Below are 576,716 nucleotides of genomic sequence, written 5' to 3' on the forward strand. Positions count from 1 at the left end.
GAAAATAAATTAATTAATTCTCCATGAGTTAATTAGTTGTGAAAATTCAAACGTGAAGTCTATGTGAGGACATGCAACAGTTTCTCTATTAATTGAGGAATTTATCCATTAGTTAAAGATATAAGGATGAGTTCTAATTTGAGATGTACTTAGTTTAACTTAGTCAAGTCCAGTTAGATTAATTTAACAATTCGTTAAATTAATGTGAGTTTAGTTAGTTAATGCATGCTTGCATATAACTGCTGCACTTCAGATAACTGAATATTCTCTCATGAATAACTCGTGCATGTCAGTTCAGACAGAGACCTAGTTGAGATCAGAGAAGGGATAGTGTACTATCAGTTGGATGAATGTTTTTCCTATAGAGGAAGCTCATCCATGATGAGGATTTTTCTCCTTCAGGACTGCGTAGTTGGATTAGAGGTTAGTGAGTGTGTGAAGAGGCCAGTTCACACAAGTGGCTGCACTGTACCCCAATCAAAATTGCGCAAAGAAATAGGAGGCTTGGAGGGCAGACCAGAGGATAGAGGCCTTTGACTGTCTATGAGCAGCAGAGGTATTGCAGAGAGAGCAAGATAGCTTTTGAGCTGATTCTTTTTGTAATACTGGCTATATTTCCACTTGTATGATAATACAAATAGTGGGGTTTTTAGCTGAGGCTTTCCCCAGAGTATTCTTCTATGTTATGTGTGATTGATTTCTCAATATTGGTTATATGTGTTCTCATTGATGTTTCTCATGTTCAATTAAGCTTCTGCTAAATTGGTTGTAGAAGTAGACCAAGTATTTTTCTTTAGTCTATTGCATTATCAGGTGATCTACAGGTGGGAATTTCTATACATGTTGTACATGTGGTCCTATGTACATGTTGTACATGTGGTTCTATGTACATGTTATACATTTCTTGTTGAGTACATGTGGTGTTGTGCATATGGTATTGTGCGCATGTGGTGTTGTGTACATGTTGTACATGTCGTGTTGTGTACATGTGGTGTTATGTACATGTGGTGTTGTGTAGATGTGTTTCTATGCACATGTTGTGTAGATGGTGTTGTGTACATGTGGTGTTTAGTACATGAGGTGCTATGTAAATGTTCTACATGTGGTGTTAGGTACATGTGGTGTTGTGCACATGTTGTGCAGGTGGTTTTGTGTATATGTTGTGCATGTGGTGTTGTGCACATGTTGTACACATGGTGCTGCATAAATGTTGTACATATGGTGTTGTGTAGATGTTGTAGACATGGTGTTATGTACATGTGGTACTGTGTACATGTTGCAGACATGGTGTTATGTACATGTGGTACTTTGTATATGTTGTACATGTTGTGTTGTGTACATGTGGTACTGCATTACATCACTACAACAAAACAAGCAATTTGTGCTAGATTTTGTGCCAGATTTTAGTGCATTTTTTTCCAATTGGGATGAGTAGCCTAGGTGTTAAATATGGTTATATTGTACAATTTTTAAAGTGTTGTTAGGTAGCGGATCCCCCACAGCATGGTTTTGGGGCTCAAAGCCCAAGTTTTGGATCCCTTGCAGCAGGTTTTGGGGCTCAAAGCCCAAGTTTTGGTCAAAGATGGTGTAGAACTTGGTGAAGTACGGGTGCGGAGCGAGAATTGTATAATCGATTCATAGGGTTGTCTGCCCTAAAATAATGTAATTTAATGTAAGTTTGTGTTGGCCTACCCATGGTCCACGGACCATGGGATTGTATAAATAAGAGCGAGGCTCTAAGTGTAAAGAGAGCTAAGTAGTAATAAGGAATAGAGATGCGAAGGCATGGTTAGAGCGGAGAGTTGGATCTAAAGTGTGTTGGGTCATAATTGTAGTAGAAGGCTCTGCAATTAAGTTCGCAGAGGCCTAGTTGAGTCTGCAGCTAAGTGCGCAGACACCTGTAGCTGAGTGCGCAGGGTAGAGTCAGGTCTGTAATTGGAATTGCAAGTTAGTAAAGAGAAGCTTACTTTGTGCATTTGTTCTTGGATCTGTATTTTGATAAATACTTGTATGAACGCTTATGTATGAAGATATTCTAAGTAATCAGCAAACGAAACCTAATTAAGGAAGACTTGGGTAATTAGCACAGGTCGCGTTGTGTCTAGAGCTATGTGAAGGCAGGATCACAGGGCATGGGGTGCCCACTGGTGCGCATAATGCAGTAAGTGTGAAGGCTAGATCGCGAGCCAATCACCTCATATCAAACATCTCCAGGGTGCGGAAACCTGGTTCTAGCACCCTCCCATACTACTTCAGGTGAGACCTCAGTCCACGCTTCGTGGACTGTTGCTGAAAGGGCCAGTAGTACTGGGATTTTCTTGGCTAAATCACTTCTGAACCTGGGTCAGGCCCCACTAAGCCAACAAATGGTTCTGTTGCCAGGACCGGGATCTGCCTAAGGGATGTCTGATGTCGTGCCATTGGAACCCAACAAAGAAGGAAATTGAAGAGTGGTTGGACAAGAAGATTCACGAGTTCGCGACATAGGAAAACAGAACTCTGCAAGTATCTAAGGAAACGTTGTTGGAGCACTACGTGTATATAGAGATCCACGAGATTTTCTTTGCATCCTTTCCTTTGGAGCTGTATGAGTGGATCGTGAAGTTAGCCGATAGCCAGGGAAGGTGTAGGCTTGACAAACCAATAGTGTGGACTCTGGAATTAGTGCAAAGACTAGAAGCTTCAGAGGACAAGATCATGAGCTGCGGACCATTGGCTCGATCGGATAATAGGGGGATTTATCACTGAGTTTGCGGTAGACACGAGTGTGAGCTACAACAACATAGAATGACGCTTTCTCAAAGGATCGCGAGGTAAGTATATTAAATCTTTGAATACTTGGATTAAGATGCTACTGTGTGAAAAAAGGGTCATGCAAATAAATTAATGTTTGGAGCTATGCAAAGTGGAAAGATCTACAAAGGTAGTGAGGAATTAGAAAACAGTCCCTTAATTTCACCTTCGTGAGAAATTGAGGAAGAGCTCGCTAAGGTCTCTCCGAGAAGCGCAGTCATTTTGATAAGGTATCGCATTCTGCGGTTACCACCTCCACCCATGCCACCACCCGCTTCACCTCCCTCACCTCCATCTCCACCCACTCCACATCCACTGCCTCCACAGTTCAGTATGACAAGCGCGATCAAACTACCAATATTCATAGGGGTAGGGAATGAAGATTCAAACCAATTTTGGTTCATGGTAAGAGCAGTATGGGAAGCGCAAGGTGTCATGGATGAAAATATTAAGAAGGCTACATTGGTGAGTGTGATGCAGGATCGTGCATTAACATGGTATATCAAGCACTCTAACGACCACCCAAATGCAGGGATAAAAGAGATCTAGATCGTGCTGAACAGAGAATTTAGCAGGCCAAAGTCAGAAACACAATCAATCATCGGGTTTAAAGAAATCGTGATGCTCCCGGGTGAGACTCCTTGGGATCTGGATCAACGGCTGAAGAGTATGATCCGTGAAGCCAATATGGTGTTGATGGATGGACAACATCGCACATGGTTTGTAGCATCTCTAACACCGCACTTCAGGATGACGATGTCACAACAGAAACTTTCCACCCAAGCCGAAGTGTTGGAAATGGCGATGAGGTTACATGAGACCTCGATATAAGACCCTGGGTTGGGAGTTCAATAAATCCATGCACAACTATAGAATCTGTGTTCGGAAATGTAGAGTTTGAAGCAAGATAGGGCACCGTGGCCAGAGGCGTGCGAGGAAGTATGGTGTCTAAAATGTAAAGGCCAGGGCCATGACAAGGATCACTGTCTAGTGTTCGCGAACTACTTGGTAGGAGGAGGGCCAATGCTATTGAGACTAGAGGCACATGCAGGGCTGAGTGTGGAACTTGCTTTATGGTGTGCGATCTGTCAGATAGGAGGGAAACACATGACGAATAATTTTCATTTGTTGTAGAAGTATACACAGACACCCCAACAATTCTTTTGTAATTTTTGTAGGTAGGTGGACCATGATGAGCACACTTGTCACAGCTACGAGCTAATGATGGATCGGACCCCAGCCTATAGGATTTAGATAGAAATGCAAGCCCTCGACCCAGCTGAGGGGATGGCATGTGCTGGATTTCAGGGGTGAGGTCGAGGACGAGGAGGAATAGGACAAGGAAGCAGCCGTGGACAATTAATTTTCTACAATTGTGGAGGACCCAGGAACTATGTCTGCGATTGTACCAACCTGACGAGGATATCCTGTTCATATTGTGCTCAGTTTGATCATGAAATAATAGATTGTTCTATGTTGATCACCCAGATGTGCGAAAAAGGGGTATTCCAGCCTCCTTCGACTTAGAATATATAAATGATGAGGTCTGAACCACACGAAGAGGACCTGAATGTGAACATGATACTTAGAAGCAGTGTGACCATGGGGGAGGATAAGGGGAAGCAGCTAGAGTAAGATACATGGGTTCGCAAGGCTCCTGCAAGGGAACCTGAGTTTGACTTAGAACACGAAAAGGAGACGTTCATGGAAGCTAATAAGAGGTTCACAGAGGCCTCCACTTTAGGTAGTAAGGATCAACCAGAGCTAGGAATGAATCCTTCAATGCTCACTACCTTTTTGGAGACATGCATGAAACTGCTGCATGACAAAAAGGCAGTTAAGGGACTACAAGAGCTAATCACCAGGTGCACGGGGTCAGGAGAACCGTGCAGTCCAAAAATTAGGGAAGCATGCAATGCGCATCAGAAGGGAAATGAGGTTGACTGCACAAATTGGTGAGTATGAAATGGATCACATAATCCTAGATCTGGGTTTGGACGCAAATGTATTACCGAAGCAAACATAGGAATGCATGGGCAGGCCTGCATTACAATGGTCCCCTATTTAGTTACAAATGGCGAACCAACATAAGATTTTTCCCATGGGGAGGTTGTAAGGAGTAACAATTGATATTGAAGGCGCGAGCGCGCAGGCAAATTTTGAGGTATTAGAGATTGTCGATGACAACAATCCCTATCCTGCACTGTTAGGAATAGACTGGGCCACTGATATGAATGGAGTCATCAACTTGAAGAAGCAGAAGATGATCTTTGAGAAAAAGTCACTACACGTAGTAGTCCCGCTAGACCCAGCCGAAGGAGTGTGCTACACTAAACCAATGCGCAACGATGATAACAACGATGATCTGGAATGTATTTACAAGATAACTACATGAGATTAGGATTGGGTGAATCTGACTACAGATGGGAGGATCTCGTGGGAGCGCAAAAGCTCCTGCACTTTGGATTCAGATGAAGAAGTAGAGTGATGGCAGAATCGATTGCACGAAGTAACGATGCTGAATTGCAACATGATGATTAGATCACTACGTTGTGTGACAACAGAGGTAAGAGAGCTACTGACATATGATGGATCGACAGCAGTTGATGAATTCCTGAGCAAATTCAAAAGCGTGCTACTGGAACAACAACAGTTCGACGCGTTGAAGTGGGCACTCTGCGCAACACCCGTGTGATGGTGGGGTACACATCAAGGAAATTTTGAGGATTGGCATGGATGTAGAAGGATGATAAGCCTACAGTTTGGAAGTTGCTAGCTTTGAACAAGAGTTGGTCAGCAAGGACAGAGCAACTTGCGCACCCACCTATCTCGATGGGTACAGACATGTGCTATGTAGCACACACAAGTACACCCCAAACTCAGGATCGAGAATTGGAACAAGACGCAGCAGCAGGAAAGGCAACGAGCACCACAAATTTTCCATGCAGAAGCATTCAATAAGGTGTGCGAAGTCTTAAACAGGGTTCACCAGGTGAAACGAACTGATTGGGACCTACGCGTACCAGTGGTTCGATGGGCCTATAGGGCCATGTCCGAAAACTTGAGTGCAGAGATGATTATGACGCTGAAGAGTAGAGTCAAGACCATAATTTTGGAGGAAGGGAATCCTCACACAACAGCTCCCACAGTTGGGATAGTACGCGCGGACCAAGACGAAGGAATTATGCAGCTATGTGAGGGTGAACATATGCGGATTCAGGAAGCCATTTGGCGAGGGAACCTTCAACTTCATGCACTTGAAGAAGAGCGGGTACGATTAAGGAAGAGAAGCAGGTTAATGGATGCAGAGATTAAAAAACTGGAAAATGAAATCGGCACAGGCATGTCTCATCGATAGACTAAGAGTGATCAGACAAGATACAGACAGCCAAACTCTTGCTTTAGAAGATTGTCGCCGAGGATTTGTGACTCTACTACCATGGCTGTGACTGCACCTTACTAAACAAAGTAACCAGGGGAGTGTACTGCATAAGGAAGAATGTGTGGCACTTACTATCGCGAGGGAAATTGAGGAGTGCCCACGGACTAGGCTGGAAGGTGAAATGAAGTCTTGCACAGGTGGTGCGACCACCTAACTAGCCATAGGAAGTACAGTCTCAACGATCCAAGTAGTTGAAAGAGAGCATGGGACTATAAAAGAGTATGTGTGGGAATTGCATGACAAGGAGGTTGTGCGTAGGATTAGTATGTCATAGGGGTCGCACCCGTGCATAGGGGGCTGCACTACCACGCGGGTAGGCTAGGAGGTGACCGTTGGTGTCACTGTTCGTGACAAGATGTCCAATTTAAGACAAAGAGCGGGCAGTGGGAAATTAAGACACGAAGTCAGAACTAGATTTGGGACGATCTACCACCAATCTAGCATTAATAGGCTGAATGTGGGGGGAGCAGTCAAATTTGAATTCAAAATGGCCTATAAATTTTTAGGGCTTAAATCTACCTCAGGCTGAGAAAGGCAGGTCTAGGGTAACATCAAACCACGCTTAACCTAGTAGCTAGCCCTACCAGGTCGGGAGAGGGCTCTCTCCTTGTCAATATCAAGAAAATATGGTCAATAAAGCTTGAGATGACTGATATAAAGACTAATTTTAGGCTAGGTATATGCTCAGAGGAGTTTGATTGAGTTTTATGTTGGTTTGCTAGACCAAATATGAAAGGCAGATTTGGATCCAGGGAATGGACTCAGTCTTGCAGAGTTTTCTGTGGGGTGAGGTAGGCAAATGTTTTAGTACTTTGAATTAAGTGAGATGGAGAGTCTTAATACTAGTGTGGAGTTGGAGAGGGCATGAAAGTATCAGGAATCCTCTTCAAACCATTGAAAACATATAAAACTAAACAAACCCTAGGTAGAGCACTACAACATTAATGATTTCTACCTTTATCCTTGATTCATTTAGTTAAGCTGAAAAGAGAGAGATGATGGCACACATAAACACATGTAAACTTGAATCACAGAAGGAAAAACAATACCAAATCACCTTGCCACAAGAATCCCACAAAATGCTACAAACCCTGGTCTATTTCCTTACCAAACTTCAGAGATGAATGTATAATAATGCTTAAAGCATTCGCAAGAGTCCAACCTTTACAAATTACTGAAAAAGTACTAGATATAGGCAAAAAACAACTCATGCTAGACTTTAGGGGTCTAATTCATGATTTTAGGAGCTGTTTCAACAAGATCTAAACTAAGAACTGAGAAATAGGCAGTGGAACAACTTGCCTCTAAAACTTAGGAAACCAATTCATTCAGTTCAAAACCACCTATACATGATGTATCTACCTCCATGAGTGAATTTTTATCATTTTTACATCAAATTCCATCCATTTACATCAAATTAAATCATGAGTTTGACCATGAGAGAGAAAAAGTCAAACTGAGAAAAAACTAGGCGAAAAACAGAGTTTTTGGCAAAAATGGCACTTTTTCATCCTATGCATAGAGCCACTTTTCCTGTGCATAGCACTTTTTCTTAGCTACATTTGGAGGCCTTACCCTTCACCAAATTTTCTCCACGTGGGCTTTTTGGAAAGGTATATCTGTCTAATTTCCAGAACAAGTAGAATGTTTGAATTTGGTGTCCATTTGCCCCTCCAAAAATCAGTTCTCCCAACATTGCTTCCTGTGTGGCCAAAAGGGGGCAGAGAGGGCATTTTTGAGGTGTTTTTGACCCTTTTGGAGGCCCAAAACTTGACAAAACTTTCTAATAATTTCTAGGTATGCATGATTTTTCACAAGGAATCCAAAAATGTAGATTTTTACTCCAGAGGAGGTCCCTATCAAAAGCGAGCGCCGAGTGGCGCTACTCACCAGGCAAAAAAACCTGTTTTTTCCTTCAAGATTTCAAAATTGGCAAAACGTGTGCCAAATTTCTTGAAATTTGGGATGAGTGACCTACATAAAGTACTATGTTGGACCAAGGAAGCTTCACCCAAGATCTTGAGCTTATATTTCTCTTTCTTGCTCCTCAAAGTTTTCCTTAACTTAGCTTTTAGGTTCCTTATTCTCGCTTTGCAAATCTTGTTTCTTGCCAAATAGTGATAAGCCATGTGCCTCAACATATTTTTCTCCTTATTTTCTTTCTCGAGTAGCTTCTCCAAGTGCGTATTTTCCCTCTCTAACCAAGATTCCCGGTCAGCATCAACCTCTTGCTCAAGCGGTGTCAACTTGACTTTCCTCCTCTTTGTTGCTTGTCGGTTTTCCCTTATGTTTTGCAGCTCCATGATTGTTTGCTTGTCCTCCAACTGCTTGTTCCTTTTCTCAAGGTAGTTTATGATCCACTTAGCTCTTTCAAGGTTAAGAGATAAGTCATGAATGTCAGCTTCTTGTTCTTTGATGATCTCCTTGAGTTTTGAGCTTTGGGAGCCCAAATCAGTATCCTCATCCTGAATCAAAATGAAATCTCTCTCTTGACCTTCAGAAGGCCCTTCATCATGCACTGGTTGTTTCCCTTTGTCTTGTACATGCTTTTCCGAAGAATAAGGCAAAGCCCCTTTCCCCCAGGTGAATATAACATTTGCCTATGATTTGATGAAGGAAACGAGACCCCTTCCACCCCAGGTGGAGATAGTACTCGTTTGCCAGCTGCAAATATTATCCTTGTGCCCTTTTGATAAGTGAAAAATACTAGCACACTGGTAGTTTGAGTCTCATGAACTTCTTACTGATTTGAAGGCCCTCCTACCTCTTGAAATACTGACGGGGTCACTTGAGGGCTTTTGAAAACCTTATGTGAAATGAAATCATCCCATGAAACATTCAACAAGCTCAGCTGATGCAAAACAAAAATCTTGATCAATGCAAAGTGATAAATGCTGTTGTACTATTGATGAGGAGGTTTTCTTTGCACCAATGTGGTCATTTTCTCAATGTTTATGCATATGAAATAGGGGAGGTTCATCATCCTCACTCTAGTGAAATGCATCAATAATCTAACATGATAAGTGTATAAGCGAGAAAATCTGCCTTCACAGCTGAAGTATTTCATAATGAGCTTCATGAGTGGAGCATATGTGTCCTGTAGGTATCTGAAAGGAAAGATCCTACTAATTTGCTTCTGATAACTAGCCTTGATGTAAGTCTCATAATGCTCTTTGTCCACAAGCTGTCCTTTATTCCACTGTTCACCCACATTCAGAATACTTGTTGCTTCAGCTATAGTTTTAGGTGTCAAAGTGAAGGTAACACCTGCTAAATTGACTTGGCCATTGTGAAGATGAAGGACAAATAGTCTAGCAAGCTCATGATGGTATTTCACCCTTTCCACCATCTCACAAAACTAATAGCAAGACTGATGTTTGAAACATGCTACTGCAAGAGGACAAGCCAAAAGCTCTGTGAGTGTCGTGGGCTCCTCCCAGATGTGTTTTCCTCCCTTGTATGGTTTTCTTGGTGCATGAATTTCTTGGGAGGAATCACTCACAGTTTTCTCATCCCTTTCATAAGCTGAATCTGTTTCCATATTTGCCACTGTTTGGTGTAAAATGATGAGTATGAAGAGATTTTAAGTCAAGAATAGGTGACTGTTGTTTGATGAATGGGACTGATGAATGAGGGATTTGATGCTTGCTATAGGATTTTTAGGGAGTGACAGGATATAGAAATGCAAATTAGGGTTTGGGGAATAGTGGGAATTTGCGTTAGGGTTTTTGGGATAAGGGGGTAGGATGAGTGTGAATGAGAGAGGGAAGGAAAATGAAATGAGGGAAATTTCAATGTGAGGAATGTGAAAATGATGCAGGGGAATAACAACAAGAATGACAATTTTGCAAACCCTAGACAGTTTTTGTAGTGCAACTGTGCAGCAGTTAGGGTTTGTCTTTTCACCTATTTACACACCATCAATGAGGACTAAAACCCTTGCAATGGCAAAGTGGAATGTTTCACTTACTTGTGGAATGAAGTTTGCAAGATTTTTGAGCTTGGCAAGATTGTTTGGATGAAATTAAGGCTTGGAGGACTGGTGTGCCACACCAAGACTCAAGTGCGCTGCTCCACTCTGGTGCACCATGCCCGTTCAGGTTTCAGTGCAATTTCTGCGCTCTGTGCACTGTGCCGATCAGGTGCGCCGCACCCAGGAAAGCTTTAAACTTTTGCTGCATTTTTTCCTTCTTCGCCTCAAATCATGATTTCCACTTTGTTCTCTCACTCTTTGGCACAAATGAAGTATACAACACAATGGGAACTTTATATACAAGTGAATTTAATTTTTCATTTAAAAAAACCCACTTTCTAATGTTCACTTTTTCACTTTGTTTCTTAAAACTCTGTTTTGCAGTTTGGCTCTCTTTTTTTACTTTTGATGAACTAATGCTTTGACTTTCTTATCTCTTTTGCAGGAGCTAGAGTGCAGGAGTTTGGCAAGGTGACCAGGGCTACATTTCTGGACTTATTACATATAGGAAAATTAAAATTACATGAAATTTTATACATAGAAGAAAAAACTTTGTTTTTCCTCAAAACAGGGTTTTGAGGAAAAATCAATCACTGAGCATGTCATTATTGAAATTTTTGATGCTGAGACTTTATTTGACCTCCTCATGTGCCTGCTGACCATTATTGAACTTTTACAAGACTTTGATGACAAACCCTAGACCTAATGAGACCTAAAACCCTAAAAATGGCTTTTGCAAGTGTAAAGACAGAAAATGACTGTAAATGACCTGAATTTGTGAAAATAGGCTAGCAGGTAAAGACCATGAGGGAAAATTGATAAAGAGCCACTACCATCAGATGATCCATGACCTAATGGAATGTAGCTGATCGGATGAGACACCTAAAAATGCATGCAACAAGAGAATTTTGATCAGTGATGGAGGGATGAAGATATCAACACTAACATAAATCACGGGTGGCTATTCAGTGAACAACCCTTGGCGTTTTGAGAATTCAGTTGTTGCGCTATCAAGTGGGTATGGACCTTACGAATTTTGAGGCCTTGAAAGCAAGTTCAATGTTTGAGACTTTGCCGAAGGAAATGTAGGACCTCTTGAATACAATAATGTCGACACCTGAGGAAGTCACGTAGATCCCTATGCTGCAGGTAGGGGATGCACTGGAAATTCCAAAATCGTCTCGGACTCCAAGGCCCAAAACAGATCCACAAGCAGCGGGACCAGTCTGCATGTTCCCATGAAATCCGTGGTTTGGTAAAATTTCTATGGAAGACAAGGGCAAGACTGTTAATATTGAGACAAATGATGAGGAGGAGGACCTCCAAGCTTTCGTAGAAGAGATAGAGGTAGATGAAGAAATGGGAGAAGACATCCATCCGGTACGCACAGCTGCAAAACTGCCCAAGCATGTCCCTCTGCGGAAAGGGAAAGAAAAAGTACCTAAGGATTTGGATGTCGTTAAGAGCTCACTCCAAACCCTGCTCCTCCTAGATGGAATTCTATTTGAGGGTTCGGTCTTGGGCCACATGCCCATGATGAGATTTGAAGATTGGGACCTCATGGATAGTGAAAAGTTTGCACATTTGGAGACTAGCAACCTCATGAAATAGAGTAAGGACGGGTCAATTATAGCACTAGAGCCACGGAAATGGTTGCGTGGTGTGGAGAAGGCTGGGCTACTCCATCTACTATGGATTCCACACTTTCACCGGGCATCGATCATGATCTTTGTTGTCAAGAAACTACTTTTCCTGCACTACAACAAAACCAGCGATTAGCGTCCCTTTTTACTTCTTTTTTTGCATCTAGAGCCCATTTTTGGTGCTATTTGCATCCATTTATCAAATATGGTGCAAAACTTGACACAAAATTTGCATCAAGTTTTGCACCAAATCTTACACCAAGTTTAGCACCAGGTATTGCAATAGGTTTTGCACCACGTTTTGCACCAAATTTTATGCCAAGTTTTGTGTCATCCTTTGCACCAGGTTTTGTTCCAGGTTTTGCATCAATTTTGGCATCTATTTTTGTTTGACATACTTTTGCATCCTCATTTGCATCCACTTTTTGCACCTACACTTGCATCAACTTTTGCATCGACTTTTGCATCCTTTTTTGCATCCTTTTTAAAATCATTTTTTGCATCCATTTTTTCATCCATTTGTGCATCACTTTTGCGCCACGTTTTACATCGGGTTTTGTGTCTAGTTTTGCATATAATTTTGCATCTACTTTTGTTGCATCCACTTTTCCATCTTGTTTGGCATCCATATTTACATCCTCTTTTGCATCTATTATTGTACCCACTATTGCATCTAATATTTTTGTGCCACAATTGGCGCCTAGTTTGGCACCTCCTTTTGCACCCACTTTTGATTATAATTTTGCATCCACGTTTGCATCCTCATTTTCATCTAGGTTTTCATCAACTACTACATCTATTTTTGCATCCCTTTTTGTATCCAATTTTGGACCAGGATTTGCATCGGGTTTTGTGTCTCGTTTTGCATCTACTTTTGCATTGACTTCTATTGCATCCACTTTTGCATACAATTTTGCATCCACTGTTACACCCATTTTAAATTTCACTTTTTACATCCCTTTTTACATCTTCATTTGCATCATACTTTGATTCTTTTTTTTCATCTATCATTACATCCACTTTTGTTATGCCATAATTTTCACCATGTTTTGCACTCACTATTGTATCCACGTTTGCTTCCAATTTTGCATCCATGTTCACATCCTCTTTTGCATCAAATATTGCATCTATTTTTGCATCCACTTTTGTGTCAGGTTTATGCATTGGGTTTTGCATCTTGTTTTGTATCTACTTTTGCATCTACTTCCATTGTATCCATTTTTTTCATCCAATTTTGTTTTCCCTGTTGCATCAATGTTTGCTTCCACTTTTACATCCATTTTTGCATCTTATTTTGCATATTTTTTGTCTATTGTTACATCCACTTTTGTTGCACCATATCTTGCGCCTACCATTGCAACCACATTTGCTTCCACGTTTGCATCCACATTTGCATCCTCTTTTGTGTTCAAGTTTGCATCAGATATTGTGTATGTTTTTGCATCCCCTATTGTATCCACTTTTGTTTCATCCATTTTTGCATCTACTTTTGTGTCCGTTGTTGCATCCACATTTGTTTCACCACAGTTTGTGCCAAGTTTTACACCTACCATTGGACCCATGTTTGCTTCCACTTTTGCCTTCATGTTTGCATCCAAGTTTGCATTGACAACTGCATCTACTTTTGCATCCACTTTTGTGTTAGGTTTTTCATGTTGTTGTGCATCTACTTATGTTGTATCCACTTTTCATCCAATTTTACTTCTATTGTTGCCCCCATTTCTATGTTCGCTTTTGCATCCCTTTTCCAACACTCATCATATTTTCTGCATTGATGATATTCCTTATGGCATTGACAATTATGAACAATTGATGACAATGTCAATAATATTGACAATGATGAAAATGAAGATGATGGCGATGATGGCGATGACATGAATTGTGATTATGATGATAAAGACGATAGTGGTTACAATGACATTAATGATGATGATGGCAATGATTATGATGATGACGACGCTAATGACCTTGGCGAATATTCCCAATTTTAGATGTTGTCATTGTCATAATCATAAGCATTATCTTTGGTGTCATCATCATCATTTTCATCTAGGTCATCATCAAAAACAATAATGGCATGAATGATGATGATGATTACAACAATGTTGATAGAAATTACATTAATGATGATGATGGGGATGATAACAATGACAATGACGATGATAATGGTGGTGATGATGATGATCATCGATCATTTCTCAAAAATAGAGTTGTTATTTCTCTTACGTATATCAATGTGTCCTAAACAACCCTTTTCTAGCACTGATCACATTTTTTGGGTTGATGATATTTCTTACAATGTCTATAATTATAAACAATTGCAAACAATGTCCATAATGATGATGATGATGGAGCTGATGATGATGGCATGAATGGTGATTATGATGATAATGTAATGATGGCAATAACGATGACAAGGATGATGGTGATGATGATGACAATGATTATGATAATGAGAATGAACAATTACTAGTTTCACTACCATCTTCTGGATACATATTACTATCATACTTTTTAAATTTTCTGTCTCTCTTGAGGTATCTTACTATAATGGTGTTGTCAACACTAGAAAGATATCTTGTTGTAATGGTGGTTCTAATGTTAGCACTAGCAAAGTTTTTGTTAAATTTTGGTTAAAAAAAATCGATTTATGCAATTATTTTGACAATCTATGTAAAAAAGTAAATAACATCCAATTATTTTGACTGTAGTCCCATTGATTATCATGAATTCACCAGTCTGAAGACCATCTTCTACATACATATTATTATTAAACTTTTTGCATTATATCCCTCTTATATCTTGTTGTAATGGCAGTATTAGCACTAAAAAAATATCTTGTTGTAATGGTGATGTTAGTATTAGCACTAAAAAAATCACTAAATTTTGGTAAAAAAAAGTTTATCATTTATTTATTTTTAATTTGGGAAATTTTTGTTTTTAATTCTATTTTTATGCAGTAATATTTTTTTTGGTTGAATTTTGGTAGTAACTAGTTTTTGGTCGAATCATATGTATTAACCATGTTCTTTATGCTACAAGTCTAATTGTTGGGACAAAATTGCTCTTTCAAATAAGTTGCAAAAGCTATTTTACATCCATTGTTGCACCCATGTTTACACCCACTTTTACATCCTATTTTTCATCTTCATTTGCTTCTTTTTTTGCATCTATCATTACATCTACTTTTGTTGTGACAAAATTTGTTCCATGTTTTGCACATACTGTTGTACCCACGTTTGCTTCCAATTTTGCATCCATCTTCACATCCTCTTTTGCATAAAATATTTCATCTATTTTTGCATCCACTTTTGTGTTGGGTTTTGCATCTCATTTTGTATCTTCTTTTGCATGTACTTCCATTTCATCCATATTTTGCATCCAATTTTGTTTCTCATGTTGCACCCGTGTTTGCATCCACTTTTACATCCCTTATAGCATCTTGTCTTGCATCTAAGTTTGCATATTTTTTTGTGTCTATTATTACATCCACCTTTTTTGTGCTATTATTTGTGCCATATCTTATGCCTATCATTGCAACCCACATTTTCTTCCACTATTGCATCCATATTTGCATCCTCTTTTGTGTCCAAGTTTGCATCAAATATTGTTTATGTTTTTTGCATCCCATTTCGAATTTACTTTTACATCCACTTTTGATTTTTCTAGTTTTGCAACTAATTTTATGCTCACTATTGCACCCATGTTTGGCCCATGTTTACATCCCTTTTTTCATCCAAGTTTTCCTCCTTTTTGCATTCAAGTTTGTGTCCCTTTTTTTTTACATTCATTGGAGTATCCACATTTGTTTCACCACAATTCATGCTAAGTTTTATGCCTACTATTGTGCCCATGTTTTCTTCCACTTTTTCATCCATGTTTGAGTCCTATTTTGTGTTCAAGTTTGTATGAACTATTGCATCTACTTTTTCATCCACTTTTGTTCAATTTTTTTGTCTTGTTCTGCATCTACTTATGTTGTGTCCACTCTTCATCCAAATTTACGTCTATTTTTACGCCCATTTTTTTGTTTACTTTTGCATCCATTTTCCAACACACATAATATCTTTTGCATTGATTATATTTCTTATGACATTGAAAATTATGAACAACTGATGACAATGTCAATAATTATAACGATGATGATAATGAAGATGATGACGATGACATGAATTGCAATTGTTATGATAATGACAATGATGATAAAGACGATGGGAGTTACAATGAAAATGATGATGATGCTAATGACCTTGGCCATTCCTCCCAATTTTTAAATGTTATCATGGTAAAAATCATAATAATTATCTTTGGCGTCATCTTCCAAGTCATCATCATCTGATCATCATTATCATTATTTTCATCTTGGTCATAATCAAGAACAATAATGGCATGAATGATGATTATGATGTTCATGATGAAGATGACAAAAATTATGATAAAACTTATATTAGTTATGATGATGGGGATGATGACAATTATAATGACGATGATAATGGTAGTGATGTTGATGATCATCAATCATTTCTAAAAAATAAAGTGGTTATTTTTCTTTCATATATCATGTGTCCTAAGGTTGGTGATATTTCTTATGATACCTATAATTATGAACAATTGACAACAATATACAAAATCATGATGATGATGATGATCATGAAGAAGACATGAATGGTGATTATGATGATAATGAAATGATGACAATAATGATCACATTGATGGTGGTGATGATGGCAATAATGAAGATGATGACCCTCCCTCTAAACTAGCGAGGTACTCATAATGAGACAAAAAAGTACTCTCAAGTTGAAATATTCATATAAGAAGGGATCTAGATTGATAAGCATCAATGATGATTTACATCATCATAGCCAAAATTTTCAAAATAGTAAGGCCTTGACTAACAAGTTTATCTCTCCATTAGATCAGAGCACAATGTTGGGAGGCATAAATTTGGACACCACTGCCTTTCAAGGCACTTACCCCACCAAGATGTTTACCAGGTATGTCCTCACATGATCATTTCCTAATCCACTATCATAATATTTGACACCAGAAAATGTCAATCCTCATGACTATTCTTATCTTGGATTAATGTACTTGACTTATGGCGATTAGTCCTAGTCAATGTCCAAATTCTCAAAGAATATTGGTCCCAGATGTTTATCCAATCCACCATTATCCCTACTAGTGCCTTTACTAGGCTTACGATTGTTAATCCTAGCCATAGTACATGACACATGGATAACATGGTGTCTACCCTCACTCCCTCTCAACCAGGGAGGAAACATCCACAAGCATAAGATTTTCTCAAGAATACCCATCATTTTCGTAGAGAATAACATCATTAATTTGTTTTCATCACATGACGACTTTATGATTAAGCATTCATAGATTTGTGGCAAAATATTTCCCCTTTTGTATTTGTGATGAAATACAATAAAAAAGTGAAAGCCAAAATCATTAAACATACACTATATTGATTTATCTAAGTCTAAACTCTAAGGTTGAAGTGAAAATTCATGTAAATCTTATATCTATGAGTTGTGCCAAACTTATGAAAACCTTATTCCCTAAGTCCTATATATAAGAAAATGAAAAAGAAAGAAAAATAAGGGCCAATAAATGGTAACTCATGTATTCACTCCCTCTTTGGAAAATATATGAATATATACATTCACACTTGATCACATGTATGTGATGGTTAAATCATGAATTCTTCTTTTCTCCTTGCATTTTCACTTCATCATTTAAGCACCTAATTGAGGATCTAAGGAATGTTTGTTTCCTAAGGCTTTCATGTCTACTCTTGGTTTACTTATGTCACACTACTGTCAATTTATGTGACAAAGTGAAATACATAAGTTTGTGGAGTTATTATAGAGGTGTATTGAGTTCGTAACCACACACACATGTATTACATCTCATTGATCCACATGTGTGGGTTGGAGACTCATTTCTTGACAACTTTAATGGAGACTACTTTGTGGCTTTAATGGTATAGCTTACAAAATATCTTGTTAAACATTTCGATTCATTCTTTCTTTTCCTCGAGACACTTATAATATTGAAGTCACTCCCAACAATCCATGGAGATGGGGAGTATAAATTACTTGTGCTAGAAATAGAATTGAGAAATAGAGGTTTTCCATTTGCGATATTGGAGTCATAGACATTGGATACATGGTAGTAGTCCTCAATGTCAATTAACTAAAATTGTATTGTCATAATGCGAAAAGAGGTAAACATATTGGTAACCTTGATGTCTTAATCATTTCAAATAATAACCATTCCACCCAAGTATCTCTAAGCATCAATCACTACTACTTGGAAATTCCACCCCCATTTTCTAATTATATGAGGTTGAACCTCACTTAATATTTTTGCTTCTTATATCAACATTATTTATGGGTGCTTTGCATACCATTTTTCTTTTAGGAGTTTGTTTTCACTTACTATTGACGCCCCTCATGTTCCAAGACTATTTTCATCAAAAATTTACATAGAAAGAAAGTATAAAGTGACTAAAAAGAAACATGTCTCAAGATTTAAGTGCTTGGACAATTCCACTTCATGACTCCTATATTTCCTTAACCTGGGACCAAATGGTGAACTTGATGGCCTTAAGGGAAATTGATCAATGAAAATCTAAAAAAGAGGTGATTTTTGACTTTATCACATACAATTTAATATACTAAAAAAAATATCCATAACAATTTCATCAATCAATGAATCATTAAAAAAAATATCCAAAACAATTTCATCAAGCAAAGAATCATTGCATTATAAAATACAATCTATAAACATTTTGGGAAAGTTTTGCTAAAACATGCTTAAAAATCAGCATATTTAATATTAATATTTAACAATAATATGGAAAATAACACATTTTAATAAATTAAATAACATATTATCAAGCCTAAAAAATGTCACTAACTGAAAACTACAAAGCATGCAACTAATGGAAGTGACCACTCAAGGCCACCACAAGACAATTAATCTATTAAGACCAAGATTAATGGGGACAAAGATCTATAAAGGACAAAGGAAAACCTATTTTAACTTTATTGTTTTATTAGCCTGGTTCAAGATGAACATTTCAAGATATCATGAAGAACATAATTAGTTTTATTGCATTAAGAAAACCCAAGCACATTCTATAACTTAGCAAGAAAGAGATGTATAACACCTATCTCAGCAACACGACACATGACATTAAGTTACTTTACTATATATAATTTAAACTCCTATCATAAAATCACAAATTTAGCATGAATGGAATGTTCCATTTTTATAAAAACAAAATATAATTTTTCTTATAGAAAAATATACCAAAAACTAAATATATTTTTCTAGAAAAAAAAAAATACTAAAACTAAATATATATTTAAAAAAAAACTAAAACATAAGAAAACTAGAATTTGAATTTGACTTTCTTGGTCACTTTCGGAAACATATGGTGGAATGTAATCTCTTTATCCTCATCTTTAGCTTTTTCCTAAAAAATGAAAGCATACAAAAGTGGGAAAGAGCCATAAAGCATGGGGAAGCTTTTTCCTAAGCACAAAAGCATCTAAAAAGTGGAAAATTCCTTTTTTATATGAGGAAACATTATTCACCCAAAAGATTTTTCCCAAATTGAACTAATGAGGAATTTTGGAAATCTTCATAGCCTCCACTTTCCTATATATTAGAGGCTTGGCCATTGAAAAAATGATGGGAATTTTGTATTGTCACGCTCTTGAGATCTGTCTTGAGAGGGAGAGTTTTGGAGCTATGAGTTGGGGGAGGTGATGTTGCAACTATATCTGATTGTTGTAACTTTCCTCCAACTCCTTTATTCATATAGATCAGTTGTTCTTCCTTCCATATGTTTCTATTCATTCTTTACTTCTTCTATTTAGCTAATGTATGCATGGGTTTTTGGTTTATATTTATTTATTCAATAATATTTATATGTTTTTTTATAGTTTTGATTATTAAGATATTATGTTGTGAAGGTTGCTTTATTATCTCTCTTATGTGTAGGACCAAGCTTTGGAGCTAGCTAGGAGCGCTTCTTGGCTATACGAAAAACTCCAAGAAGACTTGCATGCGAGGACTCACAAGAATTCATTCTCTTTTTCTTAATCTATACTCTACATCTTGATCTACTAAGAATCCTAAGCCTTAGAACAACCTTTCTCTTAATTGGTTTGTCCTAGGTTTCTGAGATAAACTGAGAGGGTTTTGTTTTCATCTAACCATGCATTAAATCCTACAGCAAAATGATATTTAGAAAATTTAATATATTTCACTATGTAAATGAACTTAGTAAAATGAACCCATAGAGGTGGTCATAAATGGAAATAAAAGTAAAACTCTAAACAAGAAGCCAAAAGTGGATTTAACCATGGATGAAAAATTGGGAGTAGAATTGGATGTTAAACTAGCCATCAAAACAATATGCAAACAATGACACAAAAAGGTTTTTAAAGTAAAATTAAAAAAGGGTGCAACACTAGACACAAAGAAGGGAACACAATAGGGCATATGAAAGGATACCGAATTGGGTGCAAACAAGGATGCAAAAATGGACACCAAAATGAGGATGCAAAGAATGGTGTAAAATTAGGATGCAAAAAGGATGTAAGAAAAGACACAAAACAAGATGCAAAATGGGACTAAAAAATGGTGAAACCAAGGATGTCAAAGATGATGCATAACTAGATGAAAATTCCAACTAAAATCTAGGTGCAAAATGAGATGCAAATGTGGACACAAAATGTGGCAGAAAAAAGGATGCAAATTTGGAAGCCAAAAAGGATGAAAAACTAGATACCAAAAAGGATCCAAATTTGGACATAAAAAATGGTGCAAAATTGGACACAAAAGAAGAAAAAATGGTGCAAAAATGGGCATAAAAATGGCTCAATTTTGGATGCAAATTGAGATGCAACATTGGATGTAAAATGATGCAACAAATCATTCAAAACTTGGTGCAAAAACAAATGAAAAAGTAGACGAAAAAATGGCTCAAAAGTGAATGTAACAATAGACACAAAATGGGATGCAAAGGTGGATGCAATATATGGTTCAACATAGGATGCAAATTTAGATGCTCAAAAGGATGAAAAATTGGATGCAAGAAATGGTGTTAAAAATGATGCTAAATTGGATGCAACAAATGATGCAAAATTAAATGCAAAATATGGTGCAAAATAGGATGCAAAAAAGGGAGATAAATAAAATGCAAAAGTGGATGCAAAAAATGGTGCAAAAATGCATGCAAAATTTGGCACTAAATCAGATTCAACATATGGTGCAAAATTGGATGGAAAAGATGGTGTAAAAAAAGGCAGAAAAATTGGCACAAAAATAGATGTAAAAATAAGTACAAAATTAGAAGCAAAAGATGGCATAAGACCAGATGCAAAAATTGGCACAAATTGGATGTAAAAAAAGGCACTAAATAAGATGTCAAAGATGGTGTAAAAATCGATGCAAATTATGACACAAAAATAGAAGCAAAGAATTCCACAAAAGAGGAAGCAAAAAATGATGCAAAAATAGATGCAAAAAAAGGCACAAAACTAGAAGCAAAACCTGTTGTAAAACCAAATGAAAATCTTGGTGCAAAATATGATGCAGAAAATGATGGCAAATTTGGCGTAAAAAAGATGCAAAATTTGGTGCAAAAAGGACGCTTTAAAAATTGTACAATAGAGCCAGATTTAGCGCCAGGTTTCTCATCCCAATTGAGAAAAAAATGCACTAGAATCTGGTGCTAAATCTGGCGCAAATTGCCTGTTTTGTTGTAGTGCTGGTGCACGATGGGTACCCATGGCTGGAGGTGCCTATTCCCATCACAGTGAAGCTTATTCACAGGATTTCTCGGCTTCCTTGTACGAGAAGGGACCTCACAGAAATAGCTTGAAAAATTGGAGATTTTGCGCTCATAGAGGCCATGAAGAAGAAATAAAAGTTCGAAAAGAAGCAGAGAGGCTATGTAATTAGTAGCAATAAAAACAAAGGGGTGTGCGTAGCCACCTAGCTGATGGCTGGGACAATGATGAGAAAATGTCGTGGCAAGAAGGTATAGACAACGGTCGTCGCGTTGGCCAAACAATGCGCAAAGGGGGTCCAATTCAACTGGGTCGAATTCCTCTATGAAGAATTCCTAACCAACTACAAAGAAGCTCAGGAGCAGGGCAAGACCTTCCACTATGTGTGGTTGCTCTTGTCTATCTTATTGGTAACCAGGGAATTGCCTGAGGACAGTTAGTTCCCTCCTCTTAAACAGGACTTTCCAGAGGCGAAAAAATACGCGTCTCTTTGGGCGATGAAGGATGCCATGAGGATCCGCGAGATCAATATTTTCTAGGTGCTCATGGAGGCGAGCATCCAGATGTGGATCAACAAAAGGTTGCGCCTATCCCCCACAGTGTACGATAGTCTGCAAAGCTTTACAGACTTTAAGGCGGATATGCACAATGTGTATATCAAGGCGTGTAAGGATCCGGAGCAGAACTGGACCAAACTTCCTTTCATCATGATTGATGATGCCATTTTCACTGTGCTCGACTCATGGCCACCCGAGTGGCGCACCCCGGATCTGGCAGCACGCGACAAGATAGCGGTACGAAAACAGAAGGATGCCACCAAACTGTTGGCACAACAGAAGCACAACGAGCAGTTGGTTGAGGAGGTAAGGGATTTCCGCGAGGCTACGAAGGCCATGGCAGAGCAGACCAAGGCCACTGAAAAAGCAGCAACAACACCAGTAACAGGGGCCACCATGACATAGGAAGAAGGAGGCCCGGACTTGACCACAGGATAGGGGATAAAGGACACGACAGAAGGTACAAACCCAAGCACGACATCTACACAACTGAAACGACTGCACGGATGGAATGAACAGGCCCATGGAAGAAGACCAAGGCTTCCAAATTGGATGGTGAACCCATTACGCTCACAGAGGGTGACCTATACAACATTGGTGGCACAGTTCGCGAGGTCACCAGGGAAGCGCTCCAGGAAGAAATGATAGAGCAGTAGAATGTGTTGGGGGCCCTTAGGGCATAGCTGCAGGAACTTCAGGTGTAGGCCCCACAAGAAGGAATGATAGCAACATACGGTGCCGTAGGTACATCAACAACGGAGCAGTTTTTGCGGGCCAAAATGGCTAACACCATCATGTTGCCGGAAGGAGTATTGACAGTGGATAGCACAAAGGACAAAGCCATGGTGGGTCAGATCAAGGGACTTTGCCTCAACTTGGCTGCCCTTCCGTGGGATACATTATACCAGCTACAGGACGGAGTGACATCAGAACTCCGCACTAGGGAAGGACGCGCAGTAGAAATACCCAGTGAACAGTGAATCCACATCGAGCAGCTTCACCTACAACACGATGAAGCACTGGTGTAGAATCAGCAGCTAGAGCAGATGGTAGAGGAAGCATGTCACCGTGCCCCAAAGCTAGAAATTGTGAGCGACCTACCAGTAGGAGTGCGGATTCACAAATTGGCCAGTGGATACCACGAGGCAAAGGAGGAAGTAACGAGGATACAGTTGGACCTTAACCTTCAGATTACTGAGCTACGATTAAATGCACAGTCATCCACGCCCCCGGAAGTTAGGGAACAATGCGGTGGTGCTATCCAAAAAGGGCTGGAGGAAATAGGATAGGCAGTGCAGACCTGTACGACTATGTTGGAAGAATCCTTCGTGGTCCTCACTTCCTTACAGGAGGACCCCACCATACAGTGCCTGGAAACAGAGGCATGGGAGCTTCAAATGCAATATGATAGTGTGCGTGGAAGGGTGCAGATAGTGGTCCTAACCCTACAGATGGCGAAGCTACAATAGGCGAAGGCATTGAAGGAATAGGTGGATGCCACGCGCCAAAAAGAGACAGTACTTAAAGCACGTGTCTAGCCTTGGATTGATGAGGCCTTCATCATCACTGCCGACATCGAAGGAAAGCTCACATAGATGAAAGTGATGCATGATTTAAGACAGGGATTTGCCCCTGACAGTAAGCATTCAGCCGAAAGAGTAGAGTAGATCCATTAGATGGCAGAACAATGCGATGTGGACCTTCGTGCAGCACAAGCACAGTTGGAAGGGCTCCATGCAAAGATCATTGCACCAATGGAGTGACTCGAGGGTGAGTTATGATGTTTGTTTTGGGGGCCTGTTGGGCAGTAGATCCCCCACAACATGGTTTTGGGGCTCAAAGCCCAAGTTTTGGTCAAAGATGGTGTAGAACTCTGTGAAGTACGGGCATGGAGCGCGAATTGTATAATCGAGTCATAGGGTTGTCTGCCCTAAAATAATGTAATTTAATGTAAAGTTGTGTCAGCCTACCCATGGTCCATGGACCATGGGATTGTATAAATAAGAGTGAGGCTCTAAGTGGAAAGAGAGCTAAGTGGTAATAAGGAATAAAGATCCAAAGGCATGGTTAGAGTGGAGAGTTGGATCTGAAGTGTGTTGGGTCATAATAGTAGTAGGAGGCTCTGTAGTTGAGTGCACAAAGGCCTAGTTGAGTCCGCAGCTGAGTGCACGGACCCTTGCAACGAGTGCACAGGGCGGAGTTGGGTCTGTAATTGGAATTGCAAGTTAATAAAGAGAAGCTTACTCTGTGCATTTGTTCTTGGATTTGTATTTTGATTTTATGCTTTGCTTTTACTATGTCATTTACTATGTGCCATTGATAAATACTTGTATGAATGTTTATGTATGAAAATATTCTAAGTAATCAACAAATGGAACCTAATGAAGGAAGACTTGGGTAATTAACATGGGTTACGCTATGGCTAGAGCTGCACGAAGGCAGGATCGCAGGGCGTGGGGTGCCCACTGGTGCACGTAGTGCAGTAAGTGTGAAGGTTGGATCGTGAGCCAATCACCTCATATCAGACATCCCCAGGGTGTAGAAACTTGGTTCTAGCGCCCTCCCATACTACATGGGTTGAGACCTCAGCCCGCGCTCCTGCTGAAAGGGCCAGTAGTACCGGGATTTGCTTGGCTAAATCACTTCTGAACCTGGGTCAGGCCCCACTAAGCCAACAAGTGCCTTGCATCAAATTTTGCATATGTTTGATGTCGAATTCTATATCCTTTTTCGGATCAAATTTTGCACCAGGATTTGTATTTGGTTTTACAATAGGTCTTACTTCTAGTTTTGTGCCATTTTTTGCATCTATTTTTGTGTTGTTTTTTGCTTCTTGATTTTGTGTCATTCTTTTCTTCCAATTTTGCACCATCATATGCATAGATTTTTACACCATATTTTGCATCTAATTTAGCACCGTTTTTTGCATCCAGTTTGTGTAGTTTTTGCATCTAGTTTTAAGCTAGTTTTTTAATATACTCTTACACTATTTTTTGCTTCTAATTTTATACCAATTTTTTCATTTGGCTTTGCACCAACTTTGTGTCTATTTTTACACCAACTTTTGCATCCAATTTTGCACCATATGTTGAATCTCATTTAGAACCAAATTTTGCATCCATTTGTGTGCCCATTTTTGCATTTTTTTGCACCATTTTTTGCATCCACTTTTTGTTTGATTTGTCTCCCTTTTTTGCATCCCAATTTGCACCATACTTCACATCTAATTTTGTGTCATTTGTTGCATCCAATTTTGCATCATTTTTAACACCATTTCTTGCATCCTTTTAAGAGTCTAGATTTGTGTCCTATGTAGAGCCATGTGTTGCATCTACCTTTGCATCCCATTCTCTGTAGACTAATTTTACGTTCAATTTTGACCGATTTTTACATCCAATTTTGCATTTGTTTTTGCATCACTTTTTACACCTCATTTTGTAGCTAACATTGCATCTAATTTTGAGCCATTTTTATGTCCATATTTTGCATTATTAGTGGCATCCAAATTTGCATAATTTTTCTGCCTCATTTTGTGTCCACATTTGCATCTCATTTTGCACCTAGGATTGAGTCTAAATTTGCATCCAATTATGCATCATTTCTGGCATCCAATATGGCATCCATGGTTTCACCTTTTTTAAGCCCCATTTTGCATCTTGTTTTATGTATTTTCTTACATGCTTTTTTTATTCCTTTTTTGCACTCAAATTTCCATCCAAAATTTACACCATTCTTTGCATCCTCATTTGGCATCTAAATTTGCATCCCTTTTTGCTTCTTTTTAACACCCAACTTGGCATCCCATCTTGCATCCAATTTTACATCTAGTCGTATGTCCTTTCCTGCATCTGGTGTGGTGTCATTTTTTGTGTTCTTGTTTGCACCCAATTTGGTATCCTTTTGTATGTATTTTTTTGTTCCCTTCTTTGTGTCTAGTGTTGCACCTTTTTTTAATTTTAGTTTAAACCATTTTTGTGTCCTTGTTTACATATCATTTTGATGCCTAGTTTAGCATCTAATTCTACTCCCAATATTGCATCCATGGTTACATCCACATTTGGTTTCTTGTTTAGAGTGTACGTTTCTTTCCATTTATGACCCCTTTTATGGGTTCATTTTACTAATTCCAATTACATAGTGAAATTCATTACAGTTTCTAAATATAAATAAATAAGATAACACAATTCAAATTGATATTAGTGTTTGTAAAGAATTTCAAGGGAAATCGACAACATCCATAAAAAAAACACAATATCATAATATATAATAATTCCCCATCAAACAATCATTAACAATTTTAAATATACATATATAACTATCAAATCAACACCTACCACGAATATCATTATTCCAAGGTAAATTCACAACATGCATCCAAAAATAGTAAATTGTTGGCTTAGGGGGTCCTGACCCAGGTTCAGAGTTAGCTACGCCAACCAACAAAACCCTATACTACTGGCCCTTTCAGCAACAACCCACGTAGCGCAGGCTGCAGTCTCACCCGAAGCAGTATGGGGGGAGGCAAGAACCAAGTTTCTGCATCCATAGACTAGTGTGATGTTTTCCAGTGCCTTAGATCTATATCTACGCATATCAGTAGATCCCTAGGGATCACTACTGTAAATCTATTAAAAAGGCCTTCATACCTTCATGAAGGTCCATAATCAGTCCTTGCGGACCTTTAATAGTCGATTTACCTACTTACGTGCATCAGAAAGCAATCCTAAATTGGTGTTTGTGCAGATTTTCTTAAATCGTCAGTAAACATAAGAGAAATCACCAGAGTCTTCACAGAAGTGGTTAAGAATTGCATACATTATTAAGACTTATTCAAGAGAATCGCATAGCATTCAATCAATATTTCATAAAACAAGTCATTCATCAGCAACATAAAACATAAATAGAAATGAACAAAAATACTCAATAATTCTTTAGAAACTTTTCTTTATTGATCTCAATTCACAAATTACAGACTCATACTACCTCGCACACATAGTTGTAGGGGTCTGTGGACTCAAATGCAGACTCTACCTAGGCCTCCACGCACTCAGCTACAGGGGTCTTCACACTCAGATGCAGACTCTACCTAGGCTTCCGTGCACTCAACTATGGAGCCTTTCCTTCCCTATCTAAGCACAGGAAGCAGAGCCTTCCTGCCTTAGCTCTAGCCCTAGACTCTTTAATCAACCCAATTCTCTATCTTAGCTCTATCTATTTTTTTCTTCCTTTTGCTAAGACTCAACTATTTATTGACATTTTCATACAATGCCATGGTCTGCAGACCATGGGTGAATCTCAAAATAGACTCAAAACTTTATATAAACCAAGGGGCTAAGCCCCTTTGACTTTTATTCAACTACACACTTCACATCCACAAATCATGGAGACTTTACATATTTTACAAAATTTGTTACGAAAACATACTAATTAATTCTTTTATGCCCTTGGGGACCCCATCCCAATAGGCCCCCAACACAAAGATCGTGACTTGCCCCTGAGTCACTCTAATGGAATCGTGATCTTACTACGAAGATCCCCCATCTCCACCTAGATTACTACAACTCCAGCAATGCTCTGTGCCGCTGCCTGTCGAACCTCCTCGAGCAATTTTTTAGTGGCTGGTCCTTCTACTACTAGCCTCATCCTCTGCTACTTATGCTGCAGTCCCTTAAGCTTATCTTGAATGGGGATCATGATCTGATAAGCCTCATATAACCAAGGCTATAACGTGGCCTTTAGCAAGGCCTCTTTCTTCTGTGCTTCCTCTACCTGTGCCAGTAGCTGCTTTCCTCCCTGTAACTTGGCAAGGTGCTGCGCTGGTGCTAAGGTGCACATAGTCACCCTGACCTCATCATATTGGTGCTACATCTCCCTTACCTTTGTGTTCAATGTTTGGAGGTTTGGATCCTCCTACAGATTGGTCAATAGATCCATAGCCTGATTAAACAATGATGCATAGTCAATGATTATGGTATCTAAGGTATCCATTCCCTCCTTAATTGCAATTTGGAACGACTTGGTTTCCTCCTGGGCTTCTCGATAGTTCACTAGGAACTCCTGACAAAGGTACTTGGCCCAATTAAATTGTACGCCTTTTGTGCACTACACAACAAGTGAAATTACTAGTGCTGGAACTTCGTCCACGTGAGATTTTCTCATAACCATTCTCACTAGAATCTTGGCAACAAATTGAAATTCCTGGTTTGAAATAGAGAGAATGGAATACCCTCGCAACTTCTTGAGGAGACTGTATTCCTTCTTCATTTTGTCTACAAGGCCTTTCTCCCTAATCTTCCCTCCAAACTCCTTGGCATAGTTCACGCCTTTGTAAGGCATCCATGTGATTCTATGAATCAACATGTCCATGATGGGGATAGACTCTCATAGCCATAAGCACCCATCATGCACTAGTGTGAGGAGCTAGCACAGACACATGGTATTGATGTTAGAGCGGTGATAATGTGGCACTAGTAGCATGTTCAACAATCTCGACTGCTCAACTCTACGGACCCATTCCATTGACTCCAATGTTGTAACACCCGTTTCTTCATAATATATCTTTCTCATATATTTATCCATCACCAAATGTGGAAACTTAGTGTGGTCGAAAGGTCCCAATCCTCCATCTTTAACAACGGGATCCATGTGAGCCGAGGACCTTCAAAGGGGACCTTCTGAGGTAGCAGGGGCATGGATATTGTGAACTTCCTAGTGTCAGGGTCTTTCGTTACCTTTTCTTTTCTCTTCCACGGAGGGACATAATTTGGCAGCCTCATCATGGGTTTGATCCCCTCGGTTTCCACATCCTCGATGCCTTGGAATTATTCTTCCTCAAGGTCCACCACCTTTTTAGGTTGCTTATCCTTTTTCTCCAAGTTCTTCCATGATGACATCCTCACAAACACCTTCTTTTGGTTCTCCTTCATGGATTGTTTTGACTTGGATGGTTGTTTTTCTCTAGTAGGGGCATGCTTTGGCCTACGCGACCTCGACGTCATAAGCACAATAGCTGGAACTTATATGCTTACAACTTCGAGGGCTGCTACGTTAGAGACAAAAACATCATCACTAATAGTTTTAGCAGGGTTTGTTGCAAACATTTGCTCAAGAATAAGCTGATAGTTTATCTCAGGCAATTCAACAAACACTTGGCTCATAACTAAATCTTCCCTGAATGCTTGGCTCATAGGTGATAGACAGAAAAATTCAGCAACAAGTCTTAGAGCGAAAAGTGTTCTTTGTTGGACCGAAACACGTAATTTATAGGGATTTTTGAATTCAAATCTGACCATTCCCCCTAAATTCTGATAATAAATGTTGTTTTGGCGGCAGATCAAAGATATTTGCCTTAATTACCACCATCCCGCTCCTCTTAACCATTTTTGGACCGTCAAGTCATGAATAGTAATTCCAATGCTATTTTCCTGTTGCGATGCGTGGAACCTTCCCTCATGGCACAACTTCCACAGCATAGCTTCATTGGTTTCATCTTCATTATTCTCCACACAACCTACTCGCTACGTTGTCCACTAAGTCGGGCAATTTATTTTATAGTCCCGCACTCCCTTGCAACTGTCTAGAGCACTAAGACTATCCCGTTGCCAAATATTCATTGTGCAAGATCCCCTATATACAACTTCAACCTGCTCCCATTCACTCTTCCCGGGAAGGGTTCCCCATTCAGCTTCACAAGCTGAACTGCACCTCCATCTGTAATTTCTTTGATAATATATGGCCCTAACCAATGCATCTAGAATTTAACTGGAAATTTAGTGAATTTACTATCATATAATAGGACAAGATCGTTTACCTTGAATATGCGAAGCTTGATATGGTGATCATGCCATGCTTTTTTGTGTTCCTTCTATAATTGTTGATGGAATCCTAGCAAAAATCGATCTTCTCAGAGTTCATCAGCTGCATGAGCCATTCCTCCAAGGCCTCACGATCTGCGATGTCTGTCAAAGCTGCTATTTGTAGACTAGGCACACTGTATTCCATCGGCATTACGGCTTTGACCCCATAGACCAATCTGAACGATATTTATCCTGTCAACTTCTTACAAGTAGTCTTATAAGCCCATAACATTGCAGGTACACATACAGCCCAGTCATTCTGCTATGTGTTGCAAATCTTCATCAGTGTGTTCTCCAAAATATTGTTAAAGGCTTTAGTAGTTTTGTTTTCCTGCGGGTGATATGGTGTACTCTTCTGTTGGTGGACCTCGAATTCCTTAGTCAGTGCACTGACCATTTCATTCAGAAAGTGCTTACCCATGTCACTCATCAACATTTTCGGGCATCCAAATCAGGTTAAGACATACTCAAACAAGAATTTTTCTTTTGTGGCCCCTATACAATACTTAACCGGCTTTGTTTCCGTCCATCTGGTTAGATATTCTGTCGCAGTGATAATATAGTGCACACTCATTTTATTTCTAGGGGGATAAATTGGCCCAACAAAATAAATCACCCACTTCTCAAATTCTTGCAAGGACACCTAAGGATGTAGGGTTAAATCATCCCTTCGCGATGGTCTACCAGTTCTTTGATAGGCATTGCACGCCTTACAGTATGCCTTGGAATCCCTGTGCAATGTTGGCCACCATAGACCTGCGCGTAAAGTCTTCTGTGCAGTTGCTTTGCCTGTATAATGGCCTCCCACAGCTCCCCCATGCGCTTAAGTAAGAATGTTGTCTTGCTCAAAGTCCGACACATATCTTCGCAATATTTCATATGCACCCATTTTATACAATTGTCCCACAATAACTGAAAAATCAGTCGCGCACACTACTAATTCCTTCTTCTGCTGACTTGTATATCCTTCTAGCGCTGACTTGTATATCCTTCTAGTGCCATCCCCATAGTCAAGAAGTGAATAATGTCTACAAAATTGTCTTTCGCTATGCGCATCGCAAAGAGTTGCGCATCTGGCAACCCTTCCTCTAAACTACTGGGTTCTTCGCCTATTTTAATTCATGACAGATGGTCAGGTACCACATTTAGCCTCCCTAGCTTCAAAATGACCTCAAAGTCATACTCTTGAAATAATAGCAACCATCTGCAAATCATCCCCCCCAAAATAGGCTTGTTGACCAGTTATTTCAAGGTAGAATGATCTATATACATCTTGAAATGCCCTCCTAATAGATAGTTCTTGAATTTTTGCAACACGTAGACTAGGGCTTAGTTTTGGAATAGTTTCTCTTGGCCTTCGGTAAATTCCTACTTGCGAAGGCTATAGGCTGGTACATTTCTCCTTCACCGGCCTATGTTAGCACTACATATGTTAACACATAATATGCATTGTTTCAAATTCAGCGCGATCTGGTATCTTTGACATGTGTCCAACATCAGGCACAAACTTGCTACATGGTGCTTCACTAATCCAAACATTGTCCAGTCATCAAAGTATACCTCCAGAAACTTATGAATGAACTCCTTGAACGCTGCTATGACTACGCGGGAGAATATCACAGGCACATTTTGTAATCCAAAAGCCATAATAGTGTACTGGAAACAACCCCACTCTATCGCGAAGGTCATTTTTCTCTTATCCTCTGGCATGATCTTGATTTGATGATACCTCAAGAACCTGTCAGTAAAGGAATAGGCCTCCTTCCCTCCAACATTGTCTAACACTTCGTCTGTAAATGGCATTGGGAATGGGTCGTGAACACATGCATCATTAAGCTTCTGTAGATCTATGAAAATTCTTATTTCGCCCTTTTGTTTCTTCTCTTGAACCACCTTCGGGCTAACCTAATCAGATTCTTCAACCGGTTCTATGATGCTTGCCTCCAGCATCTTATCCAGCTCTTGGTGCACATTTTCTTTATACTTAGGATTAAGGCGATAAGGCCTCTGTTTAATAGGCTTCACATCCAATTTCAATGTGATCTTCATAATGCCCAAATCACCGATTATGCCCTTTAGATCTAAAAACTTAGTGGGAAAGAGATCTTGGTATTCGTGGAGTAATTCAACAACTTTATCGACTATAGCGTCATCCCAGTAATCTCCAATTTTCACGAACTTCGGTTCTTCCTCAGTGCCAATGTTTACTTGCTTTGTTTTCAAAGGTGCGGAGATGTCCGGGTTTTCTATTTGTGGGCCTTCGACTTCGCGATGTCCTTCTACCTCCAGAATATTGATGTTCCTTGGGTCTTCTTCTTCCTCTTTAGCAGTCACATTATAGCATTCCAATGTGTGGCACAGCTGGGTGCTCTAGTTTGGTTGGGTCCATTCCATAGGTTCCTTTAGTGTTCTGAAGATAATTGCCTTAATCTCCTACAACGCTTCATCGATGCTTGCAAAGCCATCTTCAAAGCTGAAAGTCAATAAGAACCCTTCCTTCAATACATCCCACTCCACAGTGCCATGGTGGAACTCCATTTTCAGATACCAGTTCATGTGAATGATGTCCAAGGTATGAAAAAATATGTGTACCCATTTGGGCTGCGGTTGTGTTCCCCACGCTTTAGTCCACTTCGCCAGGAGATCGTGTGGATCATCCTTCCCATGGTACTTCTAAGTTATTATGGTGTTAACATGCCCAAACCATAGCTTCGTCATTCTTCTATAATCTCTCTATCCATAAAAATGATCCTTATGTGTACCCCACCATCACGCAGGCATAGCACGCAGTGCCAACTCTATTTCTTGGAAGTGGTGGTCCTCAGGGACCTCATGCTCAAATTCCTCCAAAACAGATCTACATCAGTTAAAACATCATAATAGGGTAATTTTCTTACCTCTGACGAAACACAGCGCAATGCCTTCGTCATCATATTGCATCGTAATGTAGAAACTTCATGTAAGTGATTATGCTAATGCTCTAACTCCTTGTCTAAATCAGAGGTGTAGGAACTCTCTTGGTCCCATGCATTCCGTCCATCTACTTTCAGATTGATCTAGTCTCTATCTCGTGTTGTTATCTTGTAAATTTGATCTAGTTCATCATCACTTTCTTCATAATTGTGGATTGGCTTAGTATAGCGTGCCCCTTCTGCAAGGTCTAGAGGCACTATAACCCTAAGCAAATTTCTTTCAAATGACATCATTCTTTTCTTCAAATTGATGACCCCATTCATATCAATAGCCCAGTCAATTCCCAGGAGCATGGGGTAGGGATTACTGTCATCGACAATTTCTATAACTTCAAAGTCTTCCATTGTGCTCGCACCTTCAATGTCAACTGTTACTCCATATAATTGTCCCATGGGGATGATTTTCTACTGGTTCTCCATTCTAAGTTGAATCAGAGACCACTGCAACATAGGTCTCCCCATCCTTTCCCATGTTTGTTTCGATAAAACATTCGCATCAGACCCTAGATCCAAGATGACCTGATCCATTTCATAATCACCTATCTACACGGTTAGCCTCATCTCTCGCCCTGTTCGTGCCTTATGCTTGCCAATTTTTCTGACCACATAGTGTCCATCAAGGGCTTTCTCTTTGCTGGCACATTTATTTATTAATTCTTGTAGGCCTTCCACAGCCTTGCTATCGCACAACAACTTCATCCAAGTTTCCAAAAACGTAATGGGTATAGAAGGATCAACATCTGTAGACGCATTGAGTTCTTGTATCTCTCCCTGGTTTCTTGAGGTGGAGGTCTCAACAAAGCTCTTCTTGGCTTCCATAAATGTTTCCTTAGCGTGATCTAAATCAAAGATGGCTTCTTTATCTAGTGCTTAGTGGACCCATCCCTCTTCTTCGGGATGTTTACCTTTATCAGTGCCAATCGTCAATCTAATTCTTAGCACAATATTAATGCTTTGATCTTCCTCATGGGGCTCAACCCTCATCATCTATAAATTCTGCATTGGCTGCTGAGGTTGTGTTTTCTTCTCTTTCATTTTAGCTATTAGCACCGAGCATTCTTCTATAGTATGGTCAAACTATCTGCAGTATTGACATGATGGGTGTGTAGGATTCTCGAACTCTTGTGCATAGTGCCCCGGCTGTCCGCAATTGTAGCAGATAATCTGACTGTGTCCTCTACCATATCCTCCTCCTCCTTAGCCCCGTCCTCAACCCTGATAACCTCTGTGCGCTCCTCTGACGCCTTGATCTAAAGGCCAAGTTTTTTCTTTCATCCAGTACGTAGGTGTTCCTTCCATCATCATCTCATAGCTTCGACATTGCTGCTCATCGTGGCCCACAGATTTGCAGAAATTATAGAACAACTATTGGGGTGTCTGAACGAACTTTTAAATTAAATGGGAATTATCTGTCACATGTTGCCCAGTAACTTGAAAAATGGCACATCGTAGTGCATCCCCAATGCTCAGCCTTGTTGGGGCTTCTGGCTTCAGGGGAATTGGCCCCCCTCCTGTAATATAATTTGCATACATGGGACAATGATATTTATCATGCCCATGGCCCTTGCACTTCAAACACTAGACTTCTGTGAATGCTTCTGGTTTAATCTCCTTGTCTTTCTTCAAACTCTGTATTTCTAAGTGTAAGCTCTCTAACTGTGAGTGGGTCTGCTGTACTCCTAGGTTCATATTATGAATAGGTGAGGAATACAACCTCATCACAATCTCTAAGGATTCTTCCTATGTTTCTATCTTATGTTGTGACAAAGAAATTCTCAAATGGGGCAAAAGCAACGCTATAAACCATTCGCAATGCTGGCTATCTGTGATCTGCATTTTAGCCTCTCTGATTTGACACTTCAACCTCTGATCAAATTCCCAGGGTGTCTCCTCAACCCTCATCATGATCTCTTTAAATCCAATTACTGACTCTGAGTCAGATTTAGTTTTACTAAAATCTTTGTTGAAAGCCACCTTAGTCTCTGCTAGTGTTGCAAGAGGATTATCAGAACAATACTTAATGTACAAAGTTAGCACGCAATCCTGCAAAGAGGTAATCAACTATGCCTTCTTTATATTGTCATAACTAATCTATTGCGCTATCCATAAAACATTTGCAACAAACCAGAACTACTCTAGATCTTCACTTCCTATGCCCTTGAAGACTGACATCTTCATTGCATGTGCCATATTGAATGGTGGAGGTGGAGGGGTGGGCGAAGGTGTATGCGGTGGAGGTGGAGGCGGAGGTGGGGTGGATGGATGATTTGTTCTGGGAATCCCCTGAGTGATTAGTTAAACAATGCTTCATGGCGTAGTCTACCCCGCCCCTTCATCATTGCTTGAAGGGGGTCCAATCAATGGACTATACTCTGGTCCGGATCCTTCATGATTTCTAAAGAATCGTGCACTTCACGTAGCTCCAAACATCAAGGTAACAACATCACCCACTTTTCAAATAACAACATTTTAATCCAAGTATTCAATTATCTTAAGTACTTACCTCACGGTATCTTGAAGAATCTTCTCTTTGCTATAGATTACTGAGTTATCAACTACAAATTCTGTAACAAATCTTGCTAGAATTTGATCGAGCCAATGATTGACAACCAGCAGGTTCTTGTTTTTAGAGGCTTCTAGTTGTCGCACTAATTTTGGAGTCCACACTATAGGACTATCGAGCTTCCACCTTCCTTGAATGTTTGTCAATTTGGCTAACCACTCATACAATTCAATGGGGAAGGTGTAGAAGAAGATCTCGTGTATCTCTGTATACAGGTACCTATTCAACCACTCTTCCTTTGACATGGGCAGATTCTTGTTTTCTTGCGCCGCGAACTCATGAATCTTGCGATCCAACCACTTTTCAATTTCTTTCTCAGTCGCATTCTAATGATGTGACATCACACTGCTATAGGATAAAATGCATGGTGTATGTAGAATGGAGATAGCCTCAAGGGTCTTCCCAGGACCCTTGGTAGACTGTAAGATTATCTGTAGAGGTCACAAATTTACATGCATTTCCATAAACATTAACTAAATATCAAAGCAAAATAGATGGATTACCTCAAGCCTCCATGTAGATTTGCTGGAGATCACAATGTAGCTAGGTGGAAGTCCCCTAAGCCGGCTCTAGATCAAGTCCTGCACATAGAAGAGACAAGCATAATCACAACATACAACCTTGATAACTAATACATGAATACATAAAATACATCTAGTTACACATAACTAAGCTACTCATGCTAAAAGATACTGGAAAAACATATAAATGAATCATAGTACCAACACCACAAAGTAGACAGTACAACTACAGTTATATATTAATGTCAGAAGAATGATATCTGTTGCATCAGACTTCCCTTACCCCTCCAGCTTCTCTCTCTCTTTCCCTTCTTACCAAATTCTGATGCTTAGGTTTTAGAATATGCTCAACAATCAAGTAAGCTATCCTTTCAAATGATCTGACCTCTATCATTATAGCCCTAGCTTTTCTTATGTAGCAATTGAGTTAGGGTTGCCAAGCTCCTCCATGAGTTCCTTAAGGTAAAAACAATGAAGTTTCCATGATTTTCAGTGCTTTCCCATTTGCCTCCTTCATTAGGATTAGAAATCCCCCAAATAGGTCAAACTTGAGATGTTTCCTTGCTTTTCTTGAGTAGATTTAGGAGCAAATATCTATATATTTATGAGTCAATTCACTCCTTTGACTTTTAGAACTTCATTAGGATCCACTAACACTGTTCCCGAACTAACAACTAGAGTTAGTAGGGTCACTAACGCACTCTTAGGATTACGGAGAAGCTTTATAAAGAAGGTTGTCAGTGTATAGCCAACGTTAGTGTGGAAACAAGGCATGTGATCTTGGTCTTTGCTTCAGCTATCATGTCTTTCCCCTCTGAGCTGATGAGGGGGTCATTTTGTTGTATAACAGATGCCCCCTAAAGTGTGAGATCAGAGGCTGCGATGATGGCCAAAATAATTTACTTAACTGTAATTTTCCTTCTTCGACAAAAAGAGAGAGAGGATTAGAGCTTCGAGTGGTATAAGAAACCTGATACAACACATAAGTATATAAAACTACTAAAATCATGTCCTGAGTCGGGCATTCCCATGCTCAATAGCTATGTCAGAGTGATTTTCTCATAAAAGAGATATGACGATGTTGGCCACTGATAAGCACAATGCAGATCTGGTGTCATAATAGGATCATTCTGATGAGCTGTCTCCAAAAAACAATATACGCAACTTGGGAGAGGAAGCAAGGCTGATTGATGCAAGCCTCTACCCAAGGTCTTGATTTTCACTTCACTGAACAACATAGATCGATACATGGGAATATATGCGTTGATGTCAAACATGCAAAAAATCATATGATTACCACTCGATAATGGAGATTGTTAACAAATGCAAGGAAGGCCACCAATAATGGTGATGGTCTCCAAGATGCACAGTACAATCTAATGAGTGTGAAAGATGTTTTTGTTGTTTAACACCCATAGAATCGCTTAACCAAGAGCCAATAATGAGAACCCATGATCAAATACAAGGTGACCTGCCACTAATGTCTGCAAGTACCAAGGCACTGAATGTTTTTCTGAGTTGTCTTCCTAGATAGAGTGTTGAAGTCGATAGGAAGATATTTGTCGAAAGGTAGGAAATAATGTGTCCTACATCAATCGACACAAAACGGGACAAGAATGATTTGTTTTTTGAGGAATCTTTGAGCATTGGGTCTAAACAACAGAGGGCATGATGAAAATATATGCTTGATGGGTTGATGGTGGAAACAAAAGGTTAACCCTTGAACAATAGAGGGAACAAAAATGGTTTTAACCTTGCAGAACTAGACTCATGAACACCAAAGAATGTTAGGATACAGAGATGCAAGAACATTGGGGTATTTAGGCTAAACTCATAAGATGGTAGGATCATATTGAGAGGTTGTCACAAGGAAGGTTTATCTGAGGGAGTGCCACGTTCAAGGGAACGACTGCTGCCAAAGCACGCTTTCTAATAAAAAATGTAGTTGTATTGTCTACTTTCCCCGTCTGATTAATTTAGTGAGTCCAGACAGGTAAACTTGTCGATTTTTTCATACTTTAAGAGTCTGAAAAGGACCGTGAAAAGAGTGACTATATACCTTATCTGATTAGTTTAATGATTCCAGACAGGCAAATTTGTTGATATTTTCATGTTTTGAGAGTCTGAAAAGGATCGTAAAAAGAGTGACTCTATATCTTGTCCATTTAATTTAATGAGTCTAGACTAGACAACTCGGTGGTCTTTTCATATTTCAGATAGTTTGAAAAGATTGTAAATAACGACTCCATGGTCATCCCTTTGTCATAGTCGTTAACTGGCTGCGACAAAAGGTTAATAGTATACCCGGATCAGTTACTTTTCTATGAGTTAATCTATTGAATCCAGATAAAGAGAAACCTATGTTCAATAGATGTTGACCTCATTTTGTTACGAGTACGAGGAGATAAACTAAACTCATTTTTCGTCGTAAATTTTTAATGAGTCACGCGATGACAAACTCAATACCTTCATAAAATTTTAACGAGTCAAATGAAGAAAACTCAAGGTATCTTTTTTAGTTTATTGAGCAAGGAAAAATAGTTAAAAGAACTGCTCATTCCTTCTTTGTAGATTTAACGAGCCCGAAGAAGGGGAAAAACTTAGGGATTTTTTGATTTAAGAGCGAGAAATAGTCCCAAAAAAGCAAGTGCTATTCTTGCTACTGTAGATTTTTAATGAGACCGGTGACAAAAACTCAGGATTTTTCAGTTTAACGAGCGAGAAAAGTACCTAAAAGAATGCTTGGGTCATCTTTATAAATATTTAATGAGCCTAAAGAAAAAACTCGGGATTTTTTCAGTTTTATGAGCAAGAAAAAAATGCCTAAAAAGAATGCTCTAATGATCTTTTTCAGTTTAATGAGCTAGAAAAAGAGCGAAAAAGAGTTGCTCAGACCATCGTTGTATGTGTTTAACAAGCCCAACGATGAAAAACTCAGGGATTTTTCAATTTAAGAGCGAGAAAATATCCCATAAAAGAAAGCACTCATATCTTCTTTGTAGTAGTTTAACGAGCTGAAAGAAGGAGACTCGAGGTTTTTCGGATTAACGAGCAAGAAAAATACCATAAAAAGAATGCTCGCTATTTGTCGTGGTAGTTTAATGAGCCTGAAGAAGGAGACTCGAGGATTTTTTGGATTAATGAGCAAGAAAAATACCATAAAAAGAATGCTCGATATTCTTCGTGGTAGTTTAACAAGCATGAAGAAGGAGACTCAAGGATTTTTCGGATTAACGAGCAAGAAAAATACCATAAAAAATGCTCAATCTTCTTCGTGGTAGTTTAACTAGCTCGAAGAAGGAGACTCGAGGTTTTTTTGGATTAACAAGTAAGAAAAATACCATAAAAATAATGCTCGATCTTTCTTGATCTCATGCTTGACAATAGAAGGGTCTATGCCATGAATTTCCTCATAAGACCAAGGAAAAACATCACGGAAGTCCTTAAAAGGGTAGGTGAAGCTCACAATTTCCTCAAGATTGTGATTGGCTCCAATCTGTATGTTTTCCACAATGCCTGTCTTGATTGAAATATCGATGAGCAATGTCTTTGAAAGATTGCCCATGTTTCCCTCTGAGTCCAAAGTTTGGATAGTCGTATATGGTGAGGAAATGATTTCAGGTGTGTCAGATGATAGGATTTGAAGAGGCATCATGTCCGAATCAGATATCGAAACACGATGGTGTGAGTCCTCCCAAGGTTGCTCTTCTAAACTCGTGATCTCTCAAATAGCTTCGTCCATAGGTAGGATTTGATTGAGGGGATCGAAAGAAAGAGATTTTATGGGAAGGGTAGTGGTACTGTTGGCCATGACCAAAGTGACCGGAGACTCGGATGCAGATTGAATGGTCTGGTAGGCCAATTCCGATGGTGACAGTGATATTTTTTCTTGGTAAGTGTCAATGTCAGAAGGGGCCGTGAGGATCCAAGGATCGATAGGTTCATGAGGAATGGATGAAACCATAGAGACCGTCTGTGGAACCGCAGGTGGCAGAAGATGGAAACAACCAATCAGGGAAGAGCCCTTCAATAGACTAGTATCGATACTGACGTAAGAGTTAGGTGCACCACCCACTAAGGGTACAAAGTGTTGGCATTATGAAACACGTTTCGCTCGATGACATAAGTTTTGTCCTTGATGGCAATTCACTCAAGTAGCAGATCACAAGTTCAGGCTCTTAGAATGGTAGAAAATGGCAGGTTTGCAGGTTCCTGTTCACAAAGCTACGGTCATCGGCAGGTTCCGCAGGTGCGCAGAACAAAAGGTGCGGACATGTTCACGGGTGTGCCGAACAAAAAGTGCGGTCGTAAAGTTCACGAACTTTCATGCAGAGAAAAATGCACGCACGTGGGAAATATTATGGTTAGTCCATGGTATTTGTCTGACGATTTTGATCTTATGGTTTTGGTCTGTGGTTTTGCTTCTAAAGTATTGAACCCAGGTTTTTGGTCCCTTGTATTGGGTTTCTATGGTTTTGGTCCATGGTTTGAGTGAGGGCTTGTCTATAAAAAGGAAAGGAGATCATTTGGCTAAGCACTCATGTGTTGAATATCTTAAGAAGAGCAAGATCTGAAATTCTGGTGATCGGTTGGTGAGTGATAGCTGGATCTGAATCAAGGAGAAACCTGAGCTTTACAAGATGGATCTACTGATGGGTCGAGATCTCCTTGGTGCATGATCAGATCTGTAAATCTGTTAGTCTGGGTATACTTGAAGTTTGAAAAATATCTATACCCGCAGGACCACAGGTGCGACATGGTGTAGGTGCAGAGAACCGCAGGCCAGTCAAGGTGCAGGTGCGGAGACCGGCAGACCTGTCAAGGCGCAGGTGCGAAGGTTCACAGGTTTTGCACACCACAGGTGCGAAGTTCACAGGACAGACACAGTGTGGGCACAGAGACCTGCAGATTCGACACAGATAAGGCGCGGATGTGTGCAGGTTACTGTTGGTGAAGTTGTGGACCTTTTCTTGAAATATTGTTTAGCTGCTTTTGCTTATTACTACAGTGTTCAGGGTTTAGAATTGTTTACTGGTACTATGTTCTGAGAAGTTATTGATTTAGTAGTTGCACAAGGAAGTTGGTTAATTGTAGATCTATTTGATGTTTGATTGATATTCATGGATCCAGTCTGAAAATTCATGAAATGTGGTCCTTGAGGAAAAAGAGAAGGTTGTAGCCTTCTGCAGGTTGAATCCTGCATGCTGGTATAAGGCTGCACCAATATACAATCATTGTAAAAAGAAGTTTCTAATTGAAAGAATATAGATACATATTGCAGCAGGTGGTTTTAACCCACATTAGGTTTCCACCTTATATCTTGTGTTCTTTGGTGTGACTGTTTGCTCTATTATTGTTTATTGTTATATGGTTCTGACACACAGATTAATAATCCACATCTGAAGAATATATTAAATTATTAGTCTGGAAGGTATACGCAAGTTTCATTAGTAAGATCTGCAAATATTTGTATAAATTGAAAAGAGTTTGATAATACTGATTCACCCCCCCCTCTCAGTATTATTTCCAACAATTGGTATCAGAGCAGGTCCTTCAGGAAAAGCTTGATCGCTTGAAGGAAGATCTATCATCATGAGCAACTACGAGAAAGAAGCATCTATCAGGCCACTGATTTTTGATGGGAGCAACTTCGTCTATTGGAAGGTAAGAATCACTGCTTATCTTCAATCTCTTGGTACAGAAGTTTGGGATATTGTGGAAACAGGATACACATTTCCATCAACAACTCCTACAGATGTAGCTGGTAAGAAGCAGTATGAAACAAATGCAAAGGCTGTCAATACTCTATTAGGAAGTCTATCTCAATCAGAATTTGTCAAGGTGATGCAGCTCAAAAGCGCAAAAGAAATATGGGACAAGATCGTTCTAAGCTATGAAGGAGATGAACAGGTAAAATGAGAAAAATTACAAACTCTTAGAATTCAATATGAAAGTCTCAGAATGCATAATGATGAAAGTGTGGCTAGCTATTTCCTACGTATAGATGAGATCGTAAATTGTATGAAAAACTTGGGTGAAGAAATAAAAGAAGTGGTTTTGGTTGAAAAGGTTCTAAGATCTTTATCTCCTAAGTTTGATTCAAAAGTTTCTGCCATAGAAGAAAAGCAGAATCTATAGAGCCTTACCATGTCACAGCTGCACGGAATTCTAACGGCTTACGAAATGAGAAAAGGAGGACCATCAGACAGAAGAGAAGCTGCATTCAAGACTTCAGGAAAAGGAGATTACTATGAGTCAGAAGATGAGGAAGAATCAAATTTTGTCAAGAACCTCCAATGGGGATCTAGAAGATTCAGAGGTAAGCTACCTTTCAAATGCTTTGCTTGTGGAAGAGTCGGTCATTATGCTGCAAAATGTCCTCATAAAGATAAACTAGACAAAGGTAAGGAACCAGTTAGATGGAACAGAAAACAGAATGTAAATAAGAAGAGCTATTACACTCATGAAGACAGTGATGGATTGTCAAATAGTGATGAAGAAGAACCAGGTAATGATGATAGACTTTTGATGGCTTTTGAAGATGATGATTTCTTGGATGCTACAAATGAAGAAGGGCTTTATGAAGAAATCTCTAAACTTAAAGTTAGTTTAGAGGAAAAGAATATGATTATAGATACTCTAACATTCCAACTTGCTGAAAAAGATAAACACAATGAAGAGTTAGAATGTGAAATTGTGGGACTTAGAAAAGAAATTGAGAAAACAAAAGCCCTTAATCTCAGATTTGCTAAAGGATCTGAAACTCTAGATGAGATTATCAAAGTGCAGCGTTCTCCTCTAATCAAGACAGGTCTCGGATATTCCAAAGAAGCATCTCAAGCTCAGAAGCAAGCACATAAGCCATCCACCTCCAAAATTTATCTTGATGCAGCAAGGAGAAGTGAACAAGTGGACAATCGACAGCAAAAGCATAATGCAGATCAGCAAGTAAATCGGGGGCAATTTACTTCAAGAATGAACAGAAGCCTCAACAGATCACAGGTAAATCATTCTCAATTTGGCTCAAGAATGGATGGAAACTATAATCATATGGGTGGTAGATTTGATAATCGCAGGAATTTCTTCAATGGCCAATGTTTCTCTTGTCATAACTTTGGTCATAAAGCTACTCAATGTGTTTCCTACAAGACCATCATGACTAGGGAAGATAAAAAAGAAAGGAGTATGACAAGAATCATGAAAAGAACCTACAATAACTTCTCTGCTTTTTAAAATGAAATAGAATGCTCTATATGTAACAAATTCGGTCATGAAGATTTTGAATGCAAGAGCAGGTTTCGGCAAGAAACTCAGAAGGAGAAAGTTTCATTGAGTTCCAAAATATGGAAAAAGAAAGAAGCGCAACCAGAAAGATGTGGGATAGCCTTATATGCGGAAGGACAAGAAAATCAATGGTACATCGACAGTGGCTACTCGAAACATATGACAGGTGATAGAGAGAAACTTCAGTCATATAGTGCCTTAGAAAAGGAAAAGAAGGTCTCATTTGGAAATGACACCCCTACATACATAAAAGGTAAAGGCTCTATTCGTTTGAAAGAAATGGTCAAGGCTGGAAATTTTATGTACGTTGATGGCTTAAAGCATAATCTATTGAGTGTCAATCAGATGTGTGATCAAGGAATGGAGGTAATATTTTGATCAAATGGATGTATTGTTCGTGAGCTTGATACAGGAAAAATAGTGATCAGAGGCATTAGAACTCCAAATAACTTATACGTACTCAAGGGAGGACAACAACAATGCTATTTAAGCAAGAATGATGAACACTGGCTATGGCACAGAAGACTGGGGCATCTTAGCTTCTCTCAGATAAGGAAAGCATGCAAATATCAGGCAGTTCGAGATCTTCCTGATATCAGAATTCTAGACAATACAATATGAAAATCATGTCAAATTGGTAAGCAAACCAGAACTAATTTCCCTGAGAAGGAAGGATTAGCTAGCAGGCCACTTGAACTTGTCCACATTGATATATGTGGTCCAACTAGGAAGAGGTCACCTCGAGGAGAAGAGTATTTCATATTGTTCATTGATAATTTTTCAAGGATGTGTTGGATAGGACTCATGAAGTATAAAGATGAAGCTTTCGAAAAGTTCAAGTCATTTAAAGCTTTGGTTGAAAACTAATCAGATCGCAGAATCAAATGTCTCAGATCTGATCGAGGAGGGGAATTTACCTCAGATGAATTTTTCGATTTTTGTGAAGAACATGGAATAAGAAGGGAATTTTCTGTTGCAAGGACTCCTTAGTAGAATGGAGTTGTGGAAATGATGAATAGAACAGTTCAACAAATGGCTCGTGCTATGCTTGATGAGTCTGGAACTCTTGCAACCTTCTGGGGTGAAGCCGAATTTTCCAGTATTACTATTCTCAACAAGAAAAATGACCAAGTAAACAACACTCAGACTCCTCATGAACTTTGGTACAATAAGACTCCCATGGTAAAATACTTCAAAATTTTTGGAAGAAAATGCTACATTAAAAGGACTGATGAAAATCTTGGCAAGTTTGAACCTAGAGCAGATGAAGGCATCTTACTTGGCTACTCTCCCCACAACAAAGCTTACAAATGTTATAATAAAAGACTTGGTAAAATTGTTGAAAGCATTGATGTGGTGGTTGATGAAGAAGGAAACACTCCTAGGCAGGTAAAATCTGAAGATTTCGAAGATGGCGAAGACTATCCGTCAACATCAAATCAGATTCATGATGAAGAAGAAACCCATGAAGCACCAGAAGAACAGATAAGGATAGAAGAAAAGACTCCATCCAGATACATTCAGAAGAATCATCTAGAATCTCAAATTTTGGGGCAGAAAGAGGCAGGTGTACAAACAAGGAGAACCATTTCAGAAGCTTCAAGTTATCTAGCATTGCTCTCCTCCACTGAACCACAGAATGTAAGAGAGGCTTGCAAAGATGAATGCTGGGTCAAGGCCATGGAGGAAGAACTCGAGAAGATTGAAAAGAATAATACTTGGGAGTTGGTTCCTAGACCAAAAGATAAGAATGTCATAGGGACAAAATGGATCTTCAAAAATAAGCTGAATGAAAATGGGGATGTGGTTAGAAACAAGGCAAGACTTGTTTGTAAAGGGTATGCGCAACAAGAAGGCATAGAATTTGAAGAAACATTTGCACCAGTTGCCAGACTTGAGGCTATAAGGATGTTCCTTGCTCTGTCTAGCTTTCAGAAGTTCAAAGTATTTCAAATGGATGTGAAGTCTGCTTTCCTGAATGGAGACTTGGAGGAAGAAGTATATATTGAACAACCATATGGGTTTATTCTTGGAAATGATCCAAAACTTGTATGCAGACTCAAAAAGGCTCTCTATGGCCTTAAACAGGCTCCTAGGGTGTGGTATTATTGGTTGGATAAGTACCTCCATCAACAAGGCTTTATAAAAGGATCAACTGATAGCAATCTATATATAAAGGTTGATAATGAAAAATTGCTAATACTTGTTGTGTATGTTGATGATATCATCTTTGGTAGCAATGAAGAAGACATGAGTCAAAATTTTGCCTTGGTGATGCAAAAGGAGTTTGAAATGTCCATGCTTGGTGAGCTCACATATTTCCTTGGTTTACAAATCCAACAAAACAAAGACGGTATTTTTCTATCACAAACCAAGTATCTCAAGTAGATCTTGAAGAAATATGGGATGGAGGATTCGAAACCAGTGTGTACCCCTATGGTGACAGGATGCAGCCTCAACGCAAATGACGAATCGGCAGCAGTACATCAACCAACCTATAGATCCATGATTGGTAGTCTACTCTATCTAATAGGTCCCCGACCAGACATTATGCATGCAGTGGGAATAGTTGGAAGGTTTCAGGAAAATCCAAAAGAAACTCATCTTTAGGTAGTTAAAATAATTTTCAAGTATCTTCAAGGAACTCAAAACTATGGCTTATGGTATCCTAGAGGTATAGATCTCACACTTCATGCATACACAGATGCGGATTGGGCAGGAAGTGTGGATGACAGGAAAAGCACTAGTGGTGGTGCATTCTTCATGGGTCCTAGATTAGTATCTTGGTTCAACAAGAAACAAAGCTCTATTGCATTATCTACAGCTGAAGCAAAATATGTAGCTGTTGCATCTTGCTGCACACAACTCCTTTCGGTGATGCAAACATTGCAACACATGCAAATCACTTGTACTCCACCTATCTCCATCTTCTGTGATAATACAAGTGCAATCAGTATTTCAAAGAATCCTGTCATGCATTCAAAGACTAAACACATACCAATCAAGTATCACTTTCTCTGGGAACAAGTGCTTGAACAAAAGGTCAAGTTGAAGTATGTTCCCTCTAAGGAACAAGTTGCTGATATCCTCACCAAATCACTGCCGAGGGAGACTTTTGAATATTTCAGACAAAAGCTGGGGGTAGTTAATGCATCATCTGGTTGTTGAATCTTGTCTGTTTCAGAGATTGTTGGTTCTATGTGAGTTTCATATGGGGTATACACGTACATATGCTGGTTTATGTGGGTACAGTCGACTTGAAGAAGAGCAAGGATGAAGAGTTCGATATGGGTCTGTCAGAGACAATCTAGCACAGGTTCAAGGGGAGCATATATTCTTCTAATAATGCATTGTTGGCATTATCATAGAAGATCTTGGTTCAATTCTTCGGTTGTCTTGATTTCAGGAGGAGCAAGTGAAAAAGGAGAACATGGATACTGATCTGAATAGTGCTTGACAGATGCTGCTGATATCTTTCTTTTGTCAAGATCTTGCCTATTTCTCAGGGGGAGCTTGGACAGCACAGCAGAGCTGAGACTTCAACATGCATTCAGGGGGAGCATAACCCTTTTCCCTTGATGTCAAAGGGGGAGGAAAGACCTTGAGTGACTTTGGGTTGCCATCAAGTCCAAAGGGGGAGATTGTTGGCATTATGACACAGGTTTCGCTCGATGACATAAGTGTTGTCCTTGATGGCAATTCACTCAAGTAGCAGATCACAAGTTCAGGCTCTCAGAATGGTAGAAAATGGCAGGTTCGCAGGTTCCTATTCACAAAGCTGCAGTCATCGGCAGGTTCTGCAGGCACGCAGAACAAAAGGTGTGGACATGTTCGTGGGTGTGCCGAACAAAAAGTGCGGTCGTAAAGTTCACGAACTTTCATGTAGAGAAAAATGCGCGCACGTGGGAAATCTTGTGGTTAGTCCATGGTATTTGTCCAACGATTTTGATCTTATGGTTTTGGTCCGTGGTTTTGCTTCTAACATATTGAACCTAAGTTTTTGGTCCCTTGTATTGGGTTTCTATGGTTTCGGTCCATGGTTTGAGTGAGGGCTTGTCTATAAAAAGGAAAGGAGATCATTTGGCTTAGCACTCATGTGTTGAATATCTTAAGAAGAGAAAGATCTGAAATTCTGGTGATCGAATTAGTGAGTGATAGCTGGATATGAATTAAGGAGAAACCTGAGCTTTACAAGAAAAATCTACTAATGGGTCGAGATCTCCTTGGCGCATGATCAGATCTGTAAATCTGTTAGTTTGGGGTATAATTGAAGTCTGAAAAATATCTATACCCACAGGACTGCAGGTGTGACATGGTGTAGGTGCGGAGAACCGCAGGCCAGTCAAGGCACAGGTGCAGAGACCCGCAGGCCTGTCAAGGCACAGGTGTGGAGGTTTGCAGGTTTTGCACACCGCAGGTGCGAAGTTTGCAGGACAGACATAGTGTGGGCGCGGAGACCCGCAGATTCGACACAGATAAGGCACGGATGTGTGCAGTGTTATCAGGAAATCTAGTGTCTATGCAGAGCTGCTAGTCCCACTAAGACTGGTAGCTATCTTAGAAACAAACAAACTAAAACTACTTTCATTTTCCTTTATGAGAAGTAGATAAGAGGGGAACAAATGAGACCAACCTATGTCTTGCGCTTGGTTCCTTGCTTGATTCCTCTCCCTTCTGATAGATCTTTGCCACTTGCTTCCTCGTCTACCTAGCTTCAAAGAGCACCCATGGAATCAAAGCAACATAACACTATCCAAGAACAAAGATCTACTATCATAAACAATATAGGACCAGATATATATTTACCACACAAATGCATATAACATCAATCATATAAGAATGTGGAGGAAAACTTGAATAGCTTTATTAATATTAAGAATAGCAAAGAGGATTACAACCAATTGTTTTGACCCAACGTCATCCTCTCAGCAAGAAAGCCCTTCTTCACCTCATGAAAAGCTTAGATCACCCAAGACTATGATGTTACACCAAGAAACCATCAGCACTTCCTTACAAGATACAAAATTCTAGCCTCCGGATCTCTGGGATGAGGGATCCATATATAGATGATTGTAGGGAGGTGAGTTAGCTTCTGAGATTTGATTAGTGTCCTCTCTCTGATAGTTCTTGATTCCACTTGGATATTGATGATCTCTTACTCATCCCTAGGCGAATGCAGAGAGGCAAGTGTCACAGGAGAAGTTTCTGGAAGATTCCATGATCCTCCACCTCGCAAATTGACTCTGCCATTTGTCCACTCTCACCCATCGCACCCCATAGAAGGGATTTTCAGTATGCATCGCACCTCCCGTGTGCATTTAGGTGGGATGCAGCGCACTTTTACCATGGAGCAGGTGAGATGGTCCAGCTTTGACCAACTCTGAGTAGTTTTTCATGGAGAACTTCTGGGAGATGATGTAATCAGTTGACCTTGTTATTCTAGGGGTTGGAACAACACTTTTAGGGACTTAGGAGACCTTGGTTTATGGACATATATGATTGGGGTTGCAGTGCCCAAAAATGTCTATAACAGTTTCCCCCTAAAGCATGAGATCGTTAATCTTTTGATGTCGGGTGAAATGCTTTATCATGAGGATCCGAATTTTTTTTGAGCTGGAAGGCGACCTGTAATAAGATACAATACAATACATTATCTTCATAATATTTTCATGATCTAGCTGAGGCGGGCATTTCCATGCTCAACTTTGTAAATTCATTTTCATGTACATAAGATAGAAAATCGTCTCTGTGCAGAATGATGATTCCGGTGGAGCCATCATCCCTTAGATTGGATGATTATCTGTGCAGTAATGATGTAGATTTGGTGTATTTATTTTCCTGAATATATATTGCAGCCCGGATGGATGAAACTAGATCCGGGGTCTTCAATCTCGTTCGATCTTTACTCAAAGTACAAGTCAATCCATGTGAGAGATGTTCTGGAGTCGAACATGGAAAGACATCGCCTGATTACCAGCCAGTGATGTAAGCTGTTAACAGGCGTGAGAGGAATCACCGATAATGATGATGACCCTCAAGGTACTATAGTACAACTCACGTGGTGTGAATAAGGGACTTGGCGTCGAACACCACGCAAAATATTTCGGTCGAAGGCCATTGATGAAAACATGTCGCCAGAAGTCAGAAACTTGCCATTGAGGCGTGCAAGCTTCAAAGTACTAAAAGGGTTGTCCCTAAGTCGACTTCTTGGATAATGAGTTGATGTCGACAAGAAGCAACCCACCATAGGAGGGTCTTAATGAATCCCACATCTATGGCATGGAACGAAGTAAATGATTTTGGAGGTGAAAACAATCAGATGATATAAGGTTCAGGGTGGCGGTCCTAAAAGAATGGAGCGTAAATGTATTGCAGTGGATGAGACACAGGTGAATTCTCTGAGCGACTTCTCTTGAACATACCGGCGACAATGACATGATGGATTGGTAGCGTTAACCCCAAATATGGATGGTGTGATGGACCAATGGTGATAAGACCAATCAATGGAACAACCCAACCCGACTCGGATGCGGAGTGAAAGTGTTATGTTCAAGAGCGACTTGCCACCAATAAAGTTTCTTCAAGTTTTCTTCCCAATTTTTCCCCAGTCATTGCTGACCAGTACCTCTTTATTTTTGTCAAGCTTGAGGAGGATAACATATGCTTGTTCTACAATTTTCCCTTCGGGAAAACCCATCGCTCTGTTTTAACGAGCCTAGCGATAGTGAAACTCGTTCTTGTCTGTATGGACAAGTTTGTCGCTATTTGGTTTTAACGAGTTTAACGACAAAGATAACTCGGTCCTTTTCAATTTTAGAGAGTCTAAAAGGGACGTAAAGAAAACTCCAACAATTCTTTTTCGTCATATAATCCCTTAAGTCTGAAAAAGTATAAAATAATACAAAAGGGATGAATTTTCAGTAATTTTAACGAGCCGAACAAAACAAGCGCTTGATCTTTTTATGTAATAATCCCTCAGGTCCAAAAAGATTAAAATCTAAAGGAGGCATAACACTCCCGGTTACTTTAACGAGCTAGAGAAGCCAATTACTCGGCAATATTTTCATATTTTATGAGTTAGATGAAAAGAGCTTAAATGAAACTCGTTTTTTGAGGAACGAGTGATAAATTCAGGTAGCAACTAATTCTAGGTAAGGTTTGGAATTTTCCAATCACGGCAGTGTCACAAGGATGGCTAACAGGATCACTCTTCGTAGCTGTTCCTCAAAAGGGTAAACAGTCAAATGGAGGTGAATGATCGGACAATACAGAGTGGAGGTGATGATGAGAACATGACCAAGGCTTCAAAGGCTGTTGATAATGCATTCACGATGGTTATTTACCAGAAATTGGTTCATTTTTTAATGAATGAGCTTAAACTCTGGGGGAAACATTTGCTCACTGCTTATGTTTAATTTTTAACGAGCTTGAACTCCACATAAAAGTTGCTCGATCCAGTTGTATAATAAGGATGTCTCATCTAAGATGCCATTTTTTATGGAGCTTGCACCTTACAAAGCTTTGCTCCGCATCCTTTATTTATGCAAGTTAGGAAACGACCAATCCTACGAGTTTAAAGGGTTAGAGGACTTACAAATTTTAAAAAATAAATGGTTGCTCTTCACTTGCATGCCAAAAGGTTTGCATGCCCCTAGGTATAGCGAAAAATTTCTAGGTTACCAAAGATTGTTCCATCCACACAGTAGACAAAACACTTCCTCAGCGATGTCTACCGAAATAGACAAAGGTGAGTGGCGCAACTTGCCTCCACTCACATAACTTTGACGAAGGAATCTTATTCCAGTCTAATATCATAAACCAGTCATATATCCTTCGTGGAAACCTACCCTATGCCCAAGGTTTTCCTGCCGAAACAGACCAGGGTGCATGCCCCCTGGGTTTCAGTCATGTCTTCCCGAATCACTCGCGCTCATCAGGTGGACATACTAGGGATTGATGAGAAATTCCTTGCGTGAAAGGACCATTCAGGGATGGTATTTGACTATTTGCTATGTGTGAGCCGGGAAATGAAAGCTGGTCTACGAGCTTGACCACTCTTCCTTCATGCGGAAAACACATTACTCTAAAGAGCGAGGAGACAATGGCTCCCATGCAATAAATATAGTCGCGTCCAAGGAGTAGATTATAATCTAGGGGTCCTTGGACTACCATTACGTTCATGTGAATGGTTTTCCTTCTCAATGTTATCGACACATTGGGAAGGATACCTAACGGTCGACTGGTTCCTTTATCAAAGCCCGTTAAATTTCTCATTTTAGGCAAAAGTGATGGCGAACCAAGCGCTTTCCAAGCAGTTGAGGAAAGGATACTCACAGAAGCCCCTTCATCTATGATGGTACTGGCCATGGCCATTCTGTATATTTGTGCAATGATTCGAAATGGTACACTAGCTGGTAAACGGGGTCTGCCTAGTAAATTCCAATCGAAGGAAACAACTAGGTTGCTTGGAGGTCGGTGTTATGCTCTTAACCTGCAAATGATGCCCAAATACAAAATATGCGAAGAAAAGATACCTAGAACAGAGAATAGCAATGATTTTATTATTCAGAGAATAATGTTCACTTGCCTCTTCGAGGGGGCAACCTCCAATAGAGCAGAGCTCGATTACAAAATAAGACACGATACTCCTCGCAGGGAGTCTCTATCCTTTATATATGACTCATACATGCAATACCACGGGCCAATACCGTGGGTTTTATTAATACCATCTATCTAATACTACGGCCCATTTGCAACTAATTATGGTCTCGTCATTAATTGCTGGTTAACCACTTACAAATATTAATATGGGCTTTATTGACTCTTGACTATGATGTGATCCCATGACATAAATAAGAGGGTTAGGGTGGGACCCTAACATGCCCTCCCCCTTAAGACTAGCCTTGTCCTCAAGGCTGAAGTTGCGGAAACTGCTGAAGAATATTGGCTGGTTCCCAAGTTGCATCTTCCGGAGAGGTGTCTTTCCATTTGACGAGGACTTCCTTAATCATGCAGCCGTGCAGGTGCTTGTCTCTTGTGTCTAGAACCTGTTCGGGTTGAAGCCAGATTGACCCTTCTTCGTCCAATTCAGGTAGACTGGTTTGAACTCGGTAATTGTTCCCGATCACTTTCTTGAGGCATGATACATGGAAAATTGGATGGATTTTTGCAGTAGGTGGCAAAGCCAACTTGTAAGCCACTTCTCCAATGCGCTGAAGTACTTGGTATGGTCCGTAGAATTTTGGAGATAGCTTCTGACAACCCTTGTCTTTGAGTGATGTTTGCTTATATGGTTGCAGCCTCAAAAAGACCTAATCCCCTTCTTGAAATTGGCGCTCTGAGCGATGCTAGTTTACCTGTTGCTTCATGCGGTTCTAAGCTTGATGAAGATTCTCTCTAAGATGGGCGAGCATGGTTGTGCGGTGTTGTAGGAGTTGATCCACTGCTTGTACTTTGGAGCACCACTTGAGATAAGAAGTAGGGGAAGGCGGAAGTTGACCATATACTGCTTCATAGGGAGTCATTTTGGTGGTGGCATGATAGTTGGTGTTATACCACCATTCAGCCAGAGGTAACCACTGTACCCAAAGGTGTTGCTTTTCTGAAGTGAAACACCTAAGGTAGGTTTCTAGACATTTGTTGACGGCTTCAGTTTGACCATCTGTTTGTGGATGATAGGAAGTACTGAGTTTTAGTTGAGTGCCTTGTATCCTGAAGAGTTCCTGCCAAAAATTACTGGTGAAGATCGGGTCGTGATCGGACACAATAGAAGTGGGCATGCCATGCAATTTGAAAATCTGATCCATGAAATTTTGAGCGACCAAAGTTGGTGTAAATGGGTGGGGTAGGGCACAGAAATGAGCATATTTTGATAGTTGGTCCACAACCACCATGATGACTGACTTGTTGCCAGACTTTGGAAGACCTGTAATGAAATCCATAGAAACTTCCGTCCAAATTGATGTCAGAATGGGCAATGGTTGTAATGTGCCTGGTGTGTTGACAGTTTCCCCTCTGTGGCGTTGACAGACATCGCAATCTGCTACAAAAGTAAGGATGTCCTTTTTCATGCCTGTCCAAAAAAATGATCTTCTGGTGCGAGCATACGTCTTCTGAAAGCCCGAATGTCCTGCAATGGGTGATGAGTGCAATTCTGCCAAAATGCGACTTTTGAGGGTGGATGTTGGTGAGATTATGACTCTGTCCCTGTAGCGAAGAATATCATCCTGCCACACGTAGCCCTTGGTGGAATTTGGATCTACCTGCAATTGAGAAATGAGTTGGGATAGCCTGGGGTGTGAAAACCATTCCTTGCAAGCCTCTTCAATCCAGTCTGGAATGGGGAGGGAAATTGCTAGCAGAGTACTTTCTTCCTCAAATTGGCGAGATAATGTATCTGCTACACTATTGTCTTTCCCTTTCTTGTAAATGATCTCATAATCATATCCCAGAATTTTGGCGAGCCATTTATTTTGTTGTGGGGAGGATAGGTGTTGCTCCAAAAAATATTTAAGACTGTGATGATCTGTGCGGATTTGGAAACGTCGCCCCAATAAGTAAGGTTGCCAGGTCTCGACGGCATGTAAGATGGCCATCATTTCTTTTTCGTAGGTAGATTGGCCCAGATTCCTCCCACTTAGTTGTTGGCTTGTGAAGGCCAAAGGTCGCCCTTCCTGCATTAAGACCGCCCCAATACCGGTCCCCGAAGCATCACATTCAATGACAAAGGATTTGGTGAAGTCAGGTAGTGCTAAGACTGGAGTGGAACACATGGCGTTTTTGAGAGCGGTAAATGCCTGTTGTGCTTCCTCATTCCAGAAGAAGAAATTTTTCTTTAGGAGTTGAGTGAGGGGCTTCACTATGCGGCCATAGTTGCGGACAAATTTACGATAATAGCCTGTGAGACCCAAAATTCCTCTCAAGCTCTTCAAGGTCTTAGGTTGAGGCCATTCTTGCATTGCCTGGATCTTTTTGGGGTCCACCTTGACACCTTCCCGCCCCACAATGTGGCCCAAATACTCAACTTCTTCCATGCCAAACGAACACTTGGACATCTTGACAAATAATTTATGCTTGCGGAGTAGGTGTAAGAGTAGATCTACATGTTGAAGATGTGCAGCCCAAGTGCCACTATAGATGAGGATGTCATCGAAGAAGACAAGGACAAATTTCCTGAGATATGGTTTGAGAATGTGATTCATAAGGCTCTGAAAAGTAGAGGGGGCATTACAAAGACCAAATGGCATGACCAGGAACTCATAATGGCCTTCATGAGTTCGGAAAGTAGTCTTGGGAATGTCGACTTCCTTCATGCGAATTTGGTGGTAGCCTGAGCGAAGATCCAACTTAGTGAAGAATTGAGCCCCATTGAGTTCATCCAGCAAATCGTCAACCACCGGAATGGGAAATTTATCTTTGACTGTCAACTTATTGAGGGCCCTGAAGTCGGGACACATCCGCCACTCCCCATCATTCTTGAGCACCATGACCACTGGGGATGAATAAGGACTAATGCTGGGACGAATGACACCTGCTTCCAAAAGTTCCTTGATTATTTTTTCTATTTCATTCTTTTGGGTGAACGGATATCTGTATGGCCGCACATTTGGGGGTTGGGCCCCTGGAACCAAGGTGATGCTATGATCATATTCCCCTCATGAGGGTGGAAGCTCATGAGGCTTGTCAAAGACCGGCAGATGGTTATTTAAAATCTGTTGCATCTCAGGATGAATTGGCAGAGACTTGGTTTCGACTACCTGGATGGCATTAAATTGAGCTACCACTCCATGATTTCCCTTTTTTAACAATTTTTCCATCCGATGCGAGCTGATGATAGAGGGGGCTCCCGCCTGGAGTTCACGGAGGGTATGTGTGTAGTTGTTCTGCTTAAAACTCATATATAACTCCTGGAAATCCATTGTGATTGGCCCAAGAGTGCGGAGCCATTCAGCGCCGAGGACAATGTCGCAACCCCCCATGTGTATGGCAAACATGTGGGTTTTCAACTGATAATCTCCCATTTGAAGTTTGACATTTTCACAGTGGCCTTCACATTTCATTATGCCCCCATCCGCAATTTGGACTTGGAAGTTAGAAACTGCTCGTACAAAACAATGCACTGCTTCTGCGACTTTTTGATGGATGAAATTATGGGTACTTCCACTATCAATCAAGACTACTACTGGGCGATGTTTAAGAAAACCCCTAATTTTGAGAGTTTGAGGGGAAGAAATCCCTGCCAACGCATGCAGTGAAATAACTGGTTCGTCAGAGACATTCTCCTTTTGGTTGTCTTCTTCTAGTGCCTCATGTTCCTCAAGTGGTGGATCTTCCTTTGTTGAGCTGTAGTCAGTGGCATCTATTTGAAAAAATTTGGGCTCCTTGCATTTATGACCTGGGGAGTATTTTTCATCACAGTAGTAACATATTCCTTGCTTCCTTCTTTCGGCCATTTCTGCAGGTGACACCGTTTGGACCTTAAGTGTTTGAGTCATGTTGTGAGCTTGTGGGGGACGACCTTTAGCGGGGAAATTTGGGCGACTGTATTGGGCTGCCAATGCACGTTCCACGTTAAGGGCTACCTTGCAAGCCTCTGTCCAAGTGGGAGGGTGGTGCAGTAAGACTTGAGCTTTGATGGCTTCTTTAAGACCACTGATAAAACATTCCGTGTAGAACACATCTGAGAGACCCCAAGTGCAGAAGGCTAAGGCTTCAAAAGCTGTAATATATTCATCCACTGTACCCGTCTGTCGGAGCTTAGTAAGACGACCCAAAAAAGAGTCCTCCTATTCAAAGCTGTCTCAAAGAGCTTTGGTAAATTGGGTCCAAGTCCTAAAAGGTCCATTGCAACATTGATGCCATTCCCACCATTGCCACCATTCATTGTCCAAGTACATGCTCCCCAACATAAGCTTAGTCGCATCATCTAAGATACGATTCAGTTTGAAATACTGCTCCATTTGTGCTATCCATGCGGACGGGTGAGAACCGTCAAATTTATGAATATCCAACTTGGGAGGTCGCTGACTGGGTGGTGGGTGGGTGTGCCAGACGTGAGGAGAGTGGCTAGACTCACCCTCATTGTATTCATTGCCATTATACGCCTCCTCGTGGGCTGGCTCCTTGCCCTTCGGGATTAATTGCTGGACCTGGAGACATAGTCCGATAAGCTGATTATTGAGGGATTGAATAGATTCTTCAAGTTTGTCCATTCTTTCATTGGCCATTGCTTGAGCTCTAGTTTCTACCATACACCAACCTGATGAAAAATTGGGACCGCCTAAAAATTTTCACTAATAATTGAATGGTACCACCATGCTCAGCTCGTCGTCCTGATTCTGATGGGCTAGATCACCAATAAGCGCCCCGAAATATCTCAGACTCTTTTTTTTTTAAAACTCCTAACGGAGTTTTACTCCTTCCTGATCAATACTGCAGTCGCCAAATCCTCAAAATCTCCATGCGCCCAAAAGTCCTGTGAAAATTATACCTCGATATAGGAACCCTTCACAACAACTCTGATCTGGTGGATCTGAGAGATCTGAATGGCGGTTCGGATAGCTCTGGGCAGCGGAACAGACTACTGCTGCGGATCTGCTGGATCTAATAGATCGGAATGAATGATCTGCGAACTCGAGACGGCGGGACTGATGATTGCTGCTGCTACACCCCTTTGCACCAGCGGATCTGGAATAGATGATGGGCGATCCCCCGATAGAAAAGGGAACTATGGTCTTGAGGAGTGTCAGGTGCTACAGATCGCAATATACATAAGGGTCTGGCAGTAGTACTCGGCCCAATGTTTCAGGGCTCCAACTAAGGAGGATCGACCGTACCCTTAGCCGTACAACTCGACTACCATATCGTACGGGCAAGTAATTTCTCCGAGTGCTATTCTCGGTGTACTGTAGCCACAAGACGGCTGACGGTTTATCTATGGCGAGGTTTCAAGGGAGCCTAGGGGGCTTCTGATATACCCAAAGGGTACGTGGAAGACAGTCCGTGCGCGGTTCTGTCTAATGCGCTACTACTCGAAGGGGTACCCACAGGGGTTACAAGGGAGTCCAACAGACATGACCACCTCTTGTATTTCCTGCGTGCATGCCTCCCCAAATCCGCAAGTTTATGCGCTCAACGACAAATCCCGTGGTTTAAAGACGCCGGAACACGTCTCTAGCCAAATTTTTTTTTTGCTAAGAATTGGAGATCCCACCGGCCCTGGAAAGTGCTCTGATACCACTTGTTATGCTCTTAACCTGCAAATGATACCCAAATACAGAATATGCAAAGAAAAGATACCCAGAACACAGAATAGCAATGATTTTATTATTCAGAGAATAATGTTCACTTGCCTCTTCGAGGGGGCAACCTCCAATAGAGCATAGCTCGATTACAAAATAAGACACGATACTCCTCGCAGGGAGTCTCTATCCTTTATATATGACTCATACATGCAATACCACGGGCCAATACCGTGGGTTTTATTAATACCATATATCTAATACTACGGCCCATTTGCAACTAACTGTGGTCCCATCATTAATTGTGGGTTAACCACTTACAAATATTAATATGGGCTTTATTGACTCTTGACAATGACGTGATCCCATGACATAAATAAGGGGGTTAGGGTGGGACCCTAACAGTGGGACCGAATAGACAACCAGATATGACTCTGACGAACTTCCTTCCTGCGGTAAAGGAACGGGTAGACTGCCCCCATGTTCATCAGAGTCTGTGTTTACAAAGATAATTTGAACGGTGTCGTTCTTGTTCTCTCCGGTGATTGTATCATCTGAAGATGGACCTTCTGAAGGCAAGACCTGGTCAACTTCCGCCTCGACCTTTTGACTTTCATCTAGTGTGAATTCAAATGGTTTATCTTCAATGATAGATGCTTCGGCCGACCATAATGGCATGTCAGTTGGATTTTCAACTAGTGATGGACTTGGCAAGAGTTTCTTATATCCAGGAGGAAGCCGTAACGGTGAAACCGGACGATCGTCCAGAACTCTTTTAGCCTCGTCTAGGAAGGGACAATGGTGGACGGCGTGATCACCTTCCCATAGTTTAGCACACGGGAAGTGCGATGCATATTGATATCCTTGAAGAGAGGGTGTGATGGTACAGTGTGAGACTTTTGATGCAGTTCTTGATCATAGTTTGCAGCACAGTTCAGGGATTTAGGCCAAGCAAGTGATAATCAGTAAATAAATCATAGGGGTATATCTAAGGAGGTTACTAGAGCCACCACAAGGGCAATTAGAGAGTTTGTAAATCGATTGTTCAGTTCATAAACAAAACCCGGAGATAGACTAAAGCAGCATTGATCTACTTTGAACTTGCATAGAAAATGCAGTTCGAAGGCTAGCTGGCTTGACTTCAGGCTCCGTCTGTAAGTTTATAAAGTAGACAAATATAGACAAACAAATAATCTATTCGCTCCCCAGCGGAGTCACCATTTTGTTATCAGGAAATCTAGTGTCTATGCAAAGCTGCTAGTCCCACTAAGACTAATAGCTATCTTAGAAACAAACAAACTAAAAATACTTCCTTTATGAGAAGTAGATAAGAGGGGAACAAAGGAGACCAACCTCTGTCTTGCGCTTGGTTCCTTGCTTGATTCCTCTCCCTTCTGATAGATCTTTGACACTCGCTTCCTCATCTACCCAGCTTCAAAGAGCACCTGTGGAATCAAAGCAGCATAACACTATCGAAGAACAGAGATCTACTATCATAAACAATATAGGACCATATATATATTGACCACACAAATGCATATATCATCAATCATACAAGAATGTGGAGGAAAACTTGAATAGCTTTATTAATATTAAGAATAGAAAAGAGGATTACAACCAATTTTTCTGACCCAGCATCATCCTCTCAGCAAGAAAGCCCTTCTTCACCTCATGAGAAGCTTAGATCACACAACACTATGATGTTACACCAAGAAACTAGCAGCGCCTCCTTACAAGATACAAAATTCCAGCCTCCGGATCTCTGGGATGAGGGATCCATATATAGATGATTGTAGGGAGGTGAGTCAACTTCTGAGATTTGATTAGTGTCCTCTCTCTGATAGTTCTTGATTCCACTTGGAGATTGATGATCTCTTACTCATCCCTGGGCGAATGTAGAGAGGCAAGTGTCACAGGAGAAGTTTCTGGAAGATTCCATGATCCTCCACCTCGCAAATTGACTCTGCCATTTGTCCACTCTTGCCCATCGTTCCCCATAGAAGGGCTTTTAAGTATGCATTGCACCTCCCGTGTGCATTTAGGTGGGATGCAATGCACTTTGACCATGGAGCAGGTGAGATGGTCCAGCTTTGACCAGTTCTGAGTAGTTTTTCATGGAGAACTTCTGGGAGATGATGTAATCAGTTGACCTTGTTCTTTTAGGGGTTGGAACAACACTTTGAGGGACTTAGGAGCCCTTGGTTTATGGACATATATGATTGGGGTTGCAGTGCCCAAACATGTCTATAACACGCAGGTTACTGTTGGTGAAGTTGCGGACCTTTTCTTGAAATATTGTTTATTTGATTTTTCTTATTACTACAATGTTTAGCATTCAGAATTGTTTACTGGTCCTGTGTTCTGAGAAGTTATTGATTCAATAGTTGCACAAGGAAGTTGGTTAATTGTAGATCTATTTGATGTTTGATTGATATTCATGGATCCAGTCTAAAAATTCATGAAACATGGTCCTTGAGGAAAAAGAGAAGGTTGTAACCTTCTACAGGTTGAAGCCTGTGTGCTGGTATAAGACTGCACCAGTACAGAATCATTGTAAAAAGAAGTTTCTAATTGAAAGAGGATAGAGACATATTGCAGCAGGTGGTTTTCACCCACATTGGGTTTCCACCTTATATCTTGTGTTCTTTGGTGTCACTGTTTGCTCTATTCTTGTTTTCTGTTATATGGTTCTGACACACAGATTAATAATCCACATCTGAAGAATATATTAAATTATTAGTTTGGAAGGCATACGCAAGTTTCATTAGTAAGATCTACAAATATTTGTATAAATTGGAAAGAGTTTGATAATACTAATTCATCCCCCCCTCTCAGTATTATTTCCAACACAAAGCCGCTAGGTAATGGGGAGTAATCTGGGGTGCAAAAGGATAGCTAGTCCAATGTGACTATCTTTCCATCTAAGGGAAATAGGATGCTACAGAAGACCGAAGACATAATGGAATTGATGGCATAAGTCCAAGTGCAGCCCAAAAGCAGATTATAGTCAAGTTTATGATCAATGACTTAAATATCCACCGTTACCGTTTTCCCACTCAGAGTGATGGGGTAGTCGGCAAGGTAACCTTTTGGGATGAAAGTGTGGTCATCAAAAGCTTTAAGGGAATTCAACGGTGGGGATAGGGTTAGAGAACCCAAAGTGAGCCAACATGAAGCCGACATGATGCAGGTAGAAGCACCTTCGTCGATGACAGTTCTATGTATACCTTTACCTTTCAAAAAGATTTGCACCTAAAATGAAAGCTAGTGAGAAAGGGGAGGTTTACACTTTTCCATGCTGAAAATTGCAAGCATGGAATCCTATGGGTCGATACCACCAATGGCCAAAAGCAAAGCTTTCCTTTGTGCTGGACAGATTTGTAATACTTCGAGTGCCGACATAGTTGATGGCGCTTGCGCCAAGCCTTCTACAATGCTGTAGTTTTGGGCGGCATGTGTAGATGTATTGTGCATTGCACGTCGAAGTGCCCCTTTAGGGTGCCGAATCACAAGGTCAGCAATTGGCCTTTCGATATGATAATCGTTAGGCGGCGGTGGGTTTTGACTTGAGGAAGGTTCCTCTACATAAAATCCAGGAGCTCCATAGGATTTGGCTCTTGTTTGTAGATCTACCATTTCAAAGGTGTAAACGGTAGAGGATCCTTCACTAGCTGAAGGATGTTGCGAACCACCATTGCCCCCTTGCGGGGGTTAGGATTGGTTTGCAATGAGGTGTTGCTGCTACTGAGTGGGGAAAGAATTATTCAGGATAGCAAGGGTCCTTCCGGTGTCCTTTTTAGCAATAAAATCTATGCATTCCTGAAGACGCAGACACAGATATGTCATGTGGTCTTGCACATAGATTTTGCAAGGGAATCAGGTGGGTTTATCCTTTCCATCATCAGAGGGTGCAGCGGCCTTCTGCTTTGGGTTTTTCTGCTTTGTCTACTGTTCCTCAGAAGGAGCGGTCTTTTTATTATTCTTCTTGTTCTTACCATCGAGTTTTTGTGTAGACTGTATAGAGTTTATCGCGGTGGTAGGAAGAGCAGTTGATTTGGTAGAGGGGTCCACTGACATCTAGGCAATGTGACCGCTAAATTATTTTACAGTAGTTCTAGAGGTTGCACCGATAATCCCATTGGCGTGTGCTCCAGGGCGTTGAGTAGCGGAAGTATTGGAGGTGTGAGGGGAATTGGGGATTACATCATAAAGAGTGCTACACTGTGAATATATTAGATCTAAGTGCTAGGCACGATGTATGGATTGGTCTTTTGTGACCGCACCACCTAAGGCGACATCCTTAGTGATTTGAGGGAGTAGGGACTTGTACAACTAGTTTACTAAGAGATAGCCTGGGAGGGGAGCTTTGATAACCTCCTCCTACATCTCCATTCATGTATATGATCAGAGATGCGGGTGGCGGTATCTTGACGTAATGAAGTGAGGAGCTCTGTCCTAGTCTCATAGCAGATGGGTAGTTGGAAGTGCTTTAAGAATTCCATCGCTAGAGCGTCGAAGGTATTTAATGATGTGCGTGGTAACTCAATGTACCACTTAGCTGAGTTTCCAGTGAGGGTGCAGGGAAAAAGATGTAACCGGACACTATCATCCACCACGGAGTTAGAAACACACCAAATATGATAGGTGGTGATATGGGTGCCTGGATCCTCCCCTTGTTTCCCTTTGAACATGGGGATGTCTGTTGGTATTTTATGCAAGATTGGCAGCCAAAGTAAGTTATGATAAATGGGGTCATTTGTAAGTTTGTACAAGTTGGGGATATCCATCGTTGCCAAGGAAGGCAGAGTGTGTGGTATCCCCGACTCGGACCAAGGTGATGACATATGACTTGAGGATCCTTGCAATCCTCCCATCATTTGAGTCCCAATATTATACATAGGCTGCGTGGTATAGTAGTTGCCTTGGGGTATGGCATTGTAGTGTGGATTTCCATGGGGAATGTGCTGTTGGGGTACAAAATTACCCCTAGGATAAGTATTTCCCCCTTGACTCATTTGAATTTGTGAGTAGGGTGACCCCATGGATTGGTTGGGACCTCCTTGAGGATTCTCGCCCACCATATAACTAACCATATGTCCTTGATTGACATAAGGAATACTCATGTCAATCAACGACTGACCATGCATGCCTGAAAATGGAGGGGGAACTGTTATGTTCTTGACCGATATATGCATATCGCTAGTGCACCCAGATACCTGAATCCAGGGGGTTGAATTGTAAAATAGATGCCAACCATATTGTTGGTTGAGGGGACCCATGCTAACCATGCTATATTGAGCGTTATAAGGAGCGTTGTATGTAGCACTTGTTGAAGGTATAGAGTTTGACACTAAAGGGGTGGAACCCGGCATAGGCTGGGTGCCACTCGTGGAGGGTGTCATGTGAGGGTTTGTACCTGGGAAAAATAGGATATCAGGGTTCGCCATCAATGGTGTGGTGGTGACTGTTGACTGGGGAAGTGGTGGGGGACCAAAAGTGTCCACAAAGTTCCATGACCCATTAGTCGTCGATGGGATGGATGGAAATGTTCCAACTAAAGAAACAGGGAGTATAGGTGCCACAGGAACCAAGAGTGGGTCCAACAGATTCATGAGCAGAGGGTTAAAGGGGGGAAGAAATCCTTTGGTAAATAAATCCTCTGGCAAACTTGAATCGTCGGTTGTCCAAATAGATTCTGTGTGAGATATATGAGACTGATCCCCTAAAGATGGGGAATCTGGTTCACTGCAGCTCAGCAGATCTTCCACAATGAGTGGAGGAAGTCATAACAATCATCTAGATTGACGATAAGGGCCGGATGTAGCCATGGTGATTGTTAATTTTTATCAATAAATTTTATCGTGATATTTGTTAAAGTCTCAATGATAGCACATAACTACCTAAAAAATATAAAAAATACACTAAGTTGATCAATCATCAAACAGAGGGAAATGGCCCTATCTGATAAGCACCAAGCACTGGAGATGAAACCCAGTATCACAATGAATAACAGAAAGGGCTAGCCAAATGTACAGTTATGGTTACTCTAGAGCTTCGCCTGAACCTTAGATTGAGGGGCCAAGTACTCTTGTGAAGATGACCACCCTCCTAAAAACTGAAGATAGAGTAGGCCCGTCTGTGTTAGGTACCAGGGCAGCCTGCCCCAGTCATCTTGTGTAAGTCCCTAAAATCTTGGCCACTAAGGATACCTCAGATCACAAACACTACCAGGGGGGGACATAGTCGTAGAAAGTACACTGTGTGGGCAGGATATATGAATCCCCGACTCAGCTCCGAAATCCCCGAAATCCCTGAAGGGATCCCCAATACACAGAATACCCAAAGGAGTTGTAAGCAAAGACGGGTTACCTTCACTTACAGTTTGATGTTGTCTTGTATTTAGCTCTGCTTTGACTGGAGTGGTCCTAGTAGTATGAGCGCAGAAGGAATTTTCTCTCTTTTAATGACACTAGTTTTGGTTTTTGATCTTGGGTAGTTTACTCACACTACCTATCCCAAGATCCTAGCCTAAACTAATTTTTGTTTGCTCAATAAAGAGTTACTGATTGATTTTAGGTAAATTTTATGTGTACATTTTTAGTGCCTTCGGTAGGGGATTTTATGTATGAAATGTGATGGGACTCTGACTCAAAAATCATGCACAAGGCAATGCTTAAAAAATATTCAATTCGATGAAAACAAGTTGTATTCTATAGGTGAGAGTTTTTCACATATTCATATTTTTTCCATGCATCCTAGTCATTATAACACATGCATAACCAACATAAATCTTTCCAATGCTTTCCTAACAACTATTTGAAACCAAAATAAAGTAGATTTTAACCAGCTAAGCAGAAGAATGAATAAAAAATGTGGATTTTTCTTTCATAAAAAATGTTTTAAGAAAGAAAAAAAATTATTTCCTAAAAAAAAAAAAATCTTTCGAGACACTGATCTTGCTAATAAAATGTAGCTGTAGATCCTTTTCAGCCCATGAGCAGGCTTCCCATCCCTTTGAGTTTACAAACACAATTGTATGTCAAGATTTGGGGGACTAACGCTCTGTAGTAGTGGCCACAAAGAGTTACTAGGTCCACTAACGCTCTGTGTGTTCAGACACAAAGATTTATAAAGCATTGTGTAGTTTGCTAACCTGCGTTAGTGTGGGAAAACAACTCAAAATAGGGCTTTTAGGATCAGATTCAAGGCTGAATATATGAAGTTAGAATGGAGCAAGGTTTTGGTGGGTCAGAAAGGGAATGTAGAAGTATAAGGAGGTCTTAGAAGGAGGAGGAAATTTAGAACTATCTGGGTGAACCGGGAACTAGATGTATAGTCCTCAATGGAGTCATCAATTCTGCTATAGGATAAAATGCATGGTGTATGGAGAATGGAGATACCCTCAAGGGTCTTCTCGGGACCCTTGGCAAACTGTAAGATTTTTTGCAGCCATCACAAAGTTACATGCATGTCCATAAATATTAACTAACTATCAAAGAAAAACAGATGGATTACCTCCATGTAGATTTGCTGGAGAGCACAATGCAGCTAGGTGGAAGTCCCCTGAGTCGGCTCCAAATCAAGTCTTACACATAGAAGAGACAAGCATAATCACAACATACAACCTTGATAACTAATACATGAATACATAAAAGACATCTAGTTACACATAAGTAAGCTAATCATGCTAAAAGGTATTGGACAAAAAAATAAATGAATGATGGTACCAACACCACGAAGTAGACAATACAACTACAGTTCTATATTAATGTCTGAAAAGTGATTACAACCATCTATTGCATTAGCCTTCCCTTACCCCTCTAGCTTCTCTCTCTCTCTACCTTCTTACCAACTTCTAATGCTTAGTTTTGAGACTATGCTCAATAATCAAGTAAGCTATCCTTTCAAATTATCTGACCTCTATCGTCATAGCCCTAGATTTTCTTATGTAGAAATTGAGTTAGGGTTGCCAAGTTCCTCCATGAGTTCCTTAAGGTAAAAGCAATGAAGTTGCCATTCTTTTTAGCTCTTTCCCATTTGCCTCCTTCATTAGGATTAGAAATCCCCCAAATAGGTCGAACTTGAGATGTTTCCTTACTTTTCTTGAGTAGATTTAGTAGCAAATATCTACGTATTTATGAGTTAATTCACTCCTTTGACCTTTAGAACTTCATTAGGATCCACTAAAACTATGCCCGAACTAACAACTAGAGTTAGTAGGGTCACTAATGCACTCTTAGGATTATAGAGAAGCTTTATAAAGTAGGTTGGCGGTGTATAGCCAGCGTTAGTGTGGAAACAAGGCATGCGATCTTGGTCTTTGCTTCAATCCCTAGGGATCGCTATTATAACTCTGTTAAAACAACCTTCAGACCTTTGCGAAGGTCCACGATCAGTCCTTGCAGACCTTTAACAATCTATTTACCTACTCACATGCATCAGAAATCAATCCTAAATTGGTGTTCATGCATATTTACTTAAATCATCAGTAAACATAAGAGAAACCACCAGAGTCTTTGTAGAAGTGGTTGGACATGCATTGCATACATTATTAAGACTTATTCAAGAGAATTGCGTAGCATTCAATCAAGATTTCATAAAACAAGTCATTCATCAACAACATAAAACATAAATAGACATGAAAAAAATACTCTATAATTCTTCATAAACTTGTATTTATTGATCTCAATTCATAGATTACAAACTGAAACTTCCTTACGCACACAGATGCAGGGATCCACGCACTCAGATGTGGACTCTACATAGGCCTCTGGGCACTCAACTGCGGAGCCTTTCTTTCCTTATCTAAGTGCAAGAAGCAAACCCTTCATGCCTTAGCTCTTGCCCTAGACTCTTCAATCAACCCAATTCTCTATCTTATTTCTATCTAGTTTTTTCTTCCTTTCACTAAGAATCAACTATTTATAGATTTTTTCATACAATGCCATGGTCTGCGGACCATGGGTGAATCTCAAAACTGACTCAAAACTTTACATTAACCAAGGGGTTAAGCCACTTTAAATTTTATTCAACTATGCGCTCCACATCCATAAATCGCGGATACTTTACATCTTTTACAAAATTTGTTACAAAAAACTACTAATTAATTCTTTTCTGCCCCTAGGGACCCCATCCCAACACTAATATCATCATACAAAATGATTCTCCATCAAAAGACATTGACAATTTTCAACACATATATAAAGTAACAAGATAATACTTATAATATCATCATCTTTAATCAAATCAACTAAAATACAAATGTGTGATTACCAAATCAAATTCTTTCATGAATATCACTATTCTAACCTAAATTCACAACATCCATCCAAAGATAGTAATATCATGATACATAATAATTCTCCATTAAAATAATGTTGACAATTTTCCCAATATATATAAAGGAACAACACAATATTGATAATATCATCTTTTTCTTTAATCAAATCAATTAAAATTCAATGTATGATTACCAAATCAAAATGTTTCATAGATATCATTATTCTAAGGTAAATTCAAAACATCCATCTAAAAATAGGAATCTCATCATACACAATAATTCTTCATAAAAAAAATGTTAACAATTTTCAACATATTCATAAAGTAACAAGATAGTACCAATAATACCATCATCTTTATCCAAATAAATTAAAATTCAAATGTATGATTACCATATCAATACATCCCAACTAAATATAAGAAACAATGCATGACTAGCTAGCACCACCATGATCATAGTTACTATCATCCTCATGATCATTGCCATGATCATCATCTTGACCATTTTGACCAGTCTCATCCACATCATCATCACCAACATTGTCATCATCCTCATCATCATTTTTTCCTATATCTAATGTATGCTCAACATATTCTGGATCATCATCTATGCAGTCATTACCTATAGCATTATGGAAAAAATAAATCAATATTACATGTTAATATTAATTCCATATCAAAATGAATATTTTTTATACAATTCTAACCATAAAATGAAGTAGGATATAATAATATATAATATTACTGAAAAAAATAATGAAAACAGGGTTTAAAATATATTAGAGATCCATCTATAGAAAAAACGTCATTTAAAACACTAAGGTGTCATCACATTGTTGGTATAGCATAAGGAGATAATTGAACATGTGGAGACTTTATCACAATGTTGGCATGAAATGGCATGCTTTAGAAATAAACATGTGGAGATAATTGCACATGTTCAACATGCCATTGTAAGTGATCACCAAAATATCCTCTCATGTTGAGATTCCTCTTCCAGATCCATCACAATGAAATTATTTGTGCCCACATTTTGAATCATCAAGTGTGGTTCATTCTTTTGTAAAGAAGATGAACCACACTTTATGATTCAAAATATTGGCACAAATAATTTCAATGTGATGGATCCCTAAGAGGAATTTCAACTTAGTTCAAATCACAGAAGCCTCAATTCTGAAATCCTCTCATGCTCCATGGTTGAATTGTTTCCCATGCAATTTGTTTCAATGTCCTTCCAATTTTTCCACTTAGGAAATTAGTAATCTATATTTGGCATCATTGTTGAATTCAAGAGCAACATGACATCCAATTTGGTCAGAAACAGTAACCACAACTAAGTCATAGTTTAGTATGGTGCATGGCCTTGACAAGAATGCAACATAATGTGAAAAACATTGAGATATACAAAACATTTGACCAAGGTTCACTACATATGACAATGTAATGATTCATAAATATGTTAGTTATTTGTGTGCACAACTTGTATAGTTAAGCATAAACAATGACTTTTAGGTACAGTGAGCCGAGATATGACAATATAAACCAAAGTTCAAATAACCACAAAGAAAAAGGTGGTAATTACATAATCTGTTTCTTTCATTATCATTGATCTTGGTCTCAGTTATTGTATAGATTTTTGACATGCTGTGGATACAAGTCTCTCCTAAACTTCAAACCATTCCACAAATGGTACATTATGAGGGCCTAAAGCATCACTTGAAGTAAGCACCAAGGACAAGTTGGTTCATATCACTCCATTTTCAAATCAGAGGGAAAAACCTTCTCATTGGGGATCCTCAATTTCGGTTGTAAATGTGTTGGAGTGAGGTGAAGCAAACTAATTTAATATATAAGTGTAGCTTAACCATCCCTATTGTAAATGGATGGGAAATATTGAATACTAAATTCCCTAATAAATAATAGAATATGGGTGATGCCTCCTTCCTGAGATGGTTTCTTATACTGCTATAGATAAAAGAATATTGTGGGAAAATGCTTTTACAAAAATAAAGATGATATCATAATATTTTAATAAAACACATTAAGACAATGGGAAGATAAAAACTACTAGTTCGCATCCATGACATTTGTATTGAGTCTCTGTTGGACCTATGACCAAACTCTGTCATGATTCCTATCACTACCATCAACCTTCTGCTTGTAGTTGTATCATACTCAACCATAGAGTGCTTTGGTACAAAACCTTGCTACCTGTCTTCAACTAACTCCATCTCTAGTGCAACTAATTTGTTATTTTTCTCCCTGTAAGAAGAAAAGTCAACAAAATATTTTAAGCACATCACACTAATATATTTACCTACAACATGATAGTGCTGCAAAAATTCAAACCAAATAAAGCCCCTTGAGACACGTGTTTCTTAAGTTCAATCTTGAAAGGTTAATACACAATTCTTCAAACATACCTGCAACCTAAAATCTTAAGTGTATCATCCACAAACATAGTTGTTTGTCCCTAAAATAAGAGTGTTACACCCAGTGAACATGATAACCAACCTTGACTAAAAGGTGATTAATAAATATTTATAAAAATAAGAAACTCCAAAGCAACGAATTGTTGATATTTATATGGTGTTTCTAATCATGCATAGAATGTTTTTTTTTGCTCCCAACCTACAATGCAAATCAACCAAAGGTAGCATAGGTAGTTAGTAACTAGTATCTAATAAAACCTGGAGTTCAAGCACCGGGAGATCATACTCACTGAAACAACCATTAATTTAGTGGAAAATTCAATATAGCCTGGGAAACTGATATGATATTTGACATAATTGACCTCCTCTTCCATTCCTTCTTGAGAAAAAGGAGAAACATCATAGTTGGAAGAATAAATAAAAATATCTAGAAAATTTAATTTTGATTGTCCTCAACAATAGTCTTGCAGTCAAATATAGACTCCACCACTCTAGTTTTATAGATGGTAACAATGTGATTTGTCAAAAACCTGACAACTAAGCATAGGAATAGGCTAAAATTGTAACAAACATACCTTTTAAGGTTAAAAAATGGGGCTGTATCTGGCCATATTTTCAAGGGTATCTTGAGTTTCACAAAATCAAAGTTCCATGCGTTTTAGAACCTTGTCCTCAAATAAACACAAATGCTCAAAAAATCGACTGTAGTTCTGCATTGGCCCCTCAAGATACATGAATAGATTTCCCCTTAAGCACAAGGTGTGGAAATGTAAGGCAACACAAAGATTCCCAAACATACATATTACAAATGAAGGCTGCTACATAAATTGTAATTTGTAATCAAAATTGATTTTTAATTCTTTCTACATGTATATGGAAAAAATAATAATAATAATAATCCAAGGATAGGTGAAAGAAGTAATCCTAGGGCAAAAAAAATTGCTTACAGGATTTTGCTTAATTTATTTTTCTTGTTAATGGATAAATAAGAAACAATTTTGGGTATTAAACTTTGTGTATTGTATATTGATTTGATTGTTGGTGTAATTTCCATTGTGCAAGAGTTTTAAGTTAGGCATTTTAGTGTGTTTATGTCTTCTAGCTAAGAGCATAGACTAGACCTGGGGTGCATGTATTTCTAACAACTTTGAAGGGAACTAAGGAATAAATCCAAGAGACAATGGATCATACTTCATGTGGAACCAAATAATCGGTCAAGAAGTGAACCCAGTTGACACTTTCAACTTTGATTAATGGATTTCAAAGAGGCTTGGGGTCGATACAAGGAAAAATTGTATTCATTAGTGTTTAAAATAGTAGCAAGTAAGGTATTATTTGACTTCTCCCTTAGTCAAAGAGATCACAAACAATGTTTCTTTAGACTGCACAAGTTCTTATAAGTTAGGACAAGTTCCTATAAATTAGGAAGAGTCATGGAGCAATTTGACTTAAGCGTAGGAGTTGGAGGCTCAAATCATTTGTCTCCTAATTTGAGTTATCTTTGAAAAAGAAAAAGAAAGTGAGATGCCAGTTTCTATTTGAGGTAAGATGAGTTACATGAGTCAGTTAGACTTATTTAACTTATCAATCACAAGTTGGAGTTCCAAAAATAAACTTTTTGGATTTAGCATATGCAAATTACTTATAAGGAGGATGAAGGCATAGAATTGGATCATTATTTTGTGTGAGCACAAGGTTGTGAGACAAGACAATAGAGAGCACAAGTTTTTGTGTGTGAGCTAGCATAGCTAGGAAGAGCATGAAGGAGAGGCGTAGGCACAATGTTTGGCAGAGGAAATTCTTGTTGATATGTGCTAGTTGAAATGAGGAAATTTCCAAGGCCAACACAAGGATTAAGGAGCTAAGGACATGGTTCTTGCAAGCAGGTTTTCGAGCTAAGTACTAGTAGGGAGAACAAGCATGTTCTCTAGAGAAACAATTTTACTTGTAATAATTCTATTTTCCCAAACTTTGTCAATAAAATTTCTACAGCTAGCAGAGGGTTTTCCTAGTTCGGTTCCCTATAAAATATTGTGTTTTTGATATTGTGTGGTTGTGTTTTAATGATTTTCTATTCCACTACAAATTGGTAGAGAAATTTTGTGCCTTAGTGCAACAATTAATTTCAGATTTGTTCACTACAACAATTGTAGAATTCAAGCAAATTCTAGATGGTATCAGAGCAAAGATCAGAGTAAAGGCCAACACACATAGTTCATGTTGGTGAAGGACAAATAAGGGAGTCACAACCTAGAGGAGTCTTGCCAAGAGAAGAAAGGACGAAATATGAAGTATATTTTCTATGTTTTGGAGGTTGAGATAGGAAGAGGGTAGGCTGACATGTTTAAGGACAAATATGGGGGATTTTAGGGTGCTCTTTCTTTGTTCAGGCCGTAGGTTGCTCTGTGTTATTGCAGGTGGACAGATCTCCTTTTTGGGAGGGTCGAGAGGCCTAGAAGGTGGCTAAACCTTAGCCACAATCACATAGAACAACAGCACAGGTGTAGGAGCCTTGAAGTGGAGGAATTGCGTAGTTGTATGAGGAGTTTTAGGGTAAAGTATTAGGGATGAGGTGGATTGTCAAAAGCCCTGACAAAATCCAAGAACAACTTAGAATACAGTGCACAAGGCAACATTATTTATAGGGAAGAAATCATCATCCAAACAGAGGTATGTTGTGTCCTTCCAAGTTTTTTTTGCTAGGTTGATGTGTCCAGGTTGGACAACTTGTAGACCAATCAAAGTATAGTATTGTGGAGGGTTTTTAGTGGCTTATTTAAGCCCTAAGTTCAGTTTATTGTGAAGAACTACATGGTTGTTAGTGGGTAGGCATTGTAGATATATCTAGGGAAGTAAGATGGCGTACCAAGGATTGAGAGAAGATCATTGTTTAGAGAGGCAATTGAACTTTGTTCCATGGAAGGGGAGGATCATGATAGTTTTGGATGATAATGGGCTGGGAGAATTTGTGAAGTAGGCTATACCACCACCACAAGATCCTCAACAGTTGACTAACATACCAAGAATGATATCATGGCAAGGAGGATTATTATAAAATGGGTCAGAGATCATATAGTTCCTCATATCCATGATAAGAAGACAATTGTTTAGATGTCAAAAACTATTTTAGATCTATATCAAAGTACCAGTGATACCGGGAAGCTTTATCTTAAGAAGAATCTAAGGAGTATATGGATGAGCAAGGATGATCCCATCGTCACATATTTTTCAAAGTTCACTTAGGTACAAGATGAGCTAGGTGGTGGGGTGTGACTGTACCAGAGCATGACCTTATGGGTTTTTCTCTTCTAGGACTTCATAAGTCTTGGTATGGGTTCTAGGATGCTGTTAGTGGTAGAGAAAATTTTCCCATTTGGGAAACATTATGGACTTATTGTGCTCAAGAAGAGATCTGAAGAGGGACTAGAGATGGTAGATCAATGAAGAGAAAGGGCGAGGAGAAACTTTCCCTGATAGGAAAAAGAAACAAGGCTAAGGGCAAGGAGTGTCCGAGTCCAGTCAGAAGGGAAAGAAGAAAGATCTAAGAAAGATCAAGTGCTTCAACTTCCATGAGCTTGGAAACTATGCCACTAGGTCTCCTAAGAAGATGACGGGGTCTATTAAGAATCATGTAGCTACATAAACAAAGGTAGATGCATTTTCTGCCCAGTTTAAGAAACATTTCTCATTTTTTTCTTGCATGGAAAGCTTGACAGATAGTAGTGTATGGTATATTGATTTAGGAGTATCCTTCCACATGATAGGGAACAAGAATACTTTCAGCTACTTGAAGGAGAAGGACATGTATTTTAATATTGAGATAGGAGATGATGGCATGTATGCAGCTAGAGGAATTGGTGTTGTCATATTTTAAAGGGAGTCAAGTAATCCTATTCATCTCAGAGATGTCCTCTATGTTCTAGTATTAAAGAAGAATCTTGTTTTGGTAGCTACCCATGAGGACAAGTAATATGATTCCATCTTCAACAGAGGTAAGGATTACCTCCAACATTTAGCTTCTGGTTGTAGTAAGTAGAGACGTGTAAGAAAGAAGAATCTCTACAAGTTCCAAGTACAAATAGGTGCAACCTTGAGTAGCAAGAAAGGGAGATCTCAGTAGAGAAGTGATGGTTGAAAAGAGAAAAATTCAAAGGGAATCCTTAGAGCGAGATCATATTAGAGTATCTAAGAAGAAGGTACCCAAGATGGAGCCTTAGCAAGTATCTCAGTTTGAGTCTAAACTAGTTGGTAGTTGGGTTGACTAGTAGGAAGATGAGGACCATATCCTAGGGTGAGTGGAGGAAACCTCTAAGTCCATGACTCCTAGTATAGGGAGAGTTCAAGAGAAGTGGGCAGAGGATTTGTTGAAGGGAGGTCAGAAGAGAGTTGGATCTTCCACTATCACCTTCAAGCAAAAGAAGCATCACAAAAATACATGAGGTACATGGCACTTATGATTGAAATGATAAAATTGCAAACCATGGGTGGAAAGAGCACGTCTTCAGATCAGATTCGGCAGAAGAAAGTAGGGATCTATTCTAGTTCAAAGGAAGCAGCTACAACGAAAAAAAATGGTAGTGTTGGAGAGAGATCCAGGTCAATGAGGTTCTTCTAGAAGCACCTTCCTCGCTAAGAGGGAGTGTTGAAAATAACAGTGAATAAGGTCTTATTTGACTTGTGCCTTAGTCAAAGAGACCACATGCAGTCTTTCTTTAACATGCACAAGTTCTTATAAGTTAGGAAAAGTTCCTATAAATTAAGACGAGTCATGGAGTATCATGAATTAAGCGTGGGAGTTGGAGGCACAATTTGTTTGCCTCCTAGTTTGAGTTATCTTCGAAAATGGACAAAAAAGTGAGATTCAATTTATATTTGAGGTGGGATGATTTATATGAGTAAATTAGACTCAATTAAATTATCAATCAAAAGTCAAAGTTCAAAAAATAAAATTGCCAAATTTAGTTGATATGAATTTCTTGTAAGGAGGATGAACGCACACATTTGGATCATTGTTTTGTGTGAGCACAAGGTTGTGAGGAAAGGAAATTGAGAGCACAATTTTGTGTGTGTGTCCTAGCATAGCTAGGAAGAGCGTGAATGAGAGGCCTATATGCAGTGTTTGACTGAGGAAATTATTGCTAGTATGCGCTAGGAAATAGGAGGAAATTTCTAGGGCTAGAAAAGGATTTAGGAGCTAAGGACAAGGTTCTTGCAAGTAGGGTTTTGAGCAGGGATAACAAGCTTGTTCTCTAGAGAAGAAATTTTCCTTGTAATAATTCTATTTTCTCAAACTTTGTCACTAAAATTTCTACATCTAGTAGAGGGTTTTCCCAGTTGGGTTCCCTAGAAACCTTGTGTTTTTTCTATTGTGGGACTATGTTTTAACTATGTTCTATTCTGCTACAAATTAGTAGAGAAATTATGTGTCTTGGTGCAATTATTAATTTTAGGTTTTTTCACTACAACATTTGTAGAATTTCAAGGAAATTCTACAAAGAGCAGATAATTTCGGTACCTCAAGTGGTTGGAGGATCAAGAATAGATAGAAAAAGCTCAATTGCTTGGAAGTTCTTAGTGAAGATTACTCACATATCCTTCTTAAATCTCAGTTAGAACTTTGTGATAGCTTAGAGGAGCTCATGGGAGGTCTACAGACTTGAATGAATCTCATCAAAGTCTTGTGGAGGTACAACAAGTCCCTAAGCCTGCACATAGAGGTAATATAACTCAATTATATTGTTATATCCCTGTTGAGGTATTTTGTGGTAAAGGAAAAAGGCCTATACACTTGGTAATGTAAGAAGGACATTATATTTTTTGTATGAGCATGAAGAAACAAAGTTACTAGGCCTATAAGATAATACTGTATTGGGTTGAACAAAGACACAACTATCTATTGAGTGTGTCCATCAAGGATAATATAACTTTACAGGTATGGTTGATTGAAAATTGTTAACAATGATACCTACTTTTGATTGTAGTACTTACTGTTTATTTCTGCTAGAAGTAAGAGTCTCGTACTTTAAGTATCATTATGTCATGACAATATATTATTAAAGGCTAAAATATTATTGAAAATTATTAAAAGCCTTTGAATTGTGCTTGTGTAATGGATGTTGCACTCATGTCATTTATTTCCTTACTTTGCTAGACATTCTGAGAGGCACTTTGTAGCTCCCATGTTTCCAGTTGGCATCAAATTACATCAAGTCATATCATAGCATTGTTATTGTGTGTTGTGTTGTGCACACTATGTTTGCAAGCCTTCAAGTTGCTAGATTTATTTAGTAACTTGGTGGCACCTCCATCACAAATACCAAAGAGATAGCCTCTTCAGTTAATCTTGCTCAATTCCCTACAAGGAAGGTTATAATGGGCTCAAGTTCACAATGCTTTCCTTTGGGGATTTGAGAAAAGGAACATGGTTTCCATATAGTTAAGTTACAAGTGGGGTATATGTCTCTTCCCAAAAATATCTAACTGCTTTAGCTTTGTTATTATCATTAATGAGGCCTTGCAATAAGTATCCGTTGGATTATCAAATCCTTGGAAAATATTAAATGGATATCTTCATCTCTTACTCCATGCTATGATATGTGTGTATATATATACACTTAGATGGAAAGGATTGGAACAAAATTATTTTTCAACCATCACTCTCTTTAGCAATCCATTTTGTCCTAGACATGAAGCCTCTTTGGAAAAGTTGATCATCAATCTCCACAATCCTAACATTTAGAAAATGACTATAATAGATTGAGCATAAAAGAAATTTTAATCTCTCTAATATTAATAGTTCATTGTTAGCCATGTTCCAAGGATCATACCTGATATCCATCTCCACGAGCTAAGCATTGTTCCTTCAAAATATTGGTGTAGAGACCAAGTCTAGCATGTATCATAGCCAACAAAAAGATACTCCTTGGAAGTTGCTTCTGCACTTCTAAACCAATATGTCACTGATATACTTGAAAATATTTGAAGGTTATCAACTCCACATTTACGTAGCAAGTGAGATCTGAATGGTTGTGGCAAGCTCTACTTGAGCCTAAAATATGCATTTTTAGCTTGGCCTCTACTATAACAAGTCTAAACACCACACCATGCTTCTCTAAGTTGGGACTACCTATACTCATGTTGTGGCAAGAAGATATCCATTACACATTTTATTTGTGGTGCCCAAGAAATGCTTTTATGGGCTTGGATCCTTGAATTCTCTACCTCTACTATTAGATACTAATTCAATTGGGTCTAAGAACTACTTGGTGATTTGTATGGTTGGTCTACCAATTTTAAAAGAGAAAGGAAAATCCTTGAAGAATAAGTATCATTTTTTATAAATAATAATATGTTTTCACTAAATTTATCACCAGTTTCATTTTATCTTACATTGTTATCCATGTTATTACTACCAATTTTGATGCACAAATTAAAACCAAGAAAAATATGTTCAAATGGAACTTGACCATTTCAAGAGCCTATAATACATTAGGGTGATGCTTTATACATAAGTAGCAGACTACCATAATATCAACCATCTTTGGATGAAAGGAGGAGGTCTAGGAGAAAAACAAGGATAAAAAATATAATAAAGGCCACAAAAAGACCAAACCATCCTTCCATCACAGATAAGAATTCCACTGTTTCCTGGCTCAATTCCCACACAAGAGAAAATAAATAACATAAAGAAGACATTGCTTCCAACCATGGTTGGGGACAAAAAGATGATAATAATAATGATGATGATGATGATCCTACTAAGGTTTTTGTTGTGACTTAGTCCTTTATAACTCTGCTCTTCAAGATAGAAAATTGGTTTAGGTTTTTAAGTTATTTTTAGCCTCTCTCCATATGTCCTCCTATAGCTTATGTTCTAAGTTCTAAATGTAGTTGTTGCAGGAGTTCTTCCATCCCAACCTACATTTTTCATACCATGTAGATTAAAAAATGTAATCAACTAGATTATATTTGAAAAAAAAAATGAATAATAAATTATAATAGTAAAATACATAGAACAACCCTTTTGAGTTTCAAATTTCATACATTAGTTACCTTTTATGCAGTCTTGAAATCCATGAGGCAACAAAACCTTCAGAATCCAGGTCTTGTCTTCATTGAGGTACCATTGATACAATGACATTTGTAACTAGACACAAAAATTAGATGATGAAAAAACTGAATTGAAGACATTTTCAAGATATAGAAAGAAAACCCAGTACCCTTCTAAATTTCCATAGAAACTACCTAGTTTTGGGGGGTGGGTGGAAGGGGTTTGACATGCTCAATAGAAATATTTTTTTTATAATATGGAAAATTTCCTAAGAAAAATTCCATTTCCATGATATTTCATGAAGTTGGGGACATGAAGACATCTACAGAAGAGGAGGAAGATGTTGGAGGAGAATAAGTTGCAAACACTGAGATCATGGTACCACTGTCACTAACACTGACATTGATATTGTCCCCTTCCAAAATAACAAAATACCAAATTCCAAAATAAAAGAAGCATATCCTCCAATTAGGGGTGTTATGATCAAGGCCACTCTACTCACTTCAGAGAGCACAGGCACAAACATATACACAGACATTGATATGGTCCCCTTCCAAAATAAAAAAATACCAAATTCCAAAATAACACAAGCATGTCCTACAATTAGGGGCGTTATGATCAAGGCCACTCTGCTCACTTCAGAGAGCTAAAAGGAAACTTGTTTGTAAACTCATGAGCTCACTCAAACCATGTATGTTTTAGGTTCAATTTTGTTCTCTCTCACACATAGTGAGAAAGTATTTACTATCTGGCGATCTCTCTGTAGATAATCAGACTTATCATAGGAACAAACATATACACTAGATGTTTCAAAGTGTTTGGATGGTGATGTTTGAAACTAGATGGGCTAGGATTTGAACCCTACACCTACACCTAGGTGACAAGTTTCTCTACTAGTGAGTTATGCCATTTCATTCTTATGCCTTTTCATGATGGCACCCAAATAGTTCCATCTAAACTTGTGGAATCATGATGCTAGCTACAACACCATTTGGATTAGGCCTTCTAGTGAAATAGGGACTGGTCCCTGTACAATGGGCTCTACCATTGGCTATATTCCCTTTCAAGGTAGGCACAATTTACAATGGAGATAAAAAGGTATTGATTTCTACCAACAACAACACCCTATGTTGAAAATTGGACAGGCTAGCAATCAAACCTGGTACCTGGCCCTAGCTAGCAGGTCACTCTTTAACTGATCTATATACTCCATGATGGGCACCCTCTCCAGATAATAAGCCCTGAACCATAGGTCCAATGTTTCAACAAATACCCAAGATCCTGTCCAAAACACTGTTCTAAAACTCTTAACCTCGGGAATGAGGAATGGAAGTGCGAAAAAATAGGTTGAAAATTTGTAAATCTGGATAAATTTTGCAAGAATTTGTTAGATCAAGAAGCATTTGTTTTATACAGTTTAGATGCCTCGGTGAACCAATTTATTTAGGTTAGCTAAAAAGTTTAATTTTCAAAATATGTAAATTAAAGAGGCTTGGAAAACCAAAAAATTATAGCCCTGGTAAATGATACATAACTGACTATTTGGGTCGTAAAATATAGTTTTTCTCTAGGTGATAACTTTTGTTTCCAAAGTTTATAAACTTCAATTTAAGAAAATTTATCAGCATTGCGTAATTTTTTTTTATGTTGAATGGAAAATAACCGCAATGCCCCTATTCATGCTTTCAATATTTTTCATGTAGTCTTCTGCCATACAACATACCATATTTTGAAAAGGAATCACACAGTGGATATAACAAGTGGTGTGGACCCAAAAGAGCTCCATTTGAATCGAAGGAATTTCTATTAGTATAAATTCCCCTAACCATACATTCATGCACATAGGGAGTGATGTGGATGGTTATGAAGAGGGTAACATGACCAAACCGTAATCTTTTTGAAGTACCTTTTTGGGTTTTCAATAGAATGTGCAGTTTTCTAATGTATCCATGATATGCTTGCTAGAACAATATATGTTAGTTATTGTGCTATGTATGGAATGAAGATGAACCCCAAATAATATATGTATATCAAAAGGTTTCAAAGGAATCACATCACAAGATAACCTAAGATAGACAACTTTGTAATTTGTCTGGTCAAAATGTAATATGTGATTTCTAATTGGGAATTATTGCTTAATAAAAACATTAAGAATTTAAAAATGAGATATAATACCCTTAATGTTGATTTTGTGTTTGAATTTATGTATACAAGTAGATTCTTTATTAGGATTTATCTACACAGACTTGAAGTTAAATTGTCCTATTTTCAATTGACTAGTTTTTTGGAAATAAATGGACAAGTAACCATCGGGGGTTTGGAATTACTTATTCCATCTTCTCATTGTTATATATTCATGAAGTATCTCACATGAAAGCAGACATGTTATATCATACTCTTAAGGTAGAGCACAATTTTAGCTATGTTTCAATTGATTTCTTTCTATTCATTGGAATGAAGTATCTCTTCCTAATAAAGAGTAGAGATCTCTAATTAATGAAGGAATACAAGAATTTATTTAACTCAAAATATCTTAATAAAATTGATTCAACCTATGAATGCATTGTGGTTTTAGTTCTGAAGTCAAATGCATGAGGTTGAGGATGTATATGTGACATATTGCAGCATGAAAATTCTCGACCAACACAAGCCCTGAATGGAAGAATTGTATACAAGGAGACATGAGCATAATTCCTTCTAGAGTGAGTAAACCTATCTATGGAGATGTATGTTTAATAACCTCCCCAAATAACCTATATATGATGTATTTAGTCTTGTTTTGTAGTCCAATAGTAGATGTAATAAAATATATGCATTGTATAATTGGTAGATTTCGTGTACTCCAGTCGTAAAAGGACTTCTATAACATAAATATATAGTTCAACATCATTCTCTGTAATAGTAGAGACCCAAGGAACCTTCTTTACTTTATATTATGTAGCTCCTAACAATCATTTCATAGTAGAGGTAACAAACTTACTTTTCAATTTATTTTTTGATAAAATTAACCTAGGACTATGCATGCAATTGTGTGGCTCATCAGATCAATTTAGTATCTCACTTTATCTTTTCCTTTAGTTATAAAACATTATGAGTATGTGACTTCATGATAAGTCCCTGTTTTGGTTACTCTTATCACTTTGCTTTCCTGGAATTAAAATATGTACCTGTTCATAAACCATGGGTTGGATGCATGATGTCTATTTTGAACCATTCATTTTAATTTACACTACAATGTAGGCCCATCAAATTCTCTCAAATATTATATGAGAACCTATTTTGAGTTCTTGCATAGATCACTTAATTGGAAGACATGCTTATGTTATTTTGGAAATGTACCCTTGTATACTGTCCCAAAGCCACATGAACCCACCTTCTCTTTAAAATTCCTCATTGATTACTGATGATATTTGTAAGAAAATAGAAATGGAGCTCCAGAACCATACTCTAAAATTGTGTACTGATCTGAAAATCCTCTAAAGCTAGGATTATTTCTACAGGAATGCCACCAAAATTTGGTCTCAATGATTACAAGGGCAAGCAAAACCATAACATCTAGTGCAATTGCAGCGACAAGTACTTTGATTGTACTTGAATATGTTGTTGCTGACATCACTATAGGCAGAGGAAGAAAGTGTTTCTCACTACATACCTTAATATAAGATGTTCTTGGAATTGTTATGGATTTGTACGCACTAGTAAAATTTATTGTCTTAAAGTGGCACATTCGCCAACCATCATTTAAGGTTGTTTGCAATGTAACTCTCAATCCTGAGACAATTTTTTCTCCAATCTAAAACCCCTCCATAGATGCCATTAAACTCTGGAGGATAAGAAGAAAACTCTGTATGCTCCAACTACACCATCCTATGGTGGTTTCTACACTCCCTGATGTCAATGTCCTACTCTCTTTTTCATCCTTGCATTGGATCTCTCAGATCCACTGCAATAAAATTTGCATTTGGGCACGTGAAAAATGGTCCTGTGTTGTTGTAAACTTATAGACCAAAGTTTCCACACCATCCATACACAAGGCATTGGTCTTCTACCACACTCCATCCAACATGCCAGGATGTAGAGCTCTCATGATAGCCATACAACCTCAAGTTCCCATTAGGGTTTAGCTTGATTCTTCTCAGAGTAATAGAGCTATCAATGTAATCATTGCTCCGAACAACCCAGAGCTAAGCACCTAAACATTTGTTTTTCCAGAAGTTAAACACTTTATGTTCTAAACCAGTTTCTTACATAACCAGCTCATAATGAGAGCCCAATTGTAATTCTACTTTTGTTGCCTAGTGATCTAATATCATCCTACATCTTAATATTTTTCCATTTTCATTAATTGTACACACAAAAGTACATATATAATAGTACCATACAAATTATCCCAAACTCATCATAACCCGGGACTGATATGCACCTCAAGATTGCATATATTAAGTTTGATATATGCATCCTATAGCTTGTGCATATCAGATTAAGATTTAGATGGGTTGGGCTAGTGTCCATATTCAATGCACTGCTACACGAAGAGTTGATGAACCACCCCCACGTTCACCTGGGTAGTAGAATGCATTGTGCTTCCCCCAGTGCAACAAGTATAGAAGAAAAACTCAAGCATAAAAATAATTTTTCTGGGTAGTGATCAAATTTCCATCATACTTAAGCCTATTGCATATTATCTCCAATGATGAAAAAATAACTATAAGATTATAGACTAAGTGTAACACTCAATTATGAAGGTGTCAGGATTAACTTTACTATTAAATTCATCGTATTGTTGGCCCAGATCTGAAGTTTTAGGCAATCATTTCAAATACTGTTAGATGCTGCAACATGTAATCTTAGTTTGGATCAATAAAAGAAGTGTAGAGGATAGGTCTATGCCTTCAAAGAAGAAAACTGCATCCACTACAACATTCATGTCAAGTAAGCCAAACAACCTAAATTTCCTCTTGGAAAATTTTGAAGCTACAAGAGTAAGGATGAATCTAATTTCTACCTTTAATGTGTTCATGTTTGATCCTTGGTTTAATCCCACCATGAAAGAAAATTCAATGGATTGAATGCACAAAGTTTAGGGTCTACCAAATCTTCATATGTTAATGCTTATTGTTGCGATATATAAAAACCATTTATATTTATGGTGTAAGACTCATGGGGAGGTTACTATTCAACAACATCATCTTTGTGGTAAAAGGTGTGATTATATATACATGTGTGATAGCATTTGGAGCAAGGTCAATGCGAACCTAACCCACAAATTTGTTGACATTTTACTAGAGTTGACCTACAATTTTTCTTGACATTATTGAACAAGTAAAGAAGTTCTGGCTTTTCAATACAAAATATAAACTGATAGGAACAAGGTCGACTTGTGAAAGTGTAAAAACTGGTATGGTTTGAAGGGACTGATCCCTTTGAAAATTCTTAAATGTGGCAATGAAAACTAAGCAGCTCGTTCTAGAACCCCTTTGGGCATCCATTATGGAATTGGTATAGGATGCAATACTTTAGAATAATTCTTGTAGCACTAATGTGAACAGTTGTATGGTGACATGGGGTTGGAGTTTTCCTGTCAAAGCCCATTGATCTACTTTGAGATTACTTAATGCCTTTTTGAAGGAAGGGATAACCCTTTAAGTGTCCACTTTGGAGCTTCTATCGGATGATTCCTTCGATTATTTAGAGTACAACGCTCACTTTAGAGGATATGATTTTATGTTTAGTTTGCAATGAAGAGCCTTTAGAAATCAAAGATAGCTCAGGAAAGGCTCAAAAATAAAATCTATTGGATTTCAATGAAACCAATGTGAGATCAAAGAGCTCATCACAAGTTTTCCAACGACGTAAAAGACGCCTCAATCTGACATCGTATGTAAAAGTTATGGTCAGTCAAAGTTTTGGTCAATTAGGCACATTGACTAAATTTGGTGGAGTGCCAACTAAATTTGGAGCCCAGCTAAAAATGGAGGACCTACTAAATTTGGCAAAACCCGTGGCGATCATTAACTAGGCAAAAAATTGGAACTTAACGACAATGATTTTTGGTAGTCGTAACTGGCGAAATTGTTGCCTCTTTAATTTTTCCAATAACCCTTACAGATCCCACGGGTCACTGTGATTTAGTTTATTAAAAAATAAAATTAATAGTTATGGGTCACCAATCCTCCATTAACCATATATGTATAATTTGTTTATTGTTTGGAAACAAAATATATATTAAATTAAAATCCAACTATTCAATTTTAATATTTTACAAAAGTTAGAGGCCCACGGGTTTCACCCTAAGACCTACACTATATGCCAATGACTTAATATAGTAATGCCAACCATGTTGGCTAACTAATTTGTTGTTAAATCCACCCCTCCTTAATATATTTAAATTAACTCGATTCATATGTGAAGAAGAGGCAGGAACCGAGGAGAGCAAGGCATATTAGCATTGGGACAAGTGAGTTCCACACAAGCACAAATATCAAGGTATATTCTAGGATATTCCAAGGGAATATTCCTTAGAATACTCCAACAGTAGAATCTTGTGAAGGAATCTTTAGATTTCCTTAGAGCTAATTTTTGACAGTGGCGGAATCATGTTAAGTTTATACTCAAATTAATCATGATTTTGCCAAGACTCTGATGGCATGGTCAGTTTTATGATCTAAGAAGTGGTTTTTCTAGAGAAAAATGCTAAACAGTGGAGCCATGAAGGTGGAACCTTGACACAGGAATTTTCATGGAATTTGAAAGATTCCCTAGAGGCCAAAAAATGACAATTTCATAACCATACCAACTTTACGCTCATTTTTCTTAGTTTTTTGTAAGGAATGTGATGGTGTGATTAGTTTCTTCATCTTGTCAGCCAAATTCTAGTCACCCCATGGGAAGGAACATTTTGGGAATCTTTGAGATTCCTAGAGAGCCCCAATTTGACCAAGTCAGAAAGGGGTCAAGTTTATAGTCAGTTTTCATGATTTTTCGCCAAGAATTCAATTGTGTGGTTCGTTTCTTTAGCAGAGGTGTGCATTTTTAGACCATACCCAGATGTGGAGATATAAGCTGCACTGATGTCATCTCTTCGTTTAATTTTTTCTAATATGATGCTTTGATGTTGAGATCCTTGTTTTCTAATATGTTGGAGGATCCTTATATGCCACTTCATGTGAAAGTTTGGTATCTTGTCATACTGATGGAGATATTTTATGAGTGAGAGTTCTCATAGAAGAGTGTCTCATGGAGAGACATGCCACTCTAGTGAAGGGAGTTATTCCTTACATTGCCAAAGAACACATCATGTATTCATCATCATCTTGTAGCATTTAATGAAGCAACCTCCCCACTCTTGAGGCCAAGCTTGGAGATGCAGGCCACACTAGGTGAACTCTATTATCAAGTTGTTTGTGTTCTTTGATTTGATGGTTGCCTTTATGTTTCCTCTTCTTTAAAGTATGCACATGTGGTTTTTCATACTCTTTCACATGCAATTATGCTAACATCACAAAAGTAAAATATCTTGGTTAATTTTTGTAGCTGAGAGAATCCCAATCAACCAAATCCCCTTGTTTGAAATAGGGCAACAATTTCCTCTCCACCCCTTCCAACATTTATGGAGGTTGAAACCGAGGGCACTTTGGAACACTCCACTGGCTCAATTATGCTAAGGAAAATCATGCCAATGCAACAAGTGATTGTAATCTTGATTGATCAAGATGGATGAAAAGAGATAGTCATAGAACATTGAACAATGGACTGATTTAGAATTGGAAACCTTTCATGATGTTTAACTCAAAGGTTGGAGACATTGAGCTTTCTTATTGAGCCATATAGCAGAGTTGTAGTATCGACAATACAATAACTTTGTAGAGAATGGGAAGTGCCTTCTTGTTTATGAATATCTTGATAATTGAACTCTCCATGATATGTTACACTTTGCAGATGATACCTGTAAGACATTGACCTGAAACTCATGAGTGAGGGTTACACTAGGCACTATTTAGGCTCTAATTTTCCTCACTATATCTCGTGAGAACAGAACAACAAAAAGAAGGTAGTTATTGTGAAAAAAAGGTGTTCCAAGTATTATAAGATTCTACACCAAGTGTAACATTCAATTATGGAGGTGTTAGGCTTAGCATGAATATTAAATTCAAGGTATTGTTGGCCCATATATGAAGTTTTAGGCAAGCATTTCAAATACTATTAGAGGCTGAAAGATATAAGCCTAGTTTGGATCAATAGAATAAGTGTAGGACGATGGGTCTATGCCTCCAAAGGGATGAGTTTCATCCACTGTAGCAGTCACGCCAAGTAAGCCAAAAAACCTAACATAATGGTTGAAAAGTAACTAGGTTCAGTCTTCATTATTGTCATATGATGTAAAGAAGAAAGAAAAAATTATTTTTGGCATGGGTTTCATGCTTATTACATTTTGTCATTAGGCAAAGAATTAATTAAAATGCTTCTAGGATCATCACTAGTATATGTGTTAATGTAAATAACTTATTTGCAAAATTGTAATCATGTAACTAATGTATAAGCCATTATACCCCTCCAAGCTTAAGTCAGTCTTACCCTGCTCAATTCGGTCATGAAGATGAAAAATTTGACCTTCAAAGAAGTGTATATATTGATTAAGAGATCGAATCATTTGAAAAATAAATGTGTGGTTCAATCTAAGGTGAATAGGAGCATAAGGATAACGAGAAACATATGAAAGAAGAAACCTTGTACAACTCACTATTTTTTGTTGTTGAAGTCACCCATTAAATATTGTAGTTCTAGGATGATCTAAGTTACAGTCACTCATATAAGACTGAAGTGGCAGTCACTGATATAGACAAAAGTGGGAGGATATGTTCATAGGGCCGAGACCTTAAAAGTGTAGAAGAGAGACTTCTTGATTTGGACTTTGACTCTTGAAAGAAAGACTTGAAGCTTGGACGTGGTTGGGCTTTGGCATTTGGGTCTTAGAGGTCTAATTTTGATTTGATTCTAAAAGAAGGAAAGTGTTTGGTTTTTCCCCAATTTGTGGGGTTTTGACCTGGTGTGGAGCATATATCTTGCATTGATTTGATCTTCTTTCTTTAGGAATTTATTTGATGAGAAGAACATAAGCATAATGAGGTTAAGAAGAACCTAATAATCACAAATAAATGTCAAGAAAGGAAAATGTAAAGTTAGACATGCTGCCCTAATCAATTTTCTAGCATGGTACCAAAACTAAGGTAAAAGTGATAGGAAGCTAGAATATCTCTACTATTTGAGTTCCCTTGAAGAATAGGGATGCAAGAAAACTAAAAGACTTCACATACTCCAGATGACCAAGAAAATTGAGTGTTGAAAATATTAGCACGAAAAGTGTTCCTTGTTTTGTGCCTTAATCATAGGAGTCAAAACGTGTTCCTTCTTGTGCATGACTCAAGTTCCTAAAATTAGGAGATTCCCTATAAATTATTATGAGTTCCTATAATTTAGGAACCAGTGACTAAAACTTAGGAAATTTAGGTGGTAGTTAACTGATGTGTTGAAATTGAAGGTCGCATTTTTGGTATTTTAGTGTGAGTTGATTGAGGAAAATCACAAGTGATTGAGTTCCAAATGGTTGAATTGAAATAGGATGAGTTGCATGAGTAGTTAACTCATGCTAACTCATCAGTCACAAACACTTTCCTTAATTAGAAATTTCATTAATTTTAGCCATTCGAATTTCTTTAAAAGAAGGAACGAAGGAACCATTTTAGTCATTATTTGGTGAACATGAGTTTGTGAGACAAAGAAATAGGAAGCACAAGGTTATGTGTGGAGCTTGTGAGAGGAGTAAGAGCCTAGGAAAGGCTTGTGGGAATTTGAGAAGGACCAATTCCTTGAGTAAGGAAGAAAATATCAGAATTCTTGCACAAGGTTTCAAGCTTAGTTTAAGTAGGGAAAACAAGGTTATTTTTAGATTGAAACACTTGTATTATAAGAGATCTACTGGTCAATTTTCTTCAATAAATTCTCAATAATAAAGTAGAGGGTTTTCCCAATTGGGTTCCCTATAAAGAAATTATTGTTCATCTATGTGATTGTGTTTCTAATTCTTTTCCTAATTCCGCTGCAAATTGAGTAGAGAAAATCTGTATTTGTAAGAAAATAAATTGTTTTTCAGATTGTTCTTATGAGCATATCAGAATTTCATGGAAATTATACATCAAGAAGGAGAATAAAAGACAAATTTCATGATTTGGTTTGAAGCACCTGAGCACTGAAGAAAGAATCTGAGCATACTTAACTTAAATAATCCAATAGGATTCTCTCTTAAAGGTCGAATTAAGGAGGAGGCTAGCCAAGCTATCTAGAATAATTCCGAGCACAAGATTGAGAGGTTGCAAGCCGAGGAGATAAGTTCTATACAAATTTGGTGAAGAAAATTCTCTATCTTGTAGGTTGAGTTTGGATCACTGACTATGATTGAAGGAAAAATTTGGACCAAATCAGAGCTTGGTTTTAAAGTATATTTATCTGTACAAGTAGGCAAAAGGGATAATAATATTTCAGAAATCCAAAATTGTAGAAGAGAAGTTTTAGAAGTCTGAAAGTTGCAGAGGTAGTAAAGTGGTATGGTTGTATACAAAATGGAGAAAGGTACATCCCATGTAATAGAGAGAAGTCGTAAAGGATCCTAGAAGAGTTGGATTTATTACATATAAAATCTCTATGGAAAGACCACAATCCTATACTATGACCTCATTTCTAGTTGAATCAAATATTTCAAGTAAGGAAACTTATTAAAAGCTACAAGACCACAACATCAATGTTCTTTTATAGTAAACATGGTGAGCCCTAACTATAGGGCCCATTTTGCAGCATAAGCTTCATTCCTATCACCAACAATAGGGGAAGATTGACATATATAACTCAAGGTTCATTTCAAGAAAGAAGCTATACTTGGAGTATAGTCTGAAGAAATGTAGTAGCACCTACAAGATATCTCTAACCAGATTTAGTGGAAGAGAAGAAAATAGTCTCTTCAAAAAGTAATCTTTCTTGGAATTCTAAAGATCTTAGAAGTCAAGCTTTGTCTTTGGCATCTTGAAATCAATAAGAAAGATCATGAGAATAATGGAAGTGACTATGTCTTGTGAGAACAAGTAGAAGGGTTTTGTAGTAGATTCCTGCAATCATGGAGGACTAAGGTATGTAGTCCTTGAGGTACGTATAATTGATTTTATTCATATAAGGTCTAACATGAATTATATGAGGGTTTTTGTGAAACATTTGATTCTAGGGTAGGGTTGCGGGGGAATGACCCCCCTAAATCCACTCCTAGAGTGTGCTCTGCTTGGGAGCGGATAAGGAGTGACATCAGGAGTGTGCTCCCTAAAAAAATTTGCGCTCTTTTTTTTTTAGGGAGAAAATGAGGGAGCGATCGAGAGCATTCGTTCCTTGAACACTCCCTTTCATTCTCGCTGGTGGAAAAGGCGCATGGTAGACAGGCAAGGAAGGGGAGGGAAAAATAAGATAAAAGGCCCTCCACCCCTCCCATTATTCACCATTTTCATAGTGAGAGATCAAGAGAGGGATTTTGGAATTGGAACTTGAGTTGAGGAGGGAGATTGAGAGGATTGCTTGGGAGATTGAGGATATTGAAAGGGAGATTGGAGATTGGGATTGAAGGCCAAATAAGTAGGATCTAGAATCTAATCTAGCATTTCCATTTTTTATATGTTCATTTCTAAATAGATTTTTTCTCTTCTCTCTTTCCCATTCCCATTTGTCCATTTTATTGTAGGAACAAAACTTCAAACATCATGGATATATGGCTTGGAATTCTCTTGTTGTTGGTTCCTTTTTTTATTATTATGGTGTTGGAGAGTAGAAAAGGGAGGGTTGATCATGATGAAGAGTATGAGGAAGTTGGTTTTAGTAGATTTGATGAAAACCTTGGAGAGGAGGAGTACCTTGGTGAGGAGGAAGAGGAGAGTGGAGATGATGAGGGCACAAAAACGAAACCAGATCAGCCCTGTTACACAGCAATTTGTCACCGTTTGTCACCGTCCCCGTTACCCCTCACCTGTACACTGGAGGACTCATTCCGGGACTTGTGAGAGGTGACATGACCTGAAACCACTTGCATTATATTCCTTTGAGTATGAGTTTCATTTGCCCTGAAGACATCTCCTACAAAATATTCATGAAAACAGCTCTTTTTGCATTAGCGCGGGTCCACAGTTCACTGCCCGCGCCAATGAGGGAAATCCTCCATAAAGGGCGCGCCATTGGTGCTCTGTCCCAGAGTCACACTCGCGCCAACCGAATTGAGTAAAGTTTTCAACTACCAAACTCCCGAAGGTTCTCTTCAATCCATTCACCAACTGAATCTATGTTGAGTTAGGATGGTTTGGCTTCGAATCTCCATAGAGAGGAAAGTGGTTTGCCACATTTCATGGAAGTTTCCAAGTGATAAAGCTAATCCCATGAATAATGTGGTTGATCCTATCTCTTTCTTCTCTATCTATAAAAGCTTGCCTCTATGCCTTGAACAAGCTAGTGATAGTTGCAGTAGTTCTAGTCCCAACATAGTGATAGAGAGTTTGAAGCTGCAAGAGCCTTCTTTGCACCCATAAAGCCAAATCTAAGTAAGGAGATTCTTGTCCCCCAAAGAGAGAGAGGCTTGTTCCTATCCCAACAAGCTTTACAAGACTTGTGTAGCTGACTACCCAGCCAAAGGAGGATTTGACATCAGAACAATGGTTGTATTCTTCTTTGTTATTTATCAATAATAGATGACTATCATTATGGTTCCACTCTCATTGCTTTATGTTTGATGTTAAGTTATATCTTTTCTGACCAATATATAATTGCATCTACTAGATTTTACGCTTGTTTTCGTGTTGTTCTTTGCGTGTGCAGGTATCCTATCACGGAGATCGTGCGGATCGTGACCGGCCAAAGCGAAGGAACGAAGGCGACATCTCTTTGACGAACACTAGCGTTGGAATCCAAGTAGGTTCTCACCATCTACTTTGTATTTGCAGTTAGGAACTTGCATGGTAGCATTGTGTGTTTTTTTCTCTTCTCTCTTTCCCATTCCCATTTGTCCATTTTATTGGAGGAACAAAACTTCAAACATCACGGATATATGGCTTGGAATTCTCTTGTTGTTGGTTCCTTTTTTCATTATTATGGTGTTGGAGAGTAGAAAAGGGAGGGTTGATCATGATGAAGAGGATGAGGAAGTTGGTTTTAGTAGATTTGATGAAAACCTTGGAGAGGAGGAGTACCTTGGTGAGGAGGAAGAGGAGAGTGGAGATGATGAGGGCACAAAAACGAAACTAGACCAGCCCCATTGTGGAAATACGTTTCTAGGTTTGAAGAAGGGAAAGGGGGTGGAACCAATAAATTTACATGCCTCCATTGCAAACATAATTACATAGGTTCATACATCTGTGCCAGAAGGCACCTCTTTGGGAAAAGGCCATGGGATGGAGATAAACAAATAGGAATCAAAACTTATTTAAGTGTGTCAACACCACCAAGAATCAAATACATAAGGGAAGAGGATGAATCCCAATACAAATATAAAAGATAAAAGGGTGTCTTTGAACATGATAGCCCATAATCACATGCACAAATAACTCCACCAACATCCTCCCATGGCAGTGGATATGGAGGCACAAGAACAAACATCCCTTTAATGTATAGAACCATATCATATTTCCTTGAAGAAGGGTGTAGGAATGATGTGGATTCTAAAATTTGCCGGTTTCTATATGTATGTGGGATACCATTCAATGTTCTTCACTCACCTTATTGGAATGAAATGGTTTATGTCATTAATGATGCCCCCAAAGGATACAACACCCCTGGGCATGACAAGGCTAGAATCGTGGGACTTAACCATGAAAAGGAAAAAATAACACATTCTTTGGATAAATGAAAAATTATTGGAATGAGCATGGGGTATCCATTATATATGATGGATGGACAAATGTAAAAGTCAAGTGATTGATAAGTTTTCTTGTTGTGTCTAATAATGGTGCAATATTCCTTTCAACATATTCTTACTCAAAAAATTTCAAGATCGCCATCAACATTGTAGAACCATTACTTCAAACAATTGAATGTATTGGGCCATGCAATGTCATCCAAGTCATCGTTGATAATTCTTCTAATTGTAACATAGCGATATTCCCCAACATATTTTGTTCTAGGTGTTTGGTTCATACAATGAAACTTTTAATGCATGATATTATTAAAAATAAACAACCTAAATACAAATGGATTGGTGATTTGTACAAGAGAGGTAAGAGAATGATAAAATTTATTACCAATCATAACAATACCAATGGGATTTTCTATAGTCACTCAAGTTTGGAGCTTTTGAAGATTGTGAATACTATATTTGCTATCTATTACCTCACCTCCAGGCACCTTTTGAAGGTAAGAGAGCAATTGTCTAGCATGGTATCAAGTCAACACTGGCAGGTATTAAAGGAAAAGGCTCGAACCGTAGTTGACAAGCAAGGTTTTGAATAGGTTGAGGAGACCGCTCTTGAGGAGATAGCTTCATCCATAATGTGAGAAGAAAAAACCTCAATGAAAATCGGGAATAAAGCTTGGTTTATGTGCACTACAAATTGAGATTGTTGATTCATTATATCGATCAAGATTATGAGGATACATCATATAAAGCTTGGGATAACAACCCAGAGGACGATAATTTGGAGGATGGCACTATACATCTAGAAGAATTGGAAGAATGTTTTTTGAAAGATGATGATGAATTAACAACAAACATGCCACCCTAACCATCTAGTAGCAGTGCTCAAGTTCCAACAACTATTCTTTTGCTTCGACCGCATCCATCTACATCCTCATGCGGAGGGCATGTGCCTTTTGGTTCTGGGCATGTGACTATGTGGGAGGAGACTCCTAGAAGACCACCATGATATTCTCAGAAATTAGACATTTCTCATGATGGCAAGAGGCCCTAGCATTAGCAATAGATAATAGATTTACTTGTCTTTTCTAGTTTCTAGTAGTTTTTATAAGTACTGACTCTTTCATATTTATTATGATATTTTTTGTAAACAATATATGACAATTTAAGTTTGAAATTTGAAGTTGGCAATTATAACTCATTGGTAATGAATTATGAATATGATGCTTCGTGAAAGTTGAAAGTTGAAACATTTCATTTCATGTTAGATATTCTTTGTTGTAATGGTTACAAGAACAACTTTGGTGATCGATGATGATAAATGTTATATATTGAATTTTGAAATCTTGAAACTTTAATATTGATGAAATTTGAATCATGAGAGTCGATATGTTGTATGTTACTAACTTGTGGACATGGTTGATGAAGATTATAAATTCTAGATGATTGATGTTATATGGTTCAATTTATGTTTTGATTCTTGTTATATATAATTACTCATTCTACATGCTTTTGTTGACATATATGCATGAAAATATATAAAAATATATATTATATAAAAATTCACTCCTAAACTAAGAGCTTTTGAAAATGTTGTTCCCCACTCCTGCTCCCAAGTAACCTTGTTCTAGGGTTTTATAGTCTTCATCTTGTTGAAGCGTGTTGGTAACTAGGATTTTTAAACCCTAGTTTATATTTGGAAACCCTAGTCATATGGAAACCGTAACCCTAGTCTACTTGTTCCCTCATAGAAACCCTAACCCTTGATTCTAGGTTTTGTAGGTAGTTTAGGGTATATAGAAAGGCTGAAATTAAATAAATTCTGGGGTATGCCATCAAGTACCTAAATATGTTTGGGGTTTTTACTTGAAAACCCTAGGAACTCGTGCTATAAGATTCCATGAAATATCTATATTAACAAGACTGGTCATTATGCTCTTGTGCTTGTACGTTTTTCTTGGTGATGACTAATGCAAGCACACCATGAAGGAAGAAAAATGAGAAGGATAAGCAAAGAAAATTTTGTGCTTTGGTGAGCATGATGGATGAAGGGAACTGTAAGGATCCTATAATCAATTTCATCAAAGGAGTAAGCTTTCATTATTGTATTTTTTGATTTAGTATGGCATCATGTGATAGTGGCATGTCTAGAGTCTGCCTGGTTAAATCATCTAGTCTTTTGGAAATGAAAAATTTGAGATCAACTTGCATAAGGATCATCCTTTCATTGTATAATGTTATTTTAGATATTATTAGTCATTTTTTCTAAGGGGGATCCTCAAGATCCTATAAAGAACCATCACTTTGGAGGTTCTTGAAGAAGCATTGTGACACTTAAGGATGATAAGGTGCAGTTGGTCAAGTTGTAGTCTCACAAGCATAGAGATCCATTTCTCTTTGAAAATGAGATGCTGAATCATTTAAGGTCTAATAGCTAGATGATTTAAATAAGCATAGTAATGCAAATTTAAAGATAACTTTTGGATAGGACTTATACAAATCCTGCAAGAAAATTTTATGATGGCTAGAAAAATGAAGTTGACTTACTGTTGGGATGGGGTCCCCTAGGGTCAATTTTGGGGCAAAAGCGCAAGTTTTGTTGTATAAAGATGTAAAGTCTCCGCAAATTGTGGTCATGGAATGCATAGTTAGTTAAAAAATCATAAAGGGTTTTACCCTTCTTTGTGTAAGTTGAGTCGGATTTTTGAGGATCTACCCATGCAGGGATTCAATTAATGAATTTAGGCTTTTGTGATCCATAAATTGTCTTGACGATGAACCACACTGGTTGGTTTGAAACGCGTCGACTAAAATATCTTTATGTGATTTTTCGCCAAATATTCTTCTCAAAAAAAGATCTACCCATGGTCCGTGGACCATGGGATTGCATAAATAGGTGTGTCTTAGGATGTCTAAGGCAAGTAATGAAGTTTTGTCTATGAGATAAGTCTAGAGAGTTAGCAGAGAAGATTAGGAATAAATCCTCTATAGTTGTATGCACAGAGACCTAGAGTAGAGTCCTCAGCTGAGTGCGTGAACCCCTACAATTGAGTGCGCAGGGAGGTCTTGAGTCTGTAAACTTGAACTGATTATCAATAAAGAAGATTATTACAGAAATTTCTGTGTTTTGTCTATTTACTTTTGTTATGAATGAATGTGATTATGTTGTGACAAATGATGGATTTATGAAATAATATTGTATTGATGCATGACTTTGCTCGATTTATGTTGTTATATGAATGCAATTAACGTTAACTGTTTACGCGAAGATTATCTTGTTGTACGTTAAAGTTATCGAACAATTAGGCCGATCTAAGTAATTGTTGGATTAAGAGTAATCTTTGATGTGCATAAGTAGTTGGTTAGTCTGTTCAAGGTCCACGAAAAATAGTCGTATACCTTCGCGGAGGTCTAGAGGCTGATTAAAGGGACTTATATCGATAAGCCATAAAGGCTTATCGATCTGCGTGAAGGCGTATTTAGGGCATAAAATGACATCACACTAATCTATGGGTGTAGAAACTTGGTTCTAGTATCCCCCCATATTGCTTCGGGTGAGACTTCAGTCTACGCTCCGTGGATTGATGCCAAAAGGGCCAGTAGTGTAGGGATTTTTTTGGTGCAACTAACTATGAACCTGGGTCAGGACCCACTAAGCCAACAAATGGTTCTGTTTCTGGGACTGGGATCTACATAAAGAGATGTGTGATGTCGCATCATTGGAATCTGACAAAGAAATAAATTGAGAAGTGGTTGGATAGAAAGATTCACAAATTTGCGATGTAAGAGAACAAAAATCCACACCTAACAAAAGAATAGTAGTTGGATAGGTATCTATACACAAAAATAAATAAAATTTTCTTTTGCACCTTCCCGATTGAACTGTATGAGTGGATCCCTAATTTGGCAGACGACCAAGGAAGGTGGAGGCTTGACGATCCAATAGTGTGGATCCTGGAGCTAGTGCGAAAGTTGGAAGCTTCTGAGGATAAGATCACACATGCTATTGAGCACTGGCTTGATCGAGTCATAGGAGGATTTGTTAAAGAATTCATGATCAATACCTCAGTCAACTATAGTGAAGCAGAGTGGTGCTTTTTCAAAGGACCACGAGGTAAGTAGTTGAAATCTTTGAATAGTTGGATTAAAATTCTCTTGTGTGAAAAGCGGGTTATGCCACTACCTTGATGTTTGGATCTACGTGAAGTGGACGAATCTTTAGAAATCAGGAAAGAGTGGGTCCTGAATATAGTCCATTGATAGAGCCTCCTTCGAGTGATGATGAGGGAGCGGTACAAGCCTCACCATGAAGTGCTGTATAGTTGATAAATTAGGGTTTTTCATGAATACCCCATCTTCCCACACCACCTCCACCTTCACCCACACCACCACCACCTCTGCCACTGTTCAATATGTCGAATACCATGAAGTTGCCCATTTTCAAGGGCTTGGGAAGTGAGGACCCAGATCAGTTTTGGTTCATTGCGAAGGCTATATGGACGACACAAAATATTACAGATGACCATATAAAGAAGGCGTAGTTGGTTACTGCTCTACAAGATTGCACGTTGACATGGTACATTAAGTACTGCACCAATAACCCATTGGCATCGTTAGTGGACACTCAAACTACTCTGAATAAGGAATTTGGTAGGACCAAGTCTGAATTGCAATCAGTTGTTGAATTCAAGGAAATCATGATGAGGCCTAGCGAAACACCTTGGGAGCTGGATCAGAGACTGAAGTTCCATATCCACAAAGCTAACATGAATCTCATGGATAGTCAGCACTGTGAATGGTTTGTAGCTTCGCTCCTATCCCACCTAAGGGTTGCTTTATCGTAGCGAAAGATAGGGACCTAAGAGGAAGCACTGGAGATCACGATGAGATTACATGATACACCTATCCAGGACACTACTCTGCGAGTTCAACAGATCCATGTGGAGTTGCAGAACCTCTACTTGGAGTTGCAGAGCTTGAAGAAGGAAAAAATCGTTTAGTCAGAGATCTGCGAAGAATTTTGGTGCCTAAAATGTAAAATCCAGGGGCATGATAAAGATCACTATCCTGTTTTTGTGAATTATATTACAGGTGGAGGGACAATTTCCCTGAGATAGGAGGCTACAGCAAGACCAAGTGCAGGGCCCGTGCTGTGGTGCACTATCTGTCAGGTAGTTGGAAAACATCTAACAGACAATTGTCACTTGCTACAAAAATTTGTATAGACACTGCAATATTTATTCTGCAATTTTTGTAAATCGGTGGGCCTTGATGAGCGTAACTTTTGTAGCTATGAATTGATGATGGAAAGAATGCTCGCATATCGAATGCAAACATAAAATTAGCCTTTGGATCAAGGCGCTAAGGGACCGCATGGAGGATATCAGGGGCACGGATGAGGCTGAGGGGGAGGAGGACCTAGTATAGGTTGAGGATAAGTTATTTGCTACAATTGCAGAGTGCCAGGACACTATGTGCAGGAATGTACGAGCTAGATGAGACCGTTGTGCTAGTACTGCACTCAGTTTGACCACGCGAAAGAAGAATTCCCCATACTAATAGATAATATGTAGGAGAAGAAGGCGCAGCCTCAACGACCTACGTAGAATCTACAGATGATGAGGGCCGAGCCCCACGAAGAGGATCCCAATGTGAATATTGTGTTGCAAAGTGGAATGAGGACTAGTGATGAGAAATGAAAGAAACCTGAAGAAAGTGAGTGGGTTAGCAAGGTTCCAGGAAAGGAGGTTGGGTTTGATCTAGAGCATGTGAAGGAAACGTTCATGGAAGCAAAGAAAAGCTTTGTTGAGGCCTCTACCTCAAGAAATTAGGACAAGTTATCTGAAGAAGTTAACCCCTCCATGCTTACCACTTTCTTGGAGACTTGTATGAAGCTATTGCACAACAACAAGGCCATGAAAGGGCTACAAGAATTGATAAATAAGTGTGCCGATAAGGAAGGTGCTCCTGAAGGACACCATGCAGTTAGAAAGATAGGAAAACACAAGACAAGAATAGGGCATGAGATGAGGCTTACCGTGCAAATAGGAGAGTACGAGATGGATCAAGTTATTTTGGATATCGGGTCAGATGTGAATGTTTTGCCTAAATAGACATGGGAAAGAATGGGGAGACCTGCACTGTAGTGGTCTCTGATTCAATTGAGAATGGAAAATCAACATAAGATTATCCATATGGGGATATTGCATGGAGTGACCGTAGATATAGAAGGTGCGAGCGTGTTCACTGATTTTGAAGTGATAGAGATTGTTGATGACAGCAATCCATACCCCATGCTCCTAGGAATTGATTGGGTTATTGACATGAATGGGGTAATCAATTTGAACAAGTGGATGATGTCGTTTGAAAGGAAATCACTTTGTGTAGTAGTGCCGTTGGACCTTGCAGAAGGACCGCGCTATACTGAACCAGTTTGCGACTATTAGGAAAGCGATGATGACTTGGACCATATCTATAAAATAACAGTGACCAAGATTCGGTCAATCCAACAGCTAATGGATGAATTGCATGGGATCGTGAAAGTTCCTATACACCAGATTCAGATGAATAATTAGAGCACTAGAAGAATAGGTTTCACAGAGTATCTACGATGCACTATAATATGATGACTAAATTGTTGCATTGTGTGTCATTTGAGGTAATAAGTTTGTCTTATTATGATGGTTTGACTGATGTAGATCAATTTTTGGATGCATTTGAAAGGGAAGAACCAGAGAGGCATTGCTTTCCAAGCACTGGATTTGGTGCTGCACATTACGCCTGCATGGTGGTGGGGTATGCATAAAGACAGTTTTGATGAACAAAACGAGTACAAAAGAATGATGAGATTGTGGTTTCGTCGCCTGAAAGTTGGGCTAACTGAAAAATATGATGGAAGAATGACCCGTGTGATCATTTAGCAAAATGGGCTAAGGTTTATGGAATGGAGCCGCAATCAGAGTGGGTGCATATTTTCTGTCACACTTTGGACATCATTCCTATGAATTGGTACCTGGATATAGAGCTCCACCAAGATACCATAGAATGGGACATATTAATAGAAGGATTTTTGATGACCTTGAAATTTGAGGATGGGTTCGAAAGCATTGATGAAGCATTGTAGGAGGTTAAGGCAACGATCTTCAGAATACCGCAGGATCCTTTAGAGTTGATTCAAGCAGATTGGAGCACCCAGCTGCGCCATGCACTGGAGTGCTACAATGTGACTAGTAAAGAAGAGGATGAGGACCCAAGGAATATCAAAATCCCAGAGGTCGAAGGCCATTGCAAAGTTGAGGGACCATAGATAGAAAATCTAGACATCACCACACCATTCAAGACTAGACAAGTGAACATTGGAATAGAGGCGGAGCCGAAGTTTGAAAATATTGGGGATTATTAGGATGATGCTATAGTAGATAAAGTTGTTGAGTTGCTCCACGAATATCGGGATTTGTTCCCTACAAAATTTTCAAACCTAAAAGGTATCATAGGAGACCTGGGTGTAAAGAAAATAACTTTGAAACCGAACGTGAAGCCCATCAAGAAAAGGCCATATCACCTTAATCCAAAATATAAGGAAAAGGTTCACTTGCAATTGGAAAAGATGTTGGAATTAGGTATTATTGAACCAGTGGAGGAATCTAATTAGGTGAGTCCAATCATCGTTCAAGAAAAGAAGCAGAAAGATGAAATAAGGATTTGTGTAGATCTCAGGAAGCTTAACAATGCTTGCGTTCATGATCCTTTTCCAACTCTGTTTACAGATGAAGTACTAGATAATGTTGGAGGGTAGGAGGCCTATTCATTCACTCATGGGTTCTCTGGACACCATCAGATTAAGATCGCTCCAGAATATAGGAGTAAGACCGCCTTCATGAAAGAGTGGGAATGTTTCTAGTATATAGTGATGCCTTTTGGACTTAAGAATGCACTGATGATCTTCTCACGCATAGTCATCATGGCATTCAAAGAATTCATTCACATGTTCTTGGAGGTATATTTTGATGATTAGACAGTGTTTGGGCTAGTAAAGTGCCATGTAGTTAGTTTTCGCTTGATGTTGGATACATGCCGAAGGTATCAAATTGCACTAAACTTGAAAAAATGCTTGTTCTGTGTCCCTTTCAGAATCTTGCTGAGTCATGTGGTATGCAAGCAAGGACTTATGGTGGACCCTGCTAAGATCACGATGATAATTGATTTGCAGGTGCCAATAAGTGTTAAACAGTTGTGCACAACACTGAGCCACATTGGGTACTATCAGAAGCTCATAAAAAGTTATGCCTAGATTACTGCGCTTATGGAAAAGCTACTGAAGAAGGATGCTACATTTTGTTGGGATGAAGAATGTCAGCATAGCCTGGATGTCTTGAAGGAGAAAATGGTCAAAGCACTGATCCTAGTCTTCCCGGATTGGAAGAAGGAATTCCATGTGCATGTGGATGCCTCGTTTATTGCATTGGGGGCAGTGTTGACACAGGTTGGCAAAGGAGAACTGGATCATCCTATAGCATTCGCGAGTAGGAAGTTGTCAAAGGCTGAAAATAATTATTCAATAACCGAGTGTGAAGGCTTGGCTATGGTGTACGCACTCTATAAGTTCAGATATTACCTGTTAGGCAGACATTTCAAGGTGTACAGAGACCACTGCATTAAAATATCTAGTTAATAAGCATGTTTTTTGGGGAAAAATATGGAGGTGGATATTATTGTTTCAATAATACGATTTTGAAGTAAGTGTGAAGTTAAGAAGATTGAATGTAGGGCTAGACCATCTGTCATGCATTAAAATAGGAGAGGAGCCTACTAATTTGGAGGAAGGATTGCTTGACGCGCAACTCTTCGTGATGCATGTAGCGGATAATCACTTTGTGGATATTATTCATTTCTTCACCACAGGAACGGCTCCAGAAGGATACACCAGTCAATAGAAGAAATAATTGGTGGTGCGTGTGACGGATTTCTCTGTGATCACAGGCCATTTGTATAAAATGGGATCGGAAGAGATACTTCAATGTTATGTGCCTGATTTTTAATGGAACAATACCCTCATTGAAGCTCATGGAGGAGCTACGGGAGGGAATTATGTAGGAAAAGAAACAATAAAGAAGATTTTACGCGCTGGGTTGTGGTGGCCGACGCTGCATAAGAATTCTAAAGGATATTGTAGGGCATGCGATGCATGTCAGAGAATGAGTAGGCCATTAAGGAGGGATGAGCTGCCTTTGAATCCACAGTTGTCATTGCATCCATTTGAGAAATGGGCAATTGATTTTGTAGGACTGATTTAGCCTCTAGGCAAGAAGATGGGTGTGCGGTATATCATTACCATGACCAAATATTTGATTAGATGGGTGGAGGAATAGCCTGTGAAGGATTGTATAGGGGCAAAAATAGTAAAATTTCTATTCGAATATGTGTTGACCAGGTTTGGTTGCCCAAAGGTTTTGATGAGTGATCGTGGTGCGAATTTTCTCAATGAAACGATCAATGCACTGACAGAAGAGTTCTAGGTTTACCATCAGAAGAGTATGCCATATCATCCTCAAGCCAATGGAACGGTTGAGGCTTTTAATAAGATATTGGAGAATGCACTGACAAAGGTTTCCAACGTGTAGCGGAATGATTGGGACGTGCGCATACCAACAATTTTATGGGCTTACATAACTACTTGTAAAAAGCTTACTAGTCAGACACCTTTTAGGTTGGTTTATGGCATGGAAGCTGTCATGAATATGGAATATATTGTGCCTAGTCCATGCATCGTAGCTTTCATAGGAATGGTGAATTTTAGATCCTTAGAAGAAAGGCTCACATAGCTAGCAGAGCTCGAGGAAGATAGATTTTTGGCTAGATTCCATCAGCAAGTTCAGAAGGAACATGAAAAAGCTTGGCATGATCGGCACATCAAACTGCGTACCTTCAAGGTAAATGATTTGGTTTTATTATATGGCAGTAAGTTTGATAAGTTTCTAGGAAAATTTTAGATGCACTGGCTGGGGCCATATGTTATCAAAGAGATTACAGATGGTGGAGCAGTCCAGCTCGTGAAGTTGAATGGAGATTCATTTCTGGGAAGGCTAAATGGAAGCTGATTGAAGCCATACACTAGGGATCTGGCACAATGACTACATGATGGTAGCATAGTCTTAGCACTCCAGGAAACAACAAGGAGGTGCAGGACTATAAACTAGATTGCCTGGTTTGAAGAGCTGTGTGACAGGGGGGTTGCGCGAAATAGGATGATGTCACAGTACCAGAAGAAGCACGAAGGGAGCTACGCTATAGGGGGAGAGACTATGCAACACAGCCAAAAAGTAATCATTACAGTCATTGTTCATGATTTGACTTCCAGGAGACAGTTAAGAGGAGTGGGGGGGGGGTGACATTTAAGGAATTAAAGGTTAAAATCTTTATAGATCTACCGCCAAATCAGAATTTATGGACGGATTTTGGGGGGAATGGTCGAATGTGAATTCGAATTCACATATAAATTACACATGGCCATCCAACGAAAAACACTTTGCATCTTGAAAATTTCTGTGTTGAGCTATCAATTGTTTATGAATCCCCATCTTTTCGCTAATTTAATCACTAGTTCTGTATTTGATAAGTTAGCCGAGGATACCCAACGATTTATTCTCAACACGATGTCCGGACTAGGTGAGACTGTGAGTACTGGATGAGTTATCGTCTTTGAGGGACACTACTCCAAAGGTGATGAGCATGGAGGCTTCAGCTCTTGTGCCTACAACGCCGAGGTCGCCTAGGCTGAAGCCTACGCCAGTGAAAGAAGTGCCAAACCTAAGAGGGACAAGTAGAAGAAGCCCATTTCAATGCACGATTCATCGAGGAAGCATGTTGCTACATAGGCCCAAAAGAAAGAAAATTGAGCGCTAAGGATAAGGGGAAAGTGGTGGATCTAGAGGCTGATGAGGGCATGGAGGACATAGACACCGAGGGGGTGGATCCTATATCCAAGTTGTCAGATTATATCCCTCTGCACAAGGGAAAAGTGAACGTCCCTAAGGACCCAGATGTAGGACAATTCCTCCTCAATACACTGTTGTTACTGGAGAACCTCACTTTTGAAGGTCCGCACTTGGCGCAGATTCCCCATCTCAAGATGGAAGACTAGAATTTGGTGGACCACGAAAGGTTCCCCCACTTGGAAAAACAAAACTATATGCAGAGGGTATTTTACAAAGAATCAGGTGTCACCACGATGGAGCCTATTGAGTGGATTACAGAGTGAATCAGTCAGGGTTACTCAACTCGTTATGGGTAACCCACTACCACCGCTCCAACATCAACTTGATAGTTATCAAATAGTTGCTAACCCTAGTGCATGAAGGATGCTTGTGGATGAGTGCGATGATCCCCATTATTGATATGCTGATCCATCATATCACACTTCTGCCACACTCAGGGTTGAATCTAGCCAAGGATTTTGGTAGAAAGATGAGCGAGTGTGACCTCGCAGAGAATATGAAGGACAAATTCAAGCTCGTGAAGAAGTTGCACGTGTACTCTATTACCTCTACCATCAACCCCACGGTGAAGATTTCCATGCAGATCCTTGTGGGAAAATTCATGAGGAAATGCCGTACAGATTGGGTTCTAGTGCTAGTGATTTCTTTGGCTGCATAGTGCGCGGAGGGCGTGCAGTTCAACTCGGCGCACTACCTTTGTACTGAGTTCCCTGCAAACTATCGAGAGGCGAAGGATGAGATTAAAACATTCTACTATTCAGTGTTGTTTCTCTCCATTGTGCACATCACTTGGGATCTACCAGAGGACAGTGAGTTTCCTCCTGTGGAGAAATATTTGCCGGAGGCTGCACAATTTTGATCCCTCTAGGCAACAAAGGATTCCATGTGCATTACAAAGACCAAATTCTTCTAGGTACTAATGGAGGTGAGTATTCACATGGCCATCAACCAAAAGCCATGGTTGTCACCAACTGTTTTTGAGAAGATTTCAGCGTACGTAGAGTTAAAAGCTAACTTCCATCGCTTACACATCCAGACGCGAAATATTTCACAACAAAAATGATTTGACCTACCTTACCTTGCTACAGAAGACTTTATTCAGGAGGTTATCAAGCGCTGGTTGACAGATTGGCACACTCTGTCTGATCTGGCTACAGGCACCAACAAATCCCCGAAAAAGAAGAAGAAGGAAGCAACAAAGTAGAAAGTATAGTAGTTGGCTAAGAAGCGGAGAAAATAGGTCGAGGAGAAGGCTTGGGTGGAAGTGGAGTGTGCCACGAAGTATCAGGATGAACAAGAAGAGCGCAACTCCAAGCATAGTGGTAAGTCTACTTGACCCCAAATAGAGGAGGAGGAGAAGTCAAAGCAAGGTGACGGTGGTCAGGATGAGCAAAGCACCCCCTTCCAGATCAACAAATATAGGGAACAAGGAATGGAAGGGTTGTAGAAGAAATCTAAAGAGACTAAGCCATCGTTGGACCCAATCACTCTAACAGATGGCGACCTTCATGAGATTGGAGAGAAGGTGCACAATACCACCACAGAACTATTGTAATAGTTTGAACAGTAGAAACAACAGGCGCGAAGTACCATCCAGAAGGATTTTCGTGAGCTACAGATTCAGATAAGTAGGATACAGGTAGGCATAGGGAAGATCAACACTGCATCAACAAGTTTGGCATCGGGGACCACTCAAGCAACAGAGATGGTTCAATCACTAGATCTCTGGGAAGTTGCACCGCTAGATGACACATTGAGTGCAGAGGCAGCTGATGAAAAGGCCATCGTAAGTTCTTTGAAGAATATTAGCCTTGTTGGGCATGGGATCCCCCACAGCAGGTTTTAGGGCTCAAAGCCCAAGTTTTGGTCAAATATGGTGTTACACAAAATATTTTCACCATGACTATTTGCAGTTAGTATGGGTCTATCATCATTCATACTGTCCTCCTAAGCAAGTCTCAGACCTCAGCTCTTCATGTCAAGCTTTGAAAATGAGAGAAAGACCTTAAAAATTATTAAAGTTTTGGTTCCACACTTTCTCTCACTGTTGCCTGCAGTCCTGCACCCCCTGTTCATATTACCTGCGGACCTGCCCGCTCTGTCTCTAAAGGAGTGGGTGCAGACCCCTGTGAAAGTCAAAAAGTCGCAAGCTTATTCTAAAAAACTCACTTTGGGTTAATTCTAGATGATTCTAGAAGGAATTTTGACGTGGATGGTTCGCTCTTAGGTGGTTCATGCATCCCAAAAGAGAAGGAGCTAATCCCTTGATGAGAGGAGCTATCCCTTTGAAGGAGGGCTTTATCCCTTTGAAGGAGGACATAGTAACTTCCCTCCATTGGACTATAAATTAAGGCAATGGGCTGGTTGCTAGGGAGGTTAGAAGCTGAACATTTTTGAGGGTAAATGTTGGTGGAATTGAGACTTCCTAGTTAAGCTTGAGAGGAGAGATCACATACCTTTTGGATTCATTGGGAAGAGAGTGAAACTTGTCAAAGTAGAGGAGACTTCTTGTTGGACCCTGGGAGGAGCTTGTACAACATTAAGGCACAGGTTGTAAAGTTCTTCTTTGATTTGAATTAATACAATCAGATTCATTTTTCTCAACAAATTGTCTCATGTGATTTGTTTTATGAATTCCTTGATCATCATAATAAGTATGCTTTATTATATTGGCTTTTCAGGTGATATTTAATTTGTGTGCTTGTTTGTGTTTGCAGATTCACTACAAGGGAGCTCATTTGGATCAAAGGAGTGAGGCTTCCACAAACTTGCATTGGACCCAAGGTAGGCCTAAACACTTGTTTGCCTTTGTTTATAAATTGCATACTTAGAGAAAGATAGGATTTGATTCACTTGCTTGTCACTAGATATCATTAGATACTGAGGAGGTCGGTCTTTTCCGCAAGAACGAATCATTCCGTGTGACAAAATGGTGACTCCATTGGGGACTTGATTTCTTGATTTGCTTTACTTTGACTTGAGAAATTGTGTTTTTGTTTCTGTTTTTGGCTTGTTGTGTGCGAAATTGGGTAGATTTAGTAGATCTTGGATTATTTTTTATTTTTCATACTTTTGGGAGAGGACCGCACCCTCTTCTTGTAACACAGTGCGGACCTGTCTGCACTTTTGCTTTACACACACAACGGTACCACACCTGTGTGTACTGCGGGCCTGCAGACCCTGCTAAAATTTTGAAAAACTTAAGATTTTCTCTTTTAGTCAGCTTAGGATTTGTTTAGGTGTTGTTATCCCCTGCCTAGACCTGCATGTGATTTGTCAGGAACTTTTCTTAGGTTAATTCCATTGGTGTTAGGGTTTTAAGTGAAATTCCTAGAAGTTTTGGTTATCGGGCTTGATTTTCATTTTGGTCTTGTAGTAGCTCAGAGCTTAGAAGCCTTAGAAGCCTCAGATCACCTTGGTTTTTACTGGCCTTCTTATGAGTCTGACCATTTGCAAAATCTACCTTTCTTGAGGAATCCATCTTGTGTTTCTCTTTGCGAAACTTCAAAAAGACTTGTGTTAAAAGTTTTGTATTTCATTTTTAGAAAATAAAACAAAAATTGGTTGTTTTTTGACTGATTTGTGATTTTGGACAAATTAGTCCTTAGTTTTCTTATAGCTAAGTAAAACATCCTTGAAAAGAAATCTTGTAAGCTTTTACTTCAAATAGTTCTTAGAATTTATAGATCTCAAGATTAGATTTTTCCATATTTTTGAGTGTTTTATAAAAGATAAAAAAATCTCTTTTGGAAAAAGTTTGTTTTTGTAGTATTTGAGTGTGTGAAAGAAAAGGGAAATTTTTATGAACATAACTAGTTGTCTCGTTTTGAGTGCATTGGAAAAGAAAAAAATCTCTTCTTTTGATTTGCTTGTTAAGAAAGATTTGTGTTTACAAGCATTTGCATTTTCAAACTCTTTCCTAGCTAGAAATTTATTGAAGGGAAAAGATTGCTTATCATCTTAAGTGCATTTTTTTAGTGATTTTGAGTCAAGTCTTCACACCATAAGTTTCATCTCCGCACCTCTTGACTTAAAGAAAAACCAATAAAAATAACGCTTAAAGTAAAATCTATCTAGTAATCTTTTTATTTGTAGGGCTCTATTACACCAACATAGCTTAGGCTAGTATCTTGGAGTAGGGAGTAATTAACTCTCCAAGATAGTAAAACAAGCAAGTAGCTATATCTTGCGGTAGGAGAAAAATCCAATTGTTACATCTATGCTCTGGGAAAGCTCCTCTTAAAGGAGAAGCACGAGATCGTGTCCGAACCAGTGTGGGAATCAATCCTTTCTCATTGGGAACGACACTAGATATTCACGTATTAAAAATGGTAAACCTCGGATTAACCATTGTCGAGGAGCCTAGGGTCACTTGTTGGTAAACCTTGGATTATGTCAAGGAGCCTTCAAGGGGATTGAGCTTGTTACTCTGCCCTTGCGTGCGTATTGGATCGTACACTGTTCCCCCAGGTATATTTGTTTCCGTTGGTAACCATAGTGAGCATATTCTATAGGATTCTTTCCTAAGGTGACAGTGGTGGGAAGATCCCACTGTACCTGGAGCAGACCTCGGCTAGAATCACTTGGATTTTCTGGGGGGTTCTCTTCACTCGAGACAGTTTAGTGGAGAAACTTGTGCTAGTTTATTCATTAAGCAAGTTTCCGGGGTAACTGTTCCAACCGCCATCTATATATTGAACTCTGCGACGTTGGATTTCATCACCAACTAGTGTTTTCAGTACAGAAAGTTACTGTTTGTGTGTGGTTTGACCTCCTAGATTCTTTAGGCATGTGATTCAAAATTGTTTGGTTCTTTAGAGGCTTTAGGTGGTTTTCATTGAGATTTTACTTTGTTTGCGTGTGAAGTAGTTAAAATATTTAATCATGGTTGAATTACCGAGGAAGTCCCGTAGACTTCGAGGCCAACCTCTTGCGTTTTCACCAAGCCAGCCTGAAGGGTTACGAGCCCTTGTAACACCTAGAGACAGTAGAGTTGGGTCACCTAAAGAAGGAGAATCTTCTTTAGTGGTACATCCTGATTATCAAGCTCTAGTAGGAGATTATAATCCACAATCTGTTTCTCTTTCCGAAGTTACTGGTAGTTTTTCATCTACTAGTGATTTAGGTGAGGAACCTGATATATCTGAACCTGAAACTGAATTTGCTGCTACGCCAACATCGGGATTTGCCTCTCCAACTTCTAGTGGTCCTGGTTCACCCAGGGTAGAAAGAATAATTACCCAAAATCTTCCTTCTGGACTTATAGCTATTGAAGAATTTGCTACTCCAGAAGAAGAAGGTATCCCTATCCCCGAAAATCAACCTGTTATAGAACTTAGGGAGCGTGAGTCAATCTTTTACAGTCCACCTAGGAGCAGTGCTTGGTATCTTTCATTGACCAATTTTTTGGAAAACCCGGGACTAAGTTTTTCACCACCTCGCATTCCTTTTCACTCAACACCTAGAGGTTACTATCCTCCATTAAATATGTCAAGATAGTCGTCCATGTTTTCTCAATCTCCATAAACCTTTTTATACGGCGGTTCTTCTGTTCCCTCGGGGTATCAATCACTTACTGGTACTTTTTCGGGAGAATCTCCTCAACCTATTGAACAAGGGTTATTAACTAGAAATAATGGAACTAAGTCATTGAGTGTAGAAGATATTCTCATGATGTCAGGTACTATTCCTAATCCTCAACCTTAAGGTGGCTAGTTACCGCCTGGGGGGCAGCCTCAAAGTCCTCAATTATCGCCTGGGGGGCAACCTCAAGGTACCCAATTTGCGCCTGGGGGACAACCTCAAGGACAGTACATACCTACGAGACAGTACATTCCTCAAGGTCAACCCCAGACTTAGTATGTACCTCAAGGTCAACTCCAGTATCAATATGTACCTCAAGGTCAACCCCAGTATCAGTATGTGCCTCAAGGTTATCAACCTCAAGGTCAATACCCAAACCAAGGTTTCCAACCACCTTCCGGTAAATCATATGTCCAAGGAGCTTGAAATGTACCTTTGAAATATCAACCCTACCCTCAACCCGGTTATGGTCCTCAATATTCTCAACCTGACATGGGTCCGTACCCTGGAATGAACTTAGTGTCGGATCCATCTCAATCTCAACAAGTCTTGCAACCGAATGTACAGTTGTCATCTCAAACTAGACAACCCTTGGTTTCTGGTTCACCCCAGCAACCTGTCTAGTCTACTATTCAAACTTCTGCACCTTTTGTAGTTTCTCAGTCTTGGCCTAGTATGCCTCGTACTCCGCCTCAAACGACTGCTGCAACTGCTGCAACATCTGTTCAATCTACCCCACCTACTTCTGGAGTATCGACAACTCTGGTTTCTACTGTTCCTGTATCAACTCCTCAAACATCTTTACCCCAGTCTGGATCCAAAATTCAAACTTTGGTTCAAATGCTTGTAGGACAACCTGGTCCAAGTACGGTTGTCACAAGTCAACCTCAATTTACTTATCAACCGTACCAGGGACAGTACCAATTCGGTCCAGTTGTGCAGCAGCCAGTCTATCAGTATCAACGGTACCCTGGGTATACATACCAACGACCTCAACAACCCCAGTACGGTCCGGTTAATCCTGGTTTTCCGAGAGGATATAATATCCCAAATGAAATTCCAATTCCTAGTTATCCCAGATATCCTCCTCCTGGGGCTAGTCTCATGACCCAGATTTTCAGGGACCCTAATCATTAATTACCGTTTATTTCAACTTTGGACTTGCCTGACTTGTTGTGTCTTACGAACGATCCCATTAACTATCTTCCGTTTGGCCGCCAATGCCGAATAAGTTGCCTAGTGATATTCCCAAGTTTGAAGGAAAATCAGGAGAGGACCCATCGAACCATGTGATGACTTATCACCTCTGGTGTGCGTCTAATTCATTTCAGATGATTCAATCTGTTTAAGGCTTTTCCAATGCACTCTAATTGGTCTTGTGGCCAAGTGGTACATTGAGTTACCGCGAGCCACTTTTTATAACTTTAGTCAGTTAGCTACTTCGTTTTTAACTCATTTTCAGTTGCAGTCAGATATGACAATGGCACGGAATTATTAACTTCATTAAAGTAGTCAACGTCCACTTACATTTCAGATCACATTCATGAATAGAGACATCGATGGAGTTTAGTGAAATTTTTTATTCCAGATAAGATCTTAGCTGAATGGTTTGCAAAATCTTTATTGCTGAAGTCACTGAGGATGTAGCTAAGGCCGGAGTCGTTACTGAAGAGTAAGTAATTGCTCAAGCTCAGTACCTTGACTTAGTTTATATGTAGTCAGGTATGTTACACAAGAAAATCTCCGATCTTCCTAAACAAAATCAAATAATTGCAGCTCCTTCAGGGTCTCATGCCGCTGATGGTATGATTGGTACGGTTAATACCAAAAGTAAGAAGAAGTCTTCCAAGAATTCTTCTCCTATCATAACCTTGCCAGATTCCCCGACAGGAGATTCTTCCATAGAAATTTCCACCAATATTCACGTTGTAGAGTCATCTACAGCCAAATCAAAATCCAGCGGTAAGAAGAAAGGGAAGAAGAAAAATAAAACAGATAAAAATTCAAAAGAGAAACTGGAAAAAGCGGAATCAAATGATGAGAAACGCAAACCTCGTTATCCTTATCTCATTTTTGATGAAGAGCATTTTACAAGAGACCTCCCTCATTGCGCAGAGGTTGCGAAAATTATCAAAGGTTCCCAAACGCCTGCTGTTTTGAAGGATCCTTTTCCAAGTCAAGACAGTAAGATGATAGGTTCTTCCTCAAATGCCTCTGAAGAACACATAATGATGATGTCGCATGTTAGGATTGCGACTCGATCGCATGATTATGGAAGTAAAAGTCCTGTTGATGGTAAGGAAGCAGAATCTTCTCATTCGAACCCATCAACTTCAACTCCCAGTTTTGATCCACTACAGATCGAGAAACCTAACCCAGACTTAGTAATCAAATCGCCCGCCAAGGGCATACTTCGAAAGTTAGCTTTCAATCCACATGCGAGAGTGGCTCAGAACTATAACATTGTTGAAGATTTGGCTGTTTCACCTTCAGCAATGTCGGCTTTGGAAGTGCTGCAATCATGTCTAGCACAACGTAAATTACTATTGTCAGCTATAGGAGCTGTTGACGTTCAGGACTCGAACCTTATAATTTTTGATCTAGAAAATAGTACACCACACTTACCTCATCAAATGGCTTTCTAGATTCCAGTGTTAGTCAAAAACAGACCTTGTTACGGGACTGTGATTGATGAGGGAGCCTCAACGTGTATTATGTCGATACAGTGTTGGAGATCGCTTGGTTCTCCTACGCTAAATCAATCCCCGACGATTCTAAAGGCCTTTGATGGCCGTGGGTTTCATCCTTTTGGCATTCTACAGGATTTACCTATAGGGGTTGAAGGCAAAATTGTTAATCTAGATGTGGAGGTGGTTGATGCCCCTCTAGATTACAGCCTTCTCTTGGGTCGTAGTTGGTCTTACGCTATGACAGCTGTCGTTTCATCGGTCTTTCGGCTTATAAAGTTCCCTCATAATGGAAAGATCGTAACTATAGACCAGATGACTTACTTTTCATCCAACCCAGCGTCTTCTGAAAGTATTCAGCATGGCGGCAAAACAACTATCCCGTATAAGGATGTTGGAGTAGGACTAGTTAACGATTTTGGTTTACTGGGAACTTTTCCTTTTCCTCCTATCAACGCATCGTCTTCTACTGCAACCATTCATATGATTTTGTCTGACACCATTGTTTATGATGATCCCTGGATCGTACCTTCCGAATCTGAGATAGACTCATTTGGTGATTAAGCCTTTGAGTCCATATGAAATTGCGTATCAGGTCGTGCAGTCGTTTTTTGACCTTTCTTCAACCAAAGTTGACTTAATGAATGTGGTCCATGAGGAATCACTTTCAACATCAAACTCAGATTCAACAACATTTTCCGAACTTGTTCACACTGATGAGCAAATTTGTGAAATCCTATGTGTCGATGATTTACCATGGGAAGATCTTCATCATAGATCTTCGGTTTTACCTAAGATTGATAGTTTTGAAAATGATTTTTCATCTATTTTTACGACTGAATATGTCAAGGAACCTCAGAATCCAATGAAAAATCCTGATTCAGAGTTAAATTTGGGAAACATTTCTCAAACTATTCCTATTGATATTTCGGTTAAGCCTGGAATTGTTGAAAACATTCATATAGGTGCCTCTTGTACGGAAGATGAAATTCAAACATGTAAGGCCCTATTTCAAGAATTCGGTGACGTGTTTGCCTGGTCATATGAGGAAATGCCAGGAATTGACCCAGCAATTGTTGTTCATGAAATCAAAACTTACCCGGATGCTAAACCTGTCCGGCAACGTTTGCATCAGATCCACCCGAGAAAAGCTGCTGCTATTAAAGAAGAAGTTGAAAAATTACTCGAAGCAGGTTTCATTTATCCGATTCCATTAACGAATTGGGTATCAAATATTGTTCCTGTTAACAAAAAACAAGGGACAATAAGAATATATATCGATTATAGGGACATTAATCGAGCCTGTCCAAAAGACAATTACCCAACTCCCTATATCGATCAAATCATTGATGATTGTGCCGGTAGTGAAATATTCTCCTTCATGGATGGTTTTTCCGGATACAATCAAATCAATATTCTACCTGCTGATCAACCAAAAACGGCTTTCATTTGTCCGTGGGGGAAATTTGCTTATTGCAAATTACCTTTTGGGGTTAAGAACACCAGGGCAACTTTTCAAAGGGCCATTTCTTACGCATTTCATGACATCAAGCACATTGTGCAACCCTATCTAGATGATTTACCTGCTCATTCATTACATCGAGTTGATCATCTCATCCATTTACGAGCAATCTTTATGAGGTGTAGGCATTATCGGATTAGGTTGAATCCACACAAGTGTGTTTTCTGTATAAAAATGGGTCGGTTACTAGGGTTTGTTGTTTCGAAAGCCGGCATTCACGTCGATCCCTCGAAGGTTGAAGCTATTGTCAAATTGCCTCCTCCTTTGAGTCTTCGCCAACTCCAAAGTTTGCAAGGGAAAGAAAATTGTTTATGTCGATTCATTCCTGACTACGCCGAGATCACAAAGGGTTTTACCCGGTTGTTGAAATAGAATACTCCATTCTTTTGGGATGAGATAGCTGATAAATCTTTTGATGCACTAAAATATGCGTTGACCCATGCACCGTTATTGCATCCTCCCAACTACAACCAGGACTACTTCTTGTATCTCGCCGCTTCCCATTCCACCATCGGAATGGTGTTAGTTCAAGAAGATGAATTCGGTACTGAACATGTGATATATTACCTTAGTCGAACTTTAAATCCAACTCAGCTAAAATACTCACATGTGGAGAAATTGGCATTGGCAGCTGTTCAAGCTGTCTAACATTTTCGTCATTACATTTTACTACGTAAAACTACAATAATTTCTGATTGCAACCCTATGATCTATATTTTGACCAAGTAATTGCTAGGGGGCAAATACTCCAAATGGATCGTGATCCTACAGGAGTTCGACTTCGAGTTTGAAAAGTCTAAGTCGAAGAAATCTTTAGTTTTTGCGGAGTTAATGTGTGACTTCCCGCGTGCTGACACGGAAACTGTGGCGGAGGAGCCCATTGCGGACGAATCCTTGTTTCTAATTAGCACTTTAGATCCATGGTATGGGGATATCATCGTTTATCTCCAGACCCAATCCTTTCAGCCAGAAATTTCAAGGTCAGAACGTCGAAAAATACGATTCTAGTCCCAACAATTCAGAATTATTGGAGATACTCTTTATCGTCATGGGGCAGACTCTGTTTTTCAACATTGTTTAACTCATGAGGAAGCTGAAAGGGTTCTAAATGACTGTCACTCTGGAACATGTGGTGGTCATATGTCTGGGTATGCCACAACCCAAAAGATATTGCGCGCTGGCTACTTCTGGCCGTCTTTGTTTAAAGATTGTATCAACGCGGTCTGAAAATGCCACAACTGCCAAATTTTTGATCGAAATATGCGCGCTCCAGTTGCTCCTCTCCACCCGATAATTTTCATCGGTCCTTTTGCGAAATGGGGTATCTATTTTATTACATGTAACCCTCACTCGCCCGGGGGGCATGCGTATATCATCCTTGCGGTAGATTATTTTACCAAGTGGGCCAAGGCGATGCCTACATTTGAGGTAGACGGCAAAACAACTGCGATTTTCGTGTTCAATCATATAATTTCTAGGTTTGGTGTTCCACAAGCAATTATCACTGATCATGGGCATCATTTTCTAAACGTTATGATGACTGAACTTACAGGCCAGCTTGGCTTTCGTCACGATAGTTCAACTCCATATTATCCACAAGCTAATGGTCTGGTTGAAGCCATCAACAAAGTTCTAGTCATCACGATCTGACGAATCATTGGGATTCATAGGTTGAATGGGCATAACATGCTATTTTCAGAACTTTGGGCATATCGAACCTCAGTAAAAACGTCAACAGGGTTCACTCCTTTCCAACTAGTTTATGGTCTGTAAGTTGTGTTACCCATTGAATGCGAAATCCCGTCATTGCAAATGGCCATCGAGTTACTTCCAGCCACTTCCGAAGAGGAAAAACGTTTGTTATACTTGGCTCAGCTAGATGAGAATCGATGTGATGCTGCATTGGCGATCGAAACTCACGCCAAACGTATTAAAGCTCAGTATCATTGAAATGTTACCCCTCGAAATTTTTTGGAAGGAGACCTAGTCTTATTGTACGATCAAGCAAATGATAAATTAGGCGCTGGAAAATTCGTACCTATGTGGCATGGTCCTTATGTTGTCAAGCGAAAGCTGGCAAAAGGAGCCTATGAATTGGTAGACTTTGACGGGGTCTCTTTAGGTAAACCTAGAAATGGTCTTTACCTAAAGAGGTATTATGCTTAAAAATGGGTGTGGAGATTTTTTAGTTAGGTTAGTTTTCTTTCTAGCTGGTGTGTTTTAGTTTAAAAGTGTGCTTAGCTTAGAGAGTGTTTTTCGTCATTATTCCTGCTTATCTTGGTTTTACTCTTGATATTGCAGATGTCAACGCCTCTCCAAACATACATTGGTTTTGCTGATGGTGCTTGTCGTAATACACGGAATATTTCTTCCGTAGCTTGGGTTATCTATTCGCCCTCTGATGAGTTGGTATCTATGCATGGGGTAAGCCTCGGTCAAACAACGAACAACATTGTAGAGTATAGTGCAGTGATTGAGTTATTATCTGAATCTATTTCATTTGGGATTCGGAGTTTGATAGTGAGGTTAGATTCTGAACTCGTTGTATTACAGCTTAATAGAGTATATGCCATTAGAAATCCAGTGTTATTAAGACTATTTTTGAGAGTGCATCTCTTGGAATGTGAATTTGACTATATTGAATATCAACACATTCCAAGATATTTAAATACATTAGCAGATGCAATTGCTTCTCGAATGTTAAGTAGACATTTTCAATAATCATACAAGTAAATTTAAAAACATTCCATAACATGTTTTACAAGATAAGCCAGTAATAGTGATATAGTATAATATAGGAGTGTGTCAAAATATACATCGTCCTTGATCATAGGTTGAAAAACACCTTATCATCGGCAAAAATGATAGTACAAAAAGCAAAAAATGTCATATGTGTCTACAATAGGCGATCATCCTATCACTGGTGATGATCTCGATAAGAAACCGCTGTATGGTCCACCTTACAAAGGAACCTCCTGAAAGGTTCTGGGACCCCAATCACATAGCACTATAGTCGAAGAGGAATGTCATCTATGTCGGTCTCCGAAATGTCTCTTGTCAAACGTTCTAGATGGTTCTCCAATTCGGCCAAGGTCTCTGCTGATTCGTCCTGTGGGGCTGGTGCCGCTGCAGCTGGTTGTTTCCTCTCATAGGGCCAGAGAGCGGTTGGTCGCCGTGGACCCACATCTGCATTTGAAACTTTAACTTTCAATTTTCGGACGAGATAAAAACAAAAAAGAATTATATTAGGAAAACGTTGAAAATGATTTTACCTGAGTCATCCCATTGCTCTCCTAGTGGAAGAGCCATGTCTGGGTCACCACGAAAATCTACCCCAGCATAAGGAAAGTCCTGAATAGCAAAAAACTGGTTTTCCAACCAATGGAAATACTCAGGAGTGAATCGAACGACCTCTATCCCCTCCTCAGGATGATGGGCCATAACTGCAACCCATCGCATTAGTTTGGGCTCTCGAGGAAGTCCAGATCCAACAGTGAGGTGTTGTGGGACCAACATTGGGACCCTCTCCAAACCAAAGCTCATGACTAAAGCACCATATCCAAAGGTCTTCAGTTGTCCGTTCTTGGCTCTAGTCAGTTGGCCTTTTATATTAGCCAGCACAGCATCGCACCAGTTGAAGATGATGCCTCGAAAGCAGTCAACTACCATCCGCATTTGGGATCCAGTGGCTACATGTAGTGCTGCACTCCCGTAGAGCCTAGTAACAGTAAATGCAATTACCTTGAGTTCAGGAAGAGATATGGTTTTGATATCTATCCCTTTGTCTCTAGTCTGGTTGTTACAGAACTCTAGCCGGAGGCTATTGACAGACTGGCCACCTGGCCTAGTCCTGAATAGAGTCAAGTGTTCACCTCTCTTAGGCAAACCAGTCATAAAGTAAATGTCTGTCGGATCCATTTCGAGCTGGTGACCACCTGTCTACCAGCCACTGCAAAAAGTCCACCTGGGCCCTCATGCCAGGTATGGCCCAGAATTTGTATAAGCTGCTTGCCTTCAATGCATCAATCGAAGGTTGATGATTTATCGCGGCGATATCTACATCCTCATGCTCCCATTCTCGCCAATCAAGCATGATGTATACTCTACATTCGACAAAAAGGAGAATTAGAATGTCTAAAAGCAATGTCTTAGGGTTTTTGAGAAATTTAGGGTTAAAAACCCTTGCTGCGGGGACCGCACCCTCTCTTTTAGAGATAATGCATGGGTTCGCACCTTGCCTTCATAGCAGGTGTGGACCCCTGACTTTTTTCCCATTACGAAAAAGTCGGGGTCCGCAGGTTACCTGTGCTGTGCCTGCGAGCCCCGCGCGCGGGTTTCTAACCTAAAAATCCTTTAAAAAATGAAATTAAAACCTAAAAACAAATTTTAAATGGATGAAATTAAAGATTAGGATGATGTGTATTACCTGGAGGAGACGACGTTCAATTCCAACAGATGGATTTTCCGAATTCTTCACGGGAAGTTTCTGACCAAAAGCTCTATTTTCTCACCCAAAACTCAAATGGTAAAAATGAATTTGCAAAATCCCCTTTTATAAGTTTTTTGGATAAATGAGTTGTTAATTTGTTTATGTTTCACTTTAGAAAGGTAAATTTTGCAGCATTTTTATCCATTTTAAACAGGTATGAGTAATGTTTGAGTTTATGTTCAGGATAACGGATTTTTTAGGCGAAATCGGTCATTTTCGACGAAAAAACATTAGAGTCATCTTTAAGCTCTTTTCTAACTCCTAAAACATGAAAAGATCGCTGAGTTTCTCTTTTTAAACTCGTTAAAATGGAACTAAAAAGACGGTCCACTTACAGCTCTTTTTCTGACCGTAAAAACATGAAACGATTGCCGAATTTTTATCGTTTCAAATTCGATATTGGTTATAAAACGACGTGTCATTGATCACTTTTTTACTTTTTCGAATCAGAGGCACTAATTATGAAAAGTACTCCTTGGTCGTAATGATCAGGCGGTTCTCTCAAGTATAATTTTATACTTTTTCGAGCTTGGGAGACATAAATTTACGAAAAAGGACAACCATGGAGTTTTCTTAAGTTTTTTCAGACTCTCTAAAATTGAAAAACGTCAAGTTTCTCCTATACTGGACTCGTTAAAATTTAACAGTAAAGGACCTGTTCAATTGCAAACAAGAATGGACCACTCCTTCTTAGGGTTCGAATTTAAACTAAGTTGGACTCATCCGAAGGATGAGCTTATAATCAAGCAAATGTTATCCTCCTCAAGCTTGTCAAAAATAAAGAGGTACTTGCCAAAAATGGTGGGGGAAAAGAGAGAAAAATGAGCATGTTTGTCATACTTTGTAACCACTCTTGAACATGACACTTTTATTCACCTGGGTTGGGAAATCCTTTGCCTAACAGTTGATCAAACCATATTGAAAGTCTTCAGTCAGTTTCAGGGTATTAACTTTGGGTCAATTGTCACCAAACCATCTGCTGTGTCATTATGTGTTCAAGAGGTCAGTGCAAATAAGGCATTCATCTGCAAAATATATGTCGTCCATTTTGACCATCCCTGAGTCAGTCCTTGCAACTAAATTTCTTCAAACTTGATCTATGATTTCGTGTTGTGGGCTTGCCTACGACGGATCGCTTTCTATCGACTTCAGCTCATTATCTAGAAAGATGATCTAGAAATTGTCAGTACCTTGGGATCTGCATGACTTAATGGCAGGTTTCTCGCCTTCGACGATAGGTTGCATCATTGACCTTCGATCAAAGGATTCTATGACATGTTCGACATCAACACATCTATTCACATCTCATGGATTGTACTGAGTACTTTGAGAGCCATTAACATTATTGGTGGTTTCTCTCACACTTGTTAACAGTTTACATCATTGACTGGTAATCAAGTGGTTTCTACCATGTTCGACTTCAACACATTCATTCACATGGATAGAATCATACTGTTTTGGGAAGTAGAAATGAAGACCTTGGATCTAGTTTCCACCATCCAGGCTGCGAGGAATTTTGTATTCATTATACCGTGGACTATTTATAAACAGATCGTTGCGTCCATACTGTGTCTACATGTGTCTATACTTGTGATGTATTACAAGATCATTCCTATATCAGAGTAGTAGTTAGTTTTCTAGTCAGTTTTGATCTGAGTATGGGAATGCCTACCTCAGCGATGATATGATCTCATATATATATTTTTCAATGAATGTTTTTACAGGTTCCAACCGGGCTCTCCACAAGATGATCCTAGAAATGATAAAGTACTTCACTCTTCCTAAATGATAAATGAAATCCTCATCTACTACAGACTTCGCACTTTAGGGGGCAATCTGTTACACAAAATATTGTCACCATGACTATTTGTAGCCAGTATGGGTCTATCATCATTCATACTGTCCTCCTAAGCAAGTCTCAGACCTCAGCTCTTCATGTCAAGCTTTGAAAATGAGAGAAAGACCTTAAAAATCATTAAAGTTTTGGTTCCACACTTTCTCTCACTGTTGCCTGCGGTTTCGCACCCCTTGTTCATATTACCTGCGGACCTGCCCGCTCTGTCTCTAAAGGAATGGGTGAGGATCCCTGTGAAAGTCAAAAAGGCGCAAGTTTATTCTAAAAAACTCACTTTTGGTTAATTCTAGATGATTCTAGAAGGAATTTTGACGTGGATGGTTCGCTCTTAGGTGGTTCATGCATCCCAAAAGAGAAGTATCTAATCCCTTGATGAGAGGAGCTATCCCTTTGAAGGAGGACCTAGTAACTTCCCTCCATTGCACTATAAATTAAGGCATTGGGTTGGTTGCTAGGGAGGTTAGAACCTGAACATTTTTTAGGGTAAATGCTGGTGGAATTGAGACTTCGCAGTTAAGCTTGAGAGGAGAGATCACATACCTTTTGGCCCAATTGGGAAGAGAGTGAAACTTGTCAAAGTAGAGGAGACTTCTTGTTGGACCCTGGGAGGAGCTTGTACAACATCAAGGCACAGGTTGTAAAGTTCTTCTTTGATTTGAATTAATACAATCAGATTCATTTTTCTCAACAAATTGTCTTATGTGATTTGTTTTATGAATTCCTTGATCATCATAATAAGTATGCTTTATTATATTGGCTTTTCAGGTGCTATTTAATTTGTGTGCTTGTTTGTGTTTGCAGATTCACTACAAGGGAGCTCATTTGGATCAAAGGAGCGAGGCTTCCACAAACTTGCATTGGACCCAAGGTAGGCCTAAAACACTTGTTTGCCTTTGTTTATAAATTGCATACTTAGAGAAAGATAGGATTTGATTGGCTTGCTTGTCACTAGATATCATTAGATACTAGGGAGGTCGGTCTTGTCTGCAAGAACGACTCATTCCGTGTGACATATCGTGTGGAACTCCGCGAAGTAGGGGCACGGAGTGCGAATTGTATAATCGAGTCATAGGGTTGTCCACCCTAAAATAATGTAATTTAATGTAAAGTTGTGTCAGCCTACCCATGGTCCACGGACCATGGGATTGTATAAATAGAGCGAGGCTCTAAGTGTAAAGATAACTAAGTAATAATAGATAGATATGTGAAGGCATGGTTAGAGTATAGAGTTGGATCTGAAGTGTATTGGGCCGTAGGAGTAGTAGGAAGAGGCTCTGCATCCAAGTGTGCACGGGCCTATTAGAGTCCGCAGCTGAGTGCGCGGACCCCTACAGTTGAGTGTGCAAGGTGGATTCAGGTCTGTAATTGGATTGTACTTGAGAAGGATTATTAATAAAGAGAAGTTTGATTCAGAACATTGTGCATCTGTTCGTGGATCTATATTTTGATGTTATGCATTATCTTTACTCTGTTTATTTACATGCGCGCACTTGATAAATACTTGTATGAATGTTTATGTATAAAAATATTCTAAGTAATCAATGAACAAAACCTAATTAAGGAAGACTTGGGTAATTAACATGGGTCACACTGTGGCTAGATCTACACTAAGGTAGTATCACAGGGTGCAGGGTGCCCGCTAGTGTGCGTAACACAGTAAGTGCAAAGGTGGAATCGCAAGCCAATCACCTCATATCAGACATCCCTAGGGTGTGGAAACCTGGTTCTAGCACCCTCCCATACTACTTCAGGTGAGACATCAGTCCACGCTCCATTCACTATTGCTAAAAGGGCCAGTAGTACCAGGATTCGCTTGGCTAATTCACTTCTGAACCTGGGTCAGGCCCCACTAAGGCAACAAATGGTTCTGTTGCCGGGTCCAGGATCTGAATAAGGGATGTCTGATGTTGTGCCATTGGAACCCAACAAAGAAGGAAATTGAAGAGTGGTTGGACAAGAAGATTCATGAGTTCGCAATGCAGGAAAACAGAACTTCGCAAGTATCTAAGGAAAAGTGGTTGGAGCGCTACCTGTATACAATGATCCATGAGATATTCTTTGCATCCTTTCCTTCGAAGCTATATGAGTGGATCACGAAGTTAGCCAACAGCAAGGGAAGATGTAGGCTCAACCAACCAATAGTGTGGACTCCGGAATTAGTGCGCAAACTAGAAGCATCAGAAGATAAGATCACGTGAGATGTGGATCATTGGCTTGACCAGATAATAGGGGGATTTATCACTGAGTTTGTGGTAGACACGACCGTGAGTTACAGTGAGGTAGAATGACGCTTTCTCAAATGACCACGAGGTAAGTATATTAAGTCTTTCAATACTTGGATTAAGATGCTATTGTGTGAAAAAAGGGTCATGAGAATACATTAATGTTTGGGACTACATGGAATGGAAAGATCTACAAAAGTAGCGATGAATTAGAAAAAGGTCCCTTAATTTCACCTTCGTGAGAAAATGAGGAAGAGCTCGCTAAGGTCTCTCCAAGAAGTGCGGTCAATTTGATAAGTGCTCAAGTAAGTGAAAAAGTTTCCTTGGATGAATCATTGGTAGATGATAGAAATGTCATATTTGAGTATCAATAATCATCTGAAGTTTCTTTTCTTATGATTGATGAATGTAATGAGAAACATGACAATCTGGCTATTATATCATATGAAGATGATCAAAATAATATTTAGACTACAGAAGATCAGAACATTCAGTACTTCCTTTTAGATTCTTCTTCATATGTCTCATGTTTTGAAATGTTTTTCCAAGAGGAGATCTGCTCATCTACTTGTTCAGAATTATTTGAGGACCAAGAACATACTTTTACTGAAGTACATTATGAAGGAAGATCAGAATCAAAAGAAAAAGACACCTTGTTTCTTCAGCAGGAGGTAAATCTTCATGTTTTTCAGGATCCAATGGAAAATCTGTTGCAGTCAACAGTGAAGGTGATTATCGCAGTATTTAGTGATGAAGGAGATCATGGTCAATTATGTTTTTGGATGCCTAGTTACTAGTATTTATTGTTGACCAGAAGATCTGATCAGGAGAATCAATCAAGGAGGCATCTACTTAATTGGTTACATTGGAAGGCACACTACACATGATTGTACATATTCCATCAGCAGGCAGTTGGTTGTCATCATGATTTGAAACCCTCGAATCTTGATGGACTGCTGCCATTAAACAAGCTTTGTAAGTTCTTGTTTTAGTTAAGTCAGTCATGAGTCATTTCTTTTTGCATTGAGTCAGTTTTTTCAGTCATTTTAGTTTCAAAATTGAGTCAGTTTGAGTCAAATTTTCAGTCAATAAATGAGTCAAGAGTCTTGTGTTAATTTATTGAAGTTATGGACTCCATTGCCCAATGGATGAAGGCGCTGGTCTACTCTCCCAAAGATCTACTGTTCTTTACACCTCCAAGAAGCTACAATCCCCATTGGAGCCACTATTAGTGTCAGTCTTTTCAGCATTCCTCTAGTGATCAAACATGCTCTTACGAAGTGATTTTAAGGTGTCAAGGTCAAATTTTGTCATTTCAGTGAGTCTTCAAGCAAAATTTGGTCACTAGGTATTACGTCTAGGGTTCGATTTTACTCCTTTCAAAGTTGTCCAAATGATGGTCCATGTCACCATTCAGTTGAGTGTACCATCATTCAAAGGATTTTCATCATCATGTCAAGTTCCACTGGGTCATTTTACACCTTGTTCATGCTTCAATTGCGCCTAGGTAAAGTTCATTTCCCTCTCCTAGGGTTTTGAAGGTAATTTCTCTTGGATGGTAAAATCATTATTAAAACTTGTATCCTGATGTTCATACACCTTCCCCTATCCTTAATGTACCTTATTAAACACTTCCCATCACTAAAATCCCCCAAATTCCTCATTTTTGCACAAACCCTAGTTTCTTGCTACAACTTGACAATTTCCTAGGTTGGGCCTGTGTTTAGCCCTTTTGGACCCCTTCCCCTCACTCAATATTTGACATTACACTTTCCCCTACTTCCTAACATCCCTCCCTACTTCCCAAAATTTTATCAAGAATTTAGAAGCCCCTTATCCCCTTCATTTCGATTCATTTCGACAAATCTCTTGTTCCACACATCGGGATAGGTTTCAATCAAATGATGTTTCTGAGAAATAAAAGATGAATTTAGGAAAACGGAGAGAGGTTTTTGTCCAAAATATACCAAAGAAGAAAAAACTCCTTCACTTTTTACAAAGGTTTCATGGTATTAGAGCAATGTCAAAAATACCGTTGCCTTAGGAGAATTGAATGCACCTCTAAAGTGACCTTGGGAAAATCAATATTTCTCCTAGATTGGTTGGCAAAATGACTTGCTTGATGCATCAAATGATAACTACACAAAACTATCTTTCCAATGAGCTATCATTAGCTCAATTTTGAGTTGATGAAGATCTTCAAAAGTTGACTGCAACAGCACTATGACTTGAGGCAGCCTCATTTGGCACATTTTGACCAGTCTTGGGAGATTTGCTTTTTGATAGGGTAAATGAATTCAAAATTAAAAAATTATAGTTGGGTTGGAAATTATACTCAAATACCTTTCCAACGAGCTATCCTGCACCCAATTTGGACACCGGGAAGGCCTCCAAAAGCCTCCTGTAAAATGTGCTACGCGTTGGGTTCATGGCGCGACGCATTGGGTTGGTGCGCGGCGCATTGGGCCAGAACACAAGATTTTTGCCATTCCTTTCACCCATCAAATTTTTCTCAGTCTCTCCTTGTTCAAGTAAGTCAAAGCCACTTCCTCATTTCTCTTAACAAGTGTTTGGTGTTGGTATGAAAATTTAAATGCAAAAAACTCAAAATCCTATTCTCTTGTTTTAAGATTGCTCCTAGGGTTTTAAAACTTGTTTTGTGCCAAACACTTCCATTCTCCACCTTGTTTTTTCCACCCCCTCACCATTATCTTATCATAGCAGCTCATCCCCTATTCCCCATATCCCTAAAGTCACTCATACCCATTTCATTCCCATCTCCCTACATCTCTAAAAGTCACTTACTCCTAAGCTTCATCTCCCTCTCCCAAGTCATTTCATTTCCTCTCATTCTCCTTTTCCCATTTCATGTGTAAAAATTCCCAAAACCTCAGTTTCCCAAACATTCAGTGGCTCTCCCCTCTCCCAAAGTTTGTCAAATTCTCAAAGGGAAAACTACCACTTGACAAGACTCCCTTGTTCCCACTGTCCATGTTTCTCCCACAGTCCCTTCCCTTTGGCACATTTGGCATTGAAAACAAAACACCAATTTCTCATTTTCAACAAACCAAACATACACCTTGTTTCAAACACCATGGAGATGGACACAGATTCATCATACGAACAAGACAGTGATTCCATCACTGAACTGCATGCACCAGGAGGGCACTGAAACGCCATAAAAGGGAGGATAGACTCTGAATCTTGGCCAAAGCCTCTTTGGCTGAGAATGATACTTGATTGGGGACCTACAGCCCAAATTTCAGCAAATTTGGAGAAAATTTTGTCATTTTTGATTCTTTTGGTCGCAAAACAGAGTTTTTTGCCCAACGTGTAGCGCCACTTTGGCACACGCTTATGATTGGGACATCTTCTGGAGGAAAAATTGATATTTTTTGGTTTTTTATGATAAAATATGCATGCTCAGGAATGGATGAGAGATTTCATAAAGTTCTGGGTGGCCTAAAGGGTCAAAAACACCTTGAAAATGGCCTTTCTGCCACTTTTTCCACACACAGGAAGTAGTCTTGGGAGATTGGATATTTGGAGGGGAAAATGGACACCAAATCTAGAAATTCCACTTGGGTTGGAAAGTAGACAGGTAGGGATTTCCAACGAGCTATCATGAGCTAAATTTTGACTTCAGGAAGTGCCTCAAAATCAGCTCCAAAGTGGTGCAATGCATAGAGAATTTGGGCGCGGCACATAGAGAAATTTGGCCTCATTTTCACTCTTCAGCTCAGAATTTCACCCAGTTTTGACTAGTTTTACTTTTTCATGTAATTATTGATCTACCTTGATGTAATTTCATGAACATGATGAAATTTTGGCACATATTTACTTGTTTTAGTAGATTCATTCATTAAAAAGTGAAAAACAACTGAATGAATCAGTTTCCTAACATATAGAGGCAAGTTGTTTCATTGCCTATTTTTTAGTTCCTTGTTTAGATATGGTTGAAACAGCTCCTAGAATGATGAGCTCGACCCCTAGAGTCATGGGAATGAGTTAAGCTTTCATATATCATGTAATTTCTCAGTCATTTTCAGGGTTGGACACTTGGGATTGCTTGGCACTCCATTGTACATTTGATTTCTGCATTTTTGGCAAAGGAAAGACCAGGGATTTGTAGCACTTGCTGGGATCCTTGTGGCTATGTGTTTTGATGGTTTTTTTCTTCATGTAATTGTAAGTTCATTGATGTTTTATGTATGCCATTTCCCTTCTCTTTGCTTCTGAAACTAAACAAATTGAGTGACAAAGGTAGAATTCATGAGTTTGTTGTGCTCTGCCTTAAACTTTGTTTAGTTTTACATGTTTTCATCTATTTGGAGAGGATTCTTGTAGCCTCTTGCCCTATTCAACTCCTTAGTGGTATTTTATATCCATTCATTTAATCTAAAGCATCAAAACTACTGCCTACCTTGCCCCAACCGGAACTCTGCAAAAATTTTGCCTCATCCTTGGACCCAAATTTGCCTTTCCCTTGATTCCAACAAAACCCTCAAAAACTCAAATTAAATCCTTGCACTTCATATCTAGCCTAAGATTAGTTGTTAAATCAGTCATCTCAAGCCCCATATGATTATCTTTTGCTGAGATTGACTTGCAGAGAGACCTCTCCTGTCCTCGTAGGGCTAGCTACAAGGTTGAGCATGGTTTGATGTGGACCTAGAAGCTTACCTTTTCAGCCTGAGGTAAATCTAGGCTCTAACAGGTACAACCACTTGACTAGCTGTAGGAAGTATAGTCTCAATGATCCAAGTAGTTGAAAGAGATCGTGGGACTATAAAAGAGTCTATGGGGGAGTTGCGCGACAAGAAGGTTGCACGCAGGACTAGTATATGATAGGGGTTGCGCCCACACATAGGGGGCTACACTACTGCATGGGTAGGCTAGCAGGTGACTGTTGGTATCACTGTTCATGACAAGATGTCCAATTTAAGACAAAGAGGAGAGGGCAGCGGGCAATTAAGACACGAAGTCAGAACTAGATTTGGGACGATCTATCACCAATCTAGCATTAATGGGGCTGAATGTGGGGGGAATGATCAAATTTGAATTCAAAAAGGCCTATAAATGATATGTGTCTATCCAGCGAACAACCCTTGGCGTTTTTAGAATTCAGTTGTTTCACTATCAATTGGGTATGGACCTTACAAATTTTCAAGCTTTGAAAGCAAGTTTAGTGTTTGAGACATTGCTAAAGGAAACTCAAGACCTCCTGAATAGAATGATATCGACACCTAATGAAGCCACGCAGAGCCCTACACTGCAGGTGGGGGATGCACCGGAAATTCCAAAATCACCCCGGATGCCGAGGCCCAAAATGGATCCACAAGTAGTGGGACCAGTTCGCATGTTCCCGTGAAATCCACGGTTTGGTAAAATTTCTATGGAAGACAAGGGAAAGACTATTAATATTGAGACAGATGATGAGGAAGAGGATATCCAGGTTGTCATAGAAGAGATAGAGGCAGATGAATACATGGAAGAAGACATTCAGCCGATGCGTGCTGCAGCTAAATTGCCCAAGTATGTCCCTCTGCAGAAAGTGAAAGCAAAAGTACCCAAGGATTTCGATACCATTAAGAGCTCACTCCATACCCTGCTCCTCCCAGAGGGAATTATATTTGAAGGTTCGGCTCTAGGCTACATGCCCACGATGAAATGTGAATATTGGGACCTCGCGGAAAGTGAAAAGTTCCCACATTTGGAGAATAGCAACATCATGAAACAGAGCAAGGATGGGTTAGTTACAGTGCTAGAGCTGTGGAAATGGCTACGCGATGTGGAGAAGGCCAGGCTACTCCACCAACTATGGATTCCACAAGTTCACCAAGCATCGATCATGATCTTTGTCATTAGGCAACTTCTTTTCTTGGTGCACGATGGTTACTTGTGGCTAGAGGAGACTATTCCCATCATAGCAGAGCCTATTCACAAGATTTCTTGACTTCCCTATATGGGAAGGGACCCTGAAGAAATTGCTGGAAAATGCAGAGATTTGGCGCTCGCAGAGACCATGAAGAAGAAAAACAAGTCAAAAAAGAAATAGAGAGGCTACATCATTAGTAGCATTCAAACAGAGGGGTGCGTGTAGCCACCCATCTGTTGGCAGGGAAGGTGATGAGAAAATGTCGTGGCAACGAGGTACCAGCAACGGTTGTCATGCTGGCTGAACAATGTGTAGAGGGGGTCCAATTCAACTGGGCTGAATTCCTCTGTGAAGAATTCCTAACCAACTGCAAAGAAGCTCAGGAGCAGGGCAAGACCTTCCACTATGTGTGGTTGCTCTTGTCTATATTATTGGTAACCAGGGAATTTCCTGGGAACAGTTAGTTCCCTCCTCTTGAATAGGACTTTCCAGAGGCAGAAAAATATGTGTCACTCTGGGCAACGAAGGATGCCACGAGGATCCGCGAGACCAAGATTTTCTGGGTGCTCATGGAGGCAGCGTCGGGATGTGGATCAATAAAAGGTTATGCCTATCCCCCACAGTGTATGACAGTCTGTGGAGCTTTGCAAACTTTAAGGTGGATATGCACAATGTGTATATCAAGGCACGTAAGGATCTGGAGTAGAACTAGACCAAACTTCCTTTCATCGCGACTGATGACGCTGTTTTCACTGTGGTCGACTCATGGGCACCCGAGTGGCACGCTTCGGATCTAGCGGCACGCGATAAGACAATGATACAAAAATAGAAGGATGCCACCAGGTTGCTGGCATAGCAGAAGCACAACAAGCAGTTGGCCAACGAAGTAAGGGCTTTTGCAAGGCAGCGAAGGCCGCTGCAGAGCATACCACAACCATTGAAAAAGACGCAGTAGCACTGACAACAGGGGCCACTACAACACAGGAGGAAGGAGGCCCGGACCTAACCATGGGATAGGGGACAGAGGACATGGCGAAACGCGCAGACCCAAGCACGACAGCTAGACAACTGATATGGCCGCGCGGTATGGAACGAACAGGCCCACGGAGGAAGACCAAGGCTTCCAAACTGGCCGGTGAACCCATTACATTGACTGAGGGTGACCTATATGACATCGGTGACACAGTTCATGAGGTCACCAGGGAAGCACTCTAGGAAGCGATGATGGAGTAGCAGATTGTGTTGGGGGCCCTCAGGGCATAGCTGCAGGAACTTCAGATGTGGCCCCCACAACAAGGAACGGTAGCCGCCTACGGTGCCACATGTACATTGGAAACACAGTAGTTGTTGCGAGCGAAAATGACTAATACCATCATGGTGCTGGAAGGAGCACTGATAGCAGACAGCACGGAGGATAGAGCTGTGGTGGGTTAGATCAAGGGACTTGGCCTCAACTTGGCTGCCCTTCCACAGTATATATTATACCAGCTACAGGACGGTGTGATAGCAAAAATTTGTGCTAGGGAAGGAAGCGCAGTACAAATACTGAGCGAACAACGAATCAACATCGAGCAGCTTAACCTACAACGCAATGAAGCACTAGCGCAGAATCAATAGTTAGAGCAAATAGTAAAGGAAGCATGTCGATGCGCCCTAGATCTAGAAATTGCGAGCGACCTACCAGTAGGAGTGCGGATTCACAAATTCGCTAGTGGATACCGTGAGGCAAAGGAGGAAGCAATGAGGATACAACTGGACCTCAACCTTTAGATTATTGAGTTGTGATTAAAGGCATAGTCATCCACGCCCCCGAAAGTTAGGGAACAACGTGCTGGCGCTATCCAAAAAGGGTTGGAGGAAATAGGACAGGCAGTGAAAACCTGTACGACTATGTTGGAAGAATCCGTCATGGTCCTCACTTCCTTACAGAAGGAGCCCACCATATAGCGCTTGGAAACAAAGGTGCAGGAGCTTCAAATACAATATGATAGTGTGCGCGGAATGGCGCAGATAGTGGTTCTCACCCAACGACTGGCGAAGCTACATTAGGTGAAGGCATTGAAGGAACAGGTGGATGTGACGGGCCAAAAAGAGGCAGTACTTAAAGCAAGCGTCTAGCCTTGGATTGATGAGGCCTTCCTCATCACTACCAACATCAAAGGAAATATCACACAGATGAAGGTGATGCATGCTTTAAGATAGGGATTTTCCCTTAAAAGTGAGCATTCAGCCAAAAGAGTAGAGCAGATCTAACAAACGGTAGAATAGTGCGCTGTGGACCTTTGTGTAGCATAGGCACAGTTGGAAGAGCTCTGTGCCAGGAATGTTGCACAATGACTCGGGATGAGTCACGATGATTGTGTTGGGGGTCTGTTGGGCATGGGATGCTGCGCAGCATGTTTTGGGGCTCAAAGCCCAAGTTTTGGTCAAATATGGTGTGGAAATTCGTGAAGTACGGGCCTGGAGTGTGAATTGTATAATCGAGTCATAGGGTTGTCCACCCTAAAATAATGTAATTTAATGTAAAGTTTTGTCAGCCTACCCATGGTACATAGACCATGGGATTGTATAAATAGAGCGAGGCTCTAAGTGTAAAGATAGCTAAGTAATAATAGATAGAGATGCGAAGGCATGGTTAGAGTATAAAGTTGGATTTGAAGTGTATTGGGTCACAGTAGTAGTAGGAAGAGGCTTTGTAGCTGAGTTTGCAGAGGCCTAGTAGAGTCTGCAGCTGAGTGCACAAGGCAAAGTTAGGTCTGTAATTGGATTGTACTTGAGAAGGATTATTAATAAAGAGAAGTTTGATTTGGAACATTGTGCATCTGTTCATGGATCTATATTTTGATGTTATGCATTATCTTTACTCTGTTTATTTACATGTGCACACTTGATAAATACTTGTATGAATGTTTATGTATAAAAATGTTCTAAGTAATCAACAAACAAAACCTAATTAAGGAAGACTTGGGTAATTAACACGGGTCGCACTATGGCTAGATCTGCATGAAGGTAGTATTACAGGGTGCGGGGTGCCCGCTAGTGTGCATAACATAGTAAGTGCGAAGGTGGGATCGCAAGCCAATCACCTCATATCAGAAATCCCTGGGGTGCGGAAACCTGGTTCTAGCACCCTCCCATACTACTTTGGGTGAGACCTCAATCCGCACTCCGTGGAATGTTGCTAAAAGGGCCAGTAGTATCGGAATTTGCTTGGTTAAATCACTTCTGAACCTAGGTCAGGCCCCACTAAGCCAACAAGCCTCAACCTAGCCACTCTTCCCAATGAATACCTTCACACGTTGCAGGCAGGTGTGACAGTAGAGTTCAAAGATCGGGAGCAGCGCACACTTAGCGTCATTAGTGAGTATCATGTGAACGATGAACATATGTTCGTCGAGAAGATATAGGTGCTAAAGGCTAATGAACCAATTTAGGCACAGAGTGCCTAGCTAGCAAGCGCAATGGAAGAAACATGTAGAGCGGTGCTAGAAATTCATATGCCAAGGGACGCATCATTGGAGGAAAAGATTAGAAAACTTGCTATGAGTGTGCACGATGCCAAGACCAAGGTGGCTAGAGTCTAGTTTGATTTGAACCTAAAGATAATAGAACTGGAGCTCAAGTCGCAGCCTTCAACTCCGCTAGAGGTAAGGGAACATTGCGAAGTCACTATAAAAGACGGAGTCACAATGGAGGATGCTGCAATGCTGGACTGCATTGCGCTGTTTGAGCAAGCTATGGAAGTAGTCACGACCCTACAGGAAGATCCCACCCTGTAGGTCTTAAATATAGAAGTCCACGAGATTCAACAATAATACAATGAAGTGAGGGCAGCGACGCACACCGTTGCTACAACACAATGCCTTGCCAAGCTTTAGGAGGTGAAGCATCTGCTTACACAAGTGGAAGCAACATAGAGGAAAGAGGCCATTCTTAAGGTCCAATTGGGGCCCTAGTTGGATGAGACCTACATCGTCTCTGCTAATATTCAGGAGAAATTGGCGAACTTGTATTGTACGCAGCAGAAAATCAAGTAGGACAATGCAGGACCAGCCACAGAGCAGCTGATGGAACAGATCAAGCAGGAAGCCACGCAGAGCACAATTGAGGTCGCAGTTGCACAAGTGGAGCTGGGGGATCTTTGCAGTAAGATCTCCACACCAGCTGAGTGACTTGAGGGTGAATCACAATCTTTGTGTTGGGGGCCTATTGGGATGGGGTCTCCTTCAATTAATTTTGAGTCAAAAGCCCAAGTTTTGTTGTATAAAGATGTAAAGTCTCCACAAATTGTGGTCGGGGAGCACGTAGTTAGTTAAAAAATCATAAAGGGTTTTACCCTTGTTTATGTAAGTTGAGTTATATAAATAGGTATGTATTAGGATCTCTAAGGAAAGTAATGGAGTTTTGTCGATGGGAGAATTCTAGAGAGTTAGTGGAGAAGAGTAGGAAGAAAGGATCTACAACTATGTGCGCAGAGGCCTAAAGTAGAGTTTGTATCTGAGTGCACGGACCCCCTGCAACTGAGTGTGTAGGGAGGTCTTGAGTTTGTAAGCTTGAACTGATTATCAATAAAGAATATTATTGTAGAAATTCCTATGTTTGGTCTATTTACTTATGTTATGAATGAATGCGCTTATGTTGTGATGAATGATGGGTTTATGGATTAATATTGTATTGATGCGCGACTTTGCTTGATTTATATTGTTGTATGAATGCAATTAATGTTAACTATTTACACAAAGATTATCCTGTTGTATGTTAAAGTTATCGAACACTGGTTCCGATCTAAGTAATTGCTAGATTAAGAGTAATCTTTGATGCGCGTAAGTAGCTGATTAGTCTGTCCAAGGTCCACGAAAGACAGTTGTAAAACTTTGCGGAGGTATAGAGGCTGATTAAAGGGAGTTATATCGATAAGCCATAAAGGCTTATCGATCTGTGTGAAGATGGAATTAGGGCATCAAACGACATCACGCTGATCTCTGGGTACGAAAACTTGGTTCCAACATCCCCTCATATTGCTTCAGGTGAGACTTCAGTCCACGCTCCACGGATTGATGCCAAAAGGGCCAGTAGTGTAGGGATTTGTTTGGCACAACTAACTCTAAACCCGGGACAAGACTCGCTAAGACAACACTTACTCTAGAAATAATGGAATATTGATACTTTCTCGATAGACTCTATATGTCAAAATATAACATGATTTTTGGAAGAAAATGGTAACTTTGTAATCATGTTGGATCCTTGGGCACTCTGATGTATAAAGGTAAACTTGTGTGGAGATGATCTATGAAGATGTTGATCCCTTGTTGAGAAGGTCATCATGATGAGGTAAATCTGTTGCTAACATCTATTATTGGTCATCTGGTTAACATGTTGTTTTTCTACCTAGAGGTATGTTACAGGTATTCATGATGACAGTTAAGGCAAGTTCAACTATGTGGATAAAATACTTGAAGAATATCGAGAGGATCTCAATCTATAATACTTGGAAACTATGAATATCAGGATGTGTTCATCTTGGGATTGGAAAGTAGCAGTGTGAGAAGATAAACTAAAGATCAAGAAGGAATATCACTTTTGTGAGGAAGCCATGATCAACTTAAATTTTTGGAAGGCCCATTAGAAAGCCTTTATTGATAAAGATGAGAGGAAAAGTGATATGCAAGATGGATGACCTAGAATCCATAGTGAGAATATGGATCCATAATTCATAATACCATGAAAGGAGAATAGGGATATCCTCCATGATTGAGTACTGTTGGACCCTAGTTCTCCTCGTGTCATAAACTAGGCCAAGACTAAAAACCATAAGTCTAGTGCATGCATCACAGATAGGGAGAATGATAACTTGTTTGGTTCTCCTTGTGTTAGGTACTATGATGGATTAGGACTGATGTCCTAAGTCAAGTACATGGACATGGATAAGGAGAATGTTGGATTGGATAAGCATCTTGGACAAACATTCTTGAGTCATGTAATGTGATGGATTAGGATGAAGATCCTAAGTCACATGGACTTCGATAAGAATGGCCTGGTGGTAGGATTACTCTAGGTATCCTAGGTGGAGTATTTACCATGATGAGGTAGTATGGTTCCCCATGAAATGACTCCACCATTGTGCTTTGATATTGTGAGAGATAAAATGTACTTGTCAAGGCCTTAGGTAATGTGATAATTTTGGCTATGATGAGTGATGCTTATCAATTTGGATCCCTTCTTATGAGAATATTTCAATTTGAGATAGACTTGTTGAGTCATTATGAATACCTCCCTAGTTAAGAGGGAGTGTTGGAAAAGTAACTAGCTTCAATCTTCATTATTTTCATATCATGTAAAGTAGAAAGAAAAATTATTTTTGGCATGGGTTTCATGCTTATTACATTTTGTCATTAGGTCAATCATTAATTAAAATTCTTCTAGGATCATCATGAGTCTAAGTGTCAATTTAAGGAACTTATTTATAAAATTGTAATGATGTAACTGATGTATAAGCCATTATACCCCTCCAAGATTGAGTCAGCCTTACCTTTCTCAAGTTGGCCTTGAAGATGAATCATTAGACCTTTAAAGAAGTGTATATATTGATGAAGAGGTCGACTCATTTGAAAAATAAATGTGTGGTTCAATCTGAGGTGAATAGGAGCATAAGGACAATGAGAAACATGTGAAAGAAGCAGCCTTGGACAATTCACTATTTTTTCTATTGAAGTCACCCATTCAAGATAAAAGTTGTTGAATGATCCAAGTTACATTCACTCATATAAGACCAAATTGGTAGTCACCCATATAGACTGAAGTGGGAGGATATGTTCAGACGATCGAGACCCAAAAGGTGTAGAAGAGAGACTTCCTCATTTGGACTTTGACTGTTGAAAGAAAGATTTGAAGCTTGGAGGAGGATGGGCTTTGGCATTTGGGTCTTAGAGGTCTCATTTTTATTTTATTCTAAAAGAAGGAGATTGTTCAGGTTTTTGACAAGTTTTTGGGTTTTTCCATGGCGTGGAGCCTATATCTTGTCTTCATTTGATCTTCATTGTTTCAGAATTTATTTTATGAGAATAACATAAGCATAATGAAGTTAAGAAGAACCTAATAATCACAGATAAATGTGAAGAAAGGAAAAGGTAAAGTTAAACATGCCACCCTAATCAATTTTCCAACACTTTCCTCTTGGAAAATTTTGAAGGTAAATGAGTAAGGATGGATCCAATTTTTGCCATTGATGTGTTCATGTTTGACCCTTGGTTGAATCCTACCATGAAGGAACAAGCAATGGATTCAATGCACAAAGTTTATGGTATTCCACATCTTCATATGTTATTGCTTTTTGTTGTGATATACAATAACCATTTATATGTCGGGTGTAAGACATGTACGGATATCTCTATGGTAAAAGGTGTGTTTTCAAAGGTTGCTCCATAAAAATATAGAAACCAACAAGGGACCCTAATGTGAAAACAACTGATGAATTAAGATGACTATTGTCTATCAGTGTTGATATGGAGGCCCGGGACAAAATCATGCAGGCAGTGGACCTCTTTGTTCAGTGGATCAAGATCTAGAAAGGAAAATATGTGATTGTTGAAATATGGCAACAAGAATATTCCAATTTAATTTGTCCTTGAATTAAATTGTGAATTAAAATCGAATTTAGTCTTAACAGCTACATGGAAATAATTAATTAATTAATTTTAAATTAATTAGTTGGAGAAATTCAAGTTAGAAGTCTTTCTGAAGTCATGCAAGAGTTATCCCTTAAATTAAGGAGATAAGATTGAGTTATATTTGAGTTGTAATTAGTTAACTCAGTTTACTGAGTTAAGTCCAGTTAAATTAGTTCCAAATTATTTGAGGAACTAATAGTGAGTTAACAGTCAGTTGATGCATTAATGCACTCAACTAGTGCTACTCCAGTTAACTGAAGATTCCCTCATCAAAAACTCATGCATGTTTATTATGAGAAATACCCAGCTGAGATAAATGTTCAAGGACAGTGTACTACTAGTTGCATGTGTTTTCTCATGGAGAAAACTCATGCATGCAGTCAAGGATTCATCCTTGAGGATTGCACAATTTTGAAGGATTGGTTTTCCACTTGGTAATAGGCTAATCGTCCACAAGGAACAATGCAAGGAAATAGGAGCTTGGAGGGCAGAGAGGAACGCTGGAGAGAAGCCAAGATTTCCTGTGAGCATCTATGATGATTTTACTGAGAGTTGGCTAGCTATGAGAGCTAAGGATTTGTATAATTCCTATGTATTTCCACCATGTATGATAATACAATAGTGTCAGGGTTTTAGCTGAGGCTTTCCCCAATGTATTTTCATGTGTATTGTGCCATTGATTCTTCTTCTGGTTATATTGTTCAGCTCAATCTTTAAGCTTTCACAAATTGATAGTAGAAGTATGCTATAGTATTCTTCTTTGATTTATATTGCATTATCGAGTTAACCTATCACAGATTTTCTACATGGTATCAGAGCTGTGAATAGTATACTAGAATAGAATTCAAAGTTTGAGGTTCGAGGTTGCAGGTGCAAATCGAATTCATATCATACTTCAAGGTTGGCCAATGGCATTCTATGGCTTGAGACTCGAGTATGCCTTGAAAGGTAGCTCGAATTACATAGCATGGAAAGATAGAATGGAGGTTGTATTAGAAGACAATGGCTTGAAGGAATTCATTGATCAAGAAATCCCAAAGCCATCTTCAACTAATGCGCAAGAGTTGGCTAAGTGGAAGAAGTGTGTGGCGAAGGCAAGATGAATCATCCTTGAGGGAGTTCAATACCATATTGTCTCGAGTCTCCATGGGAAGGATACTCCATTTCCAACATGGAAGACATTGAAGGAACTCTACCAGAATAGTAACGACTAGAGGAAATTGGTGCTCAAGGATAAGCTTCGAAGAATCAAGATGGAGAAGGGCGATACTATTTCCACATATCGGAACAAGCTCACCACCTGTAGAGATGAGCTTCGAAGTGTGGGAATAACTACTGCCGATGATGATATGGTGAGCCTCACTCTCCTTGGCCTTCCAAAGAGTTGGAATAGCTGCCAGGCCTCTGTGAATGGAAGGGAAAAACTGTCGGATTGGGAACGACTGTGGTTGGATCTTATGCAGGAGGAGATCAGAAGGTGCACACGAGATGGTTCTTCATCCAAGAATGATGATGAAGAAAATATGGTCTTAGCAAGTAAGGCAAGGAAAGGGAAGGGGAAGGTTTCCCATTTCAAATCAAATTCTTCTGATGGAGGGAAGAAGGGTGACATGTCTAAATTAAGATGCTTTGATTGTCACAAGATGGGACATTATGCGACTAATTTCCCATCGAAGAAGTCCAAGAAGGGATCCTCAGAAGGATCTGAAGGTGAGGCATTAGATTCTCAGTTCGAAATGGACTTTACCCTCATTGCATGCATGGTGTCATCGATGATGGGTTGTGCCTGGTATCTTGACAGTGGAGCCTCATTCCACATGACTAGTGATAAAATATTATTCAGTGACTTGGAGGAGAAAGACCTCAAGATGCGCATAGAGATGGGTGACAAAGGAAGGTATATTGTTTCAAGAGTGGGCACAGTTTCTTTTCAAAGGGAGCATGGAGCTCCTCTCACCTTGACAGATGTGATGTATGTGCCTGGACTGAGGAAGAACTTGGTATCGGTCGCAATGTTGGAGGACAAAGGCTATGATGTTGTCTTCAGTAAAGGAAAGCCATTCCTAAGACACATAGCCATGGGTCAGACCAATATGATTGGGATTCAGGTGAAGAATCTCTATAAACTAGAGGTAGATGATTATGCAACATTAAGTATGAAGGAAGAATTGGTGCAAAGCCAAGACATTGGTGAGTTGTGGCACAGGCGGTTGGGCCATTTGCATCATGGGGCTTTGAAGATAATGTAGCAGATATCTACAAGACTTTCCCAAAGGTAAACTTGATCAAGTTGACACATGCAAAGGTTGTACCTTGGGAAAGTACACTGAGTCTTCCTTTCATGACCGAGACAATCGAGCCGAGGCTATCTTAGAACGAGTTCATACTAATTTGCGTGGACCATTCTTGACGGCATCCACAGCAAAGCAAAGGTATTATGTGATTTTCATTGATGACTATTCTCGTAAATGCTGGATTTATTTCATGCAGAAGAAGGACCAAAATCTCACAAAGTTTTGTGAGTTCCATTGTACCTTAAGAAACCAATTTCCTGGTTGTGTAGAAATTATGCTTAAGACATTAATGATTATAATGATTGTCACTTGTTTGTCACTTAATTGTATGTTGTGTTCTCAAATGAAGGACCTAGGAGACTTGGTTTTTAACGTCAATACTTAGGTGACATGAAAATATCAGAATTCCATTTGATTGTTGAATATAAATGATAAACGAAGAAAGCTTGAATAAGTCAGAGACAATATGCTATTTTACATAGAATCTACTATCTGTGACACTTAGAGAAGTTAAAGATAATATGTTGTCTTACATAGAGACTACTATCTGTAACTTAGAAGAATTGCAGAAGTAAGAATTTTAGGTATAGGAGAGCTCTTTTAAGAAATTTTAACTTCATTTACATAAGCAAATAAAGACCTGTAGCTTCATTACCATACTTAAAGGAAGAAAACATATGATGAAATATGACAAATAAGACACAAAATCATACCCAGTAATGTATGGAAAACTTTTGATTCTTTCATTAATCAACAGTTGTGTCAGGAATTCAGTGGCCTGGTATCTAGGTTCTCCAAAATTCGAACCCCTTCTCTTTGAATTTTCCTTTTTTTTATACCTTATAAGACAGTTGGTAGTCATCAAAACTGTCAAACTACTTAACTATTTCCCTAACTATCTAAAGTAAAAATTATTAGAGAATATTACACTGAGGGTAAAGGACACCTCATTCTAAAGAACATAAAATAATAGGAAGTAATGAAAGTTAGAAGATGATGGCCGTTCTCTATTCGAATTTGTATCTTTGTGCCTTAATGGAGCAGTGGATGAAGGACGAAAGGTTTTAGAAGCATTGTGGGGGTAAAGAATGTATGGGAGCCTCAATGAGGTTGAACCCCCACAGTGATTTCTGGTCGCAAATTTCGGTCAACCGTGCTAATGTCATGGTCAACTGCGGGGGTCGAGCTTTGACTAACCTTCGTGCTCATTGCTTCCCCATAGCACACCTTAAAGTACTTATCAAACTATCGCTTGATCACACTTCTTGAACCTGCATGGCATTTAAATGATGGGTCACACCCACAAAATTTAAAAGAATTAACACTCTGATTCATAAAACCTGTCATGTCTGCCTTTTCAACACACCTTTGACTCCCTTACAGACCCGATAGGAAATATAAACTGCCAGTTAATGATCTATCGGGTCTGATTTTAGTGATAAAATCTGATTACTTTTCCACCTGATATTTGTCGGATCCTGTCTCTTTCGATGGATGGTTGAGATTGGCCTGGACTTTAGCAAATTTAAACTGTGTTTGATACACCATCACATCCGATCTCCGAAATAAACCTATTCTAGTTAACTTATGCGATTACCGTTGGATCCGTGGCTTCTTGATCAGACGGCCCAGATCTTCTCGCGAGTTTATCACTTTAAAAGCCATTGAAAATATAAAATCAACCATTTCTTTCACATTTTTTTATTTTCTAAAACTAAAAATAAAACTTAAATAACAATGGACAATGGATGCTAGAACAAGTTCAAAGCTTTTGTCGAGAAAGAATCGGGGAAGAAAATCAAGGCCTTGAGAAGTGACAACGGTGGAGAATATGTCTCTTAAGTGTTTAAGGACTTTTGTGCAGCGAAAGGAACTAAATGAGAGTTGACGATGCCTCATAACCCACAGTAGAATGGGGTGGACGAGAGGAAGAACATAACTATTGCAGGGGCAGCACGAGCAGTGCTGCATGACCAAGGCCTACCACTTCACTTGTGGGTTGAGGCATGCAACACAGTGGTGTATTTGCAGAATAGAAGCCCGCATCACATACTTGGGATGAAGACACCAAAAGAAGCTTTCTCCGGTAAGAGACCATATGTGGGTCGCTTGAGGATATTTTTCTCATCGGTATATTTCCATGTGACAAAGGATGCACGGAAGAAGCTTTAGCCAAAAACAGAGTTGGGGATATTTGTGGGGTACACTAATACACCTCACAACTATCGGGTGTACTTGCCTACCAGTCGAAGGATAGTGGTTCGCAGAGATCTCAAGTTTGATGAGCAAAAGGCCATGCGAGTTTCCCTTGAAGGGAAGCTCCAACTAGAGGTTATGGAGGAACTATGGTTCCTAAGGAGGAAGAACCTCAGATTGATGCAAAGAAGCTGCATGCAAAGGTTCCAGGAGTGGAGACATCCACTCAAGTAGAGTATTCCAGAGATGGACAGAATCACACAAGAAAAGTTGACATATTGTTGGAGGATGCGAGAGAGAATGTGGGAGCACCATCTTCTTAGTGTAGATAGTGGAGGTCACCTGAGAAGTATAATGGATACATGGCCCTTGCTGGGGAATGTGTTGAGACCGAGCCATCTTGCTTTGAGGAAGAAGTGCAACAACCAATTTGGGTTGATGCTATGGTGGAGGAGTATGACTCCATAGTTCGTAACAATATTTAGGACGTGGTTCCGAGACCGAAGAACAAGTCAGTTGTGAGTTCCCGTTGGCTTTACAAGGTAAATCAAGCTGTTGATGGTAGTGTGGAGAAGCATAAGGTAAGATTTTTTGCCCATAGTTTTTCATAGGTAGAGGGGATTGACTATGATGAGACTTTTTCTCCTATCACAAGGTACTCATCTATCAGATCTATGTTGGCACTATCAGCAAATATGGGTTGGAAAATCCAGTAGATGGATGTGAACACTCCATTCCTCAATGGCCAGATTGAGGAAGAGGTGTACATAGGGCAGCCATAAGGTTTTGAGACCTTTGATTGTGAGTCACATGTGTGCCAACTCACTAGGATAGACAACTACCTGACTGGGTTTGGCTTCACAAAGAGTGAAGAGGATGCGGACCTGTACCACATCGTTGTGAAAGGTAAGTTGTTGATCATCGTACTTTATGTTGATGATCTCATATTGACTGGTGATGATCAGTTGATCATGTCTTGCAAGGAGGACCTTACAAGAGAATTCGAGATGAAAGACATGGGTCTCATGCATTACTTCCTTGACATGGAAGTGTGGCAGAAGGATGGGGAGTTGTTTGTTTCTCAGGGCAAGTATGCCAATGAGATACTCAGGAGATTCCACATGGAGAAGTGCAAGCCCATGTAGACTCCTCTAGTAGGTAAATGGAGGAAGGGGGTTACTACTTCAAGATAAGTGGTAGAGGCTACTGTGTACGGGCAGCTTGTGGGTTCACTGATGTACTTAGTGAACACATAACCAGATTTGTGCTATGCGATGAACCAACTGAGTCAAGTGATGGTTCAGCCTACCTAGATGTTTTGGAAGGCGGTAAAGCATGTATTGAGATACCTCAGAGGCACATCTCAGTATGGATTATGGTACATATGAATAGAGGGAGTGAAGCTACAGGGCTTCGCTGATGCAGATTGGACAGGGAGTCCATCAAATCAGAAGATCACATCAGGAGGGATTTTCAACCTTGGATTAGCGATAGTTTCTTGGTACAACAGGAAATAGAGGTTGGTTGCACTCAGCTCAAAAGAGGCAGAATACATGGCTGCAAGACAGGTAGTATGGGAGGCCATCTAGATGCAGAAAATCCTAGTTGGTTTATTTGATTAGAGGATGGATCCAACTATGATCTATTGTAATGATTAGATTTGTATCAAACTCTCTGAGAATCTAGTATTTCATGATAGGTCCAAGCACATCAACATCCGGTATCATCATATCAGAGACTGTGTAGTGAGGAGGATCATGTTGCTGTAGTATATTTCAACAGAGGAGCAATATGCTGACATTTTGACAAAGGCATTGTCAAAGTGTAAATTCAAGTTCCATAGAGATAGGATCAGGGTGGTAGATAATCCTTCTCTTGTTGAGAGGGAGTGTTGAAATATGGCAGAAAGAATATTCCAATTTAATTTTTCATTGAATTAAATTGTAAATTAAAATCAAATTTAGTCTTAACAACTACTTGGAAATAATTAATTAATTTATTTTAAATTAATTGAGTGGAGAAATTCAAGTTAGAAGTCTTTCTGAAGTTATGCAAGAGTTATCCCTTAAATTAAGGAGATAATATTGAGTTATATTTGAGTTGTAATTAGTTAACTCATTTTACTGAGTTAGGTCTAGTTAAATTAGTTCCGAACTATTTGAGGAACTAATAGTGAGTTAAGAGTCAGTTGATGCATTAATGCACTCAACTAGTGCTACTCCTGTTAACTGAATATTCCCTCATCAAAAACTCATGCATGTCTATTATGAGAAAGACCCAATTGAGATAAATGTTCAAGGACAGTGTACTATCAGTTTCATGTGTTTTCTCATGGAGAAAACTCATGCATGCAGTCAAGGATTCATCCTTGAGGATTGCATAGTTTTGAAGGATTGGTTTTCCACATGGTAATAGGGTAATCATCCACAAGGAAAAACGTAAGGAATAGGAGCTTGGAGGGCAGAGAGGAAGGCTAGAGATAAGCCAAGATTGTCTGTGAGCATCTGTGAGGATTGTACTAAGATTTGGCTAGCTGTGAGAGCTAAGGCTTTGTATAATTCCTATGTATTTCCACCATGTATGATAATACAATAGTGTGGGGTTTTTAGCTGAGGCTTTCCCCAAAGTATTTTCATGTGTATTGTGCCATTGATTCTTCTTCTTCTGGTTATATTGTTCAGCTCAATCTTTAAGCTTCCGCAAATTGATAGTAGAAGTAGGTTATAGTATTCTGCTTTGATTTATATTGCATTATCGGGTTAACCTATCACATATTTTCTACAACGATTTTATATACATGTGTGATAGTATTCGGATCAAGGCCAGCCTAACCCACAAATTTGTTGACATTTTAATTTTGCTGGAGCAAGCTATAATTGTTCTTGAAGTTAATGAACAAGTAAAGTAGGACTAGTTTTTAAATACAAAATATTAAACTGATATGAATAAGGTCGGCTTGTGAAAGTGCGAAAATTGGTAGTTTTTCAATACAAAATATTAAACTGATATGAACAAGGCTGACTTGTGAAAGTGTAAAAATTGGTATGGTTTGAAGGGACCAATCCCTTCAAAAAGTAGCTCTACACCAAGTAGATCCTTGGAAAGCATTTATGTCTCAATATTAGGAACATATCAAAACATTCACCAATTTCAAGAACTTTTGTGGGTACGAAACAATGTATGCAGAGAATCTGGCTTGGTGGGCCTCATAGTTTCTGATAAAGAGTGAGTAGATCGCGAAGTATTTTCTTATTTCACTCCTTGCAAAATATCTAGAATTTATTTGAAGTAATTTCTACTTATGAATCATACGTTTTTAAAGTAAATTCCACTTATTTTCATAGTTTTTAAGGGGTTTCAATGATCCGTAAATAATGAATGAATAAATGGAAAATGATCTTACTAATTGTGACATTTCCGTTGGTGATCTGGAGCATATTCTCCATTACCTTAGGGTTGAGTGAGGTGTGGATTATTCTTGCTTTAACCCTGGTGGATGCAAAGTTGGCCTTATGAGCATCTAAGCCTCTTACTCGGGTATTCTACTCCTACTCCTTTACTATGTTAAATGGCCTACTGAACTCATCAAATTCCAATTCCATTATTGTAAACAGTAAAATAATGCATCACAAAGATTAAAGCCTAAAGATTCAAGCGTGGATTCCAAAAAAAATGGAATTTGTACCAGAGACCTAAAGTGAATGTACTCTCTTTGTGGAATATTGAATGTGGATGTGGGGTGGAAATGCATTGAAGTTAAAAATGGAATACCATGGTTCTATAAATGGACTAAAAATCCCATGGCGAGGTTCAATATTGGGTCTGCTAATGGTAAAACCCCAATTTGTAACTTTTTGCAATCATGTTCACTTCCACCTTGTGAAAAGTGAATAGATAATGTAAACAAAGTTGGGTTGGTAGGGGTTTTGTAAAGAAAATTTAATGCTCAACTTTTTAAAAAACGTTGAAATTTCCTTTCATGAGAAAACAATAGAAGACAATATTTGATTTTCACTTACATCATATTTTTATTTTATTTGAGAAACTAAGGGTTCTTACATGTTTTTGTGGGGTTCGCATATTAGGTGGTATTTATAATAATCTAATTTTAAGGTTATGGTTGATATGCAATGATTTTTCTCTTAAAATTTATGGAGGTAGCTTGAGGGAGACACATTCTCTTAACTTGGTTGTATTGAAAATATTTAAGTGCTCTTTCATATTAGGTGGGTGCAAACAAAAGAGAGTATATACTAAGTGGATTTAATAGTTAAAAAAATGTGTTAGTTTATTAAAAGACATATGGAAAATTTGGAAGGAGTATGGTATGTATCCTTCTTTTGGTTAAATATATTCAAATTGTTGTGTGAATGGGGTTGTAAGATCCTATGTTTTCATCTTGAGAAAAGTTTTCTCTTAGTCACTCATATATTCTAGGTTGTCATAAGAAAAGTAGGTGCTTTGCCTTAAGATGTGAACATTTTATTATAAGCATTGTTGTTGGATTGATGGGCCCTCACCCAAGTTCATCGTTAGTAAGCCAAGAAAGTCCCTATGCTATTGTACCTTTCGGCATCAATCCATGGAGCGTGGACTGAAGTCTCACTTGAAGCAGTATGGGGGGATGCAAGAACTAAGTTTCCGCACCCTGAGATGGTCGTGATGTTGGTTTTATACCTCAACCCTACCTTCACGTAGATCGATAAGCCTTTAGGGATTATCAATATACTTCTCTATTAGTCATTTAGAACCTCGACAAAGGTATGTGATCGTCCTTCACATAACCATAACAAGCGATCTCGGCACTTACATGCCTCTATAACTACTTTGCTGTATAGTTCTCTGAATTATCATGACTGTTTGCCAATTCTATCATGCAATTTTGATTATCTTTTCATAAACATATATCTCTACTTGCATTCATGTAACAGAGGAAAACATATAGAGTTGGGCATAAATTTAGCAATAAAACATAAACCTAGTGCTTAACATAACGTAATCGCATGCAATTGACAGAAGTAAAATACACAACAATTTCATAATACTCTTCTTTATTGATAATCTAGATGTTCAGTACATACTCCGACTACCCTGTGCACACAGCTGCAAGGATCTGTGCACTCAGATGCAGACTTCTACCCTAGGCCTCTGTGCACTCAGCTGTAGAGCCTTCTTCCTATGCTAATACTCTCACTCTTGGCTCCTTTATAGACTCATCATTGACTGCAATTAACTGAACTGACTCCAAACTAACTTAGACTCCTCTTAAGACATCCTTTTCATACAATCCCATGATCCACGGGCCAAGGGTGGATCTCATCAAGCCGACACAAGCTATCTAGACTAAGGGCAGAAACCCTTTTTGAATCTTGATATCTTCACGCTCCGTGACCACAAAATGCGGAGACTTTACATTTCGTTATACACAGTTTGAGCCTTCTGCCCCAAAAATTTGGTTTTTAACCCCAAAATTGACCCCAGGGGACCTGTTCCCAAAAGGCTCCAAACACAAACATGGTGACTCACCCTCGAGTCACTCAGCCAGCACAAAGATCTTGTCGCGAAGACCCCCATCTCTACTTGGACTACTACAACTTTGGCAACACACTGTGTTACCGCTTGCGTCATCTCCTCAACCAATTGCTTCGTCGTTGGCCATACATTGTCTGACTATATCTTTTGTTGAGTCACCTGTAGACCAACCAACTTTCCTTTGATGGTGGTAGTGAGCACATAGGCTTCATCAAGCCAAGACCCTATTTTGGCCTTGAGAACGCTCTCTTTGCATTGCGCTGCATCCACCTGCTCCTTTAGTACCTTTGCCTCCTATAGTTTAGCTAGCCTCTATGTAAGGGCGACAGTGCACGCTGTCACTTTGACTTCATCATATCACTGCTACAACTCTCGACCCTCCATTTCCAACCTTCGCAAGGTGGGATCCTCCTACAAACTGGCAACCACTTTGAGCGCCTACTCGAAGAGCGCGGTACACTTCGTTACGATGTTGTTTGCTACTGCCACGACGTCCTTCACAGTTGTCTCATGTTGCTCTCTAACTTCTAGTAGAGTTTAAGGCTGGGCCTTCAATTGCAGTTCTGCAATCTTAAGGTTCAGGTCAAACTAAACCTTTAACAGCTCTGTTCTATAATCGTGCACTCCAAAAATAAGCTTCTGAATACACACATTTATTGGCTCATCATCCAGAATGTCTAGCTCTGGGATAGACTTGCATGCCTCAACCACCACCTTAGTTGTGCACTCATTTTTGTTTGTGATGTAATTGACAAGGTTGACAGGAGAATATCTTTGTACTGTCATCTGAGCATTGTTGACTTTATGCTCACTAATTACCTATAAAGCACGCTGTTTGCGAGCCCAAATTTCCACGATCACGCATCCTACAAATTGCGAAGTGCCTCACTAGGAAGCGTGGCCAAATTGAGCCAAATTTCTTTGAGGGCACTGATAGTGGACCTGTTAGCTTTAGTCTCTATGGTTAGCACTCCCTCCGGTAGCAGTATTGCCCAGGGATCTAGGGTGCGCACTGTCCCTACTACTTCTAATGTACCGGGTGCCAAACTAGTTGATGCCACACTGCTTCGTCCCATACTAGTCTGGACCTGCGATGCCTAGATTTGTAGCTCACACAGACCCATATGAATGGCCCCCAAGGCCTGCTTCTATTATAGCTCAAACTGCTGCAGCAGTTCTGCAGTGGTATCTCTAACCGTATCACCGATATCATTTAAATCACCTTCTGTTAAGGTGATCGGATCGAGAGAATTCTTGTTGGCCTTAGACTTCTTTCACGGCCCTACCTTCTGTGGATCTTTGTTGCGCTTAACGTGGAACAAAGTGGTCTCTAGGTCTACTCCTCCCTGGTCTGACTGTTGTTCCTCCTCCTCTGTCTCCGGAGAAGGTGTCTTCTCTAGAAATGGAACCATTTGTTGGCTTGATGGGCCCTGACCCAGGTTCAACGTTAGTTAGCCAAGAAAATCCCTACACTACTGGCCCTTTCGGCATCAATCCACGGAGCGTGGACTGAAGTCTCACCCAAAGCAGTATGGGGGGATGCAGGAACAAATTTTCTGCACCCTAATATGGTCATGATGTCGATTTTATACCTTAACCCTGCCTTCGCGTAGATCGATAAGCCTTTAGGGATTATCGATATACTTCTCTATTATTCTTTCAGAACCTTCGCGAAGGTATGTGATCGTCCTTTGCGTAACCCTAACAAGTGGTCTCGGCACTTACGTGCCTCTGTAACTACTTTGTTGTATAGTTCTTTGAATTATTGTAAGTGTTCACCAATTTTATCATGAAATTTAGATTATGTTTGTGTAAACATATATCTCTACTTGCGTTCATGTAATATAGGAAAACATATAGATTCTCGCATCAATTTAGCAATAAAACATAAATCCAGTGCTTAACATAACATAATCGCATGCAATTGGCAGAAGTAAAATACACAAAAATTTCATATTAATCTTCTTTATTGATGATCCATATGTTCAGTACAAACTCTGACTACCCTACATACACAGCTACAGGGGTCCGCACACTCAATTGTAGACTTCTACCCTAGGCCTTTGTGCACTCAACTACAAAGCCTTCTTCCTACACTAAGACTCTCACTCTTAGCTCCTTTACAGACTCATCAATTACTCCACTTAATTGAACTGACTCAAAAATGACTTAGACTCCTCTTAAGACCTCCTTTTTATACAATACCATGGTTTGCGGACCAAGGGCGGATCTTCCCAAGCTAACACAACCTATCTAGACTAAGGGTGGAAATCCTTTTTGACTCTTGATATCTTCGCACTCTGAGACCACTAAATGTGGAGACTTTACATTTCTTTATACAAAATTCGGGTCTTCTACCCCAAAACTTGGGTTTTTAACCCCAAAATTGACCCAAGGGGACCCGTTCTCAACAATTGTGATAATGTGGTTTCAACGAGGCATTAAAAGATGGAATGAGCATGAACATTTGGGATGCTAGTGTTATGTTTTTCTTGAGACATTAGTGCACGTCTAAGAAGACTCTAACAAGGGTATAAGAGGTGGACTAATTAGAGAGGTTGAGGGGTGTAGTATCACTTAAAGGTGTAAACAAGTAATTTAAGAACCGTGAGCAATTTTGAATAAAACTTAAGACATTTGACGAGCCGCATGAAGGCAACTTGGTAGTGCTACTAAGTTGACATTCCTTGATCGAAGTTCATACCCTCTCCTTGGCACTACTACTTTGTAATATGAAGAAGAAATGTGAAATAGATGTGAAACCCACTATATAAGTGGGCAACGTTGTTGCACCATATAAAAGTGGTTGTGTCATGTTACAAAAGGAGGTGTTGGAACTTGGAAGGTGACCATTGGAGTAGATTTTTCATGGAGTGCCAAGGAGGTGCAAGATTTGATAAGGAGTAAATTATACAAATCTAACAAATAGGTCATATTGGGTTAGAATATTACTATTTTCTGACCTCCAAAGTGGAAGGTACATTTTATGGAGGTGTAGTCTAAGTGCTGGGTGCATACAACTTCTTAGGGGTATCTTTGAGTTTTGGTGTGTGTTAGAGGTGTTTTCCATTGCGTTTGATGAGCATTAGCTATAATGATTTCTATGGAGGAAAAAAACTTAGAAGTTTGAGATGAATTAACCATTTGGAATTGTAAGGTCTTTTATGCCCTACTTTTGAGGAGACAACTGGAACCGTCTTGGAGTGTGACGGGTTGTCTCATGGATGTAGGTCCACTTACATGGGTTAAGGTGTAAAGATACCCAATGAGTTGAGAAAACTAATTATAATGCTTACTTATATAAAGTGTTTATGATATAATATTAAATAAAATGCATTGAGGTTTGTTGTAAATCAATGAAAAAGGAAGGAAACGTTTCTCTTTTTAGGAGGATCGTTCAAGTTTTCTCTTCAATAAGAGTAAATTTTAGTTGGGGATAGTGTTATCGGGAAAAGTGTCTATTCAGAACGACCCTATCCCACTAAGGTGTGACAGTGACCTTAGAAACAAACAGAGAAAACTACTTTTGTATTCTTCTTTATGAACTATAAACAAAGAGGAATAGGATGAACCAACCTGTGTCTTGCGCTAGTCCTTTGATCCAATCTCTCTCCTCTTTGACAGCTTCCAGCTACCTGCTCCCTTACTTGCCCAGCTTCACCAAGTACCTGAAAGATCACAGAAGAAGGAAACTATACAAAGACATGGGTTTATATTCATAAAAAGCTTAGGATCCGATTTAAGCTAAACATACAAATGTAACAAACATTAATGATACACAAGCATGTAGGAGAAACTCAAATAGTTTTATTGATATAACAAGAAGATCCAGGAGGAGTTACAACAGATGATTCTTGATCCAGCATCAACCTCCTAGCAAAGAAGCCCCTCTTCACCTCCAACAAAGCATAAATCACCCAATACTCTGATATCTATCTCAAAACCAACAACAGTTCTCTGCAATGTACAAAATTCCAGCCTCTGGATCTCTGGGATGAGGGATCCATATATAGATGTATGCAAGGAGTATGAGTCAGCTTATGATTTGACTAGTGTCTTCTCTCTGTCAGTTCTTGCTTCCACTTGGAGACTGAGAGCCTCTTACTCATCCTTGGTCAAATTCAGTGAGGCAAGTGTCATTGGAGAAGATTCTGGAAGCTTCCATTGTCTCTCCACCTCGTGGAATGACTCTGCCACTTGTCATTTCCTGCTCAATGCACCCTGGTAGTGCATTTGGGTGTGTTGCAACGCACCTAGCTAGTGGACCTGGGTGCTATGCAACGCACTTGGCTAGTGGAGTAGCTGAAATGATCCTGATTTGACTGATTCTGAGCAGTTTCTGGTGGAGAACTTCTGGGAGAAGCTGTAATTTGTTGACCTTGTTCCTTTAGGAGTTATAACAACACTTTTAGGGACTTAGGACCCCTTGGTTTATGGACATTTCATGCTTAGAGCTGTAAGGCACAAAAATGTCTATAACAGATAGGGATTTTTCCTCAAAAGCATTGATTAATCACTCAAAATCCAAGACCTGACATATCCAATCTGTTAGTGTCAGTCTTTGAAGCCTTCCTCCAGTGATCAAACATGCTCTTACAAAGTGATTTTAAGGTGTCAAGGTCAAATTTTGTCATTTCAGTGAGTCTTCAAGCAAAATTTGGTCACTAGGTATTAGGTCTAGGGTTTGTTTTCACTCTTTTCAAAGTTGTTCAAATGTCAGTCCATGTCACCATTCAACTGAGTGTACCATCATTCAGAGGGTTGTCTTCATCATGTCAGGTTCCAATGGGTCATTTTACACCTTGTTCATGCTTCAGTTGTGCCTAGGTAGGGTTCATTTCCCTCTCCTAGGGTTTTGAAGGTAATTTCTATTGGATGGTCAAATCATCAGAAAAACTTGTATCCTAATGTTCATACACCTTCCCATATCCTTAATGTACCTTATTAAACACTTCCCATCACTAAGATCCCCCAAATTCCTCATTTTCGCACAAACCCTAGTTTCTTGCTACAACTTGACAATTTTCTATGCTAGGCCTGTGTTTTGCCCTTTTGGACCCCTTCCCTCACTCAATCTTTGAAATTACACTTTCCCCTATTTCCTAACATCCCTCCCTACTTCCCAAAATTTTCTCAAGAATTTATAAGCCCCTTATCCCCTTCATTTCACTTCATTTCAACAAATCCCCTGTTCCACACATTCGGATAGGTTTTACTCAAATGATGTTTCTGAGCAATAAAAGATGAATTTTGGAAAAATGAGAGAGGGTTTGTCCACAATATTCCAAGGAAGAAAAAACTCCTTCAATTTTTACACAGGTTTCATGGTTTTAGAGAAATGTCAAAAATACAGTTTCCTAAGGAAAATTGATGCACCTCTGAAGGGACCTTGGGAAAATCAAGCTTTCTCCTAGATTGGTTGGCCAAATGACTTGTTTGATGCACCAAATGATAAATAGACACAAATATCTTTCCAATTAGCTATCATGATCTCAATTTGGAGTTGAGTAAGACCTTCAAAATTTGACTGCAACAGCACTCTGCCTTTAGGCAATCTCATTTTTCACATCTTGACCAGTCTTGGGAGATTTCAGTTTTGATAGGGAAAATCAACTCCAAATTAAAAAATTATAGTTTAGTTGGAAATTATACTCAATAACCTTTCCAAAAAGCTATCCCACGTCCAATTTGGACACCGGGAAGGCCTCCAAAAGTCTCTTTGAAAAAGCGCTATATTTACCTTAGGCTGAGGAAGGTAGGATCCAGGGCCAACATCAAACCACGCTTAACCTGGTAGCTAGCCCAGGTCAGGAGAGGGCTCTCTCTGGGTCAATATCAGAAAATTGTAATAGATGAGGGCTTGAGATGACTGATAGAAATACTGATCTTATTCTAGGTATATGTGTGAAAACGTTTGATTGAATGAAATGATGTTTTTGTTGGCTCTGATGGAAAGGCAGATTTTGGGTGTGGGGAATGAGGCTCAGTCTTGCAGAGATCTCAATGGGGCAAGGTAGGAAATTGTTTTTGGCACTTAAAATTGAATGAGATGGAGGGATTAGATAGGTGAGGAGTTGAATAGGGTAAGAGAAATAATGGATCCTCTCCAAACAACTGAAAACATCAAGAAAATAAAACAAACCTCAAGTAGAGCACTGCAATTTCAATGGATTCTACTTACACTCTTGTTTGATTTACCTGAGAAGAAATAAGAGATTTAATGGCATGCAATCACATAAAAAAATATATAAGAAAGCACTATACCAAAAGAAAATGCCACAGGGATCCCAAAGAGTGCTGCAAATCCTGGTCTCAATTCCTTATCCAAAATGCTGATATGAGTGTACAATGAAGCTCAAGGCTTTCTCAAAATTCCAACCATGCTAATGACTGAAAAAACATAAGATATTAGCAAACAACAACTCATACTAGCCTCTATGGGTCGAGCTCATGAGTTTAGGAGCTTTTCCAACTAATTCTAAACTGATAACTACAAATTAGGCAGTGGAACTGCTTGCCTCTATAAACTAGGGAACTGATTCATTCAGTTGCAAACTACCATTTCATCGATGAATCTACCTCCATAAGTGAAAATTTTACATATTTACCTCATGATCCATCAATGTACATTAAATTACATCACAAATTTGACATTAATAAGGTGAAAAAGTCAAACTGGCAAAAGCTAGGCGAAAAACAGAGTATACTTACTCAAACTGGCAAATTTTTTTGTATGTGCCACGCTTGATTTCTCTATGCATAGCGCCTATTTGGAGCCACTTTTAAAGGCCTTCTCGGTGTCCCAATTCACTCCAAGTGTTCTTTTTGGAATGGTATACCTGTCTAATTTCCAACGCAAGTGGAATGTTTCAATTTGGCCTCCATTTTCCCCTCCAAAATTCAGTTCTCCCAACACTGCTTCCTGTGTGTCAAAATAGGGGCAATAAGGTCATTTTTTGAGTGTTTTTGACCTTTTTGAGGGCTCAAAACCTGTCAAAATTTCTTGGCCATTTGTAGGAAAGCATATTTTTCCATGCCAAATCCAAAAATGCTGAGTTTTTATCATTTGGAGGCTCCCATCAAAAGCGAGTGCCAGGTGGCGCGGTGCATAGGGCAGAAAATTCTGTGTTTTAGTCCAAAATTTTCAAAAATGCAAAAAGTGTCCCAAATTTTTTGAAATTTCGGCTGAGTCTTCTCCATAAAGTGTTGTGATGGACAAAGGAAGCCTCAGCCAAGATCTGAAGTTTATCTTGTGCTTTTTTCCTCCTCGATCTCTTCTTCAACTTTGCCTTCAAGCTCCAGATTCTAGCTTGGCATACCTTGTTTCTCACCAAGTAATGATGGGCCATGTGCCTCAACATAGTTTTTGCATTTTTGGCCTTCTCTAGCATCCTTTCCCAAGTGCAAGTTTGTTCTCTCAAGCCAAGATTCACAATCAGCTTGAATTTCTTGCTCAAGTGTGGTCAATCTGATTTTCCTCTTCTTGGCAGCTTGTCGGTTTTGCCTTCATGTTTTTGAGTGCCATGGATGAGTGGGACTAATGAGGGGAGGGTTTGATGCTAGCTGTAGGGTTTTAGGGAATGAAAGGGTTTAGGGGATGATATTTAGGGTTTGCGATGGTAATTAGGGTTTGGGGATTTGTAGTTAGGATTTGGGAAAATGGGAATTAGGGATAGGGATGACTGAATATGGGAGTTAGGGAATGGGTGGATAAGCTGAGAAAATTAATGGAGGAGTGAAAAAATGAGGGAGTGGTAGATAAAACTTGGCAACAAAATGATAATTACAAACCCTAGGCAATGGATTTTGAGAAATTGCAAGGTATTAGGGTTTGAATTTTCTTTTACACAACCACCATAAACTTTAAGAAAAACTCCTTTACTAGCAAGGAAAAGATCTTGACTTACTTGCACACTAGAAGAGTTGAGTGATTTTGGAAATTTGAGGGAGTTTTTGAGATAATCAGGCTTGTTAGCTCTATGCACCATGCCTCAAACCCAATGCGCCACGCCAGTGTATTTTTTTGCATTGTGGAGGGAAACCCAATGTGCTGCGCCAGTGACCCAATGCATAGCGAATTTTGAAGGAACATTTTGGAGGCCTTCCCAGTGTCCAAATTGGGCATGGGATAGCTTTTTAGAAAAGATATTGAGTCTAATTTCCAAACCAACTGGAATTTTTTAATTTGGAGTTCATTTTCCTTGTCAAAAATTAAATCTCCCAAGACTGGTCAAAATGTGAAAAATGAGACTGCCTAAAGGCAAAGTGTTGTTGCAGTCAACCTTTGAAGATCTTACTCAACTCCAAATTGAGCTCATGATAGCTCATCGGAAAGATATTTGTGTCTATTTATCATTTGACTCATCAAGAAAGTCATTTGGCCAACCAAGCTAGGAGAAATCTTGATTTTCCCAAGGTCACTTCAGAGGTGCATCAATTCTCTTGAGGCAACTGTATTTTTGACATTTCTCTAAAACAATGACACCTGTGTAAAACGTGAAGGAGGTTTTCCTTCCTTGGCCTATTTTGGACAAAAAATCTCTCCGTTTTCCCAAATTCATCTTTTATTTCTCAGAAACATCATTGGAGTAAAACCTATCCCGATGTGTGGAACAGGGGATTTGTCGAAATGAAGTGAAATGAAGGGGATAAGGGGCTTCTAAATTCTTGAGAAAATTTTGGGAAGTAGGGAGGGATGTTAAGAAGTAGGGGAAAGTGTAATTTCAAATATTGAGTTAGGGGAAGGGATCCAAAAGGGCAAGACATAGGCCTAGCCTAGAAAATTGTCAAGTTGTAGTAAGAAACTAGGGTTTGTGCGAAAATGAGGAATTTGCGGGATCTCAGTGATGGGAAGTGTTTAATAAGGTACATTAAGGATAAGGGAAGGTTTATGAACATTAGGATACAAGTTTTGCTGATTATTTGACCATCCAAGAGAAACTACCTTCAAAACCTTAGGAGAAGGAAATGAACCTTACCTAGGCACAACTAACGCATGAACAAGGTGTAAAATGACCCATTGGAACATGACAACCCTCTGAATGATGGTATACTCAGCTGAATGGTGACATGGACCGACATTTGGACAAATTTGAAAGGAGTGAAAACAAACCCTAGACCTAATACCTAGTGACCAAATTTTGCTTGAAGACTCACTGAAATGACAAAATTTGACTTTGACACCTTAAAATCACTTCGTAAGAGCATTTTTTTATCACTGGAGGAAGGCTGCAAACACTGACACTAACACAATCTAGTCCATTAGATAGATTTGCATTGGGAAAAGGTTCCAAGGGATAAGGTGCAAATATCCCCTCTTTAATGTGGGTTTTAAACCTTGAATTTGAGAAATCTAAAAACAAGATCACAATCTTGAATGGAGGTCCTTGATTTTACCAAAACTCAACATAAATTCTTAATCCATAGTGTGGTTCTTTCTATTTAGGTTTGGCCCTAAACAATGAGATCTATTTTTGGATCCATGTGATAAGTTTGTTGTTTCATTTATGTGTTGAGAAGGTCTTAAGGGTTATAGGAGATAAGATCGCTATTTTTTAATATCCCTCCCTTGAAACCCTGTAAGGAGTTGGTGTTTCTCTTTTTTCTGTCATAATATTTCAACCACTATCTCTTCTTGTGAGGATCCCCTTGAAGGGAGGGTATGATAAGGAAATGGAAAAAATAAAAACTTAATGTTAAGTCAAAAAAATAATATATATTTTAGGTGTCTCTAGAGGTCTTGAAAAAGGTGAAGGGTAATGGAGTTTACCTCCTATTGCAATGTATTCTATTCCACTATTCAAGGTGTTAGAGGGCATTGAATTTAATAGTCATAGGTGAAAGCTCATATATATCCTAAAAATTAGAACGTATGTGTGATTTTAGGATTGATTTTTTATTGGTTTACTTTTCGTATGAGATTTAATAGCAAATGGAAAACAATGAAGCCCTACCACCTATATATTAAGTAGAGTATGAGAAAATGTTTCCTAATCTTCAAGGAGTCTGATTTCCATTTTTTGTCCACGAGATCCATGGTAGTTATGTTTAAGTGTCAATCACTCATGTCAATTTTGGCTCTAAGTAGACAAGGAAACATCGAAGGAGGTGACCCCCTTGGAAGAGTTCAAAAAGGGAAAACCACATAAGTCCTTATATAAATATATAAATCAAAGGACTTCCCTCATAAAAAGGGTTAGACATGTATTGAAAGAATGTAGAAAAAGACACATCCAAATATTGAAAAAGATGATAGAACATCCCCTAAATCTTATAATAAATGGGGTACCTATAGATAAGGTGATCCTATAAGTCTATTTTATTTCATGTATATGGGAAAGCTAGTAGTTGTTATTGATAAGAGGAAGATCATGATGATTAGTTTCAACTTGACAACAATGTAAACCCACTTCGAACCCACCAAGGTGGATCAATTTTTAGCAATATATATATATATATATATATATATATATATATATATATATATATATATATAACTACTTTATATAATATATAAATATGTGCACGGGTGACATTGAAATATTTTAATTAATATGGGCATTGACATATTTAATTTATAAATCACATTGTTTGTAGTGAAATATCATTCTTTTATTAATATATTTTAAAATACATGTCAATATTATTTAACCTTGCATAATAAAATATTTTATTTATGACATACATTGAATATTTTTATTATTAATAATATTACTAATTTTCATCGAATATCCAACAAAAACATTATTGTTGAATATCCAACGATAATTGTGTTCGTCAAATATTCGATGAAAGTCAGGGTTTAAAAAAAATACAAAAAATGTAAGTAAAATATGACAGTACAATCGAACTATCAGAGTATAGTGTTGTATTTTCCACCCATATGTACTAGTGCATTAAGCCATTAACCACTAACCCCTAAACCCTCTAGACCTTAAAACATTGGCCTTCACCCCCTAACCCCTAAATACCCTAAGCTCTAATCCTTTACCCTTTACCCTTAACCCCTGACTCCTAAAACCCTAAACCCCTTAACTCATATAATCCCTAGGCTTTTTTCCTAAACCATAGGTGCTAGTTAAGGGTTTGAAGGGATATTAATTAAGCACCAAAGTTTTAGAGGTAAGTGGATTTAGGGGTTGAGGGATCAAGGGTTATGGGATTTAGGTATCAATGAGTTAAGGGGTCAGGGGTTAAGCGTTAAGGGTTAGGGTTTAAGAGTATAAGGGGTTATGGATGAGGGGTTTAGGGATTCTAGGTTAAAGGTTAATGGATTAGTTGCTTAGGGTTTAAGGGATCAATGGGTTATGAATTATGAGTGTAAGGGTTGAGGGATTATGGCTTAGAGGTTAAGGAGATAAGGAATTTAGTGGTTATGGGTTAAGGTCTCATGGATTGTGAATTATGAGTGTAGGGGTTAAGGGATTATAGCTTAGAGGTTAAGGGGATAGAAAATTTAATTATTACGGGTTAAGGAGTTATGGGTTGTGAGAATGGGGCCCCTAATCCACTTAACAAAACTATTGGGGGTTCCCATATCAATTTCTCTCGTTGCCTCCCCTATAGACCCCCTTGCCCTTATGCCATTTGGTGATAACTCCCCTTCTCATTCTCTAATGCTAATATTATAGATCTCAATAAACCATGCCTGGACCTCCCACTTTTACCCAACCATTCTATCATTATGTTCCCTTGCACTTCTCAATACACCAAAATATCCCCCTCCCCTAAAAGTCATGAGAATTGAACATTTAGAGGTGGTCATTTAACAACCGTCTATGAAAGTAATTATCATGGCTTTTTTTTGCCTTGAGAATTAGACTTGTAACACAAAAAACATGGTTGAAAATTATTTAATGGCTATAACAATTCACAACTACTGACAATTGTTTTTTCTTTTTCATTAAGTTTTGCAACCCAATTTGGCTTAAACATGCTTGAAAATGAAAAAAACCATTTTTTAATACTTCATTCTCACAAAATTTCTACAAACAACTACGTCTACTTGGTAATCTAAAAAATATCAACAATTCACAATCTCATATATTGGTCAGAAGAGGCCATCATCAAAGTGAATCAAATACCAAGAATCATCTATGTTTAATAAAACCTATAATAACATTGTTTCCCTAATAGAAACTAAAAACTTCTATAGTCGATTGTTGAAATTTTACAACCACTTATAAATATTCAACAAGAAGTTATTTTTTGATGAGGATTATTGCCATATCTTCCTTGGTTTGCTGAGGAAAAGGAAATAAAATTGCATCGATTATCAAAGGTAGCTCAAATTAATTATTTGCATACTTCCAAAACCTAGGGTTTCTTATCCAAAATATATCCTAAGCACGTCGATAAAGCCAACTCTATTTTGATGTATCATCCAAATATTTTGAACAATTACAAGCTCACCTTTAATCCATTCTTACTGAAAATGTTGAAGATTTTCACACATGATGTCCTGAATAGTTGGACAATACAAATAATTTTCATTGTTATTCTTCCATTCATATGCTCTTTGCAATGTATTTGAAAGCTCAATTTTGTCTGAAGAATCCAAATTGTAGCACAAAGAACATGGTTAATACATATGATTTGACTTAGAAATTGTTAATACAAAAATTTAATAAAAACTTTATTACTACATAAAAATACAATTAAAAAAATCCAAATTTAAAAATAATATAAAATATAAAATAAAACTTTATCAAAACTTTTTACCAATTTTTTTTTTTAGTGCTAATACTAACACCACCATTACAACATGATATCATTCTAGTGCTAATACTGCTATTACGACAAGATAATCCAAAAAGGATAGAAAATGAAACAAAGTTTAATAATAATATGTATGTAGAATATGGTCTTGAAACTAGTGATTTCATTAAAATCCATGGGATTGTAGTCAAAATAATTGTATGTTATTTAGTTTTTTACATACATTGTCAAAATAATTACATAGAGCATTTTTTTAAAACCAAAATTTAACAAAAACTTTTCTGGTTCTAACATTAGAACCACCATTACAACAAGATATCTTTCTAGTGATGACACCACCATTATAGTAAGAAATGCCAAGAGAGACGGAAAATGTAAAATGTCTGATAGTAATACATATACAGAAGATGGTCTCAAAACTAGTAAGTTCATGAATCCATAAGACTGGAAGGTCATTGGCATCATCATCACCACCATCATTTTCATCGTTATTGTCATCATTGCATTATCATCATAACCACCATTCTTGCCATCATCCTCATCTTTGTCATCACCATCATCATGATTATGGACATTGTCATCAATTTCTCATAATTGTAGGTGTCACAAGAAATATGATCAACCCTAAAAATGTGATGAGTGCTAGAAAATGGTTGTTTAGGACACATGTTATATATGAAAGAGAAATAAAAACTCTTTTTTGAGAGATGATCAATGATGATGATCATCACCATCATTTTCATCGTCATTATCATTTTCATCATCCTCATGATCATCATTATTATAATTTATATCATCATTGTTATCATCGCCATCATGAACATCATCATCATTGGCATCATCATCATCGTTCATGTCATTATTTTTGTTTATGATGCCCTAGATGACAGTGATGATAATGATTATCAGATGATGATGACTTGGATGATGATGCCAAAGATAATGATTATGACTATAACAATGACAACATTTAAAAATGGGGAAGATTGGCAAAGGTCATTAGCATCGTGATCATCATTATCATTGTCATTGTAACCACCATCGTCTTTATCATCATTTTCATTATCATTGATCTGAAATGGGGCTCTAAAGGCTTGTTGTCAGCTGACAAGAACCTCTCCCACTCCAAAGCTTATATATTCCCAAGACTATGCTTATGATTGATAAATGCAGAATTCAAAGAACTTGAAATAGGTGTATGCTTGTGTTTGCCTTTAAACTGTCTAATGCCTTAAGTTCTGTTGCTTATGTTGATATTTAAATACATGTAATAGTAAATAATGCAGCAAATAAACAAACACATAAGACAACAATATAATATGGAGTTCACCCTAATATCTTGGGCTATGTCTCCTTGAGCTCTAGTCAACTCGACTAGGCTCTTTTGGGTTATGGATGAATTCTTTTACAAGCTCCACACTCAACTCCATTGGTTTACAACTGAACCTATGGGTTTAGAATACCATCTTATCCCACTGGCTGTCCATACTCTGCAGACAGATCTAGGCTTCTCTGGACTAGATTGCTTCAATCAGCGCTCTGATCTATCTTGAGCTCTAGCTTGCACCAGCTCCCTTAGAATTCTCTTACTTTCTCTAGAAATCCTTCTTCTGTCTTCAGCACACATCAGACACCAACAACAACTGGATCATTTGATCTCTTTGCTGTTCTCTTGGCTCTGGCTCTGGATCTAGCTCTCTGTGTTATCAGTGGTTCCCTCGACCTCCAAGTGAATCTCGACAACCTTCAACTTCCCTGTCAATTGAGATCTCTGTGTTTTTGTAACACATTGGTTACAGTCCTCCATGATTGAAGAACCTGACTGTTTCTTTACAAGAATCCGTTTACACATGGAAAGGAACCGATGGGCATGGCCACTCGATCATTTTTCCTTCCTCTGGCTGAAATAGCCAAATAATGTAAATACACTGGAAAACACATCATGGATCATTTATTGGACTTCAAATATATGCAATCACATCTATAAACCCATCGGGTCCGCGACTCTATCGAAATTCGCAATCGCATAGGTGTATGGCCAAAAAACCCAATACACGGGAAATACACAGAAATCTCGTAAATCCGGATTTCAAAAGTTATGAAATCACGCTTATAAACTCTATCGTGTCCACCTTTTATCGGCATATTGCAATTGCATAGGCGGGAGGTCAAAACCTCAATATACGGGAAATAAAAAGAAAATCCGAATAAACTGTATTTCAAATATTATTCAATCATGTTTATAAATCCATCAAGTCTGCTTTTTATTGGCATATCGCATGTCACATATCGCAGTGTGCATTGGCCCTTTGTATCGGGGATCATCGATCATCGATTGCCGATCAATTCAGGACCATCCATTCTTTTTCTGATCTGATAGTTGATATCACACATCACATATCGCTATCACTATGGCCTGAGGGTTCTTTCCATATACCATGGAACACCCCGATGCGGATTGACCGATCTGATCATCGCATATCGCAATCAGCTCCACCTGGGTCTTGATATCGCGCTAAGGCCTACCTCCAATGCGATATGTCAAGGATTGCTATTGGGGGAGTCCTTACACCTTTGGTATAAGTCCTCCTTTTAACCCTTCCAATGCGATTTTTCCATTTAAGGCCTTAAGCTCATTTTTATAAGAATTTTCCTCCTTTTCGAAGGAAAATAGGCAAACTTCTTATTACAATAACTTCTTCATACGAAGTCCATTTTAGCCCATCCAAATTGCATTAGATTCATATTGAAGAGATCTATGCAATGGAACTATTTTTAGAAGCATCCTTTGACTTTCATTTTTGAGTAAAAGGTCATCTAGGATCATTTTCTGATCACGCCTTCCCACTAAAAATCTTTTGGTCTCCAAAAGTCTGATATACTGATTTGAACAATAGATGAGAGTACAACACCCTCTTCTTTCAGCCTTCATACACTTGCCTTGCATAGCACCTCTGAACCAAAGCCTTTGAACACTTCCTTCCTGGATGTGCTTATCCTCCTAGGAAGAACTATCTTCCTTCTTAACTTCATGCAGAACTCCTGCTGAGAAGGTTACAGATGGTAGTTTGAACTTCTCTACCTTGATCATTGATCCAAGGTGGCTCAAACCAATGTGAAGTTACATATGTTTCACAAAATTTTCATTTGTACCTGTTTGACATACTGTCAACAACAACTATTAACAAAAATAGGATTACAGAAAACAACTGGATGGCCTAAACTCCTGCTTCAACAAAAGAAACAGATTTCACATCTTGTGAACACCTCCATGTCTTTACATCTGCATACAAATGATTGACTAGATAACAAGCCAACAAAACATGCCTTTAAAACAATTGACCCTTCAAGTCAAGCATGTCTTTACATCTTTTTCAATATGCAATTTCCGATCACGATATTGCGATGCAATATCGCTTCGCTATAATACAAAGGAAGGACATACCAGGGACTCGAGACATTGTGATATGCGATCATCGATTGCGATATTGCATCACTATAACACAAAGGAGTGGGGCCTATGAAACATGCGACATGCGATAAAGCCAGACCCGATAGGAATTATAGATGAGGCTCTATAATATTTGAGTTCCGATATAAATGCGTTTGTCGGGTTTTTCAGTGTTTTAATGTATTTTGTGTATTTCCATTATAAACCCAAATACAAAGGAAACCATGGCATATGGGCACTTGCGACTTGCGATAATGATGCAACAACGGACCCTATAGGATTATAGGTCGGATTCAATATCATTTGAAGTCCGGCTTGGCGGATATTCCACTTTTTTTAGTGTTTTCCTGGTATTTCTCTGTGTAAACAGAGAAGTGTAATTTCAAGGGATTTTTACCCGCGCCCAAGATCTTTCCATTTGTGAACGGCTGCCTATGTGCCTTAAGTGTTTTTCAATGATTTTTTAATGCTCGATAGGGAGATGAAGGGACAAAGGCCGAGAGGCAGAGAGCCCAAAGAGGAAGGTGAATAAACAGGGCCGATAGGCTTAAAAGCCATCCAAATGCAGAAAAAAGAGTAGTGACAGAGAAGAGAGCAAGAGAAAGCAGAAGACAGAGAACAAGAGGGAGAGTCAGTGCACTCTTTTAGACTTGAGGATTTTGAGTAAATCCCTATTGTGTTTGTCACTATTGTGTTGAGACTCTGCTTGAGCTCACACTTGTAATATTTCGCTCTTAAAGACGTAATATAGAGGTCGAAACTGAAAGCTGGACCAGGAGACGTAGCCAGGAAGTCTAGTGAACTCCTTGATTATTTTATGTGTTGCTGTGTGTGTTTATTATGTTTTGTAACTGTTCATTGTCTATATTATTCGCAATCTTTTTGATCTGTTGCACTAAATAATATAGGCATCCCTGCACATGAGTATGTAATACCTTATTATTGATTAAAGATCTCATATTCAGATCAATCATCATAATCATAATTTATGTCATTGTCGACATCTTCATTATCATCATCATCATGATTATTGGCATTATCATCAGCTGTTCATAATTGTCAATGTCATAAGAAATATTATCAATGCAAAAAATATGATGAACGTTGGAAATGGGATGCAAAAGCAAACATGAAAATGGGGGCAACAATAGATGTAGAATTGGATTAAAAGTGGATGAAACATAAGTAGACACAAAACTTGACACAAATGTGGATGCAAAAGTAGATGTAATAGTCAATGCAAACTTGGATGCAAACAAGATGCAAAGTGGAAGCAAACATGGCTGCAATAGTAGGCATAAAACTTGGCAGAAATTGTGGATGCAACAACGAATGCAGAATAGGGCACAAACATGGATGAAAAAAGGAGGAATACTTGGATGAAAAATAATATGAAAAAGGATATTTAAACATGGACACTAGCATGGGTGCAAGAGTGGACACAAAATTAGATGCAAAAGTGGATGCAAAAGTAGATGCAAAATGAGATACAAAACTTGACATAAAAGTGGATGTAATAGGGGATGCAAACAAATACACAATATTTGATGAAAATTTGAACACAAAATAGGATGAAAATGTGGATGCAAATGTGGGTTGCAATAGTAGGCACGAGATATGGCATAGATTGTGGTGCAAAAAAAGTGGATGTAATAACAAGCACAAAAAAGATGCAAACTTGGATGCAAAACAAGATGCAAAAAGGGATGTAAAAATGGATGCAAACATAGGTGCAATAGGTGAAACACAATTTGATGCAAAAAATGGATGCAATGGAAGTAGATGCAAAAGTATATACAAAACAAGATGCAAAACTATTTATGATGCAAAAGTGGATGCAATATTTGATTCAAATATTGGATGCAAAGAGGATGTGAACATGGATGCAAAATTGGAAGCAAACATGGTTACAACAATATGTGTAGAACGTGGTGAAAATTTTGGCACACAAAAAAATAAGAAAACTTTGATGCAAATGAAGATGCAAAAATGGATGAAAAAGTGGATCTAAACATGGGTGCAATAGTGGATTGAAAATTGGATGCAACAAAATTTGATGCAAAAGTAGATGCAAAACGAGATGTAAAACCTAATGCAAATCCTAACGCAAAAGTGGATATAAAAAGGGATGCAAAAATAGAAGTAAAAGTTGATGAAAATCTAGACGCAAATGAGGATGCAAACGTGGATGCAAAATTAGAAGCAAAAGTGGGTGCAAAGGGAGGTGCGAAACTAGGCACAAACTGTGGCACAACAAAATTGGATGCAATAATGGACACAATAGTAGATGCAAAAGAGGATGTTAATATTGATGCAAAACAAGATGAAAAAGTGGATGCAATAAAAGTATATGCAAAAGTATATGCAAAAAAAGATGAAAAAGTGGATGCAATAAAAATATATGCAAAAGTATATGCAAAACTAGACACAAAACTCAGTGCAAAACCTGACGTGAAGGGGATGCAAAAAATGATTTAGAAAAGGATGAAAAAGATTATACAAAAGTTGATGCAAGTGTAGGAACAAAAAGTGGATGCAATAGAGGACGAAAAAGTAGGTGAAACAAAATTAAGTGCCAAACATGAGGCAAAATCTGGAACAAAACCTGGTGCAGAGGATGAAACAAAACTTGGCATAAAACCTGGTGAAAAACTTGGTGCAAAACCTATTTGAATACTTGATGCTAAACTTGGTGTAAGAATTGGCACAAAACTCAGTGAAAATTTTACATCAATTTTTGCATCATATTTGATAAATGGATGCAAATAGCACCAAAAATGGGCTCTAGATACAAAAAAGGAAACAAAAAGGGACGGTAATCACATGGTCTTGTTGTAGTGCATGTATTGTGTAGTCATTGTATCATGACTTGTGTATTCATTTTGTTGTACACCAGGTGTAGGTGTATGTGTTTTGTTCTCCACTAGGTATAGGTGTATGTATTGTGTGGTACACCTTGCGTGGATGTATGTGTGTGATGTACACTATGTGTATGTGTACTTGATTGAATAGAAGAGAAGGCATTGGGTGCTTTCTGCGTTTGGAAATCGATTCAGTGCGTGTACAAAAAGGATAAAGGACAAAAGAAGAAGAAAATAACTGTTTAAAATATGAGTATCAATATTTTATTTTATTTCTACTTATGCATGTGATCTATGATTTTCGTTTATGATGGTTGCATTTTTAGTTAACCAGATGTGGTATGTTTATATATGGTGATTTGGTCAAAGAGCTAGTTTGGCTTGTTGTGTAAGGAAGTAAATAGAATTGAAAGTGTACCTTATTGATGGGCCACGAATGAGGTATGATTCAAATTTATTTCAATTCTTTTTGAATCTAATGAAAATTATGTACCTGGTACATGAAAGCATGGAAAATCCCATGTTTGGGTGGTTGAAAATGCTTAGTTTGGGTGGTTGAAAATGCCCAGTTTGGGTGGTCGGAACTAGCTACAAGAATGTTAGTATTAGTAGTGAAAGGAATTGGAACATGAAACAATATGCTGGTAAATCATTCAAGAGTAGGGCCATTGTGGGACACTTGTACCCAATAGTGTCCATTGATTTCCAGGAGCATGCTATGATTGGTATGATGGTTCTGAGGAAGGGATATGCCTTGGTTTTTGGACCTTCAGATGTGAGGAGACATTGCCAAGGGATGGATTTCCCAAGGGACTATGTAGCAGAGAAGGGAACGTTGGCGAATGAATTTGTTTTGGTCATTAGCATTTCCAGATGGAGGCAGAAACACATGGGAGTGTGTCTTGGAATACTAAGCTAGTAACTGTTCACTAAGAGAACAAGCAACACGAGGAATGTAGCACTAGACATTGGATGTAGAGTTTGGTTTTCATAGTCAATTCTAGACTTCCTTGGAAGGAGGTGAATCATGGTACTACTTTGAGGGTGGAGGTGTGAGATTCTAGATTCTGTTGTTGCTAATGTAGGTATCATATCCTTTTATTTCCTGGTTAAAGAAAATGTGCATATGTATATGCGTATGTTATTGTGAATATTGTATCAAGATGGATTTATAAATCACCATAGAGATTATGATTATTTGTTAGTTGAAGAAAATGTGCATGAGTGTATATGTGGTTGTTATTGTAAATACTGTAATGAGTTGTGTTATAAAGCTCAAGTAAATGGTAGTCATGTTTTTTTTCTAGTGGTCATTGTAAATACTATATCAAATTGGATTTATAAAGATCCATAGGCAGCATGTTTTGTTTTTCAGTGGTTTTCTAGTCATAGGTGTCATAGAACACCATGGACGGTGTTTCCCCAAGGGGGAGGGGTTTGTAACAACCCCTGGTTGATTTTCCATGTAAGCAAAATAGGACCAAGGTCATGGGACAAATATTCCAAGCTAAATGTTGGGAAGAAAAACTGATGGGTATCACCGTCATTAATTAATAACTAGGGAAATTGGCAAAGGAATTGGTAGAGGCAAAGAGGCAATAATTGGAATTTTATTTATGAAATAAAATAAAATAGGAGAACGAGAAGGTGAAGAGACACAAATCTACATGTAAGGGAAATGTAACAACCTTGGTGAAAATTCCATGTAAAAATATATATAAGGCCACGGTGATGGGACATGTATTCCAAGCTAAATGGTGGGGGAAACATCCTAATGGGTGTTGATTCGGTTTATTATGGCAAAGGAAATTGGCAAAGGAAATGGTTAAGGCTTTGGAAAGGAAAAATGGAAATTTTGGCACATTTATTTATGAAAATAATGGAAATTAGGAGAAGAGGAAGGTCAAAGGTCAAAGGTTGCATGTGAGGAGGAAAATGAAGGAAAATAATGGAAAATGAAGAAAATAGAGGCCCCATTCATAAAAAGGCTTCTAAGGGTTAGTTGGTAACATTTTGTTAGTTTAGAGTTGGATCTCTCTCATTATTCTCCCTCTCTCATTCGCTTGGAGACAGAGTTTTCTTGGAGCACTCTTGGTGTGTGTGGCATACTTGGATTTTTGGAGCAAGAAGGCATAAGAAGAGAAAGAAAGTAGAAGAAAGCATTAGGATCAACAACTACTTTTGATTTTCTTGTATATACCAAGTTGCATGTATGATTTATTCACCAGTTTTAGCATGCATCGCATATGCATGTGGATTCTTGGTCATGATATGTCATTTGCGTGGAGAATTGCCTAAATTGATAGTGGATTCCCTAGCCTTGCCCTTTCCTGGATAGCCATGGAGTTTGTGGGTTTATTTCCTTGTTGAGGTTTTGGTTGGTTCTCATGTTTCCTAAGCTTGGGTTGAGTTACTAGTTCTTGAAGCCTTGGTTGGACAAATGCTCTAGAGCCTTATAACAACTTGGGTTGATTTTGTAGTCCTGTAGCCTTGGTTGGAAAAATGCTTTGGAGCCCTTGGTGGGTTGAGTTACTAGTCCTGGAGCCTTGGTTGGACAAATGCTCTGGAGCCTGGTGGCAACTATGGGTTGAGTTACTAGTCCTGGAGCCTTGGTTGGAAAAAATTCTCTAGAGCCCTGGATGGTTGGGATAAAGATTGATATGATGATGGTTTTGTGATGTTCGACCGTGAGGTGGAATCATTGTTTGATGGGTTGAGGTGGATGGCCTCTAGAAGCCTTGGATGATTTTTGATTGATGTGTTCTATGAGATCCCACATTCATGCTTGGAATATGGCACAGGGGTGGATGGATGAAGAGAGATTTGGATCAGCCATTCTATGGTCAGGTGGAACGTGGAAGTCCCATCTCGGGTTTGGATTTTGCATAATTAATGAAAGGTTATTTCTTCTTATATTTATATGAGCATTTTGATGGATTATATGTGGTTTATGTGGTTGTACTTTCATGAATATTTATGCTTCTATTATGCTGGTTATGTATGTGTCTTATGACAACAACTATGTATGTTTTTCAACATTTTATTTTATTTTATTTATTTATTTATTTTTTTAATTTTTTAATTTTTTATTTATTTTTTCCAGAGAAAAAAGTGAACTTTTTATTAACGAAATAAAAAGTTACATTGCATATGCCATAGCATTCCTTTTGTTGTTATGTGATATATCATACAACTGCTGCAAAAAAAAACTGAACTGTCCTTCCTGTGAAGAACCGCTTGTCTATGAATCTGCTGAAAGTGTAAACTCCTTAGTATTTTTACATTTCTAGCCATAAACCTTGAGGAACCTTTCAAAAATATTCATGATCGAGTCAAAAACCAGGTCTCCTCAGTAGAGGAAAACAACCCTTACAAAAAGATAATGAGAATTATATTTTGTACTAGTTCCAGTATTAACAAGATTTCAAAAAACTATGTCATGAATATCAAAAAGATGATAAAAAGAAAACTGTATCGGCATCCCTGGAGCTAGAAATGTGGTGGCTGATCTGATACACTAATCTGTCCATGATCCTCCTCTACAACTTTCCAGTTGCCCATATTCTGCTGCAAACCTTCCTTAGAAAGTTTGTCGGCTGATTCATTGCGCTCCCTGTAATTATGGCACAAAGAGAAACTATTAAAAGATATTTTTAGAGCCTGTATTTCTTCTAGTAATGGTTTCAACATATAATTTTTGCAGTTACTTTGGCCATTAACCCAATTTATGACATTTAGAGAGTCTTCGAAGATCTTAATTGTGAAGATATTCCTTTGAATGAGCCAACAAAGAAGAAATTTTAAAGCTGACATCTTTGCATAGTTATTTGATCCAGACCCTAGTCCCACTAAAGCTTTTAAAGACTGATTTGCATTTACATGAATGATCATTCCTGCTCCAACCTTATTATTCTGTGAAGCCCCATCAAAATATGCCCAAGGGATGGCTTCTTTAATTTGTTCTTCCCTTATTTGTCTTGGGGTTCGGTTCTCCTCAGGTTCCGGGATGTTTGAGTAGATGGAAGTACATTGGATTGCTATTGATGATGTATGGGATTCCTCATCCTGAAAGATACTCCGGTTCCTAGTGATCCAAACCCCCCAACAGATGATGCGAGGTAGGTTCCGCATGTTTCCTTCTAGATATTGTTTCCACCATTTGTCCTAGACCTCAGGGAGATTTTCTCCTACCCATTCTATCTTTTTGTTCATCAATTTTCCTACCTCCACCCACACATTTTTAACTGCTGGACAAACTAAAAACAGATGATTGATGGTTTCGGTTTCAGATTTGCATAGAGAACACCTCCCTGGGCCTTGCATATATCTGGATTGAAGGATGTCCCATGTAGGAGTTTTCCTCTTTAGAATGCACCAAAAGAAGAGTCTGGCTTTTGCTGGGCATTTGAGTTTCCATAGATTCTTAGCCCACCATTTCGGAGCTCCCCATCCTTTCCTTGACATGATGAATTTATATCCATATTTTGGGGAGTAAGATCCAGAATCCGCATGGGCCCATACCAGCTGATCCTACCTGTCTTTCAACCTAACATTTGATCTGGCTAGTTCTTGGATATAATCGTTCCACTCGTTCCACCAGAGGGGTCTTAACTCTAATTCTTCTCCAGTTTTCCAAGCTTGTCCCCATATTGTAGAGAAGCCAACTTTCTCCACCTGACTTAAGAAAAGGATGCCTTTTGATTCTAGGTGTCTAATTAAACCAGGGGAAAGTGCATATTTTTCATTGCAGCCAACCCAGGATCCTTCCCTATCTTCAGATTTCTCCCATTACTAATCTGTCATGCCAAGCCTTGTTCAATCACCTTGAAAGCCTCCACGGTTGCTTTCCAAACCATTGAAACATTTTTCTCTTTCTTACTTGGGTTGCTGATCCAATCTTCTAAAGGTACCGGATTTATGTATTTTCTCTTTACCACTCTCGTCCAGAGATTTTCCATCTTAATGATTCTCCAACCTGATTTGGCTGCCAAGGAGAGGCTAAAGTCAGAAAGATTTTTAATTCCCCATCCTCCCCACTCTTTTGGCCTTGCCACTTTTTCCTAGGCGACCCATGGAAGGACCGAATCCTCCTTTGAACCAACCCAAAGAAATCTGCAGCATATCCTTCTTATTTTGTCCAGTATCCCTTTTGGTACCCATGTTAACGCTGCCCAGTAGACCGGCATGGCTAGAAGCACAGATTTGATTAATGTCAATCTGCCCACTCTGGACAGCCATTTATAACTCCAATGCGTAATTATAGCTTCACTTTTAGCAATCAACCAGTTCTAGTATTTTTTCTTATAGGCATTGGGCTTCAGCCAAAAGCCTAGATACTTGAAAGGGGTTTCCATGTTATGCATATCAAATGGAAAAACAGAAGAAATCTGTGCTTTCTCTTGCCTGTTCAAACCTTCTAGGATTAGTTGAGATTTCCTGAAGTTTATTTGCATTCCTGTTGCTTTCAAGGAAAGGTCAAAAATATTTTTTAGTTCCTTTATTTCATTTGAGTTTCCACTTGAGAACACCAAAATATTGTCAAAAAAAAGGAGATGAGATATGAACATGTTGACTGCCACTTCTAGGCCGATTACCTTGCCTTCCCTTTTGGCCTTTTGAATCAGTTGGCTCAATCCTTATACAACCAAGAGAAAAATCAATGGTGAGAAGGGGCATCCTTGCCTCAGACCCCTTTGTCCTTTGAAAAAGGAAGTGGTTGCACCATTGATGAGAACTGCAAAGTTGAAATTTGTGATACACCCCATGATCCAACTGATGAAGTCTGTTTTGAAGCCTAAGTGTGTTAGAAGCATCCACAGATATATCCAATTTATTCTATCATAGGCTTTTGATAAGTCGATTTTTATTACAACTCCCTTCTTGTTCATCTGCTTTACACTATGCAGTGTCTCCTGCACCACACCTATAGCTTCATGAATCTGACGACCATCCAAAAACCCAAACAGTTCGTTGGAGATGTATCTTGACAAAATCGGCTTTATTCGGATCGCAATCACTTTTGCAATAATTTTGTAGATACTATTGCACAGAGAAATAGGTCTAAAGTCTTCAAAGGATTCAGGAACTTCCTTCTTAGGGATGAGAGCTATTAAAGTTGCATTGAACAGGTGGTAAACCTCTCCCTTCCTTCTGGAATCTTCGACCACTATTGTTAATTTTGCTCCTATCTAGTCGAAGAAGTGTTGGAAGAGTTCTATGGTCCACCATCCGGGCTAGGGCTTTTGTCTCTTGTCATAGATTTAATGACACTTTATACTTCCTCCTTTGCGACTTCACTCATCAATTCCTCAGCTTCTTCCTCCTCCACATACTGATGGAAACATTGAGCAGTCTTGATTACTTCTGCAATGGTAATCTCACCTTGATCAACATACATGTTCTAGAAATGGCTTTGCCCCAGGGCTGAGAGAGACTCAAAGGTGTTTGCCTCCCTACCTTCCTCATTCTTTAGTTTCCATATTGTATTCGTGTTTTTCCTCCCTTTTGCATAATTATGGAAAAATCTCGTATTTTCATCCCCAGCTTTTAGCCATATCGCTCTGCTCTTTAACCTCCATTCCTCCTCTCTTGCCAAAAAAATTTGGTTTTTTCGTTTTTCAAGAGAGAGAATCTTCTCCTTTGATTCTTGGGAAGAATAGCCATCTGACTCAGTACTTTCCAGCCTTTGGAGTTCCTCATTGATCTGGTTTAATTCCTCATTCTATTTTTGCTTCCTTCCTTTTGCCCATTCAATAGTAGCTTTCTTTAATCTTTTTAAATTTTTCATAAACAAAACCCCCCTATCCTCTGATGAACTTCTGACTGGGTGTCTCCATGTTTCTTTAAACAGTTTATTGAAAGAGTCCTCTTGCAGCCATGATGCATTGAACTTGAAAGGTGCTGCCGGCTTACGAGGGGGCTTGGAAAGCTCTAGAAAGATTGGAAAGTGATCCGAAGTTCCTCCCTCTTCAACCCATTGTCTAAACATTGGAATTCTAGAGGTTAGCTCTTCGCTTATGAGGAAACGATCCAATCTTTTGGCAACTCTTGCTTCTCCTACTCTTCTATTCCTCCATGTCAGTTTTAATTTTATTGGGTTTACATCTATCAAATTATTAGAAATTAAAGAGTTGTGGAAGAAATTTGATAGGGAGTCCTCCCTGCCCGAAGGTCCCCAAGCCTCTGTGCTTCTAATAGAAAATTTTAAGTCTCCACCCATAACCAAATTATTGCATTTCACTATCGATTTCGACAGGAGATCATTCCAGAAATGCACCCTCCCCTGACATGGCCCATAAATGTTTAAGATTATAAAAGGGAAAGCAAATTCAGGAGATTGAATCTCAATTCCCATCGCTTGCTTCATACTCCATTGGTTTACAATCTTCATTCGCCCTTCCCTGTAACCAACTGCCAGGCCTCCCGAGTGTCCAACAGAGTCTATAGTAGTAAAATTCCAGCCCGGGAGGAGGGAATTTAACGCTGTTTCTACTTCTTCACTCTTCCCTAAAGTTTCTTGGAGCAAAATGATATCAGCATTTGAATTCATAACCATCTCCCTAAGAGCCAGTTTTTTGGGTTTACTGGCTAAACCCCTACTATTCCAGGATGTCAGAATCATTTTATAACATTCTTAGGGGCCTGCACTGCTCTAAGTGCCCCAGGGATTGACATTTGTTTACCATCCGCGACATCATACTTCGCTTTTACATGAGATTTTGAAAGATTGGATTTCCTTCCCCTTGTTTTCCTTTTCAGGCTCTGAGGAGGAGTGAGACCTATTCCACCGACCGTTTCTAAGGACTCAGGTTTTTTATCTAGAGATCTGAGGTTATAGTGGCATACGGGAAGAGAGGGGTCAGATTTTGGCTCCTCACTTGGATCATCTTCACGATTCAGATCTAGGGAAGGGATGGTAGCCGAGATGTTTTCAACACAATCTTCAACATAATTTATATCATGAATTTCCACAGAAATTTTATTGTCAGGGATGCATTTTCTAATATGTGTTCCAGAGAACAAGCAAGAATATTTTATTTTGGAAGGTAAATATCGATTACTTGAATCTAGACTCATACCCTTTAAGTCCTCGTTGAGAATTGGATTAGGAATTGCTGCCGTTTCTATGATGGACTCCTGGGCCATTTCTCCATTCCTGAGCTCGACTTCATCTTCTTCCCTTCTGTCTGGATTTACTTGATTGGCTTTCTCCGATGTCTTCCCCTCCTGAGGGTTATCCACCTCCATAGCCCCTTCGACCTGAATCTCTGATGGCTCTAACATCTGGAAAGACTGATTCTGATTTGCTATCTCCTTCGCCTGATCTGTCGTCTTCTGGTATCGTCTACGTCGCCTTCCCAACGGGCAGTCCCTAGCCAAATGTCCATAGACGTGGCATCTATGACATCTAAAAGGAAGATGTTCATAGTCCAAAATTTGTTCAAAAACGTATTCTTTGTACTGGATGTTTATTTTCTCAGCTAGTCCTCCTCAAAGGTTTAAACTAACCAAAATCCTCGCCATCGCTTTGTTCTGAGTTTGAAGGAAAGACATATCTACTTCTAGGTAGGTGCCCAGCATATTTCCTATGGACTTGAACACCAATTCTACCCAAAGGAAAGAGGGCAGCCCCGAGGCCCGAACCCATACCGGAAAAACATCCATCTTTTTGTGCATCGCATCAAACATCGGACTCCATTTTTTTAATAACATAGCGATATTTCCAAAAGCACAATTCCTTCCTACGACCCATTCCGCTGCTTCCTTATTCTCAAACCTCACCATGAACCAGCATTTTGCTAAGGCTGACACCTTAAAGCTTTTGATTAAGTCCGACTGCCAATTTTTCTCTCCCCAGGATTTGATGAAATTGGTTGTGTATTTTTTCCCTCTCGCCCTTCCTACCAGGGTACATTCAGCCACCTCCAGCGCCTCTTCTATCTGCACGTCCATTCCCAGAACCAAATTTGCTTCTAGATCCTTCGACTTTATCGGCCTCTGTTTTTTCCTTTTCTCCCCTGTCTTTCTGATCCTGTAACCCTCCTCACTTATTGGCTCGCTCGCCTCATTCCTGTCTTGCAGTTCTGGCTCATACCTTTCCAAAGACGGGTTCCTCGGCACTGTGGAGTCTGATATTGTTTTGCTGCCTGGGTCATTAACTGGACCTGTTAATTCAAGATCCGCAGCTTGCTTCTCAATTCTAGGTCCAGAGGGGCTCTTTCGTGGTTCCAGGATCCCACCTGATCCAGCTTCCTTCCTTCCTTCGTTCCTATTAGGGCTTACCAGGCCCTTGGCAAGGGAGGCCCTAGTGACTACCGGCGTCCTTTCAATACCCCCATTGCTTCTTAACCCTAATGACGAGCCATAATTCACAATGTCTTCAAGTCCTCCTGAAAGAAAGGGGCCGGTAGAGAAAGGCTTACCTTTACTGTCTTAGAAGGGGTGGAATAATATTGCATGCAGCTCGTTATCCTCCGGCACGCTTGTCTGCTGTAAACCCTTGATGTCGTGACAGCTTGAATCGCTCCCATCCAGGTTCCCTTCCAATGGGATTTTAAACTGCCTGTTATTCCTTAACCCTCCCGGAGAGAGAGAGTCGTTTCCGGGATTTTCTGTTGCCCCAAAATACCATTCTAAATTCTGGGCGGTTAGATCCTTCCCCCAGACCGATAAGATGTCCTCCGGAGCTGGGTCTAGGTCTACAAATTCGCTAGGGTTAACCATGGTTACTGAAAAGGGTCACGAGAAACACTCTCAGGTCTTTGAAACTTTCTGTAGGTTCGATGTTGGGGCTATTCAGGGGAAAGTGCCAGCACATTGCCCTTTTCCTCCAGGCTTTTTTTACACAGTAAAAACCTCGATCCGAAACACTAACTTCCTGCTTTCCCCCAACTGTCTACCTCATGTCCTTTTCTGCCATCTGCCCCACTAAACCACGCACTGACCTCCATCGTACTGGCTACCTCTGTCATCATGTTCTGCTACGTAGCCCAGTGGGATCTAGGCCCTCGGCCCAGTCAGCCCTGGTTCTAGCTTGCGCCCCTGCGCCCGTTTCAACATGTTTTTACTTATAAATTAATGGCTAATTTATCTATGATATAATATACGATAATGCAACAAATGACATGAAGGAACAATGGTTCTTAGCGATTCTCAGATAAGTACGAGATCTTGATGCTAAGAACTATTCGTTAATATTACTACTGTCATTTCCATGTTATTTTATTCTTCTGAAGAGATGGTACAATTATGGGTAGTTACCTGGGCTCTGCACTTGAAAAAGTGTCTAAAATATAGGGGATGCTAGCATAACACTTACTAAATGAGTCTTTGGATGCTGAAAAGAAAGCTTGTGTGAGTGATTTTCGGTTTTGCACGCTGTCATGAGAGAGACTAAGCCTTAACTTGTCCAAAATCTCAGTGGGGCCCAAGGGAAAGATGTCTAAAGTATTGGATTTGTTCCTTAGGGTCATGAAGCTGATGTTGAATGTTTGTATGGTGTGTTTCAGTCAGTTCCACTTCCTTAACATGAATTAGGAGGTCAATTCATATCACAATGGCATCTTGTCGCATGTTTACTCGGGTTGACCAATTTCTTGGGCAGATGTGGGAGGAGGGTGTTACATAGTGGTATTATAGAAAATTTGCGCTCTCCTTGGGATGTGTGTTGGTCATGCATTCATGTCGGTTGCATGTCTATCGCTTGTGTTGTAGGACTATTTTCTTGTTGCATTTGCATGGTGTTGATCATGGTTGTAATGTTGTCATCATGCGGAGGTTAAAGGTGTTGTCATGGAGTATGTCTTCATGTGTGTAGGGTTGATTATGCATTGTTATGCACGTCAGTGTTCACATGTTATAAAATGCACCTGATGTGGTTGTTGTTGTCATGCATGAGGTCATGGTTTGTGTAGTTGATATGGTCATGCATTGATGACTGGATCCTAGCTAGAATGATGTGTATATGGTTTTGTACTCATGTGTTATATGTCAACATGCAGTTGTTATGCATGTATGGTCTTGGTCATAGTTATGCATGAATAGTAGGTCAAACATGCCTTGTTAAGTCATTGTATGCAATTTAGGTCATCATGGTGCTACTGGTTGTTATGATGCTAATGTGTTGAATGAGATAGAGTAGGTGATGCAGATCATCATATTGAGGTTGCAACATTGGACTTTGGGGTAAGAGAATATCGTCATACAGGTATTGTATGTTTGGCATGCAAGTACGTAAGTCAAGGATTATTATATGCATTAGGTTTATATACATTATGTTATGTACATGTCTTTTGATGTTATGGTTACATTCATGATAGATGTTAGTTGATTAGTGTAGTTATATGCACATGTGTCGGATAGTCGAGAATGATAGCAACCATTAGTTGTATTTCTACTATTGTTTTATATTATATAACGTGATGATTATGTTAAATGTTTTTAATGAGTATGTTATAGGTTAACTCGTTGTTGTTATATGATAGTTAGCTTGACGATTAGGTTATATGTTGTTGATGAGCATGATATATAGCTTATGGTTGTTATATTCTAATCACTTGATGATTAGGGTTATTTCGTTAAGATATTGACGTTATATGTATCATGATAAATTGGATTGGAATATGCAAATGGTTAGGGTTACAACATTAAGGTATGAGTCGACTTATTGTTTTGTATTGTGTGGTGCTAATCTAGACAAATCGTACATATGTGATTGCTATGCATAAATGATAATTTTTTATCAGTTAGGATGTGAACATGCTAGTTAGTGATTGTTATGGATAGCATGATCTTATTTATGCTTAAGCTGATGTGTTGAGAAGCTATATCATGCTAACTAGCTTGACTGTGTAGACAATATATCCTCCCATGAGTTACATTAAGGTATAAACTCGCTTATGTATATTTGATGCTTGATGCTTTGATTATGTCATCTAGTTGATTTATTTAACATAGTATGTTTGAAAGTTGGTTAAATGTTTGATGAATTTCATAATATGAGTATGTGCTCAAATGATCTTATTTTAAGATGATTGTACTAACATATGTGTTGAGAGAGTTTATATGTACTTGAGTGTAATAGGTGATAGTTGTAGCATTATGTCTTATGACTATGAGTTGATTATGGGTATGATGTGATTGTTAGTCTTGGTAAAGTTTGGTTTCAAATTGATAGAAATGATTGTCTTGATATTTGGAACACGTGGTTGACATGTGTGAGAGGTTGGAGGAAACATGCTTGGTATTAGAGTGACAAGGGAATAGTTGATGTGTTTACATAACTAACAGTTGGGTGATGTGACAATACATAGTAAGCCTTGACTGCAACAAGGTAAGAAGGTAAAAGAAAGGAATTGGGAATTAATTCCTTTGGTTATGTTTGGAAATCCTAATTCCAAACAAATGAGTTCTTTGCATACAAGAAGTCTTCTTATGTGGATATGTGCTAGATTCATGAACATGTACTTGACAGATATATTAGCTAGTCTCTGATTATAGGTTGATCTATCAAGGGGATTGGAGTCCCTTGAGAGATGGCATGGATGTGTTTGGTTGCAAGGAAGCACTCTTCGCACAACAAGATAAGGTAACTGGTGCATTCTTATGTTTATTTATGAAATAACAATTATGTGTTGATGGTAGTATGATGCAGGGAGTTTCACGTTGAGAGAGGTTGCCATGAAATCTTGAAGAAGGATCAGGTTTAGCTTTCCTTTGGAACCATGGGGATTGATTCATGTCTTTTGTTGTTAGTATTGTTTTTTTGGTATTTTCAATTGTTTTGCTTCATTTTCGATTTTCGGTGTGTCTGGTGCATAGCTATGCCACTTGGCTTGTGGTGTTGTATTGTTATTGGTTTCATGGTTTTCTTCTTATTTTTTTCTTGTCTTGCCTATTATGTTTTGAGTTTTGGGAATTGGTTGGGAAGGAGGAAAGTTAATGGAGCTCTAGGAGAGCTCTGTGGTACCCAACAGGTAATGTGAGATAGGGATGAAGCTCAGTGCATGTGTAAGCGCAACAGAAGGTAAGACTATAGCAGTCGGTTGGAATGGTTGGATCCATTGTGGTAAATGGATGGTGTTAGTACAAACATGAGAAAGGTAATCAAAAAGGTAAGGTGAATGGGCTTGAGTCTTCATATGCCTTGGTTACAATGGGAACTGTTGTACTCAATGTTATGCATGGTGTGAACAAATAAGGAAGTTATATTATGTTGACCTTATGTTATCTGGTAATTATGTTGTGATCATGACTATGTTGATGTTTATATATGTGTACATGTATGTATGTATGTATGTATGTATGTATGTCATGTCTCACAAATTCGTCATAGATCATGGTTGTTTAATGCTAATGTTTATATGTATATATGTGTGTATATATGTCATTGTCTGACAGGATCATGATTGTTAATGCTAATATATATAGGTATATATATGTATGTATATATGTCACTGTTCGACACAATTGTCTGGGATCATTCTTGTGAAGGAATGATTTCTTATGCAGGTGAATGACATGAAGAGGTTCCTGCTCTTATTGGAATTAAGTGGGAAGAGTAGTCATGACAAATATATGAGGCCAATATCATGTGGATATGAATTGATATTGTATGATTGTATTAGGCCTATGTTTATGTCACAACAGGTAATGTTCAAGGATACATCAATGAAATGAAGCAGTGTAGTTCACGTCATGTTGGGATAAGCATGGATAAGACACTAGAAGCAAGTATTGGTAGAGGCAATGTGCTTTCAGATGTGAGGTACTATTGTTGTGCATATGTTGTATATGTTGCACATGTTGCATCAGTGGTGTTGTGTGCATGTGGTGTTGTGTATATGTAGTATGGGTACATGTTGTTTATGCAATGTTATGTACAAGATAGTACAAATAATGTTGTGTGAATCTTGCATATGCAGTGTTGGGTATAGATGGTGCTATGTCATGTTGGATATGCGGTGTTGTGTACATATTGTACTGTGTGCATGATGTATATGCAGCGTTATATGCATATGCTTCTCTATGCATGTTGGATATGTGGTGTTGTGTACAAATGATGCTATGTACATGTTGGATATGCAGTGTTGCGTGGATGTTGTACATGTGATGTTATGTACATATGGTGTTTTGTGCATGATTGTACAAGTGGTGCTATGTACATGTTGTACAAGTGGCATTGTGTGCAAGTCGTATTGTGTACATGTCGAGCATGTGGCGCTGTATACAGGTGGTGTCGTGTATGTGGTACTATGTAGATATGGTGTTGTGTACATGTTGTACAGGTGGTGCAGTGTACATGTGGTGGTGTATACACGTTGTGCAGGTGGTACTATATACATGTGGTACATATGGTACCGGTGTACGTGTGGTAATGTATGCATGTCATGCATATTGTGTTGTATACATGTGGTACTATTTATGTGCATTCTGTAGTCATGGTATCATGATATGTGTATTCATTGTGTTGTACTCTGTGTGGGTACATGTATCGTGTGGCATTGTACATTAGGTATAGATGTATGAGTTGTGTTGTATATCGGGTGTATGTGTATGCATTTTGTGGTGTCACACATTTTGTTTGGATGCATGTCTTTGGATGTACATGGTGTATGTATACGTACATGCATTGGGTGTAGGTTCATGTACTGCATGGTGTTGTAAGTCATGTGTGGCTATATGTGTGTGATGCACACTATGTGTATGTGCACATGGTTGAGGAGAAGGCACTGGGTGATTGTCAAGTGTGGCAAGTGATCTAGAGTGTGTATAGAATATAGACAAAGGTAGAAGCCAAGGATGGATTAAATGATAAGTATCAATATTTATTTCAGTTTTATTATACATGAGATTTATGATTATGCTTTATGATGATTACATGTGATCTATGATTTTAGTTTATGATGGTTACATGTGATTTATGATTTTTATCTATGATGGTTGTGATTTGAGCTAACCTAATGTGATATGGTTTATACATGATGATTTGATCAAATATGCTAGTTTGACTTGTCATGACAAGAAGTAAACAGGATTGCAAGTGTACCTTATTGACAAGCTACCAATGAGGCATGATTTGAAGTTATTTCAATTTATTTGGAATCTAATGGAAATTATGTGCTTGGAACAAGAATGGATGAACATGTATGGTTCACTAGCTAAAATTGACTGTAATAATTAGCAGTAGCAGTGAAAGAAATTGGAACATGCATCAGTATCCTGGTAGAACACTTCAGGAGCAGGGCCATTGTGGGAAAATGGTACCCAAAAATGTCCATATATTTCCACGAGCATGCTACAACCAGTATGGTGGTCTTAAGATAGGGATATTCCTTGGTTTTTGTATCTTTTGATGTGAGGAAGCCTTGCCAAGGGATGGACTGCCCAAGATGGGGGTGCCAACGAAACTTGGAAGGTGTGTGAATGCATAGAAGGGGTTGACCAGATTTCCCAAGGAACTATATAGCAGAGATGGGAAGGTCATGGATATATTTTTTTTGGTCATTAGCATTGTTAGATGGAATCAGTTGCACATTGAGAGTGCGCCCTGGAACAATGCACTGGATATTGTTCACTGGGAGGCATTAGGGGAATTTTGAGGTCTAAAATGGGCCTCCTAAGAAAAATGTACAACTAAAATAAATTGTATAAGAACAAATATGATTCAAGATGATGATGTCAACCACGGGGGATGATTCACCATTTTCCGAGTAAAAAAGTAAAAAGATTAAAAAATAATAAAATAATAAAACTACTTTTTCAACTCGTATTTTCAACTTATCTCCTGAAGGTTTTACTCAAATTTTGCGCAGGAGTACTCGTTGGATGAAAAATTTAATTCCTCATCCAAGGAGTACCCATGTTGCATACTTTCGATGGACCCTGCTACATAAAAAATGAGAAATACATGAAAAAACATGATTGCAATCACATTTTTCATGTATTTCTAATTTTTGGTGTAGCAGGGTCCATCAAAAGTATGACAGATGGGTAATCCTTGGATGAGGAATCACATTCCTCATCCAACAAGTGTTTCTGCTCGAAATTTGAGTAAACCCAAATGGAGATAAGTTGAAAATACGAGTTGATTTTTTTTTCCGTTTAAAATTTGATGATGTAATATAATATTATTTTATTATTTCCACTATTATTTTATAATTTCTTTAGGAGGCCCATTTTAGAACTCAAAACTCCCCTAATGACAAGTGGCGTGTGATTATAGTGTTGCACATTGATCCAATTTTGACTTTGTAGTGGATTCTGAACTTCTTGGGAGGGAGGTCAATCCTGGTATTACTTTTGAGGGTGGAGGCGTGACCCTCTAGATTCCCTTGTTGATTGATATGGGCATCGTATCCTTTTATTTGCTGGTTTAGAAAATGTGCATATGTGTATATGTGGTTATTATAAATACCATAATGAGCTATCTAGTAAATGGTACGATTGTCATGTATCGGTAGTGGTCATTGTAAATACTGCAACGAGCTGTGTTATAAAGTTCCATGGCCAGTATGTTTTGTTTTCAGCAGTGTTTTTGGTTATAGGTATCATTGAACACCGAGGACAGTGTTCCCCTAAGGGGGATGGTTTTGTAATAGCCCTGGTGAAAATCCCACGTAAAAATATATATAAGGACACAGTGATGGCACACATATTCCAAATTGAATGGTGGGGGAAACATCCTAGTGGCCATTGATTCAGTTTATTATGGGCAAGGAAAATGGAAAATGCAATCGCTAAGGCTTTGGAAAGGCAAAATGGCATTTTTGGCACATTTATTTATGAAAATAATGGAAATTAGGAGAAAAGGAAGGTGAAAGGTCACAACTTTCATGTGAGGAGTAAAATGAAGGAAAATAATGGAAAATAATGGAAAATGAAGAAAATAGAGGCCTTATTCATTAAAAGGCTTTTGAGGATCAATTGGTAACTTCTTGTTAGTTCAGTTTTGGAGCTCTCTCGTTACTTTCTCTCTCTCTCCCATACTCTTGGAGACTTAGAGTTTTCTTGGAGAAATTTTGGAGGGTGTGGCATATTGGGATTCTTGGGGAAATAAGGTGAAGGAAGAGCAGTAAAGCGCAAGAAGGCATTAGGATCAATAGCTACATCATATTTTCTTGCAGGTATCAAGTTGCATGTATGATTTCTTCATTAGTTTTGGCATGCATGGTCATATGATTACATATTACGTTTTTGTATGTTGTCATGATTATGTAATACATGTATCACGTCAATTTGTTGATCTTGCAGAAAAGGTATCCTCCCCGAGCTATGCTAAGGTAGGCTGGACAATTGTGATTTGGTTTAGCTGACATGATATACCTTGTAGGAAGAAATATCAAATGGCTAGTAATATGGTTGACTACAAAGACTCTCCCGATGAATCTGAAGAGACGTATTGTGTTGGGAACTCTTTTGATTTGGTAGTTACATTGAGAAGCTTAAAGGAATAAATAAGGAGTTGTAAGGTAGATAATGATAGAATCATGCAGAAATAGGAGAAACAAGTAGAGGTAAATGCAATGATACTTCAAAGTTTGTCAGACTTGCAGTGACAGGGAGCATGTTGGATCAACTATGAATAGGAGGATAGAACTAACGGGGCTTATGGTAGTAGGTCACATGGTGGTCACATGTTAGATAGAGATGACATGGTCATAGATGGTGTTAGAGTCGGTCTTGTCAGTCCTCCGTCGAAGATCAAAACTCTTTCTACATTTCATTTTTAGGTGTCTCGCTCCATTCACTCAGCTGCATTCCACTAGGGGAATGCCATAATCTCACGGAAGGGTCTTGTCAGTCATTACCCCTCATGCTTTGTACTTGCTGGCTCAGGTCTGTTAATCAAAGTTCATTAAATGATAGTCAATATTTGGTCTTTTGATGGGCAAAAAAAAAAAAATTCATGTTAGTCATAGGTCTAGTGTTTCATAAGCCGTGTTTTCAAAGTACCCAATAATGCCAGCAGGCTAGAGGGAGGTTCAACAAGTTTCGTCTCTAGATTTTCATCATCCATGATACTCAAGGGTGACTCCTCTTCAAAACTCTGTTTTGAAGAGGAAATCGTCAAATTAATGTTTATGATAAATATGTAAAGTTCTCCACCATGAAGTAATTCAAAATTAGATTTAGATCATCCTTTGCCAAATTCCATGTCAGCTACCCCTGCAAAAAATTGCCAAAAATTTCATCATTTTAGTCAAAAATCCAAAAAGGAAATGTGAAATATAGAGTTACATTAAATTGTGGAAAAAGTGCCAAAACAAAACATTGCAAAAGTGGGTTTTGAAGAAACAAAAATCAAAACCATGTCTCCATATCTTTATACAGATTTTCTCATAATGATCAAGGTCATTTTAAATGCCAAGGTCGGAGAGAAGCACTTCAAAGTGAATTGGGTGAGCTAGCACGCGTTTTGGGTGAGGTTGGAGGTGTCTTGACATGCGCGGTGCATACAGTAGGTGGTGCGGCGCACTGGGCCAGCGCGGCGCATTGGGCGCGATCCTCCAATGCAATTTGGAATGGGTGCGACGCACCGGTAGCGCGCAGCGCATAGAAAGGGTGCCACGGCACATAAAGTCTAACACACAAAAAACGCCCAAAATTCCTCCAAATCACGATTGAATTGCTTGGACGTGCCAGGTAGGGTCGACATCTCGCTGGTTCATCCATTTTTGTGTATTGTGTGATGGTGGTTTATGGTTCCAAATGTTTGAAACAAAATTTTCAAACCTACCTCTAAAAATCCTTATATCAATTGCTGTTAAGGGTTGCAAATTCATCATTTTGTTACCAAGGTTCCCCTTCCATCCCATCTTTCCCTTTTTCCTTATACCATATCCCTTTGAATGTCATTGCTCCCTATCCCCTAGAATTACTAAACCCTTATCCCCAACTCCCTTTCACTCATTGCCCAATGTAAAACCCCAAACCCTACCCTATGAAAAGATCGCAAACCCTCCTACATCACCCTAAATAAAATGTATCCTAATACTCCTAATCCCTTCATATTTTCCCTCCCTAACAGTCCCTTGTTACATTGCTCCCTTGGTGACAGATTTCAAACATATTACAACAACAGTCCAACACAGTCTTGCGATCAGCATTCATTTCTCCAAGCAGTTTTCATAGCATCAATTATGTCATCTGATCATTCATAGGACTATGAGGTGGAAACTCAAAGTGACTCACCCACGGAAGAACATGCACCTCGGAGGCCTCATAAAAGTGGTAGACATGTTAGAGAAGAACCGACTACCCTCACAGAATTACAGGCCTTCCCTCTTGCCGTCTCTTGTTTTCAGTTTCAATCATGCTATGAGTTTTGTGAAAAGGTTGCAAATGTTAAATTTCACCATGAGTTGGCCCGCCTATTTGTTCTACATTTACATGGTGCTCAAGTTACTTAGGCCGGTGTTACTTTCACACTTACATCAAACTCTATCGCATTAGCTATTGGCATGCCTAATATTGGAGAGCCATGGAACAAGAGACAAAAAGTTGACCAACAACATTATGAGCCATATGTTAAACCTGGTTTCTTGAGGCAGCTTAAGAGGGTGTTTCCCTTCCGATATCTTAAAGATGAATATACCCCTCTAATGAAGTTAATTATGAAGTATTTCAGTTGTGAAGGCCGTTTCTCCCAATTATATGCTTATCACATCAGTTTGTTCATGCATTTCACCTGGGTACGCATGATGAACATCCCATATTTCATATGCCGAAACGTAGAGAGGATGACCGCCCTTGTGCAACACAAGACCCCTGAGCAGCAGTTCAACAGCATTTGTCATTTTGCTCTCATCAAGATTTTGGTGGTGCATCAACTTGATTTACAGGGTATCAATTGGGATGATTTCATCTCTCATGACTTCTTCCGAGCTTCACAGGGACCTTCAGATACTAGATTTGAGACAGGGGAACCTTCTCATCAGTATGAGTGCCATGAGACCGCTAGTGTGCCAGTATTCATCACATATCAAAGGGGCGCTAGACATTTGTTTGCAGCAACAAAGCGAGTGTTATCTCCACCCGGGGTGGAAGGGGCCTCACTTCCAACATCAACACTACAGGTACAGGATAGAGGTAAGGAGCCAATGCATGATGAGGGGCCATCAGGTGAACGAGAGACCGACTTTGTTCTCCTTCATGATGATGATACTGATACGGGTCCGCAAAGTGCACAGCTTAAAGAGATCATACAGGAGCAGCAAACAGAGATTCAAGCCTTATCCCTTGACTTTGAGAGAGCCAAATGGACTATGAAATACCTGGAGTAGAGGAACAAACAACTTGAGGATCGACAAGCTGAGATAGAGTTGCAACTGATCAAGGAAAACCGGCAACACATCATGGCAGCACAAGGTAGACCTATGGAGCAAAGAGATGAGGACCGGGAGTATGTTTTAGAGAAAGTGAACGTTCACTTGGAGTAGCCGTTGGAGAAGGCTAATAGGTAAAAAGCAATGCTGAGGTGCATGACTCACCATTACATGGCCCGAAACATGAGCTCCAAAGCGAGAATCAGGAGCACAAAGGCGAAATTGAGGAAGGTGATAAAAATACAAAGGAGGAAAAAAGAGAAAGATCGGCTCCGAATCTTGGCTGAGGCCTCTTTGGCCTAGCATGACATGTGATGGAGAAGGTACAACCCAAATTTCAAGAAATTTGGAGCACATTTTTGCATTTTGAATTTTTTTGCACAAAAAACAGGGTTTTTCTCCCTGTGTGCCGCGCCACCCGGCGCACGCTTTTGCTAGGGAGCTCCAAATGAAAAAAAGTTTATATTTTTGGATTTTCCATGGAAAATCATGACTGTTGGTGCATGGCCAAGAAGTTTGGGCAAGTTTTGAGTCCTCAGGAGGTCAAAAACACCCAAAAAATGACCTCTCTGCCCCTATTTTGACACATAGGAAGCAGTCTTGGGAGATTGCCGTTTTGGAGGGTAAAATGGCATCCAAATCCAAAAATTTCACTTGGGCTCAATTTGGACTTCAGGAAGTGCCTCAAAACCACTGCCAAAGTGGCATGACGCATACATATTTTGGCGTGGCGCACAGAGATCCAAAGGCCAAATCACTTCCGCTCTGTAGAATTCGATTTGTTTCAATGCGATTTTCTCCAAGTAAGTTTGTCAAAGCCTATTCAATTATTTTTGGCTATGGTACTGTGGTTTAGAAGCGAAGACAGTTGAAAGTGAATATTGGGGCGTGGGTGAGTTAAACAAAAATCGCAGGTGGGCCTGTTCAGTAACAGTATATGTTTTTTCTTCATTAAAAGTGCATCTTATTTAAAAGCCATATTATTAAACTGATAGTTGTGATTCAAACGGTCAAAAGGAAGGAAAATAGTCACCCCAAAAGATCTACGCTACATTTTTGTTTTTTTTTATTGGTCATCAGATAAATTAAATGTAACGTTGCTCCTGTTACTAATGGTTGGCTTTTCATTTCCACTTGTAATGATTAAGCAATCCCTCAACTTTGGGTCGATCCACTTTCTCATAGCAAATCTTATTTATTGTATTGAAAGTCATTTGTAAGGGGTTGGAATTTCTGGGAATAGCATGGAGAAATACTCAACACTTTCATTGTACAATTTTGGCTTGGAAATTAATAGAATGATGCAGCTTTGATTCATGAGATCCCTGTGGTGTGAATTTAGCAAATGTGTTTTTCTTTCTATGTTTCATATGTATTCTGTTATGTTTACCATCCATTCATAATCATTTCTGGTTGAATGCTCTTAAGTAGAAGAGGTAGAATTCAGTTTATGCTCTGCCTTGTAAAGCATTCATATTTTTGTGTATCTTTTTCTGTCTGAAAAGGATTCATGCCTATGCCCTATTTAGCTTTTCTCAAAAGTCTCTCCACCCCATTTTATTTAAATCTAATTGCTAAACCTCCCGCCTATCTTACCTCATGAAATATCCTGTGTCTTTGATTTAATTTCCCAGCTCATGCGGTCCTTTGGTCCCACACAGCCCAGAAAATTCAATCATTCAAAAATCGCCTTTTTCCATATCTATTTACTAGCCTAAAATCAGTATTTAGTTTCAGTCATCTCAGACTATATTGTTTATTCCTCACTAAGCGTGACCCGGAGAGAGCCCTCTCCTGTTCTGGTAGGGCTAGCTACTAGACTGAGCGTGGTTTATGGTTACCCTGAATTTTGCCTTCTTTCAGCCTAAGGAAGATTTAGGCCCTAACATAATGGAAACTCCACTGGGGACGAAATTCTTTGTTTGTTAGTCTTCTTCATTGCGTAAATGGCAGGCTTAACCTACAAACACCCCAATACTTCTGATAATTCTAAACTTTCGGAGGATAAGTTTAGGTTTTGATAGGTTGAGTAAGTTTTTCATGTCCTTTTGATTTTTTGAAAATAGCACGCTGGCTTCAAGAAGATATACCAGAGCCAATCCAGATCCAGATCCTCCTCATATCTACGAAAATCCCAATTTGATTCCAAGACTTCTTCGTCAAGAGATCTCTATAACTCCCGTGTTCAAATCCCATTCATGTCCTGACATTTTTGAGTATCTTGAAGAGCTTGATTTAGATGAGCAGTTTGAAATATCATTGTTCAAGACCAAATCCGAAAGGGCTGTTGACTCTACTGTCCCCAATCCACAGTTCCTTGTATACCTAGAAACTGAAAGGGCTAACCGGTCAACTGATAATTATATTGTGACATAGCTTCAAACTCCAATTGTTAATTCCCTAAAAACTGCACACACTCCTCCAACACCTCTAAGACCAAACCCACCAAGAGTGATGGCTTCTCATTTTGTACCTCTTGTGCTGCCTCAAGTTTTAGATGATATGCCCACAGATTATCAAAGAAAAATCCCTTTGTTTGATGGCGCTCCTAACAGCATTACTGCTCAGCAACATGTGGACAGAATGGTAGATTTCTGTGACCTTCATGAGATCGATGCAGAGAATGTGACAATGAGACTCTTTGTACAGACACTTGCAGGTGAAGTTAGGAAATGGTTCAGAGGCTTGTCGGCTGCACGTATCGCTACCTTGGCTGACCTGAAAAGACAATTTTTAGACCACTAGGAAGTGAAAAAGAACCCTCTTCAAATTTTGGCTGAATATGAACAAATCAAACAAAACGTTGGTGAGTTGGTCCAAGGCTACTGCATTAGATTCAATTCTGTTTATAATGAAATTCCCGATCATCTAATGCCACCTGTGGGACTAGCCATGATGAAGTTTCCGGATGGTTTTGATGCTAACATGGCTTATCAACTAAGAGAGAGAGAGCCGGCCACAATGGAAGACATGCAGAAAATCGTGGTCAGCGTTGAAGCAAATCTGTTGACCAAGAGGGCTAGAGCAAAAGCAAAAAAGAAGGTCACAGTAAAGGAAGAGTCTTCCTCGATGGATCAATTACTTAGGAAGGTAGAGTAGATGCTTGAAAGGGTGAAACTCGACAAACCTAAGCCACGAGTTAGAAATCCTAACTTCCGTGGCCAGCAGCAGCCACAATATAGAATAAGGCAGAGAGATCAACGAGCCCAAGATCAGACAACACAGCAACCAGTACAGCCACCTCTGCAGCAAAATTTTGTACATGGACTGGAGTCTGATGAGGAAGGGAAGGTAATAGGGGAAGAGAAACACTTCTTTACTCCTGATGATTTGCCTATTTACGTTACTAAAGATGAGGAGTATGAAGACATTTTAGCGGCACACAAAGATGCAGATTTCATTCTAGCAAATGACATAGTTTTGGAAGAAGAATCAGATGAGTATCAAAGAGGCTATATGAATGCTCTATCTGCTCAGCAGTGGAAATATTCACTTAGAAACAGAGATGTGTCGGTTAACCCAATTCAGAAGAGGAAGGAAGTTTCAGCATCAAAGAATGATTCATCAGTTGCACAAAAGAAAGGCAAAGAGGCACTCGATCCTGATAGCAACAAATCACCATCAGCAGAAAAATCAAATCAACAAATTGTATCAAGAGAAAAGGAAAAGAAAGAAGTCCCAGTCAAAGAGGTAGAAAAGACTTCCGCTTTTAGTTTAGAGAATGAAATTTCTAAATTGAAGGTATCCATTCCCTTGACTGAAATAATGAGGAACAACAGTTATAGAGGGCAAGTTTCTAAAATTTTGAATTGTGATCCAATGTCTGATATGGTGAATGTCAAAGATGATCAACCTAAAATGATTTTTGGGCCAACATTGAATGGTGAGTCTCCAGATAGTGATGTGCCACCTTTTTATATCAGTTTAAGATTGCATGATTTTGTGTTACATAATGCCATGTTCGATTCCGGAGCTTCTCACAATCTCATGCCAAAGGCTATCATGGATAAGCTGGGTTTGGACGTCACCCGGAAATACCATGATCTCTATTCGTTTGATTCCAGCAGAGTAAGATGTATTGAAGATCTATAGGTCTGAAGTCTTCAAAGGATTCAGGAACTTCCTTCTTAGGGATGAGAGCTATGAAAGTTGCATTGAACGGGTGGTAAACCTCTCCCTTCCTTCTGGACTCTTCGATCACTTCTGTTAATTCTGCTCCTATCTGGTCAAAGAAGTGTTAGAAGAGTTCTATGGTCCACCATCCGGGCTAGGGCTTTTGTCTCTTGCCATAGATTTAATGACACTTTCTACTTCCTCCTTTGTGACTTCACTCATCAATTCCTCTACTTCTTCCTCCTCGACATACCGAGGGAAACATTGAGCAGTCTTAATTACTTTTGCAATGGTAATCTCACCTTGATCAGCATACATGTTCTAGAAATGGCTTTGGCCCAGGGCTGAGAGAGACTTAAAGGTATTTACCTTCCTACCTTCCTCATTCTTTAGTTTCCATATTGTATTTGTGTTTTTCCTCCCTTTTGCATAATTATGGAAAAATCTCGTATTTTCATCCCCGGATTTTAGCCATATCGCTCTGCTCTTTAACCTCCATTCCTCCTCTCTTGCCAAAAAAAATTGGTTTTCGCATTTTTCAAGAGAGAGAATCTTCTCCTTTGATTCCTGGGAAGCATAGCCATCCGACTTAGTACTTTCCAGCCTTTGGAGTTCCTCATTGATCTAGTTTAATTCCTCGTTCTGTTTTTTCTTCCTTCCTTTTTCCCATTCAATAGTAGCTTTCTTTAATCTTTTTAAATTTTCCATAAACAAAACCCCCCTATCCTGTTACCGAGAAAAGTGTCTATTTAGAACTGCTCTATCCCACTAAGATGTGACAGCTGCCTTAGAAACAAACAGAGAAAACTACTTTTGTATTTCCTTTATGAACTATAAATAAAGAGGAACAGGAAGAACCAACCCGTGTCTTGCGCTAATCCTTTGATCCACTCCCTCTCCTCTTTGATAGATTCCAGCTACCTGCTCCCTTACTTGCCCAGCTTCACCAAGTACCTGTAAGATCACAGAAGAAGAAAACTATACAAAGACATGGATCTATATTCATAAATAACTTAGGATCAGATTTAAGTTAACCATACAAATGTAACAAGCATTAATGATACAAAAGCATGGAGGAGAAACTCAAATAGTTTTTATTGATATACAAGAAGATCCAAGAGGAGTTACAACCGATGATTCCTGACCCAGCATCAACCTCCCAGCAAAGAAGCCCCTCTTCACCTCCAACAAAGCATAGATCACCCAATTCTCTGATGTTTATGTCAAAACCAACAACAATTCCTTACAATGTGCAAAATTCCAGCCTTTGGATCTCTGGGATGAGGGATCCATATACAGATGTATGCAAGGAGGATGAGTCAGCTTGTGATTTGATTAGTGGCTTCTCTCTGTCAGTTCTTGCTTCCACTTGGAGACTGAAGGCCTCTTACTCATCCTTGGTTGAGTTCAGTGAGGCAAGTGTCATAGGAGAAGATTCTGGAAGCTTCCATTGTCTCTCCACCTCGCGGAATGACACTGTCATTTGTCATTTCCCGCTCAACGCACCCTCATAGTGCATTTAGGTGCGTTGCAGCGCACCTAGCTAGTGGATTTAGGTGCTATGCAATGCACTTAGCTAGTGGAGCAGCTAAAATGATCCTGTTTTGACTTATTCTGAGCAGTTTCTAGTGGAGAACTTCTGGGAGAAGCTGTAATTTGTTGACCTTGTTCCTTTAGGGGTTAGAACAACACTTTTAGGGACTTAGGAGCCCTTGGTTTATGGAAATTTCATGCTTGGAGCTGCAAGGCACAAAAATGTCTATAACAGTTGCCCCCTAAAGTATGAGGCCGTTCATCGGGTGAAATGCTTTATTATGAGGATCCGAAGTTCTTTCAATGTTGGGAGGAGACCTGTAATAAGATACAATACAATACATTATCTTCATACTGTTTTCATGATCTAGCTGAGGCGGGCATTCCCATGCTCAGCTTTATAAATTCATTTTCATGTACATAGGACAGACAATCGTCTGATGGTAGACTGATGATTCTGATAGAGCCATCATCCTTTTGGTAGGATGACTATCTGTGCTGTAATGCTGTACATTTGAATGTCTTTATTTCCCTGAATATATATCGCAGCCCGGATGGATGAAACTAGATCTGGGGTCTTCAATCTCGTCCGATCTTCACTCGAAGTACAAGTCGATCCATGTGAGAAATGTTTTGAAGTCGAACATGGAAAGACATCGCTTGATTACCAATCAATGATGTAAACTGTTAACAAGCGCGAGAGGAATCACCGATAATGATAATGATCCTCAAGGTACTGCAGTACAATTCACGTGGTGTGAATAAAGGACTTGGCGTCGAACACCACGCAAAATCTTTCGGTCGAAGGCCATTGATGTAAACCTGTCGCCAGAAGTGAGAAACTTGCCATTGAGGCATGAAAACTTCAAAGTACTGAATGGGGTGTTCCTAGACCAACTTCTTGGATAATGAGCTAATGTCGACAAGAAGTGATCCGTCATAGGAGGGAATTAATGAATCCCACATCAATGACACGGAACGGAGCAAATGATTTTGATGGAGGTGAAAACGATCTGATGATATATGGTCCAGGGTGGCGGTCATGAAAGAATGGAGTATAATGTATGGTAGTGGGTGGGACACAGGTGACTTCTCTGGATGACTTCTCTTGAACATGTCGGCGACACTGATGTGATGGATTGGTAGCATTAACCCCAAATGTGGATGGTATGGTGTGACCATGGCGATGTGACCAGTGAATGAAACAACCCAACCCGACTCGGACACGGAGTGGAAGTGTCATGTTCAAGAACGTCTTGCTACCAATAAAAATTCTTTGAGTTTTCTTCCCAATTTTTCCCCAGTCATTGCTGACTAGTACCTCTTTATTTTTTTCAAGCTTGAGGAGGATAACATATGCTTGTTCTATAATTTTCCCTTCAGGCAAACCCATCGCTATGTTTTAACGAGCTTAGTGATAGTGAAACTCATTCTCGTCTAAAGACAAGTTTGTCGCTATTAATCTTTTTAACGAGTTTAACGACAAAGATAACTCGGTCCTTTTCATTTTTAGAGAGTCTGAAAAGGTACGTAAAGGTAACTCCAAAATTCCTTTTTCGTCATCTAATCCCTTAAGTCCGAAAAAGTATAAAACAATACAGAAGGGATGAATTTTCGATAGCTTTAACGAGCCGAACAAAACAAGCGCTCGATCTTTTTGTGCAATAATCCCTCAGGTCCAAAAAGATTAAAATCTAGATGAGGGATAGCACTTCCTGTCCCTTTAACGAGCTGGAAGGCCAAGGACTCGACAATATTTTCATATTTTATGAGTCAGTTGAAAAGAGCTTAAAGAAGACTCGTCTTTTGAGGAACGAGTGATAAAATGGGTAGCAGCTAATTCCAGGTAAGGTTTGGAATTTTCCAATCACGGCAGTGTCACAAGGATGGCTAGTGAAATCACTCTTCGCAGCTGTTCCTCAAAATGGGTAAACAATCAAATGGAGGTGAATGATCGGCCAATGAAAAAGTGGAGGTGACGGTGCAAACACGACCAAGGCTTTAACGGTTGAAGTACTACATTCACGGTGGTTATTTACTAGGGAATAGTTCATTTTTTAACGAGCTTAAACGCGGGTGGAAACATTTGCTCGGTGCGGGTTTATTTTTTAACGAGCTTGAACCTTGCGGTAACACTGCTCGATTAATCTAGTCATATGATAAAAATGTCTCATATAAAAACGACAACTTTTAGAGTTTTGCCCCACATCCTTTCTTTATGCAAGTTAGGAAATGACCAATCCAAAAAACAAATAAATGATCACTCTTTGCTTGCACTCCAAAAGGTTTGCATGCCCCCAAGTATAAAACAGAGTTTCAAGGTCACCCTCTATTCGAGCTGACAAAACATTTGTTTTATCAGGAAGGGTATACCTCTTACAGGTTACCCAAAGATTGTTCTATTCACAGCGCAAACAAAACACTTCTTCGGCGATGTCTACCGAGATAAACAAAGGTGAGTGGCGGCGCTCGCCAACTCACATAACTTTGACAAGAGAATCTTGTTCTAGAATAACCCCCTCTTCCAATCACGGACGGGGGTACAGACTAGTCATATTCTCCCGCGGAAACCTACTCTATACCCGAAGTTTTCCTGCCGAAGCAGACCAGGGTGCATGCCCCCTAGGTTTCAGTCATGTCCCCCCGAATTACTCGCGCTCATCGGGTGGACGGACTGGAGATTGAGACATTTCTTGCGTGAAAAGACCATTCAGGGATGGTATATGACTATTTTCTATGCGTGATCCGGGAAATGAAAGTTGGTCCACGAGCTTGACCACTCTTCCTTCATGTGGAAAACACATCACTCTAAAGAGTGATGAGACAATGGCTCCCATGCAATAAATATAGTCTCGTCCAAGGAGTAGATTGTATTCCAGGGGTCCTTGAACTACCATTACATTCATGCGAACGGTTTTCCCTCTCAATGTTATGGGCACATCAGGAAGGATCCCTAAAGGTCGACTGGTTCCTTTATCAAAGCCTGTCAGATTTCTCATCTCAGGCAAAAGCGATGGTGAACCAAGCGCTTTCCAAGCAGTTGAGGAAAGGATACTCACAGAAGCCCCCTCATCTATGATGGTACCAACCATAACCATTCTATATATTTGAACGATAATTCGGAATGGTACGCTTGCTGGTAAACGGGGTCTGCCTAGTTGATTCCAGTCGAAGGAGACAACTAGGTTGCTTGGAGGTGGGACCGAATAGACGGTCGGGTACGGCTCTGACGAACTTCCTTCCTGCAGTAAAGGAACGGGTAAATTGCCCCCTTGTTCATCGGAGTCTGTGTTTATGAAGAGAATTTGGACGGTGTCATCCTTGTTCTCTTCAGTGATTGTATCATCTGAAGATGAAACCTCTGAAGGCAAGACCGGGTCAACTGCTGCCTTGACCTTTTGACTTTCGTCTGGTATGGATCCAGATGGTTTATCTTCAATGATAGGTGCTTCAGCTGACCACCTGAGCGGGCTAGCTGGATTTTCAACTAGTGACGGACTTGGCAAGAGTTTTTTATATCCAGGAGGAAGTCGTAACGGTGAAACCCGACGATCATCCAAAACTCTTTTAGCTTCGTCTAAGAAGGGACAATGGTGGACGACATGATTTCCTTCGCACAGTTTACAAGGAAATCTACATTTCCTTTTTTTTCCTGGGGCTTCACTTTCACTAGTTGATGATGTGCTTTCAACATGATCATCAGAGGTTAACGACACCGGGTTGTGCAAACGAGGAGACCAGTCCCTTAAGATCCGAGGGATGCAGGGACAATCTCTGTGAAAATGGTCTCCTTTGCAAATGACGCATGGCGATTTAGGCCTGGTCGGTGCAGTGTGTGGATTTTCGTTAGACAACACTCGTTTGCCCCCATTCGCTTTTGGGTCCTTCTTCTTCTTCTCTTTCTTCTTCTTTTCCTTCTTCTCCTTAGGAACTTGACTTTTGGCTTTACCAGCCCCATCAAGCGAAGAGGAAGGAGGAGAGGAAGAATTAGAGGAAGTAGAAGGCTGGTGGGCAACTCTGGACTCGTCTAATTGCTGATTCGATTGTTCAGGAATAGTGGTGTTCTGAACGACAGAGGTTGAGAAGAGCCATACTGGCAAACCAATTGTCAGCCCTGGAAGCGACAATGTGGCCATATGGGGTGCACCAACATCTCCCCAAGAGGAGAAAGGACTAGGATTTCCACCAAGGGGAATTCCTTGGTTGGTAGACTCCATTTTCTCAACCCAAGATCAACGTAGGAAAGGGGTATGAATATTCCGTTTAAAATAAATTTTTATACGCTTTGACACAACTTGTTTTTTCAGTTTTTAAGAGTCGAGAAAAAACAAAAGATGACTCTAGTCTCCTTCGATTTTTAATGAGCCTGAAGTGACAAGTGCTCAGATGGACCTTTTCCGTTAAGGAGTCTAAAAAGGAACGAAAGGGACTGCTCTGGAGGTCTAGGTAGAGGGAGTACCAAACTAATCGCAAAACTGCAAAATACTTTTTACGGTACGACAGTCAATCTTCCCGAATGCTGTGTTCAGTGCATTGCGATCAGTAGGGCGGCCGACACATCTTCCTATGGATAAAGGATTTAAGCCTATAGGGGTCTTCCAAAATATACTCGACGGTACGAGGGAGCACAAGTCCGTACTGGCACTTATTGTCTCAAAGTGGAGGAATCACCCAACCATCAGTGAGGACAACAGTTACCAGGCTTTACGACGCCGGAATACGTCTCTAGCCTAGACCTCTAAATGTTGTGTGTTAAGTTCCAAAGCGTTGTTAGATTCATTGAATTTATTTTAAGTTGATCTTTCTTATGAAGTTTTCCTTTTGGGTTCACCATGAGATCTGGATGTAATTCCTAAAATGCAATCTAAAGATGATAAACAAACTTTTATCTCTTTTCAGCAATGAAAATCCCAGCTACTAGGGGAAAAGAAAGACACAATCTTTTCACAAAGAGCAAAGAGCACACTGTAAATGCACTTTCCTAAATCAAGCCAAACAGACTGTCTATATGCAAATGCACATGCATGTATTTGTTTTTCACTTTCTTAGTATTGATGCTAAAAAGAAAGTTGATGTACAAATCTGAATTTGCTTTCAAGCGAAAAACACAAACAAGCTTCTTTTCGAAATCAAAAGATAGATTACGACACTTCACGATTTTGAAATGAATACTCGTTTTGACACTAGAAATTCACAAATTCAGACCAAAGGCAATAGTAAAAGTATAGTCGACCATCAACAGCAAGCAAACTTTCTCCTATGATCGAAATCGACACTTGCGACAGATCTAAATCAAAGGATGACAGTACGACTATTCTACTTTTGCAATGGAAAACTGTAAATGACTCAACAAACACACAAAAACATCTACAGTTCCTTTGTACAAAGGAGGCGGAATATCAGTAAGGAAAAGGGGTTTGAAACAGTCATATACTGATCATAGGCTGCAAAATTCAGAGACAAAACTGGAAAGAGTGAAGCACAAGAACCTCAGCTGCACAGGGCTAGGCTGATCAGCGCACCTGTAACACAGAGAAACTGCATTGCAGCACAGTTTGCCCTTTCGGGAAGTGTGTTGAAATGCAGGATCTCTTCACAGTACCTGCGCTGGGGCAGAAACGAGAATTCTATCCGGGTTCTGGGTCATAGTTTGCAGTTTAGTCTTTGGTTTTTGGCCGAGTAAAAGCAATCAGTAATGCACAATCAGAGGTAGATCTAAGGAGGGTCTAAGAGCTATCACAAGGGCAATCAGATAGTCTATGAATCAGCTGTTCAAATCATAAACAGATCCAGTGAATGGATTGAAGCAGCAGATGTCTACTTTTCATTTGTTATGGCAAATGCAGTTCGAATGCTACTTATAAGTTTATGAAACAAACAACAAGAGATACACAAACAAACTAATTAGACATTCTCCCCAGCGGAGTCGCCATTTTGTTACCGGGAAAAGTGTCTATTTAGAACTGCTCTATCCCACTAAGGTGTGACAGCTGCCTTAGAAACAAACAGAGAAAACTACTTTTGTATTTCCTTTATGAACTATAAATAAAGAGGAATAGGAAGAACCAACCTGTGTCTTGCGCTAATCCTTTGATCCAATCCCTCTCCTCTTTGACAGCTTCCAGCTACCTGCTCCCTTACTTGCCCAGCTTCACCAAGTACCTGTAAGATCACAGAAGAAGAAAACTATACAAAGACATGGATCTATATTCATAAATAACTTAGGATCAGATTTAAGTTAACCATACAAATGTAACAAGCATCAATGATACAAAAGCATGGAGGAGAAACTCAAATAGTTTTTATTGATATACAAGAAGATCCAGGAGGAGTTACAACCAATGATTCTTGACCCAGCATCAACCTCCCAGCAAAGAAGCCCCTCTTCACCTCCAACAAAGCATAGATCACCCAATTCTCTGATGTTTATCTCAAAACCAACAGCAATTCCTTACAATGTGCAAAATTCCAACCTCTGGATCTCTGGGATGAGGGATCCATATATAGATGTATGCGAGGAGGATGAGTCAGCTTGTGATTTGATTAGTGGCTTCTCTCTGTCATTTCTTGCTTCCACTTGGAGACTGAAGGCCTCTTACTCATCCTTGGTCGAGTTCAGGGAGGCAAGTGTCATAGGAGAAGATTCTGGAAGCTTCCATTGTCTCTCCACCTCGCGGAATGACACTGCCATTTGTCATTTCCGGCTCAACGCACCCTCATAGTGCATTTAGGTGCATTGCAACGCACCTAGCTAGTGGATTTAGGTGCTATGCAACACGCTTAGCTAGTGAAGCAGCTGAAATGATCCTGTTTTGACTTATTTTGAGCAGTTTCTGGTGGAGAACTTCTGGGAGAAGCTGTAATTTGTTGACCTTGTTCCTTTAGGGGTTAGAACAACACTTTTAGGGACTTAGGAGCCCTTGGTTTATGTACATTTCATGCTTGGAGCTGCAAGGCACAAAAATGTCTATAACATATCCTCTGATGAACTTCTGACTGGGTGTCTCCATGTTTCTTTAAACAGTCTATTGAAAGAGTCCTCTTGCAGCCATGATGCATTGAACTTGAAAGGTGCTGCTGGCTTACGATGGGGCTTGGAAAGCTCTAGAAATATTGGAAAGTGATCTGAAGATCCTCCGTCTTCAATCCATTGTCTAAACATTGGAATTCTGGAGGTTAGCTCTTCGCCTACAAGGAAACGATCCAATCTTTTGGCAACTCTTGCTTCTCCTACTCTTCTATTCCTCCATGTCAATTTTAATTTTATTGGGTTTACATCTATCAAATTATTGGAAATTAAAGAGTTTCGAAAGAAATCTGATAGGGAGTCCTCCCTGGCCAAAGGTCCCCAAGCCTCCGCGCTTCCAATAGAAAAGTTTAAGTCTCCAGCCATAACCAAATTATTGCATTTCACTATCGATTTCGACAGGAGATCATTCCAGAAATTCACCCTCCCCTAACATGGCCCATAAATGTTTAAGATTATAAAATGGAAACCAAATTCAGGAGATTGAATCTCAATTCCCATCGCTTGCTTCATACTCCATTGGTTTACAATCTTCATTCGCCCTTCCTTGTAACCAACTGCGAGGCCTCCCAATTGTCCAACGGAGTCTATAGCAGTAAAATGCCAGCCCGAGAGGAGGGAATTTAATGTTGTTTCTACTTCTTCACTCTTCCCTAAAGTTTCTTGGAGAAAAAGGATATCAGCATTTGAATTCATAACCATCTCCCTAAGAGCTAGTTGTTTGGGTTTACTGGCTAAACCCCTACAATTCCAGGATGTAAGAATCATTTTATAACATTCTTAGGGGCCTGCACTGCTCTAAGTGCCCCAGGGATTGACGTTTTTTTACCATCCACGACATCATACTTCACTTTTACCTAAGCTTTTGAAAGATTGGATTTCCTTCCCCTTGTTTTCCTTTTCAGGCTCTGAGGAGGAGTGAGACCTATTCCACCGACTGTTTCTAAGGACTCAGGTTTTTTATCTAGAGATCTGAGGTTATAGTGGCATACGGGAAGAGAGGGGTCAGATTTTGGCTCCTCACTTGGATCATCTTCACGATTCAGATCTAGGGAAGGGATGGCAGCCGAGATGTTTTCAACACAATCTTCAACATAATTTATATCATGAATTTCCACAGAAATTTTATTGTCAGGGATGCATTTTCTAATATGTGTTCCAAAGAACAAGCAAGCATCTTTTATTTTGGAAGGTAAAGATGGATTACTTGAATCTAGACACATAACCTTTAAGTCCTTGCTGAGAATTGGATTAGGAATTGCTGTCGTTTCTATGATGGACTCCTGTGTTGTTTCTCCATTCCTGAGCTCGACTTCATCTTCTTCCCTTTTGTCCGGATTTACTTGATTGGATTTCTCTGATGTCTTCCCCTCCTGAGGGTTATCCACCTCCATAGCCCCTTCGACTTGAATCTCTGATGGCTCTAACATCTGGAAAGACTGATTCTGATTTGCTATCTTCTCCGCCTGATCTGTCGTCTTCTGGTATCATCTACATCGCCTTCCCAACGGGCAGTCCCTAGCCAAATGTCCATAGACGTGGCATCTATGAAATCTGAAAGGAAGATGTTCATAGTCCAAAATCTGTTCAAAAATGTATTCTTTGTACTGGATGTTTATTTCTCAGCCAGTCCTCCTCGATGGTTTAAACTAACCAAAATCCTCGCCATCGCTTTGTTTTGAGTTTGAAGGAAAGACATATCCGCTTCCAGGTAGGTGCCCAGCATATTTCCTATGGACTTGAACACTGATTCTACCTAGAGGAAAGAGGGCAGCCCCAGGGCCCAAACCCATACTGGAAAAACATCCGTCTTTTCGTGCATCGCATCAAACATCAGACTCCATTTTTTTAATAACATAGGGATATTTCCAAAAGCCCAATTCCTTCCTATGACCCATTATGCTGCTTCCTTATTCTCAAACCTCACCATGAACCAACATTTTGCTAAGGCCAACACCTTAAAGCTTTTGATTAAGTCCGACTTCCAATTTCGCTCTCCCCAAGATTTGATGAAATTGGTTGTGTATTTTTACCCTCTCGCCCTTCCTACCAAGGTACATTCAGCCACCTCCAACGCCTCTTCTATCTGCACATCCATTCCCAAAACCAAATTTTCTTCTACATCCTTCGACTTTATCGACCTCTATTTTTTCCTTTTCTCCCCTGTCTTTCTGATCCCGTAACCCTCCTCACTTATTGGCTTGCTCACCTCATTCCTGTCTTGCATTTCCGGCTCATACCTTTCCAAATATGGGTTCCTCGGCACTGTGGAGTCTGATATTGTTTTGCTGCCTGGGTCATTAACCGGACCTGTTAATTCAAGATCCGCAGCCTGCTTCTCAATTCCAGGTCCAGAGGGGCTCTTTTGTGGTTCCAGGATCCCACCTGATCCATCTTCCTTCCTTCCTTCGTTCCTATTAGGGCTCACCAGGCCCTTGGCAAGGGAGGCCCTGGTGACTTCCGACGCCCTTTCAATACCCCCATCGCTTCTTAACCCTAATGACGAGCCATAATTCACAATGTCTTCGAGTCCTCCTGAAAGAAAGGGGACGGTAGAGAAAGGCTTACCTTTACTGTCTTAGAAGGGGTGGAATAATCTTGCATGCAGCTTGTTATCCTGCGGCACGCTTGTCTACTGTAAACCCTTGATGTCGTGACAGCTTGAATCGCTCCCATCCAGGTTCCCTTCCAACTGGATTTTAAACTACCTCTTTGGCCCAGCATGACATGTGATGGAGAAGGTACAACCCAAATTTCAAGAAATTTGGAGCACGTTTTGCATTTTGAATTTTTTTGCACAAAAAACAAGGTTTTTCTCCCTGTGCACCGTGCCACCCGGAGCGCACTTTTTCTAGGGAGCTCCAAATGAAAAAAAGTTTATATTTTTGGATTTTCCATGGAAATTCATGACTGCTGGTGCATGGCCAAGAAGTTTGGGCAAGTTTTGAGTCCTCAGGAGGTCAAAAACACCCAAAAAATGACCTCTCTACCCCTATTTTGACACACAGGAAGAAGTCTTGGGAGATTTCCGTTTTGGAGGGTAAAATGGCATCCAAATCCAAAAATTTCATTTGCGTTGGAAAGTAGATAGGCAGGGCTTTCCAACAAGCACACTTGGGCTCATTTTGGACTTCAGGAAGTGCCTCAAAGCTACCTCCAAAGTGGTGTGACACATACATCTTTTGGCGCGACGCACAGAGATCCAAAGGCAAAATCACTTCCGCTCTGCAAGAATTTGATTTGTTTCAATGCGATTTTCTCCAAGTAAGTTTTTCAAAGCCTATTCAATGATTTTTGGCTATGGTACTGTGGTTTAGAAGCGAAGACAGTTGAAAGTGAATATTGGGGCGTGGGTGAGTTAAACGAAAATCGCAGGTGGGCCTGTTCAGTAACAATATATGTTTTCTCTTCATTAAAAGTGAATCTTATTTAAAAGCCATATTATTAAACTGATAGTTGTGATTCAAATGGTCAAAAGGAAGGCAAATAGTCACCCCATAAGATCTACGCTACATTTTTGTTTTTTTTTTATTGGTCATCAGAGAAATTAACTGTAACGCTACTCCTGTTACTGATGGTTGGCTTTTCATTTCCTCTTGTAATGATTAAGAAATCCCTCAACTTTGGGTCAATCTACTTTCTCATAGCAAAGCTTATTTATTGTATTGAAAGTCATTTGTAAGGGGTTGGAATTTTTGGGAATAACATGGAGAAATACTCAACACTTTCATTGTAAAGTTTTGGCTTGGAAATTAATAGAATGATGTAGCTCTGATTCATGAGATCCCTGTGTTGTGAGTTTAGCAAATGTGTTTTTCTTTCTATGTTTCATATGTATTCTGTTATGTTTACCATCCATTCATAATCATTTCTGGTTGAATTCTCTTAAGTAGAAGAGGTAGAATTCAGTTTATGCTCTGCCTTGTAAAGCATTCATATTTTTGTGTATCTTCTTCTGTCTGAAAAGGATTCATGCGTATGCCATGTTTAGCTTTTCTCAAAAGTCTCTCCACCCCATTTTATTTAAATCTAATCGCTAAACCTCCCACCTATCTTACCTCACAAAATATCCTGTGTCTTTGATTTAATTTCCCAGCTCATGCGGTCCTTTGGTCCCACACAGCCCAGAAAATTCAGTCATTCAAAAATCGGCTTTTTCCATATCTATTTACTAGCCTAAAATTAGTATCTAGTTTCAGTCATCTCAGACCATATTGTTTATTCCTCACTGAGCGTGACTGGAAGAGAGCCCTCTCCTATTCTGGTAGGGCTAGCTACTAGACTGAGCATGGTTTATGGTTACGCTGAATTTTGCCTTCTTTCAGCCTAAGGCAGATTTAGGCCCTAACATAATGGCGACTCCACTGGGGACGAAATTCTTTGTTTGTTAGTCTTATTTGTTGTGTAAATGGCAGGCTTAACCTACAAACACCCCAATACTTCTGATAATTCTAAACTTTCGGATGATAAGTTTAGGATTTGGTAGGTTGAGTAAGTTGTTCATGTCCTTTTGATTTTTTTAAAATAGCACGCTGGCTTCAAGAAGATATACCAGAGCTAATCCAGGTCTAGATCCTCCTCATATCTACGAAAATCCCAATTTGATTCCAAGACTTCTTCTTCAAGAGATCTCTATAACTCTCGTGTTCAAATACCATTCATGTCCTGATATTTTTGAGTATCTTGAAGAGCTTGATTTTGATGAGCAATTTGAAATATCATTGTTCGAGACCAAATCCGAAAGGTCTGTTGACTTTACTGTCCCCAATCCACAGTTTCTTGTATACCTAGAAACTGAAAGGGCTAACTGGTCAATTGATAATTATATTGTGACACAGCTTCAAACTCCAATTATTAATTCCCTAAAAACTGCACACACTCCTCCAACACCTCCAAGACCAAACCCACCAAGAGTGATGGCTACTCATTTTGCACCTCTTGTGCTGCCTCAAGTTTTAGTTGATATGTCCACAGATTATCAAAGAAAAATCCCTTTGTTTGATGGCGCTCCTAAAAGCATTACGGGTCAGCAACATGTGGACAGAATGGCAGATTTCTGTGACCTTCATGAGATCGATGCAGAGAATGTGACAGTGAGACTCTTTGTACAGATATTTGCAAGTGAAGTTAGGAAATGGTTCAAAGGCTTGCTGGCTGCACGTATCACTACCTTCGCCGACCTGCAAAGACAATTTTTAGACCACTGGGAAGTGAAAAAGAATCCTCTTCAAATTCTAGCTGAATATGAACAAATCAAACGAAACGCTGGTGAGTCGATCCAAGACTACTGCATTAGATTCAGTTCTATTTATAATGAAATTCCCGATCATCTAAGGCCACCTATGGGACTAGCCATGATGAAGTTTCTAGATGGTTTTGATGCTGACATGGCTTATCAACTAAGAGAGAGAGAGCTGGCCACAATGGAAGATGTGCAGAAAATCGCAGTCGGCGTTGAAGCAAATCTGCTGACCAAGAGGGCTAGAGCAAAAGTAGAAAAGAAGGTCACAATAAAGGAAGAGACTTCCTCGATGGATCAATTACTTAGGAAGGTAGAGTAGATGCTTGAAATGGTGAAACTCGACAAACCTGAGCCACAAGTTAGAAATCCTAACTTTCGTGGCCAGTAGCAGCCACAATATAGAATAAGGTAGAGAGATCAGCGAGCCCAAGATCAGATAGCACAGCAGCCAGTACAACCACCTCTGCAGCAAAATTTTGTGCATGGACTGGTGTCTGATGAGGAAGTGAAGGTAATAGGGGAAGAGAAACACTTCTTTACTCCTGATGATTTGCCTATTTACATTACTGAAGATGAGGAGTATGAAGAAATTTTAGTGGCACACAAAGATGCAGATTTCATTCTAGCAAATGACACAGTTTTGGAAGAAGAATCAGATGAGTATCAAAGAGGCTATATGAATGCTCTATTTGCTCAGCAGTGGCAATATTCACTTAGAAACAGAGATGTGTCGGTTAACCCAATTCAGAAGAGGAATGAAGTTTCAGCATCAAAGAATGATTCATCAGTTGCATAAAAGAAAGGAAAAGAGGCACTCGATCCTGATAGCAACAAATCACCATTGGCAGAAAAATCAAATCAGCAAATTGTATCAAGAGAAAAGGAAACGAAAGAAGTCCCAGTTAAAGAGGTAGAAAAGACTTCCGCTTTTAGTTTAGAGAATGAAATTTCTAAATTGAAGGTATCCATTCCCTTGACTAAAATAATGAGGAACAACAGTTATAGAGGGAAAGTTTCTAAAATTTTGAATTGTGATCCAATGTCTGATATGGTGAATGTCGAAGATGATCAATTTGAAATGATTTTTGGGCCAATGTTGAATGGTGAGTCTCCAGATAGTGATGTGCCACCTTTTTATATCAGTTTAAGATTACATGGTTTTGTGTTACATAATGCCATGTTTGATTCCGGAGCTTCTCACAATCTCATGCCAAAGGCTATCATGGATAAGCTGGGTTTGGACGTCACCCAAAAATACCATGATCTCTATTCGTTTGATTCCAGTAGAGTAAGATGTATCGAGCTCATCAAAGACTTGGTTGTGAGTCTGGATCAAATCCCAATGAAGAATGTTTTGATGGATATTGTTGTAGCGGATATTCCTCCCAGGTTCGGCATGCTTCTTTCCAGGTCTTGGGTAGCAAAATTGAAAGGGACACTACAACTAGATTTCTCCTATGCAAGGATTCCTGTGTTTGGCCAGATGAGAAAATTGTATCGGGAACAAAAAATGAAATACATGATTACAAGCAAGGAGAAACCCATTAATCATCCGATTAATTATGTACATACAGATCTAGAGTCTTTTGTTTTGTATTCAGATAGTTTCAATGATATTGATAGTCAGTTAGTAGAAGCAGAAAGTATTCCAGAAATAGCAGCAAATTTCAGAGAAGTTTTGAAGAAAGAAGGACAAGAACAGTAGAACACCGTTGAGCAATCAGCTGAAGGTAATGGACAGCAAGCAGGAAAAATAGAGCCAGCAGAATTTCAGCACTTGGAAGAAGAGGAAGAAGGTTTGTGGACCATGGATTTCGACGGTGCAGTGGGAAATGATGGTGCTAGAATTGGTATTTGGGTACGCAGTCCTTTCTCCGCCCTAAACAAAGTGCCTAGTAATGTGCGGGTATGTTCTTACAAGTTAGCTTTTGATTGTTCGAACAATGAAGCTGAGTATGAAGCTTTGATTGCTGGCCTAAAAATTCTAAGAAAGCTGAATGCTAAGAGGATTGCAGTATATGGCGACTCCGAATTGGTGATTAAGCAGGTCAGAGGCTAATATCAAGCAAAGCATCCTCGGATGCGAGCTTACCAAAATGCAGTTCTAGGCATCCTGAAATTATTTTCATAATATACCTTGACATGTGTGCCTTGTGTTCAAAATAGCGTTGTTGATGCTCTTGCTAAGGCAGCCAGTAGTTTGAAGATTCCAATGAACTCCAGTAATAAATTCGAAATCCATGTCAAGCATCGTCCGACTGTACCCGACAATCAGAGATATTGGCAAGTTTTCCAAGATGATGAGGAGATTGATTATTTTCTGCAAAACAAAGGTAAGTTCAAAGAAACCTCAATTGATGTAGAAAATGATGATGGTAAAGATGAAGTGCAGATCAATCAAATGGACGTGTTGCAGCTAAAGGATAACATTATTCCTAAAGGCTTGATACCTTCAGAAGAACTCTTTGATCAAGATGACGTAGCCCGCAAACCAACATTGCAGCCAACAGAGAAGGGTGTTGAAGAGGTCAATATCAGAACAGTTGCTAATCCTAAAATGGTAAAACTTTCTAAAGCATTGCCACAAAAGATAAAAGCTAAATATATCAATTTTCTGTCTTCATTTGCTGATGTGTTTTCTTGGGACTATTTTGACTTGAAGACATACAATACCAATATAATTCAACACAGTATACCCATTAAGCCTAATCAGAAACCTTTCAGACAGAGGTTGAGAAGGCTAAATCCAAAACTGCTGCCATCAATTGAAAAGGAGATAAACAGGTTGTACAAATCAGGAATCATTGTTCCCATCAGATTTTTGGACTGGATATCTAATTTGGTGCCCGTATGAAAGAAGACAGGTGAGATTCACTTGTGCATTGATTTTAGGAATCTCAATAAAGTTTCATTGAAAGATAATTATCCACTGCCCAAAATGGATCATATACTTCAGCGAGTAGTTGGAGCATCTTGTATATCACTACTCGATGGTTATTCTAGATATAACCAAATTTCTGTCCATGAAGATGATCAAGACAAGATAGTGTTCACCACTCCGTGGGGAACTTTTCATTATGCTAAAATTCCTTTTGGTTTGAAGAACGCGGGTGCCACCTTTCAGTGGGCAATGGACTTGGCTTTCGCAAATGAGAAGGATATCTTTTTGGTTGTGTACCTTGATGATCTGACAGTGTTTTCCAAATCAGATGAAGAACACATGTATCATCTGAAAACTGTTCTTCAAAAGTGGAGAAAATATGGCCTATCGCTGAATCCGAAAAAGAGCTTGTTTTCCATGGAGGAAGGCAAACTACTTGGGCACATTATCTCAAAAGATGGCATTCGTATTGATCCAGTACATGTACAAGCGATTCAACAAATCGATCTGCCTTGGAATAAGAAGGAGATTCAATCTTTCAATGGTAAAATGAATTTTTTACGCCGCTTTGTACCTAATCTTGCTGAACACCTAAGAGAGATTACAAACATGCTTAAGAAGGACAGCCAAGTGAAGTGGATGGAAGAGGCTGTAAAATATTTCAATTTAGTCAAATTGGCTCTTTCTTCAGCTCCAGTTCTAATCATCCTAGAATACACTCAGGATTTTATATTGTTTTCATTCACTTCGGAGCATACTATGGCAGCCGTGTTGATGCAGAAAAGAGATGATCACGAAAGACCAATTGCTTTCTTCAGCTGAGCTATAAGAGATGCAGCCTTAAAGTACAACATCATTGAGAAACAAGCCCTCGCACTTGTGAAAGCATTAAAAGATTTTCGGGTATACATTCTGCATTCTCATATTTTGGCTTATGTTCCTAATGCTGCTATCAAAGATGTTTTAGTGCAGACAAATCTGGAAGGAAGACGAGGCAAGTGGATTACAGCTTTGTTGGAGTATGATGTGGAAATAAAGCCCACAAAGCTTGTTAAAGGACAGGGATTGGCAAATTTAATGGTCGAATCAAACTTGCATGCCTTAGACATAAATCTGATCGCTGCTATGTCCGATGAGAATGAGGAAGGTTCGTCAATCCAGGTATCTGAAATGTTTGCTCTTTCTCTGTGGTATTCAGATATCATATATGTGCTTCAGAATTTGTCACCACCGCCCGGCATGACTAGAAACAAAAGTAGAACTCTCAAATTAAAGGCTGCTAAGTTTTGCATTCTAAATTCTGCACTTTATTGGAAAGATCCCAGGGGTGTTCTATTGAATTGCTTGGTGGAAGAAGAGGCAAAGCAGGTCATGGAGGACTTCCACGAAGAAGATTGTGGTGTTCACCTTTTTTTGGAAAACCACTGAAAATAAAGTTCTGAGAGCGGGATACTATTGGCCGACATTGTTTGCTGATGTATATAAGGTTGTCAAGAGCTGTCATAAATGTCAGATTTTTGAAGGAAGGCAGAAATGACGGCCTTTACCGCTTAAGCCCATTGAGGTGAGTGCCCCTTTTCAGCAATGGGGGTTGGATTTCATTGGTGAAATTCATCCCGCTTCTTCCGGTCAGCATCGGTGGATTCTCACGGCAACAGATTATTTCACGAAATGGATCGAAGCAATTCCCACTAGACAATCTACAGATGCGGTTATTATTTCATTCCTTGAAAATAACATCTTGTCTCACATTGGTTCACCGAATAAGTTAATCACTGATAACGCAACAGCTTTCAAATCAAAAAGGATGGTAGAGTTTTGTCATAAATATCACATAATTTTGGGTCACTCAACTGCCTATCATCCACAAGGCAATGGGTTGGCAGAGTCTTCTAACAAATCTTTAGTCAACCTCATTAAGAAGCTGCTGGAAATCAACAAGAAGAGCTGGCACAAGAAGTTGGTCAATGCACTTTGGGTAGATCGGGTCAGTCAAAAGAAATACATTGGTATGTCCCCCTTTGAGCTTGTGTATGGAGTTGATACATTGTTTCCTACCTCTCTCGCAGCTCTGGTAGTCAAACTTCTTCAGGAGGCCAGCAGTGAAGACGATCCTATGCAGAGAAGATTGAATCAAATGGTCCATTTGCAACAGACCAGAGAAGAAGTTTTCCAAAACACGTCCAAGTTGTAGGAGAAGATTAAGAAAATTTATGATAGAAAAGCAAAGGCGGACAAATTTCAGTTGGATGATGTGGTGCTGAAGTGGGATGCAAGGAATGAGGAAAAGGGTAAGCACGGTAAATTCGAGAATCTCTGGAAAGGTCCCTTCAAGATTACAGCATATCGGGGTCAGAATGCCTTTCTTTTGAAGGAAATGAACGAGGAAGATTGCCCAGGAGGGCCGATCAATGGTCGACTGCTCAAGTGGTACCATTTCTGAGTTGTTTATGCTGCTTCCATTGTCACTGTAAATACCATTTTATTTCAGTTTTGGTTTGAGTTTGTCTAGTCAGTCTTCGAGTCATTTTAAGTCTGAATTTGAGTCAGTTCGAGTCAAGTTTTAGTCAATAAATGAGTCAAGAGTTTTGTGTTGTTTGTCGAAATAATGACTCCATAGCCCAATGGACGAAGGCAATGTCTGCTCTCCCAAAGATCTGTCATTCTTGGGACCTCCAAGGAGCTACCATCCCCCATTAGAGCCAATGTTAGAGTCGGTCTTGTCAGTCCTCCGTCGAAGATCAAAACTCTTTCTACATTTCTTTTTTATGTGTCTCACTCCATTCACTCAGCTGCATTCCACTAGGGGCATGCCATAATCTGACGGAAGGGTCTTGTCAGTCATTACCCCTCATGCTTTGTACCACTAGCTCAGGTCTGTTCATCAAAGTTCATTAAATGACAATCAATATTTGGTCTTTTGATGGGAAAAAAAAAAAACAATCATGTCAGTCACAGGTCTAGGGTTTCATAAGCCGTGTCTTCAAAGTACCCAATAATTCCAGCAGGCTAGAGGGAGGTTCAACAAGTTTCGTCTCCATATTTTCATCATCCATGATAATCAAGGGTGATTCCTCTTCAAAACTCTGTTTTGAAGAGGAAATCGTCAAATTAATGTTTATGATGAATATGTAAAGTTCTCCACCATGAAGTACTTCAAATGCAGATTCAGATCATCCTTTGCCAAATTCCATGTCAGCTAACCCTGCAAAAAATTGCCAAAAATTTCATCATTTTAGTTGAAAATCCAAAAAGGAAATGTGAAATACAGAGTTGATTTAAATTGTGGAAAAAATGCCAAAACAAAACATTGCAAAAGTGGGTTTTGAAGAAACAAAAATCAAAACCATGTCTCCATATCTTTATACAGATTTTCTCATAAGGATCAAGGTCATTTTAAATGCCAAGGTCGGAGAGAAGCACTTCAAAGTGAATTGGGTGAGCCAATGCGCGTTTTGGATGAGGTTGGAGGTGTCTTGACAGGCGTGGCACATACAGTAGGTGGCGCGGCGCAATCCTCTAATGCAATTTGGAACGGGCACGGTGCACCGGTAGCGCGCGGCGCATAGAAAGGGTGGTGCGGTGCATATAGTCTAACACACAAAAAACGCCCGAAATTCCTCCAAATCACGATTGAATTGCTTGGACGTGCCAGGTAGGGTCATAATCTCGCTGGTTCATCCATTTTTGTGTATTGTGTGATGGTGGTTTATGGTTCCAAATGTTTGAAGCAAAATTTCCAAACCCTACCTCTAAAAATCCTTATATCAGTTGCTGTTAAGGGTTGCAAATTCATCATTTTGTTACTAAGGTTCCCCTTCCATCCCATATTTCCCTTTTTCCTTATACCATATCCCTTTGAATGTCATTGCTCCCTATCACCTAAAATTACTAAACCCTTATCCCCAACTCCCTTTCACCCATTGCCCAATGTAAAACCCCAAACCCTACCCTATGAAAAGATCCCAAACCCTCCTACATCACCCTAAATAAAATCTATCCTAATACTCCTAATCCCTTCATATTTTCCCTCCCTAACAGTCCCTTGTTACATTGCTCCCTTGGTGACAGATTTCAAACATATTACAACAGCAGTCCAACACAGTCTTGCGACCAACATTCATTTCTCCAAGCAGTTTTCATAGCATCAATTATGTCATCTGATCATTCATCCGACTATGAGGTGGAAACTCAAAGTGACTCACCCACGGAAGAACATGCACCCCGAAGGCCTCATAAAAGTGGCAAACATGTTAGAGAAGAACTGACTACCCTCACAAAATTGCCGGCCTGCCCTCTTGTCGTCTCTTGTTTTTAGTTTTAGTCATCCTATGAGTTTTGTGAAAAGGTTGCAAATGTTAAATTTCACCATGAGTTGGCCCGCCTATTTGTTCTACATTTACATGGTGCTCAAGTTACTTTGGCCGGTGTTACTTTCACACTTACACTTGACTCTATCTCATTAGCTACTGGCATGACTAATATTGGAGAGCCATGGAACAAGAGACAAAAAGTTGACCGACAACATTATGAGCCATATGTTAAACCTAGCTTCTTGAGGCAGCTTAAGAGGGTGTTTCCCTTCCGATATCTTAAAGATGAATATACCCCTCTAATGAAGTTAATTATGAAGTATTTCAGTTGTGAAGGTCGTTCCTCCCAGTTATATGCTTATCAAATCAGGTTGCTCATGCATTTCACCCAGGTAAACATGACGAACATCCCATATTTCATATGCCAAAACATAGAGAGGATGACCGCCCTTGTGCAACACAAGACCCCTGAGAGGCAGTTCAACAACATTTTGTCATTTTGCTCTCATCAAGATTTTGGTGGTGCATCAGCTTGATTTACAGGGTATCACTTGGGATGATTTCATCTCTCATGAATTCTTTCGAGCTTCACAAGGACCTTCAGATACTAGATTTGAGACAGGGGAACCTTCTCAGCAGTATGAGCGCCATGAGACCGCCAGTGTGCTGGTATTCATCACATATCAGAGGGGTGCTAGAAATTTTTTTGCAGCAGCAAAGCGAGTGTTATCTCCACCCAGGGTGGTAGGGGCCTCGCTTCCGACATCAACACTATAGGTATAGGACAGAGGTAAGGAGCCAATGCATGATGAGGGGCCATCAAGTGAACGAGAGACTGACTTCGTTCTCCTTCATGATGATGATACTGATACGGGTCCGCAAAGTGCACAGCTTAAAGAGATCATCCAGGAGCAGCAAACAGAGATTCAAGCCTTATCCCTTGACTTGGAGAGAGCCAAATGGAATATGAAATACCTGGAGCAGAGGAACAAACAACTTGAGGATCGACAAACTAAGATAGAGTTGCAACTGATCAAGGAAAACCGGCAACACATCATGGCAGCACAAGGTAGACCTATGGAGCAAAGAGATGAGGATCGGGAGTATGTTTTAGAGAAAGTGAACGTTCACTTGGAGTAGCTGTTGGAGAAGGCTAATAGGGAAAAATCAATGCTAAGGTGCATGACTCACCATTACATGGCCCGAAACATGAGCTCCAAAGCGAGAATCAAGAGCCTAAAGGTGAAATTGAGGAAGGTGATAAAAAGACAAAGGAGGCAAAAAGAGAAATAGCAGCTCTGAATCTTGGCCGAGACCTCTTTGGCCTAGAATGACATGTGATGGAGAAGGTACAACCCAAATTTCAAGAATTTTGGAGCACATTTTTGCATTTTGAAATTTTTTGCACAAAAAATAGGGTTTTTCTCCCTATGCGCCGTGACACCAGGCGCACGCTTTTGCTAGGGAGCTCCAAATGAAAAAACGTTTATATTTTTGGATTTTCCATGGAAAATCATGACTTCTGGTGCATGGCCAAGAAGTTTGGGCAAGTTTTGAGTCCTCAGGAGGTCAAAGACACCCAAAAAATGACCTCTCTGCCCCTATTTTGACACACAGGAAGCAGTCTTGGGAGATTGCCGTTTTGGAGGGTAAAATGGCATCCAAATCCAAAATTTTCACTTGGGTTGGAAAGTAGATAGGCAGGGCTTTCGAACAAGCACACTTGGGCTCAATTTGGACTTTAGGAAGTGCCTCAAAACCACTGCCAAAGTGGCATGACACATATATCTTTTGGCGTGGCGCACAGAGATCCAAAGGCCAAACCACTTCCGCTCTGCAAGAATTCAATTTGTTTCAATGCGATTTTCTCCAAGTAAGTTTGTCAAAGCCTATTCAACAATTTTTGGCTATGGTACTATGGTTTAGAGTGAAGACAATTGAAAGTGAATATTGGCGCGTGGGTGAGTTGAACGAAAATCACAGGTGGGCCCGTTCAGTAACAATATATGTTTTCTCTTCATTATAAGCGCATCTTATTTAAAAGCCATATTATTAAACTGATGGTTGTGATTAAAACGGTCAAAAGGAAGCAAAATAGTCACCCCAGAAGATCTACGCTACATTTTTGTTTTTTTTATTGGTCATCGAAGAAATTAAATGTAACGCTGCTCCTGTTACTGATGGTTGGCTTTTCATTTCCGCTTGTAATGATTAAGCAATCCCTCAACTTTGGGTCGATCCACTTTCCCAAAGCAAAGCTTATTTATTGTATTGAAATTCATTTGTAAGGGTTTGGAATTTCTTGGAATGGCGTGGAGAAAAACTCAGCACTTTCATTATACAGTTTTGTCTTGGAAATTAATAGAATGATGCAGCTCTGATTCATGAGATCCCTCTGGTGTGAGTTTAGGAAATGTGTTTTTCTTTCTATGTTTCATATGTATTATGTTATGTTTACCATCCATTCATAATCATTTCTGGTTGAATGCTCTTAAGTAGAAGAGGTAGAATTCAGTTTATGCTCTGCCTTGTAAAGCATTCATATTTTTGTGTATCTTCTTCTGTCTGAAAAGGATTCATGCATATGCCCTTTTTAGCTTTTCTCAACAGTCTCTCCACCCCATTTTATTTAAATCTAATTGCTAAACCTCCCGCCTATCTTGCCTCATGAAATATCCTGTGTCTTTGATTTAATTTCCCTGCTCATTCGGTCCTTTGGTCCCACACAGCCCAGAAAATTCAGTCATTCAAAAATTGCCTTTTTCCATATCTATTTACTAGCCTAAAATCAGTATTTAGTTTTAGTCATCTTAGAACATATTGTTTATTCCTCACTGAGCATGACTCGGAGAGATCCCTCCCCTATTCTGGTAGGGCTAGCTACCAGAGTGAGCGTGGTTTGTGGTTACCCTAAATTTTGCCTTCTTTCAGCCTAAGGCAGATTTAGGCCCTAACAGATGGAGGATTATTGAAAACTTTAGATAGGAGAGGGGATAGACATAGGTATTATTCTAGTTCTGATTCAGATAGGCATCATGATTGTCATCGTTATAATCCTTATAGGAGGAGTGATAGGGGATATTTTTCGGATGAGTTACAGAAAGAAAAGCCATCAACATTTAATGGAGAGATGAATAAATTGCAGGATGCAAAGGCATGGTTGCTTGACATGAGGAAACTATTCAGATTTCATGACTATTCAGAGAATATGAAAGCTAGGGTGACTATGTTCAATCTCAAAGGTAAAGCAGACATTTGGTGGGAAGAGGTGAAGAATGTCAGATGTATTCATGAGGAGGATTTGACTTGGAGTAAGTTTGAGAAGATATTTGAGAAGAAGTATTTGCTAGAGAGATACTTTGATGACAAGGCAAAAGTATTTTATGAGCTCAAGATGGATTCCATGACAAATGATGAGTACACTAACAAATTCTGGGAGTCGCCGAGGTATGTGCCTTATCTCACAGAGGAAAAGGCCAAGATTCAGAGGTTCATTAGTGGATTACCGATGGCATTCAAAAACATGATCAAGTTCGATGGGCCTAGATCCTTAGACGAGGCCATCTAGAAGCTAAGGCATTTCTATGAACAATTGAAGTGCAGGTTTGAGACTAAGCTATATTGGAGAGGTAATGCAGAGAACAAAGGAAAATGGGAAAGAAAGCGAGAAATACCTCAGGATTCAGGGAACAAGGAGAGTGTTGCACCACCTAAGAGGTTCAATGCATTAGATAGAGGTCAGGGACATCGATTCGTGGAAAAAAATAAGGAGCCCATGTAGTGTTGGACTTTTGGAGGAGATCATCACAGGAGAAATTGTCCACAGTACTAGAGTAGTATCAGAGCTAAGTTACGATCTCCTTGGGTTGTAGTTTTCTCGTGCATTCATGTTGGTTGCATGTGTGTCTCTTTAGTTTTAGGACCATGTTTTTATTTCATTTGTGTGGTGTTGATAATGGTTGTAGTGATGTCTCCATGTGGAGGTTGAAGGTATTTTCATGGAGTATATATTCATGTGTGTAGTGTTGATTATGCATTGTTATGCACGTCAAAGTTCACATATTATCAAATTCACCAGATGTGGTTGTTGTTGTCATGCATGAGGTCATGGTTTGTGTAGTTGATATGATCATGCATTAATGACTAGATCTTAGCTAGAATTATGTGTATATGGTTTTGTACTTATGTGTTATATGTCTACATGCAATCGTTATGCATGTATGGTCTTGATCATAGTTATGCATGAATAATAGGTCAAACATGCGTTGTAAAGTCATTCTATGAAATTTACGTCATCATGGTGCTATTGGTTGTTATGATGCTAATGTGTTGGCCGAGATAGAGGAGGAGATGCTAATCATCATAATGAGATTGCAACATTGGAATTTGGGGTAAGAGAAGATCGTCATACAAGTATTGTATGTTTTGCATGTAGGTATGTAAGTCAAGGATTGATATATGCATTAGGTTTATATACATTAGGTTATGTCCATGTCTTTTGATGTTATGGATACATTCATGATAGATGTTAGTTGATTAGTGTAGTTATATGCACATGTGTCAGATAGTCAAGAATGATAGCAACCTATAGTTGCATGCATTGCTATTGTTGTTTTATATTAGATAACCTAATGATTATGTTATATGTTGTTGATGAGTATGTTATAGGTTCACTTGTTTTTGTTATATGAAAGTTATCTTGATGATTAGGTTATACGTTGTTGATGAGCATGCTATATAGCTTATGGTTGTTATATGTTAGTAACTTTATGATTAGGGTTATTTCATTAAGATCTTGACGTTATCATGCTAAATTTGATTGGCCTACGAATATCGTTAGGGTTATGACATTCAGGTATGAGTTGACTAATTGTGTTGAATTGTGTGGTATTAATCGAGCCTGATCATATATATGTGATTGCTCTGCATAAATGATAATTGTTTATGAGTTAGGATGTGAACATGTTAGTTAGTGATTTTTATGGATAACATGATCTTATTTACGCTTAAGATGATGTGTTGATAAATTATATCATGCTAACTAGCTTGATTGTGCAGACAAGATAGCCTCCCTTGAAATACATTAAGGTATGATCTCGCTTATGTCGTATATTTGATGCTTGCTGGTTTGATTATGTCATCTAGTTGATTTATTTAACATAGTATGTTTGCAAGTTGGTTGAATGTTTGATGAATTTCATCATATGTGTATGTGCTCAAATGATCTCATTTTAAGATGATTGTACTAATATATGTGTTGAGACAATTGATATGTACTTGAGTGTAATCGGTGATAGTTGTAGCAATATGTCTTATGACTCTAAGTTGATTATGGGTATGAAGTGATTGTTTCTTGGTAAAGGTTGATTTCAAATTGATAGATATGATTGTCTTGATATTTTGAACATGTGGTTGACATGTCTGAGAAGTTGTAGGAAACATGCTTGGTATTAGCGTGACAAGGTGATAGTTGATGTGTTTACATAACTGAGAATTGAGTGGTGACAATACATAGTAATCCTTGATTACAACAAGGTAAGAAGGTAAAACAAAGGAATTGGGAAAGAATTACTTTGGTTATGTTTGGAAACCCTAATTCCAAATGAATGAGTGCTTTACATACAAGAAGTCTTCTTGACCTTAATATTATCTGACATTATGTGGATATGTGCTAGATTCATGAACATGTACTTGACATATATATTAGCTAGTCTCTAATTATAGGCAGATCTATAAAGGGGATTGGAGTCCCTTAAGAGATGGCATGGATGTGTTCGGTTACAAGGCAATGCGCTTGTCATAACAAGATAGGGTAATTGGTGTATTGTTATGTTTACTTATGCACTAACAGATATGTGTTGATAGAGTATGATGTAGGGAGTTGCATGGCAAGAGAGGTTGCCATGAAATAATGAAGAAGACTCAGGTTGAGATTTCCTTGGGAATCATGGGGATTGAGTCATGGTATCTGTTGTTAGTCTTGTGCTTTTGGTATTTTGTGATTACGCACTTGATTTGTGATTTTGCATGTCTGGTGAATAGCCATGACACTTGGGTTGTGGTGTCATATTGTTATTGGCTTCATGGTTTTCTTCTTGTTTGTTTCTTGTCTTTCCTTTTATGTTTTGAGTCTTGGGAATTGGTTGGGAAGGAGGAAAGTTAATGGAGCTCGGGGAGAGCTATGTGGTATCCAACAGTTAACGTAAGACACTGATGAAGCTTGGTGCATGAATAGATGCAACTGAAGGTAAGACTACGGTATTCAGTTGTACCGGTTGGGTCCATTGTGGTAAATGGACAGTGCTAGTACATACATGAGAAATGTAATCAAAAAGGTAATGTGAATGGGCCTGAAGTGTCATATGCCTTGGTTTTGATTGGAATTTTTGTTCTTAATGTTGTGTATGGCATGCAAAAAAAAGGAAGTTCTCTTAACCTCGAAATTATGTTATCTGGTAATTATGTTGTGATCATGACTATGTTGGTCTTTATATATGTATACATATCCTATGTCTGACAAAGTTGTCATCGATCATGATCATTTAATGGTAATGTTTATAGTATATATATGTGTATGTATGGCGTTGTTTGACATGATCATGATTGTTAATGCTAATATATATAGGTATATATATGTATGTATGTATGTCACTGTCTGACAGGGTTATCAGGGATCATTCTTGTGGAGGAATGATTTCTTATGTAGGTGAATGACATGAAGAGGTTCTTTGTCTTATGTGAATCAAGTGGGAAGATTAGTCATGGAAAACACATGAGGTCAGTATCAGGTGGATATGAATTGATATTGTATTCTTGTATTATACCTATGTTTATGTCATGATAGTTAATGTTGAGGGATACATCAACGTAATGAAGCAGTGTCGTTGACGTCATGTTGGGAAAAGCATGGATAAGACACTGGAAGCAAGGTATCTTGGTAGAGACAATTTTCTTTTGATATGACATGCTACTATTGTGCATATGTTGTATATGTTACACATGTTGCATCTGTGATGTTGTGTGCATGCGGTGTTGTGTATATGTAGTGTGGTTGGCATGTTCTTTATGCAATCTTATGTACAGGGTGGTACATATAGTGTTGTGTGAATGTTGCATATGTAGTGTTGGTTATAGATGGTGCTATGTATATATTGGATATGTGATTTTGTGTACCTATTGTATTATGTGCATGATGTATATGTGGCATTGTGTGCAAATGGTTCTCTATGCATGTTGGATATGTGGTGTTGTGTAGAGATGATGCTATGTACATGTTGGATATGCAGTGCTATGTACATGCAGTGTTGCGTGCACGTTGTGCATGTGGTTCTATGTACATATGGTGTTGTGTGCATGATGTACAAGTGGTGTTGTGTGCATGTGGTGTTGTGTACATGTTGTACAAGTGGCACTGTGTGCAGGTGGTGCTTTGTACATGTCATGCATGTGGCATTGTGTATAGGTGGTGTCGTCTACATGTTGTGCATGTGGTACTATGTACATATGGTGTTGTGTACACATTATATAGGTGGTGCATTGTACATGTGGCATTGTATAAACATTGTGTAGGTGGTTACGGTGTACAAGTAGTACTGTGTACATGTGGTACATATGGTATTGGTGTTCATGTGGTATTGTGTGCATGTCATGCATATTGTGTTGTGTACATTTGATACTATGTATGTGCATTGTGTAGTCGTTGTATCGTGACATATGTATTCATTGTGTTGTACTCTATGTGGGTACTTGTATTGTGTGGCGTTGTACATCGGGTATAGATGTATGAGTTGTGTTGTATATCGAGTGTATGTGTATGCATTTTGTGGTGTATGATGAGTGCTAGTATTGTAGCAAGAATGTTGCAACTCCTGGGCTACCAACTTTACTTTATCAACCCAGGGTTTGTACAAACTTGGAGGTGACAATGTTGTATACACAAGTAAAAGTGATGGTTTTACATGTTGTCACTATTCAACTAGCAAGAGACCATTGGGGTTTTCCAGCCATACTTCTACGGATTTAGAAGAAGCTTGATTTCTTGATGGAATAAAGGTAAATCTACTCTAAGATAGAGCTACTCTACTACAATAATGGAGAAGATTGAAATTCAATGCTAAATCACACCATTTACTAATTAACTGCTAAGAAACTATTCTTTGCAGAAATGCTAAATCAACATGAACCAAATGGTACTATCTAAGTTCTAGAAGTAAGAATCATCAAACATCACTAATGTGTAAGTAAAGAGACTGAACTAAATCTATTTCTGCCTTTTTTTCTTTTCATGGAAAATCAAGTATGCAAACTAATTTCTTCTGGTGATGTGGCAGGTGAATTAAGGATGTTTGAGGATGGCTAGAAGGGTTAGGAGATGGTTGGATGGTGTGGGAGACATTTGGGAGGATTTTGGTGACTTCTTAGAGGTTTTCCCTCAATTTGGCCTCAAAACAGTCCATTTCAGGAAAACCTATAGGATGTACGAGAGATGTACACGATTCCCTGTAAACCTACAAGATACAACCAAGAACAAAATGTGAGGTGATGGAAGGCTTAGGAAAGTTGTTTTATGGGTGGAATGGAGTGGGAGAAGGTATATGATCACTCAGAAGTCAACAACAAAGATATGATATGCTTGGATTTGTTCAATGTGCTTGGAAGAATTTCTATGAAAAATGATGAAAACTAGTGAAGGTGATGGGGAAAACAAGGGATGGCTAAGGTGGATGGAGTGGAAGGTGGCTGCTTGCTATGAAGTCTTAGTCTCCTCATGAAGCACCTCCTCTACATAAACCATGTATATCTTCCAAAAATCTATGTAAACAAGAAACATTCTCATAAACTAGAAAAGCAGAATTAATGAACTAACTGCCTACATTGTGCATGAGGAAAGTTGCTGAAAGGAATGAAAGCATGGATGAGATCTATTGCAAAAGTGAAGGTGAAAAATATGGCAATGGAGTCCTAGCTTGAAAAACTGACCAAATACTAATTTAAAGACAACAAACTCCAAAGCTCATAAAAGAAACAGAAATCTGTGTTTTTGGGGCGGCTTAAGGGTCCCTTCCTCAAGTCATGATCCTAGAGGGAAGAAGTGAGGCCGAGACACCTCTTGACAACATTATGGTGCTGATTTTATCCTTGTTAACCTACTATTGAAGTAAGGCACAAATGGAAGCAAACTAATAAACAAACAATTCAATCTACATTATTTGCAATGGAAATGCATCTAAAAGCAAATTAACAATGAAGCTATGAAACGACACTAAACATAGATATACAAGAAAGAGGAGCCTTGGCTGCTAGGGTTGGGCCCTAACCCAAGAGCTTCAGCCCTCTGAGATAACTCAGTGTTGGCTCAAAACAAAACTTATTCTTATTACCAAAACATAAAATTACATCAATAAAACTTTCACAAGTTTGGAGCTCGAAAATAGCTTAGAGTTTTACAACCAAAATCTGAATCCTCATGAAGTGCTAGACCTCTCTACTTATGCAACTAATGTACCCAACGACTTCCTTAAAATCAGGGAGGATAGGCTCCTAAACTCGAGATAAACTAGCTCTTTGTCTCTCACTTTCTCGACTGCCCTCTAATCCTCATGGATTGGCTTCTTGCAATCCGAGCTGGTGTGATGGATGGAGGAATATTCAAATGGGGGATAAGTAAATGAGGAGGATTTACCTCCTACAATCCCTCTCCCTTGTCCCATTCAATTTTTAACCTTAGTATTTGCAAAAATTCCTTGATTTTCTCCTTCAATCCTATATTCAATGCATATTAGTCCACTAGGCATAATATCCAACTCTAACTCATCTCATAAACAAAATATAATAAAAACATGTAATAAGTCATGATAAAAGTTGGTTTGACTAAGCTAGGAGGTGAATTAAGGCCCATATAATTACCCAATGATGAGGCTCATCATCACCCCCTACTGAAAGTGTTGCTCATCCTCTAAGAAACTCAATCAATATTTATATCCTTCATAGCTCTAGTGGCCTCCTTGACATCCCATGCCTCTGTTGTGGTTTTCTCTTCCTATTCATAGAAGCTTGCATTCCTTTCCACCTCCTCCCATTGCCTCCTTTCTTCTTCTTCCTTCCTTCCTTATATCATTCCTAAGAGTACTGGTGGACTGAGTTTCAGGCCAATCCAATTGACTTTTAGCCTTTGCATAGATTTCTTGTACATGGGTGTACTGTTTAATGCTTCTCTTAATATTTTAGGAGAGTGGTACTCTCTTATATTTAAGATGTATGGAAATGTGTTCCATCTCCTTAGGTAAGAATATATGCTATCAACCCCTAATAGCCTAAACATGTACTCAAAATGTGAAATTGGTTTATCTTGGGCAACAAGATATCTAGGTGCAAGCTGAGGATTATTTGCAATCAAATTAGGGGTACTGATGAGGGCCATGGGATTTGAATGTTCAGCTCTGATCATAAGAGGTTTAGTTTTCTCTCTTTCCAATATCTTATTCATCGCTACAACCCTTGACTTCTCATGGTTCATCCATGATGCCAAAGCCATCAACTGTAAATCTACTAGCTTGGCATTATGGTCCGATACATTCATGTTTGTTAAGGCCATGGTGTGAAAATAAAACTCAGCCATCTTGGCCCTATCTTCTTGTGTTCTATGATCACAAAGATCAATGAAGTTCCTGTAGTCCTGAAATGGCATGGTGCCTCTCTGTGCTTGGATCTTGATCTGGAACTGCAGCCACTATTCCTTGAGGTATAGGGCATAAGATTTAGTTGGCATCCTACACTGGATTGCTTCCAAAGAGAGACTGGCCATACATGCCAATTGATTCTCTCTTTCCTACAACTGTCCTCTCAACCATGCATTTTCTATCTCTAGTTGATTTTTCATTATGGCCTCTCTATCTTTCAATCTACTTAGTTATGTGCCCATCTCCTTGAGCTTCTCCTCCATGTGCCCAATGTATTCCACCCCCTTGGATTTGGCGATCTGCATCCATCGGTGAGTTTTGGCTCTCTCCTTCTCAAGCTCGAAGAATAGTGGAATAGAAAAATTTTAAGGTATGACCCTGCCTCCTTCAATACACCTGTAGTTGGAGTAAAGGTTAGGTTGGGGGATAGGTTCTTTTGACTCTGGGTCCTCTTCTTTAGTTTCTTGCTACTTTCCTACCTATCTTTCCAATTTTTGTGCCTCCTGTAGGTTTAGTAGAGTATCCTGTAGGACTGCTTCTGCTTCTTGTAGATTCTGTTGTGTATCCTATAGGATTGCTTTTCCCTTGGAGGAGGTTGATTTAGTCATAGGCCTTCTCACATAGGTGATATGAGACTTAGGGGAATGCATTTTATCCTTTTGTTTAGGGGAGTCTTCAATCACAATGGGAATTTTGATTGGTGTTTAGGGTTTCCCATGCCTTATTCTTGTGCTTTTCATTGTCCTGAAATATAAGGTGGTCTGCCTTTGTCTTTTGCCTTTTTTCTTGATGGGCATTCTAAGAGTGGTGAGGGAAACTAATTCCTCTCTCTTAGTGGGTTCTGGAGACACCCTAGGTGACTCCTCCTTGTTTTTTCCCCTCTTTTCCATTGATTTCTTCACCTATGTCCTTCCTTTATTCTTCCTCTTGTAGATCCTCAACATCTTTATCAGTTTCCTCCTTAACATCCTCCTCTATCTCTTCATCATCCTCCTTCTCTTTCTCCTCTTCTTCTTCATCTTCCTCATTTTCTTCTATTTCATCTCCTTCTTCATCCATCTCATCTTTAGCTCCTTCTATTTCTTCTTCTTCCTGCTCTACTTCTTCTTACTCTGCTTCAGTCTCTTCCTCTTCCTCTTCACTGACAGTAGGACTAACATCATATGTGAGAGCTTTGATGTCTTCCTTTGCCTGCATGTCTCTGAAAACTTACCATGTTATAGGAATTCTAAGGTTTTGGAGGGAATCTTATATAAGGATTCTAATTAACCCATGGTGAGCTAACTATTGGGAATTTCCCTCTTTCACTTTGATGCTTGAGTCTATTAGTGATTCCAGCAGGAAGTATGGTATGTTGAGCCTATGGTGAGGGGGTGTTTTTGCTCCAAATCTCAATTCTTAAAGAATCCTAAAATGATAGCCATAGACCAGACTGTACACACCTCACATGAAATGTATTTGATTAGTTGATAGTTTACCTCATTCCAGGGATGTGGCATAATTTCTCTCCTTACTCCATTTTTGTCCTCAGTGGGTTCCTCACCTTCTAAAAAGAATTTCCTTTTGGCAACCTGGCTATCTTCTTTGTCTTCCTTCCTCCATGGTATTCCTAGGGGAAGTGTGGTAACTTTGCTAATGAGTTCAGGGGTGAGTTCTATGGAGAGGCCTCTTACCACAATAGTGGCATGGACTGTAGTGAGTGGAGTGAGGGAGAGAGAAAAATATCAAGCCACCTCATCATCATACCCCCTGAATTTTTTGAGAAACCCCATCCAATTATGCCTTGTGAAGATTTATAGTACTTGATGGTGTTGTTGGATTCTGACAGTGGTTGTGGGCTCCCTCTTATTAAACCCTCCTATCATCTTGGTTGGTGAGGTTTTGAGGAGATGAGATGGTCGATACAATGTAGAAGTAAAAAAATGAGATGATTGTGTGGATAATTCTCTTGCATAGCTATCAAATTCACTCAAACTAGAGGACTTTTTTATCAATTTACTTGGAAAAAGGAATGTAATTACAGAGCCTACTTCTTCATAATGTTTGTTATGGTCAACCCTTAAGATTTCTCCTCTAAAAATCCTCTCGGCCTATCCTGTAGACTGTCTCTATGTATCCTGTAGGAATTCCTGTGCATGATCCTGTGGGAATTCCTGTTCAATCTTGTAGGAATTCTTGTGCAGTAAAACAATCGAGTTTTGCTTTTGGTAGGATACTTGGGTATGAGAGTGACCTGGGAGAGCAAGCCTTGAGGAAGTGAATTCATGAAAGCATGGGGATGATGATTATTTTCTCTTATCATAATTTGGGGTGAGTTGGTGTGCTAGGAGCAGAGGTACGATTCCATTTTTGGACCGTTGGTCCCCACTACCACCTCATCACTCCCCACTCCTAGTAATCAATGGCCACCTTATGCACCCATAACTTTAACTACTTTTGTCCTTCTCCTTCTCTGTTTTTGAGTTGACTACTGCCACATGTGAGAGAATGCCCTGTTTTGTCTTTGTTGACTAAGTGAAGGCGGCCAAGTTAATTGGCCGCCTTTTCACTTATAAACCAACTTACTCATAACCTTTACATTTGTTTTGACTACATGATGCATATGAGAGAGTGAGTAGGATACTTACCTATGGTGCCAATACCTTATTGTAGTTGTTGAAGACTGGAGGCTCTTGCTCTGTGTATTGGATACATGCTATTCTTCTTCCCTTCTTGTTGCGTTTTGATGATCCCTTTTTTTGTGCAGGTACCTTTTGTTGAAGATGGTGGTGGTGTTGTTGCTTTGGAGCTCCTTCTGCCCTTGGTTCATCATGATGGAGCCCTGCTGCTATTATGATTTGTATTCTGTGGGATAGGCTGCTACAGGATTTCCTACAAGATGTCCTATAGTTGCCTCTCCCTCAAAACCCTTAATCATACACTTTTCTGGGGTTGTGAGGATGGTGACATGGATGGAGAGAGAGACTAGTAGTGTGGAGAATGAGGAATACTTAAGTAACTTTCTATTGCTCCCTATTTCCATTCTTTTCGAAGACTGTCAATTTTTTTTTTAAACTGATTTCATTTTTAAGGGTGAATGTAGGAGTGATGGAATGATGGTGAGTAAGGTGTGGTGATAGAATGATGATGAAGGGGGCGTTATTTCATTGACATAGCAGGTCATTTTTTCTTTAGGGTTACTTCCTATAGGATTTTTGGGTCAGTGTGATTCCTACAGGATCATCCTGTAGGTTTTCAGGGGATCCTATAGGTTTACAGGGGATACTGTAGAATGTTGGGTTGTGTTATATTCTTTCCATGACTATCCTAATTAGGTTGGGCGGACCTACCTATGGATTTGTGTATGGTTTTTGCACATGGCTTTGGATGTGATGGTTTTCAGTCCATGGTTTTGGACGCGATAGTTTTTGGTACATGGTATTGGATGCTTCGACATGTATAAATATATATTGTAACATTGAAAGGAACATAATGAAAAATCAAGCTAGTAGTCCCGGTTTTGGGATCTAGGGGAAAATATTTGTGTATATGTGTTTAATGTGTTATGCTCTCATATTTTTTTTATTTTCTATTCTTAGAATTCGTACAAGGGTAATTTCTGTATGGGGTTAAAACCTACATTGATATGAGAGCTATTTTGTCTTCAAGGGGACGCCTTTGTTGCTGAGGGGTTTCGCTCAGGTCTGTGGTAGACCCTGTTCAGTGGGAGATCTGTGGGATTGATTCTGGTGGTGAAAGAAGATGGTGAGCAGTGGAAAGATAGAGATTGAGAAATTTAATGGTCAGAGTTTTGAGTTGTGGAAACTCAATATGAAGGATCTGTTGGTGGATAAAGATCAGTGGATCGCGGTAGATCCGAGTACTAAACCAACGGGAGTGTTTGATGAAGAATGGAAGAAGTTGGATCAGAATACAAAGAGCACAAAACAATTGTGTGTCTCAGATTCAATATTGTTTGATGTATCATGGGAAGCTATGGCTAAGGCTTTGTGGTATAAGTTAGGGACTTTGTACCAATCTAAGTCTCTGGTGAATAAACTATTCCTACAGAAACAACTGTATAACCTGGGGATGAAAGATGGAGACTTGGTGACAGAAAATCTGAATGCATTTAATACTATGGTATTTTAGTTATTATCTGTTGATATTAAAATTTCAGATGAAGGTAAGTGCATCAGTTTGTTGTGTTCTCTACCAGATTCATGGGATAGTCTGGTTATTGCAATAGGTAGCAATGCAACTGCCTTGTAGTTTGATGAAATAGTCTCATCCTTGTTGAGGTAGGAGATGAGATGGAAAAATATGAAGAGCTAGAATGGTGATGCCTTATCTATACGAGGACGGTCCTAGAATAGAAACAAAAATAGGTCATCAAGTGGGAGATCTAAATCTAGAGGGAGATCTAAATCTCCAGGAAAACCTGTAAAGGTAGTTTGCTAGAAATGCAGAAAGGAAGGGCACTACAAAAGGGACTGTAAATCTAAAGCTCCTAACAAAGGAAAAGGATTTGATGATGCTCCTCTTGTAGAGATGAAAACCACGTCAGATGAAGGTGGGGATGTGTACTTGGCTTCTTCAAGTACACATGTAGATCATGAGGCATGGTTGATTGACTCAGGTGCATCCTTTCACTTCACTCCCCATAGAAAGTGGTTCTGCGAGTATGAGAAATATAATGGTGGTGATGTCTTCTTAGGGGATGATAGGAAGACTAGAATCATTGGCCACGGAAAAGTAAAGTTGAAGTTGCAAGGTGGAAGGGTTAGAACACTTCCGGGTGTTCTGCATATTCCTGCATTGGCCAGAAATCTAATTTCTGTAAGCAAGCTGGATGATGCAGGTGTAAAAAAAATGTTCAATAAGGATGCCTACAAGATGGTTTGGGGAGCATTGGTATTGATGTGAGGAGTTCATATTGGAAATCTGAACAAGCTGCAAGGTAGCACTGTTGTTGATGGATGCAACAGTTCTGCGGTTCCTAAAAGTGGAGAAGAAAATATAGTGGTCTCTAAAGAGAAGACCATGTTGTGGCATCAAAGGCTTGGAAATATTGGAGAGAAGGGCCTTCGAATACTTCATGGTAAAGGTATGGTAGAAGGTATGAGTAATAGCTCTCTGGATTTTGATTTCTGTGAAAATTTTGTATATGGGAAGTAGAATCGGGTGAGTTTCCCCTCTGGTGGTAAGAGGGTGAAACCGATATTAGAGCTTGTGCACAGTGATGTGTTTTGACGTGTGAAGGTTCCATCACTGGGTAAGTTTGTGTACTATCTATCATTTATAGATGACTTCTCAAGGAATACATGGATATATTTCCTTAAGAAGAAATTTGGAGTCTTTGACAGGTTTAAAGAATTTAAGGCTCTGGTGGAAAACCAGATAGAGAAGAAGATAAAGGTGTTGAGGTCAGATAACGGTGGAGAGTTTTGCAACAATGAATTTGAAGAATTCTATAGAAAGTGTGGTATAGCACGGCAGCAGACTACTCCATACACACCTGAGAAAAATGGAGTTGTAGAAATAATGAACAAGACATTGATGGAAAGGGCAAGAAGCATGCTCAGTGGTGTCGGGTTAGGATAGGAATTCTAGGCATAGTCGATAGAGACAACATGTTACGTGGTCAACAAATCACCTTCATCATCATTGGAGGATAAGATTCCACAAGAGGTATGGACTGGTAAGAAACCCTCTCTTTCACATCTAAGGGTATTTGGATGTGATGCATATGTACATGTTGCAAAGGAGAAAAGAATGAATTTGGATAGTAAATTTGAAAAGTGCATCTTTATTGGGTATAACGATGGTTTAAAAGGTTATAAGCTTTGAAACCTAGTAACAAGGAAGGTTGTGTACAACTGAGGTGTGGTGTCTAGAGAGATGAAATATGTTATTAAACATGAAGTCCAACCACAGGAACCTGAGAAGATAGAGTTTGAGCTTAAGGAGGAAGAATCAGACTCTACAACAGAGGAGGAATTAGAGGATGAAGAGCCACAAACTTTGGGTGTGAGAAGATCAGTGCGAGAAAGAAGGTAGCCAAAAAGGTATAGTACATCTACTTTCTGTTCAAATTTTGGTTTATCTGTTACTGATAATGAACCCAGAACTGTGAAGGAAGCAGTAGATTTAGAGGATGGAAAACTCTGGAAAGAGGCCATAGTTGATGAAATGACATCTTTACACAAAAATGAGGCTTCGGATCTGGTGGAGTTTCTAGCTGGAAGGAAACCCATTGGTAGCAAATGGGTGTTCAGGAAGAAGACAAATACAAAAGGAAAGGTGGAGAAATACAAAGCTTGGTTGGTAGCAAAAGGTTATTCCTAGGTGTCGGGAATTGATTTTTGGTGATATTTTTTCTCCTGTTGCCAAGGTAGCTTCTATTATATTACTTTTATCTGTTGCTGCTGCTTTTGATTTTGAGGTAGAACAGATGGATGTGAAGAAATCATTTCTTCATGGGGATGTGGAAGAGAAGATCTACATGAAGCAACTTGAAGGCTTTGCGGTGAAGGGTAACGAAGAGTTGGTATGCAAGTTAAAGAAGTCTTTGTATGGGTTAAAATAGTCACCAAGGATGTGGTATCAGAAATTTGATACATTTATATGGGGACTTGGCTTCACCAGAAGCAAAGAATATCACCACATGTATTTTAAATTAATTGGTGACCATGTTATTTATCTGTCTTGTATGTGGATGATATGTTGCTAGTTGGAAATGACAAAGAAATTATCCAGGATTTGAAGACCCAATTGTCCTCCAAATTCGACTTGAAGGATCTTGGTGCTGCAAACTATATTTTGGGCATGGAAATTAAAGAGATCAGGCAAAGAGGAAGCTCTGGTTAAACTAGAGGAAGTATGCCGAGACAATACTGCAGAGGTTTAATATGCGGGATAGTAAACCGATGAAGGTTCCTATTCCTATAGGTGTAAAGTTATCTGCCAAATAGTGTCCCAAGACTCAAGAAGAGGAAGAGGACATGTCTCGTGTTCCATATACAAGTGCAGTCGGTAGTTTGATGTATGTGATGGTCTGTACTAGAGAAGACATTGCACATGCAGTGGGAGTATTGAGCAGGTTTATGTCAAAACCAGGGAAGGAGCATTGGACAGCAGTGAAGTGGGTTTTTAGGTATTTGCGTGGCACTAGTGATTATGGTTTATGCTACCAAGGAAGACTAGGATTGAAAAAAGTTTTGGATGTTCATGGCTTTGTTGATGTGGACTGGGCTAGAGATCTAGATCAAAGAAGATCTACAAGTGGGTATGTGTTTAACCTATTTGGAGGTGCAGTCAGTTGGATGAGTAAGAAACAATCTTTAGTGGCACTATCAACTACAAAGGCAGAATACATGGCAGCCACTCATGCAAGCAAGGAAGCAGTTTGGTTGCAGAGATTCTGTTCAAGTATGGGGTTATTGCAGGGAGCTATAAGGATAGACTCTGACAGCCAAAGTGCAATCTTCTTAGCAAAGAACCATGCTTACCATTCAAAGACAAAACACATTGATTTTGAGTATCACTTTGTGAGGGATATGATAGAAGACAAAAAGGTGTTGTTGGTAAAGGTGGACACTTTGAAGAATACTGTAGATGCATTGACAGAATCTGTGAGCTCTGAGAAGTTCTCTTGGTGTAGAGAAACAATGGGTGTTGCAGGGCTAGATAAATGACCAAACTCTCCTGTGGCCCCCTGTGGAAAGAAAACAACAAGTGGGAGAATGTTGGGTTGTGTTATATTCTTTCCACGACTAGACCAGGTAATTAACCGGGGTGTTAGAGGGGGGTCAAAGCCCCCCCCTTCATTGCGCTGATTGCACAACGAGGGGATCACAGGCGGTTTGAGGGGGGCGGGTAGTCCCCCTCTACAGGGTCTAGGGCAATGCCCTGGGGAATTTTTTTTTGGACCCTCTATTAGGTTGGGTAGACCTACCTATGGTTTTGTGCATGGTTTTTGCACATGGTTTTGGACGCGATGGTTTTCGGTCCATGGCTTTGGGCGTGATGGTTTTTGATCCATTGCATTAGATGCTTCGACATGTATAAATATGTATTGTAACATTGAAAGGAACATAATGAAAAATCAAGCTGGTAGTGTCGATTTTGGGATCCAGGGGAAATCTATATGTATATGTGTTTTATGTGTTATGCTCTCACATTTGTTTAATTTTTGTTCTTAGAATTCGTATGCAGGTAATTTCTGTAAGGGATTAAAACCTACATAGAAAACACATTCCCCTTGTAAACTGATGGAATGTAGTGGAAAAAAATGAGAGAAATGGCAGAGTGGTGAATGAAAATGAGTGGAAAAATAAAATGTGAGTGAAATAGATCTCTTGGTGATCCTCCTTTGCTCTTTGATCGTTCTTCTTGCTGACCTGCAAAAATAGAAATTTTCATGATTTTTCTCTCTTTTTTTTTTGAAAACAACTATGCTACCTCTGAGACGTTTTCATCCTAGCTATTTGCCCTGGGCACCTCAAGATAGGTTTTCACCTACGGATCTTTTTATTCTCATTTTTCTCTCTCTCTTTTTTTATATTGACACTATTGGGCCGCCCCAAGAGGTTTTCAGCCCGATAGTGGGACTCAGGCGCCTCATGGAGGTTTTCACCTGAGCCCTTATTTATTTATTTTTATTTTTTATTTTATCTTAGTGATTTGATGAGGCAAGGGTTGAAACTTGCTCCACTATCATCATTGTTTTATTGATATTATCAATGAACTCTTGTCTTGACAAAGGTCTTTTGTAGATTTTCAATTGGTGTCCATTGACAAGTAAAGAAATGGCCTCTTCATCTATGGTTTTGACCTACACTGAACCATTATCATGGCATATTTCTACCACATAAGGTCCTAGCCATATTTTCCTTAACTTTCCCTTGAAGTATTTATACCTAGAATCATATAACAAAGCCCAATCACCTTCTTGGAATTGCTTTTCCTTGATGTTCTTATCATGCGAGATCTTCATCTATAGTTGAATTACCTTTTTGTGTAGGAGGGCCTGCATTCTGAACTCATCCAAACCATTCAACTAGAGCAATCTCTCTTTTTGTGCACTGTTGAGATCTAGATCTAGTTGGGCTGCCATCCTTAATGTGTTATACTCAAATTCAATGGACAACAAGGCCTTTTTCCCATAGACCAGCTCATATGGTGTGAATCCAGTGGTGGTCTTCTAGGTGGTTTTATAGGCCCAGGTTGCCTCAACTAGTCTATCTGCCCAATACTTCTTACTGTTGCTTACCACTTTGGTAGAGATGCCCTCCAATGCTCTGTTGGTCACCTCCACTTGCCCATTAGCTTGTGGATGATAGGGAGTTGAGGTTCTATGCTTGATCTTGTGCTGGATGAGCAAGTTTTCAATCATGTTGGAGGTAAACCTGCTGCCTTGGTTGTGACCAGCTCTCTAGGGTACCCAAATTTGTAGAATACATTCTCCCTTAGGAACTCAACCACCTTCTCCTCTGTTGTTGCCTTAATTACCTTGGTTTCAGCCCACTTAGTGAAATAGTCAGTGCATACAATGATGTACTATTTTTTCTGGAAGGAGGGTCAATAGTTCCAATGAAGTACATGCCCCACTTGTGAGATGGATCTAAAGTCACTTGAGGCTACAGAGGCATTTCATCTCTTGGAGTAGGCCCTCCCATTCTTTGGCATCGATCATACTAACTAGTATATATGTTCACATCTTGATGAAGAGTGGGCCAATAATAACCTACTTGTAACACTTTGAATTATTTCCTCTTTACTACAAAGTGACCTCCACAAGGCCCATCATGATATGTCAAAAGGATGTCAAAGAATTCCTCCTCCCTGACACAGCTTCTCAAGATTTGATTTGGGCCAAGTTTGAAGAGATTGCCCCAAATATAGGTGAAGGGGGTTCTCTTCCTTACTATCTGGTGAGCTCTAGTATTGTAGCAATGATTTTGCAACTCCTAGGACTCCCTACTTTACTTTTATCAACCTGGTAGTTCATAACAAACTTGGAAGTGACAATGCTATACGAACAAGTACTAGCTCTTACTGAAAGCTGTCACTTGATCAGCTGGCACAAGTTTGCAAGGAGTTCAAGCCAACTTCTATGAGTTCTCAGAAGAAGATTTTAACTATTATTGAAGGAAGCTAACTCAAAAGAGGCTAGTCTACTTGCAGAAAGAAGATGAAAACTGAAAGGAAACGCAAACCCTAACAAACCCTAGTTTTATCGGCTAACCCTACTTGTGCAAGAAAAGAGATGTAAACTACTAAACTGGATGTCATTGATTCTTGAAAAGGTAAAATGCATGTGTTTAAGCTACTTTTGAAGAAAAATATGGAAAAATCATCTTTTTGTATTCTTGAGCAATTTTATGCAGAATTATTATGCATGTGTTTTAGCTATTTGCGACTGTACAAAGGTTTATTGGTGAAAGGAAATGGAGTGGGTGTTTTCAGGAGGTTGGGAAGGTGTGGAGAGGATCTAAGGAGTCCCTACAACCCTTCTTGAGATTTCCACCATGATCAGACTTCGAAAAATCGCTCACATGAACTTCTACAGGAGGCTGCAGGGGATGTACAGGAAATTCCACAGGAAGTTTTATAAGAAGAGGTCGAAAGTGGCTTTAAGAAGGTTGAAGTTGGAAAAATGGTGGGAAAGTGAAAATTAAGGATGGATAGAGATGTTAAGGGGTCTAGGACCTAGTAAATGAAGCTCATGAGTGAAACAAGATGGTTGGATTTCTTCAAAGGTGAAGGAAGCAATGTTGCACCAAAATGTAGAAATTAGGGCAAGTTGGGAAAGTATGGCGAATGAGTGAAGGAAATATTGAGAGAGACACTAGAGTAGGTTGTATTATGGAGGAAGGATAGGTTGGAGTGTCTTACAGGTGTTCTGCACACTTCTTTCCAAAACTGACCCAAGCAAAAAATAAGAAAACAGAGTTTTATCTATTTTGACCTAATTCTGACCTAGAAACCAGAAAAGTGATGAATAGAAATTTATAAATAGGAGGTTATGCAAGAAAGCTATGGAAACTAAGCAAGAATAGATCTAAGCATGAAAACACAATTGATATCAACTTTTCCAACTCAAACTCTAACACTAGCAATTGCATTGGAAGGAAAAAACAATGTTTTTGTGGCAGCAAATGTGCCTTGGTCTCAATTCATGGTCCCAAGGAGAGAGAAAGGCGATCAAGGCCTGCTTGATAGTATTTTTGTGGATATTTTCTATTATCAAACTATCAAATCAACCTGAAGCAAGAACAACTATCTTAATCATCAAAAACAACCTCAGTAATAAAGCAAGATTTAACCTATATAATAGAAATCATTCTATGAATGCAGTAAAAACACATAAAAGTACACAAAGGAGGTACTGGGCACTTGGGTTAGGCCCAGCCCTAAGAGCTACAAACCCCTAAGAAATATCAGTGCTGGTTCAAAGCTGGATTCATCTTCATTGATCAAAAAATAATAGTTACATCACAAAATTGTCTGCAAAAGGAGCTCGAAAATGAGCTGATTACAAGGCTGCACTAAAGTGAAAAAATAGACTATCAAATGGCTAAACTACTAAGGCTTGAAGCCTTCCTATTTATGCAAGTGAGGACTCCCAACAGTCCTCCTAAAATTTAGGAACTTGGCTGCCCAAAACTGCAGATAACAACCACTTCACTAGACCTGCTTGGCTGCCCCTTGAAATCATCTTTGGTGGGTTGTTGAACTCCGAGATGTTGGTGGAGAACTCAAGGAAGGGGTCATTTAGTGCAGGAGACACCCCTCCTATAAATCCTCAGCCTTGTTTCTTCAAATTTGGCTGCCAATCTGCTCATAAATGCTTGGTCTTGGTCCAAAAATGTCCAAAAATCTGCAATAAACACGTATTAGACTTTGTGGTAAAGTGACTATTCCCATTCACTCAATTAACATAAATATATTCAAAAGCATGCATAAAACTATGGAGAATGGTGGATTAAATGAGAATAATAGGCAAAATGAGCCCATATAGTTACCCATTTCTGGGGCTCATCATCACCCCCCTGCTGAATGTGTTGCTCATCCTCTGAGCAACTAATCCAATTCATCATCTTTGATTGATTTAACTGCCTCTCTGACATCCCAGGCCTCTGAGGTGATGTCCTCTTCTCTATCATGAGAACCTACCTTTCTGTCCACTTCCTCCCATTGTTTTTGCTCCTCTTCTTCCTTCACCCCTTCTAATAGCCTTAGCAGTAGTGGAGGGCTGAACTTAAGGCCAATCTAGTTGGATTTCAAGTTCTGCATTGATTGTTTGTATAGGGGTACTCTTCTCATAGCCTCACTCATTCTGGTTGGGGAGTGATACTCTCTTATTTTCAGACTATGGGAAAATGTATTCCATCTTCTTGTGCAAGCATGAAGGCAGTTATCACCAAATAGTCTTTCCATATCTTCAATGTGAGAAATGGTCTGTGCTTGCCTTTCAACATAGTCAGGTGCAATGTGAAAGTTTTCTGTAAGGTGCCGATGGCCATATATGAGAGTTCAGGGATCTTCTAGTTCTGCCCTTATCATGAGTGGCTCACTTAGCTCCCTAGTCATAATCTTCTAAATCTCTACTGCCCTTTTTTCCTCATGGCTTAACCAAGAAGCCATGGCCATGAGTTGTAGGTCTCCGAATGCAGTGTTTGGGTCCCATAGATTCATTTTAGGAAGTGCCAAGTTGTGTAAATAGAATTCTGCTAACTTGGCCTTATCTTCAGCTAAGCTACTGTCACATAATTGCATAAACTAAATGTAATTCTAGAATCGGATGGTGCCCCTTTGGGCCAATGTTTTAATTTGAAATTGCAACCATTGGTCTTTAAGATATAATGCATAGGATTTAGCAGGTTGCCTATATTGTAAGGCTTATATTGCCCAGCTGGCTATGCAGGCCATTTGGGCTTCTTTTTCTTGTAGCTACTGTTTTAAAACTTGCACTTCTTCTGCTGCCTGAGACTCCTTTTCTTGCAGCAGTTTCATTAGCATCTCAACATCAGCTTGTGGCTCTCCCTCTTTTTGTTGTTTCTCAATTGTTTCCTTGTCTGTTAGAGGACCTTCTTGCTATTGCTACCCTCCCAAAATGGACAGCCTATCTCCCTTATGAACTTCCTGTAGCTGCAATTGCTTTTTTAGCAGTTCATTCTCTTCCTGTAGCTAGGCTCTTTTACTACTTTCTATGTGCCTTACCATGGCCAACTCCGCTCTTAATTACTTCAACTTGTCTTCCATGTGGCTTATGTCCTCAACTCCTTTAGATTTAGCGATTTGCATCCATGTGTGGGTTTTGACCCTCTATTTTTCTAATTCGAAGAATAAAGGTACAATAAATTTTTGTGGGATGATTTTCCCACCCTCTAGCAGATTGTAAAAGGAGCCCAAATTAGGTTGAGGGCTTGGTTTAGGTATTTCTTTGGCCTTGCTCTCCTCCTGTGACTGTTTGGCTACCTTCTCCTCCAAGTTCTTAGTTTCTTTTAATTTGGCTAGAGTTTCCTGTAGAGGTGTTTCAGCTTCCTGTAGAATTGCCTTTGAGTCCATCAACTTGATTTTCTCTTTCTAGGTGGAGGTTTTGGGGCTTCCTCTTCCATAGGTGATAGATATCTTGGAAGGAGACTCTTCCTTCTTTTTAGTGGGTGTGTCCTCAATGACAATTGGTTCCTTTGATGGTGGCTGGGGTTTGCCAACTTTGATCCTTGTGCTTCTTCTGGATTTAAAATACATGGAGGTTTGCCTTTTTCTTTTTCCTTTTTGTTTTGTAGGTGTGCTTAAGGCAGTAAGCATAGCTGCTGCTTCCCTTGCCAACATTTCAGGGGATGTTTCTTTCTGTTTTTCTTTTCCTTCACATCCTATATCCTTGTCTATGTCCACCGTTTCTGCTTGTGTCACTGATATCTCAGGGTGTGTCTTTTCTTTTTGTTGCTAGGTCCCTACCTTAGCTGTGCAACATTCAATCAAAGACTCAAGGAGGAAATATGGGTTGCTCAGTTTTCTAGCTGCAGGCAAGTCCATCCCATATCTGAATTCATTTAACAACATGAAATGATAACCATAAATGATGCTGAACCTCCCTTCACATGTGATATACTTCATTATTTGGTAACTGACTTCACTCCACAGAGGAGGCAAGCTTGTCCTTCTGACCCCATTTTTAACTTCTACAGGATGCTCCTCAGGCTGAAAAGATGTATTCTTAGCAACTTGTCCCAATGATTTCTCCTCTTTGCTCCAAGGGAGCCCTAGTGGAATACCGGTGATTCTACTGATGAAATCAGGTGTAAGCTCTAGGGTCAAAGCCCTAAAACTAACTATGGCATGTGTCTTTGAATGTGGTCTTAGGGACATCAAAAACTCTTTAGTCACCTCCTCATCATATCCCTGAATTCTGTCAAAGAATGATATCCAGTTTTCCCTGGTTAAGAGGGCCACCACCTCAAGGTGCTCATGCAATTTGCTAGAGTTTAAAGGTTCTTTTCACATGAATCCTCCGAGCATGGTGTTGAGTGCTTCTTTTTGTGTTTTACCTAGAAAAAAATTGCTCAGGTGAGAAAAGCAGGAAACACTGAAATAGAGGATAGCTGAATTCAGGTTTTTTTTTGAAACCAAGAAAGAATTTCCCATGTGCTTCTTCTTATAACATTAAATCGCAATAATTCCCCTATTTTAAGCTGTCGTTATCCTGAATTTGACTTTCTGTTTTTGAAAAGTTTTTTTTTTTTTTTTTTACAGAATAGAGGATAAGGACACAGGTTCTTTTCAGCAAGTGGATAGATATGCAAATTCGTTTTTTCACACACACATGGGTTGGCCTCTACTGTTGAATGCATCTTCCTTACAATAGAATTTGAAAAAGGATGAGGAGATTTCAGATGTAGAGAAGAAAATAGAAACTGTGTAGACTAAGGGAAATATGCAAGAAACTTAACTCTCTTTTTTCAATCTAATGTCGTGTTTAATTCACCACCTTACTCAAACAAGTCATATGCAAAGAGTTTTTCCTGAGTCTACCTCATTTTGAGCTTGAATCTCAATGAAAATCCTGGGTTTTCTTTCTGCAGAGCCGTTCTATGCCTTTCTTGTAGAAACCTTCCTGTAGAAATCTCCCGGCTCCTATAGAATGAAACACTGCTCCTGTAGAGCCCGATAGGCAGGAGGGTTTAAAAAAATTGGCAAAAAACTGGCAGAGGACGATTGGTTAGCTACTCTGGAAGTGGTAGGTGTGTACTACAGTCGAGAACGTCGTGAGTGGAAAATGAAAAAAGGGTGGTGAAGGTTTCAACTGAGTTGTCTTTTAACTGTTGGCGTGATCCGTGGTGAGGATATGAGGTGGCCGGATGGGTACGTTATCCCCATTCGGATCGTTGGTCCTACGTCACAATCATAATGTTTCTGCATGTCATCTAACTGCCATCACCTCCCTTACTCCCGTTATCCGCTGCCACCACTACCAGTCCCAAATGTTTTTTCCTGAACGGACATACCACACGTGCTGGCTGCATATTTGATCGACAATTTTGAATTTGACGGGGCCCATTTGAATTCCGCAAGGATGTGTAACTGAACGAGGGTGACCAGTTAATTGGCCACTGATTCCTTTCAATCATAATCATTCCCATAGTCATGCAGACTTGAAAAATGATTCATGCAATCAAGGAATAGGTTTAAGCACTTACCTACTCAGTCGTGGCCGTGTTATGCATATTTCAGATTTTGGAACCCATTTCTTCACTGATGTTGCTGTTTGCTCTCTGCATGCTCGTCCTTGGGCTTTTTCTGATGATATCACGTTCAAACAAAGCTCCTTGCATGTTTCATACACACTACTTTGCTGACCCTATCTCTGGAGTATGCTTTTCAGAGGGATCAGTTGCTACAGCAAACCTGTAGGATTTCATGTGGCTGCTTCTCCTTCTGAAAATCAAGCTAATATCTAAGTAGAGATACAACTGCTGAAGAAGGTCTTAGCTAAAAAGGACTCACAGATGGACGGTATCAGGTAGGGGTAAGTGAAAAGGATGCTGCTTTTATTTGTCATAAAAAAAAATTTGTTTGCAGTATGAAGGAAACATAATTTTTGTGTGTGACTATGCAGCGACATAGAAACGAGTGCAATGAAGGTGTATAGAGATGGAAAAGGTGACATAGGGTGATGGATGGAGGCAGAGAGGTTCACAGGCCTCATAGACATATTTCCAACCTTTTGGGTCCTCTTCTGAGATTGATTTTGGATTTTCTATAGTTTCTATAGGATGCTCCTGTAGAAGATACAGAATTTCCTGTAGGATGTGAAATTTCAGACCAAATGAGACCAAAACTTGGGAAAGGGTAACGGTGATGGATGAATGGACTATGAGGGATGAATGTAGCCTGGTCATGTCCTTTTTTTTTTTGTCTTGTGCGATCCTCCTAAAACCTAAAATGACCTTCCTGCAACCTGTAATTTATTCAAAAGAAATTAGGTTTATTTTTTTCTTTTTTCCTGTTTTTTTTTTTTTTTTAGTCTGAGACAGCCGGGGCACCTCCAGGAGCTTTTCACCCTCATTGTCTGCCCTGGGCACCTCCAAGAGGTTTTCACCCAGGGATATTTTATTCCATTTTCTTTTTTCTATGTTTTTTTGTTTTTTGTTTTCTCTTTTTTTTTTTTTTTTTTGCTCATGGTGTAGGTGGAGTGGAGACAAGGACTTACTCCACTACCAATACTGATTTACCAAGAGTCTCAATGAACTCCTGTTTGGAAAGGGGCTTCCTGTAGATCTTCAATCTATGCCCATTGACAAGCATGGGGATGAATTATTCATCAATGGTCCGAATAAGGACTGAACCATTATCATTGAATGTTTCCACTGTATATGGTCCCAGCCATCTTGCCCTTAGCTTGCCCTCAGCTTGCCCTTGAAATCCTTGTATCTTGATTCATACAGCAACACCCAATCTCTTGGCTAAAATTGTTTTTCCTTGAGGTGCCATTCATGCCATACCTTTCTTTGAAGTTGGACTACCTCGAGTGGAGAAGGGTCTGCATTCTCTGTTCATCTAATCCATTCAGCTGAAGCAATCTTTCCTATTGTGCATGGCTGAGATCTAGGTCTAACTAATCTTCCATCCTCAATGCGTTATATTCAAATTCTATGGATAGCAAAGCCTTCTCCCAATAGACCAGCTCATAGGGTGTGAAACCTATTGTAGTTTTCCAAGTAGTGTTATAGGCCCATGTGGCCTCAACCAAGTGATCTACCCAATCTTTTCTGCTGCTGCTCACTACCTTAGTCAAAATCCCTTCCAAAGCTCTGTTAGTAACTTCCACCGGTCCATTTGCTTGCAGATAATAATGGGTGGAAGTTTTGTGCTTAATCTTGTGATGAGTGAACAGGTCTTCGATCAGGTTGGAGGTAAACTGACTTCCTTGATCTATGACTAATTCTCTTGGGTAGCCAAACTTGTAGAAGATATTTTCCCTAAAAAACTCAACTACTTTTTCTTCTATTGTTGCTTTGACTTCCTTTGTTTTCGCCCACTTTGTCAGGTAATCCATGCACGCAATGATGTAGGACTTCTGTTTTGAAGGAGGGTTGATAGGACCCACAAAGTCCATGCCCCACTTCTCAAATGGCTCAAAAGTCACTTGAGGCTATAAGGGCATCTCATCCTTTGGAGTAGGTTTCCCCATCCTTTGACATCTGTCACATTGGTTGATGTATCTCCTGACATCTTGATGAAGAGTGGGCCAATAGTACCCTGCCCGCAGAATTTTGAAGGCAGTTCTCTTTGTTGCGAAGTGGCCCCCACGGGGCCCATCATGACAGGTTAGGAGGATGTCAAAAACTTTCTCCTCCCTGACACATCACCTCAAAATCTAATCTGGGCTAAGTTTAAAAAGATTTCCCCCAATCTAAGTGAATGGGGCACTTTTCCTCATGATCTTGCTTTTCTCTTTTAAGGATAGGCATGGCAGAAACTATGCTGAAACCAAATAATTTTCTATATCAACAAACCATGGAGAGAGTATTGAAATAGCAAATAGGTGTTCATCCGGCATTTGATCATCCACCATCCCTTCTTCACCTGCAGGCAGATATAATCTAGATAGAAAATCAACAATAACATTTTTCTTACCTAGCTTATCAACAATGGTCAAATCAAATTGCTGCAATAAGCGTAACCATCTAATGATACGAGCGTTTACATCAAGTTTATTCATCAAATACCTAATTTTAGCATGATCAGTATGCACTAATGTTTGATAGCCAGTGATGTAGTGTCCGAACTTGTTTAGGGAATGGACTACAGCTAGGAGCTCTTTCTCGGTTACAATGTAGTTTAACTCTGCCTTAGACAGGTTTTTATTGACAAAATATATGGCATACGGTAGCTTCTCTTCAACTTGTCCTAAGGCTGATCCTATAGCTTTGTTTGAGGCATCTGTGTGAATATGGAAAGGTAGGGCCCAGTTTGGACCTCTCAAGATTGGGGCAGTTGTTAGCTTACCTTTCAAAGCATCCAAAGCCTCTTGACAATTGTTAGTCCATATGAACTCAGCATCCTTTCCCAAAAGACCAAACAATGGAAAGGCTAGCTTGGTAAAATCTTTAATGAATCTTCTATAATATCTTGCTAAGCCTAGAAAACTCTGAGCATCTCTTACTTTTTGAGAAGGCGGGACCCTTTTGATGATAAAAATCTTGTTGAGATCCACCTATAAACCTTGCTGAGAGATTGCATGACCAAGCACAGTCCCTTCAGTCATTAGGAATTTTCATTTATCAGGATAGAGGGTCAAGTTCATTTCAATACACTTGGCTAAAACTTTCCTCAGGTTAGTTAGAGCTTCTTGGAAGTTAGAACCATAAGGGGTAAAGTCATCCATATAGATTTCCACTAAATCATGAACCAGCTCAGCGAATATACTCAGTACTTCTCTTTGGAAAGTGGGAGGAGCATTGCACAACCCAAAGGGAAGGACCCAGTAGGCAAAGGTATCCCATGGACAAGTGAAAGTGGTCTTATCTTGGTCTTCTGAGCTGATTTGGATCTGATTGTACCTACTAAACCCATCCAGGAAGGAAAAGAACTTCTTCCCTACCAGGCCATCTAACACTTGATCTATGAAAGGCAAATGGAAATGTTCCTTCTTGGTGGTCTTGTTAAGTTCTCGATAATCTACATAGATTCTCCACTTCCTGTTTTTCTTGGGCACAAGCACCAAAGGAGAAACCCATTCGCTGTCAGAGATAGGGTAGATGAATCTTGCATCGAGCAACTTTTGCAGTTCTTCTTTGATAATGTATTTAAGGGTTGGATTCATCCTCCTTTGAGGTTGCCTGACTAGTTTACAATCCTCTTTAATGTAAATGTGATGAGTATAGACTGAAGGGTGGACTCCTTTCATCTCCTTATAGTTCTAAGCAAAAGCATCCAAATGACTGTTTAATAAGCTACATAGCTCTTTCTCCTGAGAGGTGGATAGGGATGAGTTGATCTTCAAGGCTCTTTCAGGGCCAAATTCCATATTCTTAACTCGAAGAGAGGTCGGATCAGCCACACAGAGATCAACTAAAGCATTGGCTTGGGTTTCTTCCACCAACTCTTCTAATGGCAACACACTGGGTGGTGGATTTTGAATCAAATTCTCAATAAGATCATCCTCAGTTTGAGGACCTCCCCTGGTAGTTTCCACTGTGAAAAATGGTGCGAAGTAGACCTCATCCTCATCTTCCTCCTCCAACTACAGAGGTAAGTCATGTTCTAGCAGAGGTTGGGCAGGAGGATATAGGACTAGCTGTTTGGACATATGCCCATTCCTGATGGTCATGCTCCCAGCTCGACAGCTAGTGTAAGCATCTACAGTAGCTAACCAAGGACTCCCCAAGATGAGGGGATACCCAGTGAGCTTTGCCTTTGGCTGAAGAACCAAGAAGTCAGCAGGGTACTCCTAGGAATCAATGGATACCATGACATCTTCCACAATCCCCTCAGGAGTCACAGTGGAGCGGTCTGCCAACTACAATACTGTTGAGGTCTTTCTTAGGGAACCTTGAAGGTTGAATTTGAGCATAGTGTCCCTGGTCACTACATTAATGGCAGCCCCTAGATCAATCAAGGTGTGGGGGATTATGGTGGCATTGATGTGGACATCGACTATAGGACTCCCATGGTCCAGATATTTTGGACAGATTACCTGTCCCAACATCAGGTTAGACAGTTGTCCTAAGACATTGATAGTTGGGGCATCTCTCTTACGCCTGCATGGGTGTTTGAAACACTTCTCTTTGATCAACTTATTATAGATTGGTACATCTTTTATGCACTGGAGAAGTGGTATTTTCACACATAACTATTTAAGTTCTCCCAGAAGTTCAGTTTCTTCTGGGGTTGGTTGCGTGGTTCCAGTTAGTCTCTCAGGAAAGGGTGGAATAACTTTTGGTTCACTTTCTTGTTTCTCTTCCTCATCCTCCTTAGGAGGAGGTTGGCTATCTGGGAGGACCTTTCCAGATTGTAGGTTGATCTCCTAAATCTCCACAACATAGGTAGGGCATGTTGTTTCTCCTGTATATATCAGCTGGGCCTGTCTGTTATTGGGGTTTGGGTTCGATTGAGTAGGTATCTGGGGTTGTCTTGGAGGAGCAAGAGGTAATGGTTGTGGTTGTGCAGGTGGTGGAGGCAAAAGCACAGGAGGAGAGTTGTATTGGGGCCTCCACCCCTGATGACGTCCATTCCACTGAGTTTGTGGCTGAGCGTGAGAAGGAAATGAGTGAGCAACTGGTTGAGTATGGTATTGAGGAGGATACGACCAAGGAGGGGGTGTGGACCAGGAAGGATGAGTAGGAGGACCCCAAGAAGGCATGGAAGTGGCTTGATTGGGGTTGTAATAATTTTGGGATGTCCCTTGCATTCCCTACTGGTAAGGTCTGGGTCCATGTGGCCTCCTTTGGTTCATGAAGTACAGTGGTTCAGTGGCTCCTTCAACCCCTTGGTACATAGCTTTAAATCCAGGCAAGGAAGGGCACTAATTTGTAGGATGGTCTTCTTCATAGACAAAACACACTTCTACAGAGTGCAATGGACATTTGTTCCTAGGATGCTTTCTAATGCACCTAGGACAAAAGATGGACAAAGCCCTTTCGGCTTCCTCTTCCTTCTTTTGGATTCGCAAGGTATCCATTTTCATGGAAATAGTTTGTCTCATCTCACTTTTGAAATATTCCATCTGATTTGCAAATTCGTTTTTAAGGAATGAACTAGAAAAGGGGGTACTGGATAAGAGTTAACTTCCCCTACCTCTCTTTCTGGCTACCATAGAATGGTTTCTAAACACAGTCTTTATGTCATCATAAGGTAGCTGGTAGATGTCTCCCGCGGCCAGCAAATGGAGAGTATCTGGAAGGTCTTCAGGGACTCCTATGAGCAGAACCAACTTCAAAGATTCAGGGTCAAGTGTGCACCTGGCCCTTTTATAATTGATTTGAAACCTCTCTTCATAGTCTTCTAAAGATTCATCACTTCCCATGGCCATTCGAAAGATCTCTTCTTGTGTATCTTTTGACCTATAGTAGTCCCGATATTTGTTGTTAAAGGCTTGTTGCATCTGAGCCCAAGTTGTGATACTGTTTTCACGTAGCCCCATGAACTAGCGTAGTGGTGCATCCTTGAGGGTAGAGGGAAAGAGTTCCAACTTTTGCTCATCTTCTGCATAGTCATAAGTTCGACAAAGGACAACAAACTGAAACAAGAAGGTATCAGGGTCTTCAGTAGTCAATCCATGGAAGTGAGGTAAGGCTGAGGGACTTATGTTTTTCATTTTGTGTCCCCATTGGTCTCTCGGATGGGAAAGGCACCTTTTATTCTCTCCCCATTTCCTCTACCATTTCTATTTTCATCCAAGGTCTCAGGAGGAATGGTTTCGTGCTCTTCTTCTACTATAGGATCTTCATATATTTCTAGAGGTTCACCTATAGGTTCTTCTGGATCATTGCCACAAAAGAAGAGAGAAGGGTGACTTGGTGATGTGGTGGGGGTGTTGGGTAGGAATTTTCCTGAATTTTCTTTGTTCCTACGAGGCATGAAAGGAAATATATATTTTTTTTGGGTGACTTTTGTTTCTTTTTTCTGCTTGTACCTGCAAAAACTGAAATAGATTGAATTGCAACTAACTAAAATCTATCTTGTTGAAATGAAAATGTAGAATTGAAATGAAGGTAGGAAAATACTAATCTATGTTGCTAAAATGAAATTGTAGAATTGAAATGAAAGCAGGAAATGCTACTGTAGGCTTGCTGAAATGAAATTGCGGAATTGAAATGAAAGCAGGAAATGCTAATCTATGCTTGTTGAAATGAAATTGCGGAATTGAAATGCAAGCAGGAAATGCTAATATACACTTGCTGAAATGAAATTGTGGAATTGAAATGAAAGCAAGAAATTGTCTAATCTAATTTTGCAGAATTGAAATGAAACAACTACTCTACTCTTGCTGAAATAAACTACTTTAGCATAAGGTTGTAGTAGAAAATAGAAGAAAAGCAGTAATCACAAAATACTCTGACACTTCCCTGGCAACGGTGCCAAAAATATGGTGAGCTCCAGTATTGCAGCAATGATGCTGAAACTCCTGGGACTCCCTACTTTACTTTTATCAACCCAGTAGTTCGTAAGAAACTTGGAAGCGACGGTGCTATATGCACAAGTACTAGCTCTTACTGCAAGCTGTCACTTGATTAGCTGGCACAAGTTTGCTAGGAGCTCAAGCAAACTTCTACAAGTTCTCAGAAGAAGCTTTTAACTATGATGGAAGGAAGCTAACTCAAAAGAGGCTAGTCTACTTGCAGAAATAAGATGAAAGATGAAAGGAAACGCAAACCCTAGCAAACCCTAGTTTTACCGACTAACCCTACTTGTGCAAGAAAAGAGATGTAAACTACTGAACTAGATGCCATTGACTCTTGAAAAGGTAAAATGCATGTGTTTAAGCTACTTCTAAAGGAAAATATGGAAAAATCATCTTTTTGTATTTTTGAGCAATTTTATGCAGAATTATTATGCATGTGTTTTAGCTATTTGTGACTGTGCAGAGGTTTATTGGTGAAAGGAAATGGAGTGGGAATTTGCAGGAGGTTGGGAAGGTGTGGAGAGGAACTAATGAGTCCCTAGCACCCTTCTCGAGATTTCCATCGCGATCGAACTTTGAAAAATTGCTCGCATGAACTTCTACAGGAGGCTGCAAGGGATCTACAGGAAATTCTAGAGGAAGTTCTACAGGAAGAGGGCAAAAGTGGCTTTTAGAAGGTTGAAGTCGGAAAAATGGTGGGAAAGTGGAAATGAAGGATGGATAGAGATGTTGAGGTGTCTAGGAATTGTTATATGAAGCTCAGGAGTGAAAGAAGATGGTTGGATTTCTTCAAAGGTGAAGGAAGCAATGTTGCACAAAAATGTACAAATTAGGGCAAGTTGGGAAAGTATGGCGAATAAGTGAAGGAAATATTGAGAGAGAGACTGGGGCAGGTTGTATAATGGAGGATGGATAGGCTAGAGTGTTTTATAGGTGTTCTGCACACTTCTTCCGAAAACTGACCCAAGCAAAGACTAAGAAAACAGAGTTTTATCTATTTTGACCTAATTTTGACCTAGAAACCAGAAAAGTGATGAACAAAACTTTATAAATAGGAGGTTATGCAAGAAAGCTATGGAAACTGAGCAAGAACAGATCTAAGCATGAAAACACAACTGATATCAACTTTTCCAACTCAAACTCTAACACTAGCAATTGCATTGGAAGGCAAAAACAATGTTTTTGTGGCAACAAGTGTGCCTTGGTCTCAATTCATGGTCCCAAGGAGGGAGAAAGGAGATCAAGGCCTGCTTGGTAGTATTTTTGTGGATATTTTTTGTTATCAAACTATCAAATCAACCTGAAGCAAGAACAACTATCTTAATCATCAAAAACAACCTCAGTAATAAAGCAAGATTTAACCTATATAATAGAAATCATTCTATGAATGCAGTAAAAACACATAAAAGTACACAAAGGAGGTACTGGGCACTTGGGTTGGGCCCAGTACCAAGAGGTATAACCCCCTTAAGAAAGATCAGTGCTGGTTTAAAGCTGGATTCATCTTCATTGATCAAAAAATAATAGTTACATCACAAAACTGTCTGCAAAAGGAGCTTGAAAATGAGCTGATTACAAGGCTGCACTAAAGTGAAAAAATAGACTATCAAATGGCTAAACTACTAAGGCTTTAAGCCTTCCTATTTATCAAAGTGAGGACTCCCAACAGTCCTCCTAAACTTTAGGAACTTGGCTGCCCAAAACTGTATATAACAGTCAGTTCACTAGACCTGCTCGACTTCCCCTTGAAATCATCTTTGGTGGGTTGTTGAACTTTGAGATATTGGTGGAGAACTCAAGGAAGGGGTCATTTAGTGCAGGAGACACTCCTCCTATAAATCCTCAGCCTTGTTTCTTTGAACTTGGCTGCCAATATGCTCATAAAATCCTGGTCTTGGTCCAAAAATGTCCAAAAATTTGCAATAAACACGTATTAGACTTTGTGGTAAAGTGACTATTTCCATTCACTCAATTAACATAAATATATTCAAAAGCATGCATAAAACTATGGAGAATGGTGGATTAAATGAGAATAATAGGCAAAATGAGCCCATATATTTACCCATTTCCGGGGCTCATTAGTATCTTGCTCTTTTCTTTGGAGGACAAGTTCGGTGGGAACTGTGCCAATACCAAATAGTTTTCTATGTTAGCAAACCATGGAGAGAGAACTGAAATATAAAATAAGTGCTCGTCCAGTAACTGGTCCTCAACCATTCCTTCTTCACCTACAGGAAAATTCAATTTGGACAAAAAGTCTGCAACAACATTTTCCTTACCAGGCTTATCAACATAGTTAGATCAAACTGTTTTAATAAAAGTAACCATCTTATAATCTGAGCATTCACATATGGTTTATTCATTAAATATTTGATTGCAACATGGTAAATATGCACAAATGTTTGATAGCCTATAATATAATGCCTAAATTTGTTTAATGAATGCAAAATAGCCAAGAGTTCCTTTTCGGTCACTGTGTAATTTAGTTAAGCCTTTGACAGTTTCTTACTAATAAAGTAGATAGCATAAGGCAATTTTTCATCTATCTCACCTATGCCTTCTCCTATGGATTTTTGTGATGTATCAACATGAATATGAAAGGGGAGAGCCCAATTTGGGCCTTGGAGAATTAGTGTAGTGGTTAAATTGTCCTTTAAGGTGTCTAAGGCCTGTTGACAGCTTTTTGAACATTTAAACTCAGAGTCCTTGGGCAAAAAAACAAATAAAGGAGAGTCCAACTTGCTAAAGTCCTTTATGAACCTTCGATAGTATCCAAATAACCCTAGAAAGCTTCTGACATCTCTCTACTTTGAGGAGGTGGGACCCTTTGGATGATAGCTATTTTGTTTGGGTCCACCTGCAATCGTTGTTGAGATATTGAATGACCTAGTACAGTCTCTACAGTCATCAAGAATTCACATTTTTCAGGACTGAGAGACAGGTTCATTTCAATGCATTTGTGCAATAATTTACTTAGGTTGGAGAGAACCTCTTTAAAATCACAACCATAAGGTGTGAAGTCATCCATATAAATTTCCACCGCATCATGGACTAACTCGGCGAAAATACTTAGGACTGCTCAGGAGCATTGCATAGGCCAAAAGGAAGGACCCTATAGGCAAAAGTACCCCAAGGACAAGTGAAGGTGGTTTTATCCTAGTCTTCCAGGCTGATCTGGATTTGATTGTACCCGCTAAATCCATCTAGGAAAGAGAAACGTTTTTTCCTTGATAGGCTATCTAGCACTTGGTTAATGAAGCGTAGAGGGAAATGGTCCTTCTTTATGGCTTTTTTCAACTCCTTGTAACTGACACAAATTCTCCACTTACAATTTTTCTTTGGAACTAACACTAAAGGAGAGACCCACTCACTATCGGAGATAGGGTAAATGAATCTTGCATCTAGCAGTTTTTGCAGTTCTTCTATGAATATATATTTAAGAGCTAGATTCATCCTCCTTTGGGGTTGCCAGACTGGCTTGTAACCCTCTTTGTTGTATATGTGGTGAGTACACACTGAGAGGTGTACTCCCTTCATTTCTTTATAACTCCAAGCGAAGGCTTCTAGGTTTTTCTTTAGCATGTTGCATAACTTCTCTTCTTGGAGAGTAGAAAGAGATGGATTGATTTTCAAGGTTCTCTCAAGGTCGAATTCTATGGTTTTGACATGGAGGGGGTTGGAATCGGCCAAGCATAGGTCAATTGGATGATTGTTCTGGGTTTCCTTTACTACATCTTATAAGGGCAATGTGCTAGGAGTTGGAGTGGTTGGGTTAATCTCTCAGGAAAGGGTGGATTCACTTTAAGAATGATTTCCTCTCTTCCTTCTTCAACCTCCCTAGGTGGAAGTAGAGGTTGGTTATCTAGGAGAACTCTCCTAGATCTTAGGTTAATCTCCTAGATTTGCACAACATAAGTTGGATATGATGTCTCTCCAATGTATTCTTGATGAGCGTGTCTGTTGTTCAGGTTTGGATTTGGCTGGGCAGGAATCTGGGGTTGCTTGGGTGGAGCAGGGTGTAGTAGCTATGCTTGGGTAGGTGGTGGAGGAAATAAGGCCGGAACATTGTTGTATTAGGGCCTCCACCCATGGGACGGTGCATTCCACTGAGGTTGTGGTGGAGCATATGGTTGAAATGACTGGCTGGTTGGCTGGGAGTGATATTGAAATGAAAAGGACCAAGGATGTGGTGTAGACCAGGAAGGATGACTAGGGGGTCCCCAAGAAGGTATGGATGTGGGTTTGTTGGGATTGTAATATGCATGAGATGACCCTTGCATGCCCTATTGGTATGGTCTAGGCCCATGAGGTCTCCTCTGGTTTATGTAGCAGAGCTGCTCAATGACCCCTTCAGCTCCTTGATATACAACTTTGAGTCTAGGCAAAGAAGGGAACTTGTCTGTGGAGTGGTTTTCTTCACAGACTAAGAAAATTTCAATAGAATTCAATGGACATTCATTCCTAGGATGCCTCCTGGTGCATCTAGGACAAAAAATGGCCAAGGCTCTCTTTGCTTCCTCCTGCTTTCTCTTAATGTGCATAGTGTCCATTTGTAAGGCAAGGGTTTGCAACATCTCACTTTTGAAATCTTCCAGCATGTTTCCAATTTCACCCTTGATGGATGAGTTGGAACAAGATGTACTAACCATAAGTTGACTACCCCTACCGTTTTTCCTAGCTACCCTAGAATGGTTTCTAAAGACAGTCTTGATATCCTCGTAGGGTAATTGGTATATATATCCCCATAATAACAAGTGTAGGGCATCCAGAAGATCTTCCGTTACTCCCCTAAGCAGGACCAGCTTTAGTGACTCAGGGTCAAGTGTGCACCTGGCCCTTTTGTAACTAAGCTGGAATATTTGTTTGTAATCCTCTAGAGATTCATCATTTCCTATGGTCATCCTAAAAATTTCCTATTTAGTATCCTTTGACCGACAATAGCCTCTATATTTGTTGTTAAAGAGTTGTTGCATCTGAGCCCAAGTTGTGATGATATCCCCAAGTAAAACCATGAACCAGTGCAATGCTGCATCCTTGAGGGTAGATGGAAATAGTTTTAACTTCTACTCATCATTTGTATAGTCATAGGTTTGACATATAACAACAAACTCAAATAGGAAAGTGTCAGGGTCTTGTGTGGTTAAGCCATGGAAATGAGGTAGGGCAAAGGGGCTTATATTTTTCATCTTAGTGTCCCCTGGTTTCCCTGATGGGAAAGGCACCCTCAACTCTCTCTATTCTCTCCATCATTTCTGTTTTCATCCATTGGTTCAGTAGGAATGGGTTATTCTTATAATTCTTCCCCTGTAGGTTCTTCAAATATGTCAAGTTGCTCACCTAAGGGTTCCTCTAGTTCACAGCCACCGAAAAAGAGGGAAGGTTGGCTGTTTGATGTAGTGGGGGTATTTGGCAAAAATTTCCCTAAGTTAACCCTATTCCTACAAGGCATGAAAGGAAATGTTTTTGGTTTGGTTTTGTGTTTTTTTTTCAAACTTGGAAAGTACTTTGTAGAATTGAAATTGTTGATTAAATGAAAGCTACTGACTGAATGAAAAGGCTACTTGCTGAATTTAAATCTTGCTTGCAAAATGGAAAGGAAAGAAGAAAATGAAAAATGGAAAAAAAAGGAAACGACTAAATTTCTTTTGCAAAAATAAACTAATGGCAGAATATTGGAGACAAGAAATAGAAGAAAAGAAAGCAATGATCACATTTTACTTAGACACCTCCCCGACAACGATGCCAAAAATTGATGAGTGGCAGTATTACAGCAAGAATGTTGCAACTCCTAGGCTACCAGCTTTACTTTATCAACTCGGAGTTCGTACAAAGTTGGAGGTGACAATGTTGTATGCACAAGTAAAAGTGATGGTTCTGCCTATTGTCACTATTCAGCTAGTGAGAGACAACTGGGGTTTTAAAGCCAGACTTCTATGGAGTCAAAAGAAGCTTTATTTCTTGATGGAAGAAATGTAAATCTACTCTAAGAGAAAGCTACTCTATTGCAATAATGGAGAAGATGGAATTTCAATGCTAAATCACATGATTTCCTAATTAACTGCTAAGAAACTATGCTTTACAAAAATGCTAAATAAACATGAACCAATTGATACTATCTAAGTTATAGAAGTAAGAAGCATCAAACATCACTAATGTGCAAGTAAAGAGACTGAACTAAATCTATTTTTGCCTTTTTGTCTTTTCATGCAAAAGCAAGTATGCAAACAAATTTCTTATGGTGATGTGGTAGGTGAATTAAGGATGTTTGGGGATGGTTGGAAGGGTTAGGAGATGGTTGGATGGTGTAGGATACATTTGGGAGGCTTTTGGTGACTTCCTAGAGGTTTTCCCTTAATTCGGCCTCAAAACATGCCATTTCAGGAAAACCTATAGGATGTACTCGAAACCTACAGGATTCCCTATAAACCTACAAGATTCCCTATAAACCTACAAGATACAACCGAGAGAAAAATGTGGGGTATTTGAGGTGTTGGAAGGCTTAGGAAAGGTGTTTTATGGGTTGAATGGAGTGGGAGAAGGTCTAGGATCACTCAGAAGTTAACAACAAAGATAGGAGATGGTTGGATTCGCTCAATGTTAGAATAATTTCTATGAAAAATGATGAAAACTAGTGAAGGTGATGGTGAAAACAAGGGATGGCTAAGGTGGATGGAGTGGAAGGTGGCTATTAGCTATGAAGTCTTAGTCTCCTCCTGAAGCACCTGCTCTGCATAAAAAATGTATATCTTCCAAAAATATATGTAAACAAAAAACATTCTCATAAACTAGAAAAGAAAAATTAATGAACTAACTGCCTATATTATGCATGAGGAAAGTTGTTGAAAGGAATGAAAGCATGGATGAGATCTACTAAAAAAATGAATGTGAAAAAGATGACAATGGATTCCTACCTTGCAAAACTGACCAAATACTAATTTAAAGACATCAAACTCCAAAGCTCATAAAAGAAATAAAAATCTATGTTTTTGGGGCTGGTTAAGGGACCCTTCCTCAATTCATGATCCTAGAGGGAGGAAGTGAGGTTGAGACACCTGCTGACAACCTTATGGTGCTCCTTTTATCCCTACTAACCTGCTACTGAAGTAAGGAACAAATGGAAGAAAACTAATAAACAACCAATCCAATCTGCACTATTTGCAATGGAAATGCATCTAAAAGGAAATTAACGATGAAGTTATGAAACTACACTAAACATACATGGTAAAGAAAGCATATTCTTAGTTGCTAGGGTTAGGTACTAAACCAAGATCTTCAGCCCTCTAAGTTAACTCAATGCCCGCTCAAACTCATTCTTATTACCAAAACAGAAAATTACATCAATAAAACTTTCACAAGTCTCGAGCTCGAAAATAACTTAGAGTTTTACAACCAAAATCCAAATACTAATGAGGCTCTAGGCCTCTCTACTTATAAAATTGAAATCTCCAATGACTTCCTTAAAATCAGGGAGGCTCGGCTCTCGGACTCGAGATAAACTAGCTCTTTGTCAATCACTTGTTCGGCTACCTTCTAATCCTCATGGCTTGGCTGCTTGCACTCCGAGCTGGTGTGATGGATGGAGGAATATTCAAATGGGGGATAAGTAAATGAGTAGGATTTACCTCCTAAAATCCCTCTCCCTTGTCCCATTCGAGTTTTAGCCTTAGTATTTGCAAAAATTCCTTTATTTTCTCCTTCAATCCCGCATTCAATGCATATTAGTCCACTAGGCAGAATATCCAACTCTAACTCATCTCATAAACAAAATATAATAAAAAACATGTAATAAATTGTGAGAAAAGTTGGTTTGACTAAGCTAGGAGATGAATTAAGGCCCATATAATTACCCAATGATGAGGCTCATCAATGTCGCAAGTTTTGTTCGGATGCATGTCTTGTGATGTACATTGTGTATGTATACATATGTACACTAGTTGTAGGTGCATGTATTTCATGGTGTTGTATATCTTGTGTTGATGCATGTGCATGATGCACACTATATGTATGTGCACATGGTTGAGGAGAAGATACTGGGTGATTGTCGGGTGTGGAAACTGATGCAGAATGCGTATAGAATAAAGACAAAGGTAGAAGATAAGGATGGATTAAAGGATAAGTATCGGTATTTCATTTTAGTTTTATTATACATGTGATTTATGATTATGTTTTATGATGATTACATGTGATCTGCGACTTTAGTTTATGATGGTTACATGTTATTTATGGTTTTTATATATGATGGTTGTGATTAGAGATAACCTGATGTGATATGTTTATATATGATGATTTGATCAAGGATGCTAGTTTGACATGTTGTGACAGGAAGCAAACAGGATTGCAAGTGTACCTTATTGACGAGCTACCAATGAGGTATGATTTGAAGTTATTTAAATTTACTTTGAATCTAATGGAAATTATGTGTTTGGAATAGGAATTCATGAACATGCCTGATTGAGTGCTTGAAATCAACTGCAAGAACTAGCAGCAGTAGTGAAAGAAATCAGAACTTGTAGTAGTATGTTGGTAGAATACTTCAGGAGCAAGGCCATTTTGGGACATTGGTATCCAATAGTTTCCATTGATTTTCATGAGAATGTTATTACCGATATGATGGTTTTAAGGCATGGATATGCCTTGTTTTTTGTATCTTCTGATGTGAGGAAGCCTTACCAAGGGATGGACTTCCAGGGATGGGGGTGCTAGTAGAACTTGGAAGGCGAGTGACTGCACAAAAGGGGGTGACCACATTTCTCGAGGGACTTTGTAGTAGAGAAGGGAAGTTCGGGGATGGATTTGTTTTGGTAATTATCATTTCCAGATGGAATCAAATGCACATTGGGAGTGCGTCCTGGAACAATGAGCTGATAACTTTTCATGAGAGGAAAAGTGGCGTTGGATGGAAGCACTGGAAATCAATGCAGAAAAAATTTTGCACTAGATTCTAGACTTCCTAGGAAGCATGTGAATCCTGGTATTACATTTTAGGGTGCAGGTGTGACCCTCTGGATTCCCTTGTTTATACATGTATCATATCCTTTTATAGGTTAGTTTAGCAAATGTGCATATGTGTCTATGTGGTTATTGTAAATACCATAATGAGCTATTTTATAAAGCTCCTGTAAATGGAATGGTTTTCATGTTTCAAGAGTGGTCATTGTAAATACTGCAATGAGTTGTGTTATAAATCTCCATCGGAAGTATGTTTTTTTTTTTTCAACAGTATTTTCAGTTATAGGTGTCATTGAACATCGAGGATATTGTTCCCCCAAGGGGGAGGGTTCTATAACAACTCTGGTGAAAATTCCATGTAAAATTATATATAAGGCCACAATGATGGGACACATATTTCAACTTGAATGGTGGGGGGAACATCCTAATGGGTGTTGATTCGGTTTATTATGGCTAAGAAAATTGGTAAAGGCAATATTTAAGGCTTTGGAAAGGAAGAATGGCATTTTTTGCACATTTATTTATGAAAATAATGGAAATTAGGAGAAAAGGAAGGTGAAAGGTCATAAGTTGCATGTGAGGAGGAAAAATAAGGAGAATAATGGAAAATGAAGAAGATAGAGACCACATTCATAAAAAGGCTTCTAAGGATATATTGGTAACTTCTTGATAGTTCAATTTTGGAGCTCTCTCATTATTTTCTCTCTGTCTCATACTCTTGGAGACCTAGAGTTTTCATGGAGCACTCTTGGAGGGTGTGGCATACTTGGATTCTTGGAGAAAGAAGGAAAAGGAAGAGGAGGAAAGTGCAAGAAGGCATCATGATCAACAACAACATCAGATTTTCTTGCAGGTACGAAGTTGCATGTATGAGTTTTTCAGTAGTTTTGGCATGCATGTCATACTCATGTGGATTATTGGTTTTGAAATGTCATTGGCATGGAGGGTTGCCTGGATTGTTAGTGGATTTCATAACCTTTCCATTTCCTAGATAGCCATGGTGATTGCGGGTTTAATTTCATTGTTTTTTTTTATTGGTTCCCATGTTTCCTTAGCTTGGGTTGAGTTACTAGTCCTGTAGCCTTGGTTGGACAAACACTCTAGAGCCCTTAGTGGGTTGAGTTACTAGTCCTGGAGCCTTGTTTGGACAAACACACTGGATCTCGACAAAATCTATGGGTTGAGTTACTAGTCCTAGAGCCTTGGTTGGAACAAACCCTGTGGAGCACTGGATGGCTAGGATAGACACTGATCTGATGATGGTCTAGTGATGTCAAACTGTGAGGTGGAGTCACTATTTGATGGGTTGAGATGGATGGCCTCTAGAAGCCTTGGATGAGCTTTGATTGATGTGTCCTATAAGATGCTAGATTCATGCTTGGAATATGGAACAGGGGTGAATGGCTAAAGAGAGATTTGGCTCAACCATTCTATGATTGGGTGAAACGTAGAAGTCCCATCTCGAGTTTTGATTTTGCATCATTAATGAAAGATTATTTTTTCTTGTATTTCTATGAGAATTTTGATAGATTATATATGGTATATGTGGTTGTACTTTCATCAGTATTTTTTCTGCTATTATGTTGGTTATGTATGTGTCTTATGACAACAACTATGTATGGATTTGAACATGTTTTTACTTGTATGGTTACACCTGTAGATTACATGTTTACGATGTGTTTGACGAAATGCCTGTCATGGTTGGTAGGGGTCTGATTAAGGTCTTGTTTAACTTATTGCTTTTTCATCATTATTTCCCTATTATTTTACCGCTCCCAAATTATCATTCCATTTTAGGTAGTGATCTGGGCTATAGGTCTGAAAAAGTGTCTCAAATTGTGGGGAGACTGGTAGGCAAGCCTGTGAGAGGGACTCTGGGTTTCTGGAACTTGTCATGCCTATAACGTGAGAGTGATTGAGGCTTAAGTTGTCCAAAATCTTCGTGGGACCCAAGGGAAAGTTGTCTAAAGTGTTGGATTGATCCTAATGGTCCCGAAGCTAATGTTGAATGTTTCTACAATGTGTTTCCATTAGTTCCACTTCCTTAACATAACTTAGGAGGTCGAATCATATCATAGTGGCCTCTTATCACATGTTTACCATGGCTAGCTAGTTTCTTTGGTAGTTGTGGGAGGAGGGTGTTATAGCCCTAGTGAAAATTCCATGTAAAAATATGTATAAGGCCATGGTGTTGGGACATGTATTCCAAGATGAATGGTGGGGGAAACATCCTAATGGGTATTGATTCAGTTTATTTGGCTAAGGAAATTGGAAAAGGAAATGGATAAGGCTTTGGAAAAGAAAAATGGCATTTTTGGCACATTTATTTATGAAAATAATGGAAAATAGGAGAAAAGAAAGGTGAAAGGTCACATGTGGCACGCAAAGAGGAAAATGAAGGAAAATAATGGAAAATGAAGAAAATAGAGGCCTCATTCATAAAAAGGCTTCAGAGGAGCAGTTGGTAACTTTATGTCAGTTCAGAGTTGGAGCTCTCTCATTATTCTCTCTCTCTCATACTCTTGGAGACTTAGAGTTTTCTTGGAGCACTCTTGGTGGGTGTGGAATACTTGGATTTTTTGAGCAATAAGGCAAAGGAAGAGTAGGAAAGTGAAATAAGGCATCGTGATTAGCAACTAGATCAAATTTTCTTGCAGGTATCGAGTTGCATGTATGATTTCTTCACTAGTTTTGGAATGCATGGCATATGCATGTGGATTCCTAGTCATGATCTATCATTGGGATGAAGGATTGCTTGGATTGATAATGGATTTCCTAGCCTTTCCATTTCCTATTTATACATGGTGATTTTTGGTATCCTTTCATTGTTTTTTTTTGTTGGTTCTCATGTTTCCTTAGCTTGGGTTGAGTTACTAGTTCCTAGAGCCTTGGTTGGACAAATTCTCTGGAGCCCTGTAATAGCTTGGGTTGAGTTACTAGTCCCGTAGCATTGGTTGGAAAAATGCTCTGGAGCCCTTGGTGGGATGAATTGTTAGTCCTGGAGCCTTGGTTGGACAAAGGCTTTGGAGCCTGGTGGCAACTGTGGGTTGAGTTACTAGTCCCAAAGATTTGGTTGGAAAAAATGCTCTGGAGCCCTGGATGGCTAGGATAGAGACCGATCTGATGATGGTTTTCTAATGTCTGACTGTGAGATGGAATCATTGTTTGATGGGTTGAGTTGGATGGCCTCTGGAAGCCCTAGATGAGTTTTGACTGATGTGTTATATGAGATCCCACGTTCATGCTTGGAATATGGCATGGGGGTGAATGTCTAAAGAGAGATTTGGCTCAACCATTCTATGGTCGGGTGGAGCATGGAATTCCCATCCCAGGTTTTGATTTTGCATCATTAATGAAAGGTTATTTCTCCTTGTATATATATGAGAATTTTGATGGATTATATGTGGTCTATGTGGCTATACTTTCATGAGTATTTCTACAGCTATTATGTTGGTTATGTATGTGTCTTATAACAACAACTATGTATGTATATCAACATGTTTTTACTTGTAAATGAATGGATAATTTATCTATGACCTAATAGATGATAATGAAACAAATGGCATGAGGGAACAATGGTTCATAACTATTCTCAGATAAGTAGGAGATCCCTATGTTTAATTATATTTCTTACACCAGTAGATTACAAGTTTACGATATGTTTGACGAAATGATTGTCATTTCTAGTAGGGGTATGATTAGGGTATTGTTTAAATTATTTATTTTGCATCATTTCTTCCTTGTTATTTTATTGCTCCTAACTTATCATTCCATTATGGGCAGTGATTTGGGCACTGGGCTTGAAAAAGTGGCTCAAATCCCAAGCATGCTGGTATAGAACTAGAAAAATGAGTCTCTAGACGTTGGTAGGTAAGCTTGTGACAATGACTCTTGGTTTCTAGATACTATCATGCCTATAGAATGCGAGTGACCGAGGCATAATTTCTCCAAAATCTCAGTGGGACCCAAGGGCAAGTTCTCTAACGTGTTGGATTAGTTCACGTGGGTCTTGAAGTTGATGTTGAATGTTGGTATGGTATGTTTCCATCGGTTCCACTTACTTAGTGTAACATAGGAGGTTGAATCATATCATAGTGGCCTCTCGTCGCATGTTTACCCCGACTTGCTAGTTGTTTGGTAGATGTGGGAGGCGGGTGTTATAGAGTGGTATAAGAGACAAGTTGCACTCTCCTTGGGTTATGTGGTTGTCATGCATTCGTGTCAGTTGCATGTGTGTCTCTTATGTTGTAGGACCATGTGTTTGTTTCATTTGCATGGTGTTGATAATGGTTGTAGTGATGTCACCTGTGGAGGTTGAAGTTGTTGTCATGGAGTATGTCTTCAAGTGTGTAGGGTTGATTATTCATTGTTATGGACATCAACATTCACATGTTATCAAATGCACGTGATGTGATTGTTTTTGTCATGCATGAGCTCATGATTTATGTAGTTAATAAGGTCATTCATTGATGACTGGACCCTAGCTAGAATGATGTTTATATGGTTTTGTACTCATGTGTTATATGTCTACATGCAGCTATTATGCATGTATGGTCTTGGTCATAGTTATGCTTGAATAGTAGGTCAAAAAATTCCTTGTGAATTCATTATATGAAATTTAGGTCATCAAGGTGCTATTGTATGTTACGATACTAATTTGTTGGCTGAGATAGAGCAAGAGATGCAAATCATCATAATAAGGTTACAACATTGGAATTTGGGTAAGAGGAGATCGTTAGACATGTATTGTATGTTTGGCACGTAGGTATGTAAGTCAAGGATTGTTATATGCATTAGGTTTATATACATTAGGTTATGTACATGTATTTTGATGTTATGGTTACATTCATGATAAATGTTAGTTGATTAGTGTCGCTATATGCATGTGTCAGATAGTCAAGAATGATAGGAACATGTAGTTGTATCCATTGCTACTATTGCTTTATGTTAGATAACCTGATGATTATGTTATATGTTGTTGATGAGTATGTTATAGGTTAGTTTTTTTTTGTTATATGACAGTTAGCTTGACGATTAGGTTATGTGTTGTTGACGAGCATGATATATAGATTATGGTTGTTATAAGCTATTAACTTGATGATTAGGGTTATTTCATTAAAATCTTGATGTTATATGTATCATGTTAAATTGGATTGGCCTATGCATATGGTTATGGTTACGACATTCAGTATGAGTCAGTATTGTGCTAAATTCTGTGGTACTAATCTAGTCTGTTCATACATATGTGATTGCTATGCATAAATGATAATTATTTATGAGTTAGGATGTGAACATGTTAGTTAGTGATTGTTAAGGATAACATGATATATTTAGGCTTAAGATGATGTGTTGAGAAGTTATATCATGCTAAATAGCTTCATTATGCAGACAAAATAGACTCCCTTGAGATACATTAAGGTATGAGCTCACTTATGTCGTATATTTGATGCTTGATGGTTTGATTGCGTCATATGATTGATTTATTTAACATAGTATGTTTGAAAGTTGGTGAACGTTTGATGAATTTCACAATATGAGTATGTGTTTAAATGATCTTGTTTTAAGATGATTGTACTAACATATGTGTTGAGACAGTTGATATGTACTTGAGTGTAATAGGTAATAGTTGTAACATCATGTCTTATGACTATGAGTTGATTATGGGTATGACATGATTGTTAGTCTTGGTAAAGGTTGATTTTAAATTGATAGATATGATTACCTTGATATTTGGAACACGTTGTTGACATGTGTGAGAAGTTTAAGGAAACATGCTTGGTATTAGCGTGATAAGGTGATAGTTGATGTGTTTAGATAACTAACAGTTGGGTGATGCGACAGTACATAATAAGCCTCCATTGCAACAAGGTAAGAAGGAAAAAGAAAGGAATTGGGAAATAATTCCTTTGGTTATGTTTGGAAACTCTTATTCAAAACAAATGAGTGATTTGCTTACAGGAAGTCCTCTTGAACTTAATATTATTAGACATTATGTGGATATGTGCTAGATTAGTGAACATGTACTTGACAGATATAATAGCTAGTCTCTAATTGCAGGTGGATCTATCGAGGGGATTAACATCCCTTGAGAGATGGTGTGTTTTATCACTGAGCTAAAAAAGGGTTGGCCTGTGTCAACCTTCAACCCAACATAACTATTTCGAACCACTTTGACTAGAAGTTAGCCCTTCCAATCTGAGAGGGCTCTCTCAAAACACTTATCAAATTCACTTTAATCAACTCAAAACTATAGATGGCTAAATCTGGTTTCTTTTTATGTAGTTTTACAAGTGAAGGAGAATTTTATGGCTGCCACCATTGGGCATGGAATCAAATAAAAGAAAATCATTGGCAAACAACATTGTTTAATGGAAACTGAGGCATTTTTGGCTTTAAAAAACGGATGTCAAATAAACATTCATAGTTATACATAGAAAATGAAGGAAGTTGGAGCACTTGACATGAATTCCAAGTCATCGAAATACTATGAACACTTATAGCAACCTAGAAAACATGAAAATAACACATAAAGCCATAACATGAATCTTAGGTATAAAACATAGTTGCTACAATATATATATTAGCTGGATTAAGAGTTTACATAGAGTCAAATTCTCACATTATCAATCAACCCCTTTAGAGTTAGAAAATTACACTTATATAAAGTAAGACCACCATCATATCATTAATTACAAAAATCTGCCATTTGGGGCTAGATTCGATCAATCAGTTTAGAGACCTTATCCTACTTGACACCTATTGAGTGATAAATCTTAGGGATTTCGGTTTTGTACAATTTGAATAAAACTAGGACTATTCCTACATTAATGAACTCAAATAGATTTTATTGATAGATCTTATTGAACCCAACTAATGTTTTAGATGCGTTCGAGTTGATGATGTGTCTAATGCCATGTGGATTTTGACTTGGTTAACTTGCTGACTTGTCTCCTTGAAAAGTAGGAGTTGATGTTGACACTTTCATGACATGTAATCCAACTAGTTGCCTCATTGTTTGATGTCCAAAAACTTCCTAAATGAAAAAATAGAGTTTTTAATAGTTTTGTAGCAAACTTTAGTAGAAAATTCAAGAAAACACCTTTCTACTACCCCTTTGCTCTTTTTGCAAGTTATGAGGTTTTCCTTGAAGTATTTAAGCTAAATACATGCCCTTAGAACTCTCTTTGATGTGTTTTTAGTTTTCCTTATCCTCCATGAAAAGCTACAACAATTTCATAGAAAATGCTCAGTTTAACTATGGGGAGTTGCTACAAAATTTGAAATTTCTGAGTTGTTTTATTTTTTCATGGTTTCTTGTTCCTCCTTATTACTCTTAATGTATGCATAATGTTGAAAATGTTAATTAAACATATTATAGGAAAAAAATGAGGGTTTTACCATATTCAAGGAATGTCATCTACTACAACAAAAATCTTGAGATTTCTCTTTAAGAGCTCACCTTTGATCATTTCAATTTGAGTTTCTAATGCTTTAACTTGTCCCTGTAACTTATTCATATCTGCTTGTAGCCATCTGTTCCTTCTGTACATGTTTCAACATTCTATGCAAAGGAAAAGTCCTCTTCATCATATTTTTGGATTTTTCTACAGTTTCATCATAGAAATCTATCTACTTTGACACCTACCTTTGCCACTCCTCAAACTCAAGTTTAGAATTAATCACTTCTTGTCTAGCCTATATCAATTGTTCTTGCAGAACATCTATTTCACTTTTTTCTTGTACATGCTCTTTTCCTTTCCTTTTCTTTGATGGCTCTGTTTTTTCTAAAGGCACTTTTGGCATCTTTTCAGTTTGCTGCATTGACCTTGTAATAGGTTCCTTGGCCTAAAGATGAAACCATGTTTTTCTTGTGATAAGTACAACTTCTTAACCCTCTTTATCTTCTTTTTAGTTTTAGTCTTGGTCACTTCTATAGGTTGCTCAATTGGGCTTTCTTCAATCTCAATGGCCTCTAGGATATCAGTTAGCTTACCCTTCCTTTTACTCTGCCTTATGGTCATCCTCTCTTAGTGCTTGTAGAAGTTTTCACACAATCTTTCTTTTCTTCCCTAGGGGTTATTGATTTCAACTTTGGAGTTCTCCTAGAAGGGGTGGCAGTATCTAACTCATAGCCACTCAAAAATAAGAAGTTAAGTCAATCTATGTTTAACCTATTTAGCTCTTCTACAACCAACAATTTAATGAGGCCACGGTGAAAAAAAAAGGTATTACTAGCATCAGACTTGGCTTGGACCTTGTCAGCCATCTTTCCCAATCTTCTAAACAAACAAACTGGAATGTTTAGACACTGCTTACCTGTGAAATGAAGTAGCAATCTAAAATGATACTAATACACCATGTTAAATCTACCTTCACATGTGAAGTACTTTTGGATGACCATTAAGAGATTGGAAAAATGTTCTTTAAGGCAAGTTCTAGAGTCTTCCTCTAGAAATTTCATGTCCATGGGCTCGTAACGCACCATTGAACATCCTTTATACTATTTTCTGTGTGCCATGGCTGCAACATGTAGGGTTCCTCCTTGTCACCTTCTTGCCACTTGCAAATCAACCTAGAGACAACTAGACAACAATGGATTCTAACCTAGAAATAACAAGACCTATGTGAGAGCTATACCTGTGTGAGAGACAACACAGAAACCCCTATGACAATGTGAAGTTTATGGCAGAAAAGATAAATACAAATAAACGAGTTAGCAACAAGAAGCTACACGGTGTCAATATGTAGGGAAAACGGAAAAAAGACCAATATAGTGTAGCTGTGACCCACCAGAAGACTAACCAATTACGCTTTTCAAACAAAAAGGAACGTTACTCCACCATTTAACACAACTGTATGCTTTAGTGCAATTCTATAGTGGGATAGGTATTCGAAGAGACAAATTCACTGTAGTATACCTAGGGGGGATAGTATGGGGTATAGAGGGAGGTACCCAAGGGAATAATGTAATAATGGGATGGGCCATCATTAATAAATAAAGTGGTTAACCCGCATCATGTAAGGGACCACAAGTAGTTAGAAATAATGTAATAAGCCCATTGCATTAGATATATGGTATTGAGAGAACCATGGTAATGACCCATGGTATTGTATGTATGAGACCTATATAGAAGCTAGAGACTCCCCCATGGAGGGATGTCAAGGAATATTGTATGGACAAGCATATGGCTTGTGGAGTGTTCTTGTTCCTTAAGGAGTGATTGTATGGTGTTTCCCTACCCAAGGGTTTGTTATTAATAAAGATATGGAGTTTATCTATTTCTATCTTGTTAATTCTGGGCATATTTCTATATTTTCATTATATTTGTAGGTCAGATATATTACAAGTGGTATCAGAGCACTTTCTTAGGCAAATGTAGAGATATTTATTTTCTATTTTTTGCAGGGAAATTTTTGGGGCGGCAAGTTGCAGATTAGATCTGAAACTTATGGTGTAGAATTTGCAGAATAAAATGTCATTTCTAGATTATTTGTGAAAAAATACCCAATTTCAAAAAACAAATTGGCCGAATTGGAGTCTGAATAAGGGAGATATCACGGATTTAAAAATCAGTGATGTTGCAGAAACATTTTAACGAAAATTCATGGACAGGGGATCTCTAGTTAATTTTTGTCATTTTTGTGGGGGGATTTTTAGAAAATAATTGCAAATCTGAGATCCTCTTGAAAAATTACCCAATTAAAAAAAAACAATTGGCTGAATTAAAGTCTGGATGAGGGAGATATCGTTGACTTAAAATCAACTCTTTTTTAAAGAAATTTTTGTGACGGCGGGACAATCGCAGCGCAAATATGAAAGTCCAGAGTGCATAGATCGAGATTTTTATCACATGGGAAGATGCAAAATGGTCATTCCATTTCAAAAAATAGGTCATAATAAATATTCTAAGCAATATTAACCGAACTGTGGCCATTTTAAATATTCACCAAGTGATTTTTTCAAAACCCTCTTCGTGGCTTCTAGCAGCATTTTTTTAAAGGAAAATATGATAGCCCTACTATTGAAGAATTCGTAATAATTCAAAAGTTCACATATGGGAAACATTGGAAAGGTTTATTATTCCTTGGGTTGACAAATGATGCTGCCATATGGTGGAGATCACTTGACAGCAAGAAGTTGTACAGACTTTCAGATGAAGAATTTGAAAGACTCTTTTTAGACAAATGGTCTCATGTTGGAAAAAAGGATAATGAGACAAATATGGGGTTTTTTTCTATTGGTATCTCCTTATTATAGGTTCATGGATATATTCAGAAGGAGAAGATCATTGTGTCTATAAATCCTAGTTGCAAGAAAAATATTATAAATGTTAATTTGGAAAAAAAATTGCAAGTTCCAGCAAAACACATGGAAAACACATAGGTTGATAATGTAGATGTTCAAGTTTATAAAGATTTGAAGATTTCTATGGATAAGTATGTATTGCATTTTGATTTTTATGCTTCAGATATGGCTAATGTGGATGTTGTTTTGGGATACCCTTAGATGGAATCTGTTGGTACTATCAATATTAATGTGCAGAAGAAATTCCTGAAGCTCTGGTATAAAAAGAAGAAAATTACATTACAAGATATTTCCATCAATAAACAGGTAGAGTCCAAGGAGGTTGAAGCAGAAAATGTTACAGGTACTGATACATCAGATGAGGAATTCGTGGTTGAAGTAATATTGGAAGATAAGCAACAATAGTAGGCGCCACAACATGTACCAGATACTAATCAGGCTTCATTGGGTGGTGAATTAAAGAAAGATATGTTGTTGGTTAAAACTTTAGCATATCACCACCCACATCACCCCGCAAGAAAACAACAGACACGATGGAAACAAATTAGCCACAAGGACAATAACCCCTACATAACATATAGAGAGGGGTGACGATCCACCCACAACACATCAACGCAGAGGAGCCACCAGGGTCAACTTCCATCTCAAGCGAGCGAGGCGCTAGTTAGATTGAGGGTTCACCTTTGTCTTAGATGGATAGATGCACATGCATGGTACCAGTGGACTACTCTTTTGAGTAGATATTATTATTTGTGTTCTTCTTATGTTTCGGGAACGAAACATGTTTAAGGGGGGTGGAATCTAGTATACCTAGGGGGGATAGTATGGGGTATAGAGGGAGGTACCCAAGGGAATAATGTAATAATGGGATGGGCCATAGTTAATAAATAAAGTGGTTAACCTACATCATGTAAGGGACCAGAAGTAGTTAGCGATAATATAATAAGCCCATTGTATTAGATATATTGTATTGAGAGAACCATGGTAATCACCCATGGTATTGCATGTACGAGGCCTATATAGAGGCTAGAGACTCCCCCATGGAGGAATGCCAAGGAATATTGTATGGATAAGCATATGCCTTGTGGAGTGTTCTCCTTCCTTAAGGAGCGATTTTATGGTGTTTCCCTACCTCAAGGGTTTGTTATTAATAAATATCTGGTGTTTATCTATTTCCATCTTGTTACTTCTGGGCATATTTTTATATTTTCATTATATTTGTAGGTCAGATATATTACATTCACTTTGGATGTGTCAGGAACTTTCATAGAAAACCCTTGGTTTACCTAACTGGAGTTGCTATGAATTTCTGCAAAACTTTCAAAATTCCAATCATGAACAGATAAGCCCAAAACACATGGAAGTTTGGATTTTAACCTTTATGATTGACCCTATTTTGAACTTATATGGATCCCACATCATGACATGATGACCAAAAGCACCATGGTCATGAACTTTATTTTGAGAAAATTTGAAAACCTTAGCTAATTTGACCAACAGACTTCACAAACTATTCCTAAGTGTTATCATGGATAATAATGGCTCCAATGGGGATGTTGCACCCCTGTGCAACAAAGAACCAGCAGACTAGTTGCCTTATTGAAAATTGAAAACAAAAAAATGATGATATCATCTCCAAGTTCTTATGGCCTTCACTCTGGGCTCAAACGTTTTGAAGAGATCATCCACACTTGCAAATTTGAAAATGAAAAATGGAATATATACAATGGCATTTATTCCAGCTGACTTAATCAAGAGGAATAATGCTTGAGAAACCTTCCATTGACAAGTCCTCCATTACACAGTTGACCATCCATCTCTTGCAGTATAAATTTGTTATTTCCATGGTAGGCTAAGATATTATATGGCCCTTTTGATATGTTTTCAAACTTGCCATGTTTTCCTTTGTATTCAATCTGAGCCTCCCAATTTGAAACCACATCATGGATATTGAAATTCTCTTCTTTTGTATTGTTGGAAATAATGTGAATCAATATTAGTCAAGTCATTAATCTTTTTTCATTTCATACTCAATTTCATATACGCTACTTCAATGAAGGTAACCCACATGTGCACGTAACTGTGTTTAATGAAACAAGTGTATATCCAGCAAACTAATGATTCAGTTAATTCATCATATGTTGATCTTTAATCTGTGCATCGGTACTTTATTAAACATTAAACAGTAACCATGTGTAGTTAATAACAGAAAGAACCATCACACATAAGCAACACACATGAACACCAAGATTTAAGGTGGAAACCCAATGTGGGACTAGTGTAGACTCATACCAGCACATAGGCTTCTACCTACAGAAGGTTACTACCTTATCTTGTTCTCCAGCTTCTACTTGAAGGGAGCTACAACCCCCCAACTCTTGTACTAGCTGATATGTTTACTAGAACGTAGGTGTCGACTTATAAAAGGCTACAACTTTCTTTCTCCCTCCAGGTACCATGTTTCATAAATTTTTAGACTGGATACTCCTGGAACACAACACCATAATCTGAAGGCCATGTTTCATCCAATTTTCATACTAGACCCATCAACAACATTGAAGCTCAAAATCATAATTGCAATACAACCATTAAATACTTCTGCATCAACTAATCATTGAAACTCAATCATCACTCTCTAAATCAACAACAACTGAATCAATCAATCACTGACAACCCATGACTTCTTGACATAACAGAATCAAACGCTTACTGAACCTCTATCACAACTGAATCAAGCATTCACTCAAACTTAATCAAATTCAATCAATCAGCTGGAACATACAGATCACTATAACTACTACACAGATCCAACCCAGAACACTGCATCATCATTCAAAACCTGTTGTAGCCTCAAAACCATACATCAGAGTGTATACACAACTTGGAAGAGCCGAACCAGCATGTATACACAACTTCATCAAAGCGAACCAGCATATAGATCTGCAAATACTTACTTATAACTTCACTGCACTTCCCGACTTTAGACATACCCAAGTCATCACATATAAAGGATAATACATGTGTTAGTGACCAAATCTAGGCCATCAGATTACATAATGATAAGTCATTATGATCTTTATCCATCAACCATAATCACTGAAGCAAATCACTATCAATATGAACATTGTTACTAGAATGTAGTCACCAGAACATAAAGTAAAACCTAGAACTCTCCATCAACAACAAGAATCAATTGGAATTTCAAACATCATAGTTCACAAGGTATATGCTACTTCAATCTATCGAACCTGCGTGTATACATGCTTTTACCAAAGTCAACCAGCATATACATCTGTAAATATTCAGCCATAATTTTGCAACTATTCCAGACATCAGTTATACCCAGATTATAATATTTACAAAACAACACATGTGTCAGTATATAGATCTAAAATAAACATGATCAAACCATATAAAGATAATCCATTCCAAGTTGTAAGATCCTGATCCATCATTAGATGTTGTACTCCATCAACTGCTAAGGTTCCTCCTTGGCTCAGATCAAGTAGAGCATCATAAACCCATAACCTGCATACTTTATTTCACACTTTATCAAATATTCAATTACATGTCTGCCTTGGCCTAATGATCTTCTCCTCCTTATATAGTTTTAGGCCTTTCTCAATACCATGGACCAAAAACACTTAGGACCAATACCTTGGATCAAATACCTAGGGTCAATACCTCATACCAAATACCATGGACCAATACCATGGATAAAAATACCATGGACCAAATACTTCGGACCAAAAACTTAGTTTTCTAAGGTATACGCACTTTTCCTTCTGTGAAAGTGAATGTGTACGTTATACGCTCCTTTAATACAGTGAACCTACGTGTATATGTAGCTTGGTCAATGGTGAACCTGCGTATACCTCTCTTTCTTCATTCTATGAAGACTGATCTGTAATTGTTTGTTGTTTGCCTGCTATACTATGATCTTTCATATGAGAGAGTTGCCTTCTGAAATGATTCCTTGAAATTGTCTTGCATTTCATCACATCTGTAAGCACTATTGTTATGCATTCTATCACATTTGATATCTCTTTTGTAGATTCATCTAGTTACCATATACAAGAGAGTTGTTTTGCTACAAGTGGGTTGCCACCAAGTAGAGCACATGCATCATAATGCCAACAATCTCCCCCTTTGGACTTGATAGCAACTATGTTGGTATTGATTACCACAAGTTGTAGAACTGTTAGAGATAACACACAACACCAAAATACTCTCCCCCTTTGACATCAAGGGCAAAGGGCAGACCGGGATATTCTCCCCCTTTGATATCAAGAGAAAAGGGCAGACCAAAATGAAGACTTTCATAGCTGAGTATTAATCATACTCCCCTAGGCACATGTTGAATTATCTGATTAAAATCCTCATTTTGTTCATACTGAGATATACTGTATCATCCATGCTCCCCCTGAGCACATGCAAAGTGCAACTATTTTCAAGACAAAAGCATGACTCTATAACTCAACTATGTGAGTTTGACCTTCCTATCACCAATGACTCATACATACATCCAATATCCCAACCAAGTGGGGATATACCAAACTTAACTCATCCACCCAACCAAGTGGGAAATATCAATTGTTTATACATGACTGAAATATAGAAATTATTACATCATCCTTCCCATGCATAGAGGGGGTACAAATTACATCATATGACCAAAAGGGACTCATCAAAAGACTACAACAGATAGAGACAAATTATTACATCATGGTTTTTGATATGATCTTTACATACATGACATTTATAACAGAGACCAAATATCTAAACAAGACCATGATAGTCTTCAACAACTATCATACACCATGTATGATCTGCTCCATAAGCATCTGTCAACAGCATCCAGACCAACAACCTGTATATGTCCATCATTAGTTCCCAAGATATGACAGTGTAAATATCATCAACCTGTGACAAAGTATGTCTGCATATAGATATCAACTCATCCTCTTGATCTCATCAAGATCAACTTGCTTCATTTCCATAACCTTCCATGAATCAACTAAGCAAATGTCATATCTCCAAGTGGTAGCACCAAAATCATTCACATCATATCATATGTGAAAAACACCATAGGAATCATTTATGATCATAACATCATTATCAAGAACTGCATGAACTTTCCATAAGAACCTTGAATATATCAATCACGTATCATCACTAGGGAACATCCCACATCCGATAAGCATCAACCATGATAATCAACATATGTGAGTATCAACCTATCATCACAAGGTAAGAACTCATCATCATTATGTGACTAAGTTAGCCATGTCTTTGAATATCCATGTCTTCAAATAGATATGTCTTCATGATACCTACAATAACACCATTCTCTTGGCCAACCAACAATATTTGTCAATATGCAACTTAAGTAATCATCCATGTATCCAGCATAGCAATATGTATCTAGAAAACCACGATCTCATGGTCATTTGTCAAGATTTCTTGATATCCTCAAGAACAATAATCCTCAACCATGTGAGAGCCAAGAACTATAGGAATCCTACATCATTACTACATCATATGATCTTTATGCATTTTTGAAGGCATGATGACAACAGTATAAAAGAAATAAGTGTCTCATCACCAAATAATGAAGTTGTGTACTCAAGATTTGTACTTCTCCTTGTCCTTATGAAGATCACCATATAAGAAACATATATATACTATATCCATCATCAAAAGGTCATCCATAAATCTGATGTGAATCAATACAAGTATCATCTGAGATTTCATCATGGGTAACTCATACATAGCAAGATGTATCATTTAAACACTTTATCCACATAAGCATCATCATCATTGATTAGGTACCAAAGACTTCTAAACATAATGCCAACAATGCTTTATTAGAAGCATAGCATGTTCTCCCCCTGAACCTATTCCACCTGTTCACTGTCAGATCTACTTATTGCATATATTAGTAAGAAGTATCAAGGCATCATCATCAATCAGATATACATCAAGTTATCAACAACTTGTGAGGATTAAAAACACTTCTAAATCACATCCACAGACTGTAGTCATCTATCATCACGACAGAAAATATAACTGATAATTGTCTCAATCATATAAAATCAGTTTTTCTAAGTCTGTCCCACTGCATTTTTCTCAGACCACATATACTCGATTGTGCAGCTTCGAACTCATGTATATATGCAACTTGTCTTCAAGAAACTTTTGTATGAGATTTAGAACATTGAGGTTTCACACTTTCAGCTCCCCCTGAGTCTGTTATGTCTATACACTATGCCATGCCACATTATTTTTACTATACTTCCTTCTTCTTCCATATCTTTGAGTGCGATGATGTTTTCTCCTTTTGGTATGGTGCCCGAAATTTCCACCTGCATTCCTTTGCTATATGTCCAAACTTGTTACATGCATAACATCTTACATGTTTCATATTTCTTCTATAGCAGTCAATGGATTTGTGACCAAACATATTGCAAGAAAAACAATATCCCTTGAAGTACCTGAAAGCTGATGATCTCTCTGTGTGATGGTCTTGAACTATTCTACTTTCGCATCTTGCTATTACATGTCTAAGATTATGACATATAAAACATTCAGTATTGTTCATTTGAGGAAATAACCGACTATCACTTCCATATTTAGGAGTAAAAGATTTTCTTTGAAGAATTTATTTCTTTGGTTGTTGATGGAGTTGACCTCTAATATCCTTGTTGAGAATTTCAGGTTTTACATTAGAGTTCCTTGCCTTAGCTTGTGAGCTAGATTCACTTTCAACAGATTCATGGAGACCAAGACCAAATTTGATGGCAGGAGACCTTTGACTACTAAGAATATCATCCAAAATCTTACTACTGTCATGAAATCATAAAAGCTTATCCTTTTATTCTAATTTACCTTTTAGTATATTTACCTCAACTTGATATTACTCTTCCTTTTCAAGATACTACTTCTTCATGATTTCTTCAGTTTTTCTTCCTTCCATCTGTTGCCTTAATTTAAGAACTTCATTTTCTTGTTTTCCAAGAGCTTGGAGTAGTTCTTCATTATGCTTATTTGATATTTTCAGATCTTCTTTTAGAGAGAAGATCTTAGCTTCAAGACTTTCATAGTAACTGGATCTATCTTTGAGTTTCTTGATTGTTGTGCTCCTTTTATTTACTTCATCTCTTAATGATGTCACTTCATCCTGTAGCTTTTGAAATTGATCTTCCTTTTCCTTGAATTGCTTCCTTACTTTGTTTCCTTCCTCTAGTTGAGCTTTTAGTTTGGTAGCTTCTTCTTTGAAGGCACATTCCCTTTTGTCCAATAGATTTTGTTGATCTCTAATTTTGTCCATAAGCCTTTTAAATTCTGCCTCTATTTGATATCTTTCTTCCTCACCCATAAGAGAAAATTCAGTTGTTTCGCTATCACTTTCATCATCTTCAAATGGATGGAGAAATGTATCACCAGAGGATAACAAATTCATACCTGATAGTTCTTTTGCTTGTTCATCTTCATTCTGAGGTGATTCTGAATCTGAAGAGTTGCTTCCACATAATCCCCAATCGATTCTCCCACTATCATAGTTCCTTTGAGATGTCTTCTTCTTCTGAGGTGCTTTCTTCTTTAGCTTCTTTCCCATTGTTCTATGAATCTCCTTCAAGCGATCAAGCTTCTACCAAAGGACCTACTCTAATACCAATTGTTGGAAATAATACTGAGAGGCGGGGTGAATCAATATTAGTCAAGTCAATAATCTTTTTCATTTCATACTCAATTTCATATACGCTACTTCAATGAAGGTAACCCACGTGTGCACGCAACTGTGTTTAAGGAAACAAGTGTATATCCAGCAAACTAATGATTCAGTTAATTCATCATATGTTGATCTTTAATCTGTGCATCAGTACTTTATTAAACATTAAACAGTAACCATGTGTAGTTAATAACAGAAAGAACCATCACACATAAGCAACACACATGAACACCAAGATTTAAGGTGGAAACCCAATGTGGGTAAAAACCACCTGCTGTTGTCATCTCTGTCTTCTTTTAATAATAAGAAAATCTATTTACAACATTGTACTAGTCTAGACTCATACCAGCACATAGGCTTCTACCTACAGAAGGTTACTACCTTCTCTCGTTCTCCATCTTCTACTGGAAGGGAGCTACAACCCCCCAACTCTTGTACTAGCTGATATGTTTACTAGAACGTAGGTGTCGACTTATAGAAGGCTACAACTTTCTTTCTCCCTACAGGTACCATGTTTCATAAATTTTTAGACTAGATACTCCTGGAAAACAACACCATAATCTGAAGGCCACGTTTCATCCAATTTACATACTGGACCCATCAACAACATTGAAGCTTAAAATCATAACTGCAATACAACCATTAAATACTTCTGCATCAACTAATCACTGAAACTCAATCATCACTCTCTGAATCAGCCACAATTGAATCAATCATCACTGACAACCCATGACTCTCTGACACAACTAAATCAAACACTTACTGAATCTCAATCACAATTGAATCAAGCATTCACTCAAACTAAATCAAATTAAATCAATCAGCTGGAATAGATAGATCACTATAACCACTACACAGATCTGAACCCAGAACACTACATCATCATTCAGAACCTATTGTAACCTCAAAACCATACATCAAAGTGTATACGCAACTTGGAAGAGTTGAACCAGCGTGTATATGCAACTTCATCAAAGAGAACCAGCGTATAGATCTACAAATACTTACTTATAACTTTGCTGCACTTCCCGACTTCATACATACCCAGATCATCACATATAAAGGATAATACATGTGTTAGCAACCAGATCTAGCCCATCAGATCACATAATGATAAGTCATTATGGTCCTGATCCATCAACCATCATCACTGAAGAAAATCACTATCAATCTGAACACTGTTACTAGAATGCAGTCACCAGAACATAAAGTAAAACCTAGAACTCTGCATCAACAACAAGAATCAATTGGAACTTCAAACATCATAGTTCACAAGGTATATGCTACTTCGATGTGTTGAACCTACGTGTATACACGCTTTTACCAAATTCAACCAACGTATACATCTGTAAATATTCATTCATAATTTTGCAACTATTCCAGACTTCAGTTATACCCAAATCATAATATTTACAGAACAACACATGCGTCAGTATACAGATCTAAAATAAACATGATCAAACCATATAAAGATAATTCATTCCAAGCCTTAAGATCCTGATCCATCATTAGATCTTGTACTCCATCAATCGCTAAGGTTCCTCCTTGGCTCAGATCAAGCAGAGCATCATAAACCCATAACTTGCATACTGGATTTCACACTTTATCAAATATTCAATTACATGTCTACCTTGGCCTAATGATCTTCTCCTCCTTATATAGTTTTAGGCCTTTCTCAATACCATGGAAAACCACTTAGGACCAATACCTTGGATCTAATACCTAGGGTCAATACCTTGGACCAAATACCATGGACCAATACCATGGATCAAAATACCATGGACCAAATACTTCAGACCAAAAACTTAGTTTTCCGAGGTATATGTGCTTTTCCTTCTGTGAAAGTGCGTTTGTATGTTATATGCTCGTTTAATACAGTGAACCTGCGTGTATACGCATCTTGGTCAATGGTGAACCTGCGTATACCTCTCTTTCTTCATTTTGTGAAGACTGATTTGTAATTCTTTATTGTTTGCCTACAATACTGTGATCTTTCATCTGAGAGAGTTTCCTTCTGAACTGATTCCTTGAAACTGTCCTGCAATTCATCACATCTGTAAGCACTATTGTTATGCATTCTGTCATCTGATATCTCTTCTATAGATTCATCTAGTTACCATATACAAGAGAGTTGTTATGCTACAAGTGGGTTACCATCAAGTACAACACATGCATCATAATGCCAACATGTATTTATGTCAAAAGTCCTTTTAACTCTACTCTGAGATTGATGATAATTAGTGTATACTTCTTCTCTTTTTTCCTGTAAATAAATCAGCTGATTGATCCTCCTTTGAATTGCATTTGGTTCTTCCTCAAATCCTTGTAATAATTTCATCACTAGAACTCCAAGAGAGTTAGAAAACACAACTTCAATTCCATAAACAAATTCATAAGGAGAAACCCATATGGATCTTTTAGTACAAATTCTCTCAGCTCATAAAGAAAATTTAAGTTTCAAGTGCCATTACCTCTTGTTTTCCTACAAAATTCTCTTGATAATTCTGATTAGACTCTTGTTTGATGACTCAAGCAGGCCATTACCTTGAGGGTAATAGGCTATAGAGTGACCAAGGGTGATATTATACTGGTTGCAAAAACTTACCAACTTCTTTGATTTGAAGGCCTAAGCATTGTCAGTGATGATCTTCATTGGACAACCAAATATAGATAATATGTTACCTTCCAGAAATTGTATGATTACTTAGTTTGTGGCTTGTCTTGTAGGAACTGCTTCAATCCACTTTGTAAAATAATTAGTGGCTATTAGGATCCACCGATGCTGGCCTGAACATGCAGGATGTATCTCACCAATAAAACTCAACCCCCACTGCTAGAAAGGAGCTTCTACAAATATGAGTTTCAAAGGTAATGGGATCAACTTTCTCTTTCCATCAAATATGTGACATTCATGACAAGAAACAATCTTATTATACAAATATTTGAATGTTGAAGGCCAGTAAAAGCCTTCTCTAAGTATTTTATTCACTGTTTCTTTCCAATAATTATGACCCCCATAGTCACCCTTATGAAACTCTTCAATCACTTTCTCGACATCATCCTCTAGTAGACAGTTAAGAAGTATTCTACCTATGTCATTCCAATACAAACTTCTGTTCAAGATGCATTACCTTACAGATTATAGCTTGATAAATCTGGCTTTTGATTTTGATAATTCAGGAGGAGCTGTATGATGCTATAAAATAAAAATAACATCCTTATACCAGTCTCACATAATGAATTTCCCACAACAGGGATCAAATCTTCATCTACAATCACACCTGAAATTTCTGCTATAAAATTAATGTCTAGACAATCAAAATTTGATTGAGTCATCAGCTTTTCTAGTCCTTGTCCTTTCACCAATTTTGTAGGTATGATCTCCAAATAATATTCCAGCAAAGTGGAAATCCACTTACTCCTCTTACCATTTGGATCAGCTTGGGTTAATATATCTTTTACTACAACATTAGGTACAAAAGCAACAATGTGTGAATGGATGACATATACCCTGAAATCTTTAAGTGCCTTCACCAAAGCATAAGATTGTTTTTCCATAATGTTGTACTTCAATTCAGAATTTCCATGTGTCCTACTGAAAAAAGAAATAGGTTGTTCATTACCTTGTTGTTTTCTCTACAACAATACTCTTGCAATTGTATGTTTTGAAGCAAATGTAAAAACTAGAAATTCTTTTGAAAAATCAGGGTTTATGAGTACTGGAACTTGAGTAAGAGCCTTCTTGATCTCTTCAAAAGAATGTTTAACCTCTGCTATCCACTTAATATTATATTCCTTCTTAATCATCTTGGTGATATGCTTCACAATTTCTACAAAGTTAGGAATAAATCTTCTAACAAAATTCACCTTGCCTAAAAAAGATTGAATTTCTTTTTTGTTTCTAGGTAGATCTATCTTCTGAATAGCAGCAAATCTACTTGGATCAATTTTAATCCCTTCCTTTGATATTATATGACCCAATAATGGTTTGTTGTTGAATTTTAGTTTTATTGTGCTAATTTCAAATTTAGATTTATAAACAAATGCTTGTCAAATGCTTCATGTGCATGGGTTCCCTTACGGTGTTTGTAATGAAAATAGGTAAATTTTATCAAGTTTTATGATAAGTTCATGAAAACAATAACATGAAAAACAAGTGATAAACAACAAGTAAATGTACAACAAAACATCAAATAGAACACTTAACACAATGTTTTGATGAAGGAGTTCACCCCTCCTGGGCTACATCTCCTTGGTCCAGCTTCCATGGCTTAGGCCTCTGTATTAACTCAATAATCGAAAAAGTGCTATTTACAATGCTCTACTGCTCCTAAAACCCTCTTCAATGTGCTCAGAACCTCCAAATTATCTAGGAACACCTTTTTTTTTTAATCTCCATTTGGTCGAATTTTGCTCCATTTATGGTCAAAACTGTTTTCCCTAGTAAACCTCCTCTAAAACTGGAGGAACTCTAGTTAACTACACTAAAACTGGAGTTACTACTGAAAAAGGAAGATCTGCCGAAAACTCCACTGAATTAAACTGGAGGTTAATTAGTGGTTAAGCACATTTAATTAAGCACTAATCTTGCTTAGTGAAAATCTCACGCGATTTTATAACCGTTGACTTGGTGGTTTGAGTGGAGGCAGACACATGCCGTGGTTACGGTTTTTTGTAGTCCGACAATTATGGAGTGGATAGATGGGAGCATAACCATGAACATTATGGTTTTCATAGCCATTGAATGTATTGGCCGCTATCTGTTATTGCCAATGTTCACATGGGAGGGTGTTGGCCTACAGGCTGGCTCCCTCCTAACCCCCCAACCACAAAACATTAAAATTTAAATAGATATGTTGACCATAACATTTTAAGAAACATTGCGATGGTATAATGTTATATCATGTGGTTTGTATGGTGCAAGTCCTAGGTTCGACCCCCCAGCCTACCATAAAATTTTATTGCGTGCCGATATATGTGGTCCTTTGGGGAGGGACACATGGTGACCTCTGGGCTTGCCACTTGTCCCCTCCTCATTGGTCCACATTCAACCAATAAAAACATGCCACGTCACCATACCTGTTAACCAATATAAACATGACACTTGTCAAAATATGATAGGTCGTTAACCTCCATTGACTTTACCTAGTCACCTGCCACGTCAACAGTACATACTACTGACTGTGCAGTGACTGTACATTTTTTGCAAAAATTCCTCTATTTGGAAAAGTGGAGAGAACATGATGTCTTCCTCATACAAACTTGGTTTTCACTGAAATTAGTTGCATTCGTATCATTTTTCTGAGACAGACATGGTTGTTCATGTTTTGAGCAATTACAAGCACTTCGATTTTTGAGCTAATTTTTGGCCCTAATCTAGATTTCGATCATTCCTTCCCACTGACAGGATTTTGGACCCACAAAAGCTGGTTATCTAATGCGAGTATAATACTATTCTCCTTTCCAAGTTATATCAATTGATTCTACTTGGAAAAAGCTTCATGACAACCACTTAGATTCACTGATATGCCTTGCCTTGCAAATGGCTTGCCACTTCAACCAATTTTCTCCTTTTGCTGCTGACCCAATCCAACACTTATTGGTTGCTTGTTGATTAAACACCCTGATGTATCAAAGTGATACCTCAGTGCTTGGAAAGGTGATTGATGGCCTTCCCACTCAGAATCATGTTCCTCCTTTAGCAACACATGCATTCAATGCTAGCTTCTCCTTGGAAACCACTTTTCCAAGTTAAGCCCATCTAAGTGAACTACAACAATGTGTTCCAATATCAGTAATAACAAGAAAAGAAATGACCATTCTTTTACCTCCACGGTTCCAAATTCCACATATGGAAGAATGAGTTTTCCATCTCATTCACTTCTTGGTGTCAACACATCAAATCACTTTGTAGACCATTTGATGTTTTACAAGGGTTGTAAATTTTTTTGGCATTTTTTTGTCCACTTTCGCTTCTTGATTCCATCATCCTCCAATATTAACATGCTACTCATGTCATGATTTTAGAATTAAGGCCAATCATGAGCCTCTTGCTCAAGCATGGACATTCCAAAATCCTGCGACATCTTGTCACAAGAAACACACTTCAAGGTTAATGGTATTTGAAAAACACTCATGCAAGAATATAACTTGACGACCTCTTCCTTTTGTTTCTTCAAAGCAAAAAATGTCACATCATGTGAACATCACCATGTACTCTTACATATTTTTGTACACCAACATGTTATAAAACATCGACTAAACATGAGTCGAAAAAACATGCTTCTTTAAACAACTGACTTTCAAGCCAAGTAAAAGCATGTACAACAACTTGACAATTTACAACAAGAATTCCACATTCTCATGAAACAATTCGTCACATCTCCCTTTCATATTTGGAGATAAAATCAACTCTTCCAAGTTAATATAACATACATGTAACAATCAATCAACCACACAAGCCAACACTCATGCATGTGGAGTGATCAACATTCTCAAGTTGACAACATACATGTTAACAAAGCAATCAACCAACATAGGTCAATCACTCATGCATGTTCAAGCACAATGAAACTATAGAAAATTCCACTATTCACACACAAAATCTCATGCATGTATAAAAATTATCAACTCTCTCACAAGTACAATCAAAAGTACAAGAATCCCATTGGTATGTACGAGTACTTAAATAACTGAAATGACCAAATTTTCTGCAAAACATACTCCACTTTCGAACACCTTCCTGGTGTAAACATGCAAGAATATAACTCTAATTTTCCAACATATTGCTTCATGCAATATGCAACATACTTTTAGGAGAAATGAAATGCATCCAAATAACAAGAAAATTCATCAATAAGGAAATGCAAATCTTGCCTTATTTGCATTAATTATCAAAAGAAATGCATGGCCTTAATTGGTTAAGGAATTTAACCATCTCTTTCCAAACCATTTCAATGGCGCTTCTTTCAGATGCACTTCATCATGTGTATCATCCTAACCCACATCAATTATGGAATCATCTTTTCCATTGTTGCCAAAATCTCTCTCCACCTTTTTCAGATTTCGTGGATGACTTGTTCAATGCAAAGTCCAACACTTGTCTACAAGATGACCCTGCTTAAGGCAATAAGTGCAAAATAATTGCAACTTCTTTTCAACAAGGTTTCCACTATCCAATGGACCTTTGGATTTCTATCTCTTTTGTTTTGAAAGTTTCTCGTGTATATCTATCCTCTTCCAACACCTTGAAATAGTATGGTTATTCAAACCACAAAAGGAACATGTAAATTTTATCCAAATCTTATGTGAAGATTTACCATGTTTATCATAATCAAAAGAAACTTGATTAAAGGCAAATTTATACCTTGCACATTCACCTTTGTCACCTTCTTGAAGAGGTGAATTTGATGAGGTAGTGGCTCTCTTTGGAATACCAACAATGGTTTCAATGACCTTAGAACTTTCAACATCCTCTTGTTTTCCATTTCCACTAGTTGCATGCTTATGAGCATCTTCTTGCAAAGTGGGTATAAAACTTTTGCATTCCTCATGAACACAAACTTCACAAGTTTGACGTAATAAACATGTAATGAAATTCCTTCTTAGAACACCTTCATATGCCTCCTTGGCTTAGAGCATTCTCCATCATGTTGTCCATAACCAAGACCCAAATACCTAGGCCTTTCTTCAACAACAATTGGCTCAACTATGCCTTGTGCATGTTTTCCTAACCCTTTACCTTCATAGCCCATCTTCATTAATAATTTTTACCCTATTCCTCTAGTGTGTCTTTCAAAAGCACGAAAACATTCATTTTGAGAGGAAATTGAAGATAAACTTAAATTTCATACCTCATTTTCATGCACTAGGGTTTCCTTGGCATCGTGGAGTTGAATCTCCATCTCATGCATCTTTTCAATAAGCTCTTGCTTCTTCTCCTTCATGGCCATCAACTACTCTTGAAGTATATTGTTCTCCTTCCTATCTTCACACAACTCTTGCACCATATCTCTCATGATGATAAGCTCTTGCAACATCTCTTCATAAAATAATCTCACTAAGGAATATGGATTAGAAACATCACTTGTTGAAGGTGCCATCACACTTTTAATGCATCAAAAATCTTCACAAATCAGCAAGCATTAAATCCTGCTTACACAAAACTCAAGAAATCAAGCATATAACCTATGATATGACACCGACTTGATCTGTTGTTGAATTTTCGTTTTGCTGTGCTAATTTCAACTTCAGATTTATAAACAAATGCTTGTCAATTGCTTCATGTGTATAGGTTCCCTTATGCTGTTTGTGAATTAAAACAAGTAAATTTTATCAAGTTTTATGATAAGTTCATGAGAAAACTAACATGAAAAACAAGTGTTGAATAGAAGAAAGTAAATGTACAACAAACCATCAAATAGAAGACTTAACACAGTGTTTTGGTGAAGGAGTTCACCCCTCCTAGGCTACATCTCCTTGGTCCATCTTCCATGGCTTGGGACTCTCTATTAGATTAATAATGGAAAAAGCGATGCTTACAATTCTTTACTGCTCCTGAAACCTGCTTCAATGTGCTCATAACCTCTAAATTGGCTAGAAACACCTTTCTTTTCTGATCTCCATTTGGTTGATTTTTTCTCTTGTTATGGTCAAAACTGTTTTCCCTAGTAAAACTCCTCGAAAAATGGAGGAACTCTAGGTAACTCCACTAAAATTGGAGTTACCGCTGAAAGAGGAGGGTCCGCCAAAAACACTGCAAAATTAAACTAGAGGTTAATTAGTGGTTAAGCATCTTTAATTAGTAACTAATCATGCTTAGCGCAAATACCGCACGGTTCTATAACCATTGACCTAGCGGTTTGAGTGGAGGTAGACACATGTCATGGTAACTGCAATGGTCATGGCAAGTGTCGTGGTTATGGTTTGTTGTAGCCCGAAAGTTATGGAGTGGACACATGGGAGCATAGCCATGAACATCATGGTTTGCAGAGTCGTCAAATGTATTAGCCATTAGTTGTTACCGCTAGAGTGTTCACATGGGAGGGGGTTGGCCTATGGGCTGGCTCCCTCCTTACCCCCCAATCGCAAAATGTTAAACTTTAAATAGATATTGCAACCATAACATGTTAAGAAAAATTGTGATGGTATAATGGTATGTCATGTGGTTTGTATGGCACATGTCCTAGGTTCAACCCCCCGACCTACCATAAAATTTTACTGTGCGCCAATAGATGTGGTCCTTTGGGGAGGGACGCATGGTGGCATCCGGGCTTGCTACTTGTCACCTCCTCATTAGTCTACCTTCAGCCAATAAAAACATGTCACGTCACCATACCTGTTAACGAATAGAAACATGACACTTATCAAAATATGACAGGTTGTTGACCTTCGATGTGGTCCTCTAGGGAGGGACATGTGGTGGCCTTCGAGCTTGCCACTTGTCCCCTCCTCATTGGTCCACCTTTAACCAATAAAAACATGTCACCTTACCATACCTATTAACCAATATAAACATGAAACTTATCAAAATACAATAGTTTGTTGACCTTCGTTGAATTTTCCCAGTCATCTACCATGTCAGTAGTATGGACTACTGACTGTGTAGTGACTGTACATTTTTTTGCAAAAATTTCTCTGTTTGGAAAAGTGGACAGAACGCATATCTTCCTCATAAGAACTCGGTTTTGAGTGAAACAAGTTGGGTTGGGATTGTTTCACCGAGATGGACACAGTCATTCAAGTTTTGAGTGATTCCAATAACTTTGATTTTTGAGCTAATTTTTACCTCTAATCCAGATTTTGATCAAATAACATTCCAGTTGTTAAAGCAAAAACACTTTTCATGGGATTCAGAGAAATACCAACTTTTCTGTAGTTTTGAATAATCTTTTCCAAGTGCTTGAGATGTTCTTCTTCTTTCTTTGGGAACATAGTGATGTCATCTAAATATATAACCACATATTTGTTCTTTTCTTCTGCAAATGCAATATCCATTTCCCTCTAAAAGGTTGCTTCTGGATTCATGAGTCCAAAGGGAATCTTTGCATACATAAATTTTCCCCAAGGCATGGTAAAAGATGTCTTCTTTTGGTCATCAGGATGCACTAATATCTGATTATAGACTGAGAAAACATCTAACATTGTCATCCTATGTGATCCTGCAATGTTTTGAATTATGTGATCCATCTTAGGAAGAGGATAATTATCTTTTAGTGAGGCTTTATTCAAGTTTCTGAAATCAATACATATCTTGATCTCTCCATTTTTCTTCCTTACATGTACCAAATTATGAAACCAACTGGAAAACCTCAATTTTACTATGAACTTTGCTTCAAACAACTTTTTAATATCCTTTTCAATCAATGGTAGAAGTAGAGGATTAATTATCCTTAGCTTTTTGTTTGAAAGTTTTTTCATTTTCCTTTATTGGTATTATATATTGGATGATACTAGGATCATATATTTTCAAATATGCATAAACCCATGCAAAGACATCTATGTATCTCTTCATCAAATCAACATATTTCTATTTTACCTAAAAATAAAGGTACTTCCAAAGCTTGACACACTTAGGATTTTCTGCAGTACCATGATTACAGGTTTCAGCCTCTTTATCATCAGATTTTGATCTTAGGATTCTTAGCTACATCCTTCTAGTCAAACAATTTTTCAAGAGGAATCATCTCCTTAGGAAAAGAGTTTTTTTTTAGCTGGATAACTTTTTTACTGGCTTTGGTTTCAACAAACATATTTCGCTGATCAACTTGAGTAGTTTTAAACTCTTCTTTCAATTCCAAGAAATTTTTGACTTGTTGATCATTGTCAAATACCTACCAACTTTTTATGTTATCAGGAATGGTTGACCTATGTTTGATTTCAATCTCATATTTCTTGCTGGAATGAATGGGAATTGGAAAGACAGGCCGAAACAACCACGAAATCTGCAATGCCATTTTGTTCTTTGTGCCTGATTGTGAAATTGTGTTCTTCAAAATTTTCCGGCAATTCAAGAATTAAATTTTTGTATGCTCTTATTCTAACATCTTTGTCTTGATTGGTGCCATTTACTTGTTTGATGACTCACTCAGAATCACCAAAAACTATTTTTTTTTTAGCACTTAAGTTTTTAAAAACTTATATACCCAAAACCAAAGCTTCATATTCTTCCATGTTATTTTCGCAATCAAAATTGAGTTTGTAAGAGAAAAACTTACTTTCATCTCTTCAGTTGATTATCCAAATGCATACACTAGCTCCATCTCTTCCAGAATAACTATCAAATATCATGTGCCACCAACCTTCTCTGTCAATTTCTTCAACTTGCTGATTTTATGTTCACCGATTTTCTGTTTCATCGGTGAGTCCATTGAAAAGAATAAAGGATCCTAACTCTGTTTCCACTGCATAAACTAGGAAATTTTGAGGTTTGTATTTTCTTATGACCATATATGCCTTTCTAGACTCTCGATATAATCTTCTTTGCTCACCAAAACAATGGATAGTGACATAGGACATTTCCATTTGGATGGTTCCCTTGATTTTAGCAACCCATGATCTAGACAACAACATAACAAACTTTGGTGGAATATCTACTACAATTATGTCCATCACTACAGTTTTAGTAGGGACTTGAGTTATACCAACCACCACATCTTTGATTAAGCCTATACATTGAACTCTCTTAGAATCAAATGAGAATAAATCCTTGTAAGGTATGGTTATGTCCAAGCCCAATCTTTCCATGATGACCTTTGGCATTAAATTGTGAGATTCCCCTGAATATAACATAGCATTGTGTAATGTCATGTCATGAATATTTAAACTCACATAGAATGGTGGCACTTCTTCATTTTTCTCATCTTCCACTCTTGGCCCTAAGAAAATGGTAGGGTGATCTTCTTGCAGATTTAGAGTATCATAGGGCCCATCTTGAGTGTTAATAATTTTCACAATTTGATTCCTATATTCTATAACCCTTATTATTTCTCCAAAAGGGACAACAATTTTTATTTTTGAAATCTCATTTTCTAGGCTAAAAAACTGGTTGAGATTTTTCAATTTCTTTCCCAGGAGCATCTTTCTTCTGTTCAACAACTTTTGGACCATCTGCTTTCTTAGGCTGATTCTTATTGGCAACTACAGGGACATTCCTATTCCTCAAGTTATATTATTTTTGCATCTCAAAAATGGCATGCTAATATCCTTTCAGGTATTCTGATTGTTTTTTAGTTTCATCAGTACACATGTCATTACTAGATTCATCATGCTCTTATTTTGTTAAAAATATCCCTATTTCATCCTCATCCAAACAATGTATGGTGTCTTCTTGATTTTTTGGTTGCATTTCTTCTTCGTCGACTAGATTTTGCTGGAAAGGGGGTTTAACTAGCTGATCAAGATGGTTTCTTTGTTCTCTTGTTCTCTGTTGAATTTGAATTATCATAAAATTTGGGTTTCTTATCTGTGGTTCTAGTTATGCAACAGGAGGAATATTTCCATGTGTTAGTGTTTCCATAAGTTTTTCCATAGTTTTCATCATGCTATCAAATTTTACATCCGAAGATGAAGAAGGTTGATCCTCCTCCTTTATTCTTGCTTTCCCAGTCTTTGACCTTTTTGCTGCAGCCATGTTAACCTCCACCTTAACAACATCATTTTGCATGTCATCCAATGTGGCAGATTCCCTCTCTCTTAGCAAAATGGAAAACTCATAATCAAAAGTTTCAGCATAATGCAATTGGGCAGCCCCCCGAGGAGGTTTTATATGAGCAATAATGGAATTGTACACTTAAACCTTTTTGAAAATTCTTGCACTAATTCATTACTTTCTTTCTTCAAATTATTATATTCAGTCAATGCTTGAACATGATTAACCTTACTTCCCCATTTAATTAAGAAATTATCTTCTAACTAATCCCAATCTTGTATACTTCTTGGGGTTAAGGCTTTAAACAATTTTCTAACTTCATCAGTGAAACTTTGTACAAAAAAATCTCATCTTAACATATTCATCATCCACTTCCTCTAAGTCTATGAAATCATTAAATTGGCCAACATGTTGTTCTGCAGTAATTACCTCCTCACCTCCAAAACTTTTTATTCTAGTAGAATATCCTTGTGGTAGGTCATGAAGTTGAGCAGGTAAAACAAGAGAAGCATATTTGGCAGGGCCTACAGGAGGTGGAGGAGGAGGAACTCTTGTCATTCTATAAGTGATAACAATAGATGTAATAGAAGAAACTACAATAGGTGTGGTAGCTATTAAACTAGTATGAATGGTAGTGAAAGTAGATGTGATTATAGGAAAATGAGTTACCAGGATCTTCAACTCAGAAATAAAATAACTCCACTCAGGTAAAGGGATACCAATTTTTATTTTCAACAAGAATTCAAAAAGATCAAGCTCTTTTAGTTTTTCTGAAGACTCTTGTTCTAATGACAATTCTAATGTGACCATTTCCCAAAACCTTTCTTTATCTTCTTTGGAAACAATAGCTGTAGTGTCTACACCTAGTCTTTCTAGATCTAGGACAATTTTTGTTAATTCATTTTCTGATTTAGATCTAAAAAATTGTTTGCTCAAACTTTTCATCAAATTTTATGTCTTCAGTACTTTGAACACCTCCAAAGGGTAAAGATGAAGACCTAAATAGATGTGGAGTACCTGATTTTGATGAGCTACTAGTTCCTTTGATAATTTTCTCTAGATCATCAACTATATTTGGTTGATCTAGATCTGTATTGCTCCTTGTGTAAATCTTCTTGGGAGCCACCTTTAAGTTGAAAATGTCAATGAAATCGCCAAGGTAGAAGTACAACCTTGAAATGTCTGATCTCATGCTACCTTCAGGAGCTCAGCTACATTGAAAAGAGTCACCCAGGATAATAAAACTTTTGACCTCCTAGTAGACGCACCAAAATGTTATCACTGAGCTAAAGAGGGTTGGGTTGTGTCAACCTTCAACCCAATATAAATATTTCAAACCACTTTGACTAGAAGTTAGCGCTTCCAATCTGAGAGGGCTCTCTCAAAGCACTTATCAAATTCACTTTAATCAAATCAAAACTACAAATGGCTAACTTTGATTTCTTTCATGTAGTTTTATAGGTGAAGGAGAATGTGATGGCCACCACCATTGGGAATGGAGTCAAATAAAAAAAATCATTGGCAAACAAACATGTTTAATGGAAACTGAGGCATTTCTAGCTTTAAAAAACTGATGTCAAATAAACATTCACAGTTATACATAGAAAATTAAGGAAGTTGGACCACTTGACATTAATTCCAAGTCATCAAAATACTATGAACACTGATAGCAACATAGAAAACATGATAAGGACACATAAAGCCATAACATGAATCTTAGGTATAAAAATAGTGTTGCTGCAATATATATTAGCTGGATCAAGAGTTTACATAGATTCAACTTCTCACATTATCAATCAACCCCTTTAGAGTTAGAAAATTACACTTATATAGAGTAAGACCACAATCATATCATTAATTAAAAAAATATGCCACTTGGGGCTAGATTCAATCAATCAGTTTAGAGACCTTATCCTACTTGACACCTATTGAGAAATCTTAGGGATTTTGGTTTTGCAAAATTTGAATAAAAGTAGGACTCTTCCAACATTAATGAACTCAACCAAATTCTGTTGATAGAGCTTATCAAACCCAACTAATTTTTTGAATGTGTTGGAGGTGATTATGTGTCTAATGCCACGTGGACATTGACTTGGTTGAATTACGGATCTATCTCCCTAAAAATTAGGAGTTGATGTGGACACTTTCATGACCTGTAGTCCATCTAGCTGCCTCATTGTTTGATGTCCAAAAACTTCCAAAATGCAGAAAAATAGAGTTTTTTACAGTGCCGTAGCAAACTTCGTAGCAAATTCAAAAAAACGCCTTTCTGCTACCCATATGCTCTTTCTACAAGTTCTGAGGTTTTCCTTGATGTTTTTAAGCTAAATATATTCCCTTAGAACTCTCTTTGTTGTGTTTTTAGTTTTCCTTCTCCATGAAAAGCTACAACAATTTCGTAGTAAATTTTTAGCTTAACTATAGGGAGTTGCTATGAAATTCGAAATTTCTAGGTTTTTTTATTTTTCATGGTTTCTTGTGCCTCCTTATTACTCCTAATCTATGCATAATGGTGAAAATGTTAGTTAAACATAGTATAGGCAAAAATTAGGTTTTACCATAATCAAGGAGTGTCATCCACTACAACAAAAACCTTGAGATTTATCTTTAAGAGCTTAGCTTTGACCATTTCAAGTTGAGTTTTTAATTCTTTAACTTGTCCATGTTACTTATTCATGTCTACTTATAGCCAGTTGTTCCTTCTGTACATGTGTTTCAACATTCTATGAAAAGGAAAAGTCCTCCTCATCATATTTGTGTATTTTTCTGCAGGTTCATCATAGAAATGTATCTGCTTTGACACCTCCCTTTGGTACTCCTGAAACTCAAATTTAGAATTAATCACTTCTTGTCTCGACTCTCTCAATTGTTTTTGCAATACCTCTATTTCACTTTTTTCTTGTACAAGCTCTTTGCCTTTCCTTTTCTTTCATGGCTCTGTTTTTTTTAAAGGCACTTCTAACATCTTTTCAATTTGTTGCATTGACCTTGTAATAGGTTTCCTTGGCCTAAATATGAAACCATGTTCTTCTTACGAGAACTCCAGCTTCTTAACCCTCTTGCTCTTCTTTTTAGTTTCAGTCTTGGTCACTTCTATAGGCTGCTCAATTGGGCTTTCTTCAATCTCAATGGCCTCTAGGATATCAGTTAGCTTACCCTTCCTTTTACTTTGCCTTCTAGTCATCCTCCTCTCAGTGCTTGTAGAAGTTTTTACTACAGGTTGTTTTTCTTCCCTAGGGGTTATTGATTTAGACATTGGAGTTCTTCTAGAAGTGCTGGCACTATCTAACTCATAGGCACTCAAAAATGAGAAGGTAATACAATCTCTGTTTAGCCTATTTAGCTCTTCTACAACCAACAATTTAATGAGGCCATGGTGAAAAACAGAGGTATTAATAGCATTAGGCTTGGCTTGGACCTTGTCATCCATATTTCCCAAACTTCTAAATGGATAAAATGGAATCTATAGAGGCTTCTTGCCTGTGAAATGAAGTAGCAATCTAAAATGATACTGATACACCATATTAAATTTGCCTTCACATGTGAAGTACTTCTAGATGACCATTAAGATCTTGGAAAAATGTTCTTTAAGGAAAGTTCTGGGAATGCCCACAGTCATATCAATCCGTTTGTGTTCCTCATTAGGAAATTCATCACAGTTTTGTAGCTTGATCTTCTGGAATTTAAACCACATTTCTCCTCACCTAGGGATCTCTATAGCATAGGCAATTGTGTCAGGGGGCATTGCAAATTTTATAAGACCAAGTGTTGTTTCTATTCCAGTGAAGTTTACAGCAAAGTCTTTGGTAATTTTCCCATGATAACCCTATAAATTTTTGAAAAAGCGTAGACATCCCATACTGGAAAATGCTTGAATGAAAGTAGGGTCTTCCTCTAGTAATTTCATGTCCATAGGCTCATAATCCACCACTGAACCTCCTTTATACTATTTTCCGTGTGACATGGCTGAAACATGTAGGGCTACTCCTTGTCAGCTTCTTTCCACCTATAAATCAACCTAGAGACAACCAGACAGTGGTGGATTCAAACCTAGAAACAACAATACTTGTGTGAGAGTTAGACTTGTGTGAGAGGATAGGAAAGAAACCCCTATGACATCATGAATTTTATGGAAGCAAAGCTAAATACAAATAAACGAGTTAGCAACAAGAAGCTACACAGTGTCAATATGTAGGGAAAATGGATAAAAGACTGATAAAGTGCATCTGTGACCCACCATAAGACTGACCAATCACGCTTTTCAAACAAAAAGGACCATTACTCCATCGTTTAACACAACTGTATACTTCAGCACAATTCCATAGTGGGACAGGTATTCAGAGAGATGGATTCACTACGGAAGTGTCAGGAACTTTCATAGCAAACCCTCGATTCACCTAACTGGAGTTGCTACGAATTTCTGCAAACTTGTCAAAATTCCAATCATGAACAAGTAAGCCCGACAAACATGGAATTTTGGATTTTAAACTTTATGATTGACCCTATTTTGAACTTATATGGACCCCACATCATGACATGATGACCAAAAACACTATGATCATGAACTTTGTTTTGAGAAAATTTGAAAAACCTAGCTAATTTGATTAATAGACTTCACAAACTATTCCTAAGTGTTATCATGGATAACAATGTGGATGTGTTTGGTTGCAAGGCAACACACATGGTACAACATGATAAGGTAACTGGTGTATTTTTATGTTTATTTATGCACTAACAGTTATGTGTTGATGGTAGTATGATGTAGGGAGTTGCATGACGAGAGAGGTTTCCATGAAATCTTGTAGAAGGCTTAGGTTTAGCTTTCCTTGGGAACCATAAGGATTGAGTCATGGTGCCTATTTTTAGTCTTGTGATTTTTTTCTTTTGCGATTGCACTTGGTTTGTGATTTTACGTGTGTCTGGTGCATCGCTATTCCACTTGGGTTGTTGTGTCATATTGTTATTGGTTTCATGGTTTTCCTTTTGGTTGTTTCTTGTCTTTCCTTTTATGTTTTGAGTCTTGGGAATTGGTTGGAAAGGAGTAAAGTTTATGGAGCTCAGGGAGAGTTGTGTGGTACCCAACAGATAATGTAAGACATGGATGAAGCATGGTGAATGAGTAAGTGAAATGGAAGGTGAGTCTATGGAAATTGGTTTGACTGGTTGGGTCCATTGTGCTAAATGGACAATGGCAGCACAAACATGAGAAAGGTAATCAGAAAGGTAAGGTGAATGGACTTGAGGCATCATATTCCTTGGTTATGATGGGAACTGTTGTTCTCAATGTTGTGAATTGTGTGCACAAATAAGGAAGTTCTCCTAACCTTGACCTTATGTTATCTAGTAATTATGTTGTGATAATGACTATGTTGATGTTTATATATGTCTACATGTATGTTTGTATGTATGCCCTATTTGACGGAGTTGTCATGGATCATGGTTGGTTAATGATAATGTTTATATGCATATATGTGTGTATGTATGTAGTTTTCTAACATGATAATGATTGTTAATGATAATATATATAGGTATATATATGTATGTATGTATGTCACTGTCTACCTTAGGGATCATTCTCGTCGAGGAATGATTGCTTATGCATGTGAATGACATGAAGAGGTTCCTAGTCTTATGGGAATCAAGTGGGAAGAGTATTGAAGACAAATATACGAGATCAGTATCATATGGATATTAATTGAAATTGTATGCTTGTATTATGCCTATGTTTATGTCATGAGAAGTAACGTTGAGGGATACATCAGTGAAATGAAGCAGTGTGGTTTGCGTCATGTTGGGACAAGCATGGATAAGACACTGGAAGTAAGGTTTTTTGTTAGAGACATTGTGATTACGAATGTGAGGTACTACTATTGTGCATATTTTCTATATGTTTCACATGTTGCATCTGTGATGTTGTGTGCATGCGGTGTTGTTTATATGTAGTGTGGGTACATGTTGTTTATGCAATGTTATGCACAGAGTGGTACACATAGTGTTGTGTAAATGTTTCATATGCAGTGTTGGATATATATGGGGCTATGTACATGTTGGATATGTGGTGTTGTTTACATATTGTACTGTACGAATGATGTATATGTGGCGTTGTTTGCATATGGTGCGTTATGTATGTTGGATATGTGGTTCTGTGCATAGATGATGCTATGTACATGTTGGATATGCAGTGCTATGTACATGCAATGTTGCGTGCTTGTTGTACATGTGGTATTATGTACATATGGTGTTGTGTGCATGACTGTACAAGTGGTGCTATGTACATCTTATACAAGTGGCGCTATGTGCAGGTGTTGTTGGGTACATGTTGTTCATGTGGCAATGTGTACATGTGTTTTCGTGTACATGTTTTATAGGTGGTACAATGTACATGGGGCTTTGTATACACATTGTGTAGGTGTTTGTGGTGTACAAGTGGTACTGTGTACATGTGGTACATATGGTACTCGTGTATGTTTGATACTGTGTGCATGTCGTGCATATTGTGTTGTGTACATGTGGTACTATGTATGTGCATTGTGTATTCATGGTATCCTGACATGTGTATTCATTGTGTTTTACTCTATGTGGGTACATGTATTGTGTGGCATTGTACATCGAGTATAGATTTATGAGTTGTGTTGTATATCGGGTGTATGTGTATGCATTTTTTGGTATCGTAGTTTGTGTGCGGATGCATGTCTTGTGATGTACATTGTGTATGTATATGTACGTACACTAGGTGTAGGTGCATGTATTGCTTGGTGTTGTATGTCGTGTGTGCCTGTATGTGTGTGATGTGCACCATGTGTATGTACCCATGGTTCAGGAGAAGGAACTGGGTGATTTTCGGGTGTGGAATCTGATCCAAATTGTGTACAAAATAAAGACAAAGGTACAAGCTAAGCATGGATTAACGGATAAGTATCTCTATTTTATTTCAGTTTTATTATACATGTGCTTTATGATTATGTTTTATGATGATTACATGTGATCTATGATTTTAGTTTATGATGGTTACATGTGATTTATGATTTTGATATATGATGGTTGTGTTTTGAGCTAACCTGATGTGATATGTTTATACATGATGATTTGATCAAAGATGCTAGTTTGATTTGTTGTGATAGGAAGTAAACAGGATTGCAAGTGTACCTTATTGACGAGTTACCAATGAGGTATGATTTGAAGCTATTTCAATTTATTTTGAATCTAATGGAAAATATGTGCTTGGAATAGGAATGCATGAACATGCTCAGTTGAGTGGCTGAAATCGATTGCAATAATTAGCAGCAAGAGTGAAAGAAATTGGAACATGCAGCAGTATGTTGGTAGAACACTTTAGGAGCAGGGCCATTATGGGACAATGGTACCCAATAGTATCCAATTATTTCCATGAACATGCTATGACCAGTATGATGGTTTTAAGGCAGGGATATGCCTTGGTTTTTATATCTTCTGATGCGAGGAAGCCTTGCTGCGTGATGGACTGCCCGAGATGGGGGTGCCAATAGAACTTGGGAGGTGAGTGACTGCATGGAAGGGGGTGACCAGATTTTTCGAGGGACTGTGTAGCAGAGAAGGAATGTTTGGGGATGGATTTTTTTTGGTTATTATCATTGCTAGATGGACTCAAATGCACATTTGGAGTGCACCCTAGAACAATGAGCTGGTAAATGTTGACTGAGAGGACGAGAAGCACTAGATGGAAGGCCTAGAAAATAATGCATTTTTGACTTTGCAGTGGATTCTGGACTTCCTGGGAAGGAGGTGAATCCAGTTATTACTTTTTTGGGGGGAAGTGTGACCCTTTGGATTACCCTTTTTATTGATACAGGCATCGTATCCTTCTATTTGTTGGTTTAGAAAATGTGCATATGTGTATATGTGGTTATTGTAAATATCGTAATGAGATATGTTAGTAAGCTCTAGTAAATGGTATGATTGCCATGTTTCAACAATGGTCATTGTAAATACTACAACGAGCTATGTTATAAATCTCCATGGGAAGTATGTTTTGTTTTCAACAGTCTTGTCGGTTATAGGTGTCATTCAACACTAAGGACAGTGTTCCCCCAATGGGGAGGGTTTTGTAACATCCCTAGTGAAAATTCCATGTTAAAATATATATAAGGCCACGGTGATGGGACACATAGTCAAAGATGAATGGTGGGGGAACATCCTAATGGGTGTTGATTTAATTTATTATGGCTAAGGAAATTGGCAAAGGCAATGGCTAATGCTTTGGAAAGGAAAAATGACATTTTTGGCACATTTATTTATGAAAATAATGGAAATTAGGAGAAAACGAAGGTGAAAGGTCACAGGTTGCATGTGAGGAGGAAAATGAAGGAAAATAATGGAAAATCAAGATAATAGAGGCCTCATTCATAAAAAGGCTTTTGAGTATCATTTGGTAACCTTTTTTCAGTTTTTTTTGGAGCTCTTTCATTATTCTCTCTCTCTCTCATACTCTTGGAGACTTAGAGTATTCTTCAAGCCCTCTTGGAGGGTGTGGTACACTTGGATTTTTGGAGCAAGAAGGAAAAGGAAGAGAATGAGAACAAAAGAAAGTATTGGGATCAGAAACTACAAATTTTTTTGCAGGTACCAAGTTGCATGTATGATTTCTTCACTAGTTTTGGCATGCATGACATATGGATGTGGACCGCAGGTCATGATCTATCACTGGCATGGAGTATTTCCTAGATTAACAATGGATTTCCTAGGATTTCCATTTCCTGGATAGCCATGGTGCTTGTGTGCTTACTTTCATTGTTTATTTTGGTTGTTTCTCATGTTTCCTTAGCTTGGGTTGAGTTACTACTTCCTAGAGACTTGGTTGGGAAAATGCTCTGGAGCCCTGCAACAACATGTGTTGAGTTACTAGTATCATAACCTTCACTGGACAAACACTCTCGAGCCCTTGGTGGGTTAAGTTACTAGTCTTGGAGCCTTGGTTGGAACAAACACTCTAGAGCTCTGGATGGTTGGGATAGAGACCAATCTGATGATGGTTTTGTGATGTCCAACCATGAGGTGGAATCACTGTTTGATGGGCTGAGTTGGATGGCCTCTGGAAGCCCTGGATGAGTTTTGATTGATGTGTTCCATGAGATCCCACATTCATGCTTGGAATATGGCATAGGGGTGAATCGATGAAGGGAGATTTGGCTCAACCATTCTACAATCAGGTGGAACATGGAAGTCCCATCTCGGGTTTGGATTTTTCGTCATTAATGAAAGGTTATTTCTCCTTGTATTTCTATGAGAATTTTGATGGATTATATGTGGTCTATGTGGATGTACTTTCATGAGTATTTCTTCTACTATTATGCTGGTTATGTATGTGTCTTATGACAACATCTATGTATAGATTTCAACATGTTTTTACTTGTAAATGAATGGATAATGTATCTATGACCTAATAAATGATAATGCAGAAAATGACGCGAGGGAAAAATGGTTCTTAGTGATTCTAAGATAAGTACGATATCCCTATGTTTAATTCTGTTAGTTACACCTATAGATTACATGTTTGTGATATGTTTGACGAAATGCTTGTCATGGCTAGTAGGGGTTTGATTAAGGTATTGTTTAACTTATTTCTTTTGCATCATTGTTTCCCTATTATTTATTGTTCCTAAGTTATCATTCCATTCTAGGTAGTGATATGGGCTCCCGGTCTGAAAAAGTGGCTCAAATCGTGGGCACGCTGGCCTAGAACTGGAAAAATGAGTCTTTGGACACTGACAGGCAACCTAGTGAGAGCGATTCTGGGTTTTTGGATGGTATCATGCATATAGCATGAGAGTGACTAAGGGTTAGGTTGTCCAAAAAATTATTGGGATTGAAGGACAAGTTGTCTAAAGTGTTGAGTTAGTTCCTGATGGTCCAGAAGCTAATGTTGAATCTCTGTACAATGTGTTTCCATTGGTTCCACTTACTTTACATAACCTAGGAGGTCCAATCATATCATAGTGGCCTTTCATCGCATGTTTACTCTGGCTGGACTGTTGCTTGGGCAGATGTGGGAGGAGGGTGTTATAGCCCTGGTGAAAATTCCATGTAAAAATATATATAAGGCCAAAGTGATGGGACTTGTATTCCAAGCTGAAGGGTGGGGGAAACATCCTAATGGGTGTTGATTCAGTTTATTATGGCTAAGGAAATTGGCAAAGGCAATGGATAAGGCTTTGGAAAGGAAAATTGGATTTTTTGGCACATTTATTTATGAAAATAATGGAAATTGGGAGAAAGGGAAGGTTTAAGGTCATATGTGGCATGTGAGAAGGAAAATGAAGGAAAATAATGGAAAATGAAGAAAATAGAGTCATCATTCATAAAAAGGCTTTAGAGGATCAGTTGGTAACCATTTGTCAGTTTAGAGTTGGAGCTCTCCCATTATTATCTCTCTCTCTCATACTCTTGGAGACTTAGAGTTTTGTTGGAGCACTCTTTGTGAGTCTGGTGCACTTGGATTTTTGGAGAAATAAGGCAATGGAAGAGAAGGAAAGCACAAGAAGGCATCGGGATCAGAAACTACATCAAATTTTCTTGCAGGTACCGAGTTGCAGGCATGCTTTTTTCAATAGTTTTGGCATGAATGGCATATGCATGTGGATTCATGGTCATGATTTGTCATTGGGATGGAGGATTGCCGGGATTGATAGTGGATTTCCTAGCCTTACCATTTCCTAGATAGCCGTGGAGTTTGTGGGTTTATTTCCTTGTTGAGTTTTTGGTTGGTTCTCATGTTTCCTTAGCTTGGGTTAAGTTACTAGTTCCTGGAGCCTTGGTTGGACAAACAATCTGGAGACCTGTAACAACTTGGGTTGATTTACTAGTCCCGTAGCCTTGGTTATAAAAACAATCTCGAGCCCTTGGTGGGTTGAGTTACTAGTCCCGGATCCTTGGTTGGACAAACGCTCTGGAGCTTGATGACAACTATGGGTTGAGTTACTAGTCCTAGAGCTTTGGTTGGAACAAAAGCTCTGGAGCCCTAGATGGATGGGATAAAGACCGATCTGATGATGGTTTTCTGATGTCTAACCATAATGTGGAATCACTGTTTGATGGGTTTAGGTGGATGTCCTATGAAAGCTCTAGATGAGTTTTGATTGATGTGTTATATGAGATCCCACATTCATTCTTGGAATATGGCATGGGGTTGAATGGTTGAAGAGAGATTTGGACAAGCCATTATATGCTCAGGTGGAACGTGGAAGTCCCATCTTGGGTTTCCATTTTTCATCATTAATGAAAGGTTATTTCTCCTTGTATTTATATGAGTATTATACTAGATTATATGTGGTTTATATGGATATGATTTCATGGGTATTTCTGTCCCTATTATGTTGGTTATGTATCTGTTTTATGATAGCAACTATGTATGGCTCTCATCATACTTTTACTTCTATATGAATGAAACATACAATCTATGGTCTAATGGATGGAATGGAAGTTAATGTGTTGAGGCATCAATGCTTCAGGATGAATCTCAGATAAGTATGAGACCCCTATGCTTATATATGTTATTTACACCTATAGTATACATATTCGTGATATGTTTGACGAAATGCCTTTCATGGCTAGTAGGGGTTCAGTCAAGGTCTTAAACAAGTATTTTATTTAGTACCATCATTTCCATGTTATTTTACTATTCTTAACGTATTATGAAATTCTAGGCAGTGACCTAGAATGTGGGCCTGAAAAAGTGGCTAAAATATCAAGGACATTGGCATAGAACTGACTAAATGTGTCTCTGGACGTTGTCAGGCAAGCCTATGAGATTGACTCTAGGTTTCTGGATGTTGTCATGCCTATAGAATGAGAGAGACTGAGGCTTAAGTTGTCAGAAAGTTTAGTGGGACCCGAGCACAAATTGTCTGAAGTGTTGGATTCATTCTTGAGGGTCCTAAAGTTGATGTTGATTGTCTGTGTGTTATGTCTATGTCGATTCCACTTCCTTAAGGTCACATAGGAGGTCGAAGCTAATCATAGTATCATCTCGTCACATGTTTAGACTGGTTGGCTGGTTTCTTGGGTAGATGTAGGAGGAGGGTGTTACAGAGTGGTATTAGAGCCATGTTGCACTATCCTTGGGCTGTGTGTTGTTCATGCATTTGTGTCGGTTGCATGTATGTCTCTTCTGTTGTAGGGCCATGTGCTTGTTGTATTTGCATGGTTTTGATCATGGTTGTAGTGATTTCAACATGTAGAGGTTGAAGGTGTTGTCATGGAGTATGTATTCATGCCTGTAGGGTTGATTATGCATTGTTATGCACGTCAATGTTCACATGTTATCAAATGCAGATGATTTGATTGTTGTTATCATGCATGAGGTCATTGTTTGTGTAATTGATACGTTCATGCATTGATGACTGGACCCTAGCTAGAATGATGTGTATATGGTTTTGTACTCATGTGTTATATGTCTACATGTAGTTGTTAGGCATGTATGGTCTTGGTCATAGTTATGCATGAATAGTAGGTCAAACATGTCTTGTGAAGTTATTGTATGCAATTTAGGTCATCATGGTGCTATTGGTTTTTATGATGCTAATGTGTTGGCTGAGATATAGTAGGAGATGCATATCATCATAATGAGGTTACAACATTAGAATTTGGGATAAGAGAAGATTTTCATATAGGTTTGCTTGTTGGGCGTGCCGGTAAGTAAGTTAAGTATTGTTATATTCATTAGGTTTATGTACATGCCTTTTTATGTTATGGTTACATACATGATAGATGATAGTTGATTAGTATAGTCATAAGCACATGTGTTAGATTCATAAGCACATGTGTTAGATAGTCAAGAATGATAGTAACCTATGGTTGCATGCATTGCTATTGTTATATGCATTTCTAGTAACTTGATGGTTAGGGTTACGACATTTAGGCATGATTCGACTTATTGTGTTGAATTGTGTGGTACTAATATAGACCGATCATACATATGTGATTCCTGTGCATAAATGATAATTGTTTATGAGTTAGGATGTAAACATGTTTGTTGGTGATTGTCATGGATAGCGTGATCTTAATTATGCTTAAGCTGATGTGTTGAGAAGTTATATCATGCTAACTAGCTTGATTATGTAGACAAGATAGCCTCCCCTGAGATACACTAAGGTATGAGCTTGCTTATGTCATATATTTGATCCTTGATGGTTTTAGTATGTCATCTAGTTGATTTATTTAAGATAGTATGTTTGCAAGTTGTTTGAACATTTCATGAATTGCATAATATGAATATGTGTTTAAATGATCTTGTTTTTAGATGATTGTACTAACATATGTGTTGAGATAGTTGATATGTACTTGAGTGTAATAGGTTACAGTTGTAGCATTATGTCTTATGAGTATGAGTTGATTATGGGTATGACGTGATTGTTAGTATTGGTAAAGGTTGATTTCAAATTGATAGATATGATTGTTTTTGTATTCAAATTTCTATGATCCATAATGAATTAAACAAAATATTTCGGTAGAAATCACATGAGAGAAGTTTTTGGCCAAGGCGTTTCGAAGCAACAAGTGTGGTTCATCATCAGGACGAGATGAAGAGGCAGACCATGACAAAGGCTTAAATATAGAGCAATTTAGAGACATAATTTCAAGTAACGGCTATAAAACAATAATGTTTAAATTATAATATTAATTTATTAATATATTAAAAACAAATATTATTGACAGCTATATTAAACGGCTAGTTTTTGAAAAATAATATTTAAATTGATTTATTAAAACCGAATATTACTAGTTCTTGAAAAATAATATTTAAATAATGATATTAGTTTATTAATTTATTAAAATATTAATATGTAATGGCTATATTAAATGACTAGTTTTTGAAAAATAATATTTAAATTAATTTATTAAAAACAAATATTAATAAGTAACTGTTATATTAAACAACTAGTTTTTGAGAAATAATATTTAAAATAAATAATTAATTAAATAAATAATCAAAGTTAAACTTTAAAGGAGGGGATTCAAAAATTATAAAAACGAGGGAAGACCCTAATTGAGACAAGATCATTTGATAAATAAAATGACTAATGGAAATAAAATAAAATAAAATAAAAATAATTAATGGAAAAATAAATAAAATAAAACAAAAATATACACAAGTCAAAATAATTATATATATAAATAAATAAATAAATTAAAAATAAAAATAATCAATAAATAAAACTGGGTCAACAATAAAAGATGGGGCTTAGGCCCATTAAACAAATAACAAAAATACTTAAAGGAGTTAAGAATGAATAGGATGATAAAATACATAAAAAACATGAAGGATCAAGAAAATAAATGATAATGAAGAATAAATCAACAAGAGATACTATGAAAAGGATGCCAATACCTACATAGATAAACAAACAAACAAAATAAATCCTAAAAAGAAGCCTAAAAAACTGGGAGGATAAGATAGGGACCCAACTTCTACTTATATTCCAATCATCATCTCTATTCAAATTATTGTGTCTTTTTTCAATTTCTAAGGCCTCCCTCAATTGATGATTATGGAAATGACTAACCTTAGCAACGACTTGGGCCTCCTCAATGTAAATGTGATGCTTAGATTTATCTGCATGCTCTGCCAAAGCATAGGAGCAGGTCCTACCCTGCTTCATGTTAGCAGCATGCTCACGAATCCTTTGATTAATCGAGCGACCAGTCTCACCAATGTAGGGAGTCCCATAAGAGCATGGGATAACGTAAACACCCTTCATATTCTTTGGGTCCACTTGGTCTTTTACAGATCTAAGGGGGCTCCAGATGGTATTTAAAAGCTGAAAGGTTGAAGCCACCTTATGCTTCCTTAGGATCCTTGCAATCTTGTTAGTGGTCCCTTGGATAAAAGGAAGATGAACAACAGAAAATCGATCCTTGATATCTTTCTTAGCACTAGGACATTTTTCAGCTCTGAGGAAAGCCTTAGTACATTGGTGTCTACTATACCCATTATTAAATAAAACACTTAGGAGATGTGATTTCTCTTCCTTGAGATGGTTCTCATCAAAAACTCTTAAATCTCTAGTCGCTAAGGTGTTGAGAACACGAAGATTTTGAGATGGGAAGTGAGGAGAATTAGCATGAAGATATTGCTCCATATGAGTTTTCTTATGATATACCTGATGAGAGAAAGAGCCATCATCCTTCCTTGAGAGGAGGACGTCAAGGAAGTGAAGACTACCATTACATTCAAATTCCATGGTGAACTTTATAGAACTAGATTGATTGTTAAGATGGAGGAAAAATAGTTCCAACTTTTCTTTACCATGAGACTAGATGACACAAGTGTCATCCACTAACCTCTTCCACAACTTAAGTAGAAGACGAGAAGAGGCTAAGGCATTTGATTCAAAATCCTCAATGAATAGATTAGCTACCATAGGGTAGAGGGGGGAACCCTTGGCGACACCACAAGTTTGCTCATAGAATTCCCCATCAAATGAAAAGAAAGTAGAGTAAGACAAATATCAACTAAATAAGTTGTATCAGGATCCATGATGTGCTTTATGACTTAGATGGCCTTGTTGATAGGGATATTAGTGTAGAGAGAGACCACATTGAAGCTCACAAGCTTGTCATCTGGATCAAGCTTGAAACTCTTTAACTCATTAACAAATGATGCAGAGTCCTTGACGAAGGATTTTGTATGGCCAACAAAGGGCTTAAGCTTCTGGGCTAAATATTTAGCAAGAATATAAGTTGACCCTCCTATTGTGTTAACAATGGGTCTCAGAGGGGCCTTTTCCTTATGAATCATTGACAGATCATAGATTTAGGGGGTAAGAGGGCAACTTTCAATAAGCTTATGGCTGAACAAGCTGGTTTGATGCTCTCAAATTGTTAAACGATAACAAGAATATTGTTGTTCTCAAAGCTGACAAAGGTGGTGCTGTGGTTATTCTTCATAAAGATGATTACCATTGGAAGATGTTGGACCAGCTCCATAATAGTGGGAGCTACAGGAAACTCAACAAGGATCCTCTGAAGAAGATTTCCAAAAGTGTAGCTCTTGCTATAAAGGCTAGTAGCTCGGTTAGCTCATTCAGTCATAAGCTTATTGAAAGTTGCCCTCTTACCCCCAGAATCTATGTCTGCCAAATATTTATAAGGAAGGGGCTCCTCTGAGACCCATTGTCAACACAATAGGAGGGCCAACTTATCTTCTTGCTAAATATTTAGCCTAGAAGCTTAAGCCCCTTGTTGGCCATACAAAATCCTTTGTCAATGACTCTACAACGTTTGTTAATGAGAGTTTCAAGCTTGATCCAGATGACAAGCTTGTGAGATTCGATGTGGTCTCTCTCTACACTAATATCCCTATCAACGTGGCCTTCGAAGTCATCAAGCACATCATAGATCCTGATATGGCTTATTTAGTTGGTATTTATCTTACTTCTACTTTCTTTTCATTCGATGGGGAATTCAATGAGCAAACTTGCAGTGTCGCCATGGGTTGCGCCCTCTCCCTTGTGGTAGCTAATCTATTCATGGAGGATTTTGAATCAAAGGCCTTACCCTCTTCTCGCCTTCTGCCTAAGTTGTGGAAGAGGATTGTGGATGACACTTGTGTCATCTTGTATTTCCTTCCCTGACGTCCTCCTCTCAAGGAATGATGACAGCTCTTTCTCTCATCAAGTATATCATAAGAAAAATCATACAGAACAATATCTTCATGCAAATTCTCATCATTTCCTAGCTCAAATGCTTGGTGTTCTCAACACCTTAGCGACTAGATCTTTAAGAGTTTATGTTGTGAACCATCTGAAGGAAGAGAAAGCACATGTCCAAAGTGTTTTCTTTAATAGTGGGTATAGTAGAAAAAAATGTACTAAGGCTTTCCTCAAAGCTGAAAAAGGTCCTAGTGCTAAGAAAGATACCAAGGATCGATTTTCTAGTGTTCATCTTCCTTTTATCTAAGGGACCACTGACAAGATTGCAAGGATCATAAGGAAGCATAAGGTGGCTTCAACCTTTCGGCCTTTAAATACCATCCGGGGCTCCCTTAGATCTCTAAAAGACCTAGTGCACCCCAAGAATACGAAGGGTGTTTACGTTATCCCATGCTGTTGTGGGACTCCCTACATTGGTGAGACTGGTTGCTCGATTAATCAAAGGATTCGTGAGCATGCTGCTGACATCAAGCATGGCAGGACCCGCTCCTCTGCTCTGGTGGAGCATGCAGATAAATCTAAGCATCACATCTACATTTAGGAGGCCCAAGTTGTTGCTAAGATTAGTCATTTCCATCATCGTAAATTGAGGGAGGCCCTAGAAATTGAAAATAGACCCAATAATTTGAATAGAGATGATGGTTGGAATATAAGTAGAAGTTGGGTCCCTGTCTTGTCCTCCTAGTTTTTTAGGCTTCTTTTCGGGATTTATTTTGTTTTTTTGTTTATCTATGTAGGTATTGGCATCCTTTTTATAGTATTTGTTGTTGATTTATTCTTCATTAGAGTTTATTTTCTTGATCCTTCGTGTTTTTTATGTATTTTATCATCCTATTCATTCTTAACTCCTTTTAGTATTTTTGTTATTTGTTTAATGGGCATGAGCCCCATATTTTATTGTTGACCCCGTTTTATTTATTGATTATTTTTTCTTTGGATATATATATGTTTCTCTTTTTATTTATTTATTTTTATTTTTTATTTTATATATATATATAGATATTGGCTTGTATATATTTTTGTTTTATTTTATTTATTTTACCATTAATTATTTTTAATTTATTTTATTTTATTTCCATTAGTTATTTTATTTATCAAATGATCTTGTCTCAATTACGGTCTTCCCTCGTTTTTATAATTTTTGACTTCTTTCCTTTAAAGTTTGACATTTATTATTTATTTATTTTAAATATTATTTCTCAAAAACTAGTTGTTTAATATAGCAGTTACTTATTAATATTTGTTTTTAATAAATTAATATACTAGTATCACAGTTTAAATATTATTTTTCAAAAAGTAGCCATTTAATATAGCCGTTACATATTAATATTTTAATAAATTAATAAACTAATATCATTATTTAAATATTATTTTTCAAGAACTAGTGATATTTGATTTTAATAAATTAATTTAAATATTATTTTTCAAAAACTAGCTGTTTAATATAGCCGTTACCTATTAATATTTTTAATAGATTAATGAAATAATATCATTATTTAAATATTTTTTCAAAAGCCAACCGTTTAATATAGCAGTTACTTAATAATATTTGTTTTTAATATATTAATAAATTAATATTATAATTTAATCATTATTGCTCAAATATAGCTGTTACTTGAAATTATGTTTCTACATTGCTCTGTATTTAAGCCTTTTCCATGGTCTGCGTCTTCATCAACTCCTGGTGATGAACCATACTTGTTGGTTCGAAACGCATCGGCCAAAAAATTCTCTCATGTGATTTCTAGCGAAAGACTTTGTTTAAAAGATATGATTGTATTGATATTTGGAACATGTGGTTGACATGTGTGAGTAGTTGTAGGAAACATGCTTGGTATTAGTGTGACAAGGTGATAGTTGATATGTTTACATAACTAACAGTTGCATATGACGTGCCAGTACATAGTAAGCCTTGATTGCAACAAGGTAAGAAAGTAAAATAAAGAATTGGGAAAAAATTCCTTTGGTTATGTTTCGAAACCCTATCTCTAAACAAATGAGTGCTTTGCATACAGGAAGTCTTCTTGACCTTAATATTATCTGACATTATGTGGATATGTGCGAGATTCATGAACATGTACTTAACAGATATATTAGCTAGTCTCTAATTACAAGTGGATATATCAGGGGGATTGGAGTCCCTTGAGAGATGGCGTGGATGTGTTTGGTTGCAAGGAAGCACACTTTGCACAACAAGATAAGGTAATTGGTGTATTTTTATGTTTATTTATGCACTAATAGTTATGTGTTGATGGTAGTATGATGCAAGGAGTTACATGGAAAGAGAGGTTGTGATGAGATCTTGAAGAAGGCTCAGGTTGAGCTTTGCTTGGGAACCATGGGGATTAAGTCATGGTGTCTATTGTTAGTCCTGTTATTTTGGTATTTTTCTATTGTTGTGCTTGATTTATGATTTTGCGTGTGTCTGGTGCATAGCTATGCCGCTTGGGTTGTGTTGTATCGTTATTGGTTTCATGGTTTTATTCTTGTTTGTTCTTGTATTTCCTTTTATGTTTTGAGTCTTACGAACTGGTTTGGAAGGAGGAAAGTTAATGGAGATCGGAGAGAGATGTGTGGTACCCAACAGGTAATGTAAGACATGGATGAATCACAGTGAATGAGTAAGCAAAAAAATGTAAGACTATGGAAATTGGTTTGACTGGTTGGGTCCATTGTGGTAAATAGATAGTGGGAGTACAGGCACGAGAAAGGTTAGAAGGTAAGGTGAATGGAATTGAGGCATCATATGCCTTAGTTATAATGGGAAATATCATTCTCAATGTTATGAATTATGTGAAAAACTAAGGAAGTTCTCCTAACCTTGACCTTATGTTATCTGGTAATTATGTTGTTATCATGACTATGCTAATGTTTATATATGTATACATGTATGTATGTATGTCTGTGTACTATGTTTGATAGAGTTGTCATGGATCATGGTTGTTTAATGACAATGTTTATATGTATATATGTGTGTATGCATGTCATTGTTTGACATGATAATGATTGTTAATGCTCATATATATATAGGTATATATATGTATGTATGTATGTCACTATCTGACAGGGTTGTCAGGGATCATTCTTGTGGAGGAATGATTGCTTATGCAGGTGAATGACATGAAGAGGTTCTTGGTCTTATGTGAATCAAGTGGGAAGAATAGTCATGACAAATATATGAGGTCATTATCATATGGATATTTGTTGATATTGTATGCTTCTATTATGCCTATGCTTATGTCATGACAGGTAATGTTGAGGCATACATCAATAAAATGAAGTAGTGCGGTTCATGTCATGTTAGGACAAGCATGGATAAGACATGGATAAGACATTGGAAGCAAGGTTTTTTGTGAGAGACAATGTGATTTCGGATGTGAGGTACTACTATTGTGCATATTTTGTATATGTTGCACATGTTGCATCGATGATGTTGTGTGTATGCGGTGTTGTGTATATGCAGTGTGGGTACATGTTGTTTATGCAATGTTTTGTGTAGGGTATTATATAGATTGTTGTGTGAATGTTTCATATGTTGCGTTGGGTATAGATGGTGCTATGTACATGTTGGATATGCAATGTTGTCTACATATTTTACTATGCACATCATGTATATGTGGCATTGTGTGCATATGGTTCTTTGTGCATGTTGGATATGTGGTGTTGTGTATAGATGATGCTATGTACATGTTGGATATGTAGTGCTATGTACATGTGGTGTTGCGTGCATGTTGTACACGTGGTGTTATGTACATATGGTGTTGTGTGCATGATTGTACAAGTGGTGTTGTGTGCATGTGGTGTTGTGTACATGTTGTGCAATTGGCACTATGTGCAGGTGGTGTTGTGTACATGTGGTTCATGTGGTATTGTGTACAGGCAATGTCATGTACATGTCATATATGTGGTACTATGTACATATGTTGTTGTGTACACGTTGTATAGGTGGTGCAATGTACATGTGGCATTGTATACACATTGTGTAGGTGGTTGTGGTGTACAAGTGGTACCGTGTATGTGTGGTACATATGGTACTCGTGTACCAGTGGTATTGTGTGTATGTTGTGCATATTGTGTTGTGTACATGTGGTACTATGTATGTTCATTGTGTAGTCATGGTATTGTGACATGTGTATCCATTGTGTTTTACTCTATGTGGGTACATGTATTATGTGGCGTTGTATATTGGGTATAGATGTATGAGCTGTGTTTTATATCGGTTGTATGTGTATGCATTTTTGTGGTGTCACACGTTGTGTGTGGATGCATGTCTTGTGATGTACATTGTGTACATATACGTACATACAATGGGTGTAGGTGCATGTATTTCATGGTGTTGTATGTTGTGTGTGGATGTATGTGTGTGATGCACACTATGTGTATGTGCACATGGTTGAGGAGAAGGCACTGGGTGATTGTTGGGTGTGGAAACCGATCCAGAGTGCATACAAAATAAATATAAAGGTAGAATAATTACATGTTTGTATTATCGTGTTTAGATATATTTCCTACACATATTAACATTCCCCTTCCATTCTTATTAGAGAATACTCATGTTTTCTTCTATTATAAAAGTCCTAGTTAACAAATACAGAGTTGAATTACATGTATAAACTCAAAATAATTTGAAATATAGTTAGTCCACATATTTTTCCTCAAGCTAAGAGAATATTGGTAATATGAGTAGCATGGCGTAATATTAACACACTATTTTCCTTTTCATGGCTTGTTTAGTTTACATGGAATAAGAAAAATGGGGGTTTTGAAAAGACCATAAGGACGAGAGGGCTGTTGGTATGTAAAGAGCAGACCCAGGTTCAAACTGAATTAGCCATCAAAACCCTTTAAACACTGGCCCTTTTTCCAACACCTATGAGTAGGTGAAGTCTCACTTGAGGCATCTTATGAGGGACTGTAGGAACCTAGATAGTTCTATAGTGATGAAGGAGACATGGATTCTAAGATACCACTATTATATTCAACATATCATTACTTATATTATTCACAAAAGAAAATTGAGGTATACCCTTGTTCTATGCAGTAAACTCATCATTAACAAATATTCAACAAAATCATAATAGAGAGAACAAAACATTCACATGATGCATGAAAACACATGAAATAAGCCCAAATAATATACTTTCATTATCATGGAAAAGTCTTAATTATGTTCCAACTACCGCGTCTTACCATCCTAATGGATCATTATTATCGTGCGAGATCATATCTTAGACCAATACATTCTTACGTGCTTTATCAAATACTAACTCCATTACTCTATCAATAAATAATTTCCTTAACTATTACTTAGGCTATTTATAGTTTTACATTTAGGCACAAGCCAACAAAAAAATCCCATTTTACTATGGGAAATAAATATTACCATGGGAAATCTCTCCAAAGTACTCCTAACAACTTTCCTTGTTTTTCTCCATTCCATGCACTGACCATTGGCCAACCTTTCTATGTGGTACCCTTTTGCATGTTGCTTCGAAACTCCTCAAAACATTGCTCCAACAAGGAGCAAACATTGATTTCCACTTAATAATTTTGATGTTTTCTTTACACATTTGGATTAGACACAAAAATACATGATAGGGGAGGAAACAAAAATAAATGGTAAAAGGACAAGTGGATGGTTACATAAGGGGAATTATTGAGTGGGAATTATTACTATTTGTAGGTGACTAAATTTAACTAACACGCTAACTAATTGGTCAAAATAAAATAAAAAAAAATCATCTAAAACCTATTACAAAGCTGGGATTTATGAGTTAACTATAATGATGAGAGGAGGCAACATCATTAACTTATATGATACATGTGAAAAATAAAATGCAACTACATTATTTGACACTAGTTTGTGTGCTATATCATTAAGAGGATACATGACGACCATTTGAATCAACATTGATAGTTAAAGTAATAGGAGAACAATGACATTGTTATGTAAACTTATGGAATATGTCACCAAAATAAGGGCACCTAAGGCTAACACAAAGTTGTAGGAGGGATTATGTAATTTGTTCCCTACCCTTTATCTTTATCCTCCTCGGTATTGAAAACAAGTGATACAGGGATTCATCATTTAAACTTAATGGATGCAACATCTAAAGTGTCCACCCCAATTATACTAAATTTCCCTAGGCCCTAAACTCTAACTTCTCACGATAGGATCAAATTTGTTTGCTTTTGTAATTTATTGATCATTTCCATCTTACATAGCCTTCTTCACATAAACAAATATCAATATTACTTCCTATATAGAGATATTTAATTCAATAAACTCACTAGAAAACTTGAGAAAACATGAGAACACATGAGTTTATTGAATTCAATATCTCTAGCTAGGAAGCAATATTGATATTTGTGTATGTGAAGAAGACCATGTAAGATGGAAATGATCGATAAATTAAAGATGAAAAAAATTATATAATACATGTGTATGTGTGTGTGTGCGTGTGGAGTGCATGCTCAAAGTCCCTAAGATTAGGTTAATCTTTGTTGGGATGGGGTCCCTTGGGTCAATTTTGGGGTTAAGATAACCCATGTTTTGATGTATTTTTTGTAACTAATGTAAAGTCTCTATGATTTGTGGATGCGGAGTGCATAGATGATTAGGAGTCAAAGGGGTTTAACCCCTTTTTTATGTAATGTTTGAGTCAGTTTTGAGATCCACCCATGGTTCGTGGTGCATGGGATTGTATGTAGAAGGCTATAAATAGGTGTGTCTTAGAGAGTCTAAGGCATGCTATGTTAGATCATGGATGTAATGGTCAATAGAAGAGAAGTGATAGCGCAGAGAAGTAGGTCAGATAGGAGGAGAAAGGCTCTGCAGCTAAGTGCGCAGAGACCTAGGTAGACTCCACAGTTGAGTGCGTGGACCCCTGCAGCTGAGTTTGCAGGGTAGTTTTGAGTCTGTAAAGTTGAACTGAAGATCAATAAAGAAAGTTACCAAAGAATTCCTATGTATATCTTTTTATCTTTGTTTACTTCTATTTATGATATATGCTTTTGATGAATAATGTGTTTATGGAATATTGATCTAATGATGCGCGATTCTCTTGAATAAGTCTCAATAGATGTACATAATGCATGTTAAGTACTTTCGTGAACGTTGTGATGACTTATGTTATGTTTACTAAATAACTTGAGTATATCTACACGAACACTAATTTAGGATTGTTCCTCAATACACGTAAGTGGATAAATCCACTATTAAGGGTCCACAAAGGTTGATCGTAGACCTTTGCGAATGTATGAAGGCTGGTTTAGTAGAATTGCAATACCGAGCCCTAAGGGCTTATCAATCTACTTGAAGGAAGATCTGAGGTGCTAAAATAAATCACACTCATCTTTGGATGCAGAAACTTGGTTCTTGCATCCCCCCATACTGCCTCGGTTGAGACTACAGTCAGTGCTACGCGGGTTGTTGACGAAAGGGCTAGTAGTGTAGGGATTTGTTGGTTGATGCACTAACTCTAAACCTGGGTCAAGACCCCTTATTCCAAAGGGAACACTAAATTTGAAGAGATTCCTATTCTGTGTTCCCTTTGGAAATTTCCCAAGTCACATGGTGTGCAAGGAAGGGTTGATGGTGAACCCTACAAAGATTGCGGTGATAGTGAATCTGGAGGCCTCGAGGAGTGTTAAGTAGCTGTGTGCGATGCTGGGACATACACGATAAAATAGGAACTTCATCAAATCTTATGCTCAAATTACTGCACCCATGGAGAAACTACTGAAAAATGATGTAACATTCTGTTTGGATGAAGAATGTCAGTGCAACTTGGATGTATTGAAAGAAAAGATGGTCACTATTAGCTTTTCTATACAATTCAACATTTGCAGGCTCAAAGGTACCATGGCCTTGTGTTTTTTGCTAAAGAGGAGCGTGCAACAGTATTTCTCTCTTCTCCTCCATTTTTTCCCTACACTTCCATGAACCTTGCTACCCCTGCTTTACCCCGGAAATCAACATAAAGCCTTATTCCCTTATAACTTCCGCTACCTACATTTCCTCTTTCCCCTGCATTCTTTTTATTTTTCTCATAATCCATTTATTTCTATTTTATTCCTTTAAACCCTGCGTGAACCCATGTTTATTTAAGCCCTAGACACTAAACTTATCAGCCCGTGCCCACGTGACCTGCCCCTCCATAACCCTTTGTAGCCCTTTTCCCACACATTAAACATTGTGAATTTTCCTTTCCGCTTCACCGTCCATTGATTAATCCAACGATGATCGCAGGCCCCGCTCCGTGGACTTGCACGAATATTAACCCGCAGGGGCAGTGGTTTCCTGCTACCACGCGTCGCAAATCTGTTGGATCGCGCGGGTTAATACGAATACCACCATTTCCCGATAAGCGGTGCAGGGAAACTGCCCGCCCGCCATACCGCCATTCTCCCGCACGTTATTCGTCGTGCATCTTCCTCGTGCGATCACCATCCGATCTGCCCAATGGTGATCCAACGACCCTCGTTAACTCCGATCGTCCATCTCCCGATAGACTCCATAAACTAATCTAGGTCGTCCGTTTATGTGATCCGATGGTTTATATTTGTTCTCGCCCTGTGCGCACCTCCGCCATACTATCTTCATTCCTCTGACTGTCTTGAGCTCCCAAAGGAGAAAGCAAATGATCAATTACCTGTACCTACACAGTTAAAGCCTCAACAACTGCAATTTATCAGCAACATGGCCAAGGACAAATAGGACTGCCTCAAGCAGTTAAAAGTAGTCAAAGGTTATGGTTTCATTCATATTTTATTGCATTTTCTCAAAGAAGTACTACAGAACATCAGAGGAAGGCCGATTTTGTCCATTAAAACACTCATAATTGTAGCAGAGCCCATATCTGAGAATTAATATGTTAGTGGTCCATTATGACCCCTTCTCGTGTAACACAGCAGAGAAATTTTGTAACCAACCTCTATATGTATTCAGAAGATAGAATGTAACAGGGGGATAAGTGTTATTTTGCTGTAAGGTTCAACTTCTGGAGATTGTAACTGTTGTGATACCTGCAGCATTTGGTCTTCATTTTCAGCTAATGAAAGCTTCTTTTGTTGTTAATTGCTCACTATTCACTTCTTCGTCTTGTTCCAGACTGTGCCTGTTTTGCATCTATTCATGTGCTATTAATGTTTAGCATTAGAGGGGCTTTCATCCCACCTCTGTGGTAGGATTTAGCATGTATCATTGAATTTGTATGAAGGTTTTTGTTGTTTTTATGCTAGAGGGCTGTCATCCTATCTATGTATTAGGAAATAGATTTACAGACCTCTTAACTGGTTGCAGCCGGCCATCACAGGGTCCTGTGCATCTACTACTGTGGTCAGTCTTCTCCATCATCACATTTTATTTAAATTGTGAGTAATTGGTGGTCTAAAGCCTTGTAGTCTGGGGGTGTTCACCCATGTCTGGGGTTAAGAACTAAAGAAGTGGTTATCTGGCTTGAATATGCAACATTTCTTTCATTGATCCACCATTTTTCCAACATTTTGTTGAGTTTGTAATGTTCCCGAGCACCTCTGATATACAACCTAGGAGAGTTTCTTGGGGTGATAACATTAATTGTCGCCATTGTCGGGGAGAGGAGAATTGAAGCTCATATCCCCTGGGAGAACGACATAGCTTCAAGCTTTAATGATAGACAAGGTTTGAACATAGTTTATGGTTGTAATCATCTATCTAGCGACTCCACTGGTGGAAAACCAACCTTTGGTGATTCCACATTGAATTTCTGGTGCAGCTGGTGAGGCATGCTAGCAAAAATCCTCAGAAACCATCAGTTGAATCAGTGCCTGATCTTGAGAAGATCGTTCAGAAGAAGAAAATAGCGCAGTAAGGAGCACCAGGATCAGGTAAACCTTAAAAGTTCCATGTATCTCTGTTAGTGAATGTCACTTTTAGAGATTCATTCAGCTCCTTAGTCATTCATTTCCCTTTCGAACCTCAGTTGTAAGAAGCATCCATGTTGTCCATCACATTCCTCTGTTTCTATCATTCTTTTCATTGATTCATACACCACTCAGTCTACCAATATCCTTTTACCTTACCTCAGTCATGGCAAGCCAGCAAGCTCTTAGAAAGATAGAATGAATAGTTGTTGCTAGGTATGGACCTCTGGTCTTGCCTGTCCCTTTGAATGCCATGCCTGTAGGAGATTATCAAGAATTTATGCCAAAGTTTGCTGGTTCAGAAGAAATATCAGCTGAGGAGCATTTAGAGGCATTTTATAGCTATGATGATAACCTAGATATCAATGAAGAGGATGTCTGGATGAGGGTTTTTGTCCAAAACCTAGATGGGGAAGCTAGAAAATGGTTTAGAAATTTACCCCTATTTCCATTGCAGATATTGAGGCCCTAGATGATGTATTTTTAAAGCACTGGAGGGATAATAAAGATCTACTCTTTTATCATGATGAGTTTGGGAACTTGCAGAGAGAAGATGGTGAGCTATTGTATGAATTTAACATTAGATTCAATCATATGCATAGCAGAATGCCAGCTGAAATAAGACTTACCCCTGCTTCAGCTATGATTGCTTATGCCAATGCTTTTGATTCTCAGTTCTACCTACTGTTAAGAGAAAGAAGGTTTGCTTCTTTGGCTGATATGCAAGCTACAGCCTTTGAAGTAGAAGAAATATCATTGTTGTAGAAAGACTTGAAGGTGATGCTGAAGGTAGAAGATAGAGAGGTGAATCCTCATCTTCCTATGATTCTGAAATAGATGAATTGGCTAGGATGATTGAATTTTTGGCTTCTAAAGTTTCCAAATTAAAAGCTGAGCAATATTCTGAGGAGGCAACAACTCATTGTTCCATTTCTTTTTCAACTTCAAATTCATACAGACGAGCAAATGAGCATTTGCAAATTTTGCAAAGAAACAATGTTACAAATGAAGATAAAAGGGTGAAGACCCTTTTTCAAAATATAGTCATGGAAGAAGTGCAGCATGAGGAGGAGGTCCATGCTTTGGAAGGTGCTCCTTTCCTAACCAGAGCTGCATATGAGAAAGCAATATCCAAAGGCACTGCTTGTCAGTTTGTTGTGCCTGCAGAACAACAAGCTTATCAGCAACAGCAATCAATAGAAGGAACCTTCATCTTCTAAGAATTTGAGCTTGAAGCTTGCCCATCTTCCCATGGCTATGAAGATTTGAAAAATCACCAGCCTGTTTTTGTCCCTTGCCCAGTGATCAATAAGGGAGAAGAATGCTTCCCATCATCTTATGTTTCTCTGCCTGCCCAAAAGACAATCCTTCAAAGTCGCCCCTTAAACACTGAGGTAGGAAATAGCTCCATTCTCAAGGCTGAGACTGATCACCTTAGTCTTGATATTCAGATACCTGCTCAGATGGCCTCCACACAGAATAAAAGGGCAGCTTATCAGATGACAGAGGAAGAGGATGTGCAGTGTTGGAATTCCTCTTTGGATGAGGACTGTTCTAACAAAGATTCAGGAGTAGAAAATGTCTCTGTGTCCCCTGCAGAAGAAATTGATGGTTCATCATTCATATTAGTTGTGCAAACCACACATGACACAGAAATGTGCACAGCAACAATGATTATTCAGTAGGTGTGCAAAGGCTCCTGTAAACAACATCCAAGGAGAAGAATACATAGAGAGGAAATGAAATTTGATCCATATCTACCTATCAAGCACAAATGTCCTAAACTTTTTGAGGTAAAGGATCAAATAAATCCCGTTTTGCAGCTCTATGATGAAGGGTCCGAGAGCAGGAGAAACAATTTTGGTGGTCTAGCAAATGGGAAATTTATGAAGTTTTAAGTTTTTCAGGCCTTAATGATTGTAAGCAGTTTCTTTTCCAGGATTTAGTGTAGACTTGGTTTGACTCCATGCCCAATGGATACTAGGCATAGTTTTTAAAACTGATTTTGCATGAAGGCAGTGGTCTGCAGGTTCTTGAGACCCCATGGGGAGGATCTCATCCCCAGAAGGAGCCAGTGTTAGCTTTGCTATACAATTCAGCATTTGCAGGCTCAAAGGTACCATGGCCTTGTGTTTTTTGCTAAAAAGGAGCGTGCAACAGTCTTTCTCTCTTCTCCTCCATTTTTTCCCTACACTTCCATGAACCTGCTACCCCTGCTTTACCCCGAAAATCAACATAAAGCCTTATTCCCTTATAACTCCCGCTACCTACATTTCCTCTTTCCCCTGCATTCTTTTTATTTTTCTCATAATCCATTTATTTCTGTTTTATTCCTTTAAACCCCGTGTGAACCCATGTTTATTTAAGCCCCGAGCACTAAACTTATCAACCCGCACCCATATAACCCACCCCTCCATAACCCTTTGCAGCCCTTTTCCCGCACATTAAACATTGTGCATTTTCCCTTCCGCTTGACCATCCGTTGATTAATCCAACGATGGTCGCTCCCTCCACTCCATGGACTTGCACCATTGTTATCCCGTGGGGGTGGTGGTTTCCTGTTGCCACACATCGCAAATCTGTTGGATCGCGCGGGTTAATACGGATACCACCGTTGACCGATAAGCGGTGTGGGGAAACTGCCCACCCCCCATACTGCCATTCTCCCGCGCATTATTCACCGTCTGCCCAATGGTGATCCAACGGCCCTCATTAACATCGATCGTCCATCTCTCGGTAGACTCCATAAACTAATCTAGGTCATCCATTTATGTGATCCAACGGTTGATATTTGTTCTCGCCCTGTGCGCGCCTCCGCCATACTATCTTCATTCCTCTGACTGTCTTGAGCTCCCAAAGGAGAAAGCAAGCGATCAATTACTTGTACCTGCACAGTTAAAGCCTCAACGACTGCAATTTATCAGCAACATGGCCGAGGACAAATAGCACTACCTCTAGTAGTTAAAAGCAATCGAAGGTTATGGTTTCATTCATATTTTACTGCATTTGCTCAGAGAAGGACTACAGAACATCAAAGGAAGGCCAATTCTGTCCATTAAAACACTCAGAATTGTAGCAGAGCCCATATCTGAGAATTAATATGTTAGGTGGTCCATTATGACCCCTTCTCATGTATCATAGCAGAGAAATTTTGTAACCAACCTCTATATGTATTCAGAAGATAGAATGTAATAGGGGGATGAGTGTTATTTTGCTGTAAGGTTCAACTTCTAGAGATTGTAACTGCTATGATACCTGCAGCGTCTGGTCTTCATTTTCATCTAATGCAAGCTTCTTTTGTTGTTAATTGCTCACTGTCCACTTCTTCTTGTTCCAGGCTGTACCTGTTTTGCATCTATTCATGTGCTGTTAATGTTTAGCATTAGAGGGACTATCATCCCACCTCTGTGTTAGGATTTAGCATGTATCGTTGAATTTGTATGCAGGTTTTTGTTGTTTTAATGCTAGAGAGCTGTCAGCCTGTCTGTGCATTAGGAAACAGATTTACATACCTCTTAACTGGTTGCAGTCGGCCATCACAGGGTCTTGTGCATTTACTGGTGTGGTCAGTCTTCTCCATCATCACATTTTCTTTAAACTGTGAGTAATTGGTGGTCTAAAGCCTTGTAATCTGGGGGTGTTCACCCATGTCTGGGGTTAAGCACAATAGAAGTGGTTATCTGGCTTGAATATGGAGCATTTCTTTCATTCATCCACCATTTTTCCAACTTTTTGTTGAGTTTGTAATGTTCCTGAGCATCTCTGATATACAACCTAGGAGAGTTTCTTGAGGTGATAATAGTCACCGCGCCAATCTTGGTACTCCCTGATTGGAAAAAGGAATTTCATGTACATGTGGATGCCTCTTGCATTGTGTTGGGTGCAGTGTTAACATAGACTGGTGAAGGAGAAATGGACCGTCCTATAGCCTTCGCGAGTAGGAAATTATTGAAGGCAGAGAAGAATTACCCAACAAATGAGCGCAAAGGACTAGCCATGGTATGTGTGCTACATAAATTCAGGAACTATCCGTTAGGAGGGAATTTCAAGATGTACACAGATCATTCTACCTTGATATACCTGGTTAATAAGCCTGTGTTGGGGGGGAAAGATCTGCAGATGGTTGCTACTATTCTGGGAGTATGAATTTGAAGTAATTGTGAAGTTAGGAAGGTTAAATGAAGGACTTGACCATCTGTCACGAATCGAAACATGAGAGGAGCCTAATAATTTGGAGGAAGGGTTGCCAGATTTGCAGATCTTTGTGGTGCGCATAATAGATAACCATTTTCTAGATACCATTTACTTTTTGAGTACGGGGATGGCACCAGAATGGTATACAAGTCAGCAAAATAAGGAACTAGTAGTGCATGCGGCAAACTTTTCATATATTGCAGGACATTTGTATAAGATGGGTGCAAATGAAATACTGCAACGATATGTGCCTGATTTTGAGAGAGATAGCATTCTCGTTGAAGCTCATTGAGGGGCTGCGGGAGGAAAATATGCAGGAAAGGAGATTGCGCAAAAGATTTTGTGCACAAGTCTATGGTGGCCAACGCTACACAAGGATTCTAAAGCATATTGTAAGACATGCGATGCATGTCAAAGAACTGGCAGACCATTGCACATGGATTAATTTCCATTACAACCTCAAGTATCGTTGCAGCCATTTGAAAGATGGGCGATTGATTTCATTGGGCCAACTCAACCCCTAGGGAAGAAAACTGGTGCACACTATATCATCACCTTGATGGAATATCTCACCAGATGGGGAGAAGCACAGCCAGTTAAGGATTGTACATGGGCTACAACATTTTTTTTTTTGTTTGAGTATGTCTTAACCATATTTGGCTGCCCGAAAATGTTGATGAGCGATAAAGGTATGCACTTTCTGAATGAAACAATTAGTGCATTTATAGAAGAATTCTAGGTCTACCATTAGAAGAGTACACCTATCACCCATAGGCCAATGGAACTGTTGAAGCCTTCAATAATATTTTGGAGAACGCACTTATGAAGATCTGCAATGCGCAATGAAATGACTAGGATGTGCACATGCCTGCAATGCTTCGGGCGTATAGGAGTACTTGCCAGAAGATGACAGGACAAATGTCGTTCAGGTTGGTCTATGGGGTATAAGCTATAATGCCAATGGAGTATATTGTGCCTAGTCTGCGCATAGTAGCTTTCACAGCTATGGCATATCGTGAAGCCTTGGAGGAATGGCTCGCGTAGCTAATGGAGCTGGAATAGGACCGATTCTTGGCAGGATTCCATCAGCTAGTACAGAAGGAACATAAAAAAGCATGGCATGATCGCCACATCAAGCTTCACACGTTAAGGTAAATGACCTTGTCTTGTTATATGATAGTAAATTCACCAAGTTTCTGGGGAAATTCCAAATGCATTGGCTAGGGCCATACGTTATCATGGAAATTACAGATGGAGGTGCAGTTTAACTCATGAAGCTGAATGGAGAACCCCTTCTGAAAAGAGTGAATGGGAGCAGATTGAAGCTATATATAGGGGATCTTGTGCAATTAATATATGGTGGCAGGATAGTCTTAGTGCTCTAGGCAGTTGCAAGGGAGCGTGAGACTATAAACTACATTGCTAGGTTTGGAGGTCTATGTAGCAGGCAAGCTGTGTAGAAAATAGCAAAGCTGCAACCTAGGAAGTTGCACACAGGAAGCTATGCTATGGAGGGAGGTACCACACAGCATAGCAAAAAAAGAGACCATTGGAGTCATTGTTCATGACTAGACAACCCGAAGACAATTAAGAGGAGCGAGATGGTGACATTTAAGGAAAAAAATCTTTGAATATCTTCTGCCAAGAAAACATTAATTGCAAAAATTTGGCAGGAACGATCAGATTCAAATTCAAAACCCCTTATAAATTATGCATGCCATTCCAACAGAGAACACTTTGTGCCCTTAGAGTTGTTATTGAAATTTGTTGTCTGCCACTCATGAGCTGAGCATTTTTGGAGGAATTCTTTGCACACTCAGACATTTCTCATGAAGGCCATGAGTTGTTTATGGAGAGGATGACTGCCACCAACCCCGCTGAAGCCTTGAGTTCAGAAGCTGCTATATCAGATGCTCTAGGACCTAAAGTATCTAGTGTTGATGATACACCTACGGTGCCCATGACACCGAGGTCACCAAGGCCAAAACAACTCATGGTGTAATAAAATCAACCTGCAACAAAGGAAAAGAAGAAAAATCCGGTGCATGTATGTTTTTCCCCAAGGAAGCATACCATGACACCATCGTAGAAGAAGGATAAGTAGCCAAGAAAAGCTAAGTAGAAGGTTGTAGACCTGGAAGTAGAAGAAATCCAGGGAATGGAAGATATTGATGCTTAAGGTGTGGGACTTATAACAAAGCTACCTGGGTATATCCCTCCGAGAAAGGGAAAGGCAAAGATCACAAAGGACCCAAACTCAGATAAATTCACCATTTCCATGCCCCTACTACCTGAGCAGGTTCCTTTTGAAGGTCTGTGGCTCACGCGAATCCCACTATTGAAGATGGAGGATTGGGACCTCGTGGATCACGCTAAGTTCCCACACTTAGCGACGGATAAATACATGAAGAGAGTTTATTATGAGGAAACATGTGTTACAATGCTGGAAATGGAGGAATGGGTCCGTGGTGTTGAGAAATCATGATTGCTCAACTTGCTATGGGTGCCACATTACCACCGCACCCCCATTAACACAATCTATGTATGCTAGCTGCTTACATTGGTGCATGATGGGTCCATATGGCTAGGAGGGCCTATACCCATCATAGATATGCTCATTCATAGGATTACGCACCTGCCACATGAAGGTCTGAACCCAACCAAGGAGTTTGGTAGAAAGATGGAGGAGAAGGAGCTTGCAGAAAGAATGAAGAAAGATTACGAACTCATAAAGAAGTCATGCAGGTATTCAATTTTATCTATCTCAGACCTCGTAGTTCAATTGGCCACACAGATACTACTAATTAGCAGGGAAGGTGATGAGGAAGTATCGTGCGGATGAATTTTAGGTGTCCATAGTGTCTTTGGCTGCTCAGTGCATGAAAGACATACAGTTCAATTGCTCTAGATACCTGTGCCAAGAGTTCCTCGCGAATTGACCCGAGGCCTAGGGTGAATCCAAGTCATTTCATTACGCTTGGTTATTGTTGTCTATTGTGTTGGTTTCATGGGAATTTCCAGAGGATAGCCAATTTCCTCCGCTTGAGGAAGGATTTTTGGAGGTGGCGCAATTCACTTCCTTATGGGCTACCAAGGACCCTATGTGATCACTGAGTCGAAAATATTTTGGGTCCTGATGGAAGCGAGTCTCTGCATGGACATTAACCAACGTACAGAATTGTCCCCAACCTTGTACACATAGCTATCAGCCTACGCAACATTTAAGGCCGACTTACACAGGGTGTATATCTAGGTGCGAAAGGATCCAATGCAAAAGTGGCATGACTTGCTATATTTGGTAACATAAACATATGTACAAGAGGTGGTAGCAAGAGGGCCCGAAGAGTGGCACACCCCTTCAGACATCACTACTAGGCTAAGCATGGGTGCAGAAAGTGTTTCCGCGATGAAAAGAAAGGAAGCAGCTAAGCAGGCTGCGTAGAACCTAGTTGCGCAGAAAAATAAGGATGTTGTAGAGAAGTCTCTTGTTGAGACGGAATGCACTGACAAGGAGAAGGAAGAACAAGATCAACGTGAATCATAGAAAGGTGACAAGTCACCTTCACCGGAAATAGAAACAGAAGAGCTTATAGGACAAGGTGATGAAGGTGAGGAAGGCCAACGCACCCACTTCATTCTGAAAAGGCATGAACTAGAGCAACAAGGTGGATCGCAGAGGACGCATAAATCTTAGAAAACATAGGTTGATCCCATTGTTCTCACAGAAAGTGATCTAGATGAGATTGGTGATAAAGTCAGGGATTCCTCAACATAAGTACTGTAACAGTTGGATCATCAGTACATGTAGAAATTGGGAGGATTTCAAAAGGATCTTCGAGAGTTGTAACTCCAAGCATCCAAGATCTGAGAAGATGTTGGGAATTTGAGTGACGCACAAGGAAGTTTGGTGCGGGGTAAAAGTATAGTCACATAGATGGTTTTGTGGCTGCAAGATATGCGAGTCTTCCCCTTGCCTGAAGCTTTAGCCCACATCGACACCAAGGAAGAATGCACCCTCCTTGACCAGGTCACAAAAATGGGCCTAAAACTTTCCACGATATCACTTGAGTCACTTCATGCCTTACTACAGGGAGTCGTAGAAGAGCTTCGCGTCAGGGAACAACGAGCACTCAATGTTTTTAGCGAAATCAAAGTCAATAATCAGTAGTTGTTCACTAAAATACACAAGTTATGAAGGAGAATGAGATGCTCCAGGTGCACAGTTCATGCTTGGAGTCAGTAGTCGCAGAGGCATGCAAGAGAGTGAATGAGCTTCATATTCCCGAGGATGCAGAACCATAGGTGAATATTAGAAAACAAGATGCTGGTGTGCATGAAGCCAAAGCTGAGGTTAACTGAATTCAGTTTGAACTCAACATGAAGATCACTAAGCTACAATTAAAGTTGTAGCCCATGACTCCACCAGAGGTCTAGGAGTAGTGCAGAACTGTGATCAGGGAAGGACTGGCCACTTTGGATGCCACAAGTTGCAGACTACACAACATTATTTGAGCAAGACATGGAGTCAGTAACAAATCTACAGGAGGATCTGAACCTGTAGATGCTGAATACAGAAATAGAGCTGTAGTGATAGTACGATGAGGTCAGGGAAACCACGCACTCTAATGCACCAGCGCAGCGCCTAGCCAAATTAAAGGAAGGAAAGCAGGTCCTCGCACACGTAGAGGAAGCATAGAAGAAGGAGGCCTTGCTAAAGGCTAGGTTGCAACCATGGTTAGAAGGGGATTATCAAGTCACGACCACCATCTAGGACAAGCTTAAAGGTTTTAAGTAGACACAACAGACAATGAGGTTGGGCACAGAAGGACGAGCTACAGAAAAATTAGTTGAGGAAGTCAAGTAGGCAGCGACTCAGAGCATGGTCAAACTAAGCATGATCCAGGTACAGCTGGGGTATCTTCACAGCAAGATCGTAGCGCCAACCTCGTGACTTGAGGGCAAGTCATGATCTTTGTGTTGGGGGCCTGTTGGGATGGGGTCCCCTAGGTCAGTTTTGGGGTTAAGATAACCCATGTTTTGATGCACTTTTTGAAACTAATTTAAAGAACCCACGATTTCCAGATGCGGAGCACGTAGATGATTAGGAGTCAAAGGGGTTTAGCCCCTTGTTTATGTAAATTTTGAGTTAGTTTTGCGATCCACCTATGGTCCGCGGACCATGGGATTGTATGTGAAAGGCTATAAATAGGTGTGTCTTAGAGAGTCTAAGGCATGTTATGTTAGATCATGGATGTAATGGGTCAGTAGAAGAGAAGTGATAGCACAAAGGCTATAAATAGGTGTGCCTTAGAGAATCTAAGGCATGTTATGTTAGATCATGGATGTAATGGGTCAATAGAAGAGAATTGATAGTGGAGAGAAGTAGATCATATAGGAAGAGAAAGGCTCTACATCTGAGTGTGCAGAGGCCTAGGTAGACTCCATAGTTGAGCACATGGACCCTTGCAGCTGAGTGCACAGGGTTGTTTTGAGTCTGTAAAGTTGAACTAAAGATCAATAAAGAAAGTTACTAAAGAATTCATATGTATATCTATTTATCTCTCTTTACTTCTGTTTATGATATATGTTGTCGATGAATAATGTGTTTATGGAATATTGATATAATGATGTGCAATTCTCTTAAATAAGTATCAATAGATTTATGCAATGCATGTTAAGTAATTTCACGAATACTATGATGAATTCTGTTATGTTTACTAAATAACTTAAGTAGATCTGCACGAACACTAATTTGGGATTGTTCCCCGATAAATTTAAGTGGATAAATCCATTATTAAGGGTCCGCAAAGGCTTATCGTAGACCTTCGTGAAGGTCTAAAGGCTGTTTTAGTAGAATTGTAGTACCGAACCCTAGGGCTTATTGATCTGTGTGAAGGTAGATTGAGGTGCTAAAAGACATCACACTCATCTCTGGATGCAGAAACTTGGTTCTTGCATCCCCCCATATTGCTTTGGGTGAGATTACAACTTGCGCTATGCGGGTTGTTGCCGAAAGGGCCAGTAGTGTAGGGATTTGTTGGTTGGTGCACTAACTCTAAACCTGGGTCAAGACCCTGTAAGCCAACAATCTTGATGGAAGGGGCATAGATTAAGGGGATGGAGAGCTCAACAGTTGGGACCCCAGCCACCTTTTCCCTTTGGTTCATGCTTCCTACCCTCTTCTACTTGGTTCAAGTGCCTATGGTCATTCACTACTGTCCCGTGTTGGAGTGGTTTCATTTGATATGTTTGTGGCTTGTTCTTGAGGGGTTTCCTCATTGTCTATGCTGCCTCTTTCCCCTAGTGTTATTCTCATATTTGGTGTGCTTGGGTGCTGGTGTGTGGTTGGTTTCTTTTCAATCAATTTCTACCTCTTCTTCTATTTCCTTTCACCGTTGTTGCCTATGTTTTCTGTTGGTTCCTCTAGTAAGGCTTGTTGTGGCATGGCGATGTTCATGGCTCAAGGGTTTGAGGATTTTGTCAATGCTTGGATGGATTCGTGGGCCTTTTTATATCCATATGGGTTTGGCCCTTGAAATGTTTGAATCCATTTTAGGTTATTGTATGTGGGCCTTTTCATCATGTATGTTTGTACATGGGGATTTTGGCCTTGTTGTATAGTACTTTTGTGTATTGGGAACTATTTTTGATGCTTTGTGCTCAATTTTTTGTTGGCCATGCAGTTATCTCCTTAATGCATTTCAACATAAAAAAAAATTTATAGTAATAAAGTTACAGATTTTTCTTTGAAAAAAAAAGTCCCTAGGATTAAAAAAAATCCCTCTCTAAAATCAAGCCAAAATTATGAACGAATAGATGTTGTAGTGTAGTTTTATGGGAAAAGGGTAAAGGTTACACTTTTAAATCATGTTGATGCTTAAAAAAGAGTGAAGGGGGACCTAATTAAATAATTCATAAGGAAAAACAATCAATAAGGTGTTGCAAATGGGGTAGCAAGCTAAGTGGGCTTAATTGTGGGGAATGCTCCATAGTTAATTACACTCAATCCATAGGATGTGAGCATTACTTGATATATTGAGTCTTATTTGAACTATTAAAAATCACGAGGAATTGATTAGTTGCAACTAATACTCATGGATATGGGTCATAATTTAATGACTTTATTGCACTCACAACTAATCCTAAAAATGATATCTCATATGTTGGACTACGAATTACCCTTAATGCATAATACTTTACATCGTATTATAAATGGGGTACTAAGTTATGTGGGCTTGATTGTGTTGAAAAATCAACAATTAGGAATGATTGAGCTAAAGGATGTGAGCATAAACTTATGCAATGCGAAGTAAGTGGAATATTCAAAATTATGAGAAATGGGTTGATTACAACTTAAGGATATGGGTTATAGATTAATGACCTACTCTACATAGATAATCTCAAATAATATCTCATAGGTTGAATGTGTTTCCATTATACACAAAAAGTTATGAATCCATGTGTTAGTCAATTCAATTGTAATAGAATTATGCAACATTAAATTATCAATTCAGGTTTGTAAGGTTGTGAAGTGTAATGCAAAATATGCTAGGAATTAGTTTCTAATTTGATGTATTGAAAATCGACATGAAAATATATACTTGTCTATGAAATCCCTTAACAACTATATAAATTAGTAAAAACATGGTTCTAAAACACTTATAGATGTTCATAACCATGTAGATAATTTTAATGACTTGACAATAAACTTCTTCTAAGATATGGATTTTAATTATTTGTGGCTTTAGAGATTAATTCCTATTAACTCAGAAGATAAATATGACTAACCTTTGTTATATTCACATGCATAAGAAAACATAATTCACACTATTGATTCAATTTAAAACACACTGCAAGCAATAGAATTTAAACCTATGTCCTCACTTTATTTAAAATTACTCTCTATCTATAAACTCTATTAAAACTCTATTAAATTTTTTCAAAACTGTGAGTAAGCACTAGAAAAATATAGTATTTCTTTTGTAAAGTTGAACTACACTAAAATGGAAAAAAGCGAGAAAACTACACTATTGAAAGAAATAAAATTATTTGAATGAGAGTTTGTGTGGGTCCTAGAATAGGGGGCCATCCTAGTTGAGTCACAAGCACTAAGAGACTTAGAACATGTGACTATTAATTCAAATCACACCATAATACACATTTATTCACAAGGATGATATAAGTTTGATGGATCGATACTCTATTGAAAGCTTAAAGTTAATACAATAATATTAACTAGTGTCTTCTTACGCCTCCTCAGAGAAGTTGCCATATTTATAGAGTTTAAAACAACAACAAAATCAAAATCCTATTACTATAATTCATAATAGAAGACCGATGACATAAAGTTTCATTGCTACAGTTTAGAAAAAAATAACGATGGTTCATATTTTGTGGATATTAAATATCATAATATTGACCACCGTTAGTGATGCAGGATCATCCAACCTCCAAGTAAAATACATATGACTAGACCTTGGGGTCATTCATTTACTAAGGGAATTGGTTCCTTAATTGTCAATTATTCATAATTTTCTAGGAATTCGATAAAGATTGTAATATTGATTTAATTGGTGTGTAATCAAAATAATTCTTGTCAGGTTGAGTGATTTAGAGAGATCTTGGGATAGGATAGATTTCTTAAGAGGATTTTGTGAATATAGATGATTTTTAAAAGCTTATTAGTTGAGTGAATTATGGATCTAAACTAATTCTAGTTTAGGATCCCTTTGTATATTGTGTAAGCCAAAAATGCATTTGAAGGAGTGATCACAGAGAGGAGAGAGATTCGAGAGGATTGGAGGCCAATTATGGCCACGAGGCCAAGAAGGGCTAATTCATTGTAAATTAGGCTCATAGACCTATATGTAATTTTTGTACATTCATAGATTAATGAGAGGAAATCCTTTGTTTCCAATATGAGTCGATCCCCTATTCATAATTAGTAACCATATTATATTTATGAGAATAAACTTTGGTGTTTGTAACAAGAGAGGGTATTGTAGGACTTATTGGATGAAATGAAGCTACTTTGTCTTTGACATGGATAAAAGTGCACCTTTCCTTTCCCATCAACTTTCATTTCAAGTGCAGGTTCACATGAAGGGCAAAGGTTTCCACTGCACCATCATTATTAAGGTGCTTCAAATTGTGTGATGACTACTTGCTATTGGCTCACCCTAGTTTCACCCACTTTATCCCTGCCATAAAATTATTTGAAATATTTTGATCACCACACCTTCACTCCTAAAGGATATCTGGCTAGCTTCCCCATCACTCTTGGGGGAAAAACTGTATCCATTGATATTGAAGTTGTAGACCGCTCGCTTGACTAAAATATTCTTCTTGGATGTAGTTCAACTTATGAAATGTGAGCCATTGTCTTGTCAGTCTTTAGGGTTATCAATTTCCCTCATGAGGGAATATTGTCCCTTTAGATCAATTGTCCTGACTGAATTTAGGCTTCTGTGATCCATATCTTATGTGTTAGGAAATATTTTCGAATAAATCACATTAGAGATAATTAATAGAAGTGTTTCAAACCATCCAGTGTGGTTCATTGATGAACCACACTGAATGGTTCGAAACACGTCAATTAATTATCTCTAATGTGATTTCTCTAAAAATATTTGCTAAGACATTAGTTTTCCTTTTGCACCCCTGAGTTTAAACCCTTACCAGCTAGTATTGTTCCTCTAGTGGGTGGCTCTCTTGACATGTTTGTCAGTATTGTTACTGGTCTGCTGAAGGCCTCTTCACTTTTAGTGTATTTCCCTCTTTTGCTTCCCAAAGTTTCTCTTATCGTTTCAATGACCTTAACTATTTTGGATGGCCCTACCAATCCTTGATCCTCCCGACCCCTTCTACCGTTGATTCTTTTAGGGACCAAATTCCGAGTTAACTTATCAAGCTCTCCAGATGGCATCTTAGTCTTCATTTTCCTTAGTTCAGACTAATGGTATCACCAAATCTTTCTTCGCACCTCCCTATATCGACTTCCTTGAATATGTATTTCCTTCCAACGAGGCTATCATGAAATTCATGTCTTTAGATGATCTGCCTTCGGATGAAATTCATCATTGTGCCTCAATATTTATCCAGAATGAACTAGGAACTTATCCTTTACAAATCCTGTATATTGATCACCAAAATATTGTGCCTTCCCCTTTTATAACCGTTCATGTTATCGATGTGGAAGTAAACATAGGGAAAGTGTCCAAAACCATGCTTATCGACATGTCAACCAAGATAGGTGTCATGGAAAACATACAAATTGGAGAAAATTGCACTCCTGAGGAGATTTCTAGCTTCACTTTTCTCTTTAAAGAGTTTTGTGATATTTTTTCTTGGTCATATGAGGAAATTCCTAGCATAGATACTTCTATTGTGGAGCATTAGATCAAGAAATATGTTGGATCTAAGCTCATTTGGAAACCACTTAGACCAGTCCACCCTTGGAAATCTGGTGCCACCAAGGAATAAATTGAAAAGTTACTCAAAGTTGGTTTCACCTACCCCATTCCATTAACTAAATGGGTGTCTAATGTAGTCCCTGTAAATAAGAAGTAAGGAACCATCTTTATATGTGTCTATTATCGTGATTTGAATATAACTTGTCCACAATATAATTATCATACACCTTTCATTGACCAATTTATCGACAACTACATTGGTTTCCATGTTTTTATCCTTTATGGATGGTTTCTCTAGCTACAATAAGATTAATATCAAGCCAAATGATCGACACAAGACTGCCTTCATTTGTCCTTGGGGTATGTTTTCTTATTGGAAGATTCCTTTTGGTATTAAGAATGTAGGAGAAAATTTTGAAGGGGTAATGGACTATGCCTTCCATGATATCAAGAAGATTATGTAGGCCTATTTGGATGACCTTCCTTCCCATTCAAATATTCTTTCCTTCATGTAATCTACATACATAAAGTAAACTATAGTAATTTACAGTCTCAGCTCCCCATGAACATGTAATACTTGTCATAATAATTAATAGAGTGATGAAGCAAAGATCATTAATAATTTCCAAAGAATCATGTGGAAGTGGCTTTGTAAATATATCTGCAACTTGTTCCTTTAAAGGAACATATTCCAGTTTGACCTTTTGTTCAAGCACCTGTTTTCTCAAAAAGTGGTATTTGATTGGAATATGCTTAGTTTTGATTGCATGATAGGATTTTTAAAGATACTTATGGAACTAGTTGATGAGCCCCAATTTTTGGTAACAATTTGGGCTCATTTGGCCTACTTACCTTGCTCAAACCTTCATCTTTTATCACTTATGCATTCATTTCTTGGTATATTCGTGTTATTTGTAGGAAGAAGGGCAGGCATTATATCTATGTGGCTAATACATGATGATTTCAGGTTTTTTGGCATTAAAGGGAGCAAAGACCACGCAGAAGGAGACAAGGAGACAGCAAAGGTGGCATTGCAGGTTTATAGGGAGGTTGTCTACAGCCTTAATGACCTCCCTCGTGATCTCCACCCTAACTCCGAGCTCCAACAGCTCTCCCCACCGAGCTTAAAGGCAACCAACGGGTTCTACACGAACAACAGTTTACAGCAGTTTAACTTTCAGTTGGACAGCCAAGCTCCACGTATTGAGGAAGCCAGCTGGATCCTCATCATGTATAAATATTAAGGCCGTGGCCTTTGATAGGAGCTTTTTGAACTTTTGAACTACTGTTGCAATTTCTAAGCACGAGCTACAGCTCGGTTTTTGCTCTTTGTAAGCCAGTTTTGGCATGATGTTAGTAGACTCATGATTATTCAATAAAGGCATGCAGCTTTGGATTCAATTCTGAGTTTTTAAGGGAGCTATAGCTCTCAGGTTAGGGCCCAACCTGAGAGCAATAGACCTCCTCTTCCTTGTATTGTTATTTGTCTTTCCTTTCAGCACTTTATTCCTCTGTCTTGCATTTAGAGATTACAGTCTGCTGATTTGATTTCTTTTATGTGATTGAGTAGGATTAGTTTACGGTTCAAGTGATTTTAAGTGCTTAGATTAGAGTAGGAGGATCAACATTCATTAGAGCTCCAAGAAAAGGTTGACAGAGCACTCACTGCCATCTTTGTTTAGAGATTGGGGGTGAAGACCGTACCAACCACCAAAAAACAAAGTCTTATACTTTCATTCACGCTGCAACACAGTCATTTCAATTGTAGATCCATCCATGCATTCTGATCTTGAGCAGTACTTCTTCATTCCAACTCCATGCACGATTTTTCTTTGAAGTTTACATTGATGTTCATTGATTTAATAACATAGTTAGGATAGGTTGATGAATTCTCGGTTTTGTGCAGATTTGTTTCCTTTACACTGCGTTGCATCACTCTGTTATCTTCTTCTTCTTCCCAACCACGCCTAAAGCCACCTACCCAACCTCTGTTCAGCTCGTTTGCCCTCCAACACTTCTACTGTTCACGTAGCTCCATCTTTTTGGACTTTTCATTGCTTCCACCCGTCTATCCACCAACCAACTATACCCACTCTTTCCTCATCTCATATCTCTATCCCTGAGCCATCATAAGCTCCCTTTCCATCCTACCTATCCACCCATACAACTCCTCCACTCCTCCATCACCCAAAACTCCAACCACAGAACATCCTGTAGAAGTTAGCAGACTTCCTGTAGAAATCTCGAGCTTCCTATAGGATCCCCTGCAGACATCCTGTAGAAGCCTGCAAGCTCGGTTGCCGAGCACCTGAACATTGTGGACTTCTGTGGAATGATGTTTTGGATCCCTTGGAACCTCTCCTAGCCTTCATGACCTTTTTCCAGCCTTCTTTCCCTTCGAACCACCCCTGCACAGTCAAACCCTAATAAGAAACAAAATCATAATAACTCCAACCACTCAAGCAAAAATACAAAAACAATGTTCTTTTCAGTAGAAGTAGTTTAAATTCATGCATCTCATATCACTAGAAGTAATGGCATCATTTCTAGAAGTTTGCACTCCCACCATTGCATCATAGAGATTAGACTAGTCAGATTAGGGTTTACTAGGGTTTCCATGTTTTGTTGGCTTTCAGTTCATTATTGCAAAGTAGGTTACTTTCCTTTGAGATAGCCTTCGTCCATCATTTAGAAAGCTTCTTCTGAGAACATATAGAAGTTGGCTTGAGCCCTAGCGGACTTGTGCCAGCTGACCAAGTGACAGCTGCGACAAGAGCTAGTACTTGTGCATATAGCACCGTCGCTTCCAAGTTTGTTACGAACTACCGGGTTGATAAAATTAGAGATAGGAAGCTCCAGGAGTTGTAGCATTATTGCTACAATACTGGAGCCCACCATCTTTTTGGCGTCGTTGCTGGGGAAGCGTCAGAGTATTAGTAATTGTTGCTTTTCTTCTATTTTCTTACTCTTGCCTTCTGCTAAGTAGTTTATTTCATTTCCATTCTGCAAAAGTAGCATAGACATTTCCTGCTTTCATAGATTAGCATTTCCTGCTTTCATAGATTAGCATTTCCTACTTTCATATATTAGCATTTCCATTCTGCCATTTCATTTCTGCAAGCGTAGATTAATGTTTCAATTCTGCAAGCGTAGACTAGCATTTCCATTCCTGCAATTTCATTTGAGCAAAGTAGATTAATTCTTTCCTGCTTTCAATTTAATTCTACATCTTTATAGTTAGTTGTAGATCAATCTGTTTCAGTTTTGCAGGTACCACAGAAAAAAAAACAAAAGCAATCAAAAAAGTCTTTCCATTTCATGCCTCATAGGAACCGAGATAAAACAGGCAAATTCCTACCCAACACCCCCACCACATCACTGAGTCACCCTTCTCTCTTCTTCGGTGACAGTGATCCAGAAGAACCTATAGGTGAACCCCCTGAGATATACGAAGATCCTATAGCAAAAGAAGAATTAGAGACCATCCCATCTGAAGCTATGGCTGACAATAGAAGAGAAGATGAGAGAATAGAAGGTGCCTTCCCCATCCGAGAGACCAATGGAGAGATGAAAATGAAGAACATTAGCCCCTCCGCTTTACCTCACTTCCATGGACTGACTACTGAAGATCCTGATACCTTCCTGTTTGAGTTTTCTGTCCTTTGTAGAACCTATGACTATACTGAAGATGAGCAGAAGCTGAAACTCTTCCCTTCCACTCTTAAGGATGCAGCATTACGCTGGTTCATGGGCTTACCTAGGAATAGTATCACTACTTGGGCTCAGATGCAGCAATCTTTCAATACCAAGTACCAGGACTACTGTAGGTCGAAGGAAACTAAGGGAGAAATCTTTCGGATGACCATGGGAAATGATGAGTCCTTAGAGGATTATGAGGAGAGGTTCCAACTTAGCTATAAGCGGGTCAGGTGCACACTTGACCCTGAATCCCTCAAGTTGGTCCTGCTCCGAGGAGTCCCTGAAGACCTCTTAGATACCCTTCACATGTTAACTGGGGGGGACATTTACCAACTGCCTTATGAGGACATCAAGACTGTGTTTAGAAACCACTCCAGGGCAGCTCGGAAACAAGGTAGAGGAAACCTCCTCTCAGCTGGTGTCCCTTTCTCCAAACATGAGTTTGCAAATCAATTGGAAGATCTTAAGAGTGAGGTGAGATAGACCATTGCCATGCAGCTAGACACATTCAGGATCCAGCAGAAGAAGGAAGAAGCTGAGAGAGCCTTGGCTATCTTCTGCCCTAGATGTACCAGGAGACACCCTAAGAACGAATGTCCATTGCATTTGGTTGAAGTGTGTTTCATTTGTGAGGAGGACCATCCCACAAACCAATGTCCAACCTTACCTGGATTTAAAGCCATGTACCAAGGGATAGAAGCTCCCACTGAACCTCTCTATTACCTCAACCAAAGGAGGCCACAAGGACCTAGACCTTACCAGCAAGGGATGCAAGGGGCACCTCAAGCTTATTACAGCCCCAACCAATCGACTCCTATGCCTTCCTGGGGTCCCCCTGCTCATCCTTCTTGGTCTATGCCTCCTCCATGGTCTTACCCACCTCAGTACCCTACTCCACCCACTACTCATTCTTATCATTCACATGCCCAGCCACAGCCTCAGTGGAATGCACCTCAGTCGGGGTGGAGGCCCCAATACAACACTCCTCCTGCCATTTTGCCTCCACCACCAATTCAACCTCAACCCTTACATCCTGCTCCTCCAAGGCAACCTCAAATACCTGCTCAACCGAACCCAAACCCCAACAATAGACAGGCCCAGCAGGTATACACTGGGGAAACATCATGCCCTACTTATGCTGTGGAGATCCAGGAGATCAATCTTCGATCTGGAAAGACTCTTCCAGATCGCCAACCTCCTCCCCCAGAGGATGAGGAAGATAAATAGGAAAGTGAACCAAAGGCTATTCCACCCTTTCCTGAGAGACTAACAGCCACCACACAACCCAACCCAGAGGAGGATGAGCTCCTGGGTGAGCTCAAGCAGTTATGTGTGAAAATACCACTTCTCCAAGCCATCAAGGATGTGCCTATATACAACAAACTGGTTAAGGAAAAGTGTTTCAAACACCCAGGCAGGCGAAAGAGAGATGCTTCAACCATCAATGTCTTAGGACAACTATCTGACCTTATGTTAGGACAAGTCATCTGCCCAAAGTATCTAGATCCTGGGAGTCCTGTAGTAGATGTCCACATCAATGGCATCATCATACCTCACACTTTGATTGATTTGGGGGCTGCCATTAATGTGATGACCAGGGATACCATGCTCAAACTCAATCTTTAGGGTTCCTTGAGGAAGACCTCGACAGTTCTGCAACTTGCAGATCGCTCCACTGTGACTCCCGAAGGGATTGTGGAGGATGTCTTGGTCTCTGTCGACTCTTGGGAATACCCTGCAGATTTCTTGGTTCTGCAACCCAAGGCAAAGCTTACTGGATATCCTCTTATTTTGGGAAGGCCTTGGTTAGCCACTGCAGATGCTTACATAAGTTGTCGTGCAGGAAACATGACCATAAAAAATGGTCCTATGTCCAAGCAGCTAGTCTTATATCCTCCTGCCCAACCTTCCTTAGAGCATGACTTACCACTTTGGTTGGAGGAAGGAGAAGAGGATGAAGTGTACTCAGCACCTTTGTGCACCCTAGATACCACTAGAAGAGACCCCCCAACCGAGGACGACTTGATTGAGATCTTGATCCAGAATCCACCTTCCAGTGCACTCTCCTTAGAGAAATTAGTGGAGGATGCCCAAGCCAGCACCTTAGTGGATCTTTGTACAACCAACCTTGTCACTCCCAGAGTCAAGAATGTGGAGTTCAGCCCTGAGAGAACGTTAAAGATCAGCTCCTCCCTATCCCCTTCCCAGGAAAAGGAGTTGTGTAGCCTGTTGGCCAGTCACCTAGATGCTTTTGCCTGGAGCTATAAGGAGATGAAAGGAGTCCATCCCTTGGTCTGTACCCATCACATATACATCAAAGAGGGTTGTAAACTGGTTATGCAACCTCAGAGGAGAATGAATCCAGCCCTTAAGGACATTGTCAAGGAAGAATTGCAAAAACTGTTGGATGCCGGATTCATTTACCCCATCTTAGATAGTGAATGGGTGTGCCCTCTGGTGTTGGTTCCCAAGAAGAATGGGAAATCGAGAATCTGTGTGGACTACCGAGAACTGAACAAAGCTACCAAGAAAGACCATTTCCCTCTACCTTTCATAGATCAAGTGTTGGATGGACTGGCAGGAAAGAAGTTCTTCTCTTTCCTGGATGGGTTTAGCGGGTACAACCAAATCCAAATCAGCCCGGAAGACCAAGATAAGACCACCTTCACTTGTCCTTGGGGTACCTTTGCCTACCGAGTTCTTCCCTCTGGGATATGCAATGCTCCTGCTACCTTCCAGAGAGCTGTCTTGAGCATCTTCTCGGAGCTGGTCCATGATGCAGTGGAAATCTATATGGATGACTTCACTCCTTATGGGGCCAACTTCCAGGAAGCATTGTCCAATCTGGGAAAAGTCCTAACCAAATGCATTGAGATGAACCTGTCCCTTAGTCCTGAAAAATGTGAATTCTTGATGACTGAAGGGACCGTGCTAGGCCATACCATTTCTTGCCAAGGGTTACAGGTGGATCCTAACAAAATTGCTCTCATCAAGAAGGTTCCACCTCCTCAAAAGGTAAGGGATGTTCGGAGTTTCTTAGGATTAGCAGGGTATTACAGGAGATTCATTAAGGACTTTAGCAAGCTGGCCTCACCATTGTTTGGCCTGTTGGCAAAAGATGTCGAGTTTAAGTGGACTGATGATTGTCAGAGGGCTTTGAATGAATTAAAGGACAAGTTGGTGTCAGCCCCAATCCTGAGAGGTCCAAACTGGGCCCTACCTTTCCACATCCACACTGATGCCTCGAACAAGGCCATAGGTGCAGCTTTAGGACAAGTTGAACAAAAACTTCCATATGCCATTTACTTTGTTAGTAAAAACTTGTCCAAAGCTGAGTTGAATTACACTGTAACTGAGAAAGAGTTTTTGGCTGTGGTCCATGCACTGAACAAGTTCCGACATTATATCACTAGCTATCAAACATTTGTACATACAGACCATGCTGCAATTAGATATTTAATGAATAAACTAGATGTGAATGCTCGTATTATTAGATGGTTACTTTTGTTGCAGCAGTTTGATTTGACCATTGTTGACAAACCAGGTAAAGAAAATGTTGTTGCTGACTTTTTATCTAGATTGGATTTGTCTGCAGATGAGGATGGAACAGTGGATGACCAGATGCCCTATGAACATCTGTTTGCTATCTCAGCACTCTGTCCATGGTTTACTGATATAGCAAACTACCTTGTTTCAGTACAGTTCCCTCTGCACCTATCTTCAAGAGAGAAGAGCAGAATCATCAGAAAAAGTGCCTCATTTACTTGGATTGGGGGCAATCTGTTCAAGCTTGGCCTTGATCAGATCTTAAGCCGTTGTGTAAGGGAGGAGGAAGTCTTTGATATCCTCCTCACCTGTCATGATGGGCCTTGTGGAGGACATTTTTCAGCAAAGAGAACTGCCTTCAAGATCCTGCAGGCAGGCTACTATTGGCCCACACTTCATCAAGATGTCAGAAGATATATCAGCCAATGTGACCAATGCCAAAGAATGGGGAAACCGACTCAAAGGGATGAGATGCCTCTCCAACCTCAAGTGACTCTTGAGCCATTTGAGAAGTGGGGTATGGACTTTGTGGGTCCAATCAACCCTCCTTCGAGGCAAAGGTCTTACATCATTGTGTGTACTGACTACCTGACAAAGTGGGCAGAGACTAAAGCAATCAAAGCAGCAACAGAAGAAAAGGTGGCCGAGTTCTTAAGAGAAAACATCTTCTACAAGTTTGGCTACCCAAGAGAGCTAGTCACCGATCAAGGGAGCCAGTTCACATCCAACCTGGTTGAAGACTTACTAGCTCACCACAAGATCAAGCATAGGACTTCCACCCCCTATCACCCTCAAGCAAATGGGCAGGTGGAAGTCACCAATAGAGCATTAGAAGGGATCTTGACTAAGGTGGTGAGCAGCAGCAGAAAGGACTGGGCAGATCGCCTGGTTGAGGCCACATGGGCTTACAACACAACCTGGAAGACCAACACCGGCTTCACACCTTATGAGCTGGTCTATGGGAAGAAAGCTTTGCTGTCCATTGAGTTCGAGTACAACACTTTGAGGATGGCAGCTCAGCTAGATCTAGATCTCAGACATGCATAACAAGAAAGGTTATTGCAGCTGAATGGACTGGACGAGCACCGGATGCAGGCCCTCCTTCACTCGGAAGTGGTTCAACTTCAGAGAAAGGTGTGGCATGACCAACATCTCCATGACAAGCAATTTCAGCTGGGAGATTGGGCCTTGTTGTATGACTCCAGATACAAAGATTTCAAGGGGAAGCTGAGAACCAGATGGCTAGGACCATATGCAGTGGAAAACTGTCATGACAATGGATCTGTTTTTATTCGGACCATTGATGAGGAAGCCATCCCCATGCTTGTCAATGGGCATCGATTGAAGATCTACAGGAAGCCTCTCTCAAGACAAGAGTTCATCAAAACTATGGAGAAATCAGTGTTGGTCATAGAGAAGGGTTCTGCCTCTCCTTTGGGCATACCCTGAAAGATCTAAAAAAAAAAAAAAAAAAAAAAAAAAAAAAACCTCTCCTTGGGTGAAAACCTTTCTGAGGCGCCCAAGGCAGGTGGTAGGGGTGAAAACCTCATTGAGGCGCCCCTATTGTCTTTCAAAAAAGAAAAAAGAAAAAAAGAATAAAGATCCTTGGGTGAAAACCTTTCTGAGGCGCCCAAGGCAGATGGCAAGGGTGGAAACCTCATTGAGGCGCCCCTGTTATCTTTCAAAAAAAGAAAAAAAGAAAAAAGAGAAAAAAACAATAAGCAAAAAAGACAAGGACAACAAGTTTATAATGTGATATTGCAGATTGCAGGTGTTCTATGGAGGAGAGAAAGCCTCTCAACTCAAAGCCAAGGATCCTTATCATGCTGTCAGGAGACCTCACCAGCACCTCCTCCAAGAATACTCATTTTCTCCAAGGTATGTGCAATTTTATCACAGCTTGAGTCTTCTACAGGAAGACGCAGATTTTCTACAGGAAGATGCAGATTTTCTACAGGAAGGTGCAGACTCTCTACAGGAAACGCAAGCTTTCTACAGGAAGCTCTGTATTTCTACAGGAAACTTCCTGTAGAAGTTTAGGACGGCCCAGAATCCATTTTATGAGGAGATCTAACGACTAAGGATCGGTTTGGACGCATGCAAGCTATTGTTATCTCCCTTGCACATTGTTGTCACCTCGTCCTACCATCCTTGTCGACATGCAACGAAGTTACCTGCACCAGCAAAGCAGATCGATGAGTTATCAAGAAAAAGCAATTTTTAAATAAAAAAACGCTGAGATCTCATACCATATCCATCCCAGTCATCCAGAAGCCCTGGGAGCGTGATCGGGAGGCCAGATCCTTCGTCGTGCAGCATGCACCCAAGGAGGAAGAACTGTTACAAGACATCCCGCGGGAGTCCTGTAACAGTTAAGCCCGCTAGAGTGTATACTATTCATAGCGTTGGCCATATGCAATGGAAACACGGACGCATGCAGCCAAGCATCAACTCCATCGTCGGCAGCCTGTAAACGTGAACCTCCGGGCCTGTGCAAATTCACCAGCAGCAGATAGATCCATTCATCATCGTCCAGAACCTGAAAAATTGTGTTGCAGCCGTGCAGGTAAGTGTCTCGACCCTTTCTTCCATCAGATTGCATGAATTTTACTTTGAATTGCTTGCAAAGTGTGAAGTGAATGGGTTGAGCGGCTGTATGGCCAGTTGACTGGCCACGTCGACCGGTTAATGGTCCAGTCAGATGTTTGGGTGGCGGCCGTGACAAAAGGAATCGGCAGCACACACGTGAGAACAATCCCCGTCGGGAAAAACGGATTTAGCAGAAGAAATGCCGGCGGATCTGCTGGAGGGATGATGCGGTAGTAAGTGAACTCGCAGACAAATGATGGAACGACGTCATCTAACGGTCCGGCGGGGACAGCTCACCCCCGCGCCACGGATTCCGCCGATTCAAATCTAATCGGCTAGATTGCCCACATGCATTTATCATCCACCGCTTGGAACTCGAGTGAACATTCAGATCCCTCTGCAGTTCGAAACTCCGAGCCTTTGGCTATCAGAACGGCTGTGAAGCAACACCGAGAGCAGAGACCAACTGCAATCTTCCCCAGGAATCATGCGCTGCTCCTACAGGAAAGCTGTTTCTACAGGAAGGCGGGTTCCTCACATAAAAAGGTGGCAGATAAAAAGGTAACCCTGAACTCTCCATGCAATTGGTTTTTAAAGGTGGCAGAATTGTCGTCTACAGTCTGGTCGTAGAAAGTTGTTGCAAGTGTTGTCTGCCATGCATAAACTGTCGTTCTACAGGATGTCAGTGTAATTAAACTGTGTTAAGGTCCTCAGGGATAAGTTTCGTGGATTATGTGCATGACAAAAGCGTAATTCTACGCTCTGTCTCAGTAGGCCAAATTTCTTCCGCATTCGCCACCTCTAGCAACAATTTTTATCATGCCGAGTGGGTTTATTAGATGGGAACCCACTGATTCATCAAAGTTAAGAGAAAACCAGGAGGTGGTGGAGCTCTTCACACGGGTCCAATGGATATCATTTTGTGACAAGTTGCAGGGTTATGACGACGAAGTGGCAGAAGAATTTTTACAAGCTTTGAGGCCGAAATCCAAAACATTGGCCACCGTGAACTTCAGGGGCCTAAGCCTCAAGCTCACCCCGCAATATATCAGTCGAATTACTGAACTTCCGATGGGTTTGCCATGGGATAAGGAAGAAAGGAAGTTGAGCCAGCAGGCAAAGAAAGAATTCTTTCCACCTGAGGAGGAATTCACGGAGGACAAAAATGGGGTGCGTAGAACCAGTTTGCTGCCACCATGGAATGAAGTTAGCCTACAGATCATGAAGTATATAACCTGTGAAGGCCGTTTTAGCATCGTGTACGGGTATCACTTTAGGTTGCTCACTGAATTGAGACACCAGATTGACCTTCCTGTAGAAAACAAACTGAGCATTCCTTATTTCCTGCTGCAGTCTCTAATTGAGTGTGCCACAAAGTTAAAAGAAGGCATACCAGATCAGGTAGCCCACCATGGATTGATCAAACTTCTTGTGGAGGATGCGCTTCATTCATATAAGGTTCCCCTCTCATGGGAAGCATTTAGAAATTTGACAAGAGATGGAGACATAAGGATGTTGACTGAAGAAAGTGGTTCCTCCAGCAGTGAGGAAAAAGAATCAGTGGCCGCGGGAAAGAAAGAAATAGGCCAGAAGACCCCGACCACAGTGTAGAAGAAAGAACAAAGGAGGAAGCACGAGAAAAAGGATGACAAAGAAAAAGGTGACACACCCATCTTGTCAACAAGAGAGAAAAGGTTGCAAGGCAGAACGGACAAAGCTGAGAAGGTCCACATTAGCAAAAGTACCTCATTAGCACCCGCAACCAAACCAAAAAGAAAAACTCATGCAGCAAAGCAAGCCAAGGTGATGACACCTGTGTCTAAAGGAAAGCAGAAACAGGCTTCTACAGGAAGCCCGAAGATTATTGAAAAAGGGTCTTCTACAGGAAGCCCGAAAATTACCAAAAAAGGGTCTTCTACAGGAAGCCCGAGAATTACCAAAAAAGGGTCTTCTACAGGAAGCCCAAAAATTACCAAAACAGGGTCTTCTACAGGAAGCCCGAAATTGGCTAAAACAGGGTCTTCTACAGGAAGCCCTAAAAAGGTGAAACCCAAGGAGAAGAAGGCGGACATTCTAGCAAGGGAGGCATCAGTTGTACTGGCTGGCCTCAACATGCCACCTAAGCCAAAAGAAAAGAGAAAGAGGGAGACCCCTCTATACTTTAAAGCTCGAAGAAGTGTTAGGATAAAGACGGGCAAGCCACAGCCCTCGTCCAGCAGCCCAATTGTCATTGAAGATACCCCTACTTCTCCCAAGGAAAAGTCCCCCTCAAGGATAACAGTCACCTATGAGAAGGGGAGCCCAAAGAAAACTAAGTGGCAAGAAAGGTTAGACCTGTTAACTGAAAAAGTTCGGCTACAGGAGGCTGAAAATGTTCTACAGGACACTCTGGCCCGGCTACAGGAAATAGAGAAGAGGGAAGGAGAAGGACCCTCATCACCACCAAGGGAGGGTGAGGTAGAGCCACCTAAAGAGGCAGAAAAAGAACATATACTAGAGCCCAGCCCTCAGCCTAGTCTGAGTTCATACTACACCTTTTTAGAGGCGAGCAAAATCATACCGCAGAAATTTACTCTACCCCTGGTTTTTGCATTAGAGGAAGAAAGAGTCCGTACACACACATGGATGAAGATCGCCAAGTCAAAGGGTGTGGCGGACATAGGTCCCTTACAAGAGCAACGCAAGGAGGTCAGGAGTGAATTAGCCTTGGCTAAACATGTGGCTAATTGCCAAAGAGTGTACCTACAGGAAGAAAACCAGAAGCTAAGATTGTAGCTACAGGAGCTGAGGGCAGGGGCAGGTACATTCTCCAAAGACACCACAGAAGAACAACAAGGCAAAAAGGAGCTGACCACCTGTCTTGAGGAGCCAATGAAACTTCTACAGGAAGCAGAACAGCAAGCACAAATTGAAGTGCAAGCTCTAAAAGAACAGCTGCAGCAAAAGGAAGCACAATTGGCCTGCATGGCCAGTTGGGCCATGGAGGCAATACAGTGCAGACAACCTGCAAAATCCTATGGTTTGTACTTGAAAGACCAATGGCTGCAGTTCCAAATAAATACCTTGGCACAAAGAGGTATTTCTCAGATCCAAGACCCACAACAAATTTCTGAGTTGTGCAGTACTAGTTCGTCAGAAGATAAAGCCAAATTAGCAGAGTTCTACCTCCACAATTTGGCCTTGCCGAATGAAGTTTCCTGGGATCCCAATACTGCCTTGGGTGATATGAAATTGATGGCGTTCGCTTCATGGTTGAACCATGAGGATCAAAGAGCCGCTGAAGCAAAGTCGGTCATGAACCGAGAACTGAACGAGCCATTGTTCATTCGAGCAGAACCAGAGGATCCAGTTGCACTCATCTCAGCACACCAACACTTGTCTACTGATCCCACGGCTTCCTTGAGATATATGGACCAACAAGCCCAAGCCATAGCTCATTTTGAAGACATGGAAAGACTGTTAGGAGAAAATGCTGCCCAAGCATGCACACGCAGATGGAATACATTGGCACACAGTCTGAAAATCCGAGAGTACCATACCCCAACTCGGATGAGGGAAGCTTTGGTAAGGGTAGACCTTTACAAGAAATCCATGCAAAGCCTCCAGGCCAGCTGGATCGGCCTTAAACTCAGCCCACCACAGCTGCTAGGATTGACTGAAGGCAGCACAGAGGAGGATAACAGTGAACAATGGGAAGAGGTGAAAAGGAAAGCTGGGTTTCATATCAGCAAGGAGGACACTACCACAGAGGCTTGGGATGTAAGGGAAGCAGTAAAAGCAATGAAGGATGAAGATTTGGACTAAGTTGCTCAAGGATGAGCAAATATTTTAGCTGGGGGGTGATGATGAGCCCCAATTTTTGGTAACAATTTGGGCTCATTTGGCCTACTTACCTTGCTCAACCCTTCATCTTTTATCACTTATGCATTCATTTCTTGGTATATTCGTGTTATTTGTAGGAAGAAGGGCAGGCATTATATCTATGTGGCTAATACATGATGATTTCAGGTTTTTTGGCATTAAAGGGAGCAAAGACCACGCAGAAGGAGACAAGGAGACAGCAAAGGTGGCATTGCAGGTTTATAGGGAGGTTGTCTACAGCCTTAATGACCTCCCTCGTGATCTCCACCCTAACTCCGAGCTCCAACAGCTCTCCCCACCGAGCTTAAAGGCAGCCAACGGGTTCTACAGGAACAACAGTTTACAGCAGTTTAACTTTCAGTTGGACAGCCAAGCTCCACGTATTGAGGAAGCCAGCTGGATCCTCATCATGTATAAATATTAAGGTCGTGGCCTTTGATAGGAGCTTTTTGAACTTTTGAACTACTGTTGCAATTTCTAAGCACGAGCTACAGCTCGGTTTTTGCTCTTTGTAAGCCAGTTTTGGCATGATGTTAGTAGACTCATGATTATTCAATAAAGGCAGGCAGCTTTGGATTCAATTCTGAGTTTTTAAGGGAGCTATAGCTCTCAGGTTAGGGCCCAACCTGAGAGCAATAGACCTCTTCTTACTTGTATTGTTATTTGTCTTTCCTTTCAGCACTTTATTCCTCTGTCTTGCATTTAGAGATTATAGTCTGCTGATTTGATTTCTTTTATGTGATTGAGTAGGATTAGTTTATGGTTCAAGTGCTTTTAATTGCTTAGATTAGAGTAGGAGGATCAGCATTCATTAGAGCTCCAAGAAAAGGTTGACAGAGCACTCACTGCCATCTCTGTTTAGAGATTGGGGGTGAAGACCGTACCAACCACCAAAAAACGCAGTCTTATACTTTCATTCACGTTGCAACACAGTCATTTCAATTGTAGATCCATCCATGCATTCTGATCTTGAGCAGTACTTCTTCATTCCAACTCCATGCACGATTTTTCTCTGAAGTTTACATTGCTGTTCGTTGATTTAATAACACAGTTAGGATAGGTTGATGAATTCTCGGTTTTGTGCAGATTTGTTTCCTTTACACTGCGTTGCATCACTCTGTTATCTTCTTCTTCTTCCCAACTGCGCCTAAAGCCACCTACCCAACCTCTGTTCAGCTTGTTTGCCCTCCAACACTTCTACTGTTCACGTAGCTCCATCTTTTTGGACTTTTCATTGCTTCCACCCGTCTATCCACCAACCAACTATACCCACTCTTTCCTCATCTCATATATCGTTCCCTGAGCCATCATAAGCTCCCCTTCCATCCTACCTATCCACCCATACAACTCCTCCACTCCTCCATCACCCAAAACTCCAACCACAGAACATCCTGTAGAAGTTAGCAGACTTCCTGTAGAAATCCCGAGCTTCCTGTAGGATCCCCTGCAGACATCCTGTAGAAGCCTGCAAACTCGGTTGCCGAGCACCTGAACGTTGTGGACTTCTGTGGAATGATGTTTTGGATCCCCTGGAACCTCTCCTAGCCTTCATGACCTTTTTCCAGCCTTCTTTCCCTTCGAACCACCCCTGCACAGTCAAACCCTAATAAGAAACAAAATCATAATAACTCCAACCACTCAAGCAAAAATACAAAAACAATGTTCTTTTCAGTAGAAGTAGTTTAAATTCATGCATCTCATATCACTAGAAGTAATGGCATCATTTCTAGAAGTTTGCACTCCCACCATTGCATCATAGAGATTAGACTAGTCAGATTAGGGTTTACTAGGGTTTCCATGTTTTGTTGGCTTTCAGTTCATTATTGCAAAGTAGGTTACTTTCCTTTGAGATAGCCTTCGTCCATCATTTAGAAAGCTTCTTCTGAGAACATATAGAAGTTGGCTTGAGCCCTAGCGGACTTGTGCCAGCTGACCAAGTGACAGCTGCGACAAGAGCTAGTACTTGTGCATATAGCACCGTCGCTTCCAAGTTTGTTACGAACTACCGGGTTGATAAAATTAGAGATAGGAAGCTCCAGGAGTTGTAGCATTATTGCTACAATATTGGAGCCCACCACTAGTATTGTCACAAAGAATAGGTACCGGTTGAGGACAAGTGATTTGAATGTATTACAATGTTTGCATCATCCATATAAGTTGAGTACAACAAGATGTAACAACAACATATTCTTCCTCAGCAATAGATAAAACGATGGAGCTTTGTTTCTTACTGAACCATGATACCAAGTGAGGTCCCAAATAAAATGCTCCTCCACTAGTACTTTTTTTATCATTTAATATTACGTGCCTAATCTGCATCTATATAACCATGAAGTGAAAAATATGCATTGGGATACCATAGACCAAAATATTGAGTTGCTTGTAGATACTTGAATATTCTCTTAACTACTTGGAGATGAGTTTCTTTAGTATTTTCTTGAAATCATCCAACAATCTCAACTACATGTATAATATCTGGTCTTGTACCTAGAAGGTAAAGAAAGATGTCAATCATACATCTATATTATTTTTGATTGAATGAAGAAGAATCATCATTTTGACTAATATTTCATCCTATTACCATTGGTGTGCACACCAACATGCAATCTTCCATTCCATATTGCTTCAAAATCTATTTGAGGTACTTGGTTTGAGAAAGAAATATACCATTATTAGTTTGTTGAAATTGAAGTCCAAGAAAGTATGTTAGTTCACCAAGTAAAGACATTTCAAATTCTTGTTGCATCATTGAAGAAAATCCTTGACTCATATATTCTACATTGCTTCCAAATATGATGTCATATACATAAACAACAAATATCAAAAGTTTATCTTTATCCATATTGATATATAGATTTCTATCTGCAGAACCCTTTTTGAATCCTTTTTTTGAAGGTACATTTCAAGATGATAATACCATGCATGAGGATCTTGTTTCAATCCATACAATGCTTTCTTAAGTTTGCACACAAGATTTTTATCATTTCCAAGGATGAACCCTTCAGGTTTTTCAATATAGACCTCTTCTTCTAGATCCCCATTTAAGAATGTAGATTTGACATCCATTTGATATACTTTAAAGCTATGAAAAATTGAAAATGCAAGAAACATTCTTATGGCTTCAAGTCTAGCTATAGGTGCAAATGTTTCTTCAAAGTATATCCCTTCTTGTTGAGCATAACCTTTACATACAAGTCTTTCTTTGTTGCGAACTACATCTCCATTTTCATTCAATTTGTTTTTGAACACCCATTTTGTCCCAATAACATTTTTATGATTAGCCCTTGGTACTAATCCCCACGTATGATTATTTTCTTTCTAATCAATTTCATCATTCACTACCTTTACCCAACATTAATCTTTGCTTGCCTGATTCAAATTTTGAGGTTGAATTGTGGATAGTAAGGCTAGATAAGTAGAAGTTCCAACAAGAGTTCTTTTAGTTTTTATTCCTATGTTCTTTTCACCTATAATTTGAGATTCAGGATGATTTTTTTGATCATACATTGAAGGTGTCTTTTTTGATGTATCAATATCTTCATTTCTTTCTTCTGATGCTTCTATATTTCCTTCTTCTACAACCTTCTGAATTGTAGTAGGAACAAGTTCATCATCTACTAGAGCTTCCTTTTTGGTACCTGTGGATGCTTCATTAATCACAACATCAATGCATTCAAGAATGTTTTGAAGCATTTTATTATAGCATTTATATCGCTTGCTTCTAGTCAAGTATCCAAGGAGGATTCCTTCATCAACTCTAGATTCCAACTTTCCAAGCTTATTATCATTTTTCTTTATATAACATTTTCTTCCAAAAATTATAAATTTTTTTACAGTTGGGGATTTACCAAACCATACCTCATAAGGAGTTTTATCACTGTTTACTCGAACATGAGCTTTGTTAAGTATATTCATGTTTGTATGTGTTGCTTCCCCCTAGAAGGTATGTCCTGAGTTATGGAATCATCAAGCATGAAAAATGTCATTTGTTGGATTTTTATGTTCATTATTTTTGCCACTCCATTTTGTTAAGGAGTCTTAACTATAGAAAATTATCTTTCGATGCCATCCCATTCACATAAATTGAAAATTTTAGTTGATATAAAATCTCCTCCTCTATCAAATCTAAGACATTTTATTTTCAAATCTAACTCATTTTCTACTAGAGACTTGAATACTTTAAACTTATCAAATGCTTCATATTAATGTTTGAATAAGCCAACCCAACACATTCTTGTAAAATCATCAATGAATAATATGAAGTGTTGTTCACCCCAAGGATACTTCTTTCTCATAGGACCAAAAAAATTAGTATGAATAAGTTCAAGTGGCTTAGTTGGAGTACCTTATGTAGCATTAAACTAAACTCTAGTTTTCTTACCAAATTGGCATGATTTGCAGATGTTATTTTCTGATGGAAAGATGTTTGGTAAGTCATGTACTATTCCCCTTTTGCTTAATTTGTACAATTGAGAAAAGATAAGGTGTCCCAATATTTTGTACCAAAGCCACCTTTCTTCAGATTTTCCTAAGTAACAATGTTCTTGGCCACCTTCCAAGACATATACATTGCCTAGAGTTCCCGTTCCCTTTATTATGACCTTACCTGTGTCCAAATTTCCTACCACATAGTTCTTTGACCTAAAAACAACTTCATGCCCTTGGTCATACATTTAAATAACACTCAACATGTTATGTCTTAATCCATCAACAAATATAACATTTCCAACCTTGACCTTTTTCTTTAATAACACGGTTACTTTCCCTTTGATAGTAACAAGTGAATTATTTCCAAAAGTTACATTATTTTCTTCCTTTATTTCATTAAAATACATAAATTTATCTTTTTCATCTGTCATATGCGTTTAACATCGGTTGTCAATGTACCATAGATTTTCTTGATCCCCTGGATATAAAGCTAGACCACAATTTTTAGAATCTATGGTTTTCTTTTTCCATACCTTGGGTGTTATTGTCTTCTGTTCATGCTGATAGGATGGTCCTATTCTGCTTCTGCATTCAGTTTCTTTACCAATGTTATTGCAAATAGAACGTTCAATCTCATCTTGTAGAGGTGAGAAGACATTGTAAGAATATTTCTTTGCCCCAATTTCATTATTTTGTTTTCTTACTTCTCTAGTCATAATAGTTTTATAAGCGACACACTGAACAACTTTATAACCAAAATGATGATAGGTGAAGCATTGACCATTGAAGTAGGAGTACCTGGGAGTATAGTACCTTTTTGAGTAGCTTCCCCTTTGATTGTGGTAATGATGTTTTACTTGAGAGACATTTGATCCCTCATTCCTTTGCTAAGAGTTGGAATTTTGATGACTGCTTCCCTTCACTACATTGAGATAGATTCCTGTACCTATTTTAGAAGATTTTACAGTCTTTGATGATTCACCATTGTATCCAAGCCCTGTTTTTATTAAAGGAGAGTGTTGTACTTTGATGATTTCTTATAAATTCTTAGATCCTTTAGAAAATATAATATTTAGAGCCTTTGTTTTCTCAAGTCCCTTTCTTAGACCCACTATTTCAAGTTCTAACGTTCTATTGTGCCTTCCTTTTTCTAGAATTTGTTTCTTCTTCTTCAACTAATTTAGCTTCTCCTAGACATATTTTTAGCTAAGTTATTTCTTCAATGAGTGTATTTTTTTTTGTAGAGAATCCACAGAAACAACATCAGATTCATCATATTTCTCTTCAAATGCCATAAATAGTTCATATTCTTGATTAGATTCAACATCTTCATTATTTTAAGAAAAATCACTATCTTTGTGTGTATAAAACCATTTCTTGTTATCAAACCTTCATCTAACATTCAATTTTGAAAAATTCTTACCTCCACACTTTTCAATTCCTACGTAAACATAGTTACCAATCAAATGGGAACTATTACCTCAAAATGGGTACTCGAGCCCAAAATCCCCGAAAAAAATGAAAAAACAACTCAGAAATAAAAAGCGTTGATTCTGCATCACCATTTTTTTCAGAGTAAATTTTCAATACTTTTTAAAAACAACAATAAAAAGCAATAAAAGCCATTTTGTTTGGTGCAAAAAGCACCTTGAAATAAAAAAGTGTTGATGCCGGAATAATGTTTTTTTATTTTATTTTATTTATTTTTTATTTTTTTCAGGGTACATTTTCAACATTTTTTAATAATGACATTAAAAATAAAATATCATGACTATTGAAAAAAATTTAAATTTCCAACAATTTTCAAGCATGACATTAAAGATAAAAGATCACGTCTTGGAAAAGCCTTAAAATTCCAACGATTTTTAAGCATGACATTAAATTTAAAATATCACTTCTTTGAAAAACCTTAAAATTCCAACAATTTTCAACCACGGTGCTAAAAAAGATACTTGTAATTGTTTTCAACCATAGCATTAAAGATAAAATATCACCACTTAGAAAAGCATTAAAATTTTGACAAATTTTCAACCATGGAATTAAAACCAAAGATTATGACTACAAAATGATATTAAGTTTTCAAAATATTTCAAGCATGACATTATCTTAAAATTTTATTACTAAAAAACTTTAAAAATGAACACCCAAATGAAAGAGTTATTATACTAAGAGTAATTCTTTTTAAATGCTAAATGTATAACGATTTTAAAATCTTAGCCTAAGACAACTTGATATATCACAAAACAAAATTAAAAATCAATTATCAAATTGCACATAATGGAATCAGGTTCCTAGACAAGCATCAACACAGACCCTATATATATATATATATATATATATGAAAACAAAAATTCAAATATTGAAAAAAAAAATAAAAATAATAACAAGCAATAAAACATAAAAAAGATGAAAAAAAAATCAAATATAAAAAATATATAGAAATAACATAAAAAATATATATATAAAATGTAAAAAAAAAATTAACCATAAAATCCAAATTAAAAAAAAAATGAAAATAAAAAAAGTAAAATAAAATAAAAACCAATTAAAAAAATAAAAAATGAAAATTAGAAAATAAGAGATAAAAAAGTTACAAAAATGAAATAAAACATTAATAAAAAATTAAATTTCATCGGTAGCCCTGAGGCCCAACCTAGTGACCTTTTTTTTTTCTTTTTCCTTTTTTTTTAAATTGTGGTTCACGATCACTGAGTGGTCGCTACATCCATAGGAAAATATCGGGGCAGATCCACCCGAAGGGATCTGCCCGTCAGCTAATCTTAACAGACCTAACCCCAAGGGCGTCGAGGAGATTTGACCCCGTGACCTCCCAACTGGGAAAGTACTTAGCAACGGGAACTCGACTAATTGAGCTATCCCTTGGGGCTAAACCTAGCGACTTAAGTGAGGAAAAAAAAAACAAAAAAAATATTAATAAAAACAAAAAATTATATATATATATATATATATATATATATATATATATATATATATATATATAGATATATATAGATATAATTTAAGAAAAAATAAAAAATTAAATTAAATTATTTTAAAAAAATAAAATTAATATTAAAAAAATATTTAAATTAAAAAATAAAAATAGAAATAGAAAACAAAACAAAAATTCAAGTATTGAAAAAAAAAAATTAAAAATAATAACAAGTAATAAAACATAAAAAACATGACAAAAAAATCAAATATAAAAAATATATAGAAATGGAAAAAATCAAATATTGAGAAAAAAAAATTAAAAAGAACACAAAAATTCAAAAGAAAACAAAAATTCAAATATTGAAAAAAAATAAAATAATAATAACAAGTAATAAAACATAAAAAAGGATGACAAAAAATTCCGATATAAAAGAGTAAAATAAAATAAAAAGTTAACCATACCATCCAAAATTTAAAAAAGAAGAAGAAAAGCCTAAAATAAAATTAAAACCAAATAAAAAAATAAAAAATAAAAATTAGTAAATAAGAAAAACAAAAAAAGTTAAAAAAATAAAATAAAACATTAAAAAAAAAACTTGCTCGGCCACTCTGAGGTTAGCGATGTCCAGCAATGGTAAGGGGATGATTCATGACAAAAAAAAAAATCAAATATCCACCAAAAAAAAAAAAAAACTCTTAACAATGTAAAAAATAAATAAATCAAAATTAACTTGTAAAAATGAGAAACTTAAATTAAAAGAAAATAAATAAGACAAAATATATGTGTGTGTGTGTGTGTGTGTGTGAAGAAAATTAATATAGCCAAGATTAAAACGAACTCTCATGAGCTCCATAGTGAAACGGGTCGATGGGCAGTTCCTAAAACACCATGGATGGAAACGTTCTGCCATCTCTGTGACAATACGAACATCGAGGATGAAAATCACTTCCTCTTAGAGTGCCCCGCGTACAACCACACTAGATCTCAGTTTCAAAATTTTTGTTGCACTACTGACCTTCCTAGCCTTTTACGTTGTCAAAATTACAGTGAGCTTGGGAGGCTTCTCTCCAAGCTTCTTGAGCATAAGAATAAAATCTTAAATCAAACTCAATAATTCGTTTCTTTAGGTCCGATAGACCAAAATTTGGTCTCAATGGACGTTAACCATCATCATCATCATCATCATCATCATATATATATATATATATATATATATATATATATGAAAACAAATACAATAAAAAATAAAAAACATTTTTTTAAGTTAAAAATAAAAATAAAAAATAAAAAGCTCATTTAAAAAAAGTTAAATAATTACCAAAAAAATTAAATAAAAAAATATAATTAAAAAAAAACAAAACAAAAAATTCAAAACAATTAAAATTAAAATTAAAAAAAAGAAAAGAAATTAAGATTAAAATTAAAAGAAAATATTTAAATTATAAAATTATAAAAAAATGATAAAAAATTAAATTATAAAAATTAAAATTAAAAAAAAAAAAACATTAAAAAAATTAATAATAATTTGCATAGTGTCACCTTCATAGATTTGGATAATCTTGTCCCATATAGTCTTTTCAGTATTTAGCTGCATGACCTTCACAAATTCTGAGAGAGCATTGACTACATTTGCATTGTTCTCTTATTGCTTCTTCCTGGCATTATTTGTGGGGATGGAGGATGGATACTGATAGACTCCTTCAACTATATCTGAAACATCAACTCCAAGAGAGTGTAGAAATGTTTTCATTCTAACTTTCCAAAAAACTAAGTTCGTTCCATTAAACAGTGGTGGAAGGATAGAAGATACTCCCTCTTGATTGCTAATCTTAATGAATCTCCCTTCAAGTGATCAAGCTTCTTCTGAAGGACCTAGTTCTGATACCAATTGTTAGGAAAAATACTGGGGGCGGGGGGTGAATCAGTATTTTACTCTCTTCAAATTTCCAATTTATTATTCACATTTCTATGCACTACTGTTATAAAGGAATCTAGTGTTTGTACACGACTATTATTAAGGCAACCAATGTATATCCAGATAAATAATATGTTCAACTTTAATCAGTGAATCATTACTTCATTATTCATCAATTTAGTAATAATCATGAATAGTAAGAAGCAAAAATATCATCAATACAAAATCATATAAACACATATGAACACCAGGATTTTTAGGTTGAAAACCAATGTGGGAGAAAACCACCACTGTTGTTGTCTTTATCTTCTTCTATTATTAAAAGAAAAAAAAATCTTACAATATTGTAATGGTGCGGACTCTAACTAGTACATAGACACCCACTCACAGAAGGCTACAACCTTCTCTTATTTTCCAACACCTACTGGAAAGGAGCTCCAACCCCCTGACTTTGTTTACTGGTCCTATCGGAAGGGTGGACCACTTTTTATAATATTTCATACTGGATCTACTTTCATTATTAAGCCTAAACAAAGTAACAATCCTAAAACCAATCATCGAATCAAATCACCCAATCACTGAACCAACTAAATCATCAAATATGTTATCACAAAAAAATGATACCTAGCGATTTCTAGCTAGGTGGATTGAAATACACCATGTAGATTTAATTTTACCATAGTAAAATCACTTTCACTATGGAAAATCATTTAATAAACCACTTTTATTAAATTATTTTCTGATTTAAATAAAAAAATTCCATGAGAATAATTAGATAAATCGTTATTTATTTAATTTTCTTTAGGAATAATTATTAAATAACTACTCCTGGTCACATTTGACTAAATCCCTTAGAAATATATAAATAAGTTATTATTTATTTGAATTTCTTTATTTATGTTATTAGAATAGTTATCAAATCACTATTTAATAATTATTTTGATTTCAACCTTTCTTGTTTCTCTCAAAATAATTAATAAATCATTTTATTTGTTAATTATTTCTAAATAAAGGTATTTAAGCATTTTAAATTCCTTTTCCCTCTCCAATAAATATAATAAAGTATTCCAAGTAGCTAGATCTGAATTTGGTTAATAATATTTTATTATTCTCCATTTTTTATATTAACTCCATACTTTGCTATATAAAGGAGGGGTTTTCATTCATTCTTCACCACGATCAAAATCACTGTTAACATTATCGTCATTTTTATTGAGTTCCCATATTGAGTTCTTCACTTTCGTTTGGGTTTTTTCACATGATTGAAAGAGAGAATTCTATTTCGGAAGCATCAAAGATCTCTCCCGCCCCCTCCATTATTTATCCATCCTTGACTTGCTTCAGATCTCTCTCTCTCTCTCTCTCTCTCTCTCTCTCTCTCTCTCCCATTTTGGTGTCTTGTGGAAGTGTAATATACGATATATTTCAGTCATATGATTTGCTCCTAACATTCATATGTGTGGGGGCAATCTGTTATCACCAAAAATGACCACCTAGCCATTTCTAACTAGGTGGATTGAAATACGCCATGTGGATTTCATTTTACCATAGTAGGATCACATTCACTGTGGAAAATAGTTTAGTAAACCACTTTATTAAATTATTTTCTGATTTAAATAAAAAACCCCATGAGAATAATTAGATAAATCATTACTTATTTGAGTTTCTCTAGGAATTATTATTAAATCATTATTTAATAATTATTCCTTGTCACATTTGACTAAATCCCTTAGAAATATTTAAATAAATCATTATTTATTTGGATTTCCTTATTTTTGTTATTAGAATAATTATTAAATCACTATTTAATAATTATTTTTATTTCACACCTTTCTTGTTTCTGGCAAAATAATTAATAAATCATTCTATTTGTTGATTATTTCAAAATAAAGAAATTTAACCATTTTAAAATCCTTTTCCCTCTCCAATAAATATAATAAATTATTCCAAGTAGTTAGATCTGAATTTGGTCAATACTATTTTATTATTCTCCATTTTGGAGATTAAAACTTTACTTTTCTATATAAAGGAGGGTTTTTCATCCATTCTTTACGATGATTATTATAATCGTCAACACTATCGTCATTTTCTTGAACTCCCATTCAAGTTCTTCATCTTTGCTTGGGTTTCTTCACACGATTGAGAGAGGGAATTATATTTCTAAAGCATCAAGGATATCAACGGACCCATCCCACATAGTGGGACTTATAGGCCAATCTATAGATCTCCTTCACCAGGCATTATCAATAAATATTTATTCATTTAAAATTATCTCTCCAATTGGGTTATTATTCTGAATACATTATGTTGCTGATATTTTTTTTGGATCTTGTTTTCTTTTACTACAAATTTTCCATTTGTATTGCAAATCTAGAACGACAACAGGCATCAAATTGTTGTTAGGGTCACTTGTCACCTAGTGACTTAAGTGAGGATTTTTGGTACACCTTCCAAGAATTTTCACATTAACAAAATCAATCACTGAAGCTTAATCAACCAATGCAACTAGATCACACCAATCCATATTAGATCAAATCAATGCACAACCATTCATAAGTATACCCTACCATGTACTATACATCACATAAACCAAATGTTGTCATTGCGAACCCTGATCAAACATATGTTAGAATGTATACACTATTGTTCTAAATCATACCCACGCATGTATGCGCTTCCCCTGAAGAATACTTGCTTAAATATCAAAATACAGATACATGAATCTGAATTATTGTAACATTGAATCAATCATTGAATTTAATACTAAATTCGTCACAAATTACTAAACCAAATAGAGATCACCATACAGTAGCATCAACATTCCATTCCATAACCAAATCAACCGAACCAATACTATCAAACATAGATTGTTATGAAAGGGACATCGTCGATAGATAAAAACAAACATAACAAGACTGATCAAATATCATCAAAAACTCATACTGTAGAACCCTACCATGTATATGTGACATTTATATAGGACATCAACGTATGTACATGCTTACCATTCTTAACACCTGCGTATAGATTCTGAACTTCCGCAGAATATGTACACGACTTCTGAGAGGTAGAATAACGTACATATATGAAATCACTAAAGCATACCTTTGTTATAGCCACAACATATGTCAAACACAAATCTCAGCATACACACCATTACAGTCACAAATCATTATACCATCATCATATATCTATCAAATCATAAATAAATTAATCAAAATGTATTCATTTAAGATCTATTAAAACTTATCCATCTCCAAGTTACCTGGTGCACACTTGTTTAAGACTAAATCATTCATAAACAATTCAATGCTTTCACACCTAACACCTTGACCTCCGTCTCTTTATATAGTATTTGTCTTAGCCAATACCTTAGGTAAATACCTTGGTTATATTGTAATTATTCTTTGACGAGATCAAACATATGTTTTTGTGTCCATATACTATGGGCCCATACTATGGTAAATACCCTTGGTATTCATAATACCATGATGCAGATTCGTATGCAACTTCTCTTCACCATACTTGCATATGTATGCAATCTTGCTTCACAATGTTGGGTTATGTTATATTATTTCCATGACTAGCCTGTGTAGTTAATCGGGGGGTTAGAGGGGAGGTGGAACCCCCCCTTCGTTGCACCAATTGCGCATCGGGGGGGTGAAAGCCCCCCTTGTCCGGGGGGTTTGAGGGCGTGTTTCAGGGAAAACTAGTGTCGATTCAAACCGCTAGTCACACTAAGATGGGTAGATATATTAGAAACAAACAATGAAAGCCTTTCAAGAGTTCTTTTAAGTGTGATAGATTATAGGGAAGAAAAGAGGACCAACCTGGATCTTCTGCTTTGATCCTAAATTGATTTCTCCTTTCCTTGATAGAATTTGCCACTCCTCTCCTACTTGTCCCGCTTCAAAGAGTACCTGTAGAGTCAAAGTAACAGAAAACCATCAAATCATCTCCATCTAAAACATCATAAACAATGCGGAATCAGAAACACATTGACAATACAATTGCATTCATAAACAATAAGATTCATAAACACATGATTAAATGCAGGAAAACTCAAAGGACTTTATTAATAGTGAAAGAGAGGATTACAACCCAGCTGTCTGATCCAGCATCATCCTCCCAGTGTAGAAGCCCTTTTCACCTCATGACCAAGAAAATCACCCAACAATGCAATGTCTCTTCTCACCAACAAACCAACAGCACTTCCTTACAAAATACAAAATTCTAGCCTCCCTAGATCTCTAGGATGAGGGATCCATTTATAGATGTCTTGCAAGGGTGTGAGTTAGCTCTGGGTTTTTGATTAGTTTCATTCCACTGATAGTTCTTGGTTCCACTTGGAGATTTCATTGATCTCTTACTCATCCCTGGGCGAATTCAGAGAGGCAAGTGTCACAGGAGAAGTTTCTAGAAGATTCCATGATCATCCACTTAGCAAATTGTCTCTGCCATTTGTCTATTCTCGCTCATTGCACCCCACAGAAGGCCATTTTAGTATGCATTGCACCTGGCTAGTGTTGAAGTTAGTATGCATCGCACCTTGACCATGGAGCAGTCAATATGGTCTAGTTTTGGTCAGTCCTGAGTAGTTTTGTTGGAAATAATACTGAGAGGGGGGGGGGTGAATCAATATTATCAAGCCAAATATTCCCTTTTTAAAAATCATAGGATATACACTACTTCAGTTAGTAAAACCCGCGTATATACGCAACTATGTAGAAGGAAACCTGTGTATACAATGCAAACTTATGATTTACTTTATCTTTAAGATGTTGATTATTAATCTGTGTATCTGAGTGAAATAGACAGTAACCAGACTAGTAAAACAGAATAGAAGACAGTCACACACAAGAACACAAGATATAAGGTGGAAACCCAATGTGGGTGAATACCACCTGCTGCAATTCGTCTCTATATTTCTTTAATTAGAAACTTCCTTTTACAATGTACTGGTGCAGTCCTTTACCAGTACGCAGGCTACAACCTGTAGAGAGCTACAACCCTCTCTCGTTTTCCAGCTTCTCCTGGAAGGGAGCTACAACCCCCTTAGCTCTTGTACTAGCCAAGATACTAGTATGTAGGTGCTGGCCTACTGAAGGATACAACCTTCTTCCAGGGACCACGTTTCATAAATTTTCAGACTGGATCCATGAACATCAATCAATCATCAAGTATATCTGCATCAAACAATCTCCTTTTCCCCAATTAGCACTGAATCAAGTAAACACTTCTCTAACAGTTGTACCCAAAACACAGTAACAGTAACCACACACCAAATTCTGAACCCAGAATACTGCAGCAATAAACAGAGGCAGCTAGATCATAATATAGAAGATATACGCTATTTCAACAACCTGAAACCTATGTGCATACGCTCCAGTGTTTGGACCAACCTGCGTATACGCCGTTTTCATTCACTGAACCAGCGTGTATACGCTCTTTCACTTCACTGAACCTGTGTACAGATCTATAAAGAATAATTCATTCTTTCAAATATTCAGACACTAATTAACCCAGATTGTCAGATTTATAGATCAAGCATGCGCCTCATATAACAAATCAAAATCATACAAATATACTATTATTCAAGCTTAAAGATTATGACCCATCAATAGAACTTATCCTCCTTTATGCACTAAGGTTCCTCCTTCATTCAGATCCAGATCTGCACCATAACCCCAATCAGAAATATTTCAGATCTAGCACTTATTAGATATTCAATTCATTCAGATTGATTGCCTTGCCAAATGATCTCATTCCTCTTTTATAGTCTTAGGCCTTTCACAATACCACGGTCCAAAACCATAATAACACAATACCATGAACCCAATACTTGGAGTCAACACTTTTGGATGCAATACCACGAGCCAAAACCATAGAATCAAAAACTGTTAGACTAATACCATGAGCCAACCATGAAAGTGCGTGAACTTTTCTCTTCATGAAAGGAACTTTTCTCTGCATGAAAGTGCGTGAACTTTTCTCTATATGAAAGAAACTTTTCTCTGCATGAAAGTGCGTGAACTTTTCTCTACATGAATGAAAATTTTCTCTGCATGAAAGTGTGTGAAATTTTCTTTACATGAAAGAACCTTTTATCATCATGAAAGTGCGTGAACTTTTCTCTACATGAAAGAAACTTTTATCTTCATGAAAGTGCGTAAACTTTTCTCTACATGAAAGAAACTTTTATCTTCATGAAAGTGCATGAAATTTGTTGCACTATAATTTATCATCTGAGATGAGTGGGTTGCCATCAAGTACAACATATGTATCATAATGCCAACAATCTCCCCCTTTGGACTTGATGGCAACAACAACCAATCACTCTCCCCCTTTGTCATCAAGGGCAAAGGGCAGACCAAGATAATCTCTTTCCTATATAAACCTTCCGCTGCCCATACTCCCCCTGAGTACCTACTGAAATCTCTGAATGAGCTCCCCCTTTGTATATGCCAAGGTGTACCACTCTGTCCATGCTTCCTCTGAGTACATGCTGAAGTCTTTGCTCTGCTGAAGAGTGTTGTTCATGCTCCCCCTGACTATAAGCAAGGTCTGCAAAAAGATGTTTTACAAGAATAACGATGACTTATACATCATAAAAGACCGTCTTATCACCAAAAGACTTAGTACATACATCCATCACCCAACCAAGTGGGGATCATCCACCCAACCAAGTGGGGATACATCAGAAATGTACATATGACAACCAAAAACATTACATCTTCATCCCAGGTATAGTGGGGAAACCAAGGTAGGCCGTTACATGACCTTGACACCATAGAGACGAAATATCTAGAGCAATACTTATGAAAGACACCAAAAACTAATAGCAGCAGCATCTGTTAATCACCATTCAGATCAGAAACCATGATTTCCTTTTGTTCTTTCTCTGCATTTGTTCCACCTGAAACCAACAACAGCTGTGAAGTAGAACCAAAAGCTTCTAAGATAATGCCAACAATGCATCATTAGAAGTTTATCTGCTCCCCCTAAACCTGTGCCAGAAGGTCTTTGTCAGACCCAATTCAGATTATCTCCACCATAACCAGAGCCTGTCCCTACTGATATCCATCAAGCATCCATATACGCGACTATATCTACACAAACCTGCGTATGTACGCAGATCCCCCTCAGGCAACTCGCGTACACCCATTTTTCTCTGAAATAGATAAGATTTAACAGTAAGATGATGCATCAACTACCCCCAGCTTCTGTCTGAGGTATTCAAATGTCTCCCTGGGAAGTGGTTTGGTGAGAATATCAGCAACTTGTTCCTTAGAAGGAACATACTCCAACTTGACCTTTTGTTCCAACACTTGTTCCCGGAGAAAGTGATACTTGATTGGTATGTGCTTGGTTTTTGAATGCATGACTGGGTTCTTAGAAATGCTGATTGCACTTGTATTATCACATAATATGGAGATAGGTGGTGTACAAGTGATTTGAAAGTCCTGCAAAGTTTGCATCATCCAAAGAAGTTGAGTGCAACAACATGGAGCAACCACATATTCCGCTTCAGCTGTAGATAAAGCAATCAAACTTTGTTTCTTGCTAAACCAAGATACTAATTTGGAACCCATAAAGAATGCTCCACCACTTGTGCTCTTTCTATCATCCACGCTTCCATCCCAATTTGCATCTGTATAAGCATGTAGACTGAGATCTATATCTCTAGGATACCATAAGCCATAGTTTTGAGTTCCTTGAAGATACTTGAAAATTCTCTTTACTGCCTGAAGATGGGTTTCTTTAGGATTTGCCTGAAATCTTCCAACAATTCCCACTGCATGCATGATGTCTGGTCGAGTACCTGTCAAATAAAGAAGACTTTCAATCATAGATCTATAGGTTGGTTGATGCACTGCTGCAGATTCATCATTTGCACTGAGGCTGCATCCTGTAACCATAGGGGTAGATACTGGTTTTGTATCTTCCATGCCATATTTCTTCAAGATCTTCTTGAGATACTTGGTTTGAGACAAAAAGATACTGCCTTCATTTTGTTGGATTTGCAATCCAAGAAAATATGTTAGTTCTCCAAGCAAAGACATTTCGAATTCTTTCTGCATTACTAAGGCAAAGCTTTGACTCATAGCTTCTTCATTGCTGCCAAAGATAATGTCATCTACATACACAACAAGTATTAGCAATTTGTCATTTTCAATTTTTATATAAAGATTGCTATCTGTTGATCCTTTTGAAAAACCCTGTTGATGAAGATATTTGTCCAAACGGTAGTACCAAGCCCTTGGAGCCTATTTAAGACCATAGAGAGCCTTTTTTAGTCTGCTTACAAGATTTGGATCATTCCCAAGGATGAAGCCATCTAGTTTCTCAATGTACACTTCTTCTTCTAAGTGTCCATTCAAAAAGGCTGATTTCACGTCCATTTGAAATACTTTGAACTTCTGAAAGCTTGAGAGAGCAAGGAACATTCGGATGGCCTCAAGTCTAGCAACGAGAGCAAAAGTTTCTTCAAAGTCTATACCTTCTTGTTGAGCATACCCTTTACAAACAAGTCTGGCCTTATTTCTAATCACTTCCCCATTTTCATTCAACTTGTTTTTAAAGATCCATTTTGTCCCTATGACATTCTTATATTTTGGTCTAGGAACCAACTCCCAAGTGTTATTCTTTTCGATCTGCTCAAGTTCTTCATCCATTTCCTTGACCCAGCATTCATCTTTGCATGCCCCTTTTACATTTTGAGGTTCAGTGGAGGAGAGCAATGCCAAATAGCTTGAGGCTTCTGCAATTGTTCTTCTTGTTTGTACACCTGCCACTTTCTGCCCTAAAATCTGAGATTCTGGATGATTCTTCTGAACGTACCTAGATGGAGTCTTCTCTTCTATCCTTATCTGTTCCTCTGGTGCCTCTTGAGGTTCTTCTTCATCACCAGTCTGATTTGGAGAGTAGTCTTCATCCTCTTCGATATTTTCATAATTTACTTGCTTAGGAATGTATCCCTTTTCATCAACCACTACATCAATGCTGTCAACAATTCTTCCAAGTCTTTTATTGTAACACTTATATGCTTTTCTATGGGGAGAATAGCCAAGGAGAATGCCTTCATCTGCTCTAGGTTCAAGTTTGCCAAGTTGTTCATCATTATTCTTAATATAGCATTTGCTTCGAAAAGTTTTGAAATGCTTTACCGAAGGAGTCTCACCATACCAGAGTTCATGAGGAGTTTGAGTGCTGTTCACTCGGACATTTGTTTTGTTGAGAATAACAACTGCAGCAAATGCAGCTTCACCCCAAAAGGTTGCAGGAGTTCCAGACTCATCAAGCATAACACGAGCCATTTGTTGGACCGTTCTATTCATCCTTTCCACCACTCCATTTTGCTGAGGAGTCCTAGCTGTAGAGAATTCCCTTCTTATTCCATGTTCTTCACAGAAACCGAAAAATTCATTTGAGGTAAACTCCCCACCTCTGTCGGACCTGAGGCACTTAATTTTTTGATCTGATTCGTTTTCAGCCAAGGCTTTGAAGGATTTGAATTTTTCGAATGCTTCATCTTTGTGCTTCATAAGTCCTAACTAAACCATCCTGGAGAAGTCGTCAATGAATAATATAAAGTATTCTTCTCCTCGAGGTTTCCTTGTCCTAAATGGACCACATACATCTGTATGGACTAGCTCAAGAGGCCTACTAGCTAATCCTTCCTTCTCAGGGAAGTTAGTTCTGGTTTGCTTACCAAACTGACATGATTTGCATATTGTGTTGTCTGGAATTTTGATATCTAGGAGACCACGAACTACCTGGTATTTTCATGCTTTCCTTATATGTGAAAAGCTTAGATGGCCCAACCTCCGGTGCCATAACCAGTGTTCATCATCCTTGCTCAAATAGCATTGTTGTTGTCCTTCTTCAAATATGTATAAATTATTTGGAGTTCTTCTACCTTTGATCACTGTTTTTCATGTATCAAGATCACGAACACTACATCCATTTGGTCGAAATATTACCTCGGTTCCTTGATCGCACATCTGACTGACACTTAGTAGATTATGCTTCAAGCCATCAACATACAAAACATTTCGAGCTTTGACCTTTTCTTTCAACTGAGCAGTGCCTCTTCCTTTTATGACTGCAGGGTATCATTTCCAAAAGAAACTTTCTTTCCCTTTTCTAAAACACTATATGATTCAAGTTTTTCTTTATCACCTGTCATATGCTTCGAACATCCACTGTCGATGTACCATAGATTTTCCTGTCCTTCTGCATAAAAATCTATCCCACATCTTTTTGGTTGTGGTTCCTTTATTCTCCATGTTCTGGTGCTTGAGGCTTATTCCTTTGTCTGTCGAAACCTGCTCCTATATTCAGAATCTTCATGACCGAAGTTATTACAAATAGAACATTCAATTTCATTTTCAAGGGCCAAAAAGTTGTTATAGGTACTTTTCGTAATCACAGTCATACTTTGTTTTTGAGCTTCTCTAGTCATGATTGTATTATAGGCAACACATTGAGCTGCTTTGTGACCAAAGTTATGGTAAGAGAAACATTGGCCATTGAAGAAACTTCTGCGATTATCAAATCTACCAGCCAAATGATTGTATTTTCTATTGTCATCCATTCTTGAAGCAAATTGAGAAGTTTTTACCTGTGGCTGTTTGTAGCTTTTGTTCACCCTTAAGATGGATTGCCCCTGGTTTACCTGATAGTCTTTGTTTATTCTTGATGTAATTCGTCCCTGTTTTACCTGGTGATCTCCATTGGGCTTTTGCTCATTCCTCCTTGCTGCATCAAGATAACTCTTTGAGGTGGATGCTTGAGATGCTTCTCCATTATACCCCAGACCTGTCTTGATTAGTGGAGAATGTTGTACATTGATAATCTCATCCAGAGTTTCAGATCCTTTAACAAATTTAAGATTAAGAGCCTTTGTTTTCTCAATTTATTTTCTAAGGCCAACAATTTCACATTCTAACTTCTCAAGAAATTTTTCTTTTTCATCAAGTTGGAATTGCAAAGTATCAATGATCATATCTTTTTCTTCTAAACATGTTTTGAGTCTAGAAATCTCTTCATAAAAACCATCTACATCTATAACGTCCATGTAATCATCATCTTCAAAAGCCATTAAAATTTTATAATCATTACCTCGTTCATCTTTGTCACTATTTGATAGCCCATCACTGTCTTCATGAGTGTAGTAACTTTTCTTAGTTGCATTCTGTTTCTTGTTCCATCTAACAGGTTCCTTCCCTTTGTCAATCTTATCCTTATGAGGACACTTGGCAGCATAATGACCGACTCTTCCACAAGCAAAGCATTTGAGAGGTAACTTACCTCAGAATCTTCCAGCACCCCGTTGAAGATTCTTGACAAAATTTGATTCTTCTTCTTCTTATGACACGTGTCCTGACTCATAGTAGTCTCCTTTGCCTGAAGCCTTCAAAGCAGCTTCTCTCTTGTCTGATGGTCCTCCTTTCCTCATTTCATAAGCAGTTAGATTCCGTGCAACTTTGACATGGTAAGGTTTCGTAGATTCTCTTTTTCTTCTATTGCAGAAACTTTAGATTCAAACCTAGGGGACAAAGATCTTAGTACTTTTTCAACCACAATAGCCTCTTTTATTTCTTCACCCAAATTTTTCATACAATTAAGAATCTCATCTACACGAAGGAAATAGTTAGCCACACTTTCATCATTGTGCATTCTGAGATTTTAATACTGAATTATGAGGGTTTGAAGTTTTTTTCGTTTTACCTATTCATCTCCTTCATAGCTCAGAACAATCTTGTCCCATATTTCCTTTGCGGATTTATATAGCATAACCTTGATGAATTATGATTGAGATAGACATCCTAATAGGGTATTGACTGCCTTTGCATTTGTTTCATATTTCTTCTTCTCAGCCGGATCTGTAGGAGTTGCCGATGGAAAAGCGTACCCTGTATCGATGATATACCAGACTTCTGTACCAAGAGATTGAAGATAGGCAGTAAATCTTACCTTCCAATATACGAAGTTTGTCCCATAAAAAATGAGTGGCCTGATAGATGCTTCTCTCTTGTAGTTGCTCATGATGATGGATATTCCTCCAAGCAATCAAGCTTCTTAAAAAGGACCTGCTCTAATCCCAATTGTTGGAAATAATACTGAGAGGGGGGGGGGGGGGGGGGTGAATCATTATTATCAAGCCAAATATTCCCTTTTTAAAAATAAGAGGATATACGCTACTTCCGTTAGTAAAACCCGCGTATATACGCAACTATGTAGAAGGAAACCCGCGTATACAATGCAAACTTATGATTTACTTTATCTTTCGGATGTTGATTATTAATCTGTGTATCTGAGTGAAATAGACAGTAACCAGACTAGGAAAACAGAACAGAAGATAGTCACACACAAGAACACAAGATATAAGGTGGAAACCCAATGTGGGTGAAAACCACCTGCTGCAATTCGTCTCTATCTTTCTTTAATTAGAAACTTCCTTTTACAATGTACTGGTGCAGTCCTTTACCAGTACGCAGGCTACAACCTGTCGAGATCTACAACCCTCTCTCGTTTTCCAGCTTCTCCTGGAAGGGAGCTACAACCCCCTTAGCTCTTGTACTACCCAAGATACTAGTATGTAGGTGCTGGCCTACTAAAGGATACAACCTTCTCTTTCTTCCAAGGACCACGTTTCATAAATTTTCAGACTGGATCCATGAACATCAATCAATCATCAAGTATATCTGCATCAAACAATATCCTTTTCCCCAATTAGCACTGAATCAAGTAAACACTTCTCTGATAGCTGTACCCAGAACATAGTAACAGTAACCACACACCAAATTCTGAACCCAGAATACTGCAGCAATAAATAGAGGCAGCTAGATCATAATATAAAAGATATACGCTATTTCAACAACCTAAAACCTACGTGCATACGCTCCTGTGTTTGGACCAACCTGCGTATATGACGTTTTCATTCACTGAACCAGCGTGTATACACTCTTTCACTTCACTGAATCGGCATACAGATCTATAAAGAATAATTCATTCTTTCAAATATTCAAACACTAATTAACCCAGATTGTCAGATTTATAGATGAAGCATGTGCCTCATATAACAGATCAAAATCATACAAAGATACTATTATTCAAGCTTAAAGATTATGACCCATCAATAGAACTTATCCTTCTTTATGCGCTAAGGTTCCTCCTTCATTCAGATCCAGATCTGCACCATAACCCCAATCACAAATATTTCATATCTAGCACTTATTAGATATTCAATTCATTCAGAATGATTGCCTTTCCAAATGATCTCCTTCCTCTTTTATAGTCTTTTATAGTCTTAGGCCTTTCACAATACCACGGTCCAAAACCATAATAACACAATACCATGAACTGAATACTTGGGGTCAACACTTTTGGATGCAATACCATGGACCAAAACCATAGGATCAAAAATTGTCAGACTAATACCATGAGCCAACCATGAAAGTGCGTGAACTTTTCTCTTCATGAAAGGAACTTTTCTCTGCATGAAAGTGCGTGAACTTTTCTCTATATGAAAGAAAATTTTCTCTGCATGAAAGTGCATGAAATTTTCTCTACATGAAAGAAAATTTTCTCTGCATGAGAGTGCGTGAACTTTTCTTTACATGAAAGAACCTTTAATCTTCATGAAAGTGCGTGAACTTTTCTCTACATGAAAGAAACTTTTATCTTCATGAAAGTGCATGAACTTTTCTCTACATGAAAGAAACTTTTATCTTCATGAAAGTGCGTGAACTTTGCTGCACTAGAATTTATCATCTGAGATGAGTGGGTTGCCATCAAGTACAACAGATGTATCATAATGCCAACAAGTTTTTCAAGTGGAACTTCTGGGAAATGATGTAATCAGTTGACCATGATCCTTTAGCATATGAAACAACACTTTTAGGGGCTAAAGAGCCCTTAGTTTATGGACATATGAGTTTTGGGTTGCAGTGCCCAAATATGTCTATAACAGGGTGACGAGTAGCCCCCCTCTACGGGGTCCAAGGTAGTCGCTAAGGAAAAAAAAAATTGGACCCTATATTAGGTTGGGTGGACCTACCTATGGTTCTATGCATGGTTTTGGCACATGGTTTTAGACATGATGGTTTTCAATCCATGGTTTTGGATGCGATGGCTTTCGGTCCATGGTATTGGATGCTTCGGCATGTATAAATATGTATTGTAACATTGAAAGGAATATAATGAAAAATCATGTTGGTAGTCCCGGTTTTGGGATCTAGGGGAAAATCTCTATGTATATGTGTTTTATGTGTTATGCTCTTGCATTTTTTATTTTCCATATTTAAGAATTCATATGCAAGTAATTTATGTACTGGGTTAAAACCCACATTTGGTATCGGAGTTGTCTTCGCTTCAAAGGGATGCCTTTGTTGCTGAGGGGTTTCGCTCGAGCCTATGGTAGACCTTGTTTAGTGGGAGATCTATTGGATCGATTCTAGTGGTGAAAGAAGATGGAAAGCAGTGGAAAGATAGAGATCGAGAAATTTAATGGTTAGAGTTTTGAGATGTGGAAACTCAAGATGGAGGATCTGTTGGTGGATAAAGATCAGTGGATCACAGTAGATCTGGGTACTAAACCAGTGAGAGTGTCTGATGAAGAATGGAAGAAGTTGGATCGGAAGGCAAAGAGAATAATACGATTGTGTGTCTCAGATTCATTATTGCTGAATGTATCAGGGGAAGCTATGGCTAAGGCTTTATGGGACAAGTTAAGGAATTTGTACCAATCTAAATCTCTGGTGAATAAACTGTTCCTACATAAAAAGCTATAAAACCTGAGGATGAAAAATGGAGACTCGGTGAAAGATCATCTGAACACATTTAATACTATGGTAAGTCAATTATTATTTGTTGATATTAAAATTATATATGAAGATAAGTGCATCAGTTTGTTGTTCTCTACCACATTCATGGGATAGTCTAGTTATTACAATAGGTAGCAATGAAACTGCCTTGCAGTTTGATGAAATAGTCTCATCCTTGCTAATGGAGGAGATGACACAGAAAAATGTGGAGAGCTAGAATGGTGATACCTTGTCTATATGAGGGTCCCAGAACAGAAACAAAACTAATTCATCGAGTGGGAGATCTAAGTCTAGAGGGAGATCTAAATCTCCAAGAAAACATGTAAAGGTGGTGTGCTAGAAATGCAAAAAGGAAGGGCACTACAAAAGGGACTGTAAATCTAAAGCTCCTGAAAAATGAAAGCAATTTGATGGTGCTCCTTCTGCAGAGGTGAAAACCACCTGAGATGAAGGTGGGGATATGTACTTGGCTTCTTCAGGTACACATGTAGATCATGAGGCATGGTTGATTGACTCAGGTGCATCCTTTCACTTCACTAGAGAGTGGTTCTGTGATTATGAGAAATATGTTGGTGGTGATGTCTTCTTAGGGAATGATAAGAAGGCTAGAATCGTTGCTCGCGGAAAGGTAAAGTTGAAGTTGCAAGGTGGAAGGGTTAGAACACTTCCAGGTGTTCTACATATTCCTACATTGGCCAGAAATTTGATTTCTGTAAGCAAGCTAGATGATGTAGGTGTAAAAACAATTTTCAAGAAGGATACCTACAAGAAGGTTCAAGGAGCACTGGTATTGATGCAGGGAGTTCAAATTGGAACTCTATACAAGCTGCAAGGTAGCACTATTGTTGATGAGTGCAAATAGTTTTTTGGTTCCTGAAAGTGGAGCAAAAAATATGGTGGTCTCTAGAGAGAAGACCATGCTGTGGCATCAAAGGCTTGGACATATTGGAGAGAAGGGCCTTCAAATACTTCATGGTAAAGGTATGGTAGAAGGTATAGTAATAGCTCTCTAGATTTTTATGTTTGTGAAAATTTTGTATATGGGAAGCAGAATCAAGTGAGCTTCCCCTCTGGTGGTAAGAGGGCGAAACAAATATTAGAGCTTGTGCACAGTGATGTGTTTGGACCTTTGAAGGTTCCATCACTGGGTAAGTCTGTGTACCATGTATCATTTATAGATGAATTCTCAAGGAATACATGGATATATTTCCTTAAGAAGAAATCTGAAGTCTTTGACAGGTTTAATGAATTTAAGGCTCTGGTGGAAAACCAGACAGAGAAGAAGATAAAGGTGTTGAGTTCAGATAATGGTGGAGAGTTTTGCAGTAAGGAATTTGAATAATTTTGTAAGAAGTGTGGTATAGAATGGCAAAAAACTACTCCATACACACCTGAGAAAAATGAAGTTGCAGAAATAATGAACAAGGCATTGATGGAAAGTGCAAGAAGCGTGCTCAGCAGTGCCAGGTTACGACAGGAATTATGGGCAGAGGGGATGGATACAGCATGTTACCTGGTCAATAGATCACCTTCATCAGCATTGGAGGATAAGACACCACAAGAGGTATGGACTGGTAAGAAACCCTCTCTTTCACATCTGAGGGTATTTGGATGTGATGCATATATACATGTTCCAAAGGATAAAAGAACCAAGTTGGGTAGTAAATCTTAAAAGTGCATCTTTATTGGGTATAAGGATGGTTTAAAGGGTTATAATCTTTGGAACCCACTAACAAGTTTGTGTACATTCGATATGTGCTTTTCATAGAGGTGAAATACATTATTAAACATGAAGTCTAACCAAAGGAACCTGAGAAGATAGATTTTGAGCTTAAGAAGGAAGAATCAGACTCTACAACAAAGGAGAAATCAGAAGATGAAGAGCCACAAACTCTGGGTGTGAGAAGATCAGTTCGAGAAAGAAGGAAGCCAGAAATGTATAGTCCATTTGCTTTCTATTCAAATTTTTCTTTATCTATTATTAATGATGATCCCAGAACTGTGAAGGAAGTAGTACATTCAAAGGATGGAAAACTCTAGAAAGAGGCCATGGTTGATGAAATGGCATCTTTGGACAAAAATGAAGCTTGGGATTTGGTGGAGTTTCTGGCTGGAAGGAAACCCATTGGCAACAAATGGGTGTTCAAGAAGAAGACAAATGCAGAAGGAAAGGTGGAGATATACAAATCTTGGTTGGTAGCAAACGGTTATTCCCAGGTGCCGAGAATTGATTTTGGTGATATTTTTTCTCCTATTGCCAAGGTAGCTTCTATTAGATTACTTTTATTTGTTTCTACTGCTTTTTATTTTGAGGTAGAACAGATGGATGTGAAGACAACATTTCTTCACATGGATTTGGAAGAGGAGATCTACATGAGGCAACCTAAAGGATTTGTGGTGAAGGGTAAGAAAGAACTAGTATGCAAGTTAAAGAAGTCTCTGTATGGGTTAAAACAGTCACCAAGGATGTGGTATCAAAAATTTGATACACTTATATAGGGACTTGGCTTCACCAGAAGCAAAGTAGATCACTATGTGTATTTTAAATTAACTGGTGACCATGTTATTTATCTAGTCTTGTATGTGGATGATATGTTGCTGGTTGGAAATGACAAAGAAATTATCTGGGATATGAAGACCCAATTGTCCTCGAAATTCACCATGAAAGATATTGGTACTGCAAACTGTATTTTAGGCATGGAAATTAAAAGATATCTGGAAAATAGGAAGCTATGATTAAACCAGAGCAAGTATGTCAAGACAATACTGCGGAGGTTTAATATGCAGGATAGTAAACCAGCGAAGGTTCCTATTCCTGTAGGTGTAAAGTTATCTACCGAACAATTTCCTAAGACACAAGAAGAGGAAGATGACATGTCCCGTGTTCCATATGCAAGTGCAGTCGGTAGTCTGATGTATGCAATGGTCTGTACTAGACCAGACATTGCACATGCAGTTGGAGTATTGATCAGGTTTATGTCAAAACCAAGGAAGGAGCAATGGACAGTAGTGAAGCGGGTTTTCAAGTATTTGCGTGGCACTAGTGATTATGGTTTGTGCTACCAAGGAAGACCAGGATTGGACAGAGTTTTGGATATTCATGGCTTTGTTGATTTAGACTGGGCTGGAGATCTAGATTAGAGAAGATATACAAGTGGGTATGTGTTTAACCTATTTGGAGGTGCAGTTAGTTGGATGAGTAAGAAACAATCTGTAGTGGCACTATCAACGATAGAGGCAGAATACACGGTAGCCAGTCATGCAAGCAAGGAAGTAGTTTGGTTGCAGAGATTGTGTTCAAGTATGGGGTTAGTGCAGGGAGCTATAAGGATAGACTGTGACAACCAAAGTGCAATCTTCTTGGTAAAGAACCCTGCTTATCATTCAAAGAAAAAACAAATTGATGCTCAGTATCACTTTCTGAGGGATATGATAGAAGACAAAAAAGTATTGCTGGTAAAGGTGGACACTTGGAAGAATACTGCAGATGCATTGACAAAATCTGTGAGCTCTGAGAATTTCTCTTGGTGTAGAGAAATAATGGGCATTGCAGGGCTGGATAAATGGTTAAGCTCTCCTGTGGCCCCCTATGGAAAGAAAACAACAAGTGGGAGAATGTTGGGTTGTGTTATATTCTTTCCATGACTAGCCTATGGTTTTGTGCATGGTTTTGGATGCGATGGTTTTTGGTCCATGGTATTGGATGCTTCAGAATGTATAAATATGTATTGTAACATTGAAAGGAATATAATGAAAAATCAAGTTGGTAGTCCCAGTTTTGGGATCCAAGGGAAAATCTTTGTATGCATGTTTTATGTGTTATGCTCTCGCATTGTTTATTTTCTGTGTTTAAGAATTTGTATGCAGGTAATTTCTGTACAGGGTTAAGACCTACACACAAGACCCATGCATACTTTATCACACTTTATATTTTCCATCCATCTGTCTCTGAATTGATATTACTTTGTTCATTTCACTTGTAGCATCTGCATAACCATCATGTTTACATCTCTATCAAGTATGTTGCCATCAAGGACAACATATTAGCCATAATTCCAACAAATCAATTTTGAACTCCTGCCCCATACCTCTGTTGAAGACAAGCGCCTGTTGTTAATTTATAACTTAAATGAAATTTTTTAAGATGTTGCATTGGCTCTCGAAGCTCATAAGCATCAAGTCAAATATTAGTATGAAAAACGAATTAAGCCTTGTTGTTACTAAGGGGCTGATCTTGTCCTTGTCTATGCTAAAAAAATGACCTCCTGGGGGCAGGAAATCTCCAATCGATGTGGTTAGGTCGCTATACCATCACTAGGCTCCTCTCCAAAGGTTACTATGAACTTATGGACTGTGATGGCATCCCACTCGCTCAGCCCCATAATGGGCCACTCTATTTTAAGAAGTATTATGCTTAAATAGAATATGCTTTTTAATTTTATGTACAATGTCTTGTTTCTTTTGGTGTGTTCTTTTTCTTTTTCTTTCTTGAAACTTGGTGGTTTTCCTTATGCCTATATCTTTTGCACAGATGTTGTTGCTACTATAACCTTATGTTGGTTATGCTGATGGCGTTGATCATCATACTCGACACATTGCATCAGCTGCTTGGGTGATTTACACACCTACTTCGGGGCTGCTTAGTTCCCATGCATTCTTTCTTACTCACACCACTAATAATGTCATTGAGTACATTATAGTTATCAAACTCCTTTAGGAAGATATTTCTCTAAGTGTTTCGAATTTTGTGGTCAAGTTAGACTCCCCATTGATGGCTATGCATTTAAATAGTCATTATCACATTTGTAATTCAATATTGTTGCGTCATTTTTTAAGAGCTCATCTTTTAGAATGATATTTTGAATTCATTACTTATCAACATGTTCCAAGAGAATAGAATGCATTAGCTAATTCATTAGAAAAATCTGTACTGGATTGATAGCTATCACATTTATTATGGCTGCAAGAATAATTGTATATTTCCATTGAAATATACATAAAAATATCAAATACATCATAAAACGTCAAATATATATATTGTCTCAAGTTTTCAGTACATCCAAAAATCCCCAAGACTTTGGTTTTTTTACAAAACTGGCTTCACTGAGCCTAGCATGACACCCTAGGACTACAACATCTCCTCCTACTGAGCCTAATACTCATGATAATATATCACTTCTTCTAATATCCTCCTAAGAGGTACAAGAAATATCTCTGGAACACCCACTGTATGCCATTGTAGATGGATTATTATCTTCCTCATGGGAAGAGGTGGTGTTGTACCTCTGAGATAGTAGTAGGTCAGCTACCAATGTGAGAGCATCTAAAATAATTGTTTTGGGGTTTTTGGTTTTAGTTTTGGAAGACCAATGAATGAAGACATATGTAGAATTGAAATACTTAATCTTTTGGGTTATATTAATATCTCAGAAAAGGGTTGCTATAAAGCTTTACACAGTGATATAGATCAAAAATAGTGGTTAGAAGAAGACATAAAATAATATGATTATCACAGTTTCTAGACTGTAAAACAAAACAATCATAAGTGTGAAAATCTTCTGAACTACGTTCCAAAGATTCAAGGTAGTATACTTAAGCTTACACAAGATGCTGATGATTTATTGATTAGAGGGGATTAGCTAAACAAACAGTTCATTAATCCATTCTCTTAATAGATGATCACTTCAAGAGCTTATAAGAATAAATTGAGACACAATTATTCCTACCTAGATATCTCTATAAGTCATAAGCATATGAAGAAAAACATAATGATTGATAACTGGAAAAACTTACAGGATAACACAAACTGTGTAAAACCAAATTCAGAATCCTCTGCTTTGTATTAAGGTTCCAGAAACACTGAGTACATCAAGTGTCTACAAAAGCTTCCTTTCAAAGGTGCAACTAGGTTCAAAGTAGCACGAACAATCAAGACTTTACAAGTAATGAATAATCAACCCCAAACTTTGAGCCCATAACAAATCAAGAAGAGAGTTATTTATACAATAATGAAACTAAGGAAATATCCAAAAACTGATTAAGGTTTATTCTAGGAAAGGAAATATCTTCATACAAGAAGATAGGGGCAGATGTTGAACTGATTCTTGCTGTCCCTTTTATTCAAGTTGTGCTGGCTTTGTTGTTTGATATTCTACCCCTTTAAGATGCTTATTTGTTTGTATCCTTTACACTAGTGAATTTCTTCATTTGATCTTTCATCTAATACTCTTTTAACTATGTAAATATCCTTTAACCTATTGAGTAACTCTTACTATGTTCCTTTTTACCTTTACTGTGCATTTCAAGTTTTTACTGTGTTTTTCAATAGTAAATCCCTTTAGATTTGTCTTCAAACTGTGTGCAAGCTTTTTATTTATAAGCCTGAAACAAAAGTTCTTACCTACAAAACACAGAAATTGTTAAGAAAAATAGAGGTGACAGAGGAGGACATCAATGGCTTTATTGAGTTTGAAAGGATATTGGAAGGAGTCCAGAGTGTATTGGAAGGTAAAACAATGGCTTTTTGGTCACAGAGGTTGATGGAGGGTTTACTGTGAAAACAGGCGAAACAAAGGAAAAATGGTGATTTTGCGTTTAAATGGAAAAACAATTTCCTTTTTAAAATATGGCGCAAAGTGAACAGTGTTCATTTTGTCGTTATGCGGGAGGCGGTTTTGGTTTTCTTCGCACTGCTTTATGAGGCGCAGACGGTTTTGGAAGGGGTCACCTGAAATAACCTGAGCATGACACGTAGAAAATGGAGGTCAGTTGAATACTGCTTTTTGGGTAGGTAATGCTCATATAGAGAGCCAACCCGAAAAAACTTAGGGTCGTTGGATTTGAATTCCTTAGATCAGACAGTGATGGAGCAAAAAAGCAGCGTGGAGGGTCCCAATCAATTAATTACAGTGACATGGCTTTATTTATGGGTTAAAACTGAATTCAACGGGGTTCTTTATTTAAATCATAAAAACGATTTAACAAAGAAATTCTTTGCAAAACACAGTAATGTGGACTTGAAATTTTATGAATGCGGGCAGATAAATGATATCGGGTCCAATTTCCTATTGCATATCGCAACCACATTTTAGTGGAGGAAGGCCCATCACAAAAGAATGTGATAGGGGCTGGATGTGATGTGGAATAGAACATGGTTAATATTGCATCCGGTGCAGGTTTATGTCACGTATCGGAGATCACAATGGCAAAGGATGTGGTTTAGTCGGGACTTGTGATGAGGGTGGATGCGAAATGGGCAATGAAATATGGTATATATTTGCGTCGGGTCCATCGTGCATTGCAATTGGAGATGGCAACGGTGGATGGTGCATGCACATTGAAAGGTTTGTGATTTGTTGATGCGATGCTTTATTAAATATATAGTTTTCATAATAAAACTAAGGGTTTTGGGTATTTAAATAAAGGAGTTAATATATACGGGAATGGGAAACTTTTAAGGGTTTTAATACATTAAGTTAGTATTAATATGAAATATGAGTAGAAAGAGAAAAATAGACTAAGTATAATGCTTTTTAATCAGTTATTTGCCTTCACATATATGCATCAATACTTAGGCTAAACAACTTTTTGTGGGTTTTTGAGTAAAAGGGGATTTAGCATGGGGTTTACATTTTTCCTAGGAAAAAATGATTTTAACCTTAGGAAAAGGGGTTTTTTTGTGGAAAATGAATGAATATGAAATGTATGAAGGTGGGAAGGGGAAATTAGTAAACATAGGGATGAATGGGGATGAGGGAAGTTAATTAATTGATCTTGTGGACCTTCATTTGCTTTGTGTAATTGCCTCATGGACATAGAAACATATAGTAAAACATGATAAATGTACATTTTTTCCAAAAAGTCATCATACTTATGCAACCTTTCTCTACTTACCCTTTGCTTGTCCTATCATTTTTTCTTCACTTAATGGGTGCATTTAAGCTAGCAAACCCTTTTCCTTTCTTCTTATTTTTACAAAAGAAAACTATCTAATTCTAAACTTATAACATCCAAGGGCTCAGATTAAACTGATAAGCACCTTATTATTCTCTACCTAACTATTGATCTACCAAGATTAAACAGTTTGGCCACATCTTTATTGTATAACTATAACATCAAATTTAAAGCATGAAGCAATCAAGATTAAGCTATTTGACTGTCATGGGTTGTGGCATTAATGACAAGCTACACACAACCATTATTTTGTAGAAAAATAGTAGTGGCATTTAGACTTTCTCACTTTCAGAGTTTATTTGTTTTCTTTTCTTTCTAACCTAACATTTTATTTGATATGGGCATAATCATCAATATTTTTTCACTAACATTTTATTGACTATTGTTATGTCCATATCCTAACTTAACATTTTTTTTTAAATATTTTTATGTATTTTTTGACTAATGTATTCTATCTTATCAAAACCAAAAAATGCTACAACATTGGCTCCAATTGGGGACTGCTTTTTCCTATAGAATGCAGAGAACCTGTAGATTCATGTGCCTTCTCCTTGGGCTATGGATTCCTTGCTGTAAAAAAAATCACACTGATATCTTGAAAGGTAAAAGAAAGCCAGAGTATTTACAATGAAAACTATTTCAACTTCTTAGTACTGAATTTAATGTTTGAGAAACCTTCCATTTACAGGATAAGTGGAATATAGCCCCTCAAGATTCTACAGCACAAATGTGTTATTACCCTTCACTTCAACAACTGCTAAAGGTCCAAGCCATAGATTGTCAAATTTGCGATGCTTTCCTTTCTCTTCTCTCCTCGCATCCCATCTTAGAACTAGATCACCTTCCTTAAATTCCCTCTCCTTGGCTCTTCTATCAAACAAGGTCTTCATCTTATTATGATATTTCATTAATTTGTATTGAACTTCATCTCTATTTTCATTAAGTTCAATAATATGATTTATTCTCCTTGAAAAATCATCAGGTTCATCTGTTGAATCCTACAGGAATTTTGAAACAGGGAAGGCCAAATTGGTAGGGAAAATTGCATCTTTCCCATAGACTAATTGAAATGGAGATTTTCCAGTTGATCTCTTTGGAGTAATTCTGTTTGCCCATACTACATAAATCAAATGTGAATCCCAACTCTTCTTATGATCAGCTAGAGTCTTTTTGATTACCTTTACTAGACTTTTGTTTGATGACTTTGCAAGGCCATTACCTTGAGGGTAGTATGGAGTTGAAAGATGTAATAGAATCTGATATTTCTGGAAAAATTCAATCATTTTAACACTAGAAAAATTTGTTGCATTATCAGTGACAATTTGAGTTGGCAACCAAATATAGATAAGATATTCTCCTCAATAAACTTAATTACTATTGAATCAGTAGAATTTCTGACTGGAATTGCTTCCAACCATTTAGTAAAGTAGTCTGTTGTAGTGAGGATCCATCTATGTTGATTTCTTGAAGTGGGGTGAATCTCTCCAACAAAATCTAATCCCCATTGAGAAAAAGGTGCTGAAAATATTGATGGAGCGAGTGGAAGAGCTGCTCATTTTTGTTTACTAGCAAACGTTTAACAAGGAACACAACCTCTGACTTTTTCCCCTACTTGCGAGAACAATGTAGGCCAATAAAATCCACCCCTTAGAATCTTGTATGTTGTTGCTCTCCAAGCGTAATGTCCCCCACAAAATCCTGTATGAAACTGATCAATGATTCCTTCAGTTTATGATTCTATTAAACATAATAACAAAATATTCAATGGATATTTCCAGTATAACTTTCCATTTATAATGCAGTACTTGACTGATTTTAACTTAAGGGATTTACACTAGGTTTTGGAGAATGATGCTGGACACTCAAAATGGATCAAGAAATTTACAATATCTTGATAGCAGTTTTACAACAAGAATTTTTCATCAATGTGTATAGGACTGATCTGCTCTGAAGGTAGAGGTTCTTGTGGATTATCCCCTTTAGGATGAAGGGAAGGTTCTTGTGGATTCTCCCCTTCTGCAAGGACATAAGGTTCTTGTGTATTCTTCCCTTATATTTATAAAATAGAATTGATTCCAAGTACTTTGCAATTGGATTCAGCTAGGAGCTTGGCTAATCCTTGACCTTTTACTAGCATGGTAGTCTTGATAGTTAGATCAAAATCCAGAATTTAAGTGATCCATCTACCTCTTTTCCCATCAGTGTGTAGTTGGGTTAAGACAATTTTGACAGCACTATTAGGGACATAAGCAGTAATAGGTGAATGTAAGACATACATTCTGAATGATTTCAGGGCTTGAATGAGGGCATGGCTTGCTTCTCAATGATGTCATACTTAAGCTCAGCATTTCTCATAACCTTGCTGAAAAAGGCTATGGGTTGGTCATGGGAATCTTCATTTTTCTATAATAGAACGACAACAAGGGTTGTTTTAGAGGCAAAAGATAAAATACTAAATGGCGTAGTATAATTAGGGCTGGCTAAGGTGGGAGCTTCAGAGATTTCCCTTTTTATTTGTTCAAATGCATACCTAGAAGAGGGAGTCCATTTGATTTCATGGTCCTTTCGGAGCATGTCAGTTATATCTTTTACAATCTCTACATAATTTGGAATAAACCTACTTAGAAAATTGATCTTGCCTAGAAAAGCTTGAATCTCCTTCTTTGTTTCTAGGTAAGGCCAATGTTTCGATGGAAGATACTTATTTGGGGTCAATTACTACTCCCTCGTTTAAAATTATATGGCCCAATAGTTTTCCTACTTTGACAACAAATAAGGACTTCTTAGCATTCAATGATATTCCAAATTTTCTACACCTCTCAAAAACCTTCATCAAGTGCTTTAGATGTTTCTGGTCAGATTTAGAAAAAATAGTTATGTCATCAAGATAAATAACCAAAAATTTATTTACCTGAACCATAAAAGCTATGTCCATAGCTCTCTGGAATGTTGCTCCAGCATTGGTTAAGAAAAATGACATCCTAGAGGACATGAATGTACCCCATGGTGTAGTAAAGGCTATCTTCTCTCTGTCTATTGTATCAACATTCACCTGATTGTAACTTGAAAAACCATCATGCATAGAAAGTCTTTGTGCTCCTAAAACCATTTGAAGTAACTGATCCATTTTGGGTAAAGGATAATTATCTTTTAATGATGCCTTGTTCAATTTTCTAAAATCCACACAGAGTCTTATTTCTCCATTTTTCTTTCTAACAGGAACTAGATTTGCAACCCAATTAGAATATCTAAGAGGGAGGATGATCTGAGCATCTAGCATTTTATTATTCTCCCTTTCTACAGTTGGTAGAAGGGTTGGATTTATCCTTCTAAGCTTTTGTTGATAAGGTTTTGCTTCTGGATTCAAAGGAATCTTGTGCTGAATTAATGAAGTATCATAGGTCTTTAGATCAGCGTAAGTCCAAGCGAAAACATCCTTATAATTTTGCAGTAACTTAAGATATTGAGCTTTGATCTCAAGGTCTAGAGATTCACATAATTTGATGTTTTTGATATCTTCTTTAGTTCCAATGTTAATATCTTTTATGTCATCTTCTGAAGAAATTGACTGAGGGCTTCAGAGGACATCATTTTGATCAAACAATTTTTCTAAGGGAATAAGTCCTTTTGGAATAAAATTGTTAGATAATTGAATAATGTCATGATTAGCAATTTGGGTTTTAAAATATGAAGTATCATTTTCATTTGCATTTTCATTTATTTTAGTTCTATCTTCCTCAATTTGTAGAAATGAAAAATCATCTATTACTTGCAGAAATGATTTCAAATGTTCATCATCTTCAAATATTTGCCAATGTTTCAGATTATCTGGGATAGATGGCCTATAGTTGACTTGTATCTGATAGAGTACATCAGTATGATCAGGAATTTTAAAAGAGCTAGCAAAGACAGGTAAGTCATCTGCATAAATATTCTAATCTCTGGGAATGTGAGTCAAATTAAAAGCGTCAAAGAAGTTTTCAACTGAATCCCATACTTCATTTCGGTAGGACCTAAGTCTAGGGTGCTTGGTCTGGAAAGCATTTCTTACTTGCTTAACAATAAGTTCTGAATCAATAAAGACACTTAAGTTTTGAACTTTTAACCTTTTGGCTAATTGAAATCCTAAAAGGAAAGCTTCATATTTAGGCACATTATTTATAACTTCAATGTCTAATTTATAGGATTGGGTTATATTTTCTTTTTCAGGTGAAATTAAAACTACTCTAGCTCCTGCCCCATATTTCGTGCAAGAGCCATCAAAGAACAGTTTCCAAATATCAGTTTGGTTTGGTTTAGGACTTTAAACTACCTCTTCAATTTTGACTTGAGTTTTATGTTGGTTTGAAGTGAGTTGAAAGCAACCAAAGTCTTGATCTATTGCATAAATTGGATGGTTCCTTGGCTGGTCAGTTTTAAAAACAATATGTACAAATCTTACCTCTCTATATAATCTTAATTACTCTCCTCCATAAAAAGGAATAGTAGCGTATGACATATCCATCTGTAGAGTTCCCCCTAATTTGGCACAACAAGACCTAGAAAGGAGCATTCCAAACTTGGGAGGGATATCTATGACAACAATATCAAGTACTACACTTTTCACTAGAATTTGGGCAAGGGTAAACACTAGATCCTTGATCAATCCCAAACAAGGCACCCTTTTAGAATCAAAGGTGTACAGGTCATGGTACGATTTAGTTATGTCAAGTTTCAAATGTTCCATGATAGCTCCTGAATCAAGCATACAATTATAAAACATGGAATCATTCGTTTTAAGAGTTACATAGAAAGGAGGCACTATCTCATCTATCATGTCTGAACTAGGGCCAAAAACTACTACTGGTTTTTCATCTTGCAGACTTATGACATCACCTTTAGCATCGATCGAGGTATTTTGTATCCATTTTGTGACTTGGATTTTGTAACCAGGGTTTTAAAAAGTTATGACAGTGGAATTGGGATCTTAACCCTCTATAATTCTTTTTCAACATTAAATTTAGTCAATATGTTTTTGCTAGTTTGGGTAGTATCAATTGACTGATCTAAGGGCTGAATAAGAGTTGTTTGAGCTTCAGCAATTTTGGTACGTGGTTCAATTATTGGAGTTTCCTTTGGAGGTATCCCAAGATTAGGCCTAGGCCTAAGATCATATCTCTTGTTTAATTATGCAATTAAAATTTTAGAGAAAGCATGATATTTGGAGACTTGTGAAGCTTCCTGATCTTCTTGAACCTGATTTTGTTGTGAGAGAGGAATGATGGCTGTTTGATTGGAAGAAGAATCGATATTATTAATATCTTTAGTAATTGTCATAGTATTATCACCAAGTTGTTGATCATCTATAAATAGAGTAGGAACCTGTTTATCATTGCTAGGTCTCTGAAGAATTTGTAGTGATGGCTTTCTTTTATACTAACCTTGATTTTGGTTTTGAGGTCTAGTAACTATTTTTTGTATTGTCCTAGGTTGGGTCTCAATCTTTGAAATCCTATTTCATAGGTCTCTAAGAGGAGATGTTATTTCATCTATTTTTGAGTCTTCTAATTTAGTCTTAGAGGAACTAGAGGCTTCTTGAATAGATTTGAGTTTTCTTTGGGCCTTTTCTTCCTTATGTTTTAAAGAAGTTGAGGCTGCCCTATTTGCTTCTACTTCTATAGCATTTGTTTGCATATCTTCAAGATTTCTTGAAGTTCTCTCTTGTAGCATAACAACAAATTCATCATCAAAAGCTTTAGGAAATCTAGACTTAGCTGCTACTACAAGGGGCTTACAATCAGCAGACATTTTGTGATAGAGTTTATTGAATCTTTTGATAAAATATGATATTGGTTCACCGAAGTTCCTTTTAAGCTCTTCAAATTCTGTGATGAAGTAAAGAGGATCCTTTTTCACACCCCATTGATTTTTAAATATGTTTGTAAGCTCTTCCCAATTTCTAATGGAAGCTGCTTGTAACTGCCTAAACCAAATCCTCACATTTCCTTCAAGTGACTGTACAAAAAATCTCATATAAATGTTTTCTTGTTCAATATTCATGTTGTTTGCAAAGTATAGGAAAGCATGAAGATGTTCCTCAGCTGAGGGACCAGTTTCTCCATTATACTTGGGAAGGTATTTTAAGTATCCAGCTGGGAATGCATCAAGGTTATTAGGTAAGACTAAGGCAACATATCTAGCCTGTACAATAGGTCAAAAGGCCATGACAAGAGGTGGTGTATGAGTTGCTTGTGATGTATGAGGTGTTTGTGTGGATGTAGAGGATGAAGAAGAAGTAGAGGAAGAAGATGGTGATTTAGGAGTTGATGAACTAGTTAGAGGTGAATGAGGAGGAGATCTCCTAAAAGACGTCAAAGGAGTCCTAAGAAATAACTTTGGGACTTGTAAAGGAATACCTTCTTTTGTTTCAAAGAGAGGATTGGAATATATAGATAAGGTCTCCTCATATTTTTTAGAAGAAGAAGCTTCAGGTTGGTCAAAAATGAAAGGAAAATGATAGGTGGTAGGGGATAAGAAATTTGTGGGTTTATTTCTAGTATATTAACACCCAAATCAAATTTAGTTTTAGGTGATCCTGGTGGTAGTTTGGGTATTGGATAAGATTCTAATGAATGAATAAGGTAGGCTAATTTAAAATCAACTCCTTTGCTTAGAATTTCAGCAATCCTAGGTGATAAATGGGAGTAATCAGGATCATATGGGATATTACTATAGGGGTCAAATGATTCTAATTCTTTAGACTGTAGACTGAAGAGGAAGAAGAAGATGGTTGGTGTCCCCTTTTAGAACTAACTTTTTTTAGAAGCCTTTCAGGATCTGACAGAGGACTAACTATGTCAGCTTTTGAACGAGATTTGGTATGTTTAAAAGATGCCAGCTTGGGAGTGTGGAGTCACCAAGGTGAATGATTTTAACCTTTCTAAACCCTTAATCACCTTTAAAGGAAAATAATGAACATATATTGTTGTCCCAAGGTAAACTTAAATGAAATTCGAATCCTCGGCAACAACGCCAATCTGATGTTGTACCTTTGAGATAGTAGTAGGTCAACTACCAATGCCAAAGCATATAAAATAATTATTTTGGGGTTTTTGGTTTTAGTTTTGGAAGACTAATGAATGAAGACAGATGTAGAATTGAAATACTTAATCTTTTGGGTTATATTAATATCTCGGCAAAGGGTTGCTATAAAGCTTTACACAGTGATATAGATAAAAAATAGTGGTGAGAAGAAGACATAAAATAATATGATTATCAAAGTTTCTAGACTGTAAAACAGAAAAATCATAAGTGTGAAAACCTTCTGAACTACGTTCCAAAGATTCAAGGTAGTATACTTAAGCTTACACAAGATGCTGATGATTTATTGATTAGAGGGGATTAGCTAAACAGACAGTTCATTAATCTATTCTCTTAATAGATGATCACTTCATGAGCTTATAAGAATAAATTGAGACACAATTATTCCTACCTAGATATCTATATAAGTCATAAGCATATGAAGAAAAACATAATGATCGATAACTGGAAAAAATTATAGGATAACAAAAACTGTGTAAAACCAAATTCAGAATCCTTTGCTTTGTATTAAGGTTCTAGAAAGACTGAGTACATCAAGTGTCTACAAAAGCTTCCTTTCAAAGGTGAAACCAGGTTTAAAGTAGCATGAACAGTCAAGATTTTACAAGAAATGAATAATCAACCTCGAACTTAAAACCCATAACAACTTGAGAAGAGAGTTATTTATACAATAATGAAACTAAGGAAATATCCTAAAAATGATTAAGGTTTACTCTATGTAGAACCTCTATTTTACACCCATTTGTCTACCATTTTCCTCCACTTTTCCTTATCTTTCCTTCACTTTTGCCTCATTTTCACCATAAAACCTCTCAGATCATTACATTCAGTGTCAATAAGCATGATCAAGCAAGTTTTGCTAATGGATGACTATTTGTTTAGTTTTTGACTTACTTGCAGGAATCCCGCAGCTATCTGATGATCCCGCAGCTATCTGAAGATCCTGCAGCCTTTTTGTTAAATACTATGATCCACGTGTCAGTTTGCTAGATGGGCCACATGGGCACTCAGGTATCAGTGTGCTCGAGGTTCCTGTCCCTTTGTTTCAGCCATCCACGTCACTTTCACCCATGGTCAAAGCTGGTTTAGCCACGGTCAACTCAAGGTGGTTTAAACGGTGTTTGGGAGCTGTTTGGTCACGGCACCTTAAATGGTGATCTGTCTATGATCTACGGGTGGCAGAGGACGCAATCCAACAGGGGATTTATTATCCATGTCGACAAGAACCATTGAACTCGTCCACGCAACCGTGATGTGTCCAAGGACCATTAATACGCATGCTGTTTTATTGTTTTTCTGTTAACTAGTTGTACGCGTAGGATAACTTAGAAGCTCCTATAAATTGATGCGTCTGCGTACGCTCAAAGAACTTTTGATTAGTTGTATTTTGCTGCACTCGTGTTGAATTTAGAAGCGTTTGTGAACTCTGTTTTCTAGTGCTATTCCAGCACTCTGTTTTGTAAACTTTTTGCAAATGGAGAAATCAATATAGCACTGTTTTGAAGTTTCCAGATCTTTGAGTTCTCTTGTGGCTGAATGAACAGAGGGCCCCTGCTCATCTCAGCCTTTGTAAAGTATTTCATGTGCAGCATTTCATTATTTTCTCATTTGTTTCCTTAAGCATGTATAGTTTTATTTAGTTGTTTTCCTTTATTTTCAGCTGATCAGTGTTATTTCTTTGCAGGTTTCTTTTAGCCCGGGATTTATTTTTATATGTGTTGTGTTTGCTTTACAGCTAATGGTATTTGAAGTTGACAATTCAAGTGCTGCCTTTGTCTTTATAGTTAGTTTTTAATCTTATTTCTCAAAAAGCTGTTAACATACATGAATGATCTTCATCATAAACTACTATCTTTTAAGATCAAAATATCACTAACTTGCAGCTTGTTTGGGTGCTTTTTGGACTGTTCTTAAGCTACTTTCTTTCCGTACTTTACACAGTACATGTGCTTTGAAGTATTGAGTTAGAAAGAGTAAATCATTACCACTAGTCTTTAAAGTAGAAGTTTTTGATTTTAAAGTGCTTCCTAGACTATTTCCTCACTACTTTCTAATCATGCTTTCCATAGTACATATGGCTGAAGTAGAGAATTAGAAATAGCAAATTATTATCATTAGTCTTTCAAGCATATTTTTCTCACTTTTATAATTCCACTTAAGCTACTTTCTTTCCGTGCTTTACACAGTACATGTGCTTTGAGGCATCGAGATAGAGAGAGGTAATCTTTATTCTTGGGTTTTAAAAGTGATTTTCTTTTCCTTTTATTAGCAGCAACTTGAACAGTGTCTAGTGCCATTGGTAGTGGTCATTTGCTTTCAAGTTTATTTCAAGTCATTTCAATTTCATTTATTCATTCCAAGCATTTCCTTTCAAGCAAATAGTTAGAGATCACTCCACACACACTTCCACTCATTTAGAATTCACTCTACACACACACCATCACTCACTTGTTTATAAATTCTCATTCCATCTAGGAACATAATTAAACCGCAACAACACCCCCAACGATAAGAAAAACTCTAAGAGGATACTTAAGTACATATAGTACACCTTCACTTCATCAGCTTACGAGCCCCGGGTTGACAATAAATACTAGCAATTTAGATAACACTAAATTGACTAAACATTTTGGCGCCGTTGCCGGGGAAGTGAAATTAAGTAGCCATATTCTTAGAAGAAAAAAAAAATATAAAAAAAAAAACAACAACTTCAAGAAAAGAAGTTAATAACCTATCTAAGTATGCTCTCCTCTTGCACTTTGAAGTGATCTGGAGGATCAGAAAGGAAAAGTTATTAATCTAATAGTTTCTTAAGTATGCTCTCTTCTTGCACCTAGAGTGAACTGGAAGATCAGAAAAAGAACTATTTAACTTGACTTGAGGATAAAATAAAAATGACATGCATAGAGCTAGAGATTCTAGGGGAAGGTTTTTAGCTAGAGCTCGAAGTTCAATTTTTACAAGTCCATCTGCTTCAAGAGATAGACAAGAGATACCTCCCTTATCTCCAACCGAAACTCCTAGTCCTGAAATTCAAGAACCAAGAGTTGACTCTCCTATACCTTCTATTGAGTTTGAACTAGGAAGAGACTCTTCTCTTTCTCCTACCAGACAACCAATTGTAATTGAGGAAATAGACTCACCTGAAGAGGAAGGATAAATCTCTTCTCATTCACCCTTTGTAGAAGAACCAGAAGATTTTGAAATCCCTAGGAGAATCATCATGGCAGAGGAAGAAGGAGGTGGTAGAGGTAGAGGTAGAGGAGGAGGAGGAAATAATAATAACAATGGAGGAGGTAGAGGTCCCATTGGAGGAAATAGAGATGGGGATAATTCATTTGGGTTTCCCATTGTTGATGAGGACTCCCGAGCCACCATGAAAAACATATCACCATCCGTCCTCCCAAATTTTCATGGATTAAGAACTGAGGACCCTGAAACATTCTTGTTTGAATTTGAAGTTGTGTGTTGAACTTATGACTATCTGGATGATACTCAGAAACTCAAACTGTTCCCATCAACATTAAAAGATCAAGCTTTGAAATGGTTCATGGGATTAGTTACTCAGTCCATTAGGACCTGGGATGAAATGAAACAAACCTTTTTGGATAGGTATTTGGACTATTGTATGCCTACTGATCATAAGGGTGAAGTTTTTAAAATGATGCAAAAAGAAGATGAGAGCTTAGAAGATTTACTTGAGAGATTTCAATATAATTTAAAAAGAGCAAAAGTGAGCACCTTGGATGAAGAGACCTTAAAAGCCCTCTTATTAAAAGCCATTAGGGATGAGTGGATAGATATCTTAAACATGATGGGGAAAGGGGATATTTCTCAACTTCCTCTCAGTGATATAGCAGAACTATGTACCCATCTCTCAAGAGGCAAATCAAAAACTCAAAAAGGGCCTAGAGATCCTTCTCTCCTTAGGGCAAATAAATCTGCAACAGGATCAGTGAGTAGGGCTGAAATCGGTAATATGCTAGATGAATTTAAAACTGACATCTTAGGGAGTCTTAGTGAACAAATTGATACCCTTAAGATTCAGAATAAACAAAAGGCAGAAGCCGAGGCTATGACCATTTTTTGCCCGAAGTGTAGAAAGAAGCATGCTTTAAGGGAATGTCCCTTGGAAGCACAAGTTGTGGAAACTTGTGTAATTTGCTCAGAAACCCATGAGACCAAGGAATGTCCTTCAATCCCTGGCCTCAAAGCAGTCTTTCAAGAAGATCCAAGTACGCTTGAATCTCTTTGTTTTGTTGCAAGGAAACCTTGGCAGGGGCAGCAAAATCAAGGGTTTAACAACTCTATGAATTTCCAGCCCCCACCAAATTGGAATCCTTGGCAACAACCTTGGTCACAACCACAAAATCCTTTCCAAGCATGGTTGCAAAGCATGCAAATGCAAAATCCTTATGGGAGATTTGCCCAATTCTATCAATATCCTCAATCCTTTTAGAATCAGCAAGCTCCCCAACTTCCAAATCAAGGTCAACAATTGTCATTACCATTCCCTCAACAACAACCTCCTCCACAAAATCAAAATTCTCAACTCTTGTTACAATCTCAGCAGAGGCCAAGTCAACTTCCCTCTCAACCTCAACCAAACCCCAATAATAGGAATCCTCAAAATGCTTATGTGATGGAAGGTCAACCACTTATGGAAGGTCAACCATTCCCTACCTATATGGTTGTCCCTCTCAATGAGGTCCAACTCAGATCAGGTAGAATCTTAGACCAACCTTCTACAAGTACTCAACAACCAAGCATTTCTGAGGAAGAATCTCTCAAAGCCAATAAAGGTTCTGAAGTATCCCTTCAAAACCCAAGCATTAAAGAAAAAGAAAAAGAATCAACTCCCTTAGTAGAGCAACCTACATCTTCAGCTATTCCTCCTTTTCCTGAAAGATTGCAAATTGATAAAGGAGTGGAGAAGCAGATTTGGTTGCCTGACTATAGCTTTCTAGATGAATTGAAAAATGTCTGTATCAAGATTCCCTTGTTAACAGCCATTAAGGAGATTCCCATTCTAGCAAAGACAATAAAGGAGATGAGTTTGAAAAAAACAATAAAAAGAACCAGAGACACAAAAAGGATACATCTAGTTGGAAAAATTGCAGACATTATGATGGGTAAAATTACCATGCAAAAATATGTAGATCCCGGTAGCCCTATTGTTAAAACTCATATTAATGGGGTTGAAATCCCAAATACTTTGATTGACTTAGGAGCCGCTATCAACATTATGAGTAGACAGACCATGGATCAGTTAAAACTTCCTAATCTTCTCTTTACACCTACTTTGCTGCAACTTGCAGACAGATCAATCATTAAACCTGATGGTGTATTGGAAGACATTCCAGTCTCACTAGACTCTTGGGAGTATCCAGTAGATTTTATGATTTTAACTCCCAAGAACAATCTAGGAGGACATCCTCTTATTTTAGGAAGACCTTGGCTGGCCACAGCTGATGCTTTCATAAGTTGTAGGTCGGGAGACATGTATATATCAGATGGTAATTCTACCAAGAAATTCAACTTGTATCCTCCCGCAAAGGCAATAACAGAAATAGGAGAAGATGAGTGGATTAATGATGAGGAAACTCTTCAACCTGTTCTAACCATCTCTGAAATCAGTGAGGACAGTCAAATTCTAAATACATTAGAAAATTTTGAGGCACCTTTAGAATATGACTCTTCACAATTCCAGTTAGATGCAGATATTGAATATCTCTCCTCTAGACAAATGTCTCTCTTCTCAATGGAAGAGTTTGGTAGTTCTACAGTTGAAATCTTTCCAGGAAAAACATTAAACATTAACAAAAACTTGGAAAGACTACAACAAGAAGAATTAACTAAACTGTTGCAAAAACATTCCACTGCCTTTGCATGGGAATATACCGACATGAAAGGAATCGACCCTAAGACTTGTATTCATCATATTTACATTGAAGAAAACAGCAGACCTATTAGGCAACCACAAAGACGGATGAATCCAAATCTTAGGGAAATTGTGAAAGAAGAACTTCAGAAATTGCTCAAGGTAAACTTCATTTACCCCATTTCAGATAGCCAATGGGTTTCTCCCTTGGTTATAGTACCCAAAAAGAATGGTAAATGGAGAGTTTGCATTGACTATCGAGAATTGAACAAGGCAACCTTAAAGGATCATTTTCCTCTACCTTTTATTGATCAGGTATTAGACACTTTAGCAGGTAAAAAGTATTTCTCATTCTTGGATGGTTTTAGTGGTTACAATCAGATTCAGGTAGCACCTGAAGATCAAGACAAAACCACCTTTACTTGTCCTTGGGGGACTTTTGCCTATCGAGTACTCCCTTTTGGTTTATGCAATGCACCAGCCACATTTCAAAGGGCTGTACTAGGAATTTTCTCAGATCTGATTCATGATTGTGTAGAGGTTTACATGGACGATTTCACAGTCTATGGTAATACATTTGAAGAAGCTTTGGCAAATTTGGAAAAAGTACTGGAAAGATGTAAGGAAACAAATCTTTCTTTAAGTCATGAAAAGTGTTTTATGATGTTTACTGAAGGGATTGTTTTAGGACATCATATTTCAGGAGATGGAATCAAAGTTGATAGATCTAAAGTAGAAGTCATCTCTAAGTTACCTGTTCCAAATTGCCAAAGAGATGTTAGAAGTTTTCTTGGGTTTACTGGTTATTACAGAAGATTTATTGAAAACTTCACGAAGATAGCATCCCCTCTTTTCAAATTACTTACCAAAGATTGTGAATTTAAGTGGGATCCTGAATGTCAATCTGCCTTTGAAGCTTTAAAGTCTAGAATATCTGAAGCACCCATTTTAAGGGGTCCAAATTGGAAACTCCCTTTCCACATTTCTACTGATGCTTCAGATACAGCTTTAGGAGCTGTTTTGGGACAAAAGGATTTGATCCCTTATGCCATTTATTACACGAGTAAGAATTTGACTCCTACTGAGTTAAATTATACTGTTACTGAAAAGGAGTTTCTAGCCGTTGTTCATGCTATAAACAAGTTTAGACACTATATAACCGGCTATGAAACCTTTGTCCACACTGATCACTCTGCCATTAGATACCTCATGAACAAACCAGTCACTAATGGTAGAGTTACAAGATGGCTTTTGCTTTTACAAGAATTCAACATAACTGTGTTAGATCGACCAGGTAAGTAGAACACAGTAGCTGACTTCTTGTCTAGAATCCAAAACACTAATGAGGACTCTCCGGTAGAGGACAAATTTCCAGATGAGTATTTGTTTGCAGTAACTACCAAAACCCCTTGGTATGCTGATATTGCTAATTATTTAGTTACTGGAAAATTACCTTTACATTTATTTCCTAATGAGAAAAGGAAAATCATTCAGGATAGTTCACTTTATTCTTGGATTTCTAAAGAATTGTTCAGAACAGGGCCAGATTTGATGATCAGAAGATGTGTACGAGAGGATGAGATGCCTGACATCCTTAAAGCATGTCATGACGAACCTTGTGGCGGACATTTTTCTGATAAGAGGACTGCCTATAAAATCCTTTCATCAGGATATTATTGGCCTTCTCTCTTTAAGGATGCAAAGCAATATGTTAAAAGGTGTGACAGTTGTCAGAGAACTGGGAGACCAACTCTTTCAAATGAAATGCCACTACAGCCACAGGTATGCATCGAACCTTTCGCGAAATGGGCTCTAGATTTTGTTGGACCAATTAATCCGCCATCCAAGCAAAATAGATATATACTGGTTTGTACTGATTATGTTACCAAGTGGGTAGAAGCTATAGCATTAACTTCTGCTACTGAAAATTCAGTTGTTCAATTTCTTTTCAAGGATATTTTCACTCGTTTTGGTGTCCCAAGAGAAATTGTAATAGATCAGGGAAGCCAGTTTACATCAAGGATGGTGGAAAAGCTGATGGAGGAATATAAGATTAAGCATAGAACATCTACTCCATACCATCCGCAAGCGAATGGTCAAGTAGAATCTACAAATAAAGTTCTTGAAAGCATCATCACAAAGACTGTTCATCTTCATAGAAGAGATTGGGCAGAAAGGCTTCCTGAAGCCTTATGGGCCTATAGAACTACATGGAGGAACACTACAGGACATTCTCCCTATGAACTTGTTTATGGGAAGGAAGTCCTGTTCCCCATTGAGTTCCAAATCAAGACCTTCAAGACAGCAGTTCAATTAGGGATGAGCTTAACAGAAGCCCAGAAGCACAGAATGGACCAGTTAAATGAACTAGATGAAATGAGACAAGATGCAATTCTAAGAACCGATCTAGTTCAGCACCAAAGAAGCAAATGGCATGATCGACATATCAAAGAAAAGAAGTTTCAAAAGGGTGATTGGGCACTCTTGTTTGATTCAAAATTTAAAGACTTCAAAGGAAAATTTCAAACTCATTGGCTTGGGCCATATGAGATTGATGAAGTCTTTAACAATGGAGCAGTTAGAGTGAAGACTATTGATGAACTTCAAACTCCCTTTATTGTGAATGGCCACCGGTTAAAAGTCTATCACAAGCCACTCTCAAGAGAGGAGTTTGTTAAGTTATTCCAAGGCGATTCTAAAATGAGGTTGGTGGAGAAGAATTCTTCTCCTCCATCAGCCTAATCTCTGTTTCTTTCAATTTCAATTTCAATATAAAAAAAAAAAAAAAAAAAAAAAAAAAAAAAAAAAAAGAAAAAAAAGAAGAAAAAATGAATAAATGTATGAACCTGAAAACCAATCTCTGATTGGCAGTCTCATGCAGAAAACATAAGGTGAAAATCAGGGTCACCTGACACCTCATGTTTTCCAAAAAAAAATCTCTCTCTTTCTTTCATTTCCATTTTCATTTATTTCATCTCACCATTTTCTTTCATCTTACCATCTTCACTTCACCTCACTGCTTTTCACTCATTCATTCATTCATTCATTCATTCATTCATTCCATTTCACTTCATTAATAAAGTTTTTTTTAGGCAACTAAAGTATTTTATGCAGCTAGAAGACTTCATTACAGTTTCTGCAGCCATTTGACAATCCTGCAGCCGATTAGCTTTCCTGCAGCCTTCTGTATCTGCACAAGAAACACAGTTTGTCTGAAGAAAATATTTACAGTTCAAAATCATCAAAGACAAGGAGAAAAGATCATGTGCTAGCAATAAAGTTAACAAAAGGTTAGTAAATCATCAGAAGCCAAATCGAATGTGATCCGAGGTATGTTCAAAACTCTAAACCTATGGTTGTTTCATTATGCGAACTTTCTGGGTTATGTTTTGTTGGCCACTAAACGTAATGATTACCCATTTTCTTTTTCCCATGCGACTACAAATCTCCGAATCCTCCACGTCTACCAGCTCATAATAACCACGATTTTTGAAATTACATGTGGCTGTTTCGGTCATTAAGGTCTTGTACCCTAATGACGTAACCTACCGCATTACGTCTCTCAGCTCTCGTTCCGTAGCCATGTGTCACTCCACATCCGAAATTGGAGAATGTAGCCGTTCCGTTCGTCATTTCAAAACCCTCTATGTTCATAACACCCTATTCCTCGCCATTATCTCCCTTGTTTCGTTTTCACTCACTACGATTACCTCCATAAACCATCCTCTGTTTTCCCTCTGCCGTATAGCCGTAAACCTGTAATACAGTCGTATTACGACTGTTAGTCACTGTTTTTACCGTGTCCACGCTAATTCCACCATTTAACTCTAAATTCAAGCCGTGAATTCCCGGTGTCTGAGACTGTTTATGCACCGTATACCCTCTGTTCCACAGAGTCTGAACAGAGACCGAGAAGTTACTGTGTGAAGTTACGGAGTTACTGTGTAAGGTCACCATCAAATTTGTGTTTAAACAAAGCTGAAGAGTCGATGGGAAAGCTTCTGAGGGCTGAACCGGAAGGTTCGAAATTCTTGGAGGCATATCCACAGGTTGAGGAGGCACTACAAAAAGCCAATTGGTTACAATGTATCAGAAAGTTTAAGGGCTACCATAAGGAAGTAACCAAAGCCTTTGCAAGATCGTTTACGGATAAGGACAGCCAGGCAAAGGTGGGAGATTTAACAGTTACAGTCAGCGAAGGAAGCATAGCAAGGGCTACCTCTCTTCCACAAACCGGTGAACGTTGGTTCAAAAACCGGGCAGTCCAGGATCAACAATGGAAGCGGATTTTTAAAAACCCAGGTATGGACACAAGTGTTTTTACCAAAGGCATCCCAATTTCCCATGTTAAAGAAGAATGGAAAATTCTATTGTTATTAGTACAAAAGTTTTTCACCTGTGAAGGGAGATTTGGAGTGTTGTATGTCTATCGTGGTAAAATTATGCTGCAGTTTCAAGGAGAACATGATATAAACCTTCCTTATTTCCTATTTCAAAGCCTTAGGAAAATGTGTTCCATGGCTCAACGAAATCCACGAAATGTAGAAGCTTACCTCTGTCACCATGGTCTTGTAAAGTTATTGATAGAAGAACAGTTAAAAGAAAAACAAGACACGTGGGAAAAATTCCTTGTAAGGAATCATTTTGCAGAGCCTGGAGAGTCTTCTATACCTAGAAAGAGCAGAAGGAAGAGAAGGGAAAGTATCTCTGAGACTGATGTCTTAGAAGGACAAACTGTAGAAGAAATAGAAGTCCATCATCCTGAACCTGAGATTGAACCCACTGAAGACAGTGCTCAAGAGGTCATCTCGGAAACCCTCGCTGAACTTGCTAAGGAAGCTGCCAAAAAGAAAAGAGAGGACAAAAAGAAACAAAAACAAGATAAGGGGAAATCCATAATCCGAGAAACTGACCAGACCCCAGAGCATTCTAGTGGTGAAGAAAGAGATAACCAGCCTTTAGCACAGAGGATAAGTAAACTCCATGAGAAAACTGCCCTCTCTGAGAAAGTAAAAGCTCAAAAACCAAAGGAAAAGGCACAAAAAGAAACACATAGTGCTGCCACTGTAAGAAGGAGTAGTAGATTGCAGAATAAAAGGAAAGCCACGAGGACACTCTTCGTTGATCTTAGCACACCTGAGAAGGGTGCTACACAAGCAGACCTTGAGGATAGTCCATCATCACGTGAGGTAGCTACTCCTCCAAGAGAAGACAGTCCATTTCAGCCGGAGTTTGAAACTGAAATTGAGCATGAATATAGTCCAAGGAGGTCACCAATTGTTGACCCAGTTCAACAAGAGGTGTACAACTATTATGAGACATTGGAGCAAAACACTGCTGGCCCAAGTAATGTCATACCTCATGAGCAGCAAATAGATTTACTTAGACAAGAAATCTATGAACTGGAAGTGCTGAACCGTCACATTAAACAGAGAAATGAAGAAATGAAGCAGCAAGCTGATATTGCCAAGGCAATCCAAGATAATACCTATCTTCACATGAGCATGTGGCAGAAGAAACATAACAGACTCAAGAAGAGATGTAGAAGGCTGAACAGAGCCTTAATTAATTTAAAATTCAGATGCATGTTCAAGAGGCCAAAGGTTAATGTTTCTACACAAAGGAAGAGAAGGAGGTTGGATGTCCTAGCTGAGGCATCCCAGCAGATGGACTGAATTGTGTTTTCATTGCATGAGGACATGCAATACCCTCGGAGTGGGGGTATGTAGAACCTCTATTTTACACCCATTTGTCTACCATTTTCCTCCACTTTTCCTTATCTTTCCTTCACTTTTGCCTCATTTTCACCATAAAACCTCTCAGATCATTACATTCAGTGTCAATAAGCATGATCAAGCAAGTTTTGCTAATGGATGACTATTTGTTTAGTTTTTGACTTACTTGCAGGAATCCCGCAGCTATCTGATGATCCCGCAGCTATCTGAAGATCCTGCAGCCTTTTTGTTAAATACTATGATCCACGTGTCAGTTTGCTAGATGGGCCACATGGGCACTCAGGTATCAGTGTGCTCGAGGTTCCTGTCCCTTTGTTTCAGCCATCCACGTCACTTTCACCCATGGTCAAAGCTGGTTTAGCCACGGTCAACTCAAGGTGGTTTAAACGGTGTTTGAGAGCTGTTTGGTCACGGCACCTTAAATGGTGATCTGTCTATGATCTACGGGTGGCAGAGGACGCAATCCAATAGGGGATTTATTATCCATGTCGACAAGAACCACTGAACTCGTCCACGCAACCGTGATGTGTCCAAGGACCATTAATACGCATGCTGTTTTATTGTTTTTCTGTTAACTAGTTGTACGCGTAGGATAACTTAGAAGCTCCTATAAATTGATGCGTCTGCGTACGCTCAAAGAACTTTTGATTAGTTGTATTTTGCTGCACTCGTGTTGAATTTAGAAGCGTTTGTGAACTCTGTTTTCTAGTGCTATTCCAGCACTCTGTTTTGTAAACTTTTTGCAAATGGAGAAATCAATATAGCACTGTTTTGAAGTTTCCAGATCTTTGAGTTCTCTTGTGGCTGAATGAACAGAGGGCCCCTGCTCATCTCAGCCTTTGTAAAGTATTTCATGTGCAGCATTTCATTATTTTCTCATTTGTTTCCTTAAGCATGTATAGTTTTATTTAGTTGTTTTCCTTTATTTTCAGCTGATCAGTGTTATTTCTTTGCAGGTTTCTTTTAGCCCGGGATTTATTTTTATATGTGTTGTGTTTGCTTTACAGCTAATGGTATTTGAAGTTGACAATTCAAGTGCTGCCTTTGTCTTTATAGTTAGTTTTTAATCTTATTTCTCAAAAAGCTGTTAACATACATGAATGATCTTCATCATAAACTACTATCTTTTAAGATCAAAATATCACTAACTTGCAGCTTGTTTGGGTGCTTTTTGGACTGTTCTTAAGCTACTTTCTTTCCGTACTTTACACAGTACATGTGCTTTGAAGTATTGAGTTAGAAAGAGTAAATCATTACCACTAGTCTTTAAAGTAGAAGTTTTTGATTTTAAAGTGCTTCCTAGACTATTTCCTCACTACTTTCTAATCATGCTTTCCATAGTACATATGGCTGAAGTAGAGAATTAGAAATAGCAAATTATTATCATTAGTCTTTCAAGCATATTTTTCTCACTTTTATAATTCCACTTAAGCTACTTTCTTTCCGTGCTTTACACAGTACATGTGCTTTGAGGCATCGAGATAGAGAGAGATAATCTTTATTCTTGGGTTTTAAAAGTGATTTTCTTTTCCTTTTATTAGCAGCAACTTGAACAGTGTCTAGTGCCATTGGTAGTGGTCATTTGCTTTCAAGTTTATTTCAAGTCATTTCAATTTCATTTATTCATTCCAAGCATTTCCTTTCAAGCAAATAGTTAGAGATCACTCCACACACACTTCCACTCATTTAGAATTCACTCTACACACACACACCATCACTCACTTGTTTATAAATTCTCATTCCATCTAGGAACATAATTAAACCGCAACAACACCCCCAACGATAAGAAAAACTCTAAGAGGATACTTAAGTACATATAGTACACCTTCACTTCATCAGCTTACGAGCCCCGGGTTGACAATAAATACTAGCAATTTAGATAACACTAAATTGACTAAACACTCTAGGAAAGGAAAGATCTTCATACAAGAAGATAGGGGCAGTTGTTAAACTGCTTCTTGCTGTCCCTTTTATTCAAGTTGTGTTGGCTTTGTTGTTTGATATTCTGCCCCTTTAAGCTGCTTATTTGTTTATATCCTTTACACTGGTGAATTTCTTCATTTGATCTTTCATCTGATACTCTTTTAACTCTGTAAATATCCTTTAACCTATTGAGTAACCCTTACTGTGTTCCTTTTTACCTTTATTGTGCATTTCATGTTTTTACTGTGTTTTTCAACAATAAATCCCTTTAGATTTGTCTTCAAACTGTATGCAAGATTTTTATTTATAAGCCTGAAATAGAAGTTCTTACCTACAAAACACAGAAATTGTTAAGAAAAATAGAGGTGACAGAGGAGGACATTATTGGCTTTATTGAGCTTGAGAGGATATTGGAAGGAGTCTAGAGCGTATCGGAAGGTAAAACAATGGCTTTTTGGTCACAGAGGCTTATGGAGGGTTTACTGTGAAAATAGGTGAAACAAAGGAAAAATGACGATTTTGCGTTTAAAAAGAAAATAAAAAAAATTCCTTTTTGAAATATGGCGCAAATTGAATAGTGTTCATTTTGTCGTTATGCAAGAGGCGGTTTTGGTTTTCTTCGCACCAGTTTATGAGGTGCGGACGGTTTTGGAAGGGGTCACCCAAAATAACCTGAGCATGACATGTAGCAAAGGTAGGTTAGTTGAATACCACTTTTCGGGCGGGTAATGCTCGTATAGAGAGCCAACACGAAAACGCTTAGGGTCATTGGATTTGAATGCCTTAGATCAGACAGTGGTGGAGCAAGAGAGCAGCACGGAGGGGCCCAATAAATTAATTAAGACTGCATCGCTTTATTTATGGGTTAAAAATGAGATTAGTGGGGTTCTATGTTTAAATCATAAAAATGATTTAACAAAGAAATTCTTTGCAAAACACAGTAATGTGGACTTAAAATTTTATGAATGCAGGCGGATAAATGATATCAAGTCCGGGTTTCCTATCGCATATCGTAATCGCGATTTTGCAGAGGAAGGCCCATTGCAAAGGAATGCGATAGGGGTAGAGGCAGAGGGTGTGGTTTAGTTGGGACTTGCGATGAGGGCGGATGCAAAATGGGTGATGAAATATTGTATATATTTGTGTTGGATCCATCGCGCATCACAATCGGAGATCGCAACGGCGGATGGTGCATGCACATTGAAAGGTTTGTGATCCGCCGATGCGATGCTTTATTAAATATATAGTTTTCATAATAAAACTAAGGGTTTCGGGTATTTAAATATAGGAGTTACTATATACGGGAAAGGGAAACTTTTAATGGTTTTAATACATTAAGCTAGTATTAATATGAAATATGAGCGGAAAGGGGAAAATAGACTAAGTATGATGCTTTTTAATTAGTTATTTGCCTTCACATATATGCATCAATACTTAGGCTAAACAACTTTTTGTGGGTTTTTGAGTAAAAGGTGATGTAGCATGGGGTTTACATTTTTCCTAGGAAAAAAGGATTTTAACCTTAGGAAAAGGAGTTTTTTGTGGAAAATGAATGAATATGATTTGTATGAAGGTGGGAAGGGGAAATTAGTAAACAGAGGGATGAATGGGGATGAGGGAAGTTAATTAATTGATCTTTTGGACCTTCATTTGCTTTGTGTAATTTCCTCATGGACATAGAAACATATAGTAAAACATGATAAATGTACATTTTGTCCAAAAAGTCATCATACTTCTGCAACCTTTCTCTACTTACCCTTTGCTTATCCTATCATTTTTCTTCACTTAATGGGTGCATTTAAGCTAGCAAACCCTTTTCCTTTCTTCTTATTTTTACAAAAGCAAACTATATAATTCTAACCTTATAACATCCAAGGGCTCAGATTACACTGATGAGCACCTTATTATTCTCTACCTAACTACTGATCTTCTAAGATTAAACAGTTTGGCCACATCTTTATTCTCTAACTATAAAATCAAATTTAAAGCATGAAGCAGTCAAGGTTAAACTATTTGACTGTCATGGGTTGTGGCATTTATGACAAGCTGCACAGAACCATTATTTTGCAGAAAAATAGTAGTGGCATTTAGACTTGCTCACTTTCAGAGTTTATTTGTTTTCTTTTCTTTCTAACCTAACATTTTCATTTTTCCTTGATTTTTTAGAGCATCTAACCTAACATTTTCTTTAATATGGACATAATCATCAAGATTTTTTCACTAACATTTTATTCACTATTCTTATGTCCATATCCTAACTTCACATTTTTTCAAAATATTCTAATGTATTTTTTGACTAATTTATTCTATCTTATCAAAACCAAAAAATGCTACAACAGGTAGGACACCCATTCTGAGACCCTCAGGGTTTCTAGAAACCTTATGCAGGCTCTGTGCATCATCCCTCCTTCGGTGGCTTCTGGGGCCCCAAATTCTGCTCCAGCCCTAGGAAGCTAGTCACCCCATTTCATACGGTGGAGTACAACTGTTGGACGCATCAATGCCACATCCATGTCATGCCAATGCTCTTATCAGTTTGTTACATCTACACACAAAAAAAATGCATAAAATTCAAAAGTAAAAAACACTTTTTCATTTATTTTTTCTTCTTAAATATTAGGCCACACTAAGTACTCAGTGGGAAAGCTAGCTCTGGATCTCCTATGTCATTCATCCTTGCATATGGAAAGTCTTCAATCATAAGGATTTGAGCCTGCATCTAGTCAAAGAAGTATACACCAAAATGTTTTACATTAGGTCTACCTCTTGCTTGAGGCATTAAGGAATACCATTGTTGCATCCTTGATTCCCTTGGACCTTCTACAAAGAGACTCACCCATGGCTTCATTATGGGCACTCTCTCTAGAAATAAGGATACAATCAATGCACCCTACAAATTCTCTTTGGCCTCGAGTCTTACAAGCCATTAGTTCTTCTTTAACCCATACGAGAAGACTTTCATACCATTCAAAAACCTATGGTTGCATACAATCTATTGCTAGAAACATTTGGGTCTTGGTGTCTATGTGTTGTATTTTACCAACTACCAATCAAACAATCATCCACAAGATAGATCTCAATTGTCTATCCCTTACAGTTTCAACTAGAATCCTACTTCTCATTTTAGAGGTTCTTGTTGTGCAAAAGATTTGGATTAAATCAGCTATGGTACAGGGAACAAGTCTGCTTCCTATTAGGTTTTCTCGTACTCCTCTACATGATAAACCTGCAAGGAAATGGATATCATATTTTTCTATACTTAAGTGGCCCCCCACTATGAACACTCCTTAGTTCCCACATTTGAATTATCCTAATCAAGAGTTCTTTGGCCTTCATTAGGTCCATTTGTGAAAACTTTAGCTAACCGCATCTTCATAATGTTGCTAAGCACACTAAATCACTAAACATTAGAAATTCTTCCTTTTCATGAGATCTTTCTCTCTATATAGGCATTGTGCTAGAGTTATCCTACAAAATCAATCTTTAAAATTAGTTCTTGCTTCATCTGTTAGGATTTTTGAGTGAGAAATTAATTTTTCTCCTCACTTGGTTGTGTTAATGTAGGTCTTTTTCCTGCAACAAGGCATGTTAATGCACCTCCCCATTTGGGAAGTGTGTGTTAATGCACCCAATTTCCTAGGCAACTGTGTTACCCAGCCAACCAAGCTAGGGATCATATAAAAGCCAAAAATTTACGGAAAATTATTGAAATAAAAAACATTAAATGAAAGAGCATTGTTTTAACTCTTACTTGCAATTGACATAAGTTGAAACAATGGCCTGGATTGTGTGCAATTATCTCTAGAATATCTGCTTATTTTTTCTCTCCAAATAGCTCTCATCAATTGAATTGGTGCAAATGATGACTGCAACTCCTATTTATAGACATTTGAAGGAATTCATCTCTAAAATTAATCATGTTGAAGCAATAATTCCGTATTTTTCCAAATGAATCAATACTAGTACCTATTTTGCAATATGTTAATGTGATCTAATGCAGTTTCAATTTAATTTCTAAATTTTTGATCGTTACAGACCTGATGCGATATTTTTTTTAAAGGAAATTTTCATGCTTGTAAAACAAAAAAAACCTGATTTACCTTTTTCGGGCTCACAAAGCTCCTACATAGAATATTTGAGCGATTCCTTTTTTGTCTTTTTCTCACTCTTTAAACTCAAAAAAATACTTCGAGTTTTATTTGTTTGACTTGTTTCAATATTTACGAAGAATATCAAGTTTACTTCGTTCCCCTCATACTCATAACAAAATGAAGTGGACATCTATTGAGTATAGGTTTATCACTTTATCCATAATCAATGGATAAACTACGAAAAAGGAATTGTGTTAGGTATACTATTAATCCTTTGTCGCTCTCAGTCATCAACCATGACAAAGGTACTTGGTACCTTTGGAGACTTATTTAAGCTCTTTCAGGCTCGTTGAATGTTGAAAAACCATTGAGTTTACCCTTTCTAGACTCATTAAACCTAAGCATATTGGAAAAAATTTCACGACGCAGTGGTTACTATATCTATATTTGACATTTTTTATGGCAATACTATATTTTCCATCCCTTGAACATGGAACCTTTCTGAACATATTCCTCTTTTTGTTAGCTTCTCTCTGAACCCTACCATCTTATGAGTCTTGCCTCGATACCCTGATGTCCTCGCATATTTGTGTCCTATTCCTCTTGGTGTTCTTGAGTCTAAGATGCCTAGTATTTTTGGTGTCGTGCCTTCTATTAGTCAAGGGATTGTCTACAATATGTTACCTTTATAACCCATTTGATCATATGCCTATTTCCCTGAGCTAGTTCATCGTATTGTTCTACTCTATTTTCAAAATCAACTATTTTGTCCTGTTTTGCATCAATTGATGTAGGACTGCTTATTTCCTACCTTTAACAAGTTCCTTCCTATTGACTTCAATTCATTATCTTGGAAGTGAATTAAGAAACATCACAGTACCCTAGAGTTTGCAGCCCTCAATGGCAAGTTTCCATGAATTTGATTGGGGGTTTTCATTATTGGAAACCACTTTAATGGTTATACGAGTGTTCAACCTCAACTCTTTTATTCACACTCTCCAGACAGTATTGTACATCTTGGATACCATCATCCTTATCAGTGGCCATCCTTGCGTCTGTTACTGGTTCTCATCATTCACCAGTATTCAGACAAATGATCACATGTTCGAAATCAACTCATTTATTCAAATATGTATAATTATGTTATTATGCAACAATGATGAAGAACTTGGGTAGAGGCTTACATCACTCAACCTTGTTTCCTCTCCCAAGTTGTGACTATTGTTTTTTGGAGACAACTTATCAAACTAGTTATATTATGACATCGATCCACATTGTGATTATTGATGGACGATATATCATAGATTCATTAGACATCATTTCAGTTTAGCTATTAAGCATGGGAATTCCTAACTCATGACATGATTATTATGTATATTTGACATATTTGTGTTATTTGTATGCCTCTTTCTGTTATGAAACTATAAAACTCTCTCTCTCTTCAACTTTGATGTATAGTATGTCATCCATCATCTTCTTCTTTGAACTCACACTTTATGGGGCATCTTCTATACTGGGAAACACCTCCTCATCTGCTCAGAGCAGAACACTTTTATGACTAGAATAAACCCTAATTGTAGGACTTTTTGCCATAGTAACACACCATAAAATAATTGGATAGAGCATGTTAACAATGGCCACAAACCAATAACCTATATTACCCTAGTCATAAACGCTTTGTATCTTAATGAAGACTATGTTACCCAACTTTCACGAGCCCCAGAGAAAAAATCATGAGTTAACTCACTAGTCCTTCATTCTCAAAGTTGACTCTAAAAGGTTGGAAAATATTGCCTCAAGCTCATCTATGGATTTTGCCTATCCTAATGAAGACTACTAGATAGGGAGAAACAAATAAAGCAGAGAAAACATCTTCCATCCTTTAGCTTTTTCCCAAAGTGAACTAGTGAAGGAATGATCTAGGTGGATATTGGTGGCCGCCCACCTATTCCACTTGGACCCCCACCATTGTTTCTTTCAGTTTTTTAGTTTCCTTAATTGTAGAAGAATTTACTATTTTTGGCAATTTTCTGGGTCCTAAACTTCCAGAGCTATTTTGAGCCCCTAAATGACATTTTTTTTTTTGGGAAATCATTATTGGTGAATACACGATTTCAACTCAGTATTCGTATTCAGCAGTTGTATTCCTCGGATAGATCTTTCTGGAGAGGTCTCATACGTGTCAAATGGAGATCATATGCCAAGGTTATGACCCTGGAAAGTTGATGTAACACTTTACCTCAATGGGGCCCATAGTTTGGTGTTTCATCTCCTAAGGTTAGGTTTTTGGATATTTGGGTTTTTCCATTGCTTCTCAAATAATCCATGAAGCATCATTGTAACACAATTTAGAGGCATGCAGCTGCCACATCTCTTCTCAGCGATAAGCTACCATCACTCGAGGTAGGCTTATTTCCATTCTGTTTGTAAGAATATTTCAATATTTGATATTAATGAAATGAAGAGTTATTTCTGCTGCATCTTTGTATTTATGGTTATATCTCTACTTTGTTGCATTCCTATTTAAATTTAGATCAGTGGTATCAAAGCGGTCTTCTCTTTCTCTATTTTTCTTTGCATGTCCCCAACACAGTCGAGATATAAGGAGTTAGGGTTTGAACTGGTCGAACCTTTGCAAGACCAGCCTCGCAAATATCGACAGCCTCCCATGGGGGAAGAAAAGAAATACGAGGGAGTAGGAGATCCTATCAAAATATTTCTCAAGGAGGCTCTCAAGAAACAAAAGAACACAATGATAGACAACTTTGCCCAGATCCTTCAACGATTTCCCACCAACGGCGCATTGACATCCAAAATCTACTCTGGAGGTGACACTCCTTTTATGGTATAAGTAAACTTTGAAATTCCCATATTTGAGGGCCAAATAGATGTAGACACCGTAGATAAATGATGAAATCCGCTAGAAGGATATTTTTTTGTTCATGTTTTTTCTAGATGGGAAAAGATTACTTTTTCTCTTCTCAAAGCCACCCCACACCTCAAGGACTAGTGGGAAACGTACTGTGAGTAGAAGGATGAAAGCACACCCTCACTGTTTTCAACCACACCCACTTGGAATTCATTATGGGACGCCATCAAGGAGGAGTAATACCCTATCGGGAGCTATGAGGATAAATACATAAAGTCAACCACGCTATGATAAGGAAGGGACCAAGATGTGCCATAGTTTACAAATATTTTTCATACCCTTCACAAGAAGTTAGACATCAAGGATTCTGAGAAACATTTGGTACTCAAGTAATGCAACTTCTTACACAGGTATATCTAGGATGAGATGGAGTTGTTGGAAATCTCCTCGCTCGACACGACGTACCGATACACTATCAAGATTGAACATAAGCTTAAACAAAAAAAGTGAGACTTTGGATCTGTGAATCTGAAGCAAGGGAAAGGTGCCCCCAAACCATAGAACAAGGGAAAAAGCCAAGGCAAGATGACCCAGGACAACCCACCAAAGCCACAAGCAAAGAAAAACACCGTGAAGCCAAAGAAGGACATGGGAAAGTGGTGTGAGTTCCATAAGAGCTCCACTCACAACACAAATGAGTGTCAGGCCAACAAGTCACTGGTGGTTGAGCTGAAGGCTTCTGAATCAGATGCATGTTCCAACTATGAGTTATAACTCGACAAGGGGAATGAAAAAGGGAAGCAGCTTATTGATGTGGAGCCCAATGTAACCATTGCCACCACGAAGATTCAAAAGGAGGAACTTGAAGATCCAAAGGAGGATGAGCACTTCTTCCACTCCCAAATGTGGGTAAAGGGTTCCCCGCTACAATTCATTATTGACCGCAGGTGCCAAAAGAACCTCATTTCAGCAGAGGTTTTGAAATGGATAGGCTTACTGACCACAACAAATCCACAATCATACACCATTGGGTGGCTTCACCAAGGATGAGATCTTCGCATCAGCTAGTAGTGTCACCTTTCATACAACATCAAGCCCTTCATGGATGAGGTATTATGTGATGTTTCTCCTCTTGATGTTTGTGATGTATTATTAGGCCAACCATACTTATGGAAGTGACATGCTATGTATGAGTTAAGGCCTCGCGTTGTTATTGTTACCTTGGAAAATAAGTTGTACATGATACTAGAGTTAGCACTGCCTACCACAATCTCTTTGGTTACTACAAAACAATGCAGTAAGCTCATTTCCAAAATTGGGGAATTTGTTTTCTTGATGATATGCCTTCACAAAAATAAGAAGATGGTGGACACAACCTCCAGATAGGGCCCCTCTACACGAAAACAATAGATGAACAAGGTCATGGAGGAGTAAGAGGACATCTTCAACTTCCCCGCAAGGGTGCCTCTGCACTGTCAAGTCAAGCACTCCATCGATCTGGCCCTAGGTGCACCATTTCCCAATGGACCAATCTATTGTCATTCTGTTATGGAGAACAATGAAATCAAGAGGCGGATTTATGAGATGCTACAGAAAGGTCACATATGGCCGAGTTCATCACCTTGTGGGAGCCCAATCATGTTGGTACAGAAGAAGGATGGGACTTGGAGACTCCATATTGACTATCAAGCACTGAACAAGATAATTGTCTAAAATAGGTACCCGATCCCATGGATTGGTGACCTTCTAGACCAACTCAAGGGGGACAAATTTTAGCAAGATCGACTTGAAGTCTGAATATCATCAGGTACTAATCGAACCCTCTGATGTGTGGAACACTACCTTGAAATCCACAGAGGGCCTTTTTGAATGGCTGGTTATGCCTTTCGGGTTGAAAAATGCTTCTGCAACCTTCATGAGGCTGATGGATGACATCTTGCAGCCATTCACCAACTCATTTGTAGTGGTATACTTGGATGACATCCTGATCTTCAACTAGAGTTGGGAAGAGCACCTCCACCACATCCGACAGGTTCTCCAAACATTGCGGCAACACAAACTGTGTACCAATTTGTAGAAATTCACTTTTGGCATGACCCAGGTTCAGTATCTGGCATACACTATTAATAAACAAGGGGTGCATGTGGATCCAACCAAGATCCAAGTCATTTAGGATTGGTCATCCCCAACCACTCTGATAGAGCTCCACAACCTTTTGGGTCTTGCTAATTTCTACTGCAAGTTCATGTTGGGGTTCTCTCATATCACTTGACCCTTGAGTCAAGTCACAAAGGGAGGAGAGAAAGAAAATTATTTTGGTTTGAATGTCAATAGAAGGCATTTGCAATTTCGAAACATTACCTCTTCTCTATGCTCTTGCTCACATTATAAAACTTGCAACAACCATTTGAGATCGAGATAGATGCCTTCGACTATGCTATTGGGGCAGTCCTTACTCAATAGGGGCATCTAGTGGCATATCACAGTGAAACACTTTCAGACACAGTCCAAAAGTATCCCATTGTGTAGGATTGCCAGCAATCAAAGCATTACATTTTGGGGAAGGAAACAGTCATCCACACAGACCACCAACCCCTACAGTTCATATAGATGCAAGGGTAGTTGTAGAAGGATTGCCATTAGAAGTGGTCCACATACCTACAACAATTCCATTTTAATATCAAGTACAAGAAGGGCAGCACCAATAATGTTGTAGACTGCCTCAGCTGACCACCAATCACGACATTAACCACTGTGCTCAACTCTTATGGGCACGAGACTTTTTATTAGCCAATTCTCTACAAAAGTGACTCATAATTTGGCCACACATACCAGACGCTCTTGGAGGGTCAACAAGTTCCATATTTTCACCTCCAAGATGCACTATTATGCCACTTAGGACACCTTTGTGTTCTTTTAAGCGAGCGTGCCAAGATGTTTTGTGAAGCGCACTACATTTGGGTTGTTGGGCATTTCGTGGTTGAGAAAATAGTGGTAGTCGTGTAGAAGTATTTCTATTGGCTGAATCTTCGATAGGATGTTGTGAAGTACATTAGATCCTGCACTACCTTTTCCATTTCCAACCTGATCATCAAGAAGTAAGGCCTCTATGCTCCACTTCCTACCCCTAGTCGACCTTGGGAATCAATTTCCATGGATTACATGTTGGGACTTCCTTCTACTAAGCATGGAAATGACTGTGTTTTTGTGGTCGTCGATAGATTCTCGAAGATAGCCATTATGGAGGTCTACAAGAAGAATACCACAGCAGAAGCCACTACTAAACTCTTCTTTTAATGAGTGAAGGTCCACTTTTGGATCCCATAGTCTATCATCTCATATTGGGACAACAGGTTCCTCAGTACATTTTGGTCCTGTCTCTGGTTGATGTTGGAAACAAAACTCACTAAGTCCACAACTTTCCATCCCCAAAAATGATGGCCAGATAGAGGTCATCAACAGGATGATCATACACATTCTACACATGTACAACTCAAAGCATCTACACACATGGTATGAGAGCCTCCCCTATGTCCAACATAGCTATAACCAGGCTCTCCACAACTCAACTAACCACATCCCTTTTCAAGTGGGCTTGGGATTCCAGCCACTATGTCCCATTGATGTGGCCTTACCAGTTGCACCTACTCAGGTACATTCGACTCATGTCCAGTCCAAAGATGACAAGGGAAACAACTTCACTGAGCACTTTCAACACATCGCTAACAATTCCATGACATTATGGAGAAATAAAATGCCAAGTACAAGCAGTGCCATGGTTAACATTAGGTGCCACATAAGTTTCTGGTGGGGGACAGAGTGTGGTTGCATTTACAGAAGGAATGCCTTATCAGAGCCTATCAGAAACTAAAACCACTCCATGTGACGCAAGAAAGTTCCCTGTACGGACAGAAGCAACCCATCTAGCCCTAGAGTGGGTCTAGTCACAACAAAGACAATATCAAAGAAAATTCCCTTAGATAGTTAATGTCATGAAGGCCTACCTTCAAATCCTCATTTGATGAAGTTCTCATTGTGTTGCTCCAGCTCTTGTTCTAATCACTTTTGTACCTGAAAACAACATACAGAGAACAAAAATGAACATAATAGAATATGACAAAAACAATCTACTTAAAGGGTCAAGGAACTTCGAGCTATCAATATGCAATTTGACATAGGATATAGGAAATAAACCGTTGATTTGTATTAATATGAAGTAAAGTAAAACTTACAACCGTACCTTGAGATTGTAAGTCTCCTTGAAGGGTCTTGTTAGCATGTGTCCGTAAGAATTCACTCATGAAGTGTCTCCCAAGAGGATGAATTACTCTCTCTCCTACCCAAAAGGAAAAATTATGATGCTAGAACACTCATACAATCAAGCCAAATCCATACAAAACTATCCCAAGCTAAATTATATTAGAAGCTACTTCCAAACTCCACTCAAAGTCTCTCCAAACCAACTCAACTAGTAGGTCTCAGCCATGAAGGAGATAGTTATAGGAGGAGGAGCCTCCATAAGAGATGGGAAAAAGAGCTTATCCCTTTGGGAGGTTGCACAAAAGGTGGAACAACCATCCCAAAGGAGAGAGCTGAGCTCATATGATCCAACAACCAACCCTAGGACTGTCCATGACAATTTGTTAAAATAAACTCACCAAAAGTAACTCGTCACGAGTGAAACACAGGGACAGAGCAATGATGTCGCTAGGCTTAGTTCAATCTTGGCCATCTTCACAAGTGGAATAACTGATGACCTGCGACAACCCAAAAATATAGGTTAAAAAGGATCTGCTCCAAGAGTAATCAACTGAGCTATTCTTCCTGATTTGACAAGGAAGACACTGACACATGTTTTGCAACATGACACAAAGCAGATGTCAATAACATGGACCAACTGTGTCCGGAATTAGGGAATGCGGGGCGGTGACAAAATATTGTGTAACGGATGCCCCATAAAGCATGAGGGCCGAGAGAGTGAGAGGGGTGAAATGCTTTACGAATCCATAACTGGAACAAAACACCATCACAGAGAACCTGCAAACACAACAACTGATATCTCTGATACATGAGTACATAGTGAAAGGAAATGCATGTGCATAAGGCATGGGCGTAGCCATCTAGAAGATAAAAATAAATGATCTGTGATATGAATGCAGCCATCCAATCAGAAGGACCATATAAATGACTCAGGTATGGTCGCAGCCATCCAATCAAAAGAGTCATGTATTCAAGCATGAACCAATCCGCGCAACCTAGACTTGTGTAATCTGATCCGAGGGTCTTGAATCCCAACCCAATTAAGGTACAAATTCTAAAATGAGAGTAGATGTGCTGAAGTCGAGCATACTAGAAACTCACTTGATTATCGGTCAATGATGTAAACCATTAACAAGCACAAGAGAGACCACCAGTAATGTCAATGGTTCTCAAGGTACCGCTAGTACAATCCACGAAGTGTGAAGAATGATCTGAAGTCAAACATTCACGAAATCACTCGATCGAAGGCCAATAATGAAAGCCTATCGTTGAATGCAAAGAACTTGCCATTAGGGCATGCAAGCTCCAAGGTACCAGAAAGGAGTCTCTAGATCAACTTCTTGGATAATGAGTTGAAGTCAACAGGAAGTGATCGGTCAAAGGAGGGCCATAATGTTTCACACATCATCAATGTGAGACAAAGAAAAAGGATGAATGTGGATAAGATAGAGATTCTAAGGAAGGTGTGTAAGGATACAAACTGTAGAAGGATTAAGCTCTTGAACATATCGGTGACACGACTCTGGAGTTTGGCAGCATTTTGGTACCAAGGGATCAAAGGTCATGATGATGCAGCAAGGATCAAATGGAATGAGGCAAAATGGATAACCCAAAACCCTGAAGGCCAATGATAGAGTGAGGATATCCCAACCCGACACGAAGCAGAAAGAGTGTCAATGTTCAAGAGTGACACGCTGTCGTAATAATTAATACAACTAGAAGAATACTTCCAAATTTTCCCCACGATTTTTGGTGAGTACCCCAATTATTTTTAAAACACAAGCTTGAAGGGGATAACATATGCTTGTAATATAAGTTTTTCCTCCGGACAAATCTGACCTAGTAAATTTTAACGAGCCCTAGGAAGGAGAAGCTCGGGTTCGTCATGGTGACGAATCCAATGTTGTTTAATAATTTAATGATTTTGACAAAGGTGTAACTCTGTATCTTTTTCATGTTTAGAGAGTTTGAAAAATACACCTAAAAGAAAACTCCACATGGTCCCTGTTCATACATTTTTCCCTTAAATCTGAAAAGGTAGAAAATAATACCCAAGGGAACCTATTGACCATGATAGATCAAGGTATACCTTTTTTATAAATAATCTATCCCAGTCCGTAAAAGGGGTAAACTTATACTAGTTAGATGACACTTCACAGACTTTAACGAGTTCAAAGCGACAAGGGCTTGGCCATATTTTCGTTTTTAAAGGGTCATAAAAGATCTGAAAGCAAACCCCCCAATTTTATTCTTTTTAACGAGTCAAAAAGGGAAAAATAATTGACAACCTTTTCATCTTATACAAGTTAGAAAAGAGCTAAAAGGTGACTCGTCCTGGAGGAACGAGTGGTATAAAGGGTAGCAACTAGTTCCAGCAATGGTGGAACTGCTCAAAACATGTACTGGTCAAGAGGTTGGCTAATAAAACCACTCATCATTGCGGTCCCTTAGGAAAGGACAAACAACCAAGTGAAAGCATATGATCGGCCAAAGAGATGGTGGCGATGGAATGAAACAACCAAGGCTCATCTAGTAGAAATTCGCTGATAAAAATGGTGATCATGAGGGTTAAAATGGGGTATGGTTTCATTTTTACACAAGCTTGAACCATGGACGACTCTGCTTGGATTCGGTTTCATGTCTACACAAGTTTGAAATGAAAAACTATGCTTGGATTCAGTTTCATTTTTACACAAGCTTGAAACGAAGAACTATGCTTGAGATTGGTTTACATTCTCCCAACATGATGAAAGGGAGAGTCTCTTGTAACTAGATGGAAGTCACTGTGGTGAAGCAGGATGATTATCCAACAACTTTTTGGCTTCGTCTAGATAGGGACAAAGGTGAATGGGGTGATTCCCTTCACATAACCTACAGGGAAACTTAACTAGGTGCATGCCCCCCAAGCTTCATTACATTCACCTAAGTAGACTACTCATGGCTATCAAGTGGATGGAATGAAGGTTCATTAACGGGATCAAGTGAAAGACTCAACTGGGATTTTACGAGATCTCATTAAAGACTCAAATTGGAAATTTTCTCCAGGGGACCTTGTTTCATTTTTTAATGAGCTTGACACAAGACAAGGAACTCTACTCAGATTCCTTGTTTCATTTTTTAACAAGCTTTACAGAAGACAAGGAACTATGCGTATATCCTTGGTTTCATTTTTAACGAGGTTGACACAAGAAAAGAACTGCCCTCAACACCCCTTGTTTCATTTTTTAATGAGGTTGACACGAGACAAGGAACCCTCCTCATCTCTTGTTTCATTTTTTAACAAGGTTGACACAAAACCAAGAACTATCCTCATACACTGTTTATGGATCATATGAGAACATGGCTCCCAAGAGGTCTTCATTAGATGGAAGGACCATGCTCCAGGAGGAATACATGTCATTTGATACCAAAGACAGATCGGGATCCAATGCCCCCAGTACATAATGTACTATACCATCTGTGTGATCATTAGCAGATGTGGAGACGGAATGGGTAACCACATAATTGACTTGTGGCGGGGAAGGTACTTCCTACAAACAAGAAATGATAGGGGATGATGGTTGCAAAGGAGACGCTTGGTGACCAATGAATGCCAGTTGATCAATAGTCACAATTCTTCCTTTATGCAGAAAACAAACCACACGGAAAAGTGAAGAAACAAGAGCTCCCATGACATACACATAGTCACGTCTAAAAAGGAGATTGAAATAAAAGAGACCTTGGGCTACCATCATGTCTATATAGATGACCTTTCCTCCCAAACTAATAGGGAACTGCAGAAGGATCCCTAAGGGTTGACTAGTTCCTCCGTTGAAAGCCAACATATTTTTGGTGATAGGCACAAGCTGTGGGGAACCTAAAGCTCACCAAGTAGTAGATGACATGATGCTAACATACACACCTTCATCTAATATAGTGCCAGGTACTACCATGTTATAGGCTTGTACTGTGATATGGAAAGGCACGTAAGATGGGAGGTGGAAAGCAGTCAAGTGACTCTAATCAAAAGACATGACATAACTACTTGGTGGGGGAATTATATGATTTCCCCCATGCTCTACAAGAATAGAATAAGGACTCTCTTGAACATCTGGGATGGGAGGGTCACTCTTTGATTCATGAGACTCGGATGGGACGAGAAGAACATGAGCAATATGATCACTACGCTCTTCCAAAATAGAGTGATCAACTGATGGCAGAGCCGAGCCGACACTCTTTCGACTAATGGTTGGTCCAGAACAGACACAAAAGAGTCTCACTTAGGAGGAGAAGGATGGATAAGAGATGAACCCAAGTCAATCTCTTTACTGACTGGGAGAGGGTTAGAAGAAAGCCTCTGATAACCAACAAGGAGTTGGGGTTGAGGAGTTGTAAGGTTTTCCAAAACGTTGGAAGCTTTATCCATAAGAGGACAAAGGTGAAGAAGATGCTCTCCTTCACATAGCCTACAGGGGAACCTAATCTTCCCTTTCTTCTTACCATCACTAGCCAAGAGTGTAGCATCAACATGGTCTCCAAAGGTCGATGGGGATGGTTGATCCAGATTTTGAGACCATACCTCTAAGACTTTGGGAATGCCAGGACAGTCTCGGAGGAAATGCTCACCCTTAGACATATTGCAAGGGAATCTGACCTTCTATGGAGGAACAGAAGATTCACCTATAGGAGGTGCATTTGGAGTAATAGCTGCACGGTTAGCCTCTTGCTTAACTAACTTATTTTTTTTCGTCATCATCATCTTCTTCTTCTTAGCCTCCTAGTTCCTAGATTTGAAACTTTCACCAGGCGAAGTAGAAGAGGAAGGTGAAGAAATATGGGAAGAAGGCGAGCGGTCAACCTTAGAATCATCGTGACGTGGTTCGAATGAAGGAGACGACGAGGAAGGAGTTGGGACACTCGTGATCACTGAGGTCAAAAATAACCAGATAGGTAAACCAATGGTTAACCCAGGGAGGGACAACATTGCCACATAAGGAGCACCATCGTTTCCAAAAGAAGGAAAAGGACCATGATTTCCTTCCGAAGGGAATCCTTTGACTAGCGGACTCTAGAAATGCTTCCATTGGAATCAACCCTAAAGAATCACTAAGGAAGATAACTTTAACCAGGAATATTTCATGGACAGTTAATTTTAAGGCACTGAAACAAAAATTTTCCTTTTCATGTTTTAAGAGTCAAGAAAAGGACGAAAGGTGACTTTGGTCTCCTTTGAAGTTTAAAGAACTTGAAAGGAAAAGTGCTCAATTCATCCTTTTACTTTTAAAGAGTCGAAAAGGAATGAAAGTGACTACTCTGGAGCTCTAGGAAAAAGGTTTGCCAGACAACCGTGAAGTGTAGAATACCTCCTAGCGAACCAAGAAGTATGAGCAGGTAATCTCCCCGAATGCTGTGTTCGATGTATCACATTTGCAAGGTTGTCGACTTGACTTCCTATGGATAATAGGATTACAACCTAGTGGGGTCTCCCATCATATAATCAACGGTACAGGGAGCACAAGTGCATAATAGTACTTATCGAGTCACAAAAGGAGGAATCACCCAACCTTAGTGAAAACAACAGCCACTAGGTTTAAAGACGTTGGAACACGTCTCTAGCCTAGACCTCTAGATATATTAGCTTTAAGTTCCAATGTGTTTTTAGATTAATTTGATCAATTTTAGCAATTAATCTTGAATTAAATCCCAGTCTCAAAATCTCCTAGAATGCAACTATATGAGAAAAGAAACCATTCCTTTTCAATGAACAACTAACTAAGGAAAAGTGAGAGGTTCATTTCAAAGCAATCAAAGCAACAAGCAAGTAAATGCAAGAATGGTACTTTTCATTATTTCACAAGCAAACCAATCAAGAGGAAAGAGAAATGCTTCTATCTTTCACTAACTTGCAAGCAATCCAATTAAGAAAATGAAAAACACATCCTTTGCTTTTCAACTTCTAAATGTCAAGAATTTACTAATGTAAAAGATTGTTCTCATTTCCTAATGCAAAATGAATGTGATATTTTGATTTTTTGAATAGATTACAAGCAACCAAATGAAAAACTCAAAACAATGCTAGTTTTAAGTCCTTTTCAAATGAAATCATTCAATAAGTAAAGAGAAACATTCCACTCAGAAACTAATCAAAGACTCAAAACAAAGAATATGTTTCTTTTTGCAAAAACTTGAAATCTGTCTAACTAACTAGGAAGCAATGTGATCTATGCCAAAGTGATGGAAGGAAACCAAACAAAAAAGACTTGAAAGTTTTGATAACCAAACATCACATACCAGTCAGGAAGATGAAAGAACAGTCAATAAGGAGAAGCTTCAAACAAAGCAAGGGATCGTTGCCAACAAAACTCAAAGGTCCAAATGAACAAGTAACCCAAGAAAAAGTTAATGCTTCAAGAAACCCTAAGGTGAAAAGGTCACATAGTTCAAGAGGATAAATCTCAAGGGAATGAAACCAAGAGTCAAGTATTCTAGAAAACAACAATTTGACACACAAAAAATAGGCAGAAGACAAACTCATAAGGATAGGACACACTGGCCAATCAACAAATAGAACTTCAAAATTAAAACCTACAGGAATCTTCGTGAGTGTCAAACTGACAACATGCATTGACAATGAAAATTCGCACCCCCCTAACTAGCTACTTTGTGACATCGTCACATAAGTACACCAGTCAACAGCACCAAGTCTATTTCAGAGCCCTTTGCAACTGTGAGGAGATTTAATTGCACCAAATAGTAGAAGGCGCAACTAATTAAATAGAGCAGACATGACCATCGTCACGATTGTCGTAAAATAAAAGGTGACGACCCCCAATAAAAGGAAAAAATTAAAAATTCACCTGAGGAAAAGCTAGACCTATCACTTATGATAGAGGGAAGACTACTAGGAGTAGTCCAACAACCCATAATATGGAGAATTCCACCCAAAAAGTAAAGGAGATGATAAACAAGCAAAGAAAAATCAAATTAAGAGACAAAAGACATAGGTCCCCAGTATGGTTGCCAACTTGTGATGCAGGAAAGTTCCCTCTGCGGACAAAGGCAACCCCTCTAGCCCTAGAGTGGGTCTAGTCACAACAAAGACAATATCAAAGAAAATTCCCTTAGATAGTTGATGTCATGAAGGCCTACCTTCAAATCCTCATTTGATGAAGTTCTCGTTGCGTTGCTCCAGCTTTCGATCTAATCACTTTTGTACCTGAAAACAACATACATAGAACAACAACAAACATAATAGAATACGACAAAAATGATCTACTTAAAGGGTCAAGGAACTTCAAGCTATCAATATGCAATTTGACATAGGATATAGGAAATTAACCATTGATTTGTATTAATATGAACTAAAGTAAAAGTTACAACCCTACCTTGATGTTGTAGGTCTCCTTGAAGGGTCTTGTCAGCATGTCTCTGCAAGCATTCACTCATGAAGTGTCTCCCAAGAGGATGAATAACTCTCTCTCCTACCCAAAAGGAAAAATTATGATGCTAGAACACTCATAAAATCAAGCCAAATCCATACAAAGCTATCCCAGGCTAAATTACATTAGAAGCTACTTCCAAACTCCACATAAACTCTCTCCAAACCAATTGAACTAGCAAGTCTCAGCCATGAAGGAGATATTTATAGGAAGAGGAGCCTCCATAAGGGATGGGAGAAAGAGCTTATCCCTTTGAGAGGTTGCACAAAAGGTGGAACAACCATCCAAAAAGAGAGAGCGGAACTCATTTGATCCAACAACCAACCCTAGGACTATCCATTGAAAATTTGTTAAAACAAACTTGCCAAAAGTAGCTCATCGCGAGTGAAACACAGGGATAGAGCAACGATGTCATTAGGCTTAGTTCAATCTTGGCCATCTTCACAGGTGGAATAACTGATTACCCACGATGACCCAAAAACATAGGTTAAAAAGGGTCTTGTCCATGAGTAATGAACTGAGAACAATGTAAACTTTGAAACGGGAACTGATACTGTTACCCATTTCGTAGAGATAGCAAAAAATTGACCCGATTTTGAAAAGGGGTGATGCAGAATACACATATTTTTTTTAGAACATAGTTTTTGGCACTTTAAATAACCTTAAATAACCGATACGATTACCCATTTCATAGAGGTAGTAGAAACATGACTCGATTTTAAAAAGGGGCGATGCAGAATGCACATATTTTTTTTAGAACATAGTTTTTGGCACTTTAAATAACCGATATGATTACCCGTTTCATAGAGGTGGTAAAAACATGACCCGATTTTAAAAAGTGGTGATGCAGAATACAATAATTATTTTTTGGAGCATATTTTTGACAATTTAAATATTCTCATGTATCAAATATAAATATTCGTTTTTAAATGTTAGTGATTTTTATGTTGATTTTGAAATGTCGTTATACATCATACTTTTTTTCTTAGAGGACTTATTTTTCACACTTTAAAATTTATTATGTCCATTTTTTTTTTTTGTTAAATTATGATTACTTAAAGAATTTTTAAGTTGTTTTATTTTTATTTTTTTAAATGTTGATTACTTTAAGAAAGTCATATAAAAATATATATAAAATAAGACAAAATAAAAATGTTAATAAAAAAAAATTTATTTCATAAACTATAAAAGAATTTGGCAAAAAAAAAAAAAAACATAATTTAAAAAATATATATATATATATATATATATATATAATTAAGTAAGTCAAAATAGAAAAAATAAAAAAACATTAATAAAAACAAGAAGAAAAAAATAAAAAATAAATGAAAACAAACTAGATTAAAAAAAAAATAGAAAATTAACAAAAATAAAAATAAAAAACTAGTAAAATTAACATTAAAAATATTTAAAACAAAAAATGAAAAAACAAAAATACACTGAAATTTACAAAAAAAAAAACCATAAAAATATAGAAATTTTAGAAATATATGTTTAAAAAAAAAATAAAAATAAAAATAAAAAAGCATGTATTTAAAATTAAAAATTTCAAGAATTTTGTATTTTTTATTTAAAAAATAAAAAACAAAATTGATTAAACAAAAAAACACACACAAAAAAAAAAAAATTGAAGAAAATTTAAAATTTTTTAAACTTAGCGTTTGTTTATTTAAAACACCCCAAAAAAAATATAAAAATTTTTATACAAATTTGATATTTATAAACAAATTTGTTTTTTTTATTATTTAAAAAAAAACAATTATTAATTTTATTTTTTTTAAACACCTTTTTTGTTTTTTATTTTAATATTTATAAAAAAACAATGATTAAAAAATTTATTTATTTTTTTAAAAACGGTTTTTTTCTTATTAAAAATGTGTAAATTTAAATTTTTTTTTTATTTAAAAAAAATTATTAAAAAAAAAAAAAATTCTTTGCCCCCTGGGCGGCCCGCGGCGGCGCGGCCCCGGGCGGAGGTCTTGTGTGAGGACCTCCGCCCGGGGCCGCGCCGCCGCGGGCTGCCTGGGGGGCAAAGAATTTTTTTTGTAATAATTTTTTTTAAATAAAAAAAAAAAAATTTACACATTTTTAATAAGAAAAAAGCCGTTTTTAAAAAGAAAAATAAATTTTTTAATCATTGCTTTTTTATAAATATTAAAATAAAAGACAAAAAACATTGTTTAAAAAAAATAAAGTTTTTAATAATTGTTTTTTAAAATAATAATAAAAAAACCAAATTTGTTTATCAATTAATTTAAAAAAAAAAATAATATATTCTTTTTTAAATTAAAAAAATGATATGTATTAAAAGAAATTAATTTCTTTTTTTTTTTAATAGATAAATAAATGTTTCTTTAAAAATTTTAAATTTTTTGGTTTTTTTTTTTAAATTTGAAAAGACATATTTTTAAATTTTTTGCTTTTTTTTGTTTTAATTTCAGTGTATTGTTATTTTTTTAGTTTTTTTTAAATGTTTATGATGTTAATTTTGTGGATTTTCTATGTTTTTTTTTTTAAATCTAGTTTGTTTTAATAGTTTTTATTTTTATTTTTGTTAATTTTCTATGTTTTTATTAAATTTAGTTTGTTTTTATTTTTCATTTTTTTTAGTTTTTTGATAATGTTTTTTAATTTTTAATTTTTTTATTTTTACCTAAATTTTATAGTTTATATATATATTTTTTCTTTTCCATATATATATATATATATATATATATATATATATATATATATATATATATATATATATATATATATATATATATATATATATATATAGTTTCTTTTCTTTTCTTTTGACAATGTTTTTTATTGTTTACAGATTTTTGATATTTTTTATTATTATTTTTTTTCCCATTTTTTTAAATATGTTTTTTTATTATTTATTTGTTTATAATTTTTAACTGTTTTTTAGTTTTTTTAATTTAGTTTTTTTTGACATTTTTATGATTGATTTTTTTTTTTGTTTTTTTTTTTATGTTCTTTTTTTAGTATATGCTTGAATTTATGTTTTGTTAATTTTAAAAAAAAAATTGTTTTGTGTTTTTAATTTTTAATTTTATTTTATGTCTTCATTATTTGTTTGAAATTTTAATCTTTTTCAGGGTCATGATAAAATATTTTACGCTATTATTTCGAAATGTTGAAATATTACCCTTGAAAAAAAAAGGGAAAAAAAAAGTGTTATTCCAACGTTAACACTTTTTGTTTTGAGGGCATTTTTGGGACAATTTTTGCATAAAAAATTGGTTTTCACCGCCATTTTTAAAACACGCTCAAAATTTACCCTAGAAAAAAAAAGTGTTATTCCAGCATCAACACTTTTTGTTTTTAGCACTGTTTTTGATGTTTTTAAGGGGTTTTTTGGCTAGAGTTCTCGTTTTCAGTTTACAGTTCCCGTTTCAAAGTTTACATTGTTTGAGGTATTCTTCCTGATCTCACAAGGAAGACACTGACATATATTTTTCAACATGACACAAAGCATATGTCAATAACACGGACTGGAAGTGTCCAAAATCAGGGAATGTGGGGCGGTGAAAAAATATTGTGTAACACTCCAATATGGTCCTTACACCATTACCAAGGTTATGGGAGACAATGCATTTGAGCTCAACATTTCCCCATTCCTTTGCCTACACCAAGTGTTCAATGTGGACAACCTTCGACCATACTTCCCACCATTGTTGGACACATCAGACATTATAGAGCAACTCACAGCTACAGAGTTAAATCCAGACTGCATGGAACAAGCCACAACTAATTGGATCATGAAAACATAGATCAAGTGTTGGGTTGTGTTATATTCTTTCCACGACTAGCCCATGTAGTTAATTGGGGGGTTAGAAGGGGGGCGGAGCCCTCCCTTCGTTGCACCGATTGTGTAGCGGGGGTAGTCACAAGGAGTTTGAGGGGTGCATGTAACCCCACTTTATCAGGTCTGGGGCAGCACCCCAGAAAATTTTGTTTTTGGACCCTATATTAGGTTGGGCGGACTTACCTATGGTTTTGTGCATGAATTTTTGCACATGGTTTTGGACACGATGGTTTTCGGTCCATAGTATTGGATGCTTCGGCATGTATAAATATGTATTGTAACATTTAAAGGAACATAATGCAAAATCAATCTAGTAGTCCTTGTTTTGGGATCCAGGGGAAAATCTCTGTGTATATGTGTTTTATGTGTTATTCTCTCGCATTTTTTATTTTCTGTGTTTTAGAATTTGTATGCAGGTAATTTTTATACGGGGTTAAAACCTGCATTTGGTATCAGAGTTGTTTTTTGCTTCACAGGGATGCCTTTGTTGTTGAGGGGTTTTGCTCAGCCTGTGGTAGACCCCATTCAATGGGAGATCTACGGGATCGATTCTGGTGGTAAAATAAGATGGCGGGTAGTGGAAAGATAGATTTCGAGAAATTTAATGGTCAGAGTTTTGAGTTGTGGAAACTAAAGATGGAGGATTTATTGGTTGATAAAGATCAGTGGATCGTGGTAGATCCGGGTACTAAACCAACGGCAGTGTCTGATGAAGAATGGAAGAAGTTCGATCAGAAGGGAAAGAGCACAATACGATTGTGTGTCTCAGATTTTGTATTGTTGAATGTATAAGGGGAATCTCAGACGAAGGCTTTGTGGGACAAGTTAGGGACTTTGTACAAATCTAAGTCTTTGGTGAATAAATTGTTCCGACGGAAAAAGTTGTCTAACCTGAGGATGAAAGATGGAGTCTCAGTGACAGAGCATTTGAATGCGTTTAATACTGTGGTAATTTAGTTATTGTCTGTTGATATCAAAATTTTAGATGAAGATAAGTGCATCAGTTTATTGTGTTCTCTACCAGATTCATGGGATAGTCTGGTTATTGCAATAGGTAGTAATGCAACTACCTTGCAGTTTGATGAACTAGTCTCATCCTTGCTGACAAAGGAGATGAGACGGAAAAATATGGAATGCCAAAATGGTGATGCCTTGTCTGTACAAGGACGGTCTCAAAACATAAACAAAAATAAGTCATCGAGTGGGAGATCTAAATCTAGAGGGAGATCTAAATCTCTAGGAAAACCTGTAAAGGTGGTGCATTGGAAATGCGGAATGGAAGGGAAATACAAAAGGGACTGTAAATCTAAAGCTCCTGACAAAGGAAAGGGATTTGATGATGCTCCTTCTACATAGGCGAAAACCACTCAGATGAAGGTGGGGATGTGTATTTGGCTTCTTCAAGTACACATGTAGATCATGAGGCATGGTTGATTGACTTAGGTGCATCCTTTCACTTCACTCCCCATAGAGAGTGGTTCTATGAGTATAAGAAATACAATGGTGGTGATGTCTTCTTAGGGGATGAGAGGAAGGCTAGAATCATTGGTTGCAGAAAAGTAAATTTGAAGTTGCAAGGTGGAAGGGTTAGAACACTTCCGAGTGTTCTACGTATTCTTGCATTGGCCATAAATCTGATTTCTGTAAGAAAGCTAGATGATGCATGTGTAAAAACAATGTTTGAGAAGGATACCTGCAAGATGGTTTGGGGAGCACTGGTATTGATGCAGGAAGTTTGTATTGGAACTTTGTACAAGCTACAAGGTAGCACTATTGTTGATGGGTGCAATAGTTCTATGCTTCCTGAAAGTGGAGCAGAAAATCTAGTGGTCTCTGGAGAGAATACCATGTTGTGGCATCAAAGGATTGGACATATTGGAGAGAAGGGCCTTTGAATACTTCATGGTAAAGGTATGGTACAAGGTATGAGTAATAGCTCTCTAGATTTTGATTTCTGTGAAAATTGTGTATATGGGAAGCAGAATCAGGTGAGTTTCCCCTTTGGTGGTAAGAGGGCGAAACAGATATTAGATCTTGTGCACATTGATGTGTTTGGACCTGTGAAGGTTCCATCACTGGGTAAGTCTATGTACTATGTATCATTTATAGATGACTTCCCAAGGAATACATGGATATATTTCGTTAAGAAGCAATCTTAAGTCTTTGACAGGTTAAAAGAATTTAAGGCTCTGGTGGAAAACCAGACAGAGAAGAAGATAAAGGTGATGAGGACAGATAATGGTGGAGAGTTTTGCAGTAAGGAATTTGAAGAGTTCTGTAAGAATTGTGGTATATCATGGCAAAAGACTACTCCATATACACCTCAGCAAAATGGAATTGCAGAAAGAATGAACAAGACGTTGATGGAAAGGGAAAGAAGCATACTTAGTGCTGCCAGGTTAGGACAGGAATTTTGGGTAGAGGCGATGGAGACAACATGTTACCTGGTCAATAGTGTTGGGTTGTGTTATATTATTTCCATGACTAGCCCACGTAGTTAACCATGGGGTTAAACGGGGAGTGGAGCGCCCCCTTCGTTGCGCCGATTGCGTAGCGGGGGGGTCACAGGGGGTTTGAGGGGTGAAGGTAGCCCCACTCTATGGGGTCTGGGGCATCACCCCATAAAATTTTGTTTTTGGACCCTATATTAGGTTGGGTGGACCTACCTATGGTTTTGTGCATGATTTTTCACACATGGTTTTGAACGTGATGGTTTTCAGTCCATGGTTTTGGATGTGATGGTTTTCAGTCCATGGTATTGGATACTTCGACATGTTTAAATATGTATTGTAACATTGAAAGGAAAATATCAAGCTAGTAGTCCCGATTTTGGGATCTAGAGGAAAGTCTCTGTGTATATGTGTTTTATGTGTTATGCTCTCGCATTGTTTATTTTCTGTGTTTTAGAATTTGTATGCAAGTAATTTATGTACAAGGTTAAAACCTACATTTGGTGTCAAAGCTATTTTGGCTTCAAGGGGATGCCTTTATTGCTAAGGGGTTTCGCTCAGGCCTATGGTAGACCCCATTTAGTGGGAGATCTTCGGAATCGATTCTGGTGGTGAAAGAAAATGGCGAGTAGTGGAAAGATAGAGATAGAGAAATTTAATGGTCAGAGTTTTGAGTTGTGGAAACTCAAGATGGAGGATCTCTTGGTGGATAAAGATTAGTGGATCGTGGTAGATCCAGGTACTAAACCAATGGGAGTATTTGATGAAGAATGGAAGAAGTTGGATTAGAAGGCAAAAAGCACAATATGATTATGTGTCTCAGATTCAGTATTGTTGAATGTATCAGGGGAGGCTACAACGAAGGCTTTGTGGGAAAAATTAGGGACTTTGTACTAATCTAAGTCTCTGGTGAATAAATTGTTCCTACAGAAAAAGTTGTATAACCTGAGGATGAAAGATGGAGACTCGGTGATAGAGCATCTGAATGCATTTAATACTATGGTAAGTCAATTATCGTCTGTTGATATCAAAATTTCAGATGAAGATAAGTGCATTAGCTTGTTTTGTTCTCTACCAAATTTGTGGGATAGTTTGGTTATTGCAATAGGTAGCAATGCAACTACTTTGTAGTTTGATGAAATAGTCTCATCCTTACTGATGAAGGAGATGAGATGGAAAAATACAGAGAGCCAGAATGGTGATGCCTTGTCTATATGAGGATGGTCCCAGAACATAAACAAAAATAAGTCATCAAGTGGGAGATCTAAATCTAGAGGGAGATCTAAATCTCCATGAAAACCTGTAAAGGTGGTGTGCTGGAAATGTGGAAAGGAAGGGCACTACAAAAGGGACTGTAAATATAAAGCTCCTGAAAAAGGATAGGGATCTTAAGATTCTCCTTCTGCAGAGGTAAAAACCACCTCAGATGAAGGTGGGGATGTGCAATTGGTTTCTCCAAGTACACATGCAAATCATGAGGCATGGTTGATTGACTCAGGTGCATCCTTTCACTTCACTCCCCATAGAGAGTGGTTCTGCGAGTATGAGAAACACGATGGTGGTTATTTCTTCTTAGGGGATGATAGGAAGGCTAGAATCATTGGTCGTAGAAAAGTAAATTTGAAGTTGCAAGGTGGAAGGGTTAGAACAATTCCGGGTGTTTTACATATTCCTGCATTGGCCAGAAATTTGATTTCTGTAAGTAAGCTGGATGATGCAGGTATAAAAACAATGTTTGAGAAGGATACTTGCAAGATGGTTCTGGGAGCACTGGTATTGATGCGAGGAGTCTGGATTGGAACTCTGTACAAGCTACAAGGTAGAACTATTGTTGATGGGTGCACTTCTATGGTTCCTGAAAGTGGAGCAGAAAATCTAGTGGTCTCTGGAGAGAAGACCATGTTGTGGCATCAAAGGCTTGGACATATTGGAGAGAAGGGCCTTCAAATACTTCATGGTAAAGGTATGGTAAAAGGTATGAGTAATAGCTCTCTGGATTTTTGTTTCTATGAAAATTGTGTATATGGGAAGCAGAGTCGGGTGAGTTTCCCGTTTGGTGGTCAGAGCGCGAAATAGATATTAGAGCTTGTGCACAGTGATGTGTTTGAACCTGTGAAGGTTCCATCACTAGGTAATTTAGTGTACTATGTATCCTTTATAGATGACTTCTCAAGGAATACATGGATATATTTCCTTAAGAAGAAATTTGAAGTCTTTGACAGGTTTAAAGAGTTTAAGGCTTTGGTGGAAAACCAGATAGAGAAGAAGATAAAGGTGCTGAGGACAGATAATGGTGGAGAGTTTTGCAATAAGGAATTTGAATAATTCTGTAAGAAGTGTGGTATAGCACGGTAGAAGACTACTCCATACACACCTGAGAAGAATGGAGTTGCAGAAAGAATGAACAAGACATTGATGGAAAGGGCAAGAAGCATGCTCAATGGTGGCGGGTTAGGATAGGAATTCTGGGCAGAGGCAGTGGAGACGGCATGTTACTTGGTCAACAGATCACCTTCATCAGTGTTGGAGGATAAGACTCCACAAGAGGTATGGATTTGTAAGAAACCCTCTCTTTCACATCTGAGGGTATTTGGATGTGATGCATATGGACACGTTCCGAAGGAGAAACGAACCAAGTTAGATAGTAAATTTGAAAAGTGCATCTTTATTGGGTATAAGGATGGTTTAAAGGGTTATAAGCTTTGGAACTCAGTAACAAGGAAGATTGTGTACAAATGAGATGTGGTGTTCAGAGAATAAAAGATGTTATTAAACATGAAGTCCAACCAAAGGAACCTAAGAAGATAGAGTTTGAGCTAGAGGAGGAAGAATCAGACTCTACAGCAGAGGAGGAATCAGAAGATGAAGAGCCACAAACTCCAGGTGTGAGAAGATCAGTTTGAGAAAGAAGGCAGCCATAAAGGTATAGTCCATCTACTTTCTGTTCAAATTTTGCCTTATCTATTACTGATGATGATCCCAGAACTATGAAGGAAGCAGTAGATTCAGAGGATGGCAAACTCTGGAAAGAGGCCATGGTTGATTAAATGACATCTTTGCACAAAAATGAGGCTTGGGATCTAGTGGAGTTGCCGGCTGGAAGGAAACCCATTGGCAACAAATGGTTGTTCAAGAAGAAGAAAAATGCAAAAGGAAAGGTGGAGAAATACAAAGCTCGGTTGGTAGCAAAATATTATTCCCAGGTGTTGCGAATTGATTTTGGTGATATTTTTTCTCCTGTTTCCAAGGTAACTTCTATTAGATTACTTCTATCTGTTGATGTTGCTTTTGATTTCGAGGTAGAACAACTGGATGTGAAGACAAAATTTCTTCACGGGGATTTGGAAGAGGAGATCTACATGAAGCAACCTGAAGGCTTTGCGGTGAAGGGTAAGAAAGAACTGGTTTGCAAGTTAAAGAAGTCTTTGTTTGGGTTAAAATAGTCACCAAGGATGTGGTATCAGAAATTTGATAGATTTATATGGGGACTTGGCTTTGCTAGAAGCAAAACAGATCACTATGTGTATTTTAATTTAATTGATGACTGTGTTATTTATCTGGTCTTGTATGTGGATGATATGTTGTTGGTTGGAAATGACAAAGAAATTATCCAGGATTTGAAGACACAATTGTCCTCCAAATTCGACATGAAAGATCTTGGTGCTGCAAACTATATTTTGGGCATGGAAATTAAAAGAGGTCGGGAAAAGAGGAAGTTTTGGTTAAACTAGAGGAAGTATGTCGAGACAATACTGCAGAGGTTTAATATGCAGGATAGTAAAATGGTGAAGGTTCCTATTACTGTAGGTGTGAGGTTATCTGTTGAACAGTGTCCCAAGACACAAGAAGAGGAAGAGGACATGTCCCGTGTTCCATATGCAAGTGCAACTAGTAGCTTGATGTATGCAATGGTCTGTACTAGACTAGACATTGCACATGTAGTGGGAGTATTGAGCAGGTTTAGTCAAAACCAGGGAAGGAGCACTAGACAGAAGTGAAGTGGGTTTTCAGGTATTTGCGTGGCACTAGTGATTATGGTTTGTGCTAAAACGGAAGACAAGGATTGGACAGAGTGTTGGATATTCATGGCTTTGTTGATATAGACTAGGCTAGAAATCCGGATCAGAGAAGATCTACAAGTGGGTATGTGTTTAACCTATTTGGAGGTGCAGTCAGTTGGATGAGTAAGTGATGAGCCCCCAAATTGGGTAACCTATTGGGCTCATTTTGCCTAATTATCCTTGTTCAGTCCTTGTTCAATCCTCCATTTTTCATAGCTTACGCATTATTTTTTAGTATGTTTATGTCATTTGTACAAATAAGGGTGGTCACTCTTCCCAGGTGGCTAACACGTGCTTATTTTAGGTTTTTGACACATGTTGGAGCAAAACCGAGCAATCATGGTGTTACAAGGAAAAGTTTCTATGCAGAACTGCTAATCCCACTAAGGTGTGGTAGCTACCTTAGAAACAAACAAAGTAAAACTACTTTCCTTTTCCTTTATGAAAGATAGATGAGAGAAGAATAAAGGAGACCAACCTTTGTCTTGCGCTTGGTTCCTTGCTCGATTTCTCTCTCTTCTAATAGTCCTTTGCTACTTGCTTCCTTGTATACCCAGCTTTACAGAGTACCTGTAGAATCAAAGCAGCATAACACTATACGAGAACATGGATCTATTATCATAAACAATCTAGGATCAGATGTAAATTGACCATACAAATGCACAAAACATAGATTACACAAGAGTATGGAGGAAAACTTGAATAGCTTTATTGATAATCAAGAAAGAGCCAAGAGAGTTACAACCAATTGTTCTGACCCAGCATCATCCTCTCAGCAAGTAAGCCCTTCTTCACCTCATGCAAAGCTTAGATCACCCAACAATATGATGTTGCCTCAAGAAACCAACAGCAATTCCTTACAAGATGCAAAATTCCAGCCTCTAGATATCTGGGATGAGGGATCCATATATAAATATCTGTAAGGGAGATGAGTTAGCTTGTGATTTGATTAATGTCTTCCCTCTGATAGTTCTTGCTTCCACTTGGAGATTGATGATCTCTTACTCATCCTTGGTCGAATTTAGAAAGGCAAGTGTCACAGGAGAAGTTTCTGGAAGATTCCATGCTTCTCCACCTCGCGGATTGACACTGCCATTTGTCTCTTCTCTCCCATCGCACCCCATAGAAGGGCTTTTTGAAATGCAACGCACCCACTGAGTGTACTTAGGTGAGATGCAACACACTTTGCCTACGGAGCAGGTGAAATGATCCTGTTTTGACCAGTTCTGAGTAGTTTTTCATGGAGAACTTCTGGGAGAAGTTGTAATCAGTTGACCTTGTTCCTTTAGGGGTTGGAACAACACTTTTAGGGACATAGGAGCCCTTGGTTTATGGGCATTTTATGCTTGGGGTTGCAGTGCCCAAAAATGTCTATAACAGTTGCCCCCTAAAGTATGAGGTTGTTAATCTTTTTGATGTCGGGTGAAATGCTTTATCATGAGGATCCAAAGTTCTTTCAAGCTGGGAGGAGACCTGTAATAAGATACAATACAATACATTATCTTCATAATATTTTCATGATCTAGCTGAGGTGGGCATTCCCATGCTCAGCTTTATAAATTCATTTTCATGTACATAGGACAGACAATTGTCTGAGTGTAAATTGATGATTCTGGTAGAGCCATTATCCCTTTGATTGGATGATTATCTGTGCAGCAATGATGTACATTTGATGTATTTATTTTCCTGAATATATATCACAGCCTGGATGGATGAAACTAGATACGGGGTCTTCAATCTCGTTCGATCTTCACTCAAAGTACAAGTCGATCCATGTGAGAGATGTTCTGGAGTCGAACATGGAAAGACATCACCTGATTACCAACCAATGATGTAAGTTGTTAACAGGCGTGAGAGGAATTACCGATAATGATAATGACCCTCAAGGTACTACAGTAAAATTCACGTGGTGTGAATAAGGGACTTGGCGTTGAACACCACGCAAAATCTTTCGGTCGAAGGTAATTGATGTAACCCTGTCGCCAGAAGTGAGAAACTTGCCATTGAGGCATGCAAGCTTCAAAGTACTGAAAGGGGTGTTCCTAGATCGACTTCCTGGATAATGAGCTGATGTCGACAAGAAGCGATCCATCATAGGAGGGCCTTAATGAATCCCACATCAATGACATGAAACGGAGCAAATGATTTTAATGGAGGTGAAAACGGTTTGGTGATATAAGGTTCAGGGTGGCGGTCATGAAAGAATGAAGTGTAAATGTATTGCAGCGGGTGAGACACAGGTGAATTCTCTGAGTGACTTCTCTTGAACATACCGGCGACACTGAAATGATGGATTGGTAGCATTAACCCCTAAATGTGGATGGTGTGATGTGACCATGGTGATGAGACCGGTGAATGAAACAACCCAACCCGACTTGGATGCGGAGTGAAAGTGTCATGTTCAAGAGCGACTTGCTACCAACAAAGTTTCTTCAAGTTTTCTTCCCAATTTTTCCCCAGTCATTTCTGACTAGTACCTCTTTATTTTTGTCAATATTGAAGAGGATAACATATGCTTGTTCTATAATTTGCCCTTCGGGCAAACCCATCGCTATGTTTTAACGAGCCTAGCGATAGTGAAACTCATTCTTGTCTGCTATGGACAAGTTTGTCGCTATTAGGTTTTAACGATTTTAACGACAAAGATAACTCAGTCCTTTTTCAATTTTAGAGAGTCTGAAAAAGGACATAAAGGAAACTCCAAAATTCCTTTTTCATCATCTAATCCCTTAAGTCCGAAAAAGTATAAAACAATATAGAAGGGATGAATTTTTGATACTTTTAACAAGCCAAACAAAACAAGCACTCGATCTTTTTGTGTAATAATCCCTCAGGTCCAAAAAGATTAAAATCTAAAGGAGGGATAGCACTTCCGGTCCCTTTAATGAGCTGGAGAGGCCAATGGCTCTGCAATCTTTTCATATTTTACGAGTCAATTGAAAAGAGCTTAAAGGAGACTCATCTTTGAGGAAAGAGTGATAAAATTGGGTAGCAACTGATTCCAGGTAAGGTTTGGAATTTTCCAATCATGGTAGTGTTACAAGGATGGCTAGCGGGATCACTCTTCACAGCTGTTCCTCAAAAGGGGTAAACAATCAAATGGAGGTGAATGATCGGCCAATACAGAGTGGAGGTGATGATGGGAACACGACCAAGGCTTTAAAGGCTAAAGTACTACATTCACGATGGTTATTTACTAGGAATTGGTTCATTTTTTATTGAGCTTAAACGTTGGGGGAAACATTTGCTCATTGCTTATGTTTATTTTTTAACGAGCATGAAGTCCACATTAAAACTACTCGAAGTAACGGTCTTCTCTTGACTTTACCATAAATAGCTTTGTTCCTTCAAAATTGTACTGCATGCTCAATTGCTTCATCAAACTAGTTAGAAATGAACGATATATTTCAAAAATGAGTTAGGACACTAATATTTTAGTCGAATTACGTAAAAGTAATTTAAAAGTGCTTTTACCTCTCATTTTACCATTTCATTTGAACTTTGGCTTGTTGGAGCTTTGGAGGTGCTTTCGCCCCTTGATTTTCATCAGCTGATTCCGGGAGATTCTATGGACGATTTTCGGTGCCGTCTGGACTAGTTAGGAGCTAAACCTGAGCTCTTTCATTTCATCCTTTCCATTTTGCATTTTGAGCCTGATTTCTGGTTTTTCTGAGCCTCTAGGTTTTGAAAAACTCGCCCTGGCTCCATCGTACCCTTTATGTATCGAAAGGTGTGTTGGATGTTAGCCTATCTACTGGCCAATTGACATGCAACGCACCTAGAACACTACTGTAGGTGCGATGAGCACAAGGAAGGAAATTTATGCACAGTTTTTTTATGGAAATTTTTTCTGTTTCTCACCAAATCAGGATCTAACTCTTCTCTTGTTTGTTTTCAGAGATTTTTTGGAGCAAGATGACTATTACATGGCGAGAACGTGAGCATGAAGAAGAGGACATGCTTGATTTACATGATCCGATTACAGTAAACGCACTGCGGAATTGTGGCCTGTTGAAGTTTTTCCGCATCTCTAGCATGAGACAACAAATCAACTTGCTGCAGTATTTGCTCGATGCTTGGGATCCTACCAGCCAGGTGTTCTAGATTAGGGGCAAATCCATCCCCTTGATTGTAGTGGACATCTATTTTTTGACCGGCTTATCGAGGCAGGGTGCCCCCATCTCTTTATCAGGTTCGGCCCGTGGAGGTGAATCTGTGAGAGATCATGTTCGCAGGTATTCCAGAGAGGGATCTCAGCGAGTAAAGACGGCAAGATCATCATCCACGATGTCACTGACAGGTCTTTGAGGACAATTTTGTTCACTTTTGGTAGGATGGCTGGTGGTGTGACTCTTCATGTGGCCAACCGATCTTATATGCAATACGCCTTGGAATGTCTCGAACTGAAGGTGTTCAACTGGTGTGACGCAGTACTCCTTATGATGAAAGAACAGTTGACCAAGGTGAAAAGCGGGAGATTGAAGAACTTTGGATACGGTTCTATTTTGACTACCTTCACCTTGGAAAAGATACCACTGATGCAGTCGCAGTATATTGCACTTGGTTTACCTCCACCGACTAAACCACGTATGCAAAGATGGGTCGACCATATGTCTAGGCATGCTGGCCAGTCTCAGATTTCCTTTTCTGATACCTTCTTTGGGTGGTTTGATCATCAGGAGATGGTTTATTCCGAGTAAACATATGCTGGTATGGACTTCCGGGGTGACCCAGATTTGGTACTGCCGGCTGGCGAACAGTGGGGTGCCATTGGTAAATTCTTTGACCATATTCCTGTTTATCATTTTTATAATGTCCTTGTACTTTACTCTATAAAGGCTAATGAAAACTCATGTGCTCATGCAGATGTCGGTCCCGTTCGACCAGTAGTATGCCTGAGAGTGCCAGCTGCCGCTCCAGCAGGAGAGGCTGTGGGAAGGGCTATCCTTTGCGACCTTGATGTGGCCGAGACTCTTTCAGCATTACAGGATTAGGTCGAGGGCCTCACTCTCAGTATTCCAGATGTGAGGACTGACGAGCTACCTCTGAGGTTGCAGCGACATACTACTAGCGTGCCAAGTCGATGGACTAGGCTTTTACGCATGATTGCACAGGCGGTGACTTGTTATCACCAGCATCATTAGACTAGGGTGCCCCCTAGCGTTTTGAGTTTTGGGTCATTTGACCAATTTTGTCTTGGTTACAGAACATTATGTGTAAACCATAAACAGTTATATATATATTTTTGATTTTCGGAGTTTTATTTTGGTTAAGTTACATGATCCTGATGCAAATATTGATGAGATGCTTCTTTTTATAAATGTTGCAAATGTCTATCTAACACATAATTTGCCAATGAGTCATTTAATGTGTTTAAGGTTCTGGAAATATGTTGATATTGAATAAAATCAAATTGCCTTTCCAAAATATTGACCCTTAGGAACATGCGATAAATAGCTAGATTTCAGACAGAGTAGATACCAGTGAGTTGTAGTATGACGAGCTGTGAGTCTAGCATGACGACTAGTCGGCGTATGCCATGTGTGATGGCATCAGAGAGAAGTTCTATCAACACGCTATATTCAGCGATGTTATTCGTTGATCGACCAATACATACCCCTCTGAAACTTACTAACTCGCCGCTTGGGTCAAAAATGGCCCAGGCCACAGAAGATAGGTTCCGCGAACTATGACTTGCTCCGTCGACATATCCAACAAAATATTCCAATAGGTTCGACATCTACGACAAATGTAAAAAGCGGATTTACTTGACCAAAACAAATACCTTTAGCAAAAACAAAAATGTAACAAAAGCATATAGGTTACTACACTGAATTACGCATAGCAACGCTTAAGGTACAACCCATTACGAGGTTGTGCCAGTGGAATCCCGTCATAATCCATTAACTCATAGGCTCCTTTTGCTAACACTCGCTTAACAATATAGGGGCCCATCCATAAAGACTTGAATTTACTTGCCCCCAATTTGTCGGATTCTTGGTCATAAAGCAAGACCAAGTCACCTTCTGAGAAGACACGGGGTTTGACATTCTTGTCGAACTGTGCCTTGACTCGTTTCTTATGGGCTTCGTTAGCCAAAGCAGCATCACGACAGGTTTCATCCAATTGGATTAGTTCCAAGAAACACGCCTCCTCTTCTAAAGTTCCGGGGAGAAGGTCGATTGCGAGTTTGAGGGATGAGATTTCACACTGGACTGGTAAGATTGCTTCTAGGCCATACACCAGTTGGAAAGGTGTAAACCCGGTTGCATTCCTTACCGATGTTTGGTAAGCCCACAAGGCTGAGTACAGGATCAGGTGCCAACTCCTTTTGTGAACTCCAATCATCCTTTGCAGCATGTGCTTCAGGACCTTATTGATTGCTTCAACTTGTCCATTGGCTTGCGGGTAATATGGAGTAGAGCTGTCATGTGACAATCCTAATTTGGTAGTTAATTCGACCATCATGTGATTGCGAAAATGCGATCCATGATCTATGACTATAGCCTGCGCGATGCCGAATCTGGCGACTACATGATTGAAAAAGAAGAGGGCAGCTATTTCACCAGTGTTATCTAATGTAGGCATCGCCTCGGCCCATTTGATAAAATAGTTAACTTCGACTATGATATACACATGCCCCCTGGTCGAGGTGGGGTTACATGTCATGAAATCAATGCCCCATTTGGTGAATGGCCCAACAACAACTATCGGCTGTAGAGCTGTGGATGGCCTCCTGGTTTTGCTATCGAAAATTTGACAGGCATGGCAACTTCTGACTGCAATTATGCAATCTTTGAACATTGTTGGCCAGAAGTACCATGCTCGTAAAAATTTTTGTGCCGTAGTGTAACCAGATTGATGCCCCCCACACGCGCCTGAATGGCAATCATTCAGGACTTTTTCGGCCTCCTCATGGGTGAGGCACCTCCGTAGAACTGTATCGACACCATGACGGTAAAGTGTATCACCGACGATCATGTAGTCTTTTGATTGGTATCGAATACATTTTTGTTCGGATCGGGAGGTATTAGGCCTATATTTTTGGGTTTGGAGATAAATGATTATATCCCCATACCACAGATTTCTTGAAGATATCAGAAACAAAGTTTCATCCACGATCGTTTCTTCAGATGTTTCATCGTTGGACGATGATGGGAGATTGCATAATAATTCTGCGAAAACCAGGGCTTTCTTTGACTTGGATTTTATAAATTCTAGATCAAACTCTTGTAGAATCGCTATCCATTTTGAATATTTGCCCCCCAGCAACTATCGCGACAATATATAAGTCATGGGGTTGCAATCTGACAGAATGGTAGTTTTTCGAAAGAGGACATAGTGTCGAAATCTCTGTATCACTTGAACAGCTGCGAGCGCTAGCTTTTCAACATAAGAATATTTTCTTTCTGTATCATTTAAGTTCTTACTCAAATAATATATAGGATGTTCAATTCCGTTGTCTTCTTGAACTAAAACCATTGCAATGGTTGTATCCGCTGTAGCCAGATACAGGTTAAAGTCTTTTTGATAATCGGGAGCATACATTAATGATGCTTTCATTAGGGATTCTTTTAAAGCATCAAAGGAAGCTTTCACATCCTGATCCCAGATGAAGGGCACTTCCTTTTTCAATAGACGATTATAACCTTTAGCAAGTTCGACGTAATTTGTAATGAACCTCCTCAGAAAGTTTGCTTTCCCTTGGAGTTTCTGAATCTGAAGCAAATTCGAAGGTGGAGGCAAATTTATGATTGCCTAAACCTTACATGGGTCGAGACGAATCCCGTCTTTCGAGACTACAAAGCCAAGTAAACGACCAGAACTGACACAAAACACACATTTGTGTGGATTGAGTCGTATCTTGTAGTGTCAGCAATGTAGAAATATCGCTCTTAAATGCTGCGGAGGACCAGTCCGCTTTCACAAATGAGCCGAAAGGTCATCAACATATGGTTGAACGATGTTTTTGATGTCATGGAAGGCATAATTCATTGCCCTCTGAAATGTTGCCCCTGCATTCTTAAACCAAAGGGTAATTTTCGATATGCGAATGTGCCCCATGGACAAATAAATGCAGTCTTTGACTGGTCCTGTGGGCGGATATTTATTTCATTATACCCGGAGAACCCATCCATAAACGAAAAGATTTCACATCCGGCGCATTCATCAATTATCTGGTCAATGAAGGGTGTAGGGTAGTTGTCTTTTGGACAAGCTTGATTTACATCCCTATAATCGACACACACTCTAATCGTTCCTTGTTTTTTCATAACAGGAACAATGTTCGATACCCAATCGGTTAGAGGAACCGGGTAAATGAAACCAGCATGGAGAAGTTTTTCAACTTCTACCTTGATGGCAGCAGCTTTCTTGGGGTGCACCTGCCGTAGCCGTTGTCGTACTGGTTTGACATCTGGATACATCTTGATTTCGTGTTTAACAATACTCGAGTCAATGCCTGGCATTTCATTATATGACCAAGAAAATACATCTCTGAATTCGCGAAAAAGAGCGTTATATATTTCCAGTTCTGAAGGAGAACAACATTTGCCAACATAAATATTCTCTACAACATCTGTTTTGGTCGAGATATTTATGGCGATAGTCTCTTCAATTTTGGACAAGTTTCGCTCGGAATCCACCGTGTTTACAGTATTTGATAGGAAATCAAAAACTGAAGGATGATGAAGGTCGTCAAGAATATCTTCTTCACAATCCGTGCCCCTTCAATTACCATTGATTGAACAATTCCTTCGTTGGTGTAATGCACTCGCGACCAAGGATCTAAAGGGGTGCCATATTCCTTAGACCTATCTATCCAAACGCTTGATGAGTGTTGATTTGGGTTTGCCTCCCATGCTAGGAACATTGATTTCTACAATATTTCCATTGTGCTTGGAGGCAATACCTATGTATGATACATGTTTATATCGTTTTCTGAGATCTTTTCAATCGAAGATATCATATTGCAGGTTCCTACCGATGCTACTTCGGCCAGATTTATTGGAGGTGGAAGGGCAAAAGTTCCCATTAATATAGGGTCTTTTAGTAGGCCTACTCTGATATTTTGAAGTGAATGGGGACTTCCATGGATCATTGGAATGCTTCCCGTAACTTGAGAACCATTGGGGAGGAAAGCTTGTTGATCAACGATTGTAATCCCTCCTTGAAAGGGGAATGCAATCTTCCTAAAATAGGTCGACACAACAGCTGCCATAGCATATATCCATGGTCTTCCCAGTAGGATGTTGTAATCGAGGTTTCCGTCGATTACTTCAACATCTATTTCTATTGTTTTGCCTCCTAGTTCAACTTGCAAGTTACTTAGAATACCATATGGGGTATATGTTTGTCTGTCGAATGCTTTTAATGTGGTCGAAGATCGCGACAAGGTTGGAGATCCTAAAGTTTTCCAGCAACTCATTGACATAATACATGTAGATGCCCCCTCATCAATAATCGTTCGGTGAACGGTTTTTTTGAGGGCTTTCACTTGAACGAGGAAAGCAAGTTGAGCTGGCAACTGAGGATCGTATCCTTTATGATTAAAGGATACAAGATTGGAATCCTTTGGGTCTATCCCACCAATAGCTGATAATAAAGCCTGCTTTTGGGATGGGCAATTTTGTAGTACCTCAAGTGTCGACATAGCGGATGGCGATTGAGCCAGATCTTCCACTATATTATAATATTGTGCTGCTCTAGCACGAGGATTAAATGTAAACTTGTGTACTACTCCCTTCAGTGGTTTTATTGTCAACTCAGGAATGACGGGCGAAGCAAATGCTGTCGAAGTTGTTGTCGAACTACTAGGTTGATCATTATCCTTGTTGTTCGACAGCTCTGCATTCCCGTAATCTCTGTTTCTTGTTGATATCAAAGCATCATTTTGCTGTTTGGAAATGGACAACATCAGCACTTGAGATGGGGAAGCATTTCCACTGTCAACTAGATTTGTTCCTGGATTTGGAAACGGATCAGTTAATACTGCCGAGGTTTTTGAATTCTTGAAGAATTTTTTAAGCTCAGCTCTGTGTGGACAATCTGCTGTCCAATGATCCTCATCGCATATAAAGCATGGATGATTTGGTTTCCTATTTCCAGAAGGGTTTGTAGAATATTTTTCAGGTGATGATTCCTCCTGTTTCTTCTTCTTCCCTTTGGTTTTCTTCTTACCTCCTGGTTGCTTGGTTTCTTTGCCTTTGTCTGTCGAGACGGCATTTACTTCTGAGGCAAGAAGTTCTTCTTTTGCATTTTGACTGGAAATCTTACAGACCTTTTTAGATGTAGCCTTTTTCGATTTCGTGTCTGTTGCGCCAATCACACCATCGCCGGCATGAGAGTCATTGTTTGATTTAGGAGGAGGAGGGACCGAGAATTCCGGTCTAGGAGCGTCAGGTATTTTATCATAGAGCGTGCCAGACTGAGTGTAAATCAAGTCCAAATATTGTGCACGAGCGATAACCTACTCTTCGGTGATGACTCCCACTTTTGCCACATCTTCCGTGATGGAAGGCAATAATGACTTAATAAACCACTCAGCTAAAAGCTGATTAGGAACATACGTTTTTACCATTCTACGACGACGTCACCACTCGCGTATATGATCGGATATGTGAGTGGCCGTTGTTTTCTTGAAATTAGTAAGAAATTCTGTTCCCATTTCGTACCTTATTGGTAACTGAAAATGTGTTAAAAAGGTTGTGGCTAGGGTACTATAGTTGTCAAACGAAGCTCTGGGCAATTCGATATACCATTTTGCTACCGGACCAGTTAACGTCCTCTGAAAAAGGCGAAGTCTAATCGAATCATCGTTTAGGGTGTTTGATGAACACCATAAATGAAAGGTCATCACATGATTCGACAGATCTTCACCCGGATTTCCATTAAATTTAGGAATATCTGATGGAAGTTTATGCGGAATCGCTGGCCACCAAGGGGCGTAAGCGATTGGATCATTTGTTAACCGATTTAAATCAGGTAACTCTAAAGTTGCCACGAAGGGTAACTGTTGATTCAGGTTAGGTGAAGCATACCCAGGATAAGATGGAATCGCCTAAGCAGTTGGTCTTTGCATACCAGCATAATGCATTTGATGCTGGTAACTTTGGTAAGGTTGGTGGGCATAACCATTGTAGAATGGTTGATTTTGACCGTTTTGAATATACGGTTGTCCACTATTTGCAAAGATTTGTTGCTCAGATCCTTGGTATACTTGTTGGAATTGCGGTTGTTGGTATTGCACCAGCCATGGTTGTGAAGCCATGTGTTGTTGCCCGATACTAACTGTTTGACCAAGATGAGGGGTAATTGTACCCGTTTGAACCTGTGTCATTCCACCAGTCGGCGATTGTGGTTGAGTCGCAGGGTCAAGAGGCTGTTGCATTACAACCTGAGAAACCTGAGGTTGGCATACAACAGGCAGCGCTTGTACTTGCGACACCGTCACAATAGCTGGCGTAGTTGGTATATTTGACATAGGTAAACATTGTTGCATCGAATATACAACTCTTGGTTGTTGAGGTAGTATCGGTACCCAACCGCTAGATGTAATTCCAGCATAACCTGAATTTTGTTGTGAACTCCCGTATGGCTGTCCTCCTGGAGGGGACAATGAAAGGGTATACTGCCCCCCATACGGTGGTAATCCGGTACTTAAAGGAATGGTTTTCCCTTGAGGACCGGACTACCCAAATTGACATCCCAAAGGATCAATTTGTTGAGACTCAACATAAGAGTTTCCGGATACTATTCCAGATGAACAAACAGGAATAGACCATACTGTCGAAATAACCCCTGAGTGGGCTCCTTCTAGCAATTGAGAGCTAGTTGGGACAGATGGTATACCGGCGAACATTGTTGGAGTGATAGTAGGAAGTTCTGTCGTCGTTGTGTCGGACGACATAGTCCTAGATGTTGACAGTTGTCCAGACATTTCTAGTCTATCCAAAATATTACCTAGCGATTCTACAGGAGCGTCCGCTGGCGGTAGACTAATTTCTGATGAAGAAGGATACAAAGTGATCCCGACTCCAAATTGCGATGGAGTACTAGATGGAGGATCCTCCACAATCTCTTCTATAGCAATCAGACCAGGTCGAAGAGGTAGACCGTCAGGTCTGTAAAATATTTCTGGTGCCGAAGAAGGTATGGAATCTGCAGCGACAGATGTTTGTGGAACAACACTCTCCGAACGGGTTGTAGATGAAACTTGTTCAGTAACACAAGTGTTTACCCTCAGACTAGGATCAGTACTACTGTCCTTCGGCGGCTGCTGAACTTCTTCTGTAAAGGTAGGGATACCAGAAATGTTTGGAGTAACCGGAGTCTCTGATGTTGTTGGAACACTTGTTCTAACTTTAGCAGGAGATTTGGAACCGGTTAAAAGAGTTTGCTTTGTTTGTAATAGTTTCGATTCTAGAGACAAAGACGGTTGACTCGTAAGCCTCCGCGAATGACGGGGTTTCAATTGACTTTCTTCCACGATTGCGGATTACTCGATCAACTAAAAATCAAGGGGAAGTATGTTTCTGAATTATATGAATTTTAGACGCTTTGACACAACTTTTTTTTTCAATTTTAAAGAGTCGAGAAAAAACAAAAGATGACTCTAGTCACCTTCGATTTTTAATGAGCCTGAAGTGAAAAGTGCTCAGATGGACCTTTTCTGTTAAGGAGTCTGAAAAGGAATGAAAGGGACTGCTCTGGAAATCTAGGCAGAGGGATTACCAAACTAATCGCAAAACTACAGAATACTTTTTACGGTACGGCAGTCAATCTTCCCAAATGTTCAGTGCATTGCGATCGATAGAGCGGTAGACACGGCTTCCTAAGGATAAAGGATTAAGCCTATTGTGGTCTCCCAAAATATACTCGACAGTACATGGGAGCACAAGTCCGTACTGGCACTTATCGTCTCAAAGAGGAGGAATCACCAGACCAACAGTGAGAACAACAGTTACCAGTCTTTACGACGCCGGAATACGTCTCTAACTTAGACTTCTAAATGTTGTGCGTTAGGTTCCAAAGCGTTGTTAGATTCATTAAATTTATTTTATAGTTGATCTTGCTTAAGAAATTTTCCTTTCAGGTTCACCACGTAATGTAGATGTACAATTCCTAAAATGCAATCTAAGATGATAAACAGTCTTTTATCTTCTTTATGCAATGAAAATCCTAGCTACTAAGGAAAGAAAGACAAAATTATTTCAACAAAGAGAAAAGAGCACACACTATATGCACTCTCCTAAATCAAACCAATCAAATAGTCTAAATGCAAATGCACGTGCATGTATTTGTTTTCAGCCTTCTTAATATGTGAATGATAAAATAAAGCTAATGCACAAATCTGAATTACTTTTCAAGCGAAAATTACTAACAAGTTTCTTTTCAAAATCAAAATGAAGACAATGACAACACTTTGTGATTTGGAAATGAAGACTTGCTTTCGACACTAGAAAACCTACTAATTCAGATCAAATACAACAGTAACAGGGTAATCAACTATCAAGAGCAATCAGTCTCTCTTTTATGACTGAAAACGACACTTGCGACACTTTCAAATCAAGAAACGACAGTACAATTACGTTACTTTTTTGCAAAGTTGAAATGAAAATGACTCAAAAAATACACAAAAACATTTACAGTTCTTTGCACAATGGAGGCAGAATAACAACAAGGAAAGGGGTTTCAAACAGAGGTGTACTGACTACAAGCAGCAAAATTCTTGAATAGATCTGAAAAGAGTGAACACAGAAACCAAAATCTAGGAACAATGCCTAGTCTGATCAGCGCATCTGTAACACAGTGAATTTGAAATGCAGCGCACCTACTACAGTCAGGAAGTGCACTGAATTTCAGATTCACAGAACAAAGAGTGCGGTGGGCTAGGGACGAAACTTTGCTTGGGTTCCAAGTCACAGTTTGCAGTTCAGTTCAGGGATTTTGGCCAAGCAAGTGGTAATCAGTAAATCATTAACAGGGGTAGATCTAAGGATGTTACTAGAGCCACCACAAGGGTAATTAGAGAGTTTGTAAATCAGTTGTTTAATTCATAAACAAAACTCGGAGATTGACTAAAGCGACATTTATCTACTTTGCATTTGCATAGAAAATGCAGTTTGAAAGCTACCTGGCTCAACTTCAGGCTCCGTCTGTAAGTTTATAAAGTAAACAAATGTAGATAAACAAACAACCTAGTCGGTCCCCAGTGGAGTCGCCATTTTGTTACAGGGAAAAGTTTCTATGCAAAACTGCTAATCCCACTAAGGTGTGGTAGCTACCTTAGAAACAAACAAAGTAAAACTACTTTCGTTTTCCTTTATGAAAGATAGATGAGAGAAGAATAAAGGAGACCAATATCTGTCTTGCACTTGGTTCCTTGCTTGATTCCTCTCTCTTCTGATAGTCCTTTGCTACTTGCTTCCTTGTATACCCAACTTTACAGAGTACCTGTAGAATCAAAGCAGCATAACACTATACGAGAACATGGATCTATTATCATAAACAATCTAGGATCAGATGTAAATTGACCATACAAATGCACAAAACATAGATTACACAAGAGTATGGAGGAAAACTTGAATAGCTTTATTGATAATCAAGAAAGAGCCAAGAGAGTTACAACCAGTTGTTCTGACCTAGCATCATCCTCTCAGCAAGTAAGCCCTTCTTCACCTCATGCAAAGCTTAGATCACCCAACACTATGATGTTGCCTCAAGAAACCAACAGCAATTCCTTACAAGATGCAAAATTCCAGCCTCTGGATCTCTGGGATGAGGGATCCATATATAGATATCTGTAAGGGAGATGAGTCAGCTTGTGATTTGATTAGTGTCTTCCCTCTGATAGTTCTTGCTTCCACTTGGAGATTGATGATCTCTTACTCATCCTTGGTCGAATTTAGAAAGGCAAGTGTCACAGGAGAAGTTTCTGGAAGATTCCATGCTTCTCCACCTCGCAGATTGACACTACCATTTGTCTCTTCTCGCCCATCGCACCCCATAGAAGGGCTTTTTGAAATGCAACGCACCCACTGAGTGTACTTAGGTGAGATGCAACGCACTTTGCCTATGGAGTAGGTGAAATGATCCTGTTTTGACCAGTTCTGAGTAGTTTTTCATGGAGAACTTCTGGGAGAAGCTGTAATCAGTTGACCTTGTTCCTTTAGGGGTTGGAACAACACTTTTAGGGACTTAGGAGCCCTTGGTTTATGGAAATTTTATGCTTGGGGTTGCAGTGCCCAAAAATGTCTATAACACATGGGCTAGAAGACAGCCAAGCTTGAGGTGAGGATTCGTAGGGGGGTTGTCTATGACATTAAATAGCCCTTCCTTAGGATCTTCACCCCCAAACTTCGAGCTCACAGGCCACCAAAACTGGATCTTGAAGGCAGCCAAGCAGATTTTGGAACAGGGACTGTCTACTAACAGTTGGACAGCCAAGTCCCCCAGATTTAGGAGGCCTACTAGGGCCCTCGTGGTGTATAAATGATAAGGCCTCAACCTTCGTAAGGGACTTTTGTGAAACCATTGCATATTTTTGCACTACAGTGTTGTCAGCTTTAGCTCATTTTCTTGTAGCCATTTTGGCATAACTCTTGACTGATGACTATTTTTTGATAATGATAAGCAGTCCTATTTCATATCAACTCTGAGTTTTCTATAGGAGCCGTAGCTCTCAGGGTTGGGCCCAACCTAAGAGCCTAGGGTCTCCTTTATGTACTATTATCTTTCCTTTAAGCATCGTTGTTTTCCTTTTGTGCATTTGCAAACGTATTTCTGTTAGGCAGATTAAGTTGTGTGGATTAACTAGGTCCCTGTTTATGAATAGAATGCTTTAGATTTTTAGAATAGATTGGTAGGATAATAACAGGAAAAAGGCTCCAAAAAAGGGTCAACAAACACTTTTGGTTTCACCTCTTCCTTATTGGATCAGGGGCTGGAATTGAAGTAACCGTGTTGTCCCAAACAAAAACACTAGTTTGCTTTACCATGCAATCCTTAGTGTATTGTTCTCATTTGCAGAAGTTGGTTATGTGTTCAGATCTTTGAAATGTTTCATTGCGTAGTTGATATAGATGGTTCTCTTTCAAATAAAGCTATTGTTCATTCACTTTATTGTTAGTTAGATTAGATTAGCTAGGACTTTGATTACCTGCAAGACTTTGTTGATTCAGTTGAATGTATATGGTGCAGAGCATCTCTACCACTCTTTCATCCACCTAAGCTTCTTCAGAGCCATCTGCTCCATCTCCTAGCTATGTTCCTCATCTCACATCTGTCCTCTTGCCCACGTAACCCTACCTTTTTGTGCAATCATTGTTTCAGCCTTCTTTGAGCCAATTTATCCATCTACACCTTCTCACCACTCCATCCACCAGTCCCTGGGCCACTTCAGACCCCTATCCTACCTCCATATCCATTCATGCATCTTCCCTCACTCACCCATCCTCCAAAATCCAAGTTTTAGACATCCTGTAGAAATTTCTGAACATCCTGTAGAAATTCCTGAACATCCTATAGAACCCCTGTAGACTTCCTGTAGAAGCTCACAAATGAGGTTTCTTGATAGCCAAACTTTGTGAAACTCTCTAGAAGGGTGTTAGGAACTCCTTAGACCCTCTTTGAACCTTCCCGACCTCTTCCAAGCATTTCTCCTCCTTGATCCACCCCTGCACAGTCAAAGGAAAGTGAAAGCATATGCATGATGAAACTAACGACTTAATCAAAAATACAAAAAGATGTTTTCTTTAGATAGAGGTAGTCTAGACACATGTATTTTACCTTCATAGAAGTAATGGCATCTCTTTTAGTAGTTTGCATTCTCTCCTTTGCATCAGTAGGACTAGCTGGTAGAATTAGGGTTTGCTAGGGTTTGTGTTTTCCTTCAGTTTTTCAATCTCTTTTCGCAAATAGATTAGCTTCCTTCAAGTTAGCTTTCATCCATCAATTAAAAAGCTTCTTCTAAGAGCTCATAGAAGTTGGCTTAAGCTCCTAGCGGACTTGTGCCAGCTGACAAAGTGATAGCTGCGGCAAGAGCTAGTACTTGTGCATACAGCACCATCGCTTCCAAGTTTGTTACGAACTACCGGGTTGATAAAAGTAAAGACGGGAGTCCCAAGAGTTGCAGCATTATCGCTGCAATACTGGAGCCCACCAGTAAGAAACAATCTGCAGTGGCGCTATCAACTACAGAGGCAGAATACATGGTAGCCACTCATGCAAGCAAGGAAGCAGTTTGGTTGAAGAGATTGTGTTCAAGTATGGGGTTAGTATAGGGAGCTATAAGGATAGACTGTGACAGCCAAAGTGAAATTTCCTCAGCAAAGAACCCTGCATATCATTCAAAGATAAAGCACATTGATGTTAAGTATCACTTTGTGAGGGATACGATAGAAGACAAAAAGGTGTTTCTGGTAAAGGTGGACATTTTGAAGATACTATAGATGCATTGACAAAATTTGTGAGCTTTGAGAAGTTCTCTTGGTGTAGAGAAACAATGAGCATTGTAGGTATCGATAAATGACTAAGCTCTCTTGTCGTCCCCTGTGGAAAGAAAAAAACAAGTGGGAGAATGTTTGGTTAGGTTATATTCTTTCCACGACTTGCCCACGTAATTAACCGGGGGGTTAGAGGGGAGGCAGAGCCCCCCCTTGGTTGTGCCGATTGCGTAGCAGGGGGGTCACAGGGGGTTTGAGTGGTGCAGATAACCCCACTCTATGGGATCTGGGTAGTGCCTCGGATAATTTTGTTTTTAGGCCCTATATTAGGTTGGGCGGACCTACCTATGGTTTTTTCCATGATTTTTCATACATGGTTTTGGACGCGATGGTTTTCGGTCCATGGTTTTGGACGCAATGGTTTTCGGTCCATGGTATTGGATTCTTCGGCATGTATAAATATGTATTGTAACATTGAAAGGAACATAACTAAAAATCGATCTGGTAGTCCTGGTTTTGGGATCCAGTGGAAAATCTTTGTGTATATGTGTTTTATGTGTTATGCTCTCGCATTGTTTATTTTCTGTGTTTTAGAATTCGTATGCAGGTAATTTTTGTACGAGGTTAAAACATGCATCAAGAACACCTGAAAACAAAGAATCCAACTATATCAAGTTGTCAAAGCAGGCCAACTCCTTCAGAAGGGCATGTGGCTCACCAGGGACCAAGTTCAACAGAAGTTTCTTCATATCATGGAGGAACTCAATGCAATGGGTACCATTTCTCCCTAAGGGGGGAGGAATGATCCAGGTGGATATTGGTGGCCAACCTCTTATTCCACTTAGATCATTCCTCCCCCTAATGGTACCCATTGCGTTGAGTTCCTCCATGAGATGAGGAAACTTCTGCTGAACTTGGTCCCTTGTGAGCCACATTCCTTGGTGAAGGAGTTGGCATGCTTTGACAACTCGATATAATTGGATTCTTTGTTGTCATATTTTCTTGATCTATGTGTCCATGATCCTATCAACTGTGGCTTGTTCCATGCAGTCTGGATTTTCTTCTGCATCTTATTTATGGTTATATCTATAATTTGTTGCATTCCTGTTTAAATTAGGATTATGGAATTGGTAAAGTATAGAGCCTCCCATTCCTATATATTAAAGGCTAGGCCTTTGTATTATGGATTAGAATTCATGCACTATTATTTTGTTAAGATATCATTTGAGAGAGAGAGAGAGGTTGAAGTTCTAGGAGTTTGAAGAGGTTATGCTGCAACCATCTATGGTTGTAATCTTTCCTCATTGAATATATAGATTTACTATTGTTTTCTCCATATGATTGTCTCAAGATTTACTTATTATGTTTATGTTGTAATGATTTGGATTATGATCATTATTGATGTATTCAATTGTATTATTTTTCTTACTTGCTAGTGTTTTGGATTGGTGAAGTTTCTATGTAGTGAAGATCACATTTCTTCATTTTTTGTGAAGGTTTTATCTTTGGAATTGGATGAGGATCATTTCTCAACCACATTGACCCTTCCAAATGAGTTACACACAAGGACACATAGGTTTTCATTTACCTCTTCTTTGTCAATTTCAATCTAATGCTTTCTTAATTGAATGCATATACCTTTATTGCAATAAATCCCTTAATCCATCTGCCTTATGTTCTGGGAAACCTGAGAGGGTTTTCTAGTTTTTCCACCTAAGCTAAATAACCTATAACAATCACCAATAAGGATTACATCTATTTGCTTATTTTTTCAGATGATGAAGGAGGCTTTAAATTTTCTTTGTTCTTTGAATTCTTACTAGATACAATACTTGTTGGCAGAGGAGAATTTGGAGTAGTGTTTAGGGAATTTAATAAAAAAAAAAATTGTTTTTTAAGTTTACTAACCTCATAATGGGAAATGTTAGCTTTTTTTTTCTTCATATATTCTACAATGTTATATTCTATGCTATCAGAAATTATGAGATTTTTTGGAGAAGAATTATCTAGAGTGGTACTCTTAGTAATCAAAAGAAAGATAGCCAGGGGTCTATGTATAATTCTTCTTTGTTGAAGAGCAGGAACTTGTAGATGCAAATTTGTTTGATGAAGGAGCATTTTCCTAATTTTTATTGGTAAAATATGTGCTGCAAAGATTTTTCTTCTAGTAATAACAAGAAAGAATTCCTCTTCTTCATCTTGAGAAATAGGACCAATAAAATCCCAAAGACCATTTTCTTTAGATACTTGTTCTTATTTTGTTTCTTCTTCAGTTTATTCAGCTTCTTCCTCTTCCACTTCATCATTGTCTTCTTCTTCTTCATTTACATAAATTTGAGTTGGAAGAGCAGTTTGTTGCATTCTTTTGAAATACCTATAAGGTCTTTGGGAAGAAGATTCCTCTACAATTTGTTTCTTGAGATCAGCCACTTCATTTGATAGAGTTTTAATTAATTTCTTTAACCCTTCCATATCAAATGGATATTTAGCATTCTTCTTTTATGAACATAGCCATTGAGGAAGGAAGGCCATCGATATACCAATCAAAACATACATCCTCTCCTGTTTTGGATGTATTTGGAATCTTATTCAAAGTTTTATTAAATCTAAAATTAAAATATTTAATTCTCTAATTGGGTCCAATTTTTTTTTATTTGTATTAATTTGTGCTCGGTCACAGAAAAATTATGGGAGATTTATATTTCATATAAATTTACATCAATTGGCACCATTATCTACAGAGTAACTGTCTAAGCCCATTTTCCTTTCAAAATTGCAAAAATCAACTAAGAGATTACATATTTTCTAGAGTAGAACTTACAAAAATGCCACAGTAACAAAATACATTTTAAAATCGTCATGGAAAATACACAAAATAAGAAAAATAGTCATCAAATAGAGCTGGTCAGTTGAGGTCAATGCCAATTTTTTATTCAGTTGTTTGGGAGTTCTACATTGCCAATTGAATTTGGAGATCATGGATTTTACTTCGCACAACATCTACCTCATCTTCCAACTGTCATATTTTTGTGTTCTTCTCCATGTTCCTCTCTTGCATTTCATAGGCCTCTTCCCTCTGGTATTGAAGATTCTTCTAAAGTCATGTCAAGATTTCCTGCAGAGCTGAGTGTTCTCTATCACAAGACTGATGGGCAAGAGGGGAGTATAAGGCTAAAGGGGGGCACTTTTACCGCTTCATTTCAGAACAATCCACCATCCTACCTGAGCGCGGGTGTCGATAGCCCCAAGAGTCAGAGTCCATATTGTTGAGAAGAAAAATTGAATCAGAGGCATGGTTCACAGTGGGGATTTGGGATCTTTCCCAGTGATCCAAATGACAAGGAGAAATAGAGAACCCAAAAAAACCCAAAAATATCACACCATAGTAGGAGCTTTTAGAATTGGACTTGACAATTTGCAATTAACACTCACTAGAAATTAACTCTCCACGCCTGAGAAAATATACTAGAAAGAGTCCTCTCTCCAGTGCCCCTCTAAACAAAGTTGAACACATTCCTATTGCATAGGTTAAGATCATTATTCAACAATTTATATATTCTTTTGAACAAACACCTCATGTTATTTTGAAAGACAATGAACTTACCTCCGGGATCCCAATTCTGAGCCATGATTTCCCTGGTGCCTAAAATGACCTTTGCCTTAAGAAATTCAACCTTCACATGAATGAACCATTTGATCCATACTAGGGGAAGTAAATGCAACTTTATCTTTGAGGATTTTCATGTAGTGATAACTTGATTGTTCTTGATATGGACCAGGATACGAGGAATGACTTACATAGTTCCCACACTTATAATTTCCTATGTGCCAAGTGCCCTGACCTATTGAGGATTGAAATCACGAGTCGACTGAGTAGGAAGTGAAATATTAAGATGTTTCCAAATGGGAGGGGAGAGGGGACATAAATAGGGATGGAGGATGTGATGGGGGCAGGGAGACCAAATAGGGGGTGGTGCTGAGGGGGTAGGAGAGGGGGGTTAGAGTGGGGGTGATGGGGAGGGTGATGTGGAGGCAGGGGGGATGGGAAAATGAAAAATAGGGAGGAAGGACAAATTTACCCAAGGGGATGGAATGAGGGACAATAGAGATTAATAAAACCTTTGAAACCATGATTTGCAACTTTTTTGCCCAATATTTGTTGAAGAAATATAAATTTATCATCAAAATTGGGAATTTCATGCAAATATTTAAGGGATGGGTAAATAACCATCAATTTCATTGACCTTGTTGCAACCTTCTTTCATTTGGCAAGCCATATTGGCTTGCATATCCACATCCTTATTTAGGCCTCTTAGAATGTGAAAAAAATATAGATTCCCAAAGAGAGGGAGCGTGCCAAGGTATCTCTTGAGAATCTAATTTAGCTTGTTATGCTAGGCTATACAGTTTGAGTTCTTGTGTTTTATGACCAAGGAAGAATCACCTCGGATATTCATTTCCTTCATTCCTTTTTTATCAGCTAAAGTGAGTCCAAGATACAATCCATTAGCTTCCGCTTGGTTATTGGTATTCTTTCCCAAACCCCATGCATAGTGATAAAAAATTATTCCTTTTGGATTAATGAGAATTCCTCCCCCTTCTGCCACCCCAAAATTTCTTTTTGAGGAACCATAAAATTGGAGAGTCCATGAATTTTATTTATGCTTCCAATCATCAAGCCCTTCATGGGTCAAACGAAGGATCCAGGGTGGTTGAGAAGGAGGTAATTTATTTGGGGATGAGGAGGAAGGGGGCCAAGACCAAGGAGAGATCCAAGCTAACTCTTCAAGATCTAGAGAAGGTTCCAATGCGGGTCCATGGAATATTAGACATTTCATTTATTGAAGAAGCGAGAGTCTTATCACCACCAAATTTCCTGAAAAATAGTTCTTCAAAATAATTCTAGTTAAAAATTGAATTAATAGGTAGAGAGAAATACCATGATGCATATTTACCTTTAAAAGTATATGGAAACAACCTACAATCCACATCCTCTTTCGAAACATCATTCAGATTTATAGCTAACATGAAGTTATTAATATTCTCTTCGAGAGGAAGACCATTATCAGGGTTAAATTTTGGTAACCATCTTTCAGGGTGTTTGGAAATATTATGTAGCAAAGGATAGATATTAAGATCCCATAGGTTTTCCCATTTTCTATGTGCCATTCTTGAAGAATTAAAAGCAATGCCAGAAGTAGCAGTACTAGTTGAAAGAACATAAGAATAGTAATCGATGATAATGGTATAGTGGGCGATGATGGATCTATTGAACTAATACCAATAGGAGTAACTATTTTTTGATAAATGAAAAAAATGTAGATGGGTTTGAAAGTGGAAGATTCCTTGAAGGATGTGTTGCGATAGGGTCCCCAGGGTAAGTTTTTGGGCTAGTTTAACCCATTTTTGTAAAAATTTTGTAAAGAATGTAATGTCTATGTGAAATGTTGATGTGGAGCGCGCAGTTAAGTAGGAGTCAAAGGGGATTTAACACCTTGTTTGGGTAAGTGATAGGTCAGTTTTGAGACCCACCCATAGGCTACGGGCCATGGTATTGTAAGAAATAATGCTATATATAGTTGAGTCATAGTGAGTCTAAGGAGTAACTAAGTTAGTATAGAATATTGTTTTGGGTAAGTGCTAAGGTAGGAAAGCTCTGCTTCTTGTGCTTAGGTGAAAGGGGAAGGCTCCTGTAGCTGAGTGTGCATAACACCTTGGTAAGTCTACAGTTGAGTGCATGGACCCTTGTAGCTGAGTGCGCAAGGTGGAATAAGGTTGTAAATTGAATGCTAAACTTAATAAAGACTGATTTTGGAGAAATACCTTGCCTTTGAGTATTATTATTATTTCTGTTCATGTTATGCTTTATCGCTCAATGATATTTTTCTGTGGAATAATGTGTAATTGTTGCGTGAACCTACTGAATCTTTAATATTTATGCATGAACTAAGTAACTACCTGTTTTCGCGAAGACAAATGTTGAATCTGTTATGATTTATGTTGAATTGGGTAGATCTACGTGAATGAAGATCTAGGGTTACTAATTAGTGCGTGAAAGTGGACAATTTTCTTCTTTTATGTCTATAAATTCTGATCGCAGGCCTTCGCGAAGGTATGGAAGACGTTTTCTTAGAGCTAAAGTAGTGGATCATAGGAGGATATATATCTGTGCGAAGGAAAATTTGAGAAGCAAAGGCTTGAGATCACTTATCACACAGTCTCTGGATGCAGAAACCTGGTTCTAGCATCCCCTAATACTGCTTTGGGTGAGACTGCAGCCTGCACTATGCAGGTTGTTGCCGAAAGGGCCAAAAGTTAGGGTTTTGTTGGTTAGCACGAACAAATTTGAGCCTGGGTCAAGCCCCCTTAAGCCAACAGGATAAGTAGCAATTGAAGTTATGGTAGTTGTAGGTGGAGGTGAACTAGAAGATATAGTTCCATTAACTGATGAATCAAAACCATTAATAGGTTTCTTTCTATGATGTGTCTATAGAGGAAACTCACAAGGTTTAATACATACCTTTTCTCCTTTATCTATATTTAAAATACGAGAACCCTTTAGTGATGAGACAACACTTCCCTCAGAAGCTTTAGATGCTTGGGGTTATTCTCCCGATACAATATTTTGGATAATAGTTTGAATTTTATGGGAAACAAGTGGATATGGAGGTTCACTAGAGGATTTTATAATAGTTCTAGGAGATGTTTGGGAAGGCTCAACTAATTCATATTGTGGAGGAGGGGATCGTGCAGGAGATCTAGAAGTTGGAGGTGAAATCAAGGGTAGAGGTGAAATCAAGGGCAGAGATGAACTCTTACAATGGCTTCTAGTTTTTGTATGAGATATTCTTTCCATTCAAATTGTAATGGCCCTCCCTCTAGTGCCAGAAATGTTGATGGAATTTTTTTTCCATGTCAATATTTAGGAGACCACCTGGTAAGAGTCCCAAGTTAAACTCTTTTATATTTGGATTCATCATTCTAACTAGTTTTGAATTAGGTCCAGTTACCCATGCATAAGTTTCTCCAATAGATGAAGACTTAAAAGAGGTGGAAGAAATAAGGAAGAAATGGTAACAATTGATAAACACATAAAACATAAATTTTATCTAAATTATAATATAGACTATTCACTACTAAATAACCTAGGTATTGATATATTATTGTGAAAAGTAAAGATGATGAATAACATGAAAATATAGATCTTCAAATTATATTGTTAATTATAGCAGTTTAAATATAATAAATTCAATTAAATAGTTAATTGAATTAATTAATAAACACATTCACATAAACATAAAACTTATATTCCTAATCAACAGAAATGAATATATCAAAAGTGATAATATTTCAATCAACTAACCATGAACATAAGTAATAAAACATAAGATCATATTCCAATTATAAATCAAAAGTAAAAAACTGATAAAAGTACCAATTTTTATTTAAACTTCATAGATATGGAATCAACAAGTGGTTCAACTTATATTAAAGGGAACATCGTTGTACAATGTAACAAAGAAATTCTTGCAAAATTTGAGAACGCTCAAGCCTGAGATCGAGAGGTCGTTAATTTTTTTTTTAAAATAATAGAGAATAATCAACACTCTATTATTCTCTCAACTAAAGTGAAACAACCTATAATAAAATAGTTATTAGTTACAAATTAAAAATAAAATAATCAATTTGGATGAACTGTTGTAGATGTGTAGCCAGTGTGAATTTGTCATTGTTGATGAACTTCTAGAAGCAGTACCAACTCGAGAGGAGAATGAGGCTTTATGTTCATTTGAAAATTGAAGACATGACCTTGCAAAGGTGGCAGTGGTTGATTTTAGTATTCCATAACAGCCTTGGCTACTTGCAAGTAACCATATGATTTAATTAAGTAAAGAAACTTAATAAACTAGTAATAAAACACCCATAAAATAAATAGCAGAAATATATACAAATATGACATGGTAGAAAAGGCCAGAGCCTCACTATATTCCTCCGATAATGTTAATCTAATGAATGATAATAGTACAAATAAATACATGAGGAAGTTTGTCTCAAGATAGTACGTCTATCTTGGACACTATGGTTGAGAAAATATCTCAACAACACACTAATCTAGGAGTCTAAATAGTTGGAGAGAATCTCTCAAACAACTAAGCATAAACTGACTCCTAACCATGAGGAACAAACTCAATCTAGAAAGGTAGGATTAAATCCTAACTTCCATGATTTTAATTAATTTAATTATTTTCGACTTAGAATTGTTTTCATCACATGAGAGTGAGGATAACATTACCCCCCTCAATGATAAGTTAAAAATAAGAATGAGGAACCATCTTCCAAGTTCTCATGTTGAGGCTCAAAAACACTGCCTGAAAAACTACCAAAGTTGGATGGTAAAAAAACTCCAATCTGAAGAGAACATTTGTTAGCTGCAAGTCCGAGTCATCTCTGAAATTTTTCTTGACAACTCCATCATGTGCCATGCTACAAAATGATCCATTTGGATTTTGCTTTCAATTATCTTCCTTTGTCCACTAACAGAATGTTGATGATGCCCACTGGCTGCTTTGCTGATGTTTTCGAGACTTTTAATCTGACAACCACTATCAATTTCGTTGACATTTCCCCCCCTTTGTCAACTGAAAGGAGAGACAATCTTCTTCAAATTATTTCTGAACTCCCCCCCTTCAAGGTTGAGGATTGTTTCACTAGTGTACTCCCCCGTTCAACTGCACGAGAGTACCATCTTCATTTTTATTGTTGGATGCAATATGTGGCAGTGAATTTGATTGTAAAACTTATACAATCTTATGACTGTGGATGACCATTCCTAGGGATCAAAAAAATGAATAATTGATCTTTAATATGGTAGGTTAGTCTTGTTTGTAGAAATTTTGTGATGCATGATTCTTCTTGCCACAATGGTGACAAGTATGGGGACCAAAACATTGATCTTCCAGATGACCAGTTCTTTGACAATGAAGGCATTTTGGTTTGACTGCAACTTCAGTTTGTGTGTATTTTTGTTTATCTGCAACTTTCTTAGAACTAGCCAATGTAATTTGTGCAAGAAACCCTTCACTGACAAACTTAATGGGCCTTGAATAGTCTCAGATATGCCATTTGGCATCATCTTTTACATATCCTAAGCCTCGTCGATTTCTATTACTTTGGATTTCTTCCCCTGGCTTGATGATCGGTTTGGAAGGAAGTTGAACTGGATTAGTAACCACTTCGACACCTGAAGTTGGTTGGATCAGTGACTTGGAATCATCTGTTGTATTTTTATTGTTCAAAGACTTGGAAGAATCACTCTTCTCTAGCAACTCAGTTCTTTGTAGTTCCGACTCCAGTTGAAGGAACTCAATCATTTCATGTGCATGTTGAAGATGCACTTGAATATCAGCAAGAGTTGTTTTACTAATGTTCACCATGTCGCCAGTTGATGATAAAATAAAGTTGTTAAGAATTTGGGATAGTTGAATGTGTGTCGCCATGTTAGCTTTCTCACTTTGAATTCAGGCTCGCTTGTATTGTTGCTTATTGCTGATGCTTTAAACACTTTCTAGAGTTTTATAACTTGGTTGCTTGAACTCTTGATTTCACGCTCGCTTGATGACGATCGCTTTGCTTGAATGCTTCACTAACACTTTGTGAATGCTTCACTAACACTTTGTGAATGCCTCAATAAACTTCACACTGGCTTGTTTGTTGTAGATGTCATGCTTTGAACTTTCACATTTGATTTTGACACGCTTGCTTGCTTGGTTGTTTGAATGACAAGCTCGCTTGCTTTGTTGTTTGAATGACACGCTCCCTTGATTTATTCCTTATTTCACTTCTGTTAAACACTGGCTTGATTTGATGCTCACTTGAAGAATAGAATACTAGAATTCAAACTCGTTTGATGATGATTGCTTGCTAAATGGCTTGCTTGAACTTGCTTGATTGATTACTGACCCTTTATGCTTTATTGAATGTGCTCACTGAATGTGATGATTTTAAAAAAGGAATGGTGTAGAAAACTATCAGAAATACACCCAAGAGACAAATGACAAGTTCAATCTTGATGACTCAGTTGAAGACTTACTTGACTTAATGTATTCACCTTAATAATTCAAATTAGGTTGTGAGTTACAACTGAAAATTCACCCGTACAATTCAATTAAAAAAAGTTTATCTACAAGTGATACAAAAAGTGTTGATGATGTTGATGTTGTCTTGGCTTGAAATGCTTGATTTTGTAGCATCCTTAACTTGATTGCTTTGATTATATGATGTGAAATGTGCTTGCTTGGAAGATCATCTTATCAAGTTGATAATGTGACACTTTGTTCTTGTGTACTTAAGCTTGATTACAGGAGCTTGATTAAGTGTTCTTATACTTACGCTTGCTTATGTGCATGTATTTGTTTAAGCATAATACAAAGAGAGCATTTTGATAATCTGGACACAAGTCATGCACACGCATTCATTACACACGGTCTACCTAAGATCCCCTTATTCAATTTCAGGCGGATCTAGGACACAAGCACCACAAAAAATTGTGATTTTATTAATTATTGGAGTACATCATTCTTCAATGTCACAATTTGTCGAAGAAACTTCTCAATGAGAATGTCACACTTGAAAATTTTGGAAGAAAATTGTCTTCAAAAACTTCTTGCACCGACTCAATCACTCTAAAAGTAGAACATTACTTTGGAGTGAAACAATGACTTTCTCTAAAACAAATTCACTTATCACTCCAAAATTACAAAATAATTTCACCTTATTGTTGGGCCATGAATACGACCACTTTTTAACACTTATTTCATCCATTTTTACTCTTCTTTATCATGTTATTTATCATGGTTTATCATATAATTCCATCTCATAATGATTTATGCTCTCATGGAAAAATATTATTTATTCTCCTTTATTTTTAATAAATTGTTGATTTTGCATGATTTTATCAATGATAGTTTATTAATATATTTTTTAACATCACTTATGATTTTAGCCTCCAAGATATTTTCCATATTATAGATTTGATCTCCAAATCATCATCAAATATTCCAACTCAGGAATTCGCTGGAATAAGAAGTGACAGTGTTGCGTTTGAGATTTTGGGCAAATGAAGAAGAGTTTGGAAAATACGGAACACGGGTTTTGTCCAAAACAGACCAAATTAATTTTTTTAAAGAATGGTTTGCCCAAATTCGGCGTGTATTGAGAGAAACGTAGGGTTATTTGAGCACAATTTTCTCATATTTGCTATGTGGCCATTTTCCAAATCTTAGCTCCAAAGCCAAATTCGCCTTGCTCTTGTTGAAAGATGGATGCAAATATATTTTCTTGTTGATCAATTGGTTAGAAACAATCCAATTTTGTAATAATGATCATATTGTAATCATCACAGTTGTAACTGCTCTCTGCTCTCTGTGTATTTAAATTAGAACAGAGATCAGAGAAGGGGAATGACGAATTCAAGATGAGGATGGCTGAGAGATGGAGAGATTTCTTGTTATAATTATACAATTCCTCATCGAATCTCATTGATTAACAGAGATCAACTATTTGTAAACGTTGTTATGCATGATTAATACAAGAACATGTTGCTGTGTAACTTCTTAGTTCTGCAGTAGCTCAGCGGCATTTCACCGGTGGTTGAGGGCCTGGCCCTGGTGGATCGATCTGTTGTTTGTATCTCTACCTTTTCATTATTTTTGTGAGATAGTTCATATTTGCTTTTATTACAGTTTTCAAGTTAATCGGTTTGCTATTTAACTGCTTTGATATCAATGTGTTATATTAACGAATCGCGTCGTTGTTCCTTTATTATTTAACAAGAATCTCAACACTGTATAATTTATCTTGTTAATGCCTTAATAGAGCTTCGCTGTTCTATTTCAATTATTGTTTCATTCCACTTGCTGTTCCGTTTGGTTGATATTCATTACAAATTGTTGTTCAATAGGATTGGTTATTCGATTCCTTTAATTACAGTTTGTTGTCCGTTTACTTTTTTGTTCATTTCTGTTGATTAATTGCAAAGAGTTTTCTTTTAAAGAGTTTTCCTAGTTTACTTTCAATAACAACTTTAGCTCAATTTATATTTCTTTTTAATTGCTTTAAAGCAGGACTGTCAACTATAGAGAACGTTGGTTATTGCTTCCTCGTTCCCAGATTGATTGTCTTGTTCCAGTTTGATTTCAATTGCATCAATCTCTAGAGGAATGAGTTATTGCTACTGTATCCTCGATTGATGGTTGTTTGAGTGAATGATTTAGTTCAGAACATTTCAGTTTCTTGCTGTTCCAATTAGATTTTGTTTCCAGCATTCATTTACTTTTGGATTTTAAGAACTATACTGCAAAACATTACTCTTGAGTAAATAGCCGCCTCAGACTGAGTACACTCTTGAAATAAAAAGTTGTCCCTGGGTTGACAATTAACGTGAAGATAATTAGGAGTTAAAGAGACACCTTTTATTGCTCAACATTTTGGCGTCGTTGCTGGGGAGAGAGTAGCCATTTCTAAGGAGTAGTGTGCATCTGATGAGTGCCTGTTAGGAAAAAATTGGGTATTAAAAATGCAAGGTAAGAACCTACATATAGGAGCATGTAAAAGCCCTGCTCCCCCGAACGCTTTCCAACAGAATTGTTAAAGAACTTAGCGTAGAAACAAATGTTTAAATTTTTGTGTGAATGACTAAGAAAAAAAATTGAAAAAACAAAACTCATGATTTCACTCAAGTTGTGATGTAAGCACCACCCATTTCACTAACCAATTGACAGGAACATTTGAAGAAGGAGCCTCAAATAAACACATGAAGAACATCTTCTATTATGGTAAGAAATGGCTCACATTTCTACTTTTGAATTTCCTATCAAAGATCTAGGAGGAGTGGCACAAATGCACATAATTCCCCCATCTTCTCTACCAATTTTTTATGGTTTGACAAATGAAGACCCAGATACATTTTCATTTGAGTTTGAAATACTTTGTGGAGGATACGATTATTGTACTAATGATCAAAGGTTGAAAGTGTTTCCTCTTACTCTAAAAGGAGAAACTCTCCTATGTTTCATGAGCCTAGGTGGGAACTGCATCCAAACATGGGAGGACATGAAGAACATATTCTTGAAGAAGTACCAGGGCTATTGCAAGGAAAATGAAGATATTTTCAATATGATACAAGGGGAATATGAAAGCTTGGAGGACTATGTAGATCGATTTCATTACAATCTTCAAAAATCAAAACATAAGCATTTGGAAAAAGAGATCTTAAAAACACTCCTTCTTAAATGAATCAAAGATAAATTTTTAGAACTCTTAAATCTGATAGGAAAAGGTGATATTTTTCAATTGTCATATGATGATGTCTGTGAATTGTGCATAAGGTATTCAAGAGGAATCTCCAAGGCTGGTAAGAATTCTAGAGATGTTTGTTCTTTCTTTTCCAAATCTGCTACAAGAGCGGGAGACATAAGAGCTGAAATCAATGTTTTATTTGAAAATTTTAAAGTTGATTTTATTAGCTCTGTAAATTCAAAATTGGATGTTTTGCAGGTTTAGAAAAATCAAGAATTTGATGAAGTGTTTTGCCCTCATGACTGAAAGGAGCATCTCATAGATACTCACTCTTCCTTATCTAGGATGGAAGTATTATATCAAAGAGATGGGGAAGCTACAACAAGGTCAAAACCATGGAAATCATGGCCTATAGGTATGGTTCAAAACACTTCTTCTCCATTCTCTTACTTGCAAAAACCATTATGGAATAGTAATGTGTTAGGGCAGCCATGTCAATCTCAATATAACCACCATCAATCTTATCTATAAGTTTGGCATGGTTCACCTTAGGATTGCATGACTACTCTCCCGCATCTTGTAGCACAAACACATTCTCCATATTCTTCACTAGCTCTTCCACAACATCTTGTTTGCTTATCAAAATCATCCACTCAACCCAATCATCTACATCATCAAAATGCTTCATTTTGTACACAATTTCTATTATGAAACCAGCTCAAGAAAAGATAGAAAAGATAGATCAACGCCTTAGAATTCAGCCTCTTCGAGGGGGAAACCTCCTTTACATTACATAAATGAAAAATTCTTGGATGATTCAAATGACAAAACCTCCTTTCTATATATAGGAGTCTATGAGTCACAATATAATCCAGCCAACCTAACAATAATAATATAAAGCCACAAAAATAACAATAGAGGGATTCTATGGGGCACAGAAATAACAATATGGGGGTAATAGGGGCACAACAATATAAATAAGGGGTATAACTACAATAGTAATGGGGTAATCACTAGTATTATAGGGACCCAACATGCCCCTCTCCTTCAAAAAAGTGTTGTCCTCAACGCTTGAATAGCTCTAGATACTTCTGCATAAAATTCTCATCCTCCCATGTGGAATCTTCAGCGGATAAGTTCTTCCACTTGATAAGATACTCTGAAATTGATCGATTTCGTAGCTGTCGAGTTCCTGTTTCTGTGACTGCTTCCAGTTCCAATATAATTTTTCCTTCCTCGTCAAGTTCTGGCAATATTGTTTGAATTGGGAGCTTGTCGCCTATAACCTTCTTTAAACATGAAACATGGAAAACTGGGTGCAATCGAGAAGCTGCAGGAAGCTCCAATTTGTATGCCATAGTACCAATATTTTGCAACACCTTGTACGAACCATAATACTTTGGTGATAATTTATTATCCTTCTTAGCTTGCTTTAGGGACATTTGCTTATATGGTTGTAGCCGTAGGAATACCCAATCACCTACATCAAAACTTCTTTCACTGCGATTTTGATCTGCCTGTTGTTTCATTCTATTTTGTGCCAACACGAGGTTATCCTTTAAGAGTTGGAGGACTTGTTGTTGATGTTCGATGTGATGTTCCACTGCCTGAACCTTAGAATTTTCTCTTAAATATGATGTGATGGATGGTGGTTGATACCCATAAAGTGCCATAAATGGGGTCATTTTTGTTGCTGTATGGAAGGAAGTGTTATACCACCATTCAGCCAGAGGCAACCATTTGACCCATTGTGTCTGTTTATCAGATACAAAGCAACGAAGATATCCTTCCAAACATTTGTTTACTATCTCAGTTTGCCCATCAGATTGAGGATGATAAGATGAGCTATGAGCTAACTGAGTACCAAGACAAGAAAATAATTCTGTCCAAAAATTTCCAGTGAAAATGGGATCTCTGTCACTTACAATAATCTTTGGGTTTCCATGTAGCTTTTGAACTGTTTCCATAAATGCAGTAGAAACTGTACTGGCTTTAAATGGATGTGATAATGCACAAAAGTGTGCATACTTGGTAAGTCTATCAACTACCACCATGATGACACTCTTTCCCTCAGACTTGGGTAAACCTGTGATAAAATCCATTGAAACCTCCTCCCAACGTTGGCTTGGAATGGATAAAGGTTGTAATAGACCCGGTGTCTTAATTGTTTCAACTTTATTTTGTTGGCAAACCAAACATTCCGCCACAAACTTTTGAATATCTGATTTAAGGCCATCCCAAAAAAATTCCTTCTTAACCCTGTGGTAAGTTTTTAAAAATCCTGAGTGCCCTCCTAAGGGAGAAGTGTGCAATTCCATAAGAATCTTTTGTTTTAGCTGGGAATTCTTACAGAGGTATAAGCGATCTTTGTACCATAACGAATCATTTTTCCAGCTAAATGTATCAGAAGTACTGGAATCTTGTTGTAGCTTTCGAATAAGTGCCCACACTTCTTCGTCATTCTTCCATTCCTCCCTTGCTTTGTTTATCCAATCTGGTTGGATAATAGAAATGGCACACAACAATGCTTCCACATCCTCATCCTTTCTTGAGAGTGCATCTGCCACCACATTTTGCTTCCCTTTTTTGTAGATGATTTCAAAGTCATAACCCAACATCTTTGTGACCCACTTTTGTTGCTCTTCAGAGGATAATCTTTGTTCTAAAAAGTATTTAAGGCTATCATGATCCGTTTTTACCTTGAAGTGTCTTCCCATTAGGTAGGGTCGCCATTTCTTAAGTGCATGGAGTATTGCCAACATTTCCTTTTCATAAATAGCTTTGCTTAAAAACTTTCCCTTGATTGGACGACTTTCAAAAGCAATGGGTCTTTCATCTTGCATTAGAACAGCACCAATTCCATTTCCTGAAGCATCACATTCCACAATAAAGGTTTTTGTGAAGTCCGGTGTAGCTAAGACCGGTGCTTGGCACATTGCCTCTTTAAGATGTTTAAAGGCCTTTGTTGCTTCTGGAGTCCATGAAAATGAATCTTTCTTCAATAATGTTGTTAGAGGTGCTGCTATTCTCCCATAATTCTTAACAAACTTGCGATAATACCCTGTCAACCCAAGAAATCCTCGCAGATGCTTTATGGATGTGGGGATTTTCCATTCCTTAATGGCTTTAATTTTGCTAGGGTCTACCTTAACTCCTTCATGAGATACAATATGACCCAAATATTCCACCTCCTGGACTCCAAAGAAACATTTGGATCTTTTTGCATATAATTGTTTCTCCTCCAATAGTTGTAGCACCCTGTCAACATGTTCAACATGATCCTTCCAAGACTTGCTGTAGATTAGTATATCATCAAAAAATACTAACACAAATTTTCTAAGGAATGGTTTGAAAATTGAATTCATCAAACCTTGAAATGTTGAAGGTGCATTGGTAAGGCCAAAAGGCATGACCAAAAATTCATAATGACCCTCATGAGTTCTAAATGCCATTTTCGGAATGTCTTCAATCTTCATTCTGATTTGATGATATCCTGAACGAAGATCCAACTTGGTGAAGTAAATTGATCCATGCAATTCATCTAGTAATTCATCAATGACAGGAATGGGGAACTTATCTTTAATAGTGAGCTTGTTGAGCTCCCTATAATCCGGACACATGCGCCATGATCCATCCTTCTTGTGCACCAATACTACTGGAGCTGAGAAAGAACTTTGACTCGGTTGAATTATACCAGCCTCTAGCATTTCTGCAACCATACGTTCAATTTCACTTTTTTGGGCATAGGGATATCTGTACGGCCTGATGTTTGGAGGAACACTTCCTGGAATCAGATGAATAGCATGATCATGATCACACATAGGTGGGAGACCTTTGGGAGTCTCAAATACCTTGGAATGATTGTCCAGGACTTTTTGGAGATCTGGAGAAATAGATGATTCCAATGTGGAAACATCTAGCGAACATAATTGTGCAATTACACCTCTTTGCTCCTTTTTAAGAAGCTTAGTCATGCCATTAGAGCTGATTATCTTTCCTGGTTTCCCTGCAATACCCCTTAATTCAACTTCCTTTCCTTCCGTAGAAAATTTGATGAAAAGTTCTTGAAAATTAAAAGCTATTGTACCCAAGGATTGTAGCCATTGGACTCCTAGTACAACATCAGCACCTCCCATTGGAATGGAAAGCATTGGGCTAGTCAATACATATTCTCCCATGGATAGCTTGATATTATGGCACTTTCCAGAGAAATTTATTGTTCCTCCATTTGCAATCATCACTTGACACTCTGGTGCTAGATATAGGAAGCAATTCAATTCTTTTTCTACCCTACAATGAATAAAATTGTGGGTTCTTCCTGAATCAATCAAAACTATTACCTTTTTCTTCTTGATTTGTCCTTCTATCTTGATGGTTTGAGGAGTGGTAATTCCTGCCAATGCATTACAAGATATGGTCAGATTTATTTGTTCTTCATCTAGGCTTTGTTCCTGGAGTATATCCTCTTCTTTTGACCTTTCTTGCTCCTTTTCTTCTTCCTCTTCACAATCTATGTAGAATAATTTCTTCTCAGCACACTTATGACCTTTTGTGTATTTGCTATCACAACTGTAACAAAGCCCTTTTGCTCTTTTTTCTTCCAATTGTTGTGGTGTCAACCTGGTAGGTTGTGGAAGACTAGGGGAAACAACACTTCCGTCTTTATAGTTGTGAGTGGTATGCTTCCTAGTTGCCATAATTTTGCTTTCCATTTTTCTTGCTAACCTGAATGCCTTCTCTAATGAATCAGGTTCCCAAAGGCGGACATCATGTTGGATATTATCCTTTAAAGACCCTATGAACACATCAATCCTATGCTCCTCTGGAATATCTTTTACCCTTATGTTCAATTTTTGGAACTCCTCAATGTGCTCCATTATTGAACCCTTTTGTTTGAGACTTATCAATTGGCTAAAAAAAGTGTTGCTTTTTGTATCCTCATAATGTGCTATCAATTCTTCCGTAAAAATTGCCCAAGTGATAAATTGTTTACAAGAACAAAGCCATTGATACCATACAAACTGATTTGGTTCCAAATATACAGTTTCCATACGTACCTTTTGTGCGTTTTGTACATTATTGAGATCGAAGAATTGCTCCATTTGTAATATCCATGTGGCGGGATCCTTGCCATAAAACTTCCTCATATCGATTTTTGGAATATGGTGATTCTTCAATCCAACATTAGTGTCTATGGAATCATGATTAACATTTCTTTTGTTCTCATCATGAGTTTCCTTTAGTACCCTTTCACCCTTAGGGACCATTTCTTGTAGCAACTTATTCATATTTATCTTCAATTCGTCCATGTCTGTCTTCAAATCTATCTTCAAATCATCCATCTTAGCTTCCACGTCAATCATCTTAGCTTCTACGTCTTTCTTTAAACAGTCCATCTTAGCTTCTACACCTTTCTTTAAACCATCCATCTTAGCTTCTACATCTTTCTTTAAACCATCCATCTCAGATTCTGTTCCTTTTTGTGCAAGGGACAGTTGTTGCACTTGGTCTTGTAATTTTGATATATCATGTTGCATTTCTTCCTCTTCTTCATGAGTCATGCTAGAGATTTCAGGTTCCTTACTAGGTGTTTGCATTTTCTTTCCTCAGGGCATCAGTTACCAATAATAATGCTCTACTATGCCCTTTGAATTCCTTCAAAATAATTTTTCAAACCAAGCTTAAGCAAAAATTTAAGAAAATCTACACACCCTTTTTCACTTTGTAGGAGCTCGATATTGCCTCTGATGTATCTCTATACTTTCCAATCATCTAGTTCTGAATTTGTGAGTTGTAGTAGCCCTCTGTGTCCTCTTTCTAATGCCACAAGTCTAACCACAATTGGATTCTCCAAGGAAGAGTTATGTGAAATCTCCCACAGTGACTTGCTTTTGGACTGGTTCAGTAGAGCGAACTTGTACGACGTGCCACGAGTCACTGTTTCAACCTTTGGATCTGAAACACACATACAAGAACCTAAAGGCCGTCCTCTTTCTGTAGCTTCTTATGAAATTTCAATCTGATCCCCAGAGAGAAAGTTATGACGATTTTCCACAGGTCATGTGTTTTGAATGTAATTCAGGAGTCTGCAAAAAGACCAACTTCCTCAGATCATATCTCCGCAAATATTGCACGACAAACTCTAAACATTGGACCCAAGGTTCAGCATGATTTCTTCTAAAATGGGTTTTTTTTGCGACTTCTGAAACATCACAAAAAAAAAGTTATAGCGAAAAGGCCATGATGACCTGTTTGGAGCAGCGAAACCCTAGAATCCAAAGTTGTGATACCAAATGTTATGAAACCAACTCAAGAAAAGATAGAAAAGATAGATCAACCCCTTAGAATTTAGCCTCTTCGAAGGGGAAACCTCCTTTACATTACATAAATGAACAATTCTTGGATGATTCAAATGACAAAACCTCCTTTCTATATATAGGAGTCTATGGAGTCACAATATAATCCAGCCAACCTAACAATAATAATATAAAGCCACAAAAATAACAATAGAGGGATTCTATGGGGAACAGAAATAACAATATGGGGGTAATAGGGGCACAACAATATAAATAAGGGGTATAACTACAATAGTAATGGGGTAATCACTAGTATTATAGGGACCCAACAATTTCCTGCTCAACTCATTCCACACCCTCACCATAATAAACTAGTACAACATGCTTACAGTGTTGAACTGCAAAATTTACCCACCCTTCCCACCCATTTTATCTCACATGCGCCATTAGAGAAAACTTACAATGAGATTCATAATGTTACAAATTCAAAAATTGTAGAAGCTATGGAAGAAAATGAGGTTTCTTTTAGTTTGCATCAACAAGACATTTTAAAAGCTCAAGAAACTCATGGTATGATGGCTATGGCAAATCAATAAAGTAAAGGATATATCGAAGATTGGTTTCACTCCATCATTTGTTTGCAACATCACTCCATACTTCAACAATTTTTGACACCATCTTTTCAAGGGAAGTTGGCTTCGCATACCCTAATATTCATTAATATGCATTTTTCAAATTTGGGTATGTGCATACTAGAGGCCTTATTTTTAAAATGGTTCCACTGGAAATACTCTTATACATAAACATATTCGATTCTCAAAGAAGAGTAGGATAGTGGAGAAAATAAAATAAATAAAGAAATAAAACAAACACATTTATTTTTTATTTTTGTAAAAATAGTTGTTTCTTTGTTGCAACACGCTGTGAAATCAACATCGATGATAAATATTCTAATTTATGTGTATGTAGATGAATGATATTGCAAATAACAATTCTATAAACACTTATATTCATTTTTATCATCAATACGGAAAAATTCCTTGAATATCATTTTTTTGGCTTGCGGGCTTGATGAAATTTATGAAAACATAGTCGGGACAGTCATGTTTTGAGGGGCCTAAATGATAATATTTTTACAAAAAATTTCTATCCTAAGTAGCCCTTAATTTCTACTTTCCAACCCAATTTGAATCACTCAATTTGGATTTGAAACGAAAAAGTTAGAACCGAAATATTGACAGGGTGTCTAATAGGCAGCTCAGGAACAGAGTTGGGACAATGGGTTTTTGGAGGCCTAAATGACTATATTTTTAAAACCTATTTCTATGGAATATTTCTCTATGAATCTAGTTTACAAATCAATTTGAAACACTCAATTTCGATATCGTATGAGGAATTTATGACCAAAATACTGACTGCCTATCATAAATCAGCACTCTTGAAACTTTGTTTTCTCGGCTGTTCATTAACGTATTTGACCCATCAGTTCTTCTTGTCTTCAAAACCTGTTTCTATTGGAGATCAATAAATGAATCTAATTTAATCTCCAATTTGAATCAGTTCAATCCGCCATCAAACGAAAAATTTATGCTTGAAATATCAACTGTTGGTCTAAGCTGGAAAATCGAAAATGACTCTATTATGCAGGTTGTTCTAAGCAAATTTGACATATCATAGCATTGAATTTTTAAAACCTATTACTACTGGAGATAAACCTTTGAATTAAATCTCATTTGGCTTTGGAATCACTCAAATCAGACAAAAACCAAAGAAGTTATGATTGAAACACTGCTGGTTAGCATGATTGGCCACTGCTCTCCCGCAGGTAATAAATTAATTTTACTTTGTCCGTGGATTTGTTCTACAGAGTAACTACTTGTTAGTTTTTTGCATAATTCTTGGATTAGGGGAGCCTACACACCTCTCTTTCTCCATGATTTAATGTTTTATTGCAGGTAGATACTCGTTTTTTGCAGGTCTTAGCAGAACAAAGAAGGTCAATTTATGGACGAGCGATTCTTGAGAGAAATTTTAGTGAAACAAGGGCATTTCATCCAGTTCATTACCTAACAGATTCATAACAAGAAGAAATGAAGAATTGGTTTCCATTTGAAGATTCATGTCACTGCTGCCAAAACATTTTTCAAAGAGATCATTTTTTTATATCATAGCTGTTGTAACTTAATTTATTTATTTACATATTGTTTTTAAATAAAATGTTGTTTCTTTTCTAATGTTTCTTATATTTTGTGTTTCAGGTGTTGCTTCCTTCAAATTTTAACCCATCCTCGGCATCAATGTTGTGAACAGCTAATTCTTTTTTTGTGTACTTTCATTTTATGATTGTGCATTTTGTTGTTCCTTTCCAAAAGAACAACACTTCCGCATTTTGTTGTTCCTTTTCAAAGGAGCAACACTTCCGCATTTTGTTGTTCCTTTACAAAGGAACAACACTTCTGCACTTTCACGATTTTGTTGTTCCTTTCCGAAAGGAACAACACTTCTACAATTTCATGTTTTTGTTGTTCATTTTCGAAAGGAACAACACTTCTACACTTTCACGATTTTGTTGTTCATTTCTGAAAGGAACAACACTTCTGCACTTTCACGTTTTAGCTATTCCTTTCAAAAAGGAACGACACTTCTGCACTTTCACGATTTTGCTGTTCCTTTCTGAAAGGAACAACACTTCTGCACTTTCACGATTTTGTTCCTTTCTTAAAGGAAAAACACTTCTGCACTTTCACATTTTTGGAAGGAACAACACTTTCACATTTTTGTTGTTCCTTTCCAAAGGAACAACATTTTCGCATTTTTTGTTGTTCCTCTTAGGGAACAACACTTTTTCACATGCATTTTTTCATTGTTCCCTATAGGGAACAACACCTTTTCGTGTGTATTTTTGCTTTTTGGCATGCATTTTCTTTGTTGTTCCCTACAAGGAACAACACTTTTTTGAGTGTTTTTACTGTTCCTTCAAAGGAGCAACACTTTGGGAGTATTTTCGAGAGCAACCCTTCCTTTCTTTTGTGGGATTATTCCTAGTTCATCTCAACCACATTTTACTGATTCCCTTTCATGGCATGAAGTACACTACTTTTATGAGGACAAGAATTATGGATTCTATTGAAGCGAGTTAATATCATTCACGTTATGATCTTTAATAGGATAGCTCCTTGATGATAGATTCTTTTCAAAAGGGACATAATTATTTATATACTACTTTACTGCATTGTTTTCTACTATACATGATATTGATTGATCATCTTAATACCGTGATGGTTCCACCCTTCCTAGTTATAATCTTCTCTGTCTGTAATAAATGAGATTATGGGTATTTTTTTCTATTGACATGTTCAACTTCTTCCACCAACCCTACTCTTAAGGAGTATTGAGCCTCCCTCCTTTTATCATAAAAATGTGTAATAACAAAAAAAAATTGTTCACAGATGGAGGATAGGGAGTTTCATTACGAGCCAGCCTACCATGTTCATAAGGCTATAACAAAGTGACATTCCCATTATGGCCACCACACCAGGGTTATGATCCATTGGATAGCCAAATTATCCTTGGAACAGGAGGTCTCATCACGAGCTGGCCTGATCACTTTTGCTACATCCCAGTGAATGGCAGTGTGGTTATCTGGTTACCACGCCAACACACTGATCTCTTCTATAGAACAACACTAGAGCTCTCCATTTTTAAATTAGGATCCTAGCTCATATGGGTTAAAAAACAACCCTACCGAGGCTATGGATGCCTGCTAGCAGTAGAGGATTTGCTTATGCTATTGAAGTTATATCTTACCGTCAATTATTACTATAATACCATTTTATTTTTATTTTCTTTTTATCGGGGAAGTTATTTCCTTAATTTTTTCCCTATTTTGAACCTTTACGCATGAGAAATTATTTTCTGATCAATCACATCATTTTTCAGCTAGAACACTGGCAACAAAGCATCTTTTTGGCATATTCTTGTCCTTTTTCTTTTTCGCGTAACTTATCATCAATCCAAAGCATCCCATATTTTATTCATAACTATCTTTACACACTCTACTCCCATTATAACCATAACTCTCTTCATCCTATCATTGATATGTGTACTCTAATTCACTGATGTATTGTTCATTCCCTTGCCTTATCGTCAGCACAACACCTTTCATATGCTTTATGGTCATGGAATCCCTTTTCCAATTCGAGGGGGGAATATATGCATTATGGGATAGCATGCGATATGATTACTGCACTTTGCCATAACTTGTTGATTTGACAAAAGATTAGTATTACATGTACACAAAAGTTTTTCTGATTAAAATTTTGCATGCATCTTATCTGTTGCTACTCAAAACTAACACTGTGGATTCAAGCACATTGTATGAAAAATAGTGATTTGTTTATAGGAGAACAACAAGTATGGGAAGGAAACTCTATTTACATCATGACCACACTATTGCAACTAATAGAAGAGGCTTGAGCAACTCATGCACACGAACAATTTTGCAGACATGATGTGCTTGCCTGGATTCCACCTTTTTCATCTCTTTCAACACCAACTCTACCTACATCAGCTTCAACAAATGGCAATACATATATGTCATTCCACATTTTTCTTTTTGGACGTACAACTTAAGGTAAAATAGCATAATTTTCTGATTTATTACGGATTTAGGAGAATTTCATGACAATCCATTTTCAGCATTATTTATCATCCTTCATTCCACATCTTTACCACTTCCCATTTTTCAGCGGCATATCATCTTTCAGTTTAGGGGAGTGTTGCTTTCATTCATTTCTTTCTTATGACCATGTCATTCATATTCTTTATCATCCAATAATATTCTTATTCATTCTCAACACCTCCCTTATTCCATGTTTTACACCAAGCATAGAATTCAACAGACGGTAGAAACCACCTCAACTTGTTTTCTAGCATTGCATGAGGGCATGCTAATTCTTCGGAGAGGGCAAGGAATTGCTACGCATGATGGATGTTTTCTATTTTCTTCCTCATGTAAGGCATACAATTTCATTTTTATACAGTGCAGAAATTGATTTCCATAATACTTTTAAAACTATGAACTCAATTCTTGTGATTTCTGGAAAACACAGACGTATCATTAAAATATACAAACCCAGATAATTTCAAGTTAAATTAGTTCATAAAATTTCGGAAATCATGCACTATTACCTACAGGCATTTTGTTTATATCTCATGATCCGTGCATCAAAACAATATGATTTTTGGATCATAGATGCATTCATATATGATAAATTTACTTGCAACATTTCAACAAAATCTGGTTTATAGTTTTTGGGAAAATGGTTAATGAAGTTGCTGTTACTTATATCATATTTTGTTGCAACTTCATATACACATAAGTTGAATGTAAATGTACAAATTGTTACGCCTTCATCAACATTGCTAAAATTTAATATTCATTATTTGAGGAATAATTCATTTGTTCCATCCATTTCATGAGCTGGGATGAACAATTTTTTTATTGCTTGATTAACACATAGGTTTTGTCTTCGGGTTGCATGAAGACATGCAATATATTATGTTTTTTGTTGCATAAGTACATGCAATATATTCAGTGTGGGGGTATGTTGGGCCATGAATACAACCACTTTTTAACACTTATTTCATCCATTTTTACTCTTATTTATCATGGTTTATCATATAATTCCATCTTATAATGATTTATGCTCTCATGGAAAAATATTATTTATTCTCCTTTATTTTTAATAAATTGTTGATTTTGCTTGATTTTATCAATGATAGTTTATTAATATACTTTGTAACATCACTTACCATTTTAGCCTCCAAGATATTTGCCAGATTATAGATTTGATCTCCAAATCATCATCAAATATTCCAACTCAGAAATTCACTGGAATAAGAAGTGATAGTTTTGCGGTTGAGATTTTGGGAAAATGAAGAAGAATATGGAAAATACGGAACATGGGTTTTGTCCAAAACGGACCAAATTAAATTTAATCAAAGAACGATTTTCCCAAATTCGGCTTGTATTGAGAGAAACGCAGGGTTCTTTGAGCACAATTTTCTTATATTTGTTGTGTGGCAGTTTTCCAAATCTTGGCTGCAAAGCTAAATTCACCTTGATCTTGTTGAAAGATGGATGGAAATATATTTTCTTGTTGATCAATTGGTTAGAAACAATCCAATTTTGTAATAATGATCATATTGTAATAATCATAGTTGTAACTGCTCTCTACTCTCTGTGTATTTAAATCAGAATAGAGATCAGAGAAGGGGAATGATGAATTCAGGATGAGGATGGCTAAGAGATGGAGAGATTTCTTGTTGTAATTATACAATTCCTCATCGACTCTCATTGATTAACAGAGATCAAATTTTTGTAAACGTTGTTATGCATGATTAATACAAGAATGTGTTGACGTTTAACTTCTTAGTTCTGTAGTAGCTTAGCGGCGTTTCACCAGTGGTTGAGGGCCCGGCCCTAGTGGATCGATCCACTATTTGTATCTCTACCTTTTCATTATTGTTGTGAGATAGTTCATATTTGCTTTTATTATAGTTTGCATGTTAATTGGTTTGTTGTTTAACTGCTTTGATATCGGTGTGTTATATTAACGAATCGCGTTGATGCTCTTTTATTATTTAACAAGAATCTCAACATTGTATAATTTATCTTATTAATGCCTTAATAGAGCTTCGTTGTTCTATTTCAATTATGGTTTCATTCCACTTGCTGTTCCGTTTGATTGATATTCATTACAAATTGTTGTTCAATAGGATTGGTTATTCGGTTCCTTTAATTACAATTTGTTGTCTATTTACTTTGCTGTTCATTTCTGTTGATTAATTGCAAATAGTTTGCTTTTAAAGAGTTTTCCTAGTTTACTTTCAATAGCAGCTTTAGTTCAATTTCTATTTCCTTTTAATTGCTTTAAAGCAGGACTATCAACTATAGAGAACATTGGTTATTTCTTCCTCGTTCCCAGATTGATTGTCTTGTTCCAGTTTGATTTCAATTGCATCAATCTCTAGAGAAATGAGTTATTGTTACTATATCCTCGATTGATGGTTGTTTGAGTGAATGATTTAGTTCAGAACATTTCAATTTCTTGCTATTCCAATTAGATTTTGTTTCCAACATTCATTTACTTTTGGATTTTAAGTACTATACTACAAAACATTACTCTTGAGTAAATAGCCGCCTCAGACTGAGTACACTCTTGAAATAAAAATTCGTCCTTGGGTTGACAATTAATGTGAAAATAATTAGGAGTTAAAAAGACACCTTTTATCGCTCAACACTTATTACTCCACAAAATCTCACCTTATCTCTCCAAAAGCATTAAAATGATTTTACATTCATCCCATTAAATTATGAACATGTAGAATACTAAAGAAAAAACTGCCTTCTCTTTGCATATATTACTCTCGTCATTGGAAACTACCATATTCTTGCTTTGCCTTGAGCAGATCTAACGTCCACTTCTACCTCAACATCATTTATCTAGGATTTGGTGAACACTGTGGCGAGAAAACACTAGAAAATATGCAAAGTTGAAATTTTAACGTTGAGTTTCAAATCTCAATGGTCCAATGCTAGCCCAATGTTCTGTTAATCGAGGATATTGGAGATTGTTAACATGGTGAATGTGATGGATATAGGCTCAATCCTAACTGCAAACTGATCGTGGGATATGATCATAGGCTATAATGTTTGACTATGCAACTATGGAGTTGAGAAATGCGCTCCATGCCTCTTCAGTGTATCATGATCCTTCCATCACTCATTATGCAAACCACAAAGAATCAGAACTGATCTAATTTAATCACTTTTTTACAATAAATTTCTCAAAAAAAAAATTGACTTCTTAGATTTGTAAACTTTAGTGACTCTGGAAATATGGATCAGGTATAGGATTTAGATTTGGATCACCTTCTGCTAACACAGTGGCGCAGGGCGGTGCCTTGAGAATTAGATGGTTGCCCAGCTATGATTTTTTTTTTGTTGATTGATATCTGCCTCCATATCCGCATCAGAAGTGGGCTTTAGCAAGTAGCACTGGTGCTGAGAATGAAATCGAAGCTAGCATTTGTTAGGGTCCTCTGGTCTTGTGGGCCATTAGAAGATATAAACAATTTTGGATGCCTCTGGCAATAAAATTAGGGAAGTCATTGATTCTGCTATCTCTGTTGGACATTCAATGGGTATGTCATTGTCCTTGTTTGAATCTGGAAGCATAGTGTCATTATTTGTCACTCAGTTTGCCAGAATAATTGACAAGCCTCAGCTTCTTGAGTAGAAAAGTGAGGTTGATGCATTGTATAGATGCATGAAACTATGGAGTGAAAGATTTTATTCAAAGACTTTTGATTTACAGGTTAAACCATGACCAGGTTTGGACAACAGCGTGGTGCATCCTGTCACTATACGTTCAAAAAATGAAGTAGAAGATAATGATTTTGACCTTGTTGCTGCTATATCCACTCAAAGCTCTAATCCTCCATCATTGAGAAGTGGCTCTCACATTTTAGTATGTTACTTCTTTGAACAGTTCTCTGTTTCTGATCCTCATACTGACGATTATGGTCTTATTGCTGGTGCCATACACTATCCATCGAGTGGCGAATGTGGTGTGGAAGAAGGCTAGGAGCATTCACTACCACTGTTCCATCTGCTTATGCTCTGGAAAATACCACACATCTGTGGCCAAGAAGATCTCGAAATTTTCAACTTGTAGCAACTTGATGTGCCTTCTGCTGTGGGCGATAATGCTTTTTCTCGTATACTATGTCAAGCATATTACTCACGATGTTCAACCTTTTGAGCCATTTGCAATTCTTGGACTAGATCCTGCAGCTTCTGAAGTAGAGATCAATAAGGCTTATCAAATACTTTCCATACAATACCATCTATATAGAAATCCAGATCCAGAGGCCATTCACACACAAAACTATCTATCCTCACATGCTAACTACAGAGAATAGAACATTGGATTTTTTCATTTCCTGGACCCTTTTTTTTAGGGAGTCAAGCCCATACTGGCTCCGATACCAAATAAAGAAATTTAATAAACTAGTAATAAAACACTCATAAAATAAATAGCAGAAATATAAACAAATCAGACATGGTGGAAAAGGCTAGAGCCTCAGTGTGTTCCTCTGATAATGTTAATCCAATGAATGATAATAGTACAAATAAATACATGAGGAATTTTGTCTCAAGATAGTACACCTATCTTGAACACTATGGTTGAGGAAATATCTCAACAACACACTAATCTAGGAGCCTAACAAGTTGGAGAGAATCTCTCAAACAACTAAGCCTAAATTGACTCCTAACCATGAGGAACAAACTCAATCTAGAAAGGTAGGATTAAATCCCAACTTTCATGGTTTTAATTAATTTAATTATGTTGGACTTAGAATTTTTTTCATCACATGAGAGTGAGGCTAACATTAAGAACTCCGAGGTCAATTTGAAATCTACCATTAATTGTTTCTCGATCATTTTACTACATCTTCCCCTATTACTTAGCCACCTTTGTTGTAATATAATTGCCTTAGGGAAAGCCTCCTCTTCATCATTTTATAAAAAAATGGATTCCTTGAGTTACTGGGTGATGGATTAGACAACTTAGCTTAAAATCCCCTCAACATCATTTACTAGTCTTTTAACCAAACTTATCTGGTCTTTCCATGCTTGCAAATCTATATACTTTTGTGTTTCACTAATCTTTGGCAAGTTAGGGTAGAATCTTTTAGAGTCTACTTTACATTCCAAAAGTTCATTAATCTTACGTTTGGCATCATCATATTGGTTTTTGATATCAACAACTGAATTAACTAATGAATCAACTAACAGGATCAAACTTAGCTTGTTGCAAGGAAGTTGTTGCTGATGTTGAAGATGTAGGTTTTTGAAAATGCAACAAGAAAATCCTAATTTAATTTTGTCCTTGAATTAAATTGGGAATAAAATTGTAATTACATATCTCATGACAACTTGTAATAGTTTACTAAGTTAATTTGACTTAGTTGGCTCAGTTAGTTTGAGTAGAGGGTCTAACTTGAGTCATGTAGATGTCTCCTACATTATAGGAGCCTTGGTTGAGTTAATTTTGAGTTGTAATTAATTAATTCAGTTGAACTGAGTTAAAGTCAGTTAAACTAATTCCAACTGTTGGAGGAACTAGTGGGAGGTCTAGTAGTGTGGTGCTTCCTATAGTGATCAATGAGTAAACTGATGATTCACTCATAAATAACTCATGCATGTCAGATATGAGAGTTAACCAGTTGAGATTGGAGTTCGGGGACAATGTATTATCAATTGTATAACCATCCAAATTTTACAAGTGGTGCATGAAGTTAGAGGAAGACCTATGAGGATTGTGCAATTCTGATTGAGGAATTTCCGTAATTAATAGGGGGGCTAATTCCCAAGGAAAAAACACAAGGAAAGAGGGACTTGGGAAAGTATAAAATTGGTTAAGTATTGGCCTAGGTTTATCTAGGATGTTGTGAGACAAATAGAGATAGTGCAAAGGTTTCTCGGCTTGAGGAAAGAACTGTAATCTTCTCATATTTTCTGACTAATGCAATATAGACAACATGGGGTTTTAGCTATGGAATTCCCTAGGAAATCATTATGTAATGTGTTGATTGAATTATTTCTCTTGTATTATTCGTGATTGCATGACCATTTAATTGTTTCCACTCATGAGTAGAGTAGATTCAAGTCTATTGTTTTAGCATATTACAATTAGTATTTTGAATCTACAAGGAATTTCTACATAGTTTTAGCTCATTGGCTTCATGCTTTAATTTGGAAAGGTCTAAAGAACTTGCCTAAGATTTCTCTTTATTTTATTCCAACTCATTTATCCTTTCATCCCTATTTTGGATCTTGGACTCATATAGGCCTCTAATTAATGTAAATCATGCCTACATATGTTCTTTAAACTATGAGGACTCTTGTTCTAACTAATGAATTCTTTCCTATTTTTCCTTGATAAATTTTTTGACTCTAGCTACTTTATCTACATTAGTAGTAGCATAATCTCCTGCACATTGGAAAAATTCTTCAAGTTTCTCATGAGGGGCCATTGATGTATATTTTGAGACCATTTCTAATGAGGTAAATTGTAAAGCAGTGTTTGTTCATGAGACTTACGTATCAACAAATTTTCTTTCCTTTCTACTTTTCTTTAAAGTAGATTTATGTTGAGGACTATAAATTACTTCAATTGGTGGGATTTCCTCAACATTCAATTGAACAACAGTGGTTGGAGATGTTGTAATTATTTTTGCACAAATTCAAATGTTGACAGGTGTTTGGAAATGACACCTGATTGTATGAGAGAAGACTTAGAAGAATCGGGAGAAACATCCATTGATTGATGTGCATTATTATCAGAAATGTTTGATTCAGGAACTGTTGTTTCGTTTCCTTTCCGTACTGGTGTTGAAGTAATCTCCATAAATTATTTCTAGTCCTTAGTAATTTCATTAACCTATGGATTAACTGAAGAGGTGTGATCCCAAGAATCTATAGAAGAAAACTGAATTGGAGTAGTAGCCTAAGGTGTGACTTGCACTGGAGAGATTGAAACTTTTTCTATGACACCATAACCTTTAGGTAACTTAAGAAAATAAAATGGTAGCATAGAACTACAAGTGTCTCTAAAAACAAGAAAATAATGATATTTTCTTGGGGACAATTGTTATGTTTTATTGCAAATTGAAACATAAGAAAAAGGTCCATAGAAAAAACTATAAAATTGGTTCACTTCATGAACATAAATTTTGATATGTACATAATTAGCTATATTCTCAAATACCTTGGAAGGATCATGAGGCCTATAAATACTGGTGACAAGTGTCAATTCATTCAGAGTTGAGACTACTTTCTTAACATGCTGGTAGTTTTTAAGAGTAAACAAACTAATTTGTAAAGGGAAGTGTGGCCAGAGATTTTGGGGGGATTTATATAGCTGAAGGGTTATATCAGTCTTGATAGGATGATAAGAAACTTCTTTAGGTAATAAATTATTTGGGACATAAAGGGGAAAAACATGTAGACAACCATTGCTTCCCCAAGCCCTAATGTAAGTACAAATATCTTCTACATAGTAATCCTCAATTCTTCTCAAACAATCCATGGCAGTGGAGGACATTCTGGGAAGCTTGGAACTAAAAATGATTTGGTATAGAGGAATAATTATGAGGTGAAAAATGTGGTAGAAATGATCAAAATAGTTTTCTTCCCATAGTATATTGTGGTAAATGTGGATGGGAAGAGGGTTGGCAAGTGTTCATTTCTAGCCCATGCATGGGAATTCTAAAGAGAAATATATGACATCCATAACATAAGAAAACATGTAAAATGATGAGCTGTGAGTAGTTTTTTGTTTAGAAAGAAAATTAAGAATGTGCTTGGCCAAATTATTAGACAAAATTTAGACCCAATTAAAAATAAAACCATCGAAAACCATTTCAATGAGAGGGACCTAGTCTATGGAATTGTAAGAAGTTTTGAAAAGTGAACAATCAACAAAGCATGGAAGAAACATACAAATAAGGAAAAGTTATGGGTTATATGGAATATAGGCTAGAAGACCCTAGGTTTTGTTCTTGTTTGGGTTTCTTCTCCATTCTCTAATCAATATAGGGAGTCCTTGTTAACGTTTGATTTTCATTTTTTATTAAGCCATCAACAAAATGAGAATTATATACTATCTGTGGCTTAGGAAAATGTTACATACCCTAAATGTGCTATGGTTTGAAAGGACCAAAAATCATTCCCATGAGGTGAAAAATTTTCTTTTGGTGATGTCGACATTATCCACCGCCCAACAAATCATGTTTGTATAAGGGAAAGGTCTTGGTTGCCTGGAAATTCTATGCAGTCACGATTTGTAAGCATCCTTGTTCATTTCTTTAGATATTTTGTTGCCACCTTGGTCTCAAGTTTCTACCATTGGCTACTTGAAATATTTTGCTATCAAATCTTCCTCAAGCAGTTCATACATGGCATTCCAAGATGAAATTCCAGAATCTCTCATCCACATAGTATCAGATAAGAGAAATGTTTCTAACAGTTTCTCATCTATATTTTCCTTGAATGACCCAGTTGGTTGTCGCAAAGGATTTTTATTATTAGAATTCACCATTTTACCAGTTGGCACAGATCTTTCCATAGTAATCAACTGTTAAGGAGAAAAAAATGGATTAGAGGGATTTTACTGAGCAAATGTAAAATTAATGCAACTTGTTATAACTTAAATGAATCAAAATATGCATTAAAATCTAACATACAATAGTTATTTGAAATAAAGGTTTTAAGTACAAAAATATTCATTTCGGACTGACTATGATTTTATTTTTTTTCTCTGTAAAGACTGATCTATTGTATTAAGAAAAGAAAAAATATGTACAGAGAGGTTTAAACCTCTGAGGGTGCCATGGCCATCCCTCCATCAAAAAAGCTTTGCAGATATTGCTGTTCTCTTGGATTACAAAAAGCTTGTTCAAAAAATTGACACCTGAACACAGCTCAATCGACCCAAAGACTAGACCGGACATTACTGAATACTACTTGATACCAGCAATTCAAAAAGGAGTTCCAAATTAATCTCCCAGCTTCTGAAGGTGTTGGAAGGTGCCTAGCCCACTGAGAGTTCGCCGCAAGCACAAGAAACCCAAAAATTGAATCATTGTTCTGAAACTGAGGGTGCCAGAGAATAAGCCTACTTTGACTCACCAGTCCCATTGTCATTTGCTGTATCCGGGGCTCGCTCCCAAGTTATCATAACGTTATCTTCAACATCCATTAAATTGCCACCCGGAGGGGCGACAGGATACAAGACACTGTCATACTTATTTGCTGGTTCACAGGCAATGACCTGCTCCTGAGGAGAGTCCCATTGACCACCTGCTTTGTCTTGACCGTCCTCTTCGTGCATCTCCACCGAGACTTTGAGAGTTTCTTCCTCCAAACTGCTCTGGGAGGCACTGGCTTTCTGAGGTGGTAACTGATCCTCTGAATCTTCATCTGAGCTGGCCGACTCATCTTCCTCCTCCGAGAAGATGACCGTAACTATAGCAGAAATGAGCGGCTTGTGGAGCCTGCTTTTGAATTTGAATCTTGCTATGTGCAGCGAACTGTTTAAAGAAGGACCAGTTTCTTCTGTGGGAGGGCTAGAAGGTGCGGCTATGGCTATCGGGGATATTCTCCGAGGAGCATGGCTTCCCCTATTCCCCTGCCCTCCTCGAGATCCCGAGTAGCTCCCTCTCCTAGGAATACCACGACGACGGGGTGCCATGGAAGGATAAGTTACCAATTTACAAGCACTATGAGGCTAAGGGTGAGGAATTAGCCAATCACAGGTCGAACAAATTCTAAGAGAATACCCAACTGAAACGAGAATGACCAGACAAACAGAAAATGGCTCGCCACGGAGAGAATCCAATTCCCAATCCAAGCTCCTGCTACAGAGGTGAAGACTGACCTGAATTTTACAGAGAGTATGCCTAAGACTGACCTGAGACTGCTTGGTCTGAAAGCAAAAACTGTCTTGAAACATCCAGCCCCAACACAATTATACCTCAGTCTGAGCAGCAGGGAGTTGCTAAGCTTCCACGGCAGCTTCCTCTGAGACTCGGACTCCCAAATATAGCCTCTGCGTGCCGAGAGTAGATGCCCCTCGACATTTCTAGAACCAGCCAGAACAATAAAGACCCACAGAATAAGCGCCATACCAATATACTCCATCAGCGTACTCTGAAAGCGAGCCGACCTTAATGAGCCATAAATGCCCACCTTATGCCGCCTGCTCCAGCCTATCTCCTCGCCAGCTTGCATCTGCTCATGCAATGGCATTAACTTCTCATGTTGACACCCGCATCCAGGTTACTGACTATGATTAAAGGATGATAGGTGGCAAAATTTTATTGAGAAGACAGTGAGTTGATAAGTAACATGGCAGGGTACATCATCCTGTGGGGTTAGACCCCAAAAGGAGAAAGGGAAGCACTCTTAAGAAATGACCGTGCTAAATGGAATATAGGATGAGGCAAAGTGGGGACCAACCTACTCCAATACAATATTGTATGAGCTCTAAATACGTGGTTGATTCATCTTAGGAGGAAACTTCTAGAGAAACAAAGTATTAACCATAATGAAAAGGGTTGGGATGATTAAGAGTGGGAAAAAAATGGAAAGGGACAGGCTTGGAACCTAATAATAAAGCGAAGGTAAATGTGTAAGTGGATCACATAAATATGAGTTGTCTTGGTGATACTTTATCTGGGAAATTTCGAAAAGATGGATATTATGTAACTCCCAAGGAAGAGAGGCAAAGATGATATGTAAAGGGGACGATGTGATGGACCACTAAAAGAGTTGTAGGCCATGTGATATGATAGAAGAAGGGCCCATGTGAAGTTTTGAGTCATCACAGGTGGCAGATCCTAGATGAATTTAAAAGAGTAAAACTCATGAATGGCCCAGGGAAAAACCTTCGGGCAACATTTCAAGAAGAGAAGGAAAGAGCTCAAAAGCATTAATATGAAGCTTTATTATAATGAAATGACCTGACACTAGATTTATTTTATTTGAGCTCGACTACGGTGGTTCTTGTGATTGATCTATATTACATGTTTTATTAAATAATTCCTAAAATTTGTCCTTTTCCCAAATATATGTATGAAAGTATAATATTTTTTTTTTCGAGTTTTTGAAATAAAGTTTAAGGTAAATTTAAGTTTAAAATTTTAAAAGGGTCCCCACTTTTATTATGATATTACTATGAAATGGGTTCTTGTTTTTTTTACAACAAAACCATAGTTCTCACTATCGCACCGATATGTGGATCTGTCTCTCCCCATGTGGCAAAGAAAGTGCATATTGACCTAGCTATGAGATGTCTAAAACCCACCCTGTTGAACAGGTGCGAGGGCTTGCTAATGAACCTCAAATAGCAGCTTACCCAGGAAAGAAGAGGATGCAAAAGAATCTTTGGATATGGGAGTATAGTGGTGTCATTATTTATAGTTCATATCCAAACTATGAGGCCTATAGAAGACTATGATCTTGATCCACCACCTATGCGTCCTCGGATGAGTAGATGGACTTCATTGATGGCGAGGTAGGAAGGGGTCCATGGTGGGCATTGGTTAAACTCTACATAATTCCATTGGATTAGGAGTGTTCCATTAGTGGTGGATGATTGTGCCTATGATAGAGTGGAATTTTGAGCTGACCCTGACATAGTCTCCCCCCCCCCTCCCAGCACACAGTGGAGTGACCTTAGTAAATTTTTTTTTCTTTTTGTAATTTTTTAATGTTTTGGATTTTTGAAATTATATTATATTTTTATATTTTAACATGGGTATATAGTTGCTAATTTTGTGATGAGTAATATATATGGACATGATAGAAGCACACTCCCTGCCTATTTACCACTTCGTAGAGGAGTACAACTAGGCCAAGCAACTCATTATCCATTCAGGTAGGGGGAGGAGGGAGAGGAGTTGAATGAGCTACACGAATTCACCCACAATGTAGAGGGCTTGACTTTGGGAGTATCGGCTATGTGCATGGATGATGTGCCTCCACACCTACAAAGGCACAACATGGGGGTGTGCTCTTATCATCATCATGGCTTCCTATGTTAGATTATCCATTTTTTGTTATGTTTCCATCAACGCGAGCATGAATGAATGGGAATAATAGTTCTCTTAACGTTTGTGTTTACTTACATATGTATGAGAAAGTATATCCTAGGCCTCAAACACTTGATTTTGAACTATGTACATAGTTGTAGATGTAAAATGCTACTATGATATAATAAAAGATGATGGCTTCTATGGTGTTTTCTCCCAATAGTGTGTACTGTTGTAATATTTTATTCATGTACATAGTTTTAATATATTAATGTGAAAATTCCAATCTAACACATAATTAGAAAGTGAATCAGCAAGCACATTAGAGCCTCTAGGAATACATGAATATACAATATAATCAGTGTCATTCCAAGAGACACACCTGTAAATAGTATCGAAGTAACACAAGATTCCTCACAAAATAAATATGGTTAAGATAAGACACTACGAACTAGGAGTGTTGGGATGGGGTCCCCTATGGTCAATTTTGGGGAAAAAGCCCAAGTTTTGGGGAAAAATCCCAAGTTTTATGTAAATGAAGGTAAAGTATCTGCAAATTGTGGTCGAGGAGTGCGTATATAGTTAAAGATTCAAAAAGGGTTTTACCCTCTTTTATGTAAATTAAGTCACTTCTTGAATAACTACCCATGGTCCATGGACCATGGGATTGTATAAATAGGTGTGTCTTAGAGATTCTAAGGGAAGATATTGATGGATGAATACGAATGTAATGGGTCAATAAGAGGAAGCTCGTAGAGGTCTTAAAGGAAGAAAAGGATCTAAAGCTGTGTGCACAGAGGCCTAGAGTCGAGTCCACAACTAAGTGCGTGGACCCCTGCATCTAAGTGCACAAGGAAGTCTTGAGGTTGTAAGTTGAACTAAATATTAATAAAGAAGATTATTATATAAATTCATGTGGTTTACCTATTTACTTTTGTTATGTATGAATGTGCTTTATGCTGTGATTAATGATGAGTTTATGAAATAATGTTGTATTGATGTGCGACTTTACTAGATCTATATTGTTATGTGAATGTAATTGAAATTAAGGGTTTACGTAAAGATTATATCATTGTATGTTAGATTTATTGAACACTTAAGCAAATCTAAGTAAATATTGGGTTAAGAATAATTTTGGATAAGTGTAAGTAGTTAATTTACCTATTCAGGGTCTGCGAAAGCCAGTCATAGACCTTCGTGGAGGTCTAGAGGTTGATTAAAGGAAGTTGCATCGATAAGACATAAAGTATTATCGATCTTTGCGAAGGAAGATTGCAAGCACAAAATGACATCACACTAATATCTAGGTGTGGAAATTTGGTTCCAGCATCCCCCCATACTGCTTTAGGTGAGACTTTAGTCCGCACTCCGCGAATTGATTCCGAAAGGGCCAGTAGTGTATGGATTTGTTTGGTGCAACTAACTCTGAACCTGGGTCAGGAACCACTAAGCCAACAAATGGTTTCGTTGCTGGGACTGATATCTACATAAAGAGATGTGTGATGTCACATCACTGGAATCCGACCAAGAAATAAATTGAGAAGTGGTTGGATAGAAAGATCCACAAATTCGCGGCACAAGAAAACAAAAATCCATGCCTAACAAAATAATAGTGGTTGGACAGATATCTATACACAAAGATACATGAAATTTTCTTCTACACCTTCTAGATCGATCTGTACAAGTGGATCGCTAAATTGGTAGACGACCAAGGTAGGTGGACACTTGAAGGTCCAATAGTGTGGACCATAGAGCTCATGCGAAGGTTGGAAGCTTCTGAAGATAATATCGCGCACGCTATTGTTCACTGGCTAGATCTAGTCATTGGAGGATTTGTTACAGAATTCGTGGTCGAAACCATTGTCAATTATAGTGAAGCAGAGCGATGATTCTTCAAAGGACCACGAGATAAGTATTTGAGATCTTTGAATACTTAGATTAAAATGCTCTTGTGTGAAAAGCAGGTTATTCCACTGCCTTGATGTTTGGATCAACGCGAAGTGGATGATTCTTTAGAAATCAAGAGAAAGTAGGTCCTAGTATAGCCCATTGATAAAACCTCCTTCGATTGATGATGAGGGAGCAGTAAAGTCCTCACCACGAAGCATTGTACATTTGATAAAGTCGGGTTTTCCATGAATACCTCATCCGCCCACACCACCTCCACCTTCACCTCCACAACATACAACTTCACGCACACCACCACCACCTCCGCCATAGTTCAACATGTTGAATACCATGAAGTTGCCCATTTTCAAGGGCTTGGGAAGTGAGGATCCAGATCAATTTTGGTTTGTTGTGAAGGTTGTATGGATGGCACAGAATATTACAGATGATCATATAAAGGAGGCGTAATTGGTTACTTCTCTACAAGATCACACGTTGACGTGGTACATGAAGTAATGCACTAATAATCCACTCGCATCATTAGCAAACACTCAGACCACTTTGAACAAAGAATTCGGTAAGCCCGAGTTTGATTCGTAATCAGTCATTGGATTCAAGGATATCATGATGAGGCCTGGTGAAATTCCTTGGGAATTAGATCAAAGATTGAAGTGCTAGATGCACGAAGCTAATACGAATCTCACGGATAGTCAGCACCACAAATGGTTTGTAGCCTCTCTCTTGCCCCACCTAAGGGTTGCTTTATCACAACAAAAGATAGGGACCCAAGTGGAAGCCCTAGAAATTGTGATGAGATTGCAGGAAACACCTATTCAAGATGTTTCTTTAGGAGTTCAACACATTCACATGGAATTGCAGAATCTCTACCTGGAATTACAGAGCTTGAAAAAGTAAAAAGTGGCTCGACCAGAGGTGCGCAAAGAAGTTTGGTGCCTAAAGTGTAAAAGCCATGGGCATGATAAAGATCATTTCCCTGTTTTCGCGAATTATATTACAAGGGGAGGGCCAATGCCCCTGAGGCACGAGGTTGCTGCAGGACCAAGTACAGGGCCCGCACTATGGTGCACTATTTGTCAGGTGGCTAGAAAACATGCAACGGACAATTGTCACTTGCTGCAAAAATTTGTACAAACACCGCAACAATTATTCTACAATTTTTGTAAATCTGTGTGCCATGATGAGCGTAATTATCATAGCTATGAATTGATGATGGAAAGAATTCCCATGTATCAAATGCAAAAAGGAACTTGGCCTCCAGATCAAGGCACTAGGGGAGTGTGCAGAGGATATCAGGGGTGCAAACGAGGCCAAGGATGAGGAGGACCTGGTAGAGGTCGAGGGCAAGTTATTTTCTATAATTGCAGAGTTCTGGGACACTACATGTGGGAGTTTATGAGCTAGACATGCCCATCAAGCTGATATTGTACTCAGTTTGACCACGTGACGAAAGAATGTCATATATTGATAGCTAAGATGTAGGAGAAGAAGGCGCAACCTCAACAACCTACCTAGAATTTACAAATGATGAGGGTCGAGCCCTACGAGGAGGGTCCTAGTGTGAATATTGTGTTGCAAAGTGGAATGATGACTGGTGATGATAAAGGGAAACAACCTAAAGAAATTGAATGGGTCTGCAAGGCTCTAGAAAAAGGAGTTGGGTTTGACCTAGAGTGTGCGAAGGAAATGTTCATGGAAGCAAAGAAAATCTTCATTGGGGCCTCTACCTCAGGAATTCAGGGTAAGTTATCTGAAGAGCTTGACCCCTCCATGCTTACTACTTTCTTGGAGACTTGTATGAAGCTATTGCATGATAGCAATCCATGAAAGGGATACAAGAACTAATAAATAAGTGTGCTGGTAAGGAAGGTGCTCCTGAAGGACACCACACAGTTAGAAAAATAGGCAAACATAAGATGAGAATAGGGTGTGAGCTGAGGCTCACCGTGAAAATAAGAAACAATGTGATGGACCAAATTATTTTAGATCTAGGGTAAAATGCGAACGTTTTTCCTATAAAAACATGGGAAAGGATGGGGAGACCTATGCTGTAATCATCTCTAATTCAACTAAGGATGGAAAACCAGCAAAAGATTATCCCTATGGGGCGATTGCATGGAGTAATTGTAGATATAAAAGGTGTGAGCACACTGGTTGATTTCGAAGTGATAGAGATTGTTGATGACAGCAATCCATACCCCGCGATCCTGGGAATTGATTGAGCTATTGACATGAATGGGGTAATCAATTTGAAGAAGCAAACAATGTCATTTGAAATAAAATTACTCCACATTGTAGTTCCATTGGATCCTGTATAAGGATTGTGCTATACTGAACTGGTCCACGATTATGAGGAAAGAAATCCATAAAAGCACAAGATCAAGACTGGGTTAATCCGACAACTAATGGATGAATTGCATGGGACTGTGAAAGTTCCTATAATCAAAATCAGATGAAGATTTGGAGCATTGGCAGAATAGCTTGCACGAAGTATCTACGCTATGTTGTAATATGATGACTAAATCATTGTGTTGTGTATCATCAGAGGTAAGAAATTTACCTTATTATGATGGTGTTGATGGTACTAGACCCTCCAACATGTCAAGGAGATCTCCCTGGTAAGAAGTCCCAATTAGACCTCAGACCATTTGGTGTAGGATTCCCAGCAGTGGTTCATAAGGTAATTCCTTGACCATGATGTCACACAGAGGAAAGTAAGATAACTTTGTCAGTAGCAAGGGTGTGACTGCTGCAGTGAGTCAAGGAAAGTGCATGAGAGTTTCTAACATAGGTGGGTTGAGATGAGGGTGAAGGTGAGTTCTAGGTTGGAAGGGATCAATCCCAAATCGACTAGGAACACACAACACATAGGACATACACAAATTTCAGTGGAGCAGTCCACACGGATGTGGAAGTCACAACATACAAGGTAAGATAACACATACAACACTCACGGATCAGCTCGAATGAGAGCAACGGTTGTTACAACGAGCTTCAATGAAAGGTTTGTCTGATGTCTGGAAGAGAATTCGACACAGGCGGGACAACAATAACAACATATACAACACATTTCCATTAATAGATTATGCATTACAACAAATGAAACAGTTCAAATGTAGAACACAGGTTAAAGCAACATGCATTACAAGTGTTAAAGATCAGTCTTACAACAGATATAATACATGTGTGAAAACATGTTGGCTCTTATTATATAAATAAGTGGAAGTTCCAATCATATAATACATCCATGTAAACCTGCTAGCCCCAACAGTGGAACATTACAGCCACATCTGTTGGCTCCTCCAAAGAGATGAACTAACTTCATGCAGTGGAGAAGCCAAGGAGCGTTACAATATTGTCCAAGCTCTTTCCAAGATAGTCTTATCAGAAGCTTGGCTGACCAAAATCCCTTACAATGAGCTATGAGGGACTATTTATAGAAAAGGGTGGGGTGATCCTTGACATTCCCCTTTGTGACAGTTCAACTACCCTCATGACTCTTCACCTACTCTATGGCTATTACATCCAACTAGTGATACTTGACTTACACTTGACATGACTCAACCTTACAATGAACATGTAATCATGTCAGAAAACATGTCTTGAGCAAGCCATGCAAGAAATCACTGACACTTGGTCTGCTGTGTTGAGACCAACTCTTTGACATGCTTGTGATGGTTGAGGTGATGAGATGATGCCAAGTTTGGTCGCCCATGATGGTGTGCATGCACCTCATGGTGACATATTATTGAAGCGAACTCTTGCCTCTGTTGCAACCGGTGCATTGGTTCGGCCCCTTCATCCAACCCATCTACTAACATGCGCATGGTCTTCTTGGGTGCAGCTGAACTAACAACAATCTTATGCATAGTGTTTGTGCTAATCTTCAAGTGTGTGTTGGTGGTCATGCACATCAACTTGCCGAAGTACATGTTGAACTCCAGTTGGACTTGCTTCTTGTATTCACCTTGGTGAGTGTGCTGAATGGATTGGATCACATGCGTGCACACAATGACATGCATGTTGTTGTATCCCTTGCATGCGATCAACAACACTACTCACCATGTCTGCTCCGTTTTAGCTGCTGGGATGGATCTTTAACTTGTATGGGCGTAGTTTCATCCTTGAGTGCATGTTGCACCTGGTCTTGTTCATATTCCTGCTCCAACTCATTCGCTTGTCTATGCAGCTTCATGTTCTTCCTTGAGTTGCTGCTTCAGAACATGCAACTCCTTCTTTGTTCCATTCTCTGTCTCTGTGCGAACTTCATGTCGCGTTGTCACCTTATAGCCTGTGTATCCAAAGTTTCTTTCATCATCAATGGATTTTCTTGAGCTTGAAACTTTGTTCCACCTTTGTGTTGTCAACAACCCTCCTCTTGCATTCATTGCATCGGTATGCTGCCTGCAGCCGCTGTTCATGACGTTGCTTGCTATGATGCTGCTATTGTCATATCTTAATGCCCTTGTCTACGAACAGCTCTATGTCCTCGTGAGTAGGCAAGCTCGTAGACACTTGATCGACTGTATCCCCAAGTGTGCTTTGAATGGTGTCTTCAACTCTGCTCTTCTAGAACCATTGTATCTATGTTGTTGAGAGGCAGATGAAAACCTGTGATACCTGGAGACATGGCAACACTCATAGAAAGCAACCTCTCAGTCAAAAATTAGAATGAACTTAAGCATTGACTTACAACATACCTGTGTGATTGATCATGAAGGTTGCGCAATTTCAGTCGTAAGGTCGGGAGACTGACTGCAAAGACTACACAAGGCATAGTCTGGGCTATCATGAGGTTGACTAGCTACTGGAACTATGCAATGTATAGTCCAGCTTGACTGTTGACTGCTAGAATTTCACAATGCACACTTTCAGCTGACAATGACTGCAGGCTCAGTGACTGCATTGCGCAATTTCCTGGGCCAGTAGTCACTATCCCTCAGGATTGCGCAAGGTAGGCCCAGGGAATAGCTCTGGGTAGAAATGCACATTTCTAGAGAGGAAGGCACAACCTTCCCTCTCAAGATTGTGCAATGTTGTCTTGGTGAGGCTCTAGGTGAGGCAGAGTCTGGGCCAGGGATGGCTAGACTCGTCGACGGGAAACTGAATGTGAATGCATGTTGATACTGAGTGTAAGCATATGTGAATGATCATGCATGAAAATGGTTGATGAAAAATTCAGAAAATGGAACAACATGCATGTGGGTGAGGCAAGTCGCAGAATCGATGATCATTCATGAAAAACACTTTCATGCATGTGACAATAGTGAGATAGAACCGAAAACTGAAACGGTGCTATGACAAGTTATCATACATGAAAACAACAGAAAGCATTCAAAGAAATCAAGCAAATAGTACTCATACAAGCGAAAACACAAAAAGCAAAAGAAATGAAACACAAGGCATGGGAAGAGGGCTTACCCCAAAACAACTGAACTGAATGTGCCAACTACTCCTAGCTATGATGTGGGATATCAGAGCTGTAATTTTGATGTGAGGAATGAGCTCTGCGGTGTTTGGTTGATGAGTTTTGATAACATTGAGGTTGTGATGCGCATGCCACAAATCTAGGGAAAGAAGCACTTGGTGGTAGGTTTGTGAAAGGATCCTTGCATGTAACATCCAACTGCTAAAAATAGATCCCTCAAACAAGGGATGCCTTTGCATGCTGCCTTGGGAGAAGCAGCCCATGCATGCAAGCCTTTTTTTCTCAGTCCTGGACGGAACCAGTCAACCTAGCTGCACATGCAAGAGGCTATTCGATTGCTTGAAGGAAATGTGCATTTCTAGCTTGGAGCTGGGCTAACTGCTACCCAAACTTGTGCAATTTCTACTAGGAGTGTTGGTTGGCATAATTTTGCAATTCTAGAACCCAGCAGGCTGCCAGACAAAATTGCATAATTTCTAGAGGGAAGGTTGGTTGCCCTCCAGAAAAGCACAATTTTCTACGGGAAGCTACTCAACCTGTAACTGGACCAAGTCCAGGTGAATAGCGTGTGAGGGAAATGCATCAAGTTTTGATCAACAGGCTACCTTTGTGCATGAAACACTGAAGCTTGTGAAATTGAAAAAGCAAGGCAAACTATTGCGAAAGGTTGGTAGGGAGGCTCCAAAACAGGCTAAGGAAAAATTTTAGAGGGTGGTTGTAGCCGCTACAACACTTGGCGACACATTGGTAGAACTCCATTTCTTTTAATGGACCTTGTTCATGAAAAGCAAGTCTAACACCTCCGGAAGTATTGTTTAGTTCTCAGCTCATGTTGGTTCCATGCTAGCTTGATTGGAAGATGTAGCATCTGCCAGGCTCTTGGTCTATTGACACACATTCCAAGCCAGGGCAACATAGTTGTTTTGATTGGGGTTGAGGGGTATATTGATGCACAAGCAATAGTCGTCAGAGTCTTAGTTTCATCTCTAGTGTTGCTACACTGCGAGCAGGCCTGGACAGTACCCCCGTGGAGACACATTGGAACACAAGCATGGCTCCATTGCTAGCGAGCCTAGTCAATACCCTGACAGAGTTACTTGCATCACCTCCCTATGCAAGAAGCCTTTCCCTTATTTTGCCTTATTCATTTTGAATTTTGAATGTTTTGAATTTTCATTTTTTTTAATTGTGCATAACACCTATTCATTTCAGAGGTGGAAGATGGATCCCATCTTATTGAGAGTGGAATAGGTTTTTCAGAAGAGGATTATTTTATTGTATCCCTGGCGTGCCTGTTAAGGTTTTCCCCCTTACCTTACTCTACTTGAATAAGCTGATAAGGGTTAACCTAAAAACAACCGACTAGAGAAGCTAATACTAGTTAGCGTGCAAGCGTTGTGTTTTCACCAAGGTTCACTTTGAATAGTATGTATTTTCCCTCGACGTATCATGGAATGGAAGTAATGAGTTCTTCATACAAAGGCAACATGACAGATAACAAGTAGCGATAGATATACAAGCCCTCTTGTACTTCACCTAGCTTGTTTCAAGAGTCATACATGGTTTCATGTAAAACTAACCTATGAATGAAACAAGCAAGCTACAAACATCAAAGCAAAGAAAAAGTAGAATCAAAAGTGAAAGCAAAGAAAGTAAGTAAACAAACAAGCAAAAAAATAGTCGAACAAAGCGAATAAGCAAACAAGCATGCAAGAAAACTGACTAAAAGAAAACAATACTCCTACTCCTACACTAGTGATGCATGGGCCTAATCACGTGAAGTGATATTTCCAATGTAGCCACTGGCGAATTGGTAGACTCATGTTGGTGAAGGCTTGGTCTGTGAGCAACCCAGTTGGTGAACCAGTAAGCGAGAAAGATATAACAATGAATACAACCACACTTTGTGTCTGACAGTGCCCACAGGGCATAAGTGAGTACAAGTGCAAGTGCATGATGGGCAATCCGTAGACTTATCATGGTGTTGTGTGACACTGCATGTAACTTTGAAGCATAAGCACACTCTTGATTGAGACATATGCTTCCAATTTATTTCAAGAGTGTGAACAAAGCCTTGTTGCAACCTTCTTCTTCTTGTGGCTTTGTACTCATCATTTCTTGGCTTCTATTAAAAATTTGAAGATGAACAATATGACATATAATTTAAGTGCTCCATGTACCTTTTGATCATGTGCTATAAGCATCTTCCATGAAGTCAAGCTTTTATATTTGTGAAATAATTCCTTTTCTCAAGAACATCATGTTGATGGACCATTAAGGAAAGCATGAATTAATAAGAAGAGATAGTTTAAACAAGAGAGTGGTGAAAGTGTAGAAGAACATCATTATGACCATGGAAAATAATGAGATGATTGCATGGGTGGTAGTACTTTGTTGATAAATAATCAATCATAGCTTGTGGGATTGGTTGCTAAAGGGTACGAAAAAGCTTAATGGGAGATAAATTTGAACTACATGTTTACAATAGCTTTTCATTAAAATTTCTAGAATTTTTACAATATTAAAAAGTTTAAGGCTAGTTTTGCCTAAAGTTTACCTTTTGGAATTGGAGAAGAGGACATGATCTGATGGCTGATTTGGTGATGACTTGGCTCAGGTACTCTTCTCCATGATGCATTGACGACCACTTTTACCTTGCTCCACAAAATGTATCTTTTTCATGTAGGAGACTTGTTTTCCAATTTATTTAAAATGGTAAATCAGATTCTCCTGAAAGTTTTTGAGGTTGTTAATATTAATATTATACATCTTCCCACAAAATATCTCAGCCAATTGGTGTACATATCTCGCGAGAACTTGTTGTAGGTGAAGGAATCCCATTTCTTGAAAACTACACACTAGAATTTCCTGGAATTTTGTGTATTTCTTTACCCTGCTTCAATTCATTTACCATAAAATTTTCAAGTCAAACAGAGGCATGGTTTTCAATTTACGATCAAATTAGTTTTTTCCCTATTTCACCCTTAACGTTTCCCAATGTTGCAAAAAAAACATATGCCACAAACTCATTTTAAGGTCAAATTGAGTGATTCGAAAGGGAAACAGTGTATTTTTACCATTTTTCCTGCCACATGCCTTCAGAATCCACTTTTGATGATGAACATCAGCTGCTATGAAAAAATACCAAATGTTGTCCTAATTTGTGCACAATGATAAAAATTTGAAAATCTGCCTTAAAAACCCACCGAAAATTCCTAGCAAATTGTACTTTTTTTAATTTTGCCCACGTCTTACTCAATTTACCATATTTTCAAAAAACCCAGAAGCTCAGAATTTTTTATTTTTGCTCCAATATCTTACAATATTGTGCCAAAACTGCCTCTGGAACAATATTCTACAATAAAAAACAAGTTGTTACAGCAATAGCTACAGAAACTGCAACTTTTAGTAGTTGCAAAAAATGTCAACTTATGCAGAAAGTTGTTTTCTCCGAGTTTGAATTTCTGATTTGGATTGTGTACTACATGCTGAAGTAGATACCATGAAACATAATGCATATTAACTGAGATAGACCCAACTTTATTGTTTTTCTTGAAAATGAAATGAATGAAAAAGCATTGCAGTGGTGCCATCATGTTGCCATTAAATGAAAACAAGATGGACATGTTGCTACAAGAAACCAATAAAATATACTACTGCAAGTTTTTGTTGATTCCATAAAACCATATAGTCTTCATCAAAACCAAAATTCATGGTATTATTCTTACCATACGAATAAATGTGCCGAAGTCAAGCATGGAAAGAAATCATTAGATTACCAATCAATGATGAAAATCATTAACCAATGCGAGACAATGATGAATGAATGTGTTGAAGTCGAGTCACCTACAAGATCTAACAATTAAGAGACATTGTGTTATTCCCATTGTTGTCAATGTGGAGGCTTTCCATTGATGCATTCAAGTTCCAAGGCACTCCAAATAATCTCTCATATTGATCTCAGATAAGGTGTTGAGGTCGATGGGACAAGAATTGTTGTAAGGTGGGCCTTAAGGAATCCCACATAAACCAAATGTTGGGGGAATTATGTGTTATAATTCCAACATTAAATTATCAATCTAGGGCTCATAAGATTCGAGGCACAAGATAAAATAACAAAGGATTAGAGAATATAGCCTAAACTAACATCATGAAGTATAGAATGAAATATGAAATACCCAATTCTATATCTAATGATCTCATCCAGAAAAGATGAAGTGAAGAAACCTATTTTACTATAATCTAATCTATCTTATTCAAAACTCAAATCACTATCCTATTTTAACTATGACTTGCTTAACTCAAGAAATCATTCAGAAATGAAACAAACAACTAACACTAATGATGTTTTCACACCAACCTAATTTAAAATCATTGCACGAGCTACTCAAAAATCATTGTACAGTATCCAAGTCTCTGCAAAGGTAATATAGATCATTGCACTAGTAGTACAAATCACTGTATAAGAAATATGAATCACTGCATAGGAAATTAAAATTATTGCATAAGTAATACAAGTCACTATACAAGCAATACCAATCTCTTCTCAAGCAATTCTAATCATTGTTCAAGTGAAACTAACTCTAATCAATATCTGAGAAATATTAATCACAACCCAAGCAATACAAATTACCATTCAAACAATTTTAATCTTAATCTAAGTAATATAAATATTCAATCAAAACAATACAGATTACTATTCAAACGATTTTAATCTTAATCTAAGTAATGGAAATCTCAATCCAAACAAGACCAATTCCAATCCCCTGGGTGTATAATGCAAGCTATATAGAACTTCAAACTGAGTTCATAATCCTATCTAGTTCAACCTTCAACTCTGTAAGGCTTCAAAGGGAACTAAATGACAGTTTCAAATTAATATTCTTACGTTGCCTACATTAACACACTCAAATTTGAAAGACTTCAAATATCAAAGCTTATTTCTAATTTTAAACCACTTGAAATAAACTGAAAAATTGTATTCTAAGTAAGAATCCTTCTATGAAAAGAGTATTAACCTGTGATCTCAACACAATCTCACTACAATTATATCAAATCCTAGAGCTACGCTATAGTTTCCATTAATGACTCCTTCCTTATTATTTATGGGCACTTTCATGTAAAACATGATGCTACAAGAATTATGTACTATTGATAAATGTACATGATTCAAGATTACCAATTTGAATCCAATTTGAACTTATGACATAGTTATTGTCGAAATTGGAAAGAATTATTCTAAATATTCCTAATCATGGAAATATGATTAAGAAATCATTCATGCATAGAAAAAAATAATCAATACAATCTTTTTTCTCACAAAGGCCTAGAAACAATGTATTCTTCCAAATCTAAGGAAAATAGAGCAAGTGAATTAAGTACAGTATGAGAAACAATAAATCTAAGATCTATTTAGAAACAACTTAGAAACGAGATATAAACCTTTGAAACTCAACCAAACACACTTCCTACAATCTGTATTAATTACAAGATTCAATTCCAGATTGTGGTGGGCCCTTGCCACTACCTAGAGCAAGTCCAATCTAATTCAGTGCTTGCAGATTAAAGAGACATAGAACTTACAGGAAACGATAAATGTCGATAAAACAATTATATTATAGTTCAATACAACATCAACTCAAACATAATCCAGAAATGCGTTATGAATCTCCAGTCCAATCTGAGCATATATCTCCTTCCCTCCTCCCTTACATACAAAAACATCGAGCTTTTTAAAGAGTTTAGCTGATGGAGAAATAGTTTTACTGAGAAAATTAAACATATAACATCAGAGCTAAGTAAAGTAAAGGAACAAATCGAAGCCAAGTAAGGAGAAAAGGTTGAATGAAAATATTTCTAGAAGGTGCAACCAACTATCCCAATCATGATCCTCCACGTGGTTGGTCGTCGAAACCATCAAACCCAGGTTTTCTGTACTTAACCGAGAATTTCAGCACTGATTTTGTACTTAATAATTGCATTGACCATAACTTCTTTGTGATGAATTTTGACAAACAGTTTCTAGGTTACCAAATTAGCATACCGTGAACAAGATACATGTCTCACAATCCCTATATTATTCTTCATTTGATCATAAATTTATATTTTAATCTGCAACCATTTTGTACTTAACCTGTAACAACTAGTCTAATTGAATGATCAATAATTTCGACAATGAATCCCTGTGGTAAATGAACTTGGAAAAACCATCATTAGAAAATCATATCAAAGTCATCTCTAATCATTGAGAAGTTAAGAAAACTAATGATAATCAACCACGAAGTGTAAGATATGAATTATTGACAAGTTCTAAAATTATGGTATGAAATGAGTTAAAAATACAAGAATTTAGATTATGAATAGTGGTATTGTATGTGTTAGTTCCTGTCAATCATGTCAATTAGCGGTGATCAAATGTGCTCTTACAAAGTTCTTTCATTAGGGTTTCAGGTCAAGTTTTTATAATTTCAAATAGCTTTTCAATAAAAAAATTGGTCACCGGTTAGGAAAGCCAGTCTTTACTACTCTCAGTTCCATGGTCAAATAATACCATCTTCGTCAAGTCAAATCATTGTTAGAAGAGCCCCATAGTCATTATGGCCATAATTCATCTAATAAGCCCATGCTAGGTCACCACTAGGTCAATAGGTTAATTTTTGAAAGCTGGTCATTTCACCATTGAAATCCATTTTATAAAGGAGTATTAAAGGTTAAGCTGGCAATTAAAGTTTTAAATCATGTTTTTATTTTATTTTTTTTAATGAAATAATTTCATAATGTCATGAAGCTGCAAAATGTCAAAGTCAAGTTATAAAAGTCATGGTGGGTCCACTACCACTTGTAAGAGAAAAATTGATTTCCACAAGTTATAAAAGACCTTCACTCACTCTCCATTTTCTCATTCCATTTTCCAAGACTCCACTCCACCCAATCAGGTCAAATTTGTTAGATAGAGATCAACTTTTGCATGCCAAAGACAAGTTTCCTTTTTGCGCTACGCAAATCCTGGAAACTTCTACGTTTTTCATCCAAAGGCTACAAGCTTCTTTGCAGTGATTTATTCCACCATTTTCAAGGTGTGTTTCAGTAAATACAGGTTGGTGGATTTTCACTTTCTCAAGTAAACTCTCAATTGTGTTGTTATGCTTCATTTCCCTCTCCTAGGGTTTTGAAAGAAGTTTTCAAGATTTCATGATTTCCATGGTCAATTGTTATTAAAACTTGTATCTATTGTTCATAAACCTTCTCCTATCCTAATCACACCTTCCTAAACACCCTCTATCAAACCCATCTTCAAATTCCATCATTTTCACATAAACCCTAGCCAGAGCACACTTTCCAAACCATTGGACTGTGTTTCTCTTATTTTAAACACTTCCCCTCACCCAAATTCTAAAATTCCACCTTCCTTATCTTCCTAACCTCCCTCACTATCCCCCCAAATTTTTCCAAAATTTTTCCAATTCCCTATCCGTTTCATTTCCCTAAATTTCTTTACAACTATCAAAATCCCCTATTTTCCTACAAGCAAAACCCTAGTTTCTCTCCTATAAAGCTAGGTGTTATCATGGAATATGAAACCTATGAGCAAAAGAGACATAGAGGAGGGCATGTCATTAGATATGAACCTACGTCAACTTAATGATCTTGTCATCTCATTTCATTAGAAAAACCATTTGAAGATTCAGGTTGTTTAACCTTTTGCCATAGAATTGAGCAACTGAAGTTTCATGATCAGTTGACCAGTGCTTTTGCCACCAAATTAAGAAGGGATAAAGTGAATATAGTAGGAGCTGAGTTCACTGTTTCAAGGAAAATCATCTCCACATCCATAGGGATTCCAAACACTGTATAAATTTGGTTCAAGAAGAAAGACACTGACCCTCAGAATTACAAGATGTTCCTAAAGGCACCATATAAGGCAGCTCCAAAACATGTTTTTCCATTCAAACATTTGCTAGAAATATATGCCCCTCTCATGCAATTTATCATCAAGTACTTTACATGTGAGGGTGGATATTCAAGGTTGTATAGATACCATATGAGGCTTTTGATGCATTTCACCGGTGTTTAGCAACTCAACTTGTCTTACTATCTGTACAAAAGTCTAATAAAAATGTCAGAAAAGGTACAAAGACTGGAATAAAATCATCATACTAGTCTATTTCATCATAGCTTAGTGAAAGTTCTAGTTTTTCATCAACTAGCATAGGTAAATTTTCCTTGGGATGGATTTTTTAATTAAGCTTTTCCTCCATCTTCTCCAACTAGATCTAGTGATGAATCAACACCTCCAAACTCACCAGTGTAGCAAGAGGTTGCTTCTTCAAGCAGACCTACCAAGGGGAATTATAGGGTAGTAGTGACTCAGACTTACTCCAGAGGTGAAAGGCTTGTGTTTTCTCCAATGATTGTTGAAAGGGTCGAGCCTACAGCAGGTGAATAGAGAGAATCCCCACAACATGAGGAATTCACTCATCTAGGTACCAATGTGACAGATGTGGAGAAATGCCACGAGGAGAGAGTTGCAAAGAAAATCATAAGGGATAAGGAGGCTGAGATCAAAAGGTTGGAAGAAAAGTTGATAGAGTAAAATGCTTTAATAGAATGCTTACAACAAGAAAACATGCAATTGAAAGTGAACCAAATGATCCAAAACAAACACACAACCTATTTGAAGAAAGAGGATGTAAAGGGAAAATCAATGGTTCAGTTGGATGTTTCAGAAGGCAAAGGAAAGCAAAGCACATTAGGGAGACCAAGAAAATGAGCCTTCAAGAGAGCCCTTGAACTACAAAAATAAGTTTCTCCACCCAGAGGTCAAATCACTGTGGATGACTTAATCACTAGAGAGATTAATGCAGACAGAGTAGATTGGCTTGAAAAGTTTAATAACCACCTAGAGAAGCTCCTCAAGAAGGAAAATAGAGACAATAACTTGCAAATTCATATGTCTATGCATCACTACACAAGAAACAACGTATCCCGAGCCAGAATTAAACATTTGAAGAAAAAGCTCAAGGAAACCCTAACAAGCCAAAAGGACAAAGAAAAATTGATCTACTTGTTGAGGCCTCTCTCATGGCATGACATATCATATGATGGCTTTGCTTAGCAATTTTTAGAAAATTTTGAGAACTTTTTGTCATTTTGAAATTTTTTATGGTTTTTGGCATGTCTTAAAACACAAAGGTAGCAATTTGCGCAGCACCTTGGCGCTACGTTTTCTCCTTAGCCATCCAAATGCCAAAAAATTTATATTCCTAGATAGATAATCACTCCTACATGTCAACTATCCACTTTTGCAAGTTTGTCAGTAGACATATTGGGAGAAATTGCTCAAAAATAGGTCAAAAAATCACTTTCTACCACTGTTTTGAAGTAGGCGCTGCGCAAATAGGAGTAGTCTTGGGAAAATCAGTTTTTTTCCTAGCTGGAGTGTCCAAATCACCTGCTTGAATAGTCAAATGACAACTAGACACTCACATATTTCTAATGAGCTATCAAGTTCTGAATTTGGAGCATGGGAAGGCCTCCAAAATCCTCTTGTAATATGGTGTTATGCAAATGCCTAAGTGCGCTACGCAAATGCCTGAATGTGCTACCCAAATGTCTCTAACAATTTTTTCTCAGCATGTCTTCAACAGATATTTACTTGATGATGTAATTTCAGTAGTTCGAAGTATTGATGATGTAATCATGAATAAATTAGCATGATAGGATGTTTTTATGTTTAATTAGGCCTCATAAATGAAGAAAAACTCAAATCAAAGTCTAAGAGAAGAGTTTGTTTTTTACCTTCTCACTCTCACTTGTTGGTTGAGATATTCTTGGAAATTGTTCCACCACTCATGGATTCGACCCCTGAAGGTGGGGAAACTATTTATCTTAGTCTATATGTATCATTTTCTCGGTCAAAGAGAAGGTTTAGACATTTGAAGAGAGAGCTTTTGTAACATGTGATTTAAAATTTTCAGGAAATCAAAGAACATTTGCAACTATTATCTATGAATTCATGTGCAGTGAGTTTGTGATCTTTTTCTTCTATGTTATAGTTTCATATGATAGATATTCATATCTTCTTTCTATTCATCAATTTCTTCAGTGATTTTTCCTAAGTTTATAAGAAGAATTCCCTTCTTAAAGCTCTGTTTTGATGGAATTATCATTATATGTTATTTTATTTCATGCTTAATGAATTCATGACATATATTCTCATTAATTCCTCTTATTTCTTCCAAGCACTACATTACATTGACACACCCTAATCCATCACAAAACTACTGCTACCTTTCTCCTTTATATTTCTGTTGTTGTTACCCTTTGATATTTTGACCTAGTTACCTAGTTTTCATCCCTTGTTTAGCATCAAAACCCTAAATTTTCAAACCTATCTGAGCCTATAATATCTAGCCTAAAATCCTTTTATAGTCCTATAAATTCTTTGGTTGTGATCTCATAGAGAGAGCCCTCTTTGGTTTGGTAGGGCTAGCTACCAAACGGAAAGCTTGGTTTGTGGTTACCTCCATTGGTTCCTCTCAGCTTGGGACATTGTGGGGGATAAGAGTACGGTGGGAAAATGGGCATATTTGACGCCTAACATCCCCCCATTCCTAAGTATTTTTATTTCCTCATGCAAACAAATCCCTTCCTCATTGAAAAATTCTTGACATTGTTTTGTATGTTGGTTCTTTGTGGGACAACATTTTTGAATATTTTGAGGTGTTGGTTCTTGTGGAACAACACTTTTCACATTTAACATATCATACTAATTTACTAAGAAATACAAATTGAGGACAAGAAAGGGATGGATGAGGAAGAGATGGTGGATGAAATGAGGTGATGATGGAGATAGTAGGTATGTGAATAGGTGCTTGAATAATCTATCATCATAAGGCCAATGTTTATAGGTGGTTTCCTTTATCATGTCATGACAATAATGAATTCATCCTATCAATAGAATGCTTGTTACCATGGAAGGAGAAGACATTGTAGATACTTCCTTTATTAATTCACCATAAATATTTTCCTTTTAACATGGTCTTGTAATCAAAGTATATGCATAATGAATGGAAGGAAATAAAAGGATAATGGTTTATGAAAGATAAAATGCATGGAACAAGAAGTGGTCAATCATTAAGTTTCTTAAACCTTCTAATGAATTAGAGAATCTTAAGCCAAATTTACCCCAAGTTTTACCTTTATTGTTGATGTGCTCAGTGTTGCAATATGAAGTGAATGATGGAATGGTGGGAGTTGATGTGACAACTGATCTAATCTTAGACGAAGGGCTAGAAATGAAATGGAAGTTGATTTTAATCTGCTAAAGAAATTTGAGATGAGGTTTGAATTGAAGGTCCCCTTCTCCCCCATGCCTGAGGAGTTGTATGTCCCCAAAAAACTGCTGAAAGGTGACTGCTATTGTAAATTAATGGCCAAGCTTCTATATGGTAGCCTTTATTGAAATGAATATACTATTACAAATGAAAATGGAAATGTTGATATGAAGATCCAAATTGTTGCAAATCTGTGTTGAGATCACAAAACCATATAGTCTTTGAGCACCAAACACCCATGTGAAATCTTTCATATATGAATAAATGGTGTCAATTTCAAACATAAACAATAATCATTGGATTACCGACCATTCAGGGTGTCACTAGCCAATGTGAGATATCCCACCTTTGATGTCAATGGGAATCAAGAAACTAGGTACATTCTACTAGCCATGAATGGAATTTTCGACGTAAAAATGGACTGGAGAATTCATCCACCAAGAAACACTGATGTATTTCCTCAGTAGATGAAAGGACACATGCCATTAAGGCATGCAGGCTCCCAGGTACCTCATCTAACCCTAACCTTGATCCCAGATTATGTGTTGATCTCGATGGGACAAGGCTTATTGGCAGGTGGATCTTAAGGGATCCCACATCAACCAACTCAAGTATAATACATAATGACTTGAAAGATACGTGATTTGAAGAACTCATACAAATTTACAAACTTTATTGGGAACTTTTCCCACCAGATACCTGGTTTTCAAGAAAAGTCCCTATCCAGTTGCACCAGACAAGCTGGTTTTTACAAAAGGGGTTACTTTTCTCTTTACTATTTTCATTTATTTATTTATTACAATACTAAATTTCCTACTATAGTGGATAAAATACTTCCTCCTTCAACTGAAGGAGAACTTCCAATGAAGCTATGTGTGGATTAGGTACACAGACATATTCGTGCCCAGATTTAACATATAAACTTTAGAAGGTACGCGAGCATGAAAAGTCAACAGTTTTGAAAGATGTGATACAAAGAGTATTTGAAGCTGAGAGTGCTACATTGACTGGATTGTGATTTGGAACCAATGCTCGATGTAATCTAGATGGTATTGACCCATTTCTTCATTTGGACCACTCTGAAATTCCTCCTCGTTCATGCCAGACAAACTTGGATAATTGGTCTCTGGAATGCATACACGGATTTCTGATGGAGATTGTGAAAGTTCCTCAATCTCAGGTTTAGAAAGATGCTACCCATCAAATTTGCATGATTTCTCGATATCCTTGGTAGATAGGTAAGAGGAATTAAGGGAGACTTCCAAATCCTTTTTCGGCTATGGAGAGATAGATAATTTCTTGAATGTGGTCAATATGAACTCTTCCTAAGAGGCATATATCCTAGCTACTTCTAATATTTGAGAAATTACTTCGAGGGACATTCTTCAAGCTCTCAATCATACTCTGAATTTTTCCTGTTTGTTGATGATCCTTTTCTCACAACATGGATTAGTACCTAGGGGTTCTTACAGAGCCCCAAAATTGTTTTACATTTATAGAGATTTAATTTTTAATCTAATGAATTAAACCTAATTACAATAAAAGTCACAAAAATTTCTTACTTAGACAACCAAACTTTGGAGCAACTCCACCATAGTCGATGCAACTAAGATCACACTGAAAACTTGTAAAAGAAACTATGCTCTAATCCCTTTAGCACCTCCCCAACAATGATGCCAAAAATGTTGGGTACATTATATGTGTTATAATTACAACATTAAATTATCAATCTAGGGCTGGTAAACTTCGATGCACATGCGTAGGTAATGCAGGATTAGAGCATGTAGCCTAAACTAACATCATGAAGTATAGAATGAAATATGAAATACCAAATTCCTATATCCAATGATCTCTTCTAGAAAATATGAAGTGACGAAACCTATTTTACTCTAATCTAATCTATCTCATTAGAAACTAAAATCAATATCCTATTTTAACTATGACTTGTTTAACTCAAGAACTCATTCAAAAATGAAACAAACAACTAACACTACTGATGTTTTCACACCAAACTAATAGAAACCTAATTTAAAATCATTGCATGAGCTACTCAAAAATCATTGTACAGTATCCAAGTCACTACACAGGTAATATAGATCACTGCATCAGTAATACAAATCATTGTATAAGAAATACAAATCACTGCATAGGCAATTCAGATTACTGCACAAGTAATAAAAGTAACTACACAAGAAATACCAACCACTCCTCAAGCAATTATAAACACTACTCAAACAAAACTAACTCTAATAAATATCTGAGAAATATTAACCACAACCTAAGTAATACAAGGTACCATTCAAACAATTTTAATCAAATCTAAGTAATAGAAATCTTTTGTCCAAAAAATACATATTACTATTCAAATGATTTTAATCTTAATCTAAGTAATGGAAATCTCAATCCAAAAAAGACAAATTTTAATCCTTGGGGCATATAGGGGAAGCTAAATAGAACTTCAAACTGAATTCTTAATCCTATCTAGTTCACACCTTCAACTCTATAAAGCTTCAAAGGGAACTAAATGACCATTTCAAATTAATATTCTTATGTTTCCTAAATTAACGCACTCAGATTTGAAAGACTTCAAAGATCAAAGCTTATTTCTAATTTGAAACCACTTCAAATAAACTCAGAAATTTTATTCTAAGTAAGTAGCCTTCTACGAAAAGAGTATTAACCTGTGATCTCAATGCAATCTCACTACAGTTATATCAAATCCCAGAGCTATGCTACAATTTCCATTAATGAATAATGTCCTTCCTTACTATTTATGGGCACTCTCATGTAAAACATGATGCTACAAGAATTATGTATTATTGAGAAATATACATGATTCAAGATTACAAAGCCGAACCCAACTTGAACTTATGATACAATTATTATCAAAATTGGAAAGAATTCTTCTAAATATTCCTAATCATGGAAATGTGATTAAGAAATCATTCATGCATAGAAAACATTAATCAATACAATCATTTTGTTTGCAAGAGCCTAGAAACAATGCATTCTTCCAAATTGAAGGAAAAAAGAGCAAGTGACTTAAGGACAGAATGAGAAACGGTAAATCTAAGATCTATTGAGCAGTAACTTTAAAATGAGATATAACCTCTGAAACTCAACCAAACACATTTCCTACAATCTATATTAATTACATGACTCGATTCAATGCTGTGGTGGGCCCTTTCCACTACCTAGAGTAAGTGCAGTCTAATTCAGTACTTGCATATTAAAGAGAGATAGCACTTACAGGAAACAATAAATGTTGAGACAAAATTTATATTATATTTTAGTAAACCATCAATTCAAAGATAATTGGGAATGTGTTACGAACTCCAGTCTAATTTGAACGTATATCTCCTTCTCTCCTCCCTTGCATACAAAAACATCAACCTTTTTAAAGAGTTCAACCAATGGAGAAATAGTTATAATTGATTGAATGAGGAAAGTAAACATATAACTTTGGATCTAAGTAAAGTAAAGGAACAAATCAAAGCCAAGTAAGGAGAACAAATTGAATGAAAATATTTCTAGAAGGTGCAACCAACTATCCCAATCATGGTCCTCTGTGTGGCTAGTTGTTGAAACTGTCAAACACGGGTTTTTTTATACTTAACCCATAATTGTGGCACTGATTATGTACTTAAGAACTGCACTGACCATAGCTTCTTCGCGGTGATGAACTTTGACAAATGGTTTCTGGGTTACCTGAATGAGGGTACTTTGAACAAGCTTCATGTCTCAGAATCCCTATATTATTCTTCATTTGATAAAAAAATGAGATTTTACTCTACATTCTTTCTGTACTTAACCTATAACAACTAGTTTAATTGAATGATGAAGAATTTCAGCAATGAATCACTGTGGTAAATGAACTTGGAAAAACAATCATTAGAAAATCATATCAAATTCATCTCTAAATATATCAAAGTTAAGAAAGCTAATTATAATCAACCAAGTAGTGTAAGATATAAATTGGCAGAAAGTTGTGAAATTATGGTATGAAATGAATTAAAAATATATGAATTTAGGTTATGAATAGTAGTATTGTACAGTGGAAAAATGGGCATATTTGAGGCCCTACACCAACTTGAGCATAGAACCAAAAATTATTTGAAGAGCCATAATAAAATATTGAAACCATCATAAAATTGCAAAACTTATTGTGAACTTTTCTCACCAATTGCCTGGTTTTCATGTAGAGCTCATGTCCAATTGTGCCAACAAGTTGGTTTCCACAATAGGACTTATTTTCCTCTTTACTTTTTTATATGTCCTACTCTACCTGTAAAATAAATCTCATTCAAATATATAAATACTTCCAATGGAACCATGTGTGTAACAAGATGATAGATAAACTCATATGCAGGTTTGAAATATACTCTTTGGTATGTACCAATATATGAGAGACCAACTGCCTCGATTGAGATGATGTTAGAAGATATTGAAGAATGGATTACTGGGATCCAATGACTATCTTGAACCAAAATTCAATGTAATCTTGTCTTCCTAGGCTTCCTTCTATCATGCCATGCTTCAGGGATGTGATCTCCATTCATAGAATATGGTGATAGGCATGCATGCAATTTTTCAATCTCAAGTTCCAACAACTTCTCTTTATCGACATGAATCCATTATTCTTGGACCTTATCTAAATCTTCTTCTTCTGGTTGTTGTTCTTAAATGGCAGCTAGAGAATCATTTTTCAATACCTCAAAATTGTAAGTGGATTGAGGTATTTTATTATTGGGGATTCGAAATGGTTGTGCAAGTAGTGGAGTGGGAATGGATCTTTGGGGTGTTTGTGTGGTTGGTAATGAGAAAGGTTGGATTGAGGTCAACTTATGGTGAAACTGGTGTTGTGGTGGAGGTGATTGGTATGGATAGCATTGATATTGGTATTGATCATAGTGAAGGAAAGATTGAGGATATGGTGGATTTATTCTGTAAAGCCCTTGCCAAACTTGTTGCCAAGATTAGTTTCGATATTGGGATTGAGATGGAAAAGGTTGCTAAGGCAAGGGTGTTTGAAAATTACTTTGTGATTGTTGTGCATAACGTGAATTAATATCTTGCATCATACCAGATTGATGAGTCTGCCATGGTCTTCTTGGAGAGCTACATAACAAGATTGTTCCAATGTTTGATTTGTTCCTTGATAAACTACTTTTAACCCTGATAATGATGGAAAATATTTAGTAGTATGTGATCTTGCATAGATTTCACAAATTTTAATGTTATCAAGTGGACATTCATGCAAATCATGTTTCTTTATACATTTAGGGAAAAATATAAATGAAGCAACATTCTCAACTTTTTTCTTGTTTTGTAGTATTAGCATATCAATTTGTTCATTTAAATTATCAAGAATTTCTAGCAAATTGTTAACTTCATTTTGAATTACCAATCCTAATGTCGATTTACTTACTCTTGCCATAAATGGAACGTGAGGGTATCTTACATACATTTCTTTTCCTCTTGATATGTTCTTGCACAGTTCACAAATCTCTTGAAATGACAATTTAGAGACATCTCCTTTTCCCACCAAGTTAAGAAGACCAATCCATTCATCTCTTATAGCATTTAGTAGGAGATTTTTTAATGTGTCTGATCCTAAAGTAAATCTCTCCACTAAATCTTCTAGTATTTCATCCTCTTTTTGGTTCATCTTAAAGACTTCATTTCTAAGTTCATGGTCTATGCAATAATATTTATATTTTTCCAAAAATACTCTTTTCATATCATCCCATGTCCTTATAGAATTTGTTCCTAAAGTCATGAACCATTTAAGAGCTCTATCCTTCAATGTTGTCGGAAACAAATTCAATTTTTGAATGTGTAATGAGTAGTCATAAGATCTACAAATTATTTCAAATTCAAAAAGAAAGGTTTCTGGGTCTTCTGATCTCATACCTTAGAGGTTAGGAAGTACATATGGAGCGATGTTCTTCTTATGAACATTGACATTAGTTTCTTGAATGGGAAATCCAAAAGGATCTTCCCCATTGTCATCGTCTCCATCCATTTCTTCAACCTCTTTTTTCACCTCTTCTTCTACCTACAAAAACAAGAATTCATGATGTGGAAGATGATGTGGCTCTTATTGCACCACATGATATAGTGGGGGTGGTAGTTGATTGAATTTTTTTTGTTTTTTTTAATGAATCTACTTCTAGGATGTACTAAAATTAAATTATTCTTATGCAACTAAATGGATGCAACTAAGAATCAGATGCGATTGAAAGCTAACACCTATGTATACTTCCCCAACAGCGGTACCAAAATGTTGGGTAATTTAATTGACTATTAAATTACTTGCAATTATATGTCAATCAAGGTATGTGAGTTTGCGTAGTACACTACACAGTATGTCCTAGGAGATTAACTTTCAATATTTATGCATAACTGAAATGAATCAGAAACTTCAAAAGGAAATTAGATTTTTTATTATAAACTATGAAAGTACTAAGTGTATGGAAAGGAAATTAATGTTAAACTAAAAGGGCATAAAGATTATTGATCTAAGAAAGCATGAGATTTTATCCTATGAAAGCATGGAGATTTTGTTCTAAAACTTACAAACTTTAATCTATGGAATCATGAACATTTTAATCTAAGAAAGCATAAACATTTAATCTATGGAAAGCATGAGTTTTTAATCTATGATAAGCATAAACAATTAATATATGTAAAACCAACCATTCATGAGAATATGAATGAAATGGAAAGCGTATATACTATTCTCACAGATCTCCAGGAGACCCTCCTGAGGACTGCAAGGTGTTGAAAACTTAGATCAAGAGAAGAGATTTAAATCACCAATTTCATTTAGAGCTGAGCCATATTTAAAAGAATTACATTTAATGAAAAAAATAGAGTTCTTATTCAATACATAACAAAAATTACAAATTAAGATCATCATTGACATCTCTGATCATCCCTCCTCTCATCAAAGAGACTACAATTTATAGAATTTTGAGATAATTAACAAACTCAGAATTTTCTTGCTTGAGTTTTGGCCATGAGATCAAATAAAATAAAATCTCATAGATTTTTGGATCAAAGATCAACCCAAATCTAATCAAACTTATCTCTATGAAAAGAATTTGCTAAACAACATCTTGTTCAGGCCTTTTTGTTGACTATGCATTAAATGGAAAATTGAAAAACTGTATATCCATGTAATTTGCAAAATATGGCTCCAAAAAACTTCGAAAATCTCTCAAATGGTAACGAATTTGAGAAAATTGCTCATTGACAACCTAATTGTGCCTTGATCCGAATGGAAAGTGGAATCCACCCATGGAATTTACCCATGGTACTGTAAGTGTTCTCCACCCATGGTATTCATCCATCCATGGTATTTATCCACCCATGATATATTAAAGTGGAAGACACCCATGGTATTGTAAGTGACATCAACCCATGGTATTCATTCACCCATGGTATTTAACCACCCACAGAATTTACCTATGGTATTGTAACCAAAAAAGGATATAAGTAACATGTTGCATTTTGTAAAAGGAGAGATTGTCCACCACAATGTAGCGTTTACAGTTATTATCTATTTTAATAAAAAAAAGTTTCTTTATGGTTTTGTTATTATGTATTCTCTTCTTTTCTTCTGGCATTTCAGTTTTTTAGATCTTGGGGGTCTCTCCCCCCAAGATCCATTTCAATTTCTTTTAGATCTTCGGGGCCTGCCCCCAAGATTTGGATTAGTCGTATCAGAACCAGGTTACGATTCCATGGGAATGAGGGTTTGATGCATCTTTCAATTTACTTTCTTTTCAGCAATATTCAACAAACTTCATGCACATGCTACGACTTGCACTACTTTCTTTTCAGCAATATTCAACAAACTTCATGCACATGCTACGACTTGCATAGAGCACTTTCTTCGGCAAAGCGGGAAGATTTTTTTTTTTCATTTTTTCACAGGAATGTTTTTTGGGCGGTGAGTTTGCAAATCAAATCTGAAATTTTTGGTCAAAAATTTACAAAAAAAAATAATAGATTTGGATCCCTTGAAAACACATAAAGAAATTAAAAAAAAAAAAAATCAGTCGAATCATAGTCCAAAGAGGGAGATATCGTTGATTTAAAATCAGCTATGTTGTAGAACTTTTTCTGACGACAATTCATGGATGACAGCTCTCCTATCATTTTTTTGCAGTTTTTGTGTAGAATTAAAAAAAAATGATTGCATATATGATCTCCTCTTGAAAACTCACCCAATTTGAAAAAGAAAATTGGTCGAGTTGAAGTTCAAATGAGGGAGATATCGCTAATTTAAAATCAGCTATGTTTTCAGAACTTTCATGACGGGGGAACAATTGTAGTGCGAATCTGAGTTTCTAGAATATCCAGATGGGGATTTCAAGCACATGGGAAGATTCGTAATGGTCATTATGTTTCCAAAAACATGTTATAATAAAGACTCTGAGTTATATTGACCAAGTTATGTCAATTTTAAATCTGGAGCAACATTTAGAGCGGGTTCCCTTTGGACATGTGCCATCCCACGCTACTTTAGTAGACACCTGCTTCACATTCATTAGTTTCAGCATAGGAGCATCCAACCTTAGTTCTTTGGAGACCCACCCTCCCACCCCAAGCTATGTAGGAACCTGCTACTTCATCAATGGTCAGCATCATAATTATGGGTCAACTGCACAAAATCCTTTTCATCGAAGTCTATTTCCTAGGTCACACACTATGAGTATCACAGTTGGTCATAGGCATTATAGGGTATCCCTATCCTCGGATCTTCATTTTTCATGGTTATAGGTCATCCACAAACCCATACTTCATCATAGTCCATTCACTAGGCTGCACACTATCAATATCACAGTTGGTCACAAGTATTATAAGGTATCTCTATCCACGGATCTTTGTTCATCATGGTTATGGGTTAACCACACAAAACTATCGATTTAATTTCTCTTCATATTCAATAAAGGATTCTCTGGAGGGAACTTCATGTAATGGGGACCATTTCTTCTTTAGGAAGGAGGAATGATCCGAATGGAAAATGGCATGCACCCATGGTATTCATCCACTGATAGTATGCATCCACCCATAGTATGCATCCACGAATGGAATTTACCCATGGTACTATAAGTGTCCTCCACCCATGGTATTCATACACCCATGGTATTTATCCACCCATGGAATTTACCCATGGTATTGTAAGTGGAAGCCACCCATGGTATTGTAAGTGACATCAACCCATCGTATTCGTTCATCCATGGTATTTACCCACCCATGGAATTTACTTATGGTATTTGTATCTAAAAAATGATATAAATAACAAGTTTCATTTTGTAAAAAGAGAGATTGTCCACCACAATATAGCCTTTACAGTTATTATCTGTTTTAATAAAAAAGTTTCTTGTAGTTTTTTATTGTGTATTCTCCTCTTTTCTTCTAGCATATTATTTTTTCAGATCTTAGGGGCCTCTCCCCCTAGGATCCATTGAATTATTTTTAGATCTTGGGAGCCTCCCCCAAAGATCTATATCAAGCTTGTGCTGAACAAAACCCATGTTTTTTTCCAAAATTTTATTTCATTTGTTCATAAAATGTGTTCGAATTTTCCTTGTCAAAAGTTGCTGCATCTTTCCCTTGATGATGTTGGAGGTTCACACGTGCAACCTGGGTGGAATTTTACCAATACAAATCCATATTAGATCTTCTAGAAACCAATTCCAAGTGTCTAATTTCATTCTAGAGTGGTGCTACTACCTCAACCATGGAGGTAGCTACTGAAACTTGACAAAACTGCAACAACTTGAACTTGGCTCACTGTCATTAGTAAAACCATGCAAATTTATTCTTAATTCATTAAAAATAATGGAAATTATAATAATAAAGCATGTAAACATGTATGCAGGAATTTGGTGTGTTTATGAATAAATGTGGTTAAAAATGATGACAATGGGTGAATGAAATGATGTGAAAATGGATGGCTTCATCAACAAAATCATGACAAGTTGAAGGCCTAACAAAAAAAGATATAAAGAGAAGTATTATATTATAAAGAGGAATTTTAGAGAAAAGTTCAATTCATAAAATTATTGAAAATATACATAAGTACAAAGCAGATATTATTATAGAAGGTTACTTAAAAGATCCATATATTAAAGTTTATAAAGGGATAAATCTAGAACTATAAAGAGGCATAAGGATAACAAATTATAACAATGGAAGAGTAATTTTTAAAAATAATATAACAAATATAAGGAGAAGTTTATTTAAATAGTGGAGCTAAGATTATTATTTTTAAGTTGGTATAACATGTTATTGTAACATAGGGAGGAGAATCGATGGAGGAGAAATGGTGAACAGGATGGGGTTAGGATTTCGACCGAACCATGTAGCCTGCTCAGCACCTACGCTTGTCTGATTATGTTGTTTCACCTCATCGCCCTCCCGTACACCAGCCCTGTAACTTAGCCTTCACCCCTATTTGCTCCGTTACGGTCACTCCTCCATACTTACTGATTAGGTTTTTACCCTTACCCTCCTCCTCGACTAACCCCTTCCTGTTACCCAGTCACTACAACGACAAGTGACTTTGGGTTCTGAAGGCAACTGGTGTGGGAAATTTGTGACGGTTATGGAGGACCTAGTAGACTACTCATAAGACCCACTAGCAGGTACCTCCATCTGGACATCTCCCCAGGTAAACCCGACAAGAAGCTTCCATTACGGCTGTGATTTCACTGACACTGTTGCCTCGCTTCCCTTGATCTCAGGGCCCTCGTGCTCAGTGGCTACACTCTTAGAGGCCTCCCCCTCCATTCCAGACCTCACTGCTCAGCCTTTGTCTCCTTCTACCCTAAATTTCATGGATCAAACCCTAGAAACTAGTCTAGGCATCTCCTTTGAGGGTATCTCATCTTTCCCTTCCTCTACTGGCTTTAACGCCCTCTCAGCAATGACCACCAGCGATCCTACAACCTCTAATCTAGGGCATCCTACGCCGCCGACATTGGTCCCCCCATCTGGAAATATTACTGATTTCCCTCCCATCTTGGGGGTCTTTCCTTCCAAACCCCTCTTGGGCATCCCTGCACTTGAGACTAACCCTACCCAAGGCACCCATCAGAATTCCATACCTGATGAAGGAACCCAAAAAGCGAAGAAACCAAGGGTCCTGAAACCAAAATCATTGGAGGTATTCCTAAGTTGTGCAAGGATTTCTAGTGGAGCAAGGCGATGGACATAGCCAAGCGAGTGTTGGTTGGAAGAGTAAGGGGTTGTTTCTATAGTGCCACTAGATTGAAGAAGTGCGCCATGGAGGTTTGGGGGCATCATCTATTTGAACCACCAGTGGTTCAGAACTTTGTTAAAGGATGGTTCATGCTTCGTTTCACCAGGGTAGAGCACACCAACCGACTACTTTCAACGGTTTGGCATATCGAACAAGAACCGGTTCTCCTCCGGAGGTGGACACCAGTTTTCGACCCAGAATGAGAATAGCTTCGAGCAAGCCCTCTCTGGGTCACACTACCTTGCCTGCCTCTTTAGTTTTGGTTATAGGACATCCTTAGGCGTATTGGGAACTCCCTGGGAACCTACTTGGAGTATGATAAATCCTACCTCTCGACATGAAGGATGGCGTATGCAGGAATATTGGTAGACATTGATACTAGTGTTGGGCTTCAGGAATTTATCACGATCCAATGGAGGAACTTCCATTGGAGGTAGAATCTAGATTATGAAGGGATTCCGTTCAGATGTAGGAGATGCCACAAGGTTGGGCATCTCTACAAGGACTACCCTCTCATTAAAAACCAGGATAGGGGAGAAGCTAGAAGGATAATTCCCCCAAAGACAGGTGAGGAGCAGGGAGAGAAGCCCCTCAACAAAGAAGATGGGAACCAAGGCAATCCTCCTCCTGCAAAAATGACTCTCTCATAAGGGACCTCGAAGAAATGTGGCAAGCCGTCGCTTTGACCTCCCTCTCCTCGTCTTACCAGGGCAAGAGCGGCTGCTGGGTCAGTGGTTTCTTCGGGTATGATTCCAAACTATCCTAATCCATCTAATATACATGCTTTCGATGGATTAAATAAATTTTTTATTGCTTGTTTATTAAATGGAATCATGAATCCTCCCTTCTAATCCACTCTGGTCGCCTCCTCTCCCTCACCTGATCACACCTTCTCTATCGTCATTCCATCAGTCCTGAATCCCCCCCTTGCATAACTCCTATACCTATTGTTGGACCTCCTTCCCCTCGATACCAGACTTGATCCAAGGCCAAGAAGAAGTTAAAGAGTCTGAATCATATCGGGCTTGATCTAACTTTATCCCCTTTTCCTCCCAAGCTTCTACGGGTTCGACCCTCCTCCCTCTCAAAGGCTCAACTTCAGGCAGGAGACGAGATTTCCATGGGTAGGCAATAAACCATTCACAGGGCACTTAGAGCATTGAATCCCTCATCTGACCCCCCCTCATGAAGATTGCTTCCTTCAATTGCAAAGGGTTGGCTAGACCCGAAAAAAAACTAGCCCTCCACAGACTGATACTTACCTCTCACATTGATGTCATTTTCCTCCAAGAAACTCTGGGACCTGCTAACACCATTACACACCTTCTTGAGGTTGTGCTCCCTGGATGGAGATTTATAAGAATAGATGCTAATGGAAGATCTGGAGGCCTTGCCCTAGGATATAACATCTACTCCACAAAACTCTGTAACTGCTGGGGAGGACATGGGCATATTGGGGCAGACCTTTTTTCATCTAATTTTGGCTTGGAGGTGCGAGTCATTAATGTTTATGGGCCTTGCAAACACATGCCTGCCTTCTAGGACCATCTCCTTGGCTTAGAAGCTTTTCAAAAAGATTACCTAATCATGGGAGGGGACTTAAATTTCTCCATTGGACACTCTGAGTCATGGGGACATCATGCACAACTGGATCCCTTATCTGCCTATTTCGAGAATCTTCTGGACTCCAATAATTTGTTGGACATCCCCTCTACCAAGCTCTTACCTACCTGGAGGAACAATAGAGCCAGCAAGGATTGTCTTTCTAAAAGACTTGATCGTTTCCTTATAAATGAAGGACTTCTGACCTTGGGTTTTCTTCATAGGCAATGGGTGGGATCAGGAGGGGTCTCTGATCATCTACTGATATTCATGGAAATCAGTGGGGGGCCTCAGAAACCCAAGGGACCTTTCAATTTCAGCTCCTCTTGGCTTAAGGATCCCTCATATAATCAAATGATCAAGGAATAATGGAAGGCACATCCCCCAGGTGCTTGTGAGAACATATTAGAGAGATTTTCCCACAACCTTATTGAGCTGAAGAGACTATAAAAATCTTTGGCCCACAATAAGAGAACAAAAGACAACCAAACTCTATTGAATGCCAAGAAGGAAATCCCTGAGATTGAAAAAGACCTAGAAGGGGCTACAGAGTGACCGATAAAAGGGATAGACTCACTGAACTATATGCCACCAAAAGGAAAATCCTTAAGGAATGCGAAGGAATATGGAGACTGATAAGTAGGGCGATCTGGCTGCTCGAGGGAGATGATGATACAAAGTTCTAACACAAGTTTGCAAATGGCAGGAAATCCATCAATACCATTTGGAAACACTCGAGTGAGCAAGGTCACACTGTCAATACTTTCCCTCAGTTGGCTTCTTTAGTGAACTCACACTTTAAACAGACCTACAAGGCCCCCCTTGTTGCAAATCTTGCTGAAATAATTCAAGTAGCTCAATTATTCCCTCGTTTAGTTAATCAGGAGGTAGGAAGGGAATTGACTAAGGAGATTACTATCAGAGAATTAGAAGCCATGATCAAATGGTTTCAGAGGGACAACAGCCCAGGGCTGGACGGTTGGTCGATCGAGTTCTATTTAGCTTTTTTTGAAACCCTAGGGGCGGATCTTCTTAAAGTCATTAAACACTCCAGATCTACTGGAAAGATTCTTGAATCCTTCACCTCTACCTTCATCACCCTCATTCCAAAACTCAACAACCCCACTACCTTTGATGACTACAAACCTATTTCATTATGCAATTGCATCTATAAGATCGTGGAAAAGATTATTGCAAATCGGATGCAACCCATATTATCCAAGTATATTTTGTCGGAGCAATTTGCCTTCCTACAAGATCGCCAAATCCATGAAGCAGTGGGAACTGCCCAAGAGGTACTACACTCTCTGCACTCTAAGAAAATCAAAGGTATGATCCTAAAGGTAGACCTCTCAAAAGCCTTTGATAGAGCAAACTCGTTGTATATTAGAATGCTTTTAAACCACCTAGGGTTCCCTTTTGATTTCATTAAATGGATCATGAGTTGCATCACTAATATACATTTCAGCATGCTTATCGACAGGGCAACTTCACCCTTTTTCTATTCTGAAAGAGGTCTCCGACAGGGCTTTCCTGTATCCCCATTTCTTTTTCTACTTATAATGGAAGGTCTCAGCAAGCTAGTCAAAGAAGAATTTAGAAGAGTCAGACTAAAGGGAATAAAAATCACGGATGATTGCACTTTGACTCCCCTGCTATTTATGGATGATGTCCTTCTATTTCTTAATGGAAGCATTGGAGACTTTACAATCATGAAGAACACAATTGAATTATTCCAAACAGCCATGGGCATGACTATAAATTACAACAAGTCGACCCTCACAGAGGTATGATGTTCTCCCCATGAAATCCATTATGCATTGCAAAGGTTCCAGTACACTCTTCTTAGGCTAGAAGATGGACTTAGATATCTGGGCTACAAGCTGAAACCTCTGCGGTACAATATTACATATTAGACCTGGCTCCTTTCCAAAATGGAGAAATGACAAAACATTTGGTACTACAAATACCTCTCTAGGGTGGGCAAACTTACTCTCATTAAAGCTGTCCTAGAGGTTACCCCGGTTTACTGGATGTCACTAGCATGGATCCCTCGGGGCATACTATCCAGAATTCAGGACTTATGCTGCAGATTCCTTTGGAAGGGACAATAGTCAGGAAGAATATTCACATGGGTAAAGTGGGAGGCCCTAAATCTACCCAAGAAATGGGGTGGATGGGGCATAAAGAAATTAGGCGACATATTACAACAAATAGCCTATGGACTAGGGTGGCCTGTTCAAAATATATTTCCCCCTCAAACCTGATGGATTGGATAATCCAACCACAAAGATTACATTCAAGGGTTTCAATTATATGGAAGACGGTAATAAAATCACTTGACATTATTAGGGCCGGCATCACATGGAAAATTCAGTCCAGAATGAATGTGAGGATTGGTCTAGATCCATGGATTGGATGTGGAATTATGCATAGGTTGCTAGATGACCTCAGATCCTTCCTCACAGACAGCAACATCACCCATATTGGCCACATAGCATACTTTGAACGCTACACCCCATTTCATCAAGCCTGGAAAACACTCAGAGATTAAACATTCCCCATTAATGGACACAACAATGGAATACCTACATCAGGGGCCTCACTGAGGCACATATCCAAATTAGTGAGGAAGAATATGTAGTCATCTAGGCACTCTCAAAATCAGGGAAATACACACCAAAGGAGGGATATCTAGTTCTAGCTGAAGATCATCGCCCACAAGTCCTAGAGTCATGGTGGAAGCATTTATGGAAGCTAAAGTCCCCCCAAGAGTAGACTTCTCATGTGGACTATACTTAAGAACAAAATCCCCATGGGAGACAATCTACTCAAGTGAGCTCATCATGGCCCTTTCTGGTGTCACCTATGTAAATGCAACAATGAATCTACCTCACATCTTTTTATCGAATGTTTGGCTGCCCAAGAGCTATGGCAATCAATCTCAGCCATGATTTCTTCCTTAACAAGGTGGCAAGGCACTTCTGTAAAGGAAGCTTGGTAGAATTGGTGGACAAGCGTTGCCCACAAAAACTTAGGAATCTCCCATTACTTATATGTTGGGGACTGTGGATAGCTCGCAATAACCTCATCTTCTAGAACTCCTCACCGAACTGGCCGTCCATTGGTTCCTGTATCGTCTCTGACTATTCCATCATACCATACAATGAGGAGAAAACCTGACCCCGAACCATCATACCTGAATCCATTGACCATTCAAAGCCTTGGGCTTACTTTGACGAGTCTGCCTAGGAGGACGGATGCGGGGGAGGGACCATTCTTAACCTCACTGATTCTCATTCCCTCCATATATAGATGGGTTTAGGGAGATGTACAAATAACCTCGCAAAGCTATCCTCTATAAAATTCCTCATACAACACACACTGCAAATCCAAAGCCAAGACCTTCAACTCTTTGGACACTCAAAAATTGTTTGTGATTGGATTAACAAAAAATCTAGATGCTCAGAATACAATCTATCACACATTCTGGAAGAGGATCATTGTCTTATTACTTCTTTTGACACATTTACATGTCATGACATTTTCAAGGAGCGAAATGCAAATGATGACTGATTATCCAAAGAAGCTGCACATAGGCCATCCGACACATGGATGTTCCAAGAACACATAGAAGGAAATTTATACCAATACTACATCGGCTCTTCATGGACATAGATGCTATAGCAAGCTCATAGGGAGCTTAGATCATGGAATTTTGCTTTAAATTACCATATGTAAATATCCATATGTTTATTTTTCTTTCTCAATTTTTAGCAAGAACTATGGACATGCTATATAACTACAGTCTTTATAGTACTTTTTTGGTAAAAACAATATGATGAACATATCAGAAAAGGATGCCTCCCTATGTGGATAAAAGGAATCAATATTATGGATTTCTTTTTGGAATCTTAATTATCGGACAGGCCCTACCTCCTACAACATATGCTTATGCATATACAACATGTAATTTTTATATATCAATGAAATTACATTTTTTCCAAAGGGAAAAAAAATAGTGGAGCTATATTAACTTTTTTTTAAGTGGGAAGAAAATATATAATTGAGGAAAATAAAAGTCAAAGGAATTTATAAAGGTGTTCAAGTTTATCAAATAAAAGGGAACTTATTTGAAAGAAAAAGTATATTTTTGAAGAAAAACATGAATGGAGTCTAATTCAAAAATGAACAAAGAAACTATGGATTCCATATATAACTCTACATTTTGGACTAGATGTCCATTTTGTTGAATAGAAGATCAATATTTATTGATTTTTAAAAATCGCACAATACCTTGTCCAAAATGTTGAATATTGTTTACTTTAGAAGAATATCAAGATAACACATAGACACAAATTAAAATATTAAAAGAATAAATCGCAAAACTTCAACAAAATAACAAAGCATCAAAATAGAAATATAAAAATCTCGAATATTTTTTTCATGAAAAAAGAATAGAAAGCAACGAAGAAATTTGGCGTCTAAGGGACCACAATGAGAAATTACTTTCACAGATAAAATGTCCAAGGTTAAGAAACAAAGACTAAAAAAATAAAATGAAAGTTCTAATAAGGGACTAAAGGAGAATCTATCATAAAAGGAAAAGATAATTTGTGCCTCAAAAACCTTAATAAAAAATTGTTAGAGCAAATCAAAAATTTAAAAGATAAAGAGAAAAATACTAAGGACAAAGTCAACAATTCAGAAAATGTTGAATTTTCACATCTAAGGAATCATAACAAAGCCTTACATATGCAAATAAATAAGCTTAAAAGGGACAATAAATCACTAAATGACAAGTTATAACAACTTGAAGAAGTAGTATCGAAGTCTCCAGTCATTTTAGTCCAAGTTAAAGATAAACAAACAAATACCGATCCAATCAAAAACATAACTCAAGAAGAGGATAAACCTACTGAAGTGAAGACACATGCAAAATTTGCAATTCAGATGATCAACATTCCAAATGATGATTCAGTAGCCAACTCAACAACAATAGTACCTGAAGGAAATCAGGAAACAAGCACTAACATGATAAGGGAAAGTCCAACTAGAATAACTATTTATCGACATCTTAATCACAAGAGAAGACTTTCCAATCAATCTACGTACTAGTATCACTGAAAAAATAAATGAAAATTTTATGTTCCCAAGATATTGAAGTTTGCAGAATCAAGTTCTATAATAACTATTCATCGCAAATTTCCAGAGATCAGAAGATATTCTCAGTAAGCTTTGAGGACAAATCTTCTTGAAGAGAGAGGGAATGTTATGAATATAATTCACATAAAAATAATAAATTTAAATTTAAAGATAATAATAATTAATTAACTAATGGTTATTTAGTTAGAAAGGAAGAGGCATGTATTAGAGACATGACCATTCATGAAAGGGCACCTTCCTAGGGTATATAAGCAGGCCCTCATTCTCATTTGTAATCATCCCATATCTCATATCCTACATCAATTAAATATACAATATTCAATATTGGGTTACATGTCTTACAATGGAAATTTACGTCTTTGAAGTATTTTAAAGATTTCTTCTGCGTATACAACTTTTGGTTGTTAGATATCGCACATTCATTCATTTAATATGGCATGGGGGTGATTAGATGAAAGAGAGATTTGGTTCATCCCAATTTATGGTCGGGTGGTACAAGGAAGTCCTTGACTTGGTTGGATTTTGAATATGTTAATATGATCTCTTTCCTCTCGTATTTCATGAGAATTTATACTTATTAGTATGTGGCTTTGATGTCTATTCTATCATTGTTATTATTCTAGTTATATGTAAGTTATAAGCATGGTTTCATGATAGATTCTAGTTATGGAACTTAACGTGTTTTGATTGGAAAATGAATGGTTATTAAATGCATGTACTAATAGATGTTATTATATCAATTGTGAGAGGGAATTAGACCCTCTCAATGATCCTAAGATAAGTATTAGACCCCTATGTTTAGATATGCATTTATGACCTGTAGATTACATGCTCACAATGTGTTTAACAAAATGTTTTTCATGGTTAGGCATGGTTCGAGCAAGTTATTGACTATCTTTTTCATTAACGGCTTTGTCCCTAGGTCATTCATCATTCTAGAAAGTTCTGTCTAGTTCTAGGCAGAGTTCTGGATGCTAGCCCTGAAAAAGTGGGTTAGATTTCACGGTCGCATGCTCAGAACTAAGAAATCTAGACTCCATTCGCTCGGAGGTAGGGTTATCCATGCAAATGGATGGTTAAAATTGTTGGATTTCCTTGTCATGCAAGCGAATGGGAGTCCATATCACTAAAAGGGCAAGCTAACTCATGGTTTGGGCACCTAGAGTAGTTGTTTAGCTCCTGTGGGTCCTGTAGCTCTTGAGGAAGGTCAGTAAGTTTTCTTTTTCTCGAATCCATTTCCATAATGTGATCTAGGAGGTTGATTCATGTCATAATATCTCCTCCTCTCATGTTTACCCTAGCAGGTTGATGACAATGGGTAGATATGGGAGGGGTGGTTACAGAATGGTATTAGAGATCTTAGGTTCAACACTTGGACTAGATGGGTGGAATGTGTTTTTAATACATGCATGTCGGTTGTATATGTGTTTGTTACGTATGTCAATGTCTATATGCTTTTTATGCATGAGGTCCTAATATGTAGTTGGTGTTGTCATGCATGATGTCAACATATTGATATGATTGTGTATACATACATGTATTTTGCTAATCTGGATCAATTTTACATATGAGATTTCCTTCCCTTAACATCAATGAGGCGTGTTTTATTATGGTTATATTTTTTTTATTTGACATATTATGTTTGCTAGAAGAAGATCAAATATGACAAGAAAAATGGTGGACTACAGTTCATGTGATTCTCCCTATATATAATATGAGAACCATGGTGATGAATAATCCCCTCACATAGCATACAGATTGAGAAGTTTGAAAGAAGACATCAAGAGTTGTAAGGCATATAATGATAGGAACATTCAATCATAGGAAAGACTTGCTAAGGAACAAGAGAAACAAGAAGAGGTCAATGGATTCATCCTTCAGAACCTGTCAGATTTCCAGAGACATGGAAAGCCACGAATCAATTATGGATAGGAAGATAGTACTAATGGAGCATATGGTACTAGGTCTTATGGTGGACACATTTTGGATAGAGAGGATATAGTCAAAGATGGAAGATTTCTAGATACAGCTGATGAGAGGGGTAGTGATCATGGGTTATATCCTTGTTCTAGTTCAAAAAGATAGCATGGTCATCATTATCACCATGCATATAGGAGGAGTGAGAAGCAATTACTTCCATTAGAGTTCAAGAAAAAAAATCCACCTACATTTGATGGAGAATTGAAGAAGTCACAGGATGCAAAAGCTTGGTTTCTTAGGATGAATAATTTTTTCAGATTGCATGATTACTCAAAGAACATGAAATCCAAGATATCTACCTTCACTATTAAAGGTAAATCAAACATTTGGTGGGAATATGTGAAAAATATCATAGGAATTTGGGAAGAGGAGTTGACTTGGAGTGAGTTCAAGAGACTTTTCAAGAATAAACATATACCTGAGAGGTACTATGATGGAAGGGAAAAGGAATTCTATGAGTTGAAGATGGCATCTATGACTGATAAGGGGTATACTAGAAGATTCTTGGACTTTTTAACATTTGTTCCTTATCTCAAGGAGGAGAAAGTGAATATTCAAATATTTAGAAGTGGGTTTCTGGTAGTTTTCAAACACAAGATTGATTTTGATGAGCCTACATTGTTGGAGGAAGCCATCAGAAAGTTGAAGCATTTTTATGAGCAATCAAAGTGAAATTCTGAATCTAAACAAGATTGTAAAGGTAATAATAAGACTAAGGGAAATTGGGATAATAAGTTAGGAATACTACGGGACACGGGTAACAAAGAGAATGCAACACTGCATAAGAATTTCAATGCATCTGACAGAGGATAGGGATTTCAGTATGAAAGAAAGAAAATGGTGATGGAGGGAAGCCTTTATATTGTTGGACTTACGACAAGGATCGTTGGAGGAGATATTTTCCACAACATCAAGGTGGCAGACCATAGATCTATACTTCTCATGAGGCACAAACCATGGGGAATGTTGGATAGTGTATTCCTTAGATTTATGTAGCATTACATAATAGGCAGACATATCACTGAGCATCTATTATCGAGATGGGCATTAAGCTTTGTGATAAATTTCGTTCTATTTTGATTGACCTTGGATCTAACTATAGTTATGTTAATCTTGACCTAGTGGATAAGTGTGGTTTGAATAAAGAAGTGCATACAAAGCCTCAGTTAATATAGTTAGCTACAGGTACCAAGAAAGGAGTTCATAATTGGGTAAGATCTTGTGCATTTGAGCTGAAAGATATGTCTGCATCAACACATATAAATGTTCTTCCATTGGGATCATACAATATGTTATTGGGTATGGATTGGTTGTATGTTGAAAGGACTAAGGTGGATTATTATGAAAAGGATATTATGTGCTTGGATGATAATGGAGAACAAAGAATATTGTAAGGTAAGAACAAGGCAACATCGATTAGAATGGTTACATCTATTCAGGCAAAGCATAGTCAAAGGAAAGAGTGTGTATTGTTTTCAGCACATATTTGTAGTGATAGAGGTAAGGATGTTGAGGTCTTGAAGAGGTATCCGATTTTGCAGCAGTTTCAGGATGTATTCCCAACAAATATTTCAGATTTCCCGCCTCATAGGGTAGTGGACTTTTATATTTAGTTGTTACCAAGAGAAACACTAACATCAAAGGCATATTTGATCTGAAAATCACTCATGAATGATCTCAGTGAATTAATGAAGGTATTAAAGACCCATGTGTTGGGGTGTGTCTATGTTATTTTAAGCAACGGATTGATAAGATTATGAAATAAACAGACACTTGAAATAGTAAGAGAAACACAGTAAGCAAATATAAAAACACAACAAATTTAATAAGGAGTTCACCCAATCCTCCTGGGCTACGTCTCCTGGTCCAGCCTTCAGTGGTGGCCTTTTCTATTATGTCTTAAAGCAGAGATTTTACAATAAGGAGCTCGATTTGAGTCTCACTTAACAGATGATGATCAGTAGGGTGGTACTTGGATCCCTCAAGCCTCTAGAGTACACAAACTCCCCCTTACTGAATCCTGACCTCAACTAGTCTCGATGGTATGAGCCCAATTTGGTACTGAATACCAGACAGGTACACACAGAGGAGTCACTTGAACCCCTCAAGCCCTCTCTTCAGTTCACAGACTCTCAGACTCTTTCTGTCTCTGTCTTATCGATGTTGCCTTTGCTTTGTAGGTCAGCTCGGCTTCTCTATTCTCTGTAATTCACTTCTTTCTCTACTTATGTTCCCTCTGCTCTTTGTTTTTTTGTGGCTTAAATCCCATTTTCTCCCTAACTGTTCGTTTCCTCTTCCCAGCTCTCGAGATCACCTGCCTATGTCTACTGGAATTCCCCTGCTTTGTGTCATCATCATTGTGTAACGCTGCACAGAAAGGTGGCCACTTTTCGCCTTACGAACTGAGTGTCAGTTTTCTTTAAACGATTGTTATTTTCATTACTCCAGGATTTGCCTGTGAAACTGATTCTTCTGCTAGCTCATCGGTCATGCCAGACCTCAAATCTTTATGTGCCTTAGTCTATTTCCCCATAGAATCTGGTCATCCATTGGGTTAATTCTCCGCCGTTGATTTGGCACCTCTAGATCCTAAGGTTTCCATCTATATCGTGCGGGTAAGTCGCTCGACCGTTACTCACGCGATGTAAGCGGTTTTCTCTCTCATCCACTGGACACGCGTCGCTCGGTGTGTGGCATTGCGTTGAACTCGGCCAAACCCACTTACCGCTCGAAGTGCACGCAATATCCTGCCAATTTTGGGTGTGGGACCCGCCTTCCAATAGTTTCCACATGGTTTTCCTATTTTCCTCATCACCAAGCGCTTGGGGATTTCCTTCCTGAGGGTTTTGTCCTGCGATACGCGCTTAGCGCTTTGTGAAACTGCCTCTGTTTTTGGATCTGGGCTTCTGATTGCCAATTTGCATCCATGCGCGGTCTTCATGGGCCAACGGTCAGCGTTCTTTGACCGAGGGTCCTCGTTGTTCCTTGCTGGATATAAATTTCCATTGTCTAGATGTCATTTCTGATAAGCTTGTTATTCATAAGATTTTGAAACCTGACATAATTTGAAACAGTCATGGAAATGTTGAAGGATCCAATTTAGATCACGACCTTCCCACTAGAAAAGCTTTCGGACCACCAAAAGTTGGTTTTCAAGCATCAACTAAGTGAGGGTATAGCTATCTCACTTGTCCAATCTCTATCCTTTTTACATTGCTTGGCTTTGAACCCTTGAGTCCAATCCTGAGGTACTCAACATCTCCGTTGCGTGTCATCCTCACCTTCCTGTCTAGAACTGTGTCTTCCTACAATTCATTGAGATATTCAGGTAATAGGTCGTCAATACAAGGAAATGGACTTTTCTCTTTAGGATCTTCAATTAATGAAGGTTCAAATAGTCTCAAGTTGTCTGCATTAATGACTGAATAGATGTGCATGTAAGCTGGTAAATCAAGGTGAAAAAAATTCTCACCAATTTTCTCAAGTATCTTGAAAGGTCCATACCTTATTGGCTTTAGCTTTTTACCTTCACCTTGCATTCTGTCCTTACTGATATACAGCCAGACTCGATCACCAACTTGAAAACTATGCTCCATCTGATGCTTGTCATGCCTTGCCTTGTATTTGGCTTGGCTCTTTTCCAGCTGTTCCTATACTGCCTGGTGAATCTCTTGGATTTGTTCAATGAACTTGGTTCCCTTGTCCACCAACTACTATGTCTTTACCAAAGACAAAATCCAAGGGAGACCTTGGTGTGAAACCAAAACAAGTCTTAAAAGGAGATCTCTATGTAGAAGAATGTTTGGCTCGATTGTAAGCATGCTACAAATAACACAAATGTTCATCCCAAATTTTGGGATGCTTGCTGCAATAGCCTCTGAGAAACTGGATCACTGTCCTATTGACCACTTCTATCTGGCCATCTATTTGTGGATGAAAGGCTATGCTTTTCTTCAGTCTGGCGTCCATCAGTTCCCATAGATTCGACCAAAACTTCCCAACAAATCGGGTGTCTCGATCAGATACAATGGAAGTGGGTAATCGTAAATGAACCCATACATGATGAAAGAACAACTTTGCAGTTTGTTTAGCTATAATCTGTTTATTACAAGGTATCAAAATACACATTTTGTTGAACCTATCCACAACAACATATAAATAGTCATGACCTTTCCTAGATTTAGGCAGTCCTCCAACAAATTCCATGGAAACACTTTCCTAAGGATGGGAAGGAATTGGTAGTGGAGTGTACAACCCTAGTTTTCTATTGTTGTGCTTGATTTTATCATACATGGTACACCCTCTTACATATCTAGAAACTATCTCATTCAGTTTTGGCCAATAACAAAATCTTTGCAGCTGTGCAACCGTTTTACTTACACCAAAGTGACCTGATATTAGAGAAGTGCGTGCTTCCCAAATTATCTTTACTCTTTCAGTTTGTGGAATGCGTAGCTTCCCACAATGACACAAGAGTCAGTCCTTAACATGATAGTCCAATTCTTCTACTCTTTTGCCTTGACTTAGAGTTTCATATACATCTTTAAAATCTATATCTTGAGCATATTGTTCAATGTAGCTCTCATGCAGTACTGAATTATGCTTAAGTATAGTGGATGCATTTATAATAGGTCTAGATAACATATCTGCAACTTTATTGTGTATGCCCTTTTTATATCTAATGACTAAATGAAACTATTGTAGAAAACCCATCCACCTATAGCGTCTTGACTGCTGCAACTTAGTTTGGGAGTGTAGAAATTGAAGTGGTTGATGATCAGTATGTATGACTGTCTCTTTGCCCATTAAGTAATGGTTCCACTTTTTCACACTCTGTACTAATGTATACAATTATTTATCATATGTTGGATAGTTAACTACTACAGAATTAAGTGTCTCAAAATGATAACATATTGGTTTACTGTGTTGTATCAACACTGCTCCCATGGCATAGTCACTGGCATCTATTTGGATCTCAAATGGTCTTTGAAGATCAGGCAATGCTAGTACTGGTGTTGTACTAATATTTTCTTTCAAGGTGTTGAAGGCTGTCTGCTGTTTGCCTCCCCACTGAAACACCTTTTTCAATCCTGTTAAAGCATGTAAGGGAGCTGCAATTAAGGAAAAGTTAGAAATGAACTTTCTCCAATATTGTGATACTCCTAAGAAGATTCCAACTTCTGTAGCAGATTTGGGTTTAGGGCAGTTTACAATGAATGCCACCTTAGAGGGATCTATCTTCAATTCACCACCCCGTACTATATGTCCCAAATAATTCAAAGGTGTTTTTCCAAATTCACATTTTTAGAGTTTAACATAAAGTTTTTCTCTTCTCAAAACATCTAGTGTCTGCTTAACATGTTTTAATGTTCTTCCCGCGTTTTGCTAAATATAAGAATGTCATCCAGATATACAATGACAAAATCATCAAGAAAATGTGTGAGTACATCATTCATTATTCTCATGAAAGTAGCAGGAGCATTAGTTAAGCCAAAAGGCATAACCAGCCTCTCATACAATCCCTGCTTTGTTTTGAAAGTAGTCTTCCATGCATCTTGTTCTACAACTATGACTTGATGATATCCACTATGCAAATCTAACTTGGAAAAATAAACAACTCCTTTCAATTGATCTACTAGGTCATCTATGTGAGGAAGGGGATAATGATTTTTTATTGTTATCTTATTCAGTGATCGGTAATCAATGCACATTCTCCATGAGCTATATTTCTTTCTCACCAAAATGATTGGAGACCCACATGGTGATGTGCTAGGTCTGATGAACCCCTTTTCGAGCAACTCTTGCACCTGCTTCTTGATTTCTACATTCTCTAAAGTGGACAACCTTTTATACCTGTGGCTGCAATGGTTGTTTCATCTCTTGAGTCTGACCCCAAATCTTTCTGAATAGCTGCAACAGTCTTCTTCTTCTTGCCCTCGAACTTCTTAGGTCTCAGCTCCGGATGCAGAAGCCAATAGTGCTCATCATCATGCACATCCTTCTTACAGTGAGTGCATGAAGACTTGCTTTTTTGTGTAGTGTTGGCCTTCCTCTCTTTCCATTTCTATTTTCTTTTCTCCTTATTCTTGCTTGCAATGGGCTTGGATGATCCTCCAACTTCTGGGTTCCCATTCTTTCCTCTAGCTTCTAGATGCGTAGCTTGTACAAATACCTCATATATACTAGTGGGATTAAACATGAGGATAGTGTGCCTCATGTAACTGTGTAGACCCCCTATATACTTCAGTAGAGTCTAATGAAATTCCTAGAATCAAAGCTCTTTTCATAAATTCTTAGGTGTAACCCTGTACACTTTCCCTTTCAATTGGCAAAGAGTTTGCCAGCTCATCATGGCTTGCTGCATGTAAGCTAGTGGATAGAACTATTTTTTGATTGCAGGAACAAATGCACTCCAGACAGAAAGAATCTTACCATGTTTCTTCATGTCATCTTGGGTCCTGCCTTCCCACCATACCAAGGTAGTGCCTCTAAGGCATAGGCTGGCCAGCTGAATCTTACTCTTGTCTGTGTTGATACTCTACACTTTGCAATAAACATCAATTTGTCTAATCCAGTTATCCAGCTTTTCTGCATTCAACTCTCCATCATATATGGGTAAATAAAATTTAACATCTAATTTGATCAAAGATGTATTCTTTTTATGTTCAAGGCTATTAGGAGGTGTGAGAAAGTGTTATAGATCTAACCCAAGAATATTATAGATCTGATATAAACATATAAGACAATGCAAATAAACTCAGAAATAATATGAAATGATTCTTCATTGATCAAAACCCTTATGGTAGGGCAACACCATACATTCACTCTTTAAGGAAGGAGAGCACTCCACAAGCCATATGCTTGTTCATACAATAATCCTTCACTATTTCTCCATGTGGAGTCTCTAGCCTCTATATAGGCCTCATACATACAATACCATGGATCATTACCATGGTTCCCTCATACCATCAACTAATACCATGGGCCCATTACATTATTATTAACTACTTGTGGTCCCTTACATGATATGGGTTAACCACCTTATTTATTACTATGGCCCATCCCATTATTACATTATTACCTTGGGTACCTCCCTTGGTACCCCATATTATCCCCCCTAGGTATATAACATTCCACCCCCCTAAGCATGTTTCATCCCCGAAACATGGGAAGAACACAAATAACAAGATCTACTCAAAAGAGTAGTCCACTGGTACCATGCACGTGCATCTAGCCATCCAAGAGAAAGGTGAACCCTCGATCTCGCTGGTGCCTCACTTGCTTGAGAGGGAAGTTGACTGTGGTAGCTCTTCTATGTTGATGTGTAGTAGGTGGATCTTCGCTCCTCGCTATCCGTCATACAGGGGTTGTTGTCCTTGTGGCTAATTGGTTGTCATCTTGTTGGTTGTTTTCTTGCGGGGTGATGTGGGTGATGATATGTTGAAGTTTTAACCCGCAGTGTCTTTTTCTTTAATTCACCCTGCTGTGGTGCCTGTTGTGGTGTCTCCTTTTCCTATATGACTTCAACCACTGAGCCCTCCTCTGATGTATCAGCACCTGTAACCTTTTCTGCTTCAGCCTCTGTTTGTGTTTGATTGTCTATCATCACTGGCTCATCATCTAATATGTCAGACGCTGGAACATCTTGTCCTTCAGCTTCCTTGGACTCTACCTGTTTATTAATGGAAATATCCTGTAATGTAATTTTCTTCTTTTTATACCAGAGATTTAGGAATTTCTTCTGCACATTAATATTGATAGTACCCGTAGATTCCATCCAAGATATCCCAAAACAACATCCATATTATCCATCTCTGAAGTATAAAAATCACCATGCAACACATACTTATCCATAAAAAGCTTCAAATCGTTAGAAATTTGAACATCCTCATCATCAACCTGTGTATTTTCAATTTGTTTTGCTGGAACTTGCAATTTGTTTGCCAAATTAACATTGATGAAATTATGCTTGAAACTAGGATTTATAGAAACAATGATTTTCTCCTTCTGAATCAATCCATGAACCTGCAATAAGGAGATACCAGCAGAAAATAACCCTTTAGGTTCCTTGATTTCCTTCTTTCCTGTAAAAATAAAATCTTTGCTAGGTTGTGTGTCTGTCTATGTGAGCTTATCCACAAGATTAGCTTTACGGTCAAAGTGGTCCATAAGAGCTTTTGTAAATTTGTCTCAAGTCAAGGGCCTTCGATAGCAACGTTGATGCCCTTACCACCATTGCAATCTTTCAATGTCCAAGTACATTGTTCCCACACTCAGCTGAGTCTCATCATCCATGATGTAATTCAATCTAAAACATTTCTCCATTTTTGCTAGCCATTTGGCTAGATGAGAGCCATCAAATGGATACAAGTCCCTCAAATTCAGATCTAGGCCCGCCATAACAAAAAGGAATTGGCAAAAATTTGAAATAGTCACAATTCTGTCAATATTGCTCAGAATCCCTATTATAACATGTTTTCAGAAATGGAACAACCATTCTGCATCTTCCCATGTGATAGAAATCTTGATCCAGACACTAGAATTTCAGATCTGTGATGCAACTCTTCCGCCGTCTCCAAAATTTCTGCATAAAAAAGCTGATTTTAAATCAGCGATATCTCCCTCATCCGGACTCTGATTCGACTGATTTTTTTTTGAATTTGGGTATTTTTTACAAAGAATCCAGATCTACAATTATATTTTGCATATCGTACACCAGGACGTCCAGATCTGCACCGCAAACTCGCTGCCCTGAAAAATTGTCTGCAACCCCACTGATTTTTAGATCAGCGATATCTCCTTCATCGGGACTCTGATTCAACTGATTTTTTTTTTGAATTTGGGTATTTTTTCACAAATAATCCAGATCTATTATTAGATTTTGCATATCTTTCACCAGAATCTACAGATCTGATATGCAAACTCGCCACCCCCGAAATCCTGCAAAAAATTAAAAAAATTCTCCACTATTGTGCCAAAGAAAGTGCTCTGATACCACTTGTTATAGATCTAACCCAAGAATATTATAGATCTGATATAAACATATAAGACAATGCAAATAAACTCAGAAATAATATGAAATGATTCTTTATTGATCAAACCCTTAAGGTAGGGCAACACCATACATTCACTCCTTAAGGAAGGAGAACACTCCACAAGCCATATGCCTGTTCATACAATAATCCTTGACTCAATTCCTTGACATGGAGTCTTTAGCCTCTATATAGGCCTCATACATACAATACCATGGGTCATTACCATGGTTTCCTCATACCATCAACTAATACCATGGGCCCATTACATTATTATTAACTGCTTGTGGTCCCTTAAATCATATGGGTTAACCACCTTATTTATTACTATGGCCCATCCCATTGTTACATTATTACCTTGGGTACCTCCCTTGGTACCCCATATTATCCCCCCTAGGTATATAACAGAAATATTTCTTCTTTCCCTTTTCCTTTTGAGTGGTCATGGAGGAGAGACTCTTCTTCTCCTTTATCTTGCTTGGAGCCTGATGAGTCCTCATATTTATGTTTCCTAAAGTCCCTATACATTTCCTCTACCATGGACCTCATGGCCACGAAACTATCTATGAATTAAGGGTTTGGCCCCAAGGGACTTTCCTCTGACATTTTCTTCTATGGATAGACTCTTCCAATTTCCAAGTTAGTCTCAACCAACTGTCCTCCTAATTTAAGATTTGATCTAGTTAGCATTCAAAAACAAATTACAACACAAGCTTGTCTAACCTTAACAACCTAAAGCTCTGATACCACTTGATCTGAAAATCACTTGTGAATGATCTCAGTTAATTAATGAAGGTATTACAGACCCATGTGCTGGGGTGTGTCTATGCTATTTTAAGCAACGGATCGATAAGATTGCGAAATACAGAGACACTTGAAATAGTAAGAGAAACACAGTAAGCAAATATAAAATCACAACAAATTTAATAAGGAGTTCACCCAATCCTCTTGGGCTATGTCTCTTGGTCCAGCCTTCAGTGGTGGCCTTTTCTATTGTGTCTTAAAGTGAATATTTTATAATAAGGAGCTCAATTTGAGTCTCACTTAATAGATGATGATCCATAGGGTGGTACTTGGATCCCTTAGGCCTCTATAGTACACAGACTCCCCCTTATTGAATCCCAAACTCAACTAGTCTTGATGGTATGAGCCCAATTTGGTACTCAATACCGGTCAGGTACACAGAGAGGAGTTGTTTGAACCCCTCAAGCCCTCTCTAGAGTTCACAGACTCTTGAACTCTCTCTGTCTCTGTCTACTCGATGCTGCCTTTGCTCTGCAGGTCAGATAGACTTCTCTATTCTCTGCAATTCGCTTCTTTCTCTACTTCTGTTCCCTATGTTGCTTGTCTGTTCGTGGATTAAAGCCCATCTGCTCCATGACTATTCATTTCCTCTTCTTGGCTCTCTGGATCACCTTCCCCTGTCCACTGGAATTCCCCTTCTCTGCATCATCATCGCTATGTAATGCTGCACAGAGAGGTGGCCACTTGTCACCTTATGAAATGAGTGTCAGTTTTCTTTAAACAGTCATTATTTCTGTTACTCCAGGATTTTCCCATGAAACTGGTTCTTCTGCCAGCTCATCAGTCATGCTAGACCTCAAATCTTTATGTGCCTCAGTCTATTTCCCTGTCGAATTCGGTCATCCATCGGGTTAATTCTCCACAGTTGATATGGCCGCTCCAGATCCTACGGTCTCCGTCTATATCGCACGGGTAAGTTACTCGACCGTTACTCACGCAATGTAAGTAGTTTTCTCTTTCATCCACTTGACACGCATTGCCTGGTGTGTGGCATCGTGTTGAACTTGGCCAAACCCACTTACCACTCGAAGTGCACGCGATATCCTGCTGCTTTTGGGCGCGAGACCTGCCTTCTAACGGTTTCTGCATGGTTTTCCTGTTTTCCTCGTGACCAAGTGCTCGGGGCTTTCCTTCCTGAGGGTTTTGTCCTGAAATAGGCGATTAGTGCTAATCGCGTATCAGAAACTACCTTTGTTTCTGGATCTGGGCTTCCGATTGCCAATTTGCATCCATGCGCGGTCTCTATGGGCCAACAGTCAGCGCACTTTGACCGAGGGTCCTCGTTGTTCTGTGCTGGCCACAAATTGCCATTGTTTAGAGGTCATTTCTGATAAGCTTTTTACTCATAAGATTTTGAAGCCTAACATAATTTGAAACTGTCATGGAAATGTTTAAGGATCCAATTCAGATCAATCTTACAAGATGAGAACTCTAGAGTTAGTAGAACTGAAGTTACAGTTTAAGAAAATGTTAGAAAAGGGATATTAGTCTAGGTGTGTCACCTTGGGGTGCACCAGTATTGTTCATGAAGAAGAAGGATGGTACTCTCAAGTTATGTATTAATTACAGGCAGTGGAACAAGGTGACGATAAAGAAAAATTATTTGTTTTCGAGGATTGATGACTTGTTTGATCAATTGAAGAGAGTAGTAGTGTTCGTGAAGGTTGATTTGAGATCAGGATATCATCAGGTACACATCAAAGAAGAGGACACTTAAAATACTACTTTCCAGACTAGGTATGGGCATCATGAGTTTTTTTAGTTCCTTTTGGCTTGACTAATGCTCCAGCTACTTTCATGTGTTTCATGAATAGTGTGTTGCGTCCCTATATGGACAAGTTTGTGATTGTATTCATTGATGACATATTGATATATTGTAAGAATGAGGAAGAGACATCATGTTAGGACCAGGTCTCACAGAAACTGCAAGCACTAAAGAGACTGTTGCCTATGAGGGAGTTTCCCCTAAGGTTGTGAGTATGGAAGTTCCAGCAAAAATACCGACAATGTTGAGGTTGTCTAGGCCGAAACCTACATCGACGAGAGAGGTCCCTAAGCCAAAGAAGGATAAACAAAAGAAGTCAATGTCGATGCGTGAGTCACCGAGGAAACATGCAGCTACACAGGTGCAACAGAAAGAAAAGCCGAGTGCGAAGGAGAAGGGGAAGGTGGTAGATTTGAAGGCAGAGGAGGGCGCAAAGGATATTGACATTGAAGGGGTGGACCCTATTTCAAAACTGTCGAAGTATATCCCTCTGCAAAAGGGAAAGGTGAAGGTCCCAAAGGACCCAGATTCCAGACAATTCTCCCTCAACACTCCCCTGTTGCCAGAGAATATTACCTTTGAAGGTCTGCACTTGGCGTGGGTCCAACATTTAAAGCTTGAAGACAGGGATTTTATAGACTTTGAGCGGTTCCCCCACCTTGGTACTAACACCTTCATGCAGAGGGTTTTCTATAAGGAGTCTAGAGTCACCGAGTTGGAGCTGGTGGAATGGATTTGTAGAGTCAACAAGTTAGGGTTGTTGAACTTGTTATGGGTACCGCACTACCATCAGTTAAACATAAACCTAATAGTCATCAGACAGTTGTTATGCCTGGTACACGATGGGTGCCTGTGGCTGAATGAGCTAATCCACATAACCGACATGTTGATCCACAGGATCACATTATTACCACACTCTGGACTAAATCCGGCCAAGGTGTTTGGTGGAAAGATGAGCAAGCGTGACCTCGCTGAGAAGATGAAAGACAGGTTTAAGCTTGTCAAAAAGTCATGCGGGTATTCAATTACCAGCATTACCGACCCCGCAGTAAATATTGCCACACAAATATTGGCTAGCAAGGTGATGAGAAAGTGTCACGCGAATGAGGTATTGACACTAGTAGTTTCTTTGGTGGCTCAGTGCACGGAAGGCGTACACTTCAACTGAGCGCGCTACCTATGTAGCGAGTTCCTCATGAACTGCAGAGAGGTGCAAAACGAGAGTAAGAATTTTCACTATTCGTGGCTATTTCTCTCAATAGTGTTGGTCACGTGGGACTTTCTAGAGGATAGCCAATTTCCTAGTGTGGAGAAGGATTTACCAGAAGCAGCAAAGTTCACATCCCTTTGCGCCAAAAAAGATTTTGCACAGGTGACGAAAAGAAAAGTATTATGAGTACTGATGGAGGTGAGTATTCGCATGGCCATCAATCAAAAGCCACAGTTGTCACCAACCATGTTCGAGTAGTTGTTGGGGTACACGAAGTTCAAGGCAGACTTCCATCATGTTTACACGTGCATGCAAGCACCTTGACTAAAAATGGTTTGGCTTACCCTACCTAGCCACATATGATGCGATTCTAGAAGTCATCAAGCATTGGCTAGAAGACTAGCACGTTCCATCCAATGAGGCCATTAGAACTAGCAAGTCTGCTAAGAAAAAGAAAAAGAAAGCGCCAAACAGAACATACAATTGTTAGCTAAAAAGAGGAAGAAATAGGCTGAGGAGAAGGCCCGAGCAGAAGTAGAGCGCACCGCAAAAGAACAGGCTGAGTAGGAAGAGCATGGCTTCAAAAGGAGTCATAAATATCCTTCACCCCAAACAGAGGAAGAAGAGGGGTCAGAGCAGGGTGGCAGAGACCAGTAGGAAATCACTCCCTTCCTGGTGAAGCGATATAGGGAGAAGGAGAAGGAAGGACCATACAAAAAGGAAAAGGCCTCCAAGGCGTTGCCAGATGCCATTACCTTGACAAAGAGCGACTTGATGATATTGGCGATAAGGTGCAGGGTACATCAGCAGAACCATTGCAGCAGTTTGAGTAGTAGCAAAAGAAAGCACCAGTCACCATACAGTTCAGTCTGTGCAAGTTGTATATCCAAGCAACTATACTTCATGCCAGTGTAGGACAGAGCAACATGACATCCTCTAGTTTGGCACTAGGGACCACTCATGTAGCAGAGTTGATTTGGACAATGGATCTTTGGGTAGTCGCACTGCCTGATGGAGCTTTGAATGTGAAGGTAGCCACTGATAAGGCATTTTTCATCACTTTGAGGAATGTGGGCCTCAACTTGGCCATACTCCCCAGTGAGTTCCTTCACACCTTGCAAGCAGGTGTGATCGTAGAGCTTAAGGCCCGGGAGCAGTGCGTGCTGAGCAGGATCAAAGAATACAAGGTCAACAATGAACATATGTTTTTTGAGAAGATGACAGTGCTAGAAGCATGGAAGAAGGTTTAGGAGAAGAATGATCAAACTGCAACAATGGTAGCCGAAGCATGTAAAATTATTCCAAAACTACATATACCAAAAGAAGCATCATTGGAGGCCAAGATTAGGAAGTTGGCTGTAGGTGTGCATGATGTAAAAATAGAAGTGGCCAAGGTTCAGTTTGAATTGAATCTAAATATAACAAAGCTCGAGTTGAAGTCACAATCTTCAACTCCAGCATAGGTCAAAGAACAGTGCGAGGCGGTTGTGAAGGATGGAGTCATAGCAATCGATGTCACGGTAGCAGACTGCGCTGCACTATTTGAGAAATCCATGGTGGTAGTCATGGTGCTCTAGGAGAATCGTAACCTGCAGAGGTTGAATACAGAAGCCCGTGAATTACACCAGCAGTATGATGAAGCAAGAGCGACAACGCGCACCATCGATATATCACAGCGATTGGCTAAGCTGCATGAGGCAAAGCATTTTCTCAAACATGTGGAGGCAGCGCAACGAAAAGAGGTGGTCCTCAAGGTTAGATTGGGACCTTGGCTAGATGAGGTCTATGTTATCTCTGCCACCATTGAGGAGAAGCTGGCGAGCCTACAAAGGACACATTAGAACATAAAGGAAGACATTGGAGGACCAACAACAGAGCAGCTAGTGGAGTAGATCAAGCAGGCAGCCACATAGAGCATGGCTGAAGTAGTAGTGGCATAGGTCGAACTAGGAGGTCTCTACAGTAAGATCTTCGCACCAGCAGAGTGACTCGGGAGCGAGTCACAATATTTGTGTTGCCACAAAACTTGGGCTTTTCCCCCAAAATTAACCCTAGGGGACCCTATCCCAACATTTATTTAGATGATACCATAGTCTTTTCTAAGACTGATGAAGAGCACATTCTCCACTTAAATCTCACCTTTGAGAAATTGAGGAGGTATGCTCTTTCTTTGAATTTGAAGAAATCTTAGCTCGCCCTGAGTGAGGGGAACCTACTAGGACACATAGTAGCAGGGGAGGGTGTGAAGATCGATCCTAAACAAGTTGAAGCCATAAACCATATTCCTCTGCCCAGGAATAAGAAAGAGGTCCAAGCATTTTTGGGGAGAATAAATTTCTTGAGGAGGTTCATACCCAATTACGCAAAAATTGTCAAGCGTATTACGAACATGTTGAAGAAGGAAAATGAAGTCAAGTGGAGCCCTGCCCCTAGGGATTCTTTCATTATAACTAAAGAAGCTTTGGCTGAAGGCCCACTACTAGTCAACCCTGACTATTCAATGCCTTTATATATCTTCTCTTTCGCTTCGCCGCATACTATTTCCACAGTGTTGCTATAGATAAATAAAGATGGTTATGAACATCCCATCACCTTCTTCAACCAAGTTCTAAGGGATGTTGAGCTGAAATATAACATCTTGGTGAAACAAGCCTATGCACTAGTCAAGGCTTTGAAGGAATTTTGTTTGTATGTGCTACAATTGGAAATCACATCGTTTGTCCCAACAAAAAAAAACAAGGACATATTGGTGCAAGGAGACAGTGAAGGAAAAGGGGTAGGTGGATAGTTAAGATACAAGAATATGAGCTAGTCATAAACCCTACCAAGCTCATAAAAGGCTAGGGGTTGGCCAAGGTTTTATCTTAATCTAATTGTCAAGATTTAGGGATAAACTTGATCAGAGAGGAAGGAAAACAAGAGTATCATCAGATCTAGATTAAAACATTTGAGCAGAAAATCTATCCCAAATATGAGGGATCACCTTGGTCTAAGAATATCGTTCATTATCTCTTATTCCTGAGGTGTCCGTTGGGGCTGGATAAATCCAAATACCAAACTCTGAGACTACAAGGGTATAAATATATCATATCTAATTGCCTACTCTACTGGAAGGACCCGGTGGGGGTATTGCTGTTATGTTTGGTGGAGGGTGAAACCCATAAGGTGATTGAGGATTTTCACAGAGGAGTTTGTTGACGACACTACATTTGGAAGACCACAACACATAAAATCCTCAAGGTAGGATTCTACTAGCCTAAAGTATTTGGGAATGTTCATTCCCAGGTCATATAGTGCCAGGAGTGCCAAGTGTTTGCTGAGAGACAAAATCTTTCTCCTCTCCCCCTGATTCCAGTACATTTGGAAGAACCTTTCAGACAGTGGGGACTAGATTTCATAGGAGAAATAAACCCACCTTCCAGTGGCCAACACAAGTGGATATTAATGGCCATGGATTATTTCACCAAGTGCGTAGAGGAAATCCCAACCAGAAATGATACATACATAGTGGTAATCAAATTTATGGAGGAGAACATATTGTCTCATTTTGGTTTCCCCTTCAAAATTATCACTAATAATGCTCAGGTCTTCAAATCTTCCAATTTCACCAGCTTTTGCCATAAGTTCAATATCATCATCAGGCACTCCACTGCCTACTATCCTCAAGGTAATGGCTTGGCTAAGTCCTCAAACAAAAATGTGGTGAGGATGCTAAAGAAGACCATCGTCGAGAATCAGAGGAACTGGGACTCCCAACTGAAGTTTTCCCTATAGGAAAACAGGGTAACTCCTAAAAGATCCACGAGGAAATATCCTTTTGAGCTAGTATATGGTAAAGTTGTGGTCTTCCTGATCCACTTAGCGATGTCGGTGGCGAATTTACGGCAAGAACTAGAGGAAGATCCAAGCTCCTTAACGTTAAGGCTAAATCAGTGGGTCTAGCTTCATGAGAATAGAGAACAGGGTGGGGGCTGTTGAAGCCCCTAAATTCCATTGCAACAACATGGGGGATAACCATCTAGTTTAGAACTTAAAAGTAGCTCCTTTTTTGTTTGGTCTGGTGGCTCTGACTAGGATAATGGGCCCTGTTTCCCAGCGAGAATTTATATCATGATGATGTTGGGTTGATATAAGATATAATGGAAAATTATTTAACTAAAATCATCTATTTAAACAGTAAAACACATGCATCTATCTATTCTAACATTTTCTTACTATATACCCCAAAATAACTCAAATCATGCGATCTACAAAGATGTCTTAAAACAAAAGGTAATAAATATCATTAAATTTCTATAAGATAAGAAATCGTTAATGATATTTATTTTGACTAAATAGTTAGGAAAAATAATTATTGAAAATATATCGCATATATCAATTGATCATGTATTCAATAAGGAATTACAGTAGAAACATTTATAAAAAAGTTCTTTGATGTCAAACTATAACTCATATTTAATACATAACACAATATAAGAAAGATTGTTGCTAATTTATAAGCGAAACACAATCATAAAGATAGAACTACCAGATATGAAAGGTCCTACTCACGAGATCAGCAATAATGATCTGTTTCTTTTCAACTAAATATACTCTAAGAGTACATAAATGCAAATTTAGTAGAATATGCTTCAATCTCTAAGAAAATTAGACCTTGTTCCAATTATCTCATCAAAACAGTCACAAAAGTACAAAAGTGCAATATCTTACAAAGCGTTTTTGATAAAATTTTGGACCCCTCTCTAAATGCATGAGAGAGGTTTAAATAGTACACACATGTATCAAAAATAGATTATTACATAAAAAGCTAAGGAGGTTTCAAACAAACTTCCTCAGAATAAGTGAAATAAAAACTAAAATAAAAATAAAATGATGACAAGCTTCTTCAAATTGAATGGTCCTATTCAGCCATTCGGTCCTTGAGCTCGCAGATATTATTTACCTAACCTAGGGAGGCTGGCTGATTCTAGATCTCAATCATCCTATGAATACAACATTAGTGAGAGGTAGAACCATTTTTTTAGCAGAATTAGTTAAACAACAAAGAGTCATCTAATGACTGTGTAGTTTTACCAGAAACCACCAATAAGTTTCCCAGTCAAGCTTAGACGGTTTCTTGATTGCCTCTGCATTTGTTTTGGTTGTTTATTTACACTTTTCTTCTAGTTGTTTAATATCTAGGAGAGCTTCTAGCCTGCATTCTTTGATAATATTGACAATGTGAAGGTTTTCGTTAATTGCCTCAATTATATTGTTTGTTGCATTGGCTGCTCTTGATGCTGCCCTTTCTGCCTACTTTAACTAAATGTCCCAATCTGTGAATAATATATCTTTATGGGAATCCTCAATCTTTGGCAGGTTGGATTTTCTTCCTTCTTCGGATTCTTGCCAAGAAATGAATTTTGATATCCTCTTATTTAGCTCTTCATGTTCTAATCTCTCATCAATCACTTGATTGTTTAATTTATTACCTAATTCAAAATAGGGATTGATCAATGAGATTCTTTGAGAGAATATTTCCTGTTGTTGTGCCAAAACAAAATTTAACTCAAGTGCCTCTTTAATGAATTCATCTATTTGAGGATTGTCCTTGAATTTATCCAGTATAGTCTACATTTGGTGAATCTGTGTGTTCTTCTCTGCAATGTTTATCTGATAATGTAGTGTCATTTGCCCAAAATCGTGTTGATGCTGTGACATTCGTATTTCCTCTTGCCTATTAGTGCTCTGTCTTTCCTGCTCAAGTTGTTGTTCAAGAAGATGAACTCTTTCTTCTTTCTTATTTAAGAAAAATTCAAACTTTTGTTCCCTTATCAATTGTTGCAGTTGCATAGGCGCCTGCAAATTGTGATAGCTTTGTAAGATTTTTTGATGGATCAATGGGGGTGTCTTTCCACACTACCTCAATTGATTCACTTCCAAGATTTGTTGTTGTTGATACATCCAATTTTCTTTTCTTTCTTTTCCTTTTTATTACAACCTTATGTGTTGGGCTGTAGAATATGTCCAGTGGTGGTATTTCCTCAATCTTTAAAACAATTTCTAAAGTTGGGTGTGCTGGGATGACTTCAATATCTTGAGTAGTTACAATTTCTTATATTTTTGTTTCTACATTTATAGCTTGTTGAGTGTGTTGTGGAGTTTGGAATCCAGAAGTCCCTTCAAGACCCGTCTCTATTTGGATCTTTTCATTAAATTTCTCCCACTTCTGATCGAGATCAACAATTGGGATCTTTTCTATTTGAACCTGTGTGGAACCAATCTCCATGTGATCTTCAGTTGGTCATTTCTTCAAGATTTTCCTTTGTTTCCTGTTCAGGGTCTGCCTCGGGGCTTCCTTCTTTATTCTCATATTGGTGTTCAAAGTATTCTGAACCTTGAACTGACTTTTCTTATGATTCCTCATTAGAATTGTGCTTGGAACTCTCCTCCAGGCTTATGCTGGGAGTAGGTTCTCTTACTTCTTTGATTTGGAACATGTCCAAAGGGACTTGGTCAAGCCTTCTATTTCTATATATGTGGAATTATTTGAGGTCTACTGGGTCTAGTTTTATTGATGCTAAATGTAAAACCTATGAAAATGTCTCATCTTTCTCAAAGATATCATCAAACTCATCATCCTCATGAATGAATTTCCTGATTTTGACCATAGCAGTGAAACTGTTGGTGATCTTGTTAGGGTCATATTGTCTACCTAGCATGGTAGCTAGATTTGGAGGACGTGTTGTTTTCTATTTCTTTTGTCGCATGCCCAAGATCATGTAAGGAGAAATTTCCACATTGCAATGGGAAGGTTGGCCAAATGGATTTCTTCTGCTCTTTGAGGGTTTTGGTTATACCATCACCCACTGTCTGATAAGAAATCTCTCTTGCCAGTAATTTATCCAGAACATAATATAGAAGAACATGGGGAAGTGTAATAATCCTGAAAGCTCTGATATAAATGAATAATTCCTCACTAAACCGTCTTGCCACTGGCAAGATGTTTATCTTTTCTTCCTCTAAAAGCCTAGGGGCTTTCTTATTAAAAATGGTCTGATAAATTGGCAACATGACGCCATGACAAATTTTATAAAAATGGGAGCCAAACTGTGATTCCCACAAAATTTTATGATAAACATGGATGGTTGTAGGATCCTTTAAAGTCCATTTCCAGCCCATGTTTAGAAAATGTGAACAAAAACATATAGCATCCATGACATAAGCACTCATGTAAAAGGGAGGGATAACCCAAGTGGAGATAATTTTATTGCACCTGTATTCTCTAATGGCCATACCCATATTTTCTAACAAAATATTACTCCAGTTTATAATAATATCATTTAAAATTGCATCAATCAATGGAACCCATTCAATAGAAAACTTGTTGCTATCAGCTTTTCCAAATAGCCTACACAACATTGCTGTTGAAAATTGTGTGGGGCTGATAGAGGTGCAATAGGGTACACACTAGTTTTCTCTCCCCTGAACTTGTTGGACCCAGACCTCCAATTCTGCGTAACGTTCATTAGGTCTTCATTTTCTTTGGAAAAATGCTCAATAAAGGTTTTATCATATATCTTCGATAGCTGTGGAAGGTGGTACATTTGGCTCAAATTTTTTGGTTTGAATGACCCCGTTAATTCTTGCCTAGAGTTTCTGAACATTCTATCTAAAATATCCACATTACCACCATCTTACAATATCCGTGTATGGTAATATTTTGACCTTGCATCTATCCTGTGTAGGAAAGAACATGTTGCTTTGAAGTAAGAAGCGTTAGATGAATCTACGGCATCTGTTGTCACTTTAATTTCCAGAGGCCTTGGGTTTTCTTCCTTAAGTAAATTATACATTGCCTCCCAAGATGTATTCCTGCCATCCTTGTTACAAGTGCTATCAGAGAAGAGTGGTTGCATGTCTAACTCCTCAAAGGCAATAGCCTCTACGGTATTTTTTCCTTTCTTAACCATTTCTGTGAGTGTTGTATTCTTTGAAAACTTCCTGAAATTCAGGCAAATGGAGAAAATAGGATAATAATGTAGAACGGTAAATGCAAGTGGAAACACAATTAGCACTGTAAATTCTAATAGAATGTAAGGATGCAGATTTTATTTCAAACATGGATTAAAAAAATTATCTATCCTCTCGAGCTGCTAAACGAATAAATGCATTTAATCGTCATTAACTACACATTAAGGCCTATATAAGATTGTCTTTATGTCTTGTCAAAATATGGCATCACAAGTTTCAAAATGATGTTTCAAATTAGTTTGTGTTATGCGCAATACTGACCTTGCGATTTCAATGAATCACAATATTGCAAAACACAAATCGCGAATATCAAAAAGATCAAAAATCGTAATATTGGAAAGATCACAAATCACAAATCGCAATATCGAATATCATGAATAGAGAAATTGAAATTTGCTTTAGTGTTTTGCAATTTGCAATGAGCGGAATACCTTTTAACTTTTAGAGCGTGTTTCCTTTATGTGGAGGCTTATTTTATTAAAATAGATATTTACGATATGTTGGACTTGACTGAAGTTTTATAATAGTTTTAATATTCTGTCAAGTTCGAACCACATCACATTTCGCATTTTCTTGTGGTTTGTAGGTTTTGTGCTCTTATAAAATTCGCGATGCGATTGTGATAAATAGTTTAAAGAATATCTTAGGCCTTAAGTTTTATAAAAAGTTTAATTCTATCTTTGGGTCTTTTTTATAAAAAGTTTAATTCTATCTTTGGGTCTTTTGTGGGGTTTCTTTTATCGTATTTCACGAATTCCAACTCACGACTAACCTTTGTTACTTCAGATCCTGCAATTTTTTATAAAGTGGGAATGCCTAATCATAAAGTGACTTGGTTTGACATCTTAAGTTTATCAAAAGTTTTATTCCGAATGGTTTCAAAAGGAAAGATCTTATTTTCTAAGTTTTTTGGAAAAAGTTTTAAAGGGTCCCCGTTTATTAATACAATACTAAATATTAATATAATAAATGAGGGGTTGTTAAAAAGTAGAACAATTGGCGATTCACTAGAAGAACCAGTTATCTCTAATAATTTTGAAATTTATAAAACTTTCAAAATAAATATAGTTCAGGAAATAGGAATTGCATTAAATTTAAGAAAATTAACATTTCTCTGAATAAAAAAACAAACTCACCTAATAATAATTCATTTGATATCCTCTTCAAAATGAAAATTCCTTTGTCTATATCGGCCTTTACTTAGCTTAAAGATAAAGTAGGGGCTCTTGCAGATCAACTTTTAGATGTACTCATTTGTCACAAGTAAAGCCTCTGCTTCCAGCAGTTCTCCATAGCCTCGACAGGGATACCTTTTAACTAGCAATGATTCACTGTCCCTTCTAGATAATAGTGCAATTTTTAGAGATAAATTCAAAATTATATACTTACTCTCCTCTTTTTTCTTTATTAAACAGATTATTTTTTTGCAATTTTTTTTCTTTTTTATTACCTAAAAGTCATTGTCTTGGTTTGGTGGCCAAATAGTAACAATGCCATTCACTGGCTATAATTCAATTGAACAAGATGCCTTGAGATGAGACCCCATGTCTTTTGACTAAAATAATCTCAAGCCATTACCCTATTTTGGTATGCAGTATTGGTAATGTCAGTCTATTATTTCCATATGAACATGGTAGGAAGACTCTTGATGAGACCTATTATCTTTTAAGCTTTAGTACATTTTATAATTACACTCTAAAAAGAGGAAATTTTGCTAGCTGGGGAGAATCATTTACTCCTTAAGGGTTTCTAGATGACAATTATAGAGTTGAAGATGCTTATCTGTGAAGTGTCTTTACTTCGTTTAAAGATACTTTTCTTGACTCATAGTAGAACAAAAGTTTCTTTATAAAGTTGGAGGTTTCTCAAAGAATAAATAATTTTGGTGGAAACAAGAAGATTTCAGAGAGATAGAACCTAGTTAATTTTCAAATGTTATAATTATTTCCTTAACAATATCTACTTATAAAAGAGAAAAAATAAAAATATTTCAAGTGATTTTGTATTGTAAGGCCAAAAGTAAGTACCATTTAACTTTTATTTTCCTAGGAAAAGTAAAGGCGATAGTGTACAAGGGATAGAAGAGGTTTTCTCCAATGAAAAATATTTCTTCAAAAGTTGCCCATTCATAGTTAGAGAATCTCTCTTGCCTATTAAATCTTGCAATAGAAACATTGATGGGCTAAATTGTTCTGCAATCTAAAATGGTACAAGCCACATTCTTTGGAATTTGGTATGCTTACCTTTTTCCTCATGTGCTTTATCCCACTTCAATACAAGGTCTCCAAGTTGAAACAATTTTGGACTTACAAAATTTGCATCAAAGGAAGATTTAACTAAATGTTTATGACGGGCATGTATGATTTTGGATTTCTCTCTTTCTTCTTCAAGTTTGAGGATTTTTTATTGCCTTAATTGCAAAGAAGAAGAAGGTTGTTTCTTCAATAAATTGAACTAGGGCTAGGGAGGGAATAACTACATTTGTAGGAAGGACAACCTCTTTCCCATAAACCAGATTAAATGGAGAAGTGTTTATTGAGGCCTTCTATCTTATCCAATCTACCCATAGAGGAAATGTTAGAGATTTATGCTAGTTTCTTTGACTCTGATCAATAGTTCATTTAATGATCCTATTGAGGTTTTTATTGGTTGATTCGGCTAAACCATTTCCCTTAGGATAATAGTTAGTAGAATACTTAAGTTTGAAACCTCTTTTGAGAGTGAATTCCGTCATAGTGTTTCTAGTGAAATAAGATGCATTTTCAAACATCAGGGCAGTTAGTAGGCGAAATCTGGTAATGATAAACTGATCAATAAATTCGATAATGCTCTCAAAATTAGTTACATTTAGTGTAATTTCTTCCACCCATTTAGTAAAGTAATTAGTTGTTGTAAGGATACATCTATGTTGCTTTGAAGAGTGAGGAATGATCTCCCCTATTATGTCCAATCCTTATTTCTCAAATGGTTGTTTAATGTTGACTAGCTGTAACAACAATTCGGGTTTCCTTTGTCTTCCAGTAGACGTTTGACATGTTTTACACTTCCTTACGTATTCATGTGCATATTTGAACAAGGTTGGCTAGTAATAGCTAGCATGCGGGATTTTATGTGTTTTTGTGTCTCCTCCAAAATGTCCACCAGCTAGTCCATCATGAAGTTCATGTAAAACCTTTTCTACCTCAGATTTTTCAAGGCACCTTAGTAAAATAGAATCATAATTATTTCTAAACAAAACGTCATTCACGATTTCGTATTTCCTTGCTTTTAATCTCAAATCCCTTTTTCTTTTGTAACTAAGTTGCATAGGGGAATATCCATTTTTTAAATAAAATATGAGATTAGCATATTGAGATTCAATATCGTTGAGGCTTACCTTAGATATTTGTATATCATCACCTGAATTTTCTTCTGCTAGTAAGTTGGATGCTCCAACTAACATTCTACAAAAACCCTGACCTCTAACAATTTTAGCTGGTCTAATTTTGACACCATATTCTTGTAGTACAGTTACCCAAATGGCCCTCTTTTCTCCTACTTCTCTTTGCACCAGTAATTGCCTTACTGCTAGGAATGGAACTATGATTTTGGCATGGGTTTTAAGGAGAAATGGTCTGAAATGATTTATTGACTTAAAAATAGCAAAGGACTATTTTTCCATAGCAGAGTAATTTAACTCGGCACCTTGTAACTTTCAACTAAAAAATGAAATTGGTGCTTCAACCTGTTGATCATTGAGCTGTGTCAAAACGACAACATATGATGTTTCCGATGGAAATGTATAAAAAATAAAATGATTGGAAAAATTGGGATTTGTCTGGGAGGGAGCATTGATAATAGCTTGTTTGATTAGATCAAATGCTTCTCTTTCATTGTGACCCCACTTAAAAACTAATTTTTTCTTAATATTAGACTATAAAGGTAAAACTATCTATTAAAAGTCAGGGACAAATATTTTACAAAATTTATTTGACCAAAGAAGGACTGCATGGATTTCTTATTATGGGGTAAGTGGATTTTTCGAGTTTCCTTAATCCTTTCTAGATCAATATAAATACCCTTTTTTGATACAACAAATCCTAAAAGTTTACCTTCACTTAAGGCAAAATAAGACTTCTTTGGATTGGGTGAGATCCCATATTTTTTTACATCGTTCAAAGATCTGCTTGAGGTTGTTCAAATCACTGCTTCTCTTCTTGGAATAGATAGTGATATCATCCAGATAAATAACAACTGATTTTTTAATGAGCCTTTTAAAGGCTATATCCATAGCTCTTTGAAATGTGGCACCTGCATTAATCAAACCAAAAGGAATTTTCTGATAAGCATATGTTCCCCATTTAGTTATTGTTACACTAAAAAATGTCACCATGACTATTTGCAGTTAGTATGGCTCCATCAACTGTCATACTATCCTCCTTGGCAAGCCTCATACCTCTGCTCTCCATGTCAAACTCCAAAAAAGAGAGAAAGTCATTAAAAATATATATATCTCTGGGTACGCAGTTTCTCTTAGCCTTACCTGCGTGTACGCACCCCAAGTTCACAATACCTGCGTACTTGTACGCTCTGTCTGTAAAGCAATGGGTGCGTACTCCTGTAAAGGTCAAAAGGCGCAAGTTTCACTCCAAAAAAGTTACTTGTGGTCATTTCTAGAGCATTCTAGAAGCTTGTTTGACGTATATGAAGCGCCTCCAGATGGTTCATGTATCCCTACCAAAGAGGAACTTATCCCATCAAGAGGGGAGCTATCCCATCCAAAGAGGGGCTTATCCCATTGATGGTGGACCTGATTAACTTCCTCTAGAGCACTATAAATACAGGCATTAGGCCAGAAGGAGGGGAGGTTGAGAGCTGAACATTCCTAAGGGTAGATGCTGCTGGAATTAGGACTTCCTTGTAGAAGCTTGTGAGGAGAGATTCCCATCCTTTATTGTTTCATTTGGAAGTGGGTGAGCTTATCAAAGTAAAGGAAAACTCTTGCTAGACCCTGGGAGGGACCTGCACAACACCAAGGCTCAGGTTGTAATGGTTTCTTTTGTTTCCTATTAATACAAATAAGTCCATTCTTCTCAATAATTTGTTATTTATGAGTTGTTTCATATACTCCTTGGTCTGTATGTTAAATATGTTTTGTTTTATGAGATATTCAGGTGCTATTTAATCGTTTGATTGTTAGTGAATGCAGGTTTCGAAGAGAAGGAGGAGCTCATCCGGATCGACGAGGCTGGACTACTACAACAGCGTTGGGTTACCGGTAGGATCTAAACACTTGATTTCTTGTATGATAAATGCATATTTAGAGAAGGATTGCTCTTAATTGTCTTGTTTGTCACTAGAAAGCCTTAAGCTTCTAGGGAGGTTGGTTTTGTCCGCAAAATCGACTCTTTCCACCTAACAAAATGGCGACTCTGCTGGGGAACTCCATTGATGTGAATGATTTTTCCTTTGTGTGAAACTTTGATTTGAGAAAAGTCGTTTGTTTTCTGGTTTTTGGCTGTTTGACTGTGCATTTGGGTGGGATAGCTTAGGGTTAAATTAGATTTTAGTTTTTCTTGGTTTTGCTAGAAGTACGCAGCCTCTGCGTTGAGCACAGTGCGTACCTGTACGCACTGCAGCTTTGTACACAGAGCGTACCCGCACCTGTGCAAACAGGCTGCCTGCGTACCCCTGTCAAAAGCCTAGAAAATTTCAATTTTTTCTTTTTTATCTTTTAGGTTTTGTTTATAGCTTGTTTTTGCTACCCAGATCCACTGGTTCCCTGTCAAAAACTTTCCTTGGTTAATTTCATTGGCATTCCTGCTCTAAGCTTTCATCAATTGGGTGTTTTGAGTCTCTTTTTGAGAAATTCTTGATTTGTTTTCCTTTGGTCATTACTTGGAGGTTTCTCTCAGTCCTTTCACAATTTTGCATCTTTTTGTGTATGAGTGTTAATCGCCTTTGAGTGTTTTTATTTTTTGATCTTTGGAACTCTCATCCAATTTTCTCGACTTGCACTTGATTGGTTCTTAGATTACATTAGAATCATCTTGTGTTTGAGAATTCTCTTGCATAGATCACATTTGCATAATTAGAATTCTCATTTTCAGAATATGAATGAAAAATGTGCATAGATTACATTTGCATACTTTTCAAAGTGAATTGTGCATAGATTACAATTGCATAGTTTAAATTCTGAAAAATTAATCGTAGATTTAGATCAGCTTTCTTTGATTTGAATTTACACAAAAAATAAAAATAAAAAAATGGTTTGGAATTGATTTGCATTAGTTTTTCTTGATGAAATTAGTGCATTAGAGAATTTGTTATATTTTCTCTTAGTGATCAATTTTTTGCATTGTCGGAAGTGAATGGAAACTCTCTCCTTACTTTAATTAGGATTCATCGAATTGAAAGGATTGCAGTATCATATTCGATTGCATTCAGTTGAGTTGGGTCATAACACCATTGGTTTCATATCCATTTACCCTTTGAGTAATAACAGCCTTAATAACACAGCGCTTAATTAAAATTCATCTAGTAATTTTTACATTTCTAGGGCTCTGATACACCAACATAGCTTAGGCTAGTGTCTTGGAGTAGGAGAGTAATTAACTCTCCAAGACAGCAAAACCAAACAAGTAGCTCATCTTGTGGTAGGATAAACCCAGCTGTTACATTTATGCTCTGGGAAAGCTCCTCTTAAAGGAGAAGCACGAGACCGTGTCCGAACCAGTGAGGGGATCAATCCTCCTTCATTGGGAAAGACACCAGATACGCACGTACTACAAACGGTAAACCTCAGATTATTGTCGAGGAGCCTGTGGTCACTTGTCGGTAAACCTTGGATTATTGTCAAGGAGCCGGCAAGGGGATTGAGCTTGTTACTCTGCCCTTGCGTGCTATCGGGTCGTAGACTGTTCCCCCATGTATATTTGTTGTTGTTGGTAACCTTAGTGACCATTATCTTTAGGGTTCTACCCAAGGTGACGGTGGAGGGAAGATCCCACTGTACCTAGAGCAGACGTTGGCTAGACTCACTTGGATTTTCTGGGGGGTTCACTTCACTCGAGACGGTTAAAGTGGAGGAACTTGGTCCAGTCTATTCATTAAGCAAGTTGTCGGGGTAACTGTTCCACCCGCCACTTCTGTACTGAATTCTACGATGTTGGATTTCATCACCAACTAGTGTTTTCGGTCCGGAAGGCTACTGTTTGTGTGTGGTTTGATTCCTAGATTTGATAGCGCATGTTAATTTGTTTGTTTTTACTTTTAGAGACCATAGGTGTGAATTGTGAATTTTAATTGTTAGGTGTGAATTGTGAATTGTTAATTTTAGTTATAAATTGTTAATAAAATTCACTGAAGTTGAATATAATGGCAAATGTTCCGGAATTTACCAACCTAGGAACCCCTCCTAACGAGAATCCTAGTACTTTTCCTTACTTTGGAAATGTTGGTCCTCCTTATATGGCTACTTTGTCATTACCTGGATTTACAATAGGTTTACCGATATGGTTATTTTCAACTTCGTTGGCCCAAAGTACTCCAATTGTTCCACCTCAACTGAATGCTTCACCTCAACAGAGTTCACCATCTCAACATCACCAACCTTCTGTTGACCCTTTACCTTCTTCACCTAATTTTTCTTCCTCCATTTCTTCCTCTTCGCCTGGTAAAAGCCTTGATGCTAGTAACCAGGAGGCTAAGAAGAAGAAGAAAGGGAAGAAGAAGAAGAAGAAGAAGAAGCAAGATAAGAAAGAAGTCAACCAACCAACCACGACTGTAAGTGTTAGTTGTGTTGAGGAAAACTCCGACATGCATCGTAAACCCAAATACCCTTGCAGGCTATGTAAGGGTGACCACTTCCTTTTTAATTGTCCTGATATTCCAAAGGTCTTGGAAGTATGGTCAGAAAAATCTCATCAACTTTCCATTGATCCATCAACTAGTGATAGTCAGGTTCCTGGGAAAAAGGGTAAAGTTAGGTACTTCCTTGTAAGCTATGCAAAGGGAGTCATCAAACTCACATTTGCCCTCACATGGATGAAGCCTCAAAATTGTTGGAAAACCTTACTGTTCCACAGCAAGAATTTCCAACTGGTTACCGTAAACTTTCTCCCAACCTACCGTCAACTGACGGAGTGATTGATCTAATTTCAAGTACAGTCGATCACACTCTTCCATTGGAGAGTGAAACTCATGTCACTCAGGTTGATGATCCATTAGTTGATCAAGTGGTCGATTCAATTTCACATTCGATCGATCACACTTTCCCTTTGGAGAGTGAACTTCATACCGCTCAGGTTCTTCTTGTTACATCAGATTCTTCTATGCCGGGGGGCATTTCACCTGTTTCTATGGAACCCCCTCCAAGTACTGAGGTCTTTTCCTTTGATTGGAATAGACTGACAGAACCTCGTCTTCCTTCCTCCATCCCTTTCCAAATCATTGTCAAGGCTGGTGGTAGGGACATACATCGTACTCAGGTAGATGAAGGTGCTTCTGTTAGTATTTTATCCTCAACTGTTTGGAAAGCTTTGGGTTCCCCTCAGCTTGCGCCTATTACGCAGAATCTGAAAGCTTTTAACAGAACCATTAGTGAACCTTTAGGGATCCTTCCTAAGTTTTCTATTACCTTGGAAGGTAAAACTGTCTGTATTGATCTTATGGTAGTTCGAGGTCCCTTGGATTTCAATTTACTCCTTGGTCGAGACTATGTTTATGCAATGAAAGCTGTCGTATCGACACTCTTTCACGTGATGTCTTTCCCTCACAATGGCAGTATTGTGACTGTAGATCAGCTTTCGTTCCCTAGTCTTGTTTCAACTACCAATAATATGACAGCCCTAAATGTTCCTAATTCTCAAGTGGTATCTACCCTGCCATGGGTTAATTATGTGGCAACTGGTCCCATGTTTTCAGTTACCGATGTAAGGGAGCCTCTCACTATTTGCTCATCTTCCTTTGATTTAGATCCGGTAATTGATATGGAAAACTCTATGGGATTACTTGAACACGATGTTCTTATCCATTTTGAGTCCCTTGACATGTGTTCCTTCCAGAGAACTATTCTTCCTTCTGATGAAGACCTCTTGGAAGCCATGATCAAGGTGTGTCCATTGACATGTCTTTCTTCCAGTTGGAAGCCATGATCAATGTTGTGAGGAAGGTTCCTTTTACTATGTCGACCTCATTAAAAAATGAATCAGTGCGAGTGAGGAAAGTTCTTTTTACTGAGTCAACCTCGTTAAAAAATGAATCAGGGGCGAGGATAGTTCCTTTTCCTGTGTCAACCTCGTTAAAAAATGAAACAGGTGTCTGCAAGGATAGTTTTTTCTTGTATCAACCTCATTAAAAAATGAAACAGGCTGTCATGAGGACGGTTCTTTTCCCGAGTCAACCTCGTTAAAAAATGAATCAGTAAGTATGAGGAAAGTTCCTTTTACTGTGTCAACCTCGTTAAAAAATGAATCAGTGTGTACGAGGATAGTTTTTTCCTGTATCAACCTTGTTAAAAAATGAAACAGGCTAACACAAGGAAAGTTCCTTTTACTGTGTCAACCTCGTTAAAAAATGAATCAGTGTGTGCGAGGATAATTTTTTCCTGTATCAACCTCGTTAAAAAATGAAACAGGCTAGTATGAGGACAGTTCTTTTCCTGTGTCAACCTCATTAAAAAATGAATCAGTTGGTATGAGGACAGTTCCTTTTACTGAGTCAACCTCATTAACAAATGAATCAGGTAGATTTAGGTTATATAGGTAGTTATGAGCATAGTTCCTTGTCTTGTGTCAAGCTCATTAAAAAAATGAAACAAGGATTTTAGAGCATAGTTCCTTGTCTTGTGTCAAGCTCGTTAAAAAATGAATCAAGGTTTTTAGAGTAGAGTTTTTGTTCGGTAGATTGTAGAGAGTAGAAGCAAGGATAGTTTGTTCCTCTCTCAACCTCGTTAAAAAATGAAATTGGATGTTTCGAGGAAAGTTCCTTTTACTATGTCGACCTCGTTAAAAAATGAATCAGTGAGTATGAGGAGAGTTCTTTTCCTGTGTCAACCTCGTTAAAAAATGAATCAGTCGTAACGAGGAAAGTTCCTGTTACTGAGTCAACCTCGTTAAAAAATGAATCAAGTTCGAGGATAGTTCCTTTTCTTGTGTCAACCTCGTTAAAAGATGAAACAAGGATAGGTTATATAGGTAGATTGTAGAGAGTAGTTATGAGCATAGTTCCTTATCTTGTGTCAAGCTCGTTTAAAAAATGAAACAAAGGTTTTGAGGATAGTTCTTTTCCTGTGTCAACCTCACTAAAAAATGAAATAATTCCCTCGAGTCTTTCCAAGATTTCGAAAGTAAACCTTCATTTCATCCACCTCATTGAATGCAATGAAGCTTGGGGGGCATGTACCTTGATTTGCATCATTATGCTGGGGGCATGTGAACTTATAACAAGCATAGTTTTTTCGTTTCAAGCTTGCGTAAACATGAAACCGAATCCGAGCATAGTTATTTTCCTGTGTCAAGCTCGTTAAAAAATGAAACAAATCCTCCTCTAATTGAGTCGGGAGTTTGGCTAGATCTCATAAATGTTAAGTTGTCTATTTAGGTTAGTTATTTTAGTTTTTTGCATAATTTTCTTATAGTTTTAGGTCGAGTCTTTCAAATGATCTCGTAACTCAACCTTCATTTCATCCAACTGGTTGAATGAAATGAAGCTGGGGGGCATGCGCTCTAGCAATTATGCTTAGGGGGCATCAAGCACAGTTTTCTCTCTGTTTCAAGCTTGTGTAAAAATGAAACTACTTTGAAGCATAGTTTTTCTCTGTTTCAAGATTTTGTAAAAATGAAACCTATTTCGAGTCAATTTCAGTTATTTTCAAGACTCGTTAAACTCATGAAAATCTCGAGAATATTTTTCTATCTTTCATTCTCGTAAAACAAATGAAAATGCCGAGTTGTTTCCGTCTTTTCCTGCTCGTAAATTAAATTGAAAATCGGTCATATGAGTACATTTTTATCATTTTTTCGAACTCGTTAAAACTTACGAAAAAATGAATCCTTGGAGTTCTCTTTTAAGCCCTTTTCAGACTCTCAAAATATGAAAAGATTGCCGAGTTTTTCTTTTTAAACTCGTTAAAACGGAACTAAAAAGACGGTCCTCTTACAGCCCTTTTCTGACTGTAAAAACATGAAAAGATTGCCGGATTTTTGTCGTTTCAAATTCGATACTGGAAATAAAACGACGTGTCCTTGATCGCTTTTTACTTTTCAGGTCAAAGACACTAATCATGAAAGTACTCCTTGGTCGCAAGATCAAGCGGTTCTCTCAAGTATTATTTTATACTTTTTCGGGCTTGGGAGACACAAATTTACAAAAAAGTTCAACCTTGGAGTCTTCTTTAGTTTTTTTCAGACTCTCTAAAATTGAAAAACGCCAAGTTTCTCCTATACTAGACTCGTTAAAATTTCACAGTAAAGGACCTGTTCGATTACAAACAGGAACGGACCACTCCTTCTTAGGGTTCGAATCTAAACTAAGTTGGACTCATCCGAAGGATGAGCTTATAATCAAGCAAATGTTATCCTCCTCAAGCTTGTAAAAAATAAAGAGGTACTTGCCAGAAATGGTGGGGGAAAAGAGAGGAAAATGAGCCTATTTGTTATACTTTGTCTCGGACAAACCTTATCACCACTCTTGAACACGACACTTTTCATTCACCTGGGTTGGGAAATCCTTTGCCTAATAGTTGATCAAGCCACATTGAAAGTCTTCAGCCGGTTTCCGGGTATTAACTTTGGGTCAATTGTCACCAAACCATCTGTAGTGTCGTTATGTGTTCAAGAGGAGTCTTGCAAATAAACCATTCATCTGCAAAATACCCGTCATCCATTTTGACCATCCCTGAGTCAGTCCTTACAGCTACATTTCTTCAGCTTGATCTATGATTTCGTGTTGTGGGCTTGCCTGCAACGGATCGCTTTCTATCGACATCAGTACATTATCTAGAAAGATGACCTAGAAATCGTTAGTAACTTGAAATCCGCATGCATCAATGGCAGATTTCTCGCCTTCGACGACAGTTTACATCATTGACTTTAGATCGAAGGATTCCGTGATATGTTCGACATCAACACATTCATTCACATCTCATGGATTGTACTGGGTACTTTGAGAACCATTGACATCACTGGTGGTCTCTCTCACACTTGTTAACAGTTTACATCATTGACTGGTAATCAAGTGGTTTCTACCATGCTCGACATCAACTCATTTATTCGCATGGATAGAATCGTACTATTTCGGGAAGTAGAAATGAAGACCCTGGATCTAGTTTCCACCATCCAGGCTGCGAGGAGTTTTGTATTCATTGTATAGTAGACCAACTATAAACAGATGGCTGTGTCCATACTGTGTCTACACAAGTCTATGATTATGATGTACTGCAAAATCATTCCTGTATCAGAGCAGTAGTTAGTTTGTTAGTTAAAGTTTTCAATCTGAGTATCGGAATGCCTACCTCAGCGATGATATGATCTTATATATGTATTTTGTGTTGAATACTTGTAGGTTCTGACCGGGCTCTCCACAAGATAATCCTTGAAATGATAAAGTACTTCACCCTTCCTAGATGATATAAAACCCTAATCTACTACAGGCTTCGCACTTTAGGGGGCAATCTGTTACACTAAAAAATGTCACCATGACTATTTGCAGTTAGTATGGCTCCATCAACTATCATACTATCCTCCTTGGCAAGCCTCATACCTCTGCTCTCCATGTCAAACTCCAAAAAAGAGAGAAAGTCATTAAAAATCTATATATCTCTGGGTACGCAGTTTCTCTTAGCCTTACCTGCGTGTACGCACCCCAAGTTCACAATACCTACGTACTTGTACGCTCTGTCTATAAAGCAATGGGTGCGTACTCCTGTAAAGGTCAAAAGGCGCAAGTTTCACTCCAAAAAAGTTACTTGTGGTCATTTCTAGAGCATTCTAGAAGCTTGTTTAACGTGTATGAAGCGCCTCCAGATGGTTCATGTATCCCTACCAAAGAGGAACTTATCCCATCAAGAGGGGAGCTATCCCATCCAAAGAGGCGCTTATCCCATTGATGGTGGACCTGATTAACTTCCTCTAGAGCACTATAAATACAGGCATTGGGCTAGAAGTAGGGGAGGTTGAGAGCTGAACATTCCTAAGGGTAGATGCTGCTGGAATTAGCACTTCCTTGTAGAAGCTTGTGAGGAGAGATTCCCATCCTTTCTTGTTTCATTTGGAAGTGGGTGAGCTTATCATAGTAAAGGAAAACTCTTGCTGGACCCTAGGAGGGACCTGCACAACATCAAGGCTCAGGTTGTAATGGTTTCTTTTGTTTCCTATTAATACAAATAAGTCCATTCTTCTCAACAATTTGTTATTTATGAGTTGTTTCATATACTCCTTGGTCTGTATGTTAAATATGTTTTGTTTTATGAGATATTCAGGTGCTATTTAATCGTTTGATTGTTAGTGAATGCAGGTTTCGAAGAGAAGGAGGAGCTCATCCGGATCGACGAGGCTAGACTACTACAACAGCGTTGGGTTACAGGTAGGATCTAAACACTTGATTTCTTGTATGATAAATGCATATTTAGAGAAGGATTGCTCTTAATTGTCTTGTTTGTCACTAGAAAGCCTTAAGCTTCTAGGGAGGTTGGTTTTGTCCACAAAATCGACTCTTTCCGCCTGACAGTTATGAACGTGGCTTTTAATCTATCATTTGGATGAACTAGGATTTGGTTATATCCTGAAAATAGATCAAGAAAAGACATGAGCTCAGAACCAGCTACTGACTGCAGCACTTGTTCCATGGTTGGCAATGGGAAGTTGTCTTTCTGACATGCTTTATTCAAATTCCTAAAATCTATGCATATATGAATGTCACCATTCTTTTTCCTAACATGCACTAAATTGGACACCCATTTCAAATGCCTAACAGGAAATATGATTCTGGCCTTTAGGAGTTTATTCAACTCTGATTTGATTTGACTTTCAAGGTTCAGGTGAATCTTCCTTATTTTCTACTGCACTGGTTTAACATTAGAGATCATAGGAATGGTGTGTTGTATGACAGAAGTATCATAAGTTTTGAGATCAGAATAATCCCAGGAGAAGATACCTTTGTATTTCTTCAATAATTGAATGAATGATGATCTTTCATCAGAGGATAAACCCGTAAATTAATTTTTTGAGGCTTGTCATCAATTCCAAGGTTCACTAACTCAAATCTCACGGTTGAGCTTGGATTTTGGCATTAGTTACCTTCTTAAATATGTCTTTGAGATCATAAATATCTTATGATTTGACTACAGATTTAGGTGTTGGATTTTCCTCAACCTTCTACTTTAATTGAAGGTCATGCTAATTTTCATCTATGATTTGGTCATCGTATGACCCCTCTGATGTTAGAAAATTTACAATATCACAATCATCATTGAAGATTCGCAAATTAGTGACATTGTTAGGAATGGATGGTCTAAAACTTAACTCAATGGAAAACCTATCAAGACTATAATCCTCAGATGGTATGAGTTTTGATGCAACATTAGCCAACAGATCTACACTGGCATTTTGCATTCTAGGTACAGGAGAAATATTAAATGCCAAAAAATATGATGTATGATCCTATACTAATGAATGATAATGCTTAAGATGTCCATAGAGGCAGTGAGTAATATTTCTTACATGTTTAATGATAATTTATGAATCTCCAAAAAGCTGCAGATATTTGATGTTGAGGCCAATTTCTTTGTGTAATCCTTGAATTAATGCCACACGTTCTGTAGTATTATTTTTACATTCAAATTCTAATCTACAAGCTAACATGGTTTTTTCTCCTTTTGGGATGGTTAAAATGCAACCAACTCTTGCACCATTGTTAGATTTGGAATCATCAAAGTATAAAGTCCAAAATAAAGTATTAACTACAAGTTTATTTACAAAAATTTTACACTTGGAAGCATTTGTCTGTGAGAAATTTTCTATTTTTGAGGTGACAACATTATTCAAAAAGGGAGACTCATGTGCTTTAAATTTCACTAAAAATGACTTAGCTAAATAGTTTCCAATAATGTTATTATTGAATTCTACTAGCTCATTATCACCTTCAAATTCAGTCACTGTGTGTTTCATGTGTTTCTCTTGGTCAACTTGAATTTGATTTGGCTTTCCATTATATGGCAGCCACATGTGAGACTAGTCTGTAGCAAAATATCCATGGAGTTTCTTAGACCAGTCTCTACTTAGAATCAGACCATAGAATTTAAGATTGTCAGCGACCAATATATCAATTATTTGACAGACTTTGGGATTTGAGGAAAGTCCAATGCTAACTGCATTTATTTCTCCTAAGACCTCCTTAGTCCTATCAATTTATACTATGTGAACAACAAAATTTTGAGGAGTGACGTTTAACTTAGCACATCTTGTTGTTGGCATTATATTAGAAGAGGCTTCTAAGTCAATCAAACAATTGTGAAGGTTCCTATTGAAAATTTTGTAAGTTAAGAGGAAAGGAGGTGTGTGTGAGAGAGATCGCTCACTGATAAGGATAGCATTTGTAGGATCAAATTTGTTTTAAGGTGTGGGGGGTTTACCCATGCCTTTAGTAGCTTGAGATACAATAGTAGTAGGTAAGGGAGAACTAGGAACTACATTTATTTCTCTGAGCAAAATTTTGTGTTGTCAATTTAGTTTTCTAAGTTCATGTAGTGAAATATTGGCCCTAGTATTCTTCATGTCTTCCTCAATGTTATACTCCATGGTATCAGTAACTACCAGGGTCTCTGATGTAGATGGAAGATTTGATGAAGATGGATTTGGCTGTGAAGCCTTAGGAGAGGACGTTTTGCTCATTGCCTTTTCCTTAGCAGTTGGAGTTGAAGTTTTTTGCTTTTGATTTGACAGAGTCATATTAGCGGGTCTTTTACTTCTGGTGCTAATGGGAAAATCTTCTTGCTCTTATTCGTTTGGAAGGATAAAGTCCCAAATCCCATTTAGTTTGACTACTTCTTCTTCTTCAGTTTCTTCATCGTTCATAATGTTCTCCTCTTCCTCTTATTCTAAGTGGGACTTAGCATTAGATATGGTATTTGGTGGCTGAGAACTAGAGGACTCATTCCTCCTAAAAGATATGAAAGGTTTTTTAGCAAAAGAGAATTCAACAACTTATTTCTTCATCTCAACCATTTTGTTAGAAATGGTTTTCAGTACTTTCTGAAGGCCTTCAAGATCAAAAGGGTCTTCAGGGGCTTTCTTTTTTGAGTCATCTCTAAAAGTAACTTTTTTATATTTTTTGTCTTCCTGATAGGTCTTCTTTGTTAGATAAACTTGACTCGGGATAGAGTCAAAGTTGACCAGATTAAATAGTGATGGTTTTGGGGCACATGGTATTGTGCACCAATAGTATTTTGCCTGTGGTATTATATGTAATGAAGCTTATAAAAGGCTGGAAGGACTTCATTGTAATGCAACACCTGGAGGTGAGTGGTGAAGGCTCACGTGGTCGGATTGGCCAGGGTTTTTGGCCAATGCTAATGAGATCTTATTAGGTTGGGTTTTTCCACGGATTTGGAGTTTTCCCGGATAAATAGCCGCATGAATCCTGAACAATTCATGATCATGTTCCAAATCAGTAAATATCGCAAATGCACTGTGATCTCTGGCAGTTACGGCACTATCCTCTGCACATTCTCCTCGAGGTTCTTCCGCGTAGGATTGTTCCACCATTATTTTCAGACCCAGATGTGTAAAAAAAAGCTACATTGATCTCATCAGGCACTATAAACCCCTGGTATCAAAGAATCCCTTTGAAACCAATATCTAGCTCTGATACCAGTTGTTAAGAAATTTACTGCATAACATCAATAATTACCGAGAGAAATATATATAAGAAAATAACCAACGACAACCATAAACACATAAACAAAAATGTTTATCTGGGAAAACCCCAAATCCGGGGAAAAACCCAACCTAATAAGATCTCATTAGCATTGGCCAAAACCCTGGCCAATCTGACCAAGTGAGCCTTCACCACTCACCTCCAGGTCTTGCATTACAATGAAGTCCTTCCAGCCTTTTATAAGCTCCATTATATATAATACCACGGGCAGAATACTATGGGTGCACAATACCATGTGCCCCAAAACCATCACTGTTTAACCTGGTCAACTTTGACTCTATCCTGAGTCAAGTTTACCTATCATTCTTTTCAAGAGAAATTATGCATTTCTCTACACACAAGGCTTCCTTCATGTTCTCTGCTAATGTGGCAAAATTCTCTTTATCTACAAAAAGGGCTATATTAGAAGGAAGGGAAGATATGTACCACTCAATTTGAACATCAACACCAGGGGTTGGTGCAGTTGGAATTTCATTGAGTAGTTTGTTGAATCGAGAGTTGAAATCTTTGACATTTTTCTTTTGTTTTAGTCTTAAGATTAGACAATTCATTGATGAGCGATGCAATGGTTCTATCATCTCCAATATTAGATGGGAATTGTTCTTCAAACATATCCCAGCTAGTTATGGAGCGAGGAGGTAATGAAAAATACCAGGATTCCATAAATCTTGTAAGAGTATATGGAAATAATCTGATGACGTAGTCTTCTTCATCGACTCCATTTAAATTGATGCAAAGCATATAGTTATGGAGATGTTCCCCTACTGGTAGTCCATCATCAGGATTAAATTTGGGAAACCATCTTTTAGGATGCTTACGAAGAGGATGAAGATGAGCTTCCATTTGTACAACACCAGGATTATTACATGGATGTACTCGTGGTGGTGGTTGTTGTCCTACCATCAAATTTTAAGTGGATGAGATGATAAGAGGGGTTTGAGTGAATGAGGATGTGGATGGAGTTTGAGTTGAAGAAGAGGATGGTTGGGTGCTTAGATTAGAAGAACTAGCACCAGTAGCTGGAATGGAAGTTGTTGGAATCAATGGAGGGAATGAAGGGGTTTGAGGTGGAGAATGAGGTAAAACCTCACTAGTGCATGTCTGTGATTCAAATTTATTGGTTTTCTTTCGGAAAGAAGATATGGTAAATTCAAAAGGAGGAATTCTAGTCTTCTCACTTTGAGAACTAGTTAAGATTCGTCTTAGTTGTAGAACAGAGGAAGTGCTTCCTTTAGATGACTGAGAACTTGTAGGCTTTTCAGCTGAAATAGAGATTTTCTCTAACTTCTCTATTAAAGTCTGAACTTTTGGGAATTTAGGGTTGTAGTGTGAAGAATGTATTCTATGAGATTCACTAGGAGATTTTGGAGAGGTCTATTCAACTTTTGATCTTCAGATAGTAGTTCTAGATGGGGATGGAGAAGTTGGAGGAGATCTAGAGGGAGAGTTTCTCTTAGGATGGGCTTTTGATTTGTGATCAGTCTGCTTTTTCATTCGCAGTCATGGCCCTCTTTCTAGTGCCAAAATGTTGAAGCCCCGAAATTCCGTTGCAACAACATGGGGGATAACAACCCAGTCTGGACCTTAAAAGCATCTCTTTTTTTGTTTGGTGTGGTGGCTTCGACTGGGATAATTGGACTAGTTTCCCAGCAAGAATTGATATCATGATGATGTTGGGTTGATATAATATATAATGGAAAATGATTTAACTAAAATGATCTATTTATACAGTAAAACACCTGCATCTATTTATTCTAACATTATCTTACTATATACCTAGGAATAACTCAAATCATGTGATCTACAAAGATGTCTTAAAGAAAAAGGCAATAAAGATCATTCAATTGCTATAAGATAAGAAATCATTAATGATGATTATTTTGACTAAATAGTTAGGAAAAATAATTATGGAAAATATATCGCATATATCAACTGATCATGTATTCAATAAGGAATTACATCTGAAACATTTATACAAAAGTGCTTTGATGTCAAATTATAACTCAAATTTCATACGTAACACAATATAAGAAAGGTTACTACTAATTTATAAATGAAACACAATCATAAAGATAGAAGTACTAGAAATGAAAGGTCCTACTCATGAGCTCAACAATATTGATCCGGTTTTTTTAACTAAATATACTCTAAGAGTACATAAATGAAAATTTAGTAGAGTATGCTTTAATCTCTATGAAAAATAGATCTTGTTATAATTATCTCATCAAAACAGTCACAAAAGTAAAAAAGTGCAAACTCTTGCAAACTGTTTTCGATAAAATTCTGGACCCCTCTCTAAATGCATGAGAGAGGTTTAAATAGTACACATATGTATCAGAAATAGATTATTACATAAAAAGATGAGGAGGTTTCAAACAACCTTCCTCAAAATAAGTTAAATAAAAATAAAATGATGACAAGCTTCTTCAAATTGAATGGTCCTATTCAAACATTCAGTCCTTGAGCTTGGAGATGTTTATCATTGGCTTAACCTAGGGAGGCTGGCCAATTCTAGATCTCAATTGTCCCGTAAATACAGTATCAGTGAGAGGTGGCAACATATTTTGAGCAGAATTGGTTAAACAACAAAGAGTCATCCAACGACTATGGTTTTACCAGAAACTGCTAGTAGGTTTCCCAGTCAAGCTTAGACAGTTGCTTGCTTTCCTCTACATTTGTTTTGGAAGTTTCTTTCCACTATTTTTCTAGTTGTTTAATGTCTGGGAGAGCTTCTAGCTTGAATTCTTTAATAATATTGGAAATGTGAAGGTTTTCATTCAATGCCTTAATTATATTGTTTGTTGCATCAGCTGGTCTTGTTGTTATCCTTTCTACTTGCTTTAAATTAATGTCTCAATTCATGAATAATATATTTTTATGGGACTCCTCAATATTTGGTAGATCAGTTGTTCTTCCTTCTTCAAATTCCTTCCAATAAATTAATTATGATATCCTCTTATTTAGCTCTTCATATTCTAATCTCTAATCAATCACTTGATTCACAATACAAATAGATCAAGGAGATTCTTTGACAGAATATTTCTTCTTGTTGTGCCAAAAGAGAATTTAATTCAAGTGCCTCTTTAATGAATTGATTTGTTTGAGGACTGCCTTTGAATTTATACAGTATATTCTGTATTTGGTGAATCTGTGTGTTCTTCTCTGCAATGTTTGTCTGATATTGTACTGTCATTTGCTCAAAATCTTGTTGAAGCTGTGACATTTGTATTTCCACTTGCCTATTGGTACTCTGTCTTTCCTGCTCAAGTTGTTGTTCAATCAGCTGAACTTTCCTCTTTTTATTTAAGAAAAATTTGAACTTCTGCTACCTTATCAATTATTGCAGTTGCATAGGCGCCTACAAATTGTGATAGCTTTGTAATATTTTACGATGGATCAATGGGGGTGTCTTTCCACACTGCCTCCATTGGTTCACTTCCAAGAGTTTTTGTTTCTGATACATCCAATTTTCTTTTCTTCCTTTTCCTTTTTACTACAACCTTATGTGCTGGGTTATAGAATATGTCCAGTGGTGGCATTTCCTCACTCTTTAAAACAATTTCTGAAGTTGGGTGTGTTGGGATGACTTCAATATCTTGAGTAGTTACAGTTTATTACATTATTATTTCTGGATTTATAACTTTTTGAGTTTGTTGTGGAGTCTAGAATCCAAAAGTCCCTTCAAGACTGGTCTTTGTTTGAAGATTTTTATTAAATTTCTCCCACTCCTGATCCATATAAACAATTGGGATCTTTTCTGTTTGAACCTATGTGGAACCAGTCTCCGTGTGCTCTTCAGTTGAGACCATTTCATTCATTTCTTCAAGATTTTCCTCTATGTCCTATGTTAGGTTCCTATACCAATAGGAGTCATAATTTTGAATGACTAAGGTTAAGCCCTGTAATATTGTACATACATTTGCTTTCTGCAAATGTTTTCCATATTATAAAAAAGTAAAAAAGGTAAAGAGGGTATGTCCTAAAAGAAAAGTCAAAGGAAAAAAAGAATAAGAAAAGGTAAAAATAATGAAAGTATATGAACCCCAAAAACAAAAAGATTATGAAAGTGTGCAAGTCTAAATGCCACTACTATTTACTTTTATGCATAATAATGATTGTGTGCAACTTTTTATTCATGCCACAATCCATGGTAATCAAATTGTTTAATCTTGGTTAATCCACACTTTGAATCTCATGTTTATAAATTAAAGAATAAAATCTGACCAAACAGTTTAATCTTGGCAGATCATAGTTAAGTAGATAAAATAAAAGGAGCTCATAAGCTTAATCTAAGCCTTTGGATGATATAAGGTTAGAATTAGATAGATTACTTTTCAAAAGAAAAATAGATGAATAAGGGTTTTCTAGCCTAAATGCACCCTAAGAAATGAAGAAAATATTTTAGAGGTAAGAAATGGGTAAGTAAAAGAAACGTTGTTGAACTACAAAGTTACTTGGATCAAAGAACATGCATCGTGCTTAGATACATCTTTCAACATGTATGGTCAATTATGAAGGCAAAGACAAAGTTTTACAAGTTCATGTGATTAACTGCCCCTCATTCACTTTTCCCTTTACATACTAATTTCCTATCCACAAGTATATTCTGAGTACTTTTAATCCTACAAGTCAAAAAGGCTTAGAGCATTTCTCTGACTTTTGGAGGGACCGGACCCTCAACTTAATGACTTATGGATGAAAGTACTAGAATCCCCTTCATAAACACATTCCCCCTTCATAAAATCCATTTCCCCTCATTACCCTAACAAAACCCCTTTTCCTAAGGTTAAACACCTTTTTACCTAGGAAAAGTTAATACCCCCCATATAAATCCCTTTCCGCTAAAAAACCCACAAAAAGCTTTTATCCTAAGTATGAAGCTAAATGCGCAATCACATGCCTTTTACCCTTTTGACTTAGGCAAAAACCTCACTCCACTCATTTCATATTAATTATTAACATTATTATATAAATCCCATTATAACCCTTTTCCCGTAAATAAACTAAATCCCTAATTAAAATACCCCTAATCCCTAGTTTTAAATAAAAACTATATGATTTACCCCTTACCCCGACAAAAATATAAATTCCCCATTAACCCCAAATAAACCCAAAATTACGTTTGATTAAAAGCTTCGGGCCCCCCTTAAGCCTCCTTATATTTCACCCGTGCTCCTTCATTGGCTCGTCCACCATTCGATCCTCCACGCTCAAATCCAACGACGCGCAACCATATCAGCCTCACCCAATGCCCGAACTTTACCCAAACAGTTAAACGCCCTCATTAGGCCTAGCCCAATCCTTTTAAGCCGATGATTAATCCCTAAGATAACCCCAAACCATTGCAATTAAAACCCTGCCCCCCCCCCCCCCCAAACCTCCGTTCATTTCCTCCACGCAACTCTTCCACCCGACTACCGTCAGATCGCAATCACCCAAATACAACAACCCGAAGCTATATCGGCCATGTCCATCACGCCTAATGGACTACCTTTACCCACCGAATAAGGCGGTTTTCCCCTGACCCCCAATGGTTACGTGTCAAGCCCCGACATAAATCGGGTGACCCCTCCTAAAAAATGCCCACACCACTAAAGCGGTGTGAAGACTTTCAAAACCACCTCCCCACTGATCCAATAAATTTCCCATCCTTCATAAACATGAAGTTCACACAATATTTCAAAATTTTGCCTGTTAAAGTTTGAAACTATGAAAACTCGTGTTTCTAAGCCTTTTGCCTGTTTAAACTGTATAAACCTATGAAACTCTTCATCGCCACCTCAAACCTCTATGATACAATTTCACCTCCATTTACGTCCAAAACTCTACTACGACCCCTTTCCCAAGTATCCCTGTGCTAGAGAAACATCACGCACCCTTCCATCCAGACTGATGCTTTCTTAATTATTTTTATATTTTACAGAGAATCAGATGAAGCCAGAGCTTGGATAAACAGTTTTGATACTAGTGTTGTCTTAGTGGGGCCTGGCCCAGGTTCAGAGGTGATTTAGCTAAACAAATCCCGGTACTACTGGCCCTTTCGGCAACAGTCCACGGAGCGCGGAATGAGGTCTCACCCAAAGTAGTATGGGAGGGTGGTAGAACCAGGTTTCCACACCCTGGGGATGTCTAATATGTTGGGATTGGTACGCGGTCCAATCTTCGCGCTCACTGTGCTATGCGCACTTGTGGGCACCTCACGGCCTGCGATGCTGCCTTCACATAGTTCTATTTGCAGCGCGATCCTTGTGATTTACCCAAGTCTTTCCTAATTATGCATTGTTAGTTGATTACTTATATTATTTTCATATATAAGTATTCTGAACCATCCAAGAATTTACTCAACTACGCATAGTAAATAAACAGAGTAAAAGTAATACTTAACATCAAAATAATGATTTAAGACTGGATGCACAGAATTAGGATAAAATTCTCTTTATTAGCTTTCTATCCTGATTACAGACTCGACTCCACCTTGCGCACAATGCAAGGATCTGCGCACTCAGCTGTAGACTCTACTAGGCCTCTGCGCACTCAGCTACAGGGCCTCTTCCTACTACTACAACTCAAGACATTTAGAATTCTTCTTCTATGCTTGAACCATTCCTTTGCCACTTTCTCTATCTTTTGCTATCTTTTACAACTTAGAGCCTCGCTCTATTTATACAATTCCATGGTCCGTGGACCATGGGTAGATCGACATGACTTTAAATCACATTACATTGCTTTAGGGCGGATAACCCTATGACTTAACCTCTACTCCGTGCTCCGTGCCCACAATTCGTGGAGTCTTACAAAACCTTTGATAAAAACTTGAGATTTGAGCCCCAAAAACTTGCTACGGGGGATCCGATGCCCATCAGGCCCCTACACAATCATCATGACTCATCCTGAGTCACTTTGCTAGTGCGGTGATCTTGGCATGGAGCCCCTCCAATTGTTCCTATGCTGTGCGGAGGTCCGCAATGCACTGTTCTACAGTCTGATGGATCTATTGTACTCTTTCGACCGAATTCTCACTGTTAGGGACAAATCCCCATCTTAAGGCATGTATCGCATTCATATTTTCAAGCTTTCCTTTGATGTCAGCAATGATGAGGAAGGCCTCATCAATCTAAGGCTAGGCACGCGTTTTAAGGACTACCTCTTTCTGTTGTGCGACATCTACCTGTTCCTTTAATGCCTTTGCCTGCTGTAGCTTCACAAGCTGTTGGGTCAGGACAACTGTCTGGGCCATTTTGCACACATTGTCGTACTGCACTTGAAGGTCCTGCGCCTCCATTTCCAAGCACTTTTTGTTGGTGTCCTCCAATAATGAAGTGAGGACCACAAAGGATTTTTCCAACATAATAGTACAATTCTATACTGCTTGGCTTATTTCCTCTAGCCCTTTTTAATAGCGCCAGCACGCTGTTCCCTAACTTCTGGAGGCGTAGAGGAGTGTGCCTTTAACTGCAGCCCGGCGGTCTGTAGATTCAGCTCCAACTGAACCTTCATCGTTTTAACCTTAGCCTCATGAACTTTGGTTGCCAATCGATGGATCTGCTCTGCTACTAGTAGACCTGCTAGGACAACCAATTCTAAGACGTTTCTATAAGCCTTGTCTACCACCTGCTCCAATCCTTGAGTTTGCACAACCAGTTCATCATGCTATCGACTAAGCTATTCCATATTGATCTTTTATCCACTTAATACCCATGATAGCGCGCAACCTTCTCTGGCACAGAGCTCAGCTGTGACCCCATCCTGTAACTGGTACAGGGCTTCTCGCAGAAGGGTAGCCAAGCTTAAGCCCAGTCCCTTAATCTTTCCCATTGCAGCTCAGTCAAATTCATTCGCTACTGCTAACGTGCTCTCAGGGAACACGAAATTGTTGGTTATTCGAGTGGGGAGCATCTGTTCTGCCTCTAATGTACCTGTTGTGACATATGCAGCCATCGTGCCTGATTATGGGGGTTGCACCTATAGTTCCTGTAACTGCGCTCTTAGTGCCACCAACATAGTGTTATGCTCCATCATCACCTCTTAGAACATGTCCTTAGTGACATCGGTAACCATTTTGCCGATGTCAAAAAGATCACCTTCTGTAAGCATGATTGGTTCAATGGACGTCTTCAATGCCTTAATCTTCTTTCTGGGGACCAATTTCTTAGGGACATGTGACCATTTCAATTGTTTTGAGGTGGTTCCTAGGTTTGTGTGTTCTTCGTCCAAATCTATGTCCTTAGCCCCCTACCCTATGGACATGTCATGGCCCTCCTTGACCTCTTCTGTTGGTGCTGTTGTTGTTTCTGTTGTTCTTGCATCGGCTTGCTTCTATTGTGTGGTTGCCTCTGCTGCTGCTTTTTCTTGGCGCGTCTTTTAAGCCAACTACATGATGCATAGCTTGGCATCCTCCTTGCTTTGTTGAGCTGCAACCCTTTCCATTCCTGCCAGATCTGGGGTGCACCACTCTGGAGGCCATGTTTCCAACACCGTGAAGATGGCGTCGTCAGTAGCAATGAACAAGAGCTTCATCCATTCCTTTGCTAGATCTTTTTGTGCCCAGACATAAATGTTTTGCATGTCAGCTTTAAACTTTGCAAAGCTCTGTAGAGTGGTGTACACTATGGGAGACAACCATGCTCTTCTATTGATCCAAATCCTGATGCTCGCTTCCATCAGCACCCAAAATACCTTGGTTTCACGAATCCGCTTCGCGTCCTTAGTGGCCTAGAGTGAAGCATACCTCGCGGCCTCAGGTAGATCTTAATCAATATTCAGGAACTGGTTATCTTCCGGTAGTTCACCCGCTACCAACAAGATGGATAAGAGAAACCACATGTAGTGGAAGGTCTTACCCTACTCTTGGGCCTCCTTGCAGTTTATCAAAAACACCTCACAGAGGAACTCAGCCCAATTGAGCTAGACCCCCTCCACGTACTGTTCTGCTAGTACAACCATAGGCACTGGTACTTCATCAGCATGGCACTTCCACATTAATTTTTCAGCTAGAAGCTGGGTGGCTACACGCACCCCTTCATCCTTGATACTCGCGATTGCATAGCCTCGCTTCTTCTTTTCCATATTATATTTAGTTTTCATGGCTTCTGCGAGAGCCAAATCACTGAATTTTCCTGCCATCATCGTGGTGTCCTTTCCCTTATAGGAAAGTCGATAAATATGGTGAACGAGGGTGGCCGTGATGGGAATAGGATCCTCCAGCCATAGATACCCATCATGCACCAGGCACAGCAGCTTCTTGATGATGAAAATGGTGATGGGTGCACAGTGAAAGTAGGGTATCCATCATCGATGAAGTAACCCAACCTTCTCCACACTGCACAACCATTTTCGTGGCTCCAATGTGATTACTATCCCCTCCAAATTTTTTTTCATCAAGCTCTCCATCGCTAGGTGTGAGAACTTCTCGTTGTCCGCGAGGTCCCAATTTTCGAACTTCAGGGTAGGCACCTAGTCGAGGAGCGGACATTCAAAAGTAATATTGTTCAGGAGGAGTGGGATCTGGAGTGCACTCTTCGTGGCCTCTAGGTCTTTGGGTGCCCTGGCTTTCCCTTTCCATGGAGGGATGTATGCAGGTAAGTTCACTGCGGAAGGCATTGGTGGGACGTCCTCCTCCACGTCTTCTTGCTCCTCTATTTAATCAATTAGAGCCTGTAAGTCCTCCTCCTCTTCGTCCGATTCAATGGTGACAACTTTGACCTTTTCTTCCATTGATATCTTGCTGAACCGTGGGTTTCTTGGGGACACACGGACTGGTCCCATAGTCTATTTATCTTTCTTCGACTGCAGGGTCCGTGGCAATTTTGGAACTTCTGGCATAACCACCGCATCTCTGGGCTCCTCATGGACCATATCGGGCTCCACAGCCTCACGAGCGGTATCTTCGGCAAATCTCACCCCTGGCTTGGTAGCAATCATCGTGTTTGCATAGGATATGTTTGTTGGCATTATGATTCAGGTGTTGTCCTTGATGGCAAACCCATTCAGGTGATAAATCAAGAAGGACGCAGGAAATATGTTCAGCAAGTGCGTCCCCGCAGGTATACCATACAGAACTCGCGTCCAGGGACGCCGGCCAGCCGTTCAGGAGGTGCGTCCGCCCAGTGCACACATTTCAAGGCAGAGAAAAGCACGTGGGGGTTTCCTGCGTGGTATCTAGCCGACGGTTTTGTGTTTCTATGGTGTCGGCTCGTGGTATTGTTCCATGTTTTGGGGAGAAGCTTGCCTATATAAAGCAAAGGAGTTCATTTGGATTATGCATCATCTTGGTTGAATATCTTTTGGTGAGATCTAGTCCAGATCTATGAGGGCGAATCTTCTAATGGACTGTGATCTCTATGGCGCATGATCAGATCTGTGGATCTGAGTGTTTGGGTTGGTTCTGAAGTCCTCATATCTTTTATATCTGAAGGGACGCAGGTTCAGTAAAGGGCAAGTGCGCCGGGACGCAGTACAGTAAAGGCTCAGGTGCGTCTCTGAGGCAAAGGACGCGGCGCGACTGTGTTATTGGGTGCGTCTCTGAAGAAGAAGGCGCGGCGCGATAGTGTTTCGGGGTGCGCCGGTCGCAGCAAAGCATAGAGGAACAGTGCGTCTGCACGCAGAACAGCGGAGGGTAGACTGCGTCCAGTCGCAGGCCACAGAAAGAAAATATGCGTCCCTGTCTTAAGATGATCTGTTGACTGTATATTTCTGTTCATAAGGTGTTCTGGGTTATTTCTGTAATTACTGATCTGATATCTGTAGTGGACTGTATCTGTTATATACTTGTTGATCATTTGATTCTTCATGAAAAGAAGTAGGGGGTTGTAGCTCCCTTCCAGGAGAAACTGGAAAACGAGAGAGAGTTGTAGCTCTCTGCAGGTTGCAGCCTGCGTGCTGGTAAAGGACTGCACCAGTACAAAATCATTGTAAAAGAATTTCTTGAAAGAAGATAGAGACATATTGCAGCAGGTGGTTTTCTCCCGCATTCGGTTTCCACCTTACATCTTGTGTTCTTTGGTGTGACTGTCTATTTTCTTTATTCAAGCTCATTATTTTATGGTACTGATATGCAAGAATAATTCAAAAGATCAAATAAGGAAGATTTGGTAAATTGCTTAATAATACTGATTCACCCCCCCTCTCAGTATTATTTCCAACAATTGGTATCAGAGCAGGTCCTTCAGAAAAGCTTGATCGCTTGAAGGTAGATCGTTCATCATGAGCAACTACGAGAGAGAAGCATCAATCAGGCCACCAGTTTTTGATGGGACAAACTTCAATTATTGGAAGGTAAGAGTTACTGCATATCTTCAATCTCTTGGTACTGAAGTTTGGGACATTGTAGAAACAGGCTATGCTTTTCCTTCAGCTACTCCTACAGATCCAGCTGAGAAAAAGAAGTATGAAACAAATGCAAAAGCAGTCAGTACTCTATTAGGAAGTATATCCCAAACAGAATTCATGAAGGTAATGCACTTCAAATCAGCAAAAGAAATATGGGACAAAATGATCACAAGCTATGAAGGAGATGAACAGGTAAAACAAGCTAAACTTCAAACTCTCAGGATTCAATATGAGACTCTCAAGATGTATAATGATGAAAGTGTGGCTAATTATTTTCTTCGGGTAGATGAGATTGTTAATTGTATGAAAAATTTGGGTGAAGAAGTAAAGGAGTCCATAGTAGTTCAAAAGATTCTAAGATCATTATCCCCCAAGTTTGAATCCAAAGTATCTGCAATAGAAGAAAAAGAAAATCTCCGTGTTCTTACTATGTCTCAGCTACATGGAATTCTAACTGCTTATGAAATGAGAAAGGGAGGACCATCAGACAGAAGGGAGGCTGCTTTTAAAGCATCAGGCAAAGAAGATTACTATGAAGCAAGCCATGATCCAGAAGAAGAGGAAGAAGAATCAAATTTTGTCAGAAATCTTCAAAGAGGTTCTGGAAGGTTCAGAGGTAAGCTACCTTTCAAATGCTTTGCTTGTGGAAGAGTAGGTCATTATGCTGCAAAATGCTCTTATAAGGATAAAGGAAAGGAACCAGTTAGATGGAACAAGAAACAAAGCGCAAATAAGAAAAGCTACTACACCCATGAAGATAGTGATGGCTTATCAAACAGTGATGAAGATGAACAAGGTAATAAATATAGGTTGTTAATGGCATTTGAAAATGATGATTATGAGGATGCTGTAGATGTGGATAACCTTTATGATGAAATTACTAGACTCAAGAGATGCATAGAAGAAAAGAACATGATTATTGATACTCTACAATTCCAAATTGATGAAAAGGAAAAACATCTTGAAAAATTAGAAAGTGAAATTGTTGGTCTTAGAAAAGAAATTGAGAAAACAAAAACTATTAATCTCAAGTTTGTCAAAGGATCTGAAACTTTGGATGAGATTATCAGTGTGCAGCGGTCTCCACTAAATAAGACAGGTTTGGGCTATAATGGAGAAACTTCTCAAGCATCCACTTCAAAAAGTTATCTTGATGCAGCAAGAAGAAATGAGCAAGAGCACAAGGAAGATCATCAGGTAAAGCAGGGACAAATATCAAACAGAAACTATCAGGGGCAATCCAGCTTAAGGGTGAACAAAAGCCACAACCAGCCACAGGTAAAATCTTCTCAATTTGGTTCAAGAATAGATGAAAATAGAAATTACAATCAGTTGGCTGGTAGATCCAATAATCGCAGAAGCTTCTTCAATGGACAATGCTTTTCTTGCCATAACTTTGGTCACAAAGCAGCTCAATGTGTTGCGTATAAAACAATCATGACTAGGGAAGCTCAAAAACAAAGAAGTATGACAGGGATTACAAAAAGGACCTATAACAACTTTTCAGCTCTTGAAAATGAAGTTGAATGTTCTATTTGCAATAATTTTGGACATAAAGACTTTGAATGCAGAAGCAGGTTTCCGGAAAGAAAGGTACAAGAGCAGAAAAAGGAACAAGCCTCAGGCACCAAAACATGGAGAATAAAGGAACCTCAAACAGAAAGATGTGGGATAGCATTTTATGCAGAAGGACAAGAAAATCTATGGTACATTGACAGTGGATGTTCGAAGCATATGACAGGTGATAAAGAAAAACTTGAGTCTTATTCTAATTTAGAAAAGGGAAAGAAAGTCTCTTTTGGAAATGATACTCCTGCAACTATAAAAGGAAAAGGTATTGCTCCTTTAAAAGAAGATGTTAAGGCTGGAAATGTTTTGTTTGTTGATGGATTGAAGCATAATCTACTAAGTGTCAGCCAGATGTGTGATCAAAGAACCGAGGTTATATTCAGATCAAATGGATGCCTTGTTCGTGATCTTGATACAGGTAAAACAGTTCTCAAAGGAAAAAGAACTCCAAATAATCTATACATATTTGATGAAGGACAACAACAATGCTATCTAAGCAAGGATGAAGAGCACTGGCTATGGCATCGAAGGTTGGGACATCTAAGCTTCTCACAAATAAGGAAAGCTTGCAAATATCAGGCAGTTCGCGATCTTCCAGATATCAAAATTCCTGACAACACCATATGCAGATCATGTCAGTTTGGAAAACAAACCAGAACTAACTTTCCAGAGAAAGAAGGATCAGCCAGCATGCCTCTTGAGCTAGTACATACAGATGTATGTGGACCATTCAGAAAAAGAACACCTAGAGGAGAGGAATACTTGATATTATTTATTGACGATTTCTCCAGGTTTGTTTGGTTAGGACTTATGAAGCACAAAGATGAAGCATTCGAAAAATTCAAATCCTTCAAAGCCTTGGTTGAAAATGAATCAGGTCACAAAATTAAGTGCCTCAGATCTGACAGAGGTGGGGAATTTACTTCAAATGAATTTTTCGATTTCTGTGATGAACATGGGATAAGGAGAGAATTTTCTACAGCTAGAACTCCTCAGCAAAATGGAGTAGTTGAAAGAATGAACAGAACAATCCAGCAAATGGCTCGTGCTATGCTTGATGAATCAGGAACCCCTGCAACCTTCTGGGGTGAAGCTGCACATGCGGCGGTTATTATTCTCAACAAGACAAATGTCCGAGTGAACAGCACTCAAACTCCTCATGAGCTCTGGAGTGGTAAAACTCCTTCGGTAAAGCACTTCAAAATCTTTGGGAGCAAATGCTATATCAAGAATACTGAGGAGCAGCTTGGTAAACTTGATCCTAGAGCAGATGAAGGTATTCTTCTTGGCTACTCTCCACATAGCAAAGCATACAAATGCTACAATAAAAGACTTGGCAAAATTGTTGACAGCATTGATGTAGTGGTTGATGAGAAGGGATACATTCCTAGGCAAATACATCGTGAAGACATCGAAGAAGATGAAAGCCACCCTCAAAGACAGAATGATGAAGAAGAAGAACCGCAAGAAGAATCTCAAGAAGAACCTCACGAAGAAGCAGAAGAACGAACAAGAATAGAAGAAAAGACTCCATCCAGATATGTTCAAAAGAACCATCCAGAATCTCAGATCATGGGACAGAAAGAAGCAGGTATACAAACTAGAAGAACAGTTGCAGAAGCTTCAAGTTATTTGGCATTACTCTCCTCTACTGAACCACAAAATGTGAAAGAGGCATGCAAAGATGAATGTTGGGTGAAAGCAATGGATGAAGAACTTGAGCAAATCGAAAAGAACAACACTTGGGAGCTGGTTCCTAGACCAAAGGATAAGAATGTTATCGGAACAAAATGGGTCTTCAAAAATAAATTGAATGAAAATGGAGAAGTAATTAGAAACAAAGCCAGACTTGTTTGTAAAGGATATGCACAGCAAGAAGGAATAGACTTTGAAGAAACTTTTGCTCCTGTTGCAAGACTTGAGGCCATCCGAATGTTCCTTGCTCTCTCAAGTTCTCAGAATTTCAAAGTATTTCAAATGGACGTAAAATCAGCCTTTCTGAATGGAGACTTGGAAGAAGAAGTGTACATTGAACAGCCAGATGGGTTCATTCTTGGAAATGATCCAAATCTTGTATGCCGATTGAAAAAGGCTCTCTATGGTCTCAAACAAGCCCCAAGGGCTTGGTACTACCGGTTGGACAAATATCTTCATCAACAAGGTTTTTCAAAAGGTTCAGCAGATAGCAATCTATATATAAAAATTGAAAATGACAAATTGCTAATACTTGTTGTGTATGTAGATGACATTATTTTTGGCAGCAATGAAGAAGCTATGAGTCAAAGCTTTGCCTCAGTCATGCAGAAAGAATTTGAAATGTCCTTGCTAGGAGAACTGACATACTTTCTTGGTTTGCAAATCCAACAAAAGGAAGGAGGAATCCTTTTATCTCAAGCAGATTTTGAAGAAATATGGCATGGAAGATGCAAAACCAGTATGTACACCCATGGTCACAGGATGCAGTCTCAGTGCAAATGATGAATCTGCAGCAGTACATCAACCAACCTACAGATCTATGATTGGAAGTTTACTATATTTAACAGGTACCCGACCAGACATCATGCATGCAGTTGGAATAGTTGGAAGATTTCAGGCAAATCCGAAGGAGACTCATCTTCAAGCAGTGAAGAGAATTTTCAAATATCTTCAAGGGACTCAAAATTATGGCTTATGGTATCCTAGAAATACAGATCTTACTCTTCATGCCTATACAGATGCAGATTGGGCCGGAAGCGTGGATGACAGGAAAAGCACAAGTGGTGGTGCGTTCTTTATGGGTCCCAGACTGGTCTCTTGGTTCAGCAAGAAACAGAGTTCAATTGCCTTGTCTACAGCTGAAGCAGAATATGTTGCTGCTGCATCTTGTTGCACCCAACTCCTTTGGATGATGCAGACTTTGCAGGATTATCAAATCACTTGTACACCTCCAATCTCTATCTTATGTGACAACACAAGTGCAATCAGCATCTCAAAGAATCCGGTTATGCATTCAAAAACCAAGCACATACCAATCAAGTACCATTTTCTCCGGGAACAAGTACTTGAACAGAAGGTCAAGTTGGAGTATGTTCCTTCTAAGGAACAAGTTGCTGATATTTTCACCAAACCATTGCCCAGGGACACTTTTGAATACCTCAGGCAAAAGCTGGGGGTTGTTGATGCATCATCTTACTGTTGATCATCTTCCTATTGGTGGTATAGGCTCAGGGGGAGCACATAATGCATTGTTGGCATTATGGAGAAGGAGATCTTGGAAATAGCTGCAATATGTCTCTATCTCCTTCATGATGGACTTATGGTTACAGATCTGGAGATGCATGAGCATAGGGGGAGCATACCCTTTGCTATTGATGTCAAAGGGGGAGAATGAAGCTGAAGATTATGTGGTTGCCATCAAGTCCAAAGGGGGAGATTATTGGCATTATGATTCAGGTGTTGTCCTTGATGGCAAACCCATTCAGGTGATAAATCAAGAAGGACGCAGGAAATATGTTCAGCAAGTGCGTCCCCGCAGGTATACCATACAGAACTCGCGTCCAGGGACGCCGGCCAGCCGTTCAGGAGGTGCGTCCGCCCAGTGCACACATTTCAAGGCAGAGAAAAGCACGTGGGGGTTTCCTGCGTGGTATCTAGCCGACGGTTTTGTGTTTCTATGGTGTCGGCTCGTGGTATTGTTCCATGTTTTGGGGAGAAGCTTGCCTATATAAAGCAAAGGAGTTCATTTGGATTATGCATCATCTTGGTTGAATATCTTTTGGTGAGATCTAGTCCAGATCTATGAGGGCGAATCTTCTAATGGACTGTGATCTCTATGGCGCATGATCAGATCTGTGGATCTGAGTGTTTGGGTTGGTTCTGAAGTCCTCATATCTTTTATATCTGAAGGGACGCAGGTTCAGTAAAGGGCAAGTGCGCCGGGACGCAGTACAGTAAAGGCTCAGGTGCGTCTCTGAGGCAAAGGACGCGGCGCGACTGTGTTATTGGGTGCGTCTCTGAAGAAGAAGGCGCGGCGCGATAGTGTTTCGGGGTGCGCCGGTCGCAGCAAAGCATAGAGGAACAGTGCGTCTGCACGCAGAACAGCGGAGGGTAGACTGCGTCCAGTCGCAGGCCACAGAAATAAAATATGCGTCCCTGTCTTAAGATGATCTGTTGACTGTATATTTCTGTTCATAAGGTGTTCTGGGTTATTTCTGTAATTACTGATCTGATATCTGTAGTGGACTGTATCTGTTATATACTTGTTGATCATTTGATTCTTCATGAAAAGAAGTAGGGGGTTGTAGCTCCCTTCCAGGAGAAACTGGAAAACGAGAGAGAGTTGTAGCTCTCTGCAGGTTGCAGCCTGCGTGCTGGTAAAGGACTGCACCAGTACAAAATCATTGTAAAAGAATTTCTTGAAAGAAGATAGAGACATATTGCAGCAGGTGGTTTTCTCCCGCATTGGGTTTCCACCTTACATCTTGTGTTCTTTGGTGTGACTGTCTATTTTCTTTATTCAAGCTCATTATTTTATGGTACTGATATGCAAGAATAATTCAAAAGATCAAATAAGGAAGATTTGGTAAATTGCTTAATAATACTGATTCACCCCCCCTCTCAGTATTATTTCCAACAATGTTTGTCATGTACGCAAAGATGGTAAGCTTGCTCAATGCTCAATACTCTGCAATTGCTCAAATCTCAAACAACTAAGTGTTGTCTCATGGCTAGCCCTTAGGGTTTTATAGCATCTTTTGAATTTGAATTCGACCATTCCCCCCACTTCTGAGTCATTAATCCATTTTTGGAGGCATATCGTCCCAAATCTAGCTCTTAATTCGTGTCTTAATTGCCCGCTGCCCACTACCTTTTGCCTTAAATTGGACATCTCATCATGAATAGTGACACCAATGGTCACTTCCCTGCCACCCGTGTGGCAACGCAACCCCTTATGTGCGGGCGCGACCCTTGTGACATGTTGATCTTGCGTGAAACCGTTTTATCGCGTAGCTCCCACATAAACTCTTTTATAGTCCCATTATCTCTTTCAACTGCCTGGAGTGCTGAGACTATGCTCCCTATTGTTAATCAGGTGGTCGCACCACCTATGCGAGACATCAATTCGCCTTCCAGTCTAGCCATGGGCACTCCTCAATTACCCTCATGACAATCAGCATCGCACGTCCTACCTTATGTGGTGCGCTCCCCTGGTTACTATGGTTGGTAAGGTGTCGTCACAACCATCTTAGTAGAGTCATAAATTCTCGGGGACAATATTCTAACAAAGTGGTATGTATGTCCGTCTTTTTCCTTGTCATCCTTAATTTATCAAGGAGGCATGCTTGCGTGATCTCATTTTCCAGTTTTTTGATCTCAGCATCCATCAACATGCTTTTCTTCCTCAATTGTACCCGATCTTCTTTGAGTTCATGAAGTCTAAGGTTCCCTCATCGAATGGCTTCCTGAATCCTTATATGTTCGTCCACGTGCGACTATATGATTCCTTCATCTGGGTCTTCGCGTACTGTCCCAACTATGGGAGCTATTACATGAGGATTCCTTTCTTCCAAAGTTACGGTTTCAACTCTATTCCGCATCTTTGAAATCATCTTCACGCTCAGGTTTTTGCACATGGTCCTATAGGCCCATCGAACCGCTAGCACAGATGGGTCCCAATCAGTTCGTCTCGCCCGGTGAACCTTGTTCAGGACTCCACACACCCTATTGAATGATTCCACATGGAAAATTTGTAGTGTGCATCACCTTTCCTGCTGCTGCGATTTGCTCCAACTTTCCATTCTGGGGTTGGGGTGTGCTTGTGCGGGCTATACAACATATGTTTGTACCCATCGAGAAAGGTGGGCACACAAGTTGTTCCACCCTTGCTGACCAACTTTCATTTGAATCTGGGTTTCCCAAAATGTAGGCGCATCATCCTTCTACATCCGTGCCAGTCCTCAAAATTTCCTTGATGCACACCCCACCATTGTGTAGGTGTTGCATGCAGTGCCCACTTCAGCACATCAAACTGCTGTTGTTATGGTACTGTGTTTTCAAATTTTCTCAAAAATTCATCCACCGCTGGCAATCCATCATATGTAGGCAACTCCTTTGCCTCTGTTGTCATGCAACGTAATGATCTAACCATCATGTTGTAATTAAGCATTGTTACTTCATGCAACTGATTTTGCCATCACTCTACTTCTTCATTTGAATTTGAGGTGCAAGAGCTTTCACGCTCCCACAAGATTCTCCCATCTGCAGTCGGATTTACCCAATCCTGGTCTCACATAGTTATCTTGTAAATACAATCAAGATCATCATCATTATCATCGTCGCACACTGGTTCAGTGTAGCACGCTCCTTCGGCTGGATCCAGTGGGACTACTATGCGTAGTGACTTTTTCTCAAAGATCATTTTGCACTTCTTTAGATTTATGACTCCGTTCATATCGATGGCCCAGTCTATTCCTAGTAGTGCGGGATAGGGCTTACTGTCATTGACAATCTCTATTACTTCAAAATCCGCCTGCGCGCTCGCACCCTCAATATCTACTGTTACCCATTGCAATCTCCCCATGGGAAAAATCTTCTGTTGTTTCGCCATTCGTAACTGAATAGGGGACCATTGTAATGCAGGTCTGCCCATGCATTCCTAGGTTTGCTTTGGTAATACATTCGTGTCCGAACCCAGATCTAGGATTACCTTATCCATTTCATACTCATAAATCTGCGCAGTCAACCTCATTTCCCTTCTAGTGTGCAATGCATGCTTCCCCAGTTTCCAAACCATGTATGGTTCTCCTGACTTGCACACCTGTTGATGAGTTCCTATAGTCCCTTAACTGCTTTGCTATCATGCAGTAGTTTCATGCATGTCTCCAGAAAGGTAGTGAGAATTGAAGGATCCATTCCTGGTTCTAGTTGATCCTTACTACCTAAAGTGGAGACCTCTGTGAAGCTCTTCTTAGCTTCCATGAATGTCTCCTTTGCACATTCTAAGTCAAAATTGGATTCCTTTGTAGGAGCCTTGTGAACCCACGTACTTTCTTCTGGTTGCTTCCCCTTATCATCTCCCATGGTCATATCGCTTCTAAGCATCATGTTTACATTCAGGTCTTCTTCGTGCAACTCATACCTCATCATTTGTATATTTTGAGTTGGAGGAGGATGGAATACCCCTTTTTTGTGCATCTTTGTGATCAACGTAGGACAGTCTTCTGTCTCATGATCAAACTGAGCACAATACAAACATGATATCCTTGTCAGGTTGGTACAATCGCAGGCATAGTTCCCTGGCCCTCCGCAATTGTAACAAATTAGTTGTTCGCGACCCCTTCATGGTCCCATTCCACCTCATCCTCAAGCGTACCCCTGAAATCCAGCGCGCACCATCCCTGCATTTGGGTCAAGGGCTCGAATTTCAGTCTGCATCCTATAGGCAGGGGTTCGATCTATCATTAGTTCATAACTGCAGCGAGTGCGTTCATCATGGCCTACCGACCTGCAGAAATTACAAAACAATTGCCAGGATGTCTGCGTATACTTCTACAACAAATGACAATTATTCACAGTGTGTTTCCCTCCTATCTGACAGATCACGCACCATAAAGCAGGTGTCGCGCTCAGCCCTGACCTTTGCATTTTATGCACCATACTTCCTTGCACACCTCTGGCCGTGATGCCCTGTCCTGCTTTAAACTCTACATTTCTAGACACAAATTCTGTAGTTGCACATGGATTTGTTGGAATCCCAACCCTGTGTCTTATATAGGGGTCTCATTTAATCTCATTATCATTTCCAATGCCTTGGCCTGGGTGGAAAGTTTCTGCTGTGACAGCATCGTCCTCAAGTGTGGTGTCAGAGATGCTACAAGCCATGTGCGATGTTGTCCATCAATCAACGTCATATTGGCTTCGCAGATCGTACTCTTCAGCCATTGATCTAGATCCCACGAGGTCTCACTTGGGAGCATTGCGATCTCTTTAAACTCGATGATTGATTGTGTTTCTGACTTTGGCCTGCTAAATTCCCTATTCAGCATGGCCTGGATTTTTGTAATTCTTGCATTTGGGTGGTCATTAGAATGCTTGATATACCATGTTAGTGTGTGATCCTGCAATGCACTTACCAGTGTGGCTTTCTTAATATTTTCATCCGTGACACCTTGTGCTTCCCATACCGCTCTTACCATGAACCAAAATTAGTTTGAATCTTCATTCCCTACTCCTCTGAATACTAGTAGTTTGATCATGCTCACAATACTAAACTATGGAGGTGGTGGAGGTGGAGTGGGTGGAGATGGAGGTGAGGGGGGTGAAATGGGTGGTGGTGTGGGTGGAGGTGGTAAATGCAGAATTCGTTGCCTTATCAAATTGACCACACTTCTCGGAGAAACCTTCATGAGCTCTTCCTTTCTCTCCCACGAGGGAAAATTAAGGGACTACTTTCTAATTCTTCACTACTTCTGCTTTTGTATATCTTCCCTCTCTACGTAGTTCCAAACATTAATTTATTCGTATAACCCGCTTTTCACACAATAGCATCTTAATCCAAGTGTTCAAAGATTTAATATACTTACCTTGCGATCCTTTGAGAAAATGTCGTTCTGCCTCACTGTAGCTCACGATCATGTCTACCGCAAACTCAGTTATAAATCCTCCTATTATCCAGTCGAGCCAATAGTCCACAGCTTGCGCGATCTTATCTTCTAACGCTTCTAGTCTGCGCACTAATTCTAGAGTCCACACTATTAGTTTGTCAAGCCTACACCTTCCCTAGGTGTTTGCTAACTTCGCGATCCACTCATATAGCTTAGAATGAAAGGATGCAAAGAAAATTTTGTGGATTTCCATATAAAAGTAGCACTCTAACCACTATTCCTTAGATACTCATGGAGTTCTATTTTCTTGTGTCATGAACTCGTGAATCTTCTTGTTCAACCACTCTTAAATGTCCTTCTGTGTTGGGTTCTAGTGGCACGACATCAGACATCCTTATGTAGATTCCGGTCCTAGCAATGGAACCATTTGTTGGCTTAGTTGGGCCTGACCCAGGTTTAGAGGTGATTTAGCCAAACAAATCCTGGTACTACTTGTCCTTTCGGCAACAATCCGCGAAGCGCGGACTGAGGTCTCACCTGAAGTAGTATGGGAGGGTGCTAGAACCAGGTTTCCACACCCTGAGGATGTCTGATATGTTGGTATTGGTATGCGGTCCAACCTTCGCACTCACTGTGCTACGCGCACTAGTGGGAACCTCGCGGTATGCTATGTTGTCTTTGTGCAGTTCTATTCGCAGCGCAATCCTTGTTATTTACCCAAGTCTTTGATAATTATGCACTATTAGCTGATTACTTAGATTATTTCATATATAAGTATTCTGAACCATCCAGGCATTTACTCAACTGCACGTAGTAAATAAACAGAGTAAAAGTAATACATAACATCAAAATAACGATTCAAGACTAGATTCATAGAATTAGGATAAACTTCTCTTTATTAGCTTTCTATCTCGATTACAGACTCTACTCTGCCCTGCGCACTCAACTATAGGGGTCCACGCACTCAGCTGCAGACTCTACTAGGCCTCTGTGCACTCAGCTGCAGGGCTTCTTCCTACTACTACAACCCAAGACACTTAGAATTCTTCTCCTATTCTTGAACCATTCCTTCGCCACTTTCTCTATCTTTTGCTATCTTTTACAACTTAGAGCCTCGCTCTATTTATACAATCCCATGGTCCACGAACCATGGGTAGGCCAACATGACTTTACATCACATTACATTACTTTAGGGTGGACAACCCTATGACTTAACCTCTACTTCATGCTCCGCGCCCACAATTCGTGGAGTCTTACAAAACCTTTGACCAAAACTTGGGCATTGAGCCCCAAAAACCTACTGCGGGGGATCTGATGCCCAACAACTAGTTACAGAACATGTTTACTCCAAGACTCGATGAGAAACCCATTAAGATCCTATATACAGAAGAAGAATACCAATTTACATGAACAGAAGATGAAGATCATTACACACAGAGCCGAGAAGAGGAAAACTAGATAGAGCAGTGACAATTCAAAATAGAGGAAACAGACCAGAGATGCAGTTAGAAGGCAAAAGATAAAACATACTAAGACTTGATCGATACCCACTTCTGATTGCTGATACATGTTAAAACAAAGGAAATTTCTGTTGAAAAACACAGTAAAAGTTAAATTGTGCAATAAAAAGGGACAAACACAGAAAGGATAAAGACAGGTCATGAGAGTAAAAGAGTATCAGTGACAAAGAGTATCAGATGAAAAACAGAAGTAAATAAAGCCTCCAATGAGATAATTCAAACAACAAGAGCATAAAGAGATAAACACAAACCATAATAGTCAGCAATACCACAATAAAAGGGACAACATGAAAGCAGTTCATTAGCTGCCTCTATCTTCCTGCGAGAAGATATTTCTATTTCCTAGATTAAATCTCAAATACTGTAAAGCTATTGGAGCATTGACTGAGCCAGCAAGCTGGATTGGTGAATAAAGACCAGATATTTCAAAGGATTCATGTGCAAAGCAAAGTGTAGACAAGTATTTTCTCACGTTGTTGTTATCTCTTAAATTTTTTCATACTGTTGATCTAAATCTGAATGCCATAACTGGAAGTATTATATTAGAATTTGTTTAATTACACTCTGCTATAACAGTTAGGAAAATATATGTTTTCTACAGATAATCTAAGTTAAGGAATTCTTAATTGCTCCTTAGTTTAGGTTGTTTCTTTTAATCTATAGCAAAGGATTCTTAATTGCCCTTTGTTTCCGATTTCCCTCTGTTCCTCGTTTCAATCCCGGTCTGAGAATTCTTAATTTCTCTCTCACCCTGGTTAAAACCTTTTCCACCCCTCTGGCCTAAAGACCTGCACTCTACTCTACTATATTTCCCTTTGAACATTCCCTTTAATGAGTTGATCTAGTTCTACTACCCTTCTTTTGACTCCATATGCCCAATGGTCTAGAGACATCATTCTATCCATCTGTTTCAAGAATTTCACCATGCAACGTTCAATACAAATTAAAACCCCCCTTGAAATTTTAAAACTAGCCTAATATTCAAACAAACAAAGCTAAATCATATAGAGATTTCCCTCTCTGAGCATTAGGAAGGCTAGGTCCTGATCTCCAAAAGTGGTTAGTGGTTACCCCAGTGATCTCCTTCTTTAACCTTGGGAAATTACTGGGTGATAACATAGTGGCGACCATACTGGGGAAGACTAACATTTTCTTCAAAAATGTTTTACAAGTTTAGATCTGATCTATGATGGTGGATAGTGATCAGACACACAAAGGTTAAAATCATCCACCTGGTGACTCCAAATCAATTCCACAATCAAGACTCCACTGGAGGAATGAACTTGAAAGAACTGTATGAAAAGATCAGGCTTTTAACTTGGATTGTTATCCAAGACATTATGTTCTTTCTCATTGATAAATTTTTTCAATGTATATTGTATTTTAGAGAAGATTTTAGATTAATTTTTTATTATTTCCCTTTGAAAATTGTAGATATAAAGTCTCCCTACACATTTGAGCAGCATTCTTCTAACTCTTATGAAGATCATTTTCCAATTAAGGAGCATCAAACAATCAAGACTAATCATACAATCCCTATACATATTCCAGTACCTTATAAAGTTCCTGATAGATATAAGCCACTCATCTTACCTCCTACACTCCATGCTTTCCCTAACAATTATTACAAGTATCTCCCTAGGTTTGATGGAGAGAATGGTATCACTGCTCAAAAACATATTTAAGGCTTTGAGTATTTGAAATTGATGAAGATGATATTATTATTAGGCTTTTTGCTCTTTCTTTGCAAAGTAGAGTAAAGAGTTGGTTCAAGAATTTACCTATTGCAAGCATCTCAAATTTCCAACAGTTTTTCAAAATTTTCCTTGATAGATGGATAATCAAAGTCAATCTTCTTGTAATCATAGAAGAATGTAATCAGTTAAAAATACAGCCAAATGAAACAATACAACAATTTTCTAACAGATTTAATCTATCTTATTATTCAATGCCATCAAATATAAGACCTCCTCCTGATTGAGCTCTTTTGCATTATCCAAGAGCATTTAATCTAGAGACAGAATTTCAGCTAAGAGAAAGAAATCCCTCAACAATGGAACAGATGCAAAACATTGTTGTAGATGTAGAAGTTAATCTGCAAATTAGAAGAGAAAATTTGAAAGCAGAAGTAGAGGGAAAAAGCATTTTAAAGGAAAAACTTGACATTTCGATGAAGAAAATAGAGGAAAGGATGCAAAAGATCACCACGAAAGATGAATTTTTTGTTGAAAATCACCATGACACATATATTTCACAAAAGGAAGAGGTTAAGAGTCATAAACAAATTCCTGCTGATTCCAACTACCATAGATTAGAAGATAGATTCATAAAGCAATATGTGGAGGAGAAATCTCTTGATCTAATGTGTATGTTTGATGACATTACTTCTTTTGATGATGTGCCTAAATATGATCAGTGTGATGATAATCATGTTCTCCAAACCCATACTAACTTTAAAGAGCAATCAAAAACTAGTTTTGTGAATAAGGAAATTCAATTTCAGCAGCTTGAAAATAGTGACCATCTAATCTATGTCAGCTATGAAAGTAAGGAAGAAAGTGCAGAAAATTTGGAAATAAGTGAAGCTTATTTGCCTCTTTGTTTTGAAGAATTTTAGTTTTTAAAGGAAATGTGGTGTAAAATCTCTAAAGAAAAGGAAGAGAAGCTTGTAGAAACCTATGAAGTTCCTTTCAAACCTATATGAAATAAGTTGAAGCAATCATTTCAAGTTCTTTATAATCCAATAGCTGATAGGTTGGATGATGAATGCAATCAGGATTTTTCTGCATTAACTAACTATGAGAGTTCAAATCAAGATAATAAAGGTTTCACCAAACAGACATACCAATAAGCATAAATATCATCACAAATTTTATTTGAAAGTCTGCAGGGTGTTAAAGATAAAAGTGACGTTTCAGTTTCATGGCATGGAGGCCATCCAGAACAATTATACAGTTGCTTAAATCAATTGAACAATAGTGTATATATTTTGGAAGATCCTTTTGTACAGTTTTTAGAGTCTACAAAGGAACGTGTATTTCCTTATCTTCTCATTGGTTTACAAGGTTATATTTGGCTTTAGAACCTCAATCTTAATCACAAACAAGCCCAAGCAACAAAATTCACCAATGTACATAATGCTTGAATGGTTGCATTGGTTGTTTCATTTCCATCAATTGGAAATTTGATTAGAGTAAGTAGGTAGGATTTCAGTTTGAATAAATTCAGTTTTTCAGCATCAATTTTATGTTAGATTAGATTTCAGTTTGCAAAAAAGGTGGTATTTTCAGTTCAAGAGTTTTAGTCACAAAGATTATACAACAGAGCATATACATGTTTGGGATTGGCCCAATGGATCAGGCTACTAGTCGATGGTGTTCTTGACAGTTCAAAAGGAAATGCCATCTCGAAGTGGAGCCACTGTTAGGTTCCTATATCAATAGGAGTCATAATTTTGAATGATTAAGGTTAAGCCTTGTTATATTGTACATATATTTGCTTTATGCAAATGTTTTCCATATTATAAAAAGTAAAAAATGTAAAGAGGGTATGTCCTAAAAGAAAAATAAAAGGACAAAAGGAATAAGAAAAGGTAAAAAAAATGTAAGTATATGAACCCCAAAAACAAAAAAACCATGAAAGTGTGCAAGTCTAAAAGCCACTACTATTTACTTTTATGCATAATAATGATTGTGTGCAACTTGGTATTCATGCCACAATCCATGGTAATCAAATTGTTTAATCTTGGTTAATCCATGCTTTGAATCTCATTTTTATAGATTAAAGAATAAAATTTGACCAAACAGTTTAATCTTGGTAGATCATAGTTAGGTAGATAAGATAAAAGGAACTCATAAGCTTAATTTGAGCCCTTGGATGATATAAGGTTAGAATTAGATAGATTACTTTTCAAAAGAAAAATAAATGAATAAGGGTTTTCTAGCCTAAATTCACCCTAAGAAATGAAGAAAATATGTTAGAGGTAAGAAATGGGTAGGTAAAAGAGAGGTTGTTGAACTACAAAGTTACTTGGATCAAAGAACATGCATCATGCTTAGATACATCTTTCAACATGTATGGCTAACTATGAAGGCAAAGAAAAAGGTTTACAAGTTCATGCGATTAACTCCCCCTGATTCACTTTTCCCCTTTACTTACTAATTTCCTATCCACAAGTATATTCTGAGTACTGTTAATCCTATAAATCAAAAAGGCTCAGAGCATTTCTCTGACTTTTGGAGGGACCAGACCCTCGACTTAATGACTTATGGATGAAAGTACTAGAATCCCCTTCATAAACACATTCCCCCTTCATAAAATACATTTTCCCTCATTACCCTATGAAAACCACTTTTCCTAAGGTTAAACACCTTTTTACCTAGGAAAAGTGAATACCCCCATATAAATCCTTTTCCACCAAAAAACCCACAAAAAGATTTTATCCTAAGTATGAAGCTAAATGTGCAATTGCATGCCTTTTACCATTTTTACTTAGGAAAAAACCTCACTCCACTCGTTTCATATTAATTATTAACATTATTATATAAATCCCTTTATAACCCTTTTCCCGTAAATAAACTAAATCCCTAATTAAAATACCCTCGATCCTTAGTTTTAAATAAAAACTATATGATTTACCCCTTATCCTGACAAAAATATGAATTCCCCATTAATCCCAAATAAACCCAAAATTACTTTTGATTAGAAGCTTCACGCCCCCCTTAAGCCTCTATGTATTTCACACGTGCTCCTTCATCGGCCTGTTGACTGTCCAATCCTCCGTGCTCAAATCCATGATGCACAATTGTATCGACATCCTCTGTGCTCAAATCCAATGATGTGCAACTGTATCGGCCTCACCCGATGCCCAAACTTTACCCAGAAAGTTAAACCCCCTCATTCAGCTCGGCCTGATCCTTTTAAACCCATGATTAATCCCTAAGCTAATCCCAAACCGCTGTAATTAAAACCCTGGGCCCCCCTCAACCCCCGTTCATTTCCTCCGCGTAGCTCTTCCACCCGACTACTGTCATATCGCAATCACCTAGATCCAACGGTTCAAAGCTATATCGGCCACACCTGATGGATTGCCTTTACCCGCCCGATAAGGCGTCTTTCCCCCGACCCTCGATGCCTACTTGTCAAGCGTTGACGTAGATCGGGTGACCCCTCCTAAAAACCACCCACGCCGCTAAAGCGGTGCGACAACACTCAAAACCACCTCCCTAGTGATCCGATAAACCACGCATCCTTCATAAACATGAAGTTCGCGACATATTTCAAAAGTTCGCCCGTTAAAGTTTTAAACTATGAAAACCCGTGTTTTTAAGCCTTTCGCCCGTTTAAATTGTATAAACCTATGAAACCCTTCATCACGGCCCCAAACCTC

Source organism: Pinus tabuliformis, chromosome 8 (assembly GCF_031772625.1).
Source record: "Pinus tabuliformis cultivar Carrire ecotype Pingquan chromosome 8, CPIR1, whole genome shotgun sequence".
NCBI classification, from domain to species: Eukaryota; Viridiplantae; Streptophyta; class Pinopsida; order Pinales; family Pinaceae; genus Pinus; species Pinus tabuliformis.